General features: G+C 47.0%; 1 protein-coding gene across 1 annotated transcript; it reads left to right on the top strand.

Moving 5' to 3' along the window:
• Positions 1-182453: 182453 nt before the first annotated feature.
• On the top strand, positions 182454-481880 carry WNT3A (Wnt family member 3A). Its single transcript, XM_073677179.1, has 4 exons — positions 182454-183262; positions 445159-445400; positions 478656-478921; positions 479166-481880. The coding sequence occupies exons 1-4, from the start codon at positions 183192-183194 to the stop codon at positions 479643-479645; spliced, it is 1059 nt and encodes a 352-aa protein (XP_073533280.1). The 5' UTR covers positions 182454-183191; the 3' UTR covers positions 479646-481880.
• Positions 481881-576716: the final 94836 nt, after the last annotated feature.

Consider the following 576716-nt stretch of genomic DNA (forward strand, 5'->3'; position numbering starts at 1 on the left):
AATCTTTCAACATTATATTCAACGGTATCAGAAGTTGTGGCATACTCCCTACATAGCAGGATAGCTCCCCAATTCATAACTGTCCCACTGGTTCTGGAATGGTTGTTGGGTATCGCAAAATGCAGGCTCTGCTCTGCTGAGAGTTGAGATGAGCATCTCACATCGTGAATCGGTCTGAACTGTCTCTCAAGCAGGCATTATTTTGCCACTTTCCAGGAGTGTTACCTGTCTGGTTTACCGAGCCAGCTATTACACTGACAGCTGACTCAGAGAACAGGGAGTATTCTGGCTCCTGCTGTCTGTATTCAATTGTATGGAGAGTGAGCAGCTTGTGGGGAGCAGTATGGATAAGGGCAGCTTGTGGGGAGCAGTATGGATAAGGGCAGCTTGTGGGGGGCAGTATGGAGAGGAGCATCTTATGAGGCATAGGTTGGAGAGAGGGTAGCATGTAAGTGACAGTATGGAAAGGGGAAGATTGTGGGAGGACAGTATGGAGAGCGGCAGCTTGTGGGGAACAGTATGGATAGGGAGCAGTGTGTGAGGTATAGCATGGAGAGGGGTAAGTTGTGGAGGATATTATGGAGAGAAAAAGCTTGTGGAGGAAATTATAGAGATAGGCAGCTTTGAGGATAGTATGCAGAAGAGACAGCATGTGGGGGACAGTATGGAGAAGTGGCAGCATGTGGGGGACAGTATAGAGAAGTGGCAGCATGTGGGGGATAGTATGGAGAGGGACACCATGGGAGTATACGCTAGATGGGGTCTGTGTGGAAATAGGCATAAGATGAGGGTAAACAATGGAGAAGGTAGAGTGTGTAGAATGATATGGATGCCATAGTTCTAAAGGGGACAGTATAGTAGTTCTCGATCATAAGGGCAGCAGTTAAATCCATATATAAGGGCAAACAGTTTGGTGATTACACTTCATAAGGGGGACAGTGTGGTGGTTATAGCTCTTAATGGAAAATGATAAGGAGGCCATAGTTCATAAGAGATGATAATATAACAGTTATAGTTCATAAGGGTAGACAGTGTAATAGTTATAGTTCATTAGAGGGGATGTGGAGGAAAACAGTATGGGAGAGGACAGTGTGGAGACCACATACCTTTAGAGGAACAGCGTGGAAGTGCAGGGAGCAGAGAAAGGAGCAATTATTTATTCAGAGGCAGAACATAGGGCAGTTATTATTGTATGGGAACATTATAATGACACTGCATCCGGATGAAGAGGGAAATCTGCAGAGATGAGGTCCTAATACTGTTTTGTGGGCTGTGGGGTCTTCACACCGTGTCTGTGGGGATATAGTTTGGAAACTCACTGTGTAGGGGCATATTTAGTGGCATCATACTCTATAGTTGCCATGAAAGTAGAATAGTCCAGGGTGAAAACACTAAGGCGCCTCAGTAGGGTGCGGATTCTATTATTTCTATATAATAATAAACGTCCCTCTTCCTCTAATTAAAAGCTGGAAGGGCACGCCCGTCTGTAGCTGCGAATATGTGCTACAACCCCGCTTACTTTACCAAATTTTTTTCTTTTTTTGGGGGGAGAGGGGGGGGCAATAAGCCTAATCTGTCTTTTGCTATAGGGCCCCATGATTTGCATGTTCATCCCTGCCCTGTGATGCCATAGAGGTCCCATGGAGGGGCGCGGGCTTTATCTCGGGCGTCTCGGGTTTTTCTATGGGCAGGACACATAGAGCCCCCTCTGTATTCAGCACGATGAGGGTCTTTTTGATATCTGATAAATATACTGTAACGGTTCCCTATTTCTATGTGTAATTCTGTTCTTTGGCCACAAGGAGACGCCAAAGATCAAGAGGAGAAAAGTGCAGCTGTGGGGTGCAGTGAGGCTGGAGGATGGCACCTGGACACTTCCATTGTTCCTCTCCTTCTTCTAGGAGCCATAACTTTCCTTCCATCGCTGGAGACGGGTCAGGGGTTGTTTTTTTGCAGATTGAGTTGCAGTTTTTTTATGCCATCGTTCATTTTGCCATGAAATGCACTGAAAAAAAAAAGAACAATTTCCCGAGATCGTTGTGACAGCGAAATAAAACACAATTTCATTGCAATTTTTGGGGGTTCGGTTTTCACAGGATTGAGCAGTAACAATGATCCGAACCCCGATCCTCAGGTCTGTGCGATTATTGGGGCGACATCAAACTCCGAAAGTTTTATAGTTTGTTCATGTGGTTAAAAAAAATAATCAAAAATGTGTAAAAATAAATAAATAAATAAATAAATATTTGCTCCATTTTTTTGGGACCATGATGTTTTTTTTCTCCTTTTTTTTGTTGTTTTATTGATATTATTTAGATGCGACGTTTTGATTTTTATTGCAATTTGTAACAATTTTTGGTGTCAATTGTTTCTTTTTAGGTGTTTCCCTTATGGATATTAATATTATAGACGGATTGATCGGACAGACACAGTTTGGGCATCGCAGGAGGACACAGATGACCGCCATGTTGCCTCCAGCACTCCCCCGGTCTCCACGAGCCGCTCCACACACCCAGTGCAGGGCGCGCTACTACGTCAGGAAGGGTTAATTTGTAGATTGTGCTTACAATGGTGACATTTAAAGAGACAGTAGCCCTGAAATCCCCTCACTAGCCCGTCCTGTGTAGTCTGCTCATCCAGGGCTCTTTGATTTTCTCACCTGTCAGATCGCTATCAAAAGAGAAGCTGCTGGTGGCTTCCATCTTGATTTCCCGTCTTTTCTTTTCATCTGCCTCACTGTTGGACACGGGTGACACCACATGAAACAAATCTTGATAGGAGAACTAAGAAACTTTACCCCCCCACCCCACCATACCAAAGGACGTGAGACCCAGCGCCGGACCTGCAGCTCAGAGGACAGCGCCTCCACTGGTGCTGTCTGGTACACAGAGGCCATGTGACATCACGACTATCAAGTCAGAATGAGGGCTCTGGGGCGCCCTTCTGGGGTCGCTAACATATTATTTTATCTTTAATCTGTTTTATGGTGCAAATACACATTAATGGCTTCACATCTGCTGTAACCAGGTTCCCGTAGGACGGGAGGAGAAAATGCGCCGATTCCGCTTATGTTGCTTTTTTTTTTAGAAAAGCCTCCTGCTAATTCCCTGGCAAATGTTGAGTGCGGAAATCGCAGCTAAGGGCATTATTCACAGGTGATCTTGTCACATACCTCGCTCTTGGCTGGAGCTGGTGAAGGTGTGGGAAGAACGTCAGTCTTCTTCACTGACACTGGACTGCTGCGGTTTCTGTTGCTTGAACGTGGACTTTCATACTTGGGAGGGAATGAACCAGAGCCTCCTGGGTTCTCCATAGAAAAAGCTTGGGTCAGTCTTACACTCGGCAATATTTTTGATAAACTCACAGAAGCAGGAAAATGGAGTAAAGGAGGCTTGGTTTTCCTTTTCGTACTTTGATCCAAGTGTGGCCCACCTATCTTGGATAAAGGATGGAAGCGTAGAAACTATTGGGATTACCCCACGAGTAGTGTCCAGGTAGCTGAGGCCAGGCAGGTGGGGGTCTGCTTTGGCCAGCCGAAGCTCTAACAGGAGGTCACTGAGCTCTTGGAATTTTAAACTGTCCTTGTTGGATATTTTTGGAAAATCTTCTAGTCCCTTGAACAGGACGTTTTCCACCAGGACTACCATAGCTTCGTTCTAGTCTCTCCCATGCAGCGGTGAGACCAGCCATTGGATTACTGATGTGGACGGATCGAAGTCTCCTGACCCGTTCTGTGGATTGTGGCCCGAGTCGCCTGATCAGCAGATCTAGCTCTTCAGCAGCGGAGATGCCGTGGTCACTAAATGCGGTTCTAAAGGCACATTTCCAACCTCTGTAGTTTTCAGGTTGATCATCGAACCTTGTAAGACCGGTCTTAGTTAGATCACGGCGAATCATGTACCTTGCAAAGGTGGACATATCAGTATTCTCTGATTTTGGAAAGACAGTTGCTGGTTGGATAGCATTGTTCATACAGTCTATGGTGTTTTGACCTAGGAATGCAGGAAGGTATGGTGCAGCGTAGGCATTCAGTCCAGTAACTGCATAGTTTCTGCCACACATGGAGCTGGAGCTGTGGGGCTGACCAGAATGTGATGACTTGCCTGCGTATTGGCCTGCACCTGTGCTTCTGAGTATAGGGTTTGGTGAGGTGCAGGGGTCTGGTACATTCTGGTGCACAAAGGAGCTTCAGGATGAAGGGTTGGCAGCGTGTTGTACTGACCTTGAATGCAGGATGCTGATAAACGCTCTGTGTCCTGTTGCCTTAGGGGAATGTCTGTGGCATCAGTAATGATTGCTGGAATCAAAGGTGCACTATTTTGGCTTTGTACATAGTCTCTTGTACGCTTAAGAGGGTCTTCAGTATCAAATTCACTTAAACTGATGCTGTCTCTTTGGCTCCCACTGATAGCTTGTTCCAGGACCTTTAACCTTGCCATAGCAGTGGCGTGTTCACATTCCCTCTCTAGGGCATCTACTTCTACCCTTTTGCGTGCTGTGCTAGCTTCCATTTCTGCCGTCTTGCGTGCTGCTCCAGCTGCTTCCACTTCCATTTCTGCCTTTTGGCCTGCTGCGCTAGCCTTCATTTCTGCCCTTTGGCGTGCTGTGCTAGCCTCCATTTCTGCCTTTTGGCATGCTGCGCTAGCCTCCATTTCTGCCTTTTGGCGTGCTGTGCTGGCCTCCATTTCTGCCTTTTGGCGTGCTGCGCTAGCTTCCATTTCTGCCTTTTGGCATGCTGTGCTAGCTTCCATTTCTGCCTTTTGGCATGCTGCGCTAGCCTCCATTTCTGCCTTTTGGCGTGCTGCGCTAGCCTCCATTTCTGTCTTTTGGCGTGCTGCGCTAGCCTCCATTTCTGCCTTTTGGCGTGCTGTGCTGGCCTCCATTTCTGCCTTTTGGTGTGCTGCACTAGCTTCCATTTCTGCCTTTTGGCGTGCTGTGCTGGCTTCCATTTCTGCCTTTTGGCATGCTGCGCTAGCTTCCATTTCTGCCTTTTGGCGTTCAGCGCTAGCTTTCATTTCTGCCTTTTGGCGTGCTGTGCTGGCTTCCATTTCTGCCTTTTGGCGTGTTGTGCTGGCTTCCATTTCTGCCTTTTGGCGTGCTGCGCTAGCTTCCATTTCTGCCTTTTGGCGTTCAGCGCTAGATTCCATTTCTGCCTTTTAGCGTGCTGTGCTGGCTTCCATTTCTGCCTTTTGGCATGTTGTGCTGGCTTCCATTTCTGCCTTTTGGCGTGCTGCTTCAGCTGCCTCTACTTCCATCTCAGTTTTCTTTTGTGCAAAAGCAACTTGTACCTTAGTAGCCTCGGCTTCAGCACATGCTCTTATAAGCTGCTCGCTGAGGGTTGAGGATTTTGAAGAGAGTGACGTAGATGATTGCTTTGACTGCCTGGCTGAGCCAGAAATGCGAGATGACATCTCGGCCATTAGTGAAATTCTCGTCTCTGGCTTGGCTTTAATATCACGCACCATACAATCTCTCTCAGAGTTAAGCTGTTGGAAAGCTTGCAGCTCTTTACAGGAAGCAGATGTATTAAGTTTTTGTAGAACTGTGACATATTCATCCGTTGTCCTGACATACAGTTGATAATCTGAACACAGCTGTGCAAGGGCTCCCTCTGTTGGTAGTTTGAGAGAAGCAGGCTGAGAGAGGCTGTCAATTTGACTCAGTAGTTTTTTATAGTCTGCTATAACACAGGAAAGTTCATGTTTACTGGTTTCAAAGTTCTCTCTAACTTTCCATGTAGGTTTTGTGGGACGTTTAGCCTTCTCACTAGATGATGGATCAAGTTCTATACATTCTTCATCTAACAAGGTGTCTGTCAGAGACCGGGTAGTCGTTCCCTCAGCCATATTAGTTCACAGGGAGAAGGAACGCTGGATGAACTCTTCTATGCTGAGAGCAGATGTTCTGCTGAATGTTCTGTAGCTTTATAGAAGCTGTAGCTGACTTTACAGATGAATCTAGGAAAGTTCATGTTTACTGGTTTCAAAGTTCTCTCTAATTTTCCATGTAGGTTTTGTGGGACGTTTAGCCTTCTCACTAGATGGTGGATTAAGTTCTATACATTCTTCATCTAACAAGGTGTCTGTCAGAGACTGGGTAGTCGTTCCCTCAGTCATATTAGTTCACAGGGAGAAGGAACGCTGCATGGTCTCTTCTAAGCTGAGAGCAGATGCTCTGCTGAATGTTCTGTAGCTTTATAGAAGCGGTATCTGGCTCTACAGATGAATCTAGGAAAGTTCTTTTTACTATTCTGTCTCCATAGCTGTGCTGCGAGTATAGGGCGGTGTGAGACACCGTTTCCAGACTATCTCTTCACCTTACTTACATGGAAGCCATGTCCCCAGATAGTTTAACTCGGCGGCAGGATGGCACGTTGTGAAGATTCAGAAGAAGCTTTATTTTTCTTGCAGACATCTTGTTGCAGTACATATGACTCGCCCCCTGGGCCGAGGGGCACCCGGAACCGGGCTTCTGGGGGTTGTAGTATCCGTGGCGGTGACCCGGTCCCGTGGCTCAGGGTGGTCAGGCCAATGGCGTTATTTTGTGGGGGTTTTAGGTAAATTGTCCGACTACGCCACCCGTGGATTGCGGTCAGTGCGAACCGCCGCTGCAAGGGCAGACCGCTGGGGCTGATGGTGTATGAAGCTAAGGTAGTGTGACTCCCCACGGGAAGAGTGCAGCCCCAGGGCAGTGTAGTTGACGGTGGGAGTGATGGTGCGAGCATCCCAGCACTAGTAGTGCTGGCGCGACGATGAAGCACAGAGACGTGGGGTTGCAGTTCAAATTCTTTACCCACAGTTCTTTATATCCTTAGTCATTCCGCCGGCAATGACTGCCCAAGCCGTGCTGCGTCCACCAGGCAGGGGGCTCGGTCAACCCCCAGGTAATTCCAGAGTGTGTCACAGGACTCCCTTCTATTCCTTTCTCTGGCCGTGCCCCACCAGTGACACTACTTTTGTCCAGCTGCCTCGGGTCTTCTCTTGGGAGGCTGGATGTCCTCTTCCCTGACCTTATGTGGTATGCCTTTCTAGTAGGTGTAGTGAGGGGTCGCACCAAGATATGATCACGACCGCCGGTCCTTGGCTGAGGATTAGTTGCCTCCACCAACTTGGGATCCGGTACCCTGTTCTGCCAACCCATCACCCGCAATCTCCTGGGCCTTTGGGGTTCCTTCTGCCTTCGTGTCTCTGGGCCTCTCTGGGTGTTCTGTTCCTTTCTTCCTTTCCTTTCTTTTCCTTTCAGTTTCTGTCCTCTCTGCTGGCTCTGGCCTTCACTCCAGGCCTGCCTCGTGGAGCTGGGCCCAGACTGAGCCACAGCTCCCTGTCAGCCCTCTCTGGCTGAACTCCTTCTCTCACTCCTCTCCTCTGACTGTCTGACTGTCCTTCTGAGATGGTGCCCACCTTATATACCTTCCCCTAGTGTATGAGCCCAGGTGACTTGCAACCAATGGGCTCCTACCTATGCCCAGAGACCGTCCCCTCCTGCTCCTACATCACTGGGTTTTCCTCCCCCCTCCCCACTCCAGTCAGGGACAGATGCTGTCGTGCCTGCATTACTGTCTAATGGGAGCACCGCTGAGCTGTCCCTCGGAAATGGGGTGTGTGTGATGCATGCAGCTAACTGAACCCTGGTCCATACTCCATCCTTACCCGGGAGTGGAATATCACACCTCTGGTCTGAGGTGCAATACCCCTGTAGCAGCCGAACCCTCGGGGCGCTACACATACAGCTGCAGGTAAAAATACTTTTTTTTCAGAGACAGGCAGAGAGCACATGAGCTTCTAAGGTGGTTAAGATGGATGATGAGGAAAAGACATGGGGGGGGAGAAGAGAGGGGTTTAGTTACATCACAGCCACCTCAGAGAGAGACAGGGAGAGAGAAAGGACAAACTGCTAAGAAAAGCGAACATTACTGCAATGCAATGAAATAGCAATACCTAGCAACTGTGAGAAGTGCAATACAGTCTGTAAATTCCCAAATCATGGGACATCACAGAGATCTAGACATTGACTAGGAAATGGAAAACAAAGTCTCTCTGCAAAAGTCACAATCTTTCTTTTCCTTCTGTAAAATTTTTGCTTCTTTTTTTGCCCTTTTTTCATTCGATAGTTACTTTAGTGAAGGGGTCGACCGACCCCCCCCCCCCCCGCCTTATAGCAAACACCAGAAAACTGCTGGAAAACGTATCTGAAATCAGGCGCGGTTCACATTTTGCACTTCTTTGCAAAAACAGCACATGTTTGCAGAAAATAGAAGATCTGCGATGGCAAATTTAGGTTTGCTAAGGTCAGAGGCCAAAGAGAGGCGACATTTAACACCCTTGGTGCAATCATGTCAGACTTTTCGGTACTTTTGGCGCAGATGGAACGATAAGTCCAAGCTGCAAAACTTCTGACTGCTAGAGGTTTAGGTGCCTTCCCCTTTAAGGTGCAGGGTTCCTCTGGTTATGAATGTGGGGTAAATCCCCCCCTGGAGCAGCGGTGCAGACCCTCCTCCATCTCTGCGGATTGCTATAATTGGATCATCTCCATTTGCTGACGTGATCCCCTCTCCTGCTGGTAGCTGAGCAGGAGACAATCGGTAAGGTTGGGGGGCCGTGGGGTGGGCGCAGCTTTCCCTTTTAGGACTGATGGGATTTTCCTTCTAATCCTTTTCTGCTGGGAATGTTATTGTGAGAATACGACTCCATAGGAAAAGCGCTCAGGCGCGTCCCACGTCTCCGCATTCACCCCCGGGCGAAGCGGGAGGAGGCGCCTCAAAATCTGCAAACTGTAGCCAATGTGCCCAAATGTTATCCAGTGGTATAAAGGGGCATCCGAGTCAGGAGACCACCAGTGACCACCACCGACAGCTGCACTCAGCACCACAGAGAATGAATCCCACCATTACTGAGTGTCCGCTGCATCGGGATCATATCTGAAGGCTGGATCTCCCTGATCGGCGGCCAGTATGGACAGAGTGGGACCACCGTGTACTGGGGCAGGTCCTCGCGCCTCGGCTGCTGCACCACCTCTCACCCTCCGCACTTTCCTCCACCACTTTTCCTCTAATAAAGGACAATGGAAGCTCAAAAAGATCTGAGGGAGAAAATAAAGTTCTCAACAGGAATCCTGAGGCTGAAAGGTCAAAGTAGCCCACAGCGGAGGATGCCCAGGAGCAACACGACGGCCACGGGCAGCGCCATACACTGGGACATCACTGAAGGCAGTGTACCTGATGGGACAGATGGGTGATGGTGACCGACCCTATAGAGCAAGCACCGCCCCCGAAACCACCGGCCACAGTACACCCTGCACCGAAAACAACACACATCATCCCTCCATTACTACAGCAGCTATGCTCTCTGTCAGCAGCACAAAGTGTTTCAGCATGTAATTCAGGATCAGTACAGGATCAGTAATGTAATGTATGTACATAGTGGCTGCACCAGCAGAATAGTGAGTGCAGCTCTGGAGTATAATACAGGATGTAACTCAGGATCAGTAATGTAATGTATGTGCACAGAGACTGCACCAGCAGAATAGTGAGTGCAGCTCTGGAGTATAATACAGGATGTAACTCTGGATCAGTAATGTAATGTATGTGCACAGTGACTGCACCAGCAGAATAGTGAGTGCAGCTCTGGAGTATAATGCAGGATGTTACTCTGGATCAGTAATGTAATGTATGTACAGAGTGACTGCACCAGCAGAATAGTGAGTGCAGCTCTGGAGTATAATACAAGATGTAACTCAGGATCAGTAATGTAATGTATGTACACAGTGACTGCACCAGCAGAATAGTGAGTGCAGCTCTGGAGTATAATACAGGAGATAACTCAGGATCAGTAATGTAATGCATGTACACAGTGACTGCACCAGCAGACTAGTGTGTGCAGCTCTGATCAGCTGCTAGTCAGTGTGGTGATTGCGGGTGTGGTGGCTGCAGATGCTGCTGTGTGCTCCTGATCTCTCTGAGAACCAACACCTCTCCACCTGGGGACCTGCTCTCTCTCCTACCCAGGGAGCTAGGGGGTTTCCTGGGATGAGTGATGGAGCCAAGTCCCAGGCTTCTGCTTTCCAAACCAGGCCGGCGGGGAGCAGGAGAAACCAGCAACCGGCCTGCACATCAGAGGACTCGGGGGTGAGACGCTCCACCAGGAGTCACAGCAAAGTGGCTCCTACTCCCCCCGGGACTGTGGAGACTCTCAGAAGCCGCAAGGCTTCCAGCATGGAGGTGAAGCCTGACAGCGGCGTGCAAGATGGCGCTCCTTCCGGAGGAAAGCTAAGTGCTCACGGAGGTGAGGCCGACCTCACTGAGGGAGGTTGGGGGCTGCAGGGACCCTGGGAGTCTGTATCCACCTATGCCTCCCAAGTCATGATCCACCTCCGTAATTCTGAAGATGCAAGTAAGCTGGTCAGGAGACTTCGGGATGAGCTGCGCTGCACAAGCGCCAAAGCTGCGGGGGCCTCCAAACAGAGGAAGGCTAAACTCCAGGCGGAGGTAAAGAGGCTCACCAGTGAGATTCATCTGCTGGAACTTAGGAAAGCTGTCATCAGGGAGCAGAGTGGTCCATTTAAGGAAAAACTAATTAATGAAGACCGCTTCAGAGAAATGACTGATACCAGAGAGCAAAGGCAGATGGGGCTGCAGCCTGAGAGCCAGGTGGATGATGGGAGTGATGATGACCAGTAGGAAGCCCCTGTCACGCTGTCTCTGTATACTGGAGGTAGGGGGCCTAAGCTGACCCTAAGCTGGGGCCCTGACTAATCCCTCAACCTGGAGGTACTGTTAAAGGTACAGAGGTCCAGGCCGCCAGCGTAACCCCTACCTCCTGAGGATCCCTGCACCTAAGTAATCTAGTCCTGAGAAGGACCCCGATCACAACAAAAGGGGACAAGTAATAATATGCCCACACACAGTACTTAGACGAACGAGACAGTACAAGGGAAAAACCAAAACCACCTTGCATACAAAAACTACACAACTACAACAGAGGGAACACCAACGGGAAAGGAGATAAATGATGAAGCGAGGAAGGGAAAAAACGCTCCAAATACACTTATCTCTGAAACTCCAAATACCACGATCCGCTCTGTTAGTCTGCATGAAATGCTTTCACCGACACTTCCCTAACAGACCAGCAGGCATTTGAAGGAGTCTCACTACAGCAGCATTGATTGCAGCTGGGCGAGGCTGGACCTCGTCTAGCACAGAGAGACAGAGAATTAACTCCCTCACTGCCGAAAAACACAAAGCACCAAAAGGTCAGCTGCGAGAAGTCAGGCTGTGTAATCGTGACGATCTTCGTGGCGACACACCCGTGACAGTACCCCCCCTTCTACGAGGGGCCTCCGGACCCTCAGGGCCAGGTTTATCCGGGTGAGTCGTGTGGAAGGCCCGAACTAATCGATCTGCGTTAATATCCGACGCAGGAACCCACATCCTCTCCTCAGGACCATACCCTTTCCAATGAACCAGGTACTGAAGGGACCGGCGATTAAAGCGTGAATCGATGACCCTCGATACCTGGAACTCCAAGTTACCATTGACCACCACTGGAGGGGGAGGTAAAGGTGACGGTACCACCGGCGCCACATACCTCTTAAGCAACGATCTGTGGAACACGTTGTGAATTTTAAACGTAGGGGGGAGGTCAAGACGGAATGCCACCGGATTAATTATAGAACTGATTCTGTACGGCCCGATGAACCTGGGACCCAGTTTCCAGGAGGGAACCTTAAGTTTTATATTCCTGGTAGACAACCATACCCGATCGTTCACACTTAGGTCCGGACCAGACACTCCCCTCCTATCAGCCATACGTTTGTATCGGTTCCCCATAGTATTCAGATTCTTCAGCACCCCTCTCCATACTGAAGCGAGTGATGAGGAAAATCGTTCCTCCTCAGGAACCCCCGAAGAGCCCCCCCTACTGAAAGTACAAAACTGGGGGTGAAAACCATATGCCCCAAAAAACGGGGACTTACCAGTGGACTCGCTCCGCCTATTATTAAGAGCAAACTCTGCCAGAGGTAAGAAAGAAGCCCAGTCCTCCTGGTTCTCTGACACAAAACACCGGAGATATGTCTCCAAGCTCTGGTTCATTCGTTCCGTCTGACCATTGATCTGAGGATGAAAAGCCGATGAGAACGACAAATGCATCCCCCGCCGTGCACAAAACGCCTTCCAGAACTTGGACACAAACTGAGACCCCCGATCAGACACCACCTCGGAGGGTACCCCGTGAAGCCTCACAATCTCCCCAATGAACACCTGCGCAAGAGTTTTAGCATTAGGGAGAGCAGGAAGAGCGATAAAATGTGCCATCTTGCTGAACCTGTCCACTACAACGAGTATGACCGTTTTACCCGAAGACGGAGGGAGGTCCGTAATAAAGTCCATAGACAGATGAGTCCAAGGACGCTCCGGGATCTTCAAAGGTAAGAGGGCCCCAGACGGACGGGTATGTGAGGTCTTAGAGCGCGCACAAACCCCACAGGACGCGACAAAAGTTACCACCTCCTTATGTAAGTTAGGCCACCAAAACCGACGCGAGAGGAGATCCACAGTTGCTTTACTCCCCGGGTGTCCTGCAAAAACTGAGTTATGGTGTGCCTCGATCACCTTTTGTCGCAACTGATCTGGAACAAACAGTCTCCCCGGAGGTCCAACAGGGGCGTCCCCCTGAGCCTCCAATACCTCCTCCTCCAGCTCAGAGCATACTGCCGAAACCACCACCCCCTCCTGAAGGATAGGAATCGGGTCGTCCGTATTCCCGGCCCCAGGGAAACTACAAGATAAGGCATCCGCCTTTACATTTTTTGACCCAGGACGATATGTAACGACAAAATTAAACCTGGTAAAAAACAATGACCACCTAGCTTGTCTGGGATTCAGACGTTTCGCGGACTCCAGATATAGCAGGTTCTTGTGATCGGTGATAACGGTGACCGGATGGACTGCCCCCTCCAAAAAATGGCGCCACTCCTCAAAAGCTAACTTAATGGCCAAGAGTTCCCTATTGCCGACATCGTAATTCCTCTCAGCGGACGACAATTTTTTAGAGAAAAAGGCGCACGGATGCCACTTACCAGGGGACGAACCTTGTGACAATACTGCTCCCACCCCTACCTCGGAAGCGTCTACCTCTACAATGAATGGCTGTGACGCATCAGGCTGAATGAGTATGGGTGCCGAGGCAAAACATTTTTTCAAGGAGGAGAATGCTTGACAAGCCTTGTCAGACCACCTAGAAAAATCCGTCCCCTTTTTAGTCATGTCTGTGAGAGGCTTAACCATGGACGAGAAATTACGAATGAACTTCCGGTAATAATTAGCAAACCCCAGGAAACGTTGTAGTGCCTTAAGATTCTCTGGCCGATCCCACTCAAGAACTGCCCGCACTTTCCCAGGGTCCATACGAAAACCGGACGCTGAAACCAGGAAGCCTAAAAACTGGAGTTCCTGTACGGCGAACACACACTTTTCCCATTTGGCATACAGTTTATTATCCCGCAAGATCTGTAACACCTGCCTAACGTGCTCCTGATGAGACACCAGATCCGGCGAGTAAATTAAGATATCATCCAGATATATGACAACAAACTGTCCCACCAGGCGGCGAAAAATGTCATTAACAAAGTGTTGGAACACCGCCGGGGCATTAGTCAGACCGAATGGCATGACAAGGTTCTCATAATGCCCCTCCGGAGTGTTAAACGCCGTCTTCCACTCATCCCCCTCCTTCATCCTAATCAGATTGTACGCCCCCCTGAGATCCAACTTAGAGAACCATTTGGCGCCCACGATCTGATTAAAGAGATCGGGAATAAGTGGGAGCGGATACGGATCTCGGACCGTAATCCGATTAAGTTCACGGAAATCCAGGCAAGGGCGTAGGCCTCCATCTTTCTTCTTAACAAAGAAGAACCCCGCAGCCACCGGTGAAGATGAAGGTCTAATATGCCCCTTAGCCAGACTTTCTGAAATATAATCCTTCATGGCCTGCCTCTCAGGACCAGAAAGGTTATACAACCTAGCTTTAGGTAACTTGGCCTCAGGGAGCAGTTTTACAGAACAGTCATACTCGCGATGAGGAGGTAGTTCCTGACACCCTTTCTCCGAGAATACATCCTCAAAGTCCGCCAGAAATGGAGGTAAGACCCAAGGAGTAACCGCACCGATGACCGTGTTCATGCAGTTTTTATTACAGAATTTACTCCATTGGCTTATCTCTCTGGTTTGCCAATTAATAACCGGGTTATGCTTAGTAAACCAAGGAAGGCCCAACACTATAGGAGTGGGAAGACCCTCCAACACGTAGCAAGACAACAGTTCTTTATGTATCGCCCCCACTTGAAGTTTTACGTCATGCACAGCTTGCAAAAAACTTCCCTGACCGAGAGGCCTGGCATCGATCGAGAATATGGGGATGGGTTTAGCCAACTCACTCAATCGCATACCTTGAACCCGGGCAAACCGAGCATCAACCAGATTAGCCCCGGCCCCACTATCCAGAAGAACAGATATCCTCTCAGTTCTCGTACCCACCACCACCTCCGCCGGTACGAGAAACTGAGACGAACCTAGGGACGAAATACCTACTCCCAGATTGCCGTCCACCACACAACCTGGGATCAACAGTTTTCCGACGACTCTTCACTCTGCAAGGGACGGGATGGACACCCCCCAATAAAATGTCCCTTTCTCCCGCAGAAGAAACACCTTCCTGTCTTATGGCGCACCACCAGTCCCCTCCCCCGAAATGATGTCCCTCCTAATTGCATAGGCTCCTCTGGACTGACCAGGGGAACCACCATATGAGGGGACCTTGTAGGAGGTGGAGTCATCACAGGGGGTAGAGTTATCCCGCACCTCTCCCGAAGCCGTCTGTCAACGCGAATAGCAAGGGCCATAGCGGCTTCCAGTGACGCGGGAGAGTCATACTGTGCCAACACATCCTGTAATTTGTCGGATAAACCTTGACAAAACGGGTCATTCCACTGGGTGTCCGTGGCCCACCTACGGAACTCCGAACAGAATTCCTCCGCCGGACGATCTCCCTGCTGAATCCTACGTAACTTAGACTCAGCAAGGGAGATCCGATCTGGGTCATCATATACGAGTCCCAGAGCAGCGAAAAACCTATCCACTGACTGGAGAGCCGGGGAGCCCGGGGGAAGAGAGAACGCCCAAGATTGTGGGTCCCCTTGTAGGAGCGAGATGACAATTCCCACCCTTTGTTCTTCACTCCCCGATGACCGAGGCCGCAGCCGAAAGTACAACTTGCATGCCTCCCGGAAAACAAAAAACTTGTCCCGCCCCCCAGTGAACCTGTCAGGGAGAGCTACTTTAGGTTCTGGTCCGGCTTGCTCCTGAGGATACAAAACCTTGGACCTAACGTCCGCCAGCTCCATGGACAAACTCTGCAACTGCCGAGCTAGACCGGCTACTGGATCCATGGTAGCTGGAGAAAAACTAAGGGGTCGGTGAAAATGTCACGCTGTCTCTGTATACTGGAGGTAGGGGGCCTAAGCTGACCCTAAGCTGGGGCCCTGACTAATCCCTCAACCTGGAGGTACTGTTAAAGGTACAGAGGTCCAGGCCGCCAGCGTAACCCCTACCTCCTGAGGATCCCTGCACCTAAGTAATCTAGTCCTGAGAAGGACCCCGATCACAACAAAAGGGGACAAGTAATAATATGCCCACACACAGTACTTAGACGAACGAGACAGTACAAGGGAAAAACCAAAACCACCTTGCATACAAAAACTACACAACTACAACAGAGGGAACACCAACGGGAAAGGAGATAAATGATAAAGCGAGGAAGGGAAAAACGCTCCAAATACACTTATCTCTGAAACTCCAAATACCACGATCCGCTCTGTTAGTCTGCATGAAATGCTTTCACCGACACTTCCCTAACAGACCAGCAGGCATTTGAAGGAGTCTCACTACAGCAGCATTGATTGCAGCTGGGCGAGGCTGGACCTCGTCTAGCACAGAGAGAGAGAGAATTAAGTCCCTCACTGCCGAAAAACACAAAGCACCAAAAGGTCAGCTGCGAGAAGTCAGGCTGTGTAATCGTGACGATCTTCGTGGCGACACACCCGTGACAGCCCCACCTGGCAGCCTGCAAAGTCACCCGCAGGCCACGTGCAGCGAGCTCCCTGCAGGACAGGCGACAATGACATCTGGTCGCAGTTCTGCCGGCTCTGGGGAGGATAGTGACAGCAGCGGCCAGGGAGGGGCGCTAATGGCGGAGATTAAGCTCCTGGAGTCCCCAGTGTGCCTCCAAAACTTCCATCTTGGTGACGATTTACCAGAAGAGGCACCTGGGGGCCACAAAAAGGCTAAGAAGACCAGGCCAAAGCTGCAGGAAGCGGTAAGCTATGTCTATGCCTCCCTCCCTGTACCCCCTGAGTCAGAGGCAGGCTCAGCTCGCGGTATAAGCCCCGTTGCCCAGCCCAGCCCTGGTTCTGTTGTGGATCCGGTGCAAAGGCACGGGGAGATTGCACAGCGTGGTAGTGAGGCTCAGAGCTCTGTCTCTGCTTGTAGAAGCGGGGACGCAGCCGGAGGTGCATCAGCCCAGAGGCTGGACAGTGAGGGTGGCCCGGCGGTGGGCGTTCGGTCAGGCCACGATGCTGTGATGCGCTCCTCAGTAGGAGGGGGAGCGGCCCGGTGTCGGGGGCAGCTCCGGGAGCCTCGGCGCCTATGAATGCTGTTGCCGCTGATCACTTAGTTGAGAAGCAGCGGCAGTGTGAGGGGGCTGTCGGGGCTGAGCGTTCTGGTCCTCCCACGAAAGTGCTATTTTGTGTTGGCGTCGCTGGTCCGGAAGATCCTGATGCTAAAGATCAGCGGCGCATCACTACAAATTCAAAACAGCGGAAATTACCGACTGATGATGTGGAGGACACACACAAGACCAGGGGTGAGGTCGCCTCCAGTTCTATGGAGGTGACTGAGCCCCTTGTGCCTGATGCGGAGGTCAAAAGGTCATCCACCATTGTCACTGGTCCAGCAGGAATGAATGTGGTTGTGGGGGTGAATGAGACCAATTCATTGTCTAGTGGTGTTGTTGCTGGTTTGGTGGAGGGTGAGATGGAGGTGGGTAATAGTGATGCTGTTGGGGCTGATGTAGTCACTGGTCCGGTTGCCCCCCCGGGGGTGGCAACGCCTGTCCAGAGTTATGCCAGTGTCACCTCCGGGGCAAATAGGGCATCCTCCTCGTCTCTGGGCTTTGGGGACGGCATGTTGCAACGGCGCCTTCTGGAGGCTCTAAAGAATGGGGAGAGATCACTAATGGTAGAGGGTCGAGAGGTTGATCTATCCTTCTGGATAGAGAGGCATGGCCTCGGGGCCTTCCGAGAGCAAAAAGGGGGGGATAGTCCCTCCCAACAGCCGGGCCAGGCAGTGTACGTAGGAATGTGGTCTGTCTTCGGTGGAGGGGCAGTGATGCATGTCCTCCAAGGTCTAAAGTTGTGGAGCTCCTGCTGAGGATGGGCTTCAAGGCGATTGACATCTACGCCTTGATACATCCCTATTCCACGCCTGAGTTTGATGTCAGCTTTGTTCGGCCGGAGGGGCTTGAGCTCTTCTGGACGAATTATGAGTTGGCAAAAAATTAGCCCGGCTGGCGAGACTTTGCCGTTCAGTCATTGTCTCGCCAAAACCAGATCAAGAAAGTGACTGTGATGACTCGTAACGAGTCGCTTTCATGTTATGACAACATGACGTGGCTTGGTCGGTATGGAGAGGTGGTGGAGATGCCAAAGAAAAACTGCGACGAGTTTGGTATCTGGTCAGGGGCCTGGACGTTTATGGTAAAACTTAAGCGTTCAGGTGGTACGGTTGCCCACTTTCCATCATCTGCCTTCCTGGGTAGGGATCGTATCCTGGTCTTCTACCAGGGGCAACCGAAGATCTGTCACAGGTGCGGCGACCCCACACACTTCAGTGCAAACTGCACTGTGCAGAAATGTGTGTTGTGTGGGGGTGTCGGCCATCTTGCTGCCTCTTGTGTGGAGATTAGGTGCCACCTGTGTGGTGAGTTAGGTCACCCATTCAGCCGTTGTCCTCGCTCCTTCGCTAATGCAGTCGAGACCCCGGTGGGAGAAAGCCGTGAGGCCGATTCTGCTGGGGAGGGGACTAGCAGGGGTGGGGGAGCTGAGGGGCCAGGTAAGAAAAGCAATAAAAAGACGCCTGCCCAGCTGAGGTGTCTAGACAAGCGCAGACAGGAGAGGGAGCGAGGCGAGCCACAGGATACTGGGGCGGCCCCTGTCCTGGATGCCAGTGTTGCTGCTGAGGCCCCGAGGGATGATGAGTTGGATGAGGAGGTCAGTAGGGTCCACAGGGAGGAAACTGCCTCTGCCTCAGAATTCTCACATTATGAAAGTATGGATGAGGATAATAAGCGGTGGCTAGAGAACAAGCATAAGCTCGGCACCAAAAAGAAGAGAAAGAAGGGAGATAAAACTTCTCCAGCTCTGACCAAGGTACCTAACGAAGGTAAAACTGACTCCCCTCTAGTTGGTCTTTCTAACCGGTTCCAAGCCCTTGATAACATCTCTTCCTCAGAAGAGGAGGCTGAGGGTGAGGTTCTGGCTTCGGCGGAGCTTACAGGGGGCACCGAGTCTCCTTCTCCTGGGGATGCAAGGTCCTTGTGGGGAGGGACTAGCCCAGAGTCCGGAGACGAGGACGAAAAAAGATGGAAAAATGTGGGAATGGACACCTCTGTGTCATTAAAGAGGGGGAAGGATTCCTCCTCTGAGGCAGAGGATAAGGGGAGTGGGAAGAAGAAAGCCATCTAACTCAATCACCAATGATGGCGGTACCCACTCTGTTGACGCTGGTGTGACGCCCAGCTGCGCTTGGTATCACAGATCCTAGAAGGGTGTATTGATGGATTCCTCCACAAGAGGCCCCCATAACCATTCACACATCTCCACCTTCCACCTCAGACCACCAGAGGGAGCCCGTTAGGGATAGATAAATAGGGAAGGTGGAGCCAGGCAGCAGTTAGTCTATTCTGGAGTCAGAGTCGAGTTTAGACTGGTTTAGCAGTGAGTCCAGTGCAGTCTGAGAAGAGTTACCTCAGAGGACAAAATCCTGTTCCAGCTCCTGCAATTGCTATCCTGCAGTGGAGCTTATCCAGATCAAGACTCCGGGTAGCTCAGGGAGGTGAGCTTTAGGTGTGCCGGCGCCATAAGATCGGTGAAGCGCGGCGAGCTGCCGTAAGTGTGAGTAGCCTAGTGAGGGCCCGAGTAGGCCAAAGGCGAGAGGAGAGTTAGGACATAGGGGGGGCAGAGGAGCTTAATTAGCTCACCCCGAAGCATATACCGAACGCCGGGTCCGAAGTTTACCGGGATCTCTATGACCCAGTAAGATAAACCGGAATCCCTGGAGAACTACAAGTCCCAGGATCGCTAAAGTGCTGATACGTAATAGAGCCAGGAGACACATAGACCCGTAAGTCGGGAACGTGCACTCCAAGAAAAGGCCCTACCACAAGGTCAGCCAGCGCAGGACAGAGACAAAGTTAGGCCTAGCTCCAGGCAGGTCAGAAACTTACTACGCAGAGGCAAAAAGCAGGAGGCCCAAAACCCGCTCATTGGGGAGGATCCTGACATGCACCCTTCACCCTACAGTGCTCCGGGACGTGCCTGAATTACCATCAGTAAAAGGTACTGAAGTGACAATCGTGTCGGTCCCTGTTCTTGCTCAGACCCGTCTGGGTCTCGTCTGTCCTGCATTCCCGTCATACACTGCCCTGAGGCCTAGCTCCACCTGTGGGGAGCTATACCATCGAGCTGCCTTATTATCAGACTCAGTGGACTGCGCAGCGCTGGTGATCCTCACCAGAAGCCACAGGTGGTGTCACGAACTTTTATAAACCAACCACCAACCCCCTTTTTAAGGAGCGACCCCAGGGTACGGGCCCGGGAGCCGACCACCGCGACTTCCCTAAAAGGCCAGGCTAAAGGCCCAGGTTCCCGAGTCATCCCCATTCCCCTGGGCGAGTCACTGGAGTCCATTAATGTCGCCAGCATTAAGTCAAATATGGCTAGATTTGCGGCCTTTCATTTTCTCAGCCGGATTGAAGCTGACATTTTCTTTTTGCAAGAGACCAGGCTGCCAAATATGGCAGAGGTGTTTATAACTAAGAGAGAGTGGAGACTCGGGCCCTCCTATTGGTCTCTTGCGGCCGAGCCGTATAGCGGAGTGGCGGTCCTTTTTACCGCACCGGTAGAATGCCGACGGGTTATTGAGTTTGAAATGGGGAGGTGCCTGATATTAGATGTCCTCATGAAGGGACAGGAGCTTTGGCTCATTAACATCTATGGTCCCCAATCTAAGTGGGACCGGAAGTGTCTCTTTATGAGGATCAAGCCCTACCTTTTTATGAGTCGGCAGGTCGTTTTTGGAGGGGACTTCAACACTGTCCCCGGGATAGAGGAGGTTCCAGAGACAAGCTGACTTATGATAGCGTCGCCCTTAATAGTATAGCTAGTGAGGCTCGCCTGGTGGATGTCCACATCCGGCACACCGCAGGCCACGAGGGGTTCACCTATCATAGAGGTAACTGTAGGTCCAGGATAGACAGGTTTTATTTAAAGGAGGAAGCCGTCTCTTCATCAGTATCTGTTGTTGAGGTGGAGTTCTCCGATCACTGTATGATTTTGTTTTCCCTGAATGTTACAGAGACCCCCCGGATGGGAAGAGGCTTTTGAAGGCTCAATTCGTCTCTCTTGGATGAAGCGGAGATAAGACAGTCCTTTGAGGATTTTCTTCAGAGCCAGGTACCCTTACTGGATCTTTGTAGTAGTAAGTCAGAGTGGTGGGAGATGTTCAAGAAAAGGGTGGCCAGATTCTTCCGCCAGCTCTCGAGCCTCAGGAGCCTGGACAGGTATCACCTGTATCAGGGCCTGAGGAGGAAACTCAAGCATCTTGTCTCAACTGGAGGTAGCTGCGAGGAGATCTCCAGAGTGAAATGTTTGCTAATGAGGTGTCAGTACGATAGACACGCATCTTTGGTTTTTGAGAGGGATTACGGGAAGTACCGCTCGCCCGACCCTTACAGAAACTGCAAGATGTCAGTGAATAGTAAAGTTGTTACAGGACTGGTTGACACTGCGGGGTCCCTGAAAAGATCCAGATCAGGGATCCTGGAGGTCGTCAGATCCTTCTACTCGCACCTCTTGGGGAAGGAGGATCTGGAATGGGATGAGATATCGGCTTTTCTGGCTGAAGCTGTCCCCGAACCAGGGGTAGACCCCTCTCTTGGCGTTTTGACAGAGATGATCAGGGAAGAGGAAGTTAAGTTGGTGATTGAAGGGCTTGCCCTGAAGAAATCTCCCGGTCCAGATGGCTTAACATCTGAATTCTATAAGACCTTTATGGACGCCTTGGTTCCCCTCTTGACTGAGGTATTCAATGAGTGTCTTTCCTCGGGCACTCTGCCAAAGTCAATGAGGAGGTCTGCCCTGATCATCTTGTCAAAGGGTAAGGACCCATCTTGCATTGAGAATTGGCGTCCCATAGCGCTTCTCAATGCAGACAGGAAGGTTTTGGCAAAGGTGCTGTTTAATCGGCTGGTGAAATTTGTGCCCCGACTCCTTTCGGGAGCCCAGCATTGCTCTGTTCCGGGCCGCAGTACGATTAGTGCTGTACTCTGTGTCCGAGAGGCGGTGGAGCAGGGTAGGGCTGGTCACTGGAAGGGGTACATGCTGTCATTGGACCAGGCAAAAGCGTTTGATCGGGTTAATCATGAGTCTGTCCTTCTGAGGTATGGCCTGCCGGGGGGGTTTGTTGATTGGCTTAAGACCTTGTGCGCTGGGGCAGAGAGTTTCCCGCTTGTGAACGGTTGGATTGGCAGCTCTTTTGAGGTTGGGTGTGGTGTTCGCCAGGGTTGTCCCTTGAGCCCGGTACTGTACGTGTTTGCGATTGACCCACTTCTTAGGAGGGTGGAGCGTGGACCGTTGGCTGGGATCGGGATGGACTGGGCAGCACCGGAAGCCACTCTGAGAGTGGTAGCATATGTCGATGACGTCACCGTTTTTGTTTCCTCTGACGGGGAGGCAGAGTGGCTGATGTCAGAGGTAAATCGCTACTCGGAGGCATCCGGGTCTAAGATCAACCGGGATAAGTGTGAGAGTCTCTGGCTGAGAGGAGGAGATCCTGGTTTTGATCTCCCGGACACCCTTCCAGGACCCAAAGTCTCTGCAAAAGTTCTTGGCATCGAATTTGGCCAGGGGGATTACCCCAAACAAAATTGGGACAGCAGGCTAGTGTTATGTTCTGCTACCAGAGCTAAGGAAAGAGAGGAGATCTGTCCCTACGATAGAACTCAGCTGAATCCCTACGATGTAACAGGGAACCTGATCCTGCGATCAGACCTGCTAAAGTCCTAGGCTAGTCTGTACGGAGACCTATAGATGTGGGGAAGGAATCCCTACAAGTACTAAGGACTGGGAGGAAAATGGGACACCTCCTAACAGAAATAGTAGCAGACAGACGAACAAACAAAATATATAGAACATAGAGGTCCGTAGACCAAGCAAACTAACAGAGATAGATACAGAGCACAGGCTAGCTAGAAAGTAGTTATACAATGAAGTCCAGCAAAGCCAGAAGGGCGGAGCAGGATTAAATAGGCCAACAAGGTCATGTGACCAGCAAAGGAAAAAACCTAAGAGCAAGGTTCTAACAGTACCCCCCCTTCTAAGAGGATCCTCCGGATCCCCTAGGACCAGGCTTATCAGGAAATCTCCTGTGAAACGCTCTGATAAGTCTGGACGCGGAAACATCATCTGACCTCACCCAAGAGTTATCCTCATGTCCGAAACCTTTCCAGGCCACAAGATACTGCAAACTACCTCTATACCGTCTAGAGTTAAGGATGCGAGAAATTTCATATTCCCCGTCCTCCACCACCGGAGGAACAGAGGCAGAGGCGTCACCATCCGACACAACAGCTTTTTTTAACAGAGAGACATGAAATACCGGATTAATTCTCCAGGAGGTAGGAACCTCCAACCTAACAGCAGATTGGTTGACAACCTGAAGCACCTTAAAGGGCCCTACAAACTTGGGACCCAATTTCTTAGAAGGAATCCTCAACCGCAGATTCCTAGAGGACAACCAAACCATGTCACCAACAGCGAACAAAACCTCCTGTCGTTTCCTATCAAAGTAGTCTTTAGATTTTCTGTTGGCCTCCTGAAGATTACCACGCACATCCGTCCAAACTCTCTCCAAATCACCGGAAAAATTCTCCTCCTCAGGCACGGCAGATCCCAACTTGGAGAACGACCCAAACGACGGATGTCTCCCAGAACAACAAAAAAAAGGCGAACAACCAGCAGAAGAAGATGTATGATTGTTCAGAGCAAATTCAGCAAGTGGCAGAAACTCAGACCACCCCTCTTGATTGTCTGCCACAAAACAACGCAAGAACTGCTCAACATCCTGGTTTTTCCTTTCTGTCTGGCCATTAGATTCAGGATGATATCCAGACGAGAACGACAAATGAACTCCCAACCTGTCACAAAAGGCACGCCAAAAACGAGCCACGAACTGAGGTCCCCTATCAGAAACAATGTCAGTAGGAACGCCATGAAGTCTGACAATTTCCTTGACAAAGGCCTTAGCGAGAGTTTTAGCGCAGGGCAGTTTGACGAAGGGAACCAAGTGACACATCTTGCTAAAACGGTCCACGACCACCCAGATGACAGTAAAACCCTCAGAGGGGGGAAGGTCAGTTATAAAGTCCATAGCCAAATGTGTCCAAGGAGCACTGGGGACCTCCAAAGGACAAAGCAACCCCGCAGCAGGAGTATGTGAGGACTTAGATCTAGCACATATAGTACATTGACGCACCCACTTAATGACTTCCTTCTGCCATCCAGGCCACCAAAAATTGCGACCCACCAGTCTCTTGGTCTCAGAGATTCCGGGATGACCTGCCAACCGAGATTCGTGACACTCAACAAACAAATCTCTCCTAAAGGTCCCAGGCACAAACAACCTCCCTTGAGGAGTGTTAGATGGGGCATTCTCCTGTGCTTTAAGAATCTCATCTTCCAAAATGGAGTCCAAAGCAGCTATCACAACACCTTCTTGTAAAATGTTCTCCTCTTTCTCAGCACCGACTATGGGAGAAAAACTGCGAGACAAGGCATCCGCCTTAACATTCTTAGTACCTGGGATGTAAGTAACGGAGAAATTAAACTGCGAGAAAAACAGTGCCCACCTAGCCTGACGGGCATTCAAGCGCTTGGCAGCATCAAGATATATCAGATTTTTATGATCCGTAAGAACCTGAACGGGAAATTCCGCACCTTCCAAGAAGTGGCGCCAGTGTTCAAATGCGAGTTTAATAGCCAATAATTCCCGATTACCAATATCGTAATTCAGTTCAGTCTCCGAAATTTTTTTTGAAAAAAAGGCACAGGGATGTAATCCATCCCCGTTATCCTGAGACAATACTGCGCCAACCCCCACAGAGGAAGCATCAACCTCAACCAAAAACGGCTTAGTCACATCAGGCTGCATAAGGATGGGAGCAGAGGTGAACCTCTCCTTGAGATACACAAAAGCTTCAATGGCCTCAGAAGACCACTGAACCGCATCAGCACCTTTCCTGGTGAGATCGGTCAGAGGTTTGACAATACTAGAAAATTTTTTTATGAATTTTCTGTAATAATTGGCGAAACCTAAAAACCTCTGTATCGATTTCAAACCAATAGGCCTAGGCCATTCCTGTACAGCTTGAACTTTAACCGGGTCCATCTCAAAGCCCTCGCTGGAGATAATGTAGCCCAAAAAACTAATTCTCTGTACAGCGAACTCACATTTCTCCATCTTAGCAAAAAGCGAATTGTCCATTAATAACTGTAATACCTCACGTACGCTCCGCCAATGAGACTCCAGATCGGGCGAATAAATCAAAATGTCATCCAAATACACAACCACATTTTTGCCGATCAAAGGTCTAAGGATGTCATTAATAAGATTCTGAAAAAATGCAGGAGCATTAGTAAGACCAAAAGGCATAACCAGATTCTCAAAATGACCCACAGGAGTGTTAAAAACAGTCTTCCATTCGTCACCCTCCTTCATGCGCAACAGATTGTATGCCCCCTTAAGGTCAATTTTAGAGAACCACTTGGCCCCCATTAACTGGTTAAACAGATCAGGAATCAATGGCAGTGGGTAAGGATTGCGTACAGTAATTTTGTTAATCTCACGAAAATCCAGACAAGGACGTAAACCGCCGTCCTTTTTTTTTACAAAAAAAAATCCAACCGCCACAGGAGACTTAGAGGGCCTAATGTGACCGGCGGCCAAACTTGTCTGTATGTATTCCTCCAAAGCCTTCCTCTCAGGAATAGTAAGGTTAAATAAACGACTTTTAGGAAGAATTGCTCCAGGGACAAATTCAATAGAACAATCATAGTCTCTATGGGGAGGCAAAACCTGCGATTCCTTCTCAGAAAAAACTCTCCAAAAATCCTGAATAGGAACAGGCAATTCTCCCCTATCCAAAGCTGCAATACGCCCGTTACAACACTTGTCATAACATTTATGGCTCCAGGATTTAATTTCACTGGTAGACCAATCCAGTACAGGATTGTGAAATTTTAACCAGGGCAATCCCAATATTACTGGAGAAGGCAAGTTATTCAACACTACCAAATCCAATTTCTCATGGTGAACACCATTAATAGTGAGAGGAAATTCACAGACCTTGAGAGTAATATTCTTCAAAGGGGAACCATCCACAGAAACCACAGCAATGGGGGATGATAAAGGTTCAGGTTTTAAATTGAGTCTTTCCAAGAATCCCATATCAATTACATTCAGAGTAGACCCACAATCAACAAACACCCGAAATTCCATTAATTTTTCCTGAGCAATCGTGGAAGCAGCTAAAAATACACCCTTGGAATTTAAACAGGCAATACGGGCATGACTGACCATTTTTTTTTCTTTCTTGATACGAAGCTCACAGCCTTTAATCAAATGACCAGATTTTCCGCAATAGAAACACAAGCCTTCAGAAAATCTACGGTCTTTTTCTTGAGAGCGAGGTGCCACTGATCCAATCTCCATCGGTTCACCACTGTTAGTACACACATTCTCATAACCAGAAACTGACATAGCAGAGGATTTGCTCTCATTAACCCTTGCACGCAGTCTCCTATCCACCCGTATAGCTAATTGCATAGCCTGTTGCAAATCTTCAGGTGTAGGATAAGCAATTAGCAGGTCTTTAACCCTTTCATTGAGCGCAGCAAGAAACAGACTTTTCAGAGCAGAATCGTTCCACCCTATTTGAGTAGACCACCGACGGAAATGAGTACAATATTTTTCCACATTACCTGATCCCTGTCTCAAACGTCTCAACTCAGTCTCAGCTGATGAGACACGGTCAGGATCATCATATAATAGCCCCAAAGCAGAAAAAAAACTATCCACTGATCTAAAGCATGTATCACTAGGTTGCAAAGAAAAGGCCCACTCCTGAGGCTCTTTGCGCAAAAGTGACATTATGAACCCTATGCGCTGGGATTCATCCCCAGAGGACTTGGGTCTCAAACGAAAATACAATAAGCAAGCATTTTTAAATGAAAAAAATTCTCGGTGTTCACCAAAAAATAAATCCGGCAAACATACCTTAGGCTCCAAGAAATGTGCTCCAGGACAGTTACTCACGTGCTGACGGAGCTCGGCCACCTCCAAAGAGAGTCTCTGCAGGCGATGAGCCAAATCCTGAACCGACACCATGATGGAACAGAAAAATCTTTCCTTAGAGAATTTGCAGGCTGGACTTACTGTTATGTTCTGCTACCAGAGCTAAGGAAAGAGAGGAGATCTGTCCCTACAATAGAACTCAGCTTAATCCCTACGATGTAACAGGGAACCTGATCCTGCGATCAGACCTGCTAAAGTCCTAAGCTAGTCTGTACGGAGACCTATAGATGTGGGGAAGGAATCCCTACAAGTACTAAGGACTGGGAGGAAAATGGGACACCTCCTAACAGAAATAGTAGCAGACAGACGAACAAACAAAATATATAGAACATAGAGGTCCGTAGACCAAGCAAACTAACAGAGATAGATACAGAGCACAGGCTAGCTAGAAAGTAGTTATACAATGAAGTCCAGCAAAGCCAGAAGGGCGGAGCAGGACTAAATAGGCCAACAAGGTCATGTGACCAGCAAAGGAAAAAACCTAAGAGCAAGGTTCTAACAGCTAGAGATCGCCACTCAGAAGGTGAACCAATGGAAGGGTTGGTCTTTGACCCTAAGGGAAAGGGTAAACCTGATCAAAACTTACCTGCTCCCTTTGCTGATCTATCTGGGCAGTGTGTGCATCTTGCCAGAGCCTCTCTGGACTCGGGTCTACAGTTTGTTCTTTCAACTGTTATGGGGGAATAGACTGAACCTGGTCAAGAGGGAGGTTACTTACCGTACGAAGAGACTAAGAGGGTTGGGTATGGTCAACCCTGTGGTATTCCTTGTGAATACCTTCATTAAGATCAATATTGCAAACCTCTGGAAAGAGAGGGCTCCTCCGTGGGTATTCTCCTGTAAGGGATGGTTTCAGCCTTTCTTCCAGGAATGGGAGACAGGAGGGCAAGTGAAGGATCTCCGCACACCGCATGGACATCTCCCGGCTTACGCTACCGTGGTTCTGAAGGTAATTCGCCGGTGGGGTCTGGGAATGTGGGAGGTCAGGACTCTGCCAAGGAAGCTCCTTGACAAAAGGGTTCTGTTGACCCATTTTCAGAGGCCTCTGGCGCTCAGGGATTGCCCAAGTCGGGATCTTGGGGTGGGTCTGCATCTTTTGAATTCTATCAGGATCCCCTTGAAGTTTTGGGACTTGGCTTGGCGCTGCTTCCATGGGAAACTGTGTGTGAGGGACAATCTGAAGTGTAGGAGCTCTGAGGACAGGAACTGTCCTCGGGAGCATTGTGGTACCATGCTTGAAAGCATGGACCACTTCCTGCTTCGTTGTCCCTTTAACACAGAGGTGTACAACAGGGTGGGCGCCTCCATTGGCTGGCCCCGGCTGGCCGGTCTCTCTTATGCGGAATGGGCCTATGGAGCATTTGGGGACCTGGGTGGTCGGGACCGCTGCACCTTATTTCTAGTTAGCGCAGTGGTTAGGTATCACTCGTGGAACGCAAGGTCCTTAGTATTGACGCAACGGAAAATCCTCCCAGTGGACGATGTGTTTAGGACCATACTCGGTGACCTGGTGAAGGTACGTTCTCTGGAGTATGAGAGACTGGGTACACGGAGGGCCGCTCTCCTCTGGAGGGGCTTTTCTTTTAGTGTGCCCTAGTCTGGTCGTCTCCTCTCCTGGTGGTGGGCTGCTGCTGACACCATAGATTTTTGTTTTATTGATCAGTAGACAGTGATGTAGGGCTGCAGGTGCTGAACTTGGGCTTTGTCAGTTGTGGTTATTGTATTGTTTGTTTCTGTATATATTGTATATATGGGTTTGGGTGGAGGTGTTAGGTTGGGTGGAGGGAAAAGGGGGGAGGTGGGTTCATCTTGTGGGACACTGGTTATTTGGGTGAAAAACTGGCACTGCCTGATCTGTCCTATGGACGTTGGACTGAGGCATGAGGCGCAGGAGCAGCTCTCAGGTCAGTGCCGGGGAGGGACTGGGGGGCTCGAGTGTGGGGGGTTTTGTTTTGTCTTGTATATATTTGTATAGTTAGCATTTATTTTATTTAAAAAAAAAAAAATAAAAAGAATGTATATATTAGTTTGTATATAATTTGTCGGTTATTGTTTATTATATTGTTATTATTTGTTTGGTAACAGGACCAGATGTCATGGTGTAGGGGGAGGGGGAGCGGCTGGACCAGCAGAATAGTGAGTGCAGCTCTGGAGTATAATACAGGATGTAACTCAGGATCAGTAATGTAAAGTATGTACACAGTGACTGCACCAGCAGAATAGTGAGTGCAGCTCTGGAGTATAATACAGGATGTAACTCAGGATCAGTAATGTAATGTATGTACACAGTGACTGCACCAGCAGAATAGTGAGTGCAGCTCTGGATTATAATACAGGATGTAACTCAGGATCAGTAATATAATGTATGTACACAGTGACTGCACCAGCAGAATAGTGAGTGCAGCTCTGGAGGATAATACAGGATGTAACTCAGGATCAGTAATGTAATGTATGTACACAGTGACTGCACCAGCAGAATAGTGAGTGCAGCTCTGGAGTATAATACAGGATGTAACTCAGGATCAGTAATGTAATGTATGTACACAGTGACTGCACCAGCAGAATAGTGAGTGCAGCTCTGGAGGATAATACAGGATGTAACTCAGGATCAGTAATGTAATGTATGTACACAGTGACTACACCAGCAGAATAGCGAGTGCAGCTCTGGAGTATAATACAGGATGTAACTCAAGATCAGTAATGTAATGTATATACACAGTGACTGCACCAGCAGAATAGTGAGTGCAGCTCTGGAGTATAATACAGGAGGTAACTCAGGATCAGTAATGTAATGTATGTACACAGTGACTGCACCAGCAGAATAGTGAGTGCAGCTCTGGAGTATAATACAGGAGGTAACTCAGGATTAGTGTTGAGCCACCCCCGTAGTGTTCGAGTTCGGTTCGGTTCGTCGAACACCTTCGAACACCGTTAAAACCAATGGCAGGCAAACAAAAACACATAGAAACACATAGAAAACACCTTCAAAGGTGTCCAAAAGCTGACAAACTGCTCAGAAGACACAACTAACACATGGAAAAGTGACAAGTACATATAGTCATGCAAAAAGAAAAGAGGTGGAGGAGTAAAAGGAGGGGGAGACACAGATATAGGCATGTCATGCCCTTCTAAAATCCAAAAAGTGAGAAGCCGACACGTTTAGTCCGCTCCTGCCCGTGCCACCTCCGTGTCGCCGGGATTGTGCCAGAGCCGCGGTGAACCCTGACGGCCAGCCCCCCTCTCCCAATACTGGTGCCTGTCCGCTGGTGGGTCGAGCGAGCCCCCCTGTGGTGGAGGCAGCTCTAAGCTTTTTAATTTAAATTGTCTCTCTAATTTGAATGAATACACTTTAAATCCATTTACAAGGATCTATTGAAGGGCAAGTCTCATGCCAGCAGCCGCGTAATTCCAGCTCCAGTAGCGTCCACTAAAGCTGCTGCAGTTAAAAAGCTTTTATAAGGATCGAGCTCGGCTGTCCACCGCAAGGCATCCTACTGCCAGTCCCAGCCCCTATGCCTTGGGGTGCCTCCTGATGCTCTTCACTAAGTATCCCGTGGTCCCGAAGCATTTCCTTTGAAAAAATTAAGTGTCCAAACTACAGGTGGTGTAGCTTGCTTAACAGCCGGGATAATCCGCTGACTAGCAGACACTGCTACTAGGCACAAAGTATTTCCTGGGCTAGATGCAGTTAAAAATTTGTAAGTAGATACTCTCGTTGGATGCTGAGAAAGCATTCCATAGAGTCTCCTGGCACGCCATATATGATTCTCTTAAAAAGCTTGGGGTAGGGGTCTAGGGGACCCTTTTATAGCCAAAATCACGGCCCTGTATCACAATAAGTCACCTAGGCTGAAGATAAATGGAACTGTAGCACCGAGGGCTCGGTTGCTACAGACGTATTGCACCTCACCCAGAGGTGTGATATCTCACTCTCAGATAAGGATGGAGTGTGGATCAGGACCCGACACCTGCATGCATTACACCACATTGCCGTGGGGCAGGGCGACCAATATGCCCCTGAGATGGGCACGACAGTCCCTGTCCCTGGCTGGAGTGGGGGGAGGGAACACTGAGGAAGGGGAACCCTGCAGTGCAGGAGCAGGGAGGAAGCAGTTCCTGGGTGCACTGAGAAGGGAGTATAAAAGGTGGGCACCATCTTAGTTCAGTGCAGAGAAGTCTGAGCAGAAGTGGCAGGGAGCAGGGGCTCTGCATGAGCTCTGCTCCGGAGGCGGGCCTAGTAACAGAGGCCCAGGCCTGCAAGAGGGAGAAGGAAGGAAGAGGAGCGGAGAAGGCTCCAGGAACGAGGAATGAAGGGATCCCAGGGGTGCGGACGGGCGAGTCGCCACCGCACGCCCGAATCCACCTGCGTGGAGGGGTCAGGCCAAAGGGGGAGACCGGTCCCCGAACTAGTGGAGGCAGGAAACGACCCTCAGCTAGAAACCGGAGGCTCTGACATTTTATGTGGCGCAGCCCCTCGCTACACCCGCTAGGAAGGCACCACATAGGGTCAGGGAAACTGGCGCCAAGTTTACCAAGAGGAGGCCCGAGGCAGCCGGACAGAAGTGTTGGTAAGAAAGGCCAGACAAAGGACACACAAAGGGGGTCCTGTGAAGCGCTCCAAAGTTATCTGGGAGTTGTCTGAGCCCCTCACCTGGTGAGCACAGTACGACGTGGGCAGCCGTTACCTGCAGACGTGGTCTGGATAATAAGAACTGTGAGTAAAGGCCCTGAACTGCATCACTGACTCCGTGTCGTTACTGCTGCTGCCCTGCACCATCACCCCCATCCTCCGCATACACTGCCCTGAGGCTATACTCCTCCCGTGGGGAGTTATGCTACGCTCTGCTGCACCCACAACACCAGCCTTAGCGGTCTGCCCTGCAGCGGCGGTTCACTCTGACCGCAATCCACGGGTGGCGTAGTCGGACATTTAAACATCAAAACCACATAAATAGTTCCGCCACTGGTTTGACCACCCTGAGCCACGGAACCGGGTCGCCGCCACGAAGACTACAACCACCAGCATCCACCAAAAAGGGTCCGGCTCCGGGTGTCCCAAGGCCCAGGGGGTGCGTCAGAACATTTTCATCACCTTTCACAATCACCAATGGGACAAGGCAGGGATGTCCTCTGTCCCCTCTCTTATACATCCTAGTGACGGAGCACCTGCTCTCATCAATTCGCCATAACCCCAATATTAGGTGGATTGAGGTGGGAGGCACCGAGTACAAGTGCTCTCTATTTGCTGATGATGTCCTAGTATATATCACTCAATCACATATATCCATCCCTGCTGTTATGGCTGAAATAGATCACTTTGTTACATGGTCAAATTTTAAAATCAATGCAGCGAAGTCTGAGGCCCTCGATGTCTCCCTCCCCAAATCCATATAGGATTCCATCCAGTCCAACTTTCCCTTTGCCTGGCCCTCACAGGGTATCAAATACTTAGGAATTCCTATTCATAGAGACCTCTCCCATCTATGTTATCTTAATTTTGGGCCCTTTATTGAACAATTCCATACAGACCACGGTTGGCAAGTTAGAACTGTGAGATTCACTACGTGCACCACTGGTATTTTGTGGAAAAGCACATGTAAGATTCTGCAACAGTCTCTGCTGATACTCCTGCATGCGTGCATCCCTTTCTATGGCAGGAATAATTTCTGCAAATTTACTTTTGTACCGGGGATCTAACAGTGTGGCAACCCAGTAGTCAGGATTATTTCTAATTCTCACAATTCGAGGGTCATGTTGCAGGTAGTGCAGCAAGAAGGCACTCATGTGTGTTGCGCATCCAGGAGCACCAAGTCCCTGTTGTGTTGGTGGCGAGGTAACAATCATGCTTCCTTCCTCTGTCCTCTCCCCCCAACCTCGCACAACAGAAATGTGATCAAGGTCTCCCTCATCTGATGAGTCTTCCATCAGTTCGTCCTCCACTTCTTCCTGGGCTCCTGCACCTTCCTCACTAGTTTGGCTGCTACCATGCGCCCTGGTAAAATCATCTCCCCCACCCTCACATGCCTGCCGCCTTGGTGCTGCCGACCGTCTGGACCTTGCAGATGTTAGCCCTTCCGCATACAACTCCTCCTCCTCTACTTCCTCCACCTCCTCTTGTGCCACCACCTGACTCCGAATTCTGTTTAACATGTGCTCCAGCATGTAAATCACCGGAATAGTCATGCTGATAATGGCATCGTCAGCACTAAACATCTTCGTCGCCATTTCAAAACTGTGCAGAAGGGTGCATAGGTCCCTGATCTGAGACCACTCCTCCAGCGTGATTTGCCCCACCTCTGGATCTCGTTGGCCCAGGCTATACGTCAGAACGTATTGCACCAGGGCTTGTCGGTGCTGCCACAGTCGCTGCAACATGTGCAGAGTTGAATTCCACCGGGTAGGCACATCGCATTTTAGCCGGTGAAGTGGCAGGCCCAACGACTTCTGTAGAGATGTAAGTCGCTGAGCTGCGGGATGCGAACGGCGGAAGTGAGCACACAGCGACCGTGCCCTCTGCAGAAGGCCATCTAGTCTGGGATAGTGGGCTAAAAATTGCTGGACAACCAGGTTCAACACGTGAGCCATACAAGGCACGTGTGTGACATTGCCCCGGCGAAGGGCCGCACCCAGGTTTGCAGCATTGTCGCACACGGCCTTCCCTGGTTTCAGGTCCAGTGGAGACAACCATTCATGAAATTGGTTCTCCAGAGCTGACCACAACTCCTCAGCTGTGTGACTCACATTTCCCAGACATTTCAAAGTAAAAACCGCCTGATGACGTTGAGCCCTACTGCCAGCATAGTAAGGAGGTGTGCAGGATCCCTTCTGCGCAGTTAGAAAGCTTGTGGCATGACCAGACAGGCTTTGGGTGCAGGTGGAAGACCGAGAGGAGGTTGAGGAGGCAGAAGCAGTGGAGGAAAAATGACATAAAGAGGATTGACGCACAACTCGTGGGGACGGCAAGACTTGGACAGCAGCCCCTTGTCCTGCTGTCACCATAGTTACCCAGTGCCCAGTCAGCGACATGTAACGCCCCTGTCCATGCCTACTCGTCCAAGTGTCTGTGGTGAAATGCACCCTGTCACACACAGAGTTTCTCAAAGAAGCGGTGATGTTGTGTGCGACATGCTGGTGGAGCGCAGGCACACCTTTCTTTGAGAAGTAGTGCCGACTGGGCATCTGGTACTGGGGCACTGCGACGGACATAAGGTCTCGAAAATCCTCTGTGTCCACCAGGCGGAAAGGCAGCATTTCTGTAGCCAAGAGCTTGCAGATGGTGAAATTCAACCTCTTAGCTTTCTCATGGCTAGGAGGAAATGGTCTTTTACTTGTCCACATCTGAGGGACCGAGGGCTGGCTATTGTGCTTAGACGGGGTTGATAAGGGTGTCCCCGGCAAACTGCCGGTCTGTGAGGAAGATGCAGGCGGACATGTTAGGTTGCCTTGATCCAAAGGTGGTGCTATCGATGTCGGACAGCGCTCAACACCAGCTGGTGTTACCACCTCCAAAGAAAATGATGACCTGCCAATCACGCTGGCTGTTGCGGGTAAAGAGGTGGCAGGTCTGCGCCCCAAAACAGGTGTGACTGCTGTCCCCCCAGTCACAGGGGATGAAGAGGCCGCGGATGCACAAGATATGGCAGACGGTGGTTGGCCCGGCCGGCTAGACCGCATTGTAGCACACTGAGCTTCCCACTGCAACTTATGCTTCATGTCCATGTGCCGGTTCATGCATGAAGTACTCAAACTATGTATTTTTTGGCCTCTACTTAGCTTTTGCTGACAAATGTTACAGATAACACGAGTTGGGTCATCTTTATCGATCTGAAAAAATGCCCAGGCTATGCAAGGCTTAGCACCCATGCGACCTGAAGAGCCACCACGACTTGTGGTGAGAGGCAGAGTTGTGTTTGAGGATGCAGTTGTTGACGTGCTTCCAGTACTACGTCTCTGTCCAGGAAGGCGCAACCTGACCTCGTCGTCACTAGCATCTTCCTCAACCTCCTCTGCTGACCTCATCTCTTGGCTGACTGTGGGTTGACAGTAAGTGGGATCTCCAACCTCATCATCATCACCCTGTGCGTTATCACACCCGTCGTCCTCAGAGCCAACCTGTTCCTGCCCTGACAAAAAACTAAAGTTGTCGCTCCAATCAGGTATTTGAGTCTTATCATCGTCTTCCTCATTGTCTCCACCAACAGGAGTTACAGTTTGGGAATGAGGGTCTACATTATGGTCAGAACCTTCTGCGTCTGGTCCTGGATCCGACTCATAAAGATTCTGGGCATCAGTGCAGATCATTTCCTCGTCTGGATTCACAGAAGCGCTGGAGTCGACCTCTGATTCCCTGGCTATAGTATGAGTAAACAGCTCTGCAGACTCAACCATCTGTTGTACCCCATACTCAGACGGGCAGCTGGAGATTTGGGAGATGTGAGGAAGCAAGTGCGATTGGGGTGACACCTTTGAGGACTGGAGTATTTGTGATGTTGAAGTTGATGTGGAGGAGAGCCCACTTAAAGGAGCACTTGATATCCGTTGAAGCACCTGCTGTTTTTGTGCCTCATCTGGAATTTGTAGCGATTGGCGTGGCCGTAAGAAAGGGATCTTATCACATTGTCCGCTAAAAGAAGTAGACATTTTAGTTTGGCTGGAAGATGGTCTTTCTTCTGCACCTACCCCACGGACACAACCTTTTTTCCCCTTCCCAACACGCCTATTCCCCTTTCCACCAGCAGCAGGCCTTTTTCCACTCATTTTGGTGGTTAACTAATTCACAACTCTGGAGTTGTTTGCACAAAAAAACAATGGATGGTAACCGAGCAGAGCTGAGTGGCCAAACTGTGGTATTAGGCCAAAACTATTGGCTGGGTTAGATGCAGAAAAAAATTATTTTTAATTTGCAACCTGATGGAGGTCAGTATAGATGGACTAATAGACCAAGTCCCACACACCGCTAGAAGGCCAAATATTTTTTCAGAGCTAGATGCAGAAAAAAATTATATTCAGTTTGCAACCTGATGGAGGTCAGTATAGATGGACTAATAGAATGATGCTATGCCCAAAAGATTTTACTTCACTAGGTGCAGTAAAAAAATTGGTATTCTATACACAGGTGGTATATCTTGCAGCACAGATAGGCTACTCCACTGACTAACACACTCTGCAATAGGCCAAAAAGGATTAGCTTTGCTTGATTCAGCCAAATGCTGTGAAAAAAACTTGCACAGCACTGGCACAGACCTGCCTGGCAAAAACTGATAGGAACTGATGTAACCTAGTCCTGAAAAGGACTCCAATTACAATTAGTCTTTACTCCCACAACCTATCTATTTAAGAGCACAGACCTGCCTGATAAAAGTCGTAGGAAATGCTGTAACCTAGTCCTTAAAAGGACTGCAATCACAACTATTCCCTACTCCCAAGCTATCTGTAGATTTGTGCGAAAATTGGCTTGAAATTAACAAGGTATAGCGCACACAGCAACAGCGGTGCCGTCTAACACGCAGCTGCAGCAGTGAGAAAATGGTGGCGACGGGGAAAATGGCTTGGTCTTATAGGGCAAGGACATGTGACATACACTGCCAATGACACATGCCCTTGCTTGTGTGAAAAAAAGCACTTCGCTCCGTGTGTGCGCTGCTGATAGGCTGACAGATTGCACCTCCCCACTGCAAATGCGGGAAAGAGAAAAAAAAATGGAGATCTTCATTGTTCCTGCAGAGATCCATCCCCTGCCCCTCCCCCCGCCCCGCTGTACACTCAAACTGCGGATTAACATTAATTTTCATCATTACTGAGAAAAAATCCAGTTATGATTTTGGTGCACGAACAGTTATCGAACATAACCTCGAACAGCCGAATTTTTCTCAAATTGTTCGTGTTCGCCGAACGGCTCGAACACCGCCCAAAACAGCTCGAATTTGAGATTGGCGAACAGTTCGAGTAGAACAACGCTCATCTCTACTCAGGATCAGTAATGTAATGTATGTACACAGTGACTGCACCAGCAGAATAGTGAGTGCAGCTCTGGAGTATAATACAGGATGTAACTCAGGATCAGTAATGTAATGTATGTACACAGTGACTGCACCAGCAGAATAGTGAGTGCAGCTCTGGAGTATAATACAGGATGTAACTCAGGATCAGTAATGTATGTACACAGTGACTGCACCAGCAGAATAGTGAGTGCAGCTCTGGAGTATAATACAGGAGGTAACTCAGGATCAGTAATGTAATGTATGTACACAGTGACTGCACCAGCAGAATAGTGAGTGCAGCTCTGGAGTATAATACAGGATGTAACTCAGGATCAGTAATGTAACGTATGTACACAGTGACTGCACCAGCAGAATAGTGAGTGCAGCTCTGGAGGATAATACAGGATGTAACTCAGGATCAGTAATGTAATGTATGCACACAGTGACTGCACCAGCAGAATAGTGAGTGCAGCTCTGGAGGATAATACAGGATGTAATTCAGGATCAGTAATGTAACGTATGTACACAGTGACTGCACCAGCAGAACAGTGAGTGCAGCTCTGGAGGATAATACAGGATGTAACTCAGGATCAGTAATGTAATGTATGCACACAGTGACTGCACCAGCAGAATAGTGAGTGCAGCTCTGGAGTATAATACAGGATGTAACTCAGGATCAGTAATGTAATGTATGTACACAGTGACTGCACCAGCAGAACAGTGAGTGCAGCTCTGGAGTATAATACAGGATGTAACTCAGGATCAGTAATGTAATGTATATAGACAGTGACTGCACCAGCAGAATAGTGAGTGCAGCTCTGGAGTATAATACAGGATGTAACTCAGGATCAGTAATGTAATGTAGGGTACACAGTGACTGCACCAGCAGAATAGTGAGTGCAGCTCTGGAGTATAATACAGGAGGTAACTCAGGATCAGTAATGTAATGTAGGGTACACAGTGACTGCACCAGCAGAATAGTGAGTGCAGCTCTGGAGTATAATACAGGATGTAACTCAGGATCAGTAATGTAATGTATGTACACAGTGACTGCACCAGCAGGATAGTGAGTGCAGCTCTGGAGTATAATACAGGAGGTAACTCAGGATCAGTAATGTAATGTATGTACACAGTGACTGCACCAGCAGAATAGTGAGTGCAGCTCTGGAGTATAATACACGATGTAACTCAGGATCAGTAATGTAATGTATGTACACAGAGACTGCACCAGCAGAACAGTGAGTGCAGCTCTGGAGTATAATATAGGATGTAACTCAGGATCAGTAATGTAATGTATGTACACAGTGACTGCACCAGCAGAATAGTGAGTGCAGCTCTGGAGTATAATACAGGAGGTAACTCAGGATCAGTAATGTAATGTAGGGTACACAGTGACTGCACCAGCAGAATAGTGAGTGCAGCTCTGGAGTATAATACAGGATGTAACTCAGGATCAGTAATGTAATGTATGTACACAGTGACTGCACCAGCAGGATAGTGAGTGCAGCTCTGGAGTATAATACAGGAGGTAACTCAGGATCAGTAATGTAATGTATGTACACAGTGACTGCACCAGCAGAATAGTGAGTGCAGCTCTGGGGTATAATATAGGATGTAACTCAGGATCAGTAATATAATGTATGTACACAGAGACTGCACCAGCAGAACAGTGAGTGCAGCTCTGGAGTATAATATAGGATGTAACTCAGGATCAGTAATGTAATGTATGTACACAGTGACTGCACCAGCAGAATAGTGAGTGCAGCTCTGGAGTATAATACAGGGTGTAACTCAGGATCAGTAATGTAATGTATGTACACCGTGACTGCACCAGCATAATAGTGAGTGCAGCTCTGGAGTTTAATACAGGGTGTAACTCAGGATCAGTAATGTAATGTATGTACACAGTGACTGCACCAATAGAATAGTGAGTGCAGCTCTGGAGTATAATACAGGATGTAACTCAGGATCAGTAATGTAATGTATGTACACAGTGACTGCACCAGCAGAATAGTGAGTGCAGCTCTGGAGTATAATACAGGATGTAACTCAGGATCAGTAATGTAATGTATGTACACAGTGACTACACCAGCAGAATAGTGAGTGCAGCTCTGGGGTATAATACAGCATGTATCTCAGGATCAGTAATTTAATGTATGTACACAGAGACTGCACCAGCAGAACAGTGAGTGCAGCTCTGGAGTATAATACAGGATGTAACTCAGGATCAGTAATGTAATGTATGTATACAGTGACTGCACCAGCAGAATAGTGAGTGCAGCTCTGGGGTATAATACAGGATGTAACTCAGGATCAGTAATGTAATGTATATACACAGTGACTGCACCAGCAGAATAGTGAGTGCAGCTCTGGAGTATAATACAGGAGGTAACTCAGGATCAGTAATGTATGTACACAGTGACTGCACCAGCAGAATAGTGAGTGCAGCTCTGGGGTATAATACAGGATGTAACTCAGGATCAGTAATGTAATGTAGGGTACACAGTGACTGCACCAGCAGAATAGTGAGTGCAGCTCTGGAGTATAATACAGGATGTAACTCAGGATCAGTAATGTAATGTATGTACACAGTGACTGCACCAGCAGGATAGTGAGTGCAGCTCTGGAGTATAATACAGGAGGTAACTCAGGATCAGTAATGTAATGTATGTACACAGTGACTGCACCAGCAGAATAGTGAGTGCAGCTCTGGGGTATAATACAGCATGTATCTCAGGATCAGTAATATAATGTATGTACACAGAGACTGCACCAGCAGAACAGTGAGTGCAGCTCTGGAGTATAATATAGGATGTAACTCAGGATCAGTAATGTAATGTATGTACACAGTGACTGCACCAGCAGAATAGTGAGTGCAGCTCTGGGGTATAATACAGGATGTAACTCAGGATCAGTAAAGTAATGTATGTACACAGTGACTGCACCAGCAGAATAGTGAGTGCAGCTCTGGGGTATAATACAGCATGTATCTCAGGATCAGTAATATAATGTATGTACACAGAGATTGCACCAGCAGAACAGTGAGTGCAGCTCTGGAGTATAATATAGGATGTAACTCAGGATCAGTAATGTAATGTATGTACACAGTGACTGCACCAGCAGAATAGTGAGTGCAGCTCTGGAGTATAAAACAGGGTGTAACTCAGGATCAGTAATGTAATGTATGTACACAGTGACTGCACCAGCAGAATAGTGAGTGCAGCTCTGGAGTATAATACAGGGTGTAACTCAGGATCAGTAATGTAATGTATGTACACAGTGACTGCACCAGCAGAATAGTGAGTGCAGCTCTGGAGTATAATACAGGGTGTAACTCAGGATCAGTAATGTAATGTATGTACACAGTGACTACACCAGCAGAATAGTAAGTGCAGCTCTGGGGTATAATACAGCATGTATCTCAGGATCAGTAATATAATGTATGTACACAGAGACTGCACCAGCAGAACAGTGAGTGCAGCTCTGGAGTATAATACAGGATGTAACTCAGGATCAGTAATGTATGTACACAGTGACTGCACCAGCAGAATAGTGAGTGCAGCTCTGGGGTATAATACAGGATGTAACTCAGGATCAGTAAAGTAATGTATGTACACAGTGACTGCACCAGCAGAATAGTGAGTGCAGCTCTGGAGTATAATACAGGAGGTAACTCAGGATCAGTAATTTATGTACACAGTGACTGCACCAGCAGAATAATGAGTGCAGCTCTGGAGTATAATACAGGAGGTAACTCAGGATCAGTAATGTAATGTATGTACACAGTGACTGCACCAGCAGAATAGTGAGTGCAGCTCTGGAGTATAATACAGGATGTAACTCAGGATCAGTAATGTAATGTATGTACACAGTGACTGCACCAGCAGAATAGTAAGTGCAGCTCTGGGGTATAATACAGGATGTAACTCAGGATCAGTAATGTAATGTATGTACACAGTGACTGCACCAGCAGAACAGTGAGTGCAGCTCTGGAGTATAATACAGGATGTAACTCAGGATCAGTAATGTATGTGCACAGTGACTGCACCAGCATCATACTGGGTGCAGCTCTGATCAGCTGCTAGTCAGTGTGGTGATTACGGGTGTGGTGGCTGCAGATCCTGCTGTGAGCTCCTGATCTCTGAGAACCAACACCTCTCCACCTGGGGACCTGCTTTCTCTCTTTCCCAGGGAGGGAGCTGGTTTCTGGGATGAGTGATGGAGCCAAGTCCCAGGCTTCTGCTTCCCGAACCAGGCCGGCGGGGGGCAGAAGAAACCAGCAACCGGCCTGCACATCAGAGGACTCGGGGGTGAGACGCTGCACCAGGAGTCGCAGCAATGTGGCTCCTACTCCTCCCGGGATTGTGGAGACCCCTAGAAGCCGCAAGGCTTCCAGCATGGAGGTAAAGCCTGACAGCGGCGTGCATGATGGTGCTCCTTCCGGAGGAAAGCGGAGTGCTCACGGAGGTGAGGCCGACCTCCCTGAGGGGGGTTGGGCGCTGCAGGGACCCCGGGAGTCTGTGTCCACCTATGCCTCCCGGGTCATGATCCGCCTCCGTGAGTATGAAGATGCCAGTAAGCTCATCAGGAGGCTCCGGGAGGAGCTGCGCTGCACAAGCGCCAAAGCTGCAGGGGCCTCCAAACAGAGCAAGGCTAAACTCCAAGCCGAGGTAAAGCGACTGACCAGCGAGATTCACCTGCTGGAACTGAGGAAAGCTGACATCAGGGAGCAGAGTGGTCATTTCAAAGAAAAACTAATAAATGAAGACCGCTTTAGAGAAATGGCTGATACCAGAGAGCAAAGGCAGATGGGGCTGCAGCCTGAGAGCCAGGTGGATGATGAGAGTGATGATGACCAGCAGGAAGCCCCACCTGGCAGCCTGCAAAGTCACCCGCAGGCCACGTGCAGCGAGCTCCCTGCAGGACAGGCCACAGTGACATCCGGTCGCAGTTCTGCCGGATCTGGGGAGGACAGTGACAGCAGCGGCCAGGAAGGGGCGCTAATGGCGGAGATTAAGCTCCTGGAGTCCCCAGTGTGCCTCCAAAACTTCCATCTTAGTGACAATCTACCAGAAGAGGCACCTGGGGGCCACAAAAAGGCAAAGAAGACCAAGCCAAAGCTGCAGGAGGCGGTAAGATACGTATATGCCCCCCTCCCTGTACCCCCTGAGTCGGCGGCAGGCTCAGCTCGCTGTATAAGCCCCGTTGCCCAGCCCAGCCCGGGTTCTGCTGTGGATCCGGTGCAAAGGCGCGGGGAGATTGCACAGCGCGGTAGTGAGGCGCAGAGCTCCGTCTCTGCTTGTAGTAGCGGGGACGCAGCAGGAGGTGCATCAGCCGAGAGGCTGGACAGTGAGGGCGGCCACGATGCTGTGGTGCGCTCCTCAGTGGGAGGGGGGAGCAGCCCGGTGTCGGGGGCAGCTCCGGTAGCCTCGGCACCTCTGAATGCTGTTGCCGCTGATCACTTAGTTGAGAAGCGACGGCAGTGTGAGGGGGCTGTCGGGGCTGAGCGTTCCGGTCCTCCCACGAAAGTGCTATTTTGTGTTGGCGTCGCTGGTCCGGAAGATCCTGATGCTAAAGATCAGCGGCGCCTAACAGCATCTAAAGATCAGCAGCACATTATTCCGAATGCCAAACAGCGGAAATTACCGACCAATGATGTGGAGGGCACACATAAGACCGGGGGTGAGGTCGCCTCCAGTTCTATGGAGGTGACTGAGCCCCTTGTGCCTGATGCAGAGGTCAAAATGTCATCCGCCATTGTTACTGGTCCAGCAGGAATGAATGTGGTGGTGGGGGTGAATGAGGCTAATTCATTGTCTAGTGGTGTGGTTGCTGGTTTGGTGGAGGGTGAGATGGAGGTGGGTAATGGTGTTGCTGTTCGGGCTGATGTGGTCACTGGTCCGGTTGCCCCCCCGGGGGTGGCAACACCTATCCAGAGTTATGCCAGTGTCACCTCCGGGGCAAATAGGGCATCCTCCTTGTCTCCGGGCTTTGGGGACGGCATGTTGCAACTGCGCCTTCTGGAGGCTCTAAAGAAGGGGGAGAGAACACTAATGGTAGAGGGTCGAGAGGTTGATCTATCCTTCTGGATAGAGAGGCATGGCCTCGGGGCCTTCCGAGAGCAAAAAGGGGGGGATACAGTGTGGTCCCTCCCAACAGCCGGGCCAGGCAGTGTGCGTAGGAATGTGGTCCGTCTTCGGTGGAGGGGCAGTGATGCATGTCCTCCAAGGTCTAAAGTTGTGGAGCTCCTGCTGAGGATGGGCTTCAAGGCGATTGACATCTACGCCTTGATACATCCCTATTCCACGCCTGAGTTTGATGTCAGCTTTGTTCGGCCGGAGGGGCTTGAGCTCTTCTGGGCGAATTATGAGCTGGCAAAAAATGAGCCCGGCTGGCGAGACTTTGCCGTTCAGGCAGTGTCTCGCCAAAACCAGATCAAGAAAGTGACCGTGATGACTCGTAACGAGTCGCTTTCTTGCTATGACATCATGACGTGGCTTGGTCGGTATGGAGAGGTGGTGGAGATGCCAAAGAAAAACCGCGACGAGTTTGGTATCTGGTCAGGGGCCTGGACGTTTATGGTAAAACTTAAGCGTTCAGGTGGTACGGTTGCCCACATTCCATCGTCTGCCTTCCTGGGTAGGGATCGTATCCTGGTCTTCTACCAGGGGCAACCAAAGCTCTGTCACAGGTGCGGCGACCCCACACACTTCAGTGCAAACTGCACCGTGCAGAAATGTGCGTTGTGTGGGGGTGTCGGCCATCTTGCCGCCTCTTGTGTGGAGATTAGGTGCCACCTGTGTGGTGAGTTAGGTCACCCATTCAGCCGTTGTCCTCGCTCCTTCGCTAATGCAGTCGAGACCCCGGTGGGAGTAAGCCGTGAGGCCGATTCTGCTGGGGAGGGGACTAGCAGGGGTGGGGGAGCCGAGGGGCCAGGGAAGAAAAGCAATAAAAAGACGCCTGCCCAGCTGAGGCGTCTAGACAAGCGCAGACAGGAGAGGGAGCGGGGCGAGCCCCAGACTACCGGGGCAACCCCTGTCCTGGATGCCAGTCTTGCTGCTGAGGCCCCGAGGGATGATGAGTTGGATGAGGAGGTCAGGAGGATCCACAGGGAGGAAACTGCCTCTGCCTCAGAATCCTCCCATTATGAAAGTATGGATGAGGATAATAAGCGGTGGCTAGAGAACAAGCGTAAGCTCGGCACCAAAAAGAAGAAAAAGAAGGGAGATAAAACATCTTCTCCCGCTCTGACCAAGGTACCTAAGGAAGGTAAAACCCACTCCCCTCTGGTTGGTCTTTCTATCCGGTTCCAAGCCCTTGATAACATCTCTTCCTCTGAGGAGGAGGCCGAGGGTGAGGTTCCGGCTTCAGCGGAGCTTACAGGGGTGCCGAGTCTCCTTCTCCTGGGGATGCAGGGTCCTTGGGGGGAGGGACTGGCCCAGAGTCCGGAGACGAGGACGAGAAAAGAAGGAAAAATGTGGGAATGGACACCTCTGTGTCATTAAAGAGGGGGAAGGATTCCTCCTCTGAGGCAGAGGGTAAGGGGAGTGGGAAGAAGAAAGCCATCTAACTCAATCACCAATGATGGCGGTACCCACTCCGTTGACGCTGGCTTCCATTAATGTCGCCAGCATTAAGTCAAATATGGCTAGATTTGCGGCCTTTGATTTTCTCAGCCGGGTTGAAGCTGACATTTTCTTTTTGCAAGAGACCAGACTGCCAAATATGGCAGAGGTGTTTATAGCTAAGAGGGAGTGGAGACTCGGGCACTCCTATTGGTCTCTTGCGGCCGAGCCATATAGCGGAGTGGCGGTCCTTTTTACCGCACCAGTAGAATGCCGACGGGTTATTGAGTTAGAAATGGGGAGGTGCCTGATATTAGATGTCCTCATGAAGGGACAGGAGCTTCGGCTCATTAACATTTATGGTCCCCAATCTAAGTGGGACCGGAAGTGTCTCTTTACGAGGATCAAGCCCTACCTTTTTACAAGTCAGCAGGTCGTCTTTGGAGGGGACTTCAACACTGTCACGAGGCCCCGGGATAGAGGAGGTTCCAGAGACAAGCTGACTTATGATAGCGTCGCCCTTAATAGTATAGCTAGTGAGGCTCGCCTGGTGGATGTCCACATCCGGCACACCCCAGGCCACGAGGGGTTCACCTATCATAGAGGTAACTGTAGGTCCAGGATAGACAGGTTTTATTTAAAGGAGGAAGCCGTCTCTTCAGCAGTATCTGTTGTTGAGGTGGAGTTCTCCGATCACTGTATGATTTTGTTTTCCCTGAATGTTACAGAGACCCCCCGGATGGGAAGAGGCTTTTGGAGGCTCAATTCGTCTCTCTTGGAAGAAACGGAGATAAGACAGTCTTTTGAGGATTTTCTTCAGAGCCAGGTACCCTTACTGGATCTTTGTAGTAGTAAGTCAGAGTGGTGGGAGATGTTCAAGAAAAGGGTGGCGAGATTCTTCCGCCAGCTCTCGAGCCTCAGGAGCCTGGACAGGTATCGCCTGTATCAGGGCCTGAGGAGGAAACTCGAGCATCTTGTCTCAACTGGAGGTAGCCGCGAGGAGATCTCCAGAGTGAAATCTTTGCTAATGAGGTGTCAGTATGATAGACACGCATCTTTGGTTTTTGAGACGGATTACGGGAAGTACCGCTCGCCCGACCCTTACAGAAACTGCAAGATGTCAGTGAATAGTAAAGTTGTTACAGGACTGGTTGACACTGCGGGGTCCCTGAAAAGATCCAGATCGGGGATCCTGGAGGTCGTCAGATCCTTCTACTCGCACCTCTTGGGGAAGAGGGATCTGGATTGGGATGAGATGTCGGCTTTTCTGGCTGAAGCCGTCCCCGAACCAGGGGTAGACCCCTCTCTTGGCGTTTTGACAGAGATGATCAGGGAAGAGGAAGTTAAGTTGGCGATTGAAGGGCTTGCCCTGAAGAAATATCCCGGTCCAGATGGCTTAACATCTGAATTCTATAAGACCTTTAAGGACGCCTTGGTTCCCCTCTTGACTGAGGTATTCAATGAGTGTCTTTCCTCGGGCACTCTGCCAAAGTCAATGAGGAGGTCTGCCCTGATCATCTTGTCAAAGGGTAAGGACCCATCTTGCATTGAGAATTGGCGTCCCATAGCGCTTCTCAATGCAGACAGGAAGGTTTTGGCAAAGGTGCTGTTTAATCGGCTGGTGAAATTTGCACCCCAGCTCCTTTCGGGGGCCCAGCATTGCTCTGTTCCGGGCCGCAGTGCAATTAGTGCTGTACTCTGTGTCCGAGAGGCGGTGGAGCAGGGTAGGGCTGGTCACTGGAAGGGGTACATGCTGTCATTGGACCAGGCAAAAGCGTTTGATCGGGTTAATCATGAGTACCTCTGGTCTGTCCTTCTGAGGTATGGCCTGCCGGGGGGGTTCGTTGATTGTCTTAAAACCTTGTACGCTGGGGCAGAGAGTTTCCCGCTTGTGAACGGTTGGATTGGCAGCTCTTTTGAGGTTGGGTGTGGTGTTCGCCAGGGTTGTCCCTTGAGCCCGCTACTGTACGCGTTTTCGATTGACCCACTTCTTAGGAGGGTGGAGCGTGGACCGTTAGCTGGGATCGGGATGGACCGGGCAGCACCGGAAGCCACTCTGAGAGTGGTGGCGTATGCCGATGACGTCACCGTTTTTGTTTCCTCTGATGGGGAGGCAGAATGGCTGATGTCAGAGGTAAATCGCTACTCGGAGGCATCCGGGTCTAAGATCAACCGGGATAAGTGTGAGAGTCTCTGGCTGGGAGGAGGAGATCCTGGTTTTGATCTCCCGGACACCCTTCCAGAACCCAAAGTCTCTGCAAAAGTTCTTGGCATCGAATTTGGCCAGGGGGATTACCCCAAACAAAATTGGGACAGCAGGCTAGAGATCGCCACTCATAAGGTGAACCAATGGAAGGGTTGGTCTTTGACCCTAAGGGAAAGGGTAAACCTGATCAAAACTTACCTGCTCCCTTTGCTGATCTATCTGGGCAGTGTGTGAGCCTCTCTGGACTCGGGTCTACAGTTTGTTCTTTCAACTGTTATGGAGGAATAGACTGAACCTGGTCAAGAGGGAGGTTACTTACCGTACGAGGAGACTAGGAGGGTTGGGTATGGTCAACCCTGTGGTATTCCTTGTGAATACCTTCATTAAGATCAATATTGCAAACCTCTGGAAAGAGAGGGCTCCTCCGTGGGTATTCTCCTGTAAGGGATGGTTTCAGCCTTTCTTCCAGGAATGGGAGACAGGAGGGCAAGTGAAGGATCTCCGCACACCGCATGGACATCTCCCGGCTTACGCTACCGTGGTTCTGAAGGTAATTCGCCGGTGGGGTCTGGGAATGTGGGAGGTCAGGACTCTGCCAAGGAAGCTCCTTGACAAAAGGGTTCTGTTGACCCATTTTCAGAGGCCTCTGGCGCTCAGGGATTGCCCAAGTCGGGATCTTGGGGTGGGTCTGCATCTTTTGAATTCTATCAGGATCCCCTCGAAGGTTTGGGACTTGGCTTGGCGCTGCTTCCATGGGAAACTGTGTGTGAGGGACAATCTGAAGTGTAGGAGCTCTGAGGACAGGAACTGTCCTCGGGAGCATTGTGGTACCATGCTTGAAAGCATGGACCACTTCCTGCTTCGTTGTCCCTTTAACACAGAGGTGTACAACAGGGTGGGCGCCTCCATTGGCTGGCCCCGGCTGGCCGGTCTCTCTTATGCGGAATGGGCCTATGGAGCATTCGGGGACCTGGGTGGTCGGGACCGCTGCACCTTATTTCTAGTTAGCGCAGTGGTTAGGTATCACACGTGGAACGCACGGTGCTTAGTATCGACGCAACGGAAAATCCTCCCAGTGGACGATGTGTTTAGGACCATACTCGGTGACCTAGTGAAGGTGCGTTCTCTGGAGTATGAGAGACTGGGTACACGGAGGGCCGCTCTCCTCTGGAGGGGCTTTTCTTTTAGTGTGCCCTAGTCTGGTCATCTCCTCTCCTGGTGGTGGGCTGCTGCTGACACCATAGATTTTTGTTTTATTGATCAGTAGACAGTGATGTAGGGCTGCAGGCGCCGAACTTGGGCTTTGTCAGTTGTGGTTATTGTATTGTGTGTTTCTGTATATATTGTATATATGGGTTTGGGTGTAGGTGTTAGGTTGGGTGGAGGGAAAAGGGGGGAGGTGGGTTCATCTTGTGGGACACTGGTTATTTGGGTGAAAAACTGGCACTGCCTGATCTGGCCTATGGACGTTGGACTGAGGCATGAGGCGCAGGAGCAGCTCTCAGGTCAGTGCCGGGGAGGGACTGGGGGGCTCGAGTGTGGGGGGTTTTGTTTTGTCTTGTATATATTTGTATAGTTAGCATTTATTTTATTTAAAAAAAAAAAAATAAAAAGAATGTATATATTAGTTTGTATATAATTTGTCGGTTATTGTTTATTATATTGTTATTTTTTGTTTGGTAACCGGACCAGATGTCATGGTGTAGGGGGAGGGGGAGCGGCTGGACCAGCAGAATAGTGAGTGCAGCTCTGGGGTATAATACAGGAGGTAACTCAGGATCAGTAATGTAATGTATGTACACAGTGACTACACCAGCAGAATAGTGAGTGCAGCTCTGGAGTATAATACAGGATGTAACTCAGGATCAGGAATGTAATGTATGTACACAGTGACTGCACCAGCAGAATAGTGAGTGCAGCTCTGGAGTATAATACAGGAGGTAACTCAGGATCAGTAATGTAATGTATGTACACAGTGACTACACCAGCAGAATAGTGAGTGCAGCTCTGGAGTATAATACAGGATGTAACTCAGGATCAGTAATGTAATGTATGTACACAGTGACTGCACCAGCAGAATAGTGAGTGCAGCTCTGGAGTATAATACAGGATGTAACTCAGGATCAGTAATGTAATGTATGTACACAGTGACTGCACCAGCAGAATAGTGAGTGCAGCTCTGGAGTATAATACAGGATGTAACTCAGGATCAGTAATGTAATGTATGTACACAGTGACTGCACCAGCAGAATAGTGAGTGCAGCTCTGGAGTATAATACAGGGTGTAACTCAGGATCAGTAATGTAATGTATGTACACAGTGACTGCACCAGCAGAATAGTGAGTGCAGCACTGGAGTATAATACAGGATGTAACTCAGGATCAGTTATGTAATATATGTACACAGTGACTGCACCAGCAGAATAGTGAGTGCAGCTCTGGAGTATAATACAGGATGTAACTCAGGATCAGTAATGTAATGTATGTACACAGTGACTGCACCAGCAGAATAGTGAGTGCAGCTCTGGAGTATAATACAGGATGTAACTCAGGATCAGTAATGTAATGTATGTACACAGTGACTGCACCAGCAGAATAGTGAGTGCAGCTCTGGAGTATAATACAGGAGGTAACTCAGGATCAGTAATGTAATGTATGTACACAGTGACTGCACCAGCAGAATAGTGAGTGCAGCTCTGGAGTATAATACAGGATGTAACTCAGGATCAGTAATGTAATGTATGTACACAGTGACTGCACCAGCAGAATAGTGAGTGCAGCTGTGGAGTATAATACAGGATGTAATGAGGATCAGTAATGTAATGTATGTACACAGTGACTACACCAGCAGAATAGCGAGAGCAGCTCTGGAGTATAATACAGCATGTATCTCAGGATCAGTAATATAATGTATGTACACAGAGACTGCACCAGCAGAACAGTGAGTGCCGCTCTGGAGTATAATACAGGATGTAACTCAGGATCAGTAATGTAATGTATGTACACAGTGACTGCACCAGCAGAATAGTGAGTGCAGCTCTGGAGTATAATACAGGATGTAACTCAGGATCAGTAATGTAATGTATGTACACAGTGACTGCACCAGCAGGATAGTGAGTGCAGCTCTGGAGTATAATACAGGAGGTAACTCAGGATCAGTAATGTAATGTATGTACACAGTGACTGCACCATCAGAATAGTGAGTGCAGCTCTGGGGTATAATACAGGATGTAACTCAGGATCAGTAATGTAATGTATGTACACAGTGACTGCACCAGCAGAATAGTGAGTGCAGCTCTGGAGTATAATATAGGATGTAACTCAGGATCAGTAATGTAATGTATGTACACAGTGACTGCACCAGCAGAATAGTGAGTGCAGCTCTGGAGTATAATACAGGATGTAACTCAGGATCAGTAATGTAATGTATGTACACAGTGACTGCACCAGCAGGATAGTGAGTGCAGCTCTGGAGTATAATACAGGAGGTAACTCAGGATCAGTAATGTAATGTATGTACACAGTGACTGCACCATCAGAATAGTGAGTGCAGCTCTGGGGTATAATACAGGATGTAACTCAGGATCAGTAATGTAATGTATGTACACAGTGACTGCACCAGCAGAATAGTGAGTGCAGCTCTGGAGTATAATACAGGAGGTAACTCAGGATCAGTAATGTAATGTATGTACACAGTGACTGCACCAGCAGAATAGTGAGTGCAGCTCTGGAGTATAATACAGGATGTAACTCAGGATCAGTAATGTAATGTAGGGTACACAGTGACTGCACCTGCAGAATAGTGAGTGCAGCTCTGGAGTATAATACAGGATGTAATGAGGATCAGTAATGTAATGTATGTACACAGTGACTGCACCAGCAGAATAGTGAGTGCAGCTCTGGAGTATAATACAGGAGGTAACTCAGGATCAGTAATGTAATGTATGTGCACAGTGACTGCACCAGCAGAATAGTGAGTGCAGCTCTGGAGTATAATACAGGAGGTAACTCAGGATCAGTAATGTAATGTATGTACTCAGTGACTGCACCAGCAGAATAGTGAGTGCAGCTCTGGAGTATAATACAGGATGTAACTCAGGATCAGTAATGTAATGTATGTACACAGTGACTGCACCAGCAGAATAGTGAGTGCAGCTCTGGAGTATAATACAGGATGTAACTGAGGATCAGTAATGTAATGTATGTACACAGTGACTCTACCAGCAGAATACTGAGTGCAGCTCTGGAGTATAATACAGGAGGTAACTCAGTATCAGTAATGTAATGTATGTACACAGTGACTGCACCAGCAGAATAGTGAGTGCAGCTCTGGAGTATAATACAGGAGGTAACTCAGGATCAGTAATGTAATGTATGTACACAGTGACTGCACCAGCAGAATAGTGAGTGCAGCTCTGGAGTATAATACAGGAGGTAACTCAGGATCAGTAATGTAATGTATGTACACAGTGAATACACCAGCAGAATAGTGAGTGCAGCTCTGGGGTATAATACAGCATGTATCTCAGGATCAGTAATATAATGTATGTACACAGAGACTGCACCAGCAGAACAGTGAGTGAAGCTCTGGAGTATAATACAGGATGTAACTCAGGATCAGTAATGTATGTACACAGTGACTGCACCAGCAGAATAGTGAGTGCAGCTCTGGAGTATAATACAGGATGTAACTCAGGATCAGTAATGTAATGTATGTACACAGTGACTGCACCAGCAGAATAGTGAGCGCAGCTCTGGGGCATAATACAGGATGTAACTCAGGATCAGTAATGTAATGTATGTACACAGTAACTGCACCAGCAGAATAGTGAGCGCAGCTCTGGAGCATAATACAGGATGTAACTCAGGATCAGTAATGTAATGTATGTACACAGTGACTGCACCAGCAGAATAGTGAGCGCAGCTCTGGAGTGTAATACAGGAGGTAACTCAGGATCAGTAATGTAATGTATGTACACAGTGACTGCACCAGCAGAATAGTGAGTGCAGCTCTGGAGTATAATACAGGATGTAACTCAGGATCAGTTATGTAATATATGTACACAGTGACTGCACCAGCAGAATAGTGAGTGCAGCTCTGGAGTATAATACAGGATGTAACTCAGGATCAGTAATGTAATGTATGTACACAGTGACTGCACCAACAGAATAGTGAGTGCAGCTCTGGAGTATAATACAGGATGTAACTCAGGATCAGTAATGTAATGTATGTACACAGTGACTGCACCAGCAGAATAGTGAGTGCAGCTCTGGAGTATAATACAGGATGTAACTCAGGATCAGTAATGTATTGTATGTACACAGTGACTGCACCAGCAGAATAGTGAGTGCAGCTCTGGAGTATAATACAGGAGGTAACTCAGGATCAGTAATATAATGTATGTACACAGTGACTGCACCAGCAGAATAGTGAGTGCAGCTCTGGGGTATAATACAGGAGGTAACTCAGGATCAGTAATGTAATGTATGTACACAGTGACTGCACCAGCAGAATAGTGAGTGCAGCTCTGGAGTATAATACAGGATGTAACTCAGGATCAGTAATGTAATGTATGTACACAGTGAATGCACCAGCAGAATAGTGAGTGCAGCTCTGGAGTATAATACAGGAGTTAACTCAGGATCAGTAATGTAATGTATGTACACAGTGACTGCACAGGCAGAATAGTGAGTGCAGCTCTGGAGGATAATACAGGATGTAACTCAGGATCAGTAATGTAATGTATGTACACAGTGACTGCACCAGCAGAATAGTGAGTGCAGCTCTGGAGTATAATACAGGAGGTAACTCAGGATCAGTAATGTAATGTATGTACACAGTGACTGCACCAGCAGAATAGTGAGTGCAGCTCTGGAGTATAATACAGGAGGTAACTCAGGATCAGTAATGTAATGTATGTACACAGTGACTGCACCAGCAGAATAGTGAGTGCAGCTCTGGAGGATAATACAGGATGTAACTCAGGATCAGTAATGTAATGTATGTACACAGTGACTGCACCAGCAGAATAGTGAGTGCAGCTCTGGAGTATAATACAGGAGGTAACTCAGGATCAGTAATGTAATGTATGTACACAGTGACTGCACCAGCAGAATAGTGAGTGCAGCTCTGGAGTATAATACAGGAGGTAACTCAGGATCAGTAATGTAATGTATGTACACAGTGACTGCACCAATAGAATAGTGAGTGCAGCTCTGGAGTATAATACAGGATGTAACTCAGGATCAGTAATGTAATGTATGTACACAGTGACTGCACCAGCAGAATAGTGAGTGCAGCTCTGGAGTATAATATAGGAGGTAACTCAGGATCAGTAATGTAATGTATGTACACAGTGACTGCACCAGCAGAATAGTGAGTGCAGCTCTGGAGTATAATACAGGATGTAACTCAGGATCAGTAATGTAATGTATGTACACAGTGACTGCACCAGCAGAATAGTGAGCGCAGCTCTGGAGTATAATACAGGATGTAACTCAGGATCAGTAATGTAATGTATGTACACAGTGACTGCACCAGCAGAATAGTGAGTGCAGCTCTCGAGTATAATACAGGATGTAACTCAGGATCAGTAATGTAATGTATGTACACAGTGACTGCAGCAGCAGAATAGTGAGTGCAGCTCTGGAGTATAATACAGGAGGTAACTCAGGATCAGTATTGTAATGTATGTACACAGTGACTGCACAGGCAGAATAGTGAGTGCAGCTCTGGAGTATATTTCAGGATCAGTAATGTAATGTATGTACACAGTGACTGCAGCAGCAGAATAGTGAGTGCAGCTCTGGGGTATAATACAGGAGGTAACTCAGGATCAGTATTGTAATGTATGTACACAGTGACTGCAGCAGCAGAATAGTGAGTGCAGCTCTGGAGTATAATACAGGATGTAACTCAGGATCAGTAATGTAATGTATGTACACAGTGACTGCACCAGCAGAATAGTGAGTGCAGCTCTGGGGTATAATACAGGAGGTAACTCAGGATCAGTATTGTAATGTATGTACACAGTGACTGCAGCAGCAGAATAGTGAGTGCAGCTCTGGAGTATAATACAGGAGGTAACTCAGGATCAGTAATGTAATGTATGTACACAGTGACTGCACCAGCAGAATAGTGAGTGCAGCTCTGGGGTATAATACAGGGGGTAACTCAGGATCAGTATTGTAATGTATGTACACAGTGACTGCAGCAGCAGAATAGTGAGTGCAGCTCTGGAGTATAATACAGGAGGTAACTCAGGATCAGTATTGTAATGTATGTACACAGTGACTGCACCAGCAGAATAGTGAGTGCAGCTCTGGAGTATAATACAGGATGTAACTCAGGATCAGTAATGTAATGTATGTACACAGTGACTGCAGCAGCAGAATAGTGAGTGCAGCTCTGGATTATAATACAGGAGGTAACTCAGGATCAGTAATGTAATGTATGTACACAGTGACTGCACAGGCAGAATAGTGAGTGCAGCTCTGGAGTATAATACAGGAGGTAACTCAGGATCAGTAATGTAATGTATGTACACAATGACTCCACCAGCAGAATAGTGAGTGCAGCTCTGGAGTATAATACAGGAGGTAACTCAGGATCAGTAATGTAATGTATGTACACAGTGACTGCACCAGCAGAATAGTGAGTGCAGCTCTGGAGTATAATACAGGAGGTAACTCAGGATCAGTAATGTAATGTATGTACACAGTGACTGCACAGGCAGAATAGTGAGTGCAGCTCTGGAGTATAATACAGGATGTAACTCAGGATCAGTAATGTAAGGTATGTACACAGTGACTGCACCAGCAGAATAGTGAGTGCAGCTCTGGAGTGTAATACAGGATGTAACTCAGGATCAGTAATGTAATGTATGTACACAGTGACTGCAGCAGCAGAATAGTGAGTGCAGCTCTGGAGTATAATACAGGATGTAACTCAGGATCAGTAATGTAATGTATGTACACAGTGACTGCACCAGCAGAATAGTGAGTGCAGCTCTGGAGTATAATACAGGATGTAACTCAGGATCAGTAATGTAATGTATGTACACAGTGACTGCACCAGCAGAATAGTGAGTGCAGCTCTGGGGTATAATACAGGATGTAACTCAGGATCAGTAATGTAATGTATGTACACAGTGACTGCACCAGCAGAATAGTGAGTGCAGCTCTGGAGTATAATACAGGATGTAACTCAGGATCAGTAATGTAATGTATGTACACAGTGACTGCAGCAGCAGAATAGTGAGTGCAGCTCTGGAGTATAATACAGGATGTAACTCAGGATCAGTAATGTAATGTATGTACACAGTGACTGCAGCAGCAGAATAGTGAGTGCAGCTCTGGAGTATAATACAGGATGTAACTCAGGATCAGTAATGTAATGTATGTACACAGTGACTGCACCAGCAGAATAGTGAGTGCAGCTCTGGGGTATAATACAGGAGGTAACTCAGGATCAGTATTGTAATGTATGTACACAGTGACTGCAGCAGCAGAATAGTGAGTGCAGCTCTGGAGTATAATACAGGATGTAACTCAGGATCAGTAATGTAATGTATGTACACAGTGACTGCACCAGCAGAATAGTGAGTGCAGCTCTGGGGTATAATACAGGAGGTAACTCAGGATCAGTATTGTAATGTATGTACACAGTGACTGCAGCAGCAGAATAGTGAGTGCAGCTCTGGAGTATAATACAGGAGGTAACTCAGGATCAGTATTGTAATGTATGTACACAGTGACTGCACCAGCAGAATAGTGAGTGCAGCTCTGGGGTATAATACAGGAGGTAACTCAGGATCAGTATTGTAATGTATGTACACAGTGACTGCACCAGCAGAATAGTGAGTGCAGCTCTGGAGTATAATACAGGATGTAACTCAGGATCAGTAATGTAATGTATGTACACAGTGACTGCACCAGCAGAATAGTGAGTGCAGCTCTGGAGTATAATACAGGAGGTAACTCAGGATCAGTAATGTAATGTATGTACACAGTGACTGCACAGGCAGAATAGTGAGTGCAGCTCTGGAGTATATTTCAGGATCAGTAATGTAATGTATGTACACAGTGACTGCAGCAGCAGAATAGTGAGTGCAGCTCTGGAGTATAATACAGGATGTAACTCAGGATCAGTAATGTAATGTATGTACACAGTGACTGCACCAGCAGAATAGTGAGTGCAGCTCTGGGGTATAATACAGGAGGTAACTCAGGATCAGTATTGTAATGTATGTACACAGTGACTGCAGCAGCAGAATAGTGAGTGCAGCTCTGGAGTATAATACAGGATGTAACTCAGGATCAGTAATGTAATGTATGTACACAGTGACTGCACCAGCAGAATAGTGAGTGCAGCTCTGGAGTATAATACAGGATGTAACTCAGGATCAGTAATGTAATGTATGTACACAGTGACTGCACCAGCAGAATAGTGAGCGCAGCTCTGGAGTATAATACAGGATGTAACTCAGGATCAGTAATGTAATGTATGTACACAGTGACTGCACCAGCAGAATAGTGAGTGCAGCTCTGGAGTATAATACAGGATGTAACTCAGGATCAGTAATGTAATGTATGTACACAGTGACTGCACCAGCAGAATAGTGAGTGCAGCTCTGGAGTATAATACAGGAGGTAACTCAGGATCAGTAATGTAATGTATGTACACAGTGACTGCACCAGCAGAATAGTGAGCGCAGCTCTGGAGTATAATACAGGATGTAACTCAGGATCAGTAATGTAATGTATGTACACAGTGACTGCACCAGCAGAATAGTGAGTGCAGCTCTGGAGTATAATACAGGATGTAACTCAGGATCAGTAATGTAATGTATGTACACAGTGACTGCACCAGCAGAATAGTGAGTGCAGCTCTGGAGTATAATACAGGATGTAACTCAGGATCAGTAATATAATGTATGTACACAGTGACTGCACCAGCAGAATAGTGAGTGCAGCTCTGGGGTATAATACAGGAGGTAACTCAGGATCAGTAATGTAATGTATGTACACAGTGACTGCACCAGCAGAATAGTGAGTGCAGCTCTGGAGTATAATACAGGATGTAACTCAGGATCAGTAATGTAATGTATGTACACAGTGAATGCACCAGCAGAATAGTGAGTGCAGCTCTGGAGTATAATACAGGAGTTAACTCAGGATCAGTAATGTAATGTATGTACACAGTGACTGCACAGGCAGAATAGTGAGTGCAGCTCTGGAGGATAATACAGGATGTAACTCAGGATCAGTAATGTAATGTATGTACACAGTGACTGCACCAGCAGAATAGTGAGTGCAGCTCTGGAGTATAATACAGGAGGTAACTCAGGATCAGTAATGTAATGTATGTACACAGTGACTGCACCAGCAGAATAGTGAGTGCAGCTCTGGAGTATAATACAGGAGGTAACTCAGGATCAGTAATGTAATGTATGTACACAGTGACTGCACCAGCAGAATAGTGAGTGCAGCTCTGGAGGATAATACAGGATGTAACTCAGGATCAGTAATGTAATGTATGTACACAGTGACTGCACCAGCAGAATAGTGAGTGCAGCTCTGGAGTATAATACAGGAGGTAACTCAGGATCAGTAATGTAATGTATGTACACAGTGACTGCACCAGCAGAATAGTGAGTGCAGCTCTGGAGTATAATACAGGAGGTAACTCAGGATCAGTAATGTAATGTATGTACACAGTGACTGCACCAATAGAATAGTGAGTGCAGCTCTGGAGTATAATACAGGATGTAACTCAGGATCAGTAATGTAATGTATGTACACAGTGACTGCACCAGCAGAATAGTGAGTGCAGCTCTGGAGTATAATACAGGAGGTAACTCAGGATCAGTAATGTAATGTATGTACACAGTGACTGCACCAGCAGAATAGTGAGTGCAGCTCTGGAGTATAATACAGGATGTAACTCAGGATCAGTAATGTAATGTATGTACACAGTGACTGCACCAGCAGAATAGTGAGCGCAGCTCTGGAGTATAATACAGGATGTAACTCAGGATCAGTAATGTAATGTATGTACACAGTGACTGCACCAGCAGAATAGTGAGTGCAGCTCTCGAGTATAATACAGGATGTAACTCAGGATCAGTAATGTAATGTATGTACACAGTGACTGCAGCAGCAGAATAGTGAGTGCAGCTCTGGAGTATAATACAGGAGGTAACTCAGGATCAGTATTGTAATGTATGTACACAGTGACTGCACAGGCAGAATAGTGAGTGCAGCTCTGGAGTATATTTCAGGATCAGTAATGTAATGTATGTACACAGTGACTGCAGCAGCAGAATAGTGAGTGCAGCTCTGGGGTATAATACAGGAGGTAACTCAGGATCAGTATTGTAATGTATGTACACAGTGACTGCAGCAGCAGAATAGTGAGTGCAGCTCTGGAGTATAATACAGGATGTAACTCAGGATCAGTAATGTAATGTATGTACACAGTGACTGCACCAGCAGAATAGTGAGTGCAGCTCTGGGGTATAATACAGGAGGTAACTCAGGATCAGTATTGTAATGTATGTACACAGTGACTGCAGCAGCAGAATAGTGAGTGCAGCTCTGGAGTATAATACAGGAGGTAACTCAGGATCAGTAATGTAATGTATGTACACAGTGACTGCACCAGCAGAATAGTGAGTGCAGCTCTGGGGTATAATACAGGGGGTAACTCAGGATCAGTATTGTAATGTATGTACACAGTGACTGCAGCAGCAGAATAGTGAGTGCAGCTCTGGAGTATAATACAGGAGGTAACTCAGGATCAGTATTGTAATGTATGTACACAGTGACTGCACCAGCAGAATAGTGAGTGCAGCTCTGGAGTATAATACAGGATGTAACTCAGGATCAGTAATGTAATGTATGTACACAGTGACTGCAGCAGCAGAATAGTGAGTGCAGCTCTGGATTATAATACAGGAGGTAACTCAGGATCAGTAATGTAATGTATGTACACAGTGACTGCACAGGCAGAATAGTGAGTGCAGCTCTGGAGTATAATACAGGAGGTAACTCAGGATCAGTAATGTAATGTATGTACACAATGACTCCACCAGCAGAATAGTGAGTGCAGCTCTGGAGTATAATACAGGAGGTAACTCAGGATCAGTAATGTAATGTATGTACACAGTGACTGCACCAGCAGAATAGTGAGTGCAGCTCTGGAGTATAATACAGGAGGTAACTCAGGATCAGTAATGTAATATATGTACACAGTGACTGCACAGGCAGAATAGTGAGTGCAGCTCTGGAGTATAATACAGGATGTAACTCAGGATCAGTAATGTAAGGTATGTACACAGTGACTGCACCAGCAGAATAGTGAGTGCAGCTCTGGAGTATAATACAGGATGTAACTCAGGATCAGTAATGTAATGTATGTACACAGTGACTGCAGCAGCAGAATAGTGAGTGCAGCTCTGGAGTATAATACAGGATGTAACTCAGGATCAGTAATGTAATGTATGTACACAGTGACTGCACCAGCAGAATAGTGAGTGCAGCTCTGGAGTATAATACAGGATGTAACTCAGGATCAGTAATGTAATGTATGTACACAGTGACTGCACCAGCAGAATAGTGAGTGCAGCTCTGGGGTATAATACAGGATGTAACTCAGGATCAGTAATGTAATGTATGTACACAGTGACTGCACCAGCAGAATAGTGAGTGCAGCTCTGGAGTATAATACAGGATGTAACTCAGGATCAGTAATGTAATGTATGTACACAGTGACTGCAGCAGCAGAATAGTGAGTGCAGCTCTGGAGTATAATACAGGATGTAACTCAGGATCAGTAATGTAATGTATGTACACAGTGACTGCAGCAGCAGAATAGTGAGTGCAGCTCTGGAGTATAATACAGGATGTAACTCAGGATCAGTAATGTAATGTATGTACACAGTGACTGCACCAGCAGAATAGTGAGTGCAGCTCTGGGGTATAATACAGGAGGTAACTCAGGATCAGTATTGTAATGTATGTACACAGTGACTGCAGCAGCAGAATAGTGAGTGCAGCTCTGGAGTATAATACAGGATGTAACTCAGGATCAGTAATGTAATGTATGTACACAGTGACTGCACCAGCAGAATAGTGAGTGCAGCTCTGGGGTATAATACAGGAGGTAACTCAGGATCAGTATTGTAATGTATGTACACAGTGACTGCAGCAGCAGAATAGTGAGTGCAGCTCTGGAGTATAATACAGGAGGTAACTCAGGATCAGTATTGTAATGTATGTACACAGTGACTGCACCAGCAGAATAGTGAGTGCAGCTCTGGGGTATAATACAGGAGGTAACTCAGGATCAGTATTGTAATGTATGTACACAGTGACTGCACCAGCAGAATAGTGAGTGCAGCTCTGGAGTATAATACAGGATGTAACTCAGGATCAGTAATGTAATGTATGTACACAGTGACTGCACCAGCAGAATAGTGAGTGCAGCTCTGGAGTATAATACAGGAGGTAACTCAGGATCAGTAATGTAATGTATGTACACAGTGACTGCACAGGCAGAATAGTGAGTGCAGCTCTGGAGTATATTTCAGGATCAGTAATGTAATGTATGTACACAGTGACTGCAGCAGCAGAATAGTGAGTGCAGCTCTGGAGTATAATACAGGATGTAACTCAGGATCAGTAATGTAATGTATGTACACAGTGACTGCACCAGCAGAATAGTGAGTGCAGCTCTGGGGTATAATACAGGAGGTAACTCAGGATCAGTATTGTAATGTATGTACACAGTGACTGCAGCAGCAGAATAGTGAGTGCAGCTCTGGAGTATAATACAGGATGTAACTCAGGATCAGTAATGTAATGTATGTACACAGTGACTGCACCAGCAGAATAGTGAGTGCAGCTCTGGAGTATAATACAGGATGTAACTCAGGATCAGTAATGTAATGTATGTACACAGTGACTGCACCAGCAGAATAGTGAGCGCAGCTCTGGAGTATAATACAGGATGTAACTCAGGATCAGTAATGTAATGTATGTACACAGTGACTGCACCAGCAGAATAGTGAGTGCAGCTCTGGAGTATAATACAGGATGTAACTCAGGATCAGTAATGTAATGTATGTACACAGTGACTGCACCAGCAGAATAGTGAGTGCAGCTCTGGAGTATAATACAGGAGGTAACTCAGGATCAGTAATGTAATGTATGTACACAGTGACTGCACCAGCAGAATAGTGAGCGCAGCTCTGGAGTATAATACAGGATGTAACTCAGGATCAGTAATGTAATGTATGTACACAGTGACTGCACCAGCAGAATAGTGAGTGCAGCTCTGGAGTATAATACAGGATGTAACTCAGGATCAGTAATGTAATGTATGTACACAGTGACTGCACCAGCAGAATAGTGAGTGCAGCTCTGGAGTATAATACAGGAGGTAACTCAGGATCAGTAATGTAATGTATGTACACAGTGACTGCACCAGCAGAATAGTGAGTGCAGCTCTGGAGTATATTTCAGGATCAGTAATGTAATGTATGTACAGTGATATTCTATATATATTCTGTAATATTATGACTGCGGATTCATTGATTATTGTTAGTTTTTATGAATATCCTCTGTGCTGCGTCCGCAGCGCTGATAATGAGGGTCTCTACAGATGGGAGTAGGGGGAGGGATACTGCCTCAATCCACAATGTTGCCCCTGGGCGGAGGGTTTTGCATTCCTCTAATTAACATAGCAATCAACTAATGAACTTTGTTCTCTGAATCATTAGAGAGAAAAGACTTTTTGGAAGGAGGAATCTGTTCAGAGCTGATGGGGATCATTTGTATTTAAAATCTTTAAGCCCAAACCAGATCTATTGCAATCGATGGATTCACCTCGAAAATCATCCTGCAATCATCAGGAGAGAACATTGCTGTGCAAATAATGAGAGCGCAGCGCTGCTCTGTCACCAGATCTCCAGGTAAAGTGGATCCTAGATCTACCCATGTGATCCTGATCCTGATCAGACAAAGGGCCGATCGACACATGGAACAGAGCAGAACATTTGCCAGTTTCAGGAGTTGATTTTTGGGGGGACGCTGGCCCTTTAGACCCCCTCTGAGATCAGTGCTATCACTGGCAGGCTCATGCTGGGGGAGGGGGCGCTGGTTCCTAGTTTGCCTGAGGGTCCAGGAACTTCAAATAAGTTGATTTGAGAAGATTGATGGGTCACCATAAACATGCAGATTATCTTCTCTACTTCTGGAATTGACCTCATCTCCTGAGCTCATATAGCTGCCTTCAGCGAGCCCCGACCTCCAACAGTGAACCAAAACCCCTAGAGTCTGGGATTCCCCAATGTTCCTCACAAAACTCACAAGTCAAGATATCGCTCAGACGCAGATGTGTTTAGCTTGATGACAGAAGAGTGAATCATTTGAAATTCGAACTGCAAGTACTCAAATTGTCCTGAAGAGACGTGTGTAACACTCTGAGGGCCCCTAGGACTGTATTCTACCCCATTCAAGATCTTCACTTTATCACTGCTGTGCTGTCACACACTATCTGTACAGGTTATCACTGCTGTGCTGTCACACACTATCTGTACAGGTTATCACTGCTGTGCTGTCACACACTATCTGTACAGTTTATCTCTGCTGTGCTGTCACACACTATCTGTACAGTTTATCACTGCTGTGCTGTCACACACTATCTGTACAGGTTATCACTGCTGTGCTGTCACACTCTATCTGTACAGTTTATCACTGCTGTGCTGTCACACACTATCTGTACAGTTTACCACTGCTGTGCTGTCACACACTATCTGTACAGTTTATCACTGCTGTGCTGTCACACACTATCTGTACAGTTTATCACTGCTGTGCTGTCACACACTATCTGTACAGGTTATCACTGCTGTGCTACCACACACTATCAGTACAGTTCATCACTGCTGTGCTGTCACACACTATCTGTACAGTTTATCACGGCTGTGCTGTCACACACTATCAGTACAGTTCATCACTGCTGTGCTGTCACACACTATCTGTACAGTTTATCACTGCTGTGCTGTCACACACTATCTGTACAGTTTATCACTGCTGTGCTGTCACACACTATCTGCACAGTTTATCACTGCTGTGCTGTCACACACTATCTGTACAGTTTATCACTGCTGTGCTGTCACACACTCTCTGTACAGTTTATCACTGCTGTGCTGTCACACACTATCTGTACAGTTTATCACTGCTGTGCTGTCACACACTATCTGTACAGTTTATCACTGCTGTGCTGTCACACACTATCTGTACAGTTTATCACTGCTGTGCTGTCACACACTATCTGTACAGTTTATCACTGCTGTGCTGTCATACACTATCTGTACAGTTTATCACTGATGTGCTGTCACACACTATCTGTACAGTTTATCACTGCTGTGCTGTCATACACTATCTGTACAGTTTATCACTGCTGTGCTGTCACACACTATCTGTACAGTTTATCACTGCTGTGCTGTCACACACTATCTGTACAGTTTATCACTGCTGTGCTGTCACACACTATCTGTACAGTTTATCACTGCTGTGCTGTCACACACTATCTGCACAGTTTATCACTGCTGTGCTGTCACACACTATCTGTACAGTTTATCACTGCTGTGCTGTCACACACTCTCTGTACAGTTTATCACTGCTGTGCTGTCACACACTATCTGTACAGTTTATCACTGCTGTGCTGTCACACACTATCTGTACAGTTTATCACTGCTGTGCTGTCACACACTATCTGTACAGTTTATCACTGCTGTGCTGTCACACACTATCTGTACAGTTTATCACTGCTGTGCTGTCATACACTATCTGTACAGTTTATCACTGATGTGCTGTCACACACTATCTGTACAGTTTATCACTGCTGTGCTGTCATACACTATCTGTACAGTTTATCACTGCTGTGCTGTCACACACTATCTGTACAGTTTATCACTGCTGTGCTGTCACACACTATCTGTACAGGTTATCACTGCTGTGCTGTCACACACTATCTGTACAGTTTATCACTGCTGTGCTGTCATACACTATCTGTACAGTTTATCACTGCTGTGCTGTCATACACTATCTGTACAGTTTATCACTGCTGTGCTGTCATACACTATCTGTACAGTTTATCACTGTTGCGCTGTCACACACTATCTGTACAGTTTATCATTGCTGTGCTGTCACACACTATCTGTACAGTTTATCACTGCTGTGCTGTCACACACTATCTGTACAGTTTATCACTGCTGTGCTGTCATACACTATCTGTACAGGTTATCACTGCTGTGCTGTCACACACTATCTGTACAGTTTATCACTGCTGTGCTGTCACACACTATCTGTACAGTTTATCACTGCTGTGCTGTCATACACTATCTGTACAGTTTATCACTGCTGTGCTGTCACACACTATCTGTACAGTTTATCATTGCTGTGCTGTCACACACTATCTGTACAGTTTATCACTGCTGTGCTGTCACACACTATCTGTACAGTTTATCACTGCTGTGCTGTCATACACTATCTGTACAGTTTATCACTGCTGTGCTGTCATACACTATCTGTACAGTTTATCACTGCTGTGCTGTCATACACTATCTGTACAGTTTATCACTGCTGTGCTGTCATACACTATCTGTACAGTTTATCACTGCTGTACTGTCACACACTATCTGTACAGTTTATCACTGCTGTGCTGTCACACACTATCAGTACAGGTTATCACCGCTGTGCTGTCACACACTATCTGTACAGGTTATCACTGCTGTGCTGTCACACACTATCTGTACAGGTTATCACTGCTGTGCTGTCACACACTATCAGTACAGTTTATCACCGCTGTGCTGTCACACACTATCTGTACAGTTTATCACCGCTGTGCTGTCACACACTATCTGTACAGTTTATCACCGCTGTGCTGTCACACACTATCTGTACAGGTTATCACTGCTGTGCTGTCACACACTATCTGTACAGTTTATCACCGCTGTGCTGTCACACACTATCTGTACAGGTTATCACTGCTGTACTGTCACACACTATCTGTACAGTTTATCACTGCTGTGCTGTCACACACTATCTGTACAGTTTATCACCGCTGTGCTGTCACACACTATCTGTACAGTTTATCACCGCTGTGCTGTCACACACTATCTGTACAGTTTATCACCGCTGTGCTGTCACACACTATCTGTACAGTTTATCACCGCTGTGCTGTCACACACTATCTGTACAGTTTATCACTGCTGTGCTGTCACACACTATCTGTACAGTTTATCACTGCTGTGCTGTCACACACTATCTGTACAGTTTATCACTGCTGTGCTGTCACACACTATCTGTACAGTTTATCACTGCTGTGCTGTCACACACTATCTGTACAGTTTATCACTGCTGTGCTGTCACACACTATCTGTACAGTTTATCACTGCTGTGCTGTCACACACTATCTGTACAGGTTATCACTGCTGTGCTGTCACACACTATCTGTACAGTTTATCACTGCTGTGCTGTCACACACTATCTGTACAGTTTATCACGGCTGTGATGTCACACACTATCTGTACAGTTTATCACTGCTGTGCTGTCACACACTATCTGCACAGGTTATCACTGCTGTGCTGTCACACACTATCTGTACAGTTTATCACTGCTGTGCTGTCACACACTATCTGTACTGTATATCACTGCTGTGCTGTCACACACTATCTGTACAGTTTATCACTGCTGTACTGTCACACACTATCTGTACAGTTTATCACTGCTGTGCTGTCACACACTATCTGTACAGTTTGTCACTGCTGTTCTGTCACACATTATCTGTACAGTTTATCACTGTTGTACTGTCACACACTATCTGTACAGTTTATCACTGCTGTGCTGTCACACACTATCTGTACAGTTTATCACTGTTGTACTGTCACACACTATCTGTACAGTTTATCACTGCTGTGCTGTCAGACACTATCTGTACAGTCTCTTTAGTCCTGTGCTGTCACACACTATCTGTACAGGTTATCACTGCTGTGCTGTCACACACTATCTGTACAGTCTCTTTAGTCCTGTGCTGTCACACACTATCTGTGCAGTTTATCACTGCTGTACTGTCACACACTATCTGTACAGTTTATCACTGCTGTGCTGTCACACACTATCTGTACAGGTTATCACTGCTGTGCTGTCACACACTATCTGTACAGTCTCTTCACTGCTGTGCTGTCACACACTATCTGTACAGGTTATCACTGCTGTGCTGTCACACACTATCTGTACAGTTTATCACTGTTGTGCTGTCACACACTATCTGTACAGTTTATCACTGCTGTGCTGTCACACACTATCTGTACAGTTTATCACTGCTGTGCTGTCACACACTATCTGTACAGTTTATCACGGCTGTGCTGTCACACACTATCTGTACAGTTTATCACTGCTGTGCTGTCACACACTATCTGCACAGGTTATCACTGCTGTGCTGTCACACACTATCTGTACAGTTTATCACTGCTGTGCTGTCACACACTATCTGTACTGTATATCACTGCTGTGCTGTCACACACTATCTGTACAGTTTATCACTGCTGTACTGTCACACACTAACTGTACAGTTTATCACTGCTGTGCTGTCACACACTATCTGTACAGTTTGTCACTGCTGTTCTGTCACACATTATCTGTACAGTTTATCACTGTTGTACTGTCACACACTATCTGTACAGTTTATCACTGCTGTGCTGTCACACACTATCTGTACAGTTTATCACTGTTGTACTGTCACACACTATCTGTACAGTTTATCACTGCTGTGCTGTCAGACACTATCTGTACAGTCTCTTTAGTCCTGTGCTGTCACACACTATCTGTACAGGTTATCACTGCTGTGCTGTCACACACTATCTGTACAGTCTCTTTAGTCCTGTGCTGTCACACACTATCAGTGTGTGACAGTACAGCAGTGATAAACTGCACAGATAGTGTGTGACAGCACAGCAGTGATAACCTGTACAGATAGTGTGTGACAGCACAGCAGTGAAGAGACTGTACAGATAGTGTGTGACAGCACAGCAGTGATAACCTGTACAGATAGTGTGTGACAGCACAGCAGTGATAACCTGTACAGATAGTGTGTGACAGCACAGCAGTGATAAACTGTACAGATAGTGTGTGACAATACAGCAGTGATAAACTGCACAATCTGTACAGTTTATCACTGCTGTGCTGTCACACACTATCTGTACAGTTTATCACTGCTGTGCTGTCTCACACTATCTGTACAGTTTATCACTGTTGTACTGTCACACACTATCTGTACAGTTTATCACTGCTGTGCTGTCACACACGATCTGTACAGTTTATCACTGCTGTACTGTCACACACTATCTGTACAGTTTATCACTGCTGTGCTGTCACACACTATCTGTACAGTCTCTTTAGTCCTGTGCTGTCACACACTATCTGTACAGGTTATCACTGCTGTGCTGTCACACACTATCTGTACAGTCTCTTTAGTCCTGTGCTGTCACACACTATCTGTGCAGTTTATCACTGCTGTGCTGTCACACACTATCTGTACAGTCTCTTTAGTCCTGTGCTGTCACACACTATCTGTACAGTTTATCACTGCTGTGCTGTCACACACTATCTGTACAGTTTATCACTGCTGTTCTGTCACACACTATCTGTACAGTTTATCACTGTTGTACTGTCACACACTATCTGTGCAGTTTATCACTGCTGTGCTGTCACACACTATCTGTACAGTATATCACTGCTGTGCTGTCATATACTATCTGTACAGGTTATCACTGCTGTGCTGTCACACACTATCTGTACAGGTTATCACTGCTGTGCTGTCACACACTATCTGTACAGTTTATCACTGCTGTGCTGTCACACACTATCTGTACAGGTTATCACTGCTGTGCTGTCACACACTATCTGTACAGTTTATCACAGCTGTGCTGTCACATACTATCTGTACAGTTTATCACTGCTGCGCTGTCACACACTATCTGTACAGGTTATCACTGCTGTGCTGTCACACACTATCTGTACAGGTTATCACTGCTGTGCTGTCACACACTATCTGTACAGTCTCTTCACTGCTGTGCTGTCACACACTATCTGTACAGTTTCACTGCTGTGCTGTCACACACTCTCTGTACAGTCTCTTCAGTCCTGTGCTGTCACACACTATCTGTACAGTTTATCACTGCTGTGAAGTCACACACTATCTGTACAGGTTATCACTGCTGTGCTGTCACACACTATCTGTACAGGTTATCACTGCTGTGTTGTCACACACTATCTGTACAGTTTATTACTGCTGTGCTGTCACACACTATCTGTACAGTTTATTACTGCTGTGCTGTCACACACTATCTGTACAGTTTATCACTGCTGTGCTGTCACACACTATCTGTACAGTTTATCACTGCTGTGCTGTCACACACTATCTGTACAGTTTATTACTGCTGTGCTGTCACACACTATCTGTACAGTTTATCACTGCTGTGCTGTCACACACTATCTGTACAGTTTATCACGACTGTGCTGTCACACACTATCTGTACAGGTTATCACTGCTGTGCTGTCACACACTATCTGTACAGTTTATCACTGTTGTACTGTCACACACTATCTGTACAGTTTATCACTGCTGTGCTGTCAGACACTATGTGTACAGACTCTTTAGTCCTGTGCTGTCACACACTATCTGTACAGGTTATCACTGCTGTGCTGTCACACACTATCTGTACAGTCTCTTTAGTCCTGTGCTGTCACACACTATCTGTGCAGTTTATCACTGCTGTACTGTCACACACTATCTGTACAGTTTATCACTGCTGTGCTGTCACACACTATCTGTACAGTTTATCTCTGCTGTGCTGTCACACACTATCTGTACAGTTTATCACTGTTGTAGTGTCACACACTATCTGTACAGTTTATCACTGCTGTGCTGTCACACACGATCTGTACAGTTTATCACTGCTGTGCTGTCACACACTATCTGTACAGTCTCTTTAGTCCTGTGCTGTCACACACTATCTGTACAGGTTATCACTGCTGTGCTGTCACACACTATCTGTACAGTTTATCACTGCTGTGCTGTCACACACTATCTGTACAGTTTATCACTGCTGTGCTGTCACACACTATCTGTACAGTTTATCACTGCTGTTCTGTCACACACTGTCTGTACAGTTTATCACTGTTGTACTGTCACACACTGTCTGTACAGGTTATCACTGCTGTGCTGTCACACACTATCTGTACAGTCTCTTTAGTCCTGTGCTGTCACACACTATCTGTGCAGTTTATCACTGCTGTGCTGTCACACACTATCTGTACAGTTTCTTTAGTCCTGTGCTGTCACACACTATCTGTACAGTTTATCACTGCTGTGCTGTCACACACTATCTGTACAGTTTATCACTGCTGTGCTGTCACACACTATCTGTACAGTTTATCACTGTTGTGCTGTCACACTATCTGTACAGTTTATCACTGCTGTGCTGTCACACACTATCTGTACAGTTTATCACTGCTGTGCTGTCACACACTATCTGTACAGTTTATCACTGCTGTGCTGTCACACACTATCTGTACAGTCTCTTCACTGCTGTGCTGTCACACACTATCTGTACAGTTTATCAGTGCTGTGCTGTCACACACTATCTGTACAGTTTATCAGTGCTGTGCTGTCACACACTATCAGTACCGGTTATCATTGCTGTGCTGTCACACACTATCTGTACAGGTTATCACTTCTGGGCTGTCACACACTATCTGTACAGTCTCTTCAGTCCTGTGCTGTCACACACTATCTGTACAGTTTATCACTGCTGTGCTGTCACACACTATCTGTACAGTTTCACTGCTGTGCTGTCACACACTCTCTGTACAGTCTCTTCAGTTCTGTGCTGTCACACACTATCTGTACAGTTTATCACTGCTGTGAAGTCACACACTATCTGTACAGTTTATCACTGCTGTGCTGTCACACACTATCTGTATAGTTTATCACTGCTGTACTGTCACACACTATCTGTACAGTCTCCTCACCGCTGTGCTGTCACACACTATCTGTACAGGTTATCACTGCTGTGTTGTCACACACTATCTGTACAGTTTATTACTGCTGTGCTGTCACACACTATCTGTACAGTTTATTACTGCTGTGCTGTCACACACTATCTGTACAGTTTATCACTGCTCTGCTGTCACACACTATCTGTACAGTTTATCACTGCTGTGCTGTCACACACTATCTGTACAGTTTATCACTGCTGTGCTGTCACACACTATCTGTACAGTTTGTCACACACTATCTGTACAGTTTATCACTGCTGTGCTGTCACACACTATCTGTACAGTTTATCACTGCTGTGCTGTCATATACTATCTGTACAGGTTATCACTGCTGTGCTGTCACATACTATCTGTACAGTTTATCACTGCTGTGCTGTCATATACTATCTGTACAGGTTATCACTGCTGTGCTGTCACATACTATCTGTACAGTTTATCACTGCTGCGCTGTCACATACTATCTGTACAGGTTATCACTGCTGTGCTGTCACACACTATCTGTACAGTTTATCACAGCTGTGCTGTCACATACTATCTGTACAGTTTATCACTGCTGTGCTGTCACACACTATCTGTACAGTTTGTCACACACTATCTGTACAGTTTATCACTGCTGTGCTGTCACACACTATCTGTACAGTTTATCACTGCTGTGCTGTCATATACTATCTGTACAGGTTATCACTGCTGTGCTGTCACATACTATCTGTACAGTTTATCACTGCTGCGCTGTCACATACTATCTGTACAGGTTATCACTGCTGTGCTGTCACACACTATCTGTACAGTTTATCACAGCTGTGCTGTCACATACTATCTGTACAGGTTATCACTGCTGTGCTGTCACACACTCTCTGTACAGGTTATCACTGCTGTGCTGTCACACACTATCTGTACAGGTTATCACTGCTGTGCTGTCACACACTATCTGTACAGTTTATCACTGCTGTGCTGTCACACACTATCTGTACAGTTTATCACTGCTGTGCTGTCACACACTATCTGTACAGTTTATCACTGCTGTGCTGTCACACACTATCTGTACAGTTTATCACCGCTGTGCTGTCACACACTATCTGTACAGTTTATCACCGCTGTGCTGTCACACACTATCTGTACAGTTTATCACTGCTGTGCTGTCACACACTATCTGTACAGTTTATCACTGCTGTGCTGTCACACACTATCTGTACAGTTTATCACTGCTGTGCTGTCACACACTATCTGTACAGTCTCATCACTGCTGTGCTGTCACACACTATCTGTACAGGTTATCACTTCTGGGCTGTCACACACTATCTGTACAGTCTCTTCAGTCCTGTGCTGTCACACACTATCTGTACAGTTTATCACTGCTGTGCTGTCACACACTATCTGTACTGTATATCACTGCTGTGCTGTCACACACTATCTGTACAGTTTATCACTGCTGTACTGTCACACACTATCTGTACAGTTTATCACTGCTGTGCTGTCACACACTATCTGTACAGTTTGTCACTGCTGTGCTGTCACACACTATCTGCACAGTTTATCACTGTTGTGCTGTCACATACTATCTGTACAGGTTATCACTGCTGTGCTGTCACACACTATCTGTACAGTTTATCACTGCTGTGCTGTCACACACTATCTGTACAGTTTATCACTGCTGTGCTGTCACACACTATCTGTACAGTCTCATCACTGCTGTGCTGTCACACACTATCTGTACAGTCTCATCACTGCTGTGCTGTCACACACTATCTGTACAGTCTCATCACTGCTGTGCTGTCACACACTATCTGTACAGTCTCATCACTGCTGTGCTGTCACACACTATCTGTACAGTCTCATCACTGCTGTGCTGTCACACACTATCTGTACAGTCTCATGACTGCTGTGCTGTCACACACTATCTGTACAGTCTCTTCACTGCTGTGCTGTCACACACTATCTGTACAGTTTATCACTGCTGTGCTGTCACACACTATCTGTACAGGTTATCACTGCTGTGAAGTCACGCACTATCTGTACAGTTTATCACTGCTGTGCTGTCACACACTATCTGTACAGTTTGTCACACACTATCTGTACAGTTTATCAGTGCTGTGCTGTCACACACTATCTGTACAGTTTATCACTGCTGTGCTGTCACACACTATCTGTACAGTTTATCACTGCAGTGCTGTCACACACTATCTGTACAGTCTCATCACTGCTGTGCTGTCACACACTATCTGTACAGTCTCTTCACTGCTGTGCTGTCACACACTATCTGTGCAGTTTCTTCACTGCTGTGCTGTCACGCACTATCTGTACAGGTTATCACTGCTGTGAAGTCACGCACTATCTGTACAGTTTATCACTGCTGTGCTGTCACACACTATCTGTACAGTTTGTCACACACTATCTGTACAGTTTATCACTGCTGTGCTGTCACACACTATCTGTACAGTTTATCACTGCTGTGCTGTCATATACTATCTGTACAGGTTATCACTGCTGTGCTGTCACACACTATCTGTACAGGTTATCACTGCTGTGCTGTCACACACTATCTGTACAGTTTATCACTGCTGTGCTGTCACACACTATCTGTACAGGTTATCACTGCTGTGCTGTCACACACTATCTGTACAGTTTATCACAGCTATGCTGTCACATACTATCTGTACAGTTTATCACTGCTGCGCTGTCACATACTATCTGTACAGGTTATCACTGCTGTGCTGTCACACACTATCTGTACAGGTTATCACTGCTGTGCTGTCACACACTATCTGTACAGTCTCTTCACTGCTGTGCTGTCACACACTATCTGTACAGTTTCACTGCTGTGCTGTCACACACTCTCTGTACAGTCTCTTCAGTCCTGTGCTGTCACACACTATCTGTACAGTTTATCACTGCTGTGAAGTCACACACTATCTGTACAGTTTATCACTGCTGTGCTGTCACACACTATCTGTATAGTTTATCACTGCTGTACTGTCACACACTATCTGTACAGTCTCCTCACCGCTGTGCTGTCACACACTATCTGTACAGTTTATCACTGCTGTGCTGTCACACACTATCTGTACAGTTTATTACTGCTGTGCTGTCACACACTATCTGTACAGTTTATCACTGCTGTGCTGTCACACACTATCTGTACAGTTTATCACTGCTGTGCTGTCACACACTATCTGTACAGTTTATCACTGCTGTGCTGTCACACACTATCTGTACAGTTTGTCACACACTATCTGTACAGTTTATCACTGCTGTGCTGTCACACACTATCTGTACAGTTTATCACTGCTGTGCTGTCATATACTATCTGTACAGGTTATCACTGCTGTGCTGTCACATACTATCTGTACAGTTTATCACTGCTGCGCTGTCACATACTATCTGTACAGGTTATCACTGCTGTGCTGTCACACACTATCTGTACAGTTTATCACTGCTGTGCTGTCACATACTATCTGTACAGGTTATCACTGCTGTGCTGTCACACACTATCTGTACAGGTTATCACTGCTGTGCTGTCACACACTATCTGTACAGGTTATCACTGCTGTGCTGTCACACACTATCTGTACAGTCTCTTCACTGCTGTGCTGTCACACACTATCTGTACAGTCTCTTCACTGCTGTGCTGTCACACACTATCTGTACAGTTTATCAGTGCTGTGCTGTCACAGACTATCTGTACAGTTTATCACTGCTGTGCTGTCACACACTATCTGTACAGGTTATCACTGCTGTGCTGTCACACACTATCTGTACAGGTTATCCCTGCTGTGCTGTCACACACTATCTGTACAGTTTATCACTGCTGTGCTGTCACACACTATCTGTACTGTATATCACTGCTGTGCTGTCACACACTATCTGTACAGTTTATCACTGCTGTACTGTCACACACTATCTGTACAGTTTATCACTGCTGTGCTGTCACACACTATCTGTACAGTTTGTCACTGCTGTTCTGTCACACATTATCTGTACAGTTTATCACTGTTGTACTGTCACACACTATCTGTACAGTTTGTCACTGCTGTGCTGTCACACACTATATGTACAGTTTATCACTGCTGTGCTGTCACACACTATCTGTACAGGTTATCACTGCTGTGCTGTCACACACTATCTGTACAGTTTATCACTGCTGTGCTGTCACACACTATCTGTACTGTATATCACTGCTGTGCTGTCACACACTATCTGTACAGTTTATCACTGCTGTGCTGTCACACACTATCTGTACAGTTTATCACTGCTGTGCTGTCACACACTTTCTGTACAGTTTATCACTGCTGTGCTGTCACACACTATCTGTACAGTTTATCACTGCTGTGCTGTCACACACTATCTGTACAGTTTATCACTGCTGTGCTGTCACACACTATCTGTACAGTTTATCACTGCTGTGCTGTCACACACTATCTGTACAGTTTATCACTGCTGTGCTGTCACACACTATCTGTACAGTTTATCACTGCTGTGCTGTCACACACTATCTGCACAGGTTATCACTGCTGTGCTGTCACACACTATCTGTACAGTTTATCACTACTGTGCTGTCACACACTATCTGTACTGTATATCACTGCTGTGCTGTCACACACTATCTGTACAGTTTATCACTGCTGTGCTGTCACACACTATCTGTACAGTCTCATCACTACTGTGCTGTCACACACTATCTGTACAGTCTCATCACTGCTGTGCTGTCACACACTATCTGTACAGTCTCATCACTGCTGTGCTGTCACACACTATCTGTACAATCTCATGACTGCTGTGCTGTCACACACTATCTGTACAGTCTCTTCACTGCTGTGCTGTCACACACTATCTGTACAGTTTATCACTGCTGTGCTGTCACACACTATCTGTACAGTTTATCACTGCTGTGCTGTCACACACTATCTGTACAGTTTATCACTGCTGTGCTGTCACACACTATCTGTACAGTTTATCACTGCTGTGCTGTCACACACTATCTGTACAGTCTCATCACTGCTGTGCTGTCACACACTATCTGTACAGTCTCTTCACTGCTGTGCTGTCACACACTATCTGTGCAGTTTCTTCACTGCTGTGCTGTCACGCACTATCTGTACAGGTTATCACTGCTGTGAAGTCACGCACTATCTGTACAGTTTATCACTGCTGTGCTGTCACACACTATCTGCACAGTTTGTCACACACTATCTGTACAGGTTATCACTGCTGTGCTGTCACACACTATCTGTACAGGTTATCACTGCTGTGCTGTCACACACTATCTGTACAGTTTATCACTGCTGTGCTGTCACACACTATCTGTACAGGTTATCACTGCTGTGCTGTCACACACTATCTGTACAGTTTATCACAGCTATGCTGTCACATACTATCTGTACAGTTTATCACAGCTATGCTGTCACATACTATCTGTACAGTTTATCACTGCTGTGCTGTCACACACTATCTGTACAGTTTATCACTGCTGTGCTGTCACACACTATCTGTACAGTTTATCACTGCTGTGCTGTCACACACTATCTGTACAGTTTGTCACACACTATCTGTACAGTTTATCACTGCTGTGCTGTCACACACTATCTGTACAGTTTATCACTGCTGTGCTGTCATATACTATCTGTACAGGTTATCACTGCTGTGCTGTCACATACTATCTGTACAGTTTATCACTGCTGCGCTGTCACATACTATCTGTACAGGTTATCACTGCTGTGCTGTCACACACTATCTGTACAGTTTATCACTGCTGTGCTGTCACATACTATCTGTACAGGTTATCACTGCTGTGCTGTCACACACTATCTGTACAGGTTATCACTGCTGTGCTGTCACACACTATCTGTACAGGTTATCACTGCTGTGCTGTCACACACTATCTGTACAGTCTCTTCACTGCTGTGCTGTCACACACTATCTGTACAGTCTCTTCACTGCTGTGCTGTCACACACTATCTGTACAGTCTCTTCACTGCTGTGCTGTCACACACTATCTGTACAGTTTATCACTGCTGTGCTGTCACACACTATCTGTACAGTTTATCAGTGCTGTGCTGTCACACACTATCTGTACAGTTTATCACTGCTGTGCTGTCACACACTATCTGTACAGGTTATCACTGCTGTGCTGTCACACACTATCTGTACAGGTTATCCCTGCTGTGCTGTCACACACTATCTGTACAGTTTATCACTGCTGTGCTGTCACACACTATCTGTACTGTATATCACTGCTGTGCTGTCACACACTATCTGTACAGTTTATCACTGCTGTACTGTCACACACTATCTGTACAGTTTATCACTGCTGTGCTGTCACACACTATCTGTACAGTTTGTCACTGCTGTTCTGTCACACATTATCTGTACAGTTTTTCACTGTTGTACTGTCACACACTATCTGTACAGTTTGTCACTGCTGTGCTGTCACACACTATCTGTACAGTTTATCACTGCTGTGCTGTCACACACTATCTGTACAGGTTATCACTGCTGTGCTGTCACACACTATCTGTACAGTTTATCACTGCTGTGCTGTCACACACTATCTGTACTGTATATCACTGCTGTGCTGTCACACACTATCTGTACAGTTTATCACTGCTGTGCTGTCACACACTATCTGTACAGTTTATCACTGCTGTGCTGTCACACACTCTCTGTACAGTTTATCACTGCTGTGCTGTTACACACTATCTGTACAGCTTATCACTGCTGTGCTGTCACACACTATCTGTACAGGTTATCACTGCTGTGCTGTCACACACTATCTGTACAGGTTATCACTGCTGTGCTGTCACACACTATCTGTACAGGTTATCACTGCTGTGCTGTCACACACTATCTGTACAGGCTATCACTGCTGTGCTGTCACACACTATCTGTACAGGTTATCACTGCTGTGCTGTCGCACTCTATCTGTACAGCTTATCACTGCTGTGCTGTCACACTCTATCTGTACAGCTTATCACTGCTGTGCTGTCACACTCTATCTGTACAGCTTATCACTGCTGTGCTGTCACACACTATCTGTGCAGTTTATCACTGCTGTGCTGTCACACACTATCTGTACAGTTTATCACTGCTGTGCTGTCACACACTATCTGTACAGTTTATCACTGCTGTGCTGTCACACACTATCTGTACAGTTTATCACTGCTGTGCTGTCACACACTATCTGTACAGCTTATCACTGCTGTGCTGTCACACAGTATCTGTACAGTTTATCACTGTTGTACTGTCACACACTATGTGTAGAGTTTATCACTGCTGTGCTGTCAGACATTATCTGGACAGTCTCTTTAGTCCTGTGCTGTCACACACTATCTGTACAGGTTATCACTGCTGTGCTGTCACACACTATCTGTACAGTTTATCACTGCTGTGCTGTCACACACTATCTGTACAGTTTATCACTGCTGTGCTGTCACACACTATCTGTACAGGTTATCACTGCTGTGCTGTCACACACTATCTGTACAGTCTCTTCACTGCTGTGCTGTCACACACTATCTGTACAGGTTATCACTGCTGTGCTGTCACACACTATCTGTACAGTTTATCACTGTTGTACTGTCACACACTATCTGTACAGTTTATCACTGCTGTGCTGTCACACACTATCTGTACAGTTTATCACTGCTGTGCTGTCACACACTATCTGTACAGTTTATCACTGCTGTGCTGTCACACACTATCTGTACAGTCTCTTTAGTCCTGTGCTGTCACACACTATCTGTACAGGTTATCACTGCTGTGCTGTCACACACTATCTGTACAGTCTCTTTAGTCCTGTGCTGTCACACACTATCTGTACAGTTTATCACTGCTGTGCTGTCACACACTATCTGTACAATTTATCACTGCTGTTCTGTCACACACTATCTGTACAGTTTATCACTGTTGTATTGTCACACACTATCTGTACAGGTTATCACTGCTGTGCTGTCACACACTATCTGTGCAGTTTATCACTGCTGTGCTGTCACACACTATCTGTACAGTTTATCACTGCTGTGCTGTCACACACTATCTGTACAGTTTATCACTGCTGTGCTGTCACACACTATCTGTACAGTTTATCACTGCTGTGCTGTCACACACTATCTGTACAGTTTATCACTGCTGTGCTGTCACGCACTATCTGTACAGTTTATCACTGCTGTGCTGTCACACAATATCTGTACAGTCTCATCACTGCTGTGCTGTCACACACTATCTGTACAGTCTCTTCACTGCTGTGCTGTCACACACTATCTGTGCAGTTTCTTCACTGCTGTGCTGTCACGCACTATCTGTACAGTTTATCACTGCTGTGCTGTCACATACTATCTGTACAGGTTATCACTGCTGTGCTGTCACGCACTATCTGTACAGTTTCTTTAGTCCTGTGCTGTCACACACTATCTGTACAGTTTATCACTGTTGTGCTGTCACACACTATCTGTACAGTTTATCAGTGCTGTGCTGTCACACACTATCTGTACAGTTTATCAGTGCTGTGCTGTCACAAACTATCTGTACAGTTTATCAGTGCTGTGCTGTCACACACTATCAGTAACGGTTATCATTGCTGTGCTGTCACACACTATCTGTACAGATTATCACTTCTGGGCTGTCACACACTATCTGTACAGTCTCTTCAGTCCTGTGCTGTCACACACTATCTGTACAGTTTATCACTGCTGTGCTGTCACACACTATCTGTACAGTTTATCACTGCTGTGCTGTCACACACTATCTGTACAGTCTCATCACTGCTGTGCTGTCACACACTATCTGTACAGTCTCATCACTGCTGTGCTGTCACACACTATCTGTACAGTCTCATCACTGCTGTGCTATCACACACTATCTGTACAGTCTCATCACTGCTGTGCTGTCACACACTATCTGTACAGTCTCATCACTGCTGTGCTGTCACACACTATCTGTACAGTCTCTTCACTGCTGTGCTGTCACACACTATCTGTACAGTTTATCACTGCTGTGCTGTCACACAATATCTGTACAGTTTATCACTGCTGTGCTGTCACACACTATCTGTACAGTTTATCACTGCTGTGCTGTCACACACTATCTGTACAGTTAATCACTGCTGTGCTGTCACACACTATCTGTACAGTCTCATCACTGCTGTGCTGTCACACACTATCTGTGCACTTTCTTCACTACTGTGCTGTCACGCACTATCTGTACAGGTTATCACTGCTGTGAAGTCACACACTATCTGTACAGACTCCTCACCGCTGTGCTGTCACACACTATCTGTACAGGTTATCACTGCTGTGTTGTCACACACTATCTGTACAGTTTATCACTGCTGTGCTGTCACACACTATCTGTACAGTTTATTACTGCTGTGCTGTCACACACTATCTGTACAGTTTATCACTGCTGTGCTGTCACACACTATCTGTACAGTTTGTCACACACTATCTGTACAGTTTATCACTGCTGTGCTGTCACACACTATCTGTACAGTTTATCACTGCTGTGCTGTCATATACTATCTTTACAGGTTATCACTGCTGTGCTGTCACACACTATCTGTACAGGTTATCACTGATGTGCTGTCACACACTATCTGTACAGTTTATCACTGCTGTGCTGTCACACACTATCTGTACAGATTATCACTGCTGTGCTGTCACACACTATCTGTACAGTTTATCACAGCTGTGCTGTCACATACTATCTGTACAGTTTATCACTGCTGCGCTGTCACATACTATCTGTACAGGTTATCACTGCTGTGCTGTCCCACACTATCTGTACAGGTTATCACTGCTGTGCTGTCACACACTATCTGTACAGTCTCTTCACTGCTGTGCTGTCACACACTATCTGTACAGTTTCACTGCTGTGCTGTCACACACTCTCTGTACAGTCTCTTCATTCCTGTGCTGTCACACACTATCTGTACAGTTTATCACTGCTGTGAAGTCACACACTATCTGTACAGTTTATCACTGCTGTGCTGTCACACACTATCTGTATAGTTTATCACTGCTGTGCTGTCACACACTATCTGTACAGTCTCCTCACCGCTGTGCTGTCACACACTATCTGTACAGGTTATCACTGCTGTGTTGTCACACACTATCTGTACAGTTTATCACAGCTGTGCTGTCACATACTATCTGTACAGTTTATCACTGCTGTGCCGTCACACACTATCTGTACAGTTTATCACTGCTGTGCTGTCACACACTATCTGTACAGTTTATCACTGCTGCGCTGTCACATACTATCTGTACAGTTTATCACTGCTGTGCCGTCACACACTATCTGTACAGTTTATCACTGCTGTGCTGTCACACACTATCTGTACAGGTTATCACTGCTGTGCTGTCACACACTATCTGTACAGTTTATCACTGCTGTGCTGTCACACACTATCTGTACAGTTTGTCACTGCTGTGCTGTCACACACTATCTGTGCACTTTCTTCACTACTGTGCTGTCACGCACTATCTGTACAGGTTATCACTGCTGTGAAGTCACACACTATCTGTACAGTCTCCTCACCGCTGTGCTGTCACACACTATCTGTACAGGTTATCACTGCTGTGTTGTCACACACTATCTGTACAGTTTATCACTGCTGTGCTGTCACACACTATCTGTACAGTTTATTACTGCTGTGCTGTCACACACTATCTGTACAGTTTATCACTGCTGTGCTGTCACACACTATCTGTACAGTTTATCACTGCTGTGCTGTCACACACTATCTGTACAGTTTGTCACACACTATCTGTATAGTTTATCACTGCTGTGCTGTCACACACTATCTGTACAGTCTCCTCACCGCTGTGCTGTCACACACTATCTGTACAGGTTATCACTGCTGTGTTGTCACACACTATCTGTACAGTTTATCACTGCTGTGCTGTCACACACTATCTGTACAGTTTATTACTGCTGTGCTGTCACACACTATCTGTACAGTTTATCACTGCTGTGCTGTCACACACTATCTGTACAGTTTGTCACACACTATCTGTACAGTTTATCACTGCTGTGCTGTCACACACTATCTGTACAGTTTATCACTGCTGTGCTGTCATATACTATCTTTACAGGTTATCACTGCTGTGCTGTCACACACTATCTGTACAGGTTATCACTGCTGTGCTGTCACACACTATCTGTACAGTTTATCACTGCTGTGCTGTCACACACTATCTGTACAGGTTATCACTGCTGTGCTGTCACACACTATCTGTACAGTTTATCACAGCTGTCCTGTCACATACTATCTGTACAGTTTATCACTGCTGCGCTGTCACATACTATCTGTACAGGTTATCACTGCTGTGCTGTCACACACTATCTGTATAGTTTATCACTACTGTGCTGTCACACACTATCTGTACAGTCTCCTCACCGCTGTGCTGTCACACACTATCTGTACAGGTTATCACTGCTGTGTTGTCACACACTATCTGTACAGTTTATCACAGCTGTGCTGTCACATACTATCTGTACAGTTTATCACTGCTGCGCTGTCACATACTATCTGTACAGTTTATCACTGCTGTGCCGTCACACACTATCTGTACAGTTTATCACTGCTGTGCTGTCACATACTATCTGTACAGTTTATCACAGCTGTGCTGTCACATACTATCTGTACAGGTTATCACTGCTGTGCTGTCATACACTATCTGTACAGTTTATCACTGCTGTGCTGTCACACACTATCTGTACAGTTTATCACTGCTGTGCTGTCACACACTATCTGTACAGTTTATCACTGCTGTGCTGTCACACACTATCTGTACAGTTTATCACTGCTGTGCTGTCACACACTCTCTGTACAGTTTATCACTGCTGTGCTGTCACACACTATCTGTACAGCTTATCACTGCTGTGCTGTCACACACTATCTGTACAGTTTATCACTGCTGTGCTGTCACACACTATCTGTACAGTTTATCACTGTTGTACTGTCACACACTATCTGTACAGTTTATCACTGCTGTGCTGTCACACACTATCTGTACAGTTTATCACTGCTGTGCTGTCACACACTATCTGTACAGTTTATCACTGCTGTGCTGTCACACACTATCTGTACAGTCTCTTTAGTCCTGTGCTGTCACACACTATCTGTACAGGTTATCACTGCTGTGCTGTCACACACTATCTGTACAGTCTCTTTAGTCCTGTGCTGTCACACACTATCTGTGCAGTTTATCACTGCTGTGCTGTCACACACTATCTGTACAGTCTCTTTAGTCCTGTGCTGTCACACACTATCTGTACAGTTTATCACTGCTGTGCTGTCACACACTATCTGTACAATTTATCACTGCTGTTCTGTCACACACTATCTGTACAGTTTATCACTGTTGTATTGTCACACACTATCTGTACAGGTTATCACTGCTGTGCTGTCACACACTATCTGTGCAGTTTATCACTGCTGTGCTGTCACACACTATCTGTACAGTTTATCACTGCTGTGCTGTCACACACTATCTGTACAGTTTATCACTGCTGTGCTGTCACACACTATCTGTACAGTTTATCACTGCTGTGCTGTCACGCACTATCTGTACAGTTTATCACTGCTGTGCTGTCACGCACTATCTGTACAGTTTATCACTGCTGTGCTGTCACGCACTATCTGTACAGTCTCATCACTGCTGTGCTGTCACACACTATCTGTACAGTCTCTTCACTGCTGTGCTGTCACACACTATCTGTGCAGTTTCTTCACTGCTGTGCTGTCACGCACTATCTGTACAGTTTATCACTGCTGTGCTGTCACATACTGTCTGTACAGGTTATCACTGCTGTGCTGTCACGCACTATCTGTACAGTTTCTTTAGTCCTGTGCTGTCACACACTATCTGTACAGTTTATCACTGCTGTGCTGTCACACACTATCTGTACAGTTTATAAGTGCTGTGCTGTCACACACTATCTGTACAGTTTATCAGTGCTGTGCTGTCACACACTATCTGTACAGTTTATCAGTGCTGTGCTGTCACACACTATCAGTAACGGTTATCATTGCTGTGCTGTCACACACTATCTGTACAGATTATCACTTCTGGGCTGTCACACACTATCTGTACAGTCTCTTCAGTCCTGTGCTGTCACACACTATCTGTACAGTTTATCACTGCTGTGCTGTCACACACTATCTGTACAGTTTATCACTGCTGTGCTGTCACACACTATCTGTACAGTCTCATCACTGCTGTGCTGTCACACACTATCTGTACAGTCTCATCACTGCTGTGCTGTCACACACTATCTGTACAGTCTCATCACTGCTGTGCTGTCACACACTATCTGTACAGTCTCATCACTGCTGTGCTGTCACACACTATCTGTACAGTCTCTTCACTGCTGTGCTGTCACACACTATCTGTACAGTTTATCACTGCTGTGCTGTCACACACTATCTGTACAGTTTATCACTGCTGTGCTGTCACACACTATCTGTACAGTTTATCACTGCTGTGCTGTCACACACTATCTGTACAGTCTCATCACTGCTGTGCTGTCACACACTATCTGTGCACTTTCTTCACTACTGTGCTGTCACGCACTATCTGTACAGGTTATCACTGCTGTGAAGTCACACACTATCTGTACAGTCTCCTCACCGCTGTGCTGTCACACACTATCTGTACAGGTTATCACTGCTGTGTTGTCACACGCTATCTGTACAGTTTATCACTGCTGTGCTGTCACACACTATCTGTACAGTTTATTACTGCTGTGCTGTCACACACTATCTGTACAGTTTATCACTGCTGTGCTGTCACACACTATCTGTACAGTTTATCACTGCTGTGCTGTCACACACTATCTGTACAGTTTGTCACACACTATCTGTATAGTTTATCACTGCTGTGCTGTCACACACTATCTGTACAGTCTCCTCACCGCTGTGCTGTCACACACTATCTGTACAGGTTATCACTGCTGTGTTGTCACACACTATCTGTACAGTTTATCACTGCTGTGCTGTCACACACTATCTGTACAGTTTATTACTGCTGTGCTGTCACACACTATCTGTACAGTTTATCACTGCTGTGCTGTCACACACTATCTGTACAGTTTGTCACACACTATCTGTACAGTTTATCACTGCTGTGCTGTCACACACTATCTGTACAGTTTATCACTGCTGTGCTGTCATATACTATCTTTACAGGTTATCACTGCTGTGCTGTCACACACTATCTGTACAGGTTATCACTGCTGTGCTGTCACACACTATCTGTACAGTTTATCACTGCTGTGCTGTCACACACTATCTGTACAGGTTATCACTGCTGTGCTGTCACACACTATCTGTACAGTTTATCACAGCTGTGCTGTCACATACTATCTGTACAGTTTATCACTGCTGCGCTGTCACATACTATCTGTACAGGTTATCACTGCTGTGCTGTCACACACTATCTGTATAGTTTATCACTGCTGTGCTGTCACACACTATCTGTACAGTCTCCTCACCGCTGTGCTGTCACACACTATCTGTACAGGTTATCACTGCTGTGTTGTCACACACTATCTGTACAGTTTATCACAGCTGTGCTGTCACATACTATCTGTACAGTTTATCACTGCTGCGCTGTCACATACTATCTGTACAGTTTATCACTGCTGTGCCGTCACACACTATCTGTACAGTTTATCACTGCTGTGCTGTCACACACTATCTGTACAGGTTATCACTGCTGTGCTGTCACACACTATCTGTACAGTTTATCACTGCTGTGCTGTCACACACTATCTGTACAGTTTGTCACACACTATCTGTACAGTTTATCACTGCTGTGCTGTCACACACTATCTGTACAGGTTATCACTGCTGTGCAGTCACACACTATCTGTACAGGTTATCACTGCTGTGCTGTCACACACTATCTGTACAGGTTATCACTGCTGTGCTGTCACACACTATCTGTACAGTTTATCACTGCTGTGCTGTCACACACTATCTGTACAGGTTATCACTGCTGTGCTGTCACACACTATCTGTACAGTTTATCACTGCTGCGCTGTCACACACTATCTGTACAGGTTATCACTGCTGTGCTGTCACACACTATCTGTACAGTTTATCACAGCTGTGCTGTCACATACTATCTGTACAGGTTATCACTGCTGTGCTGTCACACACTATCTGTACAGGTTATCACTGCTGTGCTGTCATACACTATCTGTACAGTTTATCACTGCTGTGCTGTCACACACTATCTGTACAGTTTATCACTGCTGTGCTGTCACACACTATCTGTACAGGTTATCACTGCTGTGCTGTCACACACTATCTGTACAGTTTATCACTGCTGTGCTGTCACACACTATCTGTACAGGTTATCACTGCTGTGCTGTCACACACTATCTGTACAGGTTATCACTGCTGTGCTGTCACACACTATCTGTACAGGTTATCACTGCTGTGCTGTCACACACTATCTGTACAGTTTATCACTGCTGTGCTGTCACACACTATCTGTACAGTTTATCACTGCTGTGCTGTCACACACTATCTGTACAGTTTATCACTGCTGTGCTGTCACACACTATCTGTACAGTTTATCACTGCTGTGCTGTCACACACTATCTGTACAGTTTATCACTGCTGTGCTGTCACACACTATCTGTGCAGTTTATCACTGCTGTGCTGTCACACACTATCTGTACAGTTTATCACTGCTGTGCTGTCACACACTATCTGTACAGTTTATCACTGCTGTGCTGTCACACACTATCTGTACAGTTTATCACTGCTGTGCTGTCTCACACTATCTGTACAGTTTATCACTGCTGTGCTGTCTCACACTATCTGTACAGTTTATCACTGCTGTGCTGTCTCACACTATCTGTACAGTTTATCACAGCTGTGCTGTCACATACTATCTGTACAGTTTATCACTGCTGCGCTGTCACATACTATCTGTACAGGTTATCACTGCTGCGCTGTCACACACTATCTGTACAGTTTATCACAGCTGTGCTGTCACATACTATCTGTACAGGTTATCACTGCTGTGCTGTCATACACTATCTGTACAGTTTATCACTGCGGTGCTGTCACACACTATCTGTACAGTTTATCACTGCTGTGCTGTCACACACTATCTGTACAGTTTATCACTGCTGTGCTGTCACACACTATCTGTACAGTTTATCACTGCTGTGCTGTCACACACTCTCTGTACAGTTTATCACTGCTGTGCTGTCACACACTCTCTGTACAGCTTATCACTGCTGTGCTGTCACACACTATCTGTACAGTTTATCACTGCTGTGCTGTCACACACTATCTGTACAGGTTATCACTGCTGTGCTGTCACACACTATCTGTACAGGTTATCACTGCTGTACTGTCACACACTATCTGTACAGGTTATCACTGCTGTGCTGTCACACACTATCTGTACAGGTTATCACTGCTGTACTGTCACACACTATCTGTACAGGTTATCACTGCTGTGCTGTCACACTCTATCTGTACAGCTTATCACTGCTGTGCTGTCACACTCTATCTGTACAGCTTATCACTGCTGTGCTGTCACACACTATCTGTACAGTTTATCACTGCTGTGCTGTCACACACTATCTGTGCAGTTTATCACTGCTGTACTGTCACACACTATCTGTACAGTTTATCACTGCTGTGCTGTCACACACTATCTGTACAGTTTATCACTGCTGTGCTGTCACACACTATCTGTACAGGTTATCACTGCTGTGCTGTCACACACTATCTGTACAGTCTCTTCACTGCTGTGCTGTCACACACTATCTGTACAGGTTATCACTGCTGTGCTGTCACACACTATCTGTACAGTTTATCACTGCTGTGCTGTCACACACTATCTGTACAGTTTATCACTGCTGTGCTGTCACACACTATCTGTACAGTCTCTTTAGTCCTGTGCTGTCACACACTATCTGTACAGGTTATCACTGCTGTGCTGTCACACACTATCTGTACAGTCTCTTTAGTCCTGTGCTGTCACACACTATCTGTGCAGTTTATCACTGCTGTGCTGTCACACACTATCTGTACAGTCTCTTTAGTCCTGTGCTGTCACACACTATCTGTACAGTTTATCACTGCTGTGCTGTCACACACTATCTGTACAATTTATCACTGCTGTTCTGTCACACACTATCTGTACAGTTTATCACTGTTGTATTGTCACACACTATCTGTACAGGTTATCACTGCTGTGCTGTCACACACTATCTGTGCAGTTTATCACTGCTGTGCTGTCACACACTATCTGTACAGTTTATCACTGCTGTGCTGTCATACACTATCTGTACAGTTTATCACTGCTGTGCTGTCACACACTATCTGTACAGTTTATCACTGCTGTGCTGTCACACACTATCTGTACAGTTTATCACTGCTGTGCTGTCACGCACTATCTGTACAGTTTATCACTGCTGTGCTGTCACGCACTATCTGTACAGTTTATCACTGCTGTGCTGTCACACAATATCTGTACAGTCTCATCACTGCTGTGCTGTCACACACTATCTGTACAGTCTCTTCACTGCTGTGCTGTCACACACTATCTGTGCAGTTTCTTCACTGCTGTGCTGTCACGCACTATCTGTACAGTTTATCACTGCTGTGCTGTCACATACTATCTGTACAGGTTATCACTGCTGTGCTGTCACGCACTATCTGTACAGTTTCTTTAGTCCTGTGCTGTCACACACTATCTGTACAGTTTATCACTGCTGTGCTGTCACACACTATCTGTACAGTTTATCAGTGCTGTGCTGTCACACACTATCTGTACAGTTTATCAGTGCTGTGCTGTCACACACTATCTGTACAGTTTATCACTGCTGTGCTGTCACACACTATCTGTACAGTTTATCACTGCTGTGCTGTCACACACTATCTGTACAGTCTCATCACTGCTGTGCTGTCACACACTATCTGTACAGTCTCATCACTGCTGTGCTGTCACACACTATCTGTACAGTCTCATCACTGCTGTGCTGTCACACACTATCTGTACAGTCTCTTCACTGCTGTGCTGTCACACACTATCTGTACAGTCTCTTCACTGCTGTGCTGTCACACACTATCTGTACAGTTTATCACTGCTGTGCTGTCACACACTATCTGTACAGTTTATCACTGCTGTGCTGTCACACACTATCTGTACAGTTTATCACTGCTGTGCTGTCACACACTATTTGTACAGTTAATCACTGCTGTGCTGTCACACACTATCTGTACAGTCTCATCACTGCTGTGCTGTCACACACTATCTGTGCACTTTCTTCACTACTGTGCTGTCACGCACTATCTGTACAGGTTATCACTGCTGTGAAGTCACACACTATCTGTACAGTCTCCTCACCGCTGTGCTGTCACACACTATCTGTACAGGTTATCACTGCTGTGTTGTCACACACTATCTGTACAGTTTATCACTGCTGTGCTGTCACACACTATCTGTACAGTTTATTACTGCTGTGCTGTCACACACTATCTGTACAGTTTATCACTGCTGTGCTGTCACACACTATCTGTACAGTTTATCACTGCTGTGCTGTCACACACTATCTGTACAGTTTGTCACACACTATCTGTATAGTTTATCACTGCTGTGCTGTCACACACTATCTGTACAGTCTCCTCACCGCTGTGCTGTCACACACTATCTGTACAGTTTATCACTGCTGTGCTGTCACACACTATCTGTACAGTTTATTACTGCTGTGTTGTCACACACTATCTGTGCAGTTTATCACTGCTGTGCTGTCACACACTATATGTACAGTTTATCACTGCTGTGCTGTCACACACTATCTGTACAGGTTATCACTGCTGTGTTGTCACACACTATCTGTACAGTTTATCACTGCTGTGCTGTCACACACTATCTGTACAGTTTATTACTGCTGTGCTGTCACACACTATCTGTACAGTTTATCACTGCTGTGCTGTCACACACTATCTGTACAGTTTGTCACACACTATCTGTACAGTTTATCACTGCTGTGCTGTCACACACTATCTGTACAGTTTATCACTGCTGTGCTGTCATATACTATCTTTACAGGTTATCACTGCTGTGCTGTCACACACTATCTGTACAGGTTATCACTGCTGTGCTGTCACACACTATCTGTACAGTTTATCACAGCTGTGCTGTCACATACTATCTGTACAGTTTATCACTGCTGTGCTGTCACACACTATCTGTACAGTTTATCACTGCTGTGCTGTCACACACTATCTGTACAGTTTATCACTGCTGTGCTGTCTCACACTATCTGTACAGTTTATCACTGCTGTGCTGTCACACACTATCTGTACAGTTTCACTGCTGTGCTGTCACACACTATCTGTACAGTTTCACTGCTGTGCTGTCACACACTATCTGTACAGTTTATCACTGATGTGCTGTCACACACTATCTGTACAGTTTATCACTGCTGTACTGTCACACACTATCTGTACAGTTTATCACTGCTGAGCTGTCACACACTATCTGTACAGTTTATCACTGCTGTGCTGTCACACACTATCTGTACAGTTTATCACTGATGTGCTGTCACACACTATCTGTACAGTTTATCACTGCTGTACTGTCACACACTATCTGTACAGTTTATCACTGATGTGCTGTCACACACTATCTGTACAGTTTATCACTGCTGTACTGTCACACACTATCTGTACAGTTTATCACTGCTGTGCTGTCACACACTATCTGTACAGTTTATCACGGCTGTGCTGTCTCACACTATCTGTACAGTTTATCACTGCTGTGCTGTCACATACTATCTGTACAGTTTCTTCACTGTTGTAGTGTCACTAGAAAGCTGACGATGAAAAGGAATTTCCCCTTTCAGCAGACAAATACTTTTCGCCATCTCCAAATCAATATAAGAACGCTTTCACCAGAAGAAGATGGAAGTTCTGGAACGGCCAAGCCCATGCCTGAACCCAAGGGACAATTTGTGGCGAGCTGAAGAGGGCGCTGTAGACAGGAGATGGCCCTGAAATCTGACTGATGTGTAACTATGGGGAGGAGCTAGCAAAGATCGCCAATTCTTGATGTGCCGTTCCGTGCTGATTAACTCCTGCCTGCTCCTTGATTAAATGTCTCCTAGATCCAGAAATCTCTAAGGGATTTACTTCAGTAATTATTTTTTTTAGTGGAAGAGATTTGAGATGAAATATTTGAGGTGTTCTTGACTTTTCATGATTGTAGATTTTGATAGATTCCCAACAGCAGAATCTAATGAGTGAGTCAGGTCAGAGGACCATTCATAATCTGAGACAACCTCTGATCTCCCATAAAGTTGGTGTCGGTATCTCAATGTTCTTTGATGTTTTAACCTTTCGATTCTGAGTAAAGGATGATGAGATTGTGCACTACAAAACTGATGAATTTTTACAGATGGACCAGCAACATTTGATCCAAAGCTCTACAAGCCAATATAACCATAGAGTTCAGTAAGTATCTCTGTGGCTGGACCTCCATTCCTCCATTTAACAAGTGACTGGAGGGCTGTTATACTTGGGAACTTGCAGCAAGGAGATGATTAACCACAGGAGAAGCAGAGGAATATATGCAATCAAGTACCTTGATAACTGAACAGAGTTTGTAAATTTTAGCAGATTCAGCAGAGTTGTGAGACCCATAGCGACAGCATTCACTGCTCTTAGCAGTAGAAGTTGAATGCTGGAAAGCAGACACAAGTTGCAGGAATGATAATTAGCCAGGTGGTTGGAGCAAAGTCTGGAGGATGACTAGCATGCTAAAGCAGAAGGTAGGAAGATGGTATACTTTCCTGAATAATTAGGCAACACATGAGTTACCAGAGTAACTCAGCATGGACCTGTACAGAGGGAGCCAGTCTTAGGCGAAGGGAGCAAGGCCCGGCACTGGAGTCAGGACAGGTGAGTAACACAGAGCTTTATCACTTTCTCATCTTAGCCTCGACCCATAGGTTTGGACCTTCTTAGAAATTTTCGAATGGCAAATAGTTCGAATTTCAGGTTAGACTTGTAAAACAGGAGTGTAAATATAGTGGATGCATTGGTTGCAGTCAGACCTCGGCTCTGAAGCCCTGATTGGCACAAAAGGTCCCTTCTGCTCATACGAGAAGAGCAAAACTCTTAAAGAGTTGTTTTGGGTCTTGTTGGAGATTTTACACGCTGGAAATTATAGGTCATTGGCTCCAATTAAAGTCGAAGCACAGGCCAAGTGTGAAAACTATCCATAGAAAAAGAACTCATAAGGTCAGGTGATCCAAATCCTTACACCAAGTCACAGCCCCCTCCGAGTCAAAGAAGGACATAAGTGATATATTGTGTCACCATTAATCTTTTTCTATTTGAATTTACGATCATTATAGTCCGGGGGGGATACCCTAGTTATCGCAGTAGCTACGCAAAATGTAGGTTAGGTGATCACCTTGGCTCTGCGTGAAGACATCATAACCTTGACTAATTTACAGCCATGTGATGGGCAGTCCTGAGCCACCACCATGAAGTTTCTTAAAAGCCCGGGGACATGACCTGCCACAATAAGAGAAAGCATCCACAGCCTTGTAAAAACTCATCCTTTTCAGCTTATAATGGAGGGAAGGAAAACAGAGCAGGGGTCATTGTTATTCATTTTCCTCCCTCGGCCTTTGTCAGCCTTTTGTGCCAGCTGTATGTTTGCGTATTGACTCAATTCCCTTTATCTCCCTCTTGTAAATATGGAATCAGATGCTTCTCAGTTCTTTTAAAAACTTGATGAGTTTTTGTGTCTAGTAACAGATGGCCATGGACAGCGTTTGACGGGCTGTGGACAAGTGGTCGGGGTCTTTCGTAGTATCAAAGGGGAAGTGAAAATATTGCAGCGCCATTCCACAAAGAACACTTGAAATATTCCACGGAAGCCTCAACAGGCCAAAACTTTTACTATTAGATTAGATGTGTCGATTTCACGGTCAGTTTTCACCCTAGAGACCTCACGACCCCACATTCAATCAAATGAAAACTTCTCTTCTCCACTGGTGTGCCAGCCAAAATTTTTCAGAGTCTACCAACACCACTAAGACAATTTTTTCTCCAGTGCGTCTTGTCTCGTGTTGGAGTCTTCACACTTCTCGTATACCATAGACAGGGTACTTCCCATAGCGGCAGACAATGATGTTGCTATGAGGTATATTAGTAGGCTGCCTGATGCTGAGTTGAACCGCCCATCTTCCCAATTTTGAAGGCTGTAGATCATTGGTTGAGGCTATGAGTGTAAGAAAGAAGATGAGGATGACTTTAGACCAGTGCTTGAAGCAACAAATGTAAACTATTGGTTATGGCTATCACTTTAGACCAATTGAGGATGAGTCTAGGCCAGCAGTTAAGGCTATGAGAGTAAAGAAGTGTTTTATGAGTCTGAGTGTAGGCAAGAGGTTGAGGTGAATGTAAACTAGTTGTTGAGACTTTGAAAGTAGACAAGTGGTTGAGGCTATGAGTGTAGAACAATGGTTGAGGTTATGAGTGTAGACCAATGGTTAAGGCTGAGTGTAGGCAATAGGTTGAGGATGACTATAGGCTATGATTGTAGACCAGTGGTTAAGGCTGAGCGTAGACCAGTTTTGGTGTCTGAGTGTAAGTAATTCATTGAGGCTTTGAGTGTAGACCAGTTGTTGAGGCTATAAGTGTGCACCAATGATTGAAGTTATGAGTGTAAACCGGTAATTGAGACTATGAGTGCAGATGAGTGGTTGATGTTATGACTATAGGTCAATGGTTGAGGCTATATGAATAGACCAGTTGTTGAGATTATGAGCATAGACAAGAGGTTGAATCTATCAATGTGGATCAGTGTTTGAATTTATGAAGCCAGAGTATTGGTTGAGGCTATAAGTGTATTCCAGTGTTGGGTGCTATGAGTGTAGACCAATGGTTGAGGCTATGCTTGTAGACCAGCGATTTAGGCTATCAGTGTGAACCTGTGTTTGAGGCTATGAGTGTAAACCAGTAGTTGAGGCTGAGTGTGGATCATCGGTTGCAGCTATGAATGGAGATCAGTGGTTGAGGTTGAAGCTATGAGTGCAGATCAGTGGTTGATGCTATTAGTATAGAGCAATGGTTGAGACTGAGTGTACACCAGTTGTTGAAGCTATGTGTGTAGACGAATTGTTGAGGCTCAGTTTAGAGTAGTGGTTAAGGCCTTGAGTGTAAACTAGTGATTGAGTCTATAAGCGTAGACTAGTGGTTGAGTCTTTGAGGTTATGAGTATAGATCAATGGTTGAGGCTATATGTATAGACCAATTGTCATGTCTATAAGTGTAGACCAGTGGTTGAAGCTATCAGCGTAGACCAGTATTTGAATCTATGATGCTAAAACAGTAGATGAGGCTGTGAGTGTAGTCAAGTGTTTGGTGCTGTGAGTATAGACCAATGATTGAGGCTATGATGTAGAGTGTAGAACAGTGGGAAAGGCTTTGAGAGTAGACCAGTGGTTGAGACTATGAGTGTAGACCAGTAGTTGAGGCTGAGTGTGGATCAGCAGTTGAAGCTATGAGTGCAGACCAGTGGTTGAGGCTATTAGTATTGACCAATGATTGAGGCTGAGGGTACACCAGTTGTTGAAGCTATGTGTGTACACCAGTTGTTGAGACTGTGACTGTAGATAATTGTTTGAGGCTATGAGTGTACACAGTGGTTTTTACTATAAGTGTGTAGACCAATGATTGATGCTATGAGTGTAGACAAGTAGTTGAGACTGAGTATAGACTAGTGGTTGAAGCTATCAGTGTAGACCAAGGGTTGAGGCTATGACTTTAAAGCAGTGGTTTGGGCCTGAGTGTAGTCCAGTGTTGGAAGTTATGAGTATAGACTAGTATTCAAAGCTGAGTGTAAACCAATGGTTGAGGCTCAGTGTAGAGTAGTGGATAAGACTATTAGTGTAGACTAGTGGTTGAATCTATGAGTGTAGACTAGAGGTTGAGATTGAATATAGGCCTCTGGCTAAGGTAATAAGTGTAGATCAATGGTTGAGGCTATGAGTGTAGACCAGTGTTAAGGCTATGAGTGTAAACCAGGCATTTAGAGTATGAGCCAATGGATCCTGTGTGGCTGTGAAATTGACCTTCCAGCAGATCAATCATTTTGCTATTAGTGAGGTCCAGACAGATACACCAGGCTACAATTCAGCATAGAACTCTGTTGTGCTGATATTGTGCTCTACGCAGGAGTACACCTTTGAAACAATTTTTTTCTGTTCCTACCACACTACATACTGTATAGCAGGCCACATCTCAGCGAGTAATTCTTTTCCGCTGAGATTCTGCTGTATCCAGAGCTCGTCCACAGTAAAAAATGTAATTTCTTCTGTTACTATAGTGATACATACAGCAGGCCACATCTCAGCTTCTTATTCTTTTGCGCTGATATTCTGCTGTATCCAGGGCTCCACAGTATAAAATTTAATTTTTGGTTGCTAATAGCGTGCTCCAGCCACAGTATCTGAGCAAATAAATATGGATTGGTAATTTACTGACAGGTGACTCTCACGTCTGGGCATAGTTTTGTTAAACAGCTGGTTAAAACAGGGGAAGGGTACATTCAAGATGAATGGCAAAAAGCAAGGTCATGGTGGATGGGGGGAATAGGCTTGGTGTTCAAGTTGTACATGAGGTAGGTGGTAATGTTAGTGAAAGCTTTAGTCAAACAACATCGTCACGTCCTATCCAAAGACACGTTGTAGACCGTGTACCGGGTGGTCTCTCCCAGAACACAGGAGGCCGAGGACAAAGAACACAACCAGGCAATTAGTTAATGAGCTACTTTTTACTAACAACAAAAACTGAGTTACCCCGGAAACGCAAGAAAGACCTGTGGTTCCCCTAATGCAATAACCAAGTGTTACCCAGAGCAAGGATATAATTAGATGGGTGTAAGAGGTGGCTCCTGCAGAGATTCACAAACTTAACAATTATCTAAGATTACAATTCTGTTATGCTATCTATACACAAGCTCACCCACTGAAGGGAGTATGTAACTAAGGTTCACACATTCTTATTAGCAAACAATGTCTATGTGAATCTATGTTTGGCACCAAACTATTTCTAAAGTCTTCGTGCACACTCCCACCGTGATCCCTGTGGTGGGGCCTGAGCTCAGGACCTACCGGCCGTAAAGTGATCACTGAAGAGACTGCCTGATTGTCTGATCGGCCGTTTAGCTGGGAGGCTAAGGAGTGGATTCTGGGCTTGTCACAGGAGTCCAGTTTTAGCCTGACAGGATAGCAGAAGGCCATTCACGTCACAGCAGATGCTTTGGGGGGAATCTTACTCTGCATCCAACCATAGTTGTCCCCCAAAGTAATTCTTTTCTCTGGTAGGAGTCACAGTAACAGTTGAACCTTTCCCCAGTAATCTGACCAGCTCCTAGCACACTTCACACATTGAGCTTTCAGGATCTCAAACTAATGTCCTGCTCAGTCAGCTTCCTTTTCCAACAGACTAAAACACCATCCTGTCAGCCATAGACATCAGGTCAGCCATAGAGTCTCTTCCAGAGGCAACAGTGACCTCTTGTGTCCGGAGTCCGATACTGCAACAATGTCCAAACATTCCCATCTCACAGACTGACAACTTCTGTTACTGGCCGGGTTACTCCACTTCCTTTCTTTGGCTTCCGCACAGTGGTACACCATATAGATGAGGGCCAGAAAGAACATGTGCTACAGTGATTGACAAGCGCTGCATCAAGTGGCCTCTCCTCTTCTTCCTCCACATCAACATCACCCACAGTACAGTCCTCGGAAGTGGCACCCCAATTATCCTAGTTTCCCCCCGCGTCTCAACTCTCCAACCGCCCAACTGACAGTTGGGAATCATAGATGGGCTAGTCTGCATAGCTGTTCATACATTTGCCATGGGCATCAGAGGTGTGCGCCAAAGATTCACTGACTCGAGGATGAAAGCATCTGCACTGATGCCCTAAATTTTTTTCAGTTGTATCTGGGTCACCCATTCAGGTGTGGGGGCAGGAGGTTTCAGTAGCGGGCCCAGGAGCAGGTTGGCGTTGCAGGCGCCCAGGTCAGGGGGTTCCTGTAAGGGGCCCAGGAGCAGGTCAGCACTGCAGACGCCCGGGGCAGGAGGTTCCTGTAAGGGGCCCAGGAGCAGGTCAGTGCTATCAGCGCCTGGGGCAGGGATGTCGTCGTTATCTGCTCCTGGGGCCGCTCCAACACTGCTTGTCGCCTCCAGGTCCAGGGGAGGCTCCGCCGGGGCTGGGATGCTGTCGATAGAACGCAGCTGGGACTGCTGCCGGATCATCAGCTTCCCCAGCAGCTCATCCTTCCAGATTGCAATGGCAGCCTGTTGGGTCTCCTCCATTTGCCGGCCTAGTTCCTGTACCTCGGCGTGGAGGAATCCAGTATCCTCCAGGGACAGCTTGGTGAGGACTCCCTCCAGGTTGAGGGATGATGTGGTAGGCTGCAGGCCACGGGCCGGAGTCTGGTTCGTGTCTACTTCCATCGTGCCTGCCGGGTGCGGTCTGTCTGCACTGATGGAGGCCCTGCCCTGTCTCCAAGGTTTCTCTTCTGCTCTCCCCTTTCTGGGGCGGTTCCATGGCTGCTTACTGTCGGCCATACCTGGGGACGGCTTCCCCAGCCTGATGGACAGGTCTGTGTACATGGTCACAGATGCACGGGCCGGGCTTCACTTTTGGCGCCATTCTGGGAACCCGGCCCACAATGGGAAGTTTCTTGCTGTCTTTTATCACGCAAATAATGGCACCCGTTCTTCTGGGGAGGGCTCCACATTCCGTATTAATCACAGTCTATAAGCGCACAGTACCCGTCTATAACGGGTTGGTTCATATCCTGTTCGTGACGCCAAGTATGATGCGCCCCCTTGGCCGTGGGGTACTCGGTAGCCGGGCCAGTCGATGCTGGGGAATGTCACGGTGGTAGTGACCCGGTCCGTTACCCAGGGCGGTCAATTAAAGGGGAAAATTAAAAGGGGAATAAAGTTTTTAGAGATAATGTTTGTGACGCCACCTGTGGTGTGCGGCTATATGGGGCCGCCGCTGCGGTGCAGATGCTCTGGAGCTGATGGTGACGCAGCAGAGTTGGTTCAGCTCTCCACAGGCAGAGCTTGTCTCCAGGGCAGTAGATGGTGATTTTATGAGGTAGATGTTGCTGGTGCTGTGTAATAATGCCGGGCTGGTGATGGCGCAGCAATAATTCCAGGACACAGTGGGGTGCAGTCTTCAGGTTTTACTCAGTTGTTCAAGACTCCAGGTTTCAAGGGCCAGTGTGTAACCTCCCACGTCGTCCTGTGTCCTCCAGGGAAGGGGTTCAGCAATCTCTCAAGTCTGTCAGGAGTACTTAAACGGAACCCCGTTCTATGTGTCTTTCCCGGTCGTCTTTCCTGCGCTGGCTCTCGCCCTCCTGCCCTGCGCCTCACAATCAGTGTCCCAAGCCAGTAGCCTCGGGTGTTGTTGGGTGACGTGCAGTCCCCTGGACCCTTTTCGGCGATGTAATTGTGGTTGTTGGCTGCAGCACCTTGAAAATGCAGCAGCCTCGGGCTATCTAGCTGAGCCTGGTTGTTCTCCACTAGTTTAGGGGCCGGTCCCCTTCTGCTGCCTGATCCCTCCACGTCCGTGTAGATTCGGGCGCATGGGTGGCTTCCTGCACTCACCGTGCCCCTGGGATCCCCTCTGTCTCTGGAGCCTTCCCTCTGCTCCCGTCGTCTCTCACTCTCTCCTCCTTGGCCTCTCAGACTAGGCCCGACTCCTCTCTCTCCACTCAACTCCTGCTCCAAGCACGGGAGCCAGGAGCATGTGTGGCGCCCCTGAGGGTACGACCGCTACAGGAATGCTGCACTTCTTTAATGGGGTGTAGTGTTCCTCCTCTGAGGTAAGAACAGTGTGATGGTCAGGACCCAACCTCCACATCCAACACCACACTTCTCCCACCAGAAGGGGCTAGAACGCACTAGGTGCTGCCCTCCTGGTTACCGGGAGATTGGGGAACCAAGAGCTAGGGGAACCATTTAGTGGGCGAGGGTGGAGGACTCCCATTTTTGTGACACTGAATAATTCTTATTTAATACACAGCCATCTTGGTCATTTGTCTGGTCTGTGGGCAGTCAGTCTTTAGCACTGTGTCCTTTGCAATGGTTCTTCGACTGTCCTCTACTGTCATCTCCCACCCTGAACGTGGATCCTGTGCGGGCCTGCAGCGGATGGAGACACAGCCCTCGTACCTTGGCCTTGGGTCGAGGGGCAGGTTGCAGATAATGAATGTCTGAACCCGGTCAAGGATCATGACCAAGAAGGCCCGGAGCTTAAGAGTGTAGCTCCACCGCAAATGGATCCCAGGGAGGATGCAGACGGAGCGGTATACGCCACCTGTCCTCGCCAACCTGATCTATTCAGAGGGATTCCGGCTGCAAGAGGGGTACCGGCCCCCGATACCCGACCTTGTTACTCCACGTCCTGGTTGGGACAGCCCGGTAGGCCCTGAGGATCCCAACGGGCAATGGAAGGGGCGAAGCTGCCACCCGTACCCTGTTTCTGAGAGGAGTTCAGAGGGAGACCCGGCTTATTTACACACACGCAGACAGGAAAGGACCTGGTCTGAAGTTTAGGAACACTCTGGTGCGGGGTCCTGATTTAACACTGGACTTTCTCGGAGGTTGTTGGACCCCCCCCCCCCCCCCCCCCGTCTCTGGTGACCGCAGAACTCCGCGAGTAGCAGGGAGAAGCCTTGCAGCTATACTCTTCAACGTGAGTAAAAACCCTGGAAGTCAACCCCTATGACCTCCGGACTCTTTATTCTGCATTACACCGCGCTACGCAGCACCAGACCTCCTGGGCTACTATCCCCGTCTTCCTGTCCCTCTGCCCTGAGGCCCTGCTCTGCCTGTGGGGAGTAGTAACATCGATGGCTGCCGTAACACTCCGCCTCAGAGGACTGCAGCAGCGCTGGTGGCCGTCACCAGGTGCCACAGGTGGCGTAGTCGAGATCAGCCACTCAACCCGGATAAGCCCGTACCATCCTTTTTAATGTGACTGTCCTGTGCACGGAGCGGGTCCGGGCCACGGCTGCACCCCATAGACAATAAGGACCCGGCTCCGAGTCCCCCATCTCCCAGGGTTGTGCTTCCACTAGAGGCGTCACACAAGGACCCTCCTACACTGCTCTCCTGAGCAGGACTGGCCGCTTCTAGTTGTTTCTATCTCTCTTTTATACCCCTTCTGATGGTGCTCCCCTGATCTACTTCCTCTTGATTAGCCAGTGCCGGCACAATGTCACCTGTGCGTTCTGCTCCTCTCTAGATCTGGATTATTTTTTGTTCCTCATTCTCAGTCGGAGCCGTCAGAACTTTCTCATCATTATGTAGCTTCACTATACGATATCTGGCTTTTTTGTGTCTGTAAGACCGTATTCACACATTGCAGAAATACTGTGTTTTTTGTTTTTAGCAGATGTCTGCACCAAACTCCACAATAACAATCTTCTCCCCCTTAACTGATGCGTTTTTGGTGCAGATGTGAAGCCGCATTTTTAATGTGTTTTTTATATACAGAAAAGCTTTGATTCTTAATAAAGTATCTGCAGTTTTTTACATGTGTTTTTTTTTAGGCTCCACATAGAAGACAAGAGAGAAAAAAGCACCAAAACCGCAGAGTTCGTAATGTTCATTATTTAAAAAAAAAAACGCATTAATAATGACATTAATGTCTTTCATTATTTTTTAATAATTTTATAAGATGAAAAGAATCTCTTTTATTCTCCTCATTACATCGCTGGAGCCTGTGGCTCCGTAGCTTTAGCTGTTCAAATACCGGGGAGACTCACAAAAAAGAAAAAATGTCATTTGTGTAATTGCCTTTTACTATTTTTAGTAGTTTTATAGCACCAAAAAAAATCTGACTCTTTCTTCATCTCTAGTATACAGGGAACATTGAAATGCATTGTTATATACAATGTATCTCTATGAACATGTATAATCTGCTTCTGGGTTCACTGCCTGCAATACAGGTCAAGATTACCAAATTCTGCTATCTACATCATAGCGATGCGGCCCCGCCCCCTGAGGAGGAGGAGGAGTTGGAGCTACAGAGCGATGAAGACATCGGAGAGCGGGACTGAGCCCTCAAATTGGGACAGTCCCGCTGAATCTTGGATGGTTGGGAACTATGCCTGACAGTATCCTCTCCCATCCTTCAATTCATTATGACACTATCAGGGACTTATAATGAACTAGCTATTGAGCCCATTCTACGCCCGGGTTGCGAGTATTTTTATTGGTATATGGTCTCCCATGCTGGTCTGTGCTGCCCTCATCCTGGTATGCATGGTACCCCTCATCCCCAATCCTGGTATGCATGGCACCCCTCATCCCCAATCCTGGTATGCATGGCACCCTCATCCCCAATCCTGGTATGCATGGCACCCCTCATCCCCAATCCTGGTATGCATGGCACCCCTCATCCCCAATCCTGGTATGCATGGTTCCCTCATCTCCAATCCTGGTATGCATGGCACTCCTCATCCCTGTCCTGGTATGCATGGCACCCCTCATCCCCAATCCTGGTATGCATGGCTCCCTCATCCCCAATCCTGGTATGCATGGCACCCCTCATCCCCAATCCTGGTATGCATGGCTCCCTCATCCATAATCCTGGTATGCATGGCTCCCTCATCCCCAATCCTTGTATGCATGGCTCCCTCATCCATAATCCTGGTATGCATGGCACCCCTCATCCCCAATCCTGGTATGCATGGCACCCCTAATCCCCAATCCTGGTATGCATGGCTCCCTCATCCATAATCCTGGTATGCATGGCACCCCTCATCCCCAATCCTGGTATGAATTGCTCCGTCATCCCCAATCCTGGTATGTATGGCTCCCTCACCCCCATCCTGGTATGCATGGCACTCCTCAGCACTATCCTTGTATGCATGGTACCCCTCACCCCTATCCTGGTATGTATGGTACCCCATCCCTCATCCTATTATGCATGGGCCCCTCATCTCTTATCCTTGTATACATGGTACCCCTGATCCCTATCCTGGTATGTATGGCCCCCCTCATCCCCAATCCTGGTATGCATTGTACCCTATCCCTCATCCTGGTATGCATGGCCCCTCATCCCTATTCTGGTATGTATGGTACCCCTCATCCTGGTATGCATGGCACCCTTCATCCCCATTCTGGTATGTATGGCCTCATCCCAGAAACCTGATATGCATGGCACTCAATCCCTCATCCTAGTATGCATGGTACCCATCATCCGTAATCTGAAATGCATTGTACCCCTCATCCTGGTATGCATGGTACCCCACATTCCTATCCTGGTATGTATGGTACCCCTCATCCCAATTCTGGTATGCATGGCACCCCTCAGCCCCCAATCCTGGTATGCATGGTCCCCTCATCCCCAATCCTGGTATGTGTGGTACCCCTCATCCCCCAATCCTGGTATGTGTGGCCCCCTCATCCCCAAATCCTGGTATGTGTGGCCCCCTCATCCCCAAATCCTGGTATGTGTGGCCCCCTCATCCCCAAATCCTGGTATGTGTGGCCCCCTCACCCCCTAATCCTGGTATGCGTGGCACCCCTCACCCCCCAATCCTGATATGTGTGGCTCCCTCATCTCTTTCACGCTGTACACACATACAAAAATATAAACACTTCTACTCACCTTTCTTCCCTGTGCTCCAGCGTTGCGTCCCGGAGTCGGAGTATGCGCGTGCCTATACCATGCTGTCTGGCACCATTTTCCTGTGTCTTCAGTAAAATGGCGCCGGATAGCGCTATAAGCATGAGCCGATCCGACGGCTCACTCCTGCCCCGGTCTCCGGAGAAGAGAGGCGCCGCGGCAACACTCCTCCCGGTCAGGTAAGTATGTAAGTATGGCGCCGGAGATCGCGGTATATGTTCAGTGTCTACGCATACTGCGATCTTCGGCGCCATACACTCCTCTTACCTGTAATGGCTGGATGCGGTCTGTGCGTCGCGCATGCTCAGTCTATAGAGGCTTCAGACAGAGACACGCATCCCCTGTTATATTATAGATGGGGGGGAGACAGGACAGGGACTAAGGCTGTGTGCACACATTCAGGATATGCAACAGAAAATTCCTTCTGCAAATTCTCATGTACTGGCAGGAAAAATGCTGCATAAAATACACATTTTTGCTGAGTTTTTTATGTGCATTTTTGTTGCATTTTTTTCCCCCATCATTAGTATGAGTGAAATATGCTGCAAGAATTGACATACGGTAGATTTTAATCTGCTGCAAATCAGCAAGAAAAAGTGAGCAACGTGTGCATGAAATTTCAGAAATCTCTTGTGCTGTAAAATGATGCCTATTTTCCTCAACAAATTTGTGCAATAAAAATGCAACAAAAGCACAACGTGTGAACAAAGCCGTCAGATGAATTGGGGGAGAGTCACAGAGACTCATTACTTTATATTTATTTGGCTGTAAAAATTATAGTTTAGAGACTCAGAGCTTGTCCTATTGTGATCCGAATATAAGGACATAGTTAACAGATCTGAAAAAAGATCAAGCAACACACCAACACTTCACACGGATACAGCAATGTAGCCTTATTATGTATACTGCAGTCCCTTAGCATTTAGTCTACTTTCTTGCTAGATATAGCGCCTTCCCTTAGTATACAGTGTACTTTCTTCGTATATATTACACCATCCTTAATTACATAGCTTCCTCTTTTGTTATATAACACAACATCCCTTCTTATGTAGCATTCACTCTAGTTATGTATGGTGCTGTCCCTCATTATATAGTGTCCTCTATTATCAGGGCCGGCTCCAGGTTTCTGTGGGCCCCGGGCGAAAGAGTCTCAGTGGCCCCTTTAACACATACCACGATTCGTGATGTACAGATACCGCAGAGAAAAAAAAAAAATATATATATATAGTACAATGCAAAGATTTCACTTCTTACATTACATGAGTGATATCTATTGTAAATTCCACAATAGCTCAGAAACCAGCGAATCGCTCCATACAGGATACTGGCCCCCATATAACACTCCATACAGGATACTGGCCCCCATATAACGCTCCATGCAGGCTGTGCCCCCACATAATGCTCCATGCAGGCTGTTCCCCCCACATAATGCCTCTTACAGGCTGTTCCCCCCACATAACGCCCCACGCAGGCTGTTCCCCCCATATAATACCCCATGCAGGATGTCACCCCCCTTATAATTCCCCATGCAGGATGTCACCCCCCCTTATAATGCCCGATGCATTATGTCACCCCCCCTTATAATGCCCCATGCAGGATGTCACCTCTCCCCCCATATAATGCCTCATGCAGGATGTCACCCCCCTTATAATGAGGCAAGCAGGATGTCACCCCCCCTTATAATGCCCTATGCAGGATGTCACCACCCTTATAATGTCCCATGCAGGATGTTGCTCCCCCCCCCATATAACGCCCCGTGCAGGATGACACTCCCCCCCCTTTTAATTCCCCATGCAGGATGTCACCACTCCCCCCATATAATGCCCCATGCAGGATGTCACTCCCCCCCTTTTAATGCCCCATGCAGGATGTCACACCCCCCTCCCTTATAATGCCCCATGCAGGATGTCACCCCCTCCCTTATAATGCCCCATTCAGGATGTCACCTTTCCCCCCATATAATGCCCCATGCAGAATGTCACTCCCCCGCTTTTAATGCCCCATGCAGGATGTCACACCCCCCACCCTGCGCCCTCTGACATGAGACGTCACAGTCAGAGAATGCGGAAGAGACAGGAGCTGCTGCGGAGGCACGGGGAGAGGTAAGTATTGTGCCGGCTGCCGGGGCCTGAGCAAGCGAGGGGAGCGGGCTCTGACACCACTCTCCTACGCACACGGGTCACATAGCGCGGTGGGGTGCCCAACGGTGAGTGAGCCCACGCCTGCTTAGGGCCCCAGCACTTGCCCGGGTGCTGACGCTGGCCCTGTCTATTATATATATCTCCCTCCCTCTCTTTCTTACATAGCCCTCTGTTGTTAGATATAAAATGATTATTGATTGGGCAGCATCTGACCAGAGGACCAGTCCATCAGCGGCCTCCATCAGAAAAGAAGCTTTACTATACTCCATCAGTAATTTTATTATACATATAGCAAGAGACGACACTATGAAATACAGAACAGGGCACTATAAATAACTAAAATAACATGAGAATCCAATACGTAAGGGACAGCACTATACGTGACAAAAGAGGGCACTATGTAATAAGGGACAGCACTGTACATAAAAAAGAGGGCACTATGTAATAAGGGACAGCACTGTACATAAAAAAAGAGGGCACTATGTAATAAGGGACAGCACTGTACATAAAAAATGGCACTATGTAATAAGGGATGGCGCTTTACTTGACAAGAGGGCGCTATGTAATAACTAATGGTGTTGTACATAACAAGAGTGGGCACTATGTAAGAAGAGGCGGCGCTGTACATGACAAGAGAGGGTACTATGTAATAAGGGACGGTAATTTACATAACAAGAGAGGGCACTGTGTAATAAAGGATGGCACTGAACATGACAAGCAAGGGCACTATGTAATAAAGGATGGTAATATACATGACAAGAAAGGGAACTATGCAATAAGGGATGGTGCTGTACATAAAAGAGGGCACTGTGTATTAAAAGACGATGCTGTACATAACAAATGAGGACACTATGAGGGGAGGGGAGGCATGGCACCTATTGGTCTAAAGTCATAGCATCAACCACTGGTATCATTCATAATTTCAACTATTGGTCTACAGTATGAATGATACCAGTGGTTGATGCTATATGACTGTAGACCAATAGTTGAGGCTGAGCTTAGGCAATAAGTTGATGGGGTTTGCAGACTAGTGGTTAGGGCTGTGAGTTCAGACAAATGGTTGAGGTTCTTTTCCACAATCTCAATAACCTTCGTCCTGTCTTTCATGTTTGTTGGGGCATTTTCCTTTAGCGCTTTCTCATTTGCACAGTGTGATGCTCCGATCCAGGTATTTTCATGTGGTAATTCCATAAAGGATCCCTGTCAGTGACTTTGCTGTACTCATCTGAAAAACATTCTGACTCCATGGAGTTGTTTGGACAATGCATTTGACGCGCCCCCTGGGCCGTGTTGAGGGGAAACCCGGAGCCGGATCTGGATAGGGGTAGTAGTCCTTGTGGCGGTGACCCGGTCCGTGCCCAGGGTGTCAAACTCAGTGTGTGGCAGTCTTGATAGGTGTTGTTTGAGTGTCGACTACGCCACCCGTTGATTTGCAGCTATGGAGCTGCCGCTGCAGGGCAGACCACTGAGGCCGGTGCAGAATTGTGCAGCGTGATAGTATAACCCCCAACGGGAGGGGTATGGCCTCAGGGCAGCCGACGTGGAAGATGGGGGTAGCAGAAACCACTCAGAGACGGTGCGGTGTAATTCAGGGTCTTTACTGGTAATAACGATAGACCCTCCCGGAGTACTTGCTAGCGAACGGGGCCTGGTCAGTCCTTGAGCAGATGGGATCTCCCCTGGCCAGGCGGAGTTGTAGGCCTCCCAAACTGACTGTACTCCTCTGGCTACCTTGCTAGAAGCGGATATAAGTAGCCCACGTCCCTGAGTGTGCCGTGTGGTGCTCACCCGTATGGCCGGTGACTCGGGGCCTTCTAATGGCTTCCGCTCCACGATGGCGGTGCTGGTCCCACGCGTGTGACCTTGCCTTCGGGTTTCTGGGCCTGAGGACCTGAAATCCCCTGCCGGTCGGCTTCTGCTGCTGGGTAAGAGTTAGTCCCCACAGCCTCGGACGCCAGGTCCGGTAAGAAAGCTTCTCAGTCAGGGCGAGCTCTGCAGCTGCCAGCCCCTGACTCGTAGTAGTATTGCTCCCACTGAGCTTCTGCTGTTTCTTCCTATGACTGTTTCTCGTCTCTACTCTCCTTGACTCCTAACCCTGCCTCAGCCCCGGGTTTATATAGGGGAAGTTCTTCCCCTCCCCAGACTGGGCAGGAGGTGTGGCATGCACAGGATCCCTGACCAAAGGACCTCCCACCTGCTCTCAGACATAACATTACATTACTGTGGAAACCAGACCCCTGGGGTGCCACATTCCCCCCTAGTGAAATTTAGTACTCCGGGACTAAACATATTTTAGAAAAACATAACAAGATATAACAACAATAACAGTACAATAAAAAAAAACACATAAAGGTGGTCACGGCATGTCCGTAACCGGGTGCAGTCTTTGAAGAAAAGCAAGGTGTCCATTTCACCAAAACAGGGAGACGTAACCAGGTAGGGGTTTGTCCTGCCCCGAGTCCTTAACAGTCTTTAGTTCATCCTGGGTTACGCTCCAACTATGTACAAGGGATTCCCGGTAAATCCACCAAGGACTCCTACAAATAACTAGAAACACAAAATTATACACAAGCAACAATACACAGGTAAACATAAATAAAACAATTTATACACTTCAAATCCTCCAACGTGCGGGTAACTGGCCTCTAGTGGCCCTAGTGGACCTACGGAGCTGACTGTCTAGCCCTGAACTACAGGGTGTAGGAGCTGTCAAGGGTAAACTGGGCAGCTGTCTACCGGCTCTTTGGCTCACTAGGGATATGGCAGGCTCACTGCAAGCAGAGGGTTGATCCTCCTGGTCTGCGGGTGTGGGGTCTTCTGCCTCCTGGACCGGCTGTTCTTCCAGCTCTAACTGTTGCTCCGTAGGTGCTTGGGATGCTGGTTGGAGGAAGGTGAGTACGGGTACCACAACTGCACCATTGACTTGAGTCCAAGACCGAGGGAAGTCCCCGAGCACAGTACTAACCATATCTTCCCTTTCCTCTACGGGTCGATGGTCTTCTTGTTCCTCTTCAGGGTTCCTCAGTTGTTCGGGACACTTCTTCAGGTGGTCCCGGGATACAATGGCTGTGGTTTCCCCTCCGTCTTTACTGATGGTACAAACCTTCGGGTTCTCGTGGCTTGAGGGCAGTACGGTGTACGGGTCCTTCTCCCACTGGTCGTCCAACTTGTGGAGCCGTCTCTTCCTCTTCAAGACCTGCTCTCCGGGTACCAGGGGAACAGCGGGAGCATACTGGTTGTAAGTTTTCTCTTGTCTTTCCCTAGCCTGACAGAGACTTCGCTCCACGCTCTCCTGTACTCTCCGGTACTGCTGCTGCCTCTCTGTGTCCCAGTCTGCTTCTGGTGAAGTGTCCTCGGGTGTCAGGACTCCCATTTCCAGGTCAACAGGTAACTTATCAGGTCTTGCCCTCATTAGGTAAGCCGGGGTACAGTTGGTGGAACCTACCGGGATGTGGTTGTATAGGTCCACCAGATCGGGCAACTTCTCAGGCCACAGACTGCGTTCTTCCAGGGGCAACGTTTTTAGAAGATCCATTACCACCTGGTTCATTTTCTCACAAAGTCCATTAGTTTGCGGATGGTAGGGTGTCGTCCTTATCTTCCGGCAGCCATATAGATTGCAGAATTCCTGGAAGACCTCCGCTTCAAAGGCAGGTCCCTGGTCCGTCAGCACTTGGTCCGGGTACCCGTGTGGACGGCAGAAGTGCTGCTGGAAGGCTCTAGCTGCTGTTTGAGCCGTTAAGTCCTTGACGGGGACGACAACCAAGAACCGGGAGTAATGATCCACGATGGTTAACGCGTAGACGTAGCCACTTCTGCTTGGGGTCAGTTTTACATGATCCAAGGCTACCAGTTCCAACGGTTGCCGGGTGACGATGGACTGCAGGGGAGTCTTCTGGCTGGCACGGTCCTTCCTTCTCAGGTTGCACGGGCCACAGTCTCTGCACCACTTCTCAATGGTTCCTCTCATGCCTACCCAGTGGAATCGCTCGCGCAGCAGGAACTCCAGCTTCTTCCACCCGAAGTGTCCAGCTCCGTCGTGGTATGCCTCCATCACCATGGCTGCATCTCTTCGTGGCACCACTACTTGCCAGAGTAGTTCATGCGTCCGGGAGTTAACCATTCTGCGGCACAACTTCCCCTTGTAAAGGAACAGTCGACTCCTCTCTGCCCATAGTTGTTTGGCTTCCTCCGGAGCGTCTGGTTCAAGGCAAGCCTCCGGGCGAGTCAGCATCTCCTTCACCAGTCGGACGGCAGGGTCGCTGTCTTGCGTTTCCGCCCAGTTGTAGTGAGGTAAGGGGTTCAACGTAGCAGCCTGCTTACTCCTTACCCGGTGGGAATACTGGATAGTCCCATGACGGTGGAACGCAGGGAGTTCAACTTCTTCCAGTCCCTCCGGATCTTCTCCTTCGTCCGGCAGGTTGGGCATCCTGGACAGGGCGTCCGCGTTGGTATTGGAGCGTCCGGCCCGGTATTTGATTGTGAACTCGTAGTTGGACAGACGGGCCATCCACCTCTGTTCCAGGGCACCGAGTCTTGCCGTGTCCAGGTGTGTCAACGGGTTGTTATCCGTGTACACGGTGAACCGGGAAGAAGCGAGGTAATGCTTAAAGCGCTCGGTGACTGCCCATACTACGGCCAGGAACTCTAGCTTAAATGAGCTGTAATTCTCGGGGTTCCTTTCGGTGGGTCGCAGCTTTCGGCTGGCGTAGGCGATTACTCGTTCCTTCCCCTGCTGGATCTGGGACAGTACGGCTCCTAGCCCGATGTTACTGGCGTCGGTGTAGAGGATAAAGGGCTGGCTATAATCCGGGTACGCCAGGATTTCGTCCCCCGTGAGGGCCATCTTCAGTTGGCGGAAGGACTCTTCTTCCAGCTCCTCCCATTTGAAGGGCGGCTTCTGGTTCTTGACCTTCCGGGACTGGCCTATCAGGAGGTCCTGCATAGGTGCTGCCTTTTTGGTGAAACCGGGAATAAACCTTCGGTAGTAGCCTACCAACCCGAGGAACTGCCGCACTTCTTTTACGCTGGAGGGGCTTGGCCATTCCTTAATTGCGGTGATCTTATCAGGGTCGGGAGCCACTCCGTCAGCACTCACCATGTGTCCCAGGTACTGCACCTTTGGTTTCAGGAGGTGACACTTGGAGGGTTTCACCTTTAGGCCGTAACTCGCCAGAGCTTCGAACACCTCCGCCAGGTGTTTCAGGTGGTCCTCATACGTCTTGGAATATACGATGACATCGTCCAGGTACAACAGGACCGTCTCGAAGTTTCTGTGGCCCAGACAACACTCCATTAGTCGTTGGAAGGTTCCTGGTGCGTTGCAGAGTCCGAACGGCATGCAGGTGAACTCGCTAAGTCCCATCGGGGTGGTGAATGCGGTCTTCTCCCGGTCCGCCTCTGCTACAGGAACCTGCCAGTACCCGCTAGTGAGATCCAAGGTAGAGAAGAAGTTAGCAGATCTTAAAGCAGCCAATGACTCCTCTATCCTTGGTAAGGGGTATGCATCCTTGTGTGTGATACGGTTGATTTTCCGGTAATCTACACACATCCTCATGGTGTTGTCTTTTTTTCTGACTAAGACTAGTGGAGCTGCCCAGGGGCTACAGCTATCCCTGATCACCCCAGCCTCCTTCATGTCTCTAAGCATCCCCTTGGCGTGTTGGTAGTGTGCAGGGGGTACGGGTCGATACCTCTCTTTTATAGGAGGATGGTCTCCCGTGGGGATGTGGTGTTCTACCCCCTTGACTCGCCCGAAGTCTAACGGGTGTTTACTGAACACTCTCTCGTACTCTTGAACCACCCGATAGACTCCTTGTTTCTGGTGTGCGGGAGTGGAGTCAGTACCCAGATGTAGTTGCTGACACCAGTCCTCCATGTTTTTCTTAGAGCCGTTACCTTCCTCCGGGTGAGATGGAGGCAAGGGTTCCACAGATTGTATAGAATTTTGGTTAATGGTATATAATTTGGCTAGCGTGGCATACCGGGGCAGGTACACTTCCCTCTCCCCGATATTTATTATGCGAACGGGCACCCTCCCATGGCGTACATCAACCACCCCCCGTGCTGTCAAAATGGTGGGCCTACTGTCCGAGTAAACTGGTTCTACCATTGCCTGGTAATCCCTACCTCTCAGACCAATAGCTGCCCGGCACCAAATCATCATTTCACTTTTTGGGGGCATGGCAATAGGAAAAGGGTCACACATTCTTACGCTACCAATCTCACCGCCGGAGAGTTCCACCTGTTGCCGTCGCATCAGTGCCCGGATCTCTTTCTGGAGCACCCGCTGCTCGCCGGAGCTGGCGTTCTTGGCAACCTGTTGTAAAAGGAAAATCACCTCTGCAAGACAATTTTCAATTACATTAGTTCCTAGCGTTATCTTTGGGTGACTCTCGTGTTTGTCAATGTCTACAATAATCAGTCCCTGTGCTGCTAGTTCGACTCTACCAATTTTAATGGTCGCCTCTTTAAATCCGATCTGTGGCACGGGCTGACCATTGCTGGCGATGATACTCAAGTCGTCGTCAGCGTAGCGGGTGATATCCGAGTCATTCCAGTACTGCTTGAAGAGCACGTACGGGATGGTGGTGACCTGTGACCCGGTGTCCAGTAGGGCACTCATAGGGATGCCATCCAGTACCACAGGCAAGACTGGACGTCCTCCGACATATTTGTCGCGCCAGTTCGATGGGCCTGGTGATCTTTTTCCTGGGGGTTGGCCCTCTACCCCCAGGTTGTGCCAGTTTAAAGGACAGCACCTTGCCATATGTCCGGGTTGATTGCAGCGGCGGCAGATGGGTCGTCCATCCTCGTTGTACCGGTCACTGGGTCTTCCTCTGGCCGGTGGGGTCCTCCTTGGTCGACGCCACGGGATGTTCTCCGGTCCGGATGCCAGCTGGATCTTCCCTGGAGTGGAAGCCTGTAAAGACTGCACAGTTCGGGTTAACGGAGCAACGCTTTTAGCTAGCTCTTGGACCTGATGGTGCAGGTCTGGAGCCGGGTCATTGTTCAAAGCCTGCGCATCAGCCCCTACAGGCCCTGCCGACAAGGGCGCCGCCTCCTGGTGGTAAGTAATAGCTGGGCGCCTGTGGGTCACAACGCCATCCGGTGCCGGTTCTCGGAGCACCCGGATGGCTCTGTCCTTGAACTGTGCAAATCCCAGATGAGGGTCCTGTAGGGCCATTGCCCGCAACTGGGTTCGGTGGGCATTGCAATATAAACCCTCTATAAATTGTTCAGTCAACAGCCTGTCCTCGTCTCCCACGCCGTCAGGGTCGGTCTGCTTAACGGCTCTCAGGGCCTCTTGTAGGTTCAGGGCATAGTCCCTTATACTCTCATGGGCCCGCTGTTTGCACCCGTAGAATCTAAGCTTGATCTCGGCTGAGGTGCGGGTATCAAAGGTGTCCCTCAGCCGGGTTAGTATCCCTGCGACAGTCCTCTCCCCAGGTGGCCAGGACTTTACCTCCCTTCGGGCTGCTCCGGTTAATTGGGCCACCAGGATGCTCACTTTTTGCTCTTCTGTGAGGGGGTACACCTGGAAGAGGCTATCCAGCCTTTCTCTAAAGTCCTGCAGGGTATGTGACTCCCCTGAGTACTGGGGTAGCCAGGCTGCCCCCGGGATATAGGGCATGGTGAAAGGCATGACCGCGACAGCGGTGGCGCTGGCGGGGGTTGAAGCGGTGAAGCTCTCCTCCGTATCCGACATCCTTCTCCCCCCTAGTGGACCGTGGCCTACCTTGCGATGATCCTCTTCCGTAGGCCGCGGCTCCGCAGTGGATCGTCAGGGTTGAGGACCTTCCGTCGCGCTCCGGTGACGTCGGCGTCTGCTGGGCTCCTTCCAGGACCTTACGCAACGTCCGGACGTGAGGCGGGGCTTCAGTTCTCGCGGGCTTTTCGGAGTCCACGCCCCTCTTCTTCCCGCGCGGCGTCCTCAAGATGGCGTCCAACGGCGGGAAAACTCCACGGATGGCGGGAAGAAGGCTGAAGATGGCGCCGGATGGCGGGAATCTTCACAGATGGCGGGAAGAGGGCTAAAAATGGCGCCGGATGGCGGGAATCTTCACCACAGGTGAGTTTGAAAGTCTCTTTTTCAGGCACGCAGTACCCGGTGGTTGCGGGCACGAAATCCTGCCGACTACGCCAAAAGTTGACGCGCCCCCTGGGCCGTGTTGAGGGGAAACCCGGAGCCGGATCTGGATAGGGGTAGTAGTCCTTGTGGCGGCGACCCGGTCCGTGCCCAGGGTGTCAAACTCAGTGTGTGGCAGTCTTGATAGGTGTTGTTTGAGTGTCGACTACGCCACCCGTTGATTTGCAGCTATGGAGCTGCCGCTGCAGGGCAGACCACTGAGGCCGGTGTAGAATTGTGCAGTGTGATAGTATAACCCCCAACGGGAGGGGTATGGCCTCAGGGCAGCCGACGTGGAAGATGGGGGTAGCAGGAACCACTCAGAGACGGTGCGGTGTAATTCAGGGTCTTTACTGGTAATAACGATAGACCCTCCCGGAGTACTTGCTAGCGAACGGGGCCTGGTCAGTCCTTGAGCAGATGAGATCTCCCCTGGCCAGGCGGAGTTGTAGGCCTCCCAAACTGACTGTACTCCTCTGGCTACTTTGCTAGAAGCGGATATAAGTAGCCCACGTCCCTGAGTGTGCCGTGTGGTGCTCACCCGTATGGCCGGTGACTCGGGGCCTTCTAATGGCTTCCGCTCCACGATGGCGGTGCTGGTCCCACGCGTGTGACCTTGCCTTCGGGTTTCTGGGCCTGAGGACCTGAAATCCCCTGCCGGTCGGCTTCTGCTGCTGGGTAAGAGTTAGTCCCCACAGCCTCGGACGCCGGGTCCGGTAAGAAAGCTTCTCAGTCAGGGCGAGCTCTGCAGCTGCCAGCCCCTGACTCGTAGTAGTATTGCTCCCACTGAGCTTCTGCTGTTTCTTCCTATGACTGTTTCTCGTCTCTACTCTCCTTGACTCCTAACCCTGCCTCAGCCCCGGGTTTATATAGGGGAAGTTCTTCCCCTCCCAGGACTGGGCAGGAGGTGTGGCATGCACAGGATCCCTGACCAAGAGACCTCCCACCTGCTCTCAGACATAACATTACATTACTGTGGAAACCAGACCCCTGGGGTGCCACACATTCATACTTTTATTCCCAGGGAAGGACACTGACAACAAAGGGAGTGTGTCTAACCAACCTTCCCGTCATGCCTCGTCCACATATAAACCCTAACATCTACATTAACTGACACATTAGGCACACATATATACCCATAAAGTGCTCAGCATAAATGAGTACACCCCAACAGAATCAACATTTTTTATGGGATCCCATACTACAAAATACTCCCATAACTGTCGACCATTGATTGCAAACATGATTTGTTATTTTGCACACAAAAAAAAGTGATTTTCCTAAAAACTTCATTCAAGACCATGTTGCAAACATGAGTATACCCCAATAAAAGTCTTAGGAGCAAAGCTTAAATTTAGGCTACAAAATTTTTATTAACAAGAATTCAATCACAGGTAAGATTAGAGGGTGATACTTAACAAAGAAAACCCCTTCCCTTTCATGCTGTCAGCAATGGCACCACATGGAAGAGAAATGTCACAAGACCTGAGACTGAAAATCACTTCTGTACACAAGAAAAGTGAAGGCTACAAGATCAGCGAAGCTTTACTTATCAGTCAGATACTGGAACAAAAGTGATATAAAAATGTAAAAAAGATGGAGCTGCAGCATCTCATAGAGACGTCCAGTGACCACGGAAATCACCACCTAACCAAGAGGGTCTTCTGATGAGAAAGGGGGAAGAAAATCCACATGTAATTTCCCTGCAGTTATCTAAAGAAGTAGAAAGCCGAACCGGGGGGACACAATTCGTCGCACACTGCAGAGGAACTGCAGCATGGGGGGTGTCCATGGAGAAAGCCACCTAAAATGTGTCGCGGCCCAGGGGGAGGATAATGGAGATACCGGGACTCTACTCTGGAGGGATGAGACCAAGAGAATAGGTTTTTGCAACCGATGGTTGCAAAACTGTAAGGTATTGCAAAGGTAAGGAATGCAAAGAATAATGCCTGGTGGAGGCCGTGTCCTTATGTGGGGGCACATGAGCTGCTGGTGTCGGGGGGCACATGTGCTGCTGGTGTCGGGGGGGCACATGAGCTGCTGGTGTCGGGGGGCACATGAGCTGCTGGTGTCGGGGGGCACATGAGCTGCTGGTGTCGGGGGGCACATGAGCTGCTGGTGTCGGGTGGGCACATGAGCTGCTGGTGTCGGGGGGCACATGAGCTGCTGGTGTCGGGGGGGCACATGAGCTGCTGGTGTCGGGGGGCACATGAGCTGCTGGTGTCAGGAAGCACATGAGCTGCTGGTGTCGGGGGGGCACATGAGCTGCTGGTGTCGGGGGGCACATGAGCTGCTGGTGTCGGGGAGCACATGAGCTGCTGGTGTCGGGGAGCACATGAGCTGCTGGTGTCGGGGAGCACATGAGCTGCTGGTGTCGGGGGGCACATAAGCTGCTGGTGTCGGGGGGTACATGAGCTGCTGGTGTCGGGGGGCACATGAGCTGCTGGTGTCGGGGGGCACATGAGCTGCTGGTGTCGGGGGTGCACATGAGCTGCTGGTGTCAGGAAGCACATGAGCTGCTGGTGTCGGGGGGCACATGAGCTGCTGGTGTCGGGGGCACATGAGCTGCTGGTGTCGGGGGGCACATGAGCTGCTGGTGTCGGGGGGCACATGAGCTGCTGGTGTCGGAGGCACATGAGCTGCTGGTGTCGGGGGGAACATGAGCTGCTGGTGTCGGGGGGTACATGAGCTGCTGGTGTCGGGGGCACATGAGCTGCTGGTGTTGGGGGGTTGCATGAGCTGCTGGTGTCGGGGCGAACATGAGCTGCTGGTGTCGGGGGGTACATGAGCTGCTGGTGTCGGGGGACATGAGCTGCTGGTGTCGGGGGGTACATGAGCTGCTGGTGTCGGGGGGCACATGAGCTGCTGGTGTCGGGGGGGCACATGAGCTGCTGGTGTCGGGGGGTACATGAGCTGCTGGTGTCGGGGGGCACATGAGCTGCTGGTGTCGGGGGGGCACATGAGCTGCTGGTGTCGGGGGGTACATGAGCTGCTGGTGTCGGGGGGCACATGAGCTGCTGGTGTCGGGGGGCACATGAGCCGCTGGTGTCGGGGGGCACATGAGCTGCTGGTGTCGGGAGCACAAGAACTGCTGGTGTCGGGGGGTACATGAGCTGCTGGTGTCGGGGGGCACATGAGCTGCTGGTGTCGGGAGCACAAGAACTGCTGGTGTCGGGGGGCACATGAGCTGCTGGTGTTGGGAGCACAAGAACTACTAGTGTCGGGGGGGTACATGAGCTGCTGATGTTGGGGGGCACATGAGCTGCTGGTGTCGGGGGGGTACATGAGCTGCTGGTGTCGGGGGGTACAGTAGCTGTGGTGTCGGGAAGCACATGAGCTGCTGGTGTCGGGGGGTGCATGAGCTGCTGGTGTCGGGGGGAACATGAGCTGCTGGTGTCGGGGGGAACATGAGCTGCTGGTGTCGGGGGAGCACATGAGCTGCTGGTGTCGGAGGCACATGAGCTGCTGGTGTCGGGGGGAACATGAGCTGCTGGTGTCGGGGGGTACATGAGCTGCTGGTGTCGGGGGCACATGAGCTGCTGGTGTTGGGGGGTTACATGAGCTGCTGGTGTCGGGGCGAACATGAGCTGCTGGTGTCGGGGGGTACATGAGCTGCGGGTGTCGGGGGCACATGAGCTGCTGGTGTCGGGGGGCACATGAGCTGCTGGTGTCGGGGAGCACATGAGCTGCTGGTGTCGGGGCGCACATGAGCTGCTGGTGTCGGGGAGCACATGAGCTGCTGGTGTCGGGGGGGTACATGAACTGCCGCTGTCGGGGGGGGTACATGAGCTGCTGGTGTCGGGGGGGTACATGAGCTGCTGGTGTCGGGGGGGTACATGAGCTGCTGGTGTCGGGGGGCACATGAGCTGCTGGTGTCGGGGGGGTACATGAGCTGCTGGTGTCGGGGGGCACATGAGCTGCTGGTGTCAGGGGGCACATGAGCTGCTGGTGTCGGGGGGGTACATGAGCTGCTGGTGTCGGGGGGCACATGAGCGGCTGGTGTCGGGGGGGTACATGAGCGGCTGGTGTCGGGGGGGTACATGAGCTGCTGGTGTCGGGGGGCACATGAGCTGCTGGTGTCGGGGGGCACATGAGCTGCTGGTGTCGGGGAGCACATGTGCTGCTGGTTTCGGGGGCACATGATCTGCTGGGGTCGGGGGGCACATGAGCTGCTGGTGTCGGGAGCACATGAGCTGCTGGTGTCGGAGGGCACATGATCTGCTGGTGTCGGGGGCACATGAGCTGCTGGTGTTGGGAGGCACATGAGCTGCTGGTGTCGGGAGCACATGAGCTGCTGGTGTCGGGGGGCACATGATCTGCTGGTGTCGGGGGCACATGAGCTGCTGATGTCGGGAGGCACATGAGCTGCTGGTGTCGGGGGGCACATGAGCTGCTGGTGTCGTGGGGTACATGAGCTGCTGGTGTCGGAGGCACATGAGCTGCTGGAGTCGGCTACACATGAGCTGCTGATGTCGGGGGGCACATGAGCTGCTGGTGTCGGGGGCACATGAGCTGCTGGTGTCGGGGGATACTTGAGCTGCTGGTGTCGGGGGGTACATGAGCTGCTGGTGTCGGGGGGGTACATGAGCTGCTGGTGTCGGGGGGCACATGAGCTGCTGGTGTCAGGGGGCACATGAACTGCTGGTGTCGGGAGGCACATGAGCTGCTGGTGTTGGGAGGCACATGAGCTGCTGGTGTCGGGGGGGTACATGAGCTGCTGGTGTTGGGAGGCACATGAGCTGCTGGTGTCGGGGGGGTACATGAGCTGCTGGTGTCGGGGGGCACATGAGCTGCTGGTGTCGGGAGGCACATGAGCTGCTGGTGTCGGAGAGCACATGAGCTGCTGGTGTCGGGGGACACATGAGCTGCTGGTGTCGGGGGGCACATGATCTGGTGTCGGGGGGCACATGAGCTGCTGGTGTCGGGGGGGTACATGAGCTGCTGGTGTCGGGGGCACATGAGCTGCTGGTGTCGGGGGATACATGAGCTGCTGGTGTCGGAGAGCACATGAGCTGCTGGTGTCGGGGGCACATGAGCTGATGGTGTCGGGGGGTTCATGAGCTGCTGGTGTAGGGGGGCACATGAGCTGCTGGTGTCGGGGGATACATGAGCTGCTGGTGTCGGAGAGCACATGAGCTGCTGGTGTCAGGGGGCACATGAGCTGCTGGTGTCGGGGGATACATGAGCTGCTGGTGTCGGGGGGTACATGAGCTGCTGGTGTCGGGGGCACATGAGCTGCTGGTGTCGGGGGATACATGAGCTGCTGGTGTCGGAGAGCACATGAGCTGCTGGTGTCAAGGGGCACATGAGCTGCTGGTGTCGGGGGATACATGAGCTGCTGGTGTCGGGGGGTACATGAGCTGCTGGTGTCGGGGGGTACATGAGCTGCTGGTGTTGGGAGGCACATGATCTGCTGGTGTCGGGGGGTTCATGAGCTGCTGGTGTAGGGGGGCACATGAGCTGCTGGTGTTGGGAGGCACATGATCTGCTGGTGTCGGGGGGCACATGATCTGCTGGTGTCGGGAGGCACATGAGCTGCTGGTGTCGGAGAGCACATGAGCTGCTGGTGTCGGGGGGCACATGAGCTGCTGGTGTCGGGGGGCACATGAACTGCTGGTGTCGGGAGCACATGAGCTGCTGCTCTCGGGGAGCACATGAGCTGCTGGTGTCGGGGGCACATGAGCTGCTGCTCTCGGGGAGCACAAGAGCTGCTGGTGTCGGGAGGGGCACATGAGCCGCTGGTGTCGGGGGCACATGAGCTGCTGGTGTCGGGGAGCACATGAGCTGCTGGTGTCGGGGGGCACATGAGCTGCTGGTGTCGGGGGCACATGAGCTGCTGGTGTCGGGGGATACATGAGCTGCTGGTGTCGGAGAGCACATGAGCTGCTGGTGTCAGGGGGCACATGAGCTGCTGGTGTCGGGGGATACATGAGCTGCTGGTGTCGTGGGGTACATGAGCTGCTGGTGTCGGGGGGTACATGAGCTGCTGGTGTTGGGAGGCACATGATCTGCTGGTGTCGGGGGGTTCATGAGCTGCTGGTGTAGGGGGGCACATGAGCTGCTGGTGTTGGGAGGCACATGATCTGCTGGTGTCGGGGGGCACATGAGCTGCTGGTGTCGGGAGGCACATGAGCTGCTGGTGTCGGAGAGCACATGAGCTGCTGGTGTCGGGGGGCACATGAGCTGCTGGTGTCGGGGGCACATGAGCTGCTGGTGTCGGGGAGCACATGAGCCGCTGGTGTCGGGGAGCACATGAACTGCTGGTGTCGGGAGCACATGAGCTGCTGCTCTCGGGGAGCACATGAGCTGCTGGTGTCGGGGGCACATGAGCTGCTGCTCTCGGGGAGCACAAGAGCTGCTGGTGTCGGGAGGGGCACATGAGCCGCTGGTGTCGGGGGCACATGAGCTGCTGGTGTCGGGGAGCACATGAGCTGCTGGTGTCGGGGGGCACATGAGCTGCTGGTGTCGGGGGGGTACATGAACTGCCGGTGGCGGGGGGGCACATGAGCTGCTGGTGTCGGGGGGGCACATGAGCTGCTGGTGTCGGGGGGGTACATGAGCTGCTGGTGTCGGGGGAGCACATGAGCTGCTGGTGTCGGGGGGTTACATGAGCTGCTGGTGTCGGGGGGCACATGAGCTGCTGGTGTCAGGGGGCACATGAGCTGCTGGTGTCGGGAGGCACATGAGCTGCTGGTGTCGGGGGGTACATGAGCTGCTGGTGTTGGGGGGCACATGAGCTGCTGGTGTCGGGAGGCACATGAGCTGCTGGTGTTGGGCGGTTACATGAGCTGCTGGTGTCGGGGGGCACATGAGCTGCTGGTGTCGGGGGGACACATGAGCTGCTGGTGTCGGGGGGTACATGAGCTGCTGGTGTCGGGGGGCACATGAGCTGCTGGTGTCGGGGGGGCACATGAGCTGCTGGTGTCGGGGGATACATGAGCTGCTGGTGTCGGGGGGCACATGAGCTGCTGGTGTCGGGGGGGCACATGAGCTGCTGGTGTCGGGGGGTACATGAGCTGCTGGTGTCGGGGGGCACATGAGCTGCTGGTGTCGGGGAGCACATGAGCTGCTGATGTCAGGGAGCACATAAGCTGCTGGTGTCAGGGAGCACATGAGCTGCTGGTGTCGGGGGGCACATGAGCTGCTGGTGTCGGGAGCACATGAGCTGCTGGTATCGGGGGGCACATGATCTGCTGGTATCGGGGGGCACATGATCTGCTGGTGTCGGGGGTACATGAGCTGCTGGTGTCGGGGAGCACATGAGCTGCTGGTATCGGCATGGTGTCGGGGGCACATGAGCTGCTGGTGTCGGGGGGCACATGATCTGCTGGTGTCGGGGGTACATGAGCTGCTGGTGTCAGGGGGCACATGAGCTGCTGGTGTCGGGGGCACATGAGCTGATGGTGTCTGGGGCACAAGAGCTACTGGTGTCGGGGGGCACATGAGCTGCTGGTGTTGGGGGACACATGAGCTTCTGGTGTCGGGGAGCACATGAGCTGCTGGTGTCGGGGGCACATGAGCTGCTGGTGTCGGGGGGCACATGAGCTGCTGGTGTCGGGGGGCACATGAGCTGCTGGTGTCGGGGGGTTACATGAGCTGCTGGTGTCGGGGGCACATGAGCTGCTGGTGTCGGGGGGCACATGAGCTGCTGGTGTCAGGGGGTACATGAGCTGCTGGTGTCAGGGGGTACATGAGCTGCTGGTGTCGGGGGGCACATGAGCTGCTGGTTTTGGGAGGCACATGATCTGCTGGTGTCGGGGAGCACATGAGCTGCTGGTGTCGGGGGGCACATGAGCTGCTGGTGTCGAGGGCACATGAGCTGCTGGTGTTGGGGGCACATGAGCCCCCTGGTGTCGGGAGCACAAGAGCTGCTGGTGTCGGGGGATACATGAGCTGCTGGTGTCGGGGGTCACATGAGCTGCTGGTGTCGGGGGGGCACATGAGCTGCCGGTGTTGGGGGGGCACATGAGTCGCTGGTGTCGGGGGGGGCACATGAGCCGCTGGTGTCGGGTGAAACATGAGCTGCTGGTGTCGGGGAGCACATGATCTGCTGGTGTCAGGGGCACATGAGCTGCTGGTGTCGGGGGAGCACATGATCTGCTGGTGTCGGGGGGGTACATGATCTGCTGGTGTCGGGGGGGTACATGATCTGCTGGTGTCGGGGGGCACATGAGCTGCTGGTGTTGGGTGAAACATGAGCTGCTGGTGTCGGGGGGTTACATGAGCTGCTGGTGTCGGGGGCACATGAGCTGCTGGTGTCGGGGGACACATGAGCTGCTGGTGTCAGGGGGTACATGAGCTGCTGGTGTCAGGGGGTACATGAGCTGCTGGTGTCGGGGGGCACATGAGCTGCTGGTGTCGGGGGGTTACATGAGCTGCTGGTGTCGGGGGGCACATGATCTGGTGTCGGGGGGCACATGAGCTGCTGGTGTAGGGGGGGTACATAAGCTGCTGGTGTCGGGGGGTACATGATCTGCTGGTGTCAGGGGGCACATGAACTGCTGGTGTCGGGAAGCACATGAGCTGCTGGTGTCGGGGAGCACATGAGCTGCTGGTGTCGTGGGGGTACATGAGCTGCAGGTGTCGGGGGGGTACATGAGCTGCTGGTATCGGGTGGCACATGAGCTGCTGGTGTCGGGGGGCACATGAGTCACTGGTGTCGGGGGGGCACATGAGCTGCTGGTATCGGGGGGCACATGAGCTGCTGGTGTCGGGGGGCACATGAGTCACTGGTGTCGGGGGGGCACATGAGCTGCTGGTATCGGGGGGCACATGAGCTGCTGGTGTCAGGGGGCACATGAGTCACTGGTGTCGGGGGGGCACATGAGCTGCTGGTATCGGGGGGCACATGAGCTGCTGGTGTCGGGGGGCACATGAGTCACTGGTGTCGGGGGGGCACATGAGCTGCTGGTGTCGGGGGGTACATGAGCTGCTGGTGTCGGGGGCACATGTGCTGCTGGTGTCGGGGGGTACATGAGCTGCTGATGTTGGGGGCACATGAGCTGCTGGTGTCGGGGAGCATATGAGCTGCTGGTTTCGGGGGGCACATGATCTGCTGGTGTCGGGGGTACATGAGCTGCTGGTGTCGGGGAGCACATGAGCTGCTGGTATCGGCATGGTGTCGGGGGCACATGAGCTGCTGGTGTCGGGGGGCACATGATCTGCTGGTGTCGGGGGTACATGAGCTGCTGGTGTCAGGGGGCACATGAGCTGCTGGTGTCGGGGGGCACATGAGCTGATGGTGTCTGGGGCACAAGAGCTGCTGGTGTCGGGGGGCACATGAGCTGCTGGTGTTGGGGGACACATGAGCTTCTGGTGTCGGGGAGCACATGAGCTGCTGGTGTCGGGGGGCACATGAGCTGCTGGTGTCGGGGGGCACATGAGCTGCTGGTGTCGGGGGGCACATGAGCTGCTGGTGTCGGGGGGTTACATGAGCTGCTGGTGTCGGGGGCACATGAGCTGCTGGTGTCGGGGGGCACATGAGCTGCTGGTGTCAGGGGGTACATGAGCTGCTGGTGTCAGGGGGTACATGAGCTGCTGGTGTCGGGGGGCACATGAGCTGCTGGTTTTGGGAGGCACATGATCTGCTGGTGTCGGGGAGCACATGAGCTGCTGGTGTCGGGGGGCACATGAGCTGCTGGTGTCGGGGGCACATGAGCTGCTGGTGTTGGGGGCACATGAGCCCCCTGGTGTCGGGAGCACAAGAGCTGCTGGTGTCGGGGGATACATGAGCTGCTGGTGTCGGGGGTCACATGAGCTGCTGGTGTCGGGGGGGCACATGAGCTGCCGGTTTTGGGGGGGCACATGAGTCACTGGTGTCGGGGGGGGGCACATGAGCCGCTGGTGTCGGGTGAAACATGAGCTGCTGGTGTCGGGGAGCACATGATCTGCTGGTGTCGGGGGGGTACATGATCTGCTGGTGTCGGGGGGGTACATGATCTGCTGGTGTCGGGGGGCACATGAGCTGCTGGTGTCGGGTGAAACATGAGCTGCTGGTGTCGGGGAGCACATGATCTGCTGGTGTCGGGGGGTTACATGAGCTGCTGTTGTCGGGGGCACATGAGCTGCTGGTGTCGGGGGGCACATGAGCTGCTGGTGTCAGGGGGTACATGAGCTGCTGTTGTCAGGGGGTACATGAGCTGCTGGTGTCGGGGGGCACATGAGCTGCTGGTGTCGGGGGGCACATGAGCTGCTGGTGTCGGGGGGCACATGATCTGGTGTCGGGGGGGTACATGATCTGCTGGTGTCGGGGGGCACATGAGCTGCTGGTGTCGGGGGGCACATGAGCTGCTGGTGTCGGGGGGTACATGAGCTGCTGGTGTCGGGGGGGTACATGAGCTGCTGGTGTCGGGGGGCACATGAGCTGCTGGTGTCGGGGGGCACATGAGCTGCTGGTGTAGGGGGGGTACATAAGCTGCTGGTGTCGGGGGGTACATGAGCTGCTGGTGTCGGGGAGCACATGAGCTGCTGGTGTCGGGGGGCACATGAGCTGCTGGTGTAGGGGGGGTACATAAGCTGCTGGTGTCGGGGGTACATGATCTGCTGGTGTAGGGGGGGCACATGAGCTGCTGGTGTCGGGGGGTTACATGAGCTGCTGGTGTCAGGGGGTACATATGCTGGTGTCGGGGGGCACATGAGCTGCTAGTGTCGGGGTGCACATGAGCTGCTCGTGTAGGGGGGCACATGAGCTGCTGGTGTCGGGGGGCACATGAGCTGCTGGTGTCGGGGGGTACATGAGCTGCTGGTGTCGGGGGCACATGAGCTGCTGGTGTCAGGGCGTACATGAGCTGCTGGTGTCGGGGGGCACATGAGCTGCTGGTGTCGGGGTGCACATGAGCTGCTCGTGTAGGGGGGCACATGAGCTGCTGGTGTCGGGGTGCACATGAGCTGCTGGTGTCGGGGGCACATGAGCTGCTGGTGTCGGGGGCACATGAGCTGCTGGTGTTTGGAGGCACATGAGCTGCTGGTGTCGGGGGCACATGAGCTGCTGGTGTTGGGAGGCACATGAGCTGCTGGTGTCGGGGGTCACATGAGCTGATGGTGTCTGGGGCACAAGAGCTGCTGGTGTCGGGGGGCACATGAGCTGCTGGTGTCGGGGGGCACATGAGCTGCTGGTGTCGGGGGGTACATGAGCTGCTGGTGTCGGGGGGTACATGAGCTGCTGGTGTCGGTGAGCACATGAGCTGCTGGTGTCGGGGGCACATGAGCTGCTGGTGTCGGGGGCACATGAGCTGCTGGTGTTGGGAGGCACATGAGCTGCTGGTGTCGGGGAGCACATGAGCTGCTGGTGTTGGGAGGCACATGAGCTGCTGGTGTCGGGGGAGCACATGAGCTGCTGGTGTCGGGGGAGCACATGAGCTGCTGGTGTCGGGGGCACATGAGCTGCTGGTGTCGGGGGCACATGAGCTGCTGGTGTTGGGAGGCACATGAGCTGCTGGTGTCGGGGGGTACATGAGCTGCTGGTGTTGGGAGGCACATGAGCTGCTGGTGTCGGGGGGTACATGAGCTGCTGGTGTCGGGGGGCACATGAGCTGCTGGTGTCGGGGGGTACATGAGCTGCTGGTGTCGGGGGGTACATGAGCTGCTGTTGTCGGGGGGTACATGAGCTGCTGTTGTCGGGGGGTACATGAGCTGCTGGTGTCGGGGAGCACATGAGCTGCTGGTGTCGGGGGGCACATGAGCTGCTGGTGTCGGGGGCACATGAGCTGCTGGTGTCAGGGGGTTACATGAGCTGCTGGTGTCGGGGGCACATGAGCCCGCTGGTGTCGGGAGCACAAGAGCTGCTGGTGTCGAGGGGGTACATGAGCTGCTGGTGTCGGTTCGTACATGAGCTGCGGGTGTCGGGGGGGTACATGAGCTGCTGGTGTCGAGGGGCACATAAGCTACTGGTGTCGGGGGCACATGAGCTGCTGGTGTCGGGGAGCACATGAGCTGCTGGTATAGGGGGCACATGAGCTGCTGGTGTCGAGGGGCACATGAGCTGCTGGTGTCGGGGGCACATGAGCTGCTGGTGTCGGTTGGTACATGAGCTGCTGGTGTCGGGATCACATGAGCTGCTGGTATAGGGGGCACATGAGCTGCTGGTGTCGGGGGAGCACATGAGCTGCTGGTGTCGGGGGGCACATGAGCTGCTGGTGCTGGGGGGGCACATGAGCTGCTGGTGTCGGGGGTCACATGATCTGCTGGTGTCGGGGGCACATGAGCTGCTGGTGTCGGGAGCACATGAGCTGCTGGTGTCGGGGGAACATGAGCTGCTGATGTCGGGGGGCACATGAGCTGCTGGTATAGGGGGCACATGAGCTGCTGGTGTTAGGGGCACATAAGCTGCTGGTCTGGGGGAGTACATGAGCTGCTGGTGTCGGGGGGCACATGAGCTGCTGGTGTTGGGGAGCACATGAGCTGCTGGTGTCGGGGGCACATGAGCTGCTGGTGTCGGAGAGAGCACATGAGCTGCTGGTGTCGGGGGGCACATGAGCTGCTGGTGTCAGGGTGCACATGAGCTGCTGGTGTCGGGGGGCACATGAACTGCTGGTGTCAGGGTGCACATGAGCTGCTGGTGTCGGGGGGCACATGAGCTGCTGGTGTCGGGGGGCACATGAGCTGCTGGTGTCGGGGGCACATGAGCTGCTGGTGTCGGAGAGAGCACATGAGCTGCTGGTGTCGGGGGCACATGAGCTGCTGGTGTCGGAGAGAGCACATGAGCTGCTGGTGTCGGGGGCACATGAGCTGCTGGTGTCGGGGGCACATGAGCTGCTGGTGTCGGGGGCACATGAGCTGCTGGTGTCGGGGGCACATGAGCTGCTGGTGATGGGGGGGCACATGAGCTCCTGGTTTCGGGGGGCACATGACCGGCCATGTTGGGGGGCACATGAGCTGCTGGGGTCGGGGGGCACATGAGCTGCTGGTGTCGGGGGCACATGAGCTGCTGGTGTCGGAAGGCACATGAGCTGCTGGTGTCGGGGGGTACATGAGTTGCTGGTGTCGGGGGGCACATGAGCTGCTGGTGTCGGGGGCACATGAGCTGCTGGTGTCGGAGAGAGCACATGAGCTGCTGGTGTCGGGGGCACATGAGCTGCTGGTGTCGGGGGCACATGAGCTGCTGGTGATGGGGGGACACATGAGCTCCTGGTTTCGGGGGGCACATGACCGGCCATGTTGGGGGGCACATGAGCTGCTGGGGTCGGGGGGCACATGAGCTGCTGGTGTCGGGGGCACATGAGCTGCTGGTGTCGGAAGGCACATGAGCTGCTGGTGTCGGGGGGTACATGAGTTGCCGGTGTCGGGGAGCACATGAGCTGCTGGTGTCGATGTTAGAACCTTGCTCTTAGGTTTTTTTTCCTTTGCTGGTCACATGACCTTGTTGGCCTATTTAATCCTGCTCCGCCCTTCTGGCTTTGCTGGACTTCATTGTATATCTACTTTCTAGCTAGCCTGTGCTCTGTATCTAACTCTGTTAGTTTGCTTGGTCTACTGACCTCTATGTTCTATATATTTTGTTTGTTCATCTGTCTGCTACTATTTCTGTTAGGAGGTGTCCCATATTCCTCCCAGTCCTTAGTACTTGTAGGGATTCCTTCCCCACATCTATAGGTCTCCGTACAGACTACCTTAGGACTTTAGCAGGTCTGATCGCAGGATCAGGTTCCCTGTTACATCGTAGGGATTCAGTTGAGTTCTATCGTAGGGACAGATCTCCTCTCTTTCCTTAGCTCTGGTAGCAGAACATAACAGTAAGTCCAGCCAGCAAATTCTCTAAGGAAAGATTTTTCTGTTCCATCATGGTGTCGGTTCAGGATTTGGCTCATCGCCTGAAGGGACTCTCTCTGGAGGTGGCCGAGCTCCGTCAGCACGTGAGTAACTGTCCTGGAGCACATTTCTTGGAGCCTAAGGTATGTTTGCCGGATTTATTTTTTGGTGAACACCGAGAATTTTTTTCATTTAAAAATGCTTGCTTATTGTATTTTCGTTTGAGACCTAAGTCCTCTGGGGATGAATCCCAGCGCGTAGGGTTCATAATGTCACTTTTGCGCAAAGAGCCTCAGGAGTGGGCCTTTTCTTTGCAACCTAGTGATACATGCTTCAGATCAGTGGATAGTTTTTTTTTCTGCTTTGGGACTATTATATGATGATCCTGACCGTGTCGCATCACCTGAGACTGAGTTGAGACGTTTAAAACAGGGATCAGGTAATGTGGAAAAATATTGTACTCATTTCCGTCGTTGGTCTACTCAAACAGGGTGGAACGATTCTGCTCTGAAAAGTCTATTTCTTGCTGGGCTCAGTGAAAGGGTTAAAGACCTGCTAATTGCTTATCCTACACCTGAAGATTTGCAACAGGCTATGCAATTAGCTATACGGGTGGATAGAAGACTGCGTGCAAGGGTTAATGAGAGCAAATCCTCTGCTATGTCAGTTTCTGGTTATGAGAATGTGTGTACTAACAGTGGTGAACCGATGGAGATTGGATCAGTGGCACCTCGCTCTCAAGAAAAAGACCGTCGATTTTCTGAAGGCTTGTGTTTCTATTGCGGAAAATCTGGTCATTTGATTAAAGGTTGTGAGCTTCGTATGAAGAAAGAAAAAAAAATGGTCAGTCATGCCCGTATTGCCTGTTTAAATTCCAAGGGTATATTTTTAGCTGCTTCCACGATTGCTCAGAAAAAATTAATGGAATTTCGGGTGTTTGTTGATTGTGGATCTACACTAAATGTAATTGATGGGGGATTCTTGGAAAGACTCAATTTAAAACCCGAACCTTTATCATCCCCCATTGCTGTGGTTTCTGTGGATGGTTCCCCTTTGAAGAATATTACTCTCAAGGTCAGTGAATTTCCTCTCACTATTAATGGTGTTCACCATGAGAAATTGGATTTGGTAGTGTTGAATAACTTGCCTTCTCCAGTAATATTGGGATTGCCCTGGTTAAAATTTCACAATCCTGTACTGGATTGGTCTACCAGTGAAATTAAATCCTGGAGCCCTAAATGTTATGACAAGTGTTGTAACGGGCGTATTGCAGCTTTGGATAGGGGAGAATTGCCTGTTCCTATTCAGGATTTTTGGAGAGTTTTTTCTGAGAAGGAATCGCAGGTTTTGCCTCCCCATAGAGACTATGATTGTTCTATTGAATTTGTCCCTGGAGCGACTCTTCCTAAAAGTCGTTTATTTAACCTTACTATTCCTGAGAGGAAGGCTTTGGAGGAATACATACAGACAAGCTTGGCCGCCGGTCACATTAGGCCCTCTAAGTCTCCTGTGGCGGTTGGATTTTTTTTTGTAAAAAAAAAGGACGGCGGTTTACGTCCTTGTCTGGATTTTCGTGAGATTAACAAAATTACGGTACGCAATCCTTACCCACTGCCATTGATTCCTGATCTGTTTAACCAGTTATTGGGGGCCAAGTGGTTCTCTAAAATTGACCTTAAGGGGGCATACAATCTGTTGCGCATGAAGGAGGGTGATGAATGGAAGACTGCTTTTAACACTCCTGTTGGTCATTTTGAGAATCTGGTTATGCCTTTTGGTCTTACTAATGCTCCAGCATTTTTTCAGAATCTTATTAATGACATCCTTAGACCTTTGATCGGCAAAAATGTGGTTGTGTATTTGGATGACATTTTGATTTATTCGCCGGATCTGGAGTCTCATTGGCGGAGCGTGCGTGAGGTATTACAGTTATTAATGGACAATTCGCTTTTTGCTAAGCTGGAGAAATGTGAGTTCGCTGTACAGAGAATTAGTTTTTTGGGCTACATTATCTCCAGCAAAGGTTTTGAGATGGACCCGGTTAAGGTTCAGGCTGTGCAGGAATGGCCTAGGCCTATTGGTTTGAAATCGATACAGAGGTTTTTGGGTTTCGCCAATTACTACAGAAAATTCATAAAAAATTTTTCTATTATTGTCAAACCTCTGACTGATCTCACCAGGAAAGGTGCTGATGCGGTTCAGTGGTCTTCTGAGGCCATTGAAGCTTTTGTGTATCTCAAGGAGAGGTTCACCTCTGCTCCCATCCTTATGCAGCCTGATGTGACTAAGCCGTTTTTGGTTGAGGTTGATGCTTCCTCTGTGGGGGTTGGCGCAGTATTGTCTCAGGATAACGGGGATGGATTACATCCCTGTGCCTTTTTTTCAAAAATTTTTTCGGAGACTGAACTGAATTACGATATTGGTAATCGGGAATTATTGGCTATTAAACTCGCATTTGAACACTGGCGCCACTTCTTGGAAGGTGCGGAATTTCCCGTTCAGGTTCTTACGGATCATAAAAATCTGATATATCTTGATGCTGCCAAGCGCCTGAATGCCCGTCAGGCTAGGTGGGCACTGTTTTTCTCGCGGTTTAATTTCTCCGTTACTTACATCCCTGGTACTAAGAATGTTAAGGCGGATGCCTTGTCTCGCAGTTTTTCTCCCATAGTCGGTGCTGAGAAAGAGGAGAACATTTTACAAGAAGGTGTTGTGATAGCTGCTTTGGACTCCGTTTTGGAAGATGAGATTCTTAAAGCTCAGGAGAATGCCCCATCTAACACTCCTCATGGGAGGTTGTTTGTGCCTGGGACCTTTAGGAGAGATTTGTTTGTTGAGTGTCACGAATCTCGGTTGGCAGGTCATCCCGGAATCTCTGAGACCAAGAGACTGGTGGGTCGCAGTTTTTGGTGGCCTGGATGGCAGAAGGAAGTCATTAAGTGGGTGCGTCAATGTACTATATGTGCTAGATCTAAGTCCTCACATACTCCTGCTGCGGGGTTGCTTTGTCCTTTGGAGGTCCCCAGTGCTCCTTGGACACATTTGGCTATGGACTTTATAACTGACCTTCCCTCCTCTGAGGGTTTTACTGTCATCTGGGTGGTCGTGGACCGTTTTAGCAAGATGTGTCACTTGGTTCCCTTTGTCAAACTGCCCTGCGCTAAAACTCTCGCTAAGGCCTTTGTCAAGGAAATTGTCAGACTTCATGGCGTTCCTACTGACATTGTTTCTGATAGGGGTCCTCAGTTCGTGGCTCGTTTTTGGCGTGCCTTTTGTGACAGGTTGGGAGTTCATTTATCGTTCTCGTCCGGATATCATCCTGAATCTAATGGCCAGACAGAAAGGAAAAACCAGGATGTTGAGCAGTTCTTGCGTTGTTTTGTGGCAGACAATCAAGAGGGGTGGTCTGAGTTTCTGCCACTTGCTGAATTTGCTCTGAACAATCATACATCTTCTTCTGCTGGTTGTTCGCCTTTTTTTTGTTGTTCTGGGAGACATCCGTCGTTTGGGTCGTTCTCCAAGTTGGGATCTGCCGTGCCTGAGGAGGAGAATTTTTCCGGTGATTTGGAAAGAGTTTGGACGGATGTGCGTGGTAATCTTCAGGAGGCCAACAGAAAATCTAAGGACTACTTTGATAAGAAACGACAGGAGGTTTTGTTCGCTGTTGGTGACATGGTTTGGTTGTCCTCTAGGAATCTGCGGTTGAGGATTCCTTCTAAGAAATTGGGTCCCAAGTTTGTAGGGCCCTTTAAGGTGCTTCAGGTTGTCAACCAATCTGCTGTTAGGTTGGAGGTTCCTACCTCCTGGAGAATTAATCCGGTATTTCATGTCTCTCTGTTAAAAAAAGCTGTTGTATCGGATTGTGACGCCTCTGCCTCTGTTCCTCCGGTGGTGGAGGACGGGGAATATGAAATTTCTCGCATCCTTGACTCTAGACGGTATAGAGGTAGTTTGCAGTATCTTGTGGCCTGGAAAGGTTTCGGACCCGAGGATAACTCTTGGGTGAGGTCGGATGATGTTTCCACGTCCAGACTTATCAGAGCGTTTCACAGGAGATTTCCTGATAAGCCTGGTCCTAGGGGATCCGGAGGATCCTCTTAGAAGGGGGGGTACTGTTAGAACCTTGCTCTTAGGTTTTTTTTCCTTTCCTGGTCACATGACCTTGTTGGCCTATTTAAGCCTGCTCCGCCCTTCTGGCTTTGCTGGACTTCATTGTATAACTACTTTCTAGCTAGCCTGTGCTCTGTGTCTTGCTCTGTTAGTTTGCTTGGTCTACTGACCTCTATGTTCTATATATTTTGTTTGTTCGTCTGTCTGCTACTATTTCTGTTAGGAGGTGTCCCATATTCCTCCCAGTCCTTAGTACTTGTAGGGATTCCTTCCCCACATCTATAGGTCTCCGTACAGACTAGCTTAGGACTTTAGCAGGTCTGATCGCAGGATCAGGTCCCCTGTTACATCGTAGGGATTTAGCTGAGTTCTATCGTAGGGACAGATCTCCTCTCTTTCCTTAGCTCTGGTAGCAGAACATAACAGTCGGGGGGTAAATGAGCTGCTGGTGTCGGGGGCACATGAGCTGCTGGTGTCGGGGGTACATGAGCTGCTGGTGTTGGGGGGCACATGAGCTGCTGGTGTCGGAGGGCACATGAGCTGCTGGTGTCGGGGGGCACATGAGCTGCTGGTGTCGGAGGGCACATGAGCTGCTGGTGTCGGGGAGCACATGAGCTGCTGGTGTCGGGGAGCACATGAGCTGCTGGTGTCGGGGGCACATGAGCTGCTGGTGTTGGGGGGCACATGAGCTGCTGGTGTCGGGAGCACAAGAGCTGCTGGTGTCGGGGGGGCACATGAGTCACTGGTGTCGGGGGGCACATGAGCCGCTGGTGTCGGGTGAAACATGAGCTGCTGGTGTTGGGGGGCACATGATCTGCTGGTGTCGGGGGCACATGAGCTGCTGGTGTCGGGGGGCACATGAGCTGCTGGTGTCGGGAGCACAAGAGCTGCTGGTGTCGGGGGGGCACATGAGTAACTGGTGTCGGGGGGGCACATGAGCCGCTGGTGTCGGGTGAAACATGAGCTGCTGGTGTTGGGGGGCACATGAACTGCTGGTGTCGGGGGCACATGAGCTGCTGGTGTCGGGGGGCACATGAGCTGCTGGTGTCGGGGGAGCACATGAGCTGCTGGTGTCGGAGGGCACATGTGCTGCTGGTGTCGGGGGGCACATGAGCTGCTGGTGTCGGGGGGCACATGAGCTGCTGGTGTCGGGGGGTTACATGAGCTGCTGGTGTCGGGGGGCACATGATCTGCTGGTGTCGGGGAGCACATCAGCTGCTGGTGTCGGGTGAAACATGAGCTGCTGGTGTCGGGGAGCAGATGATCTGCTGGTGTCGGGGGGCACATGAGCTGCTGGTGTCGGAGGGCACATGAGCTGCTGGTGTCGGGGGGCACATGAGCTGCTGGTGTCGGGAGGCTCATGAGCTGCTGGTGTCGGGGGGCACATGAGCTGCTGGTGATGGGGGGCACATGAGCTGCTGGTGTCGGGGGGGCACATGATCCGCTAGTGTCGGGAGCACATGAGCCGCTGGTGTCGGGGTCACATGAGCTGCTGGTGTCGGGGAGCACATGAGCTGCTGATATAGGGGGCACATGAGCTGCTGGTGTCGGGGGAGCACATGAGCTGCTGGTGTCGGGGTGCACATGAGCTGCTGGTGTCGGGGTGCACATGAGCTGCTGGTTTCGGGGGGGGAACATGAGCTGCTGGTGTCGGGGGAACATGAGCTGCCGATGTCGGGGAGCATGTGAGCTGCTGGTGTCGGGGGGTTACATGAGCTGCTGGTGTCGGGGGGCACATGATCTGCTGGTGTCGGGGAGCACATGAGCTGCTGGTGTCGGGAGTCACATGAGCTGCTGGTGTCGGGGGGCACAAGAGCTGCTGGTGTCGGGGGGCACATGAGCTGCTGGTGTCGGGGGGTTACATGAGCTGCTGGTGTCGGGGAGCACATGAGCTGCTGGTGTCGGGGGGTACATGAGCTGCTGGTGCCGGGGGGCACATGAGTTGCTGGTGTCGGGGGGGCACATGAGCTGCTGGTGTCGGGGGCACATGAGCTGCTGTTGTCGGGGAGCACATGAGCTGCTGGTATCGGGGGCACATGAGCTGCTGGTGTCGAGGGGCACATGAGCTGCTGGTGTCGGGAGGCTCATGAGCTGCTGATGTCGGGGGCACATGAGCTGCTGGTGTCGGGGGGCACATGAGCTGCTGGTGTCGGGGGGGCACATGATCTGCTGGTGTCGGGAGCACATGAGCTGCTGGTGTCGGGGAGCACATGAGCTGCTGGTGTCGGGGAGCACATGAGCTGCTGATATAGGGGGCACATGAGCTGCTGGTGTCGGGGGAGCACATGAGCTGCTGGTGTCGGGGTGCACATGAGCTGCTGGTGTCGGGGGGCACATGAGCTGCTGGTGTCGGGGGAGCACATGAGCTGCTGGTGTAGGGGGAGCACATGAGCTGCTGGTGTCGGGGTGCACATGAGCTGCTGGTTTCGGGGGGGGAACATGAGCTGCCGGTGTCGGGTGAACATGAGCTGCCGATGTCGGGGAGCACGTGAGCTGCTGGTGTCGGGGGGGCACATGAGTCACTGGTTTCGGGGGGGCACATGAGCCGCTGGTGTCGGGGGCACATGAGCTGCTGGTGTCGGGGGGCACATGAGCTGCTGGTGTCGGGGAAGCACATGATCTGCTGGTGTCGGGGGGCACATGAGCTGCTGGTGTCGGGGGAGCACATGATCTGCTGGTGTCGGGGGCACATGAGCTGCTGGTGTCGGGGGAGCACATGATCTGCTGGTGTCGGGGGGCACATGAGCTGCTGGTGTCGGGGGGGACATGAGCTGCTGGTGTCGGGGGAGCACATGAGCTGCTGGTGTCGGGGAGCACATGATCTGCTGGTGTCGGGGGCACATGAGATGCTGGTGTCGGGGGGCACATGAGTCACTGGTTTCGGGGGGGCACATGAGCCGCTGGTGTCGGGGGCACATGAGCTGCTGGTGTCGGGGGGCACATGAGCTGCTGGTGTCGGAGGAGCACATGATCTGCTGGTGTCGGGGGGCACAAGAGCTGCTGGTGTCGGGGGAGCACATGATCTGCTGGTGTCGGGAGCACAAGAGCTGCTGGTGTCGGGGGGGCACATGAGTCGCTGGTTTCGGGGGGGGCACATGAGCCGCTGGTGTCGGGGGCACATGAGCTGCTGGTGTCGGGGGGCACATGAGCTGCTGGTGTCGGGGGAGCACATGAGCTGCTGGTGTCGGGGGGGACATGAGCTGCTGGTGTCGGGGGGCACATGAGCTGCTGGTGTCGGGGGAGCACATGAGCTGCTGGTGTCGGGGGGCACATGTGCTGCTGGTGTCGGGGGGCACATGAGCTGCTGGTGTCGGGGGGCACATGAGCTGCTGGTGTCGGGTGAAACATGAGCTGCTGGTGTCGGGGAGCACATGAGCTGCTGGTGTCGGGGGGTACATGAGCTGCTGGTGTCGGGGGGCACATGAGCTGCTGGTGTCAGGAAGCACATGAGCTCCTGGTGTCGGGGGGTACATGAGCTGCTGGTGTCGGGGGGCACATGAGCTGCTGGTGTCAGGAAGCACATGAGCTGCTGGTGTCGGGGGGTACATGAGCTGCTGGTGTCGGGGGGTACATGAGCTGCTGGTGTCGGGGGGCACATGAGCTGCTGGTGTCAGGAAGCACATGAGCTGCTGGTGTCGGCGGGCACATGAGCTGCTGGTGTCGGGTGAAACATGAGCTGCTGGTTTCGGGGGGGGGAACATGAGCTGCTGGTGTCGGGTGAACATGAGCTGCCGATGTCGGGGAGCACGTGAGCTGCTGGTGTCGGGGGGGCACATGAGTCACTGGTTTCGGGGGGGCACATGAGCCGCTGGTGTCGGGGGCACATGAGCTGCTGGTGTCGGGGGGCACATGAGCTGCTGGTGTCGGGGAAGCACATGATCTGCTGGTGTCGGGGGGCACATGAGCTGCTGGTGTCGGGGGAGCACATGATCTGCTGGTGTCGGGGGCACATGAGCTGCTGGTGTCGGGGAGCACATGATCTGCTGGTGTCGGGGGGCACATGAGCTGCTGGTGTCGGGGGGGACATGAGCTGCTGGTGTCGGGGGAGCACATGAGCTGCTGGTGTCGGGGAGCACATGATCTGCTGGTGTCGGGGGCACATGAGATGCTGGTGTCGGGGGGCACATGAGTCACTGGTTTCGGGGGGGCACATGAGCCGCTGGTGTCGGGGGCACATGAGCTGCTGGTGTCGGGGGGCACATGAGCTGCTGGTGTCGGAGGAGCACATGATCTGCTGGTGTCGGGGGGCACAAGAGCTGCTGGTGTCGGGGGAGCACATGATCTGCTGGTGTCGGGAGCACAAGAGCTGCTGGTGTCGGGGGGGCACATGAGTCGCTGGTTTCGGGGGGGGCACATGAGCCGCTGGTGTCGGGGGCACATGAGCTGCTGGTGTCGGGGGGCACATGAGCTGCTGGTGTCGGGGGAGCACATGAGCTGCTGGTGTCGGGGGGGACATGAGCTGCTGGTGTCGGGGGGCACATGAGCTGCTGGTGTCGGGGGAGCACATGAGCTGCTGGTGTCGGGGGGCACATGTGCTGCTGGTGTCGGGGGGCACATGAGCTGCTGGTGTCGGGGGGCACATGAGCTGCTGGTGTCGGGTGAAACATGAGCTGCTGGTGTCGGGGAGCACATGAGCTGCTGGTGTCGGGGGGTACATGAGCTGCTGGTGTCGGGGGGCACATGAGCTGCTGGTGTCAGGAAGCACATGAGCTCCTGGTGTCGGGGGGTACATGAGCTGCTGGTGTCGGGGGGCACATGAGCTGCTGGTGTCAGGAAGCACATGAGCTGCTGGTGTCGGGGGGTACATGAGCTGCTGGTGTCGGGGGGTACATGAGCTGCTGGTGTCGGGGGGCACATGAGCTGCTGGTGTCAGGAAGCACATGAGCTGCTGGTGTCGGCGGGCACATGAGCTGCTGGTGTCGGGTGAAACATGAGCTGCTGGTGTCGGGGAGCACATGAGCTGCTGGTGTCGGGGAGCACATGAGCTGCTGGTGTCGGGGAGCACATGAGCTGCTGGTGTCGGGGGGCACATGAGCTGCTGGTGTCGGGGGGTACATGAGTTGCTGTTGTCGGGAGGCTCATGAGGTGAAGTTGACTCGCCCCCTGGGCCATGTTGTGCTGCGTTGCGCATGCGGGGGATACCCGGAGCCGGATCCAACGGGGATTGTAGTCTCCGAGTGGCGGGGACCCGGTCCGTGCCCAGGGTGGTCAAACCGACGGCAATCTATTTGTAATGTTGTTATAGAGTTCGACTACGCCACCCGTTGATTTGCGGTCACAAGGCCGCCGCTGCAAAACAGTCCGCTGAGGCCGGTGGTATATATGTGCAGCTATGGTGGTATAACCCCCAACGGGAGAGGTATAGCCTCAGGGCAGCTGGTGCGAGAGAAGGGAGTGATAGTGAGAGCGTCCCGGTACCTATGGTGCTGGTGGTGCGATGGAACACAGAGACTGATTGCGGTTTTCAATGCTTTACTCACAGTTGTTATTTAACGTCAGTCCTGCAGGTGATGACGACCCGAGCCGTGCTGCGTCCACCAGGTGCGGGACTCGGCCAACTCCCAGGCAGTTCCAGAGCGTGGTCCTGAGCTCCCCTCTCCTCCTTCCTACTGGCCGTCCCCACCAGGGATCCACCTTTGTCCAACTCCCTCGGGCCTTCTGGTGGTGAAACCTTTCCCGGCTTCCCTGACCCTATACGTGGTTTGCCTTCCTGGTGGATATGGCGAGGGGTCGCGCCAAAACTTGTCCACGACCTCCGGTTCCTGGCTGAGGATATTTGGCCTCCACCAGTTTGGGATCCGGTACCCTGTTCTGCCAACCCTTCACCCGTTAGCTCGTGGGATCTCAGGGTTCCCTCTTCTCTTGCGTCTCTGGGCCTCTCCTGGCGTTTCTGTTCTTTCTCCTTCCTCTGTCTCTCTGCTTCAGGCCTCCACTCCAGGCCTGACTCTGGAGCTGGGCCCGGACTGAGCCACAGCTCCCTGTCAGCCCTCTCTGGCTGAGCTCCTCTCTAAACAGACCCTGATCTAAGATGGTGCCCACCTTATATACTCCCTTCTGACACCCGAGCCCAGGTGACTAGCACCCAATGGGCTCCTACCTATGCCCAGAGTCCCTCCCCTCTCTGCTCGTACACCACTGGGATGTTCCTCCCCCCTCCCCACTCCAGCCAGGGACAGAAGCTGTCGTACCTGCACATCTATCTGGTGGGAGTACCGTTGATCTGTCCCCCGGAAATGGGGTGAGTGTAATGCATGCAGCTAACTGAGCTCAGTTCCACACTCCATCCTTACCCGGGAGTGGAATACCACACCTCTGGTTCGAGGTGCAATACCCCTGTAGCAGCCGAGTCCTCGGGGTGCTACATTCCCCCCTGGTAAATCACAGCACGTCCTCGGGCTGGAAAAGAGCAAAACAATATAAAACATACAATAATTTTAAAGTGTACACTTGCATGTAAGACATATCAACTATGAACTCATCCCTTTATGGGAGGTACTCTGTTCTTCTTAACGTTACAGGTATAAAACATTACGGAAACATTATCAGACTTTCTGCACACACTTATAAAATACCATTAACTCTTTTAGCATCATATAAAACTTTTTCATATAAAACATTCTTGACCAACACGTTCTTGATCTCTGGCCACCGTGCAACTTGTGACCAGGTAAAGTGCAACAGTCACTAATTTCGTGATAGAAAAACAGTTCTTTATAAAACCAGTAGGGGGCGCTTTAGGAAGCGCAACTATTTACAGGGTGACCGCTCTCAGTCCTCAGCCAGTGGAGAATAAGGAAGTGGCTGCTCACAGTCCTCAGCCTGGTTAGGGATAGGGGCACACAGGAAACAGTTCCACGCTAGTCCCAACGGGGACCACACTCCAATTAGCAACAGGTCAGGTACCCTGACGGGTAACTATGTACAGTTTCAGTTACCGTTCATTAGTAACGACGTCCTCCTGCTCCTTCCTGAGGGTAGTCTTCAGACCCGTCCGGGTCCTCTTGGTCTTCCTCATCCTGCAACTCCTCCTCAGTCAGCCGGTGTACGTGGAGGGCGTACGGTCCTTTAGCACACTGATGCTGGGTGAAGGTGACCACATCACCCGGGTAGAGGTCACGTCCACGGTGTCCCTCCGGCAGGTGGCTCTCGACATCCCTGCGGGTGACAAAGACGTCGCCGGGGGTTCGGTGGTCTCGGATAAAGCCCCAGACGTGTTCCAGTTGAAACTTTATTACGGTCCCGTTGGCGCGGGGACCGTGGGCCGTACGGGGGTTTCGTCGGGCCCGGCGTTTCTGCTCCGCGCTTTGGACCTGCAGCTGTTCCTCGCGGATCCGACTCTCTCGCCGTTCTCTCCCAAAGACCTCTAGCTGTTGACGGCAGCACTCCTCACGCCGGGCTGCGGCCGCCCGGGTCTCCTTGGTGAACCCCATGAGGTCCTCACCGGTCGGGTCCCATGCGAATTGGGCGTCCTCCAACGGGAGCGGGACAATTTTGGCGGGCGCCGGTGCCGGGATCAGAGGCTCACACAGGGGTCGTTCCCTCCGGAGTCGGGGGTTGATGTACTCCGGTGGCCACACAAAGGGCAGCCCGTCCGGGCTAGTATGCTGCGCGAAGAGATCTTCGCCCAGGGGCAGCACTGTGGAAGTTGAGGGCGCTGGGGCAGCGGTGCCCGGAGGTACCCGGCCTTGCGTCCAGGCCGGAGGCATCCTCTTTGGGTCCAGGTATGGCACCTTTGGAGAGGAGGGCGCCGTGGGGGCAGCGGCGCCCGGATGCACCAGGCCTTGCGACCAGGCCGGCGGCACAGTGGAGGTAGAGGGCGCTGTGGAAACCGCGGCGCCCGGGGGTACTCGGCCTTGCGCCCAGGCCGGTGGCACTTCCTGTTTTGCCGCGCTCAGGGTCAAGGGGCGTGGCGTAACAGAGGGCGTGACCGCGGCTCCTGCCGCTTGAGGCCTAGTTGGGAGCAGTGGCGGTGCGGCAACGGGCTCGGTGAGTATGACTTCGGGCTCTGCGACGGGGAGCTGGGGCAGGCTTACGGCTACTGGGCACGGGGTGATGACGTCCCCATTACCTGCTTCCATCCTTGCAGCTCCCTCCGCGGCGTCGTCTCCAGCCTTCGTCCCTCCTGCACCATCCTCAGGGGCAGACATGCCCCACGTTGCGGGTGGCGTCCTCTGCTGGCGGGTTCCAGCCTGCTGGGCCATCTCCCTTCTCCATTCGGCCAGTGCTTCTTGCTGTACTCGGGCCATCTTCCGGGCCAAGGCCTCCAGCGCGGTCTGTGCACGCTCCCGATCTCTGGGGAGTTGTGCCAGGATCTCCACCAGGCCTTCTGGGGTGGCGGCCTGCAACAGGCTCCGGACCACGGGGTCGGCGCTGCTCGACTCTCCCTCCATCTCCGGGTGCGATCTGTCCAGACTCCTCCAGGCCGCACCCATCTTCTCAGCTTTGTTCTCTCTCCGCCCCCATTGGGAGTGGTCCCGGGGCAACTTGGTGACTGTCAGTTTCAGGGGCAGCCCCCCCACTCTGATGGACATCTCCATTATTGTAGTCTCGGCTGGTGGGGGCGGTCTCTTCCTTTTGGTGCCACTCTGGGGCCATGCCCACGATGGGAGGTGGTCTCTTGCCACCCTCCGGCACGCCCTTAATGGCGTCCGCTCTGCCAGGGCGGGAAACCTTTTCAGATGGCGGGAATCGTCTCCTGATGGCGGGAAACTCCGCGGATGGCGGGTAAAGGCTGCAAATGGCGGGCAAACGGCGGGAAACGACTCCGGACGGCGTCCGATGGCGGGAACCCTCTGGAATTGGCGGGAGACTCCTTTTTGAGGTATATATGCACTTTTCTTCAGGCACGCAGTACCCGGTGGTTGCGGGCACGAGATCCTGCCGACTACGCCAAAGTTGACTCGCCCCCTGGGCCATGTTGTGCTGCGTTGCGCATGCGGGGGATACCCGGAGCCGGATCCAACGGGGGTTGTAGTCTCCGAGTGGCGGGGACTCGGTCCGTGCCCAGGGTGGTCAAACCGACGGCAATCTATTTGTAATGTTGTTATAGAGTTCGACTACGCCACCCGTTGATTTGCGGTCACAAGGCCGCCGCTGCAAAACAGTCCGCTGAGGCCGGTGGTATATATGTGCAGCTATGGTGGTATAACCCCCAACGGGAGAGGTATAGCCTCAGGGCAGCTGGTGCGGGAGAAGGGAGTGATAGTAAGAGCGTCCCGGTACCTATGGTGCTGGTGGTGCGATGGAACACAGAGACTGATTGCGGTTTTCAATGCTTTACTCACAGTTGTTATTAACGTCAGTCCTGCAGGTGATGACGACCCGAGCCGTGCTGCGTCCACCAGGTGCGGGACTCGGCCAACTCCCAGGCAGTTCCAGAGCGTGGTCCTGAGCTCCCCTCTCCTCCTTCCTACTGGCCGTCCCCACCAGGGATCCACCTTTGTCCGGCTCCCTCGGGCCTTCTGGTGGTGAAACCTTTCCCGGCTTCCCTGACCCTATACGTGGTTTGCCTTCCTGGTGGATATGGCGAGGGGTCGCGCCAAAACTTGTCCACGACCTCCGGTTCCTGGCTGAGGATATTTGGCCTCCACCAGTTTGGGATCCGGTACCCTGTTCTGCCAACCCTTCACCCGTTAGCTCGTGGGATCTCAGGGTTCCCTCTTCTCTTGCGTCTCTGGGCCTCTCCTGGCGTTTCTGTTCTTTCTCCTTCCTCTGTCTCTCTGCTTCAGGCCTCCACTCCAGGCCTGACTCTGGAGCTGGGCCCGGACTGAGCCACAGCTCCCTGTCAGCCCTCTCTGGCTGAGCTCCTCTCTAAACAGACCCTGATCTAAGATGGTGCCCACCTTATATACTCCCTTCTGACACCCGAGCCCAGGTGACTAGCACCCAATGGGCTCCTACCTATGCCCAGAGTCCCTCCCCTGTCTGCTCCTACACCACTGAGATATTCCTCCCCCCCCCCACTCCAGCCGGGGACAGACGCTGTCGTACCTGCACATCTATCTGGTGGGAGTACCGTTGGTCTGTCCCCCGGAAATGGGGTGAGTGTAGTGCATGCAGCTAACTGAGCTATGTTCCACACTCCATCCTTACCCGGGAGTGGAATACCACACCTCTGGTTCGAGGTGCAATACCCTTGTATCAGCCGAGTCCTCGGGGTGCTACACTGGTGTAGGGGGCACATGAGCTGCTGGTGCCGGGGGGCACATGAGCTGCTGGTGTCGGGGGGGCACATGAGCTGCTGGTGTCGGGGGGGCACATGAGCTGCTGGTGTCGGGGGCACATGAGCTGCTGGTGTCGGGGGCACATGAGCTGCTGGTGTCGGGGGCACATGAGCTGCTGGTGCCGGGGGGCACATGAGTTGCTGGTGTCGGGGGGCACATTAGCTGCTGGTGTCGGGGGGTACATGAGCTGCTGGTGCCGGGGGGCACATGAGTTGCTGGTGTCGGGGGGCACATTAGCTGCTGGTGTCGGGGGGCACATGAGCTGCTGGTGTAGGGGGCACATGAGCTGCTGGTGTCGGGGGGGCACATGAGCTGCTGGTGCCGGGGGGCACATGAGCTGCTGGTGTCGGGGGGGGCACATGAGCTGCTGGTGTCGGGGGGGCACATGAGCTGCTGGTGTCGGGGGCACATGAGCTGCTGGTGCCGGGGGGCACATGAGTTGCTGGTGTCGGGGGGCACATTAGCTGCTGGTGTCGGGGGGTACATGAGCTGCTGGTGTCGGGGGGTACATGAGCTGCTGGTGTTGGGGGAGTACATGAGCTGCTGGTGTCGGGGGTACATGAGCTGCTGGTGTCGGGGGGACATGAGCTGCTGGTGTTTGGAGGCACATGAGCTGCTGGTGTCGGGGGCACATGAGCTGCTGGTGTCGGGGGCACATGAGCTGCTGGTGTCGGGGGCACATGAGCTGCTGGTGTCGGGGGTACATGAGCTGCTGGAGTTGGGGGCACATGAGCTGCTGGTGTCGGGGGGGACATGAGCTTCTGGTGTCGGGAGCACATGAGCTGCTGGTGTCGGGGGCACATGAGCTGCTGGTGTTTGGAGGCACATGAGCTGCTGGTGTTGGGGGGTCACATGAGCTCCTGGTTTCGGGGGGTACATGACTGGCCATGTTGGGGGTCGGGGGGCACATGAGCTACTGGTGGCAGTCTGTTACTGCAGCATGTGGCTCACTGTTACTCTTTCTGCAGCCTGTGGCTCACTGTTAATGTTTCTGCAGCCTGTGGCTCACTGTTACTCTTTCTGCAGCCTGTGGCTCACTGTTACTGTTTCTGCAGCCTGTGGCTCACTGTTACTGTTTCTGCAGCCTGTGGCTCACTGTTACTCTTTCTGCAGCTTGTTGCTCACTGTTTCTGGTTCTGCAGCCTGTGGCTCACTGTTACTGTTTCTGCAGCCTGTGGCTCACTGTTACTGTTTCTGCAGCCTGTGGCTCACTGTTACTGTTTCTGCAGCCTGTGGCTCACTGTTACTGTTTCTGCAGCCTGTGGCTCACTGTTACTGTTTCTGCAGCCTGTGGCTCACTGTTACTTTTTCTGCAGCCTGTGGCTCACTGTTACTGTTTCTGCAGCCTGTGGCTCACTGTTACTGTTTCTGCAGCTTGTTGCTCACTGTTTCTGGTTCTGCAGCCTGTGGCTCACTGTTACTGTTTCTGCAGCCTGTGGCTCACTGTTACTGTTTCTGCAGCCTGTTGCTCACTGTTACTCTTTCTGCAGCCTGTGGCTCACTGTTACTGTTTCTGCAGCCTGTGGCTCACTGTTACTGTTTCTGCAGCGTGTGGCTCACTGTTACTCTTTCTGCAGCCTGTGGCTCACTGTTACTGTTTCTGCAGCCTGTGGCTCACTGTTACTCTTTCTGCAGCCTGTGGCTCACTGTTACTGTTTCTGCAGCCTGTGGCTCACTGTTACTCTTTCTGCAGCCTGTGGCTCACTGTTACTCTTTCTGCAGCCTGTAGCTCACTGTTACAGTTTCTGCAGCCTGTGCCTCACTGTTACTCTTTCTGCAGCCTGTGGCTCACTGTTACTGTTTCTGCAGCCTGTGGCTCACTGTTACTGTTTCTGCAGCCTGTGGCTCACTGTTACTGTTTCTGCAGCCTGTGGCTCACTGTTACTGTTTCTGCAGCCTGTGGCTCACTGTTACTTTTTCTGCAGCCTGTGGCTCACTGTTACTGTTTCTGCAGCCTGTGGCTCACTGTTACTGTTTCTGCAGCTTGTTGCTCACTGTTTCTGGTTCTGCAGCCTGTGGCTCACTGTTACTGTTTCTGCAGCCTGTGGCTCACTGTTACTGTTTCTGCAGCCTGTTGCTCACTGTTACTCTTTCTGCAGCCTGTGGCTCACTGTTACTGTTTCTGCAGCCTGTGGCTCACTGTTACTGTTTCTGCAGCGTGTGGCTCACTGTTACTGTTTCTGCAGCCTGTGGCTCACTGTTACTGTTTCTGCAGCCTGTGGCTCACTGTTACTCTTTCTGCAGCCTGTGGCTCACTGTTACTGTTTCTGCAGCCTGTGGCTCACTGTTACTCTTTCTGCAGCCTGTGGCTCACTGTTACTCTTTCTGCAGCCTGTAGCTCACTGTTACAGTTTCTGCAGCCTGTGCCTCACTGTTACTCTTTCTGCAGCCTGTGGCTCACTGTTACTGTTTCTGCAGCCTGTGGCTCACTGTTACTGTTTCTGCAGCCTGTGGCTCACTGTTACTGTTTCTGCAGCCTGTGGCTCACTGTTACTGGTTCTGCAGCCTGTGGCTCACTGTTACTCTTTCTGCAGCCTGTGGCTCACTGTTACTGTTTCTGCAGCCCGTGGCTCACTGTTACTGTTTCTGCAGCCTGTGGCTCACTGTTACTCTTTCTGCAGCCTGTGGCTCACTGTTACTCTTTCTGCAGCCTGTGGCTCACTGTTACTCTTTCTGCAGCCTGTGGCTCACTGTTACTGTTTCTGCAGCCTGTGGCTCACTGTTACTGTTTCTGCAGCCTGTGGCTCACTGTTACTGTTTCTGCAGCCTGTGGCTCACTGTTACTGTTTCTGCAGCCTGTGGCTCACTGTTACTGGTTCTGCAGCCTGTGGCTCACTGTTACTCTTTCTGCAGCCTGTGGCTCACTGTTACTGTTTCTGCAGCCTGTGGCTCACTGTTACTGTTTCTGCAGCCTGTGGCTCACTGTTACTGTTTCTGCAGCCTGTGGCTCACTGTTACTGGTTCTGCAGCCTGTGGCTCACTGTTACTCTTTCTGCAGCCTGTGTCTCACTGTTACTCTTTCTGCAGCCTGTGGCTCACTGTTACTGTTTCTGCAGCCCGTGGCTCACTGTTACTGTTTCTGCAGCCTGTGGCTCACTGTTACTGTTTCTGCAGCCTGTGGCTCACTGTTACTGTTTCTGCAGCCCGTGGCTCACTGTTACTGTTTCTGCAGCCTGTGGCTCACTGTTACTGTTTCTGCAGCCTGTGGCTCACTGTTACTCTTTCTGCAGCCTGTGGCTCACTGTTACTGTTTCTGCAGCCTGTGGCTCACTGTTACTGTTTCTGCAGCCTGTGGCTCACTGTTACTGTTTCTGCAGCCTGTGGCTCACTGTTACTGGTTCTGCAGCCTGTGGCTCACTGTTACTGTTTCTGCAGCCTGTGGCTCACTGTTACTGTTTCTGCAGTATGTGGCTCACTGTTACTGTTTCTGCAGCCTGTGGCTCACTGTTACTGTTTCTGCAGCCTGTGGCTCACTGTTACTCTTTCTGCAGCTTGTTGCTCACTGTTACTGTTTCTGCAGCCTGTGGCTCACTGTTACTGTTTCTGCAGCGTGTGGCTCACTGTTACTGTTTCTGCAGCCTGTGGCTCACTGTTACTGTTTCTGCAGCCTGTGGCTCACTGTTACTGGTTCTGCAGCCTGTGGCTCACTGTTACTGTTTCTGCAGCCTGTGGCTCACTGTTACTGTTTCTGCAGTATGTGGCTCACTGTTACTGTTTCTGCAGCCTGTGGCTCACTGTTACTATTTCTGCAGCCTGTGGCTCACTGTTACTGTTTCTGCAGTATGTGGCTCACTGTTACTGTTTCTGCAGCCTGTGGCTCACTGTTACTGTTTCTGCAGCCTGTGGCTCACTGTTACTCTTTCTGCAGCCTGTGTCTCACTGTTACTGTTTCTGCAGCCTGTGTCTCACTGTTACTGTTTCTGCAGCCTGTGGCTCACTGTTACTGTTTCTGCAGCCTGTGGCTCACTGTTACTCTTTCTGCAGCCTGTGTCTCACTGTTACTCTTTCTGCAGCCTGTGTCTCACTGTTACTCTTTCTGCAGCCTGTGGCTCACTGTTACTCTTTCTGCAGTATGTGGCTCACTGTTACTGTTTCTGCAGCCTGTGTCTCACTGTTACTGTTTCTGCAGCCTGTGGCTCACTGTTACTGTTTCTGCAGCCTGTGGCTCACTGTTACTCTTTCTGCAGCTTGTTGCTCACTGCTTCTGGTTCTGCAGCCTGTGGCTCACTGTTACTGTTTCTGCAGCCTGTGGTTCACTGTTACTGTTTCTGCAGCCTGTGGCTCACTGTTACTCTTTCTGCAGCTTTTTGCTCACTGTTTTTGGTTCTGCAGCCTGTGGCTCACTGTTACTGTTTCTGCAGCCTGTGGCTCACTGTTACTGTTTCTGCAGCCTGTGGCTCACTGTTACTGGTTCTGCAGCCTGTGGCTCACTGTTACTGTTTTTCAAGCCTGTGGCTCACTGTTACTGTTTCTGCAGCCTGTGGCTCACTGTTACTCTTTCTGCAGCCTGTGGCTCACTGTTACTGGTTCTGCAGCCTGTGGCTCACTGTTACTGTTTTTCCAGCCTGTGGCTCACTGTTACTGTTTTTCCAGCCTGTGGCTCACTGTTACTCTTTCTGCAGCTTGTTGCTCACTGTTACTGTTTCTGCAGCCTGTGGCTCACTGTTACTGTTTTTCCAGCCTATGGCTCACTGTTACTGTTTCTGCAGCCTGTGGCTCACTGTTACTCTTTCTGCAGCTTGTTGCTCACTGTTACTCTTTCTGCAGCTTGTTGCTCACTGTTACTGTTTCTGCAGCGTGTGGCTCACTGTTACTGTTTCTGCAGCCTGTGGCTCACTGTTACTGTTTCTGCAGCCTGTGGCTCACTGTTACTGGTTCTGCAGCCTGTGGCTCACTGTTACTGTTTCTGCAGCCTGTGGCTCACTGTTACTGTTTCTGCAGTTTGTGGCTCACTGTTACTGTTTCTGCAGCCTGTGGCTCACTGTTACTGTTTCTGCAGCCTGTGGCTCACTGTTACTGTTTCTGCAGTATGTGACTCAATGTTACTGATTCTGCAGCCTGTGGCTCACTGTTACTGTTTCTGCAGCCTGTGGCTCACTGTTACTGTTTCTGCAGCCTGTGGCTCACTGTTACTCTTTCTGCAGCCTGTGGCTCACTGTTACTGTTTCTGCAGCGTGTGGCTCACTGTTACTGTTTCTGCAGCCTGTGGCTCACTGTTACTGTTTCTGCAGCCTGTGGCTCACTGTTACTGTTTCTGCAGCCTGTGGCTCACTGTTACTGTTTCTGCAGTATGTGGCTCACTGTTACTGTTTCTGCAGCCTGTGGCTCACTGTTACTGTTTCTGCAGCCTGTGGCTCACTGTTACTGTTTCTGCAGTATGTGGCTCAATGTTACTGGTTCTGCAGCCTGTGGCTCACTGTTACTGTTTCTGCAGCCTGTGGGTCACTGTTACTCTTTCTGCAGCCTGTGGCTCACTGTTACTGTTTCTGCAGCCTGTGGCTCACTGTTACTGGTTCTGCAGCCTGTGGCTCACTGTTACTGTTTTTGCAGCCTGTGTCTCACTGTTACTGTTTCTGCAGCCTGTGGCTCACTGTTACTCTTTCTGCAGCCTGTGGCTCACTGTTACTCTTTCTGCAGCCTGTGGCTCACTGTTACTGGTTCTGCAGCCTGTGGCTCACTGTTACTGTTTCTGCAGCCTGTGGCTCACTGTTACTCTTTCTGCAGCCTGTGGCTCACTGTTACTGGTTCTGCAGACTGTGGCTCACTGTTACTGTTTCTGCAGCCTGTGGCTCACTGTTACTGTTTCTGCAGCCTGTGGCTCACTGTTACTGTTTCTGCAGCCTGTGGCTCACTGTTACTGTTTCTGCAGCCTGTGGCTCACTGTTACTGTTTCTGCAGCGTGTGGCTCACTGTTACTGTTTCTGCAGCCTGTGGCTCACTGTTACTGGTTCTGCAGCCTGTGGCTCACTGTTACTGTTTCTGCAGCGTGTGGCTCACTGTTACTGTTTCTGCAGCCTGTGGCTCACTGTTACTGTTTCTGCAGCCTGTGGCTCACTGTTACTGGTTCTGCAGCCTGTGGCTCACTGTTACTGTTTCTGCAGCCTGTGGCTCACTGTTACTGTTTCTGCAGCCTGTGGCTCACTGTTAATATTTTTGCAGCCTGTGGCTCAATGTTACTGGTTCTGCAGCCTGTGGCTCACTGTTACTGTTTCTGCAGCCTGTGGCTCACTGTTACTCTTTCTGCAGCCTGTGTCTCACTGTTACTGTTTCTGCAGCCTGTGGCTCACTGTTACTCTTTCTGCAGCCTGTGTCTCACTGTTACTGTTTCTGCAGCCTGTGGCTCACTGTTACTCTTTCTGCAGCCTGTGGCTCACTGTTACTGTTTCTGCAGCCTGTGGCTCACTGTTACTCTTTCTGCAGCCTGTGTCTCACTGTTACTGTTTCTGCAGCCTGTGTCTCACTGTTACTGTTTCTGCAGCCTGTGTCTCACTGTTACTGTTTCTGCAGTATGTGGCTCACTGTTACTCTTTCTGCAGCCTGTGGCTCACTGTTACTCTTTCTGCAGCCTGTGGCTCACTGTTACTGTTTCTGCTGCCTGTGGCTCACTGTTACTGTTTCTGCAGCCTGTGGCTCACTGTTACTGTTTCTGCAGCCTGTGGCTCACTGTTACTCTTTCTGCAGCCTGTGTCTCACTGTTACTCTTTCTGCAGCCTGTGTCTCACTGTTACTGTTTCTGCAGCCTGTGTCTCACTGTTACTGTTTCTGCAGCCTGTGGCTCACTGTTACTCTTTCTGCAGTATGTGGCTCACTGTTACTGTTTCTGCAGCCTGTGTCTCACTGTTACTGTTTCTGCAGCCTGTGGCTCACTGTTACTGTTTCTGCAGCCTGTGGCTCACTGTTACTCTTTCTGCAGCTTGTTGCTCACTGTTTCTGGTTCTTCAGCCTGTGGCTCACTGTTACTGTTTCTGCAGCCTGTGGTTCACTGTTACTGGTTCTGCAGCCTGTGGCTCACTGTTACTGTTTCTGCAGCCTGTGTCTCACTGTTACTGTTTCTGCAGCCTGTGTCTCACTGTTACTGTTTCTGCAGCCTGTGTCTCACTGTTACTGTTTCTGCAGCCTGTGTCTCACTGTTACTGTTTCTGCAGCCTGTGGCTCACTGTTACTCTTTCTGCATTATGTGGCTCACTGTTACTGTTTCTGCAGCCTGTGTCTCACTGTTACTGTTTCTGCAGCCTGTGGCTCACTGTTACTGTTTCTGCAGCCTGTGGCTCACTGTTACTGTTTCTGCAGCCTGTGGCTCACTGTTACTGTTTCTGCAGCCTGTGGCTCACTGTTACTCTTTCTGCAGTATGTGGCTCACTGTTACTGTTTCTGCAGCCTGTGTCTCACTGTTACTGTTTCTGCAGCCTGTGGCTCACTGTTACTGTTTCTGCAGCCTGTGGTTCACTGTTACTGTTTCTGCAGGCTGTGGCTCACTGTTACTCTTTCTGCAGTATGTGGCTCACTGTTACTGTTTCTGCAGCCTGTGTCTCACTGTTACTGTTTCTGCAGCCTGTGGCTCACTGTTACTGTTTCTGCAGCCTGTGGCTCACTGTTACTGTTTCTGCAGCCTGTGGCTCACTGTTACTGTTTCTGCAGCCTGTTGCTCACTGTTACTCTTTCTGCAGCTTGTTGCTCACTGTTACTGGTTCTGCAGCCTGTGGCTCACTGTTACTGTTTCTGCAGCCTGTGGCTCACTGTTACTGTTTCTGCAGCCTGTGGCTCACTGTTACTGTTTCTGCAGTATGTGGCGCACTGTTACTGTTTCTGCAGCCTGTGGTTCACTGTTACTGTTTCTGCAGCCTGTGGCTCACTGTTACTGTTTCTGCAGCCTGTGGCTCACTGTTACTGTTTCTGCAGCTTGTTGCTCACTGTTTCTGGTTCTGCAGCCTGTGGCTCACTGTTACTGTTTCTGCAGCCTGTGGCTCACTGTTACTGTTTCTGCAGCCTGTGTCTCACTGTTACTATTTCTGCAGCCTGTTGCTCACTGTTACTTTTTCTGCAGCCTGTGACTCACTGTTACTCTTTCTGCAGCCTGTGGCTCACTGTTACTCTTTCTGCAGCGTGTGGCTCACTGTTACTGTTTCTGCAGCCTGTGGCTCACTGTTACTGTTTCTGCAGTATGTGGCTCACTGTTACTGTTTCTGCAGCCTGTGGCTCACTGTTACTGTTTCTGCAGCCCGTGGCTCACTGTTACTGTTTCTGCAGCCTGTGACTCACTGTTACTCTTTCTGCAGCCTGTGCCTCACTGTTACTGTTTCTGCAGCCTGTGGCTCACTGTTACTGTTTCTGCAGCGTGTGGCTCACTGTTACTGTTTCTGCAGCCTGTGGCTCACTGTTACTGTTTCTGCAGTATGTGGCTCACTGTTACTGTTTCTGCAGCCTGTGGCTCACTGTTACTGTTTCTGCAGCCCGTGGCTCACTGTTACTGTTTCTGCAGCATGTGCCTCACTGTTACTGTTTCTGCAGCCTGTGTCTCACTGTTACTGTTTCTGCACTATGTGGCTCACTGTTACTGTTTCTGCACTATGTGGCTCACTGTTACTGTTTCTGCAGCCTGTGTCTCACTGTTACTGTTTCTGCAGCCTGTGGCTCACTGTTACTGTTTCTGCAGCCTGTGGCTCACTGTTACTGTTTCTGCAGCCTGTGGCTCACTGTTACTGTTTCTGCAGCCTGTGGCTCACTGTTACTGTTTCTGCAGCCTGTGGCTCACTGTTACTGTTTCTGCAGCCTGTGGCTCACTGTTACTGTTTCTGCAGCCTGTGGCTCACTGTTACTGTTTCTGCAGCCTGTGGCTCACTGTTACTCTTTCTGCAGCCTGTGGCTCACTGTTACTCTTTCTGCAGCCTGTGGCTCACTGTTACTGTTTCTGCAGCCTGTGGCTCACTGTTACTGGTTCTGCAGCCTGTGGCTCACTGTTACTCTTTCTGCAGCCTGTGGCTCACTGTTACTGTTTTTGCAGCCTGTGGCTCACTGTTACTGTTTTTGCAGCCTGTGGCTCACTGTTACTGTTTCTGCAGCCTGTGGCTCACTGTTACTGTTTCTGCAGCCTGTGGCTCACTGTTACTGTTTCTGCAGCCTGTGGCTCACTGTTACTCTTTCTTCAGCCTGTGGCTCACTGTTACTCTTTCTGCAGCCTGTGGCTCACTGTTACTCTTTCTGCAGCCTGTGGCTCACTGTTACTGTTTCTGCAGCCTGTGGCTCACTGTTACTGATTTGCAGCCTGTAGCTCACTGTTACTGTTTCTGCAGCCTGTGGCTCACTGTTACTGTTTCTGCAGCCTGTGGCTCACTATTACTGGTTCTGCAGCCTGTAGCTCACTGTTACTCTTTCTGCAGCCTGTGGCTCACTGTTACTGTTTCTGCAGCCTGTGGCTCACTGTTACTGTTTCTGCAGCCTGTGGCTCACTGTTACTGTTTCTGCAGCCTGTGGCTCACTGTTACTCTTTCTGCAGCCTGTGGCTCACTGTTACTCTTTCTGCAGCCTGTGGCTCACTGTTGCTCTTTCTGCAGCCTGTGGCTCACTGTTACTGTTTCTGCAGCCTGTGGCTCACTGGTACTGTTTCTGCAGCCTGTGGCTCACTGTTACTGTTTCTGCAGCCTGTGGCTCACTGTTACTGTTTCTGCAGCCTGTGGCTCACTGTTACTGTTTCTGCAGCCTGTGGCTCACTGTTACTGTTTCTGCAGCCTGTGGCTCACTGTTGCTCTTTCTGCAGCCTGTGGCTCACTGTTACTGTTTCTGCAGCCTGTGGCTCACTGTTACTGTTTCTGCAGCCTGTGGCTCACTGTTACTGTTTCTGCAGCCTGTGGCTCACTGTTACTGTTTCTGCAGCCTGTGGCTCACTGTTACTGTTTTTGCAGCCTGTGGCTCACTGTTACTGTTTCTGCAGCCTGTGGCTCACTGTTACTTTTTCTGCAGCCTGTGGCTCACTGTTACTGTTTCTGCAGCCTGTGGCTCACTGTTACTGTTTCTGCAGCCTGTGGCTCACTGTTACTGTTTCTGCAGCCTGTGGCTCACTGTTACTGTTTCTGCAGCATGTGGCTCACTGTTACTCTTTCTGAAGCATGTGGCTCACTGTTACTGTTTCTGCAGCCTGTGGCTCACTGTTACTCTTTCTGCAGCCTGTGGCTCACTGTTACTGTTTCTGCAGCATGTGGCTCACTGTTACTCTTTCTGAAGCATGTGGCTCACTGTTACTGTTTCTGCAGCCTGTGTCTCACTGTTACTTTCTGCAGCCTGTGGCTCACTGTTACTGTTTCTGCAGCCTGTGGCTCACTGTTACTGTTTCTGCAGCCTGTGCCTCACTGTTACTGTTTCTGCAGCCTGTGGCTCACTGTTACAGTTTCTGCAGCCTGTGGCTCACTGTTACTCTTTCTGCAGCCTGTGTCTCACTGTTACTTTCTGCAGCCTGTGCCTCACTGTTACTGTTTCTGCAGCCTGTGGCTCACTGTTACAGTTTCTGCAGCCTGTGGCTCACTGTTACTCTTTCTGCAGCCTGTGGCTCACTGTTACTGTTTCTGCAGCCTGTGTCTCACTGTTACTGTTTCTGCAGCCTGTGGCTCACTGTTACTGTTTCTGCAGCCTGTGGTTCACTGTTACTGTTTCTGCAGCCTGTGGCTCACTGTTACTCTTTCTGCAGTATGTGGCTCACTGTTACTGTTTCTGCAGCCTGTGTCTCACTGTTACTGTTTTTGCAGCCTGTGTCTCACTGTTACTGTTTCTGCAGCCTGTGTCTCACTGTTACTGTTTTTGCAGCCTGTGTCTCACTGTTACTGTTTCTGCAGCCTGTGGCTCACTGTTACTGTTTCTGCAGCCTGTGGCTCACTGTTACTGTTTCTGCAGCCTGTGGCTCACTGTTACTGTTTCTCCAGCCTGTGGCTCACTGTTACTGTTTCTGCAGCCTGTGGCTCACTGTTACTGTTTCTGCAGCCTGTTGCTCACTGTTACTCTTTCTGCAGCCTGTGCCTCACTGTTACTGTTTCTGCAGCCTGTGGCTCACTGTTACTGTTTCTGCAGCGTGTGGCTCACTGTTACTGTTTCTGCACTATGTGCCTCACTGTTACTGTTTCTGCAGCCCGTGTCTCACTGTTACTGTTTCTGCACTATGTGGCTCACTGTTACTGTTTCTGCACTATGTGGCTCACTGTTACTGTTTCTGCAGCCTGTGTCTCACTGTTACTGTTTCTGCAGCCTGTGGCTCACTGTTACTGTTTCTGCAGCCTGTGGCTCACTGTTACTGTTTCTGCAGCCTGTGGCTCACTGTTACTCTTTCTGCAGCCTGTGTCTCACTGTTACTGTTTCTGCAGCCTGTGGATCACTGTTACTGGTTCTGCAGCCTGTGGCTCACTGTTACTCTTTCTGCAGCCTGTGGCTCACTGTTACTGTTTTTGCAGCCTGTGGCTCACTGTTACTGTTTCTGCAGCCTGTGGCTCACTGTTACTGTTTCTGCAGCCTGTGGCTCACTGTTACTGGTTCTGCAGCCAGTGGCTCACTGTTACTCTTTCTGCAGCCTGTGGCTCACTGTTACTCTTTCTGCAGCCTGTGGCTCACTGTTACTGTTTCTGCAGCCTGTGGCTCACTGTTACTGATTTGCAGCCTGTAGCTCACTGTTACTGTTTCTGCAGCCTGTGGCTCACTGTTACTGTTTCTGCAGCCTGTGGCTCACTATTACTGGTTCTGCAGCCTGTAGCTCACTGTTACTCTTTCTGCAGCCTGTGGCTCACTGTTACTGTTTCTGCAGCCTGTGGCTCACTGTTGCTCTTTCTGCAGCCTGTGGCTCACTGTTACTGTTTCTGCAGCCTGTGGCTCACTGTTACTGTTTCTGCAGCCTGTGGCTCACTGTTACTGTTTCTGCAGCCTGTGGCTCACTGTTACTGTTTCTGCAGCCTGTGGCTCACTGTTACTGTTTTTGCAGCCTGTGGCTCACTGTTACTGTTTCTGCAGCCTGTGGCTCACTGTTACTTTTTCTGCAGCCTGTGGCTCACTGTTACTGTTTCTGCAGCCTGTGGCTCACTGTTACTGTTTCTGCAGCCTGTGGCTCACTGTTACTGTTTCTGCAGCCTGTGGCTCACTGTTACTCTTTCTGCAGCCTGTGGCTCACTGTTACTGTTTCTGCAGCATGTGGCTCACTGTTACTCTTTCTGAAGCATGTGGCTCACTGTTACTGTTTCTGCAGCCTGTGTCTCACTGTTACTTTCTGCAGCCTGTGGCTCACTGTTACTGTTTCTGCAGCCTGTGGCTCACTGTTACTGTTTCTGCAGCCTGTGCCTCACTGTTACTTTCTGCAGCCTGTGGCTCACTGTTACTGTTTCTGCAGCCTGTGGCTCACTGTTACAGTTTCTGCAGCCTGTGGCTCACTGTTACTCTTTCTGCAGCCTGTGGCTCACTGTTACTGTTTCTGCAGCCTGTGGCTCACTGTTACAGTTTCTGCAGCCTGTGGCTCACTGTTACTCTTTCTGCAGCCTGTGGCTCACTGTTACTGTTTCTGCAGCCTGTGGCTCACTGTTACTGGTTCTGCAGCCTGTGGCTCACTGTTACTCTTTCTTCAGCCTGTGGCTCACTGTTACTGTTTCTGCAGCCTGTGGCTCACTGTTACTGTTTCTGCAGCCTGTGCCTCACTGTTACTCTTTCTGCAGCCTGTGGCTCACTGTTACTGTTTCTGCAGCCTGTGGCTCACTGTTACTCTTTCTGCAGCCTGTGGCTCACTGTTACTCTTTCTGCAGCCTGTGGCTCACTGTTACTGTTTCTGCAGACTGTGGCTCACTGTTACTCTTTCTGCAGCCTGTGGCTCACTGTTACTGTTTCTGCAGCCTGTGGCTCACTGTTACTGTTTCTGCAGTATGTGGCTCACTGTTACTGTTTCTGCAGCCTGTGGCTCACTGTTACTGGTTCTGCAGCCTGTGGCTCACTGTTACTGTTTCTGCAGTATGTGGCTCACTGTTACTGTTTTTGCAGCCTGTGGCTCACTGTTACTGTTTCTGCAGCCTGTGGCTCACTGTTACTGTTTCTGCAGTATGTGGCTCACTGTTACTGTTTCTGCAGTATGTGGCTCACTGTTACTGTTTTTGCAGCCTGTGGCTCACTGTTACTGTTTCTGCAGCCTGTGGCTCACTGTTACTGTTTCTGCAGCCTGTGGCTCACTGTTACTGTTTCTGCAGTATGTGGCTCACTGTTACTGTTTTTGCAGCCTGTGGCTCACTGTTACTGTTTCTGCAGCCTGTGGCTCACTGTTACTGTTTCTGCAGCCTGTGGCTCACTGTTACTCTTTCTGCAGCCTGTTGCTCACTGTTACTGTTTCTGCAGCCTGTGGCTCACTGTTATTGTTTCTGCAGCCTGTGGCTCACTGTTACTCTTTCTGCAGCCTGTGGCTCACTGTTACTGTTTCTGCAGCCTGTGGCTCACTGTTATTGTTTCTGCAGCCTGTGGCTCACTGTTACTCTTTCTGCAGCCTGTGGCTCACTGTTACTCTTTCTGCAGCCTGTGGCTCACTGTTACTGTTTCTGCAGCCTGTGGCTCACTGTTACTGTTTCTGCAGCCTGTGGCTCACTGTTACTCTTTCTGCAGCCTGTGGCTCACTGTTACTGTTACTGCAGCCTGTGGCTCACTGTTACTGTTTCTGCAGCCTGTGGCTCACTGTTACTGTTTCTGCAGTATGTGGCTCACTGTTACTGTTTCTGCAGTATGTGGCTCACTGTTACTGTTTCTGCAGCCTGTGGCTCACTGTTACAGTTTCTGCAGCTTGTGGCTCACTGTTACAGTTTCTGCAGCTTGTGGCTCACTGTTACTCTTTCTGCAGCCTGTGGCTCACTGTTACTGTTTCTGCAGCTTGTGGCTCACTGTTACTCTTTCTGCAGCCTGTGGCTCACTGTTACTGTTTCTGCAGCCTGTGGCTCACTGTTACTGTTTCTGCAGCCTGTGGCTCACTGTTACTCTTTCTGCAGCCTGTGGCTCACTGTTACTGTTTCTGCAGCCTGTGGCTCACTGTTACTCTTTCTGCAGCCTGTGGCTCACTGTTACTGTTTCTGCAGCCTGTGGCTCACTGTTACTCTTTCTGCAGCTTGTGGCTCACTGTTACAGTTTCTGCAGCTTGTGGCTCACTGTTACTCTTTCTGCAGCCTGTGGCTCACTGTTACTGTTTCTGCAGCCTGTGGCTCACTGTTACTGTTTCTGCAGCCTGTGGCTCACTGTTACTCTTTCTGCAGCCTGTGGCTCACTGTTACTGTTTCTGCAGCCTGTGGCTCACTGTTACTCTTTCTGCAGCCTGTGGCTCACTGTTACCCTTTCTGCAGCCTGTGGCTCACTGTTACTGTTTCTGCAGCCTGTGCCTCACTGTTACTGGTTCTGCAGCCTGTGGCTCACTGTTACTGTTTCTGCAGCCTGTGGCTCGCTGTTACTGTTTCCCCAGCCTGTGGCTCACTGTTACTGTTTCTGCAGCCTGTGGCTCACTGTTACTGTTTTTGCAGCCTGTGGCTCACTGTTACTGTTTCTGCAGCCTGTGTCTCACTGTTACTGTTTCTGCAGCATGTGGCTCACTGTTACTCTTTCTGCAGCCTGTGGCTCACTGTTACTGTTTCTGCAGCCTGTGGCTCGCTGTTACTGTTTCTCCAGCCTGTGGCTCACTGTTACTGTTTCTGCAGCCTGTGTCTCACTGTTACTGTTTCTGCAGCATGTGGCTCACTGTTACTCTTTCTGCAGCCTGTGGCTCACTGTTACTCTTTCTGCAGCATGTGGCTCACTATTACTGGTTCTGCAGCCTGTGGCTCACTGTTACTGTTTCTGCAGCCTGTGCTTCACTGTTACTGTTTCTCCAGCCTGTGGCTCACTGTTACTGTTTCTGCAGCCTGTGTCTCACTGTTACTGTTTCTGCAGCATGTGGCTCACTGTTACTGTTTTTGCAGCCTGTGGCTCACTGTTACTGTTTCTGCAGCCTGTGGCTCACTATTACTGGTTCTGCAGCCTGTGGCTCACTGTTACTGTTTCTGCAGCCTGTGCTTCACTGTTACTGTTTCTGCAGCCTGTGGCTCACTGTTACTGTTTTTGCAGCCTGTGGCTCACTGTTACTCTTTCTGCAGCCTGTGGCTCACTGTTACTGTTTCTGCAGCCTGTGGCTCACTGTTACTGTTTCTGCAGCCTGTGGCTCACTGTTACTGTTTCTGCAGCCTGTGGCTCACTGTTACTGTTTCTGCAGCCTGTGGCTCACTGTTACTGTTTTGCTGCCTGTGGCTCACTGTTACTGTTTCTGCAGCCTGTGGCTCACTGTTACTCTTTTTGCAGCCTGTGGCTCACTGTTACTGTTTTTGCAGCCTGTGGCTCACTGTTACTGTTTTTGCAGCCTGTGGCTCACTGTTACTGTTTCTGCAGCCTGTGGCTCACTGTTACTGTTTCTGCAGCCTGTGGCTCACTGTTACTGTTTCTGCAGCCTGTGGCTCACTGTTACTGTTTTGCTGCCTGTGGCTCACTGTTACTGTTTCTGCAGCCTGTGGCTCACTGTTACTGTTTCTGCAGCCTGTGGCTCACTGTTACTGTTTTGCAGCCTGTGGCTCACTGTTACTGTTTCTGCAGCCTGTGGCTCACTGTTACTGTTTCTGCAGCCTGTGGCTCACTGTTACTGTTTCTGCAGCCTGTGGCTCACTGTTACTGTTTTGCAGCCTGTGGCTCACTGTTACTGTTTCTGCAGCCTGTGGCTCACTGTTACCCTTTCTGCAGCCTGTGGCTCACTGTTACTGTTTCTGCAGCCTGTGCTTCACTGTTACTGTTTCTGCAGCCTGTGGCTCACTGTTACTGTTTCTGCAGCCTGTGGCTCACTGTTACTCTTTCTGCAGCCTGTGGCTCACTGTTACTGTTTCTGCAGCCTGTGCTTCACTGTTACTGTTTCTGCAGCCTGTGGCTCACTGTTACTGTTTCTGCAGCCTGTGGCTCACTGTTACTGTTTCTGCAGCCTGTGGCTCACTGTTACTGTTTTTGGAGCCTGTGGCTCACTGTTACTGTTTCTGCAGCCTGTGGCTCACTGTTACTGTTTCTGCAGCCTGTGGCTCACTGTTACTGTTTCTGCAGCCTGTGGCTCACTGTTACTGTTTCTGCAGCCTGTGGCTCACTGTTACTGTTTCTGCAGCCTGTGGCTCACTGTTACTCTTTCTGCAGCCTGTGGCTCACTGTTACTCTTTCTGCAGCATGTGGCTCACTGTTACTGTTTCTGCAGCCTGTGGCTCACTGTTACTCTTTCTGCAGCCTGTGGCTCACTGTTACTGTTTCTGCAGCCCGTGGCTCACTGTTACTCTTTCTGCAGCCTGTGGCTCACTGTTACTGTTTTGCAGCCTGTGGCTCACTGATACTGTTTCTGCAGCCTGTGGCTCACTGTTACTGTTTCTGCAGCCCGTGGCTCACTGTTACTCTTTCTGCAGCCTGTAGCTCACTGTTACTGTTTCTGCAGCCCGTGGCTCACTGTTACTGTTTCTGCAGCCTGTGGCTCACTGTTACTGTTTCTGCAGCCTGTGGCTCACTGTTACTGGTTCTGCAGCCTGTGGCTCACTGTTACTGTTTCTGCAGCCCGTGGCTCACTGTTACTCTTTCTGCAGCCTGTGGCTCACTGTTACTGTTTTGCAGCCTGTGGCTCACTGTTACTGTTTCTGCAGCCTGTGGCTCACTGTTACTGTTTCTGCAGCCCGTGGCTCACTGTTACTCTTTCTGCAGCCTGTGGCTCACTGTTACTGTTTCTGCAGCCCGTGGCTCACTGTTACTCTTTCTGCAGCCTGTAGCTCACTGTTACTGTTTTGCAGCCTGTGGCTCACTGTTACTCTTTCTGCAGCCTGTGGCTCACTGTTACCCTTTCTGCAGCCTGTGGCTCACTGTTACTGTTTCTGCAGCCTGTGGCTCACTGTTACTGTTTCTGCAGCCTGTGGCTCACTGTTACTCTTTCTGCAGCCTGTGGCTCACTGTTACTGTTTCTGCAGCCTGTGGCTCACTGTTACCCTTTCTGCAGCCTGTGGCTCACTGTTACTGTTTCTGCAGCCTGTGGCTCACTGTTACTCTTTCTGCAGCCTGTGGCTCACTGTTACTCTTTCTGCAGCCTGTGGCTCACTGTTACTGTTTCTGCAGCCTGTGGCTCACTGTTACTCTTTCTGCAGCCTGTGGCTCACTGTTACTGTTTCTGCAGCCTGTGGCTCACTGTTACTGTTTTTGCAGCCTGTGGCTCACTGTTACTCTTTCTGCAGCCTGTGGCTCACTGTTACTGTTTCTGCAGCCTGTGGCTCACTGTTACTGTTTCTGCAGCCTGTGGCTCACTGTTACTGTTTCTGCAGCCTGTGGCTCACTGTTACTGTTTCTGCAGCCTGTGGCTCACTGTTACTCTTTCTGCAGTATGTGGCTCACTGTTACTGTTTCTGCAGCCTGTGGCTCACTGTTACTGTTTCTGCAGCCTGTGGCTCACTGTTACTGTTTCTGCAGCTTGTTGCTCACTGTTACTGTTTTGCTGCCTATGGCTCACTGTTACTGTTTCTGCAGCCTGTGGCTCACTGTTACTGTTTCTGCAGCCTGTGGCTCACTGTTACTCTTTCTGCAGCCTGTGGCTCACTGTTACTGTTTCTGCAGCCCGTGGCTCACTGTTACTGTTTCTGCAGCCTGTGCTTCACTGTTACTGTTTCTGCAGCCTGTGGCTCACTGTTACTGTTTCTGCAGCCTGTGGCTCACTGTTACTCTTTCTGCAGCCTGTGGCTCACTGTTACTGTTTTTGGAGCCTGTGGCTCACTGTTACTGTTTCTGCAGCCTGTGGCTCACTGTTACTGTTTCTGCAGCATGTGCCTCACTGTTACTGTTTCTGCAGTCTGTGGCTCACTGTTACTCTTTCTGCAGCCTGTGGCTCACTGTTACTGTTTCTGCAGCCTGTGGCTCACTGTTACTGTTTCTGTAGCCTGTTGCTCACTGTTACTCTTTCTGCAGTATGTGCCTCACTGTTACTGTTTCTGCAGCCTGTGGCTCACTGTTACTGTTTCTGCAGCCTGTGGCTCACTGTTACTGTTTCTGCAGCCTGTGGCTCACTGTTACTGTTTCTGCAGCCTGTGGCTCACTGTTACTGTTTCTGCAGCCTGTGGCTCACTGTTACTGGTTCTGCAGCCTGTGGCTCACTGTTACTGGTTCTGCAGCCTGTGGCTCACTGTTACTGTTTCTGCAGCCTGTGGCTCACTGTTACTGTTTCTGCAGCCTGTGGCTCACTTTTACTGTTTCTGCAGCATGTGGCTCACTGTTACTCTTTCTGCAGCCTGTGGCTCACTTTTACTGTTTCTGCAGCATGTGGCTCACTGTTACTGTTTCTGCAGCCTGTGGCTCACTGTTACTGTTTCTGCAGCCTGTGGCTCACTTTTACTGTTTCTGCAGCCTGTGGCTCACTTTTACTGTTTCTGCAGCATGTGGCTCACTTTTACTCTTTCTGCAGCCTGTGGCTCACTGTTACTCTTTCTGCAGCCTGTGGCTCACTGTTACTGTTTCTGCAGCCTGTGGCTCACTGTTACTGTTTCTGAAGCCTGTGGCTCACTGTTACTGTTTCTGCAGCCTGTGGCTCACTTTTACTGTTTCTGCAGCATGTGGCTCACTGTTACTGTTTCTGCAGCCTGTGGCTCACTGTTACTCTTTCTGCAGCCTGTGGCTCACTGTTACTCTTTCTGCAGCCTGTGGCTCACTGTTACTGTTTTGCAGCCTGTGGCTCACTGTTACTGTTTCTGCAGCCTTTGGCTCACTTTTACTGTTTCTGCAGCATGTGGCTCACTGTTACTCTTTCTGCAGCCTGTGGCTCACTGTTACTCTTTCTGCAGCCTGTGGCTCACTGTTACTGTTTCTGCAGCCTGTGGCTCACTGTTACTGTTTCTGCAGCCTGTGGCTCACTGTTACTGTTTCTGCAGCCTGTGGCTCACTGTTACTGTTTCTGCAGCCTGTGGCTCACTGTTACTGTTTCTGCAGCCTGTGGCTCACTGTTACTCTTTCTGCAGCCTGTGGCTCACTGTTACTGTTTCTGCAGCCTGTGGCTCACTGTTACTCTTTCTGCAGCCTGTCTCTCACTGTTACTGTTTCTGCAGCCTGTGGCTCACTGTTATTGTTTCTGCAGCCTGTGGCTCACTGTTACTGTTTCTGCAGCCTGTGGCTCACTGTTACTGTTTCTGCAGCCTGTGGCTCACTGTTACTGTTTCTGCAGCCTGTGGCTCACTATTACAGTTTCTGCAGCCTGTGGCTCACTGTTACTCTTTCTGCAGCCTGTGGCTCACTGTTACTGTTTCTGCAGCCTGTGGCTCACTGTTACAGTTTCTGCAGCCTGTGGCTCACTGTTATTCTTTCTGCAGCCTGTGGCTCACTGTTACTGTTTCTGCAGCCTGTGGCTCACTGTTACTGTTTCTGCAGCCTGTGCCTCACTGTTACTGTTTCTGCAGCCTGTGGCTCACTGTTACAGTTTCTGCAGCCTGTGGCTCACTGTTACTCTTTCTGCAGCCTGTGGCTCACTGTTACTGTTTCTGCAGCCTGTGGCTCACTGTTACAGTTTCTGCAGCCTGTGGCTCACTGTTACTCTTTCTGCAGCCTGTGGCTCACTGTTACTGTTTCTGCAGCCTGTGGCTCACTGTTACTGTTTCTGCAGCCTGTGGCTCACTGTTACTCTTTCTGCAGCCTGTGGATCACTGTTACTCTTTCTGCAGCCTGTGCCTCACTGTTACTGTTTCTGCAGCCTGTGGCTCACTGTTACAGTTTCTGCAGACTGTGGCTCACTGTTATTGTTTCTGCAGCCTGTGGCTCACTGTTACTGTTTCTGCAGACTGTGGCTCACTGTTACTCTTTCTGCAGTATGTGGCTCACTGTTACTGTTTCTGCAGCCTGTGGCTCACTGTTACTGTTTCTGCAGCCTGTGGCTCACTGTTACTGTTTCTGCAGCCTGTGGCTCACTGTTATTGTTTCTGCAGCCTGTGGCTCACTGTTACTTTTTCTGCAGACTGTGACTCACTGTTATTGTTTCTGCAGCCTGTGGCTCACTGTTACTGTTTCTGCAGCCTGTGGCTCACTGTTACTGTTTCTGCAGCCTGTGTCTCACTGTTACTCTTTCTGCAGCCTGTGGCTCACTGTTACTGCTTCTGCAGCCTGTGGCTCACTGTTACTGTTTCTGCAGCCTGTGGCTCACTGTTACTGTTTCTGCAGCCTGTGGCTCACTGTTACTGTTTCTGCAGCCTGTGGCTCACTGTTACTGTTTCTGCAGCTGGGACTCACTGTTACTGTTTCTGCAGCCTGTGGCTCACTGTTACTGTTTCTGCAGCCTGTGGCTCACTGTTACTCTTTCTGCAGCCTGTGGCTCACTGTTATTGTTTCTACAGCCTGTGGCTCACTGTTACTGTTTCTGAAGTATGTGTCTCACTGTTACTCTTTCTGCAGCCTGTGGCTCACTGTTACTGTTTCTGCAGCCTGTGGCTCACTGTTACTCTTTCTGCAGCCTGTGGCTCACTGTTACTCTTTCTGCAGCCTGTGTCTCACTGTTACTGTTTCTGCAGCCTGTGGCTCACTGTTACTGGTTCTGCAGCCTGTGGCTCACTGTTACTGGTTCTGCAGCCTGTGGCTCACTGTTACTGTTTCTGCAGCCTGTGGCTCACTGTTACTCTTTCTGCAGCCTGTGGCTCACTGTTACTCTTTCTGCAGCCTGTGTCTCACTGTTACTGTTTCTGCAGCCTGTGGCTCACTGTTACTGTTTCTGCAGCCTGTGGCTCACTGTTACTGTTTCTGCAGCCTGTGGCTCACTGTTACTGTTTCTGCAGCCTGTGTCTCACTGTTACTGTTTCTGCAGCCTGTGGCTCTCTGTTACTCTTTCTGCAGCCTGTGCCTCACTGTTACTCTTTCTGCAGCATGTGGCTCACTGTTACTGTTTCTGCAGCCTGTGGCTCACTGTTACTGTTTCTGCAGCCTGTGCCTCACTGTTACTCTTTCTGCAGCCTGTGGCTCACTGTTACTGTTTCTGCAGCCTGTGGCTCACTGTTACTGTTTCTGCAGCCTGTGGCTCACTGTTACTCTTTCTGCAGCCTGTGTCTCACTGTTACTCTTTCTGCAGCCTGTGGCTCACTGTTACTGTTTCTGCAGCCTGTGGCTCACTGTTACTCTTTCTGCAGCCTGTGACTCACTGTTACTGTTTCTGCAGCCTGTGGCTCACTGTTACTGTTTCTGCAGCCTGTGGCTCACTGTTACTCTTTCTGCAGCCTGTGTCTCACTGTTACTCTTTCTGCAGCCTGTGGCTCACTGTTACTCTTTCTGCAGCCTGTGGCTCACTGTTACTGTTTCTGCAGCCTGTGGCTCACTGTTACTCTTTCTGCAGCCTGTGGCTCACTGTTACTGTTTCTGCAGCCTGTGTCTCACTGTTACTCTTTCTGCAGCCTGTGGCTCACTGTTACTGTTTCTGCAGCCTGTGTCTCACTGTTACTCTTTCTGCAGCCTGTGGCTCACTGTTACTGTTTCTGCAGCCTGTGGCTCACTGTTACTGTTTCTGCAGCCTGTGCCTCACTGTTACTCTTTCTGCAGCCTGTGGCTCACTGTTACTGTTTCTGCAGCCTGTGGCTCACTGTGACTGTTTCTGCAGCCTGTGGCTCACTGTGACTGTTTCTGCAGCCTGTGGCTCACTGTTACTCTTTCTGCAGCCTGTGGCTCACTGTTACTGTTTCTGCAGCCTGTGGCTCACTGTTACTGTTTCTGCAGCCTGTGGCTCACTGTTACTGTTTCTGCAGCCTGTGGCTCACTGTTACTGTTTCTGCAGCCTGTGGCTCACTGTTACTGTTTCTGCAGCCTGTGGCTCACTGTTACTCTTTCTGCAGCCTGTGGCTCACTGTTACTCTTTCTGCAGCCTGTGACTCACTGTTACTGTTTCTGCAGCCTGTGGCTCACTGTTACTGTTTCTGCAGACTGTGGCTCACTGTTATTGTTTCTGCAGACTGTGGCTCACTGTTATTGTTTCTGCAGCCTGTGGCTCACTGTTACTGTTTCTGCAGCCTGTGGCTCACTGTTATTGTTTCTGCAGCCTGTGGCTCACTGTTATTGTTTCTGCAGCCTGTGGCTCACTGTTACTGTTTCTGCAGACTGTGGCTCACTGTTATTGTTTCTGCAGCCTGTGGCTCACTGTTACTCTTTCTGCAGCCTGTGGCTCACTGTTACTGTTTCTGCAGCCTGTGGCTCACTGTTACTCTTTCTGCAGCCTGTGGCTCACTGTTACTGTTTCTGCAGCCTGTGGCTCACTGTTACTGGTTCTGCAACCTGTGGCTCACTGTTACTGTTTCTGCAGCCTGTGGCTCACTGTTACTCTTTCTGCAGCCTGTGGCTCACTGTTACTGGTTCTGCAGCCTGTGGCTCACTGTTACTGTTTCTGCAGCCTGTGGCTCACTGTTACTGTTTCTGCAGCCTGTGGCTCACTGTTACTGTTTCTGCAGCCTGTGGCTCACTGTTACTCTTTCTGCAGCCTGTGACTCACTGTTACTCTTTCTGCAGCCTGTGACTCACTGTTATTGTTTCTGCAGCCTGTGGCTCACTGTTACTGTTTCTGCAGCCTGTGACTCACTGTTATTGTTTCTGCAGCCTGTGGCTCACTGTTACTGTTTCTGCAGCCTGTGGCTCACTGTTATTGTTTCTGCAGCCTGTGGCTCACTGTTACTGTTTCTGCAGACTGTGGCTCACTGTTATTGTTTCTGCAGCCTGTGGCTCACTGTTACTGTTTCTGCAGCCTGTGGCTCACTGTTACTGTTTCTGCAGACTGTGGCTCACTGTTACTCTTTCTGCAGTATGTGGCTCACTGTTACTGTTTCTGCAGCCTGTGGCTCACTGTTACTGTTTCTGCAGCCTGTGGCTCACTGTTACTGTTTCTGCAGCCTGTGGCTCACTGTTATTGTTTCTGCAGCCTGTGGCTCACTGTTACTTTTTCTGCAGACTGTGGCTCACTGTTATTGTTTCTGCAGCCTGTGGCTCACTGTTACTGTTTCTGCAGCCTGTGGCTCACTGTTACTGTTTCTGCAGCCTGTGTCTCACTGTTACTCTTTCTGCAGCCTGTGGCTCACTGTTACTGCTTCTGCAGCCTGTGGCTCACTGTTACTGTTTCTGCAGCCTGTGGCTCACTGTTACTGTTTCTGCAGCCTGTGGCTCACTGTTACTGTTTCTGCAGCCTGTGGCTCACTGTTACTGTTTCTGCAGCTGGGACTCACTGTTACTGTTTCTGCAGCCTGTGGCTCACTGTTACTGTTTCTGCAGCCTGTGGCTCACTGTTACTCTTTCTGCAGCCTGTGGCTCACTGTTATTGTTTCTACAGCCTGTGGCTCACTGTTACTGTTTCTGCAGCCTGTGGCTCACTGTTACTGTTTCTGCAGACTGTGGCTCACTGTTATTGTTTCTGCAGCCTGTGGCTCACTGTTACTGTTTCTGCAGACTGTGGCTCACTGTTACTGTTTCTGCACTATGTGGCTCACTGTTATTGTTTCTGCAGCCTGTGGCTCACTGTTACTGTTTCTGCAGCCTGTGGCTCACTGTTATTGTTTCTGCAGCCTGTGGCTCACTGTTATTGTTTCTGCAGCCTGTGGCTCACTGTTACTGTTTCTGCAGACTGTGGCTCACTGTTATTGTTTCTGCAGCCTGTGGCTCACTGTTACTCTTTCTGCAGCCTGTGGCTCACTGTTACTGTTTCTGCAGCCTGTGGCTCACTGTTACTCTTTCTGCAGCCTGTGGCTCACTGTTACTGTTTCTGCAGCCTGTGGCTCACTGTTACTGGTTCTGCAACCTGTGGCTCACTGTTACTGTTTCTGCAGCCTGTGGCTCACTGTTACTGTTTCTGCAGCCTGTGGCTCACTGTTACTCTTTCTGCAGCCTGTGACTCACTGTTACTGTTTCTGCAGCCTGTGGCTCACTGTTACTCTTTCTGCAGCCTGTGTCTCACTGTTACTGGTTCTGCAGCCTGTGGCTCACTGTTACTGTTTCTGCAGCCTGTGGCTCACTGTTACTGTTTCTGCAGCCTGTGGCTCACTGTTACTGTTTCTGCAGCCTGTGGCTCACTGTTACTCTTTCTGCAGCCTGTGACTCACTGTTACTGTTTCTGCAGCCTGTGGCTCACTGTTATTGTTTCTGCAGCCTGTGGCTCACTGTTACTGTTTCTGCAGACTGTGGCTCACTGTTATTGTTTCTGCAGCCTGTGGCTCACTGTTACTGTTTCTGCAGCCTGTGGCTCACTGTTACTGTTTCTGCAGACTGTGGCTCACTGTTACTCTTTCTGCAGCCTGTGTCTCACTGTTACTGTTTCTGCAGCCTGTGGCTCACTGTTACTGTTTCTGCAGCCTGTGGCTCACTGTTACTGTTTCTGCAGCCTGTGGCTCACTGTTACTGTTTCTGCAGCCTGTGGCTCACTGTTACTCTTTCTGCAGCCTGTGACTCACTGTTACTGTTTCTGCAGCCTGTGGCTCACTGTTACTGTTTCTGCAGCCTGTGGCTCACTGTTACTGTTTCTGCAGCCTGTGGCTCACTGTTACTGTTTCTGCAGCCTGTGGCTCACTGTTACTCTTTCTGCAGCCTGTGACTCACTGTTACTGTTTCTGCAGCCTGTGGCTCACTGTTATTGTTTCTGCAGCCTGTGGCTCACTGTTACTGTTTCTGCAGACTGTGGCTCACTGTTATTGTTTCTGCAGCCTGTGGCTCACTGTTACTGTTTCTGCAGCCTGTGGCTCACTGTTACTGTTTCTGCAGCCTGTGGCTCACTGTTACTCTTTCTGCAGCCTGTGTCTCACTGTTACTGGTTCTGCAGCCTGTGGCTCACTGTTACTGTTTCTGCAGCCTGTGGCTCACTGTTACTGTTTCTGCAGCCTGTGGCTCACTGTTACTGTTTCTGCAGCCTGTGGCTCACTGTTACTCTTTCTGCAGCCTGTGACTCACTGTTACTGTTTCTGCAGCCTGTGGCTCACTGTTATTGTTTCTGCAGCCTGTGGCTCACTGTTACTGTTTCTGCAGACTGTGGCTCACTGTTATTGTTTCTGCAGCCTGTGGCTCACTGTTACTGTTTCTGCAGCCTGTGGCTCACTGTTACTGTTTCTGCAGACTGTGGCTCACTGTTACTCTTTCTGCAGTATGTGGCTCACTGTTACTGTTTCTGCAGCCTGTGGCTCACTGTTACTGTTTCTGCAGCCTGTGGCTCACTGTTACTGTTTCTGCAGCCTGTGGCTCACTGTTATTGTTTCTGCAGCCTGTGGCTCACTGTTACTTTTTCTGCAGACTGTGGCTCACTGTTATTGTTTCTGCAGCCTGTGGCTCACTGTTACTGTTTCTGCAGCCTGTGGCTCACTGTTACTGTTTCTGCAGCCTGTGTCTCACTGTTACTCTTTCTGCAGCCTGTGGCTCACTGTTACTGCTTCTGCAGCCTGTGGCTCACTGTTACTGTTTCTGCAGCCTGTGGCTCACTGTTACTGTTTCTGCAGCCTGTGGCTCACTGTTACTGTTTCTGCAGCCTGTGGCTCACTGTTACTGTTTCTGCAGCCTGTGGCTCACTGTTACTGTTTCTGCAGCCTGTGGCTCACTGTTACTGTTTCTGCAGCCTGTGGCTCACTGTTACTCTTTCTGCAGCCTGTGGCTCACTGTTACTGTTTCTGCAGCCTGTGGCTCACTGTTACTGTTTCTGCAGTATGTGGCTCACTGTTACTGTTTTTGCAGCCTGTGTCTCACTGTTACTCTTTCTGCAGCCTGTGGCTCACTGTTACTGTTTCTGCAGCCTGTGGCTCACTGTTACTCTTTCTGCAGCCTGTGGCTCACTGTTACTCTTTCTGCAGCCTGTGTCTCACTGTTACTGTTTCTGCAGCCTGTGGCTCACTGTTACTGGTTCTGCAGCCTGTGGCTCACTGTTACTGTTTCTGCAGCCTGTGGCTCACTGTTACTCTTTCTGCAGCCTGTGGCTCACTGTTACTCTTTCTGCAGCCTGTGGCTCACTGTTACTGTTTCTGCAGCCTGTGGCTCACTGTTACTGTTTCTGCAGCCTGTGGCTCACTGTTACTCTTTCTGCAGCCTGTGGCTCACTGTTACTGTTTCTGCAGCCTGTGTCTCACTGTTACTGTTTCTGCAGCCTGTGGCTCTCTGTTACTCTTTCTGCAGCCTGTGCCTCACTGTTACTCTTTCTGCAGCATGTGGCTCACTGTTACTGTTTCTGCAGCCTGTGGCTCACTGTTACTGTTTCTGCAGCCTGTGCCTCACTGTTACTCTTTCTGCAGCCTGTGGCTCACTGTTACTGTTTCTGCAGCCTGTGGCTCACTGTTACTGTTTCTGCAGCCTGTGGCTCACTGTTACTCTTTCTGCAGCCTGTGTCTCACTGTTACTCTTTCTGCAGCCTGTGACTCACTGTTACTGTTTCTGCAGCCTGTGGCTCACTGTTACTGTTTCTGCAGCCTGTGGCTCACTGTTACTCTTTCTGCAGCCTGTGTCTCACTGTTACTCTTTCTGCAGCCTGTGGCTCACTGTTACTGTTTCTGCAGCCTGTGGCTCACTGTTACTGTTTCTGCAGCCTGTGGCTCACTGTTACTGTTTCTGCAGCCTGTGTCTCACTGTTACTCTTTCTGCAGCCTGTGCCTCACTGTTACTCTTTCTGCAGCCTGTGGCTCACTGTTACTGTTTCTGCAGCCTGTGGCTCACTGTTACTGTTTCTGCAGCCTGTGGCTCACTGTTATTGTTTCTGCAGCCTGTGGCTCACTGTTACTCTTTCTGCAGCCTGTGGCTCACTGTTACTGTTTCTGCAGCCTGTGGCTCACTGTTACTGTTTCTGCAGCCTGTGGCTCACTGTTACTCTTTCTGCAGCCTGTGGCTCACTGTTACTGTTTTTGCAGCCTGTGTCTCACTGTTACTGTTTCTGCAGCCTGTGACTCACTGTTACTGTTTCTGCAGCCTGTGGCTCACTGTTACAGTTTCTGCAGCCTGTGGCTCACTGTTACTGTTTCTGCAGCCTGTGGCTCACTGTTACTGTTTCTGCAGCCTGTGGCTCACTGTTACTGTTTCTGCAGCCTGTGGCTCACTGTTACTGTTTCTGCAGCCTGTGGCTCACTGTTACTCTTTCTGCAGCCTGTGGCTCACTGTTACTGTTTCTGCAGCCTGTGGCTCACTGTTACTCTTTCTGCAGCCTGTGGCTCACTGTTACTCTTTCTGCAGCCTGTGGCTCACTGTTACTCTTTCTGCAGCCTGTGGCTCACTGTTACTGTTTCTGCAGCGTGTGGCTCACTGTTACTGTTTCTGCAGCCTGTGGCTCACTGTTACTGTTTCTGCAGCCTGTGGCTCACTGTTACTGTTTCTGCAGCCTGTGGCTCACTGTTACTGTTTCTGCAGCCTGTGACTCACTGTTACTGTTTCTGCAGCCTGTGTCTCACTGTTACTCTTTCTGCAGCCTGTGGCTCACTGTTACTCTTTCTGCAGCCTGTGGCTCACTGTTACTGTTTCTGCAGCCTGTGGCTCACTGTTACTGTTTCTGCAGACTGTGGCTCACTGTTACTGTTTCTGCCTTACATACGAGTTCCAGGAAAGAGCAGCTGCTAATAAGGTAAAAATGTAATTAAATATTCATAAAGGCAAGTAGATGGGAGGTCTCACTCCCCCCAAAGTTCTTAGTTGTTGGAGTATAATCCACAATGAATATAAAAAGTCTACACGCCCCTAGTAAATGCCAGGTTTACGTCATGTAAATATATCTTACCAAGAAGAATCATTTCCGGACCCTTTCCGCCTTTAATGTCGCCCACAATCTGTACAAATCCACTGAGAAACAAGCGGAAATTATTCTGAGGGGAAAATAAAAGTAACAAAACTACAATAATGTGGTTGCAAAAGTTTGAGAACCCTCCTTAACGACCTCCAAATCACCAAAAGAACGGCTTCACGAAAAGAAGATGGAAGTTCTGGCCGAGCCCAGATCTGAACCCTAGGGGCACTCTGTGGTGACCTGAAGAGGGCGCTGTACACAGGAGACGCCCCCGCAATCTGACAGATGTGGAGCTGCTGCAAGGAGGAGCCGGCAAAGACCGCCAATTGTAGATGTGCCGCGCTGATAGACCCCGACCCCAAAAGACTGAACGCTGCCAGAAATTCAGGGGACTTCAACAAAGTATTAGTGTAAGGGTGTGCAGATTTATGTGACGCGCCCCCTGGGACATATTCCTTTCTGAGGGGAATACCCGGCACCGGATCAGATGGGGGGGGGGTTGTAGTCTCCGAGCGGCTGTGACCCGGTCCCGTGCCCAGGGCGTCAAGCTCAGTGTTATGTGGCAGTCTTTACTGATGTTATTAAAGTTCGTTGTGTCGACTACGCCACCCGTTGTGATGCGGTCACTGTGGCCGCCGCTGCAGCAGGGTCCGCTGAGGCTGATGGTGGATGCGCAGCTTGGTGGGATAACCCCCAACGGGAGGGGTATAGCCTCAGAGGGGACAGGCGCAGAGGATGGGGGTTGTGGTGGTGCGGTGCAGCCGGTAATGATCACAGACTCGGGTTGTGCAGTTAAGGGTCTTTACTTACTGCAGATGTTCCTGGTCACTCTAGCTCCAAGTGACCTCCCGAGCCGTGCTGCGTCCACCAGGTCCTGGATCCGGCCAACCCCCAAACAAGTCCGGAGCGTGGCCCTGAGCTCTCCCTCTGTCCTTACTTCAGCCGTCCCCACCAGTGATTCACCTAAGTCCAGCTCCCTCGGGCCTTCTGTTGGGCAACCTTTGGCCTTAGGTTCCCTGACCCTTCCTGTGGTGTGCCTTCAGGGTGAATGTAGTGGGTGACCGTGACAGACACTGCCCACGGTCTCCGGTCTCTGGCTGGGGAATGTCTTTGCCCCCACCAGCTTGGGTTCCGGTACCCTCTTGCTGACTCCTCACCCGGTGTTCTTATTTGGGTTCTTGGGTCCCTTCTTTGTCCCCCTCTGGGTCTTTCTTCACTCCACTCTCTCTCTCTCCAGGGCTGCTGTTTCCTGCTCTCTGCATCTGACTTGTCCTCTGCAGCTGACTGACCCTGATTCTAAGTTGGTGCCCTCCTTATATATCCCTCTATGTGTGAGCTCAGGTGACCAGCACCCAATGAGCTCCTACCACTACCCAGACTGCTCCCCCTATCTGCCCCTACACTACATGGGATGTTCCTCCCCCCTCCCACTCCAGCCAGGAACAGGCTCGGTCGCACCTGCACATTTCTAAGTGGGAGTGCCGTCGGCCTGCTCCTCTGGAATGGGATGTATGTAGTGCATGCAGTCTATCTGAGCTCAGTTCCACACTCCATCCTTACCCGGGAGTGGAATATCACACCTCTGGGTTGAGGTGCAATACTCCTGTAGCAGCCGAATCCTCAGGGTGCTACATTCCCCCCTGGTAAATCACAGCACGTCCTCGGGCTGCAAAGACAAAAACACCAAAACATACAAATTTTTATAAACATATAAAACATATAAAATATTATATATATATAACTTTTTCATATAGACATCATTATAACATTCTCGTCGTCTCTTTCTTTCTTCCTCCTCTGGTCACCGTGCAACTCGTGACCAGGTAAAGTGCGACAGTCTTTTGATAAGCAGTTTCTCATAAAACCAGTAGGGGGCGCCTTAGGAAGCGCAACTATATACAGGGAAGTTTTGGCCGTTCTCAGTCCCCGGCCAAGTAAAGGGAATGGGATGGCTGCTCACAGTCCTCAGCCTGGTTTGGATAGGGGACACACGGGTTAAACTGTTCACTGGTCCCAACGGGGACTAAACTTTAAAGCAGCCACGGTTACTTGGGTACCCCGACGGGTAACTATTTACATCTCCTTTGTACTATTTCAGTCATAGTACCTTCTAGCCTTGAACCCGTCCGGGTCTTCTGGCTCCTCCTCCCTACACCGCAACTCCTCCTCTGTCAGGCGATGCACGTGGAGGGCGTAAGGTCCCTTGGCACACTTGTGCCGGGTGAACGTTACCTCGTCACCGACGTAGAGGTCACGGCCTTTGTGACCCTCTGGCAGGTGAGACTCGACATCCCGTCGGGTAACGAAGACGTCACCCATGGTGTTCCGGTCCTTTATGAAGCCCCACCCATGCTGCGCATTAAACTTTATTACCGTCCCGATGGTACGGGGACGATCTGCTGCATAGGGGTCCCTTCTGGTCCGACTCTTTTGCTCCGCGCTGCGGGTCCGGGCCCATTGCTCTCTGGCCCGCCTCTCCTCCCGCTCTCTCTTGAACTCTGCCAGCTGTTGACGGCAACACTCGGTACGCTCTGCTGCAGCTGCCCGAGTCTCTCCGGTGAACCCCATCAAATCTTCTCCCGTGGGGTCCCACACGAACTGGGCTTCCTCGAGTGGAGGCGAGACCCGAGTCACGGGCTTTGGAGCCGGGATCAGGGGCTCACACAGGGGACCTAACTTCTTTTGTCGCTCCAGTTCCAAGAATTCTTTGGGCCAGATGAAAGGCCGCCCGTCCGGCCACGCTAGCTGGCTGAAGGGGTCCTCTCCCAGATTTGGCACCCTTGATGTTACGGGTGCGGGCGCGATGGTGGGGGCGCCCAGGTTGCCCAGGCCTTGCGGCCAGGCCTGGGGCATCTGGAAGGTAAATGGAACTGTTAACACGGCGGCACCCTGGGCCACCTGGCCTTGCGACCAGGCCGGAGGCTCCGCGGAGGTAGATGGCTCTGCTGGGGATGCGGCGCCCGGAAACGCTAGGCCTTGCGACCAGGCCGGAGGCTTCCCTTCCTTCGCCACGCTCCGGGTCACGACGCGTGACGTCACTGGGGTCGCGACGGCGGCTTCCGGTCGGGGCCTAGTCGGTGGCGGTGTCATGGCGGTCTCGGGTACGGCAGGGGGACTTTCGGGCTCTGCGACGGGGAGCTGGGGCAGGTGGGCGGTCTTCCGGTATGGGGTATAGGCGTCCCCCTTACCTGCTGCCATACGTCTCGCTCCCTCTTCTGCGCCGTCTCCGGCCTTGGGTCCTCCCGCGTCATCCGCAGAGGTAGTCGGTGTCTTCTTCCAAGGGAGCGGGTTCCGTGGACGGATTCCAGCTTGCTGGGCCATCTCCCGGCCCCACTCCGCCAGGATCTCCCTCTGCACTCGGGCCATCCTTCCCGCGAGGCCCTCCAGGGCACTCCGCGCGCACTCCCGATCTCAGGGAAGCTGCGCCAGGATCTCCGCTAAGCCTAGCGGGGTTGTTGACTCCAGCAGGCTCCTGACCATCGGGTCGGTGCTGCTCTGCTCTGCTTCCGGCAGGCTCCTGGCCAGCGGGCCGGTGCTGCTCTGCTCTCCTCCTTCTTCCTTCTGCAGGCTCCTGGCCAGCGGGCCGGTGCTGCTCTGCTGCCGCTCCATTCCCGGGTCTACTCTTCCTCTTCTCGACTCCGGGTGCTCTCGCTCTGGACACCTTGCCTCCGGGTGCGCTCGTTCTAGACTGCTCCAAGCGACACCCATCTTTGCTCTTTTCTTTCGTCTCCTCCCACTTCGAGGGCGGTCCCGGGGCAACTCGGTGACTGTCAGCTCCAGGGGGAGTTCTTTCACGCTGACAGACACCTCCAGCATCACAGTCTCTGTTGGTGGGGGCGGTTTCCACTTCTGGCGCCATTTTCGGTCCTGGCCCACGATGGGAGGTGGCCTCCTGCCCTCCTTTGGCACGCCCATAATGGCGTCCGCTGCTCTTCCAAGGCGGGAAATCTGCGGTTTTGGCGGGAATCGCTTCCCAGTGGCGGGAAACTCTGCAGATGGCGGGAACAAGCTGGAAATGGCGGACAATCGGCGGGAAACGACTGGTGATGGAGTCCGATGGCGTGGACCCTCCGGAACCGGCGGGAGACTTCTTTCTGAGGTAAACTTGCACTTTTCTTCAGGCACGCAGTACCCGGGTGTTGCGGGCACGTAATCCTGCCGACTACGCCAAAGTTGACGCGCCCCCTGGGACATATTCCTTTCTGAGGGGAATACCCGGCACCGGATCAGATGGGGGGGGGGTTGTAGTCTCCGAGCGGCTGTGACCCGGTCCCGTGCCCAGGGCGTCAAGCTCAGTGTTATGTGGCAGTCTTTACTGATGTTATTAAAGTTCGTTGTGTCGACTACGCCACCCGTTGTGATGCGGTCACTGTGGCCGCCGCTGCAGCAGGGTCCGCTGAGGCTGATGGTGGATGCGCAGCTTGGTGGGATAACCCCCAACGGGAGGGGTATAGCCTCAGAGGGGACAGGCGCAGAGGATGGGGGTTGTGGTGGTGCGGTGCAGCCGGTAATGATCACAGACTCGGGTTGTGCAGTTAAGGGTCTTTACTTACTGCAGATGTTCCTGGTCACTCTAGCTCCAAGTGACCTCCCGAGCCGTGCTGCGTCCACCAGGTCCTGGATCCGGCCAACCCCCAAACAAGTCCGGAGCGTGGCCCTGAGCTCTCCCTCTGTCCTTACTTCAGCCGTCCCCACCAGTGATTCACCTAAGTCCAGCTCCCTCGGGCCTTCTGTTGGGCAACCTTTGGCCTTAGGTTCCCTGACCCTTCCTGTGGTGTGCCTTCAGGGTGAATGTAGTGGGTGACCGTGACAGACACTGCCCACGGTCTCCGGTCTCTGGCTGGGGAATGTCTTTGCCCCCACCAGCTTGGGTTCCGGTACCCTCTTGCTGACTCCTCACCCGGTGTTCTTATTTGGGTTCTTGGGTCCCTTCTTTGTCCCCCTCTGGGTCTTTCTTCACTCCACTCTCTCTCTCTCCAGGGCTGCTGTTTCCTGCTCTCTGCATCTGACTTGTCCTCTGCAGCTGACTGACCCTGATTCTAAGTTGGTGCCCTCCTTATATATCCCTCTATGTGTGAGCTCAGGTGACCAGCACCCAATGAGCTCCTACCACTACCCAGACTGCTCCCCCTATCTGCCCCTACACTACATGGGATGTTCCTCCCCCCTCCCACTCCAGCCAGGAACAGGCTCGGTCGCACCTGCACATTTCTAAGTGGGAGTGACGTCGGCCTGCTCCTCTGGAATGGGATGTATGTAGTGCATGCAGTCTATCTGAGCTCAGTTCCACACTCCATCCTTACCCGGGAGTGGAATATCACACCTCTGGGTTGAGGTGCAATACTCCTGTAGCAGCCGAATCCTCAGGGTGCTACATTTGCAACCACATTTAGTTCTTTATTTTTATTTTTCTATCAGAAATGATTTCCGTTCGTTTCTCAATGGATTTGTACAGATGTTGGGTAACACTAAAGGGGGAAAAGGGTCAGAAATAACTCTTCTTGGTAGGACAAAAACGTGCATTATTACAGGGGTGTGTAGACTTTTTATATCCACCCTATACTGGAAGAAGACGGAGCGCACGCAGCAGCATTCTGGGAAAGAAGCAGCACAGGGCGCGCGCTGTGATTGCCGTGAGGCGATGTTCCGGTGTCGGTAAGATTCCTTGCTGGGCCCCTTCATCCATGGACCCCTGTGGAGCTGGGCCGGTGCACAGGCAGTGTGGCTGCCGTATGTCCACGTCCACTTGGAACAGTTCATTGGGGGATCTCCATCCAAGTGCATGTTGATCTTTGTGATGACGGGCAGATGAGCTACGCCCCGGCCCACATCTGCCTAGAGCTGTTGGAGCAGTAGATGTCCTATGGAGCGGTGGTGGCAGCTGGACCTCCCTCGCTGCTCCGCACAATCTCCTCCTCACCATCAGCTTCAGTTTAGAACTCGGCCAACATTTTGGGTTATGATTTCACTTTTCATGTTTGAAGCTTTTGGCGGCTGGAGACTTTTTCTATCCATTTTGCGATATCGGTAATTCTTTTGTCATCCATATTATTTCATTCCTGGATGTTGGTGCTGGAGATTTGTTGCCCATGTCTTAGCGGCCGCCGATCCTCTCCCTTCCATCTTGATCCTTACATCATTATTATACGGGAAACAAAGACAGAGGAAACAATCATTGTCATTTTCACTTTGCTTCTGGAAGAGGCAGCAAGGGCCTGACCCCATGAATACGATATCCCCCTCCGCGAGCAGCCGATCGCCCGCTCCTCCTCCACAACATTCAATGAACTCACGAACAATCAACAGCTACTTGGTAATGAAAAGAGGAAACAGAGGAGCCCACCACCCCCCCCAGAATATCCACACAAGGGACAACTTCAAACACCTCCTTCACTCTCCATTCACAGTTCAATCAAGTGATCCGGACGCGTTCATTTCAAGGGGACTTGTCTGACATTGAGAAGGAACAGCTCGAGTGGGACCTTAATCTGCTCTCTTCTAAGGAGCCGATAGACGATAAATATAGGAAATGTCGTGGATCCGGTGAACAAATCCTGGGAGCTGACGGCGGATCCGCTGCTTCTAGTGGGACCAGAGGCAAAAAAAATATAGGAACGTAAATCGCACAATGTAGAATACAATCAAAATCTGATTTTACAAAGAGAGTAAGTCACTTTAAATCTGCAAAATGGTGAAAGAAAAACAAGCAACTTTCCTCTCCGTTCTCAACAGCAGGGGGATTTGTTAATGCTGTAGTTTACTGCTCGTTGCTGCATCTGAGTGGTGGGATGCTTCCGGCAAGGAGCCTGTCTGCTCTAAACTTCATGGACCTCCGAAGCCGTGAAGATCACTGAATCTGGCCGGGGTCACTGCCCGAGCAATCATACGGCGACCAGAGGAGAAGCTGCCTCCGCTTTATATACAGTGGGTATGGAAAGTATTCAAACTCTGTGACCATTCTTGACTGGCCCAGCCAGAGCCCTGACCTAAACCCAATTGAGCATCTCTGGAGAGACCTGAAAATGGCTGTCCATCAACGTTCACCATCCAACCTGACGAAACTGGAGAGGATCTGCAAGGAAGAATGGCAGAGGATCCCCAAATCCAGGAGTGAAAAACTTGTTGCATCATTCCCAAGAAGACTCATGGCTGTACTAGCTCAAAAGGGGGCTTCTACTCAATACTGAGCAAAGGGTCTGAACTCGCAGCGTAACTGCGGCCTACGAGGAATAGATGTACAACCATCATTGGGGCTTTTACAGCCCTGCTGCTCCGCAGAACAATTCCAGTTAACACTCAGTCATTTATGGAGGGCTGTAGACAATAAAAAAACCAGCAGTGACTGTAGGAAAACAGCTGTTCAGTGTGCGAGACACCACACTTTAACGACCTCCCTCTCAATAAGGGGACGATACACAAATGGCCCCATACACATTAGAGGAAAGTCGGACGAACCTAGTGACTTCTGCAGGTGGAATCCCAGTGATTTCAGGAGCTGATGCCAGAGCGGTTTCTTCAGCAGATTACTCCTCTCTCCCCACTGAAATACATGAACGATCGGCTCCTATGCCGTGTAATAGCTGCCAACAATCATCTCATGTGTGATTGGGTCGGCTCAGGAGCATAGCTATAGGGGGAGGCAGAGATTGCAGTCGCCCCAGAACCACTTACATGAAGGGTCTCACCCAGAGCAACCGCCACTCTTAAAGGTGTATCCCCATCTCCAAGGTTTGTAGTATGTGTAATAATAATAATATTAGCAAATAACTCCAATTAGAAATTTAGTATAGTTCTTCTGATTACGTATGTTGCTTACCCCATGTGCAGGGCATTGCAGTAGCTTAGGTATCCACCTTTTCAACCTGTCACTAACAACCGGTCTCTTCCCCTTATGATTCAAACATGCCTCGATCGCACCCATTATCAAAAAGCCCTCCCTTGACCCATCCTCTCTCACTAGCTATCGTCCCATATCACTTCTCCCCTATGCCTCAAAACTACTAGAACAACACGTCCATTCTGAACTGTCCTCCCACCTCTCCTCCTGTTCTCTCTTTGACTGCCTCCAATCTGGCATCCGACCGCACCATTTTACTGAAACTGCCCTGACTAAAGTCACCAACGACCTACTAACCGCCAAATCCAAGCGACACTACTCTGTCCTCCTCCTCCTGGACCTGTCATCTGCCTCTGCCTTCGACACAGTGGACCATTCCCTCTTACTACAAACTCTCATCTCTCGGCATCACAGACTTGGCCCTATCCTGGATCTCCTCATACCTAACAGACCGAACATTCAGCATCTCCGACTCACACACCACCTCCTCATCTCACCCCCTATCTGTCAGTGTCCCCCAGATTTCAGTTCTAGGACCCCTGCTCTTCTCCATCTACACCTTAGGCCTGGGACAGCTCACGGCTTTCAGTATCACCTCTATGCTGATGACACACAGATCTACCTCTCCGGACCCGATATCACCTCCTTACTAACCAGAATCCCACAATGTCTGTCTGCCATCTCATCCTTCTTCTCTGCTAGATTTCTAAAACTTAGTAAGGATAAAACCGAATTCATCATCTTTCCACCATCTCATTCATCGCTCCCATCTGACCTTTCTATCAACGTCAATGGCTGTTCACTCTCCCTAGTCGTGCGAGCTCGCTGTCTTGGGGTAACCCTTGGCTCTGAAGTCTCCTTCAAACCACATATCCAAGCTCTTTCCACCTCCTGCCGACTCCAACTCAAAAATATCTCCCGGATCCGCACATTCCTCAACCATGAATCTGCAAAAACACTAGTGCATGCCCTCATCATCTCCCGCCTCGACTACTGCAACCTCCTGCTCTGTGGCCTCCCCTCTAACACTCTCGCACCCCTCCAATCTATCCTAAACTCAGCTGCCCGACTAATCCACCTGTCCCCCCGCTATTCCCCGGCCTCTCCTCTCTGTCAATCTCTTCACTGGCTCTCCATTGCCCAGAGACTCTAGTTCAAAACCCTAACCATGACATACAAAGCCATTCACAACCTGTCTCCTCCATACATCTGTGACCTAGTCTCCCAGTACATACCTGCACGCAGCCTCCGATCCTCACAAGATCTCCTGCTCTACTCCCCTCTCATCTCCTCTTGCTACAATCGCATACAAGATTTCTCACGTGCATCCCCCCTATTCTGGAACTCTCTACCCCACCATATCAGACTCTCAGCTACCGTGGAATCCTTCAAAGGGAACCTGAAGACCCACCTCTTCCGACAAGCCTATAACCTGCAGTAACCACCACTCCCCCAACACCGCTGCACAACCAGCTCTACGCCCACCTACTGTATCCTCACCCATCTCCTGTAGACTGTGAGCCCTCGCGGGCAGGGTCCTCGCTCCTCCTGTACCAGTCGCCGTCAGGTTTTGTTAAAGATCATTGTAATTGTTTTTGTATGCATACCCCTTTTTTCACATGTAAAGCGCCATGAAATAAATGGCACTATAATATGTAATAATAATGATAATAATACAGGTATGTATAGATTCACATTTCTATCACCTGTATGCCCATATTAGAAGTCTGATAAGTCCCAGTGGGTGACAGATCCCCTTTAACTGTATCGGCGTGTATAGCATTCCAATACAATTAATTCCTGCGAGCCATGGTCTCCGTGCCCCACCACTCTCCCTTCTGGTCTCCCTGCCCCACCACTTTCCCTTCTGGTCTCCCTGCCCCACCACACTCCATTCTGTTCTCTCTGCTCCACTAATCTCCAATCTGGTCTCCCTGCCCCACTGATCTCTGCTCTGGTCTACCTGCCTCACCTGTGTCTGCTCTGGTCTCCTTGCCACACTGCTGTCCAGTCTGGTCTCCCTGCCCCACCGCTCTCCGTTTTGGTCTCTCTGCCATACTGCTCTCCATTCTGGTCTGCCTGCCCCAGCACTCTCCATTTTGGTCTCCCTGCTCCACTGCTTTGTATTCTGGTCTCCCTGCCCCACCGCTCTCCCTTCTGGTTAACATGCCCCACCGCTCTCCATTCTGGTCTCCCTGTCCCACTGCTCTCCATTCAGGTCTCCCTGCCCCACTGCTCTCCGTTCTGGTCTCACTGTCCTACTGCTCTCCATTCTGATCTCCCTGTCCCACCACTCTCCCTTCTGTTCTGCATGTCTCACTGCTCTTCATTCTGGTCTCTCTGTCCCACCACTCTCCCTTCTGTTATACATGCCCCACCACTCTTCATTCTCGTCTCTCTGTGCTACTGCTCTCCATTCTGGTCTCACTGTCTCACTGCTCTCCCATCTGGTCTACATGAACCACGGCTTTCCCTTCTGGCCTCCCTGCCCCACTGCTCTCCATCTGGTCTCCTTGCCCTCCGCTCTCCGGTCTGGTTTCCCTGCCCTACCGCTCTTCGTTCTTGTCCTCCTTGCTCAACTGCTCTCCCTTCAAGTCAACATTCACCATCGCTCTCTCTTCTGGTCTCCTTGTCCAACCACTCTTCATTCTGATCTCCCTGCTCCACCACTCTCTGTTCTGGTCTCCCTGTCTCAATGCTCTACATTCTGATCTCCTTGCCCACCACTCTCCCTTCTCGTCTACATGCCCCACCACTCTTCATTCTGATCTCCCTGCTCCACTGATCTTTGTTCTGGCCTCCCTGCCCTACTGCTCTCCGTCTGGTCTCTCTGTCCCTCCACTCTCCCTTCTGTTCTACATGCCCCACCACTCTACATTCTGGTCTCCCTGCCCTACTGCTTTTCATTCTGATCTCACTGTCCCTCCACTCTCCCTTCTGTTCTACATGCCCCACCACTCTACATTCTGGTGTCCCTATCCTACTGTTCTCCGTTCTGGTCTCACTGTCTCACTGCTCTCCCATCTGGTCTCCCTACCCCGCTGCTCTCCATCTGGTCTACCTGCCCTCCGCTCTCCAGTCTGGTTTCCCTGCCTCATCACTCTTAGTTCTTGTCCTTCTTGCCAAATTGCTCTCCCTTCAAGTCAACATTCACCACCGCTCTCCCTTCTGGTCTCCCTGTCCCACCACTCTTCATTCTGATCTCCCTGCTCTACCACTCTTTGTTCTGGCCTCCCTGCCCCACCGCTCTCTGTTCTGGTCTCCCTGTCCCACTGCTTTCCATTCTGGTCTACATGCCCAACTACTCTTCATTCTGATCTCCCTGCTCCACCGCTCTTTGTTCTGGCCTCACTGCCCCACTGCTCTCCCTTCTGGTCTCCCTTCTCCATTGCTCTAGGTCTGATCTCTCTATCCCACTGCTCTCCACTTTGGTCTAAATGCCCCACTGCTCTTAGCTCTGGTCTCCTTGACCCACCACTCTTCCTTCTGATCTCCCTGCCCCACCACTCTCCCTTCTGGTCTACATGCCTCACTGCTCTCCATTCTGGTCTTCTGCTCCACTGATCTTTGTACTGTAGGCCGCAAATCATTTTAGGCCTGCAGTATACTGAATATCAGGGTAGCGCACACATCGTCAAAGTCCTGGCGCCTGTGGAGCAAAGTGGAGACATCATTGTGTCAAAACTCTGATGTCCTGTGTGTGCCCCAGCACAATGACGTCGGTTCACCCTCGCCATGACTATTACAGTCCTATGGATTCAGTGAGATCCGGGGTCAGGTGAGTACATTATGTTTATTTTTTATTTTAATAACCGATTCTTGTAGGGGAACTCTGGTGGCATCATGCTATGTGAGGTGAATTATACTGTGTGTGGGGGGGCTGTGGGGACATCAAAATGTGTGTGGGGATCATATTGACTATGGGGGGTCCTAATGTGTGTCAGTATGCTGTGAGACACTGAGGAATATGACATTTCCCTCAAATAGGGTTTATAAAAGAAGACAAGTCTGAACATACGGTAGGTTGCATCACTGTAGGAAACTCCTGAATGCAGCTCTTGAAGTATTAACGCAGTATCAGTATCTGGAACTCTGACTTACTGATTTCCAGTCAATGTTCTGTCATTTGTCAGAAGTTATTCTATTTCAAAGAACTTCTTTCTGAATTGGGTCTCACAGTTGGTGGCGCTGTGGTGTTGGTGTCTATAGCATAATATGCAGTCTACTAGTGGTGAGTAGCAGTACTGCAAGTGGCAAAGGCTACATGAAAAATGAGTGAAATAACGAAGAAGAGAGATAAAAAAGAGAAAAATAGTGAGAGAGAGAGAAAAACGGAGCATAAGAGAGATAGAAAAAAGAGGAATAGAGAGAAAAATATGTTAAAAAAAAGAGGAAAGAGAGAATGAGAGAAAAAGAAAGGAAGGAACGAATTAAAACAAAAAAAAGAAAGAAAGAAAGAAGAAAAAGAAAGATTAAAAAAAGACAAAACGAGGAAAAAAAATAAAACATGGAATAAAAGAAAGAGAGGAAGGATTTAGATAGCAAGTACTGGAAAGAGAAAATGAGAAGAAGAACTGGAGAAGGAGAAAGAGAGACCGAAACGGTAAAAAGAAAAAAGATAGAAGGAAAGGGAGAGAGAGATGTAGAAAGAAAGAAAAATAAGAGGAGAGAAAGAAGACGTACAGAAAAAAAGGAAGGAAGGTAGGAAGGAAAGAGAGAAAGAAAGAATGAGTTAGGAGAGAAAGAAGAGAGGAGAGAGAAAGAAAGAATGAGTTAGGAGAGAAAGAAGAGAGGAGAGAGAAAGAAAGAATGAGTTAGGAGAGAAAGAAAGAGAGAGAGAGAAAGAAAGAAAGAAAGGAAGAAAAGAGAGAAAGAAAGAGAAAAAGGAAACAGGAAGAAAGGAAAGAAAGAAGGAAAGAAAGAAAAAGGACAGAGAGAAAGAAAGGAAAGAAAGAAGGAAAGAGAAAGAAAAAGGAGAAAGAAAGATAAGAAAGAAGGACAGGAAAAAAGATAGAAAAAAACATAAAGACAAAATAAGAAAGAAAAAAAACATGGAATTAAAGAAAGAGTGAAAGTGATAGAAGAGAAAGAAGAAGAGAATAATCAAGAGAAAATGAGCTAGAAAAGAAGAAAGACATAAGAGGTAAAAAAAGAAGATAGAAGGAAAGGGAGAGATGTACAAAAAGAAAAGAAGAGAAGAAGAAGAGATATAACATCATGTACTATGTGTCGATAATAATTCCGTACATATATATATTACGGTACATAAGATAGGAGAGGAGTAGACTATGTGACTGGTCCCGGGAGCTTACGATTATATGAGTACAGGACAGTCTGGCCTATTGTCAGCGTATATCACTCCTTCATCTATATACTCCTGTCTGCACACGACTCCTCCGCCTCCTGTATATGGCGCTTTCCTACAATAAGAGCAGTAAATGAAGCAGACAATGAGTGGAGGGAGTGCGGATCCTGCAGGGTCTTTTTCCCCCCTTTCCTGCCCTAGGAGTGAGGTTGTTATAGCTACATGAACCCCAGGAGTCCCCTTGTCTATTTAAAGTCCTTTAAATCTTGCCCTCTTGCAAAAGACCCCACTGGAGCGGCAGCAGCGGAGGGGCTTGTGGGCCAACATGTCCTAATGACTATTAAAATACTATCTCCTGGCAATTAGCTCATTCCTCTCTGATTGACAGAGCAGCAGCGGTGTCATCACAATTCCCCCTTGGCAAGAACTGCTGATTGGGCCCTTGCAGGGAAGGAGTCTGCTCCAAAGTTTTTTTTTCTTTTTAATATTTACTTGCAGTCTGTTCTCCAGAGTGTCAGCTCAGTACAGCCTCTAGCACCTAGCACAGGAGGATAGCCAGGCTCCTGCCCACCTGCCCAGGACTACAGGAGAGCCAGGCTCCTGCCCACCTGCCCAGGACTACAGGAGAGCCAGGCTCCTGCCCAGCTGCCCAGGACTACAGGAGAGCCAGGCTCCTGCCCAGCTGCCCAGGACTGCAGGAGAGCCAGGCTCCTGCCCACCTGCCAAGGACTACAGGAGAGCTAGGCTCCTGCCCACCTGCCCAGGACTACAGGAGAGCCAGGCTCCTGCCCACCTGCCCAGGACTATAGGAGAGCCAGGCTCCTGCCCACCTGCCCAGGACTACAGGAGAGCCAGGCTCCTGCCCAGCTGCCCAGGACTACAGGAGAGCCAGGCTCCTGCCCAGCTGCCCAGGACTACAGGAGAGCCAGGCTCCTGCCCAGCTGCCCAGGACTGCAGGAGAGCCAGGCTCCTGCCCACCTGCCAAGGACTACAGGAGAGCTAGGCTCCTGCCCACCTGCCCAGGACTACAGGAGAGCCAGGCTCCTGCCCACCTGCCCAGGACTATAGGAGAGCCAGGCTCCTGCCCACCTGCCCAGGACTACAGGAGAGCCAGGCTCCTGCCCAGCTGCCCAGGACTGCAGGAGAGCCAGGCTCCTGCCCACCTGCCAAGGACTACAGGAGAGCCAGGCTCCTGCCCACCTGCCCAGGACTACAGGAGAGCCAGGCTCCTGCCCACCTGCCCAGGACTGCAGGAGAGCCAGGCTCCTGCCCACCTGCCAAGGACTACAGGAGAGCTAGGCTCCTGCCCACCTGCCCAGGACTACAGGAGAGCCAGGCTCCTGCCCACCTGCCCAGGACTATAGGAGAGCCAGGCTCCTGCCCACCTGCCCAGGACTGCAGGAGAGCCAGGCTCCTGCCCACCTGCCCAGGACTACAGGAGAGCCAGGCTCCTGCCCACCTGCCCAGGACTACAGGAGAGCCAGGCTCCTGCCCACCTGCCCAGGACTATAGGAGAGCCAGGCTCCTGCCCACCTGCCCAGGACTATAGGAGAGCCAGGCTCCTGCCCACGTGCCCAGGACTACAGGAGAGCCAGTCTCCTGCCCACCTGCCCAGGACTACAGGAGAGCCAGGCTCCTGCCCACCTGCCCAGGACTATAGGAGAGCCAGGCTCCTGCCCACGTGCCCAGGACTACAGGAGAGCCAGGCTCCTGCCCACCTGCCCAGGGCTATAGGAGCCAGACTCCAGCCCACCTGCCCAGGACTATAGGAGAGCCAGGCTCCTGCCCACGTGCCCAGGAATATAGGAGAGTCAGGCTCCTGCCCACCTGCCCAGGACTATAGGAGAGCCAGGCTCCTGCCCACCTGCCCAGGACTTTAGGAGAGCCAGGCTCCTGCCCACCTGCCCAGGACTACAGGAGAGCCAGGCTCCTGCCCACCTGCCCAGGACTACAGGAGAGCCAGGCTCCTGCCCACCTGCCCAGGACTACAGGAGAGCCAGGCTCCTGCCCAGCTGCCCAGGACTATAGGAGAGCCAGGCTCCTGCCCACCTGCCCAGGACTACAGGAGAGCCAGGCTCCTGCCCACCTGCCAAGGACTGCAGGAGAGCCAGGCTCCTGCCCAGCTGCCCAGGACTATAGGAGAGCCAGGCTCCTGCCCACCTGCCCAGTACTTGAGGTAGCCTGGTTCTGGTCCACCTGCCCAGTACAAGAAGAGAGCCTGGCTTCTAACCTGCTGCCTTCCCAATATTAGAGGAAACCAAGTTATCCACCCACCTGTGCCCAGAACAGGTTCCTACCTACCTGCAACACCCACAAAATAGAGACAAGCTCCTGCCCACCTGCCTGCAGCACCCAGCACAGGAGAGTCGGCTACTGCCCACCTGCCTGCAGCACAGGAGGAGAGTCGGCTCCTGCCCACCTGCCTGCAGCACCCAGCACAGGAGGAGAGTCGGCTCCTGCCCACCTGCCTGCAGCACCCAGCACAGGAGGAGAGTCGCTCCTGCTCAATAATTTGAAGTTCTCACTATTTTTGCTGCATTTCTGGATCTTTTTGGATTTTTTTTATCATTTAATTTTCCATTGAAGAAGAGAAGAATCTGAGCTCCGGCTCCTGGTTCTCCCCCTTCTCCTCCCGGACAATGTTCTCTTTTGGATATTTGCTTTTTCTCTGTGGACTCTGCCCGGTTCTGTCTACATATCCGATCTGGTGGTGAGTACCCGACTATGGGTGTGGGATTATTATCATCAGTGGGATTATTCTCTGTGATCCTGTACATAGTGTGCTGTGTGGTGGTCGTATCATCGTTATTACTCTGTGCAGACAGTGTCGGCCGATGTCACACAGGGTCGGGTGTGTGGGGACCTGCGACCTCCGGTCTTGACAACAATCAGGTGATGATGATGATACAAGGTGTCGGGATTTGCTCTTTGCAGTCACCTGGAAGAAAACAAGAAAACTCACAAAACTTTTTTTTTTTAAATTTTGCTTAAAGGGAAAAACATGAAAGCAGGAAAGACAAGATCGGGCAGATATGTGTATGTGTGATAGAGAGAATAGACCGACCATAGATAGAGAGAGAGATAATAAATCATAGATAATAGATAGATGATAGATAGATGATAGATAGATGATAGATAGATAATAGATAGATGATAGATAGATAATAGATAGATAATAGATAATAGATAGATAATAGATAGATAATAGATAGATGATAGCTAATAGATAGATAATAGATAGATAATAGATAATAGATAGATGATAGATAGATGATAGATAGATAATAGATAGATGATAGATAGATAATAGATAGATAATAGATAGATAGATAGATAGATAGATAATGGATAGATAATAGATAGATGATAGATAGATAGATAGATAATAGATAGATAATAGATAATAGATAGATGATAGATAGATAATGGATAGATAATAGATAGATGATAGATAATAGATAGATAGATGATAGATAATAGATAGATAATAGATAGATAATAGATAGATCATAGATAGATGATAGATAATAGATAGATGATAGATAGATAATAGATAGATAATAGATAGATAGATAATGGATAGATAATAGATAGATGATAGATAGATAATAGATAATAGATGATAGATAATAGATAGATAATAGATATATAGATGATAGATAATAGATAGATGATAGATAGATAATAGATAGATAATAGATAGATAGATAATGGATAATAGATAGATAATAGATAGATAGATAATGGATAGATAATAGATAGATGATAGATAGATAATAGATAATAGATGATAGATAATAGATAGATAATAGATATATAGATGATAGATAATAGATAGATAATAGATAGATGATAGATAATAGATAGATAATAGATAGATGATAGATAATAGATAGATAATAGATAGATAATAGATAATAGATAGATGATAGATAGATAATATATAAATGATAGATAATAGATAAGATAGATAATAGATAATAGATAGATAATAGATAGATAATAGATGATAGATAGATGATAGCTAATAGATAAGATAGATAATAGATAATAGATAATAGATAGATAATAGATAGATAGATGATAGATAATAGATAATAGATAGATGATAGATAGATAATAGATAGATAATAGATAGATGATAGATAATAGATAGATAGATAATGGATAGATAATAGATAGATGATAGATAATAGATAGATGATAGATAATAGATAGATAATAGATAGATGATAGATAATAGATGATAGATAATAGATAGATAATAGATAATAGATAGATGATAGATAGATAATAGATAGATAATATATAGATAATAGATAATAGATGATAGATAGATGATAGATAATAGATAGATGATAGATAGATGATAGATAATAGATAGATAGATGATAGATAATAGATAGATAATAGATAGATAATAGATAGATGATAGATAATAGATGATAGATAGATGATAGATAATAGATAATAGATAGATAATAGATAATAGATAGATAATAGATAATATATAGATAGATAATAGATGATAGATAGATGATAGATAGATGATAGATAATAGATGATAGATAATAGATAATAGATAATATATAGATAGATGATAGATAATAGATAGATGATAGATAGATAGATAATAGATAGATGATAGATAATAGATAATAGATAGATGATAGTAGTCAGATCTATTCGGGGGTTTACAATGTATAGATTTGCTTTTCTTTTCATTAGATTGATAGAATTTCTTGCACTCGTTACTTTCCTATATTGATGGTATTTATTGCCGGATTATGTCTTGTTATCACATCATATATACAGTGTGAGTGGACACTTATAGTATATATGGATGTATATATATATATACTTTACTACTTAGACTCTCTCGCTCCTCTCTGGGTTTTCGCGTCTTTGTGGTTGGCTCTGGATGCAGCTCAGCTGCTGATCCTTGTGATATTGGGCTGTTCTGTACTCTTTGTTTTAGGGCACTCCTTGTGTTTTGGGGGCATTTTAGGATGCTCGTTGTGATTTTGGTGTGTATTAGGATGCCCCTTACGATTTGGGCATGTTTTAGGGCGCCCTTGTGTTTTGGGGGTGTATTATGATACCCCTTGTTATTTGAGGGTGTATTAGGGTACCCCTTGTGATTTGGGGGTGTATTAGGGCGCCCCTTGTGAATTGTGGGTTTATTAGGACACCCCTTGTTATTTGGGGGTGTATTAGGGCGTCCCTTGTGAATTGGGGGTGTATTAAGACACACCTTGTTATTTGGGGGTGTATTAGGGCATCCCTTGTGATTTGGGAGTGTATTCGGATACACCTTGTTATTTGGGGGTGTATTAGGGCATCCCTTGTGATTTGGGGGTGTATTCGGATACACCTTGTGATTTGGGGGTGCATTAGGGTGCCCCTTGTGATTTGAGGGTATATTAGGGCATCCTTTGTGTTTTGGCGGTGTATTCGGGTGCCCCTTATATGTGTATTCTTATGGGTGTATTATGGTTCTCTGTTCGAGTGGACTGAACCTTCCTTTTTGGAGACATGCCAGTAGTTATTTATCGTGTTGTCTCTTGTGGGGTCCCTCTGTCGTAACTGGGGGTTTCAGGGACCAGCGCTGGCTTCAGGGTTCCCCTACTGCAGGGGGCAGGTGCTGGGACCCCAGGGCTTGCAGAGCGGGCGGTGCTGAGGGTTTCCATGAAGCTCAGGCTGATACATTGTAGCTGATCAGTAGGATCAGAACCCCGGGATGGAGATTTTAGGGGGCCTTTCCCCTCCCTCAGCGGCGGGGCAGGTGCTCCCGCTCTTCTTTCTTTGCCGGAGGAGCTGCAGGAATCTGTCTCACCAGGTATTTACCTGTGGGAAGTGGAGCAGGTTCCTGGTATGTGAGGAGATGTTTGTACAGAAGATCTCAGAGCAGCAGAAGCCTCAGCTCTAATTATACACTCACCATTCACCTAATGGGGCCTGACAAGGCAAGAAGTGCAAGAAGGGCGAGCAGCGAGCCCAGCCGAGGCCGGGACACTGCAACATAGGGATTGGGTTACAATAAAGTCATCCGCCAGGGCTAATGTTACACTAATCACCCCCCTCCCTCTGCTCGCCCCATAGTGCTCACCTCATAGTGATCACCCCATAGTGCTCACCCCATAGTGCTCACCCCATAGTGACCACCCCATAGTGACCACCCCATAGTGACCACCCCATAATGATCCTGTAGTGATTACGCCATAGTGCTCACCCCATAGTGATCCCCCATAGTGCTCACCTCATAGTGCTCACCCCATAGTGACCACCCCATAGTGACCACCCCATAGTGACCACCCTATAGTGATCCTGTAGTGATTACCCCATAGTGATCCCCCACAGTGCTCACCCGATAGTGATTCCCCTATAGTGATCCTGTACTGATTACCCCATAGTGATCCCCCCACAGTGCTCACCCCATAGTGCTCACCCCATAGTGATCCTGTAGTGATTACCCCATAGTGATCCCCCCACAGTGCTCACCCCATAGTGATCCCCCATAGTGCTCACCTCATAGTGCTCACCCCATAGTGACCATCCCATAGTGACCACCCCATAGTGATCCTGTAGTGATTACGCCATAGTGATCCCCCCACAGTGCTCACCCCATAGTGATTCCCCCATAGTGATCCTGTACTGATTACCCCATAGTGATCCCCCCACAGTGCTCACCCCATAGTGCTCACCCCATAGTGATCCTGTAGTGATTACCACATAGTGATCCCCCCACAGTGCTCACCCCATAGTGATCCCCCATAGCGCTCACCCCATATTGACCACCCCATAGTGATCCTGTAGTGATTACCCCATAGTGCTCACCCCATAGTGACCACCCCATAGTGATCCTGTAGTGCTCACCCCATAGTGATCATCCAATAGTGATCATCCCATAGTGATCCCCCCCATAGTGCTCACCCCACAGTGCTCACCCCATAGTGACCATCCCATAGTTATCCTGTAGTGCTCACACCATAGTGACCACCCCATAGTGATCCTGTAGTGCTCACCCCATAGTGACCACCCCATAGTGATCCTGTAGTGCTCACCCCATAGTGACCACCCCATAGTGATGCTGTAGTGCTCACCCCATAGTGCTCTCCACATCGCGCTCACTGTGCCTTGTGTGATATTTGTATAATGTGCACTGAAGTGTAATTTCAATAACAGTGAGGAGTGATCCTGAGAGCATCCACATGACAGCCCACCACACACCGCCCACTGCCCACAGCCCACCGCACACTGCCCACCACCCACCACACCGCACACTGCCCACCGAACACCGCCCACTGCACACAGCACACTGCCCACCGCCTACGACACACTGCCCACCGCACACCGCCCACTGCCCACCGCACACTGCCTACCGCACACCGCACACTGCCCACCGCCCACCACACCACACACTGCCCACCGAACACCACCCACTGCACACTGCCCACCACCCACCGCACACTGCCCACCGCCCACCACCCACCGCACACTGCCCACCACCCACCGCACACTGCCTACCGCACACCGCACACTGCCCACCGCCCACCACACCACACACTGCCCACCGAACACCACCCACTGCACACTGCCCACCACCCACCGCACACTGCCCACCACCCACCACCCACCGCACACTGCCCACCACCCACCGCACACTGCCCACCGCCCACCACAGACCGCACACTGCCCACCGCCCACCACACACCGCACACTGCCCACCGCACACTGCCCACCGCACACCACACACTGCCCACCGCCCACCACACACTGCAACCGCACACTGCCCACCGCCCACTGCCCACCACACACCGCACAGTCCGATGGTCTCTATAATAATGAGTGCATTTGTGCGGTGACCTCCGCCAGCTGTGGAGTGCACCGTGCCCGGCTTTGTGGTGCACTCGGTGTCACCCTAGGGTGAGGTTCCTTGTCTCACTGAGGCATCTCAGGTATGTCTGCAAGAGAGAATTCATTTCAATTAGAAGGTAATAAAATGCAAATGTGCTCTTGATAAGACAGGCAGAGGAACACCTGGCCTGTAATCCATAATGAGCAATGTTTAATTCACAGTTATTATACAGCTTATAATTACAGAGCATTGATGCATTCCTGGAGCTGACGGGGAAGACATTCCTCCGAGCCGACATAAATATCCCCGTCACCTCCCCGAGTCCCTGCTGATCACCTACAGGCAAAAAAAAGACAAAAACACCATCTTCATTTAAGGCAGAATTCGAAGACTTAACTTCAATTATTTGTGATTTATTTATTTTTTTTAAAGAAAGATTAATTTTATTTGTAAGAGAAAGAACAAGATGGTAAAAGTGCAATCATTTGTTGAGCGTTTTCTTCCGTCTCTCCGGAGCGGGCGGCAGAGCTTTCCATCTCCGGAGCGGGCGGCAGAGCTTCCCATCTCCGGAGCGGGCGGCAGAGCTTCCCATCTCCGGAGCGGGCTGCAGAGCTTCCGATCTTCTAGGAGACATGTTGTTGGTCTCTTAGATCCTCTCTTTGTCTTTACTTACAATTTTTACTTTATACATTTGAATTGTTTTGTATTTTTTCTGGGTAAAGAGCCAAGAAAAGTCAAAATCTCCAAATTGGGATTTAATAGTATTTGATATTTCAGCCGTTATTATATCAAAGTCATTTAATTATTTTTTTTTCACGATTCAAGAGATCGTTAGACGATTGTGTAATCATTAAAGTCATAAAATAATCACAGTTCAATGAATGAGCTTTTCATTAAAATAATTACATAACAGACAAGATTTTGAGTAATTTGAAATGTGTTTTTTTTTTTTTTATTTAATTTCTCCTAAAATTTCCTTAAATATTTGAAAATTTTAAACTTACTTTTTTTTTTTTTTTTATTAATATTTGGAAAATTTCACAATTAGATTTATTTAAAAAAAATCTATTTCTGGGGTAACATTATCTAATTAATATTTGTGAATTATAAAACCTTAAAGGAACAGTGTCATGTAAATGAGAGGCTCCACCCCCCCCGGAACAGTGAGGAACACACATATTATAAAGGGTGGATTCCGCCCCTTTAAGATTGTGTTACCAGCAAAGAACCACGGAAATTATTTCAACCTTAATTTGTCTTTTTTTTTTTTCATTCCTGGATTTTCCAAATACATCATAACTTCGCCTGCAGTCAAAACCATAAAATATTAACCCCTTTCATCCAATAGGAATGTGCAGCTCGCTATGTGGCACAAGGTGCTGCGGGGCTCCGAGGCCGACACAGGGTCGTAGCAATTCTGCTAAATACTTCTCTTTGAATTGCAGGCATTTTTGCATTGCAAGGGTTAACTGTGCTTTAATCTATTGTTACCCCTTTGGCGAGAAGCAAATGGACAAATTCAGACACGTGCAAAGAAAAATTATCAAAGGGTTTCGTTTTCTCTCGCCAAAAAGACAATTATTTTTTTTTTTTACAAAAAAAAAAAGAAAAATAAAATTGCAGATAAACCCCTAAAAGTCTGAATGCAGAAAATGCCGGGTTGTGGCTGTAATGATTGTGCAATTCCTGTTAAGTGACATTAAATACAATTGTGTCATGTCACCCCGCGGCCACGACTTGCTCTTGTGTCAGGAACTTCTCAGGCTTTGACGCAGATCGTTTCTACACAAAAAAATGTTCTATTAGTGATTCCAAAGTATAAAAAACACGAACCGTCCGGAGCGTTTCCGATAAATCACAGCTGCCTACACGGAGTCAGGAAATTCGTTTTGTTCTTGCATTTCCAATCTTTCTTCTTCCCAATGTAAAGACACCTAAAAATGCAGCAGAGAATATTCATCCACCAAATCTAACGCAACGAGAAGAGGAAAAACTCCACTGACCTCCAGAATCCAACTTAATAAAAATAGAAAAATACTCAGAAACAAAATGATGGAAAAAAAAAAAAATCCTAATCAATAACAAAAAAAAAAAAAAAATGAAAGCAGAAAATTATTTCAATTCAAATATCAGACGGAAAAATTCAAAAATTTTTGAAAAAAAATATCTCGAAAGAAAATAGGAAAAAATAATCTGATTGTATTTGCCAGGAGTTATTTGTAATCTAATAAGATTCAAGAGATTTAAATAATTAAATTAGAAATTTAATCTAGAAATAGAATTAAATATACAATTATATATATATAAAAAAAAGAATTAAACAATTGTGATTCTCTCTTTACAACGTAGAAATTACAAAACCTAGAAGACAAAGCGAAAATGGATTAATCTCCTTGTGGGGATGAACGGCTTCTTCTTTGGGCTTTAATCTGAATATCCGTGCAGTGGATTACTCCTGATATGTGGATGTATCCATCAATAATCTGTGCAGTGGATTACTCCCGATATGTGGATGTATCCATCAATAATCTGTGCAGTGGATTACTCCCGATATGTGGATGTATCCATCAATAATCTGTGCAGTGGATTACTCCCAATATGTGGATGTATCCATCAATAATCTGTGCAGTGGATTACTCCCGATATGTGGATGTATCCATCAATAATCTGTGCAGTGGATTACTCCCGATATGTGGATGTATTCATCAATAATCTGTGCAGTAGATTACTCCCGATATGTGGATGTATCCATCAATAATCTGTGCAGTGGATTACTCCTGATATGTGGATGTATCCATCAATAATCTGTGCAGTCGATGACTCCTGATATGTGGTGTATCCATCAATAATCTGTGCAGTGGATTACTCCTGATATGTGGATGTATCCATCAATAATCTGTGCAGTGGATTACTCCCGATATGTGGATGTATCCATCAATAATCTGTGCAATGGATTACTCCCGATATGTGGATGTATCCATCAATAATCTGTGCAATGGATTACTCCCGATATGTGGATGTATCCATCAATAATCTGTGCAGTGGATTACTCCCGACATGTGGATGTATCCATCAATAATCTGTGCAGTGGATTACTCCCGATATGTGGATGTATCCATCAATAATCTGTGCAGTGGATTACTCCCGATATGTGGATGTATCCATCAATAATCTGTGCAGTGGATTACTCCCGATATGTGGATGTATCCATCAATAATCTGTGCAGTGGATTACTCCCGATATGTGGATGTATCCATCAATAATCTGTGCAGTGGATTACTCCTGATATGTGGATGTAGCCATCAATAATCTGTGCAGTGGATTACTCTCGATATGTGGATGTATCCATCAATAATCTGTGCAGTGGATTACTCCTGATATGTGGATGTATCCATCAATAATCTGTGCAGTGGATTACTCCCGATATGTGGATGTATCCATCAATAATCTGTGCAGTGGATTACTCCCGATATGTGGATGTATCCATCAATAATCTGTGCAGTGGATTACTCCCGATATGTGGATGTATCCATCAATAATCTGTGCAGTGGATTACTCCTGATATGTGGATGTATTCATCAATAATCTGTGCAGTGGATTACTCCTGATATGTGGATGTATCCATCAATAATCTGTTCAGTGGATTACTCCCGATATGTGGATGTATCCATCAATAATCTGTGCAGTCGATGACTCCTGATATGTGGGTGTACCATCAATAATCTGTGCAGTGGATTACTCCTGATATGTGGATGTATCCATCAATAATCTGTGCAGTGGATTACTCCCGATATGTGGATGTATCCATCAATAATCTGTGCAATGGATTACTCCCGATATGTGGATGTATCCATCAATAATCTGTGCAGTGGATTACTCTTGATATGTGGATGTATTCATCAATAATCTGTGCAGTAGATTACTCCCGATATGTGGATGTATCCATCAATAATCTGTGCAGTGGATTACTCCCGATATGTGGATGTATCCATCAATAATCTGTGCAGTGGATTACTCCCGATATGTGGATGTATCCATCAATAATCTGTGCAGTGGATTACTCTCGATATGTGGATGTATCCATCAATAATCTGTGCAGTGGATTACTCCTGATATGTGGATGTATCCATCAATAATCTGTGCAGTGGATTACTCCCGATATGTGGATGTAGCCATCAATAATCTGTGCAGTGGATTACTCCCGATATGTGGATGTATCCATCAATAATCTGTGCAGTGGATTACTCCCGATATGTGGATGTATCCATCAATAATCTGTGCAGTGGATTACTCCCGATATGTGGATGTATGCATCAATAATCTGTGCAGTGGATTACTCCTGATATGTGGATGTATTCATCAATAATCTGTGCAGTGGATTACTCCTGATATGTGGATGTATCCATCAATAATCTGTGCAGTGGATTACTCCCGATATGTGGATGTATCCATCAATAATCTGTGCAGTCGATGACTCCTGGTATGTGGGTGTATCCATCAATAATCTGTGCAGTGGATTACTCCTGATATGTGGATGTATCCATCAATAATCTGTGCAGTGGATTACTCCCGATATGTGGATGTATCCATCAATAATCTGTGCAGTGGATTACTCCCGATATGTGGATGTATCCATCAATAATCTGTGCAGTCGATGACTCCTAATATGTGGGTGTATCCATCAATAATCTGTGCAGTGGATTACTCCTGATATGTGGATGTATCCATCAATAATCTGTGCAGTGGATTACTCCCGATATGTGGATGTATCCATCAATAATCTGTGCAGTGGATTACTCCCGATATGTGGATGTATCCATCAATAATCTGTACAGTGGATTACTCCTGATATGTGGATGTATTCATCAATAATCTGTGCAGTGGATTACTCCTGATATGTGGATGTATCCATCAAAAATTTGTGCAGTGGATTACTCCCGATATGTGGATGTATCCATCAATAATCTGTGCAGTGGATTACTCCCGATATGTGGATGTATTCATCAATAATCTGTGCAGTCGATTACTCCTGATATGTGGATGTATCCATCAATAATCTGTGCAGTGGATAACTTCCTGATATGTGGATGTATCCATCAATAATCTGTGCAGTCTGTTACTCCCGATATGTGGATGTATCCATCAATAATCTGTGCAGTCGATTACTCTCGATATGTGGATGTATCGATCAATAATCTGTGCAGTGGATTACTCCCGATATGTGGATGTATTCATCAATAATCTGTGCAGTCGATTACTCCTGATATGTGGATGTATCCATCAATAATCTGTGCAGTGGATTACTTCCTGATATGTGGATGTATCCATCAATAATCTGTGCAGTGTATTACTCCCGATATGTGGATGTATCCATCAATAATCTGTGCAGTCGATTACTCCCGATATGTGGATGTATCCATCAATAATCTGTGCAGTGGATTACTCCCGATATGTGGATGTATTCATCAATAATCTGTGCAGTCGATTACTCCTGATATGTGGATGTATCCATCAATAATCTGTGCAGTGGATTACTTCCTGATATGTGGATGTATCCATCAATAATCTGTGCAGTGGATTACTCCTGATATGTGGGTGTATCCATCAATAATCTGTGCAGTCGATTACTCCCGATATGTGGATGTATCCATCAATAATCTATGCAGTGAATTACTCCCGAAATGTGGATGTATTCATCAATAATCTGTGCAGTCGATTACTCCCAATATGTGGATGTATCCATCAATAATCTGTGCAGTCGATTACTTCTGATATGTGGATGTATCCATCAATAATCTGTGCAGCTGATTACTCCCGATATGTGGATGTATCCATCAATAATCTGTGCAGTCGATTACTCTCGATATGTGGATGTATCCATCAATAATCTGTGCAGTGGATTACTCTTGATATGTGGATGTATTCATCAATAATCTGTGCAGTAGATTACTCCCGATATGTGGATGTATCCATCAATAATCTGTGCAGTGGATTACTCCCGATATGTGGATGTATCCATCAATAATCTGTGCAGTGGATTACTCCCGATATGTGGATGTATCCATCAATAATCTGTGCAGTGGATTACTCTCGATATGTGGATGTATCCATCAATAATCTGTGCAGTGGATTACTCCTGATATGTGGATGTATCCATCAATAATCTGTGCAGTGGATTACTCCCGATATGTGGATGTAGCCATCAATAATCTGTGCAGTGGATTACTCCCGATATGTGGATGTATCCATCAATAATCTGTGCAGTGGATTACTCCCGATATGTGGATGTATCCATCAATAATCTGTGCAGTGGATTACTCCCGATATGTGGATGTATGCATCAATAATCTGTGCAGTGGATTACTCCTGATATGTGGATGTATTCATCAATAATCTGTGCAGTGGATTACTCCTGATATGTGGATGTATCCATCAATAATCTGTGCAGTGGATTACTCCCGATATGTGGATGTATCCATCAATAATCTGTGCAGTCGATGACTCCTGGTATGTGGGTGTATCCATCAATAATCTGTGCAGTGGATTACTCCTGATATGTGGATGTATCCATCAATAATCTGTGCAGTGGATTACTCCCGATATGTGGATGTATCCATCAATAATCTGTGCAGTGGATTACTCCCGATATGTGGATGTATCCATCAATAATCTGTGCAGTCGATGACTCCTAATATGTGGGTGTATCCATCAATAATCTGTGCAGTGGATTACTCCTGATATGTGGATGTATCCATCAATAATCTGTGCAGTGGATTACTCCCGATATGTGGATGTATCCATCAATAATCTGTGCAGTGGATTACTCCCGATATGTGGATGTATCCATCAATAATCTGTACAGTGGATTACTCCTGATATGTGGATGTATTCATCAATAATCTGTGCAGTGGATTACTCCTGATATGTGGATGTATCCATCAAAAATTTGTGCAGTGGATTACTCCCGATATGTGGATGTATCCATCAATAATCTGTGCAGTGGATTACTCCCGATATGTGGATGTATTCATCAATAATCTGTGCAGTCGATTACTCCTGATATGTGGATGTATCCATCAATAATCTGTGCAGTGGATAACTTCCTGATATGTGGATGTATCCATCAATAATCTGTGCAGTCTGTTACTCCCGATATGTGGATGTATCCATCAATAATCTGTGCAGTCGATTACTCTCGATATGTGGATGTATCGATCAATAATCTGTGCAGTGGATTACTCCCGATATGTGGATGTATTCATCAATAATCTGTGCAGTCGATTACTCCTGATATGTGGATGTATCCATCAATAATCTGTGCAGTGGATTACTTCCTGATATGTGGATGTATCCATCAATAATCTGTGCAGTGTATTACTCCCGATATGTGGATGTATCCATCAATAATCTGTGCAGTCGATTACTCCCGATATGTGGATGTATCCATCAATAATCTGTGCAGTGGATTACTCCCGATATGTGGATGTATTCATCAATAATCTGTGCAGTCGATTACTCCTGATATGTGGATGTATCCATCAATAATCTGTGCAGTGGATTACTTCCTGATATGTGGATGTATCCATCAATAATCTGTGCAGTGGATTACTCCTGATATGTGGGTGTATCCATCAATAATCTGTGCAGTCGATTACTCCCGATATGTGGATGTATCCATCAATAATCTATGCAGTGAATTACTCCCGAAATGTGGATGTATTCATCAATAATCTGTGCAGTCGATTACTCCCAATATGTGGATGTATCCATCAATAATCTGTGCAGTCGATTACTTCTGATATGTGGATGTATCCATCAATAATCTGTGCAGCTGATTACTCCCGATATGTGGATGTATCCATCAATAATCTGTGCAGTCGATTACTCTCGATATGTGGATGTATCCATCAATAATCTGTGCAGTGGATTACTTCCTGATATGTGGATGTATCCATCAATAATCTGTGCAGTGGATTACTCCTGATATGTGGATGTATCCATCAATAATCTGTGCAGTGTATTACTCCCGATATGTGGATGTATCCATCAATAATCTGTGCAGTCGATTACTCTCGATATGTGGATGTATCCATCAATAATCTGTGCAGTCGATTACTCCCGATATGTGGATGTATCCATCAATAATCTGTGCAGTCGATTACTTCTGATATGTGGATGTATCCATCAATAATCTGTGCAGCTGATTACTCCCGATATGTGGATGTAACCATCAATAATCTGTGCAGTGTATTACTCCCGTTATGTGGATGTATCCATCAATAATCTGTGCAGTCGATTACTCCCGATATGTGGATGTAACCATCAATAATCTGTGCAGTGGATTACTCCTGATATGTGGGTGTATCCATCAATAATCTGTGCAGTAAATTACTCCCGATATGTGGATGTATCCATCAATAATCTGCGCAGTCCATTACTCCTGATATGTGGGTGTATCCATCAATAATCTGTGCAGTCGATGACTCCTGATATGTGGGTGTATCCATCAATAATCTGTGCAGTGGATTACTCCTGATATGTGGATGTATCCATCAATAATCTGTGCAGTCGATTACTCCCGATATGTGGATGTATCCATCAATAATCTGTGCAGTCGATTACTCCCGATATGTGGATGTATCCATCAATAATCTGTGCAGCCAATTACTCCTGATATGTGGATGTATCCATCAATAATCTGTGCAGTCGATTAGTCCCGATATGTGGATGTATCCATCAATAATCTGTGTAGTGGATTACTCCTGATATGTGGGTGTATCCATCAATAATCTGTGCAGTTGATTACTCCTGATATGTGGGTGTATCCATCAATAGCCTGAGCAGTCGATTACTCCTGATATGTCGTTGTATCCATCAATAATCTGTGCAGTCGATTACTCCTGATATGTCGTTGTATCCATCAATAATCTGTGCAGTGGATTACTCCTGATATGTGGATGTATCCATGAATAATCTGTGCAGTCGATTACTCCCGATATGTGGATGTATCCATCAATAATCTGTGCAGCTAATTACTACTGATATGTGGATGTATCCATCAATAATCTGTGCAGCTGATTACTCCTGATATGTGGATGTATCCATCAATAATCTGTGCAGTCGATTAATCAATAATCTGTGCAGTGGATTACTCCTGATATGTGGATGTATCCATCAATAATCTGTGCAGTGGATTACTCCTGATATGTGGATGTATCTATCAATAATCTGTGCAGTCGATTAATCAATAATCTGTGTAACTCGATTACTCCTGATATGTGGATGTATCCATCAATAATCTGTGCAGTCGATTAATCAATAATCTGTGTAGTCGATTACTCCTGATATGTGGATGTATCCATCAATAATCTGTGCAGTCAAATAATCAATAATCTGTGCAGTCGATTACTCCTGATATGTGGATGTATCCATCAATAATCTGTGTAGTCGATTAATAAATAATCTGTGCAGCTGATTACTCCCGATATGTAGATGTATTCATCAATAATCTGTGCAGTGGATTTCTCCTGATATGTAGATGTATCCATCAATAATCTGTGCAGTCAATTACTCCTGATATGTGGATGTATCCATCAATAATCTGTGCAGTTGATTACTCCCGAGATGTGGATGCATCCATCAATAATCTGTGCAGTGGATTACTCCTGATATGTGGATGTATCCATCAATAATCTGTGCAGTGGATTACTCCTGATATGTGGATGTATTCATCAATAATCTGTGCAGTAGATTACTCCTGATATGTGGATGTATCCATCAATAAACTGTGCAGTGGATTACTCCTGATATGTGGATGTATCCATCAATAATCTGTGCAGTTGATTACTCCAGATATGTGGATGTATCCATCAATAATCTGTGCAGTCGATTACTCCTCATATGTGGATGTATTCATCAATAATCTGTGCAGTGGATTTCTCCTGATATGTGGATGTATCCATCAATAATCTGAGCAGTCGATTACTCCTGATATGTGGATGTATCCATCAATAATCTGTGCAGTGGATTACTCCTGATATGTGGATGTATCCATCAATAATCTGTGCAGTAGATAACTTCTGATGTGTGGATGTATCCATCAATAATCTGTGCAGTGGATTACTCCTGATATGTGGATGTATTCATCAATAATCTGTGCAGTGGATTGCTCCTGATATGTGGATGTATCTGTCAATAATCTGTGCAGTGGATTACTCCTGATATGTGGATGTATCTGTCAAGAATCTGTGCAGTGGATTACTCCTGATATGTGGATGTATTCATCAATAATCTGTGCAGTGAATTACTCCTGATATGTGGATGTATCCATAAATAATCTGTGCAGTCGATTACTCCTGATATGTGGATGTATCCAACAATAATCTGTGCAGTCGATTACTCCTGATATGTGGATGTATCCATCAATAATCTGTGCAGTGGATTACTCCTGATATGTGGATGTATTCATCAATAATCTGTGCAGTGGATTACTCCTGATATGTGGATGTATCCATCAATAATCTGTACAGCTGATTACTCCTGATATGTGGATGTATTCATCAATAATCTGTGCAGTTGATTACTCCTGATATGTGGGTGTATTCATCAATAATCTGTGCAGTGGATTACTCCTGATATGTGGATGTATCCATCAATAATCTGTGCAGTGGATTACTCCTGATATGTGGATGTATCCATCAATAATCTGTGCAGTAGATTACTCCTGATATGTGAATGTATCCATCAATAATCTGTGCAGTAGATTACTCCTGATATGTGGATGTATCCATCAATAATCTGTGCAGTGGATTACTTTTGATATGTGAATGTATCCATGAATAATCTCTGCAGTAGATTACTCCTGATATGTGGATGTATCCGTCAATAATCTGTGCAGTGAATTACTCCTGATATGTGGATGTATCCATCAATAATCTGTGCAGTATATTACTCCCGATATGTGGATGTATCCATCAATAATCTGTGCAGTGGATTACTCCCGATATGTGGATGTATCCATCAATAATCTGTGCAGTGGATTACTCCCGATATGTGGATGTATCCATCAATAATCTGTGCAGTGGATTACTCCCGATATGTGGATGTATCCATCAATAATCTGTGCAGTGGATTACTCCCGATATGTGGATGTATCCATCAATAATCTGTGCAGTGGATTACTCCCGATATGTGGATGTATCCATCAATAATCTGTGCAGTGGATTACTCCCGATATGTGGATGTATTCATCAATAATCTGTGCAGTAGATTACTCCCGATATGTGGATGTATCCATCAATAATCTGTGCAGTGGATTACTCCCGATATGTGGATGTATCCATCAATAATCTGTGCAGTGGATTACTCCTGATATGTGGATGTATTCATCAATAATCTGTGCAGTAGATTACTCCCGATATGTGGATGTATCCATCAATAATCTGTGCAGTGGATTACTCCCGATATGTGGATGTATCCATCAATAATCTGTGCAGTGGATTACTCCCGATATGTGGATGTATCCATCAATAATCTGTGCAGTGGATTACTCTCGATATGTGGATGTATCCATCAATAATCTGTGCAGTGGATTACTCCTGATATGTGGATGTATCCATGAATAATCTGTGCAGTGGATTACTCCCGATATGTGGATGTATCCATCAATAATCTGTGCAGTGGATTACTCCCGATATGTGGATGTATCCATCAATAATCTGTGCAGTGGATTACTCCCGATATGTGGATGTATCCATCAATAATCTGTGCAGTGGATTACTCCCGTTATGTGGATGTATCCATCAATAATCTGTGCAGTGGATTACTCCTGATATGTGGATGTATTCATCAATAATCTGTGCAGTGGATTACTCCTGATATGTGGATGTATCCATCAATAATCTGTGCAGTGGATTACTCCCGATATGTGGATGTATCCATCAATAATCTGTGCAGTCGATGACTCCTGATATGTGGGTGTATCCATCAATAATCTGTGCAGTGGATTACTCCTGATATGTGGATGTATCCATCAATAATCTGTGCAGTGGATTACTCCCGATATGTGGATGTATCCATCAATAATCTGTGCAATGGATTACTCCCGATATGTGGATGTATCCATCAATAATCTGTGCAGTGGATTACTCCTGATATGTGGATGTATCCATCAATAATCTGTGCAGTGGATTACTCCCGATATGTGGATGTATCCATCAATAATCTGTGCAGTGGATTACTCCCGATATGTGGATGTATCCATCAATAATCTGTGCAGTAGATTACTCCCGATATGTGGATGTATCCATCAATAATCTGTGCAGTGGATTACTCCCGATATGTGGATGTATTCATCAATAATCTGTGCAGTAGATTACTCCCGATATGAGGATGTATCCATCAATAATCTGTGCAGTGGATTACTCCCGATATGTGGATGTATCCATCAATTATCTGTGCAGTGGATTACTCCCGATATGTGGATGTATCCATCACTTATCTGTGCAGTGGATTACTCCCGATATGTGGATGTATCCATCAATAATCTGTGCAATGGATTACTCCCGATATGTGGATGTATCCATCAATAATCTGTGCAGTGGATTACTCCCGATATGTGGATGTATCCATCAATAATCTGTGCAGTGGATTACTCCCGATATGTGGATGTATCCATCAATAATCTGTGCAGTGGATTACTCCTGATATGTGGATGTATCCATCAATAATATGTGCAGTGGATTACTATCGATATGTGGATGTATCCATCAATAATCTGTGCAGTGGATTACTCCCGATATGTGGATGTATCCATCAATAATCTGTGCAGTGGATTACTCCCGATATGTGGATGTATCCATCAATAATCTGTGCAGTGGATTACTCCCGTTATGTGGATGTATCCATCAATAATCTGTGCAGTGGATTACTCCTGATATGTGGATGTATTCATCAATAATCTGTGCAGTGGATTACTCCTGATATGTGGATGTATCCATCAATAATCTGTGCAGTGGATTACTCCCGATATGTGGATGTATCCATCAATAATCTGTGCAGTCGATGACTCCTGATATGTGGGTGTATCCATCAATAATCTGTGCAGTGGATTACTCCTGATATGTGGATGTATCCATCAATAATCTGTGCAGTGGATTACTCCCGATATGTGGATGTATCCATCAATAATCTGTGCAATGGATTACTCCCGATATGTGGATGTATCCATCAATAATCTGTGCAGTGGATTACTCCTGATATGTGGATGTATCCATCAATAATCTGTGCAGTGGATTACTCCCGATATGTGGATGTATCCATCAATAATCTGTGCAGTGGATTACTCCCGATATGTGGATGTATCCATCAATAATCTGTGCAGTAGATTACTCCCGATATGTGGATGTATCCATCAATAATCTGTGCAGTGGATTACTCCCGATATGTGGATGTATTCATCAATAATCTGTGCAGTAGATTACTCCCGATATGAGGATGTATCCATCAATAATCTGTGCAGTGGATTACTCCCGATATGTGGATGTATCCATCAATAATCTGTGCAGTGGATTACTCCCGATATGTGGATGTATCCATCAATTATCTGTGCAGTGGATTACTCCCGATATGTGGATGTATCCATCAATAATCTGTGCAGTGGATTACTCCCGATATGTGGATGTATCCATCAGTAATCTGTGCAGTGGATTACTCCCGATATGTGGATGTATCCATCAATAATCTGTGCAGTGGATTACTCCCGATATGTGGATGTATCCATCAATAATCTGTGCAGTGGATTACTCCTGATATGTGGATGTATCCATCAATAATATGTGCAGTGGATTACTATCGATATGTGGATGTATCCATCAATAATATGTGCAGTGGATTACTCCCGATATGTGGATGTATCCATCAATAATCTGTGCAGTGGATTACTCCCGATATGTGGATGTATCCATCAATAATCTGTGCAGTCGATGACTCCTGATATGTGGGTGTATCCATCAATAATCTGTGCAGTGGATTACTCCTGATATGTGGATGTATCCATCAATAATCTGTGCAGTGGATTACTCCCGATATGTGGATGTATCCATCAATAATCTGTGCAGTGGATTACTCCCGATATGTGGATGTATCCATCAATAATTTGTGCAGTGGATTACTCCTGATATGTGGATGTATCCATCAATAATCTGTGCAGTGGATTACTCCCGATATGTGGATGTATCCATCAATAATCTGTGCAGTGGATTACTCCCGATATGTGGATGTATCCATCAATAATCTGTGCAGTGGATTACTCTCGATATGTGGATGTATCCATCAATAATCTGTGCAGTGGATTACTCCTGATATGTGGATGTATCCATCAATAATCTGTGCAGTGGATTACTCCCGATATGTGGATGTATCCATCAATAATCTGTGCAGTGGATTACTCCCGATATGTGGATGTATCCATCAATAATTTGTGCAGTGGATTACTCCTGATATGTGGATGTATCCATCAATAATCTGTGCAGTGGATTACTCCCGATATGTGGATGTATCCATCAATAATCTGTGCAGTGGATTACTCCCGATATGTGGATGTATCCATCAATAATCTGTGCAGTGGATTACTCCCGATATGTGGATGTATCCATCAATAATCTGTGCAGTGGATTACTCTCGATATGTGGATGTATCCATCAATAATCTGTGCAGTGGATTACTCCTGATATGTGGATGTATCCATCAATAATCTGTGCAGTGGATTACTCCCGATATGTGGATGTATCCATCAATAATCTGTGCAGTGGATTACTCCCGATATGTGGATGTATCCATCAATAATCTGTGCAGTGGATTACTCCCGATATGTGGATGTATCCATCAATAATCTGTGCAGTGGATTACTCCCGATATGTGGATGCATCCATCAATAATCTGTGCAGTGGATTACTCCCGATATGTGGATGTATCCATCAATAATCTGTGCAGTGGATTACTCCTGATATGTGGATGTATCCATCAATAATCTGTGCAGTGGATTACTCCCGATATGTGGATGTATCCATCAATAATCTGTGCAGTGGATTACTCCCGATATGTGGATGTATCCATCAATAATCTGTGCAGTGGATTACTCCCGATATGTGGATGCATCCATCAATAATCTGTGCAGTGGATTACTCCCGATATGTGGATGTATCCATCAATAATCTGTGCAGTGGATTACTCCTGATATGTGGATGTATTCATCAATAATCTGTGCAGTGGATTACTCCTGATATGTGGATGTATCCATCAATAATCTGTGCAGTGGATTACTTCCGATATGTGGATGTATCCATCAATAATCTGTGCAGTGGATTACTCCAGATATGTGGATGTATCCATCAATAATCTGTGCAGTGGATTACTCTCGATATGTGGATGTATCCATCAATAATCTGTGCAGTGGATTACTCCTGATATGTGGATGTATCCATCAATAATCTCTGCAGTGGATTACTCCCGATATGTGGATGTATCCATCAATAATCTGTGCAGTGGATTACTCCCGATATGTGGATGTATCCATCAATAATCTGTGCAGTGGATTACTCCCGATATGTGGATGTATCCATCAATAATCTGTGCATTGGATTACTCCCGATATGTGGATGTATCCATCAATAATCTGTGCAGTGGATTACTCCCGATATGTGGATGTATTCATCAATAATCTGTGCAGTGGATTACTCCTGATATGTGGATGTATCCATCAATAATCTGTTCAGTGGATTACTCCCGATATGTGGATGTATCCATCAATAATCTGTGCAGTAGATGACTCCTGATATGTGGGTGTATCCATCAATAATCTGTGCAGTGGATTACTCCTGATATGTGGATGTATCCATCAATAATCTGTGCAGTGGATTACTCCCGATATGTGGATGTATCCATCAATAATCTGTGCAATGGATTACTCCCGATATGTGGATGTATCCATCAATAATCTGTGCAGTGGATTACTCCCGATATGTGGATGTATCCATCAATAATCTGTGCAGTGGATTACTCCCGATATGTGGATGTATCCATCAATAATCTGTGCAGTGGATTACTCCCGATATGTGGATGTATCCATCAATAATCTGTGCAGTGGATTACTCCCGATATGTGGATGTATCCATCAATAATCTGTGCAGTGGATTACTCCCGATATGTGGATGTATCCATCAATAATATGTGCAGTGGATTACTCCCGATATGTGGATGTATCCATCAATAATCTGTGCAGTGGATTACTCCTGATATGTGGATGCAGCCATCAATAATCTGTGCAGTGGATTACTCCCGATATGTGGATGTATCCATCAATAATCTGTGCAGTGGATTACTCCCGATATGTGGATGTATCCATCAATAATCTGTGCAGTGAATTACTCCCGATATGTGGATGTATCCATCAATAATCTGTGCAGTGGATTACTCCCGATATGTGGATGTATCCATCAATAATCTGTGCAGTAGATTACTCCCGATATGTGGATGTATCCATCAATAATCTGTGCAGTGGATTACTCCCGATATGTGGATGTATCCATCAATAATCTGTGCAGTGGATTACTCCCGATATGTGGATGTATCCATCAATAATCTGTGCAGTGGATTACTCCCGATATGTGGATGTATCCATCAATAATCTGTGCAGTGGATTACTCCCGATATGTGGATGTATCCATCAATAATCTGTGCAGTGGATTACTCCCGATATGTGGATGTATCCATCAATAATCTGTGCAGTGGATTACTCCCGATATGTGGATGTATCCATCAATAATATGTGCAGTGGATTACTCCCGATATGTGGATGTATCCATCAATAATCTGTGCAGTGGATTACTCCTGATATGTGGATGTAGCCATCAATAATCTGTGCAGTGGATTACTCCCGATATGTGGATGTATCCATCAATAATCTGTGCAGTGGATTACTCCCGATATGTGGATGTATCCATCAATAATCTGTGCAGTGAATTACTCCCGATATGTGGATGTATCCATCAATAATCTGTGCAGTGGATTACTCCCGATATGTGGATGTATCCATCAATAATCTGTGCAGTAGATTACTCCCGATATGTGGATGTATCCATCAATAATCTGTGCAGTGGATTACTCCCGATATGTGGATGTATCCATCAATAATCTGTGCAGTGGATTACTCCCGATATGTGGATGTATCCATCAATAATCTGTGCAGTGGATTACTCCCGATATGTGGATGTATCCATCAATAATCTGTACAGTGGATTCCTCCCGATATGTGGATGTATGCATCAATAATCTGAGCAGTGGATTACTCCCGATATGTGGATGTATGCATCAATAATCTGTGCAGTGGATTACTCCTGATATGTGGATGTATTCATCAATAATCTGTGCAGTGGATTACTCCTGATATGTGGATGTATCCATCAATAATCTGTGCAGTGGATTACTCCCGATATGTGGATGTATCCATCAATAATCTGTGCAGTCGATGACTCCTGGTATGTGGGTGTATCCATCAATAATCTGTGCAGTGGATTACTCCTGATATGTGGATGTATCCATCAATAATCTGTGCAGTGGATTACTCCCGATATGTGGATGTATCCATCAATAATCCGTGCAGTGGATTACTCCCGATATGTGGATGTATCCATCAATAATTTGTGCAGTGGATTACTCCTGATATGTGGATGTATCCATCAATAATCTGTGCAGTGGATTACTCCCGATATGTGGATGTATCCATCAATAATCTGTGCAGTGGATTACTCCCGATATGTGGATGTATCCATCAATAATCTATGCAGTGGATTACTCCCGATATGTGGATGTATTCATCAATAATCTGTGCAGTCGATTACTCCCGATATGTGGATGTATCCATCAATAATCTGTGCAGTCGATTACTACTGATATGTGGATGTATCCATCAATAATCTGTGCAGCTGATTACTCCTGATATGTGGATGTATCCATCAATAATCTGTGCAGTCGATTAATCAATAATCTGTGCAGTGGATTACTCCTGATATGTGGATGTATCCATCAATAATCTGTGCAGTGGATTACTCCTGATATGTGGATGTATCCATCAATAATCTGTGCAGTCGATTAATCAATAATCTGTGTAGTCGATTACTCCTGATATGTGGATGTATCCATCAATAATCTGTGCAGTCGATTAATCAATAATCTGTGTAGTCGATTACTCCTGATATGTGGATGTATCCATCAATAATCTGTGCAGTCAAATAATCAATAATCTGTGCAGTCGATTACTCCTGATATGTGGATGTATCCATCAATAATCTGTGTAGTCGATTAATAAATAATCTGTGCAGCTGATTTCTCCCGATATGTAGATGTATTCATCAATAATCTGTGCAGTGGATTTCTCCTGATATGTAGATGTATCCATCAATAATCTGTGCAGTCAATTACTCCTGATATGTGGATGTATCCATCAATAATCTGTGCAGTTGATTACTCCCGATATGTGGATGTATCCATCAATAATCTGTGCAGTGGATTACTCCTGATATGTGGATGTATCCATCAATAATCTGTGCAGTGGATTACTCCTGATATGTGGATGTATTCATCAATAATCTGTGCAGTAGATTACTCCTGATATGTGGATGTATCCATCAATAAACTGTGCAGTGGATTACTCCTGATATGTGGATGTATCCATCAATAATCTGTGCAGTTGATTACTCCAGATATGTGGATGTATCCATCAATAATCTGTGCAGTGGATTACTCCTGATATGTGGATGTATCCATCAATAATCTGTGCAGTGGATTACTCCCGATATGTGGATGTATCCATCAATAATCTGTGCAATGGATTACTCCCGATATGTGGATGTATCCATCAATAATCTGTGCAGTGGATTACTCCTGATATGTGGATGTATCCATCAATAATCTGTGCAGTGGATTACTCCCGATATGTGGATGTATCCATCAATAATCTGTGCAGTGGATTACTCCCGATATGTGGATGTATCCATCAATAATCTGTGCAGTGGATTACTCCCGATATGTGTATGTATCCATCAATAATCTGTGCAGTGGATTACTCCCGATATGTGGATGTATCCATCAATAATCTGTGCAGTGGATTACTCCTGATATTTGGATGTAGCCATCGATAATCTGTGCAGTGGATTACTCCCGATATGTGGATGTATCCATCAATAATCTGTGCAGTGGATTACTCCCGATATGTGGATGTATCCATCAATAATCTGTGCAGTGAATTACTCCCGATATGTGGATGTATCCATCAATAATCTGTGCAGTGGATTACTCCCGATATGTGGATGTATCCATCAATAATCTGTGCAGTAGATTACTCCCGATATGTGGATGTACCCATCAATAATCTGTGCAGTGGATTACTCCCGATATGTGGATGTATTCATCAATAAACTGTGCAGTAGATTACTCCCGATATGTGGATGTATCCATCAATAATCTGTGCAGTGGATTACTCCCGATATGTGGATGTATCCATCAATAATCTGTGCAGTGGATTACTCCCGATATGTGGATGTATCCATCAATAATATGTGCAGTGGATTACTCTCGATATGTGGATGTATCCATCAATAATCTGTGCATTGGATTACTCCTGATATGTGGATGTATCCATCAATAATCTGTGCAGTGGATTACTCCCGATATGTGGATGTATCCATCAATAATCTGTGCAGTGGATTACTCCCGATATGTGGATGTATCCATCAATAATCTGTGCAGTGGATTACTCCCGATATGTGGATGTATCCATCAATAATCTGTGCAGTGGATTACTCCCGATATGTGGATGTATCCATCAATAATCTGTGCAGTGGATTACTCCTGATATGTGGATGTATTCATCAATAATCTGTGCAGTGGATTACTCCTGATATGTGGATGTATCCATCAATAATCTGTGCAGTGGATTACTCTCGATATGTGGATGTATCCATCAATAATCTGTGCAGTCGATGACTCCTGATATGTGTGTGTATCCATCAATAATCTGTGCAGTGGATTACTCCTGATATGTGGATGTATCCATCAATAATCTGTGCAGTGGATTACTCCCGATATGTGGATGTATCCATCAATAATCTGTGCAGTGGATTACTCCCGATATGTGGATGTATCCATCAATAATTTGTGCAGTGGATTACTCCTGATATGTGGATGTATCCATCAATAATCTGTGCAGTGGATTACTCCCGATATGTAGATGTATCCATCAATAATCTGTGCAGTGGATTACTCCTGATATGTGGATGTATCCATCAATAATCTGTGCAGTGGATTACTCTCGATATGTGGATGTATCCATCAATAATCTGTGCAGTGGATTACTCCTGATATGTGGATGTATCCATCAATAATCTGCGCAGTGGATTACTCCCGATATGTGGATGTATCCATCAATAATCTGTGCAGTGGATTACTCCCGATATGTGGATGTATCCATCAATAATCTGTGCAGTGGATTACTCCCGATATGTGGATGCATCCATCAATAATCTGTGCAGTGGATTACTCCCGATATGTGGATGTATCCGTCAATAATCTGTGCAGTGGATTACTCCTGATATGTGGATGTATTCATCAATAATCTGTGCAGTGGATTACTCCTGATATGTGGATGTATCCATCAATAATCTGTGCAGTGGATTACTCCCGATATGTGGATGTATCCATCAATAATCTGTGCAGTGGATTACTCCTGATATGTGGATGTATCCATCAATAATCTGTGCAGTGGATTACTCTCGATATGTGGATGTATCCATCAATAATCTGTGCAGTGGATTACTCCTGATATGTGGATGTATCCATCAATAATCTGTGCAGTGGATTACTCCCGATATGTGGATGTATCCATCAATAATCTGTGCAGTGGATTACTCCCGATATGTGGATGTATCCATCAATAATCTGTGCAGTGGATTACTCCCGATTTGTGGATGTATCCATCAATAATCTGTGCATTGGATTACTCCCGATATGTGGATGTATCCATCAATAATCTGTGCAGTGGATTACTCCTGATATGTGGATGTATTCATCAATAATCTGTGCAGTGGATTACTCCTGATATGTGGATGTATCCATCAATAATCTGTTCAGTGGATTACTCCCGATATGTGGATGTATCCATCAATAATCTGTGCAGTCGATGACTCCTGATATGCGGGTGTATCCATCAATAATCTGTGCAGTGGATTACTCCTGACATGTGGATGTATCCATAAATAATCTGTGCAGTGGATTACTCCCGATATGTGGATGTATCCATCAATAATCTGTGCAATGAATTACTCCCGATATGTGCATGTATCCATCAATAATCTGTGCAGTGGATTACTCCTGATATGTGGATGTATCCATCAATAATCTGTGCAGTGGATTACTCTCGATATGTGGATGTATCCATCAATAATCTGTGCAGTGGATTACTCCCGATATGTGGATGTATCCATCAATAATCTGTGCAGTGGATTACTCCCGATATGTGGATGTATCCATCAATAATCTGTGCAGTGGATTACTCCCGATATGTGGATGTATCCATCAATAATATGTGCAGTGGATTACTCCCGATATGTGGATGTATCCATCAATAATCTGTGCAGTGGATTACTCCTGATATGTGGATGTAGCCATCAATAATTTGTGCAGTGGATTACTCCCGATATGTGGATGTATCCATCAATAATCTGTGCAGTGGATTACTCCCGATATGTGGATGTATCCATCAATAATCTGTGCAGTGAATTACTCCCGATATGTGGATGTATCCATCAATAATCTGTGCAGTGGATTACTCTCGATATGTGGATGTATCCATCAATAATCTGTGCAGTAGATTACTCCCGATATGTGGATGTATCCATCAATAATCTGTGCAGTGGATTACTCCCGATATGTGGATGTATTCATCAATAATCTGTGCAGTAGATTACTCCCGATATGTGGATGTATCCATCAATAATCTGTGCAGTGGATTACTCCCGATATGTGGATGTATCCATCAATAATCTGTGCAGTGGATTACTCCCGATATGTGGATGTATCCATCAATAATCTGTGCAGTGGATTACTCCCGATATGTGGATGTATGCATCAATAATCTGTGCAGTGTATTACTCCTGATATGTGGATGTATTCATCAATAATCTGTGCAGTGGATTACTCCTGATATGTGGATGTATCCATCAATAATCTGTGCAGTGGATTACTCCCGATATGTGGATGTATCCATCAATAATCTGTGCAGTCGATGACTCCTGATATGTGGGTGTATCCATCAATAATCTGTGCAGTGGATTACTCCTGATATGTGGATGTATCCATCAATAATCTGTGCAGTGGATTACTCCCGATATGTGGATGTATCCATCAATAATCTGTGCAGTGGATTACTCCCGATATGTGGATGTATCCATCAATAATTTGTGCAGTGGATTACTCCTGATATGTGGATGTATCCATCAATAATCTGTGCAGTGGATTACTCCCGATATGTGGATGTATCCATCAATAATCTGTGCAGTGGATTACTCCCGATATGTGGATGTATCCATCAATAATCTGTGCAGTGGATTACTCTCGATATGTGGATGTATCCATCAATAATCTGTGCAGTGGATTACTCCTGATATGTGGATGTATCCATCAATAATCTGTGCAGTGGATTACTCCCGATATGTGGATGTATCCATCAATAATCTGTGCAGTGGATTACTCCCGATATGTGGATGTATCCATCAATAATTTGTGCAGTGGATTACTCCTGATATGTGGATGTATCCATCAATAATCTGTGCAGTGGATTACTCCCGATATGTGGATGTATCCATCAATAATCTGTGCAGTGGATTACTCCCGATATGTGGATGTATCCATCAATAATCTGTGCAGTGGATTACTCCCGATATGTGGATGTATCCATCAATAATCTGTGCAGTGGATTACTCTTGATATGTGGATGTATCCATCAATAATCTGTGCAGTGGATTACTCCTGATATGTGGATGTATCCATCAATAATCTGTGCAGTGGATTACTCCCGATATGTGGATGTATCCATCAATAATCTGTGCAGTGGATTACTCCCGATATGTGGATGTATCCATCAATAATCTGTGCAGTGGATTACTCCCGATATGTGGATGTATCCATCAATAATCTGTGCAGTGGATTACTCCCGATATGTGGATGCATCCATCAATAATCTGTGCAGTGGATTACTCCCGATATGTGGATGTATCCATCAATAATCTGTGCAGTGGATTACTCCTGATATGTGGATGTATCCATCAATAATCTGTGCAGTGGATTACTCCCGATATGTGGATGTATCCATCAATAATCTGTGCAGTGGATTACTCCCGATATGTGGATGTATCCATCAATAATCTGTGCAGTGGATTACTCCCGATATGTGGATGCATCCATCAATAATCTGTGCAGTGGATTACTCCCGATATGTGGATGTATCCATCAATAATCTGTGCAGTGGATTACTCCTGATATGTGGATGTATTCATCAATAATCTGTGCAGTGGATTACTCCTGATATGTGGATGTATCCATCAATAATCTGTGCAGTGGATTACTCCCGATATGTGGATGTATCCATCAATAATCTGTGCAGTGGATTACTCCAGATATGTGGATGTATCCATCAATAATCTGTGCAGTGGATTACTCTCGATATGTGGATGTATCCATCAATAATCTGTGCAGTGGATTACTCCTGATATGTGGATGTATCCATCAATAATCTCTGCAGTGGATTACTCCCGATATGTGGATGTATCCATCAATAATCTGTGCAGTGGATTACTCCCGATATGTGGATGTATCCATCAATAATCTGTGCAGTGGATTACTCCCGATATGTGGATGTATCCATCAATAATCTGTGCATTGGATTACTCCCGATATGTGGATGTATCCATCAATAATCTGTGCAGTGGATTACTCCCGATATGTGGATGTATTCATCAATAATCTGTGCAGTGGATTACTCCTGATATGTGGATGTATCCATCAATAATCTGTTCAGTGGATTACTCCCGATATGTGGATGTATCCATCAATAATCTGTGCAGTCGATGACTCCTGATATGTGGGTGTATCCATCAATAATCTGTGCAGTGGATTACTCCTGATATGTGGATGTATCCATCAATAATCTGTGCAGTGGATTACTCCCGATATGTGGATGTATCCATCAATAATCTGTGCAATGGATTACTCCCGATATGTGGATGTATCCATCAATAATCTGTGCAGTGGATTACTCCCGATATGTGGATGTATCCATCAATAATCTGTGCAGTGGATTACTCCCGATATGTGGATGTATCCATCAATAATCTGTGCAGTGGATTACTCCCGATATGTGGATGTATCCATCAATAATCTGTGCAGTGGATTACTCCCGATATGTGGATGTATCCATCAATAATCTGTGCAGTGAATTACTCCCGATATGTGGATGTATCCATCAATAATATGTGCAGTGGATTACTCCCGATATGTGGATGTATCCATCAATAATCTGTGCAGTGGATTACTCCTGATATGTGGATGCAGCCATCAATAATCTGTGCAGTGGATTACTCCCGATATGTGGATGTATCCATCAATAATCTGTGCAGTGGATTACTCCCGATATGTGGATGTATCCATCAATAATCTGTGCAGTGAATTACTCCCGATATGTGGATGTATCCATCAATAATCTGTGCAGTGGATTACTCCCGATATGTGGATGTATCCATCAATAATCTGTGCAGTAGATTACTCCCGATATGTGGATGTATCCATCAATAATCTGTGCAGTGGATTACTCCCGATATGTGGATGTATCCATCAATAATCTGTGCAGTGGATTACTCCCGATATGTGGATGTATCCATCAATAATCTGTGCAGTGGATTACTCCCGATATGTGGATGTATCCATCAATAATCTGTGCAGTGGATTACTCCCGATATGTGGATGTATCCATCAATAATCTGTGCAGTGGATTACTCCCGATATGTGGATGTATCCATAAATAATCTGTGCAGTGGATTACTCCCGATATGTGGATGTATCCATCAATAATCTGTGCAGTGAATTACTCCCGATATGTGGATGTATCCATCAATAATCTGTGCAGTGGATTACTCCCGATATGTGGATGTATCCATCAATAATCTGTGCAGTAGATTACTCCCGATATGTGGATGTATCCATCAATAATCTGTGCAGTGGATTACTCCTGATATGTGGATGTAGCCATCAATAATCTGTGCAGTGGATTACTCCCGATATGTGGATGTATCCATCAATAATCTGTGCAGTGGATTACTCCCGATATGTGGATGTATCCATCAATAATCTGTGCAGTGAATTACTCCCGATATGTGGATGTATCCATCAATAATCTGTGCAGTGGATTACTCCCGATATGTGGATGTATCCATCAATAATCTGTGCAGTAGATTACTCCCGATATGTGGATGTATCCATCAATAATCTGTGCAGTGGATTACTCCCGATATGTGGATGTATCCATCAATAATCTGTGCAGTGGATTACTCCCGATATGTGGATGTATCCATCAATAATCTGTGCAGTGGATTACTCCCAATATGTGGATGTATCCATCAATAATCTGTACAGTGGATTCCTCCCGATATGTGGATTTATGCATCAATAATCTGTGCAGTGGATTACTCCCGATATGTGGATGTATGCATCAATAATCTGTGCAGTGGATTACTCCTGATATGTGGATGTATTCATCAATAATCTGTGCAGTGGATTACTCCTGATATGTGGATGTATCCATCAATAATCTGTGCAGTGGATTACTCCCGATATGTGGATGTATCCATCAATAATCTGTGCAGTCGATGACTCCTGGTATGTGGGTGTATCCATCAATAATCTGTGCAGTGGATTACTCCTGATATGTGGATGTATCCATCAATAATCTGTGCAGTGGATTACTCCCGATATGTGGATGTATCCATCAATAATCCGTGCAGTGGATTACTCCCGATATGTGGATGTATCCATCAATAATTTGTGCAGTGGATTACTCCTGATATGTGGATGTATCCATCAATAATCTGTGCAGTGGATTACTCCCGATATGTGGATGTATCCATCAATAATCTGTGCAGTGGATTACTCCCGATATGTGGATGTATCCATCAATAATCTATGCAGTGGATTACTCCCGATATGTGGATGTATTCATCAATAATCTGTGCAGTCGATTACTCCCGATATGTGGATGTATCCATCAATAATCTGTGCAGTGGATTACTACTGATATGTGGATGTATCCATCAATAATCTGTGCAGCTGATTACTCCTGATATGTGGATGTATCCATCAATAATCTGTGCAGTCGATTAATCAATAATCTGTGCAGTGGATTACTCCTGATATGTGTATGTATCCATCAATAATCTGTGCAGTGGATTACTCCTGATATGTGGATGTATCCATCAATAATCTGTGCAGTCGATTAATCAATAATCTGTGTAGTCGATTACTCCTGATATGTGGATGTATCCATCAATAATCTGTGCAGTCGATTAATCAATAATCTGTGTAGTCGATTACTCCTGATATGTGGATGTATCCATCAATAATCTGTGCAGTCAAATAATCAATAATCTGTGCAGTCGATTACTCCTGATATGTGGATGTATCCATCAATAATCTGTGTAGTCGATTAATAAATAATCTGTGCAGCTGATTTCTCCCGATATGTAGATGTATTCATCAATAATCTGTGCAGTGGATTTCTCCTGATATGTAGATGTATCCATCAATAATCTGTGCAGTCAATTACTCCTGATATGTGGATGTATCCATCAATAATCTGTGCAGTTGATTACTCCCGATATGTGGATGTATCCATCAATAATCTGTGCAGTGGATTACTCCTGATATGTGGATGTATCCATCAATAATCTGTGCAGTGGATTACTCCTGATATGTGGATGTATTCATCAATAATCTGTGCAGTAGATTACTCCTGATATGTGGATGTATCCATCAATAAACTGTGCAGTGGATTACTCCTGATATGTGGATGTATCCATCAATAATCTGTGCAGTTGATTACTCCAGATATGTGGATGTATCCATCAATAATCTGTGCAGTGGATTACTCCTGATATGTGGATGTATCCATCAATAATCTGTGCAGTGGATTACTCCCGATATGTGGATGTATCCATCAATAATCTGTGCAATGGATTACTCCCGATATGTGGATGTATCCATCAATAATCTGTGCAGTGGATTACTCCTGATATGTGGATGTATCCATCAATAATCTGTGCAGTGGATTACTCCCGATATGTGGATGTATCCATCAATAATCTGTGCAGTGGATTACTCCCGATATGTGGATGTATCCATCAATAATCTGTGCAGTGGATTACTCCCGATATGTGTATGTATCCATCAGTAATCTGTGCAGTGGATTACTCCCGATATGTAAATGTATCCATCAATAATCTGTGCAGTGGATTACTCCCGATATGTGGATGTATCCATCAATAATCTGTGCAGTGGATTACTCCTGATATTTGGATGTAGCCATCGATAATCTGTGCAGTGGATTACTCCCGATATGTGGATGTATCCATCAATAATCTGTGCAGTGGATTACTCCCGATATGTGGATGTATCCATCAATAATCTGTGCAGTGAATTACTCCCGATATGTGGATGTATCCATCAATAATCTGTGCAGTGGATTACTCCCGATATGTGGATGTATCCATCAATAATCTGTGCAGTAGATTACTCCCGATATGTGGATGTACCCATCAATAATCTGTGCAGTGGATTACTCCCGATATGTGGATGTATTCATCAATAAACTGTGCAGTAGATTACTCCCGATATGTGGATGTATCCATCAATAATCTGTGCAGTGGATTACTCCCGATATGTGGATGTATCCATCAATAATCTGTGCAGTGGATTACTCCCGATATGTGGATGTATCCATCAATAATATGTGCAGTGGATTACTCTCGATATGTGGATGTATCCATCAATAATCTGTGCATTGGATTACTCCTGATATGTGGATGTATCCATCAATAATCTGTGCAGTGGATTACTCCCGATATGTGGATGTAGCCATCAATAATCTGTGCAGTGGATTACTCCCGATATGTGGATGTATCCATCAATAATCTGTGCAGTGGATTACTCCCGATATGTGGATGTATCCATCAATAATCTGTGCAGTGGATTACTCCCGATATGTGGATGTATCCATCAATAATCTGTGCAGTGGATTACTCCTGATATGTGGATGTATTCATCAATAATCTGTGCAGTGGATTACTCCTGATATGTGGATGTATCCATCAATAATCTGTGCAGTGGATTACTCTCGATATGTGGATGTATCCATCAATAATCTGTGCAGTCGATGACTCCTGATATGTGTGTGTATCCATCAATAATCTGTGCAGTGGATTACTCCTGATATGTGGATGTATCCATCAATAATCTGTGCAGTGGATTACTCCCGATATGTGGATGTATCCATCAATAATCTGTGCAGTGGATTACTCCCGATATGTGGATGTATCCATCAATAATTTGTGCAGTGGATTACTCCTGATATGTGGATGTATCCATCAATAATCTGTGCAGTGGATTACTCCCGATATGTGGATGTATCCATCAATAATCTGTGCAGTGGATTACTCCTGATATGTGGATGTATCCATCAATAATCTGTGCAGTGGATTACTCTCGATATGTGGATGTATCCATCAATAATCTGTGCAGTGGATTACTCCTGATATGTGGATGTATCCATCAATAATCTGCGCAGTGGATTACTCCCGATATGTGGATGTATCCATCAATAATCTGTGCAGTGGATTACTCCCGATATGTGGATGTATCCATCAATAATCTGTGCAGTGGATTACTCCCGATATGTGGATGCATCCATCAATAATCTGTGCAGTGGATTACTCCCGATATGTGGATGTATCCGTCAATAATCTGTGCAGTGGATTACTCCTGATATGTGGATGTATTCATCAATAATCTGTGCAGTGGATTACTCCTGATATGTGGATGTATCCATCAATAATCTGTGCAGTGGATTACTCCCGATATGTGGATGTATCCATCAATAATCTGTGCAGTGGATTACTCCTGATATGTGGATGTATCCATCAATAATCTGTGCAGTGGATTACTCTCGATATGTGGATGTATCCATCAATAATCTGTGCAGTGGATTACTCCTGATATGTGGATGTATCCATCAATAATCTGTGCAGTGGATTACTCCCGATATGTGGATGTATCCATCAATAATCTGTGCAGTGGATTACTCCCGATATGTGGATGTATCCATCAATAATCTGTGCAGTGGATTACTCCCGATATGTGGATGTATCCATCAATAATCTGTGCATTGGATTACTCCCGATATGTGGATGTATCCATCAATAATCTGTGCAGTGGATTACTCCTGATATGTGGATGTATTCATCAATAATCTGTGCAGTGGATTACTCCTGATATGTGGATGTATCCATCAATAATCTGTTCAGTGGATTACTCCCGATATGTGGATGTATCCATCAATAATCTGTGCAGTCGATGACTCCTGATATGCGGGTGTATCCATCAATAATCTGTGCAGTGGATTACTCCTGACATGTGGATGTATCCATAAATAATCTGTGCAGTGGATTACTCCCGATATGTGGATGTATCCATCAATAATCTGTGCAATGGATTACTCCCGATATGTGCATGTATCCATCAATAATCTGTGCAGTGGATTACTCCTGATATGTGGATGTATCCATCAATAATCTGTGCAGTGGATTACTCCCGATATGTGGATGTATCCATCAATAATCTGTGCAGTGGATTACTCCCGATATGTGGATGTATCCATCAATAATCTGTGCAGTGGATTACTCCCGATATGTGGATGTATCCATCAATAATATGTGCAGTGGATTACTCCCGATATGTGGATGTATCCATCAATAATCTGTGCAGTGGATTACTCCTGATATGTGGATGTAGCCATCAATAATTTGTGCAGTGGATTACTCCCGATACGTGGATGTATCCATCAATAATCTGTGCAGTGGATTACTCCCGATATGTGGATGTATCCATCAATAATCTGTGCAGTGAATTACTCCCGATATGTGGATGTATCCATCAATAATCTGTGCAGTGGATTACTCTCGATATGTGGATGTATCCATCAATAATCTGTGCAGTAGATTACTCCCGATATGTGGATGTATCCATCAATAATCTGTGCAGTGGATTACTCCCGATATGTGGATGTATTCATCAATAATCTGTGCAGTAGATTACTCCCGATATGTGGATGTATCCATCAATAATCTGTGCAGTGGATTACTCCCGATATGTGGATGTATCCATCAATAATCTGTGCAGTGGATTACTCCCGATATGTGGATGTATCCATCAATAATCTGTGCAGTGGATTACTCCCGATATGTGGATGTATGCATCAATAATCTGTGCAGTGTATTACTCCTGATATGTGGATGTATTCATCAATAATCTGGGCAGTGGATTACTCCTGATATGTGGATGTATCCATCAATAATCTGTGCAGTGGATTACTCCCGATATGTGGATGTATCCATCAATAATCTGTGCAGTCGATGACTCCTGGTATGTGGGTGTATCCATCAATAATCTGTGCCGTGGATTACTCCTGATATGTGGATGTATCCATCAATAATCTGTGCAGTGGATTACTCCCGATATGTGGATGTATCCATCAATAATCCGTGCAGTGGATTACTCCCGATATGTGGATGTATCCATCAATAATTTGTGCAGTGGATTACTCCTGATATGTGGATGTATCCATCAATAATCTGTGCAGTGGATTACTCCCGATATGTGGATGTATCCATCAATAATCTGTGCAGTGGATTACTCCCGATATGTGGATGTATCCATCAATAATCCGTGCAGTGGATTACTCTCGATATGTGGATGTATCCATCAATAATCTGTGCAGTGGATTACTCCTGATATGTGGATGTATCCATCAATAATCTGTGCAGTGGATTACTCCCGATATGTGGATGTATCCATCAATAATCTGTGCAGTGGATTACTCCCAATATGTGGATGTATCCATCAATAATCTGTGCAGTGGATTACTCCCGATATGTGGATGCATCCATCAATAATCTGTGCAGTGGATTACTCCCGATATGTGGATGTATCCATCAATAATCTGTGCAGTGGATTACTCCTGATATGTGGATGTATTCATCAATAATCTGTTCAGTGGATTACTCCCGATATGTGGATGTATCCATCAATAATCTGTGCAGTGGATAACTCCCGATATGTGGATGTATCCATCAATAATCTGTGCAGTGGATTACTCCCGATATGTGGATGTATCCATCAGTAATCTGTGCAGTCGATGACTCCTAATATGTGGGTGTATCCATCAATAATCTGTGCAGTGGATTACTCCTGATATGTGGATGTATCCATCAATAATCTGTGCAGTGGATTACTCCCGATATGTGGATGTATCCATCAATAATCTGTGCAGTGGATTACTCCCGATATGTGGATGTATCCATCAATAATCTGTGCAGTGGATTACTCCTGATATGTGGATGTATTCATCAATAATCTGTGCAGTGGATTACTCCTGATATGTGGATGTATCCATCAATAATCTGTGCAGTGGATTACTCCCGATATGTGGATGTATTCATCAATAATCTGTGCAGTCGATTACTCCTGATATGTGGATGTATCCATTAATAATCTGTGCAGTGGATAACTTCCTAATATGTGGATGTATCCATCAATAATCTGTGCAGTCTATTACTCCCGATATGTGGATGTATCCATCAATAATCTGTGCAGTCGATTACTCTCGATATGTGGATGTATCCATCAATAATCTGTGCAGTGGATTACTCCCGATATGTGGATGTATTCATCAATAAACTGTGCAGTCGATTACTCCTGATATGTGGATGTATCCATCAATAATCTGTGCAGTGGATTACTTCCTGATATGTGGATGTATCCATCAATAATCTGTGCAGTGTATTACTCCCGATATGTGGATGTATCCATCAATAATGTGTGCAGTCGATTACTCCCGATATGTGGATGTATCCATCAATAATCTGTGCAGTGGATCACTCCCGATATGTGGATGTATTCATCAATAATCTGTGCAGTCGATTACTCCTGATATGTGGATGTATCCATCAATAATCTGTGCAGTGGATTACTTCCTGATATGTGGATGTATCCATCAATAATCTGTGCAGTGGATTACTCCTGATATGTGGGTGTATCCATCAATAATCTGTGCAGTCGATTACTCCCGATATGTGGATGTATCCATCAATAATCTATGCAGTGGATTACTCCCGATATGTGGATGTATTCATCAATAATCTGTGCAGTCGATTACTCCCGATATGTGGATGTATCCATCAATAATCTGTGCAGTCGATTACTACTGATATGTGGATGTATCCATCAATAATCTGTGCAGCTGATTACTCCTGATATGTGGATGTATCCATCAATAATCTGTGCAGTCGATTAATCAATAATCTGTGCAGTGGATTACTCCTGATATGTGGATGTATCCATCAATAATCTGTGCAGTGGATTACTCCTGATATGTGGATGTATCCATCAATAATCTGTGCAGTCGATTAATCAATAATCTGTGTAGTCGATTACTCCTGATATGTGGATGTATCCATCAATAATCTGTGCAGTCGATTAATCAATAATCTGTGTAGTCGATTACTCCTGATATGTGGATGTATCCATCAATAATCTGTGCAGTCAAATAATCAATAATCTGTGCAATCGATTACTCCTGATATGTGGATGTATCCATCAATAATCTGTGTAGTCGATTAATAAATAATCTGTGCAACTGATTACTCCCGATATGTAGATGTATTCATCAATAATCTGTGCAGTGGATTTCTCCTGATATGTGGATGTATCCATCAATAATCTGTGCAGTTGATTACTCCCGATATGTGGATGTATCCATCAATAATCTGTGCAGTGGATTACTCCTGATATGTGGATGTATCCATCAATAATCTGTGCAGTGGATTACTCCTGATATGTGGATGTATTCATCAATAATCTGTGCAGTAGATTACTCCTGATATGTGGATGTATCCATCAATAAACTGTGCAGTGGATTACTCCTGATATGTGGATGTATCCATCAATAATCTGTGCAGTTGATTACTCCAGATATGTGGATGTATCCATCAATAATCTGTGCAGTGGATTACTCCTGATATGTGGATGTATCCATCAATAATCTGTGCAGTGGATTACTCCCGATATGTGGATGTATCCATCAATAATCTGTGCAATGGATTACTCCCGATATGTGGATGTATCCATCAATAATCTGTGCAGTGGATTACTCCTGATATGTGGATGTATCCATCAATAATCTGTGCAGTGGATTACTCCCGATATGTGGATGTATCCATCAATAATCTGTGCAGTGGATTACTCCCGATATGTGGATGTATCCATCAATAATCTGTGCAGTGGATTACTCCCGATATGTGGATGTATCCATCAATAATCTGTGCAGTGGATTACTCCCGATATGTGGATGTATCCATCAATAATATGTGCAGTGGATTACTCCCGATATGTGGATGTATCCATCAATAATCTGTGCAGTGGATTACTCCTGATATGTGGATATAGCCATCAATAATCTGTGCAGTGGATTACTCCCGATATGTGGATGTATCCATCAATAATCTGTGCAGTGGATTACTCCCGATATGTGGATGTATCCATCAATAATCTGTGCAGTGAATTACTCCCGATATGTGGATGTATCCATCAATAATCTGTGCAGTGGATTACTCCCGATATGTGGATGTATCCATCAATAATCTGTGCAGTAGATTACTCCCGATATGTGGATGTATCCATCAATAATCTGTGCAGTGGATTACTCCCGATATGTGGATGTATTCATCAATAATCTGTGCAGTAGATTACTCCCGATATGTGGATGTATCCATCAATAATCTGTGCAGTGGATTACTCCCGATATGTGGATGTATCCATCAATAATCTGTGCAGTGGATTACTCCCGATATGTGGATGTATCCATCAATAATCTGTGCAGTGGATTACTCCCGATATGTGGATGTATGCATCAATAATCTGTGCAGTGGATTACTCCTGATATGTGGATGTATTCATCAATAATCTGTGCAGTGGATTACTCCTGATATGTGGATGTATCCATCAATAATCTGTGCAGTGGATTACTCCCGATATGTGGATGTATCCATCAATAATCTGTGCAGTCGATGACTCCTGGTATGTGGGTGTATCCATCAATAATCTGTGCAGTGGATTACTCCTGATATGTGGATGTATCCATCAATAATCTGTGCAGTGGATTACTCCCGATATGTGGATGTATCCATCAATAATCCGTGCAGTGGATTACTCCCGATATGTGGATGTATCCATCAATAATTTGTGCAGTGGATTACTCCTGATATGTGGATGTATCCATCAATAATCTGTGCAGTGGATTACTCCCGATATGTGGATGTATCCATCAATAATCTGTGCAGTGGATTACTCCCGATATGTGGATGTATCCATCAATAATCCCTGCAGTGGATTACTCTCGATATGTGGATGTATCCATCAATAATCTGTGCAGTGGATTACTCCCGATATGTGGATGTATCCATCAATAATCTGTGCAGTGGATTACTCCCGATATGTGGATGTATCCATCAATAATCTGTGCAGTGGATTACTCCCGATATGTGGATGTATCCATCAATAATCTGTGCAGTGGATTACTCCCGATATGTGGATGCATCCATCAATAATCTGTGCAGTGGATTACTCCCAATATGTGGATGAATCCATCAATAATCTGTGCAGTGGATTACTCCTGATATGTGGATGTATTCATCAATAATCTGTGCAGTGGATTACTCCTGATATGCGGATGTATCCATCAGTAATCTGTGCAGTGGATTACTCCCGATATGTGGATGTATCCATCAATAATCTGTGCAGTGGATTACTCCCGATATGTGGATGTATCCATCAATAATCTGTGCAGTCGATGACTCCTAATATGTGGGTGTATCCATCAATAATCTGTGCAGTGGATTACTCCTGATATGTGGATGTATCCATCAATAATCTGTGCAGTGGATTACTCCCGATATGTGGATGTATCCATCAATAATCTCTGCAGTGGATTACTCCCGATATGTGGATGTATCCATCAATAATCTGTGCAGTGGATTACTCCTGATATGTGGATGTATTCATCAATAATCTGTGCAGTGGATTACTCCTGATATGTGGATGTATCCATCAATAATCTGTGCAGTGGATTACTCCCGATATGTGGATGTATCCATCAATAATCTGTGCAGTGGATTACTCCCGATATGTGGATGTATTCATCAATAATCTGTGCAGTCGATTACTCCCGATATGTGGATGTATCCATTAATAATCTGTGCAGTGGATAACTTCCTGATATGTGGATGTATCCATCAATAATCTGTGCAGTCTATTACTCCCGATATGTGGATGTATCCATCAATAATCTGTGCAGTCGATTACTCTCGATATGTGGATGTATCCATCAATAATCTGTGCAGTGGATTACTCCCGATATGTGGATGTATTCATCAATAATCTGTGCAGTCGATTACTCCTGATATGTGGATGTATCCATCAATAATCTGTGCAGTGGATTACTTCCTGATATGTGGATGTATCCATCAATAATCTGTGCAGTGTATTACTCCCGATATGTGGATGTATCCATCAATAATCTGTGCAGTCGATTACTCCCGATATGTGGATGTATCCATCAATAATCTGTGCAGTGGATTACTCCCGATATGTGGATGTATTCATCAATAATCTGTGCAGTCGATTACTCCTGATATGTGGATGTATCCATCAATAATCTGTGCAGTGGATTACTTCCTGATATGTGGATGTATCCATCAATAATCTGTGCAGTGGATTACTCCTGATATGTGGGTGTATCCATCAATAATCTGTGCAGTCGATTACTCCCGATATGTGGATGTATCCATCAATAATCTATGCAGTGGATTACTCCCGATATGTGGATGTATTCATCAATAATCTGTGCAGTCGATTACTCCCGATATGTGGATGTATCCATCAATAATCTGTGCAGTCGATTACTACTGATATGTGGATGTATCCATCAATAATCTGTGCAGCTGATTACTCCTGATATGTGGATGTATCCATCAATAATCTGTGCAGTCGATTAATCAATAATCTGTGCAGTGGATTACTCTTGATATGTGGATGTATCCATCAATAATCTGTGCAGTGGATTACTCCTGATATGTGGATGTATCCATCAATAATCTGTGCAGTCGATTAATCAATAATCTGTGTAGTCGATTACTCCTGATATGTGGATGTATCCATCAATAATCTGTGCAGTCGATTAATCAATAATCTGTGTAGTCGATTACTCCTGATATGTGGATGTATCCATCAATAATCTGTGCAGTCAAATAATCAATAATCTGTGCAGTCGATTACTCCTGATATGTGGATGTATCCATCAATAATCTGTGTAGTCGATTAATAAATAATCTGTGCAGCTGATTACTCCCGATATGTAGATGTATTCATCAATAATCTGTGCAGTGGATTTCTCCTGATATGTAGATGTATCCATCAATAATCTGTGCAGTCAATTACTCCTGATATGTGGATGTATCCATCAATAATCTGTGCAGTTGATTACTCCCGATATGTGGATGTATCCATCAATAATCTGTGCAGTGGATTACTCCTGATATGTGAATGTATCCATCAATAATCTGTGCAGTGGATTACTCCTGATATGTGGATGTATTCATCAATAATCTGTGCAGTAGATTACTCCTGATATTTGGATGTATCCATCAATAAACTGTGCAGTGGATTACTCCTGATATGTGGATGTATCCATCAATAATCTGTGCAGTTGATTACTCCAGATATGTGGATGTATCCATCAATAATCTGTGCAGTCGATTACTCCTCATATGTGGCTGTATTCATCAATAATCTGTGCAGTGGATTTCTCCTGATATGTGGATGTATCCATCAATAATCTGTGCAGTTGATTACTCCTGATATGTGGATGTATCCATCAATAATCTGTGCAGTAGATTACTTCTGATATGTGGATGTATCCATCAATAATCTGTGCAGTGGATTACTCCTGATATGTGGATGTATTCATCAATAATCTGTGCAGTGGATTGCTCCTGATATGTGGATGTATCTGTCAATAATCTGTGCAGTGCATTACTCCTGATACGTGGATGTATCCATCAATAATCTGTGCAGTGGATTACTCCTGATATGTGGATGTATCTGTCAATAATCTGTGCAGTGGATTACTCCTGATATGTGGATGTATTCATCAATAATCTGTGCAGTGAATTACTCCTGATATGTGGATGTATCCATCAATAATCTGTGCAGTCGATTATTCCTGATATGTGGATGTATCCAACAATAATCTGTGCAGCCGATTACTCCTGATATGTGGATGTATCCATCAATAATCTGTGCAGTGGATTACTCCTGATATGTGGATGTATTCATCAATAATCTGTGCAGTGGATTACTCCTGATATGTGGATGTATCCATCAATAATCTGTACAGCTGATTACTCCTGATATGTGGATGTATTCATCAATAATCTGTGCAGTTGATTACTCCTGATATGTGGGTGTATTCATCAATAATCTGTGCAGTGGATTACTCCTGATATGTGGATGTATCCATCAATAATCTGTGCAGTGGATTACTCCTGATATGTGGATGTATCCATCAATAATCTGTGCAGTAGATTACTCCTGATATGTGAATGTATCCATCAATAATCTGTGCAGTAGATTACTCCTGATATGTGGATGTATCCATCAATAATCTGTGCAGTGGATTACTCCTGATATGTGAATGTATCCATCAATAATCTCTGCAGTAGATTACTCCTGATATGTGGATGTATCCATCAATAATCTGTGCAGTGGATTACTCCTGATATGTGGATGTATCCATCAATAATCCGTGCAGTAGATTACTCCCGATATGTGGATGTATCCATCAATAATCTGTGCAGTGGATTACTCCTGATATGTGAATGTATCCATCAATAATCTGTGCAGTAGATTACTCCTGATATGTGGATGTATCCATCAATAATCTGTGCAGTGGATTACTCCTGATATGTGGATGTATCCATCAATAATCTGTGCAGTAGATTCCTCCTGATATGTGAATGTATCCATCAATAATCTGTGCAGTAGATTACTCGTGATATGTGGATGTATCCATCAATAATCTGTGCAGTGGATTACTCCTGATATGTGGATGTATCCATCAATAATCTGTGCAGTAGATTACTCCTGATATGTGGATGTATCCATCAATAATCTGTGCAGTCGATTAATCAATAATCTGTGCAGTCGATTAATCAATAACCTGTGCAGTCGATTACTCCCGATATGTGGATGTATCCATCAATAATCTGTGCAGTAGATTACTCCTGATATGTGAATGTATCCATCAATAATCTGTGCAGTAGATTACTCCTGATATGTGGATGTATCCATCAATAATCTGTGCAGTGGATTACTCCTGATATGTGAATGTATCCATCAATAATCTGTGCAGTAGATTACTCCTGATATGTGGATGTATCCATCAATAATCTGTGCAGTGGATTACTCCTGATATTTGGATGTATCCATCAATAATCTGTGCAGTAGATTACTCCTGATATGTGAATGTATCCATCAATAATCTGTGCAGTGGATTTCTCCTGATATGTGGATGTATCCATCAATAATCTGTGCAGTAGATTACTCTTGATATGTGGATGTATCCATCAATAATCTGTGCAGTGGATTACTCCTGATATGTGGATGTATCCATCAATAATCTGTGCAGTGGATTACTGCTGATATGTGGATGTATCCATCAATAATCTGTGCAGTCGATTAATCAATAATCTGTGCAGTCGATTAATCAATAATCTGTGCAGTCGATTAATCAATGATCTGTGCAGTCGATTAATCAATAATCCGTGTAGTCGATTACTCCCGATATGTGGATGTATCCATCAATATATTAAGGAATTGTAAATGATTTATTGATACGTTCCGTTTTCTTACACTTTTGTTGCACGCAGTGATGTAGATGTGATGGGTGGAGGTCGTCGTCCTTTTCTGTAATATTCTGCCCGTCTCTCCCGGGTTATTGTGCTGCCCCCCAGGCGCGTGCTTGGGGGCCAATGCCAGAAATGCCCGTACGGAGGTGACTTCAATCCACGATGGAACATTTTGCTCGCTGGCCATTGTCCTGGGGAACGCGTTGTCCTTTAATCCATGTGTTAATTATTTATTTGCTGCTTTTCAGAGAAGGAGCCGTAACCCAGATATGTCTTGTCCAACCTTTCTTAAAATAGACAATTTATCACTTGGAAGAAAAAAAAGGGTCTTGGGTGATTGTGACGCTCTGTGGGTGGAAAAGCTTCTAAGATACAAAGGAATTCCTAAAACGCTTCTTATTATTGTGTTCATACAAGAGATCAGGAGAAAATATCAAACCCCCAACATCAACTGTGATAAGCGGGACAGATGGCTGCAAAGGAAAGCGATAGCCCCCCGCTCCTGGAGGGCGAGGCCGAGAGGTCAGACCGGGAAAAGAGACCGCCACATGTCAGGTACAATATAGAGAGATCAGAGATAGATAATAGATAGATGATAGATAGATGATAGATAATAGAAAGATAGATAATAGATAGATAGATGATAGATAATAGATAGATGATAGATAATAGATAGATAATAGATAGATAATAGATAGATGATAGATAATAGATAGATAATAGATAGATGATAGATAATAGATAATAGATAGATGACAGATAATAGATAGATAATAGATAGATGATAGATAGATAATAGATAGATAATAGATAGATAATAGATAGATAATAGATAGATGATAGATAATAGATAGATGATAGATAATAGATAATAGATAGATAATAGATAGATAGATAATAGATAGATGATAGATAGATAATAGATAATAGATAGATAATAGATAGATGATAGATAGATAATAGATAGATAATAGATAGATAATAGATAGATGATAGATAATAGATAGATAATAGATAATAGATAGATGACAGATAATAGATAGATGATAGATAGATGATAGATAGATAATAGATAGATAATAGATAGATGATAGATAATAGATAGATAATAGATAATAGATAATAGATAGATAATAGATAGATAATAGATAGATGATAGATAATAGATAATAGATAGATGATAGATAATAGATAGATGATAGATGATAGATAGATAATAGATAGATAATAGATAGATAATAGATAGATAATAGATAGATGATAGATAGATAATAGATAATAGATAGATAATAGATAGATAATAGATAATAGATAGATAATAGATAGATGATAGATAATAGATAGATGATAGATAATAGATAGATGATAGATAGATAATAGATAGATAATAGATAATAGATAGATAATAGATAGATGATAGATAATAGATAAATAATAGATAGATAATAGATAGATAGATAATAGATAGATAATAGATGATAGATAGATAATAGATAGATAATAGATAGATAATAGATAATAGATAGATAATAGATAGAGGATAGATAGATAATAGATAGATAATAGATAATAGATAGATAATAGATAGATAATAGATAATAGATGATAGATAATAGATAGATGATAGATAGATAATAGATAGATGATAGATAGATGATAGATAATAGATAGATAATAGATAGATAATAGATAATAGATGATAGATAATAGATAGATGATAGATAGATAATTGATAGATGATAGATAATAGATAGATAATAGATAGATAATAGATAGATAATAGATAATAGATAGATAATAGATAGATGATAGATAATAGATAGATAATAGATAGATAATAGATAGATGATAGATAACAGATAGATAATGGATAGATGATAGATAGATGATAGATAATAGATAGATAATAGATGATAGATAATAGATAGATGATAGATAATAGATAGATGATAGATAATAGATAGATAATAGATAGATAATAGATAATAGATACATAATAGATAGATAATAGATGATAGATAATAGATAGATAATAGATAGATGATAGATAATAGATATATAATAGATAGATAATAGATGATAGATAGATGATGGATAATAGTTAATATATATATATAGACAATAGATAGACAGGATAGTGGACCCCATGAGGCCATGCTCCTGCGCCGTGCCCGGTCTTGGGTTTGGCTCTTCTCCCTGTCGGCCATGATCCCGGTGATCACCTCTTCGGTGTGAGTTGGGTCTTCACGTATCTTGGTGATACGATACAATTATATGTAGAGTAACATTTCTTCACATCTTTCAGTTCCACAGAATTTTCAAAAGTCTTTATCACTTCCAAATATTATAGACGCCAAACTTTTTGTGCCCTGATTCTTGCTGTCCAGCTTCACGTCCCTAAATATCTCAGATAATCCCACAGATCATTATTATTCGAAACAGACATTATTACATGTAAAGTTCTTCTAGATCTTTCCACGCTCGGCTCTGTGCTGCGCGTCTTGATCTTTCTAGAATAAAATATTCTAAGCCTCTACGTCTTCTATCTCTTCACCATCTTCTCTTCTACATTATCTGTCTTCTTCATACTTAGCCTCATCTTTATGGTTTCCTATTTATTCTCTCTTCCCAGGTCTTCGTTGTTGACCTGGAAATGTAGACTTCTTCTTCATTTTGAAGGTCACTGATGTTTCTTTTAAAGTGAATCCGCCGGCATTGGAATCTGTCAGTTCTATAAATTTGGTCCTAAAATTCAATTTGCACTGAAGTCATTCAATCTGAATCAAATGTTATTGATTATTCTGTGGGATCTCTCCAGACCCCGGAGCACCACTAGACATGTCCTCTCCTTGCTTCTTCACTCTGCACCAGTGTTTTCAGATCCAGGTAGGCTTCTGACCTCTAACCCCAATGCTTGAGTAATGTCCTTCTCGGGGGGTTCTTCTACTCGGCTCTGTAAGCCCCAGCACAGAGGGAAGATGATGGTTGGAGGATACGTGGAATAAGTCAGGAGTAGGTTGATGAGTTGAAGGATTGTTACGAAGACGCAGTCATAGACATTTAGTCCATATTGGCCAAATATCTTCTGTGATACCAGGCGTAGAACAAAGCTATGTATTTTTTTCTGAGAATATTCTTTCTAAGAAAAATTGTTTGTGGGTAAAGCATCTTACATTTATGATCTATTGAGCCTAATTTCAGAGATGGCCAAATTTGTATTTAGATGATGACATTGGTCGACTAAAAACATGCATTTGCTGTTAAATTTATGGTTGAAATTACCCAAGTTCATTATTTTTTAAGCTAATTTTTTTATGGCCACCTTAAGTATGGTCATAGTTTTCATCTTTGTCCTGCCCCTTTGCCAGCCACGACTCTTCCATATTGGCCAAGGTTTAGCCACGACTCTTCCATGTTGGCCAAACTTTGCTCATCAGATGCAATGTATCTAGGTTTTATATTATACATCTTTGTATCCCTATTTTCACACTTGTAGCTGTAACTATCCGAAGGTACGGACTGTGTGAAGTATACAGGGACAAGGTTCCCATATCGTAATATTTATTCGCATGTGTCCGATCCAGCCAATAAATCAATTAACCAGGTGTCCTCCAAGTCCAGGGATTAAGCGCATCTCTTAGAGGAAATTCTCTGAGCAATAAACGAAGATGTCAGGAAGCACCAGAGGGTACGGGGATGGGGGGCTGGACGACACTTGTGGAGGGAGTGTGGGAAACTTTCCACCAATATCCAGGAGAATGTAAAATATGGAGCTTTATGGCCTAATGGGTGGGTGAGCAGACAGTCGTCTCGGAGCTTTAGAAATGACAGGAAGGGACGGCCAGTAAAATAAAGAAAAAGCCCCTCTACATCTGTGTCAAAGATGAGAATGACCTCGAAATCTACTACAGGTAAAATATTAGGATAGAACAATCGGACTCTGTCAGCTAAAGGGTCAGAACTGGTGAAGGCTACGATACCTCCGATATCTGTCTTGGTCTTTGCCTTTAAGTACCAGCCCCCCTCCCCCCCCCCCGCCACCGACCGGATGAAATGTGGGACTTAAACCACCGCCGGTCACCAGAACGCCAGGAGATCTTTTGTTCCTAGACCCTTAAATATCATCATTAATATTATTATTTCATGAGCTGCAGTATAACATCCTGATTTTTCGCCGCCGCGTGGAACGTTCTATCTCTACGGACGAGCTTTACACCTTAAGAAATTGTATCATAAAGCTTCGCCTCAGCTTTTAAGTTTGTGCTTGTACAAAGACGAGACGAGGGAGTGAGGATATTATTCTGAAACTCTCTCTTCCGCGGTCCCCAGATACCCCGGGCCGGCGGATGAGCGGCAGCATCCCATCTCCTCTCAGCAGGGCACCAGTGGAGCTTAAAGCATAATTAGTAGGTTTAATGAACTGCACTTTCTTATATGCAAATAACGAGGCATGCATATATGCAAATACAGCTCCAAAGAAGGAACAAACACAAGTATCTGTCCTTCCAGAGGACATTAACTTCCCGACACAGGGAAAACAAGAGATCATCGAGGGGTGTCTTCAATGTTATGGTAATATAGACTGTAAAGATCAGTGCTGCGTCTGATGGTGGACACTGCGCTGCCTCCAGTCTGGACTCAATATTGTAAGCTCCTATTTCTATAATTATCATGGAAACAAAAGAAACAAAAACATGACCAATACAGAGGTGTCAGGAGGACTGACCAATATAGAGGTGTCAGGAGGACTGACCAATATAGAGGTGTCAGGAGGACTGACCAATATAGAGGTGTCAGGAGAACTGACCAATATAGAGGTGTCAGGAGAACTGACCAATACAGAGGTGTCAGGAGGACTGACCAATATAGAGGTGTCAGGAGGACTGACCAATACAGAGGTGTCAGGAGGACTGACCAATATAGAGGTGTCAGGAGAACTGACCAATATAGAGGTGTCAGGAGGACTGACCAATATAGAGGTGTCAGGAGGACTGACCAATACAGAGGTGTCAGGAGGACTGACCAATATAGAGGTGTCAGGAGAACTGACCAATACAGACGTGTCAGGAGGACTGACCAATATAGAGGTGTCAGGAGGACTGACCAATATAGAGGTGTCAGGAGGACTGACCAATACAGAGGTGTGAGGAGGACTGACCAATATAGAGGTGTCAGGAGAACTGACCAATATAGAGGTGTCAGGAGAACTGACCAATATAGAGGTGTCAGGAGAACTGACCAATATAGAGGTGTCAGGAGAACTGACCAATATAGAGGTGTCAGGAGGACTGACCAATATAGAGGTGTCAGGAGAACTGACCAATATAGAGGTGTCAAGAGGACTGACCAATATAGAGGTGTCAGGAGGACTGACCAATATGGAGGTGTCAGGAGAACTGACCAATATAGAGGTGTCAGGAGGACTGACCAATATAGAGGTGTCAGGAGGACTGACCAATATAGAGGTGTCAGGAGGACTGACCAATACAGAGGTGTCAGGAGGACTGACCAATATAGAGGTGTCAGGAGGACTGACCAATATAGAGGTATCAGGAGGACTGACCAATACAGAGGTGTCAGGAGAACTGACCAATACAGAGGTGTCAGGAGGACTGACCAATATAGAGGTGTCAGGAGGACTGACCAATATAGAGGTGTCAGGGGGACTGACCAATATAGAGGTGTCAGGAGAACTGACCAATATAGAGGTGTTAGGAGGACTGACCAATAAAGAGGTGTCAGGAGGACTGACCAATATAGAGGTGTCAGGAGGACTGACCAATACAGAGGTGTCAGGAGGACTGACCAATATAGAGGTGTCAGGAGGACTGACCAATACAGAGGTGTCAGGAGGACTGACCAATATAGAGGTGTCAGGAGGACTGACCAATATAGAGGTGTCAGGAGGACTGACCAATATAAAGGTGTCAGGAGGACTGACCAATATAGAGGTGTCAGGAGAGCTGACCAATATAGAGGTGTCAGGAGAATTGACCAATATAGAGGTGTCAGAAGGACTGACCAATATAGAGGTGTCAGGAGGACTGACCAATATAAAGGTGTCAGGAGGACTGACCAATATAGAGGTGTCAGGAGGACTGACCAATATAGAGGTATCAGGAGGACTGACCAATACAGAGGTGTCAGGAGAACTGACCAATACAGAGGTGTCAGGAGGACTGACCAATATAGAGGTGTCAGGAGGACTGACCAATATAGAGGTGTCAGGGGGACTGACCAATATAGAGGTGTCAGGAGAACTGACCAATATAGAGGTGTTAGGAGGACTGACCAATAAAGAGGTGTCAGGAGGACTGACCAATATAGAGGTGTCAGGAGGACTGACCAATACAGAGGTGTCAGGAGGACTGACCAATATAGAGGTGTCAGGAGGACTGACCAATACAGAGGTGTCAGGAGGACTGACCAATACAGAGGTGTCAGGAGAACCGGCCAATATAGAGGTGTCAGGAGAACCGACCAATATAGAGGTGTCAGGAGAACTGACCAATATAGAGGTGTCAGGAGGACTGACCAATATAGAGGTGTCAGGAGAACTGACCAATATAGAGGTGTCAGGAGGACTGACCAATATAGAGGTGTCAGGAGGACTGACCAATATAGAGGTGTCAGGAGGACTGACCAATATAGAGGTGTCAGGAGGACTGACCAATATAAAGGTGTCAGGAGGACTGACCAATATAGAGGTGTCAGGAGAGCTGACCAATATAGAGGTGTCAGGAGAATTGACCAATATAGAGGTGTCAGAAGGACTGACCAATATAGAGGTGTCAGGAGGACTGACCAATATAAAGGTGTCAGGAGGACTGACCAATATAGAGGTGTCAGGAGGACTGACCAATATAGAGGTGTCAGGAGGACTGACCAATATAGCGGTGTCAGGAGGACTGACCAATATAGAGGTGTCAGGCTTACAAAGCATCCATAGATGTCAGGAGGACTGACCAATATAGAGGTTTCAGGAGAACCGGCCAATATAGAGGTGTCAGGAGAACTGACCAATATAGAGGTGTCAGGAGGACTGACCAATGTAGAGGTGTCAGGAGGACTGACCAATATAGAGGTGTCAGGAGGACTGACCAATATAGAGGTGTCAGGAGTACTGACCAATATAAAGGTGTCAGGAGGACTGACCAATATAGAGGTGTCAGGAGGACTGATCAATATTTAGATCTCAGGAGAACTGACCAATGCAGAGGTGTTCGGAGAACCAGCCAATATAGAGGTGTCAGGAGGACTAATCAATGTAGAGGTATCAGGAGGACTGACCAATCTAGAGGTGTCAGGAGGACCTACCAATGTAGAGGTGTCAGGAGAGATGATCAATATAGAGGTGTCAGGCTGACAAAGCAATACATAGATCTCAGGAGGACTGACCCAATATAGAAGTGTCAGGAGGACCGACCAATGCAGCGGTGTCAGTGGAACTGATCAATATAGAGACATCAGGAGGATTATCTCTCAATCAGAACTGTTCTGCTAACCTGCAGACCGGTCTCTAATCTCCCCTCATCTCTAAACTCCTGGAACGCTTGGTCCACTCTCGTCTAATCCGCCATCTCTCAGATAACGCTCTTCATTTTGACTCTTTACAAACCGGTTTCTGCTCTTTACACTACTGAAACTGCCCTTACTAAAGTCTCTAATGATCTCCTAACAGCTAAATCTATTAATCCCTGCTTCCTGCTGATTCTTCTGGATCTCTGCAGCATCTGACACTGTGGATCAACCGCCCCTCCTCACTATGCTCCGCTTTATAGACCTTAAGGACATCATTCTCTACTGGTTCTCTTCCTACCTATCTGCCCGCTCCTTCACTGTATCTTTTGATAGCTCTTACTCCTCTTACGGTCATGGTTCCTCAGGGCTCAGTCCTAGGCCCCCTCCTCTTCTTTTTTCTATACACCGCTCTTATTGGACAAACTATCAGCAGATTCGGTTTCCAGCACCATTTCTATGCTAATGACACCAATTATCCAATTATACACATCTTATCCTGACATCCCCCCCACATTACTACAAAATACTACTTCCAGAACCATTTGGACCCATCAGAGGCTATTCTTTCCTAGACTTTCGTCTCATCTTCTACTGTCCACTTTTCGTACTTTTCTTGCAATCTCAAGCTAACACTTCTTATGACAATATTGAAGTCAAGACTTCTTCACCTTTTTTCGAGCCACCATTCCAGACTTATGTAATATGCTTTGATAGACGTCTGTGATCTCACTATTACGAAGCACACGAGCCTCCTCCACTGCCGTGTTTGTCGCTCCAGAACTGATAGACCTTTTCATGAGCCAACTTGTTGACTCCAATATTTTGCCTGGACACCCACCTGGATGGATGGACTTCATTTCATATTCTTCCCACTGCCATGGCACTCACATGATGCAGTTTGGCAATTTTCTTGGCCGAGAGACCACTATCGATGAGCTGGATGATGCTGTTTCTCTTTTCTTGGGAAATCTTCTTCATGGCTGCTCCTTGACTAGAACTACTGACCTTTCCCTTGGCAATCAACCTAATAACACAATGAGCTATTAGGGAAATGTGACGACGGGTTGTATGTTGTAGTATACAGGAAGAAATAGATTTTTCCACCATCAGTAGCAAAACAGTAACAATGCAGTGACGTGACGAGAATCTGCAGAACTAATCATATGTTAAATAGTTGCAAGTCAAATTTATATATGAGATAGCCAAGATGATTGTGTAACATATCTGGTGGCGGGCTTGCATAGTGCACCATCTCTCACTATGCAAGATCGCAAACTTGATCTTCAGTCCAGTCTGCTAGCCTGGCTTCTATTCATGCTGTCTGCTTGTCTCTGTTCTGACTGCTTAGGGCGGCGGCCCGGTTACTTCCTGCTTCTTGTAGCTGCTGTGGGCACTCCCCTAATGCATCCCCAGCCTATTGCTGTCTGTCACTTGATATTTAAACCAGCTCCACCTTGAAGCTGGTGCCTGAGCAACTTTTCCCTCAGAGGGCTCCTTGCCTCTGATGTGCCAGGTCCCGTTCTGTTTTTCCTGCCTGTCCGCCTTCCTGGAGGCTGTATTCCCAGGCCTGTCTGAACACGCTCCTAGCCTGTTCGTCCCGCCTTCTGGGGGCCGCATACCCAGACCTGTTATCTGTGTCTTCTAGCCTGTTTGTCCGCCATTCTGGGGGCCGTATACCCAGACTCGCTCCTGTATCTCGCTGCAGTGTCAGTTCCTGTCTGAACACTCAGTTCCTGTCTGAACACTCTCCTAGCCTGTTTGTCCGCCATTCCGGGGGCCGCATACCCGGACTCGCTCCTGTATCTCGCTGCAGTGTCAGTTCCTGTCTGAACACTCAGTTCCTGTCTGAACACTCTCCTAGCCTGTTACCTGTTTTGCTCTATGTCTGTACCTTCCCTTTTTCTGCAGAGTCTGAACCTGCACCTAACTCCTACTCGTTGTCGCTGTACTTCCGTTTGTGAGTTTAGAGTCCACTCGCTGCTTCATTGCAAGTAGCTTGTGTGTATCCGGTTCTGCCTTTCCCTTCCAGTCTGTTCCGTGTGAACAGAGCCCTGTCCCCTCTGCTCTGCAATTGCTCACCGCTCCGGCGGCTTCCCTCCTCTCTGCCTTTACTCACCGTTCCAGGCGGTTTCCCTCCTGCTCTGCCTTGCTTACCGCTCCGGCGGTTTATCTCTGCTCTGCCTTACTCACCACTCCGGCGGCTCCTGCCTGCTCTGCCTTGCTCACCGCTCCGGCGGCTCTTGCCTGCTCTGCCTTGCTCACTGCTCCGGCGGCTCCTGCCTGCTCTACCTTGCTCACCGCTCCGGTGGCTCCTGCCTGCTCTGCCTTGCTCACCGCTCCGGCGGTTTCACCCTGCTCTGTCTTGCTCACCGCTTCGGCTGCTCCTGCCTGCTCTGCTTTGCTCTCCGCTCCGGTGGCTCCTGCCTGCTCTGCCTTGCTCACCGCTCCGGCGGTTCCTCTCTGCTCTGTCTTGCTCACCGCTCTGGCGGTCTCGCCCTGCCCTGTCTTGCTCACCGCTCCGGCGGTATCTCTCTGCTCTGTCTTGCCCACCGCTCCCGCGGCTCCTGCCTGCTCTGCCTTGCTCTCCGCTCTGGCGGCTCCTGCCTGCTCTGCCTTGCTCACCGCTCCGGTGGTTCCTCTCTGCTCTGCCTTCCTCACCGCTCCGGCGGTATCTCTCTGCTCTGTCTTGCCCACCGCTCTGGCGGCTCCTGCCTGCTCTGCCTTGCTCACCGCTCAGGCGGCTCCTGCCTGCTCTGCCTTGCTCACCGCTCCGGCTGTTCCTCTCTGCTCTGCCTTGCTCACCGCTCCGGCGGTCTCGCCCTGCTCTGTCTTGCTCACCGCTCCGGCGGTATCTCTCTGCTCTGTCTTGCCCACCGCTCCAGCGGTTCCTCTCTGCTCTGCTTGTCTACCGCATCTGCGGTTCTGCTCCTGAGTCCCAGTCTGTACTGGTCCCTATCCAGCCCGCGCTCCAACCTGATAGTGCCTCCCTGTCAGCACTCCAGCCGTGCTTGCCAGTACTACCCTGTCTGCATACCAGTTGTGTTTACCAGCACCCACCTGCCTGCATACCAGTCGTGCTTACCAATACCCACCTGTCTGCATACCAGTCATGCCTGCCTATACCCACCTGTCAGTGTGCCAGCCTAACCTGCCTGTTCCTGTATTCCCCGGTGTGGGTCAACAGCCGTGTCCGGGGTCTGACCTGGAGTAGCACGTGGTCCCTCTGCTCGATTCCTCCCTGGTGCACGACGTCGTAGCCGTCGTGCGACCTTAGTCGGATCGGGTTGATACTTAGTTACGCCCCTCCAGGCACTCTCCGGTCCATGGCACAGTGGGATCACTAATCACGCACACGCCAGTCAGTCCGGGCGTGTGCATAACAGATTGTCTATAAAGTGATGGTAGTCTCATGTTCAAAGCAGTAGTGGATGGTGAGATATGGAGCCTGAAAGTCAAGTTCAAACATTGTTACCCTTTTGCTCATCAGTGTACATCCGATCACTCGGTTGCTCATGTCACCTGCACCTCAAAAACATCTTAAGAATGCGACCTTTTCTCATTTTTGACTCTGCAAAAACTATTATTGTTTATTCATTCATATGTGCACTACTGTAAATCTCTACTGATCAGTCTCCCGCTTGCTATACTCTCCCATCTCCAATCTATCCTGAATGCAACCGCCAAAGTCATCTTTCTGTCCAACTGCTACACTGATGCCTCCACCTTGTACCAGTCATTGCACTAGTTACCCATCCACTACAGAATACAATATAAATGTATCACTCTCACCCACAAAGCTCTCCATAGTGCTGCACTACTCTATATCTCCTCCCTCATCTGTCTATCACCCTACATCTCCTCATCTGTCTACCACTCTACCCATCCTCTCCACAGTTCTGCACCACCCTACATCTCCTCATCTGTCTACCATTCTATCCGTCCTCTCCACAGTGCTGCACCGCTCTACATCTCCTCATCTCTGTATACCACCCTACCCGTCCTCTCCACAGTGCTGTACCGCTCTACATCTCATCTCTCTATACCACCCTACCTGTCCTCTCCACAGTGCTGCACCGCCTTACATCTCATCCTCATCTGTCTACCACTTACCCGTCCTCTACACAGTGCTGCACCGCTCTACATCTCCTAATCTCTGTATACCACCCTACCCGTCCTCTCCACAGTGCTGCACTGCCCTACATCTCATCGTCATCTCTGTCTACCACTCTACTCATCCTCCCCACAGTGCTGCACCGCCCTACATCTCCTCCTCATCTGTCTACCACCTACTCATCCTCTCCACAGTGCTGCACTGTCCTACATCTCCTCCTCATCTGTCTACCACCTACCATCCTCTCCACAGTGCTGCACCGCCTTACATCTCATCCTCATCTGTCTACCACCTACCCGTCCTCTCCACAGTGCTGCACTGCTCTACATCTCCTAATCTCTGTATACCACCCTACCCGTCCTCTCCACAGTGCTGCACTGCCCTACATCTCATCTCTCTATACCACCCTACCTGTCCTCTCCACAGTGCTGCACTGTCCTACATCTCCTCCTCATCTGTCTACCACCTACCATCCTCTCCACAGTGCTGCACCGCCTTACATCTCATCCTCATCTGTCTACCACCTACCCGTCCTCTCCACAGTGCTGCACTGCTCTACATCTCCTAATCTCTGTATACCACCCTACCCGTCCTCTCCACAGTGCTGCACCACCCTACATCTCATCGTCATTTCCGTCTACCACTCTACTCATCCTCCCCACAGTGCTGCACCAACCTATATCTCCTCCTCATCTGTCTACCACCTACTCATCCTCTCCACAGTGCTGCACTGTCCTACATCTCCTCATCTCTGTATATAACCCTACCCGTCCTCTCCACAGTGCTGTACCGCTCTACATCTCATCTCTGTATATCACCCTACCCGTCCTCTCCACAGTGCTGCACCGCCCTACATCTCATCCTCATCTCTGTATACCACTCTACTCATCCTCCCCACAGTGCTGCACCACCCTATATCTCCTCCTCATCTGTCTACCACCTACTCATCCTCTCCACAGTGCTGCACCGCCCTACATCTCCTCATCTCTGTATATAACCCTACCCGTCCTCTCCACAGTGCTGTACCGCTCTACATCTCATCTCTGTATATCACCCTACCCGTCCTCTCCACAGTGCTGCACCGCCCTACATCTCATCCTCATCTCTGTATACCACTCTACTCATCCTCCCCACAGTACTGTACCACCCTGATCAATATAGAATTATCAGGAGGACTGATCAATACATAGGTGTAAGGAGGACTGATCAATACAGAAGTGTCAGGAGGACTGATCAGTATAGACGTGTCAGGAGGACTGATCAATATAAAGGTTTCAGTAGGACTGATCAATACAGAAGTGTTAGGAGGACTAATCAATACAGAGGTGTCAGGAGGACTGACCAATGTAGAGGTGTCAGGAGGACTGATCAATACAGAGGTCTCTGGAGGACTGACCAATGTAGAGGTGTCAGGAGGACTGACCAATACAGAGGTGTCAGGAGGACTGATCAATACAGAGGTGTCAGGAGGACTGGCCAATATAGAGGTGTCAGGAGGACTGATCAATACAGAGGTGTCAGGAGGACTGATCAATACAGAGGTGTCAGGAGGACTGATCAATATAGAGGTGTAAGGAGGACTGATCAATATAAAGGTTTCAGTAGGACTGATCAATACAGAGGTGTCAGGAGGACTGATCAATACAGAGGTGTCAGGAGGACTGATCAATACAGAGGTGTCAGGAGGACTGATCAATATAGAGGTGTAAGGAGGACTGACCAATATAGAGGTGTCAGGAGAACTGACCAATATAGAGGTGTAAGGAGGACTGATCAATATAGAGGTGTAAGGAGGACTGATCAATATAAAGGTTTCAGTAGGACTGATCAATATAGAGGTGTAAGGAGGACTGATCAATATAGAGGTGTTCGGAGGACTGATCAATATAGAGGTGTAAGGAGGACTGACCAATATAGAGGTGTCAGGAGGACTGACCAATATAGAGGTGTCAGGAGGACTGATCAATATAGAGGTGTAAGGAGGACTGACCAATATAGAGGTGTCAGGAGGACTGACCAATATAAAGGTGTCAGGAGAACCGGCCAATATAGAGGTGTCAGGAGGACTGATCAATATAAAGGTTTCAGTAGGACTGATCAATCCAGAGGTGTTCGGAGGACTGATCAATACAGAGGTGTCAGGAGGACTGACCAATATAGAGGTGCAAGGAGGACTGATCAATATAAAGGTTTCAGTAGGACTGATCAATATAGAGGTGTAAGGAGGACAGATCAATATAGAGGTGTTCGGAGGACTGATCAATATAGAGGTGTAAGGAGGACTGACCAATATAGAGGTGTCAGGAGGACTGACCAATATAAAGGTGTCAGGAGAACCGGCCAATATAGAGGTGTCAGGAGGACTGATCAATATAGAGGTGTCAGGAGGACTGATCAATACAGAGGTGTCAGGAGGACTGACCAATATAGAGGTGTAAGGAGGACTGATCAATATAGAGGTGTCAGGAGGACTGATCAATATAGAGGTGTCAGGAGGACTGACCAATATAGAGGTGTCAGGAGAACTGACCAATATAGAGGTGTCAGGAGAACCGGCCAATATAGAGGTGTAAGGAGGACTGACTAATATAGAGGTGTCAGGAGGACTGATCAATATAGAGGTGTCAGGAGGACTGACCAATATAGAGGTGTAAGGAGGACTGATCAATATAGAGGTGTAAGGAGGACTGATCAATATAGAGGTGTCAGGTGGACGGAGGGGACTGACTAATACTTGGTGGTAGGAGACACTTTAGCATACAGTTAAGATCCGGCAGCTTTGGGTGAGGAGTTCAGCAAAGAATTGTCTCGTTTTCCCGTGTCCACCTCTCATGATCTCATCGAATATTTTGTGCCTAGGAACAATCACCAGACAATTTTTAAGGCTGAAAATAAATCTCCGGAAGATTAACCTGGGGCAGAAAATTGGAGTAAAATGTTCCAAGATCAAAGTGACTTTTGAAAACCCCTTCAGTAAATCTATAATAATAACTGAAAATTCATTCATTTCATAAGATGGCTTCACCTGTGCTCTACACGGGGGCTTCCGGGCGGCTTTGCCAAATCTCACCTTAAAGTGCAGCTTTGTGTAATGTGTTCTCACACAAATACATAATCCGCCAATTGAGGGAATAAGCCCCTGTCATCTGTGTGCTCTGACAGCTGTAAGGCCAGGATTTCATGGCTGGACCCTCGGAAGCCCCTCTCTTCTCATTGCTTCAACTCATGGCTTGTCCCAGCCTGAGGCTATGAGTGGTTAATGTCTGAAGAGCGGCTACGACTGATGTTCTCACAAGATGTCAGCCGCCATAGACAATGGTGAACAGAGAGTCAGGCGCGAATGTAGAAAATACGTTTTACGTGTCATTTCCAGAGGGGAATTCAGTGGTGAGAGTTTTTCTATTATCTCTTTTCTCATGTTCTTCATTTTCTCATATTCTAGAAGTTCTCAATTTTCTCAAAGTTCTTCTTGTCCTCCATGTTCTCGTACTCTCCATTTTTTCACATTCTCACTCTTTTCATGGTCTCATATTCTCCTTGTTGTCCATTTTCTAGTGTTATCCATTTTCTCATGTTCTCAAAATTCTCCATGTTCTCCATATTATCTGATTTCTCATGTTCTCCATGTTCTCCATATTATCTGATTTCTCATGTTCTCCATGTTCTCCACATTATCTGATTTCTCATGTTCTCCATGTTCTCCACATTATCTGATTTCTCATGTTCTCAATGTTCTCCACATTATCTGATTTCTCATGTTCTCCATGTTCTCCATATTATCTGATTTCTCATGTTCTCCATGTTCTCCATATTATCTGATTTCTCATGTTCTCCATGTTCTCCACATTATCTGATTTCTCATGTTCTCCACATTATCTGATTTCTCATGTTCTCCATGTTCTCCATATTATCTGATTCCTCATGTTCTCCATGTTCTCCACATTATCTGATTTCTCATGTTCTCCATGTTCTCCACATTATCTGATTCCTCATGTTCTCCATGTTCTCCACATTATCTGATTTCTCATGTTCTCCACATTATCTGATTCCTCATGTTCTCCACATTATCTGATTTCTCATATTCTCCATGTTCTCCATATTATCTGATTCCTCATGTTCTCCATGTTCTCCACATTATCTGATTTCTCATGTTCTCCATGTTCTCCACATTATCTGATTTCTCATGTTCTCCATGTTCTCCACATTATCTGATTTCTCATGTTCTCCATGTTCTCCATATTATCTGATTCCTCATGTTCTCCATGTTCTCCACATTATCTGATTTCTCATGTTCTCCATGTTCTCCACATTATCTGATTCCTCATGTTCTCCATGTTCTCCACATTATCTGATTTCTCATGTTCTCCATGTTCTCCACATTATCTGATTTCTCATGTTCTCCATGTTCTCCACATTATCTGATTTCTCATGTTCTCCATGTTCTCCATATTATCTGGTTTCTCATGTTCTCCATGTTCTCCATATTATCTGATTTCTCATGTTCTCCATGTTCTCCACATTATCTGATTTCTCATGTTCTCCATGTTCTCCACATTATCTGATTTCTCATGTTCTCCACATTATCTGATTTCTCATGTTCTCCATGTTCTCCACATTATCTGATTTCTCATGTTCTCCATGTTCTCTACATTATCTGATTTCTCATATTCTCCATGTTCTCCATATTATCTGATTTCTCATGTTCTCCATATTATCTGATTTCTCATGTTCTCCATGTTCTCCATATTATCTGATTTCTCACGTTCTCCATGTTCTCCACATTATCTGATTTCTCATGTTCTCCATGTTCTCGTACTCTCCATGATCTTCATTTTCTCGTTTGTCACTCTTTTCATGGTCTCGTATTCTCCATTTTATCGTATTATCTATGTTCTTCATTTTCACATGTTCTAGTGTTCTCCACATTTTAATGTTTCTTACTCTCCTCTTTCTCGTGTTTTTTTTATTCTGTCTCAAAACAATAGCATCTCTTCTGAAAATCATGGCTCTAATGATCAAAATATGTATCATTGAGGATGTACAGATCGGCACATGATGGCCTCCCAAAGAGAATGGAGAGCTATCAGTTTCATGAGATCTCATTCCGTTTACAAAGCTCTGAAGGCTGAGTGTCACGGGTGTGTCGCCACGAAGATCGTCACGATTACACAGCCTGACTTCTCGCAGCTGACTTTTTGGTGCTTTGTGTTTTCGGCAGTGAGGGAGTTAATTCTCTCTCTCTCTGTGCTAGACGAGGTCCAGCCTCGCCCAGCTGCAATCAATGCTGCTGTAGTGAGTCTCCTTCAAATGCCTGCTGGTCTGTTTGGGAAGTGTCGGTGAAAGCATTTCATACAGACTTACAGAGCGGATCGTGGTATTTGGAGTTTCTGAGATAAGTGTATTTGGAGTGTTTTTTCCCTTCCTCGCTTTATCATTTATCTCCTTTCCCGTTGGTGTTCCCTCTGTTGTAGTTGTGTAGTTTTTGTATGCAAGGTGGTTTTGGTTTTTCCCTTGTACTGTCTCGTTCGTCTAAGTACTGTGTGTGGGCATATTATTACTTGTCCTCTTTTGTTGTGATCGGGGTCCTTCTCAGGACTAGATTACTTAGGTGCAGGGATCCTCAGGAGGTAGGGGTTACGCTGGCGGCCTGGACCTCTGTACCTTTAACAGTACCTCCAGGTTGAGGGATTAGTCAGGGCCCCAGCTTAGGGTCAGCTTAGGCCCCCTACCTCCAGTATACAGAGACAGCGTGACATTTTCACCGACCCACTTAGTTTTTCTCCAGCTACCATGGATCCAGTAGCCGGTCTAGCTCGGCAGTTGCAGTTTGTCCATGGAGCTGGCGGACGTTAGGTCCAAGGTTTTGCATCCTCAGGAGCAAGCCGGACCAGAACCTAAAGTAGCTCTCCCTGACAGGTTCACTGGGGGGCGGGACAAGTTTTTTGTTTTCCGGGAGGCATGCAAATTGTACTTTCGGCTGCGGCCTCGGTCATCGGGGAGTGAAGAACAAAGGGTGGGAATTGTCATCTCGCTCCTACAAGGGGACCCACAATCTTGGGCGTTCTCTCTTCCCCCGGGCTCCCCGGCTCTCCAGTCAGTGGATAGGTTTTTCGCTGCTCTGGGACTCGTATATGATGACCCAGATCGGATCTCCCTTGCTGAGTCTAAGTTACGTAGGATCCAGCAGGGAGATCGTCCGGCGGAGGAATTCTGTTCGGAGTTCCGTAGGTGGGCCACGGACACCCAGTGGAATGACCCGGCTCTTAGGAGCCAGTTTTGTCAAGGTTTATCTGACAAATTACAGGATGTGTTGGCACAGTATGACTCTCCCGCGTCACTGGAAGCCGCTATGGCCCTGGCTATTCGCGTTGACAGACGGCTTCGGGAGAGGTGCGGGATAACTCGACCCCCTGTGATGACTCCACCTCCTACAAGGTCCCCTCATATGGTGGTTCCCCTGGTCAGTCCAGAGGAGCCTATGCAATTAGGAGGGACATCATTTCGGGGGAGGGGACCGGTGGTGCGCCATAAGACAGGAAGGTGTTTCTTCTGCGGGAGAAAGGGACATTTTATTGGGGGGTGTCCATCCCGTCCCTTGCAGAGTGAAGAGTCGTCGGAAAACTGTTGATCCCAGGTTGTGTGGTGGACGGCAATCTGGGAGTAGGTATTTCGTCCCTAGGTTCGTCTCAGTTTCTCGTACCGGCGGAGGTGGTGGTGGGTACGAGAACTGAGAGGATATCTGTTCTTCTGGATAGTGGGGCCGGGGCTAATCTGGTTGATGCTCGGTTTGCCCGGGTTCAAGGTATGCGATTGAGTGAGTTGGCTAAACCCATCCCCATATTCTCGATCGATGCCAGGCCTCTCGGTCAGGGAAGTTTTTTGCAAGCTGTGCATGACGTAAAACTTCAAGTGGGGGCGATACATAAAGAACTGTTGTCTTGCTACGTGTTGGAGGGTCTTCCCACTCCTATAGTGTTGGGCCTTCCTTGCTTAACTAAGCATAACCCGGTTATTAATTGGCAAACCAAAGAGATAAGCCAATGGAGTAAATTCTGTAATAAAAACTGCATGAACACGGTCATCGGTGCGGTTACTCCTTGGGTCTTACCTCCATTTCTGGCGGACTTTGAGGATGTATTCTCGTAGAAAGGGTGTCAGGAACTACCTCCTCATCGCGAGTATGACTGTTCTGTAAAACTGCTCCCTGAGGCCAAGTTACCTAAAGCTAGGTTGTATAACCTTTCTGGTCCTGAGAGGCAGGCCATGAAGGATTATATTTCAGAAAGTCTGGCTAAGGGGCATATTAGACCTTCATCTTCACCGGTGGCTGCGGGGTTCTTCTTTGTTAAGAAGAAAGATGGAGGCCTACGCCCTTGCCTGGATTTCCGTGAACTTAATCGGATTATGGTCCGAGATCCGTATCCGCTCCCACTTATTCCCGATCTCTTTAATCAGATCGTGGGCGCCAAATGGTTCTCTAAGTTGGATCTCAGGGGGGCGTACAATCTGATTAGGATGAAGGAGGGGGATGAGTGGAAGACGGCGTTTAACACTCCGGAGGGGCATTATGAGAACCTTGTCATGCCATTCGGTCTGACTAATGCCCCGGCGGTGTTCCAACACTTTGTTAATGACATTTTTCGCCGCCTGGTGGGACAGTTTGTTGTCATATATCTGGATGATATCTTAATTTACTCGCCGGATCTGGTGTCTCATCAGGAGCACGTTAGGCAGGTGTTACAGATCTTGCGGGATAATAAACTGTATGCCAAATGGGAAAAGTGTGTGTTCGCCGTACAGGAACTCCAGTTTTTAGGCTTCCTGGTTTCAGCGTCCGGTTTTCGTATGGACCCTGGGAAAGTGCGGGCAGTTCTTGAGTGGGATCGGCCAGAGAATCTTAAGGCACTACAACGTTTCCTGGGGTTTGCTAATTATTACCGGAAGTTCATTCGTAATTTCTCGTCCATGGTTAAGCCTCTCACAGACATGACTAAAAAGGGGACGGATTTTTCTAGGTGGTCTGACAAGGCTTGTCAAGCATTCTCCTGCTTGAAAAAATGTTTTGCCTCGGCACCCATACTCATTCAACCTGATGCGTCACAGCCATTCATTGTAGAGGTAGACGCTTCCGAGGTAGGGGTGGGAGCAGTATTGTCACAAGGTTCGTCCCCTGGTAAGTGGCATCCGTGCGCTTTTTCTCTAAAAAATTGTCGTCCGCTGAGAGGAATTACGATGTCGGCAATAGGGAACTCTTGGCCATTAAGTTAGCTTTTGAGGAGTGGCGCCATTTTTTGGAGGGGGCAGTCCATCCGGTCACCGTCATCACCGATCACAAGAACCTGCTATATCTGGAGTCCGCGAAACGTCTGAATCCCAGACAAGCTAGGTGGTCATTGTTTTTTACCAGGTTTAATTTTGTCGTTACATATCGTCCTGGGTCAAAAAATGTAAAGGCGGATGCCTTATCTCGTAGTTTCCCTGGGGCCGGGAATACGGACGACCCGATTCCTATCCTTCAGGAGGGGGTGGTGGTTTCGGCAGTATGCTCTGAGCTGGAGGAGGAGGTATTGGAGGCTCAGGGGGACGCCCCTGTTGGACCTCTGGGGAGACTGTTTGTTCCAGATCAGTTGCGACAAAAGGTGATCGAGGCACACCATAACTCAGTTTTGGCAGGACACCCGGGGAGTAAAGCAACTGTGGATCTCCTCTCGCGTCGGTTTTGGTGGCCTAACTTACATAAGGAGGTGGTAACTTTTGTCGCGTCCTGTGGGGTTTGTGCGCGCTCTAAGACCTCACATACCCGTCCGTCTGGGGCCCTCTTACCTTTGAAGATCCCGGAGCGTCCTTGGACTCATCTGTCTATGGACTTTATTACGGACCTCCCTCCGTCTTCGGGTAAAACGGTCATACTCGTTGTAGTGGACAGGTTCAGCAAGATGGCACATTTTATCGCTCTTCCGGCTCTCCCTAATGCTAAAACTCTTGCGCAGGTGTTCATTGGGGAGATTGTGAGGCTTCACGGGGTACCCTCCGATGTGGTGTCTGATCGGGGGTCTCAGTTTGTGTCCAAGTTCTGGAAGGCGTTTTGTGCACGGCGGGGGATGCATTTGTCATTCTCATCGGCTTTTCACCCTCAGACCAATGGTCAGACGGAACGTATGAACCAGAGCTTGGAGACATATCTCCGGTGTTTTGTGTCAGAGAACCAGGAGGACTGGGCTTCTTTCTTACCTCTGGCAGAGTTTGCTCTTAATAATAGGCGGAGCGAGTCCACTGGTAAGTCCCCGTTTTTTGGGGCATATGGTTTTCACCCCCAGTTTTGTACTTTCAGTAGGGGGGGCTCTTCGGGGGTTCCTGAGGAGGAACTATTTTCCTCATCACTCGCTTCAGTATGGAGAGGGGTGCTGAAGAATCTGAATACTATGGGGAACCGATACAAACGTATGGCTGATAGGAGGAGAGTGTCTGGTCCGGACCTAAGTGTGAACGATCGGGTATGGTTGTCTACCAGGAATATTAAACTTAAGGTTCCCTCCTGGAAACTGGGTCCCAGGTTCATCGGGCCGTACAGAATCAGTTCTATTATTAATCCGGTGGCATTCCGTCTTGACCTCCCCCCTACGTTTAAAATTCACAACGTGTTCCACAGATCGTTGCTTAAGAGGTATGTGGCGCCGGTGGTACCGTCACCTTTACCTCCCCCTCCAGTGGTGGTCAATGGTAACTTGGAGTTCCAGGTATCAAGGGTCATCGATTCACGTTTTAATCGCCGGTCCCTTCAGTACCTGGTTCATTGGAAAGGGTATGGTCCTGAGGAGAGGATGTGGGTTCCTGCGTCGGATATTAACGCAGACCGATTAGTTCGGGCCTTCCACACGACTCACCCGGATAAACCTGGCCCTGAGGGTCCGGAGGCCCCTCGTAGAAGGGGGGGTACTGTCACGGGTGTGTCGCCACGAAGATCGTCACGATTACACAGCCTGACTTCTCGCAGCTGACTTTTTGGTGCTTTGTGTTTTCGGCAGTGAGGGAGTTAATTCTCTCTCTCTCTGTGCTAGACGAGGTCCAGCCTCGCCCAGCTGCAATCAATGCTGCTGTAGTGAGTCTCCTTCAAATGCCTGCTGGTCTGTTTGGGAAGTGTCGGTGAAAGCATTTCATACAGACTTACAGAGCGGATCGTGGTATTTGGAGTTTCTGAGATAAGTGTATTTGGAGTGTTTTTTCCCTTCCTCGCTTTATCATTTATCTCCTTTCCCGTTGGTGTTCCCTCTGTTGTAGTTGTGTAGTTTTTGTATGCAAGGTGGTTTTGGTTTTTCCCTTGTACTGTCTCGTTCGTCTAAGTACTGTGTGTGGGCATATTATTACTTGTCCTCTTTTGTTGTGATCGGGGTCCTTCTCAGGACTAGATTACTTAGGTGCAGGGATCCTCAGGAGGTAGGGGTTACGCTGGCGGCCTGGACCTCTGTACCTTTAACAGTACCTCCAGGTTGAGGGATTAGTCAGGGCCCCAGCTTAGGGTCAGCTTAGGCCCCCTACCTCCAGTATACAGAGACAGCGTGACACTGAGACAGATCTTTCCTACAAAGGAACCCAATGGCCGTCAACTAACTTTGTTAACTTGAAAAAATATCCATGTTCCTTTCAGACTGGTAGACTCCATACTAAATAAGGAAGGAGTCACTAACTGTGGTGGCCCCTCCCCGGGCCGTGGCGATTGGTGACCCCCCCCCCCCTTCGCTGCCCCTTACTGACCAGTGATCCTGAAGCCCCCGGAAGGGTCCAATGACGTGAAAGGGACGGCTGCTACAAGCCGTCCCATGGATACATAAACACCGGGACATCCCACATTACTTCCTTTCTCTGCTGGTCCAGGAATCAGGACCCATTCTAGTTATCGATGGGGATTCCAATGGTGAGATCGCCAGCGATTAGACATTTATCCACAATCATTCTGAAGGTGATAAAGTCTTACGTGTTATAATCCCTTTAATTTAACTTACATCTGGGCAAAAGATGGCAGCATTGGGAGTAAACCGTGGAAGTAAGCACCTGACTTCCTGATGACCGCAATCCATGGAAATACAGACCCCTTTATTATCTCAGTTTTGTCCAAGCCTTCTCGGCATTTATTCATTGACACCTTTGCTGTCCTTCTTTATTTCTGTCTTTCTCTGCGCACCCATAGTCATCACTGGATGCACCTCATTTCTGGGGCTCCTTTTCTAGTAGATGTGGGTTCCTTTTGCAGTTAGGCCCCCATAGTGTCTTTCATGTCTGCTACCATGGAAGCCAGATCCTCGTGACCTAAGTTTCGCACAGGTCATGAAGTATGGAGTGGACATCTCTTTGTGGTAGAGGTTGAAGATGTGGCTCTCTAGTAAAGGCAATATCATTGGCGGTTCCCCGTGGTACAACTGTAGACCTCTGCCCTAGGAAGTCTTCGAGGAGAGTAGAAGATCTCAGCAATGTCGGAGTCACTGTTGGGTGGAAGAGACCCCAGCTGTTGAAATTATAAACTATATCCATTGAAGGGGTTAAGCATTTATTTTTTCCTGCTTCCACTAAAACTTGGGAAAACCCATAATGATGACACTGAGCTGCCGGTCACGGTGCTGGAAGAAGCCTCCAACCTAAAGACACAGAAACGTAATGAAGCAAAAAAAACCCGGGAGAATGTTTATACAACAGGCAGAAAACAGAGCGCGCCCTGGAGAGGCGGCAGCGCTCGTCATTCAGGCTGCGGAGATAAAGGCATTAACCAAAATAACAACCGGATTAAATGTTCTTTATCCGGAGCTTTCGGTGTTTTCACAGATCAGCCCACTTCTGAGGAGCTGAGGAAACGCCAGCAGGTGACGGACACTTCTTCAGACTCAGCTTCTGTTGGCTGAGAACAATCCACCTCTCGTGAGATCGCTGTCCCAGGTCTTACTACCTGGAGTTCTGTTATTAAAGGGGTCCTCCAGTCCTCACACAATGTCACTCCAGGGACCCCGCAGGACACCGGTGATGATCGGCCTGAGGAATTATACAAAGCAGACTTGACAGGCTCTCGCTTTTCTACTTTAGATATCTCCCATAATGCATTTTTGTCAACTTTCATTTTGTAACTTTTCCCACCGAGGGCGTGACTGCTGAAGAGCGTGTATGACCAGAGTAATAGAGTAACAAGTGGAGCTGATGACATCGCACAGCGTTCGGTCCTGTGTTTGAGTCTTGAGACTTCTCGAGGGTCTTGATGACTCTCTCCATGACTCTCTCCATAACTCTCTCCATGACTCTCTCCATGACTCTCTCCATGACTCTCTCCATGACTCTCTCCATGATTCTCTCCATGATTCTCTCCATGATTCTCTCCATGATTCTCTCCATGACTCTCTCCATGACTCTCTCCATGACTCTCTCCATCCATCTTGCTTACAGTCTTCGTCCTCGACTTGCTTCTTGCTGCTGTAGTTGCTTTACTCATTGTTCTGAGTTTTTATATGTCCAAAATAGGGGGACATTTTATTTTTACCTACTTGCATGTATTTGGGGTAAAATCATTTTTTACATCAGGTTTAATTTAAGAATTTGCACCTTTTGGCTTTTACTGACACTTTGTTTTTCTGCATATTGCTGGCTGCAAAATGAGTATGTCAGTGAGCTGGAACTAAAGGGCAGTTTGCACCTCTTTTATCTGTTATTTAATGAGCTCCTCTGTTTTGATTTCTGATCAAAAATCACATCAAAGTTGAATTTAACTTTGATGTGTTCATAAATCAGCACAGAGGAGCTCGTAAATTCTGAACGAGAGATGGAAAGACATGAGCCTCACTACTCGGGGCAGTATAACTTTATAAGGGGGTACTTGGGGCAGTATCACTTTATAAGGGGGTACTCAGGGCTGTATTACTTTATAAGGGTGCACTTGGGGCAGTATTACTTTATAAGGGGGTACTTGGGGCAGTATTACTTTATAAGGGGGCACTCGAGGCAGTATTACTTTATAAGGGGGCACTTGGGGCAGTATTACTTTATAAGGGGGCACTTGGGGCATTATTACTTTATAAGGGGGCACTCGGGGCAGTATTACATTACAAGGGGGCACTCGGGGCAGTATTACTTTTTAAGGGGGCACTCTGGGCAGTATTACTTTACAAAGGGGCACTCGGGGCAGTACTACTTTTTAAGGGGGCACTCGGGGCATTATTACTTTACAAGGGGGTACTCGGGGCAGTATTACTTTACAAGGGGGCACCCGGGGCAGTACTACATTATAAGGGGGCACTCGGGGCCGTATTCCTTTATAAGGGGGCACTCGGGCAGTATCCCTTTATAAGGGGGCACTTGGGGCCGTAATCCTTTATAAGGGGGCACTCTGGGCAGTATTACTTTATAAGGGTGCACTCAGGGCAGTATTACTTTATAAGGGGGCACTCGGGGCCGTATTCCTTTATAAGGGGGCACTCGGGGCCGTATTCCTTTATAAGGGGGCACTCGGGGCCGTATTCCTTTATAAGGGGGCACTCGGGGGCGTATTCCTTTATAAGGGGGCTCTCAGGCCATTATTCCTTCACCGGGTGCACTTGGTGTTCACACAGGGCCGGCTGAGATTTCTGTCTGGATTTGGCCCCCATGATGAGGACGGTTGGGCCCCTGTTATAGGGGATTACAGGATACGACTTCACCTGTGGGTGTGTTGGTGTCTGTAGCCGGTGGGGAGCAGATCATTCAGCGGGGGGCTCCTAACCTATAAGGTGCATTATGCATTTAGGTCACACAGTCCTATAGGCCATTATTCCAGTTCTCGCAGGACGGCGCTTATTGCGCTTCATTCATCACCGTGTGCGGTAATTAGTGGGATCGGATACTCCGAGAACCCGCAGGTCGTCTGATCATGGAAACTATTAATTTAATCAGTTTACCATCGGTCGTAAATGAAAGGAAAATGTGGCGTCTAATGATTAAGAAATCAGAGACCCCCGCGGCGACGGCCGGCCCCACTGAGCTGCAATTAAATAACAACTTAGAGGGGCTTAAAACCCAAAGAGCAGCTTATAACTACAGTGTGTGGATTAATGGCAGAGCGCCGTGTGGTGGAGCGATGTCGGCAATATAAGGCACTACTATTCGGGTGCATTATAGCAGCATTATTTACACATGGTATCGCATTGGTACTTTGGCATTATGAGGCACCGTGATGTGTTCAGCGCACTGTACAGCGGTATATTATAGGCGGTATGATGATAATATGTGGCAGTATTGTGTAGACGTTGTACAGCAGTATATTATAGGCAGTATGATGACGATATGTGGCAGTATTGTGTAGACATTGTACAGCAGTATATTATAGGCAGTATGATGACAATATGTGGCAGTATTGTGTAGACGTTGTACAGCAGTATATTATAGGCAGTATGATGACGATATGTGGCAGTATTGTGTAGACGTTGTACAGCGGTATATTATAGGCAGTATGATGACGATATGTGGCAGTATTGTGTAGACGTTGTACAGCGGTATGTTATAGGCAGTATGATGACAATATGTGGCAGTATTGTGTAGACGTTGTACAGCGGTATATTATAGGCGGTATGATGACAATATGTGGCAGTATTGTGTAGACGTTGTACAGCGGTATATTATAGGCGGTATGATGACAATATGTGGTGTAACGGGTCCGGGAGGCGGAACCTCTGAGCTACTATACAAGGGGGCGGCCCTTGTAAGGGAGCGGGTGGCAGTCTCTGGGTGAACGGACAGGGAGTTACGGCAAGTGATCAGGGCAGTCTCTGGGTAAGGGGTAGGTACGACCTGTGATGGCAGAGCCTCCGGGTAGGCTAGCAGGCAGATGGTAGATGTGTGCTCCCAGGTGAGCAAGCGAGAGTCTCTGGAATAGCAGGTGGTCACGGCACGTGACGGCGGAACCTCCGGGCTGGCAGGCAGGTAGGTAACGGAGAAGCGCTCCCAGGTGAGCGGGCAAGAGTCTCTGGAATAGCTGGTGGTCACCGCACGTGACAACGGGACCTCCGGGCTGGCAAGCAGGCAGGTAACGGAGATGCGCTCCCAGGTGAGCGGGCAAGAGTCTCTGAGATAGCTGGTGGTCACAGCACGTGACAACGGAGCCTCCGGGCTGGCAAGCAGGCAGATAACGGAGAAGCGCTCCCAGGTGAGCGGGCAAGCTGGTCCATAGACAGACTGACCGGAGTAGTAAGGCAGACCGTCGGACCTCAGGCAAGCAGGCAGGTAGCTGATATGCGCTCCCAGGTGAGCGGGCAGGCTGGTCCTTTAGACAGACTGACAGGAGTAGTAAGGCAGACCGTCGGACCTCAGACTGGCAGACAGGTAACAAGTATTCAGGCAGGAATCAGGCAGGTAACTGGCAGGTAAACTAGCAGGAAACTGGCAGGAAACTGGCAGGTAACTGGCAGGAAACTGGCAACGGGACCTGAGGGCTGAAGCACAGGTGAGACACAGGTGCAAACAACATTGCTCGGGCACCTCCATTTTGGAGGAGGTGCCTTATATATGATGAAGTCCTCCGGCCATTGGCCGGGGACTCCTTAGGACGGCGCGCGCGGCCCCTTTAAGAGGAGGGGAGCGCGCGCGCGCGCGCCCTAAGCACAGGGGCCGGGAAGGAGCGCGCGCTGAGAGCAGAGCGGGAGGAGGACGCTGGGAAGGAGCGCGCGCTGACAGCAGAGCGGGGAGAGGACGCTGGGCACGGAGCAGAGCGGTGAGGGGAGCAGCGTCCCTGCCTAGCAGAGGGCAGGGACGCCAGCGCTACAGTACCCCCCCCTTTAGGCCCCCCCTTTTTTAGGCCAGACAGAAATTTAGCTAGGATGAGAGGGGCATGGATGTTCTCCCGGGGCTCCCACGTTCTCTCCTCAGGACCAAACCCCTTCCAATCTACCAGAAAAAAGGTCTTTCCTCTTACCCTTTTGGTGGCAAGAATGTTCTCTACCTCAAACTCGTCCTCAGCAGAAACCGGAGCAGGAGGCGTACCTGTAGACTTGGAAAAAGAGTTAAGCACCACAGGTTTGAGGAGAGACACATGGAAGGAGTTAGGGATCCGTAAGTTGGCCGGGAGTTTCAATTTATAGGCCACCGGGTTGATCTGACTGATGACCTCCAGTGGGCCGATGAACCGAGGCCCTAACTTATAGGAAGGGATCTTGAGCCGGACATATTTGGACGAGAGCCAGACTTTATCCCCAGGGCGGAATTGAGGAGGGTCCAGACGTTTTTTGTCAGCGTGTCTTTTCATACGCTCGGATGACAGAAGGAGTGCGGACCGGGTACTCTCCCATATGGAGGAAAATTTGTTAACAAGAGATTCCGCAGCCGGATTGTCCGCCGAGGTGGAGACGGGAAACGGGATCCGAGGATGCTGACCGTAGACTACAAAAAACGGGGATTTGGAGGAAGACTCGCTCTCGTGATTGTTGTACGAGAATTCGGCCCATGGCAGGAGATCCACCCAGTCAGAATGGTGGGCATTAACGAAGTGCCGAAGGTAACTGGTCAGGTTCTGATTGATCCGCTCCACTTGACCATTAGACTGTGGGTGGTAAGCGGAGGAGAAGTCCAGGGTGACGTCCAGCAATTTACAAGTGGCTCTCCAGAAACGGGAAGTGAACTGTACCCCACGATCCGACACGATGTGACGGGGCAGGCCATGAAGACGGAAGATGTGGCGGATAAAGTCTTTAGCCAGCTCGGGTGCAGACGGAAGACCTGGCAGTGGAATGAAGTGAGCCATCTTGGAGAAGCGGTCAGCGACCACCCAAATGACCGTACAACCGGCAGAGACGGGTAGATCAGTAATGAAGTCCATCGCTATATGCTGCCAGGGGGCAGCAGGTACTGGCAGAGGTAGGAGGCGGCCGGCCGGCAGGTGTCTCGGAACTTTGTTGCGGGCGCAGGACACACAGGCAGAAACAAAGTCTATTACATCCTTGTGCAGGTTAGGCCACCAGTAGTGCCGGGTAATAAGCTGGAGGGTCTTTTTCTGACCGGCGTGGCCAGCTAGTTTAGACGAATGACCCCAGTGTAGGATCTTCTCCCGATCAGGTACTGGTACGAACGTCTTACCAGGAGGAAGACGATTTAGACTCACGGGAGCCACCTGCATTACTCTGGCGGGATCGATGATATGTTTCGGATCCTCCTCGAGATCAGACACCAGAAAGGACCGAGACAAAGCGTCCGCCTTGACGTTTTTGTCAGCCGGGCGAAAATGAAGGACAAAATCAAAACGAGCAAAAAACAAGGACCACCGGGCTTGGCGCGGGTTAAGTCTCTGGGCATGCTGGAGGTAAGCCAAGTTCTTGTGGTCAGTGTAAATTATTACCGGGTGAAGAGCCCCCTCGAGCAGGTAACGCCACTCCTCCAATGCCAGTTTGATGGCCAATAACTCTCGGTCTCCTATGAAATAGTTGCGCTCAGAGGAGGAGAAGAGTTTAGAGAAGAAGCCACAAGTTACCATCCTCCCGGAAGATGATTTTTGAGTAAGTACCGCTCCGGCTCCAGAGGAGGAGGCGTCAACTTCCAGGAAGAACTGCTTGTTGCCATCTGGGCGATGCAGCACCGGGGCGGAAGAGAAGGCCTGTTTAAGGGAAAGAAAGGCCTCCTCTGCTTCGGGTGGCCACTCTTTGGGATTAGTACCTTTACGGGTGAGCGCAGAAATTGGGGCCGTCCGGGAAGAGAAGTGTGGTATGAAGAGGCGGTAGTAGTTGGCGAAGCCCAGGAATCGCTGAATGGCCTTCAACCCCTCCGGTCGGGGCCATTTCTCGATGGCAGACAGTTTCTCAGGATCCATTTGTAGGCCGGTCTGAGAGATAATGTAGCCCAGAAACGGAAGCCAGGTCTGCTCAAAGAGGCACTTCTCAAATTTAGCGTAGAGATGGTTCTGCCTTAGCCTGAGCAGGACCTGACGAACGTCCCTCCGGTGAGTCTGGAGATCCGGAGAGAAGACCAAGATGTCGTCCAGGTACACCACTACGCAGGAGTAGAGAAGGTCCCGGAAGATGTCATTGACCAACTCTTGAAAGACGGCAGGAGCGTTACAGAGAACAAAGGGCATTACCAGGTATTCATAGTGGCCGTCCCGGGTGTTGAATGCCGTCTTCCATTCATCCCCCTGACGAATACGAACCAGGTTGTACGCCCCACGGAGGTCCAGTTTGGTGAAGATCCTAGCCCCCCTCAGGCGATCAAATAATTCTGGAATGAGCGGAAGGGGGTACTTATTCTTCACCGTGATCAGGTTTAGGCCTCTATAGTCTATACAGGGACGGAGAGAACCGTCCTTCTTTTTGACGAAAAAGAAGCCTGCTCCCGCCGGGGAGGTAGATTTCCGGATGAATCCTCTGGCCAGATTCTCCTCAATATATTCGGACATTGACCGGGTCTCAGCAGCGGATAAAGGATAGATACGCCCACGGGGAGGAGTAGTACCGGGTAGCAGATCGATGGGACAGTCGTATGGTCTATGTGGTGGTAATGTCTCTGCCTCCTTTTTATTAAAGACATCTGCATAAGACCAATAAGGAATCGGAAGTCCAGGTAGATTAGCTGGGGTAGGAGAGGGACGGACGGGATGGACGGGAACCAGGCAGGTTTTATGACAGTCTTGTCCCCAGCGAAGGACCTCTCCGGTTTGCCAGTCTAGCACGGGTGCATGTCTCTGGAGCCAGGGCAGACCTAGCAAGAGGGCGTGAGAGAGTCCAGGCAGAACATGAAAGGAGATACTTTCAGAATGCAGTATTCCCACCTGCAGGGTAATGGATTCAGTGATGAGTTGAATGGGGCGAGGTAAGAGGCCCCCATCCACGGCAGCGACAGACAAGGGTACAGCCAGAGGTTTGGTGGGGATGCGGTATTTCTCAACCAGGGACTGTGAAATAAGGTTCCCGGCTGCTCCAGAGTCAAGTTGGGCTAGTTCGAAATAACGGTTCTCCCCGTAGATGATCGAAACTGACAACAGCAGGGATGGAGAGGATTTATTCTTGTCTAGGTGGACCTCTCTGAGCGAACCTAGACACAGGCGTTTCCCGACCTCTCCGGGCAGGCACGGATCCGGTGCTCCTTACTGCCACAGTAGAAGCAGCTCCCCTCGGCACGGCGTGAGTCCTGACGGGTTTTGACCATCTTGGTCTGGTCGACCTGCATAGGCTCAGGAGAGTGTACCTGGGGAGAGATGGAGGGAATGACGGGTTTCTGGAAAGTAGGAGCTAAACGTGGAATCCTTCTCTCACGGGTGACCTCTTTGGCACGCTCCTGGAACCGTAGGTCAATCCGGGTGGCAAGGGTTATCAGATCATCGAGAGAGGTAGGAATGTCCCGACCAGCAAGTTCATCTTTAATACGACCGGACAGACCCTCCCAGAAGACGGATACCAGAGCGTCGTTATCCCAGGCCAGCTCCGAGGCAAGGGTGCGGAACCGTATGGCATATTGGCCCACGGTGAGACCCTCCTGACGGAGGCGTAGCAGAGAGGATGCGGATGAGGTCTTCCGTCCGGGTTCGTCGAAGACTTTCCGGAAAGCCGAGAGAAAAGCAGGCAAGTTGGACACCAGGGGGTCTCCTCTCTCCCATAGAGGATTTAGCCAGGCCAGGGCCTCCCCGGTGAGATGGGACATGATAAAGGCAATTTTGGCCCGGTCGGAATTAAACTGATGGGACAAAAGTTCAAAGTGCAGGGTGCACTGATTTATGAAGCCCCGAGCCTGGACGGAGTCGCCTCCGAAGCGAGGAGGTGCAGACAGCCGGGGACCGGGATAGGTTACCATGGTATTAGTGGGTAGCGGAGCTGCCGGGTTGCGAGTCATGGTACTGGCAGTGGCTGCAGGTGGTGCAGTCAGAGTGTCCAGGCGAGTATTGACATTCCGCAGGTGACCCAGGATGGACTCCTGTTGGGACCTTTGACGGGACAGTTCATGACACAGGTCCGTGAGCGAGGGAGCTTGGGTGCCACCGGGTTCCATGGCCCGAGCAAACTGTAACGGGTCCGGGAGGCGGAACCTCTGAGCTACTATACAAGGGGGCGGCCCTTGTAAGGGAGCGGGTGGCAGTCTCTGGGTGAACGGACAGGGAGTTACGGCAAGTGATCAGGGCAGTCTCTGGGTAAGGGGTAGGTACGACCTGTGATGGCAGAGCCTCCGGGTAGGCTAGCAGGCAGATGGTAGATGTGTGCTCCCAGGTGAGCAAGCGAGAGTCTCTGGAATAGCAGGTGGTCACGGCACGTGACGGCGGAACCTCCGGGCTGGCAGGCAGGTAGGTAACGGAGAAGCGCTCCCAGGTGAGCGGGCAAGAGTCTCTGGAATAGCTGGTGGTCACCGCACGTGACAACGGGACCTCCGGGCTGGCAAGCAGGCAGGTAACGGAGATGCGCTCCCAGGTGAGCGGGCAAGAGTCTCTGAGATAGCTGGTGGTCACAGCACGTGACAACGGAGCCTCCGGGCTGGCAAGCAGGCAGATAACGGAGAAGCGCTCCCAGGTGAGCGGGCAAGCTGGTCCATAGACTGTTATGTTCTGCTACCAAAGCTAAGGAAAGAGAGGAGATCTGTCCCTACTATAAGACTCAGCTGAATCCCTACGATGTAACAGGGAACCTGATCCTGCGATCAGACCTGCTAAAGTCCTAATCTAGTCTGTACGGAGACCTATAGATTTGGGGAGGGAATCCCTACAAGTACTAAGGACTGGGAGGAATATGGGACACCTCCTAACAGAAATAGCAGCAGACAGACGAACAAACAAAATAGATAGAACCTAGAGGTCCGTAGACCAAGCAAACCAACAGAGTTAGATACAGAGCACAGGCTAGCTAGAAAGCAGATATACAATGAAGTCCAGCAAAGCCAGAAGGGCGGAGCAGGATTAAATAGGCCAACAAGGTCATGTGACCAGCAAAGGAAAAAAAAACCTAACAGCAAGGTTCTAACAGTACCCCCCCTTCTAAGAGGATCCTCCGGATCCCCTAGGACCAGGCTTATCAGGAAATCTCCTGTGAAACGCTCTGATAAGTCTGGACGCGGAAACATCATCTGACCTCACCCAAGAGTTATCCTCGGGTCCGAAACCTTTCCAGGCCACAAGATACTGCAAACTACCTCTATACCGTCTAGAGTCAAGGATGCGAGAAATTTCATATTCCCCGTCCTCCACCACCGGAGGAACAGAGGCAGAGGCAGAGGCGTCACCATCCGACACAACAGCTTTTTTTAACAGAGAGACATGAAAGACCGGATTAATTCTCCAGGAGGTAGGAACCTCCAACCTAACAGCAGATTGGTTGACAACCTGAAGCACCTTAAAGGGCCCTACAAACTTGGGACCCAATTTCTTAGAAGGAATCCTCAACCGCAGATTCCTAGAGGACAACCAAACCATGTCACCAACAGCGAACAAAACCTCCTGTCGTTTCCTATCAAAGTAGTCTTTAGATTTTCTGTTGGCCTCCTGAAGATTACCACGCACATCCGTCCAAACTCTTTCCAAATCACCGGAAAAACTCTCCTCCTCAGGCACGGCAGATCCCAACTTGGAGAACGACCCAAACGACGGATGTCTCCCAGAACAACAAAAAAAAGGCGAACAACCAGCAGAAGAAGATGTATGATTGTTCAGAGCAAATTCGGCAAGTGGCAGAAACTCAGACCACCCCTCTTGATTGTCTGCCACAAAACAACGCAAGAACTGCTCAACATCCTGGTTTTTCCTTTCTGTCTGGCCATTAGATTCAGGATGATATCCGGACGAAAACGACAAATGAATTCCCAACCTGTCACAAAAGGCACGCCAAAAACGAGCCACGAACTGAGGACCCCTATCAGAAACAATGTCAGTAGGAACGCCATGAAGTCTGACAATTTCCTTGACAAAGGCCTTAGCGAGAGTTTTAGCGCAGGGCAGTTTGACGAAGGGAACCAAGTGACACATCTTGCTAAAACGGTCCACGACCACCCAGATGACAGTAAAACCCTCAGAGGGGGGAAGGTCAGTTATAAAGTCCATAGCCAAATGTGTCCAAGGAGCACTGGGGACCTCCAAAGGACAAAGCAACCCCGCAGCAGGAGTATGTGAGGACTTAGATCTAGCACATATAGTACATTGGCGCACCCACTTAATGACTTCCTTCTGCCATCCAGGCCACCAAAAACTGCGACCCACCAGTCTCTTGGTCTCAGAGATTCCGGGATGACCTGCCAACCGAGATTCGTGACACTCAACAAACAAATCTCTCCTAAAGGTCCCAGGCACAAACAACCTCCCATGAGGAGTGTTAGATGGGGCATTCTCCTGAGCTTTAAGAATCTCATCTTCCAAAACGGAGTCTAAAGCAGCTATCACAACACCTTCTTGTAAAATGTTTTCCTCTTTCTCAGCACCGACTATGGGAGAAAAACTGCGAGACAAGGCATCCGCCTTAACATTCTTAGTACCAGGGATGTAAGTAACGGAGAAATTAAACCGCGAGAAAAACAGTGCCCACCTAGCCTGACGGGCATTCAGGCGCTTGGCAGCGTCAAGATATATCAGATTTTTATGATCCGTAAGAACCTGAACGGGAAATTCCGCACCTTCCAAGAAGTGGCGCCAGTGTTCAAATGCGAGTTTAATAGCCAATAATTCCCGATTACCAATATCGTAATTCAATTCAGTCTCCGAAAATTTTTTTGAAAAAAATGCACAGGGATGTAATCCATCCCCGTTATCCTGAGACAATACTGCGCCAACCCCCACAGAGGAAGCATCAACCTCAACCAAAAACGGCCTAGTAACATCAGGCTGCATAAGGATGGGAGCAGAGGTGAACCTCTCCTTGAGATACACAAAAGCTTCAATGGCCTCAGAAGACCACTGAACCGCATCAGCACCTTTCCTGGTGAGATCAGTCAGAGGTTTGACAATACTAGAAAAATTTTTTATGAATTTTCTATAGTAATTGGCGAAACCCAAAAACCTCTGTATTGATTTCAAACCAATAGGCCTAGGCCATTCCTGCACAGCCTGAACCTTAACCGGATCCATCTCAAAACCTTTGCTGGAGATAATGTAGCCCAAAAAACTAATTCTCTGTACAGCGAACTCACATTTCTCCAGCTTAGCAAAAAGCGAATTGTCCATTAATAACTGTAATACCTCACGCACGCTCCGCCAATGAGACTCCAGATCTGGCGAATAAATCAAAATGTCATCCAAATACACAACCACATTTTTACCGATCAAAGGTCTAAGGATGTCATTAATCAGATTCTGAAAAAATGCAGGAGCATTAGTAAGACCAAAAGGCATAACCAGATTCTCAAAATGACCCACAGGAGTGTTAAAAGCAGTCTTCCATTCATCACCCTCCTTCATGCGCAACAGATTGTATGCCCCCTTAAGGTCAATTTTAGAGAACCACTTGGCCCCCAATAACTGGTTAAACAGATCAGGAATCAATGGCAGTGGGTAAGGATTGCGTACCGTAATTTTGTTAATCTCACGAAAATCCAGACAAGGACGTAAACCGCCGTCCTTTTTTTTTACAAAAAAAAATCCAACCGCCACAGGAGACTTAGAGGGCCTAATGTGACCGGCGGCCAAACTTGTCTGTATGTATTCCTCCAAAGCCTTCCTCTCAGGAATAGTAAGGTTAAATAAACGACTTTTAGGAAGAGTCGCTCCAGGGACAAATTCAATAGAACAATCATAGTCTCTATGGGGAGGCAAAACCTGCGATTCTTTCTCAGAAAAAACTCTCCAAAAATCCTGAATAGGAACAGGCAATTCTCCCCTATCCAAAGCTGCAATACGCCCGTTACAACACTTGTCATAACATTTATGGCTCCAGGATTTAATTTCACTGGTAGACCAATCCAGTACAGGATTGTGAAATTTTAACCAGGGCAATCCCAATATTACTGGAGAAGGCAAGTTATTCAACACTACCAAATCCAATTTCTCATGGTGAACACCATTAATAGTGAGAGGAAATTCACTGACCTTGAGAGTAATATTCTTCAAAGGGGAGCCATCCACAGAAACCACAGCAATGGGGGATGATAAAGGTTCAGGTTTTAAATTGAGTTTTTCCACGAATCCCCCATCAATAACATTCAGTGTAGACCCGCAATCAACAAACACCCGAAATTCCATTAATTTTTCCTGAGCAATCGTGGAAGCAGCTAAAAATATACCCTTGGAATTTAAACAGGCAATACGGGCGTGACTGACCATTTTTTTTTCTTTCTTCATACGAAGCTCACAGCCTTTAATCAAATGACCAGATTTTCCACAATAGAAACACAAGCCTTCTGAAAAACGACGGTGTTTTTCTTGAGAGCGAGGTGCCACCGATCCAATCTCCATCGGTTCACCACTGTTAGTACACACATTATCATAACCAGAAACTGACATAGCAGAGGATTTGCTCTCATTAACCCTAGCACGCAGTCTTCTGTCCACCCGTATAGCTAATTGCATAGCCTGTTGCAAATCCTCAGGTGTAGGATAAGCAATTAGCAGGTCTTTAACCTTTTCACTGAGCCCAGCAAGAAATAGACTTTTCAGAGCAGAATCGTTCCACCCTGTTTGAGTGGACCAACGACGAAAATGTGTACAATATTTTTCCATATTACCTGATCCTTGTTTTAAACGTCTCAACTCAGTCTCAGCTGATGCCACACGGTCAGGATCATCATATAATAGTCCTAAAGCAGAAAAAAAACTATCCACTGATCTGAAGCATGTATCACTAGGTTGCAAAGAAAAGGCCCACTCCTGAGGCTCTTTGCGCAAAAGTGACATTATGAACCCTACGCGCTGGGATTCATCCCCAGAGGACTTGGGTCTCAAACGAAAATACAATAAGCAAGCATTTTTAAATGAAAAAAATTCTCGATGTTCACCAAAAAATAAATCCGGCAAACATACCTTAGGCTCCAAGAAATATGCTCCAGGACAGTTACTCACGTGCTGACGGAGCTCGGCCACTTCCAGAGAGAGTCCCTGCAGGTGTTTAGCCAAATCCTGAACCGACACCATGATGGAACAAAAAAAAATCTTTCCTTAGAGAATTTACAGGCTGGACTTACTGTTATGTTCTGCTACCAAAGCTAAGGAAAGAGAGGAGATCTGTCCCTACTATAAGACTCAGCTGAATCCCTACGATGTAACAGGGAACCTGATCCTGCGATCAGACCTGCTAAAGTCCTAATCTAGTCTGTACGGAGACCTATAGATTTGGGGAGGGAATCCCTACAAGTACTAAGGACTGGGAGGAATATGGGACACCTCCTAACAGAAATAGCAGCAGACAGACGAACAAACAAAATAGATAGAACCTAGAGGTCCGTAGACCAAGCAAACCAACAGAGTTAGATACAGAGCACAGGCTAGCTAGAAAGCAGATATACAATGAAGTCCAGCAAAGCCAGAAGGGCGGAGCAGGATTAAATAGGCCAACAAGGTCATGTGACCAGCAAAGGAAAAAAAAACCTAACAGCAAGGTTCTAACATAGACAGACTGACCGGAGTAGTAAGGCAGACCGTCGGACCTCAGGCAAGCAGGCAGGTAGCTGATATGCGCTCCCAGGTGAGCGGGCAGGCTGGTCCTTTAGACAGACTGACAGGAGTAGTAAGGCAGACCGTCGGACCTCAGACTGGCAGACAGGTAACAAGTATTCAGGCAGGAATCAGGCAGGTAACTGGCAGGTAAACTAGCAGGAAACTGGCAGGAAACTGGCAGGTAACTGGCAGGAAACTGGCAACGGGACCTGAGGGCTGAAGCACAGGTGAGACACAGGTGCAAACAACATTGCTCGGGCACCTCCATTTTGGAGGAGGTGCCTTATATATGATGAAGTCCTCCGGCCATTGGCCGGGGACTCCTTAGGACGGCGCGCGCGGCCCCTTTAAGAGGAGGGGAGCGCGCGCGCCCTAAGCACAGGGGCCGGGAAGGAGCGCGCGCTGAGAGCAGAGCGGGAGGAGGACGCTGGGAAGGAGCGCGCGCTGACAGCAGAGCGGGGAGAGGACGCTGGGCACGGAGCAGAGCGGTGAGGGGAGCAGCGTCCCTGCCTAGCAGAGGGCAGGGACGCCAGCGCTACATGTGGCAGTATTGTGTAGACGTTGTACAGCGGTATATTATAGGCAGTATGATGACAATATGTGGCAGTATTGTGTAGACGTTGTACAGCGGTATATTATAGGCAGTATGATGACGATATGTGGCAGTATTGTGTAGACGTTGTACAGCGGTATGTTATAGGCAGTATGATGACAATATGTGGCAGTATTGTGTAGACGTTGTACAGCGGTATATTATAGGCGGTATGATGACGATATGTGGCAGTATTGTGTAGACGTTGTACAGCGGTATATTATAGGCGGTATGATGACAATATGTGGCAGTATTGTGTAGACGTTGTACAGCGGTATATTATAGGCGGTATGATGACGATATGTGGCAGTATTGTGTAGACGTTGTACAGCAGTATATTATAGGCAGTATGATGACAATATGTGGCAGTATTGTGTAGACGTTGTACAGCGGTATATTATAGGCAGTATGATGACGATATGTGGCAGTATTGTGTAGACGTTGTACAGCGGTATGTTATAGGCAGTATGATGACGATATGTGGCAGTATTGTGTAGACGTTGTACAGCGGTATATTATAGGCGGTATGATGACAATATGTGGCAGTATTGTGTAGACGTTGTACAGCGGTATATTATAGGCGGTATGATGACAATATGTGGCAGTATTGTGTAGACGTTGTACAGCGGTATATTATAGGCAGTATGATGACAATATGTGGCAGTATTGTGCAGACGTTGTACAGCGGTATATTATAGGCAGTATGATGACAATATGTGGCAGTATTGTGCAGACGTTGTACAGCAGTATATTATAGGCGGTATGATGACAATATGTGGCAGTATTGTGTAGACGTTGTACAGCGGTATATTATAGGCAGTATGATGACAATATGTGGCAGTATTGTGTAGACGTTGTACAGCGGTATATTATAGGCAGTATGATGACAATATGTGGCAGTATTGTGTAGACGTTGTACAGCGGTATATTATAGGCAGTATGATGACAATATGTGGCAGTATTGTGTAGACGTTGTACAGCGGTATATTATAGGCAGTATGATGACAATATGTGGCAGTATTGTGTAGACGTTGTACAGCGGTATATTATAGGCAGTATGATGACGATATGTGGCAGTATTGTGTAGACGTTGTACAGCGGTATATTATAGGCGGTGTGATGACGATATGTGGCAGTATTGTGTAGACGTTGTACAGCAGTATATTATAGGCAGTATGATGACGATATGTGGCAGTATTGTGTAGACGTTGTACAGCGGTATATTATAGGCGGTGTGATGACGATATGTGGCAGTATTGTGTAGACGTTGTACAGCGGTATATTATAGGCAGTATGATGACGATATGTGGCAGTATTGTGTAGACGTTGTACAGCGGTATATTATAGGCGGTATGATGACAATATGTGGCAGTATTGTGTAGACGTTTTACAGCAGTATATTATAGGCAGTATGATGACAATATGTGGCAGTATTGTGTAGACGTTTTACAGCAGTATATTATAGGCAGTATGATGACGATATGTGGCAGTATTGTGTAGACGTTGTACAGCGGTATATTATAGGCGGTATGATGACAATATGTGGCAGTATTGTGTAGACGTTGTACAGCGGTATATTATAGGCAGTATGATGACAATATGTGGCAGTATTGTGTAGATGTTGTACAGCGGTATATTATAGGCGGTATGATGACAATATGTGGCAGTATTGTGAAGACGTTGTACAGCGGTATATTATTGGCATTATGTGGCACTTTGAAGTAGTACAATATGGAAAATATACAGTCTAGAAGTATTATGCAGGCACTGAAAAGAAATACTATTATCTATTCATTATAAAATAGTATTATGTGGGCACGGTATGGCTGTACTATATACAGTGGCATGTAAAAGTGGTACATTGTTCTACTGTTCAGAGACACCTGCAATAATATGGCCTTCATGGAAGAGTCATCAGAAGAAAACGTCTCCTGCGTCATCACCATAAAATTCAGCGTCAGAAGTGCAAAAGAACATCTAAACAAGCCTGAAGTATTTTGGAAACAAGTCCTGTGGACCAATGAGGTTAAAATAGAAGTCTGAGGCCACAGTGATCAAAGTTATGTGTAGAGAAAAAAGGGCACAGAGTTTCAGGAAAAGAACATCTCGCCGACCATTAAGCATGGGGGAGGATCAATCATGCTTTGGGGTTGTGTTGCAGCCAATGATACGGGGAACATTTCACGGATAGAGGGAAGAATGGATTCAATGAAATTTCAACAAATTCTTGATGCAAACCTAACACCATCTGTAAAAAAGTTGAATGTGAAAAGAGGATGGCTTCTACAAATGGATAATGATCCTAAACAAACGTCACAATGCACAATAGAAGCTGAAGGTTTTACAATGGCCCTCACAGTCCCCTGATCTGAACATCATTGAAAATCTGTGACCTCAAAATAGCAGAGCATGAAAGACGACCCAGGAATCTCACAGAACTGGTAGAATTATCGAAGGAAGAATGGAGGAAAATCCCTCAAACAAGAATTGGGCTTTTACAAGCGGTGATACTTTCAGACGCGGGCGCTACTAAGTATTAACCATGCAGGGGGCACAAACTTTTGCATCGGCCCATTTTCCTTTTTGTAATTTTTAAAATGTAAAAGATGAAAACATATACAGTACAGACCAAAAGTTTGGACACACCTTCTCATTTAAAGATTTTTCTGTATTTTCATGACTATGAAAATTGTACATTCACACTGAAGGCATCAAAACTATGAATTACCACATGTGGAATTATATACTTAACAAAAAAGTGTGAAACCACTGAAAATATGTCTTATATTCTAGGTTCTTCACAGTAGCCACCTTTTGCTTTGATGACTGCTTTGCACACTCTTGGCATTCTCTTGATGAGCTTCAAGAGGTAGTCACTGGAAATGGTCTTCCAACAATCTTGAAGGAGTTCCCAGAGATGCTGAGCACTTGTTGGCCCTTTAGCCTTCACTCTGCGGTCCAGCTCACCCCAATCCATCTCGATTGGGTTCAGGTCTGGTGACTGTGGAGGCCAGGTCATCTGGCGTAGCACCCCATCACTCTCCTTCTTGGTCAAATAGCCCTTACACAGCCTGGACGTGTGTTTGGGATCATTGTCCCGTTGAAAAATAAATGATGGTCCAACTAAACGCAAACCGGATGGAATAGCATGCCGCTGCAAGATGCTGTGGTAGCCATGCTGGTTCAGTATGCCTTCAATTTTGAATAAATCCCCAACAGTGTCACCAGCAAAGCACCCCCACACCATCACACCTCCTCCTCCATGCTTCACGGTGGGAACCAGGCATGTAGAGTCCATCCGTTCACCTTTTCTGCGTCGCACAAAGACACGGTGGTTGAAAAGATCTCAAATTTGGACTCATCAGACCAAAGCACAGATTTCCACTGGTCTAATGTCCATTCCTTGTGTTCTTTAGCCCAAACAAGTCTCTTCTGCTTGTTGCCTGTCCTTAGCAGTGGTTTCCTAGCAGCTATTTTACCATGAAGGCCGGCTGCACAAAGTCTCCTCTTAACAGTTGTTGTAGAGATGTGTCTGCTGCTAGAACTCTGTGTGGCATTGACCTGGTCTCTAATCTGAGCTGCTGTTAACCTGCGATTTCTGAGGCTGGTGACTCGGATAAACTTATCCTCAGAAGCAGAGGTGACTCTTGGTCTTCCTTTCCTGGGGCGGTCCTCATGTGAGCCAGTTTCTTTGTAGCGCTTGATGGTTTTTGCAACTGCACTTGGGGACACTTTCAAAGTTTGCCCAATTTTTCACACTGACTGACCTTCATTTCTTAAAGTAATGATGGCCGCTCGTTTTTCTTTACTTAGCTGCTTTTTTCTTGCCATAATACAAATTCTAACAGTCTATTCAGTAGGACTATCAGCTATGTGTCCACCAGACTTCTGCACAACACAACTGATGGTCCCAACCCCATTTATAAGGCAAGAAATCCCACTTATTAAACCTGACAGGGCACACCTGTGAAGTGAAGACCATTTCCGGTGACTACCTCTTGAAGCTCATCAGGAGAATGCCAAGAGTGTGCAAAGCCGTCATCAAAGCAAAAGGTGGCTACTGTGAAGAACCTAGAATATAAGACATAGTTTCAGTTGTTTCACACTTTTTTGGTAAGTATATAATTCCACATGTGGTAATTCATAGTTTTGATGCCTTCAGTGTGAATGTACAATTTTCATAGTCATTAAAATACAGAGAAATCTTTAAATGAGAAGGTGTGTCCAAACTTTTGGTCTGTACTGTATATATATTCATTTTCGACTAAAATACAAAGGATCATTTCATCTTCAACTTGATCAAATGTTCACAATAACAGTAATTTTGACCAGGGGTGCACAAACTTTTACATGCCACTGTAACCAACAAGTGGCACTGTTATTACACTACTGTATGGCAGTCTTATGTGGGCACTGTGTGGCTGTACTATATAACCAATGAGTGGCACTGTTATTACACTACTGTATGGCAGTATTATGTGGGCACTGTGTGGCTGTACTATATAACCAATGACAGGCACTGTTATTACACTACTGTATGGCAGTATTATGTGGGCACTGTGTGGCTGTACTCTATAACCATTGAGTGGCACTTTTATTACACTACTATATGGCAGTATTATGTGGGCACTGTGGGGCTGTACTACATAACCAATGAGTGGCACTGTTGTTACACTACTGTATGGCAGTATAATGTGGGCATTGTGTGGCTGTACTATATAACCAATGAGTGGCACTGTTATTACACTACTGTATGGCAGTATTATGTGTGCACTTTGGGGCTGTACTATATAACCAATGAGTGGCACTGTTATTACACTACTCTATGGCAGTATTATGTGGGCACTGTGTGACTGTACTATATAACCAATGAGTGGCACTGTTATTACACTACTGTATGGCAGTATTATGTGGGCACTGTGTGGCTGTACTATATAACCAATGAGTGGCACTGTTATTACACTACTATATGGCAGTATTATGTGGGCACTGTTCGGCTGTACTATATAACCAATGAGTGGCACTGTTATTACACTACTATATGGCAGTATTATATGGGCACTGTTCGGCTGTACTTTATAACCAATGACTGGCATTGTTATTACACTACTGTATGGCAGTATTATGTAGGCACTGTGTGGCTGTACTATATAACCAATGACTGGCACTGTTATTACACTACTGTATGGCAGTATTATGTGGGCACTGTTCGGCAGTACTATATAGCCAATGAGTGGCACTGTTATTACACTACTGTATGGCAGCATTATGTGTGCACTCTGGGGCTGTACTATATAACCAATGAGTGGCACTGTTATTACACTACTGTATGGCAGTATTATGTGGGCACAGTGTGGCTGTACTAAATAACCAATGAGTGGCACTGTTATTACACTACTGTATGGCAGTATTATGTGGACACTGTGTGGCTGTATATATAACCAATGAGTGGCACTGTTATTACACTACTGTATGGCAGTATTATGTGGGCACTGTGTGGCTTTACTATATAACCAATGACTGGCACTGTTATTACACTACTGTATGGCAGTATTATGTGGGCACTGTTCGGCTGTACTATAAAACCAATGAGTGGCACTGTTATTACACTACTATATGGCAGTATTATATGGGCACTGTTCGGCTGTACTTTATAACCAATGACTGGCACTGTTATTACACTACTATATGGCAGTATAATGTGGGCACTGTGGGGCTGTACTATATAACCAATGAGTGGCAGCATTATACTAATGTATAGCAGTATTGTGTTAGCACTGTGTGGCTGTACCATATAACCAATGAGTGGCACTGTTATTACACTACTGTATGGCAGTATTATGTGGGCATTGTGTGGCTGTACTATATAACCAATGAGTGGCACTGTTATTACACTACTGTATGGCAGTATTATGTGGGCACTGTGTGGCTGTACTATATAACCAATGAGTGGCAGCATTATACTAATGTATAGCAGTATTATGTGGGCACTGTGTGGCTGTACCATATAACCAATGAGTGGCACTGTTATTACACTACTGTATGGCAGTATTAAGTAGGCACTGTGTGGCTGTACTATATAACCAATGACAGGCACTGTTATTACACTACTGTATGGCAGTATTATGTGGGCACTGTGTGGCTGTACTATATAACCAATGAGTGGCACTATTATTACACTACTGTATGGCAGTATTATGTGGGCACTGTGTGGCTGTACTATATAACCAATGACTGGCACTGTTATTACACTACTGTATGGCAGTATTATGTGGGCACTGTGTGGCTGTACTATATAACCAATGAGTGGCACTGTTATTACACTGCTGTATGGCATTATTAAGTGGGCACTGTGTGGCTTTAGTATATAACCAATGAGTGGCACTGTTATTACACTACTGGAGGGCAGTATTATGTGGGCATTGTGTGGCTGTACTATATAACCAATGAGTGGCACTGTTATTACACTACTGTATGGCAGTATTATGTGGGCACTGTGTGGCTGTACTATATAACCAATGAGTGGCAGCATTATACTAATGTATAGCAGTATTATGTGGGCACTGTGTGGCTGTACCATATAACCAATGAGTGGCACTGTTATTACACTACTGTATGGCAGTATTAAGTAGGCACTGTGTGGCTGTACTATATAACCAATGACAGGCACTGTTATTACACTACTGTATGGCAGTATTATGTGGGCACTGTGTGGCTGTACTATATAACCAATGAGTGGCACTATTATTACACTACTGTATGGCAGTATTATGTGGGCACTGTGTGGCTGTACTATATAACCAATGACTGGCACTGTTATTACACTACTGTATGGCAGTATTATGTGGGCACTGTGTGGCTGTACTATATAACCAATGAGTGGCACTGTTATTACACTGCTGTATGGCATTATTAAGTGGGCACTGTGTGGCTTTAGTATATAACCAATGAGTGGCACTGTTATTACACTACTGGAGGGCAGTATTATGTGGGCACTGTGGGGCTATACTATATAACCAATGACTGGCACTGTTATTACACTATTGTATGGCATTCTTATGTAGGCACTGTGTGGCTGTACTATATAACCAATGACTGGCACTGTTATTACACTGCTGTATGGCAGTATTATGTGGTCACTGTGTTGCTGTACTATCTAACCAATGAGTGGCACTGTTATTTCACTACTGTATGGCAGTATTATGTGGGCACTGTGTGGCTGTACTTTATAACCAATGAGTGGCACTGTTATTATACTACAATATGGCAGTATTATGTGGGCACTGCGTGGCTGTACTATATAACCAATGACTGGTACTGTTATTAAATTACTGTATGGCAGTATTATGTAGGCACTGTGGGGCTGTACTATATAACCAATGAGTGGCACTGTTATTACACTACTGTATGGTAGTATTATGTGGGCACTGTGGCGTTGTACTATATAACCAATGACTGGCACTGTTATTACACTACTGTATGGCAGTATTATGTGGGCACTATGTGGCGTTGTACTATATAACCAATGAGTGGCACTATTATTAAACTACTGTATGGCAGTATTATGTGGGCACTGTGTGGCAGTACTATATAAACAATGAGTGGCACTGTTATTACACTACAATATGGCAGTATTATGTGGGCACTGTGTGGCTGTACTATATAACCAATGAGTGGCACTGTTACTACACTACAATATGGCAGTATTATGTGGGCACTGTGTGGCTGTACTATATAACCAATGAGTGGCACTGTTACTACACTACAATATGGCAGTATCATGTGGGCACTGTGTGGCTTTAGTATATAACCAATGAGTGGCACTGTTATTACGCTACTGGAGGGCAGTATTATGTGGGCACTGTGTGGCTGTACTATATAACCAATGACTGGCACTGTTATTACACTACAATATGGCAGTATTATGTGGGCACTGTGTGGCTGTACTATATAACCAATGACTGGCACTGTTATTACACTACTGTATGGCATTATTATGTAGGCACTGTGTGGCTGTACTATATAATCAATGACTGGCACTGTTATTACATCACAATATGGCAGTATTATGTGGCCACTGTGTTGCTGTACTATATAACCAATGAGTGGCACTGTTATTACACTACTGTATGGCAGTAATATGTGGGCACTGTGTGGCTGTACTATATAACCAATGAGTGGCAATGATATTACACTACTGTATGGCAGTATTATGTGGGCACTGTGGGTCTGTACTATATATCCAATGACTGGCACTATTATTACACTACTGTATGGCAGTACTATGTGGGCACTGTGTGGCTGTACTATATAACCAATGACTGACACTGTTATTATAATACTGTATGGCAGTATTATGTGGGCACTGTGTGGCTGTACAATATAACCAATGACTGGCACTGTTATTACACTACAATATGGCAGTATTATGTGGGCACTGTGTGGCTGTACTATATAACCAATGACTGGCACTGTTATTACACTACTGTATGGCATTATTATGTAGGCACTGTGTGGCTGTACTATATAACCAATGACTGGCACTGTTATTACATCACAATATGGCAGTATTATGTGGTCACTGTGTTGCTGTACTATATAACCAATGAGTGGCACTGTTATTACACTACTGTATGGCAGTATTATGTGAGCACTGTGTGGCTGTACTATATAACCAAAGACTGGCACTGTTATTAAACTACTGTATGACAGTATTATGTGGGCACTGTGTGGCTGTACTCTATAACCAATGACTGGCACTGTTATTACACTACTGTATGGCAGTATTATGTGGGCACTGTGTGGCTGTACTATATAACCAATGAGTGGCACTGTTATTACACTACTGTATGGAAGTATTATGTGGGGACTGTGGGGCTGTACTATATAACCAATGAGTGGCACTGTTATTACACTACTATATGGCAGTATTATGTGGGCACTGTGGGACTGTACTATATAACCAATGAGTGGCACTGTTGTTACACTACTGTATGGCAGTATAATGTGGCCACTGTGGGGCTGTACTATATAACCAATGAGTGGCACTGTTATTACACTACTGTATGGCAGTATTATGTGAGCACTGTGGGTCTGTACTATATATCCAATGAGTGGCACTGTTATTATGTAGCACCCTGAGGATTCGGCTGCTACAGGGGTATTGCACCTCAAGCCAGAGGTGTGATATTCCACTCCCGGGTAAGGATGGAGTGTGGAACTGAGCTCAGTAGGCTGCATGCACTACACACATCCCATTTCTGGGGGACAGATCAACGGTACTCCCACCAGTTTATGTGCAGGTACGATAGTGTCTGTCCCTGGCTGGAGTGGGAGGGGGGGTGGAACATCCCAGTAGTGTAGGGGCAGATAGGGGGAGCAGTCTGGGTAATGCTAGGAGCTCATTGGGTGCTGGTCACCTGAGCTCACACATAGAGGGAGTATATAAGGTGGGAACCATCTTAGATCAGGGTCAGACAGGCAGACAGCTACTAGTCAGTCTGTTGTAGAGGGTCAAGCAGTCCTGAAAGAAGAGAGAGAGAGGAGTCAGAAGGACCCAGAGGGGAAGAAGAGGGAACCCCAAGAGCCCAAATACAAGCAACAGGGTGAAGGGTTGGCACAAGGGTACCGGATCCCAAGCTGGTGGAGGGCACTAATCCTCAGCCAGAGACCGGAGGTTGTGGGCAGGATCTGCCACGACCCCCCACTAAATCCACCCGAAAGGCAGACCAAGCATAGGGTCAGGGAACCCAGAAGAGGTGTACCCACCAAGAGACCCGAGGGAGCCGGACATAGGTGGATCCCTGGTGGGGAAGGCCAGAGAAAAGGAACATCAGAGAGGGAGCTCAGGATCACGCTCCAGAATTACCTGGGGGTTGGCCGAGTCCAGGACCTGGTGGGCGCAGCACGGCTCGGGCGGTCACTCAAGGCCGGAGTGACCAGAACAACAGCAGTAAGTAAAAACCCTGAACTGCACAGCCCGACTCTGAGTCTTAATACCATCCTCACTGCACCACCACAACCACCACCCTCTACAACTGACCCCCTGAGGCTATACCCCTCCCGTTGGGGGTTATACTACCAGAAGCTGCACACACACCACCAGCCTCAGCGGACCCTGCTGCAGCGGCGGCCGTATTGACCGCAAATCAACGGGTGGCGTAGTCGACACTAAAGAACATCCAGCAACATCTGTAGGACTGCCACACACTGAGCTTGACACCCTGGGCACGGACCGGGTCACCGCCACTCGGAGACTACAACCCCCATCTGATCCGGCTCCGGGTATCCCCCAAACAACACTGGCCCAGGGGGCGCGTCAATTACACTACTGTATGGCAGTATTATGTAGGCACTGTGTGGCTGTACTATATAACCAATGACTGGCACTATTATTACACTACTGTATGGCAGTACTATGTGGGCACTGTGTGGTTGTACTATATAACCAATGACTGACACTGTTATTATAATACTGTATGGCAGTATTATGTGGGCACTGTGTGGCTGTACTATATAACCAATGACTGGCACTGTTATTACACTACTGTATAGCAGTATTATGTGGGCACTGTGTGGCTTCTCTATATAACTAATGAGTGGCACTGTTATTACACTACTGTATGGCAGTATTATGTAGGTACTGTGGGGCTGTACTATATATCCAATGAGTGGCATTGTTATTACACTACTGTATGGCAGTATTATGTGAGCACTGTGGGGCTGTACTATATATCCAATGAGTGCAACTGTTATTACACTACTGTATGGCATTATTATGTAGGCACTGTGTGGCTGTACTATATAACCAATGACTGGCACTATTATTACACTACTGTATGGTTGTACTATGTGGGCACTGTGTGGCTGTACTATATAACCAATGAATGACACTGTTATTATAATACTGTATGGCAGTATTATGTGGGCACTGTGTGGCTTCTCTATATAACTAATGAGTGGCACTGTTATTACACTACTGTATGGCAGTATTATGTGTGCACTGTGGGGCTGTACTATAAAACTAATGAGTGGCACTGTTATTACACTACTGTATGGCATTATTATGTGGGCACTGTGTAGCTGTACTATATAACCAATGAGTGGCACTATTATTACACTACTGTATGGCAGCATTATGTGGGCACTGTGTGGCTGTACTATATAACGAATAACTGGCACTGTTATTACACTACTGTATGGCAGTATTATGTGGGCACTGTGGGGCTTCACTATATAGCTAATGACTGGCACTGTTATTACACTACTGTATGGCAGCATTATGTGTGCACTCTGGGGCTGTACTATATAACCAATGAGTGGCACTATTATTACACTACAATACGGCAGTATTATGTGGGCACTGTGTGGCTGTACTATATAACCAAGGAGTGGCACTGTTATTACACTACTGTATGGCAGTATTATGTGGGCACTGTGGGGCTGCACTATATAACCAATGAGTGGCACTGTTATTATAATACTGTATGGCAGTATTATGTGGGCACTGTGTGGCTGAAATATATAACCAATGAGTGGCACTGTTATTACACTACTGTATGGCAGTATTATGTCGGCACTGTTCGGCTGTACTATATAACCAAAGAGTGGCACTGTTATTACACTACTATATGGCAGTATTATGTGGGCACTGTGTGGCTGTACTATATAACCAATGAGTGGCTGCATTACACTACTGTATGGCAGTATTATGTGGGCACTGTGTGGCTGTACTATATAACCAATGACTGGTACTCTTATTAAATTACTGTATGGCAGTATTATGTGGGCACTGTGTGGCTGTACTATATAACCAATGAGTGGCACTGTTATTACACTACTGTATGGCAGTATTATGTGGGCACTGTGTGGCTGTACTATATAACCAATGACTGGCACTGTTATTACACTACTGTATGGTAGTATTATGTAGGCACTGTGTGGCTGTAGTATATATCCAATGAGTGGCACTGTTATTACACTACTGTAGGGCAGTATTATGTGGGCACTGTGTGGCTGTACTATATAACCAATGAGTGGCACTGTTATTACACTACTATATGGCAGTATTATGTGGGCACTGTGTGGCTGTACTATATAACCAATGACTGGCACTGTTATTATACTACTGTATTGCAGTATTATGTAGGCACTGTGTGGCTGTACTACATAACCAATCACTGGCACTCTTATTACACTACTGTAGGCAGTATTATGTGGGCACTGTAGGGCTGTACTATATAACCAATGAGTGGCAATGTTATTACACTACCGTATGGTAGTATTATGTTGGCACTGTGTGGCTGTACTATATAACCAATGAGTGGCACTGTTATTACACTACTGTATGGCAGTATTATGTTGGCACTTTGTGGCAGTACGATATAAACAATGAGTGGCACTGTTATTACACTACTGTATGGCAGTATTATGTGGGCACTGTGTGGCTGTACTATATAACCAATGAGTGGCACTGTTATTACACTACTGTATGGCAGTATTATGTAGGCACTGTGTGGCTGTACTATATAACCAATGACTGCCACTGTTATTACACTACTGTATGGCAGTATTATGTGTTCACTGTGGGGCTGTCCTATATAACCAATGAGTGGCACTGGTATTACACTATTGTATGGCGCTATAATGTGGGCACTGTGTGGCTGTACTATATAACCAATGAGAGGCACTGTTATTACAATACTGTATAGCAGTATTATGCGGACATTGTGTAGCTGTACTATATAACCAATGAGTGGCACTATTATTACACTTTTGTATGGCAGTATTATGTGGGCACTGTGGGGCTGTACAATAAAACTAATGAGTGGCACTGTTATTACACTACTGTATGGCATTATTATGTGGGCACTGTGAGGCTGTACTATATAACCAATGAGTAGCACTGTTATTACACTACTGTATGGCAGTATAATGTGGGCACTGTGGGGCTGTACTATATAACCAATGAGTGGCACTGTTATTACACTACTGTATGGCAGTATAATGTAGGCACTGTGTGGCTGTACTATATAACCAATGACTGCCACTGTTATTACACTACTGTATGGCGCTATAATGTGGGCACTGTGTGGCTGTACTATATAACCAATGACTGGCACTGTTATAACACTACTGTATGGCAGTATTATGTGGGCACTGTGTGGCTGTACTATATAACCAATGAGTGGCACTGTTATTACACTACTGTATGGCAATATTATGTGGGCACTGTGTGGCTGTACGATATAAACAATGACTGGCACTGTTATAACACTACTGTATAGCAGTATTATATGGGCACTGTGGGGCTGTACTATATAACTAATGAGTGGCACTGTTATTACACTACTGTATGGCAGTATAATGTGGTCACTGTGTCGCTGTACTATATAACTAATGAGTGGCACTGTTATTACACTACTGTATGATAGTATTATGTGGGCACTGTGTTGCTGTACTATATAACTAATGAGTGGCACTGTTATTACACTACTGTATGGCAGCATTATGTGTGCACTCTGGGGCTGTACTATATAACCAATGAGTGGCACTGTTATTACACTACTGTATGGCAGTATTATGTGGGCACTGTGTGGCTGTACTATATAACCAATGAGTGGCACTGTTATTACACTACTGTATGGCAGTATTATGTGGGCACTGTGTGGCTGTACTATATAACCAATGACTGGCACTGTTATTGCACTACTGTATGGCAGTATTATGTGGGCACTGTTCGGCTGTACTATATAACCAATGAGTGGCACTGTTATTACACTACTATATGGCAGTATTATATGGGCACTGTTCGGCTGTACTTTATAACAATGACTGGCATTGTTATTACACTACTGTATGGCAGTATTATGTGGGCACTGTGTGGCTGTACTATATAACCAGTGACTGGCACTGTTATTACACTACTGTATGGCAGTATTATGTTGCCACTGTGGCGCTGTACTATATAACCAATGAGTGGCACTGTTATTATACTACAATATGGCAGTATTATGTGGGCACTGTGTGGCTGTACTATATAACCAATGACTGGTACTGTTATTAAATTACTGTATGGCAGTATTATGCAGGCACTGTGGGGCTTCACTATATAACCAATGAGTGGCACTGTTATTACACTACTGTATGGCAGTATTATGTGGGCACTGTGTGGCTGTACTATATAACCAATGACTGGCACTGTTATTACTCTACTGTATGGCATTATTAAGTAGGCACTGTGTGGGTGTACTATATAACCAATGACTGGCACTGTTATTACACTACAATATGGCAGCATTATGTGGGCACTGTGTGGCTGTACTATATAACGTATGACTGGTACTGTTATTAAATTACTGTATGGCAGTATTATGTAAGCACAGTATAGCTGTACTATATAACCAATGAGTGGCACTGTTATTACACTAATGTATGGCAGTAGTATGTGGGCACTGTGTGGTTGTACTATATAACCAATGAGTGGCACTGTTATAACACTACTGTATGGCAGTATTATGTGGGCACTGTGGGGCTATACTATATAACCAATGACTGGCACTGTTATTACACTACAATATGGCAGCATTATGTGGGCACTGTGTGGCTGTACTATATAACGTATGACTGGTACTGTTATTAAATTACTGTATGGCAGTATTATGTAAGCACAGTATAGCTGTACTATATAACCAATGAGTGGCACTGTTATTACACTACTGTATGGCATTATTATGTAGGCACTGTGTGGCTGTACTATATAAACAATGACTGGCACTGTTATTACATCACAATATGGCAGCATTATGTGGTCACTGTGTTGCTGTACTATATAACCAATGAGTGGCACTGTTTTTACACTACTGTATGGCAGTATTATGTGGGCACTGTGTGGCTGTACCATATAACCAATGACTGGCACTGTTATTACACTACTGTATGGCAGTATTATGTGGGCACTGTGGGGCTGTACTATATAACCAATGAGTGGCACTGTTATTACACTACTGTATGGCAGTATTATGTGGGCACTGTGTGGCTGCACTATATAACCAATGACTGGTACTGTTATTAAATTACTGTATGGCAGTATTATGTAGGCACTGTGGGGCTGTACTATATAACCAATGAGTGGCACTGTTATTACACTACAATATGGCAGTATTATGTGGGCACTGTGTGGCTGTACCATATAACCAATGAGTGGCACGGTTATTACACTACTGTATGGCAGTATTATGTAGGCACTGTGGGGCTGTACTATATAACCAATGAGTGAAACTGTTACTACACTACAATATGGCAGTATTATGTGGGCACTGTGTGGCTGCACTATATAACCAATGACTGGTACTGTTATTAAATTACTGTATTTCAACATTATGTGGGCACTGTGGGGCTGTACTATATAACCAATGAGTGCCACTGTTATTACACTACTATATGGCAGTATTATGTGGGCACTGTGGCGCTGTACTATATAACCAATGACTGGCACTGTTATTACACTACTGTATGGCAGTATTATGTGGGCACTCTGACGCTGTACTATATAACCAATGACTGGCACTGTTACTACACTACAATATGGCAGTATTATGTGGGCACTGTGTGGTTGCACTATATAACCAATGACTGGTACTGTTATTAAATTACTGTATGGCAGTATTATGTGTGCACTGTGGGGCTGTACTATATAACCAATGAGGGCCACTGTTATTACACTACTGTATGGCAGTATCATGTGGGCACTGTGGGGCTGTATCATATAACCAATGACTGGCACTGTTATTACACTACTGTATGGCATTATTATGTAGGCACTGTGTGGCTGTACTATATAACCAATGACTGGCACTGTTATTACACTACTGTATGGCATTATTATGTAGGCACTGTGTGGCTGTACTATATAACCAATGACTGGCACTGTTATTACACTACTGTTTGGCAGTATTATGGGGGCACTGTGTGACTTTAGTATATAACCAATGAGTGGCATTGTTATTACACTACTGGAGGGAAGTATTATGTGGGTACTGTGGGGCTGTACTATATAACCAATGACTGGCACTGTTATTACACTACTGTATAGCAGTATTATGTGGGCACTGTGGGGCTGTACTATATAACCAATGACTGGCACTGTTATTACACTACTGTATGGCATTATTGTGTAGGCGCTGTGTGGCTGTATTATATAACCAATGACTGGCACTGTTATTACATCACAATATGGCAGTATTATGTGGTCACTGTGTTGCTGTACTATATAACCAAGGAGTGGCACTGTTATTACACTACTATATGGAAGTATTATGTGGGCACTGTGTGGCTGTACTATATAACCAATAACTGGCACTGTTATTACACTACGGTATGGCAGTATTATGTGGGCACTGTGGCGCTGTACTATATAACCAATGACTGGCACTGTTATTACACTACAATATGGCAGTATTATGTGGGCACGGTGAGGCTGTACTATATAACCAATGAGTGGCACTGTTACTGCACTACAATATGGCAGTATTATTTGGGCACTGTGTGGCTGTACGATATAACCAATGAGTGGCACTGTTATTACACTACTGTATGGCATTATTTTCTAGGCACTGTGTGGCTGTACTATATAACCAATGACTGGCACTGTTATTACACTACTGTATGGCAGTATTATGTTGCCACTGTGGCGCTGTACTATATAACCAATGAGTGGCACTGTTATTATACTACAATATGGCAGTATTATGTGGTCACTGTGTTGCTGTACTTTATAACCAATGAGTGGCACTGTTATTACACTACTGTATTGCAGTATTATGTAGGCACTGTGGGGCTTCACTATATAACCAATGAGTGGCACTGTTATTACACTACTGTATGGCAGTATTATGTGGGCACTGTCTGGCTGTACTATATAACCATTGAGTGGCACTGTTACTACACTACAATATGGCAGTATTATGTGGGCACTGTGTGGCTGTACTATATAACCAATGACTGGCACTGTTATTACTCTACTGTATGGCATTATTAAGTAGGCACTGTGTGGGTGTACTATATAAGCAATGACTGGCACTGTTATTACACTACAATATGGCAGCATTATGTGGGCACTGTGTGGCTGTACTATATAACCAATGATTGGTACTGTTATTAAATTACTGTATGGCAGTATTATGTAAGCACAGTATAGCTGTACTATATAACCAATGAGTGGCACTGTTATTACACTAATGTATGGCAGTATTATATGGGCACTGTGTGGTTGTACTATATAACCAATGAGTGGCACTGTTATAACACTACTGTATGGCAGTATTATGTGGGCACTGTGGGGCTATACTATATAACCAATGATTGGCACTGTTATTACACTACTGTATGGCATTATTATGTAGGCACTGTGTGGCTGTACTATATAACCAATGAGTGGCACTGTTATTACATCACAATATGGCAGCATTATGTGGTCACTGTGTTGCTGTACTATATAACCAATGAGTGGCACTGTTTTTACACTACTGTATGGCAGTATTATGTGGGCACTGTGTGGCTGTACCATATAACCAATGACTGGCACTGTTATTACACTACTGTATGGCAGTATTATGTGGGCACTGTGGCGCTGTACTATATAACCAACGAGTGGCACTGTTATTACACTACTGTATGGCAGTATTATGTGGGCACTGTGTGGCTGCACTATATAACCAATGACTGGTACTGTTATTACATTACTGTATGGCAGTATTATGTAGGCACTGTGGGGCTGTACTATATAACCAATGAGTGGCACTGTTATTACACTACAATATGACAGTATTATGTGGGCACTGTGTGGCTGTACTATATAACCAATGAGTGACACTGTTACTATACTACAATATGGCAGTATTATGTGGGCACTGTGTGGCTGCACTATATAACCAATGACTGGTACTGTTATTAAATTACTTTATGGCAGTATTATGTAGGTACTGTGGGGCTGTACTATATAACCAATGAGTGGCAATGTTATTACTCTACTGTATGGCAGCATTATGTGAGCACTGTGGCGCTGTACTATATATCCAATGACTGGCACTGTTATTATACTACAATATGGCAGTATTATGTGGGCACTGTGTGGCTGCACTATATAACCAATGAGTGACACTGTTACTACACTACAATATGGCAGTATTATGTGGGCACTGTGGGGCTGTACTATATAACCAATGAGTGCCACTGTTATTACACTACTGTATGGCAGTATTATGTGAGCACTGTGGCGCTGTACTATATATCCAATGACTGGCACTGTTATTATACTACAATATGGCAGTATTATGTGGGCACTGTGGGGCTGTATCATATAACCAATGACTGGCACTGTTATTACACTACTGTATGGCATTATTATGTAGGCACTGTGTGGCTGTACTATATAACCAATGACTGGCACTGTTATTACACTACTGTTTGGCAGTATTATGGGGGCACTGTGGGGCTGTACTATATAACCAATGACTGGCACTGTTATTACATCACAATATGGCAGTATTATGTGGTCACTGTGTTGCTGTACTATATAACCAAGGAGTGGCACTGTTATTACACTACTGTATGGCAGTATTATGTGGGCACTGTGTGGCTGTACTATATAACCAATAACTGGCACTGATATTACACTACGGTATGGCAGTATTATGTGAGCACTGTGGCGCTGTACTATATAACCAATGACTGGCACGGTTATTACACTACTGTATGGCAGTATTATGTGGGCACTGTGTGGCTGTACTATATAACCAATGAGTGGCACTGTTATTATACTACAATATGGCAGTATTATGTGGGCACTGTGTGGCTGCACTATATAACCAATGAGTGGCACTGTTATTACACTACAATATGGCAGTATTATGTGGGAACTGTGGCGCTGTACTATATAACCAATGACTGGCACTGTTATTACACTACAATATGTCAGTATTATGTGTTCACTGTGTGGCTGTACTATATAACCAATGAGTGGCACTGTTATTACACTACTGTATGGCACTATTATGTGGGCACTGTGGCGCTGTACTATATAACCAATGACTGGCACTGTTATTACACTACAATATGGCAGTATTATGTGGGCACTGTGTGGCTGTACTATATAACCAATGAGTGGCACTGTTACTACACTACAATATGGCAGTATTATGTGGGCACTGTGTGGCTGTACGATATAACCAATGACTGGCACTGTTATTACACTACTGTATGGCATTATTATGTAGGCACTGTGTGGCTGTACTATATAACCAATGACTGGCACTGTTATTACATCACAATATGGCAGTATTATGTGGGCTCTGTGTGGCTGTACTATATAACCAATGAGTGGCACTGTTATTACACTACTGTATGGCAGTATTATGTGGGCACTGTGTGGCTGTACTATATAACCAATGACTGGCACTGTTATTACACTACTGTATGGCAGTATTATGTGGGCACTGTGGCGCTGTACTATATAACCAATGACTGGCACTGTTATTACATCACAATATGGCAGTATTATGTGGGCTCTGTGTGGCTGTACTATATAACCAATGAGTGACACTGTTATTACACTACTGTATGGCAGTATTATGTGGGCACTGTGGCGCTGTACTATATAACCAATGAGTGGCACTGTTATTATAATACAATATGGCAGTATTATGTGGGCACTGTGTGGCTGTACTATATATCCAATGACTGGTACTGTTATTAAATTACTTTATGGCAGTATTATGTAGGTACTGTGGGGCTGTACTATATAACCAATGAGTGGCACTGTTATTACTCTACTGTATGGCAGCATTATGTGAGCACTGTGGCGCTGTACTATATATCCAATGACTGGCACTGTTATTATACTACAATATGGCAGTATTATGTGGGCACTGTGTGGCTGTACTATATAACCAATGAGTGACACTGTTACTACACTACAATATGGCAGTATTATGTGGGCACTGTGGGGTTGTACTGTATAAACAATGAGTGGCACTGTTATTACACTACTTGTATGACAGTATTATGTGGGCACTGTGTCGCTGTACTATATAACCAATGAGTGGCACTGTTATTACACTACTGTATGACAGTATTATGTGGGCACTGTGGGGCTGTACTATATAACCAATGAGTGGCACTGTTTTTACACTACTGTATGGCAGTATTATGTGCGCACTGTGTGGCTGTACCATATAACCAATGACTGGCACTGTTATTACATCACAATATGGCAGCATTATGTGGTCACTGTGTTGCTGTACTATATAACCAATGAGTGGCACTGTTTTTACACTACTGCATGGCAGTATTATGTGGGCACTGTGTGGCTGCACTATATAACCAATGACTGGTACTGTTATTAAATTACTAAATGGCAGTATTATGTAGGCACTGTGGGGCTGTACTATATAACCAATGAGTGGCACTGTTATTACACTACTGTATGGCAGTATTATGTGGGCACTGTGGCGCTGTACTATATAACCAATGACTGGCACTGTTATTACACTGCAATATGGCAGTATTATGTGGGCACTGTGTGGCTGCACTATATAACCAATGACTGGTACTGTTATTAAATTACTGTATGGCAGTATTGTGTGTGCACTGTGGGGCTGTACTATATAACCATTGAGGGCCACTGTTATTACACTACTGTATGGCAGTATCATGTGGGCACTGTGGGGCTGTATCATATAACCAATGACTGGCACTGTTATTACACTACTGTATGGCATTATTATGTAGGCACTGTGTGGCTGTACTATATAACCAATGACTGGCACTGTTATTACACTACTGTTTGGCAGTATTATGGGGGCACTGTGTGACTTTAGTATATAACCAATGAGTGGCATTGTTATTACACTACTGGAGGGCAGTATTATGTGGGCACTGTGGGGCTGTACTATATAACCAATGAGTGGCACTGTTATTACATCACAATATGGCAGTATTATGTGGTCACTGTGTTGCTGTACTATATAACCAAGCAGTGGCACTGTTATTACACTACTGTATGGCAGTATTATGTGGGCACTGTGTGGCTGTACTATATAACCAATAACTGGCACTGTTATTACACTACGGTATGGCAGTATTATGGGGGCACTGTGGCGCTGTACTATATAACCAATGAGTGGCACTGTTATTATACTACAATATGGCAGTATTATGTGGGCACTGTGTGGCTGCACTATATAACCAATGAGTGGCACTGTTATTAAATTACTGTATGGCAGTATTATGTGGGCACTGTGGGGCTGTACTATATAACCAATGACTGGTACTGTTATTAAATTACTGTATGGCAGTATTATGTAGGCACTGTGGGGCTGTGCTATATAACCAATGAGTGGCACTGTTATTACACTACTGTATGGCACTATTATGTGGGCACTGTGGCGCTGTACGATATAACCAATGATTGGCACTGTTATTACTCTACTGTATGGCATTATTATGTAGGCACTGTGTGGCTGTACTATATAACCAATGACTGGCACTGTTATTACATCACAATATGGCAGTATTATGTGGGCTCTGTGTGGCTGTACTATATAACCAATGAGTGGCACTGTTATTACACTACTGTATGGCAGTATTATGTGGGCACTGTGTGGCTGTACTATATAACCAATGACTGGCACTGTTATTACTCTACTGTATGGCATTATTTTCTAGGCACTGTGTGGCTGTACTATATAACCAATGACTGGCACTGTTATTACATCACAATATGGCAGTATTATGTGGGCTCTGTGTGGCTGTACTATATAACCAATGAGTGGCACTGTTATTACACTACTGTATGGCAGTATTATGTGGGCACTGTGTGGCTGTACTATATAACCAATGACTGGCACTGTTACTACACTACTGTATGGCAGTATTATGTGGGCACTGTGGCGCTGTACTATATAACCAATGAGTGGCACTGTTATTATAATACAATATGGCAGTATTATGTGGGCACTGTGTGGCTGTACTATATATCCAATGACTGGTGCTGTTATTAAATTACTGTATGGCAGTATTATGTAGGTACTGTGGGGCTGTACTATATAACCAATGAGTGGCACTGTTATTACTCTACTGTATGGCAGCATTATGTGGGCACTGTGGCGCTGTATTATATATCCAATGACTGGCACTGTTATTATACTACAATATGGCAGTATTATGTGGGCACTGTGTGGCTGTACTATATAACCAATGAGTGGCACTGTTATTACACTACTGTATGACAGTATTATGTTGGCACTGTGTGGCGGTACTATATAACCAATGAGTGGCACTGTTATTACACTACTGTATGACAGTATTATGTGGGCACTGTGGGGCTGTACTATATAACCAATGAGTGGCACTGTTATTACACTACTGTATGACAGTATTATGTTGGCACTGTGTGGCGGTACTATTTAACCAATGACTGGCACTGTTATTACACTACTGTATGACAGTATTATGTGGGCACTGTGTCGCTGAACTATATAACCAATGAGTGGCACTGTTACTACACTACAATATGGCAGTATTATGTGGGCACTGTGGGGCTGTACTATATAACCAATGAGTGGCACTGTTATTACACTACTGTATGGCAGTATTATGTGGGCACTGTGGCGCTGTATTACATAACCAATGACTGGCACTGTTATTACACTATAATATGGCAGTATTATGTGGGCACTGTGTGGCTGTACTATATAACCAATGAGTGGCACTGTTATTACACTACTGTAGGGCAGTATTATGTGGGCACTGTGTGGCAGTACTATATAACCAATGAGTGGCACTGTTATAATACCACTGTATGGCAGTATTATGTGGGCACTGTGTAGCTGTACTATCTAACCAATGACTGGCACTGTTATTACACTACTGTATGGTAGTATTATGTGGGCACTGTGGGGCTGTACTATAAAACCAATGAGTGGCACTGTTATAACACTACTGTATGGCAGTATTATGTGGGCACTATGGGGCTGTACTATATAACCAATGAGTGGCACTGTTATTACACTACTATATGGCAGTATTATGTGGGCACCGTGTGGCTTTAGTATATAACCAATGAGTGGCACTGCTAATACACTACTGTATGGCAGTATTATGTGGGCACTCTGTTTCTGTACTATATAACCAATGACTGGCACTGTTATTACACTACTCTATGGCAGTATTATGTAGGCACTGTGTAGCTGTACTATCTAACCAATGACTGGCACTGTTATTACACTACTATATGGCAGTATTATGTGAGCACTGCGGGACTGTACTTTATAACCAATGACTGGCACTGTTATTACACTACTGTATGGCAGTATTATGTGGGCACTCTGTTTCTGTACTATATAACGAATGAGTGACACTGTTATTACACTACTGTATGGCAGTATCATGTGGGCACTCTGTTTCTGCACTATATTACTAATGAGTGGCACTGTTATTACACTACTGTATTGTAGTATTATGTGGGCACTGTGTGGCTGTACTATATAACCAATGAATGGCACTGTTATTACACTACTGTATGGAAGTATTATGTGGGCACTGTGTGGCTGTACTATATAACCAATGACTGGCACTGTTTTTACACTACTGTTTAGCAGTATTATGTGGGCACTGTGTAGCTGTACTATCTAACCAATGACTGGCACTGTTATTACACTACTACATAGCAGTATTATGTGGGCACTGCGGGACTGTACTTTATAACCAATGAGTGGCACTGTTATTACACTATTGTATGGCAGTATTATGTGGGCACTCTGTTTCTGTACTATATTACCAATGAGTGGCACTGTTATTACACTACTATATGGCAGTATTATGTGGGCACTGCGGGACTGTACTATATAACCAATGAGTGGTACTGTTATTACACTACTGTATGGCAGTATTATGTGGGCACTCTGTGGCTGTACTATATAACCAATGAGTGGCACGGTTATTACACTACTGTATGGCAGTATTATGTGGGCACTCTGTGGCTGTACTATATAACCAATGAGTGGCACTGTTATTACACTACTGTATAGCAGTATTATGTGGGCATTGTGTGGCTGTACTATATAACCAATGACTGGCACTGTTATTTCACTACTGTATGGCAGTATTATGTGGGCATTGTGTGGCTGTATTATATAACCAATGAGTGGCACTGTTATTACACTACTGTATGGCAGTATTATGTGGGCACTGTGTGGCTGTACTATATAACCAATGAGTGGCACTGTTATTACTCTACTGTATGGCAGTATTATGTGGGCACTTTGTAGCTGTACTATATAATCAATGAGTGGCACTGTTATTACACTACAATTTGGCACTATTATTTGGGCACTGTGTGGCTGTACTATATAACCATTGAGTGGCACTGTTATTACACTACTGTATGGCAGTATTATGTGGGCACTGTGTGGCTGTACTATATAACCAATGACTGACACTGTTATTACACTACTGTATAGCAGTATTATGTGGGCATTGTGTGGCTGTACTATATAACCAATGACTGGCACTGTTATTTCACTACTGTATAGCAGTATTATGTGGGCATTGTGTGGCTGTACTATATATCCAATGAGTGGCACTGCTATTACTCTACTGTATGGCAGTATTATGTGGGCACTTTGTAGCTGTACTATATAATCAATGAGTGGCACTGTTATTACACTACTGTATGGCAGCATTATGTGGGCACTGTGTTGCTGTACTATATAATCAATGAGTGCCACTGTTATTACACTACTGTATGGCAGTATTATGTGGGCACTGTGTGGCTGTACTATATAACCAATGAGTGGCACTGTTATTTTCCTACTGTATGGCAGTATTATGTGGGCACTGTGTGGCTGTACTATATAACCAATGAGTGGCACTGTTTTCCTACTGTATTGCAGTATTATGTGGACACTGTGTGGTTGTACTATAAAACTAATGAGTGGCACTGTTATTACACTACTGCATGGCAATATTATGTGGGCACTGTGTGGCTGTACTATATAACCAATGACTGGCACTGTTATTTTCTTACTGTATGGTAGTATTATGTGGCCACTGTGTGGCTGTACTATATAACCAATGAGTGGCACTTTTATTTTACTCCTGTATGGCAGTATTATGTGGGCTCTGTGTGGCTGTCCTATATAACCAATGAGTGGCACTGTTATTTTACTACTGTATGGCAGTATTATGTGGGCACTGTGTGGCTGTACTATATAACCAATGAGTGGCACTGTTATTTTACTACTGTATGGCAGTATTATGTGGGCACTGTGTGGCTGTACTATATAACCAATGAGTGGCACTGCTATTACACTACAATATTGCAGTATTATGTGGGCACTGTGGCGCTGTACTATATATCCAATGAGTGGCATTGTTATTTTACTACTGTATGGCAGTATTATGTGGGCACTGTGTGGCTGTACTATATAACCAATGAGTGGCACTGTTATTATACTACAATATGGCAGTATTATGTAGGCACTGTGTGGCTGTACTATATAACCAATGAGTGGCACTGTTATTACACTACTGTATGGCAGTATTATGTAGGCACTGTGTGGCTGTACTATATAACCAATGAGTGGCACTGCTATTACACTACAATATTGCAGTATTATGTGGGCACTGTGGCGCTGTACTATATATCCAATGAGTGGCATTGTTATTTTACTACTGTATGGCAGTATTATGTGGGCACTGTGTGGCATTACTATATAACCAATGAGTGGCACTGTTATTATACTACAATATGGCAGTATTATGTAGGCACTGTGTGACTGTACTATATAACCAATGAGTGGCACTGCTATTACACTACAATATTGCAGTATTATGTGGGCACTGTGGCGCTGTACTATATATCCATTGAGTGGCACTGTTATTTTACTACTGTATGGCAGTTTTATGTGGCCACTGTGTGGCTTTACTATATAACCAATGAGTGGCACTGTTATTACACTACTGTATGGCAGTATTATGTGGGCACTGTGTGGCTGTACTACATAACCAATGAGTGGCACTGTTATTACACTACTGTATGGCAGCATTATGTGTGCTCTCTGTGGCTGTACTATATGACCAATGAGTGGCACTGTTATTACACTACTGTAGGACAGTATTATGGGGGCACTGTGGGGCTGTACTATATAACCAATGAGTGGCACTGTTATTACACTACTGTATGGCAGTATTATGTGGGCACTGTGGGGCTGTACTATATAACCAATGAGTGGCACTGTTATTATACTACTGTATGGCAGTATAATGTGGGCACTGTGTGGCTGTACTATATAACCAATGAGTGGCACTGCTAATACACTACTGTATCGCAGTATAATGTGGGCACTGTGGGGCTGTACTATATAACCAATGAGTGGCACTGTTATTACACTACTGTAGGCAGTATTATGTGGGCAGTGTGTGTCTGTACTACATAACCAATGACTGGCACTGTTATTACACTACTGTATGGCATTATTATGTGGGCACTGTGTGGCAGTACTATATAACCAAAGAGTGGCACTGTTATTACACTACTGTAGGCAGTATTATGTGGGCACTGTGGGGCTGTACTATATAACCAATGACTGGCACTGATATTACACTACTGTATTGCAGTATTATGTAGGCACTGTGTATCTGTACTATATAACCAATGAGTGGCACTGTTATTACACTACTGTATGGCAGTATTATGTGGGCACTGTGGGGCTGTACTATATAACCAATGACTGGCACTGATATTACACTACTGTATTGCAGTATTATGTAGGCACTGTGTGGCTGTACTATATAACCAATGAGTGGCACTGTTATTACACTACTGTAGGCAGTATTATGTGGGCACTGTGGGGCTGTACTATATAACCAATGACTGGCACTGTTATTATACTACTGTATTGCAGTATTATGTAGGCACTGTGTGGCTGTACTATATAACCAATGAGTGGCACTGTTATTACACTACTGTATGGCAGTATTATGTGGGCACTGTGGGGCTGTACTACATAACCAATGACTGGCACTGTTATTACACTACTGTAGGCTGTATTATGTGGGCACTGTGGGGCTGTACTATATAACCAATGAGTGGCACTGTTATTACACTACTGTATGGCAGTATAATGTGGGCACTGTGTGGCTGTACTATATAACCAATGAGTGGCACTGTTATTACACTACTGTATGGCAGTATAATGTGCGCACTGTGTGGCTGTACTATATTACCAATGAGTGGCACTGTTATTACACTACTGTATGGCAGTATAATGTGGGCACTGTGTGGCTGTACTATATAACCAATGAGTGGCACTGTTATTACACTACTGTGTGGCAGTATAATGTGGGCACTGTGTGGCTGTACTATATAACCAATGACTGGCACTGTTATTACACTACTGTATGGCAATATTATGTGGGCACTGTGTGGCTGTACTATATAACCAATGAGTGGCACTGTTATTACACTACTGTATGGCAGTATTATGTGGGCACTGTGTGGCTATACTATATAACCAATGAGTGGCACTGTTATTACACTACTGTATGGCAGTATAATGTGGGCACTGTGTGGCTGTACTATATAACCAATGAGTGGCGCTGTTATTACACTACTGTATGGCAGTATTATGTGGACACTGTGTGGCTGTACTATATAACCAATGAGTGGCACTGTTATTACACTACTGTATGGCCGTATTATGTGGGCACTGTGTGGCTGTACTATATAACCAATGAGTGGCACGGTTATTACACTACTGTATGGCAGTATAATGTGGGCACTGTGTGGCTATACTATATAACCAATGAGTGGCACTGTTATTACACTACTGTATGGCAGTATTATGTGGGCACTGTGTGGCTGTACTATATAACCAATGAGAGGCACTGTTATTACACTACTGTATGGCAGTATAATGTGGGCACTGTGGGGCTGTACTATATAACCAATGAGTGGCATTGTTATTACACTACTGTTTGACAGTATTATGTGGGCACTGTGAGGCTGTACTATATAACCAATGAGTGGCACTGTTATTACACTACTGGAGGGCAGTATTATGTGGGCACTGTGTGGCTGTACTATATAACCAATGAGTGGCACTGTTATTACACTACTGTATGGCAGTATAATGTGGGCACTGTGTGGCTGTACTATATAACCAATGAGTGGCACTGTTATTACACTACTGTATGGCAGTATAATGTGGGCACTGTGTGGCTGTACTATATAACCAATGAGTGGCACTGTTATTACACTACTGTATGGCAGTATAATGTGGGCACTGTGTGGCTGTACTATATAACCAATGAGTGGCACTGTTATTACACAACTGTATGGCAGTATAATGTGGGCACTGTGTGGCTGTACTATATAACCAATGAGTGGCACTGTTATTACACTACAGTATGGCAGTATAATGTGGGCACTGTGTGGCTGTACTATATAACCGATGAGTGGCACTGTTATTACACTACTGTATGGCAGTATTATGTGGGCACTGTGTGGCTGTACTATATAACCAATTAGTGGCACTGTTATTACACTACTGTATGGCAGTATTATGTGGGCACTGTGTGGCTGTACTATATAACCAATGAGTGGCACTGTTATTATACTACTGTATGGCAGTATAATGTGGGCACTGTGTGGCTGTACTATATAACCAATTAGTGGCACTGTTATTACACTACAATATGGCAGTATTATGTGGGCACTGTGTGGCTGCACTATATAACCAATGACTGGTACTGTTATTAAATTACTGTATTTTTGCATTATGTGGGCACTGTGGAGCTGTACTATATAACCAATGAGTGCCACTGTTATTACACTACTGTATGGCAGTATTATGTCGGCACTGTGGCGCTGTACTATATAACCAATGACTGGCACTGTTATTACACTACAATATGGCAGTATTATGTGGGCACTGTGGCGCTGTACTATATAACCAATGACTGACACTGTTACTACACTACAATATGGCAGTATTATGTGGGCACTGTGGCGCTGTACTATATAACCAATGAGTGGCACTGTTATTACACTACTGTATGGCAGTATTATGTGGGCACTGTGTGGCTGCACTATATAACCAATGACTGGTACTGTTATTAAATTACTGTATGGCAGTATTATGTGTGCACTGTGGGGCTGTACTATATAACCATTGAGGGCCACTGTTATTACACTACTGTATGGCAGTATCATGTGGGCACTGTGGGGCTGTGTCATATAACCAATGACTGGCACTGTTATTACACTACTGTATGGCATTATTATGTAGGCACTGTGTGGCTGTACTATATAACCAATGACTGGCACTGTTATTACACTACTGTTTGGCAGTATTATGGGGGCACTGTGTGACTTTAGTATATAATCAATGAGTGGCATTGTTATTACACTACTGGAGGGCAGTATTATGTGGGCACTGTGGGGCTGTACTATATAACCAATGAGTGGCACTGTTATTACACTACTGTATGGCAGTATTATGTGGGCACTGTGTGGCTGCACTATATAACCAATGACTGGTACTGTTATTAAATTACTGTATGGCAGTATTATGTGTGCACTGTGGGGCTGTACTATATAACCATTGAGGGCCACTGTTATTACACTACTGTATGGCAGTATCATGTGGGCACTGTGGGGTTGTGTCATATAACCAATGACTGGCACTGTTATTACACTACTGTATGGCAGTATTATGTGGGCATTGTGTGGCTGTACTATATAACCAATAACTGGCACTGTTATTACACTACGGTATGGCACTATTATGTGGGCACTGTGGCGCTGTACTATATAACAAATGAGTGGCACTGTTTTTAAATTACTGTATGGCAGTATTATGTGGGCACTGTGGGGCTGTACTATATAACCAATGACTGGTACTGTTATTAAATTACTGTATGGCAGTATTATGTAGGCACTGTGGGGCTGTACTATATAACCAATGAGTGGCACTGTTATTACACTACTGTATGGCACTATTATGTGGGCACTGTGTGGCTGTACGATATAACCAATGACTGGCACTGTTATTACACTACTGTATGGCATTATTATGTGGGCACTGTGTGGCTGTACTATATAACCAATGAGTGGCACTGTTATTACACTACTGTATGGCAGTATTATGTGGGCTCTGTGTGGCTGTACTATATAACCAATGAGTGGCACTGTTATTACACTACTTTATGGCAGTATTATGTGGGCACTGTGTGGCTGTACTATATAACCAATGACTGGCACTGTTATTACACTACTGTATGGCAGTATTTTGTGGGCACTGTGTGGCTGTACTATATATCCAATGACTGGTACTGTTATTAAATTACTGTATGGCAGTATTATGTAGGTACTGTGGGGCTGTACTATATAACCAATGAGTGGCACTGTTATTACTCTACTGTATGGCAGCATTATGTGGGCACTGTGGCGCTGTACTATATATCCAATGACTGGCACTGTTATTATACTACAATATGGCAGTATTATGTGGGCACTGTGTGGCTGTACTATATAACCAATGAGTGGCACTGTTATTACACTACTGTATGGCAGTATAATGTGGGCACTGTGTGGCTGTACTATATAACCAATGAGTGGCAATGTTATTACACAACTATATGGCAGTATAATGTGGGCACTGTGTGGCTGTACTATATAACCAATGAGTGGCACTGTTATTACACTACTGTATGGCAGTATAATGTGGGCACTGTGTGGCTGTACTATATAACCAATGAGTGGCACTGTTATTACACTACTGTATGGCAGTATAATGTGGGCACTGTGTGGCTGTACTATATAACCAATGAGTGGCACTGTTATTACACAACTGTATGGCAGTATAATGTGGGCACTGTGTGGCTGTACTATATAACCAATGAGTGGCACTGTTATTACACTACTGTATGGCAGTATAATGTGGGCACTGTGTGGCTGTACTATATAACCAATGAGTGGCACTGTTATTACACTACTGTATGGCAGTATTATGTGGGCACTGTGTGGCTGTACTATATAACCAATGAGTGGCACTGTTATTACACTACTGTATGGCAGTATTATGTGGGCACTGTGTGGCTGTACTATATAACCAATGAGTGGCACTGTTATTACACTACTGTATGGCAGTATAATGTGGGCACTGTGGGGCTGTACTATATAACCAATGAGTGGCACTGTTATTATACTACTGTATGGCAGTATAATGTGGGCACTGTGTGGCTGTACTATATAACCAATTAGTGGCACTGTTATTACACTACAATATGGCAGTATTATGTGGGCACTGTGTGGCTGCACTATATAACCAATGACTGGTACTGTTATTAAATTACTGTATTTTAGCATTATGTGGGCACTGTGGGGCTGTACTTTATAACCAATGAGTGCCACTGTTATTACACTACTGTATGACAGTATTATGTCGGCACTGTGGCGCTGTACTATATAACCAATGACTGGCACTGTTATTACACTAGAATATGGCAGTATTATGTGGGTACTGTGTGGCTGCACTATATAACCAATGACTGGTACTGTTATTACACTACTGTATGGCAGTATCATGTGGGCACTGTGGGGCTGTGTCATATAACCAATGACTGGCACTGTTATTACACTACTGTATGGCATTATTATGTAGGCACTGTGTGGCTGTACTATATAACCAATGACTGGCACTGTTATTACACTACTGTTTGGCAGTATTATGGGGGCGCTGTGTGACTTTAGTATATAACCAATGAGTGGCATTGTTATTACACTACTGGAGGGCAGTATTATGTGTGCACTGTGGGGCTGTACTATATAACCAATGAGTGGCACTGTTATTACATCACAATATGGCAGTATTATGTGCTCACTGTGTTGCTGTACTATATAACCAAGGAGTGGCACTGTTATTACACTACTGTATGGCAGTATTATGTGGGCATTGTGTGGCTGTACTATATAACCAATAACTGGCACTGTTATTACACTACGGTATGGCAGTATTATGTGGGCACTGTGGCGCTGTACTATATAACCAATGAGTGGCACTGTTATTATACTACAATATGGCAGTATTATGTGGGCATTGTGTGGCTGCACTATATAACAAAAGAGTGGCACTGTTATTAAATTACTGTATGGCAGTATTATGTGGGCACTGTGGGGCTGTACTATATAACCAATGACTGGTACTGTTATTAAATTAGTGTATGGCAGTATTATGTAGGCACTGTGGGGCTGTACTATATAACCAATGAGTGGCACTGTTATTACACTACTGTATGGCACTATTATGTGGGCACTGTGTGGCTGTACGATATAACCAATGACTGGCACTGTTATTACACTACTGTATGGCATTATTATGTAGGCACTATGTGGCTGTACTATATAACCAATGACTGGCACTGTTATTACATCACAATATGGCAGTATTATGTGGGCTCTGTGTGGCTGTACTATATTACCAATGAGCGGCACTGTTATTACACTACTGTATGGCAGTATTTTTTGGGCACTGTGTGGCTGTACTATATATCCAATGACTGGTACTGTTATTAAATTACTGTATGGCAGCATTATGTGGGCACTGTGGTGCTGTACTATATATCCAATGACTGGCACTGTTATTATACTACAATATGGCAGTATTATGTGGGCACTGTGTGGCTGTACTATATAACCAATGAGTGACACTGTTACTACACTACAATATGGCAGTATTATGTGGGCACTGTGGGGTTGTACTATATAACCAATGAGTGGCACTGTTATTACACTACTGTATGACAGTATTATGTGGGCACTGTGTCGCTGTACTATATAACCAATGAGTGGCACTGTTATTACACTACTGTATGACAGTGTTATGTGGGCACTGTGGGGCTGTACTATATAACCAATGAGTGGCACTGTTATTATACTACTGTATGACAGTATTATGTTGGCACTGTGTGGCGGTACTATATAACCAATGACTGGCACTGTTATTACACTACTGTATGACAGTATTATGTGGGCACTGTGTCGCTGAACTATACAACCAATGAGTGGCACTGTTACTACACTACAATATGGCAGTATTATGTGGGCACTGTGGGGCTGTACTATATAACCAATGAGTGGCACTGTTATTACACTACTGTATGGCAGTATTATGTGGGCACTGTGGCGCTGTTTTACATAACCAATGACTGGCACTGTTATTACTCTACAATATGGCAGTATTATGTGGGCACTGTGTGGCTGTACTATATATCCAATGAGTGGCACTGTGATTACACTACTGTATGGCATTATTAAGTAGTCACTGTGTGGCTGTAGTATATAACCAATGAGTGGCACTGTTATTACACTGCGGTATGGCAGTTTTATGTGGGCACTGCGGGACTGTACTATATAACCAATGAGTGGCACTGTTATTACACTGCTGTATGGCAGTATTATGTGGGCACTGTGGGGCAGTACTATATAGCAAATGACTGGCACTGTTATTACACTGCTGTATGGCAGTATTATGTGGGCACTGTGTGGCTGTACTATATAACCAATGAGTGGCACTGTTATTTTACTACTGTATGACAGTATTATGTGGGCACTCTGTGGCTGTACTATATAACCAATGACTGGCACTGTTATTACACTACTGTAGGGCAGTATTTTGTGGGCACTGTGTGGCAGTACTATATAACCAATGAGTGACACTGTTATTACACTACTGTATGGCAGTATTATGTGGGCACTGTGTAGCTGTACTATCTAACCAATGACTGGCACGGTTATTACACTACTGTATGGTAGTATTATGTGGGCACTGTGTGGCTGTACTATATAACCAATGAGTGGCACTGTTATAATACCACTGTATGGCAGTATTATGTGGGCACTGTGTAGCTGTACTATCTAACCAATGACTGGCACTGTTATTACACTACTGTATGGTAGTATTATGTGGGCACTGTGGGGCTGTACTAGAAAACCAATGAGTGGCACTGTTATAACACTACTGTATGGCAGTATTATGTGGGCACTGTGTGGCTGTACTATATAACCAATGAGTGGCACTGTTATTACACTACTAAATGGCAGTATTATGTGGGCACCGTGTGGCTTTATTATATAACCAATGAGTGGCACTGCTAATACACTACTGTATGGCAGTATTATGTGGGCACTCTGTTTCTGTACTATATAACCAATGACTGGCACTGTTATTACACTACTCTATGGCAGTATTATGTAGGCACTGTGTAGCTGTACTATCTAAACAATGACTGGCACTGTTATTACACTACTATATGGCAGTATTATGTGGGCAATGCGGGACTGTACTTTATAACCAATGACTGGCACTGTTATTACACTACTGTATGGCATTATTATGTAGGCACTGTGTGGCTGTACTATATAACCAAGGAGTGGCACTGTTATTACACTTCTGTATGGCAGTATTATGTGGGCACTCTGTTTCTGCACTATATTACTAATGACTGGCACAGTTATTACACTACTGTATTGTAGTATTATGTGGGCACTGTGTGGCTGTACTATATAACCAATGAGTGGCACTGTTATTACACTACTGTATGGAAGTATTATGTGGGCACTGTGGGGCTGTACTATATAACCAATGACTGGCACTGTTATTACACTACTGTTTAGCAGTATTATGTGGGCACTGTGTAGCTGTACTATCTAACCAATGACTGGCACAGTTATTACACTACTGTATTGTAGTATTATGTGGGCACTGTGGGGCTGTACTATATAACCAATGAGTGGCACTGTTATTACACTACTGTATGGAAGTATTATGTGGGCACTGTGGGGCTGTACTATATAACCAATGACTGGCACTGTTATTACACTACTGTTTAGCAGTATTATGTGGGCACTGTGTAGCTGTACTATCTAACCAATGACTGGCACTGTTATTACACTACTGTATGGCAGTATTATGTGGGCACTCTGTTTCTGCACTATATTACTAATGACTGGCACAGTTATTACACTACTGTATTGTAGTATTATGTGGCCACTGTGTGGCTGTACTATATAACCAATGAGTGGAACTGTTATTACACTACTATATAGCAGTATTATGTGGGCACTGTGGGACTGTACTTTATAACCAATGACTGGCACTGTTATTACACTACTGTATGGCAGTATTATGTGGGCACTCTGTTTCTGTACTATATTACCAATGAGGGGCACTGTTATTACACTACTATATGGAAGTATTATGTGGGCACTGTGGGGCTGTACTATATAACCAATGACTGGCACTGATATTACACTACTGCATGGCAGTATTATGTGGGCACTGTGTGGCTGTACTATATAAACAATGAGTGGCACTGTTATTACACTACTGTATGGCAGTATAATGTGGGCACTGTGTGGCTGTACTATATAACCAATGAGTGGCACTGTTATTACACTGCTGTATGGCAGTATTATGTGGGCACTGTGGGGCTGTACTATATAACCAATGAGTGGGACTGTTATTACACTACTGTATGGCAGTATTATGTGGGCACTGTGTGGCTGTACTATATATCCAATGAGTGGCACTGTTATTACACTACTGTATGGCAGTATTATGTGGGCACTGTGTGGCTGTACTATATAACCAATGAGTGGCACTGTTATTACACTACTGTATGGCAGTATAATGTGGGCACTGTGTGGCTGTACTATATAACCAATGAGTGGCACTGTTATTACACTACTGTATGGCAGTATAATGTGGGCACTGTGGGGCTGTACTATATAACCAATGAGTGGCACTGTTATTACACTACTGTATGACAGTATTATGTGGGCACTGTGTGGCTGTACTATATAACCAATGAGTGGCACTGTTATTACACTACTGTATGGCAGTATTATGTGGGCACTGTGTGGCTGTACTATATAACCAATGAGTGACAATGTTATTACACTACTGTATGGCAGTATTATGTGGGCACTGTGTGGCTGTACTATATAACCAATGAGTGACAATGTTATTACACTACTGTATGGCAGTATAATGTGGGCACTGTGGCGCTGTACTATATAACCAATGAGTGGCACTGTTATTACACTACTGTATGGCAGTATTATGTGGGCACTTTGTAGTGTATGCTGTATGCATAGTGTACAAGACATATCATGTGCAGTGTATGCTTTATGCATAGTGTACAAGACATATCATGTGCAGTGTATGTGGTATGCATAGTGTACAAGACATATCATGTGTAGTGTATGTGGTATGCATAATGTACAAGACATATCATGTGTAGTGTATGTGGTATGCATAGTGTACAAGACATATCATGTGTAGTGTATGTGGTATGCATAATGTACAAGACATATCATGTGTAGTGTATGTGGTATGAATAGTGTACAAGACATATCATGTGTAGTGTATGTGGTATGAATAGTGTATAAGACATATCATGTGCAGTGTATGTGGTATGCATAGTGTACAAGACATATCATGTGTAGTGTATGTGGTATGAATAGTGTATAAGACATATCATGTGCAGTGTATGTGGTATGCATAGTGTACAAGACATATCATGTGTAGTGTATGTGGCATGCATAGTGTACAAGACTTATAATGTGTAGTGTATGCTGTATGCATAGTGTACAAGACATATCATGTGTAGTGTATGTGGCATGCATAGTGTACAATACATATAATGTGCAGTGTATGCGGTATGCATAGTGTACAAGACATATCATGTGCAGTGTATGTGGCATGCATAGTGTACAAGACATATAATGTGTAGTGTATGCTGTATGCATAGTGTACAAGACATATCATGTGTAGTGTATGTGGTATGCATAGTGTACAAGACATATCATGTGTAGTGTATGTGGTATGCATAGTGTACAAGACATATCATGTGCAGTGTATGCGGTATGCATAGTCTATAAGACATATCATGTGCAGTGTATGTGGCATGCATAGTGTACAAGACATGTCATGTGTAGTGTATGTGGTATGAATAGTGTATAAGACATATCATGTGCAGTGTATGTGGCATGCATAGTGTACAAGACATGTCATGTGTAGTGTATGTGGTTTGCATAGTCTATAAGACATATCATGTGCAGTGTATGTGGCATGCATAGTGTACAAGACATGTCATGTGTAGTGTATGTGGTATGCATAGTGTACAAGACATATCATGTGTAGTGTATGCTTTATGCATAGTGTACAAGACATATCATGTGTAGTGTATGTGGTATGCATAGTGTACAAGACATATCATGTGAAGTGTATGTGACATGCATAGTCTACAAGACATATCATGTGCAGTGTATGCTTTATGCATAGTCTACAAGACATATCATGTGCAGTGTATGCGGTATGCATAGTGTACAAGACATATCATGTGTAGTGTATGTGGTATGCATAGTCTACAAGACATATCGTGTGTAGTGTATGTGGTATGCATAGTGTACAAGACATATCATGTGTAGTGTATGCTTTATGCATAGTGTACAAGACATATCATGTGTAGTGTATGCGGTATGCATAGTGTACAAGACATATCATGTGTAGTGTATGCTTTATGCATAGTGTACAAGATATATCATGTGTAGTGTATGTGGTATGCATAGTGTACAAGACATATCATGTGTAGTGTATGCTTTATGCATAGTCTACAAGACATATCATGTGCAGTGTATGTGGTATGCATAGTGTACAAGACATATCATGTGTAGTGTATGTGGTATGCATAGTGTACAAGACATATCATGTGTAGTGTATGTGGTATGCATAGTGTACAAGACATATCATGTGTAGTGTATGTGGTATGCATAGTGTACAAGACATATCATGTGCAGTGTATGCGGTATGCATAGTGTACAAGACATATCATGTGCAGTGTATGCGGTATGCATAGTGTACAAGACATATCATGTGTAGTGTATGTGGTATGCATAGTGTACAAGACATATCATGTGTAGTGTATGTGGTATGCATAGTGTACAAGACATATCATGTGTAGTGTATGTGGTATGCATAGTGTACAAGACATGTCATGTGTAGTGTATGTGGTATGCATAGTCTACAAGACATATCATGTGTAGTGTATGTGGTATGAATAGTGTATAAGACATATCATGTGTAGTGTATGTGGTATGAATAGTGTATAAGACATATCATGTGTAGTGTATGTGGTATTAATAGTGTATAAGACATATCATGTGTAGTGTATGCGGTATGCATAGTGTACAAGACATATCATGTGTAGTGTATGTGGTATGAATAGTGTACAAGACATATCATGTGTAGTGTATGTGGTATGCATAGTGTACAAGACATATCATGTGCAGTGTATGCGGTATGCATAGTGTACAAGACATATCATGTGTAGTGTATGTGGTATGCATAGTGTACAAGACATATCATGTGCAGTGTATGCGGTATGCATAGTGTACAAGACATATCATGTGCAGTGTATTCGGTATGCATAGTCTACAAGACAGATCATGTGCAGTGTATTCGGTATGCATAGTGTACAAGACATGTCATGTGTAGTGTATGCGGTATCCATAGTGTACAAGACATATCATGTGTAGTGTATGTGGTATGCATAGTGTACAAGACATATCATGTGTAGTGTATGCGGTATGCATAGTGTACAAGACATGTCATGTGTAGTGTATGCGGTATGCATAGTGTACAAGACATGTCATGTGTAGTGTATGTGGTATGCATAGTGTACAAGACATATCATGTGTAGTGTATGTGGTATGCATAGTGTACAAGACATATCATGTGTAGTGTATGTGGTATGCATAGTGTACAAGACATATCATGTGTAGTGTATGTGGTATGCATAGTGTACAAGACATATCATGTGTAGTGTATGTGGTATGCATAGTGTACAAGACATATCATGTGTAGTGTATGCGGTATGCATAGTGTACAAGACATATCATGTGTAGTGTATGCGGTATGCATAGTGTACAAGACATGTCATGTGTAGTGTATGTGGTATGCATAGTGTACAAGACATATCATGTGTAGTGTATGCGGTATGCATAGTCTACAAGACATATCATGTGTAGTGTATGCGGTATGCATAGTGTACAAGACATATCATGTGTAGTGTATGCGGTATGCATAGTGTACAAGACATATCATGTGTAGTGTATGCGGTATGCATAGTGTACAAGACATATCATGTGTAGTGTATGCGGTATGCATAGTGTACAAGACATATCATGTGTAGTGTATGCGGTATGCATAGTGTACAAGACATATCATGTGTAGTGTATGCGGTATGCATAGTGTACAAGACATGTCATGTGTAGTGTATGCGGTATGCATAGTGTACAAGACATGTCATGTGTAGTGTATGTGGTATGCATAGTGTACAAGACATATCATGTGTAGTGTATGCGGTATGCATAGTGTAGAAGACATGTCATGTGTAGTGTATGCGGTATGCATAGTGTACAAGACATGTCATGTGTAGTGTATGCGGTATGCATAGTGTACAAGACATGTCATGTGTAGTGTATGTGGTATGCATAGTGTACAAGACATATCATGTGTAGTGTATGTGGTATGCATAGTGTAGAAGACATGTCATGTGTAGTGTATGCGGTATGCATAGTCTACAAGACATATCATGTGTAGTGTATGCGGTATGCATAGTGTACAAGACATATCATGTGTAGTGTATGCGGTATGCATAGTGTACAAGACATATCATGTGTAGTGTATGTGGTATGCATAGTGTACAAGACATATCATGTGTAGTGTATGCGGTATGCATAGTGTACAAGACATATCATGTGTAGTGTATGCGGTATGCATAGTGTACAAGACATATCATCTGTAGTGTATGCGGTATGCATAGTGTACAAGACATATCATGTGTAGTGTATGCGGTATGCATAGTGTACAAGACATATCATGTGTAGTGTATGCGGTATGCATAGTGTACAAGACATATCATGTGTAGTGTATGTGGTATGCATAGTGTACAAGACATATCATGTGTAGTGTATGTGGTATGCATAGTGTAGAAGACATATCATGTGTAGTGTATGCGGTATGCATAGTGTAGAAGACATGTCATGTGTAGTGTATGCGGTATGCATAGTGTACAAGACATATCATGTGTAGTGTATGTGGTATGCATAGTGTAGAAGACATATCATGTGTAGTGTATGCGGTATGCATAGTGTACAAGACATATCATGTGTAGTGTATGCGGTATGCATAGTGTACAAGACATATCATGTGTAGTGTATGCGGTATGCATAGTGTACAAGACATATCATGTGCAGTGAATGCTTTATGCATAGTGTACAAGACATATCATGTGCAGTGTATGTGGTATGCATAGTGTACAAGACATATCATGTGCAGTGTATGCTTTATGCATAGTGTACAAGACATATCATGTGTAGTGTATGCGGTATGCATAGTGTACAAGACATTTCATGTGTAGTGTATGTGGTATGCATAGTGTACAAGACATATCATGTGCAGTGTATGCGGTATGCATAGTGTACAAGACATATCATGTGCAGTGTATGCGGTATGCATAGTGTACAAGACATATCATGTGCAGTGTATGCGGTATGCATAGTGTACAAGACATATCATGTGTAGTGTATGCGGTATGCATAGTGCACAAGACATATCATGTGTAGTGTATGTGGTATGCATAGTGTACAAGACATATCATGTGTAGTGTATGTGGTATGCATAGTGTACAAGAAATATCATGTGTAGTGTATGTGGTATGCATAGTGTACAAGACATATCATGTGTAGTGTATGTGGTATGCATAGTGTACAAGACATATCATGTGTAGTGTATGTGGTATGGATAGTGTACAAGACATATCATGTGTAGTGTATGTGGTATGCATAGTGTACAAGACATATCATGTGCAGTGTATGCGGTATGCATAGTGTACAAGACATATCATGTGCAGTGTATGCTTTATGCATAGTGTACAAGACATATCATGTGTAGTGTATGCGGTATGCATAGTGTACAAGACATATCATGTGCAGTGTATGCTTTATGCATAGTGTACAAGACATATCATGTGTAGTGTATGCGGTATGCATAGTGTACAAGACATATCATGTGCAGTGTATGCTTTATGCATAGTGTACAAGACATATCATGTGCAGTGTATGCGGTATGCATAGTGTACAAGACATATCATGTGTAGTGTATGCTTTATGCATAGTGTACAAGACATATCATGTGTAGTGTATGCTTTATGCATAGTGTACAAGATATGTCATGTGTAGTGTATGCGGTATGCATAGTGTACAAGACATATCATGTGCAGTGTATGCGGTATGCATAGTGTACAAGACATATCATGTGCAGTGTATGCGGTATGCATAGTGTACAAGACATATCATGTGCATTGTATGCGGTATACATAGTGTACAAGACATATCATGTGTAGTGTATGCGGTATGCATAGTGTACAAGACATATCATGTGCATTGTATGCGGTATGCATAGTGTACAAGACATATCATGTGCAGTGTATGCGGTATGCATAGTGTACAAGACATATCATGTGCATTGTATGCGGTATGCATAGTGTACAAGACATATAATGTGCAGTGTATGCTGTATGCATAGTCTACAAGACATATCATGTGTAGTGTATGTGGTATGCATAGTGTACAAGACATATCATGTGCATTGTATGCGGTATGCATAGTGTACAAGACATATAATGTGCAGTGTATGCGGTATGCATAGTCTACAAGACATATCATGTGTAGTGTATGTGGTATGCATAGTGTACAAGACATATCATGTGTAGTGTATGCGGTATGCATAGTGTACAAGACATTTCATGTGTAGTGTATGTGGTATGCATAGTGTACAAGACATTTCATGTGTAGTGTATGTGGTATGCATAGTGTACAAGACATATCATGTGCAGTGTATGCGGTATGCATAGTGTACAAGACATTTCATGTGTAGTGTATGTGGTATGCATAGTGTACAAGACATATCATGTGCAGTGTATGCGGTATGCATAGTGTACAAGACATTTCATGTGTAGTGTATGTGGTATGCATAGTGTACAAGACATATCATGTGTAGTGTATGCTTTATGCATAGTGTACAAGACATATCATGTGTAGTGTATGCTTTATGCATAGTGTACAAGACATATCATGTGCAGTGTATGCGGTATGCATAGTGTACAAGACATATCATGTGCAGTGTATGCGGTATGCATAGTGTACAAGACATATCATGTGTAGTGTATGCTTTATGCATAGTGTACAAGACATATCATGTGCAGTGTATGCGGTATGCATAGTGTACAAGACATATCATGTGTAGTGTATGTGGTATGCATAGTGTACAAGACATATCATGTGTAGTGTATGCTTTATGCATAGTGTACAAGACATATCATGTGCAGTGTATGCGGTATGCATAGTGTACAAGACATATCATGTGTAGTGTATGTGGTATGCATAGTGTACAAGACATATCATGTGTAGTGTATGCTTTATGCATAGTCTACAAGACATGTCATGTGCAGTGTATGCCGTATGCATAGTGTACAAGACATATTATGTGCAGTGTATGCGGTATGCATAGTGTACAAGACATATCATGTGCAGTGTATGCGGTATACATAGTGTACAAGACATATCATGTGTAGTGTATGCGGTATGCATAGTGTACAAGACATATCATGTGTAGTGTATGCGGTATGCATAGTGTACAAGACATATCATGTGCAGTGTATGCGGTATGCATAGTGTACAAGACATATCATGTGCAGTGTATGCGGTATACATAGTGTACAAGACATATCATGTGTAGTGTATGCGGTATGCATAGTGTACAAGACATATCATGTGCAGTGTATGCGGTATGCATAGTGTACAAGACATATCATGTGCAGTGTATGCGGTATGCATAGTGTACAAGACATATCATGTGTAGTGTATGCGGTATGCATAGTGTACAAGACATATCATGTGTAGTGTATGCGGTATGCATAGTGTACAAGACATATCATGTGTAGTGTATGCGGTATGCATAGTGTACAAGACATATCATGTGTAGTATATGCGGTATGCATAGTGTACAAGACATATCATGTGCATTGTATGCGGTATGCATAGTGTACAAGACATATCATGTGCATTGTATGCGGTATGCATAGTCTACAAGACATATCATGTGCAGTGTATGCGGTATGCATAGTGTACAAGACATATCATGTGCAGTGTATGCGGTATGCATAGTGTACAAGACATATCATGTGTAGTGTATGCGGTATGCATAGTGTACAAGACATGTCATGTGTAGTGTATGCGGTATGCATAGTGTACAAGACATATCATGTGTAGTGTATGCGGTATGCATAGTGTACAAGACATATCATGTGCAGTTTATTCGGTATGCATAGTGTAGAAGATATATCATGTGCAGTGTATGCGGTATGCATAGTGTACAAGACATATCATGTGCAGTGTATGCGGTATGCATAGTGTACAAGACATATCATGTGTAGTGTATGCGGTATGCATAGTGTACAAGACATGTCATGTGTAGTGTATTTGGTATGCATAGTGTACAAGACATATCATGTGCAGTGTATGCGGTATGCATAGTGTACAAGACATATCATGTGTAGTGTATGCGGTATGCATAGTGTACAAGACATATCATGTGTAGTGTATGCGGTATGCATAGTGTACAAGACATATCATGTGCAGTGTATGCGGTATGCATAGTCTACAAGACATATGTGCAGTGTATGCTGTATGCATACTGTACAAGACATATCATGTGTAGTGTATGCGGTATGCATAGTCTACAAGACATGTCATGTGTAGTGTATGCGGTATGCATAGTGTACAAGACATGTCATGTGCAGTGTATGCGGTATGCATAGTGTACAAGACTTATCATGTGCAGTGTATGCGGTATGCATAGTGTACAAGACATATCATGTGCAGTGTATGCGGTATGCATAGTGTACAAGACATATCATGTGCACTGTATGCGGTATGCATAGTGTACAAGATATATCATGTGCAGTGTATGTGGTATGCATAGTGTACAAGACATATCATGTGCAGTGTATGCGGTATGCATAGTGTACAAGACATATCATGTGTAGTGTATGCGGTATGCATAGTGTACAAGACATATCATGTGCACTGTATGCGGTATGCATAGTGTACAAGATATATCATGTGCAGTGTATGTGGTATGCATAGTGTACAAGACATATCATGTGCAGTGTATGCGGTATGCATAGTGTACAAGACATATCATGTGTAGTGAATGCGGCATGCATAGTCTACAAGACATATCATGTGTAGTGAATGCGGCATGCATAGTCTACAAGACAATTCATGTGTACTGTATGCGGTATGCATAGTCTACAAGACATATCATGTGTAGTGAATGCGGCATGCATAGTGTACAAGACATATCATGTGCAGTGTATGCGGTATGCATAGTGTACAAGACATGTCATGTGTAGTGTATGTGGTATGCATAGTGTACAAGACATGTCATGTGTAGTGTATGTGGTATGCATAGTGTACAAGACATATCATGTGTAGTGTATGCGGTATGCATAGTGTACAAGACATATGTGTAGTGTATGCGGCATGCATAGTCTACAAGACATATCATGTGTAGTGTATGCGGTATGCATAGTGTACAAGACATGTCATGTGTAGTGTATGTGGTATGCATAATCTACAAGACATATCATGTGTAGTGTATGCGGCATGCATAGTCTACAAGACATATCATGTGTAGTGTATGCGGTATGCATAGTGTACAAGACATATCATGTGTAGTGTATGCGGCATGCATAATCTACAAGACATATCATGTGTAGTGTATGCGGCATGCATAGTCTACAAGACATATCATGTGTAGTGTATGCGGTATGCATAGTGTACAAGACATATCATGTGTAGTGTATGTGGTATGCATAGTGTACAAGACATATCATGTGTAGTGTATGTGGTATGCATAGTGTACAAGACATATCATGTGTAGTGTATGTGGTATGCATAGTGTACAAGACATATCATGTGTAGTGTATGCGGTATGCATAGTGTACAAGACATATCATGTGCAGTGTATGTGGTATGCATAGTGTACTAGACATATCATGTGTAGTGTATGTGGTATGCATAGTGTACAAGATATATCATGTGCAGTGTATGCGGCATGCATAGTCTACAAGACATATCATGTGTAGTGTATGTGGTATGCATAGTGTACAAGACATATCATGTGCAGTGTATGCGGTATGCATAGTGTACAAGACATATCATGTGTAGTGTATGTGGTATGCATAGTGTACAAGACATATCATGTGCAGTGTATGCGGTATGCATAGTGTACAAGACATATCATGTGCAGTGTATGCGGTATGCATAGTGTACAAGACATGTCATGTGTAGTGTATGCTTTATGCATAGTGTACAAGACATGTCATGTGCAGTGTATGCGGTATGCATAGTGTACAAGACATGTCATGTGTAGTGTATGCTTTATGCATAGTGTACAAGACATGTCATGTGCAGTGTATGCGGTATGCATAGTGTACAAGACATTTCATGTGCAGTGTATGCGGTATGCATAGTGTACAAGACATATCATGTGCAGTGTATGCGGTATGCATAGTGTACAAGACATATCATGTGTAGTGTATGTGGTATGCATAGTGTACAAGATATATCATGTGTAGTGTATGTGGTATGCATAGTGTACAAGACATATCATGTGTAGTGTATGCTTTATGCATAGTGTACAAGACATGTCATGTGTAGTGTATGCGGTATGCATAGCGTACAAGACATATCATGTGCAGTGTATGCGGTATGCATAGTGTACAAGACATATCATGTGCAGTGTATGCGGTATGCATAGTCTACAAGACATATCATGTGTAGTGTATGTGGTATGCATAGTGTACAAGACATATCATGTGTAGTGTATGTGGTATGTATAGTGTACAAGATATATCTTGTGCAGTGTATGCGGCATGCATAGTCTACAAGACATATCATGTGTAGTGTATGTGGTATGCATAGTCTACAAGACATATCATGTGTAGTGTATGCGGTATGCATAGTGTACAAGACATATCATGTGTAGTGTATGCGGTATGCATAGTGTACAAGACATATCATGTGTAGTGTAAGTGGTATGCATAGTGTACAAGATTTATCATGTGCAGTGTATGCGGCATGCATAGTCTACAAGACATATCATGTGTAGTGTATGTGGTATGCATAGTGTACAAGACATATCATGTGCAGTGTATGCGGTATGCATAGTGTACAAGACATATCATGTGTAGTGTATGTGGTATGCATAGTGTACAAGACATGTCATGTGCAGTGTATGCGGTATGCATAGTGTACAAGACATATCATGTGTAGTGTATGTGGTATGCATAGTGTACAAGACATATCATGTGCAGTGTATGCGGTATGCATAGTGTACAAGACATGTCATGTGCAGTGTATGCGGTATGCATAGTGTACAAGACATATCATGTGTAGTGTATGCGGTATGCATAGTGTACAAGACATATCATGTGCAGTGTATGCGGTATGCATAGTGTACAAGACATATCATGTGTAGTGTATGCGGTATGCATAGTGTACAAGACATATCATGTGCAGTGTATGCGGTATGCATAGTGTACAAGACATATCATGTGCAGTGTATGCTTTATGCATAGTGTACAAGACATATCATGTGCAGTGTATGTGGTATGCATAGTGTACAAGACATGTCATGTGCAGTGTATGCGGTATGCATAGTGTACAAGACATATCATGTGCAGTGTATGCGGTATGCATAGTGTACAAGACATATCATGTGCAGTGTATGCGGTATGCATAGTGTACAAGACATATCATGTGTAGTGTATGCTTTATGCATAGTGTACAAGACATATCATGTGTAGTGTATGCTTTATGCATAGTGTACAAGACATATCATGTGCAGTGTATGCGGTATGCATAGTGTACAAGACATATCATGTGCAGTGTATGCTTTATGCATAGTGTACAAGACATATCATGTGTAGTGTATGCGGTATGCATAGTGTACAAGACATATCATGTGCAGTGTATGCTTTATGCATAGTGTACAAGACATATCATGTTTAGTGTATGCGGTATGCATAGTGTACAAGACATATCATGTGCAGTGTATGCTTTATGCATAGTGTACAAGACATATCATGTGCAGTGTATGCGGTATGCATAGTGTACAAGACATATCATGTGTAGTGTATGCTTTATGCATAGTGTACAAGACATATCATGTGTAGTGTATGTGGTATGCATAGTGTACAAGACATATCATGTGTAGTGTATGCGGTATGCATAGTGTACAAGACATATCATGTGTAGTGTATGCTTCATGCATAGTGTACAAGACATGTCATGTGTAGTGTATGCGGTATGCATAGTGTACAAGACATATCATGTGCAGTGTATGCGGTATGCATAGTGTACAAGACATATCATGTGCAGTGTATGCGGTATACATAGTGTACAAGACATATCATGTGTAGTGTATGCGGTTTGCATAGTGTACAAGACATATCATGTGCATTGTATGCGGTATGCATAGTGTACAAGACATATCATGTGCAGTGTATGCGGTATGCATAGTGTACAAGACATATCATGTGCAGTGTATGCGGTATGCATAGTGTACAAGACATATCATGTGTAGTGTATGCTGTATGCATAGTGTACAAGACATATCATGTGTAGTGTATGCGGTATGCATAGTGTACAAGACATATCATGTGCATTGTATGCGGTATGCATAGTGTACAAGACATATCATGTGCATTGTATGCGGTATGCATAGTGTACAAGACATATAATGTGCAGTGTATGCGGTATGCATAGTCTACAAGACATATCATGTGTAGTGTATGTGGTATGCATAGTGTACAAGACATATCATGTGCATTGTATGCGGTATGCATAGTGTACAAGACATATAATGTGCAGTGTATGCGGTATGCATAGTCTACAAGACATATCATGTGTAGTGTATGTGGTATGCATAGTGTACAAGACATATCATGTGTAGTGTATGCGGTATGCATAGTGTACAAGACATATCATGTGTAGTGTATGTGGTATGCATAGTGTACAAGACATATCATGTGTAGTGTATGCCGTATGCATAGTGTACAAGACATATTATGTGCAGTGTATGCGGTATGCATAGTGTACAAGACATATCATGTGCAGTGTATGCGGTATACATAGTGTACAAGACATATCATGTGTAGTGTATGCGGTATGCATAGTGTACAAGACATATCATGTGTAGTGTATGCGGTATGCATAGTGTACAAGACATATCATGTGCAGTGTATGCGGTATGCATAGTGTACAAGACATATCATGTGCAGTGTATGCGGTATACATTGTGTACAAGACATATCATGTGTAGTGTATGCGGTATGCATAGTGTACAAGACATATCATGTATAGTGTATGCGGTATGCATAGTGTACAAGACATATCATGTGCAGTGTATGCGGTATGCATAGTGTACAAGACATATCATGTGCAGTGTATGCGGTATGCATAGTGTACAAGACATATCATGTGTAGTATATGCGGTATGCATAGTGTACAAGACATATCATGTGTAGTATATGCGGTATGCATAGTGTACAAGACATATCATGTGCATTGTATGCGGTATGCATAGTGTACAAGACATATCATGTGCATTGTATGCGGTATGCATAGTCTACAAGACATATCATGTGCAGTGTATGCGGTATGCATAGTGTACAAGACATATCATGTGCAGTGTATGCGGTATGCATAGTGTACAAGACATATCATGTGTAGTATATGCGGTATGCATAGTGTACAAGACATGTCATGTGTAGTGTATGCGGTATGCATAGTGTACAAGACATATCATGTGTAGTGTATGCGGTATGCATAGTGTACAAGACATATCATGTGCAGTTTATTCGGTATGCATAGTGTAGAAGATATATCATGTGCAGTGTATGCGGTATGCATAGTGTACAAGACATATCATGTGCAGTGTATGCGGTATGCATAGTGTACAAGACATATCATGTGTAGTGTATGCGGTATGCATAGTGTACAAGACATGTCATGTGTAGTGTATGTGGTATGCATAGTGTACAAGACATATCATGTGCAGTGTATGCGGTATGCATAGTGTACAAGACATATCATGTGTAGTGTATGCGGTATGCATAGTGTACAAGACATATCATGTGTAGTGTATGCGGTATGCATAGTGTACAAGACATATCATGTGCAGTGTATGCGGTATGCATAGTCTACAAGACATATCATGTGCAGTGTATGCTGTATGCATACTGTACAAGACATATCATGTGTAGTGTATGCGGTATGCATAGTCTACAAGACATGTCATGTGTAGTGTATGCGGTATGCATAGTGTACAAGACATATCATGTGTAGTGTATGCGGTATGCATAGTCTACAAGACATGTCATGTGTAGTGTATGTGGTATGCATAGTGTACAAGATATATCATGTGCAGTGTATGTGGTATGCATAGTGTACAAGACATATCATGTGCAGTGTATGCGGTATGCATAGTGTACAAGACATATCATGTGTAGTGTATGCGGTATGCATAGTGTACAAGACATATCATGTGCACTGTATGCGGTATGCATAGTGTACAAGATATATCATGTGCAGTGTATGTGGTATGCATAGTGTACAAGACATATCATGTGCAGTGTATGCGGTATGCATAGTGTACAAGACATATCATGTGTAGTGAATGCGGCATGCATAGTCTACAAGACATATCATGTGTAGTGAATGCGGCATGCATAGTCTACAAGACAAGTCATGTGTACTGTATGCGGTATGCATAGTCTACAAGACATATCATGTGTAGTGAATGCGGCATGCATAGTGTACAAGACATATCATGTGCAGTGTATGCGGTATGCATAGTGTACAAGACATGTCATGTGTAGTGTATGTGGTATGCATAGTGTACAAGACATGTCATGTGTAGTGTATGTGGTATGCATAGTGTACAAGACATATGTGTAGTGTATGCGGCATGCATAGTCTACAAGACATATCATGTGTAGTGTATGCGGTATGCATAGTGTACAAGACATGTCATGTGTAGTGTATGTGGTATGCATAGTGTACAAGACATATCATGTGTAGTGTATGCGGCATGCATAGTCTACAAGACATATCATGTGTAGTGTATGTGGTATGCATAGTGTACAAGACATATCATGTGTAGTGTATGTGGTATGCATAGTGTACAAGACATATCATGTGTAGTGTATGTGGTATGCATAGTGTACAAGACATATCATGTGTAGTGTATGCGGTATGCATAGTGTACAATACATATCATGTGCAGTGTATGTGGTATGCATAGTGTACAAGACATATCATGTGCAGTGTATGTGGTATGCATAGTGTACTAGACATATCATGTGTAGTGTATGTGGTATGCATAGTGTACAAGACATATCATGTGCAGTGTATGCGGTATGCATAGTGTACAAGACATATCATGTGTAGTGTATGCGGTATGCATAGTGTACAAGACATATCATGTGTAGTGTATGCGGTATGCATAGTGTACAAGACATTTCATGTGCAGTGTATGCGGTATGCATAGTGTACAAGACATATCATGTGCAGTGTATGCGGTATGCATAGTGTACAAGACATATCATGTGTAGTGTATGTGGTATGCATAGTGTACAAGATATATCATGTGTAGTGTATGTGGTATGCATAGTCTACAAGACATGTCATGTGTAGTGTATGCTTTATGCATAGTGTACAAGACATGTCATGTGTAGTGTATGCGGTATGCATAGCGTACAAGACATATCATGTGCAGTGTATGCGGTATGCATAGTGTACAAGACATATCATGTGTAGTGTATGTGGTATGCATAGTGTACAAGACATGTCATGTGCAGTGTATGCGGTATGCATAGTGTACAAGACATATCATGTGTAGTGTATGTGGTATGCATAGTGTACAAGACATATCATGTGTAGTGTATGTGGTATGCATAGTGTACAAGACATATCATGTGCAGTGTATGCGGTATGCATAGTGTACAAGACATATCATGTGCAGTGTATGCGGTATGCATAGTGTACAAGACATATCATGTGTAGTGTATGTGGTATGCATAGTCTACAAGACATGTCATGTGTAGTGTATGCAGTATGCATAGTGTACAAGGCATATAACGTGCAGTGAATGTGGTATGCATAGTGTACAAGATATATCATGTGCAGTGTATGCGGCATGCATAGTCTACAAGACATATCATGTGTAGTGTATGTGGGATGCATAGTGTACAAGACATATCATGTGCAGTGTATGCGGTATGCATAGTGTACAAGACATATCATGTGCAGTGTATGCGGTATGCATAGTGTACAAGACATATCATGTGCAGTGTATGCGGTATGCATAGTGTACAAGACATATCATGTGCAGTGTATGCGGTATGCATAGTGTACAAGACATGTCATGTGCAGTGTATGTGGTGTGCATAGTCTACAAGACATATCATGTGTAGTGTATGCGGTATGCATAGTGTACAAGACATATCATGTGTAGTGTATGTGGTATGCATAGTGTACAAGACATATCATGTGCAGTGTATGCGGTATGCATAGTGTACAAGACATGTCATGTGCAGTGTATGCGGTATGCATAGTCTACAAGACATATCATGTGTAGTTTATGCGGTATGCATAGTCTACAAGACATATCATGTGCAGTGTATGTGGTATGCATAGTGTACAAGACATATCATGTGTAGTGTATGTGGTATGCATAGTGTACAAGACTTGTCATGTGTAGTGTATGTGGTATGCATAGTATACAAGACATATCATGTGCAGTGTATGTGGTATGCATAGTGTACAAGACATATCATGTGCAGTGTATGCGGTATACATAGTCTACAAGACATGTCATGTGTAGTGTATGCGGTATGCATAGTATACAAGACATATCATGTGCAGTGTATGTGGTATGCATAATCTACAAGACATGTCATGTGTAGTGTATGCGGTATGCATAGTGTACAAGACATGTGATGTGTAGTGTATGCGGTATGCATAGTGTACAAGACATATCATGTGCAGTGTATGCTGTATGCATAGTGTACAAGACATATAATGTGCAGTGTATGTGGTATGCATAGTATACAAGACATATCATGTGCAGTGTATGCGGTATGCATAGTGTACAAGACATGTCATGTGCAGTGTATGCGGTATGAATAGTGTACAAGACATATCATGTGCAGTGTATGCGGTATGCATAGTGTACAAGACATGTCATGTGCAGTGTATGCGGTATGAATAGTGTACAAGACATATCATGTGCAGTGTATGCGGTATGCATAGTGTACAAGACATGTCATGTGTAGTGTATGTGGTATGCATAGTGTACAAGACATATCATGTGCAGTGTATGCTTTATGCCTAGTGTACAAGACATATCATGTGTAGTGTATGCTTTATGCCTAGTGTACAAGACATATCATGTGTAGTGTGTGCGGTATGCATAGTGTACAAGACATATCATGTGTAGTGTATGTGGTATGCATAGTGTACAAGACATATCATGTGTAGTGTATGTGGTATGCATAGTGTACAAGACATGTCATGTGCAGTGTATGCGGTATGCATAGTGTACAAGACATATCATGTGCAGTGTATGCGGTATGAATAGTGTACAAGACATATCATGTGCAGTGTATGCGGTATGCATAGTGTACAAGACATATCATGTGTAGTGTATGCGGTATGCATAGTGTACAAGACATATCATGTGCAGTGTATGCGGTATGCATAGTGTACAAGACATATCATGTGCAGTGTATGCGGTATGAATAGTGTACAAGACATATCATGTGTAGTGTATGCGGTATGCATAGTGTACAAGACATATCATGTGTAGTGTATGCGGTATGCATAGTGTACAAGACATATCATGTGCAGTGTATGCGGTATGCATAGTGTACAAGACATATCATGTGCAGTGTATGCGGTATGAATAGTGTACAAGACATACCATGTGCAGTGTATGTGGTATGCATAGTGTACAAGACATATCATGTGCAGTGTATGCGGTATGCATAGTGTACAAGACATATCATGTGCAGTGTATGCGGTATGCATAGTGTACAAGACATATCATGTGTAGTGTATGTGGTATGCATAGTGTACAAGACATATCATGTGCAGTGTATGCGGTATGAATAGTGTACAAGACATATCATGTGCAGTGTATGTGGTATGCATAGTGTACAAGACATATCATGTGCAGTGTATGCGTTATGCATAGTGTACAAGACATATCATGTGCAGTGTATGTGGTATGCATAGTGTACAAGACATATCATGTGCAGTGTATGCGGTATGCATAGTGTACAAGACATATCATGTGTAGTGTATGCGGTATGCATAGTGTACAAGACATATCATGTGCAGTGTATGCGGTATGCATAGTGTACAAGACATATCATGTGTAGTGTATGCGGTATGCATAGTGTACAAGACATATCATGTGCAGTGTATGCGGTATGCATAGTGTACAAGACATATCATGTGTAGTGTATGCGGTATGCATAGTGTACAAGACATATCATGTGCAGTGTATGTGGTATGCATAGTGTACAAGACATATCATGTGTAGTGTATGCGGTATGCATAGTGTACAAGACATATCATGTGCAGTGTATGCGGTATGCATAGTGTACAAGACATATCATGTGCAGTGTATGCGGTATGAATAGTGTACAAGACATATCATGTGCAGTGTATGTGGTATGCATAGTGTACAAGACATATCATGTGCAGTGTATGCGGTATGCATAGTGTACAAGACATATCATGTGTAGTGTATGCGGTATGCATAGTGTACAAGACATGTCATGTGTAGTGTATGCGGTATGCATAGTGTACAAGACATATCATGTGTAGTGTATGTGGCATGCACAGTATGCAAGACATATCATGTGCAGTGTATGCGGTATGCATAGTGTACAAGACATGTCATGTGCAGTGTATGCGGTATGAATAGTGTACAAGACATATCATGTGCAGTGTATGCGGTATGCATAGTGTACAAGACATATAATGTGTAGTGTATGTGGCATGCATAGTATACAAGACATATCATGTGCAGTGTTTGCTGTATGCATAGTGTACAAGACATATCATGTGCAGTGTATGCGGTATGCATAGTGTACAAGACATGTCATGTGTAGTGTATGCTGTATGCATAGTGTACAAGACATATCATGTGCAGTGTATGCGGTATGCATAGTGTACAAGACATGTCATGTGTAGTGTATGCGGTATGCATAGTGTACAAGACATATCATGTGCAGTGTATGCGGTATGCATAGTGTACAAGACATGTCATGTGTAGTGTATGCGGTATGCATAGTGTACAAGACATATCATGTGCAGTGTATGCGGTATGCATAGTGTACAAGACATGTCATGTGTAGTGTATGCTGTATGCATAGTGTACAAGACATATCATGTGCAGTGTATGCGGTATGCATAGTGTACAAGACATGTCATGTGTAGTGTATGCGGTATGCATAGTGTACAAGACATATCATGTGCAGTGTATGTGGTATGCATAGTGTACAAGACATGTCATGTGCAGTGTATGTGGTATGCATAGTGTACAAGACATGTCATGTGTAGTGTATGCGGTATGCATAGTGTACAAGACATATCATGTGTAGTGTATGCGGTATGCATAGTGTACAAGACATATCATGTGCAGTTTATTCGGTATGCATAGTGTAGAAGATATATCATGTGCAGTGTATGCGGTATGCATAGTGTACAAGACATATCATGTGCAGTGTATGCGGTATGCATAGTGTACAAGACATATCATGTGTAGTGTATGCGGTATGCATAGTGTACAAGACATGTCATGTGTAGTGTATGTGGTATGCATAGTGTACAAGACATATCATGTGCAGTGTATGCGGTATGCATAGTGTACAAGACATATCATGTGTAGTGTATGCGGTATGCATAGTGTACAAGACATATCATGTGTAGTGTATGCGGTATGCATAGTGTACAAGACATATCATGTGCAGTGTATGCGGTATGCATAGTCTACAAGACATATCATGTGCAGTGTATGCTGTATGCATACTGTACAAGACATATCATGTGTAGTGTATGCGGTATGCATAGTCTACAAGACATGTCATGTGTAGTGTATGCGGTATGCATAGTGTACAAGACATATCATGTGTAGTGTATGCGGTATGCATAGTCTACAAGACATGTCATGTGTAGTGTATGTGGTATGCATAGTGTACAAGATATATCATGTGCAGTGTATGTGGTATGCATAGTGTACAAGACATATTATGTGCAGTGTATGCGGTATGCATAGTGTACAAGACATATCATGTGTAGTGTATGCGGTATGCATAGTGTACAAGACATATCATGTGCACTGGATGCGGTATGCATAGTGTACAAGATATATCATGTGCAGTGTATGTGGTATGCATAGTGTACAAGACATATCATGTGCAGTGTATGCGGTATGCATAGTGTACAAGACATATCATGTGTAGTGAATGCGGCATGCATAGTCTACAAGACATATCATGTGTAGTGAATGCGGCATGCATAGTCTACAAGACAAGTCATGTGTACTGTATGCGGTATGCATAGTCTACAAGACATATCATGTGTAGTGAATGCGGCATGCATAGTGTACAAGACATATCATGTGCAGTGTATGCGGTATGCATAGTGTACAAGACATGTCATGTGTAGTGTATGTGGTATGCATAGTGTACAAGACATGTCATGTGTAGTGTATGTGGTATGCATAGTGTACAAGACATATGTGTAGTGTATGCGGCATGCATAGTCTACAAGACATATCATGTGTAGTGTATGCGGTATGCATAGTGTACAAGACATGTCATGTGTAGTGTATGTGGTATGCATAGTGTACAAGACATATCATGTGTAGTGTATGCGGCATGCATAGTCTACAAGACATATCATGTGTAGTGTATGTGGTATGCATAGTGTACAAGACATATGTGTAGTGTATGCGGTATGCATAGTCTACAAGACATATCATGTGTAGTGTATGCGGTATGCATAGTGTACAAGACATATCATGTGCAGTGTATGTGGTATGCATAGTGTACAAGACATATCATGTGCAGTGTATGTGGTATGCATAGTGTACTAGACATATGTGTAGTGTATGTGGTATGCATAGTGTACAAGACATATCATGTGCAGTGTATGCGGTATGCATAGTGTACAAGACATATCATGTGTAGTGTATGTGGTATGCATAGTGTACAAGACATATCATGTGTAGTGTATGCGGTATGCATAGTGTACAAGACATTTCATGTGCAGTGTATGCGGTATGCATAGTGTACAAGACATATCATGTGTAGTGTATGTGGTATGCATAGTGTACAAGATATATCATGTGTAGTGTATGTGGTATGCATAGTCTACAAGACATGTCATGTGTAGTGTATGCTTTATGCATAGTGTACAAGACATGTCATGTGTAGTGTATGCGGTATGCATAGCGTACAAGACATATCATGTGCAGTGTATGTGGTATGCATAGTGTACAAGACATATCATGTGTAGTATATGTGGTATGCATAGTGTACAAGACATGTCATGTGCAGTGTATGCGGTATGCATAGTGTACAAGACATATCATGTGTAGTGTATGTGGTATGCATAGTGTACAAGACATATCATGTGTAGTGTATGTGGTATGCATAGTGTACAAGACATATCATGTGCAGTGTATGCGGTATGCATAGTGTACAAGACATATCATGTGTAGTGTATGCGGTATGCATAGTGTACAAGACATATCATGTGTAGTGTATGTGGTATGCATAGTCTACAAGACATGTCATGTGTAGTGTATGCGGTATGCATAGTGTACAAGGCATATAACGTGCAGTGTATGTGGTATGCATAGTGTACAAGATATATCATGTGCAGTGTATGCGGCATGCATAGTCTACAAGACATATCATGTGTAGTGTATGTGGGATGCATAGTGTACAAGACATATCATGTGCAGTGTATGCGGTATGCATAGTGTACAAGACATGTCATGTGCAGTGTATGCGGTGTGCATAGTCTACAAGACATATCATGTGTAGTGTATGCGGTATGCATAGTGTACAAGACATATCATGTGTAGTGTATGTGGTATGCATAGTGTACAAGACATATCATGTGCAGTGTATGCGGTATGCATAGTGTACAAGACATGTCATGTGCAGTGTATGCGGTATGCATAGTCTACAAGACATATCATGTGTAGTTTATGCGGTATGCATAGTCTACAAGACATATCATGTGCAGTGTATGTGGTATGCATAGTGTACAAGACATATCATGTGTAGTGTATGTGGTATGCATAGTGTACAAGACTTGTCATGTGTAGTGTATGTGGTATGCATAGTATACAAGACATATCATGTGCAGTGTATGTGGTATGCATAGTGTACAAGACATATCATGTGCAGTGTATGCGGTATACATAGTCTACAAGACATGTCATGTGTAGTGTATGCGGTATGCATAGTATACAAGACATATCATGTGCAGTGTATGTGGTATGCATAGTCTACAAGACATGTCATGTGTAGTGTATGCGGTATGCATAGTGTACAAGACATGTCATGTGTAGTGTATGCGGTATGCATAGTGTACAAGACATATAATGTGCAGTGTATGTGGTATGCATAGTCTACAAGACATGTCATGTGTAGTGTATGCGGTATGCATAGTATACAAGACATATCATGTGCAGTGTATGTGGTATGCATAGTCTACAAGACATGTCATGTGTAGTGTATGCGGTATGCATAGTGTACAAGACATGTCATGTGTAGTGTATGCGGTATGCATAGTGTACAAGACATATCATGTGCAGTGTATGCTGTATGCATAGTGTACAAGACATATAATGTGCAGTGTATGTGGTATGCATAGTATACAAGACATATCATGTGCAGTGTATGCGGTATGCATAGTGTACAAGACATGTCATGTGCAGTGTATGCGGTATGAATAGTGTACAAGACATATCATGTGCAGTGTATGCGGTATGCATAGTGTACAAGACATGTCATGTGCAGTGTATGCGGTATGAATAGTGTACAAGACATATCATGTGCAGTGTATGCGGTATGCATAGTGTACAAGACATGTCATGTGTAGTGTATGTGGTATGCATAGTGTACAAGACATATCATGTGCAGTGTATGCTTTATGCCTAGTGTACAAGACATATCATGTGTAGTGTATGCTTTATGCCTAGTGTACAAGACATATCATGTGTAGTGTATGCGGTATGCATAGTGTACAAGACATATCATGTGTAGTGTATGTGGTATGCATAGTGTACAAGACATATCATGTGTAGTGTATGTGGTATGCATAGTGTACAAGACATGTCATGTGCAGTGTATGCGGTATGCATAGTGTACAAGACATATCATGTGCAGTGTATGCGGTATGAATAGTGTACAAGACATATCATGTGCAGTGTATGCGGTATGCATAGTGTACAAGACATATCATGTGTAGTGTATGCGGTATGCATAGTGTACAAGACATATCATGTGTAGTGTATGCGGTATGCATAGTGTACAAGACATATCATGTGCAGTGTATGCGGTATGCATAGTGTACAAGACATATCATGTGCAGTGTATGCGGTATGAATAGTGTACAAGACATATCATGTGTAGTGTATGCGGTATGCATAGTGTACAAGACATATCATGTGTAGTGTATGCGGTATGCATAGTGTACAAGACATATCATGTGCAGTGTATGCGGTATGCATAGTGTACAAGACATATCATGTGCAGTGTATGCGGTATGAATAGTGTACAAGACATACCATGTGCAGTGTATGTGGTATGCATAGTGTACAAGACATATCATGTGCAGTGTATGCGGTATGCATAGTGTACAAGACATATCATGTGCAGTGTATGCGGTATGCATAGTGTACAAGACATATCATGTGTAGTGTATGTGGTATGCATAGTGTACAAGACATATCATGTGCAGTGTATGCGGTATGAATAGTGTACAAGACATATCATGTGCAGTGTATGTGGTATGCATAGTGTACAAGACATATCATGTGCAGTGTATGCGTTATGCATAGTGTACAAGACATATCATGTGCAGTGTATGTGGTATGCATAGTGTACAAGACATATCATGTGTAGTGTATGCGGTATGCATAGTGTACAAGACATATCATGTGCAGTGTATGCGGTATGCATAGTGTACAAGACATATCATGTGTAGTGTATGCGGTATGCATAGTGTACAAGACATATCATGTGTAGTGTATGCGGTATGCATAGTGTACAAGACATATCATGTGCAGTGTATGCGGTATGCATAGTGTACAAGACATATCATGTGTAGTGTATGCGGTATGCATAGTGTACAAGACATATCATGTGTAGTGTATGCGGTATGCATAGTGTACAAGACATATCATGTGCAGTGTATGCGGTATGCATAGTGTACAAGACATATCATGTGCAGTGTATGCGGTATGAATAGTGTACAAGACATATCATGTGCAGTGTATGTGGTATGCATAGTGTACAAGACATATCATGTGCAGTGTATGCGGTATGCATAGTGTACAAGACATATCATGTGTAGTGTATGCGGTATGCATAGTGTACAAGACATGTCATGTGTAGTGTATGCGGTATGCATAGTGTACAAGACATATCATGTGTAGTGTATGTGGCATGCACAGTATACAAGACATATCATGTGCAGTGTATGCGGTATGCATAGTGTACAAGACATGTCATGTGCAGTGTATGCGGTATGAATAGTGTACAAGACATATCATGTGCAGTGTATGCGGTATGCATAGTGTACAAGACATATAATGTGTAGTGTATGTGGCATGCATAGTATACAAGACATATCATGTGCAGTGTTTGCTGTATGCATAGTGTACAAGACATATCATGTGCAGTGTATGCGGTATGCATAGTGTACAAGACATGTCATGTGTAGTGTATGCTGTATGCATAGTGTACAAGACATATCATGTGCAGTGTATGCGGTATGCATAGTGTACAAGACATGTCATGTGTAGTGTATGCGGTATGCATAGTGTACAAGACATATCATGTGCAGTGTATGCGGTATGCATAGTGTACAAGACATGTCATGTGTAGTGTATGCTGTATGCATAGTGTACAAGACATATCATGTGCAGTGTATGTGGTATGCATAGTGTACAAGACATATCATGTGCAGTGTATGTGGTATGCATAGTGTACAAGACATATCATGTGCAGTGTATGTGGTATGCATAGTGTACAAGACATATCATGTGCAGTGTATGCGGTATGCATAGTGTACAAGACATATCATGTGTAGTGTATGCGGTATGCATAGTGTACAAGACATATAATGTGCAGTGTATGCGGTATGCATAGTGTACAAGACATATCATGTGTAGTGTATGCGGTATGCATAGTGTACAAGACATATCATGTGCAGTGTATGCGGTATGCATAGTGTACAAGACATATCATGTGTAGTGTATGCGGTATGCATAGTGTACAAGACATATCATGTGCAGTGTATTCGGTATGCATAGTGTACAAGACATGTCATGTGCAGTTTATGCGGTATGCATAGTGTACAAGACATATCATGTGTAGTGTATGCGGTATGCATAGTGTACAAGACATATCATGTGTAGTGTATGTGATATGCATAGTGTACAAGACATGTCATGTGTAGTGTATGCAGTATGTATAGTGTACAAGACCTGTCATGTGCAGTGTATGTGGTATGCATAGTGTACAAGACATATCATGTGTAGTGTATGCGGTATGCATAGTGTACAAGACATATCATGTGTAGTGTATGTGATATGCATAGTGTACAAGACATGTCATGTGTAGTGTATGCAGTATGTATAGTGTACAAGACCTGTCATGTGCAGTGTATGTGGTATGCATAGTGTACAAGACATATCATGTGTAGTGTATGCAGTATGTATAGTGTACAAGACATGTCATGTGCATTGTATGCGGTATGCATAGTGTACAAGACATATCATGTGCAGTGTATGCGGTATGCATAGTGTACAAGACATATCATGTGCAGTGTATGTGGTATGCATAGTGTACAAGACATGTCATGTGCAGTGTATGCGGTATGCATAGTGTACAAGACATATCATGTGTAGTGTATGCGGTATACATAGTGTACAAGACATATCATGTGTAGTGTATGCGGTATGCATAGTGTACAAGACATATCATGTGTAGTGTATGCGGTATGCATAGTGTACAAGACATATCATGTGTAGTGTATGCGGTATGCATAGTGTACAAGACATGTCATGTGTAGTGTATGCAGTATGCATAGTCTACGAGACATGTCATGTGTAGTGTATGCGGTATGCATAGTGTACAAGACATATCATGTGTAGTGTATGCGGTATGCATAGTGTACAAGACATATCATGTGTAGTGTATGTGGTATGCATAGTCTACGAGACATGTCATGTGTAGTGTATGTGGTATGCGTAGTGTACAAGACATGTCATGTGTAGTGTATGCGGTATGCATAGTGTACAAGACATATCATGTGTAGTGTATGTGGTATGCATAGTCTACGAGACATGTCATGTGTATTGTACGCGGTATGCATAGTGTACAAGACATATCATGTGTAGTGTATGTGGTATGCATAGTCTACGAGACATGTCATGTGTAGTGTATGTGGTATGCATAGTGTACAAGACATATCATGTGTAGTGTATGCGGTATGCATAGTGTACAAGACATATCATGTGTAGTGTATGTGGTATGCATAGTGTACAAGACATATCATGTGTAGTGTATGTGGTATGCATAGTGTACAAGACATATCATGTGTAGTGTATGCGGTATGCATAGTGTACAAGACATATCATGTGTAGTGTATGCGGTATGCATAGTGTACAAGACTTATCATGTGTAGTGTATGTGGTATGCATAGTGTACAAGACATATCATGTGCAGTGTATGCGGTATGCATAGTGTACAAGACATATCATGTGTAGTGTATGCGGTATGCATAGTGTACAAGACATATCATGTGTAGTGTATGTGGTATGCATAGTGTACAAGACATATCATGTGCAGTGTATGCGGTATACATAGTGTACAAGACATATCATGTGTAGTGTATGCGGTATGCATAGTGTACAAGACATATCATGTGCAGTGTTTGCGGTATACATAGTGTACAAGACATATCATGTGTAGTGTATGCGGTATGCATAGTGTACAAGACATATCATGTGTAGTGTATGCGGTATGCATAGTGTACAAGACATATCATGTGTAGTGTATGCGGTATGCATAGTGTACAAGACATATCATGTGTAGTGTATGCGGTATGCATAGTGTACAAGACATATCATGTGCAGTGTATGCGGTATGCATAGTGTACAAGACATATCATGTGTAGTGTATGCGGTATGCATAGTGTACAAGACATATCATGTGTAGTGTATGCGGTATACATAGTGTACAAGACATATCATGTGTAGTGTATGCGGTATGCATAGTGTACAAGACATATCATGTGTAGTGTATGTGGTATGCATATTCTACAAGACATGTCATGTGTAGTGTTTGCAGTATGCATAGTGTACAAGACATATCATGTGTAGTGTATGCTGTATGCATAGTGTACAAGACATATCATGTGCAGTGTATGCGGTATGCATAGTGTACAAGACATATCATGTGCAGTGTATGCTTTATGCCTAGTGTACAAGACATATCATGTGTAGTGTATGCGGTATGCATAGTGTACAAGACATATCATGTGTAGTGTATGTGGTATGCATAGTCTACGAGACATGTCATGTGTAGTGTATGCGGTATGCATAGTGTAGAAGACATATCATGTGTAGTGTATGTGGTATGCATAGTGTAGAAGACATATCATGTGTAGTGTATGTGGTATGCATAGTCTACAAGACATATCATGTGTAGTGTATGTGGTATGCATAGTCTACAAGACATATCATGTGTAGTGTATGTGGTATGCATAGTCTACAAGACATATCATGTGTAGTGTATGTGGTATGCATAGTGTACAAGACATATCATGTGTAGTGTATGCGGTATGCATAGTGTACAAGATATATCATGTGTAGTGTATGTGGTATGCATAGTCTACAAGACATATCATGTGTAGTGTATGTGGTATGCATAGTGTACAAGACATGTCATGTGTAGTGTATGCGGTATGCATAGTGTACAAGATATATCATGTGTAGTTTATGTGGTATGCATAGTCTACAAGACATATCATGTGTAGTGTATGCTGTATGCATAGTGTACAAGACATATCATGTGTATTGTACGCGGTATGCATAGTGTACAAGACATATCATGTGTAGTGTATGCGGTATGCATAGTGTACAAGACATATCATGTGTAGTGTATGCTTTATGCCTAGTGTACAAGACATATCATGTGTATTGTACGCGGTATGCATAGTGTACAAGACATATCATGTGTAGTGTATGCGGTATGCATAGTGTACAAGACATATCATGTGTAGTGTATGCTTTATGCATAGTGTACAAGACATATCATGTGTAGTGTATGTGGTATGCATAGTCTACAAGACATATCATGTGTAGTGTATGCTTTATGCATAGTGTACAAGACATATCATGTGTAGTGTATGCGGTATGCATAGTGTACAAGACATATCATGTGTAGTGTATGCGGTATGCATAGTGTACAAGACATATCATGTGTAGTGTATGCTTTATGCATAGTGTACAAGACATATCATGTGTAGTGTATGCGGTATGCATAGTGCACAAGACATATCATGTGTAGTGTATGCGGTATGCATAGTGTACAACACATATCATGTGTAGTGTATGCGGTATGCATAGTGTACAAGACATATCATGTGCAGTGTATGCGGTATGCATAGTGTACAAGACATATCATGTGTAGTGTATGCGGTATGCATAGTGTACAAGACATATCATGTGTAGTGTATGCTGTATGCATAGTGTACAAGACATATCATGTGTAGTGTATGCGGTATGCATAGTGTACAAGACATATCATGTGTAGTGTATGCTGTATGCATAGTGTACAAGACATATCATGTGTAGTGTATGCTGTATGCATAGTGTACAAGACATATCATGTGTAGTGTATGCGGTATGCATAGTGTACAAGACATATCATGTGTAGTGTATGCTGTATGCATAGTGTACAAGACATATCATGTGTAGTGTATGCTGTATGCATAGTGTACAAGACATATCATGTGTATTGTATGCGGTATGCATAGTGTACAAGACATATCATGTGCAGTGTATGCGGTATGCATAGTGTACAAGACATATCATGTGTAGTGTATGCGGTATGCATAGTGTACAAGATATATCATGTGTAGTGTATGCTTTATGCCTAGTGTACAAGACATATCATGTGTAGTGTATGCGGTATGCATAGTGTACAAGATATATCATGTGTAGTGTATGTGGTATGCATAGTCTACAAGACATATCATGTGTAGTGTATGCGGTATGCATAGTGTACAAGACATATCATGTGTAGTGTATGTGGTATGCATAGTCTACAAGACATATCATGTGTAGTGTATGCGGTATGCATAGTGTACAAGACATGTCATGTGTAGTGTATGCGGTATGCATAGTGTACAAGATATATCATGTGTAGTGTATGTGGTATGCATAGTCTACAAGACATATCATGTGTAGTGTATGCGGTATGCATAGTGTACAAGACATGTCATGTGTAGTGTATGCGGTATGCATAGTGTACAAGATATATCATGTGTAGTGTATGTGGTATGCATAGTCTACAAGACATATCATGTGCAGTGTATGTGGTATGCATAGTGTACAAGACATATCATGTGTATTGTACGCGGTATGCATAGTGTACAAGACATATCATGTGTAGTGTATGCGGTATGCATAGTGTACAAGACATATCATGTGTAGTGTATGCGGTATGCATAGTGTACAAGACATATCATGTGCAGTGTATGCGGTATGCATAGTGTACAAGACATGTCATGTGTAGTGTATGCGGTATGCATAGTGTACAAGACATATCATGTGCAGTGTATGCGGTATGCATAGTGTACAAGACATATCATGTGCAGTGTACGCGGTATGCATAGTCTACAAGACATGTCATGTGTAGTGTATGTGGTATGTATAGTGTACAAGACAGATCATGTGTAGTGTATGCGGCATGCATAGTCTACAAGACATATCATGTGCAGTGTATGTGGTATGCATAGTGTACAAGACATGTCATGTGCAGTGTATGTGGTATGTATAGTGTACAAGACAGATCATGTGTAGTGTATGCGGCATGCATAGTGTACAAGACATATCATGTGTAGTGTATGCGGTATGCATAGTGTACAAGACATGTCATGTGTAGTGTATGCGGTATGCATAGTGTACAAGACATATCATGTGTAGTGTATGTGGTATGCCTAGTGTACAAGACATATCATGTGTAGTGTATGCTTTATGCCTAGTGTACAAGACATATCATGTGTAGTGTATGCGGTATGCATAGTGTACAAGACATATCATGTGTAGTGTATGCGGTATGCATAGTGTACAAGACATATCATGTGTAGTGTATGCGGTATGCATAGTGTACAAGACATATCTGTAGTGTATGTGGTATGCATAGTCTACAAGACATATCATGTGTAGTGTATGCGGTATGCATAGTGTACAAGACATGTCATGTGTAGTGTATGCGGTATGCATAGTGTACAAGATATATCATGTGTAGTGTATGTGGTATGCATAGTGTACAAGATATATCATGTGTAGTGTATGTGTTATGCATAGTCTACAAGACATATCATGTGTAGTGTATGCGGTATGCATAGTGTACAAGACATGTCATGTGTAGTGTATGCGGTATGCATAGTGTACAAGACATATCATGTGTAGTGTATGCAGTATGCATAGTGTACAAGACATATCATGTGTAGTGTTTGCGGTATGCATTGTGTACAAGACATGTCATGTGTAGTGTATGCGGTATGCATAGTGTACAAGACATATCATGTGTAGTGTTTGCGGTATGCATTGTGTGCAAGACATATCATGTGCAGTGTATGCGGTATGCATAGTGTACAAGACATATCATGTGTAGTGTATGTGGTATGCATAGTGTACAAGAGATATCATGTGTAGTGTTTGCGGTATGCATTGTGTACAAGACATATCATGTGCAGTGTATGCGGTATGCATAGTGTACAAGACATATCATGTGTAGTGTATGTGGTATGCATAGTGTACAAGACATATCATGTGTAGTGTATGTGGTATGCATAGTGTACAAGACATATCATGTGTAGTGTATGCGGTATGCATAGTGCACAAGACATATCATGTGTAGTGTATGCGGTATGCATAGTGTACAACACATATCATGTGTAGTGTATGCGGTATGCATAGTCTACAAGACATGTCATGTGTAGTGTATGCGGTATGCATAGTGTACAAGACATGTCATGTGTAGTGTATGCGGTATGCATAGTGTACAAGACATATCATGTGTAGAGTATGTGGTATGCATAGTCTACAAGACATGTCATGTGTAGTGTATGCGGTATGCATAGTGTACAAGACATGTCATGTGTAGTGTATGTGGTATGCATAGTCTACAAGACATGTCATGTGTAGTGTATGCGGTATGCATTGTGTACAAGACATGTCATGTGTAGTGTATGCGGTATGCATAGTGTACAAGACATGTCATGTGTAGTGTATGCGGTATGCATAGTGTACGAGACATATCATGTGCAATGTATGCGGTATGCATAGTGTACTAGACAAATCATGTGTAGTGTATGCGGTATGCATAGTCTACAAGACATGTCATGTGTAGAGTATGTGGTATGCATAGTCTACAAGACATGTCATGTGTAGTGTATGCGGTATGCATAGTGTACAAGACATGTCATGTGTAGTGTATGCGGTATGCATAGTGTACAAGACATGTCATGTGTAGTGTATGCGGTATGCATAGTGTACAAGACATGTCATGTGTTGTGTATGCGGTATGCATAGTGTACAAGTCATATCATGTGCAGTGTATGCGGTATGCATAGTGTACAAGACATATCATGTGTAGTGTATGCGGTATGCATAGTGTACAAGTCATATCATGTGCAGTGTATGCGGTATGAATAGTGTATAAGACATATCATGTGTAGTGTATGTGGTATGCATAGTGTACAAGACATATCATGTGCAGTGTATGCGGTATGCATAGTGTACAAGACATATCATGTGCAGTGTATGTGGTATGCATAGTGTACAAGACATATCATGTGCAGTGTATGCGGTATGCATAGTGTACAAGTCATATCATGTGCAGTGTATGCGGTATGCATAGTGTACAAGACATATCATGTGTAGTGTATGCGGTATGCATAGTGTACGAGACATATCATGTGCAATGTATGCGGTTTGCATAATGTACTAGACAGATCATGTGTAGTGTATGTGGTATGCATAGTGTACAAGACATATCATGTGTAGTGTATGCGGTATGCATAGTGTACAAGACATATCATGTGTAGTGTATGCGGTATGCATAGTGTACAACACATATCATGTGTAGTGTATGCGGTATGCATAGTCTACAAGACATGTCATGTGTAGTGTATGCGGTATGCATAGTGTACAAGACATGTCATGTGTAGTGTATGCGGTATGCATAGTGCACAAGACATATCATGTGTAGTGTATGCGGTATTCATAGTCTACAAGACATGTCATGTGTAGTGTATGCGGTATGCATAGTGTACAAGACATGTCATGTGTAGTGTATGCGGTATGCATAGTGCACAAGACATATCATGTGTAGTGTATGCGGTATGCATAGTGCACAAGACATATCATGTGCAGTGTATGCGGTATGCATAGTGTACAACACATATCATGTGTAGTGTATGCGGTATGCATAGTCTACAAGACATGTCATGTGTAGTGTATGCGGTATGCATAGTGTACAAGACATGTCATGTGTAGTGTATGCGGTATGCATAGTGTACAAGACATATCATGTGTAGAGTATGTGGTATGCATAGTGTACGAGACATATCATGTGCAATGTATGCGGTATGCATAATGTACTAGACAAATCATGTGTAGTGTATGCGGTATGCATAGTGTACAAGACATATGTGTAGTGTATGTGGTATGCATAGTCTACAAGACATGTCATGTGTAGTGTATGCGGTATGCATAGTGTACAAGACATGTCATGTGTAGTGTATGCGGTATGCATAGTGTACAAGACATATCATGTGCAGTGTATGCGGTATGCATAGTGTACAAGACATATCATGTGTAGTGTATGCGGTATGCATAGTGTACAAGACATATCATGTGTAGTGTATGTGGTATGCATAGTCTACAAGACATGTCATGTGTAGTGTATGCGGTATGCATAGTGTACAAGACATGTCATGTGTAGTGTATGCGGTATGCATAGTGTACAAGACATGTCATGTGTAGTGTATGTGGCATGCATAGTGTACAAGACATATCATGTGCAGTGTATGCGGTATGCATAGTGTACAAGACATATCATGTGTAGTGTATGCGGTATGCATAGTGTACAAGACATATCATGTGTAGTGTATGTGGTATGCATAGTGTACAAGACATATCATGTGTAGTGTATGCGGTATGCATAGTGTACAAGACATGTCATGTGTAGTGTATGCGGTATGCATAGTGTACAAGACATATCATGTGTAGTGTATGTGGTATGCATAGTGTACAAGACATATCATGTGCAGTGTATGCGGTATGCATAGTGTACAAGACATATCATGTGTAGTGTATGCAGTATGCATAGTGTACAAGACATATCATGTGTAGTGTATGCGGTATGCATAGTGTACAAGACATGTCATGTGTAGTGTATGCGGTATGCATAGTGTACAAGACATATCATGTGTAGTGTATGCGGTATGCATAGTGTACAAGACATATCATGTGTAGTGTATGCAGTATGCATAGTGTACAAGACATATCATGTGTAGTGTATGCGGTATGCATAGTGTACAAGACATGTCATGTGTAGTGTATGCGGTATGCATAGTGTACAAGACATATCATGTGTAGTGTATGTGGTATGCATAGTGTACAAGACATATCATGTGTAGTGTATGCGGTATGCATAGTGCACAAGACATATCATGTGTAGAGTATGTGGTATGCATAGTGTACGAGACATATCATGTGCAATGTATGCGGTTTGCATAATGTACTAGACAGATCATGTGTAGTGTATGTGGTATGCATAGTGTACAAGACATATCATGTGTAGTGTATGCGGTATGCATAGTGTACAACACATATCATGTGTAGTGTATGCGGTATGCATAGTCTACAAGACATGTCATGTGTAGTGTATGCGGTATGCATAGTGTACAAGACATATCATGTGTAGAGTATGTGGTATGCATAGTGTACGAGACATATCATGTGCAATGTATGCGGTATGCATAATGTACTAGACAAATCATGTGTAGTGTATGCGGTATGCATAGTGTACAAGACATATCATGTGTAGTGTATGTGGTATGCATAGTCTACAAGACATGTCATGTGTAGTGTATGCGGTATGCATAGTGTACAAGACATGTCATGTGTAGTGTATGCGGTATGCATAGTGTACAAGACATGTCATGTGTAGTGTATGCGGTATGCATAGTGTACAAGACATATCATGTGCAGTGTATGCGGTATGCATAGTGTACAAGACATATCATGTGTAGTGTATGCGGTATGCATAGTGTACAAGACATATCATGTGTAGTGTATGTGGTATGCATAGTGTACAAGACATGTCATGTGTAGTGTATGCGGTATGCATAGTGTACAAGACATATCATGTGCAGTGTATGCGGTATGCATAGTGTACAAGACATATCATGTGTAGTGTATGCGGTATGCATAGTGTACAAGACATATCATGTGTAGTGTATGCGGTATGCATAGTGTACAAGACATGTCATGTGTAGTGTATGCGGTATGCATAGTGTACAAGACATATCATGTGTAGTGTATGTGGTATGCATAGTGTACAAGACATATCATGTGCAGTGTATGCGGTATGCATAGTGTACAAGACATATCATGTGTAGTGTATGTGGTATGCATAGTCTACAAGACATGTCATGTGTAGTGTATGCGGTATGCATAGTGTACAAGACATGTCATGTGTAGTGTATGCGGTATGCATAGTGTACAAGACATATGTGCAGTGTATGCGGCATGCATAGTGTACAAGACATATCATGTGTAGTGTATGCGGTATGCATAGTGTACAAGACATGTCATGTGTAGTGTATGCGGTATGCATAGTGTACGAGACATATCATGTGCAATGTATGCGGTATGCATAATGTACTAGACAAATCATGTGTAGTGTATGCGGTATGCATAGTGTACAAGACATATCATGTGTAGTGTATGTGGTATGCATAGTCTACAAGACATGTCATGTGCAGTGTATGCGGTATGCATAGTGTACTAGACAGATCATGTGTAGTGTATGCGGTATGCATAGTGTACAAGACATATCATGTGCAGTGTACGCGGTATGCATAGTGTATGTAACGGGTCTGGGAGGCGGAACCTCTGAGCTACTATACAAGGGGGCGGTCCTTGTAAGGGAGCGGGTGGCGACCAGGGTAGACGGGCAGGCAGTCACAGCAGGTGACTGGGACAGTCTCTGAATGAACGGACAGGAGGTCACGGCAAGTGACCGGGGCAGTCTCTGGATGAACGGGCAGGAGGTCACGGTAAGTGACCGGGGCAGTCTCTGGATGAACGGGCAGGAGGTCACGGCAAGTGACCGGGGCAGTCTCTGGATGAACGGGCAGGAGGTCACGGCAAGTGACCGGGGCAGTCTCTGGATGAACGGGCAGATGGTCACGGCAAGTGACCGGGGCAGTCTCTGGATGAACGGGCAGATGGTCACGGCAAGTGACCGGGGCAGTCTCTGGGTATAGGGTTGGTACGACCTGTGGCGGCTGATGGTAGACGTGAGCTCCCAGGTGAGCAGGCGAGAGTCTCTGGATAAACGGGTGGTCACAGCATGTGACGGCGGAGCCTCCAGGAAGACCAACAGACAGGCGGCAGATGAGCGCTCCCAGGTGAGCGGGCAGAAGTCTCTGGACAGGCGGGTGGTCACAGCACGTGACGGCAGAGCCTCCAGGTAGGCTAGCAGGCATGTAGCAGATGTGCGCTCCCAGGTGAGCGGGCAAGCTGGTCCATAGACAGACTGACAAGAGTTGGAAGGCAGACCGTCGGACCTCAGGCAAGCAGGCAGGTAGTTGATGTGCGCTCCCAGGTGAGCGGGCAAGCTGGTCCTTAGACAGACTGACAGGAGTAGTAAGGCAGACCGTCGGACCTCAGGCTAGCAGGCAGGTAGCAGGAATATCAGGCAGGAAACAGACAGCAAACTGGCAGGACTCTGGCAGGAATCAGGCAGGTAACTGGCAACGGGACCTGAGGGCTGAAGCAGAGTAGTGAACAGTGCAACAACATTGCTCGGGCACCTCCATTTTGGAGGAGGTGCCTTATATATGGTGAAGTCCTCCGGCCATTGGCCGGGGACTCCTTAGGACGGCGCGCGCGGCCCCTTCAAGAGGGAGGAAGCGCGCGCGCGCCCTAAGCACAGTGGCCGGGAAGGAGCGCGCGCTGCCAGCAGAGCGGGAGGAGGACGCCGGGCTCGGAGCAGAGAGGTGAGGGGAACAGCGTCCCTGCCTAGCAGAGGGCAGGGACGCCGACGCTACAGTACCCCCCCCTTTAGGCCCCCCCTTTTTTAGGCCAGACAGAAATTTAGCTAGAATGAGAGGGGCATGGATGTTCTCCCGGGGTTCCCACGTTCTCTCCTCAGGACCAAACCCCTTCCAATCTACTAGAAAAAAGGTCTTTCCTCTTACCCTTTTGGTGGCAAGAATGTTCTCTACCTCAAACTCGTCCTCAGCAGAAACCGGAGCAGGAGGCGTACCTGTAGACTTGGAAAAAGAGTTAAGTACCACAGGTTTGAGGAGAGATACATGGAAGGAGTTAGGGATCCGTAAGTTGGCCGGGAGTTTCAATTTATAGGCCACCGGGTTGATCTGACTGATGACCTCCAGAGGACCGATGAACCGAGGCCCTAACTTATAGGAAGGAATCTTGAGCCGGACATACTTGGACGAGAGCCAGACCTTATCCCCTGGACGGAATTGAGGAGGATCCAGACGTTTTTTGTCGGCATGTCTTTTCATACGCTCGGATGACAGAAGGAGTGCGGACCGGGTACTTTCCCATGTGGAGGAAAATTTGTTAACAAGAGATTCCGCAGCCGGATTGTCCACCGAGGTGGAGACGGGAAACGGGATCCGAGGATGCTGACCGAAGACTACAAAAAACGGGGATTTGGAGGAAGATTCGCTCTCGTGATTGTTGTACGAGAATTCGGCCCATGGCAGGAGATCCACCCAGTCGGAATGGTGGGCATTAACGAAGTGCCGGAGGTAACAGGTCAGGATCTGATTGATCCGCTCCACTTGACCATTAGACTGTGGATGGTAAGCGGAGGAGAAGTCCAGGGTGACGTCTAGCAATTTACAAGTGGCTCTCCAGAAACGAGAAGTGAACTGTACCCCACGATCCGACACGATGTGACGGGGCAGGCCATGAAGACGGAAGATGTGGCGTATAAAGTCTTTAGCCAGCTCGGGTGCAGACGGGAGGCCTGGCAGGGGAATGAAGTGAGCCATCTTGGAAAAGCGGTCAGCGACCACCCAAATGACCGTACAACCGGCAGAGACGGGAAGATCAGTTATGAAGTCCATCGCTATATGCTGCCAGGGGGCAGCAGGTACTGGCAGAGGAAGAAGGCGACCGGCTGGCAGGTGTCTCAGAACTTTGTTGCGGGCACAGGACACACAGGCAGAAACAAAGTCTATTACATCCTTGCGCAGGTTAGGCCACCAGTAGTGCCGGGAAATAAGCTGTAGGGTCTTTTTCTGACCGGCGTGGCCAGCTAGTTTAGACGAATGACCCCAGTGTAGGATCTTCTCCCGATCAGGTACCGATACGAACGTCTTACCGGGAGGGAGACGATTTAGACTCACGGGAGCCACCTGCATTACTCTGGCGGGATCGATGATATGTTTAGGTTCTTCCTCGAGATCAGATACCAGAAAGGATCGGGACAAGGCGTCTGCTTTGATGTTCTTGTCAGCCAGGTGAAAATGTAGAACAAAATCAAAGCGAGCAAAGAACAAGGACCACCGGGCTTGGCGCGGATTAAGTCTCTGGGCATGCTGGAGATAAGCCAAGTTCTTGTGGTCAGTGTAAATTATTACCGGATGAAGAGCCCCCTCGAGTAGGTAACGCCACTCCTCCAATGCCAGCTTGATGGCCAATAACTCTCGGTCTCCTATGGAATAATTGCGCTTAGAAGAGGAGAAGAGTTTGGAGAAGAAGCCGCAAGTTACCATCCTCCCGGAAGAAGATTTTTGAGTAAGTACAGCTCCGGCTCCAGAGGAGGAGGCGTCAACCTCCAGAAAGAACTGCTTGTTGCCGTCCGGACGATGCAGCACCGGGGCGGAAGAGAAGGCCTGTTTTAAGGAAAGAAAGGCCTCCTCTGCTTCGGGCGGCCACTCTTTGGGATTAGTACCCTTACGGGTGAGCGCGGAAATTGGGGCAGTCCGGGAAGAGAAGTGCGGTATGAAGAGGCAGTAGTAGTTGGCGAAGCCCAGGAACCGCTGAATGGCCTTCAACCCCTCCGGTCGGGGCCATTTCTCGATGGCAGACAGTTTCTCTGGATCCATTCGTAGGCCGGTCTGAGAAATAATGTAGCCCAAAAACGGAAGCGAGGTCTGCTCAAAGAGGCACTTCTCATATTTAGCGAAGAGGTGGTTCTGCCTGAGCCTGAGCAGGACCTGACGAACGTCCCTCCGGTGAGTCTGGAGATCCGGAGAGAAGACCAAGATGTCGTCCAGGTACACCACAACGCAGGAGTAGAGAAGATCCCGGAAGATGTCATTGACCAACTCTTGAAAGACGGCAGGAGCGTTACAGAGACCAAAGGGCATTACCAGATATTCATAGTGGCCGTCCCGGGTGTTGAATGCAGTCTTCCATTCATCCCCTTGACGGATACGGACCAGGTTGTACGCCCCACGGAGGTCCAGTTTGGTGAAGACTCTAGCCCCCCTCAGGCGATCAAATAATTCTGGAATGAGCGGAAGGGGGTACTTATTCTTCACCGTGATCTGGTTAAGGCCTCTATAGTCTATACAGGGACGGAGAGAGCCGTCCTTCTTTTTTACGAAGAAGAAGCCTGCTCCCGCCGGGGAGGTAGATTTCCGGATGAATCCCCTGGCCAAATTCTCCTCAATATATTCGGACATCGACCGGGTCTCAGCAGCGGACAATGGGTAAATACGCCCACGGGGAGGAGTAGTACCGGGTAACAGGTCGATAGGACAGTCGTATGGTCTATGAGAGGGTAATGTCTCTGCCTCTTTTTTATTAAAGACATCAGCAAATGACCAATAGGGAATCGGAAGTCCAGGTAGATTAGTTGGGGTAGGAGAAGGACGGACGGGATGAACAGGAACCAAACAAGTCTTATGACAGTCCTGTCCCCAGCGAAGGACTTCTCCGGTCTGCCAGTCAAGCACGGGTGCATGTCTCTGGAGCCAAGGTAGACCTAGTAAGAGGGCGTGAGAGAGTCCAGGCAGAACATGAAAAGAGATGCTCTCAGAATGCAGCATTCCCACCTGCAGAGTTACGGATTCGGTGATGAGTTGGATGGGACGTGGTAAGAGGCCCCCATCCACAGCAGCGACAGATAATGGTACAGCCAGAGGTTTGGTGGGAATGCGGTATTTTTCTACCAGGGACTGTGAGATAAGAATCCCGGCCGCTCCAGAGTCAAGTTGGGCTAGTTCGAAATAACGATTCTCCCCGCAGATAATAGAGACTGACAGTAGCAGAGATGGAGAGGATTTATTCTTGTCTAGGTTGACCTCTCTGAGCGAACCTAGACACAGGCGTTTCCCGACCTCTCCGGGCAGGTACGGATCCGGTGCTCCTTACTGCCACAGTAGAAGCAGCTCCCTTCGGTACGGCGTAAGTCCTGACGGGTTTTGACCATCTTGGTCTGGTCGACCTGCATAGGCTCAGAAGAGTGTACCTGGGGAGAGACGGATTTCTGAAAAGTAGGAGCTAGACGTGGAAACCTCCTCTCACGGGTGACCTCTTTGGCACGCTCCTGGAACCGTAGATCAATCCGGGTGGCAAGAGTTATTAGGTCATCGAGAGTGGTAGGAATGTCCCGACCGGCAAGTTCATCTTTAATACGGCCGGACAGACCCTCCCAGAAGACGGATACCAGAGCGTCGTTATCCCAGGCCAGCTCCGAGGCAAGGGTACGGAACCGTATGGCATATTGGCCCACGGTGAGACTTCCCTGACGGAGGCGTAGCAGAGATGATGCGGATAAGGTCTTCCGTCCGGGTTCGTCGAAGATTTTCCGGAAAGCCATGAGAAAGGCAGGCAAGTCGGACACCAGGGGGTCTCCTCTCTCCCATAGAGGATTTAGCCAGGCCAGGGCCTCCCCGGTGAGATGGGACATGATGAAGGCAATTTTGGCCCGGTCGGAGTTAAACTGGTGGGACAGGAGTTCAAAGTGCAGGGTGCACTGATTTATGAAGCCCCGTGCCTGGGCGGAGTCGCCTCTGAAGCGAGGAGGTGCAGAAAGCCGGGGTCCGGGGTAGGATACCATGGTATTGGTGGGCAGCGGAGCTGCCGGGTTGCGAGTCAGGGCACTGGCGGTGGTTGCTGGTGGAGCAGTCAGAGTGTCCAGGCGAGAATTGACATTCCGCAGGTGACCCAGGATGGACTCCTGTTGGGACCTCTGACGGGACAGTTCATGACAGAGGTCCGAGAGCGAGGGAGCTTGGGTGCCACCGGGTTCCATGGCCCGAGCAAACTGTAACGGGTCTGGGAGGCGGAACCTCTGAGCTACTATACAAGGGGGCGGTCCTTGTAAGGGAGCGGGTGGCGACCAGGGTAGACGGGCAGGCAGTCACAGCAGGTGACTGGGACAGTCTCTGAATGAACGGACAGGAGGTCACGGCAAGTGACCGGGGCAGTCTCTGGATGAACGGGCAGGAGGTCACGGCAAGTGACCGGGGCAGTCTCTGGATGAACGGGCAGGAGGTCACGGCAAGTGACCGGGGCAGTCTCTGGATGAACGGGCAGGAGGTCACGGCAAGTGACCGGGGCAGTCTCTGGATGAACGGGCAGGAGGTCACGGCAAGTGACCGGGGCAGTCTCTGGATGAACGGGCAGGAGGTCACGGCAAGTGACCGGGGCAGTCTCTGGATGAACGGGCAGGAGGTCACGGCAAGTGACCGGGGCAGTCTCTGGATGAACGGGCAGGAGGTCACGGCAAGTGACCGGGGCAGTCTCTGGGTATAGGGTTGGTACGACCTGTGGCGGCTGATGGTAGACGTGAGCTCCCAGGTGAGCAGGCGAGAGTCTCTGGATAAACGGGTGGTCACAGCATGTGACGGCGGAGCCTCCAGGAAGACCAACAGACAGGCGGCAGATGAGCGCTCCCAGGTGAGCGGGCAGAAGTCTCTGGACAGGCAGGTGGTCACAGCACGTGACGGCGGAGCCTCCAGGTAGGCTAGCAGGCAGGTAGCAGATGTGCGCTCCCAGGTGAGCGGGCAAGCTGGTCCATAGACAGACTGACAAGAGTTGGAAGGCAGACCGTCGGACCTCAGGCAAGCAGGCAGGTAGTTGATGTGCGCTCCCAGGTGAGCGGGCAGGCTGGTCCTTAGACAGACTGACAGGAGTAGTAAGGCAGACCGTCGGACCTCAGGCTAGCAGGCAGGTAGCAGGAATATCAGGCAGGAAACAGACAGCAAACTGGCAGGACTCTGGCAGGAATCAGGCAGGTAACTGGCAACGGGACCTGAGGGCTGAAGCAGAGTAGTGAACAGTGCAACAACATTGCTCGGGCACCTCCATTTTGGAGGAGGTGCCTTATATATGGTGAAGTCCTCCGGCCATTGGCCGGGGACTCCTTAGGACGGCGCGCGCGGCCCCTTTAAGAGGGAGGAAGCGCGCGCGCGCCCTAAGCACGGCGGCCGGGAAGGAGCACGCGCTGCCAGCAGAGCGGGAGGAGGACGCCGGGCTCGGAGCAGAGAGGTGAGGAGAACAGCGTCCCTGCCTAGCAGAGGGCAGGGACGCCGACGCTACAGTGTACAAGACATGTCATGTGTAGTGTATGCGGTATGCATAGTGTACAAGACATGTCATGTGCAGTGTATGCAGTATGCATAGTGTACAAGACTTGTCATGTGTAGTGTATGCGGTATGCATAGTGTACAAGACATGTCATGTGTAGTGTATGCAGTATGCATAGTGTACAAGACTTGTCATGTGTAGTGTATGTGGCATGCATAGTGTACAAGACATGTCATGTGCAGTGTATGCGGTATGCATAGTGTACAAGACATGTCATGTGTAGTGTATGTGGCATGCATAGTGTACAAGACATGTCATGTGCAGTGTATGCGGTATGCATAGTGTACAAGACATATCATGTGTAGTGTATGCGGTATGCATAGTGTACAAGACATATCATGTGTAGTGTATGCGGTATGCATAGTGTACAAGACATGTCATGTGTAGTGTATGTGGTATGCATAGTGTACAAGACATATCATGTGCAGTGTATGCGGTATGCATAGTCTACAAGACATATCATGTGTAGTGTATGCGGTATGCATAGTGTACAAGACATGTCATGTGCAGTGTATGCGGTATGCATTGTGTACAAGACATATCATGTGTAGTGTATGCGGTATGCATAGTGTACAAGACTTGTCATGTGTAGTGTATGCGGTATGCATAGTGTACAAGACATATCATGTGCAGTGTATGCGGTATGCATAGTGTACAAGACATGTCATGTGTAGTGTATGCGGTATGCATAGTGTACAAGACATGTCATGTGCAGTGTATGCGGTATGCATAGTGTACAAGACATATCATGTGTAGTGTATGCGGTATGCATAGTGTACAAGACTTGTCATGTGCAGTGTATGTGGTATGCATAGTGTACAAGACATGTCATGTGCAGTGTATGCGGTATACATAGTGTACAAGACATATCATGTGCAGTGTATGCGGTATACATAGTGTACAAGACATATCATGTGTAGTGTATGCTGTACGCATAGTGTACAAGACATATCATGTGTAGTGTATGCGGTATGCATAGTGTACAAGACATGTCATGTGTAGTGTATGCTGTTCGCATAGTGTACAAGACATGTCATGTGCAGTGTATGCGGTATGCATTGTGTACAAGACATATCATGTGTAGTGTATGTGGTATGCATAGTGTACAAGACATGTCATGTGTAGTGTATGCTGTTCGCATAGTGTACAAGACATGTCATGTGCAGTGTATGCGGTATACATAGTGTACAAGACATATCATGTGTAGTGTATGCTGTACGCATAGTGTACAAGACATATCATGTGTAGTGTATGTGGTATGCATAGTGTACAAGACATATCATGTGTAGTGTATGCTGTATGCATAGTGTACAAGACATATCATGTGTAGTGTATGCGGTATGCATAGTGTACAAGACATATCATGTGCAGTGTATGCGGTATGCATAGTGTACAAGACATATCATGTGTAGTGTATGCGGTATGCATAGTGTACAAGACATATCATGTGCAGTGTATGTGGTATGCATAGTGTACAAGACATATCATGTGTAGTGTATGCATAGTGTACAAGACATGTCATCTGCAGTGTATGCGGTATGCATAGTGTACAAGACATATCATGTGTAGTGTATGCTTTATGCATAGTGTACAAGACATATCATGTGTAGTGTATGCTTTATGCATAGTGTACAAGACATATCATGTGTAGTGTATGCGGTATGCATAGTCTACAAGACATGTCATGTGTAGTGTATGTGGTATGCATAGTGTACAAGACATGTCATGTGCAGTGTATGCGGTATGCATAGTGTACAAGGCATATAACGTGCAGTGTATGCGGTATGCATAGTGTACAAGACTTGTCATGTGTAGTGTATGCGGCATGCATAGTGTACGAGACATATCATGTGTAGTGTATGCTGTATGCATAGTCTACAAGACATGTCATGTGTAGTGTATGTGGTATGCATAGTGTACAAGACATATCATGTGCAATGTATGCGGCATGCATAGTGTACAAGACATATAATGTGTAGTGTATGTGGCATGCATAGTGTACAAGACATATCATGTGCAGTGTATGCGGTATGCATATTGTACAAGACATATCATGTGCAGTGTATGCGGTATGCATAGTCTATAAGACATATCATGTGTAGTTTATGTGGCATGCATAGTGTACAAGACATATCATGTGCAGTGTATGTGGTATGCATAGTGTACAAGACATATCATGTGCAGTGTATGCGGTATGCATAGTGTACATGACATATCATGTGCAGTGTATGCGGTATGCATAGTGTACAAGACTTGTCATGTGTAGTGTATGCGGCATGCATAGTGTACAATACATATCATGTGTAGTGTATGCGGTATGCATAGTCTACAAGACATGTTATGTGTAGTGTATGCGATATGCATAGTGTACAAGACATATCATGTGCAATGTATGCGGCATGCATAGTGTACAAGACATATAATGTGTAGTGTATGTGGCATGCATAGTGTACAAGACATATCATGTGCAGTGTATGTGGTATGCATAGTGTACAAGACATATCATGTGCAGTGTATGCGGTATGCATAGTGTACAAGACATACCATGTGCAGTGTATGCGGTGTGCATAGTCTATAAGACATATCATGTGTAGTGTATGTGGCATGCATAGTGTACAAGACATATCATGTGCAGTGTATGTGGTATGCATAGTGTACAAGACATATCATGTGCAGTGTATGCGGTATGCATAGTCTATAAGACATATCATGTGTAGTGTATGTGGCATGCATAGTGTACAAGACATATCATGTGCAGTGTATGTGGCATGCATAGTGTACAAGACATATAATGTGCAGTGTATGCGGTATGCATAGTGTACAAGACATATCATGTGCAGTGTATGTGGCATGCATAGTGTACAAGACATATAATGTGTAGTGTATGCTGTATGCATAGTGTACAAGACATATCATGTGTAGTGTATGTGGTATGCATAGTGTACAAGACATATCATGTGCAGTGTATGCGGTATGCATAGTGTACAAGACATATCATGTGCAGTGTATGCGGTATGCATAGTCTATAAGACATATCATGTGCAGTGTATGTGGCATGCATAGTGTACAAGACATGTCATGTGTAGTGTATGCTGTATGAATAGTGTACAAGACATATCATGTGCAGTGTATGTGGCATGCATAGTGTACAAGACATATAATGTGTAGTGTATGCTGTATGCATAGTGTACAAGACATATCATGTGTAGTGTATGTGGTATGCATAGTGTACAAGACATATCATGTGCAGTGTATGCGGTATGCATAGTGTACAAGACATATCATGTGCAGTGTATGCGGTATGCATAGTGTACAAGACATATCATGTGTAGTGTATGCGGTATGCATAGTCTATAAGACATATCATGTGCAGTGTATGTGGCATGCATAGTGTACAAGACATGTCATGTGTAGTGTATGCTGTATGAATAGTGTACAAGACATATCATGTGCAGTGTATGCGGTATGCAAGAGAATGCCAAGAGTGTGCAAAGCAGTCATCAAAGCAAAAGGTGGCTACTGTGAAGAACCTAGAATATAAGACATATTTTCAGTAGTTTCACACTTTTTTGTTAAGTATATAATTCCACATGTGGTAATTCATAGTTTTGATGCCTTCAGTGTGAGTGTACAATTTTCATAGTCATGAAAATACAGAAAAATCTTTAAATGAGAAGGTGTGTCCAAACTTTTGGTCTGTACTGTACATGCCCCAGCAATATTACGAGCTGACTGTTGTTGCATTAGCCTTTTTGGCTGTCTTGTGAACCCTGCCTAGCATTTCTGGTTGATTATATATTTTTGGAAATTAATTAAACATTATATGTGTCCAAAATGCTTGGTAAAGCGAAATGTGGAACTGGCAATCTACTTGTTAGTTAAAAAATTTGAGAGCCGCTATTAGCAGCACCACCAGCAGGTTACACGGGACCTTTTTTATTTCTGGTAAGCGTATCAGTGGGGAGGATGTGATAGGTGTAATGTAATAAATGTCACATAAGGGTGATGTATCCTCTGACAGCGACACCATCAGCTTTAGTCGGTGTTCTGCTCAATCCACCTCCTCCAACACCATGTTGTAGATAGTGGAATTTCCGTTCCATCAATGACATCTTTTTTGTGTTGTTCCCCTTAGTCCATTAACCCACAGCACCCTTGGGAGCTAAGGAACATACTACACCAGAACAACTGTTCCCCTTAAGACAGCTAGTACATTTCATTGTCTGATTACACAGATTGACTGTAATACCATCATAAAGTTGTTTTTGAACTAACTTTCTTATTGCTTCTGGGTCTCTATGTGCAAGACGCCAGTGCCATACATATATAAAATTCTTGTGCTGTTCATGTTTAGCAGTGTATACACTTTCCTTGCATTTTAGATGGTACAACTCATCTTTGATATGTCTATCTGTTAGTGTGTGGTGTGTGAACATCTTTTGAGATGATAGAGCTGTCATCTTTAAATGTAACTTCATTTCCTTGTCTTGTGAGTTTCTTCACAGATAACAGATTGCTTTCAAGATTAGGGACATAAAGCACGTCCTTTACTGGGATCTTTCTGCTTTGTTTTGGGGAGACCTGACAATTAATGTAACTATCTCCTATTGGTTCTGAATTCATGTACTGACCATTAGCCAAGATCACTTTCTCTGACTTACTTTGGTCAAGGTTAGAGAAAAAGATTCTGTCATTAGTCATATGACTAGTTGCCCCAGAGTCTATACACCATGCATGCTTTGTGTATTTGCATTAACAGTAAATGTACTTGAAGTGTCATTCTTCAGCAATGGCACTTTTAACCTTTTGATGATTTTGCTTTTCCAACTGATTCATTCTAGCTTTTCAGAGTCTGCAGTCAGCCTTTTAGGTGCCCTGATTTCTTGTAGACAAAACACTCAGGTGTTTCCTTCAAATGACTTTAATTTTTGGGTAGATCTTGGGTTTTTAAAGTGTATTCTGCTTTGGATACCCAACTGCTGCTTACACTTTCTGTCTTTTGCTTATACTCCTCTACAAGCTTTCCTCTGACATACTCCAATGTAAGTTCTTAATCTGGGCGCACATCTAGTGCAGTTACAATTGTGTCATAGCTTTCTAATAGATCACTTAGTAGTAGTGCAGCGACATGGAAATCCTTTAGATCTCCTGCAATGCCCCACAGGCGCTCCACAATTTTTAGAGTATTTCTTATGTAATCCTGCACATCTTGGCTCTTATTTAGCTTAGACTGATACGGCTTTCTCATTACATAGAGCTTATTGCCGAGATTTATCTTTTTATGCACTTTCTGCCACTGTTCCCACATTTCTTTTGCAGTTTCACATTTACATACATGCATAATCTGATTATCATCTATACTGAGGGAGATGCTTTGTGCTTTTTGATCCCTTTCTACTCAGTCTTCTGGTAGTGGATCAGGTTTAGACTCCTGTGTGTATTTCTTTGTAACTTCTCTTATCAGCAGCAACTTTACCTTGAATTTCCAGGATTGGTAGTTGTGGTAAGGCAGATTTGGCGCTGTGAACTTCAGATTTGCTGCTGGAGGCAGTCTTTGCTTCTTCTTCTTTAGTACATTGTTGTTCTCTCTCCTCTGGGCTGATATGGGGGTATTTGGGTTTCTAGATCTCTATGTCCATAACCTGTTGGCAGTGGATTAATCTTTGTACTGTCCAGCCGTTCACAAATGTATGTATATATATATATATATATATATATATATATATATATATATATATGGTATTTCTTATAGCTTAGGATCTTAGCATCTTGTCTGTCAGCTTACAAAGTGAAAGTGAAATGAATGTGCTCCAGTTACACACACACAGCAAGCAGGAGCTTCTTAGTTCTTTTATTTTAGCAGTGCTTTACTGGCAATATAACACTATTCCTTGAGACAGAAACTCATGCACTATTTATACATTAGCAAATAGTAGTTGATGCAATATATGTAATGTCTATCTGTTATGCGCTATGCAGAGAGATCCAGCAACACAGGCACCACACCAGAAAAGGCGCAGCCACAGACGCACTTGGAGCAGGCTGTCCAGCTAGGCGAGCCCTTGAGGGCCCGGGAATACTCTTCACCCAGCTCCCAGAAAAAGGAAGGGGGACTTTGGTAGAGCCCTTCCCAGGCCCACTGTTACTGAACAGCTGGTGTGTGGTGACGCGGTCGTTGTCTGGTCAAGGACCGGGTGACTACCACGACAAGAACTCCAGGAAGTGTAACAAGAAAAGAAAATGAGAAAACCCCTTCATAGATAGCAACACTACTGCTAGCACCACTCACCATCACAGCACATAGGAACTGCAATAAACAGCAAAGGACGGAGCAGGGAACAGGGTTAAATAGCCCGCCTAATGGTCAGGTGTTGAATACCTCCCAATCATCCCCAGCCAACCACTCCATGCTAGCTTGCACAGCAGAATGGACATAATCCCACCACTGCCTAATGCCAGACACTGCAGCATCCTGCATTGCCTGGCAACCGGGGAAAACTGCGTCCCATGTTCCCCGGGCAAAGAAATCAGTGAGAGACATGGCTTACTGCGTCCTCACACATCCCACAAAACCAGAACACAATGCTCCATGAGATTGGGATGGTTCCCCTGCACACATAGTAGCTCTGCCTTCAGGGTCAGTACAATGGCAGCGCCTGCGACCGGAGTAGCATAGCACCGGAGCTGATCCATTCCCAGGTGGGAGCACAAAACCACAATTCCTAACACTTTCCTCTTGGGTAGTGGGGCAGGAGCCAATATGGTCGATGTTCGGTTCCCACGGGACCATGGTCTTTCCTGTAGTACGCTGGCGAAGTTCATCCCCATATTTGCAATTGACTCTGCACCTCTTGGTCAGGGAAATTTTACACAGGTAGTGCATAATGTGAACCTTCACATAGGGGCTCTTCACAGGGAGCTCCTTTCTTGTTATATCTTGGAAAGTCTCCCTACCCCCCCTATACAGTAGTATTAGATCTTCCCTGAGAAACTGTGCATAATTTGGTTATTGACTGGCAGTCCAGGGTACAGTGTCCATTTTAGAACATGATCAGATATCAAAATCAAACATCAGAATGATGTCAATTTGAGGCTAAATACCCTGTCTGACAAGTGATTTTGACAAATGATTCTGATGAGTGATTCTCATTGTGACTTATGCACAGACTGCAAGCAAGTCAAATTCAAATGATGTGTGATTTTGATGTGTGAGTCTGATGTGTGACTTTATTCAAACATCAGAATCACAATGACTTTTAGTCACCCAGAGTATTTGCATGGTTGATCTCATAAGACAAGAAAAGCTATCAGTTAGTATCATTTGACTGGATAGCTTAATGGTAAGGCATCAACCTCTGAAACTACAGTGTTGAAGTTCAAGTAGGAATAAGCAATTTACCATGCAAATAGACAGCGTGTCTGAAACTCTTAACACATCAGGATGACAATCAGAGTGTCAGATATTAAAAGTAAAACACCCCTGTAATTTGTGTGCTAAATGGGCATAATAATAAAAAAATTCTTATACCTATCAGGATTTGAACCTTTACACTATAGCTTCAGAGGCTGACACCTTACCATTAAGCTATCTAATCAAGCGATACTAGCTGATAGCTTTTCTTGTCTTATGACATCAACCATGAATGTACTCAGGGTGACTAAAAGTCATTGTGACTCTGATGTTTGAAGAAAGTCACACATCATTTGAATTTGGCTTGCTTGCAGTCTGTGCATAAGTCCCAATGAGTTTTAGACAAGTTTGCACTGAAAATCATATAACCAAATAGAACTCCTAGGTTTTTACAACTGAGTTTATAGCTCAGTGGTTAGTGCACTGGCTTTGTGACCCAGAATTTTGGGTTCAAGTCCCATCAATAAACAGTTACTTTTTTTTTTATTATTATTATAGTTGTAAAAGTCACTTGTCAGAATCACTCGTCAGAATCACTTGTCAGACTCACTGCTCAAAATCACTCGTCAAAATCATTTGTCAAAATCATTTGTCAGAATCACTTATCAAAATCAGTTCTCAGACAGGTATTTAGCCTCATACTGACATCATTCTGATGTTTGATTTTGATATCTGAACATGTCCTAAAATGGACACCGTACCAGGGAAATAGTCAAATAGAGTAATTTCTGCAAAAATAATTGTCTGAGTGCCATCATTTCTACTGTTTCCTCTAAAACCATATCCTCTTTTCTGTCTTATTTTATGGATGTGTTCTCAGAAAAGGGATGCCAGGAACTGCCTCTTCACCTTGTGTATGATTTCCCCGTAAACTTGCTTCCTGGAGCGAGATTACCCAATACCAGATTATATAATCTATCTAGCCCTAAAAGAGAGGACATGAAAGACTACGTCTCTGAGAGTCTGCTAAGGGACACATTGGACCCACCTCTTCACTCGTAGCGGTGGGGTTCTTTGTTAAGAAAGATGGGGGGCCTGAGTCTCTGCTTAGATTTTTGTGAGTTAAATCGGATTACTATCCAAGACCCATATTCCCTCCCACTCATTCCCGATTTATTCAATCAGATTGTTGGGGTAAAATGGTTCTCTAAGTTGAACCTGAGGGGAGCCTATAATCTGATTAGGATCAAGGAGGGGGATGAGTGGAAGACTGCCTTTAACTCTCCTGAAGGGCATTATGAAAATCTTGTCATGCCCTTCGGTTTGACTAATCACCCGCCGTTTTCCAATATTTTGCTAATGACATTTTTCATCACCTTGTGGGTAGATTTGTAGTGTTGTATCTTGACGATATTTTGATATACTCACCTGATCTTAAGTCACATCAGGTACACGTCAGGCAGGTGCTACAGGTTCTGCAGGATAATAAACTGTACACCAAATTAGAAAAATGTGTATTTGTTGTACAAGAGGTCCAGTTCCTGGGTTATCTAGTGTCTGCTGCAGGTTTCCAGGAGGGATCCTGATAGTGTCCGTGCAGTTCTATATTGGGATCTGCCAGAAAAGCTGAAAGAGTTTTGGGGTTTGGGGTTTGCTAACTATTATCGGAAGTTTATTAAAAACTTATCGTCGATTGTCAAACCCCTCACTGACATGACAAACCTTCTCGAGGTTGTCCTACCGCAATCATCAGGCATTCTCTTCTTCGAAGAAATTCTTTTCCACTGCTCCTGTACTCATTCAACATGATGCTTCCCAACCATTTATTGTTGAGGTTGATGCATCTGAGGTAGGGGTTGGGGCTGTGTTGCCTCAAGGGTCGCCTCCTGGTAAGTGGCGTCCATGTGCCTTTTACTCTAAAAAAAAAAATTGTTGTCTGCCGAAAGGAACTATGACGTGAGCAATAGAAAACTTTTGGCCCTCAAGTTGACTTTTGAGGCGTGGCGTCATTTTTTGGAGGGGGTCGGTCCACCGTGTCTCTGTCGTTAATGATCATAAAAATCTGTACCTCGAATCCGCTAAATGTCTTAATCCTAGACAAGCTAGATGGTCTTTGCTTTTTTATCAGGTTTAATTTTATTGTCACTTACCGTCCTGGGATTAAGAACATCAAAGCTGATTGATGCTTTATCTCGGAGTTTCCCTGGAGGTGGTAGTTCGGATAACCTTGTCCCTATTTTACAAGAAGGGGAGGTCATCTCCGCCGTGTGTTCTGAGCTGGAGGGAGAGGTATTGAAGGCTCAGGAGGACGCCCCTGCTTGTTCTTCGAAGGAAATTATTTATACCATTTCTCAAAGTTCTAGGGTAGTAAAGCAACCTTGGACCTCCTTTCTCATCGTTTTTAGTGGCCAAGGTTACATTGGGATGTAGTCGACTTTGTGTCTTCCTGTAATGTCTGTGCGCGTTCGAAGACCCTGTATACTCGTTCGTCTGGGGCTCTTCTACCATTAATCATAGCTGAACGGCCATGGACTATCCATGAATTTTTTTTTACTGATCTTCCTTCCTCCTCTGGTGAGACTGTTATCTTAGTTGTGGTGGATAGGTTTAGTAAAATGGCGCACTTCATTGCTTTACCTGCTCTCCCTAATGCTAAGACCCTGGCTCACGTGTTTGTCACAGAGATCTCGAAGCTTCACGGGTTTCCCTCTAATTTGGTGTCAAACCGGGGGACCTAGTTTCTATCTAAATTCTGGAGGGCATTTTGTTCTGCATCTATGAATCTATCCTTTTTTTTGGCGTTCCATCCTCAAACTAACGGTCAGACTGAACGCCTAAAGCAAAGTTTGAAGACATACCTCAGGTGTTTTGTGTCAGATAATCAGGAGGATTGGTCACCTTTTTTTAACATTAGCTGAGTTTGCTTTAAACAATCGTCGCAGTTAGTCCACTGCTAAGTCGCCATTTTTTTGGCCCATATGGCTGCCATCAGCAGGTCTGTACCTTCAGTAAAAACGGGTCTTCAGGGGGTCCTGGGAAGGAACGATTTTCCTCATCACCCTCATCTGTATGGCAAGGGGTTCAGAACAACTTAAAAATCATGGGGGGGGGACAGATACAAACGCATTGCTGATAAGAAAGTGTTGTCAGGTTCGGACCTGGGTGTGAATGATTTAGTATTGCTTTGTACCAGAAATAGTAAATTCCTATTTAGAAATTAGGTCCTAGGTTCATTGGTCCTTACAAGGTGGTCGCCATAATTAACCCTGTGGCTTTTCATCTTCAGCTTCCTCTTAACTAGTGTTGAGCCACCCCCGTAGTGTTCGAGTTCGGTTCGGTTCGTCGAACACCCGTGTGTTCGCCGAACTGTTTGTCGAACTGTTCGTCGAACACCTTCGAACACCGTTAAAACCAATGGCAGGCAAACAAAAACACATAGAAACACATAGAAAACACCTTCAAAGGTGTCCAAAAGCTGACAAACTGCTCAGAAGACATAACTAACACATGGAAAAGTGACAAGTACATATAGTCATGCGAAAATAAAAGAGGTGGAGGAGTAAAAGGAGGGGGAGACACAGATATAGGCATGTCATGCCCTTCTAAAATCCAAAAAGTGAGAAGCCGACACGGCCAGTCCGCTCCTGCCCGTGCCACCTCCGTGTCGCCGGGTTTGTGCCAGAGCCGCGGTGAACCCTGACGGCCAGCCCCCCTCTCCCAATACTGGTGCCTGTCCCCTGGTGGGTCGAGCGAGCCCCCCTGTGGTGGAGGCAGCTCTAAGCTTTTTAATTTAAATTGTCCCTCTAATTTGAATGAATACACTTTAAATCCATTTACAAGGATCTATTGGAGGGCAAGTCTCATGCCAGCAGCCGCGGTAATTCCAGCTCCAGTAGCGTCCACTAAAGCTGCTGCAGTTAAAAAGCTTTTATAAGGATCGAGCTCGGCTGTCCACCGCAAGGCATCCTACTGCCAGTCCCAGCCCCTATGCCTTGGGGTGCCTCCTGATGCTCTTCACTAAGTATCCCGTGGTCCCGAAGCATTTCCTTTGAAAAAATTAAGTGTCTAAACTACAGGTGGTGCAGCTTGCTTAACAGCCGGGATAATCCGCTCACTAGCAGACACTGCTACTAGGCACAAAGTATTTCCTGGGCTAGATGCAGTTAAAAATTTGTAATTAGATACTCTCGTTGGATGCTGAGAAAGCATTCCATAGAGTCTCCTGGCACGCCATATATGATTCTCTTAAAAAGCTTGGGGTAGGGGTCTAGGGGACCCTTTTATAGCCAAAATCACGGCCCTGTATCGCAATACGTCACCTAGGCTGAAGATAAATGGAACTGTAGCACCCTGAGGGCTCGGTTGCTACAGACGTATTGCACCTCACCCAGAGGTGTGATATCTCACTCTCAGGTAAGGATGGAGTGTGGATCAGGACCCGACACCTGCATGCATTACACCACATTGCCGTGGGGCAGGGCGACCAATATGCCCCTGAGATGGGCACGACAGTCCCTGTCCCTGGCTGGAGTGGGGGGAGGGAACACTGAGGAAGGGGAACCCTGTAGTGCAGGAGCAGGGAGGAAGCAGTTCCTGGGTGCATTGAGAAGGGAGTATAAAAGGTGGGCACCATCTTAGTTCAGTGCAGAGAAGTCTGAGCAGAAGTGGCAGGGAGCAGGGGCTCTGCATGAGCTCTGCTCCGGAGGCGGGCCTAGTAACAGAGGCCCAGGCCTGCAAGAGGGAGAAGGAAGGAAGAGGAGCGGAGAAGGCTCCAGGAACGAGGAATGAAGGGATCCCAGGGGTGCGGACGGGCGAGTCGCCACCGCACGCCCGAATCCACCTGCGTGGAGGGGTCAGGCCAAAGGGGGAGACCGGTCCCCGAACTAGTGGAGGCAGGAAACGACCCTCAGCTAGAAACCGGAGGCTCTGACATTTTATGTGGCGCAGCCCCTCGCTACACCCGCTAGGAAGGCACCACATAGGGTCAAGGAAACTGGCGCCAAGTTTACCAAGAGGAGGCCCGAGGCAGCCGGACAGAAGTGTTGGTAAGAAAGGCCAGACAAAGGACACACAAAGGGGGTCCTGTGAAGTGCTCCAAAGTTATCTGGGAGTTGTCTGAGCCCCTCACCTGGTGAGCACAGTACGACGTGGGCAGCCGTTACCTGCAGACGTGGTCTGGATAATAAGAACTGTGAGTAAAGGCCCTGGACTGCATCACTGACTCCGTGTCGTTACTGCTGCTGCCCTGCACCATCACCCCCATCCTCCGCATACACTGCCCTGAGGCTATTCTCCTCCCGTGGGGAGTTATGCTACGCTCTGCTGCACCCACAACACCAGCCTCAGCGGTCTGCCCTGTAGCGGCGGTTCACTCTGACCGCAATCCACGGGTGGCGTAGTCGGACATTTAAACATCAAAACCACATAAATAGTTCCGCCACTGGTTTGACCGCCCTGAGCCACGGAACCGGATCGCCGCCACGAAGACTACAACCACCAGCATCCACCAAAAAGGGTCCAGCTCCGGGTGTCCCAAGGCCCAGGGGGCGCGTCAGAACATTTTCATCACCTTTCACAATCACCAATGGGACAAGGCAGGGATGTCCTCTGTCCCCTCTCTTATACATCCTAGTGACGGAGCACCTGCTCTCATCAATTCGCCATAACCCCAATATTAGGTGGATTGAGGTGGGAGGCACCGAGTACAAGTGCTCTCTATTTGCTGATGATGTCCTAGTATATATCACTCAATCACATATATCCATCCCTGCTGTTATGGCTGAAATAGATCACTTTGTTACATGGTCAAATTTTAAAATCAATGCAGCGAAGTCTGAGGCCCTCGATGTCTCCCTCCCCAAATCCATATAGGATTCCATCCAGTCCAACTTTCCCTTTGCCTGGCCCTCACAGGGTATCAAATACTTAGGAATTCCTATTCATAGAGACCTCTCCCATCTATGTTATCTTAATTTTGGGCCCTTTATTGAACAATTCCATACAGACCACGGTTGGCAAGTTAGAACTGTAAGATTCACTACGTGAACCACTGGTGTTTTGTGGAAAAGCACATGTACACTGCGTTCCAAATTATTATACAAAAAGTGTTTAGGAGTGATAAGGGAAGAATTTGTTTGTTTGTCAGTTAAACTCATTGATGGTGATGTGTGTCAGGGCTCTTTATATCACTGTAAGCAATTGCAGACACCTGTGCTAATTAGTTTGGCAGGTGTGTCCAATGAAAGGCAAGACTACTTAAGAAGGCTCTCTCACATTATTAAGCAGCCTACATTTTCTGCCAAAATGGGAAAGAAAAAGGATGTGTCGGCTGCTGAGAAGCAACAAATTGTGGAGTGTTTAGGTCAAGGCATGACTACAATCAACATTGTGCGATGATCAGGATGAAGTGTCCTGGCAATCAAGAAGTATGTAGCTGATTCACAGTACACACGTGTGCGTGCTGATAAGGGCAAATTGAGGACTCTTTCCTACAGGCAATTACGTCAGGTTGAAAGAGCAGCGGCAAAAAAGCCTTGTCATAGCAGCAGACAAGTTTTTGAAGCTGCTTGTGCCTCCAACGTCCCCCGAACAACAAGATGCAGGGTCCTTCAGAGGTTTGCAGCTGTGCATGCGCCATCCTGTCGACCTCCTCTATCCACTTCACACAAGCAGAAACGGCTCCAGTGGGCCAAACATTACATGAAGACTGATTTCAAAACTGTTTTGTTCACGGATGAGTGCCGTGCAGCGCTCGATGGTCCAGATGGATGGAGTGGAGGATGGCTGGTTGATGGACACCCCAAGCAAACACGGCTACAGCGCCAACAAGGAGGAGGTGGAGTAATGTTTTGGGCTGGAATCATGGGGAGAGAGATTGTCGGCCCCTTTAGGATCCCTGAAGGCGCTAAAGATGAACTCCATAATGTATGTGGATTTTCTCAAACAGCACTTCCTGCCATGGTTCAAGAAGAAGAACCGTGTATTTCACAGCAAGATCATTTTTCTGCATGATAATGCACCATCTCATGCTGCACATAAAACATCTGCATCTCTGGCTGATATGGGCATAAAAGGGGACAAACTTATGGTGTGACCCCCATGCTCCCCTGACCTCTACCCCATTCAGAACCTTTGGAGCATCATTAAAAGGAGTGTCTATGATGGCGGGAGGCAGTTCACATCTAAGCAACAGCTCTGGGAGGGTATTCTGTCCTCATGCAAAACAATTGAAGCAGAAACCATCCAAAACCTGACAAATTCAATGGACGAGAGAGTTCAGAAGCTCCTTTCGAACAAGGGGTCCTATGTGAAAATGTAACATCACCTAGAATAAAGTTTTGAGTTGAAAACTGTTTGATTTCAGTTTCTAACAACCTGCTAATGCTTATAATTACAAAAATGAACATTTTTTTGGTCTTTATTAAAATGAAAAGGTTGATCGAAAAGTTTGGGGGATCTAAGAGTGTGGCAACCCAGTAGTCATGATTACTTCGAATTCTGACAATATGAGGGTCATGCTGCAGGTAGTGCAGCAAGAAGGCACTTATGTGTCTTGCGCATCTCGGAGCCCCAAAATTATTTTCCGGGCTAGATGCAGCTAAAAATTATTTTTAATTTTAAATCTGGTGAAGCTTATTATAGATGGCCTAATAGGATCAGTGCTGCACACTGCTACAAAGCCCAAATTATTTTCCAGTCAAGATACAGATAAACATGATTAGTAATTTGAAAGCTTAAAACGGTTGGTAGGGTGATTTTAACCAATCATCAAGCTTTTACTCTCCCCAGGATGACACAGGGGTAGAAAAGTCGTTTCGGATCCATGATTTGTTCATCTTTATGAACGTGAGTCTGTCTACATTATCAGTGGAGAGCCGCGTGCGCTTATCTGTCAGCACACCACCAGCAGCGCTGAACACACGTTCAGACAGAACGCTGGCTGCGGGGCATGACAAGATCTCCAAGGCGTAAGTGGCTAGCTCCGGCCATTTATCCAGATTGGAAGCCCAAAAAGAGCAAGGGTCCAGTGACACAGTCGTGGCTTCAATGTTTACTTGGAGATACTCCTGTACCATCGTCTCTAGGCGTTGACTATGTGTCAGACTTCTTGTCTCCTGTGGCCTTGCAAAGGATGGGCTAAAAAAGTGGTGAAATGATTCCGCAAAATTGATGTTACCAGCAGATACTGTGGTTCTGTTACGGTTTGAGTGCTGAACACTCGACGGTCCCACGGTTGGCAAGTTGGAACTGTGAGATTCACTACGTGCACCACTGGTATTTTGTGGAAAAGCACATGTAAGATTCTGCAACAGTCTCTGCTGATACTCCTGCATGCGTGCATCCCTTTCTATGGCAGGAATAATTTCTGCAAATTTACTTTTGTACCGGGGATCTAACAGTGTGGCAACCCAGTAGTCAGGATTATTTCTAATTCTCACAATTCGAGGGTCATGTTGCAGGTAGTGCAGCAAGAAGGCACTCATGTGTGTTGCGCATCCAGGAGCACCAAGTCCCTGTTGTGTTGGTGGCGAGGTAACAATCATGCTTCCTTCCTCTGTCCTCTCCCCCCAACCTCGCACAACAGAAATGTGATCAAGGTCTCCCTCATCTGATGAGTCTTCCATCAGTTCGTCCTCCACTTCTTCCTGGGCTCCTGCACCTTCCTCACTAGTTTGGCTGCTACCATGCGCCCTGGTAAAACCATCTCCCCCACCCTCACATGCCTGCCGCCTTGGTGCTGCCGACCGTCTGGACCTTGCAGATGTTAGCCCTTCCGCATACAACTCCTCCTCCTCTACTTCCTCCACCTCCTCTTGTGCCACCACCTGACTCCGAATTCTGTTTAACATGTGCTCCAGCATGTAAATCACCGGAATAGTCATGCTGATAATGGCATCGTCAGCACTAAACATCTTCGTCGCCATTTCAAAACTGTGCAGAAGGGTGCATAGGTCCCTGATCTGAGACCACTCCTCCAGCGTGATTTGCCCCACCTCTGAATCTCGTTGGCCCAGGCTATACGTCAGAACGTATTGCACCAGGGCTTGTCGGTGCTGCCACAGTCGCTGCAACATGTGCAGAGTTGAATTCCACCGGGTAGGCACATCGCATTTTAGCCGGTGAAGTGGCAGGCCCAACGACTTCTGTAGAGATGTAAGTCGCTGAGCTGCGGGATGCGAACGGCGGAAGTGAGCACACAGCGACCGTGCCCTCTGCAGAAGGCCATCTAGTCTGGGATAGTGGGCTAAAAATTGCTGGACAACCAGGTTCAACACGTGAGCCATACAAGGCACGTGTGTGACATTGCCCCGGCGAAGGGCCGCACCCAGGTTTGCAGCATTGTCGCACACGGCCTTCCCTGGTTTCAGGTCCAGTGGAGACAACCATTCATGAAATTGGTTCTCCAGAGCTGACCACAACTCCTCAGCTGTGTGACTCACATTTCCCAGACATTTCAATGTAAAAACCGCCTGATGACGTTGAGCCCTACTGCCAGCATAGTAAGGAGGTGTGCAGGATCCCTTCTGCGCAGTTAGAAAGCTTGTGGCATGACCAGACAGGCTTTGGGTGCAGGTGGAAGACCGAGAGGAGGTTGAGGAGGCAGAAGCAGTGGAGGAACTTTGACATAAAGAGGATTGACGCACAACTCGTGGGGACGGCAAGACTTGGACAGCAGCCCCTTGTCCTGCTGTCACCATAGTTACCCAGTGCCCAGTCAGCGACATGTAACGCCCCTGTCCATGCCTACTCGTCCAAGTGTCTGTGGTGAAATGCACCCTGTCACACACAGAGTTTCTCAAAGAAGCGGTGATGTTGTGTGCGACATGCTGGTGGAGCGCAGGCACACCTTTCTTTGAGAAGTAGTGCCGACTGGGCATCTGGTACTGGGGCACTGCGACGGACATAAGGTCTCGAAAATCCTCTGTGTCCACCAGGCGGAAAGGCAGCATTTCTGTAGCCAAGAGCTTGCAGATGGTGAAATTCAACCTCTTAGCTTTCTCATGGCTAGGAGGGAATGGTCTTTTACTTGTCCACATCTGAGGGACCGAGGGCTGGCTATTGTGCTTAGACGGGGTTGATAAGGGTGTCCCCGGCAAACTGCCGGTCTGTGAGGAAGATGCAGGCGGACATGTTAAGTTGCCTTGATCCAAAGGTGGTGCTATCGATGTCGGACAGCGCTCAACACCAGCTGGTGTTACCACCTCCAAAGAAAATGATGACCTGCCAATCACGCTGGCTGTTGCGGGTAAAGAGGTGGCAGGTCTGCGCCCCAAAACAGGTGTGACTGCTGTCCCCCCAGTCACAGAGGATGAAGAGGCCGCGGATGCACAAGATATGGCAGACGGTGGTTGGCCCGGCCGGCTAGGCCGCATTGTAGCACACTGAGCTTCCCACTGCAACTTATGCTTCATGTCCATGTGCCGGTTCATGCATGAAGTACTCAAACTATGTATTTTTTGGCCTCTACTTAGCTTTTGCTGACAAATGTTACAGATAACACGAGTTGGGTCATCTTTATTGATCTGAAAAAATGTCCAGGCTATGCAAGGCTTAGCACCCATGCGACCTGAATAGCCACCACGACTTGTGGTGAGAGGCAGAGTTGTGTTTGAGGATGCAGTTGTTGACGTGCTTCCAGTACTACGTCTCTGTCCAGGAAGGCGCAACCTGACCTCGTCGTCACTAGCATCTTCCTCCACCTCCTCTGCTGACCTCATCTCTTGGCTGACTGTGGGTTGACAGTAAGTGGGATCTCCGACCTCATCATCATCACCCTGTGCGTTATCACACCCGTCGTCCTCAGAGCCAACCTGTTCCTGCCCTGACAAAAAACTAAAGTTGTCGCTCCAATCAGGTATTTGAGTCTTATCATCGTCTTCCTCATTGTCTCCACCAACAGGAGTTACAGTTTGGGAATGAGGGTCTACATTATGGTCAGAACCTTCTGCGTCTGGTCCTGGATCCGACTCATAAAGATTCTGGGCATCAGTGCAGATCATTTCCTCGTCTGGATTCACAGAAGCGCTGGAGTCGACCTCTGATTCCCAGGCTATAGTATGAGTAAACAGCTCTGCAGACTCAACCATCTGTTCTACCTCATACTCAGACGGGCAGCTGGAGATTTGGGAGCTGTGAGGAAGCAAGTGCGATTTGGGTGACACCTTTGAGGACTGGAGTATTTGTGATGTTGAAGTTGATGTGGAGGAGAGCCCACTTAAAGGAGCACTTGATATCCGTTGAAGCACCTGCTGTTTTTGTGCCTCATCTGGAATTTGTAGCGATTGGCGTGGCCGTAAGAAAGGGATCTTATCACATTGTCCGCTAAAAGAAGTAGACATTTTAGTTTGGCTGGAAGATGGTCTTTCTTCTGCAGATGTTACTGTTGCTTTAACACCTACCCCACGGACACAACCTTTTTTCCCCTTCCCAACACGCCTATTCCCCTTTCCACCAGCAGCAGGCCTTTTTCCACTCATTTTGGTGGTTAACTAATTCACAACTCTGGAGTTGTTTGCACAAAAAAACAATGGATGGGAACCGAGCAGAGCTGAGTGGCCAAACTGTGGTATTAGGCCAAAACTATTGGCTGGGTTAGATGCAGAAAAAAAATATTTTGAATTTGCAACCTGATGGAGGTCAGTATAGATGGACTAATACAAATAGTCCCACACACTGCTAGAAGCCCAAATATTTTTTCAGAGGTAGATGCAGAAAAAAAATATTTTGAATTTGCAACCTGATGGAGGTCAGTATAGATGGACTAATACAACAAGTCCCACACACAGCTAGAAGCCCAATATTTTTTCAGAGGTAGATGCAGAAAAAAATTATATTCAATTTGCAACCTGATGGAGGTCAGTATAGATGGACTAATAGAATGATGCTATGCCCAAAAGATTTTACTTCACTAGGTGCAGTAAAAAAATTGGTATTCTATACACAGGTGGTATATCTTGCAACACAGATAGGCTACTCCACTGACTAACACACTCTGCAATAGGCCAAAAAGGATTAGCTTTGCTAGATTCAGCCAAATGCTGTGAAAAAAACTTGCACAGCACTGGCACAGACCTGCCTGGCAAAAACTGATAGGAACTGATGTAACCTAGTCCTGAAAAGGACTCCAATTACAATTAGTCTTTACTCCCACAATCTATCTATTTAAGAGCACAGACCTGCCTGATAAAAGTCGTAGGAAATGCTGTAACCTAGTCCTTAAAAGGACTGCAATCACAACTATTCCCTACTCCCAAGCTATCTGTATATTTGTGCGAAAATTGGCTTGAAATTAACAAGGTATAGCGCACACAGCAACAGCGGTGCCGTCTAACACGCAGCTGCAGCAGTGAGAAAATGGTGGCGACGGGGAAAATGGCTTGGTCTTATAGGGCAAGGACATGTGACATACACTGCCAATGACACATGCCCTTGCTTGTGTGAAAAAAAGCACTTCGCTCCGTGTGTGCGCTGCTGATAGGCTGACAGATTGCACCTCCCCACTGCAAATGCGGGAAAGAGAAAAAAAAATGGAGATCTTCATTGTTCCTGCAGAGATCCATCCCCTGCCCCTCCCCCCGCCCCGCTGTGCACTCAAACTGCGGATTAACATTAATTTTCATCATTACTGAGAAAAAATCCAGTTATGATTTTGGTGCACGAACAGTTATCGAACATAACCTCGAACCGCCGAATTTTTCTCAAATTGTTCGTGTTCGCCGAACGGCTCGAACACCGCCCAAAACAGCTCGAATTTGAGATTGGCGAACAGTTCGAGTAGAACAACGCTCATCTCTACTCTTAACTCTCAAAATCCACAACGTTTTCCACAGGTCACTGCTCAAAAAATATGTAGCACCTATGGAGCTGTCACCCTGGCCGCTGCCACCGGTTATTGTTGATAGTAATTTGCAGTTCCAGGTGGCAAGAATTGTGGATTCTTGTATGGTTTGCCACTCTCTACAATGCACTGGAACGGTTATGGTTCCAAGGAAAGGATGCGGGTACCGGCAACAGAGGTTAATGCCAGCAAACTAATTTGGTCTTTCCATGCAACCCATCTGGATCAACTTGGTCCCGAGGGTTCAGTGGCCTCTCGTAGTAGAGTGGATACTGTCACAAGGGTGTCATGTTCCCCTGGGAGACCTGGATTTAAAAGGTCACGTCGGGTAATGAATTGCAGGTCCTCTTTAGAAATGGTGTGATTTGTGTCCTATTTTAAATGGTTTTACTTTCCATCAGTGCTGAAAGGGTTAAGGACTCTGTCCTTGCTAGGTGGGAACATATAGAGGTTGTTGTTTGCAGCTGCTAATATGTCTCCTCTCCCTATATATGCTCAGGGCATTTCTTCCTTGCCAATGAAAGAATTTTCTTCCTGGAAAGTATAGAGCTTTGTAGACTTGGAGTTGGCAGTAGATACTGGAGTGTTCTATGTGCAGTAGGTTCCTGAGTGTTTATCTCCTTGTCCTTTATTCCTATTTAGTTTATTTGTTCCTCCCTTTCCCTAACCTCCTCCATATTTTTCGTGAGTGTTTTGTATGATAGTGGTTTCAGTTATCCATGTCTGTATTTGTGTCTGGTTTCCTTTACATTTCTGTCCCATGCCTTATGAGTTTGGGGAGGGGATAGATTAGGGATTAACATGAGCACAGTAAGGTCAGAGCCCCTGGCCTCTCTACCATTAAGAGTACCCCTGGGACACAGATAGTTAGGGTCCCAGTTTCAGTTTTAGGCCCCTCTTCCTTACTTCAAGCAATCACATCATCACATCGGGGGCATCTCAGGTGAGGGGATTTTTTCCACATTACCAGAGGACCACTCTATTACAGTATGCAGGTTGTTCTGTTGGAAAATTAGCCAGTTACGTCCACACACACACATCAAATAGGAGCTACATCAGTCAGTCAGCACATGAAACGGCATCATTCTTTGTTCGAGGTGGCAAAGGAAACTGACCAGAAAGATGAGCAAGGCTCAAGCTGTCCTCCTGACACTCTTCATGACTGTCTTTCTGGTAACCAGTCCACACCCACAAGTAGTGCCTTGTCACTGATATCGGACCCATCATCATCCTCACCTACTGGTCTCTACTCTTTCTCCTCTCCCTCCATTGTGTCATCAGTAAGCTTTTTGTGTGCTCAAGAAACATGTCTTTACTTATCCATTTCTGTGAAAACTGAAACTCCCACATGTCCAAGTTCACCACAATTGATGTGACACCATTTGGACTATATTGCCTTTTCTGAAAGATTTGCATATTCTCAGCCTAAGGCCACGGCCCCACTATCAGTATTTGGTCAATATTCGGTCAGTATTTTTTCTCAGGAGTGGGAGCCAAAACCAGGTGAGGAACAATCAGAGAAAAAGTATAATGGAAACAAGTCACCAATTCTGCATTTGTCTCCCACTCCTGGTTTTGGCTCCCACTCCTGAGAAAAAATACTGATTGAATACTGACCAAATACTGATAGTGGGGCCATGGCCTAAATGGAAGATGCCTACCTACCATTATTTTATTTTAAAAAACACATCTCTGCCAGGTTTTGGCACGAAATACTACATTTTTCCTCAAAGTCTGCCATATTTTAAGCATCATATTTCCAATATGGTCCACAACTCTCACCTTAGTTTTGGTGAAATAACATTTTACTGTGCGCCCATCTTCCATGTGTGCGCAGCCCCTGAACAGGGCAGGAAACAATGAGCAAAAGTTTAGTAAAATATCACACCAAAATTGTTGGAATTCTATAATGCGATTTCTTTAGCAAAGTTTAAAATTTGCCAAAATTGTGACTAATTTTTTGGGCAGTAGTGTGCCGCTCCAGCCGGCCACTGTGGTCACGGTACTGGTGCTCGGTGGTCCAAGTGCTGGTCAGGTCCAACTGGGGGTGCGCGACAGTCTTTATCAATGATGGGGCTAATAATAAAAGAATAACAAGGTTTGTGACGCCAGTTGGGATGTTTGGCCTGATATGGCCGATCACTTATGAAGGCCCCTGGGAGTTATGTGGTGATGAACAGTGCCAGAAGATTAACCCTTCCAAATCAGGGTTGGCTCCCAGGGAAGCTGGAACAGGAATGATTCTATGAGCTGCTGAGCTCCTGGGCAAAACAATCTTCTGCTAGTTATATAAAGACCGAACAGTCCATAAGTTTCACCATGGACCCTGGAAGTCTCTGTGTCCCTAAGGACTGATACTCTGCCTCATGCAGCCTGTCCTTTGCCGAGAGCACGCTGCTCTTCTTCATCTGGACCTCCATGTTGCTACATCTTCTCACATCTTCACTGCTCCACTGAAGGACACACTACACCTCAGAAGCACCTCCTCCCCTCTGAGGGATCATGCACACTTCCTGGTTCAGGAAAAAGTGCACAATCCTCCAGTAAGGGATCGGGAACAAAGTGTGGGTGCAGTTTTCCCAGCAGAGAAACCAGCCCTCACCATAGCTGGCAATACATATAAAAGTATATCGCACATGCAGGCATTTTGTGGAGCTACAGACAAGGATGCCACAGTAGCATCACAGCTACAGCAAATAACCAAGGTAGCAGCGGTTATAGAATATATGATATGATGGACCAGATGGTTTATCTGCTGCCACACCATCTGAACAACCAGGTTCAGTCATACCTGCACTGTCCGTTCTCCAGCAGATACACTGATCCCCGATCCAATGGACATCTGGCTCAGCAGATTAGACCAGTGGCCCATCCATCAGCTCCGTCAAGAGTCGTCTTATCTCATCCATCCATAAAACCTGGGAACAATCTGATATTCAGATATTTCTTAGCCCATTCCTGACATTTCTTTTCTGTGTCTTGCTCAGTGGTGGGTGGGCTCCTCATCTCAGCCATGTCTCTGAGCACTGAACAACTTGTAGTTTTGAGTCTTGCTCAATGGTGGTCTAGCTCAGCCTCCTCATCTCGGACATTTTCGTTCCACATCCTTTTGTGGAAATCACTGCACATAGACTATTTCTGTGCCTCTCAATGAGACTTCTGCCCTCGTCCAAAGGTATTTTGGTGGCATCTTGTGAGCAGACGGCTCATTGGGTCTCAGGTGTGGAGGCACCTTCTCCAGACTGCAGGTCTCATCTCCATCCACAGATGTTCTGTAGGATTTAAATCAGGGTCATAGAAGCTATTTCAAAAGAGTTTGATGCTTTGCTCTGTCGTTCTTGGATGTTTTTAGGTGTTTGGGGTCATTCTCCTGTTGCATGAGCCATGACCTGTGGCTCAGACCGAGCTTTCTGACACTTGGCAGCACATTTCTCTCCAGAATGCCTTGATAGTCTTGAGATTTCATTATACCCTGTACAAAGTCAAGGTCCCCTGTACCAAATGCAGCAGAGCCGCCCCAGAACATCCTTGAGTTCCTCCATGTGGCAGATGCAGCAGAGCCTCTCTAGAACAACCCCGAGCCTCATCCATGTGTCACAGCAAGTGCAATGTTCTCTTCTTTGCTTCATTTTTGCATCTGTGAACCTAGAGCTGATGTGACCCCACAAAGCTCCTCCATCCACAGGATGTTCTCTTAGAAGATTTGTGGCTTGTCAATGTGCATTTTTGGCAAATACGAGGCTTGCTTTTTCATGATTTGCTTTCAGCAGTGGTTTCCTCCTCAGTTGTCTTCCATGAAGTCCACTTTGGCCCTGACAGTGCCGGATGGTGCGACCTGACACTGATGGACCTTGACCTCTGAGTCATCTCTACTATCTTTGGAAGTTGTTCTAGGCTCTGTGGTTCCCATTCGTATTACAAATATCTTCAATTTGTCATCACTTTTCTTCTTGTGATCGTGTCCAGCGAGGTCGGCTACAGTCCCATAGACCTTACACTGCGGGATTATATGTGCAGCTGTAGCAACAAGGAACATTGAGCTGTTGGAGATAACTTTTTTGCCTTTACCCTTAACTAATTTGTCTATAATTTATTCCTAATCTCCTGAGGACAATGGTCTCCTGAGCTTTTGTAAGGAGATGGGACATATTGCCTTGTTCCCCCTTGAAGATACCAATGTTATTGGAATTTGTCATTTGTAATGTTATAAGTGTTAATGATGTGTAATAGTGATGTATTGTAATGCTTTCCACTGTGCGGAGGAAGCTGAGTTCTGCCCAGCAACAGACAGTGAGACGGGACAGTTAGAGTTAAGAGTTGGAACTAGCCCAGAGAGGGATGGGCTATATAGCAGGATCAGAGAGGACTTCCTGGCAGTGAGACAGACCAGGCCTAGCTTGCAGCTAGACCAGACATTTGGTCTGAGTTCTCAGCAAGGTTGCATGCAGTGGGTGTTCTGTGGCAAGTGAAAAAGGAGATCGGGACAGAGATAGCGTGATCCGAGTTACAGAGATAAGGACAGTGCCAGCTCAGTGGACTGACCATAGAGCAGAGCGACCAAGTGAGACAGGTCCACCTAGCAGCACAGCCCCGAGTAGCTTACACCCCTTAACCCCTTTAAAATTCTATCACTTTTGGGGAGTCTCCTATATATCGGCCCCTCAAGGTCCATTGAAATCTGAATAGGTCCCTAAAGAAAGAGGTTTTATAAAATTGTTGAAAAAATTAGAAATTGCTACTAAACTTTTAACCCTTCTAACCTCCTAACAAAATATAATGACATTTGAAGAATGATGCAGATGTAAAGTAGGCATATGAGAAATGGTAATTGTTAATTATTTTGTACAGCATGACTAACTGGTTTAAGGATATACAGATTGAAAGTGATTTTTTTTTTAAATTTTCTCCAAAATTGCGATATTTTCTCAAATAAAAGCAAGTTATATCAAACAAAAGTACAATATGTCATGAAAAAACATTCTCAGAATCACTGGGACACATTGAAGCGTTCCAGGGTTATTACCTTATAAACTGACGCTGGTCAGAATTCAAAAATTTCACCTGGTCATTAAGGTCAAAATGATCTCTGTCACTAAGGGGTTAAAGGTAATGAGCCAGGATGGAATAGAACAAAGTGAGTGACCCGGGCGGCGGCAGTTTCCCAAGAGTCAGAGCTTGAAGCTGATATTGGCAAATCCTCTCCTCTACAAGCAGAATCAGACGCAGGACCGCAGGAAGCGGAAATGACTTTCACAGATTGTACTGTGGTGCTAAGCTGGGTGGTGGTGAAAGAAATGAGACCAGTGGAGGCAGGAACGTGTGATTGCCAAGGAAGTAACGAGACTGTGTATTGAGATGCTCTGTGTTAATGAAGAAGTTGTGCACCCGCTATCCTGTGTACATGCAGTGGATTTTCACCCCCCTTGGCATTTTTTGTGCTTTGCTACCCCAAAACCTGGAATTTCACTGTTTTTATTGAGGGTTTGCATCAGTTCATGTAAAGAACATGCCGACAACTGTGAACATTTGTTTTTCTTTATATTGTGAAGCAAACAACAAATAAGACAAAATAACTGAAAACGTAAGTGTGCATAATTATTCACCCCCTAAAGTCAATACTTTGTAGAGCCTCCTTTTGCAGCAATTACAGCTGCAGGTGGCTTTGGATAAGTCTCTATGAGCTTTTCACATCTTGCCACTGAGATTTTTTGCCCATTCTGCAAGACAAAACTGCTCCAGCTCCTTCAAGTTAGATGGTTTCCTCTGGTGAACAGCAATCTTCCAGATTGTCAGTTTGATTAAGGTTTGGGATTTGACTAGGCCACACCAAAACATTTATATGTTTCCCCTTACACTACTCGAGTGTTGCTTTATAAGTATGCTTTGGGTCATTGTCTTGTTGGAAGGTGAATTTCCATTCCGGTCTCAAATCACTGGCAGACTGAAACAGGTTTTGCTCAAGAATAGTCTTGTATTTCGCACCATCCATCTTCCCCTCGATTCTGTCCATTTTCCCTGTCCCTGCTGCTGAAAAACATCCCCAAAGCATGATGCTGCTACCACCATGTTTCACTGTGGGGATGGCATTCATGGGGTGATGAGCTGTGTTGGTTTGGCACCAGATATAGCATTTACCTTGGTGGTTAAAAAGTTCAATTTTGGTCTCCTCTGACCGTAGCACCTTCATCTATACATTTGAGGAGTCTCCCACGTCTTTTGGCAAACGCAAAATGAGCCTTACAAATTTTGTGTGTAAGTAAAGGCTTTTTCTGGTCATATGGACAGATCCTCCAGTCTCTGCTTGGGAACTCTGCAGCTCCTTCAGGGTTAACTTTGGTCTCTGTGCTGCCTCTCTGATTAATGCCCATCTTGCCCGGGCTGAGAGTTTTGGTGGGCGGCCCTCTCTTAGCAGGTTTGTTATGGTACCATGTTCTTTCCATTTGATTGTAAGGGATTTAATGGTGCTCCAGGGGATCATCAGAGATTGGGATATTTTTTTATAAGCCAACCCTGACTTCTACTTCTCAATAACTTTGTCCCTGACTTGTTTTGAGATCTCCATGGTCTTCATGGTGTTGTTTGGAGATCTCCTTGGTCTTCATGGTGTTATTTGGAGATCTCCTTGGTCTTCATGGTGTTGTTTGGTTAGTGGTGCCTCTTGTTAATGGTGTTGCCGCCTCTGTGGCCTTTCAGAAAAGGTAAAGTGTATATACTGACATGTGACACTTAGATTGCACACAGGGGGATGTCCGGTCACTAAGCATGGGTCTTAGGAATTGCAGGCACCAGAAATATTTAGGGGCTTCAGAGCAAAATGGGTGAATACATATGCACATGCCAATTTTTAGTTATTTGATCCCATAAATTTAATTTATGTCTATATTTTTCTCACTTCACCAACTTAGACTATTTTATTGTGGACTGACGAGAAAAAAGTTGAACTTTTTGGAAGGTGTATGTCCCATTACATCTGGCGAAGAAGTAACACAGCATTTGAGAAAATAAACATTATACCAACAGTAAAATATGGTGGTGGTAGTGTGATGGTCCGGGGCTGTTTTGATGCTTCAGGATCTGGAAGACTTGCTGTGGTAAATGGAACCATGAATTCTGCTACCAAATAATCCTGAAGGAGAATGTCCGGCCATCGGTTTGTGACCTCAAGCAGAAGCACACTTGGGTTATTCAGCAGGACAATGCTCCAAAACACACCAGCAAGTCCACCTCTGAATGGCTTAAGAAAAACAAAATTAAGACTGTGAAATGGCCTAGTCACAGTCCTGACCTTAATCAAATTGAGATGCTGGGGCATGACCTTAAAAAGGCGGTTCATGCTTGGAAACCCTCCAATGTGGCAGAATTACAACAATTTTGCAAAGATGTGCGGCCAAAATTCATCCAGAGAATTGTAAAAGACTCATTGCCAGCTATCGTAAACACTTAATTGCTGCTAAGAGTGGCCCAACCAGTTATTAGGTTTAGAGGGCAATCACTTTTTCACACAGGGCCCTGTAGGTTTGGATTTCTTTTTCCCTTAATAAGGAAGCTCTTCATTTATAAACTGCATCTTGTGGTTACTTGTGTTATCTTTGTCTAATATTTACATTTGTTTTGTGATCTGAAACATTTAAGTGACAAACATGGAAAAGAATAAGAAATTAGGAAGGGGGCAAACACTTTTCACACCTCTGTATATACTAGGATGGGCCCAGGATGGGGGATATTACTACAGAATGTGGGTGTGGGGGGCAACTCGTATATCCTTATAGGATTTAGAATGCTACAAGGGCCCATATATCTGACAAACATGCGGGGTTGGTGGGGTGTTTGTGGGGGGCACCAGGTCCAAATCGGGGTCCATGGGACTCTAGTTACACCACTGTGAATAAGGTATATGTAGTGGATAATACTGTATATAATGTCTGACGTGTATACTGTATGATGACTGTATAATGTGACATATGATGAGGTGCGGCCTATGTCTGAGGTGTGTATACTGTGAGTGCGGGCTGGGACACCTGACACTTTCCTCCAGACGTCTTGTGTGGGTAATTTGTAGAAGTTTTAATAATCCATTGTTCAGCGCTGAAGCGGAGAGTGACACCAGCTAAATATTTCCCTGTTAATCTGCCTGCACTGTCATCAGGAGAGTCTGCGCCCTTACAGGGCCGTGATGATGATGATGATGATGATGATGACGGGAGTCTTCACTGATGCGGCTTGTCTCTCAGCTCACACAGGACGGGTCAGAAGTTTCTGGTCGCCACAATATTTGATGACAGGTTATTATTAAATATCAACATTAATTTGCAAATCTGCTATAGTGTGGACTGAAGGAAAAGTTGCAGCCTGGAGTGCAGGAGACAGTATGAAGGTCAGTGCTGGAGACCATAACATGGTTAATGCTGGGGTCAGTACAAAAAATGTCAATGACAGGGCCACTACCAAAATCAGTGCTGGGGTTAGTACCAGGGATAGTGTCAGATCATTACCAGGGTCAGTGCTATAGTCAGTATGAAGGTCAACACTGAAGACAGTACCATGCTCAATGCCGGGGTCAGTACCAGCTGCCAAGGGAAGTACTGGGGTTGGTGCCTGGTTTGTCCAGGTCAATGTCATGGATAAGTGCTGGGGTCACCGTCAGTGTCAGTTCTGGAGTCAGTGTCAGTGCTGAGATGAGTGCTGGGGTCTGTGTCAGTGCTGGGGTGAGTGCTGGGGTCAGTGTCAGAGCATGGATGAGTCCTGGGGTCAGTGTCAGAGCAGGGATGAGTCCTGGGGTCAGTGTCAGAGCCGGGATGAGTCCTGGGGTCAGTGTCAGTGCTGAGATGAGTGTTGGTATAAGTGTCAGTGTGGGGATGAGTCCTGGGGTCAGCGTCAGAGCGGGGATGAGTGCTGGGGTCTGTGTCAGTGCTGGGGTGAGTGCTGGAGTCAGTGTCAGAGCAGGGATCAGTCCTGGGGTCAGTGTCAGAGCAGGGATGAGTCCTGGGGTCAGTGTCAGAGCCAGGATGAGTCCTGGGGTCAGTATCAGTGCTGGGATGAGTGCTGGGGTCAGTGTCAGTGTTGGGATGAGTGTTAGGGTCAGTGTCCGAGTGGGGATAAGTCCTGGGGTCAGTGTCAGAGCAGGGATGAGTCCTGGGGTCAGTGTCAGAGCCGGGATGAGTCCTGGGGTCAGTGTCAGTGCTGGGATGAGTGTTGGGGTCAGTGTCAAAGTGGGGATGAGTGCTGGGGTCAGTGTCAGTGATGGGGCAGTGTCAGTGCAGGGATGAGTGCTGGGGTCAGTGTCAGTGCATGGATGAGTGCTGGGGTCAGTGTCAGAGCATGGATGAGTGCTGGGGTCAGTGTCAGAGCATGGATGAGTGCTGGGGTCAGAAACAGTGCTGGGATGAGTGCTGGGGCAGTGTCAGTGCAGGAATGAGTGCTGGGGTCAGTGTCAGAGCATGGATGAGTGCTGGGGTCAGAAACAGTGCTGGGATGAGTGCTGGGGTCAGTGTCAGAGCGGGGTTGAGTGCTGGGGTCAGAGTCAGTGCTGGGGCAGTGTCAGTGCAGGGATGAGTGCTGGGGTCAGTGTCAGTGCTGGGATGAGTGCTGGGGTCAGTGTCAGAGCGGGATTGAGTGCTGGGGTCAGTGTCAGAGCGGGGTTGAGTGTTGATGTCAGTGTCATAGCGGGGATGAGTGCTGGGGTCAGTGTCAGAGCGGGGATGAGTGCTGGGGTCAGTGTCAGTGCTGGGGCAGTGTCAGTGCGGGATGAGTGCTGGGGTCAGTGTCAGAGCGGGATGAGTGCTGGGGTCAGTGTCAGTGCTGGGATGAGTGCTGGGGTCAGGGTCAGAGCAGGGATGAGTGCTGGGGTCAGTGTCAGTGTGGGGATGAGTGCTGGGGTCAGTGTTGGGATGAGTGCTGGGGTCAGTGTCAGAGCGGGGATGAGTGCTGGGGTCAGTGTCATTTCTGGGGCAGTGTCAGGGCAGGGATGAGTGCTGGGGTCAGTGTCAGAGCGGGGATGAGTGCTGGGGTCAGTGTCAGTGCTGGGATGAGTGCTGGGGTCAGTGTCAGAGCAGGGATGAGTGTTGGGGTCAGTGTCAGTGTGGGGCAGTGTCAGTGCAGGGATGAGTGCTGGGGTCAGTGTCAGTGCTGGGATGAGTCCTGGGGTCTGTGTCAGTGTGGGGATGAGTGCTGGGGTCAGTGTCAGTGTGGGGATGAGTGCTGGGGTCAGTGTCAGAGCAGGGATGAGTGCTGGGGTCAGTGTCAGTGCGGGGATGAGTGCTAAGGTCAGTGTCAGTGCTGGGGTCAGTGTCAGAGCGGGGTTGAGTGTTGATGTCAGTGTCATAGCGGGGATGAGTGCTGGGGTCAGTGTCAGAGCGGGGATGAGTGCTGGGGTCAGTGTCAGTGCTGGGGCAGTGTCAGTGCGGGATGAGTGCTGGGGTCAGTGTCAGAGCGGGATGAGTGCTGGGGTCAGTGTCAGTGCTGGGATGAGTGCTGGGGTCAGGGTCAGAGCAGGGATGAGTGCTGGGGTCAGTGTCAGTGTGGGGATGAGTGCTGGGGTCAGTGTTGGGATGAGTGCTGGGGTCAGTGTCAGAGCGGGGATGAGTGCTGGGGTCAGTGTCATTTCTGGGGCAGTGTCAGGGCAGGGATGAGTGCTGGGGTCAGTGTCAGAGCGGGGATGAGTGCTGGGGTCAGTGTCAGTGCTGGGATGAGTGCTGGGGTCAGTGTCAGAGCAGGGATGAGTGTTGGGGTCAGTGTCAGTGTGGGGCAGTGTCAGTGCAGGGATGAGTGCTGGGGTCAGTGTCAGTGCTGGGATGAGTCCTGGGGTCTGTGTCAGTGTGGAGATGAGTACCGGGGTTAGTGTCAGAGTGGAGATGAGTGTTGGGGTCAGTGTCAGAGCGGGTGTGAGTGCTGGGGTCAGTGTCAGTGCGCGAATGAGTGTTAAGGTCTGTGTCAGTGCGGGGATGAGTGCTGGGGTCAGTGTCGGAGCTGGGATGAGTTCTGGGGTCAGTGTCAAAGCGGAGGTGAGTTCTGGGGTCAGTGTCAGTGCTGGGGTGAGTGCTGGGGTCAGTGTCAGTGCTGGGGCAGTGTCAGTGCGGGGATGAGTGCTGGGGCAGTGTCAGTGCTGGGATGAGTGCTCGGGTCAGTGTCAGAGTGGGGATGAGTTCTGGGGTCAGTGTCAGAGTGGGGATGAGTGCTGGGGTCAGTTTCAGAGCGGGGATGAGTGCTGGGGTCAGTGTCAGAGCGGGGATGAGTGCTGAGGTCAGTGTCAGTGCTGGGGCAGTGTCAGTGCGGGGATGAGTGCTGGGGTCAGTGTCAGAGCGGGGATGAGTGCTGGGGTCAGTGTCAGTGCTGAGATGAGTGCTGGGGTCAGTGTCAGAGCAGGGATGAGTGCTGGGGTCAGTGTCAGTGTGGGGATGAGTGCTGGGGTCAGTGTCAGTGTTGGGATGAGTGTTGGGGTCAGTGTCAGAGCGGGGATGAGTGCTGGGGTCAGTGTCAGTGATGGGGCAGTGTCAGTGCAGGGATGAGTGCTGGGGTCAGTGTCAGAGCAGGGATGAGTGCTGGGGTCAGAAACAGTGCTGGGATGAGTGCTGGGGTCAGTGTCAGAGCAGGGATGAGTGCTGGGGTCAGTGTCCGTGTGGGGATGAGTGCTGGGGTCAGTGTTGGGATGAGTGTTGGGGTCAGTGTGAGAGCGGGGATGAGTGCTGGGGTCAGTGTCATTTCTGGGGCAGTGTCAGGGCAGGGATGAGTGCTGGGGTCAGTGTCAGAGCGGGGATGAGTGCTGGGGTCAGTGTCAGTGCTGGGATGAGTGCTGGGGTCAGTGTCAGAGCGGGGATGAGTGCTAGGGTCAGTGTCAGTGTGGGGCAGTGTCAGTGCAGGGATGAGTGCTGGGGTCAGTGTCAGTGCGGGGATAGGTGCTGGGGCAGTGTCAGTGCGGTTATGAGTGCTGGGGTCAGTGTCAGTGCGGTTATGAGTGCTGGGGTCAGTGTCAGAGTGGGGATGAGTCCTGGGGTCTGTGTCAGTGTGGGGATGAGTGCTGGAGTCAGTGTCAGAGCGGGGATGAGTGCTGGGGTCAGTGTCAGTGCGGGGATGAGTGCTAAGGTCAGTGTCAGTGTGGAGATGAGTGCTGGGGTTAGTGTCAGAGTGGAGATGAGTGCTGGGGTCAGTGTCAGAGCGGGGGTGAGTGCTGGGGTCAGTGTCAGTGCGCGAATGAGTGTTAAGGTCAGTGTCAGTGCGGGGATGAGTGCTGGGGTCAGTGTCGGAGCTGGGATGAGTTCTGGGGTCAGTGTCAAAGCAGAGGTGAGTTCTGGGGTCAGTGTCAGTGCTGGGGTGAGTGCTGGGGTCAGTGTCAGTGAAGGGGCAGTGTCAGTGCGGGGATGAGTGCTGGGGTCAGTGTCAGAGCGGGATGAGTGCTCGGGTCAGTGTCAAAGCGGAGGTGAGTTCTGATGTCAGTGTCAGAGCGGGGATGAGTGCTGGGGTCAGTGTCAGAGCGGGGATGAGTGCTGGGGTCAGTGTCAGTGCTGGGGCAGTGTCAGTGCGGGGATGAGTGCTGGGGTCAGTGTCAGAGCGGGATGAGTGCTGGGGTCAGTATCAGTGCTGGGATGAGTGCTGGGGTCAGTGTCAGAGCAGGGATGAGTGCTGGGGTCAGTGTCAGTGCTGGGGCAGTGTCAGTGCAGGGATGAGTGCTGGGGTTAGTGTCAGAGCGGGGATGAGTGCTGGGGTCAGTGTCAGAGCGGGGATGAGTGCTGGGGTCTGTGTCAGAGCAGGATGAGTGCTGGGGTCTGTATCAGTGCTGGGATGAGTCCTGGGGTCAGTGTCAGAGCGGGGATGAGTCCTGGGGTCAGTGTCAGAGCGGAGATGAGTGCTGGGGTCAGTGTCAGTGCTGGGGCAGTGTCAGTGCGGGGATGAGTGCTGGGGTCAGTGTCAGAGCGGGGATGAGTGCTGGGGTCAGTGTCAGTGCTGGGATGAGTGCTGGGGTCAGTGTCAGAGCAGGGATGAGTGCTGGGGTCAGTGTCAGTGTGGGGATGAGTGCTGGGGTCAGTGTCAGTGTTGGGATGAGTGTTGGGGTCAGTGTCAGAGCGGGGATGAGTGCTGGGGTCAGTGTCAGTGATGGGGCAGTGTCAGTGCAGGGATGAGTGCTGGGGTCAGTGTCAGAGCAGGGATGAGTGCTGGGGTCAGAAACAGTGCTGGGATGAGTGCTGGGGTCAGAGTCAGTGCTGGGACAGTGTCAGTGCAGGGATGAGTGCTGGGGTCAGTGTCAGTGCTGGGATGAGTGCTGGGGTCAGTGTCAGAGCGGGGTTGAGTGCTGATGTCAGTGTCAGAGCGGGGATGAGTGCTGGGGTCAGTGTCAGAGCGGTGATGAGTGTTGGGGTCAGTGTCAGAGCGGGGATGAGTGCTGGGGTCAGTGTCAAAGCGGGGATGAGTGTTGGGGTCAGTGTCAGAGCGGGGATGAGTGTTGGGGTCAGTGTCAGTGCAGGGATGAGTGCTGGGGTCAGTGTCAAAGCGGGGATGAGTGCTGGGGTCAGTATCAGTGCTGGGATGAGTGCTGGGGTCAGTGTCAGAGCAGGGATGAGTGCTGGGGTCAGTGTCAGAGCGGGGAAGAGTGTTGGGGTCAGTGTCGGAGCTGGGATGAGTTCTGGGGTCAGTGTCAAAGCGGAGGTGAGTTCTGGGGTCAGTGTCAGTGCTGGGGTGAGTGCTGGGGTCAGTGTCAGTGCTGGGGCAGTGTCAGTGCGGGGATGAGTGCTGGGGCAGTGTCAGTGCGGGGATGAGTGCTCGGGTCAGTGTCAGAGTGGGGATGAGTTCTGGGGTCAGTGTCAGAGTGGGGATGAGTGCTGGGGTCAGTTTCAGAGCGGGGATGAGTGCTGGGGTCAGTGTCAGAGCGGGGATGAGTGCTGAGGTCAGTGTCAGTGCTGGGGCAGTGTCAGTGCGGGGATGAGTGCTGGGGTCAGTGTCAGAGCGGGGATGAGTGCTGGGGTCAGTGTCAGTGCTGAGATGAGTGCTGGGGTCAGTGTCAGAGCAGGGATGAGTGCTGGGGTCAGTGTCAGTGTGGGGATGAGTGCTGGGGTCAGTGTCAGTGTTGGGATGAGTGTTGGGGTCAGTGTCAGAGCGGGGATGAGTGCTGGGGTCAGTGTCAGTGATGGGGCAGTGTCAGTGCAGGGATGAGTGCTGGGGTCAGTGTCAGAGCAGGGATGAGTGCTGGGGTCAGAAACAGTGCTGGGATGAGTGCTGGGGTCAGTGTCAGAGCAGGGATGAGTGCTGGGGTCAGAAACAGTGCTGGGATGAGTGCTGGGGTCAGTGTCAGAGCAGGGATGAGTGCTCGGGTCAGTGTCAGTGTGGGGATGAGTGCTGGGGTCAGTGTTGGGATGAGTGTTGGGGTCAGTGTGAGAGCGGGGATGAGTGCTGGGGTCAGTGTCATTTCTGGGGCAGTGTCAGGGCAGGGATGAGTGCTGGGGTCAGTGTCAGAGCGGGGATGAGTGCTGGGGTCAGTGTCAGTGCTGGGATGAGTGCTGGGGTCAGTGTCAGAGCGGGGATGAGTGCTGGGGTCAGTGTCAGTGTGGGGCAGTGTCAGTGCAGGGATGAGTGCTGGGGTCAGTGTCAGTGCGGGGATAAGTGCTGGGGCAGTGTCAGTGCGGTTATGAGTGCTGGGGTCAGTGTCAGTGCGGTTATGAGTCCTGGGGTTAGTGTCAGTGTGGGGATGAGTGCTGGAGTCAGTGTCAGAGCGGGGATGAGTGCTGGGGTCAGTGTCAGTGCGGGGATGAGTGTTAAGGTCAGTGTCAGTGCGGGGATGAGTGCTGGGGTCAGTGTCGGAGCTGGGATGAGTTCTGGGGTCAGTGTCAAAGCAGAGGTGAGTTCTGGGGTCAGTGTCAGTGCTGGGGTGAGTGCTGGGGTCAGTGTCAGTGCGGGGATGAGTGCTGGGGTCAGTGTCAGAGCGGGATGAGTGCTCGGGTCAGTGTCAAAGCGGAGGTGAGTTCTGATGTCAGTGTCAGAGCGGGGATGAGTGCTGGGGTCAGTGTCAGAGCGGGGATGAGTGCTGGGGTCAGTGTCAGTGCTGGGATGAGTGCTGGGGTCAGTGTCAGAGCGGGATGAGTGCTGGGGTCAGTGTCAGAGCAGGGATGAGTGCTGGGGTCAGTGTCAGTGCTGGGGCAGTGTCAGTGCAGGGATGAGTGCTGGGGTCAGTGTCAGAGCGGGGATGAGTGCTGGGGTCAGTGTCAGAGCGGGGATGAGTGCTGGGGTCAGTGTCAGAGCGGGGATGAGTGCTGGGGTCAGTGTCAGAGCAGGATGAGTGCTGGGGTCAGTATCAGTGCTGGGATGAGTCCTGGGGTCAGTGTCAGAGCGGGGATGAGTGCTGGGGTCAGTGTCAGTGCTGGGGTCAGTGTCAGAGCAGGGATGAGTGCTGGGGTCAGTGTCAGTGTGGGGATGAGTGCTGGGGTCAGTGTCAGTGTTGGGATGAGTGTTGGGGTCAGTGTCAGAGCGGGGATGAGTGCTGGGGTCAGTGTCAGTGATGGGGCAGTGTCAGTGCAGGGATGAGTGCTGGGGTCAGTGTCAGAGCAGGGATGAGTGCTGGGGTCAGTGTCAGTGCTGGGATGAGTGCTGGGGTCAGTGTCAGAGCGGGGTTGAGTGCTGATGTCAGTGTCAGAGCGGGGATGAGTGCTGGGGTCAGTGTCAGAGCGGGGATGAGTGCTGGGGTCAGTGTCAGTGCTGGGGCAGTGTCAGTGCAGGGATGAGTGCTGGGGTCAGTGTCAGAGCCGGGATGAGTGTTGGGGTCAGTGTCAGAGCGGGGATGAGTGTTGGGGTCAGTGTCAGAGCGGGGATGAGTGCTGGGGTCAGTGTCAGAGCGGTGATGAGTGCTGGGGTCAGTGTCAGAGCGGGGATGAGTGCTGGGGTCAGTGTCAGAGCAGGATGAGTGCTGGGGTCAGTATCAGTGCTGGGATGAGTCCTGGGGTCAGTGTCAGAGCGGGGATGAGTGCTGGGGTCAGTGTCAGTGCTGGGGCAGTGTCAGTGCGGGGATGAGTGCTGGGGTCAGTGTCAGAGCGGGGATGAGTGCTGGGGTCAGTGTCAGTGCTGGGATGAGTGCTGGGGTCAGTGTCAGAGCAGGGATGAGTGCTGGGGTCAGTGTCAGTGTGGGGATGAGTGCTGGGGTCAGTGTCAGTGTTGGGATGAGTGTTGGGGTCAGTGTCAGAGCGGGGATGAGTGCTGGGGTCAGTGTCAGTGATGGGGCAGTGTCAGTGCAGGGATGAGTGCTGGGGTCAGTGTCAGAGCAGGGATGAGTGCTGATGTCAGTGTCAGAGCGGGGATGAGTGCTGGGGTCAGTGTCAGAGCGGGGATGAGTGCTGGGGTCAGTGTCAGTGCTGGGGCAGTGTCAGTGCAGGGATGAGTGCTGGGGTCAGTGTCAGAGCCGGGATGAGTGTTGGGGTCAGTGTCAGAGCGGGGATGAGTGTTGGGGTCAGTGTCAGTGCAGGGATGAGTGCTGGGGTCAGTGTCAAAGCGGGGATGAGTGCTGGGGTCAGTATCAGTGCTGGGATGAGTGCTGGGGTCAGTGTCAGAGTAGGGATGAGTGCTGGGGTCAGTGTCAGAGCGGGGAAGAGTGTTGGGGTCAGTGTCAGAGCGGGGATGAGTGCTGGGGTCAGTGTCAGAGCAGGGATGAGTGCTGGGGTCAGTGTCAGAGCGGGGATGAGTGTTGGGGTCAGTGTCAGAGCGGGGATGAGTGCTGGGGTCAGTGTCAGAGCGGGGATGAGTGTTGGGGTCAGTGTCAGAGCGGGGATGAGTGTTGGGGTCAGTGTCAGAGCGGGGATGAGTGCTGGGGTCAGTGTCAGAGCGGGGTTGAGTGCTGGGGTCAGAGTCAGTGCTGGGGCAGTGTCAGTGCAGGGATGAGTGCTGGGGTCAGTGTCAGTGCTGGGATGAGTGCTGGGGTCAGTGTCAGAGCGGGATTGAGTGCTGGGGTCAGTGTCAGAGCGGGGTTGAGTGTTGATGTCAGTGTCATAGCGGGGATGAGTGCTGGGGTCAGTGTCAGAGCGGGGATGAGTGCTGGGGTCAGTGTCAGTGCTGGGGCAGTGTCAGTGCGGGATGAGTGCTGGGGTCAGTGTCAGAGCGGGATGAGTGCTGGGGTCAGTGTCAGTGCTGGGATGAGTGCTGGGGTCAGGGTCAGAGCAGGGATGAGTGCTGGGGTCAGTGTCAGTGTGGGGATGAGTGCTGGGGTCAGTGTTGGGATGAGTGCTGGGGTCAGTGTCAGAGCGGGGATGAGTGCTGGGGTCAGTGTCATTTCTGGGGCAGTGTCAGGGCAGGGATGAGTGCTGGGGTCAGTGTCAGAGCGGGGATGAGTGCTGGGGTCAGTGTCAGTGCTGGGATGAGTGCTGGGGTCAGTGTCAGAGCAGGGATGAGTGTTGGGGTCAGTGTCAGTGTGGGGCAGTGTCAGTGCAGGGATGAGTGCTGGGGTCAGTGTCAGTGCTGGGATGAGTCCTGGGGTCTGTGTCAGTGTGGGGATGAGTGCTGGGGTCAGTGTCAGTGTGGGGATGAGTGCTGGGGTCAGTGTCAGAGCAGGGATGAGTGCTGGGGTCAGTGTCAGTGCGGGGATGAGTGCTAAGGTCAGTGTCAGTGCTGGGGTCAGTGTCAGAGCGGGGTTGAGTGTTGATGTCAGTGTCATAGCGGGGATGAGTGCTGGGGTCAGTGTCAGAGCGGGGATGAGTGCTGGGGTCAGTGTCAGTGCTGGGGCAGTGTCAGTGCGGGATGAGTGCTGGGGTCAGTGTCAGAGCGGGATGAGTGCTGGGGTCAGTGTCAGTGCTGGGATGAGTGCTGGGGTCAGGGTCAGAGCAGGGATGAGTGCTGGGGTCAGTGTCAGTGTGGGGATGAGTGCTGGGGTCAGTGTTGGGATGAGTGCTGGGGTCAGTGTCAGAGCGGGGATGAGTGCTGGGGTCAGTGTCATTTCTGGGGCAGTGTCAGGGCAGGGATGAGTGCTGGGGTCAGTGTCAGAGCGGGGATGAGTGCTGGGGTCAGTGTCAGTGCTGGGATGAGTGCTGGGGTCAGTGTCAGAGCAGGGATGAGTGTTGGGGTCAGTGTCAGTGTGGGGCAGTGTCAGTGCAGGGATGAGTGCTGGGGTCAGTGTCAGTGCTGGGATGAGTCCTGGGGTCTGTGTCAGTGTGGAGATGAGTACCGGGGTTAGTGTCAGAGTGGAGATGAGTGTTGGGGTCAGTGTCAGAGCGGGTGTGAGTGCTGGGGTCAGTGTCAGTGCGCGAATGAGTGTTAAGGTCTGTGTCAGTGCGGGGATGAGTGCTGGGGTCAGTGTCGGAGCTGGGATGAGTTCTGGGGTCAGTGTCAAAGCGGAGGTGAGTTCTGGGGTCAGTGTCAGTGCTGGGGTGAGTGCTGGGGTCAGTGTCAGTGCTGGGGCAGTGTCAGTGCGGGGATGAGTGCTGGGGCAGTGTCAGTGCTGGGATGAGTGCTCGGGTCAGTGTCAGAGTGGGGATGAGTTCTGGGGTCAGTGTCAGAGTGGGGATGAGTGCTGGGGTCAGTTTCAGAGCGGGGATGAGTGCTGGGGTCAGTGTCAGAGCGGGGATGAGTGCTGAGGTCAGTGTCAGTGCTGGGGCAGTGTCAGTGCGGGGATGAGTGCTGGGGTCAGTGTCAGAGCGGGGATGAGTGCTGGGGTCAGTGTCAGTGCTGAGATGAGTGCTGGGGTCAGTGTCAGAGCAGGGATGAGTGCTGGGGTCAGTGTCAGTGTGGGGATGAGTGCTGGGGTCAGTGTCAGTGTTGGGATGAGTGTTGGGGTCAGTGTCAGAGCGGGGATGAGTGCTGGGGTCAGTGTCAGTGATGGGGCAGTGTCAGTGCAGGGATGAGTGCTGGGGTCAGTGTCAGAGCAGGGATGAGTGCTGGGGTCAGAAACAGTGCTGGGATGAGTGCTGGGGTCAGTGTCAGAGCAGGGATGAGTGCTGGGGTCAGTGTCCGTGTGGGGATGAGTGCTGGGGTCAGTGTTGGGATGAGTGTTGGGGTCAGTGTGAGAGCGGGGATGAGTGCTGGGGTCAGTGTCATTTCTGGGGCAGTGTCAGGGCAGGGATGAGTGCTGGGGTCAGTGTCAGAGCGGGGATGAGTGCTGGGGTCAGTGTCAGTGCTGGGATGAGTGCTGGGGTCAGTGTCAGAGCGGGGATGAGTGCTAGGGTCAGTGTCAGTGTGGGGCAGTGTCAGTGCAGGGATGAGTGCTGGGGTCAGTGTCAGTGCGGGGATAGGTGCTGGGGCAGTGTCAGTGCGGTTATGAGTGCTGGGGTCAGTGTCAGTGCGGTTATGAGTGCTGGGGTCAGTGTCAGAGTGGGGATGAGTCCTGGGGTCTGTGTCAGTGTGGGGATGAGTGCTGGAGTCAGTGTCAGAGCGGGGATGAGTGCTGGGGTCAGTGTCAGTGCGGGGATGAGTGCTAAGGTCAGTGTCAGTGTGGAGATGAGTGCTGGGGTTAGTGTCAGAGTGGAGATGAGTGCTGGGGTCAGTGTCAGAGCGGGGGTGAGTGCTGGGGTCAGTGTCAGTGCGCGAATGAGTGTTAAGGTCAGTGTCAGTGCGGGGATGAGTGCTGGGGTCAGTGTCGGAGCTGGGATGAGTTCTGGGGTCAGTGTCAAAGCAGAGGTGAGTTCTGGGGTCAGTGTCAGTGCTGGGGTGAGTGCTGGGGTCAGTGTCAGTGAAGGGGCAGTGTCAGTGCGGGGATGAGTGCTGGGGTCAGTGTCAGAGCGGGATGAGTGCTCGGGTCAGTGTCAAAGCGGAGGTGAGTTCTGATGTCAGTGTCAGAGCGGGGATGAGTGCTGGGGTCAGTGTCAGAGCGGGGATGAGTGCTGGGGTCAGTGTCAGTGCTGGGGCAGTGTCAGTGCGGGGATGAGTGCTGGGGTCAGTGTCAGAGCGGGATGAGTGCTGGGGTCAGTATCAGTGCTGGGATGAGTGCTGGGGTCAGTGTCAGAGCAGGGATGAGTGCTGGGGTCAGTGTCAGTGCTGGGGCAGTGTCAGTGCAGGGATGAGTGCTGGGGTTAGTGTCAGAGCGGGGATGAGTGCTGGGGTCAGTGTCAGAGCGGGGATGAGTGCTGGGGTCTGTGTCAGAGCAGGATGAGTGCTGGGGTCTGTATCAGTGCTGGGATGAGTCCTGGGGTCAGTGTCAGAGCGGGGATGAGTCCTGGGGTCAGTGTCAGAGCGGAGATGAGTGCTGGGGTCAGTGTCAGTGCTGGGGCAGTGTCAGTGCGGGGATGAGTGCTGGGGTCAGTGTCAGAGCGGGGATGAGTGCTGGGGTCAGTGTCAGTGCTGGGATGAGTGCTGGGGTCAGTGTCAGAGCAGGGATGAGTGCTGGGGTCAGTGTCAGTGTGGGGATGAGTGCTGGGGTCAGTGTCAGTGTTGGGATGAGTGTTGGGGTCAGTGTCAGAGCGGGGATGAGTGCTGGGGTCAGTGTCAGTGATGGGGCAGTGTCAGTGCAGGGATGAGTGCTGGGGTCAGTGTCAGAGCAGGGATGAGTGCTGGGGTCAGAAACAGTGCTGGGATGAGTGCTGGGGTCAGAGTCAGTGCTGGGACAGTGTCAGTGCAGGGATGAGTGCTGGGGTCAGTGTCAGTGCTGGGATGAGTGCTGGGGTCAGTGTCAGAGCGGGGTTGAGTGCTGATGTCAGTGTCAGAGCGGGGATGAGTGCTGGGGTCAGTGTCAGAGCGGTGATGAGTGTTGGGGTCAGTGTCAGAGCGGGGATGAGTGCTGGGGTCAGTGTCAAAGCGGGGATGAGTGTTGGGGTCAGTGTCAGAGCGGGGATGAGTGTTGGGGTCAGTGTCAGTGCAGGGATGAGTGCTGGGGTCAGTGTCAAAGCGGGGATGAGTGCTGGGGTCAGTATCAGTGCTGGGATGAGTGCTGGGGTCAGTGTCAGAGCAGGGATGAGTGCTGGGGTCAGTGTCAGAGCGGGGAAGAGTGTTGGGGTCAGTGTCGGAGCTGGGATGAGTTCTGGGGTCAGTGTCAAAGCGGAGGTGAGTTCTGGGGTCAGTGTCAGTGCTGGGGTGAGTGCTGGGGTCAGTGTCAGTGCTGGGGCAGTGTCAGTGCGGGGATGAGTGCTGGGGCAGTGTCAGTGCGGGGATGAGTGCTCGGGTCAGTGTCAGAGTGGGGATGAGTTCTGGGGTCAGTGTCAGAGTGGGGATGAGTGCTGGGGTCAGTTTCAGAGCGGGGATGAGTGCTGGGGTCAGTGTCAGAGCGGGGATGAGTGCTGAGGTCAGTGTCAGTGCTGGGGCAGTGTCAGTGCGGGGATGAGTGCTGGGGTCAGTGTCAGAGCGGGGATGAGTGCTGGGGTCAGTGTCAGTGCTGAGATGAGTGCTGGGGTCAGTGTCAGAGCAGGGATGAGTGCTGGGGTCAGTGTCAGTGTGGGGATGAGTGCTGGGGTCAGTGTCAGTGTTGGGATGAGTGTTGGGGTCAGTGTCAGAGCGGGGATGAGTGCTGGGGTCAGTGTCAGTGATGGGGCAGTGTCAGTGCAGGGATGAGTGCTGGGGTCAGTGTCAGAGCAGGGATGAGTGCTGGGGTCAGAAACAGTGCTGGGATGAGTGCTGGGGTCAGTGTCAGAGCAGGGATGAGTGCTGGGGTCAGAAACAGTGCTGGGATGAGTGCTGGGGTCAGTGTCAGAGCAGGGATGAGTGCTCGGGTCAGTGTCAGTGTGGGGATGAGTGCTGGGGTCAGTGTTGGGATGAGTGTTGGGGTCAGTGTGAGAGCGGGGATGAGTGCTGGGGTCAGTGTCATTTCTGGGGCAGTGTCAGGGCAGGGATGAGTGCTGGGGTCAGTGTCAGAGCGGGGATGAGTGCTGGGGTCAGTGTCAGTGCTGGGATGAGTGCTGGGGTCAGTGTCAGAGCGGGGATGAGTGCTGGGGTCAGTGTCAGTGTGGGGCAGTGTCAGTGCAGGGATGAGTGCTGGGGTCAGTGTCAGTGCGGGGATAAGTGCTGGGGCAGTGTCAGTGCGGTTATGAGTGCTGGGGTCAGTGTCAGTGCGGTTATGAGTCCTGGGGTTAGTGTCAGTGTGGGGATGAGTGCTGGAGTCAGTGTCAGAGCGGGGATGAGTGCTGGGGTCAGTGTCAGTGCGGGGATGAGTGTTAAGGTCAGTGTCAGTGCGGGGATGAGTGCTGGGGTCAGTGTCGGAGCTGGGATGAGTTCTGGGGTCAGTGTCAAAGCAGAGGTGAGTTCTGGGGTCAGTGTCAGTGCTGGGGTGAGTGCTGGGGTCAGTGTCAGTGCGGGGATGAGTGCTGGGGTCAGTGTCAGAGCGGGATGAGTGCTCGGGTCAGTGTCAAAGCGGAGGTGAGTTCTGATGTCAGTGTCAGAGCGGGGATGAGTGCTGGGGTCAGTGTCAGAGCGGGGATGAGTGCTGGGGTCAGTGTCAGTGCTGGGATGAGTGCTGGGGTCAGTGTCAGAGCGGGATGAGTGCTGGGGTCAGTGTCAGAGCAGGGATGAGTGCTGGGGTCAGTGTCAGTGCTGGGGCAGTGTCAGTGCAGGGATGAGTGCTGGGGTCAGTGTCAGAGCGGGGATGAGTGCTGGGGTCAGTGTCAGAGCGGGGATGAGTGCTGGGGTCAGTGTCAGAGCGGGGATGAGTGCTGGGGTCAGTGTCAGAGCAGGATGAGTGCTGGGGTCAGTATCAGTGCTGGGATGAGTCCTGGGGTCAGTGTCAGAGCGGGGATGAGTGCTGGGGTCAGTGTCAGTGCTGGGGTCAGTGTCAGAGCAGGGATGAGTGCTGGGGTCAGTGTCAGTGTGGGGATGAGTGCTGGGGTCAGTGTCAGTGTTGGGATGAGTGTTGGGGTCAGTGTCAGAGCGGGGATGAGTGCTGGGGTCAGTGTCAGTGATGGGGCAGTGTCAGTGCAGGGATGAGTGCTGGGGTCAGTGTCAGAGCAGGGATGAGTGCTGGGGTCAGTGTCAGTGCTGGGATGAGTGCTGGGGTCAGTGTCAGAGCGGGGTTGAGTGCTGATGTCAGTGTCAGAGCGGGGATGAGTGCTGGGGTCAGTGTCAGAGCGGGGATGAGTGCTGGGGTCAGTGTCAGTGCTGGGGCAGTGTCAGTGCAGGGATGAGTGCTGGGGTCAGTGTCAGAGCCGGGATGAGTGTTGGGGTCAGTGTCAGAGCGGGGATGAGTGTTGGGGTCAGTGTCAGAGCGGGGATGAGTGCTGGGGTCAGTGTCAGAGCGGTGATGAGTGCTGGGGTCAGTGTCAGAGCGGGGATGAGTGCTGGGGTCAGTGTCAGAGCAGGATGAGTGCTGGGGTCAGTATCAGTGCTGGGATGAGTCCTGGGGTCAGTGTCAGAGCGGGGATGAGTGCTGGGGTCAGTGTCAGTGCTGGGGCAGTGTCAGTGCGGGGATGAGTGCTGGGGTCAGTGTCAGAGCGGGGATGAGTGCTGGGGTCAGTGTCAGTGCTGGGATGAGTGCTGGGGTCAGTGTCAGAGCAGGGATGAGTGCTGGGGTCAGTGTCAGTGTGGGGATGAGTGCTGGGGTCAGTGTCAGTGTTGGGATGAGTGTTGGGGTCAGTGTCAGAGCGGGGATGAGTGCTGGGGTCAGTGTCAGTGATGGGGCAGTGTCAGTGCAGGGATGAGTGCTGGGGTCAGTGTCAGAGCAGGGATGAGTGCTGATGTCAGTGTCAGAGCGGGGATGAGTGCTGGGGTCAGTGTCAGAGCGGGGATGAGTGCTGGGGTCAGTGTCAGTGCTGGGGCAGTGTCAGTGCAGGGATGAGTGCTGGGGTCAGTGTCAGAGCCGGGATGAGTGTTGGGGTCAGTGTCAGAGCGGGGATGAGTGTTGGGGTCAGTGTCAGTGCAGGGATGAGTGCTGGGGTCAGTGTCAAAGCGGGGATGAGTGCTGGGGTCAGTATCAGTGCTGGGATGAGTGCTGGGGTCAGTGTCAGAGTAGGGATGAGTGCTGGGGTCAGTGTCAGAGCGGGGAAGAGTGTTGGGGTCAGTGTCAGAGCGGGGATGAGTGCTGGGGTCAGTGTCAGAGCAGGGATGAGTGCTGGGGTCAGTGTCAGAGCGGGGATGAGTGTTGGGGTCAGTGTCAGAGCGGGGATGAGTGCTGGGGTCAGTGTCAGAGCGGGGATGAGTGTTGGGGTCAGTGTCAGAGCGGGGATGAGTGTTGGGGTCAGTGTCAGAGCGGGGATGAGTGCTGGGGTCAGTGTAAGAGCGGGGATGAGTGTTGGGGTCAGTGTCAGAGCGGGGATGAGTGTTGGGGTCAGTGTCAGAGCGGGGATGAGTGCTGGGGTCAGTGTCAGAGCGGGGATGAGTGCTGGGGTCAGTATCAGTGCTGGGATGAGTGCTGGGGTCAGTGTCAGAGCAGGGATGAGTGCTGGGGTCAGTGTCAGTGTGAGGATGAGTGCTTGGGTCAGTGTCGAAGTGGAGGTGAGTGCTGGGGTCAGTGGCTGTTGGAGTCAGTGTCATCAGGCCTATGCCAGGGTCAACGCTGAGGTCAGGATCACTGTTGGGGTCAGTGTTCACCGCTGTGCCAAACTACATAGGCCGTGCTTGTCGCCTCCATACTTTGCCATATTTCTTGTTGCGCCATTTTCCAGCTCTTGTCAAACGCTAGCACCAGCTGTTTTCTTGGTGAGGGGGCCGCACCGGGGTCCTCATCAGACATTGACAGTAAATCCTGTCACTTTTACAGCAAGAATGGTGAACAGTGCTCCTGCTCATAGATCCTGGCATTGGTGCAGTAATCTACTTTCCGGACCCCTGCACCAGACTTCTGGGACGTTGGGGGTCCTCAGGGATGAAGACATGGCCGGGGTCCCCACTTGTTTATTGTTTTGGAGACTTCTGATCTGCAGGGACAGAAGGTTAGTGCCAGGAGGAATCAGGGAAGTAGATCAAGAAGTAACTGGGTCCGACCGTCAGGGCATGCTGAGAGTGTAGCGCCCGCAGTCTTGGCCTCCCACCTGAAGAGATCAGTTTTGTTTATCAGCCTCCCATCTCATGCCCTAATTTAACCCTTGTTGCGCTTCCAGTCCTGTGCAGCGAGAATGATCATTATGTGCGAGTAGTGACTTGTAGATTGCAGAAGACGAGCAGATCCTGGATGGGGCCACCATGGAGAGCGGAGGGCACATGGACATCATCCCGGTCACTGCCCAGACAAGACCAGCACACTCCTCTCTTGACATACTCTGTGCTGCACCTCCTCTAGACTAGACAATCTGAAATACTCTGTTCTGCTTATCTTGTTGCACACGTTCTTCTAGATGTGCTCTTAGGGAGGTGGCTGTATACTCTGGCTGTACACAGGGGTCTGTCCAGGGATCACCCATGATGTGATTGCGGCCTCCTTCCCGATCACATCCCAGAGCTCCTCATGTACACAGACTCGTGCAGACCGCGCAGTTCACGTGTGGGCGCACATTTTCCACCGTGTCACGGCTTGCACAAAGACGAGCCATAAGCCAGAGAAACACTGTGATTGATGGTTGTCTGCGCGGAGAGCTGAGTACATGAGCAGCCTCCCCTGGGCCACGCTCCTGACCACACTGACAAGTGGCGACTATACGGGCCCATTCACACGGGCCGTTCTCAGCCCAATATGTGAGTGCCGTTTTCAGCCCATAAGCAAGCGCCATACTCAGCCCATTCACCCGGCCATGCTCAGCCCATAAGCGAGCGCCATTCTCAGCCCATTCACACAGGCCATTCTCAGCCCATAAGTGAGCACCGTTCTCAGCCCATTCACACAGGCCATTCTCAGCCCATAAGTGAGCGCCGTTCTCAGCCCATTCACACAGGCCATTCTCAGCCCATAAGCGAGCGCCGTTCTCAGCCCATAAGCGAGCGCCGTTCTCGACCCATTCACACAGGCCATTCTCAGCCCTTAAGCGAGTGCCATTCTCAGCTCATTCACACGGCAGTGCTCAGCCCATAAGCAGGCGCCGTTCTTAGCCCATTCACATGACCGTGCTCAGCCCATAAGCAAGTGTCATTTTTAGCCCACTCACACGGGCATACTCAGCCCATAATCAAGCGCCGTTCTCAGCCCATTCACATGGCTGTGCTCAGCCCATAAGCAAGCGCCGTTCTCAACCCATAAGCAAGCGCCATTCTCAGCCCATTCACACAGTCGTGCTCAGCCCATAAGCGAGCACCGTTCTCAGCACATAAGCAAGCGTCGTTCTCAGCCCATTCACACGGCCGTGCTCGGCCCATAAGCAAGCGCCGTTGTCAGCCCAATCACACAGGCCATTTTCAGCCCATAAGCGAGCTCCATTCTCAGCCCTTAAGCGAGCGCCGTTCTCAGCCCATAAGTGAGCGCTGTTCTCAGCCTATAAGTGAGCGCCATTCTCAGTCCATAAGCGAGTGCCATTCTCAGCCCATAAGCAAGCGCCATACTCAGCCCATAAGCGAGCGCCGTTCTCAGCCCATTCACGCAGGCCGTTCTCAGCCCATAAGCGAGCGCCGTTCTCAGCCCATAAGCGAGCGCCGTACTCAGCCCATAAGCGAGCGCCGTTCTCAGCTCATTCACGCAGGCCGTTCTCAGCCCATAAGCGAGCGCCATTCTCAGCCCATTAACACGGCTGAGCTCAGCCGATAAGCAAGCGTCCTTCTCAGCCCATTCACACAGATGTGCTCAGCCCATAAGCAAGAGCCATTCTTAGCTCATTCACACGGCCATGCTCAGCCCATAAGCAAGTGCCGATCTCAGCCCATAAGCAAGCGCCGTTCTCAGCCCATTCACACAGCCGTGCTCAGCCCATAAGCAAGCGCCGTTCTCAGCCCATTCACATAGCCGTGCTCAGCTCATTCACACGGCTGTGCTCAGTCCATAAGCAAGCGCCGTTTTCAGCCCATAAGCAAGCGCCGTTCTCAGCCCATAAGAAAGCGCCATTCTCAGCCCATTCACACATGCCATTTTCAGCCCGTAAGCGAGCTCCATTCTCAGCCCATAAGTGAGCGTCTTTCTCAGCCCATAAGCGAGCGCCATTCTCAGCCTATAAGCGAGCGCCGTTCTCAGCCCATAAGCGAGTGCCGTTCACAGCCCGTAAGTAAGCGCCATACTCAGCCCATAAGCGAGCGCCGTTCTCAGTTCATTCACGCAGGCCGTTCTCAGTCCATAAGCGAGCGCCATACTCGGCCCATAAGCGAGCGCCGTTCTCAGCTCATTCACACAGGCCGTTCTGAGCCCATAAGTGAGCGCCATTCTCAGCCCATTCTCACGGCTGTGCTCAGCCCATAAGCAAGCGTCCTTCTCAACCCATTCACACAGATGTGTTCAGCCCATAAGCAAGCGTCGTTCTTAGCCCATTCACACGGCCATGCTCGGCCCATAAGCAAGCGCCGTTCTCAGCCCATTCACACGGCCGTTCTCAGCCCATAAGCCAGCGCCGTTCTCAGCTCATAAGCAAGCGCCGTTCTCAGCCCATAAGCAAGCGCCGTTCTCAGCCCATAAGCAAGCGCTGTTCTCAGCCCATAAACAAGCGCCATTCTCAGCCCATAAGCAAGCGCCGTTCTCAGCCCATAAGCAAGCGCTGTTCTCAGCCCATAAGCAAGCGCTGTTCTCAGCCCATAAGCAAGCGCCGGTCTCAGCCCATAAGCAAGCGCCATTCTCAGCCCATAAGCAAGCGCCATTCTCAGCCCATAAGCAAGCGCCGTTCTCAGCCCATAAGCGAGCGCCGTTTTCAGCCTGTAACCGAGTTCCGTTTTCAGCCCTTAGGCGAGCGCCCTGTGGCTATGTACCAGTCGTTCACTGACACAGCCTGGATATGGAGTGATCACAGATGTGTTCAGCCCATAAGCAAGCGTCGTTCTTAGCCCATTCACATGGACGTGCTCAGCCCATAAGCAAGCGCCGTTCTCAGCCCATTCGGACGGCCATGCTCAGTCCATAAGCAAGCGCCGTTCTCAGCCCATTCACACGGCCGTTCTCAGCCCATAAGCCAGCGCCGTTCTCAGCCCATAAGCAAGCGCCGTTCTCAGCCCATGAGCAAGCGCCGTTCTCAGCACATAAGCAAGCGTCGTTCTCAGCCCATAAGCAAGCGCCGTTCTCAGCCCATAAGCAAGCGCCGTTCTCAGCCCATAAGCAAGCGCCATTCTCAGCCCATAAACAAGCGCCATTCTCAGCCCATAAGCAAGCGCCATTCTCAGCCCATAAGCAAGCGCCGTTCTCAGCCCATAAACAAGCGCCATTCTCAGCCCATAAGCAAGCGCTGTTCTCAGCCCATAAGCAAGCGCCGTTCTCAGCCCATAAACAAGCGCCATTCTCAGCCCATAAGCAAGCGCCATTCTCAGCCCATAAGCAAGCACCATTCTCAGCCAATAAGCAAGCGCCGTTCTCAGCCCATAAGCAAGCGCCATTCTCAGCCAATAAGCAAGCGCCATTCTCAGCCCATAAGCAAGCGCCGTTCTCAGCCCATAAGCGAGCGCCGTTTTCAGCCCGTAACCGAGTGCCGTTTTCAGCCCTTAAGCGAGCGCCCTGTGGCTATGTACCTGACTTTCACTGACACAGCCTGGATATGGAGTGATCACAGAAGTGTTCAGCCCATAAGCAAGCGCCGTTCTCAGCCCATTCACACGGCCGTTCTCAGCCCATAAGCCAGCGCCGTTCTCAGCCCATAAGCAAGCGCCATTCTCAGCCCATAAGCAAGCGCCGTTCTCAGCCCATGAGCAAGCGCCGTTCTCAGCCCATTCACACAGCCATGCTCAGCCATGCTCACACCTCCAGCGATCACATACTCTGTGCTGTGTATGATGACATCACACCTCCAGTGATCGCATACTCTGTGCTGTGTATGATGACATCACACCTCCAGTGATCACATACTCTGTGCTGTGTATGATGACATCACACCTCCAGTGATCGCATACTCTGTGCTGTGTATGATGACATCACACCTCCAGCGATCACATACTCTGTGCTGTGTATAATGACATCACACCCCCAGCGATCACATACTCTGTGCTGTGTATGATGACATCACACCTCCAGTGATCGCATACTCTGTGCTGTGTATGATGACATCACACCTCCAGTGATCGCATACTCTGTGCTGTGTATGATGACATCACACCTCCAGTGATCGCATACTCTGTGCTGTGTATGATGACATCACACCTCCAGTGATCGCATACTCTGTGCTGTGTATGATGACATCACACCTCCAGCGATCACATACTCTGTGCTGTGTATAATGACATCACACCCCCAGCGATCACATACTCTGTGCTGTGTATGATGACATCACACCTCCAGTGATCACATACTCTGTGCTGTGTATGATGACATCACACCTCCAGTGATCACATGCTCTGTGCTGTGTATGATGACATCACACCTCCAGCGATCACATACTCTGTGCTGTGTATGATGACATCACACCTCCAGCGATCACATACTCTGTGCTGTGTATGATGACATCACACCTCCAACGATCACATACTCTGTGCTGTGTATAATGACATCACACCTCCAGCGACCACATACTCTGTGCTGTGTATAATGACATCACACCTCCAGCGATCGCATACTCTGTGCTGTGTATAATGACATCACACCTCCAGTGATCGCATACTCTGTGCTGTGTATGATGATATCACACCTCCAGCGATCGCATACTCTGTGCTGTGTATAATGACATCACACCTCCAGTGATCACATACTCTGTGCTGTGTATAATGACATCACACCTCCAGCGATCGCATACTCTGTGCTGTGTATGATGACATCACACCTCCAGTGATCACATACTCTGTGCTGTGTATGATGACATCACACCTCCAGTGATCACATACTCTGTGCTGTGTATAATGACATCACACCTCCAGTGATCACATACTCAGTGCTGTGTATGATGACATCACACCTCCAGCGATCACATACTCTGTGCTGTGTATAATGACATCACACCTCCAGCGATCACATACTCTGTGCTGTGTATAATGACATCACACCTCCAGCGATCACATACTCTGTGCTGTGTATAATGACATCACACCTCCAGCGATCACATACTCTGTGCTGTGTATGATGACATCACACCTCTAGTGATCACATGCTCTGTGCTGTGTATGATGACATCACACCTCCAGCGATCACATACTCTGTGCTGTGTATGATGACATCACACCTCCAGCGATCACATACTCTGTGCTGTGTATAATGACATCACACCTCCAGCGATCACATACTCTGTGCTGTGTATAATGACATCACACCTCCAGCGATCACATACTCTGTGCTGTGTATGATGACATCACACCTCCAGTGATCACATACTCTGTGCTGTGTATGATGACATCACACCTCCAGCGATCACATACTCTGTGCTGTGTATGATGACATCACACCTCCAGCGATCACATACTCTGTGCTGTGTATGATGACATCACACCTCCAGCGATCACATACTCTGTGCTGTGTATGATGACATCACACCTCTAGCGATCACATACTCTGTGCTGTGTATGATGACATCACACCTCCAGTGATCACATACTCTGTGCTGTGTATGATGACATCACACCTCCAGTGATCACATACTCTGTGCTGTGTATAATGACATCACACCTCCAGTGATCACATACTCTGTGCTGTGTATGATGACATCACACCTCCAGTGATCACATACTCTGTGCTGTGTATAATGACATCACACCTCCAGCGATCACATACTCTGTGCTGTGTATAATGACATCACACCTCCAGCGATCACATACTCTGTGCTGTGTATGATGACATCACACCTCCAGCGATCACATACTCTGTTCTGTGTATGATGACATCACACCTCCAGCGATCACATACTCTGTTCTGTGTATGATGACATCACACCTCCAGCGATCACATACTCTGTGCTGTGTATGATGACATCACACCTCCAGCGATCACATACTCTGTGCTGTGTATGATGACATCACACCTCCAGCGATCACATACTCTGTTCTGTGTATGATGACATCACACCTCCAGCGATCACATACTCTGTGCTGTGTATGATGACATCACACCTCCAGCGATCACATACTCTGTGCTGTGTATGATGACATCACACCTCCAGTGATCACATACTCTGTGCTGTGTATAATGACATCACACCTCCAGTGATCACATACTCTGTTCTGTGTATGATGACATCACACCTCCAGTGATCACATACTCTGTGCTGTGTATGATGACATCACACCTCCAGTGATCACATACTCTGTGCTGTGTATGATGACATCACACCTCCAGTGATCACATACTCTGTGCTGTGTATGATGACATCACACCTCCAGCGATCACATACTCTGTGCTGTGTATGATGACATCACACCTCTAGTGATCACATACTCTGTGCTGTGTATGATGACATCACACCTCCAGTGATCACATACTCTGTGCTGTGTATGATGACATCACACCTCCAGTGATCACATACTCTGTGCTGTGTATGATGACATCACACCTCCAGTGATCACATACTCTGTGCTGTGTATAATGACATCACACCTCCAGCGATCACATACTCTGTGCTGTGTATAATGACATCACACCTCCAGTGATCACATACTCTGTGCTGTGTATGATGACATCACACCTCCAGTGATCACATACTCTGTGCTGTGTGTGACGAGGTGATATTTAGCAGATTCTGTAGCGCACAGTTCTTCCTATGAGGCCGGTGACCCCGGTGTGGGCAGACGTTTGCCCCTGTACGTGGTGCAGCTGTCAGTTACAGGGGGCTTTTCTGTGGTGCAGGTCCGTTGATGGTGGCTTTATTCTCTTCTTCCTTATGACTTCTGGGGTTTCTTGTTTGCCCTTTTCTCCCAGCCTGTTATTAGACATGGATGTCCTCTGCTGCTGGCATTGCCTGTGACTACTCATGGCCAGCAGTGGCCGGGCTCTCTGTGTGTTAATCTTCCATGCTCATCTGATGTGACCTTGCATGATGTGTGCATGTGTAGTAATTGTTATATTATGATGTCACAGTGGCAGGCGGGTGATTGCCTCATCATGAGCGCACCCTGCATGGTCATTTCTGTATATGTCATCGGGCTTTTTTAGTATTTTTAACTCTTTTATTTTTTTTTGATCCAATAAAAGTTCTTCTATGATTGGTCATCCTCACTTTGCTCTCTTCTATGATTGGTCATCCTCACTTTGCTCTCTTCTATGATTTGTCATCCTCACTTTGCTCTCTTCTATGATTGGTCATCCTCACTTTGCTCTCTTTTATGATTGGTTATCCTCACTTTGCTCTCTTCTATGATTGGTGATCCTCACTTTGCTCTCTTTTATGATTGGTCATCCTCACTTTGTTCTCTTTTATGATTTTTGATCCTCACTTTGCTTTCTTCTATGATTGGTGATCATCACTTTGCTATCTTCTATGATTGGTTATCCTCACTTCACTCTCTTCTATGATTGGTGATCCTCACTTTGTTCTCTTCTATGATTGGTGATCCTCACTTTGCTCTCTTATATGATGGGTGATCCTCACTTTGTTCTCTTCTCATTTTTGATCCTCAGTTTGCTTTCTTCTATGATTGGTGATCCTCACTTCAATGTCTTCTATGATTGGTGATCATCACTTTGCTTTCTTCTATGATTGGTTATCCTCACTTCACTCTCTTCTATGATTGGTGATCCTCACTTTGTTCTCTTCTATGATTGGTGATCCTCACTATGTTCTCTTCTATGATTGGTGATCCTCACTTTGCTCTCTTATATGATGGGTGATCCTCACTTTGTTCTCTTCTGATTTTTGATCCTCACTTTGCTTTCTTCTATGATTGGTGATCCTCACTTCACTCTCTTCTATGATTGGTGATCCTCACTTTATTCTCTTTTATGATTGGTGATCCTCACTTTGCTCTCTTCTATCATTTTTGATTCTCACTTTGCTCTCTTATATGATGGGTGATCCTCACTTTGTTCTCTTCAATGATTTTTGATCCTCACTTTGGTTTCTTCTATGATTGGTGATCCTCACTTTGCTTCTCTTTTCGGTCCCACAGTCGTATCCAAGAGTGGTGCTTGGTTGACTTTCCGATATGGCTGTTGTCGTGAGACCAATGCACGACTTCGGCATAAGTTGTGACTGGTCCCCAACATAAAACATCGGAACGGACACAACTGATATATGGAAACCTAGTCGTGTACTACATTGGGGCCTACAGTCTGCATATGGACCGGGGCAGCCGTGCATGCCGGTCAAGTCAGAAAACTTACATAGGCCGGCAGCAACAAGATTGCAAGATCGCTATTGGTTGGGCACAGGCGCTCTTGGTGTGGCATGTGTGCTATAGGTCAGCATCCCCGGTGTGGTTCCTGAGGTCAGTCCAATCATGGGATGCAGTTCATGGAGTTTAGTAGTTGTGCCCCCTATTGCAGCCTTCATTCCATATCCATATTTCCAGCCTTCGATCATCTGCAGTTTCTCCATTACCACCGCACCTCTCATCTATCTCCAGAATAAAGGAAACAATGGGATTTATGCACGGGCGGATAAGTCACTTCCAGAAATGATGGTTGTGTTGAGATGGTTGACATGTTGGGAGCTGCAGCACCTTCCACCACCGGGTCCTCTACAGCGCATTGTCTCTGAAGACCTTGACGTGAACTTCTGTACTGGCCATGGAACGATCCGGGGGGGGGGGGGGAGAGGCAAATAATCCAGACAATTGTACATTGTAAAAACATGTTTACCCTACACTGGAACCGTCAGCTCTCAGGGAAGGGATAATTCGAGCAGCACTTCTGTACAGCCTTCTCTGGAAGGAATGATGGATGACGATCTTAAGCCGCAGAGATCTTCTGCTGTATTAATCAATTTCATCCTCCCAGAGCTGCCACAATTAAAGAATTATCTGAGGGAATTGCAGGTGATGGTAGATCAAAGCCGCCAAGAATTCACAGCCAACCGGGAGGAAATTATCCCAAAACGTAGGAAACAGAACTCTACACAGATGTTCAGCCACACGGGATCCTCCATACATGACTTGTATCTGGCCCTGAACCATGGTGGGGGACTAATGTTACCTGCACCGCACCTGGATCATAAGATCCCAGTCATTATAGTACACTGCGCAAGGCAGGCTCCGTATAGTCATCTAACAGCGGAGAAATGACGACCCTTCCTGTGTTATAGCTCAGCCAAACTGTTATAGAGCGTCGAAAAACACGAACAGTATCCTGAGCGCAGCTCCGCAGCATGAAGAAGCATTCAGCGTAACACTCAGGATCAGTGCAGGAGCAGTAATGGAATATTCGGTGGGTGAAATAAGGATTGAACACGTCACCAATTTTCTAAGTAAATCAATTTCTAAAGTTGCTATTGGCATGAAATTCTCCCTAGATGTCAGTAACAACCAATCCAATCCACACAGGCAAAGAAATCAAACCATGGATTTCCATAAATTATGTGTATTAATGAGAAACGACACCGGGAAAAAGTGTTGAACACTTCGTACAAAAACCTTAGTTGGTGATGAAGCTTCACGACGCCTCCTTTATAGAGAAACTAGTCGCAGGCATTGCTCAGGTGTGATTTTGGCCCATTCTTCTACACAAATGGTCTTCACATCCTGAAGCTCCCATGACTTCTTCTATGGTCTCTGAGCTTTAGTTCCTTCCATAGATTTTCTACAGGATTCAGGTCAGGTGATTGGCTCTGCCTCTTTCTCTGAAACCAATTAAGAGTCTCCTCGGCTGTGTGTTTGGGATCATTGTCTTGCTGAAATGTCCATATTCGTTTCATCTTCATCATCCTGATAGATGGCAGCAGATTTTTATCAAGAATGTCTCAGTACGTTTGTCTAGTCATCCTTTCTTCAATGATATGAAGTTTGCCAGTGCCGTATGCTGAAAAACAGCCCCACACCGTTATGTTCCCACCTCCACACTTCACTGTTGGTATTGTGTTTTTGGGGTGATATGCAGTTGCCTTTTGGCCTCCAAACATGGCGTGTATTATGGCATCCTAAGAGTTCAATTTTGGTCTCATCTGACCAGACTATATTCTCCCGGTATTTCACAGGCTTGTCTAAATGTTGTGGAGCAAACTAAATGCGCTTGAAAATACTTTTTGTTCAGCAATGGAGTCTTGCACTGGGAGTGTTCATACAGGCCCCGGAGTCTTGGGTCGTTAGCATGCATACAGGCCATGGAGGTTGCATGGTGAGCGTGCGTACAGGCCATGGAGGTTGCATGGTGAGCGTGCAAACAGGCCATGGAGGTTGCATGGTGAGCGTGCAAACAGGCCATGGAGATTGTGTGGTGAGCGTTCATACAGGCCATGGAGGTTGTGTGGTGAGTGTGCATACAGGCCATAGAGGTTGTGTGGTGAGCGTGCATGCAGGCCATGGAGATTGTGTGGTGAGCGTTCATACAGGCCATGGAGGTTGTGTGGTGAGCATGCATACAGGTCATGGAGGTTCTGTGTTGAGTGTGCATACAGGCCATGGAGGTGGCGTGGTGAGCGTTCATACAGGCCATGGAGGTTGCGTGGTGAGCGTGCATACAGGCCATGGAGGTTGTGTGGTGAGCGTTCATACAGGCCATGGAGATTGTGTGGTGAGCATGCATACAGGCCATGGAGGTTGTGTGGTGAGTTTGCATACAGGCCATGGAGGTTGTGTGGTGAGCGTTCATACAGGCCATGGAGGTTGTGTGGTGAGCGTGCATACAGGCTATGGAGGTTGTGTGGTGAGTTTGCATACAGGCCATGGAGGTTGTGTGGTGAGCGTTCATACAGGCCATGGAGGTTGTGTGTTGAGTGTGCATTCAGGCCATGGAGGTGGCGTGATGAGTGTGCATACAGGCCATAGAGGTGGCGTGGTGAGCGTGCATACAGGCCATGGAGGTTGAGTGGTGAGCGTGCATACAGGCCATGGAGGTGGCATGGTGAGCGTGCATACAGGCCATGGAGGTGGCATGGTGAGCGTGCATACAGGCCATGGAGGTTGAGTGCATTACTAAGTTTTCTGTGAAACAATTGTACCTGCTGATTCCAGGTGTTTCTGCAGCTCTCCGCAGGTGTCCTTGGTTCTTGGACAACTCTTCTGATAATTATTTTCACTCCTGTGTCTTGTGGGGAGCACCTGGTCATGGACGGTTTATGGTGAAATGATGTTCTTTCTGCTTCCAGATTATGGCCGACAGCAGCGCTCACTGGAACTTTCAGTAGTTTAGAAATTCTTCTGTAATGAATGCCATCAGGATGTTTTGCAACAATAAGGCTGCAAAGGTGTTGAGACAGCTCACTGGTTTTACCCTTCATGAGATGTTTCTTGTGTAGCACAAGAAAGTCTATTATATAGCAGCAGAGCAGACTGCTGCCACTGTCAGCTGTTTTCTTCTGGTGTCAGTCGCTTCAGCTCCGGACGTCTTCCTCTCCCAGCTGTGAACGTAGTTATGGCAGCCATTTTTGTCAGTGTGGAACTGGATATTGTCAGTGTGTGTAATAATATGCACTGCTTCAGTTTACTGCTTAATTATATTGTTCATCTGTACTTTTCTTTTTTTCCCAGCTCATTGCCTTAGAGACCGACCACCGCTGTTGTCCAGCGTGTAAACACGGCACTGCAGCTGGCCGGGTGAGGAGGTGACAGCTCCAGCGATCCCGGCAGCTTCAAAACAGTGCTCACAAGCTCAATAGAAAGGAGTTGGTAAGCGCTGCGCCTGTTCTGCTTTCTAGGAGCAGTGGTCGATCTCCGAGACAACGGGCTATAAAGAAAAGAAGTGTTAATATCACAAGAGCAGGTGAAAGTTTCAGTAAGCAGTAAATGGCAAAATGCCTTGTGTTTACCAGCACTATCTGATTACCCGCCTTTATGAAACTGGTAATAACCCTTTAATAGGGTCACAGAGTCGCCCGCTGGTCGTGCACTACATACCCCCCTCATTTGCCCCGGTGTTATTAAAGGTCCTGATGAAGTGATGCCTCATCTGTACCAGACCTCAGTCACCAACGGGGCTCATAGAATGGCTTGCCACGTCCCTAACCATCAGGACTAGAGGAGAGACATCATGGCCTCCACTGTCCTCCACGGCCTCCTTCTTAAGACCTTCACATAAATAGCTGGAGGTGAGAGACTCTGCATTCTTTAAGAGACAAAAAAACCCTCCTGTCGGTGTGAGGAGGCGAATCTGTGGCCCCGGGCGGCAAATGAAACGTCTGACGGTCCGTGCTCAGACACGTCTGACATGTGCAGCACAAACAGCAGGAGCTTCTGCGAGGAGGCAACGTTAGGACAAGAGAGAAGACGTCCCCCCGAGAAGAGATCGTCACCCCCAAAATGCCGAGATTCAGCACTGAATCCTCCAGATACTGAGAAGAGAGATACTTAGCACTATGGTGGTCTCCACCAGCACAGGATGACGATGTAGATATATAACACTATGGTGGTCTCCACCAGCACAGGATGACGATGTAGATATATAACACTATGGTGGTCTCCACCAGCACAGGATGACGATGTAGATATATAACACTATGGTGGTCTCCACCAGCACAGGATGACGATGTAGATATATAACACTATGGGGGGCTCTACCAGCTCAGGAGGATGATATGATGTAGATATATAACACTATGGTGGTCTCCACCAGCACAGGATGACGATGTAGATATATAACACTATGGTGGTCTCCACCAGCACAGGATGACGATGTAGATATATAACACTATGGTGGTCTCCACCAGCACAGGATGACGATGTAGATATATAACACTATGGGGGTCTCTACCAGCACAGGATGACGATGTAGATATATAACACTATGGGGGTCTCCACCAGCACAGGATGACGATGTAGATATATAACACTATGGTGATCTCCACCAGCACAGGATGACGATGTAGATATATAACACTATGGTGGTCTCCACCAGCACAGGATGACGATGTAGATATATAACACTATGGGGGGCTCTACCAGCACAGGATGACGATATAGATATATAACACTATGGAGGTCTCTACCAGCACAGGATGACGATGTAGATATATAACACTATGGTGGTCTCCACCAGCACAGGATGACGATGTAGATATATAACACTATGGGGGTCTCTACCAGCACAGGATGACGATGTAGATATATAACACTATGGGGGTCTCTACCAGCACAGGAGGATGATATGATGTAGATATATAACACTATGGTGGTCTCCACCAGCACAGGATGACGATGTAGATATATAACACTATGGGGGGCTCTACCAGCACAGGAGGATGATATAATGTGGATATATAACACTATGGGGGTCTTTACCAGCACAGGAGGATGATATGATGTGGATATATAACACTATGGGGGGCTCTACCAGCTCAGGAGGATGATATGATGTAGATATATAACACTATGGGGGTCTCTACCAGCACAGGATGACAATGTAGATATATAACACTATGGGGGTCTCTACCAGCACAGGAGGATGATATTATGTAGATATATAACACTATGGGGGTCTCTACCAGCACAGGAGGATGATATGATGTGGATATATAATACTATGGGGGGCTCTACCAGTATAGGATAATGTAGATATATGATGTGGATATATAATACTACGGGGGGCTCTACCAGCACAGGATAATGTGGATATATGATGTGGATATATAATAATTTGGGGGGCTCTACCAGCACAGGATAATGTGGATATATGATGTGGATATATAATACTATGGGGGTCTCTACCAGCGCAGGAGGATGTGGATATATGATGTAGATATATAACACTATGGGGGGCTCTACAAGCACAGGAGGATGATATGATGTGGATATATAATACTATGGGGGGCTCTACCAGCACAGGATAATGTGGATATATGATGTGGATATATAATACTATGGGGGGCTCTACCAGCACAGGATAATGTGGATATATGATGTGGATATATAATACTATGGGGGGCTCTACCAGCACGGGATGATGTGGATATATGATGTAGATATATAACACTATGGGGGGCTCTACCAGCACAGGAGGATGATATGATGTGGATATATAATACTATGGGGGGCTCTACCAGCACAGGATAATGTGGATATATGATGTGGATATATAATACTATGGGGGGCTCTACCAGCACGGGATAATGTAGATATATGATGTGGATAAATAATACTATGGGAGGCTCTACCAGCACAGGATAATATGGATATATGATGTGGATATATAATAATTTGGGGGGCTCTACCAGCACAGGATAATGTGGATATATGATGTGGATATATAATACTATGGGGGGCTCTACCAGCACAGGATAATGTGGATATATGATGTGGATATATAACACTATGGGGGTCTCTACCAGCACAGGAGGATGATATGATATGGATATATAATACTATGGGGGGCTCTACCAGCACAGGATAATGTGGATATATGATGTGGATATATAATACTATGGGGGGCTCTACCAGCACAGGATAATGTGGATATATGATGTGGATATATAATACTATGGGGGTCTCTACCAGCGCAGGAGGATGATATGATGTGGATATATAATACTATGGGGGGCTCTACCAGCACAGGATAATGTGGATATATGATGTGGATATATAATACTATGGGGGGCTCTACCAGCACGGGATGATGTGGATATATGATGTAGATATATAACACTATGGGGGGCTCTACCAGCACAGGAGGATGATATGATGTGGATATATAATACTATGGGGGGCTCTACCAGCACAGGATAATGTGGATATATGATGTGGATATATAATACTATGGGGGGCTCTACCAGCACAGGATAATGTGGATATATGATGTGGATAAATAATACTATGGGGGGCTCTACCAGCACAGGATAATATGGATATATGATGTGGATATATAATAATTTGGGGGGCTCTACCAGCACAGGATAATGTGGATATATGATGTGGATATATAATACTATGGGGGGCTCTACCAGCACAGGATAATGTGGATATATGATGTGGATATATAATACTATGGGGGGCTCTACCAGCACAGGATAATGTGGATATATGATGTGGATATATAATACTATGGGGGGCTCTACCAGCACGGGATAATGTAGATATATGATGTGGATAAATAATACTATGGGGGGCTCTACCAGCACAGGATAATATGGATATATGATGTGGATATATAATAATTTGGGGGGCTCTACCAGCACAGGATAATGTGGATATATGATGTGGATATATAATACTATGGGGGGCTCTACCAGCACAGGATAATGTGGATATATGATGTGGATATATAATACTATGGGGGGCTCTACCAGCACAGGATAATGTGGATATATGATGTGGATATATAATACTATGGGGGGCTCTACCAGCACAGGATAATGTGGATATATGATGTGGATATATAATACTATGGGGGGCTCTACCAGCACAGGATAATGTGGATATATGATATGGATAAATAATACTATGGGGGGTTCTACCAGCACAGGATAATGTGGAAATATGATGTGGATATATAATACTATGGGGGGCTCTGCCAGCACAGGATAATGTGGATATATGATGTGGATATATAATACTATGGGGGGCTCTACCAGCACAGGATAATGTGGATATATGATGTGGATATATAATACTATGGGGGGCTCTACCAGCACAGGATAATGTGGATATATGATGTGGATATATAATACTATGGGGGGCTCTACCAGCACAGGATAATGTGGATATATGATGTGGATATATAATACTATGGGGGGCTCTGCCAGCACAGGATAATGTGGATATATGATGTGGATATACAGTGATAATCAAAAGGGTAACAATGTTTTGAGCTTCTGACTTTCAGGCTCCAGATCTCACCATCCACTACTGCTGAGCGTGAGACGACCATCACTTTATAGACCTTCATCTTCTCTATCTCATATATAAATCTGACTTGTGACTATTTAGCATATGATTAGTTCTGCAGATTCTGAAGATGAAGAAGCCTCAACTTCAATATCGTCATAAAAAGCGTAAGCTCAAGTTTGCAAAAAAGTACGAAAACTGAACAGTAGAAGATTGGAAACGGGTGATTTGAAGCGATGAGACAAGATTCAATATACTAGGCTCTGATGGGGCAAATGGGTCTGGAAGAAACAAGGGAAAAGGGGGCTAACGGATGGAGATATTGAAGGAACTGTCAAGTTTGGTAGAGGAAACCTGATGATATGAGGTTGTTTCACAGCCAAAGGCGTTAGATACTTGACCAGGATCGATGGTGGTCTCAATGCTGAGCTACAGTATATGTGAGTATCCTACAAGACAAGTTACTTCGTACACTTGAGTACTATGGGTATGAAAAGGATGACATAGTGTTCCAGCAGGACAACGACCCGAAGCATATATCGAGATTGGCGAAGAAATTGTTCAATGACAATGAAGTAGAGGTGCTGGATTGGCCCTCACAGTCCCCAGACCTCAACCCCAATCCAACACTTGTGGGTAGAATTGAAGAAAAAACTGTATATGTGCCAAAGTGAGTCGACCAATATGCACCAACTTTGGGAACATGTAAAAGAGACCTGGGATTAGATGTCGGTCGAAAAATGCTTGAATCTGATTGCGAGCATGGCCAGAAGGATTCAGGCAGTGTTGAAAACCAAATGTGGATTTACAAAATACCAACAAAATAATAAAAATTAAAATTTAGATTTTTAGGAGCAAAGCAGCAACAATGCAGTGACATGACGAGAATCTGCATGACTAGTCATATGCTAAATAGTTGCAGGTCAAATTTATGTATGAGATAGCCAAGATGATTGTCTATGAAATGATGGTAGTCTCACGTTCAAAGCAGTAGTGGATGGTGAGATATGGAGTCTGAGAGTCAGAAGGTCAAAACATTGTTACACTTTTGCTCGTCACTATAATTAAGAAATGGCAATTAACAGGAACAGTGGAGGTCAAGTTAAGGTCTGGAAGACTAAGCAAAGTTTCAGTGAGAGCTGCTCGCAGGATTGCTAGATAGGCAAATCAGAACCCCCGCTTGACTGCAAAAGACCTTCAGAAAGATTTCGCAGACTCTGGAGTTGGGGTACATTGTTCTACTGTTCAGAGTCACCTGCACAAATATGGTCTTCATGGAAGAGCTATCATAAGAAAACCTCTCCTGCAGCCTCACCATAAAATTCAGCGTCAGAAGTGCAAAAGAACATCTAAACAAGCCTGATGCATTTTGGAAACAAGTCCTGTGGACCGATGAGGTTAAAATAGAACTCTTTGACCACAATTATCAAAGGTATGTGTGGAGAAAAAAGGGCACAGAATTTCAGGAAAAGAACATCTCGCCAACAATTAAGCATGGGGGAGGATCAATCATGCTTTGGGGTTGTGTTGCAGCCAATGGCATGAGGAACATTTCACGGGTAAAGGAAAGAATGGATTCAATGAAATTTCAACAAATTCTTGATGCAAACATAAAACTATCTGTAAAAAAGCTGAAGGTGAAAGGAGGATTCTACAAATAAAGAATTATCCTAAACACACGTCATAATCCACAATAGATGACCTCAAAAGGTGCAAGCTGAAGGTTTTACAATGACCCTCACAGTCCCCTGATCTGAACGTCATTGAAAATCTGTGACCTCAAAATAGCAGAGGATGCAAGACGCCCCAGGAATCTCACAGAACTGGAAGAATTCTCCAAGGAAGAAAGGATGAAAATCCCTCAAACAAGAAATTACAGACTCTTGTCTGGCTACAAAAGCGTTTACAAGCTGTGATACTTTCAAAAGGGGGCGCTACTAGGTGCTAGCCATGCAGGGTGCCCAAACTTTTACATGTCACTGAATAACACTATGGGGGGGCTCTATCAGCACATGATGATAATATGATGGGGATATGGAGGGATTGTGGGATGAGGATACACGGCGCCGTTATGATATGACATTATCCCGGTGATGGTATGACGCTGATATGCGGTATTATCTGATGTGAATATTTGATATCACTATGGGATTATGTATATGTATGTATGTGTGTATATATATATATATATATATATATATATATATATATATATGTGTATGTGTGTGTATATATATAATATATAGTAGCACAGAGATGACTCAGTGGTGAAGAGCTTCTCAGTATCATATGGTAGAATATAATGGCCATGGTATCTAATAGTATAATGGGACAGTACGAGGATTATATCACGGTGGGGTCAATAATGTGACTACACAGCATTGTTCTCGTGATGATACGGTGTATTGTGAAATATCGCTGTATGATGGGGTATAGAAGTTGAGAGCTAGATGGTGGCATAGCGCAGATATATCAGCAATGGATGGGACCATGTGGCAGCATGATATATGCATCTAAGACTTGATAAAGGTGGTGACATAATGGGAATATATAGTACGTGGGACTATATAGTGAGAAAATTACTGTATGATGTATACCGGTGTATTGATATATCGCAAGATGATACATGTGAATACGACAAGTATACATAATAGAATGACCGGACTGATATCCATAATAATGTGCTTATATTGTGACTTAATGATTATATGAGAGCATTATGTGGATAAATAATAATATAATGAGCCTATATGGTGGAATGATGACTATGTGACGGTATTATGTGCAATAATAGTAATATAATGAGCCATCACCAGCCAGTACCTGTATATGTCCAAATACAAAGTGCTACTCAGTGCATTGAGGGTGAAGTAACAGGTGATAGAATGAAAAAGAATCTGAGGAAAAGCTAGAAAGTGAAAACAGGGAATAGTTATATTAGAGAGGTGATAGGACAGTCTAAAGCAGGGGAGCACATTTTTTGTCCAAAGGCCACCTTGTCACACTGAATCAATCCGAAGGACTGCAAAAAAATTAAAAAGGTCCTTATATGAATACATCATCGAACCACCGTCAGTACATGAATGCAATACCAAACCATCGTCAGTACATGAATACATAATCGGAACCAAGTGTTAAGTATTTGAAAAGGATTTAGAGCATTTCTGCTGCAAAAAAATCAGTTCTATCACATCCAAACTTATAATGTCCCCCCACACTGCCCCTCCTCATAATCCCAAAACTTAGTTTTGAAGATTTTTCAGTTTTAACATGAAGCACATTATGGATTGCTAAGTGATCAGAACCACTGTCATAACATGAATGCAGTGCCAGAACCACCATCAGTACATGAATGCAGCATCAGGTCCACCATCAGCATATTAATACAGTACCAGAATAACCATCAGTACATGAATACATCACCAGAACCACCGTCAATACATGAATACATCACCAGAACCACTGTCAGTAAGCTAAGTATACTGATGAATTGCAGTTTCAGGTCAGCCCCATATACACTAGTATCACATGAACCTGCAACTCCCAGTAGGTCCTTAACAATAGTAAGAAGATACTGGAGGTTGTTGTTGCCAGCCAGTATCACACTGTGGACCATACAGGAACCACAGTACTGGTGAGACGTCAGTATCACAAGCATTTAAATCCAGGTACCTTATAGGTGACATCTTCTCTTATTGGAGTAATTCTCATCTATTTTGTCTCCAGCGCTTTTGTCATAGTACAGATGCCAAGATTAGATTGCACTCCCAGAGCTTGTCTCTCCAGACTTCCCCCTTCTTAGGCCTTTAGTTGCACTTCCCAACATGGTGCCCTTAGAAATAAAAGTATCATTACAGTGCCCCTAAATAAATAGTTATCCCTCACCGTACTACCTGCACACAATCCCCCCCTACACTTCCCTTCTCTATAATATTACCCCACCCTGCCCCTCTCCATAACATACCCCACACACTGCCCCTTCATAATATCTACTGCCCCGACCATAATGTCATAGAATCCTAGAATGTTCTCGTTGGAGGGGACCTCCAGGGTCATCGTGTCCAACCACCTGCTCAATGCAGGATTCACTAAACCATCTCAGACAGATGTCTGTCCAGCCTCTGTTTCCATTGAAGGAGAACTCACCACCTCTCGTGGCCGCCTGTTCCACTCATCGATCACCTCACTGTCAAAAAATATTTTCTAATATCTAATCTGTATCTTCTCCCATTTAGTTTCATCCCATTGCTTCTCGTGTTTCCATGTGCAAATGAGAAGAAGGATAATCCCTCTACACTGTGACAGCCCTGCAGATATTTGTAGACGGCTATTAAGTCTCCTCTCAGTCTTCTTTTTTGCAAGCTAAACATTCCCAGATCTTTTAACTGTTACTCATAGGACATACTTTGCAGTCCGCTCACCATCCTGGTCGCTCTTCTCTGAACTTGCTCCAGTTATTTTTAAAATGTGGAGCCCAGAACTAGACACAGTATTCCAGATGAGGTCTAACCAAGGAGGAGTAGAGGCGGATAATTCACATGATCTAGACTCTATGCTTCTCTTCATACATCCCAGAACTATGTTTGCCTTTTTTTCTGCTGCATCACACTGTTGACTCATGTGCAGTCTGTGATCTATTAGTATACCCAAATCTTTATCACAACTGCTGTTGCTTAGCCCTATTCCTCCCATTCTGTAGATGTAATTTATGTTTTTCTTGACAAGATGTAGAATCTTGCATTTCTCCCTGTTCAATACCCTTCTATTAGTCGCTGCTCATTGTTCTAGCTTATCTAGATCCTTCTGAATCCTTTCTCTGTCTTCTCTAGTGTGTTATCCCTCCTAGCTTTGCATTATCTGCAAATGTGATTAGTTTATCTTCAGTTCCCTTATCTAGATCATTTATAAAAATGTTAAACATCACTGGGGCCAAGACAGAGCCTTATAGCACCCCACTTGAAACACTCTTCCACTTGGATGTGCCACCATTTATTACCACTCTTTGAGTGCGATCACTGAGCCAGTTATGAATCCACCTAACCGTACCCTTGTCAATCCCATACTTGGATATTTTTTCAATAAGGATAGTATGAGATACTTTATCAAATGCTTTCCTGAAGTTGAGATATACTATATCTACCGCATTTCCCTGATCCACCCAGTCAGTGATTCCATCATAGACTGAAATTAGATTAGTCTGGCATGACTTGATTGCTACAAACTCATGCTGGCTCTGGTTAATTACTGTATTCTTATCCACGTACTTACATACATGTTGTTTAATAATTTGTTCAAAGATCTTTCCTGGTGTACAAGTAAGGTTGACTGGCCTGTAATTTCCTGGCTCCATCTTTTTTCCTATTTTGAAGATAGGGACAACATTTGCCCTTCTCCAATCTTCTGAGACTTCTCGTTTTTTCAAAAATTTTTCAAAGATTCTGGCTAGTAGTTCTGCAGTTTTCTCTGCTATCTGTTTCAGTATAATCTACAACAAAAACCGGGGTCTAAAAAGAACCCAAGAGAACAGAGTTTTATGCAAAAAACATAACATCTTTATTGAGACAAAATTCTAAAAATTACTGCAACATGGTGCTACAAAACGAGGACACAATCCCCCACCACTGTATCATGAATAAGATCGATATATAATATGCAACAATAAAATATGACCTTACCAAACCCCAGCAATGTGGCTAGTGCATTTAGCAATATTGTATATGGTTCCACTCTAAAGCTCCTTGTGGGACTACTTTTATGACCATGATTAAAATTTTATAGCTCCACAGGCGCAACCATATAACTCGATATGAGGCACCGCTGGAGGTGTATATAATGTATAGATCCTATAATAGTGATCATAGGGCTTGCATAGTTAAAGTAAGGATATTATACTTACTCAAGTTCACAGTGGCGTTTTGCCCTTGCTTTGTCGGGGGGCGTGTCCACAGGTGGTTATAAGCCATAATATATAGTGTACCCCATCCAATAGTGGTGATTACTACACACATGTGACACGTTAAGCCGCTGGGTTCAATGTCCGCATACATCCTTTACGGCGCATGCGCCGCCGCACGTCACATCCTTTGGCATGCTTCCGCTCTCCGGCGGTGGAACGCAAGATTGCACGCGAGAGCACACTGTACCAGAGAAGGGAAAGTCTGACGAGATGGCAGCGCGCATGCGCACCAGATGTCCCGAGGAGGAGGAAGACGAAACTTAAAAATATCCTGGATTCAATTAGGAACTGATATATACTCTAAATATTCACATAGATTTGGTGGGCGCAATATAAAAATGGAACCAGTTATATTAATGTATGGTTACCACTCACGGATTATGTTATACAAAGGAAGGGGGAGTGGGATAAAAGAGGAAATCAGCATTTTGAAACTAAAGACCTTGGAAATGTGACATATTATCTAGGAATCCAGGTCCAAAGAGAAGAAGATGGAAGCTTTCTTCTAAACCAAAGTGCAAAAATCAACTCAATTCTGAATCAGTTTGGATTGTCAGAAGCCAAAGGTATATCAACCCCATTGGAACCATCCTACTTAAAGTTGGAAGGAGAAGATGATCTGTTACCTAACAATGAGAAATACATACAACCAGTGGGGGCACTTCTATACAAAGTAACTATGACTTGACCGGATATAGCAGCAACAATTGGAATTTTCTGCAGATATAGGGAAAGACTGCACCAAAAAGACTCGAATGCCGTTAGGAGAGTTCTTCGATATTTGAAAGAGACTCAAGACATAAATTTAAGGATATTTGCAACAGGAGATCTAAAGCTCACAGGCTATGTGGATGCAGACTGGGCTGGTGACTTAAATGATCGTAAATCGACAAGCGGCTATTTGTTCAAGCTTGGAGAAAGTTCAATTTCTTGGTCTGGCAGAAAACAGGTGTCTGTAGCCTTGTCAGCTGCAGAAGCAGAGTATGTGTCTGCAGCCCACGCAAGTCAAGAGATCATTTGGTAAACCAATTGTTAGGCGATCTTGGTAAGCCATCAACTCAACCAATGGGGATTTATGAAGACAACCAAGGATGCATTAACTTGCATGTAGTGAGAAGATCAATGCAAGAACCAAACACATTGACGTTAAACATCATCACCTGGGTGATTTGATGGAACGTGGTGTAATTGAGTTTGTTTATTGCGAGACTGACCAGATGATAGCTGATGTTATATCAAAGCCACTTTCAAGAGCCAAGTTTGAAGAATTCAAAGCCACTATGGGACTAACAGGATAAGTAGTTGTTGAGTGGGGGTGTTGGAATAATTGTTATATATTATATATTATTGTACATATTGCATCAACTACTATTTACTACTGTTTAATAGTGCATACGTTTCTGTCTCCAGCAGTGTTGTATTGCCAATAATACATTGTTAAAAAAAAAAACCGGATAGTGTGGATAATTTTATTCATTCGATAGCACAGTGAAGATCAGTTGATGTTACAATTGCTTTCTTAGAGAACACAGATGCAAAATAGGAATTTAAATGTTCGGCCTTCTCAACATCATTTTTGGCCACTTCACTCTTTTCATCCTGTAAAAATCCTATAGCATCTTTGACTTTTCTGTTGCTTTTGAAATACCCCCATAATCCTTTTTATCGCTTTTTGTCTCCCTTGCAAGCCTCACTTCATTACTGGCTTTAGCTCTTCTTACGTTTGCCACTCATTCCCTGCAGACAGCATTATATTCTTCTTTAGATATGCCTCCTCCTCTTTTCATTTGATAAACATTTATTTTTTCCTTTTTAGCAAGTGTTTAAGTTCTGTGTTCATCCATCCTGGTCTCTTTAAATGCTTCCAATTCTTCCTTCTTTTCGGGATTGTTACTGATTGTGCAGTGAGAATTTCAATTAGCAAGAGCTCCCATCCTTCTTAGACATTTCAGTCCTTTCGAACATCCGGCCATTGGACCTTTCGTATCCTCTTTCTGAGTCCATTAAAATCTGCCTTTCTGAAGCTTAACCTTAAAGTCTGATTCCTCGCAGGTCTTCCTCCTCTTGTAATTCAAAATTTGAGGATAGCATGATAGCTGCCTCCTAAATTCCCAGCCACCTTTACTTCCTTAACCATCTCCTCCCTATTGCTAAGAATTAAGTCCAAGATGGCAGAAGATCTTATTCTCTCTTCTACCTTTTGAAAAATAAAGTTTTCAGTGAGAGAAGATAAGAATTTTCTGGGCCCATTACTTTTGCCTGAGAGAGATTCCCAACAAATATCTGGATAGTTAAAATCTTCCATGATCACTGTTGTACTTTTTTGAGAACAGAGACATCTGATGTAAAAGGGTTCATCAATATGGTGGTCTACAGTAAATATCTACAATAGTGTCCTTTTTGCTCTTCTCTCCTTGTATTCTTACCCAAACAGTTTCTACAGAGCTACCATTCTCTGAAGCTTGGATCTCTGTGGAGACATACGCTTTCCTAACATACAATGTAACACCTCCTCCCCTCTTGTTAAGCCTGTTTCTTATAAATAAGTTGTAGCCTTCACAGTTTGTATTCCAATCAATTGTCTCATCCCACCAAGTTACAGTGATGCCTATAACATCATGTCTCTCTTCATATTTTAGCAGCTCCAGTTCTCTTTGTTTTTCTCATGCTTTGTGAATTTGTATAGACACATTAATATCCCCCACACTGCTGCTTTCCATAATGCCTCCCCACACTGCACTTTCTCATTGCCCCACTCCAAAATACCTAACACATTGTGAATAGGGCACAGTATTCAGAAGGGCAATCCTCCCCCCACTTTGCCCCATGAGGTGCCCTCATAGTAAATGTAACACTAACACTAACCCCTTTCGTCCTCTCCTATAATTGGATATTTAATTTTCGGCTTCTCCATGGAACATTTACTGTATCCGGCCACGACCTTGCCACCTATGTGCTTCGCTGCCAGCAACAGCAGCCATGTGATGAAGTTACAGCATGAAGAAGCCCCCGGCGGTATGTTGTGCAGACTTGGTCTAAAGAAATACATATGGTTATAGGCCAGTGTAAAGAAAAGTGTTTTAGGGCATTCTTAACACTGTGGATACTGGAACATAACTAGATTGTCTGAGGTAGAGCTTTCCAGACAACTGGTGCAGCACAAAAAAATGAGATAGAAGTGGGAAGCTCGGATTACCAGAACATCGAGCACAGGTAGGATGGTAGACAGATGAGGAGGAAATGTAGGGTGGTGCAGCACTGTGGGAGAGGACAGGTAGGATGATAGACATAAATGAAAAGGAGATGTTGGGTGATGAAGCTGAAAGGAGAGGACAGATAAGGAGGCATACAGAGATGAGGAGCAGATGTAGGGCGGTGCAGCACTGTGGAGAGGAGGAGTAGTATGGTAGACATAGATGAGGAGGAGATGTAGGGTGGTGCAGCTCTGTGGAAAGGACGGGTAGAGTGGTATAGATGGATAAAGAGGAGATGTAAGGTGATGCAGCACTGTGGAGTGGATGCGTAGTGTGGTAGACAGAAATGAGGAGGAGTTGTAGGGTGATACAGCACTGTGAAGAGGACAGGTAGGGTTGTAGACAGAGATGAGGAGGAGATGTAGGGTGATGCAGCACTGTGGAGTGGACGGGTAGGTGGTAGACAGATGAGGAGGAGATGTAGAGCGGTGCAGCACTGTGGGGAGGATGGTTAGAGTGGTAGACATATGAGGATATGTTGGGAGGTGCAGCACTGTGGAGAGGACGAGTGGAGTGGTACACAGACATGAGGAGGAGATGTAGGGCTTTGCAGCACTGTGGAGAGGATGGTTAGAATGGTAGACATATAAGGAGGAGATGGTGGGAGGTGCAGCACTGTGGAGAGGACGAGTGGAGTGGTACACAGAGATGAGGAAATGTAGGGCAGTGCAGCACTGTGGAGAGGATGGGTAGAGTTGTAGACAGTGATGAGGAGGAGATGTAGAGCAGTGCAGCACTGTGGGGAGGATGGCTAGAGTGGTAGACATATGAGCAGGAGATGTTGGAAGGTGCGGTACTGTGGAGAGGATGGGTAGAGTGGTAGACAGCGGTAAGGAGGAGATGTAAGATTGTGCAACACTGTGGTACAGTGGTAGACAGATGAGGAGGAGATGTAGGGCGGTGCAGCACTGTGGAGAGGATGGGTAGGGTGGTAGACAGATGAGGAGATGTAGGGCGGTGCAGCACTGTGGAGAGGATGGGTAGGGTGGTAGACAGATGAGGAGATGTAGGATGTTGCAGAACGGTGGAGAACTTTGTGGGAGAGAGTTTGTTCTGAACTCTGTGGCAGATTGGCAACCAGTGCAGCAACTGGCATTGGGTGGAAGTATAGGTGTAGCGTCAGGATAGAAATATGATCCTGGTTGCAGAATTCAAGATGGTTTGAAGCGTAAAGAGTTTAATATGGAGACTGATTTGTAGGGAGTTGCAGTAGTCCAGACAAAAATGAATAAGAGCGATTCTACACTGCTCAAAAAAATAAAGGGAACCCTCAAATCCCCCCTCCTAGATCTGAATGAATGAAATCTTCTCATTGAATACTTTGTTCTGTGTAAAGCTGAATGTGCTGATAACAAAATCACACAAAAATCATCAATGGAAATTACATTTATTAACCAATGGAGGCCTGGATTTGGAGTCACCCCCAAAATTAAAGTGGAAAAACTCACTACAGGCTGATCCAACTGTGATGTAATGTCCTTAAAACAAGTCACAATGAGTCTCAGTATTGTGTGTGGTCTCCATGTGCCTGTATGACCTCCCTACAACGCCTGGGCATGCTCCTGATGAGGTTGAGTATTGTGTGTGGCCTCCACGGGCCTGTATGACCTCCCTACAACGCCTGGGCATGCTCCTGATGAGGTTGTGGATGGTCTCCTGTGGGATCTCCTCCCAGACCTGGACTAAAGCATCCGCCAACTCCTGGACAGTCTGTGGTGCAACGTGACGTTGGTGGATGGAGCGAGACATGATGTCCCAGATGTGCTCAATCGGATTCAGGTCTGGGGAACAGGCGGCCAGTCCATAGCTTCAATGCCTTCATCTTGTAGGAACTGCTGACATGCTCTAGCCACATGAGGTCTGGCATTGTCCTGAATTAGGAGGAACCCAGGGCCAACCGCACCAGCATATGGTCTCACAAGGGGTCTGAGGATCTCATCTCGGTACCTAATGGCAGTCAGGCTACCTCTGGAGAGCACATGGAGGGCTGTGCGACCCTCCAAAGAAATGCCACCCCACACTATTACTGACCCACTGCCAAACCGGTCATGCTGAAGGATGTTGCAGACAGCAGATCGCTCTCCACGGTGTCTCCAGACTCGTCACGTCTGTCACATGTGCTCAGTGTGAACCTGCTTTCATCTGTGAAGAGCACAGGGCGCCAGTGGCCACTTTCCCAATCCTGGTGTTCTGTGGCAAATGCCAAGTGTCCTGTACGGTGTTGGGCTGTGAGCACAACCCCCATCTGTGGACGTCGGGCCCTCATACCACCCTCATGGAGCCGGTTTCTAATCGTTTGTGCAGACACATGCACATTTGTGGCCTGCTGGAGGTCATTTTGCAGGGCTCTGGCAGTGCTCCTCCTGTTGCTCCTTGGACAAAGGCAGAGGTAGCAGTCCTGCTGCTGGGTTGTTGCCCTCCTATGGCCCCCTCCACGTCTCCTGGTGTACTGGCGTGTCTCGGCTGGTAGCGCCTCCAGCCTCTGGACACTACGCTGACAGACACAGCAAACCTTCTTGCCACAGCTGGCATTGATGTACCATCCTGGATGAGCTGCACTACCTGAGCAACTTCTGTGGGTTGTAGAGTCCGTCTCATGCTACCACGAGTGTGAAAGCACAACCAACATTCAAAAGTGATCAAAACATCAGCCAGAAAGCATTGGTACTGGGATGTGGTCTGTGGTCCCCACCTGCAGAACCACTCCTTTATTGAGGGTGTCTTGATAATTGCCAATAATTTCCATCTATTGTCTATTCCATTTGCACAACAGCATGTGAAATTGATTGTCAATCAGTGTTGCTTCCTAAGTGGACAGTTTGATTTCACAGAAGTTTCATTTACTTGGAGTTATATTCTGTTCTTTAAGTCTTCCCTTTATTTTTTTTGAGCAGTGTTTTTTTTTTGACGCTATTGCTTGGATAAATAGTATAAATATGATTCGGCCATAAGGCTAATACTTGGCGAATAGTTGCATAGTGACTATATGACAGTATTATGAGGATAATCGGTAATATGATGGGGCTATATTGTGGTATGATGAGTACGAGCTCTGTCGGTTTTTTATAATGTGAGAAAGACGCCAGAACGGTGTTGACAATGCATTGTCTGAAGATAAGATTCGTCATCGAACTACCTTGCAGCAAGAACCTTTCTTCCATCCGCGCAGCCTGTTTCCAAAGTGCTTTTATTCCCTATACGGAGATGATGAAAGGGTGAAAGCATTACGATTGTATGTAATAGCATGAGTTGAGATGGTGGCATGAGGACAAAGCTGTAGACTTGTCTTAACCTTCATGTTGTCCTTGGTGGGATTTGAGCTCAGGATCCCAGTGCTGCAAGGCTCCAGTATTGACCATGCCATTGCGTGTCATGACTGCCGTGTTTTTTGTGGTCCTATACTAGGACTGTAGGGACGATGTGACTGTATTATCCGGTGGTGGTGTGTTTGCAGCAGCCGGCGTTGCTCGTCAGTTCAGCACTTCTATACTTGGCCGCGCTTCGTGTTGTGGCAGTGCAGATGGCGGTGGAGCTTCCACCCACAGTCACGTTGTAGGAACGTGGCCCGAGGACACAGCAGTGCGATTAGCTGGATGTATAATGATATAGGTGAGCAGGAGGAATGCGTCGGCCAAGCCCTGAGCCTCCTTCACAAATAAATCCCCTCCAGAAAGCCAATTCTGACTGATAATTACTGGATCTAATGAATCTTTTCTCCCGAGACATTTGCCATAATTTACAGCCGTCCTAGTGAACCATTGTGCGCCCCCCTCCCCACATGTCGGCTCCATTGACGGCCGTGAATGTTCATACAGGCTCCATATAAAATTCTTCCGTAAATTTGCGTGATTTATGGAGACTGTAAACTCGGCAATAAAAAAAATGTACAAAATTAAAGTCTCTATTTCCTCCTGCGGAATGAACAACATGGAGGATGAACAGCGAGACGTGAAGTGATATGTCTGACACTGCGCCGACACCCGACAGATGGAGCCGATATATTGGATAATGTTATACATGTCCAGTGTACAGGCAGCAATAGACAGCCACAGAATGGCCAGATAGTCTCATGTTATACCATGTCCTCATCACCCTATAACATAAGTATACCACATTAGAGAAAAAATAAAGCATATGCCAGAACGATACAGAGAAGACGCTGCCCGCGAGGGTCTAGAGCAATACAGAGAAGACACTGCCCCGCGAGGGTGTAGAGCAATACAGAGAAGACACTGCCCCGCGAGGGTGTAGAGCAATACAGAGAAGACGCTGCCCCGCGAGGGTGTAGAGCAATACAGAGAAGACGCTGCCCGCGAGGGTGTAGAGCAATACAGAGAAGACGCTGCCCGCGAGGGTCTAGAGCAACACAGAGAAGACGCTGCCCGCGAGGGTCTAGAGCAACAGAGAGAAGACGCTGCCCGCGAGGGTGTAGAGCAACAGAGAGAAGACGCTGCCCGCGAGGGTCTAGAGCAACACAGAGAAGACGCTGCCCGCGAGGGTGTAGAGCAATACAGAGAAGACACTGCCCGCGAGGGTGTAGAGCAATACAGAGAAGACGCTGCACATGAGGGTCTGGAGCAACACAGAGAAGACGCTGCCCGCGAGGGTGTAGAGCAACACAGAGAAGACGCTGCCCGCGAGGGTCTAGAGCAACAGAGAGAAGACGCTGCCCGCGAGGGTCTAGAGCAACAGAGAAAAGACGCTGCCCACGAGGGTCTGGAGCAACACAGAGAAGACGCTGCCCGCGAGGGTGTAGAGCAATACAGAGAAGACGCTGCCCGCGAGGGTCTAGAGCAACACAGAGAAAACGCTGCCCGCGAGGGTCTAGAGCAACACAGAGAAGACGCTGCCTGCGAGGGTCTAGAGCAACAGAGAGAAGACGCTGCCTGCTAGGGTCTAGAGCAACAGAGAGAAGACGCTGCCTGCTAGGGTCTAGGGCAACATGGAGAAGACGCTGCCTGCGAGGGTCTAGAGCAACAGAGAGAAGACGCTGCCTGCTAGGGTCTAGAGCAACACAGAGAAGAAGCCGCCTGCTAGGGTTCAGAGCAACAGAGAGAAGACGCTGCCTGCTACGGTCTAGGGCAACATGGAGAAGACACTACCCATGAGGGTCTAGAGCAACATAGAGAAGACGCTGCCCCGCAAGGGTCTAGAGCAATACAGAGAAGACGCTGCCTGCGAGGGTCTAGAGCAATATCGAGAAGACGCTGCCCGCTAGGGTCTAGGGCAACACGGAGAAGACACTGCCCTCGAGGATCTAGAGCAATACAGAGAAGACGCTGCCCACGAGGGTCTAGAGCAACACGGAGAAGACATTGCACTCGAGGGTCTAGAGCAATATCGAGAATACGCTGCCCGCTAGGATCTAGAGCATCACAGAGAAGACGCAGCCTGCGAGGGTCTAGAGCAATACAGAGAAGACGCTGCCTGCTAGGATCTAGAGAAAAACAGAGAAGACGCTGCCCTCAAGGGTCTAGAACAACACAGAGAAGACGCTGCCCTCGAGGGTCTAGAGCAACACAGAGAAGACGCTGCCCTCAAGGGTCTAGAACAATACAGAGAAGATGCTGCCTGCTAGGGTCTAGAGCAATATAGAGAAGAAGCTGCACACTAGGGTCTAGGGCAACAAAGAGAAGACACTGCCCACGAGGGTCTAGAGCAACACAGAGAAGACACTGCCCCACGAGGGTCTAGGAGAAGACGCTGCCAGCGAGAGTCTAGAGCAACACAGAGAAGACGCTGCCCCGTGAATGTCTAGGAGAAGACACTGCCAGCGAGGGTCTAGGGCAACACAAAGAAGACACTGCCTGTGAGGGTCTAGAGCAACACAGAATAGACGCTGCCCCGCGAGGGTCTTTAAGAAGATGCTGCCCCGCAAGGGTCTAGGAGAAGACGCTGCCAGCGAGGGTCTGGGGCGACACGGAGAAGACGCTGCCCGCGAGGGTCTAGAGCAACACAGAGAAGACGCTGCCCGCGAGGGTCTAGAGCAACACAGAGAAGACGCTGCCCGCGAGGGTCTAGGGCAACACAGACAAGACGCTGCCCACGAGGGTCTAGAGCAACACAGAGAAGATGCTGCATGCGAGGGTCTATGATCTGGAGGAAATGGTGTTCAGCGCAGGCGAGGATCAATAGCGTGGCAGTGTAGGCACAGATGTGTGTTTGCTGGTTGGAGACTTATCTGAAAAAATGAGTTTTCAGGTCGCTGCTAACAAAGTATGTATTTAGTAAGAGATATGGAAATAAGAATTTTACATAATTAACCCATAAAATGTAACTTTTATTGATGATATTAAAATAATAAAAAAAAAATCCCACCAAAATAAGTGAATAAAGTGCATCAAAAGAAGAAATACAGATATCAGTACTACAATCCACTCTACATCCGTAGCACAGTCCGTGAGTTAGTTATGGTGCTCATATAGCGGTATAGCACAGTCCGTGAGTTAGTTATGGTCATCATATACCGGTATAGCACAGTCCATGAGTTAGTTATGATCCTCATATAGCGGTATAGCACAGTCCGTGAGTTAGTTATGGTCCTGATATACCGGTATAGCACAGTCCATGAGTTAGTTATGGTCTTCATATAGCGGTATAGCACAGTCCGTGAGTTAGTTATGGTCCTCATATACCGGTATAGCACAGTCCATGAGTTAGTTATGATCCTCATATAGCGGTATAGCACAGTCCGTGAGTTAGTTATGGTCCTCATATACCGGTGTAGCACAGTCCGTGAGTTAGTTATAGTCCTCAAATAGCGGTATAGCACAGTCCATGAGTTAGTTATGGTCCTCATATACCGGTATAGCACAGTCCGTGAGTTAGTTATGGTCCTCATATAGCGGTATAGCGCAGTCCGTGAGTTAGTTATGGTCATCATATAGCGGTATAGCTCAGTCCGTGAGTTAGTTATGGTCCTCATATAGCGGTATAGCACAGTCCGTGAGTTAGTTATGGTCCTCATATAGCGGTATAGCACAGTCCGTGAGTTAGTTATGGTCCTCATATAGCGGTATAGCACAGTCCGTGAGTTAGTTATGGTCCTCATATAGCGGTATAGCACAGTCCGTGAGTTAGTTATAGTCCTCATATAGCGGTATAGCACAGTCCGTGAGTTAGTTATGGTCCTCATATAGCGGTATAGCACAGTCCGTGAGTTAGTTATGATCCTCATATAGCGGTATAGCACAGTCTGTGAGTTAGTTATGGTCCTCATATACCGGTATAGCACAGTCCGTGAGTTAGTTATGGTCCTCAAATAGCGGTATAGCACAGTCCGTGAGTTAGTTATGGTCCTCATATACCGGTATAGCACAGTCCGTGAGTTAGTTATGGTCCTCATATACCGGTATGATGTGGCCACATTCAAGTAATAAATACAACAACCACTTCAGAGGAAATTACCATCATTGACTAGAGCAGAAAGGATGTGGATATTCAAAATAAAAAAAGTGGAATAATTTTGTTCCTAATGTCTCCTAAAGTAACCCTCCCTGTCCCCTAATTCAGCACGCCGGTGGCGCCCCCACTTACATGTCGTCTGTACCTTGATTTCCCTATATGTTCCTGTACTGAGGAACACACAGGACTGACGTGATCAAACGATGGATTAAGGAGAAGATATACAGGACATATCTAGAAGGAAACAGAAACATCCACTAAACCATAAAATACACCAAGATATTAACAAAAGCCCATCAAGATATAGGTTTACAGGATAGGCCAAAGAGACAAAAAAGATGAAGATTCTGCAGGAAGGTCTCTACCCCATATAATCATACAGTATATACGTAGTGAGAACGGGAGATCAGATACTGTACATGGTTCGGGCACCATCTCTGATATGACACAGGTCTATGCAATAGGGATTATGACCAGCAGAAGCATCGTTTGTACATTAGTATATTACTCACCGCGTATGACGTACCCCGATACTGAACAATAAGACCATCCTTTTCATCTACTGACCTATCTACTAGAAACTAATGTCCAAGGAGCAGCGGAGGAGAATAGGAGAGAACAAAGAAGGAGATTAGGGCAGAGATGTATGGACAGGACAGGTTATATACTGGAGATTATGTGTGAGGAGGTATCAGAAGATTAGGGCAGAGATGTATGGAGAGGACAGGTTATATACTGGAGATTATGTGTGAGGAGGTATCAGGAGATTAGGGCAGAGATGTATGGAGAGGACAGGTTATATACTGGAGATTATGTGTGAGGAGGTATCAGGAGATTAGGGCAGAGATGTATGGAGAGGACAGGTAATATACTGGAGATTATGTGTGAGGAGGTATCAGGAGATTAGGGCAGAGATGTATGGAGAGGACAGGTAATATACTGGAGATTATGTGTGGTCAGGTATCAGGAGATTAGGGCAGAGATGTATGGAGAGGACAGGTTATATACTGGAGATTATGTGTGAGGAGGTATCAGGAGATTAGGGCAGAGATGTATGGAGAGGACAGGTTATATACGGGAGATTATGTGTGAGGAGGTATCAGGAGATTAGGGCAGAGATGTATGGAGAGGACAGGTTATATACTGGAGATTATGTGTGAGGAGGTATCAGGAGATTAGGGCAGAGATGTATGGACAGGACAGGTTATATACTGGAGATTATGTGTGAGGAGGTATCAGGAGATTAGGGCAGAGATGTATGGAGAGGACGGGTTATATACTGGAGATTATGTGAGGAGGTATCAGGAGATTAGGGCAGAGATGTATGGAGAGGACAGGTTATATACGGGAGATTATGTGTGAGGAGGTATCAGGAGATTAGGACAGAGATGTATGGAGAGGACAGGTTATATACGGGAGATTATGTGTGAGGAGGTATCAGGAGATTAGGGCAGAGATATATGGAGGGGACAGGTTATATACTGGAGATTATGTGTGAGGAGGTATCAGGAGATTAGGGCAGAGATGTATGGACAGGACAGGTTATATACGGGAGATTATGTGCTAGTCGGTGGAAATTAGTCAAATCATTCTTAATATTTTAAGGCCTCCTCTCAGCTGATTCATACTTCCAGAGCCAGGCTGCACAACTGCATCCATGTAAGTCTTTCTCTGAAACCTTCTGGCGTTTCAGAAATATATACTTTAAAGTTCCAACCGGGACCAGAGCCAGAATCAAGACTAGTCCAGCTCTGTCCGGACGGTCCCGGACAAATTCTCTAAGCTCTGCTGCAGGTGATTGACAGGTGTCTCCCATAAAAAGAGACTTGTTAATTACCTAGAGAAGTGCTGGAAAAAGAAGGCCGGGGCAGTTTGCGATTAGTCCTTTCCCTGACCGTGGTTCTGGCTGGATCGTTAAAGAACAAGTTGTCTAAAACGCCAGGGTGTTTCAGAGAAAGTGCTGGATGCAGTGGTGCAGCCTGGCTCTGGTCGTGCTGCCCGCAGTTTGGCATCATGGATCAGCTGACGGCTTCCCTGTAAAACTTAATTCTCCTGGTAAAATGGAGCCATGAAAGGGATTGGCAGATCAGAGAGCAGAGGAGTTACAGGTGCAGAGGTCGATTAACTCGTGAGCAGAGTTCAGTGTGGATTAGGGGGGCACAGCAGAGTTACATGTGAGGCTACACAGAAGTATGTTTAGGCGTTTGCAGTAGATGGTGGTATTATTCTGTATACTGCCACCTTCATTACATAAATCCCTTGTAGCTTTGTAATGCCACTGTCTACCCTCTGTTATGCATGTAAGTCACTCATGGGTAAGGGCAATGGGAATAATGAAGCCTACAACACAAAGAAGCCACACCCACACCCTACTGGTCCCTGTACAGACTAGATAATCCCTAACTGCACTAACAGGGGGGGTGGGGTTCTCCTACCTCCTGAGGAAACAGAGGGGAAGCCGCTGCCCACAGATAACCAGGAGAGTGAAAGTGTGCAGAGGGTATAGAAAACCCAGAGTGAGGAAATTTAAAGCACGTGCACATACGGAAAATAAGGAGAATAATAGATTAAACAAGCATAATCTCCCACCAACCTAACAGAGGAATAAGGAAAGGTGCTGAGAAGAAAGACAAACACACAGCAGAAATACAAATGGTGTTTGCCTAGCAGGGAAAACACCTTCACTGCAGAGCTGGAAACTCCTTAGCATTAACCCACTTAGAAGTATAGCCAGCAAGGAAAGTAAGGGAGTGGTGATTATATAAAGTCGATCCCAAAATGTGATAGGACAGGTCCAAAAGAGAAAATGGAAAACACCTGAAGTGATTCAAACCAAGAAAAGGAAAGCAAGGACAAAAGAACCATCAGCATTTGGACAGAGACGAATCAGGCTGTGGCTCAATAGAGAGGGAAACAGACCACACAGCATAAGGTCACCGGATCGAGTCCTGAAAACAAGCCATGACACTGTCATCTGTTCTATAGTGCCATCATTAAGATCATACATGCCAAATGGGCAGCCAAAGACACTAATTTTAGAGTGTAATGTGGAGACAGAAGCTCTGTTTTGCCCCTCAGCCGTTTTTTTCCATGGGCTGAATTAGGTGTGAGATATTAGAAAATCAAAAGAGGCCCAAACATTCCTATGGAGAGGGGGTTGTAATGGTGGTGGTCATTTCCAGCAGAGGGACTTCATTGTGACTTCTACTACTGTAGATTCTGCTTTCCCCTTTACATAGTCCTATGTTGTCATACAGCGCCAACACCCCTGGCCCCATACTCTCCAGGTGGCTTCATCTGACCACACATACAGGTCCAACATGTCGCTCCACTATATAACCTCCTGAGACCTCCATATCCAAAGATGCACTGCCAGTGAGCTGCCATGGGCGATCGCTCCGGAGATCCCGAGAACCATCAATCACATGCTCCTTTGAAGATATACGTCTAGCTGTGATTACAGGTGTGACAGCACCCATCCAGCTGCCTGTCTGATGCTTGTCACCTGATCAGCTTTAATTAGTTGACCCCTGTGATATCCAACCCCGCAATAAGGGGTAGGGGAGGAGAAGTATTATGAGTTGCGGTTTACTGAGCAGCATTGTCTCCTGCTCGTGTCCTGGGCTCATTAGCAGTGTTGGCACTTAAAGAAAGGTAAAACGATAGGGTCAAGGTCATGCGAACAGAGCGAGATAGGAGTCCTGGGTGACCCATGCTGGGGAAGTTGCAGAGGGGGTAATCGTCACAATAGAGAGGTCGAGCTATTGTCCGGACTTCTGAGAGGGACACCTGGGAGGCGTGGGGTGATGGACACTTACTATCAATGACACCGTCTTGCTGTTTGTGGATGGTTATGGCCTCCATACATTTGTCTTTGTATTGAATCCTTCTGGTAGTGAAAGAGTTTATGTTCATGGAATGTGGAGCAGGTAGGAGATGATGACCCGACCACTATGGCTCTGGAAGCGATGCAGAACTTGTCCTACCACTGATCTTCGCTCTCTTGATGTTCTAGGCCTGATGGATAAGGACTGAGGTCATGTCGGGAACCCCTTGTGTTGCTGGTTCATTTCCATTATTCTGGAAGTAGTGTTGTCCACCATTACTACCTGATCCTGAAGGTCATGCAGGGCCTGTAGGAAGTAGGTCATGACAGAGATCTGTAATGATCCACACCATGCACAGGAAATGAAGATGAGTCCAAGTTGTCCTATCTCCATGAGCTCTGTTGCCTCCGCACAGGGTCAATATCTACATCCACCCCACTTGTGACCATTCAAAAGATGGAGGACAGGCCAAAAAGTCACCGGAAAGTGAAGAAGAAATTAAGATTTCTCATAAAAACTTTTATATACTAAAAAAATCCATATATACTTTTTAAATCCGAGACAGAAAGAGCATTTGCTCTGGAATTGACACAAAACCTGTCCTACCACTTATTCATCAGGCCTAGAACATCTCAGGAGTGAAGACAAGGGTCTGAAGTCATGTCGGGGACCCATTTTGTTTCTGGTTCAACTCCTTTATTCAGTACTTAGTGTTTGTTGTCCACCATTACCACCTGATCCTGTAGGAAGTAGGTCATGACTGAGATCTGTAATGATCCACACCATGCACAGGAAAGGATGATGAGTCCAAGTTGTTCTGTCTCCATGAGCTCCGCTGCCTCCGCACAGGGTCACTTTCTACATCCACCCCGCTAATGAGAAGAAAAAAGACGGAGGACAGGCCAAAAAGTCACCAGAAGCCACTGGATGCAGTGTAACTCCGCACTTCGCCTTGTGGTGGTGTTGTACAGAAAATTAACAAGAAGGGGGCACTTTGTGATCTGCATATTGTGAATTAACCTTCCTAACAACCATTCCTGGCAATACTTAGAAGACCTGTGGGCGACGTAGTAGCAGTGCTATATCTGGGTCTATGGGGGTCTTGGGTCGCCGTTGAGAGCTGAGCGATGATTTGTTGGCTCTTCACATTATACTTTGCTACTTTTCTTTGTCTCTGACTCTTCTTCAATGACACCTGGAATCTCGTGGTGGTTTAATATTTGCTTTGTTTGGCTGCAGAAGACACAGGCGCGATCCTCGTATGACACCCCAGCTGCACCGCAAACACGTTCTGCGGCAGGAGAACAAACCGTAGAGGTGACGTCTCCCTGCAGGAGGGACGGCCGGGGGCATTAAGGAGCATTAGAGCTTCAGACTTAGTTGACTTCTCTTGGATCTCTAGCTTCCTTCTTTATTTACTTTGGCAGCGGCTCTGAAAGGCCGGATTTACCGAGCAGTAGACGGCACAGCTCTACTTGTCAATGCTGGTGCATGCTAAATAGTGAGCAGCTGGGAGGTGATGGATCACTATGTGGCCGGTGGCCAAATCTTGTAATGCAACTGATGGAACCTGCAGCTTATTGTATGAGGGCTGATAAACTGGACGGTCGCTATGTGAGGAGCCACGGCACAACCAAAATGGTTCATGTCATAAACAAGAGGGATTTTCATCCTGTAACACTGATTGCGTTGCTCCTTTAAATGTATTACTCTTCAATGAATGCATTGTTTGGACCTCCTGCCATGGTTGGGTATCCTGCTGCCCACAAATTCCACTATGTCCAAAAAGTCTTTCATTATAATGAATTTATTATCTGTGAGTTTAAGAATCACCTGCAAATCTGCTCACAGCATTCATTCCACAGAGAGAGAATCTGCAGCTGCATCCCCTCCTCACCCTCCTCTCACAGCATTCATTCCACAGAGATAGAAGCTGCAGCTGCATCCCCTCCTCACCCTCCTTCTCCCACAGCATTCATTCCACAGAGAGAATCTGCAGCTGCATCCCCTCCTCACCCTCTTACTGTCACAGCATTCATTCCACAGAGATAGAAGCTGCAGCTGCATCCCCTCCTCACCCTCCTTCTCCCACCGCATTCATTCCACAGAGAGAATCTGCAGCTGCATCCCCTCCTCACTCTCCTTCTCCCACAGCATTCATTCCACAGAGAGAATCTGCAGCTGCATCCCCTCCTCACTCTCCTTCTCCCACAGCATTCATTCCACAGAGAGAATCTGCAGCTGCATCCCCTCCTCACTCTCCTTCTCCCACAGTATTCATTCCACAGAGAGAATCTGCAGCTGCATCCCCTCCTCACCCTCCTTCTCCCACAGCATTCATTCCACAGAGAGAATCTGCAGCTGCATCCCCTCCTCACTCTCCTTCTCCCACAGCATTCATTCTACAGAGAGAATCTGCATCTGCATCCCCTCCTCACCCTCCTTCTCCCACAGCATTCATTCCACAGAGAGAATCTGTGGCTGCATCCCCTCCTCACCCTCCTTCTCCCACAGTATTCATTCCACAGAGAGAAGCTGCAACTGCATCCCCTCCTCACCCTCCTCCTCTCACAGCATTCATTCCACAGAGAGAGAATCTGCAGCTGCATCCCCTCCTCACCCTCCTCCTCTCACAGCATTCATTCCACAGACAGAGAAGCTGCAGCTGCATCCTCTCCTCACCCTCCTCTCACAGCATTCATTCCACAGAGAGAGAAGATGCAGCTGCATCCCCTCCTCACCGTCCTACTGTCACAGCATTCATTCCACAGAGAAGCTGCAGCTGCATCCCCTCCTCACCTTCCTCTCACAGCATTCATTCCACAGAGAGAGAAGCTGCAGCTGCATCCCCTCCTCACCCTCCTCTCACAGCATTCATTCCACAGACAGAGGAGCTGCAGCTGCATCCCCTCCTCACCCTCCTCCTCTCACAGCATTCATTCCACAGAGAGAGAAGCTGCAGCTGCATCCCCTCCTCACCCTCCTCTCACAGCATTTATTCCACAGAGAAGCTGCAGCTGCATCCCCTCCTCACCCTCCTCCTCTCACAGCATTCATTCCACAGAGAGTGAAGCTGCAGCTGCATCCCCTCCTCACCCTCCTCCTCTCAAAGCATTCATTCCACAGAGAGTGAAGCTGCAGCTGCATCCCCTCCTCAGCTTTCTCTCACAGCATTCATTCCACAGAGAGAGAAGCTGCAGATGCATCCCCTCCTCACCCTCCTCCTCTCACAGCATTCATTCCACAGAGAGAGAAGCTGCAGATGCATCCCCTCCTCACCCTCCTCTCACAGCATTCATTCCACAGAGAGTGAAGCTGCAGCTGCATCCCCTCCTCACCCTCCTCCTCTCACAGCATTCATTCCACAGACAGAGAAGCTGCAGCTGCATCCCCTCCTCACCCTCCTCCTCTCACAGCATTCATTCCACAGAGAGTGAAGCTGCAGCTGCATCCCCTCCTCACCCTCCTCCTCTCACAGCATTCATTCCACAGAGAGTGAAGCTGCAGCTGCATCCCCTCCTCACCTTCCACTCACAGCATTCATTCCACAGAGAGAGAATCTGTGGCTGCATCCCCTCCTCACCCTCCTTCTCCCACAGTATTCATTCCACAGAGAGAAGCTGCAACTGCATCCCCTCCTCACCCTCCTCCTCTCACAGCATTCATTCCACAGAGAGAGAATCTGCAGCTGCATCCCCTCCTCACCCTCCTCCTCTCACAGCATTCATTCCACAGACAGAGAAGCTGCAGCTGCATCCTCTCCTCACCCTCCTCTCACAGCATTCATTCCACAGAGAGAGAAGATGCAGCTGCATCCCCTCCTCACCTTCCTCTCACAGCATTCATTCCACAGAGAGAGAAGCTGCAGCTGCATCCCCTCCTCACCCTCCTCTCACAGCATTCATTCCACAGACAGAGGAGCTGCAGCTGCATCCCCTCCTCACCCTCCTCCTCTCACAGCATTCATTCCACAGAGAGAGAAGCTGCAGCTGCATCCCCTCCTCACCCTCCTCTCACAGCATTTATTCCACAGAGAAGCTGCAGCTGCATCCCCTCCTCACCCTCCTCCTCTCACAGCATTCATTCCACAGAGAGTGAAGCTGCAGCTGCATCCCCTCCTCACCCTCCTCCTCTCAAAGCATTCATTCCACAGAGAGTGAAGCTGCAGCTGCATCCCCTCCTCAGCTTTCTCTCACAGCATTCATTCCACAGAGAGAGAAGCTGCAGATGCATCCCCTCCTCACCCTCCTCCTCTCACAGCATTCATTCCACAGAGAGAGAAGCTGCAGATGCATCCCCTCCTCACCCTCCTCTCACAGCATTCATTCCACAGAGAGTGAAGCTGCAGCTGCATCCCCTCCTCACCCTCCTCCTCTCACAGCATTCATTCCACAGACAGAGAAGCTGCAGCTGCATCCCCTCCTCACCCTCCTCCTCTCACAGCATTCATTCCACAGAGAGTGAAGCTGCAGCTGCATCCCCTCCTCACCCTCCTCCTCTCACAGCATTCATTCCACAGAGAGTGAAGCTGCAGCTGCATCCCCTCCTCACCTTCCACTCACAGCATTCATTCCACAGAGAGAGAAGCTGCAGCTGCATCCCCTCCTCACCCTCCTCTCACAGCATTCATTCCACAGAGAGAGAAGATGCAGCTGCATCCCCTCCTCACCATCCTCCTCTCACAGCATTCATTCCACAGAGAGTGAAGCTGCAGCTGCATCCCCTCTTCACCCTCCTCCTCTCACAGCATTCATTTCACAGTAAGAGAAGCTGCAGCTGCATCCCCTCTTCACCCTCCTCCCCTCACAGCATTCATTCCACAGAGAGAGAAGCTGCAGCTGCATCCCCTCCTCACCCTCCTCTCACAGCATTCATTCCACAGAGAGTGAAGCTGCAGCTGCATCCCCTCCTCACCCTCCTCCTCTCACAGCATTCATTCCACAGACAGAGGAGCTGCAGCTGCATCCCATCCTCAGCTTTCTCTCACAGCATTCATTCCACGGAGAGAGAAGCTGCAGCTGCATCCCCTCCTCACCTTCCACTCACAGCATTCATTCCACAGACAGAGGAGCTGCAGCTGCATCCCCTCCTCAGCTTTCTCTCACAGCATTCATTCCACGGAGAGAGAAGCTGCAGATGCATCCCCTCCTCACCTTCCACTCACAGCATTCATTCCACAGAGAGAGAAGCTGCAGCTGCATCCCCTCCTCACCCTCCTCCTCTCACAGCATTCATTCCACAGAGAGAGAAGCTGCAGCTGCATCCCCTCCTCACCCTCCTCCTCTCACAGCATTCATTCCACAGAGAAGCTGCAGCTGCATCCCCTCCTCAGCTTTCTCTCACAGCATTCATTCCACAGAGAGAGAAGCAGCAGCTGCATCCTCTCCTCACCTTCCTCTCACAGCATTCATTCCACAGAGAAGCTGCAGCTGCATCCTCTCCTCACCTTCCTCTCACAGCATTCATTCCACAGAGAGAAAAGCTGCAGATGCATCCCCTCCTCACCTTCCACTCACAGCATTCATTCCACAGAGAAAGAAGCTGCAGCTGCATCCCCTCCTCACCCTCCTCCCCTCACAGCATTCATTCCACAGAGAGAGAAGCTGCAGCTGCATCCTCTCCTCACCTTCCTCTCACAGCATTCATTCCACAGAGAAGCTGCAGCTGCATCCCCTCCTCACCTTCCTCTCACAGCATTCATTCCACAGAGAAAGAAGCTGCAGCTGCATCCCCTCCTCACCTTCCTCTCACAGCATTCATTCCACAGAGAGTGAAGCTGCAGCTGCATCCCCTCCTCACCTTCCTCTCACAGCATTCATTCCACAGAGAGAAAAGCTGCAGCTGCATCCCCTCCTCACCTTACTCTCACAGCATTCATTCCAGAGAGAAGCTGCAGCTGCATCCCCTCCTCACCCTCCTCCTCTCACAGCATTCATTCCACAGAGAAAGAAGCTGCAGCTGCATCCCCTCCTCACCTTCCTCTCACAGCATTCATTCCACAGAGAGAGAAGCTGCAGCTGCATCCCCTCCTCACCCTCCTCTCACAGCATTCATTCCACAGAGAGAGAAGATGCAGCTGCATCCTCTCCTCACCTTCCTCTCACAGCATTCATTCCACAGAGAAAGAAGCTGCAGCTGCATCCCCTCCTCACCCTCCTCTCACAGCATTCATTCCACAGAGAAGCTGCAGCTGCATCCCCTCCTCACCTTCCACTTACAGCATTCATTCCACAGAGAAAGAAGCTGCAGCTGCATCCCCTCCTCACCCTCCTCCTCTCACAGCATTCATTCCACAGAGAGAGAAGCTGCAGCTGCATCCCCTCCTCATCCTCCTCTCACAGCATTCATTCCACAGAGAGAGAAGCTGCAGATGCATCCCCTCCTCACCCTCCTCTCTCAGCATTCATTCCACAGAGAGAGAAGCTGCAGCTGCATCCCCTCCTCACCCTCCTCTCACAGCATTCATTCCACAAACAGAGAAGCTGCAGCTGCATCCCCTCCTCACCCTCCTCCTTTCACAGCATTCATTCCAGAGAGAAGCTGCAGCTGCATCCCTTGATCACCTTCCTCTCACAGCATTCATTCCACAGAGAAAGAAGCTGCAGCTGCATCCCCTCCTCACCCTCCTCTCACAGCATTCATTCCACAGAGAAGCTGCAGCTGCATCCCCTCCTCACCTTCCACTTACAGCATTCATTCCACAGAGAAAGAAGCTGCAGCTGCATCCCCTCCTCACCCTCCTCCTCTCACAGCATTCATTCCACAGAGAGAGAAGCTGCAGCTGCATCCCCTCCTCACCCTCCTCTCACAGCATTCATTCCACAGACAGAGAAGCTGCAGCTGCATCCCCTCCTCACTCTCCTCCTTTCACAGCATTCATTCCAGAGAGAAGCTGCAGCTGCATCCCTTGATCACCTTCCTCTCACAGCATTCATTCCACAGAGAGAGAGAAGCTGCAGCTGCATCCCCTCCTCACCCTCCTCTCACAGCATTCATTCCACAGAGAGAGAAGCTGCAGCTGCATCCCCTCCTCACCCTCCTCCTCTCACAGCATTCATTCCACAAACAGAGAAGCTGCAGCTGCATCCCCTCCTCACCCTCCTCTCACAGCATTCATTCCACAGACAGAGAAGCTGCAGATGCATCCCCTCCTCACCCTCCTCTCTCAGCATTCATTCCACAGACAGAGAAGCTGCAGATGCATCCCCTCCTCACCTTCCTCTCACAGCATTCATTCCACAGACAGAGAAGCAGCAGCTGCATCCCCTCCTCACCTTCCTCTCTCAGCATTCATTCCACAGACAGAGAAGCTGCAGCTGCATCCCCTCCTCACCTTCCTCTCACAGCATTCATTCCACAGACAGAGAAGCAGCAGCTGCATCCCCTCCTCACCTTCCTCTCACAGCATTCATTCCACAGAGAAGCTGCAGATGCATCCCCTCATCACCTTCCTCTCACAGCACTCATTCCACAGAGAGAAGCTGCAGCTGCATCCCCTCCTCACCCTCCTCCTCTCACGACATTCATTCCACAGAGAGAGAAGCTGCAGCTGCATCCCCTCCTCACCCTCCTCTCACAGCATTCATTCCACAGAGAGAGAGAAGCTGCAGCTGCATCCCCTCCTCACCCTCCTCTCACAGCATTCATTCCACAGAGAGAGAAGCTGCAGATGCATCCCCTCCTCACGCTCCTCCTCTCACAGCATTCATTCCACAGACAGAGAAGCTGCAGATGCATCCCCTCCTCACCCTCCTCCTCTCACAGCATTCATTCCACAGACAGAGAAGCTGCAGCTGCATCCCCTCCTCACCCTCCTCCTCTCACAGCATTCATTCCACAGACAGAGAAGCTGCAGATGCATCCCCTCCTCACCCTCCTCCTCTCACAGCATTCATTCCACAGACAGAGAAGCTGCAGCTGCATCTCCTCACCCTCCTCCTCTCACAGCATTCATTCCACAGACAGAGAAGCTGCAGATGCATCCCCTCCTCACCCTCCTCCTCTCACAGCATTCATTCCACAGACAGAGAAGCTGCAGATGCATTCCCTCCTCACCCTCCTCCTCTCACACCATTCATTCCACAGACAGAGAAGCTGCAGCTGCATCCCCTCCTCATCCTCCTCTCACAGCATTCATTCCACAGAGAGAGAAGCTGCAGATGCATCCCCTCCTCACCCTCCTCTCTCAGCATTCATTCCACAGAGAGAGAAGCTGCAGCTGCATCCCCTCCTCACCCTCCTCTCACAGCATTCATTCCACAAACAGAGAAGCTGCAGCTGCATCCCCTCCTCACCCTCCTCCTTTCACAGCATTCATTCCAGAGAGAAGCTGCAGCTGCATCCCTTGATCACCTTCCTCTCACAGCATTCATTCCACAGAGAAAGAAGCTGCAGCTGCATCCCCTCCTCACCCTCCTCTCACAGCATTCATTCCACAGAGAAGCTGCAGCTGCATCCCCTCCTCACCTTCCACTTACAGCATTCATTCCACAGAGAAAGAAGCTGCAGCTGCATCCCCTCCTCACCCTCCTCCTCTCACAGCATTCATTCCACAGAGAGAGAAGCTGCAGCTGCATCCCCTCCTCACCCTCCTCTCACAGCATTCATTCCACAGACAGAGAAGCTGCAGCTGCATCCCCTCCTCACTCTCCTCCTTTCACAGCATTCATTCCAGAGAGAAGCTGCAGCTGCATCCCTTGATCACCTTCCTCTCACAGCATTCATTCCACAGAGAGAGAGAAGCTGCAGCTGCATCCCCTCCTCACCCTCCTCTCACAGCATTCATTCCACAGAGAGAGAAGCTGCAGCTGCATCCCCTCCTCACCCTCCTCCTCTCACAGCATTCATTCCACAAACAGAGAAGCTGCAGCTGCATCCCCTCCTCACCCTCCTCTCACAGCATTCATTCCACAGACAGAGAAGCTGCAGATGCATCCCCTCCTCACCCTCCTCTCTCAGCATTCATTCCACAGACAGAGAAGCTGCAGATGCATCCCCTCCTCACCTTCCTCTCACAGCATTCATTCCACAGACAGAGAAGCAGCAGCTGCATCCCCTCCTCACCTTCCTCTCTCAGCATTCATTCCACAGACAGAGAAGCTGCAGCTGCATCCCCTCCTCACCTTCCTCTCACAGCATTCATTCCACAGACAGAGAAGCAGCAGCTGCATCCCCTCCTCACCTTCCTCTCTCAGCATTCATTCCACAGACAGAGAAGCTGCAGCTGCATCCCCTCCTCACCTTCCTCTCACAGCATTCATTCCACAGACAGAGAAGCAGCAGATGCATCCCCTCCTCACCTTCCTCTCACAGCATTCATTCCACAGACAGAGAAGCAGCAGCTGCATCCCCTCATCACCTTCCTCTCACAGCACTCATTCCACAGAGAGAAGCTGCAGCTGCATCCCCTCCTCACCCTCCTCCTCTCACGACATTCATTCCACAGAGAGAGAAGCTGCAGCTGCATCCCCTCCTCACCCTCCTCTCACAGCATTCATTCCACAGAGAGAGAGAAGCTGCAGCTGCATCCCCTCCTCACCCTCCTCTCACAGCATTCATTCCACAGAGAGAGAAGCTGCAGATGCATCCCCTCCTCACCCTCCTCCTCTCACAGCATTCATTCCACAGACAGAGAAGCTGCAGATGCATCCCCTCCTCACCCTCCTCCTCTCAAAGCATTCATTCCACAGACAGAGAAGCTGCAGCTGCATCCCCTCCTCACCCTCCTCCTCTCACAGCATTCATTCCACAGACAGAGAAGCTGCAGATGCATCCCCTCCTCACCCTCCTCCTCTCACAGCATTCATTCCACAGACAGAGAAGCTGCAGCTGCATCTCCTCACCCTCCTCCTCTCACAGCATTCATTCCACAGACAGAGAAGCTGCAGATGCATCCCCTCCTCACCCTCCTCCTCTCACAGCATTCATTCCACAGACAGAGAAGCTGCAGATGCATTCCCTCCTCACCCTCCTCCTCTCACACCATTCATTCCACAGACAGAGAAGCTGCAGCTGCATCCCCTCCTCACCCTCCTCCTCTCACAGCATTCATTCCACAGACAGAGAAGCTGCAGCTGCATCCCCTCCTCACCCTCCTCTCACACCATTCATTCCACAGACAGAGAAGCTGCAGCTGCATCCCCTCCTCACCTTCCTCTCTCAGCATTCATTCCACAGAGAGAGAGAAGCTGCAGCTGCATCCCCTCCTCACCCTCCTCCTCTCACAGCATTCATTCCAGAGACAGAGAAGCTGCAGCTGCATCCCCTCCTCACCCTCCTCCTCTCACAGCATTCATTCCACAGAGAAGCTGCAGCTGCATCCCCTCCTCACCCTCCTTTCACAGCATTCATTCCAGAGAGAAGCTGCAGCTGCATCCCCTCCTCACCCTCCTCTCACAGCATTCATTCCACAGAGAGAGAAGCTGCAGCTGCATCCCCTCCTCACCCTCCTCTCACAGCATTCATTCCACAGAGAAGCTGCAGCTGCATCCCCTCCTCACTCTCCTCCTCTCACAGCATTCATTCCACAGAGAGAGAAGCTGCAGCTGCATCCCCTCCTCACCCTCCTCCTCTCACAGCATTCATTCCACAGACAGAGAAGCTGCAGCTGCATCCCCTCCTCACCTTCCTCTCTCAGCATTCATTCCACAGAGAGAGAGAAGCTGCAGCTGCATCCCCTCCTCACCCTCCTCCTCTCACAGCATTCATTCCAGAGACAGAGAAGCTGCAGCTGCATCCCCTCCTCACCCTCCTCCTCTCACAGCATTCATTCCACAGAGAAGCTGTAGCTGCATCCCCTCCTCACCCTCCTTTCACAGCATTCATTCCAGAGAGAAGCTGCAGCTGCATCCCCTCCTCACCCTCCTCTCACAGCATTCATTCCACAGAGAGAGAAGCTGCAGCTGCATCCCCTCCTCACCCTCCTCTCACAGCATTCATTCCACAGAGAAGCTGCAGCTGCATCCCCTCCTCACTCTCCTCCTCTCACAGCATTCATTCCACAGAGAGAGAAGCTGCAGCTGCATCCCCTCCTCACCCTCCTCCTCTCACAGCATTCATTCCACAGACAGAGAAGCTGCAGCTGCATCCCCTCCTCACCCTCCTCTCACAGCATTCATTCCACAGAGAGAGAGAAGCTGCAGCTGCATCCCCTCCTCACTCTCCTCCTTTCACAGCATTCATTCCAGAGAGAAGCTGCAGCTGCATCCCCTCCTCACTCTCCTCCTCTCACAGCATTCATTCCACAGAGAAGCTGCAGCTGCATCCCCTCCTCACTCTCCTCCTCTCACAGCATTCATTCCACAGAGAGAGAAGCTGCAGCTGCATCCCCTCCTCACCCTCCTCCTCTCACAGCATTCATTCCACAGAGAGTGAAGCTGCAGCTGCATCCCCTCCTCACCCTCCTCCTCTCACAGCATTCATTCCACAGACAGAGAAGCTGCAGCTGCATCCCCTCCTCACCCTCCTCCTCTCACAGCATTCATTCCACAGAGAGAGAAGCTGCAGCTGCATCCCCTCCTCACCCTCCTCTCACAGCATTCATTCCACAGAGAGAGAAGCTGCAGCTGCATCCCCTCCTCCTCTCACAGCATTCATTCCACAGAGAGAAGCTGCAGCTGCATCCCCTCCTCACCCTCCTCTCACAGCATTCATTCCACAGAGAGAGAAGCTGCAGCTGCATCCCCTCCTCACCCTCCTCTCACAGCATTCATTTCACAGAGAGAGAAGCTGCAGCTGCATCCCCTCCTCACCCTCCTCCTCTCACAGCATTCATTCCACAGAGAGAGAAGCTGCAGCTGCATCCTCTCCTCACTCTCCTCTCACAGCATTCATTCCACAGACAGAGAAGCTGCAGCTGCATCCCCTCCTCACCCTCCTCCTCTCACAGCATTCATTCCACAGAGAGAGAAGCTGCAGCTGCATCCCCTCCTCACCCTCCTCCTCTCACAGTATTCATTCCACAGAGAGAGAAGCTGCAGCTGCATCCCCTCCTCACCTTCCTCTCACAGCATTCATTCCACAGAGAGAGAAGCTGCAGCTGCATCCCCTCCTCACCCTCCTCCTCTCACAGCATTCATTCCACAGAGAGAGAAGCTGCAGCTGCATCCCCTCCTCACCTTCCTCTCACAGCATTCATTCCACAGAGAGAGAAGCTGCAGCTGCATCCCCTCCTCACCCTCCTCTCACAGCATTCATTCCACAGACAGAGAAGCTGCAGCTGCATCCCCTCCTCACCCTCCTCCTCTCACAGCATTCATTCCACAGAGAGAGAAGCTGCAGCTGCATCCCCTCCTCACCCTCCTCCTCTCACAGCATTCATTCCACAGAGAGAGAGAAGCTGCAGATGCATCCCCTCCTCACCTTCCTCTCACAGCATTCATTCCACAGAGAAGCTGCAGCTGCATCCCCTCCTCACCCTCCTCTCACAGCATTCATTCCACAGAGAGAGAAGCAGCAGCTACATCCCCTCCTTATAGTTTGCAGTTCCAGATAAAATATCTGCAGCTCTCACATCATGCATTCTCATCATGTTTCCTCTTACATGGAATGCAGTTTCAAAGAAAAAGAGAGAATCTGCAGCTGCATCCCCCTTTCTTCCCCCTCTCTTCCTATTTGCTGTGTTTTTTAGTGACTGCAGGCATTTGTAAAATTTTGCACAAATCCTGGATGCTGGAAAGCTGAAATTACAGGCAGCTAAGAGTGCATTTTGAAAGGGTCTGAATGTCCTTTTCAGTTCCTAAGATTTCATGTTACGTGACTCTCCTGGGTATTGGCGATTGTGGAAGAGGCATGTGATTGGATCTTGGAGATAAAATCCTAGATTCTGTTAAATGATTCTATCTGTCACCCTCCACCCCATATGGGGGCAATCCTCACTTGCGCTGAGAGTTTTGTGTCATGTAATCCCAGTGACATCACAACTCTTGCAAGCAGATTCTCGCTATATAACAACTCTGCTGAGAGGGAGGGACGAGGCTGCAAACAGCTGGGAGCGAGAGCTCAGGTCGGGTCAGACCGGTCTGGAGAGGTGGAAATTTCTCCAATTATTGCAGCGTGCCACAGCCTGTAAAATTAAATCAATTTGTTCCCTTCCTGAGAGACTCAGTGATGAGTTCACGACGTTGTATAATGCGAGTGAGTCACCGCCATGTATCAGCTCCGGGGATAAGAGATCGTGCACGGATATGGATTCATGAGATGCTCCACATATCTGCCCGATATCCCAGAATTCCTCATGGATTCCTGTATGCAGCAAAGGTTCTCATCAAGTTTTCCCACGATACCGACCGCCTCTGTTCACCCTGAGCTTCCTATGAGCAGCACCAACGTGAAACTACTGTCAGGGGTCTTTAACAGTATTGGTCTTCTCATTCAGGCTAAATAGACCTTTTGGGCCCTCTAGGCTCCAGGGCCCATGTGCGTCTGCAATCCCTGCACCTACTATCACCACACCCCTGGATAGATTTTCTTTTTTGCAGGACCTGCCCTGTTCTGCATTTTAAGGGCAGCTCATATTTTCAGTGGACACCATGTAATTCTTCATTTGCCCTTTGGGGCCACTGCAAGAAAATTGGACTAGGTTCTTCTGCAGATGAACAAGTAATCAACTATTTTATAGAATTCTTAAAAAAATTGTAAGGAGCACATAACCTCCTAAATTTTCTTTCAGGCTCTAAATGGCTACTCATGATTAATAGTATTCATATATGATAACCTCTGACAATATGATCTGCACAATGAGACGTAGTCCACAACTCCAGGTCAGGTCCAACCACTTGAATAAGATGCTTTATGTGGAAACCCTGTGACGTGTTGTGTCATCGAGGCGTGTGAGCTCCAGCAATCAAACTACATTTGCCGGTCGGGCTTCTTGCAACCATGGCCTAGTTATGTAATAATGCACAGAGGCCGCTGCCTCCTAAACATACAGTCAGTGGTTACAGTGATTGTGAGATGAAGAATAACGGACAGTGTGAGGAAGAGTCAGTGGTTACAGTGATTGTGAGATGAAGTATAACGGACAGTGTGAGGAAGAGTCAGTGGTTACAGTGATTGTGAGATGAAGAATAACGGACAGTGTGAGGAAGAGTCAGTGGTTACAGTGATTGTGAGATGAAGTATAACGGACAGTGTGAGGAAGAGTCAGTGGTTACAGTGATTGTGAGATGAAGTATAACGGACAGTGTGAGGAAGAGTCAGTGGTTACAGTGATTGTGAGATGTAGTATAACGGACAGTGTGAGGAAGAGTCAGTGGTTACAGTGATTGTGAGATGAACTATAACGGACAGTGTGAGGAAGAGTCAGTGGTTACAGTGATTGTGAGATGAAGTAAAACGGACAGTGTGGGGAAGAGTCAGTGGTCACAGTGATTGTGAGATGAAGTATAACGGACAGTGTGGGGAAGAGTCCGTGGTTACAGTGATTGTGAGATGAAGTATAACGGACAGTGTGAGGAAGAGTCAGTGGTTACAGTGATTGTGAGATGAAGTATAACGGACAGTGTGGGGAAGAGTCAGTGGTTACAGCGATTGTGAGATGTAGTATAACGGACAGTGTGAGGAAGAGTCAGTGGTTACAGTGATTGTGAGATGAAGTATAACGGACAGTGTGAGGAAGAGTCAGTGGTTACAGTGATTGTGAGATGAAGTATAACGGACAGTGTGAGGAAGAGTCAGTGGTTACAGTGATTGTGAGATGAAGTATAACGGACAGTGTGAGGAAGAGTCAGTGGTTACAGTGATTGTGAGATGAAGTATAACGGACAGTGTGGGGAAGAGTCCGTGGTTACAGTGATTCTGAGATGTAGTATAACGGACAGTGTGAGGAAGAGTCAGTGGTTACAGTGATTGTGAGATGAAGTATAACGGACAGTGTGAGGAAGAGTCAGTGGTTACAGTGATTGTGAGATGAAGTATAACGGACAGTGTGAGGAAGAGTCAGTGGTTACAGTGATTGTGAGATGAAGTATAACGGACAGTGTGAGGAAGAGTCAGTGGTTACAGTGATTGTGAGATGAACTATAACGGACAGTGTGGGGAAGAGTCAGTGGTTACAGTGATTGTGAGATGAAGTATAATGGACAGTGTGAGGAAGAGTCAGTGGTTACAGTGATTGTGAGATGAACTATAACGGACAGTGTGGAGAAGAGTCAGTGGTTACAGTGATTGTGAGATGAAGTATAACGGACAGTGTGAGGAAGAGTCAGTGGTTACAGTGATTGTTAGATGAAGTATAACGGACAGTGTGGGGAAGAGTCAGTGGTTACAGTGATTGTGAGATGAACTATAACGGACAGTGTGGGGAAGAGTCAGTGGTTACAGTGATTGTGAGATGAAGTATAACGGACAGTGTGGGGAAGAGTCAGTGGTTACAGTGATTGTGAGATGAAGTATAACGGACAGTGTGGGGAAGAGTCAGTGGTTACAGTGATTGTGAGATGAAGAATAACGGACAGTGTGAGGAAGAGTCAGTGGTTACAGTGATTGTGAGATGAAGTATAACGGACAGTGTGAGGAAGAGTCAGTGGTTACAGTGATTGTTAGATGAAGTATAACGGACAGTGTGGGGAAGAGTCAGTGGTTACAGCGATTGTGAGATGAAGAATAACGGACAGTGTGAGGAAGAGTCAGTGGTTACAGTGATTGTGAGATAAAGTATAACGGACAGTGTGGGGAAGAGTCAGTGGTTACAGTGATTGTGAGATGAAGTATAACGGACAGTGTGGGGAAGAGTCAGTGGTTACAGTGATTGTGAGATGAAGCATAACGGACAGTGTGAGGAAGAGTCAGTGGTTACAGTGATTGTGAGATGAAGTATAACGGACAGTGTGAGGAAGAGTCAGTGGTTACAGTGATTGTGAGATGAACTATAACGGACAGTGTGAGGAAGAGTCAGTGGTTACAGTGATTGTGAGATGAAGTATAACGGACAGTGTGAGGAAGAGTCAGTGGTTACAGTGATTGTGAGATGAAGTATAACGGACAGTGTGGGGAAGAGTCAGTGGTTACAGTGATTGTGAGATGAAGTATAACGGACAGTGTGAGGAAGAGTCAGTGGTTACAGTGATTGTGAGATGAACTATAACGGACAGTGTGAGGAAGAGTCAGTGGTTACAGTGATTGTGAGATGAAGTATAACGGACAGTGTGGGGAAGAGTCAGTGGTTACAGTGATTGTGAGATGAAGAATAACGGACAGTGTGAGGAAGAGTCAGTGGTTACAGTGATTGTGAGATGAAGTATAACGGACAGTGTGAGGAAGAGTCAGTGGTTACAGTGATTGTGAGATGAACTATAACGGACAGTGTGAGGAAGAGTCAGTGGTTACAGTGATTGTGAGATGAAGTATAACGGACAGTGTGGGGAAGAGTCAGTGGTTACAGTGATTGTGAGATGAACTATAACGGACAGTGTGAGGAAGAGTCAGTGGTTACAGTGATTGTGAGATGAAGTATAACGGACAGTGTGGGGAAGAGTCAGTGGTTACAGTGATTGTGAGATGAAGTATAACGGACAGTGTGGGGAAGAGTCAGTGGTTACAGTGATTGTGAGATGAAGTATAACGGACAGTGTGGGGAAGAGTCAGTGGTTACAGTGATTGTGAGATGAACTATAACGGACAGTGTGAGGAAGAGTCAGTGGTTACAGTGATTGTGAGATGAAGTATAACGGCGGACAGTGTGAGGAAGAGTCAGTGGTTACAGTGATTGTGAGATGAAGTATAACGGACAGTGTGGGGAAGAGTCAGTGGTTACAGTGATTGTGAGATGAAGTAAACAAGGGATTGTGTCAGGCTGCCTTTGTCTCTGCCTGGTTTATAATATTATATCCACTTATAATAGCTATGAACTTACAGGGAAGAACTTGGGTCACTAAAACTCAACATTCAAGTCATAATGGAAATAATGTCATCATATCACTTGCCAACCTTCTGGTGTTCAACATCTTTCTATCCCAGCAATTAGAGCCATGGCCAACCTCATACTCATTGATTGTGTGAAAATGTTGGGCCCACTCACATCTCTAACTTTAACCCTTTTGTGACGCGGTCAGTAATAGTATGTCGTAGTGACCTGGGCCTACTGGACCAGGTACGTACTATTACGCGCACTGCGATCGCGTCCGCACACAAGTGGTGCAGGGCGATCGCCGCCGGGTGTCAGCTGATTCTCACAGCTGACATACAGTACTATGTGCCAGGAACAATGCCGCACCGCTTCCGGCACATTAACCCTCGAAATTCTGCGATCTAAGTCGATCGCAGCATTCCGGGAGCAAGGGGAGGTAAGCACGACCTACTTACCTCCTCTCCGGCGTCCCGCACAGTCTGTTGTTTGTGCCGGGTCCCGGTAGTTGTCATAGTGACCCTATGTCATCATGACGACATTCGGGTCACCAGGCATCAGGAAGTTACTTTGATCATACGCAGTGCGCGATCAAAGTAACTTCTGCCTGTGCAGCGCTGACACACAGCATAGCATAGAGATGCTGCCTCATCTCTATGCTATGCAAGTGATCAGCCTGCAAAAAATGAAAGTCCCATAGTGGGACAAAGTGTAAAAGTAAAAAAAAAGTGTCAGAAAGTGAAAAAAAAAATTAAAACAAATTGTAAAAATATTAAAAAAATGTAAAAAATAATCCAAAAAACATATGTATACTGTACCCATAAATAAATATTATGAAAAAACCCCAAAAAAACAATAAAAGTACACATATTTGGTATTGCCGTGTCCGGAACGAACTGACCTATAAAACTGTCCCACCAGTTAACCCCTTTAGAGAAAACGGTTAAAAAAAAAAAAAAATGAAATAAAACGCGATCAAAAAGACAAATGTAAATAAAAATGGTATCGCTGAAAACATCATCTTGTCCTGCAAAAAACAAGCCACCATACAGCTCCATCAGCCGAAAAATAAAAAAGTTCTAGCTCTTAGAATAAAGCGATACAAAAAAATATTTTTTCTATAAAATAGTTTTATTGTGTAAAAGCGCCAAAACATAGAAAAACGATATAAATGTGGTACCGCTGTAAACGTACTGACCCGAAGAATAATAAAGTTGCCTTATCAATTTTACTACACGTGGAACAGCATAAAAAAAAAAAATCCTGAATTGTTGTTTTTTATTTATTCTTCCTCCCAAAAATCGGAAAAGAAAGCGATCAAAAAATATCACTTGCCTGAAAATGATACCAATAAAAACGTCAACTTGTCCCGCAAAAAACAAGCCGTCACATGACTCTGTCGGCCAAAATATGGAAAAATGATTGCAAAAGCTAGTCTTTGCAAAAACAAAGCGTCTTTTAGTCTATGACAGTTGACAAACATAAAAACCCGATATGGATCTGGTATCGCTGTAATCACACCGACCCGAAGAATAAAGTCATCTAATCACTTATACTGCACAAGGAATGGTGTAAAAAATAAACTGTAGGGTTAGGGTTGTGCTAGGGTTAGGGTTGTGCTAGGGTTAGGGTTGTGCTAGGTTTAGGATTGTGCTAGGGTTAGGGTTGTGCTAGGTTTAGGGTTGTGCTAGGGTTAGGGTTGTGCTAGGGTTAGGGTTGTGCTAGGTTTAGGGTTGTGCTAGGGTTAGGGTTGTGCTAGGTTTAGGGTTGTGCTAGGGTTAGGGTTGTGCTAGGGTTAGGGTTGTGCTAGGGTTAAGAAAAAAAATGATGACGATATGGCGACTAATGTTGAGCGCAAGTGCTCGCTACTTGAGTTTGCATCGGGTGCTCGGGTATGCACTGAGTATCGCGTGTGCTCAAGTGACATCCTCGAGTCTCCGCCTCATATGCTTTGATGCTTTGTGGCCAAAAAAACCTTGCGGGGATTGCCTACCATGCACGAGTGATGCCCGCATGTTTTTTTGGGTGTCTAACAACAGTGAAACATGCGGGGCAGGGACTCGAGCACCCGTGATACTTGGTGCATACCTGAGTACCCGATGCAAACTCAAGTAGCGAGCACTTGTGCTCAAGACTAATGACAACTTATTCAATATAATGACCTAATGTTATCAAATTCTGTGTCATACCTCTGGGTTCAAAATATTCACTATGCCCCTTGATAAAATCCTTGAGGGGTCTAGTTTCCAAAATGGTGTCACTTGTGGGGGGTTTCCAGTATTTAGGCACATCAGGGGCTCTCCAAACGTGACATGGCGTCCGCTCTCGATTCCAGCCAATTTTGCGTTCAAAAAGTCACACAGTGCTCCTTCCCTTCTGAACTCTGCCGTGCACCCAAACAGTGTATTTTCCCCACATATGGGATATCGGCGTACTCAGGAGAAATTACACAACAGTTTTTGGGGTCCATCCAAGAAATCCTCTTAGCCTTGTGAAAATAAAAATTTGGGGCTAAAAGATAATTTTTGTGGAAAATGTTTGATTTTTTTATTTTCACAGCTCCATGTTATAAACTTCTGTGAAGCACCTGGGGGTTCAAGGTGCTCACCACACATCTAGATAAGTTCCCTGAGGGGTCTAGTTTCCAAAATGGTGTCACTTGTGAGGGGTTTCCACTGTTTAGGTACATCAGGGGCTCCCAAAACGCAACATAGCGCCCGCTACTTATTCCAGCAAATTTTACATTCAAAAAGTCAAAGGGTGCTCCTTCCCTTCCGAACCCTGCCGTGCGCCCAAACAGTGGTTTTCCCCCACATATGGGGTATCGGCGTGCTCAGGAGGAATTGCACAACAAATTTTGGGGTCGATTTTTTACTGTTACCCCTGCAAAAATAAAAAAAAATGGGTCTAAAGTAACATTTTTGTGAATAAAGTTAAATGTTCATTTTTTTCTTCCACATTCCAAAAATTCCTGTGAAGGACCTGCCGGTGACTAGGTCGGTGAATAGACAGTGACAATTCCAGTGAGTAGGTCAGTGAGTAGGCCAGTGAATGTGCCGGTGACTAGGTCGGTAAATAGAAAGTGACAATTCCAGTGAGTAGGTCAGTGAGTAGGCCAGTGAATGTGCCGGTGACTAGGTCGGTAAATAGAAAGTGACAATTCCAGTGAGTAGGTCAGTGAGTAGGCCAGTGAATGTGCCGGTGACTAGGTCGGTGAATAGACAGTGACAATTCCAGTGAGTGGGTCAGTAAGTAGGCCAGTGAATGTGCCGGTGACTAGGTCGGTGAATAGGACAGTGACAATTCCAGTGAGTAGGTCAGTGAGTAGGCCAGTGAATGTGCCGGTGACTAGGTCGGTGAATAGACAGTGACAATTCCAGTGAGTAGGTCAGTAAGTAGGCCAGTGAATGTGCCGGTGACTAGGTCGGTGAATAGGACAGTGACAATTCCAGTGAGTAGGTCAGTAAGTAGGCCAGTGAATGTGCCGGTGACTAGGTCGGTGAATAGACAGTGACAATTCCAGTGAGTAGGTCAGTGAGTAGGCCAGTGAGCGTGCCAGTGAGTACACCATTTAGTGGGTCCATGAGTACGCCACTGAGTACACTGGTGATTAGGCCAGTAAGTAGATCAGTGAGTAGACCAGTTAGTGAGTCAGTGAGTGAGTCATGATCTTGCCACCACATTTCACCAACTGCAGATATAATTCAGCACGTGATATCACTTTCCATCATAGCACTAACGCATTTCACATATGTCATTTTTCTTTGTTCCAGGTCATTGGCTATCGGTCAGCAGTACTCTTCCCTGGGGATGCAGCCTATTCCATGTGGGACCATTCCTGGCCTTGTCCCCAAACAGATGCGCTTCTGTCGGAATTATATGGAGATAATGCCCAATGTAGCTGAAGGAGTCAAAATTGGCATCCAGGAGTGTCAGCACCAATTCCGGGGGAGAAGGTGGAATTGTACTACAGTAAATGACAACCTAGCGATTTTCGGACCGGTGCTGGATAAAGGTAAAGACATTTCCTTAGTACATGCTCGTAATCAATGCTTCAGTTGTTATTTTATATAAGTAAGCCATCTTATTGATTATGTGATCCTTTTGTATGGAGAAGAATTGAGGATTTCCAGGCTGTCATTCTAGGGCTACCTTTAAATTGACCAGACAGCTGTATCCACAGAAACACAAGGACATCTAAAAAGCCTACAGCCAGTGTGGAGATGAAGGCTTCTCATTAGAGATCTTCTGTAGAAGACAAAGTCTTGTCTAGTTGTGAGACTTTGCGCTCCCGCTCTTTTACCGGAGCCAATTTTACAGTTCCTGCTTCCTTCAGGAATGGAGGATGAAGGCCTCCAGTTGGCACATTCCCCCATTGTCAGTGACTTTTGCCCCTTACACTAGACTGGAGATCATGGCTTCAGGGCTTTGGAGAAAGAGCTGCCAGTTACCCTGGAATATTCCTCAAGGCCTTACTTTGGGTCCTTTTCGTGCTTGTGTTATAATATTAGTCACAGCTCATTACCGCTGCTAATCGAGACATCCCTGGGAGAATACTCCAAGGGATTCCCAGTGCGTTTCACTGCTCAACGTCACCAAATCTCCTCCGTAAGCCACAAATTGTGGTCTGTTGTTGCGTCGATTAGTTTTACATAATGTCACCCCTCGTCATACAAAGCGTCACTATTGGATATTCTCTGAAGTCTTCAGTTTAGTGCAGATTTATATCCAGTGTCATTCATTGACCGAGGATGACAATAACACTTGGTGACTTTGGAAACATCATCATGACCAACTACAGTCACCGAGCAGGCGGCGTCCGCCATTGATTACTCATACGACTGAAGAAAAGGAAAGAAGCTGCACGACTTCAATCAGTGAGAGGACCTCACAAGTACCGGACGCCGGTCAACTGCTGTGTGGGAATCTAGAAAGCAAGATATAATAAGGAAAAAAAAATGGTCCTCAATGTGACATGGCTGAAAGGATTCCAACGTATGGAAATGAAATTACAGTCACCTTATCCGTCCATTTTCCTACAGAGAAGAAATTCTTGGCCTGCCGGCATGGATGGAGGTGGAAGCAAATTTCTGGGATTGTACGAAATCTGCCATAAAATGAGGAAATTTATAAAATAAAGAAATATCAGTTACTGACAGGGTGGTGACTCAGTTAGTTGGTTTGTTTTAGGGTACAAAATGTAGTCTGGTAACTTAGTTAGTTAGATTCTTGTGGATACAGAAGGTAGTCTGGTAACTTGGGGAGTTGATTTGTTGTGGGTACATAACATAGGCTTGAAACCAGGTTAGTTGGATTTTTCTGGGTAAATGAGGTAGGCAGATAAGTTGGTTACTTGGTTTGTTGTGCGTACAGAAGGTAGGCTGGTAACTTGGTTAGTTGGTTTATTGTGGGTAAATGAGGTAGGCAGGTACCTCAGTTGTTTTTTTATGAGCTCAGAAAGTAGTCTGGAAACTTGGTTAGTTGGTTTGTTGTTGATACAGAATAGGCAGTAAGTTAGTTGGTTGGTTTATTGTGGGCACATGAAGTAGGCTGGTAACTCAGTAACTCGGTTAATTGGCTTGTTGTAAGTACCTAAGATAGGCTGGTAACTTGGTTAGTTGGTTTGTTGTGGGTACAGAAGGTAGGCTGGTAACTTGGTTACTTGGTTTGTTGTGAGTACGGAAGGTAGGCTGGTAACTTGATTAGTTGGTTTGTTGTGAGTACAGAAGGTAGGCTGGTAACTTGGTTAGTTGGTTTGTTGTGGGTGCACAAGGTAGGCTGGTAACTTGGTTACTTGGTTTGTTGTGAGTACAGAAGGTAGGCTGGTAACTTGGTTAGTTGGTTTGTTGTGGGTACACAAGGTAGGCTAATAACTCAGTTAGTTGGTTTGTTTTGGAGTCCAAAATGTAGGCCGGAATCTCGGTTAGTTGATTTGTTGTGAGTACAGAAGTTAGGCTGGTAACTTGGTTAGTTGGTTTGTTCTGGCTACAAAAAGTCGGTTGGTAACTCAGTCTGGCTCATGGTCTCGTGATGCAGCCATGATTTCGCATACGGTCAGACATTGTGAAACGTTCGTTAATCAGCCATGCGGAGACTCCAAGCTTCAGCTTTTCCTTCCAGAATTCATTGCTTGAAGGTGCCATGTTCTAATAATCTGCAGGAGCCAAACAGTCGACCCCAGACTCGAGGTTACGACCTGCGACCTGAGGAAGAGGAACGGTGACCGTTCAGGATGTGTTCGGGGGGCTCCTCTTTTCAGAAATCCGTGTTTCTTTTTTTCTGTGGGAGGCGATGGCACCAGCATTTTTTGGAAAAGTTTCTGTAGAAGAAGTTGACAGGAGACCCTGGTCCACTCCCTGCTGGGATATGCCGCAAACACAATATCTCCAAGACCATGAGATTAAGCCGAAGAGAAAAAAGTGGAACACTCGCCCACAATTCACACGCCCTTTAGATTGTTTTATGAAACCATTTCAATAGGGATTTCCCTTTTGGCTGACAACGAGGCCCTTCCAATGCATAGTTCTAGGTTGCTATGACTTAGTTGGTCCTTGCTAATCACTGCTGAGGGTGAATTTCATATAAAATATCTGGGTCCATTGTGCATTTAATGTGGCGTGACAGTGGCAGCACAAAGGGGGATTCATTCTCCCAGCAGGTAATAAGGACGATTTGCCATACCGGTCGGGCAGGGTTAAGGGGAATTGTCACATGTGACCAGACCTCTCAAACACAACCTCCCATTCAGCCCTCAGGTGGGCCTGGTGCAGTCCTATTGTCCCCACACTTTTCTTCCAATTTTCAGTTGTCACAAGCAGATATCCTATTGATCGAGGGATGGGATTGGAGACCTTTTCACCCCTCGTCTTCCTCTGCTGTGAACCATCGGTTATGACTTTTTTTTCTTGGATTTTTATAATCCAGATATAATTAGAGTCTGATATAAAGATCGGTACGCGAGACATCGACCGAGCCCAAGTTCTACCGGCCCCAAAAATAGAGACTGTTTCTCCCAGGTTACAATATTTTCTTACCTCGCGAAGCAAACCTGCGAGATGCCTGCAATAATTATTGAAGTCACCGTCCACAATTAAAATCTGTTCACATTCATAAATGCCGGGATCATATCGATGAGCAGCGAAGGAAGATCTCACCTGAGGAAGACCATGAAGCAAAGAACCCATCATAGATCTGTCTACAGGGCTGTAATAACTGCACATTTCAGGCCTGTGTCTCGGAGACAGACGACACTTCTTCATGAGACATCCCGGGCAGTTGTGTCAGACAATATACAACTTTTCCACTTCCAGATTAGGAGTCCGTATGTTTAAATGAGGGCCCGATGCTATTTATTGATGTGTTTACTCCTGGTGTCAGCCACATTGCTCCTCACAGACGGTGGTCACGGAGGGGCTAAGACAAGGACATTAAGGTCCGGGTCTTTCTGTCCGGTCACGTCGCAGCCTGTTCTCTGCTCCAGTGAGGAGGACCTGGCAGCGGATATAACTTGGCTTGATAACTTCATTACGGAGAAGGTCTACTGGTGACAGAAACTTTCTGGATTGAGTTCAGGGTAACGGTATTTCTAGCGCTTGTTCTATGTTCTATTGTTAAAAAACAAACAAAGTCCTGACTGCGAGCCGAGAGTCAGACAATCCCATCAGTGTAATAGTAACGACCGAGGTACCGCGTGCCAACTCCGAGAGGATCCACACCGACCAACGTGACCGTCACTGAGAGATCTGCTCACAAAGACATTACACAGCCATGCACATGTACACTCACACTGACACTAACAGACACCTGTATACTGACACTGACAGTAATAGACACCTGTATACTGACACTGACACTAACAGACACCTGTATACTGACACTGACAGTAATAGACACCTGTATACTGACACTGACACTAACAGACACCTGTATACTGACACTGACAGTAATAGACACCTGTATACTGACACTAACAGACACCTGTATACTGACACTAACAGACACCTGTATACTGACACTGACACTAACAGACACCTGTATACTGACACTGACACTAATAGTCACCTGTATACTGACACTGACAGTAATAGACACCTGTATGACGCGCCCCTGGGCCTGAGTCGCGCAGCGTTGCGCACGCGGGAGCCTACCCGGAGCCGGATCGGATAGGGGTAGTAGTCTCGTGGCGATGACCCGGTCCGTGCCCAGGGAGTCAGACTAAGTGGCGGTATATTAGCAGTAGATGTAGGACGACTACGCCACCCGTTGAATGCAGCTATGGAGCTGCCGCTGCAGGGCAGACCGCTGAGGCCGGTGGAAGGATGGTGCAGCGTGGATGGTATAACCCCCAACGGGAGGGGTATGGCCTCAGGGCAGCCGACGTGGATGATGGGGGTAGTAGGAACCACTCAGAGACGATGCGGTGTAGTTCAGGGTCTTTACTGGTGACAAAGATAGACCCTCCCGGAGTACTGGCTAGCGGTCGGGGCCTGGTCAGTCCTTGAGCAGATGGGATCCCCCTTGGCCAGGCGGAGTTGTAGGCCTCCCCAACTAATTGTACTCTTCTGGCTTCCTTGCTAGAGGCGGGTAAAGGTAGCCCACGTCCCTGAGTGTACCGTGTGGTGCTCACCCGTATGGCCGGTGACTCGGGGCCTTCTAGTGGCTTCCGCTCCACGACGGCGGTGCTGGTCCCACGCGTGTGACCGTGCCTTCGGGTTTCTTGGCCAGAGGACCTGAAATCCCCTGCCGGGCGGTTTCTGCTGCTGGGTCTGGGTTAATCCCCACAGCCTCGGACTCCGGGTCCGGTGGTAACTCTTCAATCAGGGCGAGCTCTTCAGCTGCCAGCCTCTGATTCCTTTTAGCACTGCTCCCACTGAGCTCCTGATCTTTCTTTCCTATGCTGCTCCTCTTCTTCTCTCTACTCTACTCACTAACCCTGCCTCAGCCCCAGCTTTATATAGGGGAAGTTCTTCCCCTCCCAGGACTGGGCAGGAGGTGTGGCATGCATAGGATTCCTGACCAAGAGACCTCCCACCTGCTCTCAGACATAACATTGCTATTACTGTGGAGACCAGACCCTTGGGGTGCCACATTCCCCCCTAGTGAAAGTTAGTACTTCGGGACTAAACATACTTTTGTAAACATAACAAGGTGCAAACAATAACATTCTAATAGAGACAACACATAAGGTGGTCACGGCGTGTCCGCAACCGGGTGTAACTTTTGAGGAAAACAAGGGTGTCCATTTCACCAACACAGGGAGACGTAACCAGGTAGGGGTCTGTCCTGCCCCGAGTCCTTAACAGTCTTTCAGTCCGTCCTGGGTTACGCTCCAACTATATGCACAAAGGATTCCCGGTAAATCCACCAAAGACTCCTATAAATAACTAGAAACACATAATTATACACAAGCAACAATAAACAGGTAAACATTAATAAAATAGCTTGAACATTTTAGATCCTCCACCGTATGGGCAGCTGGCCTCTAGTGACCCTAGTGGACCTACGGAGCTGGTTGATTGGTCCTGAGCTACAGGGTATAGGAGCTGTCAAGGGTAAACTGGGCAGCCGTCTATGGACTCTTTGGCTCACTAGGGGTATGGCAGGCTCACTATAAGCAGAGGGTTGATTTTCCTGGTCTGCTTGTGTGGGGCCTTCTGCCTCCTGGACCGGCTGTTCTTCCAGTTCTACCTGTGTCTCCGTAGGCACTTGGGATGCTGGTTGGAGGAACGTGAGGACGGGTACCACAACAGCACTATTGACTTGAGTCCAAGACCGAGGGAAGTCTCCGAGCACAGTACTAACCATATCTTCCCTTTCCTCTACGGGTCGAGGGTCCTCTTGTTCCTTTTCAGGGTTCCGTAGCTGTTCGGGACACTTCTTTAGGTGATCCCGGGATACAATGGCTGTGGTTTCCCCTCCGTCTTTACTGATTGTACAGATCTTCGGGTTGTCGTGGCTTGAGGGCAGTACGGTGTACGGGTCCTTCTCCCATTGGTCGTCCAACTTGTGGAGCCGTCTTTTCCTCTTCAAGACCTGCTCTCCGGGCACCAGGGGAACAGCGGGAGCATACTGGTTGTAAGTTTTCTCTTGTCTTTCCCTAGCTTGACAGAGACTACGCTCCACGCTCTCCTGTACTTTTCGGTATTGCTGCTGCCTCTCTGTGTCCCAGTTGGCTTCTGGTGAAGTGTCCTCGGGTGTCAGGACTCCCATCTCCAGATCAACAGGAAGCTTACCAGGTCTTGCCCTCATTAGGTAAGCCGGGGTACAGTTGGTGGAACCTACAGGGATGTGGTTGTATAGGTCCACCAGGTCGGGCAGCTTCTCAGGCCACAGACTGCGTTCCTCCAGGGGCAATGTTTTCAGGAGATCTATCACCACCTGGTTCATTTTCTCACAAAGTCCATTAGTTTGCGGGTGATAGGGTGTTGTTCTTATCTTCCGGCATCCATACAGGGTGCAGAACTCCTGGAAGACCTCCGCTTCAAAGGCAGGCCCCTGGTCCGTCAGCACCTGCTCCGGGTATCCATGCGGACGGCAGAAGTGCTGCTGGAAGGCTCTAGCTGCTGTGTGAGCCGTTAAGTCCTTGACGGGGACGACAACCAAGAACCGGGAGTAGTGATCCACGATGGTTAACGCGTAGACGTAGCCACTTCTGCTTGGGGTCAGTTTTACATGATCCAAGGCTACCAGTTCCAACGGCTGTCTGGTGATGATGGACCGCAGGGGAGTCTTCTGGCTGGCACGGTCCCTCCTTCTTAAGTTGCATGGGCCACAATCTCTGCACCACCTCTCGATGGTTCCTCTCATGCCTACCCAATGGAACCGCCCGCGCAGCAGAAACTCCAGCTTCTTCCATCCGAAATGCCCAGCTCCGTCGTGGTATGCCTCCATCACCATAGCTGCGTCTCTTCTTGGCACCACTACTTGCCAGATTAGTTCATGCGTCCGGGAGTTAACCATTCTGCGGCACAACTTTCCCTTATAAAGGAACAGTCGACTCTTCTCAGCCCACAGTTGCTTGGCTTCCTCCGGAGCGTCTGGGTCAAGGCGTGCATCTGGCCGAGTCAGCATCTCCTTTACCAGACGGACGGCAGGGTCACTGTCTTGCGTCTCCACCCAGTTGTAATGAGGTAAGGGGTTGAACGTAGCGGTTTGCTTACTTCTTACACGGTGGGAATACTGAATAGTCCCATGACGGTGGAACGCGGGGAGCTCAACTTCTTCCAGTTCCTCTGAATCTTCCCCTACGTCCGGTAGGTTTGGCATCCTGGACAGGGCGTCTGCGTTGGTATTGGAGCGTCCTGCCCGGTATTTGATTGTAAACTCATAGTTGGACAAGCGGGCCATCCATCTCTGCTCTAGGGCACCGAGTCTTGCAGTGTCCAGGTGTGTCAACGGGTTGTTATCCGTGTACACGGTGAACCGAGAAGAAGCGAGGTAGTGCTTAAAGCGTTCGGTGACTGCCCACACCACTGCCAGGAACTCTAGCTTAAATGAGCTGTAATTCTCAGGGTTTCTTTCGGTGGGTCGCAGTTTTCGGCTGGCGTAAGCAATTACCCGTTCTTTCCCCTGCTGGATCTGGGATAGTACAGCTCCTAGCCCGATGTTACTGGCGTCGGTGTAGAGGATAAAGGGCTGGCTATAATCAGGGTACACCAGGATTTCATCCCCCGTGAGGGCCATCTTCAGCTGGCGGAAGGACTCTTCTTCCAACTTCTCCCATCTGAAGGGCGGCTTCTGGTTCTTGGCCTTCTTGGACTGGCCTATCAGGAGGTCCTGCATAGGAGCTGCCTTTTTGGTGAAACCGGGAATGAACCTTCGGTAGTAGCCTACCAACCCGAGGAACTGCCTCACTTCCTTTACGCTGGAGGGGCTGGGCCATTCCTTAATTGCGGTGATCTTATCAGGGTCGGGAGCCACTCCGTCAGCACTCACCACGTGTCCCAGGTACTGCACCTTTGGCTTCAGGAGGTGACACTTGGAAGGTTTCACCTTTAGGCCGTAACTTGCCAGAGCTTCAAACACTTCCGCCAGGTGCTTCAGGTGGTCCTCGTAGGTCTTGGAGTAGACGATGACATCGTCCAGGTATAACAGGACCGTCTCAAAGTTCCGGTGTCCCAGACAGCACTCCATCAGTCGCTGGAAGGTTCCTGGTGCGTTGCAGAGTCCAAACGGCATGCAGGTAAACTCTCTAAGTCCCATCGGGGTGGTGAATGCGGTCTTCTCCCGATCCGCCTCTGCTACAGGAACCTGCCAGTACCCGCTAGTGAGATCCAAGGTGGAGAAGAAGTTAGCAGATTTTAAAGCAGCCAAAGACTCCTCTATTCTTGGTAAGGGGTACGCATCTTTGTGTGTGATACGGTTAATTTTCCGGTAATCTACACACATTCTCATGGTGTTGTCTTTCTTTTTGACCAAGACTAGTGGAGCTGCCCAGGGGCTACAGCTATCCCTGATTACCCCAGCCTCCTTCATGTCTCTAAGCATCCCCTTGGCGTGTTGGTAGTGTGCAGGGGGTACGGGCCGATACCTCTCTTTTATGGGAGGATGGTCTCCCGTGGGGATGTGGTGTTCTACCCCCTTGACTCGCCCAAAGTCTAACGGGTGTTTACTAAACACTCTCTCGTACTCTTGAACCACCCGGTAGACTCCCTGTTTCTGGTGGGAGGGAGTGGAGTCAGTACCCAAATGTAGTTGCTGACACCAATCCTCCATTATTTTCTTAGAGCCGTTACCCTCCTCCGGATGAGATGGAGGCAAGGGTTCCACAGACTGTATAGAATTTTGGTTGATAGTATATAATTTGGCTAGCGTAGCATACCGGGGCAGGTATACTTCCCTTTTCCCAATATTTATTATGCGAACGGGTACCCTCCCATGGCGTACATCAACTACCCCCCGGGCTGTCAAAATGGTGGGCCTACTGTCTGAGTAGACTGGCTCTACCATGGCCTGGTAATCTCTACCTCTCAGACCAATAGCTGCACGGCACCAAATCATCATTTCACTTTTCGGGGGTATGGCAATAGGGAAACGGTCACACATTCTTACGCTACCAATCTCACCGCCGGAGAGTTCCACTTGTTGCCGTCGCATCAGTGCCCGGATCTCTTTCTGGAGCACTCGCTGCTGGCCGGAGCTGGCGTTCTTGGCAACCTGCTGTAAAATGAAAATCACCTCTGCAAGACAATTTTCAATCACATTAGTTCCTAGAGTTATCTTTGGGTGACTCTCACGCTTGTCAATGTCCACAATGATCAGTCCCTGTGCTGCCAGTTCGACTCTACCGATTTTAATGGTCATCTCTTTAAATCCGATCTGCGGCACGGGTTGACCATTGCTGGCAATAATACTCAAGTCGTCGTCAGGGTAGCGGGTTATATCCGAGTCATTCCAGTACTGCTTGAAGAGCACGTACGTGATGGTGGTGACCTGTGACCCGGTGTCCAGTAGGGCACTCATAGGAATGCCATCCAGTACCACAGGCAAGACTGGACGTCCTCCCACATATTTGTCACGCCAGTTCGATGGGCCTGGTGATCTTTTTCCTGGGGGTTGGCCCTCTACCCCAGGTTGTGCCAGTTTAAAGGACAGTACCTTGCCATATGTCCGGGTTGATTGCAGCGGCGGCAGATGGGTTGTCCGTCCTCGTTGTATCGGTCGCTGGGTCTTCCTCTGGTCGGTGGGGTCCTCCTTGGTCGACGCCACGGGATGTCCTCCGGTCCGGATGCCAGCTGGATCTTCCCTGGAGTGGAAACCTGTAAAGACTGCACAGTTCGGGTTAGCGCAGCAACGCTTTTAGCTAGCTCTTGGACCTGATGGTGCAGGTCTGGAGCCGGGTCATTGTTCAAAGCCTGCGCATCAGCCCCCACAGGCCCTGCCGACAAGGGCGCCGCCTCCTGGTGGTAAGTGATAGCTGGGCGCCTGTGGGTCACAACGCCACCCGGTGCCGGTTCTCGGAGCACCCGGATGGCTCTGTCCTTGAACTGTGCAAAGTCCAGATGAGGATCCTGTAAGGCTATGGCCCGCAACTGGGTTCGGTGGACATTGCAATATAGTCCCTCTATAAATTGTTCGGTCAACAGCCTGTCCTCGTTTCCCACGCTGTCGGGGTCGGTCTGCTTAATGGCTCTCAGGGCCTCTTGTAGGTTTAGTGCATAGTCCCTTATACTCTCATGTGCTCGCTGCTTGCACCCATAGAATTTAAGCTTAATCTCGGCTGAGGTGCGGGTATCAAAGGTGTCCCTCAGCCGGGTTAATATCCCTGCTACAGTCCTCCTCCCAGGTGGCCAGGACTTTACCTCCCTTTGGGCTGCCCCGGTTAGTTGGGCCACCAGGATGCTCACTTTTTGCTCTTCTGTGAGGGGGTACACCTGGAAGAGGCTATCCAGCTTTTCTCTAAAGTCATTCAGGGTATGTGACTCCCCTGAGTATTGGGGTAGCCAGGCTGCTCCCGGGATATAGGGCATGGTAAAAGGCATGACTGCAGCAGCGCTGGCGCTGGCGGGGGTTGAGGCAGTGAAGCTCTCCTCCGTATCCGACATCTTCCTCCCCCCTAGTGGACCGTGGCCTACCTTGCGATGATCCTCTTCCGTGGGCCGCGGCTCCGCAGTGGATCGTCAGGGTTGAGGACCTTCCGTCGCGCTCCTGTGACGTCAGCGTCTGCTGGGCTCCTTCCAGGACCTTACGCGACGTCTGGACGTGAGGCGGGGCTTCAGTTCTCGCGCGCTTTTGGAGTCCACGCCCCCCTTCTTCCCGCGCGGCGTCTTCAAGATGGCGTCCAACGGCGGGAAAACTCCACAGAAGGCGGGAAGAAGGCTGAAAATGGCGCCGGATGGCGGGAAAACTTCACGGATGGCGGGAAGAAGGCTGAAGATGGCGCCGGATGGCGGGAATCTTCGCGGATGGCGGGAAGAAGGCTGAAGATGGCGCCGGATGGCGGGAATCTTCACCACAGGTTAGTTTAAAAGTCTCTTTTTCAGGCACGCAGTACCCGGCGGTTGCGGGCACGTAATCCTGCCGACTACGCCAAAAGCTGACGCGCCCCTGGGCCTGAGTCGCGCAGCGTTGCGCACGCGGGAGCCTACCCGGAGCCGGATCGGATAGGGGTAGTAGTCTCGTGGCGATGACCCGGTCCGTGCCCAGGGAGTCAGACTAAGTGGCGGTATATTAGCAGTAGATGTAGGACGACTACGCCACCCGTTGAATGCAGCTATGGAGCTGCCGCTGCAGGGCAGACCGCTGAGGCCGGTGGAAGGATGGTGCAGCGTGGATGGTATAACCCCCAACGGGAGGGGTATGGCCTCAGGGCAGCCGACGTGGATGATGGGGGTAGTAGGAACCACTCAGAGACGATGCGGTGTAGTTCAGGGTCTTTACTGGTGACAAAGATAGACCCTCCCGGAGTACTGGCTAGCGGTCGGGGCCTGGTCAGTCCTTGAGCAGATGGGATCCCCCTTGGCCAGGCGGAGTTGTACTCTTCTGGCTTCCTTGCTAGAGGCGGGTAAAGGTAGCCCACGTCCCTGAGTGTACCGTGTGGTGCTCACCCGTATGGCCGGTGACTCGGGGCCTTCTAGTGGCTTCCGCTCCACGACGGCGGTGCTGGTCCCACGCGTGAGACCGTGCCTTCGGGTTTCTTGGCCAGAGGACCTGAAATCCCCTGCCGGGCAGTTTCTGCTGCTGGGTCTGGGTTAATCCCCACAGCCTCGGACTCCGGGTCCGGTGGTAACTCTTCAATCAGGGCGAGCTCTTCAGCTGCCAGCCCCTGATTCCTTTTAGCACTGCTCCCACTGAGCTCCTGATCTTTCTTTCCTATGCTGCTTCTCTTCTTCTCAATTCTTCTCTTCTCACTAACACTGCCTCAGCCCCAGCTTTATATAGGGGAAGTTCTTCCCCTCCCAGGACTGGGCAGGAGGTGTGGCATGCATAGGATTCCTGACCAAGAGACCTCCCACCTGCTCTCAGACATAACATTGCTATTACTGTGGAGACCAGACCCCTGGGGTGCCACATGTATACTGACACTGACAGTAATAGACACCTGTATACTGACACTGATAGACACCTGTATACTGACACTGACACTAACAGACACCTGTATACTGACACTGACACTAACAGACACCTGTATACTCACACTGACACTAACAGACACCTGTATACTGACACTGACAGTAATAGACACCTGTATACTGACACTGACAGTAATAGACACCTGTATACTGACACTGACAGACACCTGTATACTGACACTGACAGTAATAGACACCTGTATAGTGACACTGACACTAACAGACACCTGTATACTGACACTGACACCAACTGACACCTGTATACTGACACTGACACTAACAGACACCTGTATACTGACACTGACACTAACAGACACCTGTATACTGACACTGACACTAATAGACACCTGTATACTGACACTGACACTAACAGACACCTGTATACTGACACTGACACTAACAGACACCTGTATACTGACACTGACAGTAATAGACACCTGTATACTGACACTGACAGACACCTGTATACTGACACTGACAGTAATAGACACCTGTATAGTGACACTGACACTAACAGACACCTGTATACTGACACTGACACCAACTGACACCTGTATACTGACACTGACACTAACAGACACCTGTATACTGACACTGACACTAACAGACACCTGTATACTGACACTGACACTAATAGACACCTGTATACTGACACTGACACTAACAGACACCTGTATACTGACACTGACACTAACAGACACCTGTATACTGACACTGACACTAACAGACACCTGTATACTGACACTGACACTAATAGACACCTGTATACTGACACTGACACTAACAGACACCTGTATACTGACACTGACACTAACAGACACCTGTATACTGACACTGACACTAACAGACACCTGTATACTGACACTGACAGTAATAGGCACCTGCATACTGACAGTAATAGACACCTGTATACTGACACTGACAGTAATTGACACCTGTATACTGACACTGACACTAACTGACACCTGTATACTGACACTGACAGTAATAGACACCTGTATACTGACACTGACACTAACAGACACCTGTATACTGACACTGACAGTAATAGACACCTGTATACTGACACTGACACTAACAGACACCTGTATACTGACACTGACACTAACTGACACCTGTATACTTACACTGACACTAACAGACATGAGTATACTGACACTGATACTAACAGACACCTGTATGCTGACACTGACACTGATAAACACCTGTACACTGACACTAACAGACACGAGAATACTGACACTGATACTGATAAACACCTGTATACTGACACTAATAGACACCTGTACACTAACACTGACAGCGAGCCGAGAGTCAGACAATCCCATCAGTGTAATAGTAACGGCCGATGTACCGCGTGCCAACTCCGAGAGAATCCACACCGGCGAACGTGACCGTCACTGAAAGATCTACTCACAAAGACATTACACAACCTTTCACATGTATACTGACACTAACAAACACCTGTATACTGACACTGACACTAGAGACAGCAGGGCACATTTCAGCATAGAACTCTGTTGTGCTGATATTGTGCTCCATGCAGGAGTACACCTTTGAAACTCTAATTTTTTCTGTTACATCCGTGATACATACAGCAGGTCACATCTCAGAGAGTAATTTTTTGGCGGTCAAATTCAGCTGTATCCAGAGCTATTACTAACGTCATACAACAGGCCACATCTCAGCTTGTAATTTTTTAGCGCATATATTCTGCTGTATGCAGGCCTCGTTCATAGTAAAAAATATAATTTCTTCTGTTACTAACGTGATACATACAGCAGGCCACATGTCAGCTTGTAATTTTTTGGTGCTGAGATTCTGCTGTATTCAGGGCTCAACGGTAAAAAAAAAATCTAATTTTTTAGAACTAATAGCGTGTTCCAACCACACTATCTGAGCAACATGAGAGGGATAAAGAGAGGTCGTGATGGAAGGGGGAAGAGGCTTGGTGTTCAAGGTGAACGTGGGGTATGTGGTAATGTTAGTGAAAGCACTAGTGAACCAACACCGTCACATCCTATCCAAAGACAACTGACAACTTCTGTTAGTGGATGGCCTACTCCACTCCCTTCCTTTGGCAGCCGCACAGCGATATGCTTTGTAGATGAGGCCAGAAAGAGCAGGTGCTCCAGTGGATGGCAAGCGCTGCATCAAGTGGCCTCTCCTCATCTTCCTCCACCTCAACATCACACACAGTACAGTCCTCAGAGTTCGCACCCCAATTACCCTTGTTTCCCCCCGCGTCACAACTGTCCAACCACCCAACTGACTGTAGGGAAACACAGATGGGTGAGTCTGTAGAGCTGTTCACACATTCTATGCCATTGGGCATCAAAGTTCTGCTGAAAAGATTCACAGAGTCAAGAAGAGGAGGAAAGCATCTTCTCCACCAATGACCAAATTTTTTTATGCTTTATTCGAGGCAGGACGAAGTAGGGTCCAAGAAGATTCTTGAACCTCATCGCCAGATGTTAACCCCCGTGGGGGGAAGTGATCCTGATGAGGCTCAGATACCTGAGGCTCACGCAGACTATACTGTGCTGTCAGGGCAGGAAGAGGAGGGTGACTTTCAGGGTGAGGAATGGGAGAACAGAGAGGATGATGATGAGGTTGTAGATCCCTCCTCAGATGAGCAGCTCATCTGAGGAGGTGGAGGAAGAGGAAAATGAGGAGGTTACGTTGCGGCCTACTGCACAGACACGGATTGATGCAACCACGCCGAACTGTGTGGTTGTGGGTCTGAAGCTCACAGGGGCAGCAAGGGTTGCCTAGCCTGGGCCTTTTTTTGAGACCACAAAGGATGAGCCAACTCACGTTATCGGCCAACTTTTTAAAAAAACTCAGTATAAGGAAAAATTGCAATAATTTGAGTACTACATGCATGAACTGTCACATGCGCGCTCTACATGCATTAGTCTTGCAATCTCACTGCGATAAAATCCGCAGTTTTGAAATGGCTACTAAGATAGTTAGAGCTGACGACGCCGTCATCAGCATCACTATTCCAGTCATCTACATGCTGCCGTCATCAGCATCACTATTCCAGTCATCTACATGCTGGAACAGACTTTTAATTTTTGGAAATGTGTAGACTCCTGATTGGGTCTCCATCTGCTGGGTTGGCTGTAGTGGAAGAGGTGTCGGTCCCGATTATACTATTTCTACTCTAGTGAAATTGATGCCACTTTGGTGGTGTCTGCCCCTAATTTTTTGAAATGTGGAGACTCGTGGTTGGGTCTCCTTCATGTGTGTTGCCTATAGCAGTAGGGCTCCCAGACTGGCAGGCCTCCACTTACTTTCAGTCAACTACCTGTGTTACTATCGTTAAATTTTTGTACCAATTGTACTCTATGCAACTGATGTTTGTGCCATCTGAGTGTGGCTGAGCAGAAAAGCAGCTTGAGCTGTTGCATGTGGTATCAGGGCTCCCAGCACGGCAGACCTACACTGAACCCTCATCCACCTCGTCTTAATTTGAACTTAAATTCAAAGCTGTAAATGCTGGCCTACACCCTAATACCTCATGCATGGCCCAGACCTTGATACCTCATGCATGGCCAGTGGCTGACTGCTGCCCTGCCATTATAAAATTTGTACGGTGGGTCAATTGATGCCACTTTTTCTGGTGTCTGCCCCTAATTTGAGCTGTTTTGGCAGCTTTTGGGCCCCTTTGAAGGTGTTGTGTATGCGTTTGGTTTTGCCTCCCATTGAATTCAAGGGGATTCGGATAAGTTCAACGAACTGTTCGGCGAACATCGGGAAGTTCGCCGATCTGAAATGAATCAAACCTTTAAAGGTTTGCTCAACTCTAGTCTCGAACAGATGGCCGGACATTTTCCTTCAGGATTTTTTGGTAGACAGCAGAATTCATGGTTCTCTTTACCACAGCAAGTCTTCCAGGTCCTGTATAGAGATGAGTGAATGTTTAAATATTCGATTCGGATTACGAGCACCAAATTTGCAATATTCGCCGATTTATTGATCGAATGTTCGTCGAACATTAACGAATGCCATAGCATTCAGTGGGGGGACAAAAAAACCGCATACACAACACCTTAAAACGGGCCCAAAAGCTGCCAAAACACATCAGATTAGGGGTAGACACCTGGAAAGTGCCATCAATTGACCCAGAGTACAAGTGCTATAATAATTATTACTATTACAGCGACATTTATTCCGTGGCGCTTTACATGTCAAAAGGGGTCACTGACTGGTACAGGAGGAGAGAGGGCCCTGTCCGCGAGGGCGCACAAACAATCTACAAGGGATGGGTGAGGGTACAGTAGGTGAGGGTAGAACAGGTCTTGCAGCGGTATGCTGGAGCGAGGCTTACCGCAGATTGTACGATTGTCATAAGAAGTGGGTCTTCAGCTCCCTTTTTAAGGTTTCCACGGTAGGCGACAGTCTGATGTGTTGGGGTCAGGCCCGGCGTCAGCACCCGGGCAAGTGCCGGGCCCACTCGCCGTCGGGCACCCCTGCACGCTATGAGACCCGTGAGCGGAGGAGTTCGGTGCCTGTCCCAGCGTCCTCCACCTCCCCCTGCTTGCTCAGGGCCCCGGCAGCCGTCACAATACTTACCTCTCCCCGTGCCTCTTCAGCAGGTCCGGTCTCTTCCGCGTCCTCTGACTATGACATCTCAGGTCAGAGGGCGCGGTGACATCTTTCCACCGCGCCCTCCCCTGAGCAGTCACTGCGCAGAGCGTGAAGACGCCGGCGGGGATGAGGAGTCCGGAGCAGCGGCAGCAGGTGAGAATAAGTGAGGTGAGTATTTGATTTTTTTTTCTTTATTTATGGACGCATGGGGCATTATATGATGGGGGGGGGGTGATGACATCCTGCATGGGGCATTATAGAATGGGGGGATGATGACATCCTGCATGGGGCATTATATGGGGGGGAGGTGACATCCTGCATGGGGCATTATATGATGCAGGGGTGATGACATCCTGCATGGGGCATTATATGGGGGGGGGAGTGACGTTCTACATGGGGCATTATATGGGGGGGAAGTGACATCCTGCATGGGGCATTATGTGGGGGGGTACAGCCTGCATGGGGCATTATATGGGGGCCGGTATTCTGCATGGAGCGTTATAAGGGGGCCAGTATCCTGTTTGGAGCGTTACATGAGGGCCAGTATTCTGTATGGAGCATTATATGCGGGCCAGTATTCTGTATGGAGCATTATATGGGGACCAGTATCCTGTAAGGAGCGTTATATGGGGGCCAATATTCTGTATGGAGCATTATATGGGGGCCAATATTCTGTATGGAGCATTATATGGGACCCATTATTTTGTATAGAGTATTATATGGGGATCATTATACTGTATGGAGGACTATGTGGAGTCCATAATACTGTATGGAGCGTTATATGGTGCCCATAATACTGTATGGAGGACTATACTGTCCGGTCTGCACTGTGCTCTGTGAGGATTCGCTGGTTTCTGAGCTATTGTGGAATTTACAATAGATATCGCTCATGTAATGTAAGAAGTGAAATCTTTGCATTGTACTATATATATATATATATCTGCGGTATCTGTGCATCATGAATGGTGGTATGTGTTAAAGGGGCCACTGAGACTCTTTCGCCCGGGGCCCACAAAAACCTGGAGCCGGCCCTGGTTGGGGTACAGTGTTACACAGTAGGGGAGATGCAAGAGACACATATTGTATGCGATCGTGACAAGAAGAGATAAGAGGGAAGTAGAGAAGGATGGGAGGTTGCGTGCAGGTGACTAGTATAGGGAGACTAGGTCACACATGTATGGAAGAGACAGATTTTTGATGTCTTGGTATGCCAAAGTTTGGCTTTTTAACTGGAGTCTCTGGGCAACAGGAAGCCAGCGCAGGGATTGACAGAGGGGAGAAGCCTGAGAATAGCGGGGGGACAGAGGGATTAATCAGCCAGCACAGTTTAGGATAGATTGGAGGGGTGTGAGAGTGGTAGAAGGGAGGCCACAGAGCAGGAGCTTGTAGTAGTCGAGGCCGGAGATGATGAGGGCATTCACTGGTGTTTTTCTACATTCATGGTACAGGAATGTGCGGATCCCCAACTTACTTTGGGGTTGGAGTCAGCAGCAAGTGGAAAGGGCTTTGATCTGACGTTAGAAGGACAGATCAGAGTCAAGCTTGCGGGACTGGGGAGAGTGGGCAGCCATTCACTTTGATAGATAGATTAGTTGGGGGGGGTGGGTGAATGAGATGGTGGAAAGATGATCCATTCTGTTTTATCCCTGTTAATTTTTACAAATCTAGCAAAGAAGAAAGATGAAATACAGGACAGACATTGTGGGATTCTGGTTAGTAGGGAGGTGATATCAGGTCTAGAGAGGTAGATCTGTGTGTCATCAGCATAGAGGTGATACTAAAAGCCCTGAGACCATAAGCTGTTCCAGGTTGAAGGCGTAGATGGAGAAGAGCAGGGGTCCTACAACTGAACCTTAGGGGACACCGACACATAGGGGGTGAGATGAGGAGGTGGTGTGTGACTGGGAGACACTGAATGTCCTGTCGGTTAGATATGAAAAGATCCAAGACAGGGTCAAGTCTGTGATGCTGAGAGATGAGAGTCTGTAGTAAGAGGGCATGGTCTACTGTGTCGAAGGCAGATGACAGGTCTAGCAGAAGGAAGACATTAGTTTGGCTTGGATTTGGCGGTTAGTAGGTCGTTGGTAACTTTGGTCAGTGCAGTTTCAGTTGAATGGTGAGGTCGGAAGCCTGATTGTAAGAGTTCAAAGAGGGAGCAGGAGGAGAGGTGGGAGGACAGTTCAAAATAGACGTGTTGATCCAGTAGTTTGGAGGCATAGGGGAGAAGTGAGATGGAGCAATAGCTAAACATAGGATGGGTCAAGGGAGGGTTTTTGGAGGATGGGTGTGATTGAAGTATGTTTGAATCATGAGGGGAAGACACCAGTTGTTAGTGACAGGTAGAAGAGGAGGGTTAGGCTTGGGATGAAGACTGTGGTACGGTTTGGAATGAGGTGGGATGGTATTAGGTGAAGTTCACAGGTGGTGAGATGTGATTTGGAGAGTAAAGATGATCTTCCATGATGGCAGAGAAGCTGGTTTTGGAGGAGGAGAGTTGAGTCGTTATGAGAGAGAAGGGGCTGTTGGGACTTTAAGCAAAAGCTTTGCCCTATGTTGTCAATCTTCTGCTTGAAGAATGAGGCTAAGTCTTCAGCTGAGATGAGAGGAGAGGAGAGGGAGGAGGAGCTGGTGGACAGAGGAGGGACTTGAATGTACTGAATAGCTGTTTAGGGTTGTGAAACACGTATGATATGAGACATGAGAAGTAGGTTTGTTTTGCTGCAGTGAGCAATTGTGCAGCATTTTGAAAACTTCTGTTACTGGACTCCACTCCCTTTCTTTGGCAGTTGCACAGTGGTAAGCCTTGTAGATGAGGGGCAGGAAGAACATGTGCTCCAGTAGATGACAAGCGCTGCATCAAGTGGCCTCTGCTCCTCTTCTTCCACCTTAACATCACACACAGTACAATCGTCAGAGGTGCCACCACAATTACTCTTGTTTTCACCCACGTCACAACTCTCCAACCAGCCAACTGACTCTGGGGAAGCACAGATGGGCGAGTCTGCAGAGCTGTTTACACATTCTGTACCGAGGCATCATAGGTCTGATCCAAAGCTTCACAGACTCAAGAGGGGGAAAGCATGTATAGCGATGTCCACATTTTTTTTCTGGATGAAGTAGGGTCCGAGAAGAATCCAAACCCTCGTCACCAGATGTTAACCCCTGGGGTGGGCATGGATGGGTTGGAGAAATAAATACACACCAGAACATGGTGAACTAAACTAATATACAACAGGGGTTGGAGAACTAAACTAATAAGACAACAGGGGTTGGAGAACGAAACTACTAAACAGCTAAGGTTGGAGAACTAAACCACTACACACCAGGGGATGGAGAACTAAACCACTAGACACCAAGGTGTCACTAGACAGCAAGTGTTGGAATCCCCAAGGCTTGTGGGACAAACCTCTGTATCTAATACTTCCTCCAATGCTTCTGCATCCTCCATCTCCTCTAGGGCCTCCACCTGAGCCCTCAACCCGTGTCTTACTGAGACACACGTTCCAACAGTGCAGAGAGAATCCCCCCCCCCACCTCCATACTGCGCAGCTAGGTCTCACCGCAATCAGGAAGTGTTAAAATGAATATTCCTTGGAGATCACAGTCATACAGCTGAAAAGTTGTGGACAGCTCTCTAGGCCGAGTTAGAGCAATGGCTGCCTCCACAGAACCTGGAGAAAGGGAAGGCCATGTGCGATAACGGTGCAAACCTGGTGGCGGCCCTACGCCGGGGCAACCTCAGACACGTGCCTTGCATGGCTCGCATCCTCAACCTGATGGCACAGCAATTTCTCCTCCACTATCCCGGCCTGGATGCACTGCTGCAGAAACCACGGTCTCCGCATGCTCACTTAAAACTATAAAAATTAGCAGGATCTTTAGTATAAAAGCCAGACTACTAGACAATGAGCAAACTCCTTCATGATGATAAAGGCCACCATCTCCTTAGCTTGCTGGTACTTTTCTGTGGGAATGAGCTTGTCTCCAACCAGCCAGGAATATCCAGTGAATGGCACGCCACGGTTTGGTATTAGCACCCAACACCAGAAGCAAAGCCATCCACAATTTCCGTATCTCAGAAATTTTATTTGGTAGACTGGTTGAGCAAACATTAGTTTCTCACAAAGGAGCTGAAGACACTGAGTGGCAGTAGGTGCAAGTTTCTCCAGCATGACCTGTTTGTTATTGTTAGATATCAGAAGGAGAACATAACTGGGCTTTGCCAAGGTTCCATATTGCATCTTAAGTCTTATAGACTCTGCACTTGTGGCCTTACATTCTACAGGATGGTGGGGAAGGAGACAGTAGGTCGTGGAGTTGCATTAGCTCCAGTGGTGTTGAGGTGTAGTGGCAGCGAGGCAATGGCAGGCTGTAGGCTGTCTTGAAGAGATGGGTTTTCAGGTTGTGTCTGAAGGATCCGACTGTGGTGGCTAATCGGACGTGTAGAGGCACAGAATTCTAGAGGATAGGGGATATTTGGTAGACGTATTGGAGGTGATTGAGTGAGGAACAAATAAGTGTGGAAAGAAGGAGGTCTTGGGAGGACCAGAGATTACGAAAGGGAATATATTGGGAGATTAGTTCAGAGATACATGGAGAAGAAAGGTTATGGATGGCTTTGTACGTCAGTGTTAGTAGTTTGAACTGGATACGCTGGGCAATTGGGAGTCTGTGAAGGGATCTTATAGATTGCAATCTTATGGATTGCTGGAGCCATCTCACAGTAAAAAAGCAGCCATGGAGTGACCGGGAACCTTCCCACAAACTTTTCTTAGCCAGGGCTGCTTCTCAGCAGGGTTGGACGGGCCCTCCAGAGAAGCGGAGAATCCTCCGGTGGGCCCTGGCTTTTCCATCAGGAGAGTTCACAGCGCAAACCTTTCAGGTTGTGATGATAATGAGGCCATCCATCTTCTTAGTTTTCTGTTACTTGGAATGCAAGCGCAAGTATGCAGCCAGCCACCCACCCACCCATTCACCCACAGGCCGCAATAATAAACTGCCACATTTCTGGACAGCTGCTTGCACTTGAAATGTTGCCTTTTAGGCTCCTGGAGGCGGAAGCTTTTCACAACCTCATGCCGGCAGCAGCTGGGTCTCCATACTTGGTCCCCAGCCGCCACTATTTCTCCCAGTGTCGTCCCCGCCTCCTACAAGCACGGGTCCCAGAACATTACCCGTGCCCTCCCCTGAGCACTTAGTGGGAAGGACCGCCTAACCACAAAAACGTGGACAAGTGAATGTGGCCAGGGACGGTACGGAGCCAGTCCACAGTTAAAAAAAACAGCCATAGAGTGTCAGGGAACCTTCCCACACACTTTTCTTAGCCAGGGATGCTTCTCGTTAAGGTTGGACGGGCGCACCAGAGAACCGGAGAATCCTCCGGTGGGCCCTGGCTTCTCCTTCTGGAGAGTTCATAGCACAAACCTTGCAGCTGCTATAGGGCTGTTTAGCAGAGGAGAAAGGTGGTCCCTCAGAATTAAATCCTCTGGTGGGCCCACTGTTCTTCTGACACTGCTTCTCGGTGAGTGTTGTAGTTCACCACAGCTATATTCTTTAGCTCGGTGAAAGGTCTGGCATAGAGTGAAACCGTATCTACTCCGGCTGTCATTTCTCCCAGGAAGTCCTTTAATGCAGCTTGTTGCATAAGCAATGGCAGCCCGTCCAACATCAGCTCACACTTCTCGGTGGTGCTTAGTCACAGAAAAAGATCTTTCTTTACGCCTAGAATTTAATCACTACAGAGTTGGACAATGGCTTGATCTGCAATGCGTTTTGAGAAATAACGAGCAAAGCCACTGAAGGTTATTAAGCGAAACTCATACAGCTTTCCCACAGAATGAAAGAGGGGTATCAAGACTTCCAAGACAGCCAAGAGTTCCCTGTCGTCTCAAAGAGGACAACTGTCCATGTTCTCCTCCTCATCCTCCTCCTCATTATCACCCAATCAGCACTGAGATGAGATGAGGCTGGGCTGCATTGTTCCTTGCTCCGCCTGCAATACTTCCTCTTTAACTGTGAGCATCGAGCATTTCAGTAGACAGAGAAGCGGGATGGTGACGCTAATTATGGCGTCATCACCGCTAGCCATCTTGGTGGAGTCCTCAAAGTTTTGGAGGATGGCACAGATGTCAGACATCCATGCCCACTCATCAGTTCTTATGTGCGGAAGCTGACCTGAATGCCAATGGGCGTGTTGAAGCTGGTACTCAACAACTGCCGTATGCTGCTCACAAATCCTTTCCAACATCTGCAATGTTGATTTCCAACATGTGGTGACGTGGCACAACATACAGTGAGCTGGAAGCTGCATATGCTGCTGAAACACTGCCAGGGTGGCGAAAGCTATAGCTGACTTTTTGAAATGGGCACACACGCGTTGTATTTTCACAAGCAGCTCTGGCAGATCTGGGTAGGTTTTGAGAAACCGCTGAACCACTAAGTTGAGCACATTTATTGCTCTCTCATTACTAATGTGAACCCCTGTATGGAGAACAATATCAGCACCGAAAAATTACAAGATGAAATATAGCCTGCTTTATATACCACGGTACTAAGAAAACCAATTTCGATTATATCTTGTGTACCCCTGTGACAAAAATATCTGCACCAAAGAATTAATTTCACCAGAGTAGAAATTGTAGAATTAGGAACGACACATCTTCTCCTAAATCCAACCCAGTAGATGGAGACTCAATCAGAAGTGTTCACATTTCCCTAAATTAGGGCCTAACACCACCAAAGTGGCATCAATTTCACTAGAGTAGAAGTTTAATGGAGATAAAAACCTCTTCCACTATAGCCAAACCCAATAAATGGAGACCCAATCAGGATTCTCCACATTTCCAAAAATTAGTGGCAGACACCAGCAAAGTGGCATCAATTTCACTAGAGTTTAAGTAGTATAATGGGGATCGACACCGCTTCCACTACAGCCAACCCAGCAGATGGAGACACAATCAGAACTGTTCACTTTTAAAAAAAATTAGGGCCTAAGACCACCATTTCCATGGCTTACAGATTGGAGATGGTGGAGTTCAACCTCTTAGCTTTGTCATGTGTAGGAGTAAACAATCTTTTACGTGATCACTACGGCGGGACCGAGAGCTGGCTGCAGTGCTGAGAGAGGGCGGAGTACGGTGAAATGGACAAACTGCTGGACGAACAGTGAGATGCAGGCAGAGATGTTATGGTGGATTGAGAAACATGTGGTGTGCTCGGTGAAATAAACACAGCAGGCATGTCAGCTTCTGTTACAGCTGACGGGCTCTCACTCAGCCTGACTGGAGCGAGTATACAACCGTACGTTCTGCGGTCGGAGACCTGCGTGACAATACTTAGCACGGTAAAAGAGGAGGAGGAAGAAGCAGCAGATGTGTTTGATGAGGCGGCTGATGGTTGTTTATTGAAAACCAATTTTGAGTTAATCATGTTTGTGTACCCCTTTGTGGAGAACAATATCTGCACAAAATAATTAATTTCACTACAGTATAACTATACAAATAGATGGAGACCAAAACCTCTTCCACTACGACCAACCCAGGAGATGAAGACCTAACCAGGAGTGTTCAAATTGTCCTAAATTAGGGCCTAACACCAACAAAGTGGCATCAATTTAACTAGAGTAGAAGTAGTTTAATGGAGACAGAAACATCTTCCACTGCAGCCAAGCCCAATAGATGGAGACCCAATCAGGATTCTCCACATTTCCAAAAATTAGTGGCAGACACCAGCAAAGTGGAATTAATTTCACTACAGTTGAAATTGTAGAATTAGGAACCAAAACTTCTTCCACTACAGCCAACCCAGCAGATGAAGACTCAATCAGGAGTGCACCATTCTCTCCAGTCGTTCACCACGTGTCAGACTTGTACTCTGTTGTGCAGGTGCACGAGCTGGTCTAAAAAATATGTGAAAGGACTCACAGAAATTGCTTCTGCCACTTACACTACTACTGCTGATGCTGATATTTTGGTGTTGACGAATTGACGAATTGCTGGAGGTTGGAAGGGCAGAGCGGCGATGAACTCTGTGTGCCTCACTGCTGGCTTGGGGAAAACCTATCTTAAGGTTGTGTAAAAGCGTGTTTCGATACTCCAGCATTCGCGGGTCCCTTTCCAGGGCGGGAAGCATCTGGCAAAATTTACTCTTATAACGTGGATCTAACAGAGTGGCAACCCAGTTGTCAGCACTATTTTGAACCATGACTATACGGAGATCATGTTGCAGATAGTGCAGCAAGAACGCACTCATATATTGGCCTCTTTCCCGAGGTTCAAGCCCATGCTGTGTTGGTGGCTGGGTAATTCTGATGCTTGTTTCCTCCGTCCCCTCCCGCTAAACACAAACAGAGAGGGGATGATTATCCTTTTCATGTTATGACTGTTGTTCGCCCATCACCTCTTCCTCTTCCATTTGTTCCTCACCTTCACTAACACCTTCACTAACAGTTTTTCTGTTTTCGCCAATCCCCCTCGATCGCAGTGAACCACCCTCCCTTGGCACCCTGAGATGTCCCCTAGTGTATGACGTTAGTAACAGAAGAAAGTATTTTTTTAGTGTGGATGAGTCTTGTATAACATAGGAGATATGCTACGAACAATGTCAAACTGAGATGTCCCCTACTGTATCACATTAGTAACAGAAGAAAGTATTTTTTTATTGTGGATGAGGCCTGTATAACATATGAGATATTCTCCAAACTAATTCAAACTGAGTTATCCCCCTGCTGTATCATGTTAGGAATCGAAGAAAGTACTTTTTTTTATTGTGGATGAGACCTGTATAACATAGGAGATATGCTACGAACAATGTCAAACTGAGATGTCCCCTACTGTATCACATTAGTAACTTTTTTTTATTGTGGATGAGGCCTGTATAACACAGGAGATATTCTCCAAACTAATTCAAACTGAGATATCCCCCTGCTGTATAATGTTAGGAATCGAAGAAAGTATTTTTTGACTGTGGATGAGGCCTGTATAACATAGAATATATGCTCCAAGATATTTCAGACTCAGATCTAGCCTGCTGTATCACGTTAGTCACAGTAAAAAATAGATTTATTTACTCTGCATAAGCTCTGCATATAGCTGAATTTCACCGTCACTAAAGGACTAGGTGGTTTATAGCAGAGTGTAACACGTCTGTGACACAAAAAAAAAATCTTTGGTGGACTGTGGCTAGCAGCAGAAAAAAAAATATTTTTTTAAACTCTGAAAACAGCTGAATTTCACCCACCCCAAAAAAATGACAAGCTGGGCTAACACAGCTCGCACTATCACTTTAGCAAATGAAAAAAAAAAGTTTTTAGTACTCTGCACTCAGAAGCTCTGAATTTCAACCCCACAAAATCAAAAAGTGGCCTACAAGGGCTTGCTTGATTTATCACATTAGCAAGTGCAAAATTAGATTGAAGGTATACTCCTGCATGGAGCACAGACAGTACAACCAGTGGACAGCACTGTTCTATGCCATAGGCCCTGCTCTTTCAGTCAGAATCTCAGTAATTGCACAAAAACAAAAAAAAAAGGGCTGCAAGGTCGATTGAACAGGTACACAGCACAGGACTTATCTACACTATCAGACTTGCACAGAAGGGCTCATCTATCTAGATAATATCTCTCATTACACAGGACAGAGCACACTGAGCAGCGTCTATCTCCTTCAGTGACATGCATAAAATGACGCTGAGGGAACATGGCCGGTTTTTATATGGAGAGGACTTGTGATTTCAGCAGCCAATTGCAGAAACCCTTGTGTCTGGGACACTGTGGATGCTTCCTGCACTCTAATTGGCTAGCCGTGCTTTCCTGACTTAAAGTTACCGCCTACAGGAGCAAAAAAACAAACAGCGCAATGCTGATTTTACCTGTTCTGAGTTATCACCAGCCCCCCCACTCATCTGCCACGTCTCCCAGCTCATCATACACTCAAGCACTATGCTAGCAAAACTGTAAAAAACACTGTAGTTGCCCCGCAATCAAGAAACCACGGAAATTCGCCAAACGTTTCTGATTTTTCCTGAATTTAACAAATTTTGCTCGCCTTTCCGATCACAAATCTGAATGTGTCACATTCGTGTCGAACTTAAGTTTGGAGATCGGATCTCAAACATATTCGCTCATCACTAGTCCTGAAGCAAAACAGCCCCAGACCATCACACTACCACCACCATATTTTACTGTTGGTATGATGTTCCTTTTCTGAAATGCTGTGTTACTTCTACGCCAGATGTAATGGGACATATATCTTCCAAAAAGTTCAACTTTTGTCTCGTCAGTCCACACAGTATTCTCCCAAAAGTCTTGCCGATCATCAAGATGTTTTCTGACAAAACTGAAACAAGCCTTTATGTTCTTTTTGCTCAGCAGTGGTTTTCATCTTGGAACTCTGCCATGCATGCCATTTTTGTCCTGTCTCTTTCTTATGGTGGAGTCATGAACACTGACCTTAACTGAGGCAGGTGAAGCCTGCAGTTGTTTGGATGTTGTTTTTAGGTCTTTTGTGACCTCCTAGATGAGTCGTCGCTGTGCTCTTGGGGTAATTTTGGTCGGCCGGCTATACCTAGGAAGGTTCATCACTGTTCCATGTTTTCGCCATTTGTGGATAATGGCTCTCATTTTGGTTCGCTGGAGTCCCTGAAATTTGTTCCTAAATTTCTTTGGATCGCAGCATGATGTGTAGTTTTTGGATATCTTTTGGTCAACTTCACTTTGTCAGGCAGGTCCTACTTAAGTGATTTCTTGATTGAGAACAGGTGTGGCAGTAATCAGGCCTGTGTGTGACTAGGGAAATTGAACTCAGCTTTCCAAAAATGTGATAAACCACAGTTAATTTATGTTTTAGTGGGGGCAATGGAGGCAATCACTTTTTCACACAGGACCCTGTAGGTTTGGATTTCTTTTTCCCTTAATAATAAAGACCTTCATTTATAAACTGCATTTTGTGTTACTTGTGTTATCTTTGTCTAATATTTACATTTGTTTTGTGATCTGAAACATTTAAGTGACAAACATGGAAAAGAATAAGAAGTCAGGAAGGGGGCAAACACTTTTTCACACCACTGTATACTGACACTGACAGCAAGCCGAAAGTCAGACAATCCCATCAGTGTAATAACGACTGATGTACCGTGTGCTAACTCTAAGAGGATCGACACCGGCCAACGTGACCGGTCACTGAGAGATCAATTCACAAAGACCATACACAGCCATTCACATATCTGCTCACACTGACACTAACGGGCACATGTATACTTGCACAGACACTGTCATAAACAGGTGGATACTCGTGCACCTTAAGGCCCATTTACACTGGCTGATAATGCATCAGATTCTAACTTTAACGTCCTTGTTCACGATAATTGTGTAATGTGACTGGGTTGAGTGACTGAATGATGTGTCCAATAACACTCATTCATTGTGCATGAAATCGTTTAGGCGAGCAAAATAATTGTCATTCAACATTTCAAAATTGTGTGGTGTAAATAGATATTGTTCGCTCGTTCAACGCTTAGACCGGCAAAAAGGAGGAATCATGGAATCCTAGAATGGTAGAGTTGGAAGGGACCTCCGGGGTCCTCGTGTTCATCCCCCTGCTCAATGCAGGGTTCACTAAACCATCTCAGACCGATGACTGTCCAGCCTCTGTTTGAAGACTTCCATTGAAGAACTCACCACCTCTCGTGGCCGCCTGTTCCACTCATTGATCACCCTCACTGTCAAAAAGTTTATTTTAATATTTAATCCGTATCTTCTTCCTTTCAGTTTCATCCCATTGCTTTTCGTGTTTCCATGTGCAAATGAGAATAAGGATGATCCCTCTACAATGTGACAGCCCTTCAGATATTTGTAGACAGCTATTAAGTCTCCTCTTAGCCTTCTTTTTTGCAAGCTAAATATTCCCAGATCCTTTAACTATTCCTTGTGGGACATAGTTTGCCGTCCGCTCACCATCCTGGTAGCTCTTCTCTGAACTTGCTCCAGTTTTTTTTTAAAATGTGGTGCCCAGAACTAGACACAGTATTCCAGATGAGGTCTAATCAAGGAGGAGTAGAGGCGGATCTAGACTCTATGCTTCTCTTCATACATCCCAGAATTGTGTTTGCCTTTTTTGCTGCTGCATCACACTGTTGACTCATGTGCAGTCTGTGATCTATTAGTACACCCAAGTCTTTTTCACACGTGCTATTGCTTAGTTCTATTCCTCCCATTCTGTAGATGTAATTTTCGTTTTTCTTGCCCAGATGTAGAATCTTGCATTTCTCCCTGTTCAATACCATTCTATTAGTCGCTGCTCATTGTTCTAGCTTATCTAGATCCTTCTGAATCCTTTCTCTGTCTTCTCTAGTGTTAGCTATTCCTCCTAGCTTTGCATCATCTGCAAATGTAATTAGTTTACATTCAGTTCCCTTATCTAGATCATTTATAAAAATGTTGAACAACACTGGGGCCAAGACAGAGCCTTACGGCACCCCACTTGAAACACTCTCCAATTGGATGTGCAACCATTTATTACCACTCTTTGAGTACGATCGCTGAGCCAGTTATGAATCCACCTAACCGTCGCCTTGTCAATCCTATACTTGGTCATTTTTTCAATAAGGATAGTATGAGATACTTTATCAAATGCTTTGCTGAAGTCGAGATATACTATATCTACCGCATTTCCATGATCCACCCAGTCAGTGATTCCATCATAGAAGGAAATTAGATTTGTCTGGCATGACTTGTTTGTTACAAACCCATGCTGGCTCTGATTAATTACTGTATTCTTATCCAAGTACTTACATACATGATGTTTAATAATTTGTTCTAAGATCTTTCCTGGTATAGAAGTAAATCTCACTGACCTGTCATTTCCTGGCTCCAACTTCTTTCCTTTTTTGAAGATAGGGACAACATTTGCCTTTTTCCAATCTTCTGGGACTTCTCCTGTTCTCTAGGATTTTTCAAAGATTCTGGCTAGTGGTTCTGCAATTTCCTCTGATATCTCTTTCAGTACCCTGGGATTTAATTCATCTGAACCACAAGATTTAAATTCATGTAAATTAGCTAAGTGTTCCCTCATCATCTCTCTTTTCATAGTGTGGATTCTTTTATTCCTTCGATAGCACTGTGAAGATCTGTTGATGTTACATTTGCTTTCTTAGAGAACACAGATGCAAAGTAGGAATCCCCCCTCCAAATCCTTTTTTATTGCTTTTGGTCTCCCTTGCAAGCTTCACTTCATTACTGGCTTTAGCTCTTCCAATGCATGCCCTGTATTCCCTACAGAGAGCATTATATTCTTCTTTAGATATGCATCCCTCTTTCCATTTGATATACATTTCTTTTTTCCTTTTTAACAAGTGTTTAAATACTGTGTTCATCCATCCTGGTCTCTTTAAGTGCTTCAAATTCTTCATTCTTTTCGGGATTGTTACTGATTGTGCAGTGAGAATTTCATTTAGCAAAATCTCCCATCCTTCTTGGACATTTCTGTCCTTTAGAACATCCGGCCATTAGATCTTTCGTATCCTCTTTCTGAGTCCATTAAAATCTGCCTTTCTGAAGTCCAATATTAAAGTCTGAGTACTCGCTGGTCTTCCTCCTCTTGCTTTCCAAAATATGATAGCATGATCGCTGCCTCCTAAATTCCCAGCCACCTTTACTTCCTCAACCATCTCCTCCCTATTGCTAAGAATTAGGTCCAAGATGACAGATTATCTTCTCTCTTCTACCTTTTGAAAGCTAAAGTTTTCAGTGAGAGAAGATAAGAATTTTCTGGACCCATTAATTTTGCCTGAGAGAGATTCCCAACAAATATCTGGATAGTTAAAATCTCCAATGATCACTATGTCATACTTTTTTGAGAACAGAGACATCTGATGATAAAAAGAGTTCATCCATATATTCGATCTGTCCAGGTGTCCTTTGATAAAAACACCTAAAATAGTGTCCTTCCTGTTCTTTTCTCCTTGTATTCTTACCCAAACAGTTTCTGCAGAGCTACCATTCTCTGAAGCTTGGATCTCTATGGAGATATACGCTTTCCTAACATACAGTGTAACACCTCCTCCCCTCTTGTTAAGACTGTTTCTAATAAATAAGTTGTAGCCTTCAAGGTTTGTATTCCAATCATGTGTATCATCCCACCAAGTTTCAGTGATGCCTATGTCATCATATCTCTCTTCATGTGTTAGCAGCTCCAATTCTCCTTGTTTGTTTCCTACGCTCTGTGCATTTGTATAGACACATTTTAGTTTGTAGTCGATTTCTCTTGCTCCTCTATTTTCATTTAGAATTTGTTGTGTGGAAAATCAAGTCCTTAAAGGGTAACTGTCTGTGTGAACAAGGCCCTATGCTCAATATTACAATGTAACGATCGATATTCAGTCATTTCCTTCACGATTCTCATTCGGTGTAAACACTCGTCTGACATTGTTTGCTCATTGTGAGTTACGATCGCATCATTCATCGGTTAAATGATTATTTGCTGGTGTACACGGACCATAACTTAGGCTGTGTGCCCACTATGCATTTTTTAAGCGTTTCCGCAGAGTCAATTCCACCGCAGAAACGCTTAAAAAATGCTTGGTAGAAGGTCTGCAATGTTTCCCAATGATAATCCGCATGTGCTGTGCACATGCTGCGGAAATTTCCGCTGCGGATTATCATTGTGGAAAAATACGCAGCACTACCAATTATTTTGCGTAATCGCTGCGTTTTCGCCGCCATTGACTTGCATTGAATCGCTTAATATCTGCATGACTACATGTGCACATGCGGATATTAAGCGATTCAATGTGCGGGTGCGGATGGTACTCGAGTCTGGAGAACAGGAGACTCTCATCCAGACCCGGGTACCATAGTATCTGTAAAAAAAAAATTAAAATAAAAAATATACATTATACTCACCTTCCTGTGCGTCCTGGCTCCCCGACAGCTCGCGATGGTCTAAAAGGACCTGCCATGACGTCATTTAGTCATGTGACGGGTCACGCGACCGCTGATGTCGGCGGTCGCGTGACCTGTCACACGACTAAATGACGTAATGGAAGGTCCTTTTAGACCACCGCGAGCCGCCCAACACACTGGACGCACCGGAGGAGACCGGGGGCCATCAGAAGGTGAGTATAATGTTTATTTTTTATTTTTTACCATTCTTTTACTATAGCTTGGTCACACTATATATGTTGGCTGCCAGTTGCCGGTTGCATGGATTTATATAGTGTGACCAAGTTGTCAAGCACTTTCCCAGTGATGTTAAAATCGCTTGTCAACCCGCATGCGAAATCGCATGTGCAAAACGCTTCACTTACGCTTGTCCCTGGCAGGAAAAACGCATGTACAATCCGCATGCGTTTTTTCTGCCAGGGAGATGCAGAAGCGCTCAGGAAAAAAATCCGGAGCATTTCTGCATCGTGGGCACACAGCCTAAGGGTAAAGAAGAGCTGAGAACATAGCCTAAGTCACAGATATGAGCCACTTGATCACCTGTGTAATCTTGGTCACTGATCATTGTGCAAACCTGCCCAAGTTGTGAAGCTTCCCAACTGCTAAACTTTGTTGCATACTCTCCGAGTTCACTGGTTTGCCATTAAGACGTTTATAAAAATACTAAATATTATTGAGTTTCTCAAGTTTTACAAGGGACTTGCTCAAAGTCTTAACGCCATCATACACATTAGAAATAAATTGCCTAAACCCTCCAATTTCAGCTGGATTAGTCTACCATGTAAAGTGCACTTGGGTCTCCCGACTGTCCCCTGACGTAGGAAGGGATGGGTGGAATCCAATCACGCTACCTTATTTATTGGCAGAGAGGTGATTCTGGCAGCCGTTCTCCCATATAGAGCACAGGAGCGATGAGCCTGTTGGAGGAGTCAAAGAGACATAGCTGTCGGCTGAACGATGAGCCGACAGTTATCTAATGGCCAGCTTTAGATTAACTACATCTCCTATGATGCATCCAATCCATTCAGTATCTATAGTTGTGCACTACTACATCTTATAGAGCTACCGATTTCAATTCATTCATCTTCAGGCACATTGGTTCTGATTAGTGTTGAGCGAGTATGTTCTGTCCGAGTATGCTCTGGCCAAGCTCCGAGTATTTACAGCTGCTCGGTGATATGGTTGAATCGCTCCCGTGTGCATGATTTGCAACTGTTTGACAGCTTTATTACATGTGATGAATGTGGAAGAAATAGACATTCCTCACATGTAATAAAGCTGTCAAGTGGCAAATCATACACACGGGGAGCGATTCAACCATATCACCGAGCAGCTGTAAATACTCCGAGCTCGGCCCGAGCATACTCGGCGAAAGGGTTAATAGAACATACTCGCTCAACACTAGTTCTGATACATGCAGCCGCCGGATTATCTAAATTCCTCGAGATCTCAGCACACATCCTGAGTATTTGGTGCCATTTGGCATTTTGGTCTGGAATTAATTTTAATAAATCATCGCCCTTGCTACCGTAGGCAAATATAAGAATTGTGATTATTGACGAGAAGCTCAGAGCTCTCCGCCCTTCGTCGTGTACAATTACACTGAGCGTTACCGACTTCATGAACAGATTCAGATTCTTATCTAAATTTTCCTTCATTCATTTCCAGCAACGCGAGAGTCTGCCTTTGTTCACGCCATTGCCTCCGCTGGAGTGGCGTTTGCTGTAACCAGAGCCTGTGCGGAGGGATCTGCGACAATCTGTGGATGCGACAACCATCACAAGGGTCCCCCGGGTGAAGGCTGGAAATGGGGTGGCTGCAGTGAAGACATGGACTTTGGAAACATGGTGTCTCGAGAATTTGCAGACGCTCGTGAGAACAGACCAGATGCTCGTTCAGCAATGAACAGACACAACAATGAAGCAGGAAGAACGGTAAGTAACTTCGGTTTTTCTTTCTACAAAGTTCCTGTTCTAAGAAATGTCCAATATATTCAATAGCAGTCCCATAATAAGATCCTAATATGTTAAGGAAAGTTTATCCCACCGACAAATTGGTGTCCTCTGAAAAAAAAGAGAGGGGTCAATCAATCTTTACCAGTCATAACTAATTCTTCTTTGGTGTATTACTGATCGTAGGATTGTTGACTAAAGCCCTTCTTGTTTCCTTCGTCTACAGTCTATCACAGATCACAGACATCTTAAATGCAAGTGTCACGGGTTGTCAGGAAGCTGCGAGGTAAAGACATGTTGGTGGTCGCAACCAGATTTCAGAATGATTGGAGACTATCTCAAGGACAAGTATGACAGTGCTTCAGAGATGGTCGTGGAGAAGCATCGTGAACCCCGTGGTTGGGTGGAGACCCTTCGACCAAAATATACTTTTTTCAAGCCTCCGACTGAGCGGGATCTCATTTACTACGAGAGCTCTCCTAACTTTTGTGAGCCCAACCCTGAGACGGGCTCTTTTGGAACACGAGACAGGATATGCAATGTCACCTCTCATGGGATTGATGGGTGCGATCTCTTATGCTGCGGACGAGGACACAACACGAGAACTGAGAAAAGAAAAGAAAAATGTCATTGCATCTTTCATTGGTGTTGTTACGTCAGCTGTCAGGAATGTGTAAGGGTTTACGATGTCCACACATGCAAATAAGCAAGGATTCATGGATAAGATTCTTTTGAACCATTAACTGGAGACTGTGTTGCCCAGACTTGGCTCACTGAGTCCTTTCAATATGACAGAGACCTTTAACTGACTAATGCCCTACAGCTTCTTGGTAGTCCCAAGATGCACAGGGAGAGTAGCCTTTGACTTATGTGGAATTATCTTGAAACTTATTGTTGATACACAATGCCGAACAAAGGAAACGTTGTGACATGTTACCATGAAGCGGAACTTAGATATAATATTTGCGTCACTATCTACTTTCAGATGATAGTTTCCGATTGTTAGAGAAGGTTCTGATGGATAAGAGTCTCCGATTTTTACATTCCAGATCCAATTCATATACTGTAGCACAAAAACACTGCCTGTCTTCTACAATGCCGAATTCAGAGCGAGGAACATATTCCAAGCTCTAGAAGTAGATAAAGCATAGCTAAATGATGCAGCCGCGTCAAAGCTGCCATATTTGTATTCGGAGCATGACATGACGGTGGGTTTCTCATGGGCAGGAAATTCTGTTGAGTTGAGATATGTAAGTTACAGGCAATTAGTTACATCCCTCCTACATAAGAGAGAATATCCACGCCATTGAGTAAAGCCATCAATAGATGAAATCCAACGAGTCAACATTTTCATGATCGAGGGCATTCATGCGGTATTTTTTTTACATTGCAAATTACTTTCCATCCTTGCAAAATTCATAATTATGCATTGAAATTCCCACATGGTTGTGTACAGAGAAGCCTCGAAGAGAGTGTGCAAGAAAATGTTAAATCACGTCTGAAAGTGCTCCGACTAATGAGTTGTCTGACTGCCCGCGCTTGACAGCTCGTATAATATATCTGAGCAATAGTTGGGATATGGCCGATTGTTACAGAGGGATTTACGGTAAAATGAAACCCTCACTTACGAGCTCAGCTACTTCTCAGTATCATCAGAGCTGATGAGAAGTGCTCCGTCTCTCCACTCCCACTCCCAAAGCCTCCATCAGCCTCTTGTGTTCCCTCCCGACTGTACGACGCGTGTGTGATCGTTGGCCTCTCGGGCAAGTCAAGATGGGGCTTCTTATACTGATGTTTCTGCTCCGAAGCTCATAGACCTTCCACTGAATACTTGCAATGGACAAACCATTGAAATAATAAGTATTTAGAACTTTCATGCCTATAGGTTTTTGACCAATGTTTAATTGTAGCAAGCCAAGAAAGTCCACTCCTTTCAACCATAACTGACGAGGAACAGTTTGAGGCTTGAACTTGGAGTAAATGGACGGATCTGGAGGGGAACATTTGGTTGGATTGCGGGAAGCACAGAAAGCACTAATCAAAATGTTTTTTTCTTCCCTTAAATGCTGCTATCCACATTTTAATAACTACACAAATATATTTGTTTTCTTTCTATGAAAGAATTTGCTTAGGATTATAGTTTCATGTTGCTGTTTTTTTTTAAGATAAAAATATGTGAAGTTTTGTACTAATTCATCTTCTGGTAATTTTTGTCTCAGTTTATAGAAAGGTCTTAAATTTATTGGAAAACAGGGAGAGCATTAGTAGGAGAGTGCAATAGGCAAGCGGGCGCTTGGCTCTTCGAGGGCCACCAAGTTCGTAGTCACAGAGCAGGGGCGAGTGTCTACATATGAAATAGCGATCTGATGAAGAGATTCAAAGACACCCACATCTTGGAGACCTCCAGATTTGTCTGGGTTCTTCAAAGAAAAGAAGTTGTTCTTGCTAACGGATGAAAAATGGTCTTGGTCCATGGATGAAAATCCAACTCTTTACTCCTGTGATTACCGGGTTGACCACAATTGGTCTTCAGACCAAGTCCTCAACGTGTCTCTTCTTCTACTTATCTGTTTTATTCCAACCGTGACTTTGAAGCCAACCTTTCACTGAAGACCTGTCGCCCTGCTTCTTCCAGGATGCACGTCACAAGTGTAAAATGATGATCCAAAGCTATGTACAATTTAGGCCATGACTTTTGTTTTTTTGTATTTCTTAAGTTGGATGATTTTTTTTATGACTATTTATTTTATGAATAAATGTATATATTAGTGAGAGTATATATTTTCAGAGATACTTGTCGGGACAGTGTTGTTATCGCTTTGCTACTGTCGTTGTGACCTCAAAGTCTTATTCTGGTTCCTACTGACAGCACATTAGTCATGGCGTTATGTTCAATACCATTGTGTTACCTGTAAATTGCTAGATGTGTTAACTCTATATTGATAATTAAATATGGATTAATTTTAAAACAATTCTCAAGAGAATTCAGCAATGTTTTTCCTTCACAGAATAAAAAAAAACTCAAAACACCATTTTGTTCTTCACATTAAATAAGGTGGGAATTTCAGTTTCTTCCCTGCTAGGGTATATGAGCCAATCATACATGGTACCATCCAGCAGGTATCCAAGTCTACCATGAGGAGACTATCAAACAGAGAAACAGCAATACACTAAACAGCCACGTTACTAGAGACCCTCACCCTGTAATGCTCTGGACCTCCCGGCCACGTTACTAGAGACCCTCACCCTGTAATGCTCTGGACCTCCTGGCCACGTTACTAGAGACCCTCACCCTGTAATGCTCTGGACCTCCTGGCCATGTCACTAGAGACCCTCACCCTGTAATGCTCTGGACCTCCCAGCCACGTTACTAGAGACCCTCACCCTGTAATGCTCTGGACCTCCTGGCCACGTTACTAGAGACCCTCACCCTGTTATGCTCTGGACCTCTTGGCCACGTTACTAGAGACCCTCACCCTGTAATGCTCTGGACCTCCTGGCCACGTTACTAGAGACCCTCACCCTGTAATGCTCTGGACCTCCTGGCCACGTTATTAGAGACCCTCACCCTGTAATGCTCTGGACCTCCTGGCCACGTTACTAGAGATCCTCACCCTGTAATGCTCTGGACCTCCTGGCCACATTACTAGAGACCCTCTCCCTGTAATGCTCTGGACCTCCTGGCCACGTTACTAGAGACCCTCACCCAGTAATGCTCTGGACCTCCTGGCCACGTTACTAGAGACCCTCACCCTGTAATGCTCTGGACCTCCTGGCCACGTTACTAGAGACCCTCACCCTGTAATGCTCTGGACCTCCTGGCCACATTACTAGAGACCCTCACCCTGTAATGCTCTGGACCTCCTGGCCAAGTTACTAGAGACCCTCACCCTGTAATGCTCTGGACCTCCTGGCCACGTTACTAGAGACCCTCACCCTGTAATGCTCTGGACCTCCTGGCCACGTTACTAGAGACCCTCACCCTGTAATGCTCTGGACCTCCTGGCCACGTTACTAGAGACCCTCACCCTGTAATGCTCTGGACCTCCTTTATTCTTCAGAACCAGAGTAATTCGATACATCATTTATTCCACTAGATGGTAAAACTGTTCTACAGGAATACTGGTCCCTGTGGAAGGGATATCAATCACAATTGCCAAAGCTTAGACTAATATGTTGTCTTCAATCAGGTCCACCTGATCATGAAGATGCTCTAAGGAATTAAGATTTGGGGACTGTAAAGACTGAGGAAGCAAGGAAAACTCAACGCCTTGTTCCTGGGACCCATCCATGATGATACAATCTTTGTAAATTGGGGTATTTACATGCCATGAAGGAAGGAACATGTTCAGTCACAATGTCCAAAGGTCCATCCAAAGGTCCACCATTACTGCATCTCCACCAGCCAGACAGAAAGAGGTCATGCATCCACAGGTATCAGAGGAGTCAAGGTGCACCAAAAAAACCTTCTCCGATCATTACTGCACTCCACTAACAAGACAGAAAAAGTCCATCTATCCACAGGTATCAGGAGCCAGGGTGTGCCAACAAAACCTTCCCCATCATTGCTGCATCTCCACCAGCCAGACAGAAGAGGTCATGTATCCACAGGTATCAGAGGAGTCACGGTGCACCAAAAAAACCTTCCCCCACTTTACCAGCCAGATAGGAAGGGTCATCCATCAATAGGTATCAGAGGAGTCAGCGTAAACCAAGAAATCCTTCCCCACCATTACTGCATTTCCAGACAGACAGAAAAAAATCCATCTATTCACAGGTATCAGGAGCCACGGTGCACCAACAAAACCTTCCCCATCATTACTGCATCTCCACCAGCCAGACAGAAAGAGGCCATCCATCCACAGGTATTAGAAAAGCCAGGGTGCACCAACAAAACCTTCCCAGTCATTACTACATCTACACCAGCCATACATAAAAAGTCATCTATCCACAGGTATCAGAAGCGTAAGGCTATGTTCACACATCATGGTTTTATCAGCGTTTTTTTTATGCATTTTTTTATGCAAATTTCCAGCTGAGTTTTGCAGAACCAGCAAAGTCTATGAGATTCCAGAAATCTCCTGCAGACATCATGGTTTCTTTTGTTCAGGATTTTGTGCTTTGCATGGTTTTTTGCAAGATAGAGCAGGTCACTTCTTTCAGTGTTTTTTTAGCGTTTTTTCACCCATTGGAAGTAATGGGTGGTGAAATAAACGCTGAAAAAATGCAGGTGTTAAGTTTTCAGCGGTTTTTCAGAGTTTTTTGTGACTAAACCAGAATGCGATTTTTTTTCACTGAACTTTATGTAGATGCATAACAGAGACAAAAGGACAGTGAAAAAACAATACTGAAAAAACGCACCAAAAACGCACATGTGGCACCCCAGGGGTCTGGTTTCCACAGTAACGGCAATGTTATGTCTGAGAGCAGGTGGGAGGTCTCTTGGTCAGGGATCCTGTGCATGCCACACCTCCTGCCCAGTCCTGGGAGGGGAAGAACTTCCCCTATATAAACCTAGGGCTGAGGCAGGGTTAGTGAGTAGAGAAGAAGTAGAGACAGAGAAGAGAAGCAGATCTAGGAAAGAACATCAGGAGCTCTGTGGGAGCAGTACTACAAGGAGTCAGGGGCTGGCAGCTGCAGAGCTCGCCCTGACTGAGAAGTTATCTCCGGACCCGGAGTCCGAGGCTGTGGGGACTAACTCCTATCCAGCAGCAGAAACCGACCGGCAGGGGATTGCAGGTCCTCTGGCCCAGAAACCCGAAGGCACGGTCACACGCGTGGGACCAGCACCGCCGTCGTGGAGCGGAAGCTACTAGAAGGCCCCGAGTCACCGGCCATACGGGTGAGCACCACACGGTACACTCAGGGACGTGGGCTACTTATACCCGCTTCTAGCAAGGTAGCCACAAGAGTATCGTTAGTTTGGGAGGCCTACAACTCCGCCTGGCCAGGGGAGATCCCATCTGCTCAAGGACTGACCAGGCCCCAATCGCTAGCCAGTACTCCGGGAGGGTCTATCGTTGTCACCAGTAAAGACCCTGAACTACACCGTACCGTCTCTGAGTGGTTCCTGCTACCCCCCATCATCCACGTCGGCTGCCCTGAGGCCATACCCCTCCTCCCGTTGGGGGTTATACTATCACGCTGCACAATCCTACCACCGGCCTCAGCGGTCTGCCCTGCAGCAGCAGCTCCTTAGCTGTACTCAACGGGTGGCGTAGTCGTCCAACATCTACCGCTAATACAGCGCCACTTAGTCTGACTCCCTGGGCACGGACCGGATCACCGCCACGAGACTACAACCCTCAAGAGATCCGGCTCCGGGTAAGCTCCCGCGTGCGCAACGCAGCGCGACACAGGCCCAGGGGCGCGTCAACTTTTGGCGTAGTCGGCAGGATTCCGTGCCCGCAACCACCGGGTACTGCGTGCCTGAGAAAAAAAAAAAAAAAGAGACTTTTAAACTTACCATCGGTGAAGATTCCCGCCATCCGGCGCCATCTTCAGCCTTCTTCCCGCCATCGGTGAAGATTCCCGCCATCCGGCGCCATTTTCAGCCTTCTTCCCGCCTTCCGTGGAGTTTTCCCGCCGTTGGACGCCATCTTGAAGACGCCGCGCGGGAAGAAGAGGGGCGTGGACTCCGAAAGCGCGCGAGAACTGAAGCCCCGCCTCACGTCCGGACGTTGCGTAAGGTCCTGGAAGGAGCCCAGCAGACGCCGACGTCACAGGAGCGCGACGGAAGGTCCTCAACCCTGACGATCCACTGCGGAGCCGCGGCCTACGGAAGAGGATCATCGCAAGGTAGGCCACGGTCCACTAGGGGGGAGAAGGATGTCGGATACGGAGGAGAGCTTCACCGCTTCAACCCCCGCCAGCGCCACCGCTGTTGCGGTCATGCCTTTCACCATGCCCTATATCCCGGGGGCAGCCTGGCTACCCCAGTACTCAGGGGAGTCACATACCCTGCATGACTTTAGAGAAAAGCTGGATAGCCTCTTCCAGGTGTACCCCCTCACAGAGGAGCAAAAAGTGAGCATCCTGGTGGCCCAATTAACCGGGGCAGCCCAAAGGGAGGTAAAGTCCTGGCCACCTGGGGGGAGGACTGTCGCAGGGATACTAACCCGGCTGAGGGACACCTTTGATACCCGCACCTCAGCCGAGATCAAGCTTAGATTCTACGGGTGCAAACAGCGGGCACATGAGAGTATAAGGGACTATGCCCTGAACCTACAAGAGGCCCTGAGAGCCATTAAGCAGACCGACCCTGACGGCGTGGGAGACGAGGACAGGCTGTTGACTGAACAATTTATAGAGGGTTTATATTGCAATGCCCACCGAACCCAGTTGCGGGCAATGGCCTTACAGAACCCTCATCTGGGATTTGCACAGTTCAAGGACAGAGCCATCCGGGTGCTTCGGGAACCGGCACCAGGTGGCGTTGTGACCCCCAGACGCCCCACTGCCACTTACCACCAGGAGGCGGCGCCCTTGTCGGCAGGGCATGTGGGGGCTGATGCGCAGGCTTTGAACAATGACCCGGCTCCAGACCTGCACCATCAGGTCCAAGAGCTAGCTAAAAGCGTTGCTGCGCTAACCCGAACTGTGCAGTCTTTACAGGTTTCCACTCCAGGGAAGATCCAGCTGGCATCCGGACCGGAGGACATCCCGTGGCGTCGACCAAGGAGGACCCCACCGGCCAGAGGAAGACCCAGCGACCGATACAACGAGGACGGACGACCCATCTGCCGCCGCTGCAATCAACCCGGACATATGGCAAGGTACTGTCCTTTAAACTGGCACAACCTGGGGTAGAGGGCCAACCCCCAGGAAAAAGATCACCAGGCCCATCGAACTGGCTCGACAAATATGTGGGAGGATGTCCAGTCTTACCCGTGGTACTGGATGGCATTCCTATGAGTGCCCTACTGGACACCGGGTCACAGGTCACCACCATCCCATACGTGCTCTTCAAGCAGTACTGGAATGACTCGGATATCACCCGCTACCCTGACGACGACTTGAGTATCATCGCCAGCAATGGTCAGCCCGTGCCACAGATTGGATTTAAAGAGGTGACCATTAAAATCGGTAGAGTCAAACTGGCAGCACAGGGACTGATCATTGTAGACACTGACAAACACGAGAGTCACCCAAAGATAACTCTAGGAACTAATGTAATTGAAAATTGTCTTGCAGAGGTGATTTTCCTTTTACAGCAGGTTGCCAAGAACGCCAGCTCCGGCCAGCAGCGAGTGCTCCAGAAAGAGATCCGGGCACTGATGCGACGGCAACAGCTAGAACTCTCCGGTGGTGAGATTGGTAGCGTGCGAATGTGTGACCCTTTCCCTATTGCCATGCCCCCGAAAAGTGAAATGATGATTTGGTGCCGGGCAGCTATTGGTCTGAGAGGTAGAGATTACCAGGCAATGGTAGAACCAGTTTACTCAGACAGTAGGCCCACCATTTTGACAGCACGGGGGGTGGTCAATGTATGCCATGGGAGGGTGCCCATTCGCATAATAAATATCGGGAAGAGGGAAGTGTACCTGCCCCGGTATGCCACGCTAGCCAAATTGTATACCATCAATCAAGATTCCATACAGTCTGTAGAACCCTTGCCTCCATCTTCCCCGGAGGAAGGTAACGGCTCTCAGAAAACAATGGAGGACTGGTGTCAGCAACTACATTTGGGTACTGACTCCACTCCCTCACACCAGAAACAGGGAGTCTATCGGGTGGTTCAAGAGTACGAGAGAGTGTTTAGTAAACACCCGTTAGACTTCGGGCGAGTCAAGGGGGTAGAACACCACATCCCCACGGGAGACCATCCTCCCATAAAAGAGAGGTATCGACCCGTACCCCCTGCACACTACCAACACGCCAAGGGGATGCTTAGAGACATGAAGGAGGCTGGGGTGATCAGGGATAGCTGTAGCCCCTGGGCAGCTCCACTAGTCTTAGTCAAAAAGAAAGACAACACCATGAGGATGTGTGTAGATTACCGGAAAATCAACCGTATCACACACAAGGATGCGTACCCCTTACCAAGGATAGAGGAGTCTTTGGCTGCTTTAAGATCTGCTAACTTCTTCTCTACCTTGGATCTCACTAGTGGGTACTGGCAGGTTCCTGTAGCAGAGGCGGACCGGGAGAAGACCGCATTCACCACCCCGATGGGACTTAGCGAGTTTACCTGCATGCCGTTCGGACTCTGCAACGCACCAGGAACCTTCCAACGATTAATGGAGTGCTGTCTGGGCCACAGAAACTTCGAGACGGTCCTGCTGTACCTGGACGATGTCATCGTATATTCCAAGACGTATGAGGACCACCTGAAACACCTGGCGGAAGTGTTCGAAGCTCTGGCAAGCTACGGCCTAAAGGTGAAACCCTCCAAGTGTCACCTCCTGAAACCAAAGGTGCAGTACCTGGGACACGTGGTGAGCGCTGATGGAGTGGCTCCCGACCCTGATAAGATCACCGCGATTAAGGAATGGCCAAGTCCCTCCAGTGTAAAGGAAGTGCGGCAGTTCCTCGGGTTGGTAGGCTATTACCGCAGATTCATCCCCGGTTTCACCAAAAAGGCAGCTCCTATGCAGGACCTCTTGATAGGCCAGTCCCGGAAGGCCAAGAACCAGAAGCCACCCTTCAGATGGGAGAAGTTAGAAGAAGAGTCCTTCCGCCAGCTGAAGATGGCCCTCACGGGGGATGAAATCCTGGCGTACCCTGATTACAGCCAGCCCTTTATCCTCTACACCGACGCAAGTAACATCGGGCTAGGAGCAGTGCTGTCCCAGATCCAGCAGGGGAAAGAACGAGTAATCGCTTACGCCAGCCGAAAACTGCGACCCACCGAGAGAAACCCTGAGAATTACAGCTCATTTAAGCTAGAGTTCCTGGCAGTGGTGTGGGCAGTCACCGAACGCTTTAAGCACTACCTCGCTTCCTCCCGGTTCACCGTGTACACGGATAACAACCCGTTGACACACCTGGACACGGCAAGACTCGGTGCCCTAGAGCAGAGATGGATGGCCCGTCTGTCCAACTACGAGTTCACAATCAAATACCGGGCAGGACGCTCCAATACCAACGCGGACGCCCTGTCCAGGATGCCAAACCTACCGGACGTAGGAGAAGATCCAGAGGGACTGGAAGAAGTCGAACTCCCCGCGTTCCACCGTCATGGGACTATCCAGTATTCCCATCGGGTAAGGAGTAAGCAAGCCGCTACGTTTAACCCCTTGCCTCACTACAACTGGGAGGAAACGCAAGACAGTGACCCTGCCGTCCGGCTGGTGAAGGAGATGCTGACTCGGCCAGAGGCTCGCCTTGACCCAGACGCTCCGGAGGAAGCCAAGCAACTGTGGGCTGAGAAGAGTCGACTGTTCCTTTACAAGGGGAAGTTGTGCCGCAGAATGGTTAACTCCCGGACGCATGAACTAATCTGGCAAGTAGTGGTGCCACGGAGAGACGCAGCCATGGTGATGAAAGCATACCACGACGGGGCTGGACACTTCGGATGGAAGAAGCTGGAGTTCCTGCTGCGTGGGCGGTTCCACTGGGTAGGCATGAGGGGAACCATCGAGAGGTTGTGCAGAGACTGTGGCCCGTGCAACCTAAGAAGGAAGGACCGTGCCAGCCAGAAGACTCCCCTGCAGTCCATCGTCACCCGGCAGCCGTTGGAACTGGTAGCCTTGGATCATGTAAAACTGACCCCAAGCAGAAGTGGCTACGTCTACGCGTTAACCATTGTGGATCATTACTCCCGGTTCTTAGTTGTCGTCCCCGTCAAGGACTTAACAGCTCAAACAGCAGCTAGAGCCTTCCAGCAGCATTTCTGCCGTCCACACGGGTACCCGGACCAAGTGTTGACGGATCAGGGACCTGCCTTTGAAGCGGAGGTCTTCCAAGAATTCTGCACTCTGTATGGCTGCCGGAAGATAAGGACGACACCCTATCATCCGCAAACTAATGGACTTTGTGAGAAAATGAACCAGGTGGTAATGGATCTCCTGAAAACGTTGCCCCTGGAAGAACGTAGTCTGTGGCCTGAGAAGCTGCCCGATCTAGTGGACCTATACAACCACATCCCGGTAGGTTCCACCAACTGTACCCCGGCTTACCTAATGAGGGCGAGACCTGGTAAGTTACCTGTTGACCTGGAAATGGGAGTCCTGACACCCGAGGACACTTCACCAGAAGCAGACTGGGACACAGAGAGGCAGCAGCAGTACCGGAAAGTACAGGAGAGCGTGGAGCGAAGTCTCTGTCAGGCTAGGGAAAGACAAGAGAAAACTTACAACCAGTATGCTCCCGCTGTTCCCCTGGTACCCGGAGAGCAGGTCTTGAAGAGGAAAAGACGGCTCCACAAGTTGGACGACCAGTGGGAGAAGGACCCGTACACCGTACTGCCCTCAAGCCACGAAAACCCGAAAGTCTGTACCATCAGTAAAGACGGAGGGGAGACCATAGCCATTGTATCCCGGGATCACCTGAAGAAGTGTCCTGAACAGCTACGGAACCCTGAAGAGGAACAGGAAGACCATCGACCCGTAGAGGAAAGGGAAGATATGGTTAGTACTGTGCTCGGAGACTTCCCTCGGTCCTGGACTCAAGTCAATGGTGCAGTTGTGGTACCCGTCCTCACATTCCTCCAACCAGCATCCCAAGTGCCTACGGAGCAACAGGTAGAGCTGGAAGAGCAGCCGGTCCAGGAGGCAGAAGACTCCACACAAGCAGAACAGGAGGATCAACCCTCTGCTTATAGTGAGCCTGCCGTACCCCTAGTGAGCCAAAGAGCCGGTAGACAGCTGCCCAGTTTACCCTTGACAGCTCCTACACCCTGTAGTTCAGGGCTAGACAGTCAGCTCCGTAGGTCCACTAGGGCCACTAGAGGCCAGTTACCCGCACGTTGGAGGATTTGAAGTGTATAAATTGTTTTATTTGTGATTACCTGTTTTTCTTGTTGCTTGTGTATAATTATGTGTTTCTAGTTATTTATAGGAGTCCTTGGTGGATTTACCGGGAATCCTTGTACATGGTTGGAGCGTAACCTAGGAATGGACTTAAGACTGTTAAGGACTCGGGGCAGGACAGACCCCTACCTGGTTACGTCTCCCTGTTTTGGTGAAATGGACACCTTGCTTTTCTTCAAAGACTGCACCCGGTTGCGGACACGCCGTAACCATCTTTATGTGTTTTTCTTATTGTATTATTATTGTTTATACCTTGTTATGTTTTTCTAAAAATATGTTTAGTCCCGGAGTACTAAATTTCACTAGGGGGGAATGTGGCACCCCAGGGGTCTGGTTTCCACAGTAACGGCAATGTTATGTCTGAGAGCAGGTGGGAGGTCTCTTGGTCAGGGATCCTGTGCATGCCACACCTCCTGCCCAGTCCTGGGAGGGGAAGAACTTCCCCTATATAAACCTAGGGCTGAGGCAGGGTTAGTGAGTAGAGAAGAAGTAGAGACAGAGAAGAGAAGCAGATCTAGGAAAGAACATCAGGAGCTCTGTGGGAGCAGTACTACAAGGAGTCAGGGGCTGGCAGCTGCAGAGCTCGCCCTGACTGAGAAGTTATCTCCGGACCCGGAGTCCGAGGCTGTGGGGACTAACTCCTATCCAGCAGCAGAAACCGACCGGCAGGGGATTGCAGGTCCTCTGGCCCAGAAACCCGAAGGCACGGTCACACGCTAGCCAGTACTCCGGGAGGGTCTATCGTTGTCACCAGTAAAGACCCTGAACTACACCGTACCGTCTCTGAGTGGTTCCTGCTACCCCCCATCATCCACGTCGGCTGCCCTGAGGCCATACCCCTCCTCCCGTTGGGGGTTATACTATCACGCTGCACAATCCTACCACCGGCCTCAGCGGTCTGCCCTGCAGCAGCAGCTCCTTAGCTGTACTCAACGGGTGGCGTAGTCGTCCAACATCTACCGCTAATACAGCGCCACTTAGTCTGACTCCCTGGGCACGGACCGGATCACCGCCGCGAGACTACAACCCTCAAGAGATCCGGCTCCGGGTAAGCTCCCGCGTGCGCAACGCAGCGCGACACAGGCCCAGAGGCGCGTCACACACACAAAAAAGCAAGAAAAGAGCAACAAAAATTCTAAACAACCTCCTGGCAAGAGATCAGGTTTTGCTGCAAAACATTAACGCAGAAAAAAACATGATGTGTGAACATAGCCTTAGAGTGCACCAAAAAAAACTTCCCTCATCAGTATTGCAATCCACCAGCCAGACAAAAAGAGTCAATCTATCCACAGGTATCAGAGGAGTCAGAGTGAACCAAGAAAACCATGCCCACCATTACTGCACCTCCACCAGCCAGACAGAAAGGTCAGCTATCCACAGGTATCAGAGGATTCCGGGTGCACAAGAAAAGTCTTCCCCTAATCCATCAGCCAGATAGGACGGGTCATCCATCAGCAGGTATCAGAGGAGTCAGAGTGCACCAAGAAAACCTTCCCCAACATTACTACACCTCCACCAGCCAGACAAAAAATCATCTATCCTCAGATATCAGAGTTGTCAGGGTGCACCAAAATAAACCTTCCCCCAACATTACTGAACTCCACCAGGTCGACAGGAAGGGGTCATCCATCAACAGGTATCAGAGGAGTCAGGGTGCACCAACAAAACCTTCCCCAACATTACTGCATTTCCACCAGGAATGAGTCATCCATCCACAGAAGCCAGAGAGCACCAAGAAAGCCTTTCTCCAACATCACTCCACCTCAAACCAGGAAGGTGTTATCTATCCACAGGTATCAGAGGAGCCAGGGTGCACTAAGAAATCCTTCCCCACCATTACTGCACCACCAATAGACATTTTACTGGACTATAGAGGATCAGGAAGGGGCTAAAAATATTCTACTTACCTTTCTTGGCCCTCCCTGGACCTGTTCCGTTGCCACCAGTCCTCGGGTCAGCTTTTCTATCTCCTTACAGCTGGGTCTTCAATTCGCTGGGATCCATGTGACCATGTGATGGGACCTAGTGAACGGAAGGGAGACAGAACTGTCCACTGGAGGAACATGTACAGGGAGGGACAAGGAGGTGGCGGTTAGGTTTTTTTTAAATCATTTTCAAGCCGATTCAATTTTGCATCAAAATTATTCCATGCAAATCAAATTTCCTCCTTGAATTGAGCAAATTAAACTTGGGGAGATTCATTCAGATCTACTATAACCTCAGGAAACTGTCAGTGTCACTTGGCGGACAGACATTTTAGACACCTGCATAAGAGTTTGTGTGTTTTTAATTGTAAATGTGGGATAAGCCAATGTCAGGCACTTGCGTTACATCCAGACTCCACTAACCACTCAGACCCTTCCGTCCCCTCCAGACCGTCCCGTCCCCTCCAGACCGTCCCGTCCCCTCCAGACCCTTCCGTCCCCTCCAGACCGTCCCATCCCCTCCAGACCCTTCCGTCCCCTCCAGACCCTTCCGTCCCCTCCAGACCGTCCCATCACCTCCAGACCGTCATGTCCCCTCCAGACCGTCCCGTCCCTTCCAGACTGTCCCGACCCTCCAGACCGTCCCATCCCCTCCAGACCGTTCCGTCCCCTCCAGACCGTCCCGTCCCCTCCATACCGTCCCGTCCCCTCCATACCGTCCCGTCCCTTCCAGACCGTCCCGTCCCCTCCAGACCCTTCCGTCCCCTCCAGACAGTCCCGTCCCCTCCAGACCCTTTCGTCCCCTCCAGACCCTTCCGTCCCCTCCAGACAGTCCCGTCCCCTCCAGACCGTCCCGTCCCCTCCAGACCGTCCCGTCCCCTCCAGACCCTTTCGTCCCCTCCAGACCCTTCCGTCTCCTCCAGACCATCCTGTCCCCTCCAGACCGTCCCGTCACCTCCAGACCGTCCCGTCCCCTCCAGACCGTCCCGTCCACTCCAGACTGTCCCGTCCACTCCAGACCCTTCCGTCCCCTCCAGACCCTTCCGTCCCCTCCAGACCGTCCCGTCCCCTCCAGACCATTCTGTCTCTGCAGTCCGTTCAGTCCTCTTATGGTGGCTTATATGATGAGAAAACAAAACAAAGGGGCATTCACATTCAGTCTTTCTGATTCTAAGTGTGACCGAGTTATAGCGTATGATCTACACAAACCTTAGCTTCATAAATTACACAATACAAAATAGGAAAAACTCAGTAAAAACTGAAGAATATCCCAGTCACCAGCGGGTAACCAGAGTCCTATAGGCCACAGGACAAAATGTGGATCTGGCCTTCATCTCCTAATATCCACACCTGACGCAGATGCGTGGGCCTTAGTAGCGTTGATAGAGTCAATACAAATACAGTATAATATATAAAAACAGAAAAACAGGGCAATCAGATCATCTTCTAAGTAATTATCCAATCATATAGTTACTGAATAGAAAAAAACTCCCTCATATCACTGAACAAAAACCCGCTATACCAATACCAATATACCAATGTTATCATATACAAAGAACAAACACTGCTCGGCCATGTCCAGACCATATATATCCACCACACAGTGACCGAATAATACCGCCATATTGACTATTAATAAAACCTTCTGTGGCTTCTTCAGGCCCAGATTTATTTCTGTAGAATGTAGCACTCAGATATCTATGGCCGATCACTTCTCGATCACTCCTTCCACTATTTCCCCACTTCTACAATAACAGTACATCCATTTTGTCCCAAAGTAGCAACATCCCCAAAAATAAAATATAATACAGTAGTGATGTTCCTCTATGTGTAACCTGTATAGAGTAATGTCCCCTCTGTGTCCCCCATACAGTACTGATCTTCCCCTATGTGACCCCCGTACAGTAGTGATGTTCCCCTATGTGTCCCCCATACAGTAGTGATGTTCCCCCTCTGTGTCCCCCATACAGTAGTGATGTTCCCCTATGTGTCCCCCGTACAGTAGTGATGTTCCCCTATGTGTCCCCCGTACAGTAGTGATGTTCCCCTATGTGTCCCCCGTACAGTAGTGATGTTCCCCTATGTGTCCCCCATACAGTAGTGATGTTCCTCTCTGTGTCCCCCATACAGTAGTGATGTTCCCCTCTGTGTCCCCCATACAGTAGTAATGTTCCCCTATGTGTCCCTCATACAGTAGTGATGTTCCCCTCTGTGTCCCCTGTACAGTAGTGATGTTCCCCTATGTGTCCCCCATACAGTAGTGATGTTCCCCTCTGTGTCCCCTGTACAGTAGTAATGTTCCCCTATGTGTCCCCCATACAGTAGTGATGTTCCCCTCTGTGTCCCCTGTACAGTAGTGATGTTCCCCTCTGTGTCCCCCATACAGTAGTGATGTTCCCCTCTGTGTCCCCCATACAGTAGTGATGTTCCCCTATGTGTCCCCCATACAGTAGTGATGTTCCCCTCTGTGTCCCCCATACAGTATTGATGTTCCCCTCTGTGTCCCCCGTACAGTAGTGATGTTCCCCTATGTGTCCCCCATACAGTAGTGATGTTCCCCTATGTGTCCCCCATACAGTAGTGATGTTCCCCTATGTGTCCCCCATACAGTAGTGATGTTCCTCTCTGTGTCCCCCATACAGTAGTGATGTTCCCCTATGTGTCCCCCGTACAGTAGTGATGTTCCCCTATGTGTCCCCCATACAGTAGTGATGTTCCTCTCTGTGTCCCCCATACAGTAGTGATGTTCCTCTCTGTGTCCTCCATACAGTAGTGATGTTCCCCTATGTGTCCCCCATACAGTAGTGATGTTCCTCTCTGTGTCCCCCATACAGTAGTGATGTTCCCCTATGTGTCCCCCATACAGTAGTGATGTTCCCCTCTGTGTCCCCCATACAGTAGTGATGTTCCCCTATGTGTCCCCCATACAGTAGTGATGTTCCGCTATGTGTCCCCCATACAGTAGTGATGTTCCCCTCTGTGTCCCCCATACAGTAGTGATGTTCCCCTCTGTGTCCCCCATACAGTAGTGATGTTCCTCTCTGTGTCCCCCATACAGTAGTGATGTTCCCCTATGTGTCCCCCATACAGTAGTGATGTTCCCCTATGTGTCCCCCATACAGTAGTGATGTTCCCCTATGTGTCCCCCATACAGTAGTGATGTTCCCCTATGTGTCCCCTGTACAGTAGTGATGTTCCCCTATGTGTCCCCCATACAGTAGTGATGTTCCCCTATGTGTCCCCCGTACAGTAGTGATGTTCCCCTATGTGTCCCCCGTACAGTAGTGATGTTCCCCTCTGTGACCCCCGTACAGTAGTGATGTTCCCCTATGTGTCCACCGTACAGTAGTGATGTTCCCCTATGTGTCCCCCGTACAGTAGTGATGTTCCCCTATGTGTCCCCCGTACAGTAGTGATGTTCCCCTATGTGTCCCCCATACAGTAGTGATGTTCCCCTCTGTGTCCCCCGTACAGTAGTGATGTTCCCCTCTGTGTCCCCCGTACAGTAGTGATGTTCCCCTATGTGTCCCCCGTACAGTAGTGATGTTCCCCTCTGTGTCCCCTGTACAGTAGTGATGTTCCTCTCTGTGTCCCCCGTACAGTAGTGATGTTCCCCTCTGTGTCCCCCGTACAGTAGTGATGTTCCCCTATGTGTCCCCCGTACAGTAGTGATGTTCCCCTCTGTGTCCCCTGTACAGTAGTGATGTTCCTCTCTGTGTCCCCTGTACAGTAGTGATGTTCCCCTATGTGTCCCCTGTACAGTAGTGATGTTCCCCTATGTGTCCCCTGTACAGTAGTGATGTTCCTCTCTGTGTCCCCTGTACAGTAGTGATGTTCCCCTATGTGTCCCCCGTACAGTAGTGATGTTCCCCTATGTGTCCCCTGTACAGTAGTGATGTTCCCCTATGTGTCCCCCGTACAGTAGTGATGTTCCCCTATGTGTCCCCCATACAGTAGTGATGTTCCCCTATGTGTCCCCTGTACAGTAGTGATGTTCCCCTATGTGTCCCCTGTACAGTAGTGATGTTCCCCTATGTGTCCCCTGTACAGTAGTGATGTTCCCCTATGTGTCCCCCGTACAGTAGTGATGTTCCCCTCTGTGTCCCCCGTACAGTAGTGATGTTCCCCTGTGTCCCCTGTACAGTAGTGATGTTCCCCTCTGTGTCCCCTGTACAGTAGTGATGTTCCCCTCTGTGTCCCCCGTACAGTAGTGATGTTCCCCTATGTGTCCCCTGTACAGTAGTGATGTTCCCCTATGTGTCCCCCGTACAGTAGTGATGTTCCCCTATGTGTCCCCCGTACAGTAGTAATGTTCCCCTATGTGTCCCCTGTACAGTAGTGATGTTCCCCTATGTGTCCCCCGTACAGTAGTAATGTTCCCCTATGTGTCCCCTGTACAGTAGTGATGTTCCCCTATGTGTCCCCCGTACAGTAGTAATGTTCCCCTATGTGTCCCCCATACAGTAGTGATGTTCCCCTCTGTGTCCCCTGTACAGTAGTGATGTTCCCCTATGTGTCCCCTGTACAGTAGTGATGTTCCCCTCTGTGTCCCCCGTACAGTAGTGATGTTCCCCTATGTGTCCCCCATACAGTAGTGATGTTCCCCTATGTGTCCCCCATACAGTAGTGATGTTCCTCTCTGTGTCCCCCATACAGTAGTGATGTTCCCCTATGTGTCCCCCATACAGTAGTGATGTTCCCCTCTGTGTCCCCCATACAGTAGTGATGTTCCCCTATGTGTCCCCCATACAGTAGTGATGTTCCCCTATGTGTCCCCCATACAGTAGTGATGTTCCCCTCTGTGTCCCCCATACAGTAGTGATGTTCCCCTCTGTGTCCCCCATACAGTAGTGATGTTCCTCTCTGTGTCCCCCATACAGTAGTGATGTTCCCCTATGTGTCCCCCATACAGTAGTGATGTTCCCCTATGTGTCCCCCATACAGTAGTGATGTTCCCCTATGTGTCCCCCATACAGTAGTGATGTTCCCCTATGTGTCCCCTGTACAGTAGTGATGTTCCCCTATGTGTCCCCCATACAGTAGTGATGTTCCCCTATGTGTCCCCCGTACAGTAGTGATGTTCCCCTATGTGTCCCCCGTACAGTAGTGATGTTCCCCTCTGTGACCCCCGTACAGTAGTGATGTTCCCCTATGTGTCCACCGTACAGTAGTGATGTTCCCCTATGTGTCCACCGTACAGTAGTGATGTTCCCCTATGTGTCCCCCGTACAGTAGTGATGTTCCCCTATGTGTCCCCCGTACAGTAGTGATGTTCCCCTATGTGTCCCCCGTACAGTAGTGATGTTCCCCTATGTGTCCCCCATACAGTAGTGATGTTCCCCTCTGTGTCCCCCGTACAGTAGTGATGTTCCCCTCTGTGTCCCCCGTACAGTAGTGATGTTCCCCTATGTGTCCCCCGTACAGTAGTGATGTTCCCCTCTGTGTCCCCTGTACAGTAGTGATGTTCCTCTCTGTGTCCCCCGTACAGTAGTGATGTTCCCCTCTGTGTCCCCCGTACAGTAGTGATGTTCCCCTATGTGTCCCCCGTACAGTAGTGATGTTCCCCTCTGTGTCCCCTGTACAGTAGTGATGTTCCTCTCTGTGTCCCCTGTACAGTAGTGATGTTCCCCTATGTGTCCCCTGTACAGTAGTGATGTTCCCCTATGTGTCCCCTGTACAGTAGTGATGTTCCTCTCTGTGTCCCCTGTACAGTAGTGATGTTCCCCTATGTGTCCCCCATATAGTAGTGATGTTCCCCTATGTGTCCCCCATATAGTAGTGATGTTCCCCTATGTGTCCCCCGTACAGTAGTGATGTTCCCCTATGTGTCCCCCGTACAGTAGTGATGTTCCCCTATGTGTCCCCTGTACAGTAGTGATGTTCCCCTATGTGTCCCCCGTACAGTAGTGATGTTCCCCTATGTGTCCCCCATACAGTAGTGATGTTCCCCTATGTGTCCCCTGTACAGTAGTGATGTTCCCCTATGTGTCCCCTGTACAGTAGTGATGTTCCCCTATGTGTCCCCTGTACAGTAGTGATGTTCCCCTATGTGTCCCCCGTACAGTAGTGATGTTCCCCTCTGTGTCCCCCGTACAGTAGTGATGTTCCCCTGTGTCCCCTGTACAGTAGTGATGTTCCCCTCTGTGTCCCCTGTACAGTAGTGATGTTCCCCTCTGTGTCCCCCGTACAGTAGTGATGTTCCCCTATGTGTCCCCTGTACAGTAGTGATGTTCCCCTATGTGTCCCCCGTACAGTAGTGATGTTCCCCTATGTGTCCCCCGTACAGTAGTAATGTTCCCCTATGTGTCCCCTGTACAGTAGTGATGTTCCCCTATGTGTCCCCCGTACAGTAGTAATGTTCCCCTATGTGTCCCCCATACAGTAGTGATGTTCCCCTATGTGTCCCCGGTACAGTAGTGATGTTCCCCTCTGTGTCCCCCGTACAGTAGTGATGTTCCCCAGCACACTGTAACGCTGAGTATACGAACATGAAATATATGAAATATGAATAGCATTACTGCTCTAGAAAATAGAAATAAATGAGAAATCTTAGCGCATAAATTGGCCAATTCATATTTACCCGCCAGCCACGTTAAGGCGTTTTAAATGAAATGCTATTCATATTTCATATATTTCATGTGTGTGACGCTCGAAAGGCCTACCCTGGGAGATGGGGGATACTCGGAGCCGGGTCCTCTATGGTAGATGGGGTGCAGCCGTAGCCCGGACCCGCTGCGTGCCCAGGGCCGTCGCACTAAAAAGGATGGTATGGGCTTATCCGGGTTGAGTGGCTGATCTCGACTACGCCACCTGTGGCACCTGGTGAAGGCCACCAGCGCTGCTGCAGTCCGCCGAGGCATGGTGTTATGGCAGCCGTCGTTGTTACTACTCCCCACAGGCGGATCAGTGCCTCAGGGCAGAGGGCCAGGATGAAGGGGGTTGTAGTCCAGGCGGTCTGGTGCTGCGTAGTGTGGTGTAATGCAGAATAAAGAGTCCGGAGGCAATAGGGGTTAACTTCCAGGGTTTTTACTCACGATGGAGATGGTAGTAGGAAGGCGTCTCCCTGCTCCTCGCGGAGTTCTGCAGTCACCAAAGACGAGGGTCCGACAACCTCCGAGTAAGTCCAGTGTTCAATCAGGACCCCACACCAGAGTGTTCCTAGACTTCAGACCGGGTCCTTTCCTGTCTGTGTGTACAGTCATGGCCAAAAGTATTGAGAATGAGACAAATAGTAATTTTTCCCAAGTTTACTGCTTCATTTTTTGTAATGGCAATTTGCATATACTCCTGTCAAAGAGTGATCAGCTTAACAGCAATTACTGTACTTGCAAAGTCAATATTTGCCCAGAAAATGAACTTTAACCCCCAAAACACATTTCAACATCATTGCAGTCCTGCCTTAATAGGAGCAGCTAACATCGTTTTAGTGATTGATCCATTAACACAGGTGTGGGTGTTGATGAGGACAGGGCTGGCGATCAATCAGTCATGATTAAGTAAGAATGACATCACTGGACACTTTAAAAGGAGGCTGGTTCTTGGTATCATTGTTTCTCTTCAGTTAACCATGGTTATCTCTAAAGAAACACGTGCAGCCATCATTGCACTGCACAAAAATGGCCTAACAGGGAAGAGTATCGCAGCTACAAAGATTGCACCTCAGTCAACAATCTATCGCATCATCAAGAACTTCAAGGAGAGAGCTTCCATTGTTGTCAAAAAGGCTCCAGGGCGCCCAAGAAAGACCAGCAAGCGCCAGGACCGTATCTTAAAACTGTTTCAGCTGCGGGATCGGACTACCAGCAGTGCCGAGCTTGCTCAGGAATGGCAGCAGGCTGGTGTGAGTGCTTCTGCACGCACTGTGAGGCGGAGACTTTTTGAGCAAGGGCAGGTTTCAAGGAGGGCAGCAAAGAAGCCACTTCTCTCCAGAAAAAACATCAGGGACCGACTTATATTCTGCAAAAGGTACAGGGAGTGGACTGCTGAGGACTGGGGCAAAGTCATTTTCTCTGATGAGTCCCCTTTTCGATTGTTTGGGACATCTGGAAAACAGCTTATTTGGAGAAGAAGAGGTGAGCGCTACCACCAGTCTTGTCTCATGCCAACTGTAAAGCATCCTGAAACCATTCATGTGTGGGGTTGCTTCTCAGCCAAGGGAATCGGCTCACTCACAGTCTTGCCTAAAAACACAGCCATGAATAAAGAATGGTACCAGAATGTCCTCCAAGAGAAACTTCTCCCAACCGTCCAAGAGCAGTTTGGCGCCCAACAATGCCTTTTCCAGCATGATGGAGCACCTTGCCATAAAGCAAAGGTGATAACTAAATGGCTCATGGAACAAAACATAGAGATTTTGGGTCCATGGCTTGGAAACTCCCCAGATCTTAATCCCATTGAGAACTTGAGGTCAATCATCAAGAGACGGGTGGACAAACAAAAACCAACAAATTCTGGCAAAATGCAAGCATTGATTATGCAAGAATGGACTGCTATCGGTCAGGATTTGGTCCAAAAGTTGATTGAGAGCATGCCAGGGAGAATTACAGAGGTCTTGAAGAAGAAGGGGCAACACTGCAAATATTGGCTTGCTGCATTAACTCATTCTAACTGTCAATATAACCTATTGGTACTCATAATATGATTGCAATTATATTTCTGTATGTGATATAAACATCAGACAAACACTAATAAAAACCAGAGGCCAGCAGATCATGTGAAAATATAATTTTGGTGTCATTCTCAAAACTTTTGGCCATGACTGTAGATAGGCCGGGTCTCCCTCTGAACTTCTCTCAGAAAAAAGGGTACGGGTGGCAGCTCCGCTCCTTCCGATACCTGGTGAGATCCTCAGGGCCTACCGGACTTCCCTGACCAGGACGTAGAGTAGCAAGGTTAGGTGTCGGTGGCCGGTACCCCTCTTGCAGCCGGAATACCTCTGAATAAATCAGGTTGGCGAGGACAGGTGGCGTATACCGCTCCGTCTGCATCCCCCCGGGATCCATTTGCTGTGAAGCCACACTCCTAAGCTCTGGGCCTTCTTGGTCATGGTCCTTGACCGGGCTAAGACGTACATTGTCTGCAGCCTGCCCCTCGACCCAAGGCCAGGGTACGAGGGCCGTGCCTCCATCCTCTGCAGGTCCACACAGGATCCACGCTCAGGGAGGAAGGTCACGATAAAGAACAGTCAAAGAACCAAGAACCAAAATGGCTGTGTATTAAATATGAAATTTAAAGTGTCACTAAAATGTGAATCCTCCACCCTCACCCACTAATTTGGTTCCCCTGTCTCTTGGTTCCCCAGTCTCCCGAGTGCCAGTAGGGGCAGCACCTAGTGCCTTCTAGCCCCCTCTGGGGGGTGAAGTGTGGTGTTGGATGTGGAGGTAGGGTCCAGACCATCACACTGTTCTTACCTCAGAGGAGGAACACCGCACTCCATTAGAGAAGTGTAGCATCCCTGTGGTGGTCGAACCCTCAGGGGCGCCACACATGTTCGTATACCCAGCGTTGCAGAGTACTGCTTTATTTGTTAGTTATATATGGAGGCAGCTGCTTCTAGTTAAAAAACAGCCCACTCTCTCAGCTGTCCATACTTACTCGCTGAGTGCTGTGCCCTCTTCCTTCTCTCGGCTGGCTCCCTGCCCCACACTCACTCTACATCAGAAGTCCACAGCTACAGAGAACGTCAGCGTCTCAACCAGGGACAATGACATTCGCCAGCGTCACAGACGCAAAGGCATCGCACCGGCGTTCTCTGCAGCTCCTCGGACGCACATCCAGATGAGAACAGCGCTGGTCTTGACAGACCCCCTCCTCCTCATCATCACGACAGTGGCGGCCACATCAGAGAAGCCTCAGATACAGCTCCATACTCCTCTGATGCCAGAGTCCAGGTGTTCAGATCAACCTCCAGACACTGAAGATGAAGGAGGAGAACGGCTCAAGAAAGATCCTGGCAGCTGGAGATGTGAGGAAGAAGAACATGGGGGCTTTTCTGTCTCACTGGTCTCCTGAAGACACCTGGCATGGTCCTCATCTGAGGGAAAATCTGTCCCCTGTTATAGGGGGGCTCCAGGCTACACAACCAGACTGCTGTTATAGAGGGGTTCCAGACTACACATCCAGACTGCTGTTATAGGGGGCTTCAGACTACACATCCAGACTGCTGTTATAGGGGGGCTCCAGACTACACATCCAGACTGCTGTTATAGGGGGCTTCAGACTACACATCCAGACTGCTGTTATAGGGGGGCTCCAGACTACACATCCAGACTGCTGTTATAGGGGGGCTCCAGACTACACATCCAGACTGCTGTTATAGGGGGTCTCCAGACAACACATCCAGACTGCTGTTATAGGGGGCTCCAGACTACACATCCAGACTGCTGTTATAGGGGGCTCCAGACTACACATCCAGACTGCTGTTATATGGGGGCTCCAGAGTACACATCCAGACTGCTGTTATAGGGGGCTTCAGACTACACATCCAGACTGCTGTTATAGGGGGGCTCCAGACTACACATCCAGACTGCTGTTATAGGGGGGCTCCAGACTACACATCCAGACTGCTGTTATAGGGGGCTTCAGACTACACATCCAGACTGCTGTTATAGGGGGGCTCCAGACTACACATCCAGACTGCTGTTATAGGGGGGCTCCAGACTACACATCCAGACTGCTGTTATAGGGGGGCTCCAGACTACACATCCAGACTGCTGTTATAGGGGGCTCCAGACTACACATCCAGACTGCTGTTATATGGGGCCTCCAGAGTACACATCCAGACTGCTGTTATATGGGGGCTCCAGAGTACACATCCAGACTGCTGTTATAGGGGGCTTCAGACTACACATCCAGACTGCTGTTATAGGGGGGCTCCAGACTACACATCCAGACTGCTGTTATAGGGGGGCTCCAGACTACACATCCAGACTGCTGTTATAGGGGGCTTCAGACTACACATCCAGACTGCTGTTATAGGGGGGCTCCAGACTACACATCCAGACTGCTGTTATAGGGGGGCTCCAGACTACACATCCAGACTGCTGTTATAGGGGGTCTCCAGACAACACATCCAGACTGCTGTTATAGGGGGCTCCAGACTACACATCCAGACTGCTGTTATATGGGGGCTCCAGAGTACACATCCAGACTGCTGTTATAGGGGGCTTCAGACTACACATCCAGACTGCTGTTATAGGGGGGCTCCAGACTACACATCCAGACTGCTGTTATAGGGGGCTCCAGACTACACATCCAGACTGCTGTTATATGGGGGCTCCAGACTACACCTCCAGACTGCTGTTATAGGGGGGCTCCAGACTACACATCCAGACTGCTGTTATAGGGGGTCTCCAGACAACACATCCAGACTGCTGTTATAGGGGGCTCCAGACTACACATCCAGACTGCTGTTATATGGGGGCTCCAGAGTACACATCCAGACTGCTGTTATAGGGGGCTCCAGACTACACATCCAGACTGCTGTTATATGGGGGCTCCAGAGTACACATCCAGACTGCTGTTATAGGGGGCTCCAGACTACACATCCAGACTGCTGTTATAGGGGGGCTCCAGACTACACATCCAGACTGCTGTTATAGGGGGCTCCAGACTACACATCCAGACTGCTGTTATAGGGGGGCTCCAGACTACACATCCAGACTGCTGTTATAGGGGGCTCCAGACTACACATCCAGACTGCTGTTATATGGGGGCTCCAGACTACACATCCAGACTGCTGTTATAGGGGGCTCCAGACTACACATCCAGACTGCTGTTATATGGGGGCTCCAGACTACACCTCCAGACTGCTGTTATAGGGGGGCTCCAGACTACACATCTAGACTGCTGTTATATGGGGGCTCCAGAGTACACATCCAGACTGCTGTTATAGGGGGTCTCCAGACAACACATCCACACTGCTGTTATAGGGGGTCTCCAGACAACACATCCAGACTGCTGTTATAGGGGGCTCCAGACTACACATCCAGACTGCTGTTATAGGGGGCTCCAGACTACACATCCAGACTGCTGTTATAGGGGGGCTCCAGACTACACATCCAGACTGCTGTTATATGGGGGCTCCAGAATACACATCCAGACTGCTGTTATAGGGGGGCTCCAGACTACACATCCAGACTGCTGTTATAGGGGGGCTCCAGACTACACATCCAGACTGCTGTTATAGGGGGGCTGCAGACTACACATCCAGACTGCTGTTATATGGGGGCTCCAGACTACACATCCAGACTGCTGTTATAGGGGGGCTCCAGACTACACATCCAGACTGCTAGGAAAAAAGAAGCAAGACAAAAATATATCTCATACCCTACCATAATTATATATAAATGTAAAGCAAAGTTTCATAATAAATATAGGGTACTTAGTGAACTATTTTTGATCAAAAAAAGTATACAAGCCGTCCCACCAGCGGCAAGGTGACCCTAAATTGGGACGGTACCTATACTGCCTATATTAAAAACCTTACTGTATATCAAAGTTGAAATAATGCATATAAAAGGGTAGACAAATAGGACCGGGTCCCAACTCCAGACCACCTAGGCCCGTGGTAAGCTACATATATACCAGTCAGCTCAACAAAGGGCATGCCACACCCTTAAATTGCACAGAATGCAAACAAGTCAAAAAACCAGACAATGTGAACTGAGGTCTAAGATGGCAGACATACAAGAAACAGAGGCACATCCAGACTGCTGTTATAGGGGGGCTCCAGACTACACATCCAGACTGCTGTTATAGGGGGGCTCCAGACTACACATCCAGACTGCTGTTATAGGGGGCTCCAGACTACACATCCAGACTGCTGTTATATGGGGGCTCCAGAGTACACATCCAGACTGCTGTTATAGGGGGGCTCCAGACTACACATCCAGACTGCTGTTATAGGGGGCTCCAGACTACACATCCAGACTGCTGTTATAGGGGGGCTCCAGACTACACATCCAGACTGCTGTTATAGGGGGGCTCCAGACTACACATCCAGACTGCTGTTATAGGGGGCTCCAGACTACACATCCAGACTGCTGTTATAGGGGGGCTCCAGACTACACATCCAGACTGCTGTTATAGGGGGTCTCCAGACAACACATCCAGACTGCTGTTATAGGGGGCTCCAGACTACACATCCAGACTGCTGTTATATGGGGGCTCCAGAGTACACATCCAGACTGCTGTTATAGGGGGCTCCAGACTACACATCCAGACTGCTGTTATAGGGGGCTTCAGACTACACATCCAGACTGCTGTTATAGGGGGGCTCCAGACTACACATCCAGACTGCTGTTATAGGGGGGCTCCAGACTACACATCCAGACTGCTGTTATAGGGGGCTCCAGAGTACACATCCAGACTGCTGTTATATGGGGGCTCCAGAGTACACATCCAGACTGCTGTTATAGGGGGCTCCAGACTACACATCCAGACTGCTGTTATAGGGGGCTCCAGACTACACATCCAGACTGCTGTTATAGGGGGGCTCCAGACTACACCTCCAGACTGCTGTTATAGGGGGGCTCCAGACTACACATCCAGACTGCTGTTATATGGGGGCTCCAGAGTACACATCCAGACTGCTGTTATAGGGGGTCTCCAGACAACACATCCACACTGCTGTTATAGGGGGTCTCCAGACAACACATCCAGACTGCTGCTATAGGGGGCTCCAGACTACACATCCAGACTGCTGTTATAGGGGGCTCCAGACTACACATCCAGACTGCTGTTATAGGGGGGCTCCAGACTACACATCCAGACTGCTGTTATATGGGGGCTCCAGACTACACATCCAGACTGCTGTTATAGGGGGGCTCCAGACTACACATCCAGACTGCTGTTATATGGGGGCTCCAGACTACACATCCAGACTGCTGTTATATGGGGGCTCCAGACTACACATCCAGACTGCTGTTATAGGGGGGCTCCAGACTACACATCCAGACTGCTGTTATAGGGGGTCTCCAGACAACACATCCAGACTGCTGTTATAGGGGGCTCCAGACTACACATCCAGACTGCTGTTATATGGGGGCTCCAGAGTACACATCCAGACTGCTGTTATAGGGGGCTCCAGACTACACATCCAGACTGCTGTTATAGGGGGGCTCCAGACTACACATCCAGACTGCTGTTATAGGGGGCTCCAGACTACACATCCAGACTGCTGTTATAGGGGGGCTCCAGACTACACATCCAGACTGCTGTTATAGGGGGCTCCAGACTACACATCCAGACTGCTGTTATAGGGGGGCTCCAGACTACACATCCAGACTGCTGTTATAGGGGGCTCCAGACTACACATCCAGACTGCTGTTATAGGGGGGCTCCAGACTACACATCCAGACTGCTGTTATAGGGGGTCTCCAGACAACACATCCAGACTGCTGTTATAGGGGGCTCCAGACTACACATCCAGACTGCTGTTATATGGGGGCTCCAGAGTACACATCCAGACTGCTGTTATAGGGGGCTCCAGACTACACATCCAGACTGCTGTTATAGGGGGCTTCAGACTACACATCCAGACTGCTGTTATAGGGGGGCTCCAGACTACACATCCAGACTGCTGTTATAGGGGGGCTCCAGACTACACATCCAGACTGCTGTTATAGGGGGTCTCCAGACAACACATCCAGACTGCTGTTATAGGGGGCTCCAGACTACACATCCAGACTGCTGTTATATGGGGGCTCCAGAGTACACATCCAGACTGCTGTTATAGGGGGCTCCAGACTACACATCCAGACTGCTGTTATAGGGGGCTCCAGACTACACATCCAGACTGCTGTTATAGGGGGGCTCCAGACTACACCTCCAGACTGCTGTTATAGGGGGGCTCCAGACTACACATCCAGACTGCTGTTATATGTAGCTCCAGAGTACACATCCAGACTGCTGTTATAGGGGGTCTCCAGACAACACATCCACACTGCTGTTATAGGGGGTCTCCAGACAACACATCCACACTGCTGTTATAGGGGGTCTCCAGACAACACATCCAGACTGCTTTTATAGGGGGCTCCAGACTACACATCCAGACTGCTGTTATAGGGGGCTCTAGAGTACACATCCAGACTGCTGTTATAGGGGGCTCCAGACTACACATCCAGACTGCTGTTATAGGGGGCTCCAGACTACACATCCAGACTGCTGTTATAGGGGGGCTCCAGACTACACATCCAGACTGCTGTTATAGGTGGGCTCCAGACTACACATCCAGACTGCTGTTATATGGGGCTCCAGACTACACATCCAGACTGCTGTTATAGGGGGGCTCCAGACTACACATCCAGACTGCTAGGAAAAAAGAAGCAAGACAAAAATATATCTCATACCCTACCATAATTATATATAAATGTAAAGCAAAATTGCATAATAAATATAGGGTACTTAGTGAACTATTTTTGATCAAAAAAAGTATACAAGCCGTCCCACCAGCGGCAAGGTGACCCTAAATTGGGACGGTACCTATACTGCCTATATTAAAAACCTTACTGTATATCAAAGTTGAAGTAATGCATATAAAAGGGTAGACAAATAGGACCGGGTCCCAACTCCAGACCACCTAGGCCCGTGGTAAGCTACATATATACCAATCAGCTCAACAAAGGGGATGCCACACCCTTAAATTGCACAGAATGCAAACAAGTCAAAAAACCAGACAATGTGAACTGAGGTCTAAGATGGCAGACATACAAGAAACAGAGGCACATCCAGACTGCTGTTATAGGGGGCTCCAGACTACACATCCAGACTGCTGTTATAGGGGGGCTCCAGACTACACATCCAGACTGCTGTTATAGGGGGTCTCCAGACAACACATCCAGACTGCTGTTATAGGGGGCTCCAGACTACACATCCAGACTGCTGTTATAGGGGGGCTCCAGACTACACATCCAGACTGCTGTTATAGGGGGCTCCAGACTACACATCCAGACTGCTGTTATAGGGGGCTCCAGACTACACATCCAGACTGCTGTTATAGGGGGCTTCAGACTACACATCCAGACTGCTGTTATATGGGGGCTCCAGACTACACATCCAGACTGCTGTTATAGGGGGGCTCCAGAGTACACATCCAGACTGCTGTTATAGGGGGTCTCCAGACAACACATCCAGACTGCTGTTATATGGGGGCTCCAGACTACACATCCAGACTGCTGTTATAGGGGGGCTCCAGAGTACACATCCAGACTGCTGTTATAGGGGGTCTCCAGACAACACATCCAGACTGCTGTTATATGGGGGCTCCAGACTACACATCCAGACTGCTGTTATAGGGGGTCTCCAGACAACACATCCAGACTGCTGTTATATGGGGGCTCCAGACTACACATCCAGACTGCTGTTATAGGGGGCTCCAGACTACACATCCAGACTGCTGTTATAGGGGGCTTCAGACTACACATCCAGACTGCTGTTATATGGGGGCTCCAGACTACACATCCAGACTGCTGTTATAGGGGGGCTCCAGACTACACATCCAGACTGCTGTTATAGGGGGCTCCAGACTACACATCCAGACTGCTGTTATAGGGGGGCTCCAGACTACACATCCAGACTGCTGTTATAGGGGGCTCCAGACTACACATCCAGACTGCTGTTATATGGGGGCTCCAGACTACACATCCAGACTGCTGTTATAGGGGGGCTCCAGAGTACACATCCAGACTGCTGTTATAGGGGGTCTCCAGACAACACATCCAGACTGCTGTTATATGGGGGCTCCAGACTACACATCCAGACTGCTGTTATAGGGGGCTCCAGACTACACATCCAGACTGCTGTTATAGGGGGCTTCAGACTACACATCCAGACTGCTGTTATATGGGGGCTCCAGACTACACATCCAGACTGCTGTTATAGGGGGGCTCCAGACTACACATCCAGACTGCTGTTATAGGGGGCTCCAGACTACACATCCAGACTGCTGTTATAGGGGGCTTCAGACTACACATCCAGACTGCTGTTATAGGGGGCTCCAGACTACACATCCAGACTGCTGTTATAGGGGGGCTCCAGACTACACATCCAGACTGCTGTTATAGGGGGCTCCAGACTACACATCCAGACTGCTGTTATATGGGGGCTCCAGACTACACATCCAGACTGCTGTTATAGGGGGCTCCAGAGTACACATCCAGACTGCTGTTATAGGGGGTCTCCAGACAACACATCCAGACTGCTGTTATATGGGGGCTCCAGACTAAACATCCAGACTGCTGTTATAGGGGGCTCCAGACTACACATCCAGACTGCTGTTATAGGGGGCTTCAGACTACACATCCAGACTGCTGTTATATGGGGGCTCCAGACTACACATCCAGACTGCTGTTATAGGGGGGCTCCAGACTACACATCCAGACTGCTGTTATAGGGGGCTCCAGACTACACATCCAGACTGCTGTTATAGGGGGGCTCCAGACTACACATCCAGACTGCTGTTATAGGGGGCTCCAGACTACACATCCAGACTGCTGTTATAGGGGGGCTCCAGACTACACATCCAGACTGCTGTTATAGGGGGTCTCCAGACAACACATCCAGACTGCTGTTATAGGGGGGCTGCAGACTACACATCCAGACTGCTGTTATAGGGGTCTCCAGACAACACATCCAGACTGCTGTTATATGGGGGCTCCAGAGTACACATCCAGACTGCTGTTATAGGGGGGCTCTAGAATACACATCCAGATTGCTGTTATAGGGGGCTCCAGAGTACACATCCAGACTGCTGTTATATGGGGGCTCCAGAGTACACATCCAGACTGCTGTTATAGGGGGGCTCTAGAATACACATCCAGACTGCTGTTATAGGGGGCTTCAGACTACACATCCAGACTGCTGTTATAGGGGGCTTCAGACTACACATCCAGACTGCTGTTATAGGGGGCTCCAGACTACACATCCAGACTGCTGTTACAGGGGGCTCCAGACTACACATCCAGACTGCTGCTATAGGGGGGCTCCAGTCTATACATCCAGACTGCTGTTATAGGGGGCTTCAGACTACACATCCAGACTGCTTTACAGGGGGCTCCAGACTACACATCTAGACTGCTGCTATAGGGGGGCTCCAGTCTATACATCCAGACTGCTGTTATAGGGGGCTTCAGACTACACATCCAGACTGCTGTTATAGGGGGCTTCAGACTACACATCCAGACTGCTGTTATATGGGGGCTCCAGACTACACATCCAGACTGCTGTTACAGGGGGCTCCAGACTACACATCTAGACTGCTGCTATAGGGGGGCTCCAGTCTATACATCCAGACTGCTGTTATAGGGGGCTTCAGACTACACATCCAGACTGCTGTTATAGGGGGCTTCAGACTACACATCCAGACTGCTGTTATATGGGGGCTCCAGACTACACATCCAGACTGCTGTTATATGGGGGCTCCAGACTACACATCCAGACTGCTGTTATAGGGGGCTCCAGACTACACATCCAGACTGCTGTTATATGGGGGCTCCAGATTACACATCCAGACTGCTGTTATAGGGGGCTCCAGACTACACATCCAGACTGCTGTTATAGGGGGCTCCAGACTACACATCCAGACTGCTGTTATATGGGGGCTCCAGACTACACATCCAGACTGCTGTTATAGGGGGGCTCTAGACTACACATCCAGACTGCTGTTATAGGGGGGCTGTAGAATACACATCCAGACTGCTCTATCATTCATTCATTTCTAGATCACGTGAAGTCATTATCGGTCTTTACTCCTCTTTGGTCAGACCTCATCTGGAATACTGTGTACAGTTCTGGGCACCACATTTTAAAACCGACATCATAAAAATGGAGAAAGTTCAGAGAAGAGCGACCAGGATGGTGAGCGGACTGCAAAGTATGTCCTATGAGGAGCGGTTGCAGGATTTGGGAATGTTTAGCTTGGAAAAGAGAATACTGAGAGGAGACTTAATAGCTGTCTACAAATATCTGAAGGGCTGTCACAGTGTAGAGGGATCATCCTTATTCGCATTTGAACATGGAAATACAAGAAGCAATAAGATGAAACTGAGTGGGAGAAGACACAGATTAGATATTAGAAGACACTTTTTGACAGTGAGGTGATCAATGAGTGGAACAGGCGGCCACGAGAGGTGGTGAGTTCTCCTTCAATGGACGTCTTCAGAGGCTGGACAGACATCTGTCTGAGATGATCTAGTGAATCCTGCTTTGAGCAGAGGGTTGGACCAGATGACCCTGGAGATCCCCTCCAACGAGAACATTCTAGGATTCTATGTACTTGCTCTTTTGTGCGCTATTTCCTGTCAATCGTGAACAACTCTCTTTGCTATTGTAAGAGAATTTTTACTAATTGTTCTTGTTTCTAAAGATGCAACGTTTTCACTTGCTTGATGTTTCTTCCTGGTCTTTTCTGTCCGGTCGGGATCTTCTTTCTCTCTGCATAGTACGGCCTGCTCCACTTTCAGGTTAATTGATTGGGCCTAGGTCTTCACGGATTCCTCCCTCTATATTAAGATCTGGTCTGGCGAGAGCATGTTGGCAACATCTGTGTAATGCAATATCAGCAAAGTGGATGCACAGTTGAACCTAGCAGATGAACAGGAGACAAGGCGACACCTTCCAACTATTACAGAAGGGAAAGCGGGATGAATTATGCCGTACGCACAAATTTTGACCACACACCAATCCAAACCCATTTACCATTTCTTTTTTCGCTGGCAGGAGGAGATGTCATAAGGGCAGTGCAGTGAGGGACATTTAGTAGATGCCTGAGACATCAGGATGTAGAGACAAATTTGGGATTGTCCACTGTATCCAGGACGGTTGGGACTAGAGACGAGAGGATGGATTCACAGGACTCTGGTCTCGGTCAGTGGTACCTGGCGACTGGATGGAGGTCTCAAATCTCTTACCTTCCATCGTCCCCGGCAGCTTTTAATTAGATAGGGCTGGCGCGACATCATCTGGGCGACCTACTCATCTCTAGCTGGGACCTGTGGATTTATTTTTTGCTCGTTTGTAGCGCAGCGTGGGGCAGTAGCCGCTGGCGAGGCACTCGTCAGCACTCGTCACTCCTGTGACACCCTGGCGCGCTACAAGAAAGAGTGGGTTCTGGCTGGGTGTTGGTGTTGTGTGGGCCTTCCGCTGATGGTGTTGGCCGGCCAAGACCATAGGTTTCAAGGTTCAATAAAGGAGACTTCTATTCTAAAACACAGTCTTTACTGAACGGTAACTAGGTAAGTGTTATTGGTTATGGTAAGGGCTATGTACAAGGGATAGCAGGTACAAAGTTTTATAGACAGTTCTTTCACAGTGTACAGCATTTTCACACACATTGTTTCCTTCCACTGTTGTCTACTCCAGGGCCGGTGAAGCACGCTGTTACTCCTTACTTCGTCACCGTCCAGTTCAGCAAGTCTCTCTACCCGCTCAGCGGTTCTGCATCCTATTTCTTCCACTACTGGCGCCCAGGATCTACAGCTCGTGACTTCCCGCCAGTCCCACAAACTCAGTCCTGTTTAGGTCAGTTACCTGCGTTTTGCAAGCTCAGGGTTTCTTGTGACATGTTGTCTTATCCATGGACCCCTTTATGGTGGAAGGCCTCTCTGTCTATTCAGTCAGTACTAGGTCGCGCTACTTCCTTGTCCCTTAGTCTCCTCCTTAGTAGTTCATCCAAGGGCAGCACAGGCACTTCCTACTTCTACTTGAATTTGTCCCTATCTGCCTAACTACAGGAAGTGGCCTCTTTCCCTAACACTAAGCCCCTCTCACTATGGACAAGTCCTAAACATTAACACTATCCTTACCCTAACATCGCTATCTAAAAACAGTCACTATCTATGCTGCCTATCTTATGTCCTAAGTCCTAAACTATGTCCTACCCTATGCTATCCTACATTATCACATTCTACACATTCTACATTACTACATCACAAAGGAACATATCACATGACACAATATATACAAAAGACGCATGACACATTACACACAACGTGATTGATGTTTTCATGGGTGGGAACGTGACAGTCCAGTCCACACCTCTTACACATTCATTCACAGTCGTAGCAGCCATAACTTTCTCATCTTTCTTTAACGATCACCCTCGAGACAGTTTTAACCTTCCTAACCAGGCCAATTTTTTCAATTCTAACCAGTGTTACTTTATGTGTTAATAACTCTGGAACGCTTCAACAGATCCCACTGATACTGAGATTGTTTTTTCATGACATATTGTACTTCATGATAGTGGTAACATTTCTTTGACATGACTTGAGTTTATTTGTGAAAAAAATCGTAAATTTTGCAAAAATGTAGAAAATGTAGCAATTTTTAAACTTTCAAATTTTATACCCTTAAATCATAGAGTTATGTCGCACAAAATAGTGCATAAATAACATTTCCCACATGTCTACTTTACATCAGCACAATTTTTGAAACATAATTTTTTTCTGTTAGGAAGTTAGAAAGGCTAAAAAGTTGACCAACAAGTTCTCTTTTTTCCAACAAAATTTACAAAACCTTTTTTTAGGGACCACATCATATTTGAAGTGACTTTGATGGGTCTATATGACAGAAAATACCCAAAAGGGACACCATTATAAAAACTGCACCCCTCAAGGTGCTCAAAACCACATTAAATAAGTGTATTAACCCTTCAGGTGCTACACAGCACTTAATGGAATGTGGAAGGAAAACATGAATATTTAACTTTTTTTCACAAAAATTTTACTTCAGACCCCAATTTTTTTTTTATTTTCACAAGGGTAACAGGAGAAATGCACAATACAATTTGTTGTAAATGTGTCCTGAGTATGCCAATACTCAATATGTGGAGGAAAACTACTGTTTGGTGCACAGCAGGGCTCAGAAGGGAAGACGCGCCATTTGACTTTTTGAACGCAAAATTTACTGGAATCATTAGCAGACATCATGCCGCGTTTGGAAAGTCCCTGATGTTCCTAAAGAGTAGAAAGCCCCCACCAGTGACCCCATTTTGAAAACTAGACACCTCAAGGAACTTATTTAGATGTATGGTGACCACCTTAAACCCCAAGGTGCTTCACAGAAATTTATAACGTTGAGCTTTGAAAATAAAAAATCAAATTTTTAAGACAAAAATGTTCTTTTAGCCCAATTTATTTATTTTCACAAGTGTAACAGGAAAAAATGCACCATTCAATTTGTTGTGCAATTTCTCCTGAGTACACCGATACCCCATATATGGAGGAAAATAACTGTTTTGGTACATGGCAGAACTCAGAAAGGAAGGAAGTTTTGGAATGCAGATTTTGATGGAATGGTGTGCAGGTGTCATGATGTCGTGTTTAGAGAGCTCCTGATGTGCCTAAACAGTGGAAACCTCTCACAAGTGACTCCGTTTTTAAAACTAGACCCCTCAAGTAATTTATCTAGATGTGTGGTGAGCACCTTGAACCCACAGGTGCTTCACAGAATTTCACAACGTTGATCTGTGAAAATGGAAAAAAAAAAATGTTTTCCTCAAAAATGTTCTTTTAGCCCCAAATCTTTTCATTTTCACAAAGATATCAGGAGAAAATGGACCCCAAAATGTGTTGTGCAATTTCTCCTGAGTACGCGGATGCCCCATATGTGGTTGAAAACTACTTTTGAGGCACAGTGCAAAGCTCAGAAGATAAGAAGCGACATATTGGAGTTTAGATTTTGCTGAACTGGTTTGAGGGGGTCACGTCACATTGGCAGAGCCCCTGAGGTGTCAGAACAGCTGAACTCCCCCCCCATAAGTGACCCCATTTTAAAAACTACACCTCTCAATGAATTAATCTAGGGATGCAGTGATTATATTGACACCACAGGTGGGTCACAAAATTTTACACCATTGGGCAGTGAAGAAAAAAATAATTAAATTTTTACCACCAGCATTTTGTTTTAGCCACAGATTTTAAATTTGCACACTGGGAAATGGCACCAAAATGTGCCCCACAATTTCTGCTGAATTTAGAAATACCCCATATGTGGCTGTGGAGTACTGCTTAGCCATACGGTGAGACTAGGGAGGGACAGAGCGCTATTTGTCTGCTGGAGCACAGATTTTCCTAGAATAGTTTGTGGACTCTGTAAAGAATATTGAAGATATAATCTCATGTCAATCATTGTGCTCTGTTTGGCAGGGGATTATAGAGGTCTACAATGTACAGCTGTAACCGGACACTTTTGCAGCAAGCAGAAGGGAGAGGGCAGAGAGATAGTGAGTGACGAGTATCTCACAGCAACACCCACCAGCAGCTGTGGAGCTGCCACAGTAAGACCCCCTGTGGACCCCAGCCATGCGGCATGTCCTTTGTGTCAGACAAGTGTAATTCAATACGGAGTTATGGGAATACGATACATCAAATAGATTTTTGGAATCACATGAACATGAGAAATGTCCAGCACAGTCCAGTGCGTAGGGATGGGGAGATACACGGCACAGCCTTTTGGAAACCCCTAGGGCCCCTGTGTTTGGTCTCCACGTGTAGTAGGGGCCCGGCTGGATCCGATGACCCAAGAACCGGCTCCCTGGGACCGTCCATTAAGGAAGTATAACTCATTTTAGTTTTTAGAGTTTGTAGCTGAGGGAGGCCAGGGATGGAGATTTAGGTCCAGCCAGGGGGCAGGAGGGGGAGTGATACAGATGGGCTTTTTCTCTGGGAGGTCGCGATGATACATCGTGTGAGGGAAGAAAAGAGAGAGGGACCCACAAGCCTCCCATGTGGTAGCCCCTCCCCTGCAAGCCAGGTCTTCCATCTAACTGGTAACTGACTCTTAGTATCTGCTTATATCTTTTGTACCACTATTATTGTGTTTGTATCTCTGACCATTAAGTGTGTATAACCCTTATGCATACAGTGTATTGTCTAGTGTTCCCTTAAGGCGATTAAATATATAATTTAACCTTGGGCTGCTGTTTTATCTCGATCCACAAACCCTCACACCCGTTGTTCGGTCCAACGAACACGCTACCGGGGCTGATTTTTGGCCCAATATAATTCCCGTTATATCTAATAGAAACTGGTGGCAGCTCTGCCAGGCCGACAAGGTTCTGCTTCACTGATGCTAGTGAAAGGGCCTCAGCCTGTCAGGGGTGTGAGCGAGTGTGGTGCCACATCAGTGACTGAGTGGGCCACCTCTTCTCACTCCCGGTGCCTTCCTGTACCCGTGTGGACAGGGAGTGTCTGTGTAGAACTGTACCTATCTGACGCGTCCCCGAGGGGGTGTGGAACGTCATGTTGGTGCAAAGGGCAGATCCTTATCACGTGATCCGTCTGACTTAATTGTGATGTCAGGCGGGTGGCAAGGTGTGGATCCTTCCCAAGTGGTGGCAAGGGTGGGATTCTGCAGGATCTCTCTGCTGCTATTCTTCACATGTGGTGGCAGTGGTGGGATTCTGCGGGATCTCTCTGGTGCCATTCATCAAGTAGTGGCAAGCGGTGTGGGATTGAGATAATAGTGTGTATAAGTGTGGAAAGCATACTCACAGATACTAAAGATGGCCAGTAGTAGCTTTTGCTGCTGGAGTCTTAAGATCATCTCAGCACTAGCCAGTCCGAGTGCAAATACTGTAAAGTGTGTGGGTGCATCAGGTTGCATTTCGGTGTCAGTGACCATAAAGTGCAAGGATGGCCAGTGGCAACAGGGGCAAAACCAAGGAGATGACCAATGCTCCGGATGGTGGTGCGGAGGGGAAGACGATGTCACTCCAGAAGAAGGGGAGCCCCGCCCAGGCTCCCCAGCGAGAGAGTCGTCGGCGGTCGGTTCCACAGTGGGCCACCCACCACCTGACCATTCCCCCAGCCAGGCAGGCTTGGATGACCTTGTGCAAACTGCCCTGGCTAGTCTCAAGGCTTGAGACAAGGCCACCTAAAAGACCCCCACAGCGGCTGTGGAATGTCTCGAGGCAGCAGCAGAACGTCGCGAGGCAGCAGCAGCACGTCACAAGGCAACAGCTGCAGCAGCACGTCATAGGGAGTGCAAGCACCAGGAAAACATGCTTCGGCTCCAGCTCCGGCTGCCGGCCCCAGGCAGTACCGAGCCCACTGAGATCCGAGTCCCGAAGCTACGGGCGGAGGACTTCCCTCTGCTGGACAAAGGAGGGGACTTGGACACTATCTTGCTGGCATTTGAAAGAACCTGCCATCATGACCATCTGTCTGAGGACCAGTGGGTCCGGTTCTTAACCCATCCTCTTAGGGGAAAGGCCCTGGAAATCTTTGGGTACTTGCCCAGTGAGACCACCCTGAGCTTTGAGGACATCAATCAGGCTCTGGTCCAGTAGTACAGCTTGACCCGAAACATACCGGAAAAATCTCCGGAGTATACAAAAGGGTCCTGCAGACAGCTGGGTCGATCACATGTGGGCCCTACTGAGAGCCGTTGATCAATGGACCACGGGACTGGAGCTCACCACTGTCCAGCAGCTGAAGGAGCTCATCGCGACTGAGCAGTTTCTGTGGAACTGACCAGAGGCCCTCCAACAGTACCTCCGCGATCGAAAGCCAAAGGGGCCGTCTGCAACAGTGACACTTGCTGACGAGTACTCCAACAACAGGACTCCAGAGGCCAAGAAACTTGCCGGCTGGAGAGGGAGTAAGACGAACGCGGTGCCTGCTGTCCCTGCCCCCAGGCCCAAGGGGCACCTACCCATGCTTTCCTCTCCATGCCGGTAGGGGAACCCTGACTGTGTCACATTTGCAGACAGCCGGGCCACTTCAAAGCCATGTGACCCCAGAGCCAGAAGGGACCGTTCCCGTCCCAGAAAACATCCACTATTTTGTGTGTGCATTGGGCTGGTGGGAGGTCCCTTGACAACCTTCAGACCGTCACCATAGGCCATGCCAGGGCCATGGGACACCGGCACTGAGATGACTCTTGTGTGGTCTGAACTGGTGTCGCCCCAGGATTTGATACCTGGGAAAACCCTCGCCATCTCCGGGATTGGAGACGTCAAGCCGTCGCTGCCCTTCGCCAAGCAGTATTTGGACTGAGGCGCCGGGAGGGGAGTGCAGGAGGTGGGGGTAACTCCGAACATTCCTGTGAGTGTTTTGCTTGGGAGAGACTTGGGGTGGCTAGTGTCCCACTATGTGGCACTGAACCCCCAAGGCTTGACCCTCCGGACAATGTCATGTCCACCCCTGTTGATGCCAATATTATTAACATGTCTACTGATGGGGCTGTGGGGGTGGGTGATGTAGTGTGTATCTCTCCCCGAGGGGGGGGGGCGTGGAGGGGGATATCAATCAAGTCAGCTGTGATAAGGCCTTAGAGTGTGGCCAGTCGGCAGGCTGGAACAGTTTGTCCTGTGTGGTTGCCACAGAGGGAACAGACAGGGGGTAGACAGCTGCGGAGGGGGAGCATGCCATGGAGGGTGGGGCAGTCCCAGGAGAGCTAGGGCTCCCAGGTAAGGCCGCATGGCAGGGTTCCTCCACAACCGGGATGTCAGAGGGTTGTCCGTTTAGACTGGCGACTTGGTCAGAAGCAGAGGAGAAGCGGGCGCTACCCGCGGTCGCAGTGCCCGTGGCTGCTGTCACATGTAGTGTGTAGCGTCGGCGTCCCTGCCTCCTGCTAGGCAGGGACACTGTTCCCCTCACCTCTCTGCTCCGTGCCCGGCGGCTTCCTCCCGCTCTGCTTGCAGCGCCCGCTCTCCCCCGGTCATTGTGCTTAGGGCGCGCGCTCGCGCGCTCCCCCTCTCTTAAAGGGGCCGCGCGCGTCGCCCTAAGGAGTCCCCGGCCAATGGCCGGAGGATCCCTCCATATATAAGGCACCTCCTCCAAAATGGAGGTGCCCGAGCAATGTTGTTGCACTGTTCACTACTCTGCTTCAGCCCTCAGGTCCCGTTGCCTGTTACCTGCCAGTTACCTGCCAGTGTCCTGCCAGTGTCCTGCCAGTTTGCTGCCTGATTCCTGCCTGTCATCCGCTTTCCTGCTAGCTAGCCTGAGGTCCGACGGTCTGCCTTCCGACACCTGTCAGTCTGTCTATGGACCAGCTTGCCCGCTCACCTGGGAGCGCTCACCTGCTACCTGTCTGTTAGCCTACCTGGAGGCTCCGCCGTCACATGCTGTAACCATCTGCCAGTCCAGAGACTCTTGCCCGCTCACCTGGGAGCGCTCATCTGCTACCTGCCTGTTAGCCTACCTGGAGGCTCCGCCGTCACGTGCTGTGACCACCTGCCAGTCCAGAGACTCTTGCCTGCTCACCTGGGAGCGCTCATCTGCTACCTGCCTGTTAGCCTACCTGGAGGCTCCGCCGTCACGTGCCGTGACCACTTGCCAGTCCAGAGACTCTTGCCCGCTCACCTGGGAGCGCTCATCTGCTACCTGCCTGTTAGCCTACCTGGAGGCTCCGCCGTCACATGCTGTGACCACCTGCTTATCCAGAGACTCTCGCTTGCTCACCTGGGAGCACTCATCTGCCATCTGCCTGCTAGCCTACCTGGAGGCTCAGCCGTCACAGGTCGTACCTGCCCGTTTACCCAGAGACTGTCCCGGTCACTTGCTGTGACCTCCTGCCCGTTAACCCAGAGACTGTCCCGGTCACTTGCCGTGACCTCCTGCCCGTTTACCCAGAGACTGTCCCGGTCACTTGCCGTGACCTCCTGCCCGTTTACCCAGAGACTGTCCCGGTCACTTGCTGTGACCTCCTGCCCGTTTACCCAGAGACTGTCCCGGTCACTTGCCGTGACCTCCTGCCCGTTTACCCAGAGACTGTCCCGGTCACCTGCTGTGACTGCCTGCCTGTCTTCCCTGGTCGCCACCCGCTTCCTTACAAGGACCGCCCCCTTGTATAAGTTGCTCAGAGGTTCCGCCTCCCAGACCCGTTACAGTTTGCTCGGGCCATGGAACCCGGTGGCACCCAAGCCCCCTCGCTCTCGGACCTTTGTCATGAACTGTCCCGACAGAGGTCCCAACAGGAGTCCATCCTGGGTCACCTGCGGAATGTCAATACTCGCCTGGACACTTTGACTGCCCCACCAGCAACCACCGCTAGTGTCATGACTCGCAGCCCGGCTGCTCCGCTGCCCACCAATACCATAGTATCCTGCTCTGGAATCCTGCTTTCTGCACCTCCTCGCTTCGGAGGCGACTCCGCTCAAGCTCGGGGCTTCATTAACCAGTGCACCCTGCACTTTGAACACCAGTCCCACCAGTTTAATTCCGACCGGGCCAAAGTAGCCTTCATCATGTCCCATCTCACGGGAGAGGCACTGGCTTGGCTAAATCCTCTATGGGAGAGAGGAGACCCTCTGGTGTCCGACCTGCCAGCCTTTCTCACGGCTTTCTGGAAGGTCTTCGACGAACCCGGACGGAAGACCTCATCCGCCTCATCTCTGCTACGCCTCCGTCAAGGGAGTCTCACCGTGGGCCAATATGCCATACGGTTCCGTACCCTTGCCTCGGAGCTGGCCTGGGATAACGACGCCCTGGTGTCCGTCTTCTGGGAGGGTCTGTCCGGCCGTATTAAAGATGAACTCGCCGGTCGGGACATTCCTACCACTCTCGACGACTTGATTACACTTGCCACCCGGATTGACATCCGGTTCCAGGAGCGCGCTAGGGAGGTCACCCGTGAGAGGAGGATTCCACGTCTAGTCCCTACCTTCCAGAGACCCGTCACTCCCTCTGTTACTCCCCAGGCACACTCACCTGAGCCTATGCAGGTCGACCAGACCAAGATGGTCAAGACCCGTCAAGACTTACGTCGTGCCGAGGGGAGCTGTTTCTACTGTGGCAGTAAGGAGCACCGGATCCGTTCCTGCCCTGAGAGGTCGGGAAACGCCTGTGTCTAGGATCGCTCAGAGAGGTCGCCCTAGACAAAAGTAAACCCTCTCCATCCCTGATGCTGTCTGTTTCTATCTTCTGCGGAGAGAACCGCTATTTTGAACTGGCTCAACTTGACTCTGGAGCTGCTGGAAATCTCATCTCTCAATCCCTGGTAGAAAAATACCACATTCCCACCAAACCTCTGGCCGTACCTTTATCTGTCGCCGCCGTGGATGGGGGTCTCTTACCACATCCCATCCAACTCTTCACCGAATCTCTGACTCTACAGGTGGGAATGCTGCATTCTGAGAGCATCTCCTTTCATGTTCTGCCTGGACTCTCTCACGCACTATTGCTTGGCCTGCCTTGGCTCCAGAAACATGCACCCGTGCTTGACTGGCAGACCGGAGAGGTCCTTCGCTGGGGACAGGACTGCCATAAGACTTGTCTAGTTCCCGTTCGTCCTGCCCGTCCTTCTCCTACCCCAGCCGCATCTGCCCGGTCTTCCGGTTCCCTATTGGTCTTATGCGGATGTCTTCAATAAAAAAGAGGCAGAGACTTTACCTCCTCATAGAAAATACGACTGCCCAATCGACCTGATGCCCGGCTCTACTCCTCCCCGTGGGCGAATCTACCCTTTGTCCGCTGCTGAAACCCGGTCCATGTCTGAATATATTGAGGAGAACCTGGCCCGGGGATTTATCCGGAAATCTACCTCCCCGGCGGGAGCAGGCTTCTTCTTTATCAAAAAAAAGGACGGCTCACTCCGTCAATGTATAGACTATAGAGGCCTAAACCAGATTACTGTGAAGAATAAATACCACCTTCCGCTTATTCCTGAATTATTTGACCGTCTGAGGGGGGCTAGAATCTTCACCAAACTGGATCTCCGTGGGGCGTATAACCTGGTCCGTATCCGTCAGGGGGATGAGTGGAAGACGGCATTCAATACCCGGGACGGCCACTATGAGTACCTTGTGATGCCCTTCGGTCTCTGTAACGCTCCTGCCGTCTTTCAAGAGTTGGTCAATGACATCTTCCGTGATCTTTTCTACTCCTGCGTGGTGGTGTACCTGGACGACATCTTGGTCTTCTCTCCGGATCTTCCTACTCACCGGAGGGACGTTCGTCAGGTCCTGCTCAGGCTCAGGCAGAATCACCTCTATGCTAAATATGAGAAGTGCATCTTTGAGCAGACCTCTCTTCCATTTCTGGGCTACATAATCTCTCAGACAGGTCTACAATTGGATCCTGAGAAACTGTCTGCCATCCAGAAGTGGCCCCGACCAGAGGGGTTGAAGGCTATTCAGCGGTTCCTGGGCTTCGCCAACTATTACCGCCTGTTCATACCGCACTTCTCTTCCCGGACCGCCCCTATCTCTGCTCTCACCCGTAAAGGTACGAACCCCAGAGAATGGCCGCCCGAAGCAGAGGAGGCATTTCTTTCCTTAAAACAGGCCTTCCTCTCCGCCTCGGTGCTGCATCGTCCGGACGGCAACAAACAATTCTTCCTAGAAGTTGACGCCTCCTCCTCCGGAGCTGGGGCGGTACTTACCCAAAAATCTTCTTCCGGAAGAAAGGTAACCTGCGGCTTTTTCTCCAAACTTTTCTCCTCTTCTGAGCGCAATTATTCTATAGGAGACCGAGAATTGTTGGCCATTAAGATGGCACTGGAGGAGTGGCGTTACCTGCTCGAGGGGGCTCTCCACCCGGTAATAATTTACACTGACCACAAGAACTTGGCATATCTCCAGAGCGCCCAGAGACTTAACCCGCGCCAAGCCCGGTGGTCTTTGTTTTTTGCCCGCTTTGATTTCATTCTTCATTTTCATCCGGCTGACAAAAACATCAAAGCTGACGCCCTGTCCAGATCCTTTCTGGTGTCTGATCTTGAGGAGGAGCCTAAACACATCATCGATCCCGCCAGAGTAATGCAGGTAGCCCCCGTGGGCCTAAATCGTCTCCCTCCCGGTAAGACGTTCGTAACAGAGTCCGATCGGGAGAAGATTCTACACTGGGGTCACTCGTCTAAGCTAGCTGGGCACGCCGGTCAGAAAAAGACCCTCCAGCTTATTACCCGGCACTACTGGTGGCCTACCCTGCACAAGGATGTAATTGACTTTGTTTCTGCCTGTGTGTCCTGCGCCCGCAACAAAGTTCCGAGACACCTGCCTGCCGGCCGCCTTCTTCCTCTGCCTGTGCCTGCTGCCCCGTGGCAACATATAGCTATGGACTTCATAACAGATCTCCCCGTCTCTGCCGGTTGTACGGTCATTTGGGTGGTCGCTGACCGCTTTTCCAAAATGGCTCATTTTATTCCCCTGCCAGGCCTCCCGTCTGCTCCCGAGCTAGCTAAAGACTTTATCCGCCACATCTTCCGTCTCCATGGTCTGCCTCTCCACATCGTGTCGGATCGTGGGGTTCAGTTCACCTCACGCTTCTGGAGAGCCACATGTAAACTGCTCGACGTCACCCTGGACTTCTCCTCCGCTTACCACCCACAGTCCAATGGTCAAGTGGAGCGGATCAATCAGAATTTGACCAGTTACCTCCGGCACTTCGTTAATGCCCACCATTCAGACTGGGTGGATCTCCTACCATGGGCCGAGTTCTCTTACAACAATCACGAGAGCGAATCTTCTTCTAAATCCCCGTTTTTTGTAGTCTTCGGTCAGCATCCTCGGATCCCTTTTCCTGTCTCCACCTCTGTGGACAACCCGGCCGCGGAATCTCTCATTAGCAAATTTTCCTCCATTTGGGAGAGTACCCGATCCGCACTCCTTCAGTTGTCCGAGCGGATGAAGAGACACGCCGACAAAAAACGCCTGGATTCCCAACAATTTCGTCCCGGAGATAAAGTCTGGCTCTCATCCAAATATGTCCGGCTCAAGATTCCTTCCTATAAGTTAGGGCCTCGGTTTATCGGCCCACTGGAGGTTATCAAACAGATCAACCCAGTGGCCTATAAATTGAAACTCCCGGCCAACTTACGGATCCCTAACTCCTTCCATGTATCTCTTCTCAAACCCGTGGTACTTAACTCCTTTTCCAAGTCTACAGGTACGCCTCCTGCTCCGGTTTCTGCTGAAGACGAGTTTGAGGTAGAGAACATTCTGGCCACCAAAAGGGTAAGAGGAAAGACCTTTTTTCTAGTGGATTGGAAGGGGTTTGGTCCTGAGGAGAGAACATGGGAGCCCCGGGAGAACATCCATGCCCCTCTCATCCTTGCTAAATTTCTGTCCGGCCTAAAAAAGGGGGGGCCTAAAGGGGGGGGTACTGTAGCGTCGGCGTCCCTGCCTCCTGCTAGGCAGGGACGCTGTTCCCCTCACCTCTCTGCTCCGTGCCCGGCAGCTTCCTCCCGCTCTGCTTGCAGCGCCCGCTCTCCCCCGGTCACTGTGCTTAGGGCGCGCGCGCTCCCCCTCTCTTAAAGGGGCCGCGCGCGTCACCCTAAGGAGTCCCCGGCCAATGGCCGGAGGATCCCTCCATATATAAGGCACCTCCTCCAAAATGGAGGTGCCCGAGCAATGTTGTTGCACTGTTCACTACTCTGCTTCAGCCCTCAGGTCCCGTTGCCTGTTACCTGCCAGTTGCCTGCCAGTGTCCTGCCAGTTTGCTGCCTGATTCCTGCCTGTCATCCGCTTTCCTGCTAGCTAGCCTGAGGTCAGACGGTCTGCCTTCTGACACCTGTCAGTCTGTCTATGGACCAGCTTGCCCGCTCACCTGGGAGCACTCACCTGCTACCTGTCTGTTAGCCTACCTGGAGGCTCCGCCGTCACGTGCTGTGACCATCTGCCAGTCCAGAGACTCTTGCCCGCTCACCTGGGAGCGCTCATCTGCTACCTGCCTGTTAGCCTACCTGGAGGCTCCGCCGTCACGTGCCGTGACCACTTGCCAGTCCAGAGACTCCTGCCCGCTCACCTGGAAGCGCTCATCTGCTACCTGCCTGTTAGCCTACCTGGAGGCTCCGCCGTCACATGCTGTGACCACCTGCTTATCCAGAGACTCTCGCTTGCTCACCTGGGAGCACTCATCTGCCATCTGCCTGCTAGCCTACCTAGAGGCTCAGCCGTCACAGGTCGTACCTGCCCGTTTACCCAGAGACTGTCCCGGTCACTTGCTGTGACCTCCTGCCCGTTAACCCAGAGACTGTCCCGGTCACTTGCCGTGACCTCCTGCCCGTTTACCCAGAGACTGTCCCGGTCACTTGCTGTGACCTCCTGCCCGTTTACCCAGAGACTGTCCCGGTCACTTGCCGTGACCTCCTGTCCGTTTACCCAGAGACTGTCCCGGTCACCTGCTGTGACTGCCTGCCTGTCTTCCCTGGTCGCCACCCGCTTCCTTACAAGGACCGCCCCCTTGTATAAGTTTCTCAGAGGTTCCGCCTCCCAGACCCGTTACATAGTGGTGGCATGCAGGCCTCAGTGGCCCCTCGGGAGTCTGACGGCTTCTCCCCTTCCGACCAAGTGGCTGCCGGGTCAGACGGAGGTCAGGAGACAGGTCCCAGGGAACTGACAGAAGACGTGGCAGTTTCATCTTTTCTGGCCATGTCCAGTCAGAGGAGCAGGTGGCACAGTCTCCCTCAGACTCAGGCCTCGAGCGGGTGGTCTGGGACAAAGGACGGCTGTACCGGGTAACGGTCCAGCGAGGTTCACCGGAGGTGTGGCTCAGGGACCGACAGTGGTACCCTATCCGTTCAGGGCGGAGTTGTTGGGGAATGCGCACGAGATTCCGATGGCCGGACATCTAGGGATCACTAAGACCAAGGCCAGGCTAGCCCAGCATTTCTACTGGCCAAGCATGGGGGCCGAGGTGACTGTCTACTGCCTGTCTTTTGACACCTGTCAAACGGTGGGGAAGGCAGGGCGGCGCCCCAAAGCCCCACTGTCCATCATTGAAGAGCCTCAAAGCCCCACAGCCCACTAACTCTGCCCATCATTGAAGAGCCTTTCAGGAGGGTGGTTGTGGATTTGGTTAGCCCAATGGCAACTCCCAGCAGCTCCGGGAAAAGCTTCATATTGACGGTAGTAGACTATGCCACCCGGTACCCGGAAACGGTAGCCTTGTCGTCCATTCAGGCCGACAAGGTGGTCACAGCCTTACTGGAGATTTTCTCCCGAGTGGATTTTCCCCAAGAAATGCTCAGTGACCGTGGTACCCAGTTCATTTCGCAGCTGATGGAGTCCCTCTATAAGCAAATACAGGTGCAATATCTGGTGACCAGTCGTACCACCCACAGACCAACGGCCTGTGGGAACGGTTCAATAGCACCCTGAAGCAGATACTTAAGATGTTGGTCGACTCCCATGGGCATGACTGGGAGCGGTACCTCCCACACCTACTATTTGCCTACCGGGAGGTTCCACAGGCCTCAACGGGGTTGTCCCCCTTTGAGCTCCTGTACGGCTGGCGTGCGTGGGGCGCCTTGGCTCTGGAAAAGGAGGTCTGGGAAGGGGACTTAGACACACCTGGAGTGTCGATCATCGAATTTGTCGTGCGCTTCCATGACAAAATGCAGGCCTTGGTGCAGCCAGTGCACAATAATACGACGCAAGCCCAGGCCGACTAGAAGTGATGGTACGGCCAGAATGCTTGTAAGAGGACCTACAAGGCGGGTCAAAAGGTGTGGGTACTGGTCCCCGTACCCCAGGACAAGCTTCAGGTGGACTGGGAATGCCCGTACCTCATGCACCAGCAACTCAATGCCGTAACGTACCTGGTTACCCTAGACCATTCCCGGGAAGGCGGAAGGCTTTCCACGTAAACATGATGAAGGCCCATCATGAGCGGGAGGCCTGCGCCCTCCCCGTATGCAACCTGCCAGAGGAAGGAGAGGTGTAAACCCTCCCGGACATGCTCGCCCAGACATGGAGGTTTGCCACCAGCTGTTGTCGAACCAACGGTCCCATCTGTGGGCAACCATACACCCCTTCCGGGATGTGTTCAGCAGCAAGCCCTGAAAGACAGAGTTGGCCGACCATCACGTGGACATCAGGGATCACCAATGCGTTTGGCATATCAGGTCTCCCTGGAAGTACAGCAGAACATGCGCCAGGAGATTGACGAGATGCTCAAGCTGTTGGTCATCCAACCATCCAGCAGCATTTGGGCCACACCTGTGGTCCTCGTCCCAAAGAAGGACCGGACAACCAGGTTCTGCATGGACTACAGGGGGCTCAATGCTGTCACGGTCACCGATGCCTATCCAATGCTCCGCATCCATCACCTGCTTAATCATTTGGCCGGGGCCAAGTACCTGACCATCATGGATCTGAGCCGGGGATATTGGCAGATTCCCCTGACCCCAAAGGCACGGGAACGCTCGGCCTTTATCACCCCGTTCGGACTGTACGAGTGGAGAATGCCCCTGCCACTTTTCAGAGGATATTCAACACACTGCTCAAGTGACTCGAAGGGTACCCGACTGCGTACCTGGATGACATTGCCATCTTCAGTCCCACCTGGGAGGATCACTTGGAGCATCTGGCAAAGGTGCTCGGGCGTATCCTATGGGCAGGCTTGACCATTAAGCCGGAAAAATGCCAGCTAGGTATGAGTGAGGTCCACTACCTAGGACACCGGGTAGGTGGGGGATCTCTCAAGCCAGAGCCCGGAAAGGTGAATGCCATCACATCCTGGCCCACCCCCAGGATCAAGAAACAGGTGATGTCCTTCCTGTGCACCACCGGGTACTATAGGAGGTTCGTCACTCACTATATTAGCCTGGCGAAGCCCCTGACTGACCTCACCAAGAAGAAGCTGCCCTCTGCAGTCAATTGGACAAACAACATTGAGACGGCTTTCCAGGCACTGAAGACCACCCTTTCTAGCTCCCTGGTACTACAGGCAATCGACTTGACGAGGCCGTTTGTAGTGCAGACCAACGCCAGTGACCTTGGCCTCAGTGCTGTGCTCAGCAAGGTCAACACTACAGGCTATGAACACCCTGTTTTGTACCTGAGCCGGAAGCTCCTACCAAGGGAGGTGGCCTACTCCACGATGGAGAAGGAATGTCAAGCAATTGTTTGGGCCCTGCACCATCTGCAGCCATACTTGTATGGACGCCAATTCACCATGGAAACAGACCACAATCCCCTTAGCCGGTTACACACCATATTTGAAACGAATGGGAGGTTGCTGCACTGGAGCCTCGCGCTCCAGTGGTACTACTTCACCATAAAAAGAGTTGTAACAGCTTATCCTGACAAGGGGAAGTTGCGTTTGGGTGTGCCTGGGAACATGGGGTAGTGGCTCCCCCTAGTGCCCTCTAAAGGGGGGAGCTGTGACGAATATTGAAGATATAATCCCATGTCAATCATTGTGCCCTATTTGGCAGGGGATTATAGAGGTCTTCAATGTACAGCTGTAACAGGACACTTTTGCAGCAAGCAGAAGGAAGGAGGCAGAGAGACAGTGAGTGACGAGCATCTCACAGCAACCCCCACAAGCAGCTCTGGAGCTACCACAGGAAGACCCCCTGTAGACCCCAGCCCTGCTGCATGTCCTTTGTGTCAGACAAGTATAATTCAATACCGAGTTATTGGAATACAATACATCCCAGCGATACACCAAATAAATTTTTGTAATCACACAAACATGAGGAATGTCACCCTAGCTTCCAGCACAGTCCAGCGCGTAGGGATGGGGAGATACACGGCACAGTCTTTTTGAAACTCCTAGGGCCACTGTGTTTGGTCTCCACGCATAGCAGGGGCCTTGCTGGATCCGATGACACCAGAACTGGCTCCATAGGATCGTCCATTAAGGAAGTATAACCCATTTTAATTTTTAGCGTTTGTAGCTGAGAGAGGCCAGGGGTGGAGATTTAGGTCCAGCCACGGGGCAGGAGGGGGGAGTGATACTGAGGGGTTAAGATCTCCAGCAGCCCTAGCTCAGTGTTTTTTTCTATGGGAGGTCGCAACGATACATCATGTGAGGAAAGGCACAGAAAAGAGAGAGGAACCCACAAGCCTCCCATGTGGCAGCCCTTCCCCCGCAAGCCAGGCCTTCCATCTAACTGGTAACTAACTCTTAGTATCTGCTTATGTCTTTTGTACCACTATTATTGTGTTTGCATCTCTGACCATTATGTATGTATAACCCTTATGTATATAGTGTATTGTCTAGTGTTCCCTTAAGGCGATTAAATATATAATTTAACCTTGGGCTGCTCTTTTATCTCGATCCACGAACCCTCACGTCCGTTGTTCGGTCCAACGAACAAGCTACCGGGGCTGGTTTCTGGCCCCATATAATTCCCATTATATTTAATAGAAACTTGTGGCAGCTCTACCAGGTCGGCAAGGTTCTGCTTCAATGGAGCTAGTGAAGGGGCCTCTCAGCCTGTCAGGGGTGTGAGCGAGTGTGGTGCCACGTCAGTGACTGAGTGGGCCACCTCTTCTCACTCCCGGTGCCTTCCTGTACCCGTGTGGACGGGGGGTGTCTGTGTAGAACTGTACCAATCTGACCTTACGTGTCCCTGAGGGGTGTGGAACGTCATGTTGGTGCAAAGGGCAGATCCGTATCACGTGATCCGTCTGACATAATTGTGATGTCTGGCGGGTGGCGAGATATGGATCCTTCCCAAGTGATGGCAGCGGTGGGATTCTGCAGGATCTCTCTGCTGCCATTCTTCACATGTGGTGGCAGTGGTGGAATTCTGCGGGCTCTCTGCCATTCATCACAGACTCCATATACAGAGCTCCTAAGTGCTAGAAGAGCAGAATCACTCCTCAAGTGACCCCATTTTGGAAATCATACACCTTTGGAAACTTATCTATAGGTGATGATTTTGACTCAATGGGTATTTTTCAGAAACAAGCAGTGGTGGATGTTGCTGAGTGAAAATTGCAAACTGTCACTGTAGTGACCAGTACGTTGTAGTGACCAGTACATTGTAGTACCCAGTACATTGTATTGCCTGGTACGTTATGCTTAGCTCGTGCTTCTGGAGACATACACCCGTAAATTAGGAAGGCTCTCATCGCAGAAATGCCAAACATCTGGATGCTAAATGGGGTTTAGACTCACTGGGACTCTGATGGGAGGGGGGCATTTAGTTTGGGAGTGCAGAATTTCCTGAATTTCTTTTGGGGGGCGAGGAGCCGTAGCGCTTTTCAAGAGCCTCTGTGCTACCAGTAACATGGAAGCCCCCAATTTTTTATTATTTCCAATAATAGATGACGGACCTGAGTGCGGGCTTTTTGTGGATTGAGTTGAAGCTTTTATTGGGAACATTTTACATAACATTTTGGATCACATTTATCCTGTGCTCAATGCTGAGAACTTATATCGGGGTTTCCATCCAAATCTCCGAGGTATGTGACAGATGAAACCACTGATGGATCCATTCATTATAATGAGGCAGCAGAGTTACTCTGGACTTCGTCTGACCTCAGTTCAGCAGTGTACTTCTTTTCAGAAGTGCACAAAACTGTGGCAGACCGCACTTTTATGCACGCCTAATAAAAAGATGGACACCGCCGGATCACAGGGTAGACGGCATCCACAGTGTCTCAATCTGCTTTGCTGCGATCTTTGGGAGGCATAATAAACAAATCAACAGCAGGTGCAGGATAAGTTGACGTTTTTTTTTGGTACCATTTGATCGCTTTCTATTCTGATTTTTGGGAGGCAAAATGAACAAAAACCAGCAATTCAGGAAATGTTTTTTTTTTTTTTATGCCGTTCCATGTGTGGTAAAATTGATAAGGCAGCTTTATACTACGTTTACAGCGGTACCACATTTCTGTCGTTTTTTTATGTTTTGGCGCTTTTACACAATAAAAGCTATTTTATAGAAAAAATAATTATTTTAGCATTGCTTTATTCTGAGAGCTATAACTTTTTTATTTTTTTTGCTGACAGAGCTGTATGGCAGCTTGTTTTTTTGTGTGGCAAGATGACGTTTTCAGTGATACAATTTTTATTTATATTTGTCTTTTTGATCACATTTTTTTTACAATTTTTATTAACCTTTTTTTTTTTTTTTTACTTTTTCACATTGTCCCAGGATGGCACATCAACTTTACAATGTCAGACCAGCGATCTGATACTCTGCAATGCATCTGCACTCTAAGGAATCAGATCAGCGTCTCACATGCAGGGAAGAGGCGTGTCAGCTCGTACTCTGAGCATGAGCTGACAGGCCACCGTCCTTGGGTTACCCCGCTGCCATCTTGGGACCTAGGGTCACCATCATCACATCGCATTGTGTTGTGCTGATGGCAGCACTGAAGGAGCTCACTCCCTCTGCAATGCCCTGCGATGTCCTTGTCACTATTGACAGCAGCATCACAGGGGTTAAACGCCCGTGATCAGTGCTAACTCTCATATAGAGCTGGCACTTGCACTTGATCGCGGCGGCGCTCAGCGTGAGCCGCCTGTGCGATCACGGCGCCGTATACATACTTCACTATGCGGGAACGTTGCTCCCATAGTGCCATATATATACGGCGCATGCCGGGAAAAGGTTAAGCACAACAGAGTTTCTGTGTAAAAATGCAGCAGAAGAAAATGCAGCATTTACGCTGCATGTGAACACGGCCTAAATGTCCAAGCAAAGTGGATGTGATTATATTAAAACTGCTCCCTCAGTGCGTCTAAAGATACTGTTGAACTGTGAAGTTATGGTGTTTTTTTCCTCTATAGGCTTCTATGGGGAACCTGAAAAAAATGCATGTAAGAAAAAAAAATTCTGTTACTTTTTAAGAGCAGAATCAAAGCTTTTCAGTACTATTAAAAAAGCATTAAAAATGCTGCTTGAAATCTGCGCCAAAAAGGCAGCAAATAAGGGTGAAAATGCATTAAAAGAAATACAGCAAGTAAGCAATCAGCGAATACGGCCTCAGCATTACATTTGTACCAGTCATTGCACTGGTTATCCATCCACTTCAGAGTATGATATAAACTTTCTCTCAAAGCTCACCACAGTGCTGCACCTCCCTATGTCTCTTCATCTGTCTACCACTCTACCCGTCCTCTCCACAGTGCTGCATCTCCCTATGTCTCCTCATCTGTCTACCACTCTACCCGTCCTCTCCACGGTGCTGAACCTCCCTATGTCTCCTCATCGATCTACCACTCTACCCGACCTCTCCACAGTGCTGCACCTCCCTATGTCTCCTCATCTGTCTACCACTCTACCCGTCCTCCTCACGGTGCTGCACCTCCCTATGTCTCCTCATCTGTCTACCACTCTACCCGTCCTCTCCACAGTGCTGCACCTCCCTATGTCTCCTCATCTGTCTACCACTCTACCCGTCCTCCTCACGGTGCTGCACCTCCCTATGTCTCCTCATCTGTCTACCACTCTACCCGACCTCTCCACAGTGCTGCACCTCCCTATGTCTCCTCATCTGTCTACCACTCTACCAGTCCTCTCCACGGTGCTGAACCTCCCTATGTCTCCTCATCGGTCTACCACTCTACCCATCCTCTCCACAGTGCTGCACCTCCCTATGTCTCCTCATCTGTCTACCACTCTATCCATCCTCTCCACAGTGCTGCACCGCCCTACATATCCTCCTCATCTCTGTCTATAAACTACCTGTCCTCTCCACAGTGCTGCATCTCCCTATATCTCCTCCTCATCTCTGTCTATAAACTACCTGTCCTCTCCTCAGTGCTGCATCTCCCTATATCTCCTCATCTGTCTGCCACCCTACCTGTCCTCTCCACAGAGCTGCACCTCCCTATGTCTCCTCCTCATCTCTGTCTATAAACTACCTGTCCTCTCCACAGTGCTGGACCACCCTACATCTTCTCTTCTTCTCTGTCTACCACCTACCTGTACTCTCCATAGTGCTGCACTGTCATACATTTCCTCCTCATCTCTGTCTACCACCTACCCATCCTCTCCACAGTGCTGCAAAGCCCTACGTCTTCTCATCTCTGTATGCCATTTTACCCATCCTTTCTACAGTGCTGCACCACTCTACATCTCCTCCTCATCTGTCAACCATCCTACCTGTGCTGTCTCTCCTATATCTCCTCATCTCTGTCTATAAACTACCTGTCCTCTACACAGTGCTGCACCACCCTACAACTCCTCTTCATCTTTATCTCCCTACCCATCCTCTCCACAAGGTTTCACTACCCTACATCTCCTCCTCATCTCTGTCTACCACCCTACTGTCCTCTCCATATTGCTACACCGCCCTACATCTCCTCCTCATCTCTGTCTATCACCCTACCCTTCCTCTCCACAGTGCTGCACCACCCTACATCTCCTCTTCATCTCTGTCTACTACCTACCAATACTCTTCAGTTCTGCACCACTTTACATATTCTCATCTCTGCCTACCACCTTACTGTCCTCTCCACAGTGCTGCACCACTCTACAACTCCTCTTCTCTGTCTACCATCCTACCTGTTTTCTCCACAGTGTTGTACCACCCTACATCTCCTCCTCATCTCTGTTTATAAGCTACCTGTCCTCTCCACAGTGCTGCACCACCCTACATTTCCTCTTCGTCTCTGTCTACCACCCTACCTGTAATCTCCATAGTGCTGCACTGCTATACATTTCCTCCTCATCTCTATCTACCACCCTACCCGTCCTCTCCACAGTGGTGCACTGACCTACATCTCCTCATCTCTGTTTACCACTTACCCGTCTTCTCCACAGTGCTGCACCACTCTACATCTCCTCCTCATCTCTGTCTACCACCTACCTGTCCTCTCCGCAGTGCTGCACCGCCCTACATCTCTTCCTCATCTCTGTCTACCACCCTACCTGTCCTCTCCACAGTGCTGCACCACTCTACATCTCCTCCTTATCTGTCTACCACCTACCTGTCCTCTCCACAGTGCTGCACCACTCTACATCTCCTCCTTATCTGTCTACCACCTACCTGTCCTCTCCACAGTGCTGCACCACCCTACATCTTCTCTTCATCTTTGTCTATCTCCCTACCCATCCTCTCCATATTGCTGCGCCACCCTACATCTTCTGCTTGCCTCTGTCTACCACCCTACCTGTTCTCTACATAGTGCTGCACTGCCCTACATCTCCTCCTCATCTCTGTCTATCACCAACCCATCCTCTCCATATTGCTGCACCACCCTACATTTTCTCCTTACCTCTGTCTACCACCTTGCCTGTTGTCTACATCGTGCTACACTGCCCTACATCTCCTCCTCCTCTCTGTCTATCACCCTACCCTTCCTCTCCACAGTGCTGCACCGCTCTACATCTCCTCCTCATCTGTATATCAGATACCCATCCTCTCCACATTCCTGCACCGCCCGTCATCTCCTTGTCATCTCTATCTACCACTCTAACCATCCTCTCCATAGTACTGCATTGCCCTACATATTATATACAGTACAGACCAAAAGTTTGGATACACCTTCTCATTTAAAGATTTTTCTGTATTTTCATGACTATGAAAATTGTACATTCACACTGAAGGCATCAAAACTATGAATTACCACATGTGGAATTATATACTTAACAAAAAAGTGTGAAACAACTGAAAATATGTCTTATATTCTAGGTTCTTCAAAGTAGCCACCTTTTGCTTTGATGACTGCTTTGCACACTCTTGGCATTCTCTTGATGAGCTTCAAGAGGTAGTCACCAGAAATGGTCTTCACTTCACAGGTGTGCCCTGTCAGGTTCAATAAGTGGGATTTCTTGCCTTATAAATGGGGTTGGGACCATCAGTTGTGTTGTGCAGAAGTCTGGTGGATACACAGCTGATAGTCCTACTGAATAGACTGTTAGAATTTGTATTATGCCAAGAAAAAAGCAGCTAAGTAAAGAAAAACGAGTGGCCATCATTACTTTAAGAAATGAAGGTCAGTCAGTCCGAAAAATTGGGCAAACTTTGAAAGTGTCCCCAAGTGCAGTTGCAAACACCATCAAGCGCTACAAAGAAACTGTCTCACATGAGGACCGCCCCAGGAAAGGAAGACCAAGAGTCACCTCTGCTTCTGAGGATAAGTTTATCCGAGTCACCAGCCTCAGAAATCGCAGGTTAACAGCAGCTCAGATTAGAGACCAGGTCAATGCCACACAGAGTTCTAGCAGCAGACACATCTCTACAACAACTGTTAAGAGGAGACTTTGTGCAGCAGGCCTTCATGGTAAAATAGCTGCTAGGAAACCACTGCTAAGGACAGGCAACAAGCAGAAGAGACTTGTTTGGGCTAAAGAACACAAGGAATGGACATTAGACCAGTGGAAATCTGTGCTTTGGTCTGATGAGTCCAAATTTGAGATCTTTGGTTCCAACCACCGTGTCTTTGTGCGACGCAGAAAAGGTGAACGGATGGACTCTACATGCCTGGTTCCCACCGTGAAGCATGGAGGAGGAGGTGTGATGGTGTGGGGGTGCTTTGCTGGTGACACTGTTGGGGATTTATTCAAAACTGAAGGCATACTGAACCAGCATGGCTACCACAGCATCTTGCAGCGGCATGCTATTCCACCCAGTTTGCGTTTAGTTGGACCATCATTTATTTTCAACAGGACAATGACCCCAAACACACCTCCAGGCTGTGTAAGGGCTATTTGACCAAGAAGGAGAGTGATGGGGTGCTACACCAGATGACCTGGCCTCCACAGTCACCAGACCTGAACCCAATCGAGATGGTTTGGGGTGAGCTGGACCACAGAGTGAAGGCAAAAGGGCCAACAAGTGCTAAGCATCTCTGGGAACTCCTTCAAGATTGTTGGAAGACCATGTCCGGTGACTACCTCTTGAAGCTCATCAAGAGAATGCCGAGAGTGTGCAAAGCAGTCATCAAAGCAAAAGGTGGCTACTGTGAAGACCCTAGAATATAAGACATATTTTCAGATGTTTCACACTTTTTTGTCAAGTATATAATTCCACATGTGGTAATTCATAGTTTTGATGCCTTCAGTGTGAATGTACAATTTTCATAGTCATGAAAATACAGAAAAATCTTTAAATGAGAAGGTGTGTCCAAACTTTTGGTCTGTACTGTATATATATATATGTGTGTGTGAAGACATCTATGTGTATGTATGTGCTCTGCATACATGTGCGTATTTGCTCTGTGTTTACATGCGTGTGTACTATATGTGTGTAACATACAATATTGGTCACATACTGTGTGTGTGTGTAATATCCACATTTATAAATCCCAGCAACGCAGACGAGGTGTAAACATGTCAGCAATGGCCCAATGGACAAGTAAAATGTTGCTCATTCATTAAGTAATTCGTAGTGATGGACGAACCCATGACTGTTCGGGTTCGTCTAATTGAGCTGAACACTGAACAGTTTTTTAAAAGTCCGGGTTCGGGTACCAGAACAGTACCCGAACCCCCGAACACGGACCCCATTCATGTGAATGGGGGACCCGAATTTACCTGTTTTCCCGCACTGTCATTTGTGTGACAGCGCAGGAAACGCACGCTCTGATCGGCGGTAGTAGCATTACCGTGGTCAGAGTGCTGTGAGATCATGCTGAGAGGTGTCAGCATGATCTCACAGCTGTGACAGCGACACACAGGAAAAAAGCTTACCACGGGTCATAGGCACAGGCTGAGGGTACTACTACCACCATCAGCCGGCGCCTCCTGCCATAGGAAACATCGAGCGCAGGCGCCGCTGGATGGGAGCAGTAATCTCCGGGTGCCTGTGCTCTGCTGAAAGTAAAAAAACATTTTTCAATTAATAAAAAAATATTAAAATAAAAATAAAACACATTAAACTCCCCTACACCCCTGCAAAAAATAAAAAATAAATAACACCATATACTCACCTTACACCTAGTCCCCGAAGCCCACGATCACCTGTATTAAAAGTAAAATAATAAACCAACCTCATCCTCACCTTTCCGACGCAGTCCAAATATCGAGGGTCCCACGATGATCCCATGGACAGAGCGGCCACATTGTAAAATGTACCCGCTCTGTTCAGCAGCCGGCGATAAAATGAAACTCAGTGCCGGCAAATGAGGTCAGCGCATGCGCGGTGAGTATTTTCCCATGCTGGCAATGAGTTGAACTGAGCTCATCCTATGGATGCGCCATTTCTGTGGCGGCTGACGGCTGGTGTTTCTAGCCTGGGAGGGGGCCAATATTCATGGCACCCTTCCTGGGCTATTAATATAAGCCCCCAGCTGTCTGCCTAGCCTTTGCTAGCTGTTAAAATAGGGGGGACCACACAACATTTTTTTGGGAGGTTCCCCATTCTAATAGCTAGTAAAGGCTATGTATTCAGCTGGGGGCTGATATTAGTAGCCTGGGAAGATCCATGAGTATTACCCCCTTCCCAGGCTGAAAACATCCGCCCCAGCCGTCCGCTTTCCCTCTGCTGGTTAATAAAATTACCGGGAACCCCATGCCATTTTTTTCCCAGAAATGTACTAATTTATTAATAAATTACATGAACAGTAAGGTACACACGCAAAGCACGGATTATATATATCACGTATTTATATCTATCTATTATCTATCTATCCATATTTCTATTATCTATATATCTATCCATTTATCTATCCATATATCTATTATCTATCAATCTATTATCTATTTATCTATCCATATATCTATTTATTATCTGTTGACCTATCTAATTATCTATCTAAGATATATAATAGATAGATATATAGATATATTGATATGGTGTGGTGTTTGTTTTTTTTTATTTGTTTTTTCCATGTGTATGGTATGTTTGGCTGGACATGGGGAGCCTATGGGGGTCTGTTGTTGGACATGGAGGGGCTGTGTGGGGGTCTCTTACGCTGGATGTGAGGGGGCTGTGTGGGGGGCTCTTACAGTATACAGTAGTGTTCAAAATACTAGCAATCCAATATGGCTAATCAGATTAATCACTGTTCTTGGTATAAATTCTATCACCACATGTCAAACCATTTACCAGTTGGTGCAGTAGATTGTAAGAAGACCCCCAGACTCGGCATTCATGATCTGCAGGTTTTTGAGGGTATCTGAATAATTAATTGAAAGGGGGTGAGTTCAAAATAATAGCAGTGTGGAGGTCAATTAGTGAGACACGTACTGAGGCGGATACAATTTGCCAAAGATCACATCAACTGGCCTAAAAAGAAACGGAGAAACATTTTGTGGACTGATGAAAGTAAAATTGTTCTTTTTGGGCCAAAGTGCCAAAGGACCGCTCACCAGATGACCCTCAAACTAAACACACCAGTAAACGAGCAAAATCTTGGTTCCAGTCCAACAAACTTGAGGTTATGGAGTGTCCAGCCCAATCCCCGGACCTTAATCCGATAGAACACTTGTGGGGTGACATCAAAAATGCTGTTTCTGAGGCAAAATCAACAAATAACAAAAAATGATGTGATGTAATCAAAGCATCCTGGGCTGGAATAACAGCTGACAGGAGCCAGAAGTTGGTTGACTCTATGCAACATAGATGTGAAGCAGTTCTAAAAAAAAAAAAGAGTACATATTGTGAGTTTGTAAAGACAAATGCAGACACTGCTATTTTTTTAGAACAGCTCAAAGGTGGGCAGCACGGTGGCTCAATGGTTAGCACTGCAGCCTTGCAGCGCTGGGGTCCTGGATTCAAATCCCACCAAGGACAACATCTGCAGGGAGTTTGTATGTTCTCCCCGTGTTGGCGTGGGTTTCCTCCAGGTTCTCCGGTTTCCTCCCACACTCCAAAGACATACTGATAGAGAATGTAGATTGTGAGCCCCGATGGGGACAGTGCAGATAATGTCTGTAAATTGTGTGAATTGTAAAGCGCTGTGGAATATGTTGGCACCATATAAATAAAATTATTCTTCTAATTATTATATTGATAGATAAATAGATTAATAGATATCTGAATAGATATATAGATAGATTAATAGATAGATAATAGATATATGGATAGATAAATTAATAGATATAAGGGTAGATAGATAGATATATGGATACATAATAGATAGATAGATATACAGATAGATATAAATATGTGATATACATAATCCGTGCTTTGCATGTTTACCTTACTGTTCATGTCATTTATTAATAAATGAGTACATTTATGGGGAAAAAATGGCGTGGAGTCCCCCATAATTTTACTAACCAGCAGAGGGAAAGCGGACGGTTGGGGCAGATGTTTGAAGCCTGGGAAGGGGGTAATACCCATGGAGCTTATCAGGCTACTAATATCAACCCTCAGCTGTATACATAGCCTTTACTGGCTATTAAAATGGGGGACCCCCCCAAAAAAAATTATGTGGGGTCCCCCTATTTTAACAGCTAGCAAAGGCTATGCAGACAGCTGGGGCTGATATTAATAGCCCAGGAAGGGTGCCATGAATATTGGCCCCCTCCCAGGCTAGAAACACCAGCCGTCAGCCGCCCCAGAAATGGCGCATCCATAGGATGCGCCAATTCTGGCACTTAGCCTCGCTCTTCCCACTGCCCTGTAGCGGTGGTAGTGGGGTAATAGGGTTGGGGTTGATGTCAGCTTATAATGCCAGCTGACATCAAGCCCAGGTTAGTAATGGAGAGGCGTCTATAAGATGCCCCCATTACTAACCCCATAGTGTAAGTAAAATGTAAAATAAAAACACCCACACCGTGAATAAAATATTTTATTTGAAATAAAACAGACACCCTTTAATATGCTAAATTAAACCATACTTACCGTCACACCCATTCCAGCTGAAGCCAATGTCCCCTGCAATAAAAGAAAAATAATAAACCAACCTCATCCTTACCTGTCCGACGCAGTCCAAATAATGAGGGTCCCACGAAGATCCCATGAACAGAGCACATTGTAAAATGTGACCGCTCTGTTCAGCAGCCGGCAATACACTGACTTGGCAATATTATCTATTTATCTATCTATCTATTATCTATTTATCTATCTATTATCTATCCATATACAATTGTGCTCAAAAGTTTGCATACCCCGGCCGAATTTTTCCTTTCTTGGCCTTGTTTCAGGGAATATGAATGATAACAAAAAACTTTTTCTCCACTCATGGTTATTGGTTGGGTGAAGCCATTTATTGTCAAACTACTGTGTTTTCTCTTTTTAAATCTCAATGACAACTAAAAACATCCAAATGACCCTGATCAAAAGTTCACATACCCTGGGGTGATTTTGGCCTGATAACATGCACCAAATTTGACACAAATGGGTTTGAATGGCTACTAAAGGTAACATCCTCACCTGTGACCTGTTTGCTTGTAATCAGTGTGTGTGCATAAAAGCTGAGTGAGTTTCTGGGATCCAGGAAGACTCTTGCATCTTGGTTGCAAAATTCTGCTGGGGTATGTAAACTTTTGAGCACAACTGTATCTATATATCTATCAATAAATTTATCCATATATCTATTATCTATCTATCCATATATCTATAAACCCCTTTACCCTCCAGGGTGGTTTGCACGTTAATGACCAGGCCAATTTTTACAATTCTGACCAGTGTCACTTTATGAGGTAATTACTCTGGAACGCTTCAACGGATACCCCTGATTCTGAGAATGTTTTTTCGTGACATATTGTGCTTCATGATTGTGGTAAAATTTCTTCGATATAACTTGCGTTTATTTGTGAAAAAACCGGAAATTTGGCGAAAATTTTGAAAATTTCACAATTTTCAAACTTTGAATTTTCATGCCCTTAAATCAGAGCGATATGTCACACAAAAGAGTTAATAAATAACATTTCCCACATGTCTACTTTACATCAGCACAATTTTGGAAACAATTTTTTTTTTGTTAGGGAGCTATAAGGGTTAAAAGTTGACCAGCGATTTCTCATTTGTGCAACAAAATTTACAAAACCATTTATTAAGGGTCCACGTCACATTTGAAGTGATTTTTTTTATTTTCACAAGGGTAGCAGGAGAAATTGGACCCCAAAAGTTGTTCTGCAATTCCTCCTGAGTACGCTGATACCCCATGTGTTGGAGAAAACTACTATTTGGGCGCACAGCAGGGCTTGGAAGGGAAGGACTGACACTTTGGAATTGTCAGGGCTTGGAAGGGAATGGGGGGATGCTTTGAAATGCAGACTTTGATGGAATGGTCTGTGGGCGTCATGTATCGTTCTCAAAGCCCCTGATGGGCCTAAACAGTGGAAATGCCCAACAAGAGCCCCCTTTTTGGAACTGATACCCGATTTGTGAATCTTATAATGTAGTGTCATACGTCAGTTGTGTAGGACAACCTGACGAACACTACACAACTGACGTAGTACAACCTGACGAACACTGCGTCAGTTGTGTAGTGTTCGCCAGGTTGTCGTACGTCAGAAATTAATTTAGTAGTCCATGGAAGTATGGTACCTTCTGAAGCAGTCTTTCATCCCCAGGCCAAGTTTGTCGGGGCAGGTGTCACATTGATAAGTGGTGTCCTTGCGTATGCCCCTTTTATAACACGCTCGGCACTTCTTTTGTGACTTACCTTTTTTTCCGCTGTGAGGGACCTCCCCTGGGAAATTCTGGCCTGGTACAATTCGAGGTCCTTCAGTTCCGGAAGTACTGGGGCCCACTCCATCACCACTGCCAAATATCAGGGCCTTGATCACTACCTCCTGGAAGTGAAGGTACGACGCAGAAGTCTGACCTGCACATTGTGACAGAAGGAAAGCGTTGTGCATTGCCATCTGTACGATGTGCACGGCCAGCTTCTTATACCATACCTTGGCCTTTCTCAAAGCACTGTACGGCTGGAGGACTTGATTAGAGAGATCAACACCCCCCATGTACTTGTTGTACCCCACTACACAGTCTGGTTTGACGACCTGTGTAGTGGAACCTTGTACAGTGCTGAGGGTGCTGCCATCACCATGCATGGTGGTCAAGAAAAGGACATCCCTCTTGTCCTTGTACTTGACCACCAGAAGGTGGTCACTACATTTGGCTCTGCTCTCACCCCTTCTGAGCAGCGGCCCAATTAGTGTCTTCGGGAGGCCTCTCTGATTTTTGCGGACAGTACTGCAGGCTGCTGTACGTTGCGCAAAGAGGGACTTGAAGAGCGGGATACTGGTATATAAGTTATCCACGTACAGGTGATAACCTTTTTCCGGCAGTGGGTGCAGCAAGTCCCACACAATTTTCCCACTCACTCCCAGAACAGGGGGGCATTCAGGGGGTTCAATCCGGGAGTCCCTCCCTTCATAAACTCTAAACTTGTGAGTTTACCCTGAGGTACTCTCACACAGTTTATGCAGCTTGATTCTGTACCTGGCCCTCTTACTGAGCAGGTATTGCTGAAATCCAAGCCACCCCTTAAATGGATTAATAAGGACTCATCCTCACAGATGCCCCTTTTGGGCACGTACACTTCAGCAAACTTGTTGTTGAAGTGATCGATGACCGGCTGAACTTTGAACAGATGATCAAAGTTCGGCTCATCGCGTGCAGGACACGGTGCATTACCGGTGTAATGCAAGAACTTGTGGATGGCCTCAAAACGTTTCCGGATCATGACCATTCGGAACACTGAAGTGTTATACAAAACGTCAACACTCCAGTATTGCTGAACTTCTGGCTTCTTCAGGATCCCCATATGAAGGACCAGGTCCCAAAACTTCATTATTTCTACTGCGTCTACAGGAGACCAGTTAGAAAATGATGAAGAGGGGTTTTGTTCCAAAAATTGATGAACGCACAAATTAGTTTGGTCTACCATGAGGTTTACGAAATCCTCAGAGAAAAAGACTTTGAAAAACTCTAGTTCTGTGAGGCCGGTGGTGTCAAACTTGATTCCTGATTCCGCCACGAAATCAGGAATCAGTGGCTCATAATTTTCGGGGGGCGAGGTCCATACGGGGTCAGTAGTGGGGGGCGCTGGTTCATCTTCTCTCCTGGGGCGTCTGCGTGGCGGTTCAGCAGCACTTGAGGAGGAAGAGGAGGAAGAAGAGGAGGACGACGAAGAATCAGAAAAATAAAGAAAGGGGGATCCTCGTTGTCAGTGTCGGAGGCAAGAAAAGCGTATGCCTCCTCCGCTGAATAGCGAGTTTGAGATGAGCGGGACATTTTATTTTGTTATGAATGTGGTGCGTGTGTGTCAGTACTTTATTTAGAGTGTGTGTGTGTCAGTGTGCTTGGTGTGAACTTTTTTTTCTGAAAAAAAAAAAGAGAAAAAAAAGGAACTACCGTAGGTGGTGCCAATAGCGAGCACGAGTGTGGATCGGTGAGCTATGTCACCGATCAACGCTCGGCGGCTACTGGATGTGCGCACGGATGTGGTGCAAAGGACGAGGCTGTATAAAACAGTGAGCACGAGTGCGGATCAGTGATCTGTGGTCACTGATCAGCGCTCGGCTGCTGCTGGAAGTGCGAAAAAAAAAAGGACAACAGTCGAGCGATCAAGTGCTGATCAAGTAATGATCAGCACTTGGTGGCAGAAAGGGGTATGGGAAGAGGTAGAGGGGGGCTGCTGCAGGAAGTGCGAAAAAAAAAACCAGACAACAGTCGAGCGATCAAGTACTGATCAGGTAATGATCAGCACTTGGTGGCAGAAAGGGGTATGGGAAGAGGTAGAGGGGGGGGCTGCTGTAGGAAGTGCAAAAAAAAAACGGACAACAGTCGAGCGATCAAGTATTGATCAAGTAATGATCAGCACTTGGTGGCAGAAAGGGGTGTGGGAAGGGTGAGAAGGGGGAGTGGGATTGGGGTGGATGAGGAGGGATCAAAAAATCCTACTTACAGTTGTCGTCTTTCAGATGTCGTCTATCAGATGTCTTCTGTAAGATGTCTTCTGGAGCAGGGGCGGCGATTGTGGTGCCACCGCAAGGCCCAGCACGGCGCTCAATCGGACAGCGCAACTGCCCTCTAGAAAAGAAAAAGGGTTAGTTGAAAAAGAAGGGTAAAGTAGCATGCGCGAGCGCTGATCGGTGATTTGCATCACCGATCAACTTTCGGTGCAGCTGGATGCACGCACGGAGGTGTTGCAAAGTGGGGGGGGGGGAGAATTGACCGGGACAAAAAAAAGTCACTGGTAGCCACTGGTCAGCGCTCGGCTGCTGCAGGATGCGGGGGGTCATGGGGCGGTGAGAGGCAGGTCACAAGCCGGTCACCGCCCCGTGACCGCCCTGTTACCGCGCGGTCGCGCTATGATCAGTGCGATCTATGTGATCGACGATCGCACCGATCATAGCGGGTTGGGGAGAGGGCTGAGGTCACTAAGCAATAGCCTAGGATCCTAGGCTGAACATCACTGTTTCCGGCAATCTGATTGCTGGAAACAGTGAGAAATGCTGTGATTGGCTGTTCAGAATTGAACTGCCATTCACAGCGATCGTGCGTGCGGGGGGCGGCGGCACCCCCCGGGATGACGACGCCATCTACCCTGAGGTAAGATGGCAGCGGAAATTTAATGCGATCACTGTGACTTTGGTCGCGGGACGGCAGTAAAGCTAGGGCGTACTAATACGTATCAGGCTCTTATGTCCCAGGGCGCAGATACGTACGCCCTAGGCTACAAAGGGGTTAATCTATTTATCTATCCATATACAGTTATATGAAAAAGTTTGGGCACCCCTATTAATCTTAAGCTTAATGTTTTATAAAAATTGGTGTTTTTGCAACAGCTATTTCAGTTTGATATATGTAATAACTGTTGGACACAGTAATGTTTCTGCCTTGAAATGAGGTTTATTGTACTAACAGAAAATGTGCAATCTGCATTCAAACAAAATTTGACAGGTGCATAAGTATGGGCACCCTTATCATTTTCTTGTTTTAAATACTCCTACCTACTTTTTACTGACTTACTAAAGCACTTTTTTTGGTTTTGTAACCTCATTGAGCTTTGAACTTCATAGCCAGGTGTATGCGATCATGAGAAAAGCTACTTAAAGTGGCCACTTGCAAGTTGTTCTCCTGTTTGAATCTCCTCTGAAGAGTGGCATCATGGGCTCCTCAAAACAACTGTCAAATGATCTGAAAACAAAGATTATTCAACATAGTTGTTCAGGGGAAGGATACAAAAAGCTGTCTCAGAGATTTAACCTGTCAGTTTCCACTGTAAGAGTAAGGAAATGGAAGAACACAGGGACAGTTCTTGTTAAGGCCAGAAGTGGCAGGCCAAGAAAAACATCAGAAAGGCAGAGAAGAAGAATGGTGAGATCAGTCAAGGACAATCCTCAGACCACCTCCAGAGAGCTGCAGCATCAACTTGCTGCAGATGGTGTCACTGTGCATCGGTCAACTATACAACGCACTTTGCACAAGGAGAAGCTGTATGGGAGAGTGATGCGAAAGAAGCCGTTTCTGCAAGCACGCCACAAACAGAGTCGGCTGAGGTATGCAAAAGCACATTTGGAGAAGCCAATTTCTTTTTGGAAGAAGGTCCTGTGGACTGATGAAACCAAGATTGAGTTGTTTGGTCATACAAAAAGGCGTTATACATGGCGGCAAAAAAACACAGCATTCCAAGAAAAACACTTGCTACCCACAGTAAAATTTGGTGGAGGTTCCATCATGCTTTGGGGCTGTGTGGCCAATGCCGGCACTGGGAATCTTGTTAAAGTTGAGGGACGCATGGATTCCACTCAGTATCAGCAGATTCTTGACAATAATGTTCAAGAATCAGTGACAAAATTGAAGTTACGCAGGGGATGGATCTTTCAGCAAGACAATGATCCAAAACACCGCTCCAAATCTACTCAGGCATTCATGCAGAGGAACAATTACAATGTTCTGGAATGGCCATCCCAGTCCCCAGACCTGAATATCATTGAACATCTGTGGGATCATGTGAAGAGGGCTGTCCATGCTCGGCGACCATCAAACTTAACTGAACTGGAATTGTTTTGTAAAGAGCAATGGTCAAAAATACCTTCATCCAGGATCCAGGAACTCATTAAAAGCTACAGGAAGCGACTAGAGGCAAAAGGAGGATCTACTAAATATTAATGTCACTTTTCTGGTGAGGTGCCCATACTTATGCACCTGTCAAATTTTGTTTGAATGCAGATTGCACATTTTCTGTTAGTACAATAAACCTCATTTCAAGGCAGAAACATTACTGTGTCCAACAGTTATTACATGTATCAAACTGAAATAGCTGTTGCAAAAACACCAATTTTTATAAAACATTAAGCTTAAGATTAATAGGGGTGCCCAAACTTTTTCATATAACTGTATCTATCTATCTCTCTATCTATCGATCGATCTATTATCTATTTATCTATCTATTCATATATCTATAATCTATCTATCAATTATCTATTATCTATCTATCTATATATCCATCCATATATCCATATATCTATCCATATATCCATATATCTATCTATACATCCATATATCTAACCATATATCCATATATCTATCTATATATCCATATATCTATCCATATATCCATATATCTATCTATATATCCATATATCTATCTATATATCCATATATTTAACTATATATCCATATATCCATATATCTATCTATACATCCATATATCTATCTATATATCCATATATCTATCTATATATCCATATATTTAACTATATATCCATATATCCATATATCTATCTATACATCCATATATCTATCTATATATCCATATATTTAACTATATATCCATATATCCATATATCTATCTATATATCCATATATTTAACTATATATCTATCTATCTATCTATATATCCATCTATCTATCTATATATCCATATATTTATCTATATATCCATATATCTATCTATATATCCATATATCTATCCATATATCCATATATATATCCATATATCTATCTATATATCCATATACCATATATCTATCTATCCATATATCTATCTATATATCCATATATCTATCTATATATCCATATATCTATCCATATATCCATATATCTATCCATATATCCATATATATATCCATATATCTATCTATATATCCATATACCATATATCTATCTATCCATATATCTATCTATATATCCATATATATATCCATATATCTATCTATATAACCATATATCCATATATCTATCCATATATCCATATATATATCCATATATCTATCTATATATCCATCTATCTATCTATATATCCATATATCTATCTATTTATCCATATACCATATATCTATCTATATATCCATATACCTATCTATATATCCATATATCTAACTATATATCCATATATCTATCTATATATCCATATATATATCTATATATCCATATACCATATATCTATCTATCTATCCATATATCTATCTATATATCCATATATCTATCTATATATCCATATATCTATCTATATATCCATATATCTCTCTATATATATCCATATATCTATCTATATATCCATATATCTATCTATATATCCATATACCATATATCTATCTATATATCCATATATCTATCTATATATCCATATATCTATCTATATATCCATATACCATATATCTATCTATATATCCATATATCTATCTATATATCCATATATCTATCTATATATCCATATACCATATATCTATCTATATATCCATATACCATATATCTATCTATATATCCATATATCTATCTATATATCTATATATCCATATATCTATCTATATATCCATCTATCTATATATCCATATATATATCTATATATCCATCTATCTATCTATATATCCATATATCCATATATCTATCTATATATCCATATATCCATATATCTATCTATATATCCATATATCTAACCATATATCCATATATCTATCTATATATCCATATATCCATATATCTATCTATATATCCATATATCTAACCATATATCCATATATCTATCCATATATCCATATATCTATCTATATATCCATATATCCATATATCTATCTATATATCCATATATCTAACCATATATCCATATATCTATCCATATATCCATATATCCATATATCCATATATCTATCTATATATCCATATATCTATCTATACAGTACAGACCAAAAGTTTGGACACACCTTCTCATTTAAAGCTTTTCCTGTATTTTCATGACTATGAAAATTGTACATTCACACTGAAGGCATCAAAACTATGAATTACCACATGTGGAATTATATACTTACCAAAAAAGTGTGAAACACCTGAAAATATGTCTTATATTCTAGGTTCTTCACAGTAGCCTCCTTTTGCTTTGATGACTGCTTTGCACACTCTTGGCATTCTCTTGATGAGCTTCAAGAGGTAGTCACTGGAAATGGTCTTCCAGCAATCTTGAAGGAGTTCCCAGAGATGCTTAGCACTTGTTGGCCCTTTTGCCTTCACTCTGCGGTCCAGCTCACCCCAAACCATCTCGATTGGGTTCAGGTCTGGTGACTGTGGAGGCCAGGTCATCTGGTGTAGCCCCCCATCACTCTCCTTCTTGGTCAAATAGCCCTTACACAGCCTGGAGGTGTGTTTGGGGTCATTGTCCTGTTGAAAAATAAATGATGGTCCAACTAAACGCAAACCGGATGGAATAGCATGCCGCTGCAAGATGCTGTGGTAGCCATGCTGGTTCAGTATGCCTTCAATTTTGAATAAATCCCCAACAGTGTCACCAGCAAAGCCCCCCCACACCATCACACCTCCTCCTCAATGCTTCACGGTGGGAACCAGGCATGTAGAGTCCATCCGTTCACCTTTTCTGCGTCGCACAAAGACACGGTGGTTGGAACCAAAGATCTCAAATTTGGACTCATCAGACCAAAGCACAGATTTCCACTGGTCTAATGTCCATTCCTTGTGTTCTTTAGCCCAAACAAGTCTCTTCTGCTTGTTGCCTGTCCTTAGCAGTGGTTTCCTAGCAGCTATTTTACCATAGTTACATAGTTACATAGTAACATAGTTTGTAAAGCCGAATAAAGACTTGCGTCCATCAAGTTCGACCTGTTAGTCCTGTAATTGCTAAAGTTGATCCAGAGGAGGCAAAAACCCCAAATGATTTAGCCAATCTTCACCTGAGGAAAAATTCCCTCCCGACTCTGAAACCAGCAGTCAGAATAAATCCCTGTATCAACCTACTATTTTATTCTATTGTTAAGTATATGCAGAAATCTGCCTGGTATCTAGAAATGCATCCAGTCCCCGCTTGAACTGGTGTAGTGAATCCGACATTACCGTCTCCTCACTCAGTGAATTCCATATTCTCACTGCTCTTACCGTAAAGAACCCCTTCCTATGCTGGTGCTGAAACCTTTTCTCTTCCAGTCTTAGTGAGTGCCCTCTTGTTACCGTAATATCCCTCCTTTTGAACAAATCCCGGGCAAGGTCTCTATACTGTCCCCTAACATATTTGTACACATTTATTATGTCCCCCCTCAACCTTCTCTTTTCCAGGCTGAATAGTCCTAGTTTTGCCAACCTCTCTGGGTATTGCAGTCCCTCCATTCCCCATGAAGGCCTGCTGCACAAAGTCTCCTCTTAACAGTTGTTGTAGAGATGTGTCTGCTGCTAGAACTCTGTGTGGCATTGACCTGGTCTCTAATCTGAGCTGCTGTTAACCTGCGATTTCTGAAGCTGGTGACTCGGATAAACTTATCCTCAGAAGCAGAGGTGACTCTTGGTCTTCCTTTCCTGGGGCGGTCCTCATGTGAGCCAGTTTCTTTATAGCGCTTGATGGTGTTTGCAACTGCACTTGGGGACACTTTCAAGGTTTGCCCAATTTTTCGGACTGACTGACCTTCATTTCTTAAAGTAATAATGGCCACTCGTTTTTCTTTACTTAGCTGCTTTTTTCTTGCCATAATACAAATTCTAGCAGTCTATTCAGTAGGACTATCAGCTGTGTATCCACCTGACTTCTGCACAACACAACTGATGGTCCCAACCCCATTTATAAGGCAAGAAATCCCACTTATTAAACCTGACAGGGCACACCTGTGAAGTGAAGACCATTTCCGGTGACTACCTCTTGAAGCTCATCAAGAGAATGCCAAGAGTGTGCAAAGCAGTCATCAAAGCAAAAGGTGGCTACTGTGAAGACCCTAGAATATAAGACATATTTTCAGTTGTTTCACACTTTTTTGTTAAGTATATAATTCCACATGTGGTAATTCATAGTTTTGATGCCTTCAGTGTGAATGTACAATTTTCATAGTCATGAAAATACAGAATAATCTTTAAATGAGAAGGTGTGTCCAAACTTTTGGTCTGTACTGTATATCCATATATCCATATATCTATCTATATATCCATATATCTATCTATATATCCATATATCCATATATCTATCTATATATATCCATATATCTATCTACATATCCATATATCTATCTATATATCCATATATCTATCTATCTATATATATCCATATATCTATCTATCTATCTATATATATCCATATATCTATCTATATATCCATATATCCATATATCTATCTATATATCCATATATCCATATATCTATCTATATATCTATATATCCATCTATATATCCATATATCTATCTATATATCCATATATCTATCTATATATCCATATATCCATATATCTATCTATATATCCATATATCCATATATCTATCTATATATCCATATATCTATCTATATATCCATATATCTATCTATCTATATATATCTATCTATATATCCATATATCCATATATCTATCTATATATCCATATATCTATCCATATATCTATCTATATATCCATATATCTATCTATATATCCATATATCTATCTATATATCCATATATCTATCTATATATCCATATATCTATCTATATATCCATATATCTATCTATATATCCATATATCTATCTATATATCCATATATCTATCTATATATCCATATATCTATCCATATATCTATCTATATATCCATATATCTATCTATATATCCATATATCTATCTATATATCCATATATCTATCCATATATCTATCTATATATCCATATATCTATCTATATATCCATATATCTATCTATATATCCATATATCTATCTATATATCTATCTATCCATATATCTATCTATATATCCATATATCTATCTATATATCCATATATCTATCCATATATCTATCTATATATCCATATATCTATCCATATATCTATCTATCTATCCATATATCTATCTATCTATCCATATATCTATCTATCTAACCATATATCTATCTATCTATCCATATATCTATCTATCTATCCATATATCTATCTATCTATCCATATATCTATCTATCCATATATCTATATATCCATATATCTATCTATCTATCCATATATCTATCTATCTATCCATATATCTATCTATCTATCTATCTATCTATCTATCTATCCATATATCTATCTATCTATCCATATATCTATCTATCTATCCATATATCTATCTATCTATCCATATATCTATCTATCTATCCATATATCTATCTATCTATCCATATATCTATCTATCCATATATCTATATATCCATATATCTATCTATCTATCCATATATCTATCTATCTATCCATATATCTATCTATCTATCTATCTATCTATCCATATATCTATCTATCTATCCATATATCTATCTATCTATCCATATATCTATCTATCTATCCATATATCTATCTATCTATCCATCTTACATAGATATATGAAAAAAAGTAAAAATGGACAGCACTCCTTCAAAAAACGTGATTTTATTCAGCTATAGGGGCTGAGGCAATGTGTCGGCTCTGTTCTATAAGTCTTTCTCAAGCCTTGAGAACGGCACATACAATATTGCCTCAGCCCCTATAGGTGAATAAAATCAGGTTTTTTGAAGGAGTGCTGTCCATTTTTACTTTTTTGTATGTAAGGTTGGTACATGCCAGGAGGACGAGCACCCGCAGGTTTCCATTTTTGGTTTGCATGTGGTGCTTGATACCTTCTTTTTTGTTAGATAGATATATGGATAGATAACAGATATATGGATAGATACATAATAGATAATAGATCGATAGATAGATAATTATATGTCTGATAACACAGGATCCACCATTAACAATAAGTGATGTCACAGCTCACCTCCTCCTCCTCCTGCACAATGACTGATAACACCTCTATATACAGGAGATAACACAGGATCCACCATTCACAATAGGTGATGTCACAGCTAACCTCCTCAGTTCACAGACTGCATTCCACCTGAAGATCCTGCAGTGTAAAGCATGGTGACAGGAATGTGGACGTTTCAGGCTGTTGGGCAGCATTGGGCGTCAATATGAAATCCACTATAGGAAAGTTCCTTAGTTATACAATTTGGATGTAAATCCCATTGAGATGAAGGGGACATTACAGGGGATCAGCGGGGATGATTTTATTACTTTCTCCCCAGAAGGAAAATTATATGAAAAATAGATATTAATAATCCCACATTCTACAAAATAAGGAAAAAGACTTTTAGATGACATTTTAAAAGTTTAATACATATAGTGGTGGCCAAAAGTATTGGCACCCCTGCAATTCTGTCCGATAATACTCAGTTTCTTCCTGAAAATGATTGCAATCACAAATTCTTTGGTCTTATTATCTTCATTTAATTTGCCTGCAAGGAAAAAACACAAAAGAGAATGAAGCAAAAATCAAATCATTGATCATTTCACACAAAACTCCAGAAATGGGCCAGACAAAAGTATTGGCACCCTCAGCCTAATACTTGGTTGCACATCCTTTAGCCAAAATAACTGGGAACAACCGCTTCCGGTAACCATCAATGAGTTTCTTACAATGCTCTGCTGGAATTGTAGACCATTCTTCTTTGGCAAACTGCTCCAGGTCCCTGATATTTGAAGGGTGCCTTCTCTAAACTGCCATTTTGATATCTCTCCACAGGTGTTCTATGGGATTCAGGTCTGGACTCATTGCTGGCCACCTTAGAAGTCTCCAGTGCTTTCTCTCAAACCATTTTATAGTGCTTTTGGAAGTGTGTTTTGGGTCATTGTCCTGCTGGAAGACCCATGACCTCTGAGGGAGACCCAGCTTTCTCACACTGGGCCCTACATTATGCTGCAAAATTTGTTGGTAGTCTTCAGACTTCATAATGCCATGCACACGGTCAAGCAGTCCAGTGCCAGAGGCAGCAAAGCAACCCCAAAACATCAGGGAGCCTCCGCCATGTTTGACTGTAGGGAGCGTGTTCTTTTCTTTGAATGCCTCTTTTTTTTTCCTGTACACTCTATGTTGATGCTTTTTCCCATCTACTTTTGTCTCATCTGACCAGAGAACATTCTTCCAAAACGTTTTAGTCTTTCTCAGGTAAGTTTTGGCTTTTTTATGTCGAGGGGTAAGAAGTGGGGTCTTCCTGGGTATCCTACCATACAGTCCCTTTTCATTCAGACCCCGACGGATAGTACGGGTTGACACTGTTGTGCCCTCGGACTGCAGGGCAGCTTGAACTTGTTTGGATGTTAGTCGAGGTTCTTTATCCACCATCCGCACAATCTTGCGTTGAAATCTCTCGTCAATTTTTCTTTTCCGTCCACATCTAGGGAGGTTAGCCACAGGGCCATGGGCTTTACACTTCTTGATGACACTGCGCACGGAAGACACAGGAACATTCAGGTCTTTGGAGATGGACTTGTAGCCTTGAGATTGCTCATGCTTCCTCACAATTTGGTTTCCCAAGTCCTCAGACAGTTCTTTGGTCTTCTTTCTTTTCTCCATGCTCAACGTGGTCACACAAGGACACAGGACAGAGGTTGAGTCAACTTTAATCCATGTTAACTGGCTGCAAGTGTGATTTAGTTATTGCCAACACCTGTTAGGTGCCACAGGTAAGTTACAGGTGCTGGTAATTACACCAATTACAGAAGCATCACAGGATTTTTCAAACAGTGCCAATACTTTTGTCCACCCCCTTTTTTAGGTTTGGTGTGGAATTATATCCAATTTGGCTTTAGGACAATTCTTTTTGTGTTTTTTCATTGAAAACAAATTAAATGAAGAGAATAATACCAAAGAATTTGTGATTGCAATCATTATCAGGAAGAAACTGAGTATTATCTGACAGAATTGCAGGGGTGCCAATACTTTTGGCCAGCACTGTAAGAAAATGCTGAGCCTCCGCGGCCACTTGTATAGGAGGTCGACCTCTCTGTGGCCTCCTCAGTCCCTCTCTGGATGTTCGAGGTCAAAAATCTCGCCCCAATGAAAATCATTTTTTTCCTTTAATCATCCAGAAGTTTTAGCGCAGTTTTACCTAATTTTAAAATCTGTTTTTCATTGGAAATGATAAGAAAAGCCCCCGTAAATCTGTGTGTAGTTCTTCTTCTTCTTCTTCTTCTTCTTCTCCTCCGTGTAAATTTTAATCGGCACCAAAATAACGAAAAAAGGGAGAAAGAAAATAGAAAGTAAAGTGAAAACAATGCATGACTTCTGATGCCCCGATCCTTAGATGAATTCCCAAAATTCCATCATATAATTAGTCGTCCGGTGGTTTTTGATTTTCCTTTCGCCTTTTCTGTCCGTGATTCATTTATTCTCCGGGGAGAAAATCTGATGTTTTTGTGTTTATTTTTGAGTAATGAAGACCATGAATGGTATTTCCGCACCTAGGAGTCGGCCATTGTTCACACTATAGGTGCACCGCCGAGATAAGTCTGCAATCTTTCAGCATTTGGATGATTCATTAAAAAGGGCTTTGCACATATTAAAAGGGAGTGTATGGGAAAGCAGTGTTGGATGCTCGGTAAGCAGACAATATTGTTGTAACATAAAGGGATTATTTTCCCTTTCAGTAGATACCTGTAGAGCGGAGACCTAGGGGGGTAAAGCCAAGAAATGAGGCCAAAAACCTAATGGATCACGTATTTCTTCAGGCACAAAGAGAAAACATATAGAAAAAGTCACTTATCCCCATCCCGATTAATGGGGAAGACAAACCTAAACTGGCCGCTTCACAGTCATCCCCAAAGCTTCAAAAAAAGGAATTTACTGGAAATTATTGGAATGTTTCATTATCAATCATCATATTTGAATAAATATATAAAAAAAATATATACTCTACAAAATGATAAAACGTATAAAATGGATGCAAAAAAAAATAAATGTAAAATTGTGCAGAAAAATTCTATACCATTGAAGTTAAATAAAAAGATTAAAAAATAAAAAAAAAAGATTTAAAATGAATTTTCTTTACAGCTGTAACATGTCACAGGAACGCCACAAGGTCATTGAAATACGGATTTAGCACCATAAATAACGTCAACGATTAAAAATTGTGATCTCGCTGCTTTTAGGGTTTTTTTTTTACTGTTCATATAGTGCTTAAAACACTGAAATTAAAGGGATAATCCATGGATACTAATTTATTGCTCAGTTTCTTCAGTCTGCATAAAATGGAATAAAAGAATAATAATAATAATCTTTATTTTTTATATAGCACTAACATATTCTTCGGCGCTTTACATACATTATCGTCACTGTCCCCATCGGGGCTCACAATCTAGATTCCCTATCAGTCTTTGGAGTGTGGGAGGAAACTGAAGAACCCAGAGGAAACCCATGCAAACACGGGGAGAACATACAAACTCCTGCAGATGTTGTCCTTGGTAGGATTTGAACCCGGGACACCAGCTTGCAGTGCTAACCACTGAGCCACCATGCCGCCCCTAGAATCCATACTCGCCCTCACCGATCCGGCACAGGGGCCAGTCTAGCACTCATCTGGTGCCCGGTGGTCTGCGCTTCCTGGTCCCCTCCACAACACACTGGAAAAGATGGAGATTTTTACTCAGCCAATCACAGTCGATAGCTGGAGGACGGACAACTGATCCCATTTATGGGGAACTGAATTCACTTTGAATTTAACAAACAAACAAAAAAATCGGATTCAAAAAATTAGGATTTTGCGTTTTGATTTACTTGATTCTAGCAAATTGGCGACTTGCAAGATTTTAGTACCAGAACAAGAATAAATAAAACATAATATATTCATCTTGCCCGTTGCTGTCCTGGTTCCAGAGGTGCCGGACAGTGAAGAAGACTAAAAACAGAAGAGAAGAGCTTGATGAAGGAGCCAAGTGGAGGACTGTCTGGGAGCTGTGGCACTAGAGGCACTAGAGAGTGAGGAAGACTGAAGACAGAAGAGAAGATCAGAGCCGCAGGAAGGAGATGACCGGATGACCGGCAGGGAGCTGTGGCAGCAAAGGCACCAGAGCGTGAAGAAGACTGAAAACAGAAGAGAAAACCAGAGACAGGGAAAGGAGGTGACTGGATGACCAGTGGGGACCTGTTGCACCAGAGAGGCAAGCAGAGGATAGTTGGGGAGCTGTGGCACCAGAGGCACCAGAGAGTGAAGAAGACTGAAGACAGAAGAAAAGACCAGAACAGGAGGAAGGAGGCAAGCGGAGAACCGGCAGGTAGCTGTGGCACCAGAGAGTGAAGAAGACTGAAGACAGAAGAGAAAACCGGAGCCACAGGAAGGAGGCGAGCAGAGGACCATTGGGGAGCTGTGGCTGTTATGATCTGCAACAAGTACTAAGGAAAGATAGGGGAAAGCTGACCCTACAGTAAGACTAAGCTGAATCCCTATGATGTAGCGGGCTGCCTGTTCCTAGCGAACAGACCCGCCTTAGTCCTCGGCTAGTCTGAACGAAGACCTATAGCATAAGGGGAGGGGTCCTTAAAAGAACTAAGGACTGGGACAAAAATGGGACACCTCCTAAACAGAGAAGTTGTTGCAGAACACAAAAAGACAAACTGGCAAAAAGGTACTAGAGGTCCCAGAAGAACCAAGCGAACTGACAGAGAAAGGCACCAAAGCACCTGGCTAGAGAAACAGTCAAACAATGAAGTCCAGCACAGCCAAAAGGGCGGAGCTGGAATATAAAGACAGATGGTCACGTGACCGCAAAACACAAGATGGAAAAAACAAACAGGAGGGTTCTAACAGTGGCACTAGAGGCACCGGAGAGTGAAGAAGACGGAAGAGATGACTGTAGCTGGAGGAAGGAGACGAGCGGAGGACCAGCGAAGGGCTGTGGCACCAGAGAGTGAAGTAGACTGAATACAGAAGTGAAGACCAAAGCTGGAGGAAGGAGGTGAGCTAGGGGAGGACTGGTGGGGAGCTGTGGCAGCAGAGGTGCTGGAGAGTGAAGAAGAGAAGAGAGAAGACTAGAGTTGGAAGAAGGAAGCGAGCAGAGGCCCAGCAGGGAGCTGTGGCACCAGAGGCACAGGAGAGCAGGGGCAGACATATCACTGGTGCAACATGTGCAGCTTCAAGGTAAGGGGGTCCATTTCAACTTCCAAAGCAGAGGCATAGCCAGAAGAAGGATGCGACCGGATGACCGGCAGGGAGCTGTGACACCAGAGAGTGAAGAAGACTGAAGACAAAAGAGATGACTGGAGCCGGAGGAAGGAGGCGAGCAGAGGCCATCGGGGAGCTGTGGCACCAGAGGTACCAGAGAGTGAAGAAGACTGAAGATAGAAGAGAAAACCGACGCCGGAGGAAGGAGGCAAGCAGAGGACTGGCAGGGAGTTGTGGCACCATAGAGTGAAAAAGACTGAAGACAGAAGAGAAGACCGGAGCCGGAGGAAGGAGGCGAGTGGAGGACTGTCGGGGGACTGTGGCACCAGAGAGTGAAGAAGACTGAAGACAGAAGAGAAAACCGGAGCCGCAGGTAGGAGGCAGTCAGAGGACCTGTGGGAAGCTGTGGCACTAAAGGCACTGGAGAGTGAAGAAGACTGAAGACAGAAGAGAAGACCGGAACCGAAGGAAGGAGGCGAGCAGAGGACCTTCTGGGAGCAGTTTCACCAGAGGCACCGGAAAGTGAAGAAGACTGAAGACAGAACAGAAGGCCAGAGCCAAAGGAAGGAGAGGAGCGGAGGGACAGCGGAGGGCTGTGGCACCAGAGAGTGAAGAAGACAGAAGAGAAGACCGGAGCTGGAGGAAGGAGGCGAGCTAGGGGAGGATTGGCGGCGAGCTGTGGCACCAGAGGTGCTGGAGAGTGAAGAAGACTAAACACAGAAGAGAAGACCGGAGTTGGAGGAAGGATGCGAGTAGAGGACCAGCGGGGAGCTGTGGCACCAGAGGCACAGGAGAGCAGGGGAAGACATATCATTGGTGCAACGTGTGCAGCTTCAACAAGGGGCCCAAGAGGTAAGAGGGCCCATATCGACCTCCAAAGCAGGTGGAATTGTGCATTATGTTCGAATGTTGGCAGATTCGCTCCTCTCTGGCTGCCATGTCTACTACTACTGTAGTTTTTCATCAACCAAAGAGAAACCCTCCTCAGATCATCCCATTGGTGACAACCATGTGGCAGAGGAACTTGTCGTCACTTTTGCAAAATAAGGAAAATGCAAAATAAAAGAATGAATAGAAATATCTGTCTAGGCCCCCAGTTTACACCAGTCATGATTTCCATTAAAATGCTGACGTGGACCACATTCATTTTATTGGGGTCTTTTGGTGTTCAGGTATTTTGTTTTTTGTTCAGCTCTGGGGACAGATCGATTCTTTTCTCACATTTTGAGTTGTAGAATTAAATACATGGATGTGATAATAGGATCCGTCATCAGCAGCCGCCGACAAGACGTTTATTCTACAGTGAAGAAGGAGGCGGCAGAGGCTGCAGATCACAGGGGGCGCCACCTACACGAATAGTAGCACAACATATACAGAGAAGAAGAGCAGAGATCGACAGCACAACGAGAAAACCAGAAACCCAAGAAATCAGTAAAATCCCAGAAACGAACAATTGCTGGAAAAAAATGACAACATTTTTTTTAAGAATAACAAAGAAACATAAATGGCCGTGTGATAAGTACAGGACCAGACAGGAACAGTTTTCCTTTCGGTGACATATTGAGGAGTCTTTTGGTTTTGTATTTTCTCAGTTTGAATGTCGCAGTTTGTGTGATTTTTGGAGCTGGATTAAGAGGATTGTGAGCCCCAATGGGGACAGCGATGGTGATCTCTGTAAAACTCTAGAATTAATGACGACATATAAGTGAGGAAAATAAAGGTAGATAGTAGGAAAATAGATAGATAATAGATAAATGATAGATAATAGATAGATAATAGATAGATGATAGATAATAGATAGATAATAGATGATAGATAGATGATAGATAGATAATAGATAGATAATAGATAGATGATAGATAATATATAGATAATAGATAGATGATAGATAGATAATAGATAGATAATAGATAGATAATAGATAGATAATAGATAAACGATAGATAATAGATAGATAATAGATACATGATAGATAGATGATAGATAGATAATAGATAGATAATAGATAGATGATAGATAGATGATAGATAGATGATAGATAATAGATAGATGATAGATAGATGATAGATAATAGATAATAGATAGATGATAGGTAGATGATAGATAATAGATAGATAATAGATAGATAATAGATAGATGATAGATAGATAATAGATAGATAATAGATAGATAATAGATAATAGATAGATAATAGATGATAGATAATAGATAGATGATAGATAGATGATAGATAATAGATAGATGATAGATAGATGATAGATAATAGATAGATAATAGATAGATAATAGATAGATGATAGATAGATAATAGATAGATGATAGATAATAGATAGATGATAGATAGATAATAGATAGATAATAGATAGATAAATGATAGATGATAGATAATAGATAGATAATAGATAATAGATAGATAATAGATGATAGATAATAGATAGATAATAGATGATAGATAGATGATAGATAGATAAGAGATAATCGATAGATAATAGATAGATAATAGATAGATAATAGATAGATAAATGATAGATGATAGATAGATAATAGATAGATGATAGATAGATAATAGATGATAGATAGATAATAGATAGATGATAGATAATAGATAGATAAATGATAGATAATAGATAGATAAAAGATAATCGATAGATGATAGATAGTAGATAATAGATAGATAATAGATAGATGATAGATAATAGATAGATGATAGATAATAGATAGATAATAGATAGATGATAGATAATAGATGATAGATAATAGATAGATAATAGATAGATAAGAGATAATCGATAGATAATAGATAGATAATAGATAGATGATAGATAGATAATAGATAGATGATAGATAGATAATAGATAGATGATAGATAGTAGATAGATAATAGATAATAGATGATAGATAATAGATAGATGATAGATAATAGATGATAGATAATAGATAGATAATAGATAGATAATAGATACATGATAGATAGATGATAGATAGATAGATAATAGATAATAGATAGATAATAGATAGATGATAGATAATCGATAGATAATAGATAGATGATAGATAATCGATAGATAATAGATAGATGATAGATAATCGATAGATAATAGATAGATGATAGATAATCGATAGATGATAGATAGATGATAGATAATCGATAGATGATAGATAGTAGATTGAATCCAGAAGTTTCCATCCACTATATATAAAGACGCATCTGGATGTTTTTCTCAATATCTGACGTGAAATCAGAATAAACCTTTCCCGTTTTAGGACAATTAGGATTTTACCATCATTTTTAATATTTGCCAAATGCCGGAATAATGAGAGAGAGAGAAGGTTTTAAGACATTTTTATTACTTACTGCAAAGTCAGAAGTTTCCATCCATCATTAGTATTTGGTGCCATTGCCCTTACACTGAATGACTTGGGTCACACGTTTGGGATCTCCTTCCACAGCTTCTCACTATAGTTGGTGGAACTTGGGCCGATTCCTCCTGACAGATCTGGTGTACATGATCCAGGTTTGTAGGTCGCTTTGCTCGGCGCTCGCAGCCTTTTCAGCTTTGCCCATAAATTTTCAATAGGATTGAGATCAGGGCTTTGTGATGGCCGCTCCAAAACATTGACTTTGTTATCCTTAAGCCACTTTGTTACCATTTTGGCAGTATGCTTCAGGTCATTATCCATTTGGAAGACCCATTTCCGCCCAAGCTTTACCTTCCTGGCTGATGTCTTGAGATGTTACTTCAGTATTGCCACATAATCTTCTTTTCTCATGATGCCATCTATTTTGTGAAGTGCACCAGTCCCTCCTGCAGCAAAACAACCACACAACATGATGCTGCCACCCCCGTGTTTCACAGTTGGGATGGTGTTTTTAGGCTTCCAAGCTTCTCCCTTTGTGCTCCAAACGTAACGATGGTCATTATGCCCAAAAAGTTAAATTTTAGTTTCATCAGACCACAGGACATGTCTCCAAAAATTAAGGCCTTTGTTCCTGTGTGCATTTTTAAACTTTAATCAGGTTTTTTTTGTTTCTTTTGGAGTAATGGCTTCATCCTGGCAGAGTGGCCTTTCAGCCCATGTTGATACAGTACTGGTTTCACTGTGGATATTGACACAATCTTACCAGTTTCCGCCATCATCTTCACAAGGTCTTTTGCTTTTGTCCTTGGGTTGATATGCACATGTCGGACCAAAGCACGTTCATCTCTGGGACACAGAACAGTTCTCCTTCCTGAGCGGTATGATGGCTGGACATTTCCATCTTGTTTGTACTTGAGTATAATTGTTTGTACAGATGAACGAGGCATCTTTGGGTATCTTGAAATGGTACCGAAGGATGAGCCAGACATGTGCAAGTCCACAATTCTCTTCCTGATATATTGACTGATTTCTTTAGACTTTCCCATGATACTACACAAAGAAGCAGTGTGTTTCAGGTGTGCATTAAAATACATCCACAGGTGTGTCTCTAATTAACACAGATGTTGCCAAATGCTTCCAAACACACGACATAATCATATGGGCCGTTCAGAATTGTGTAAAGGCATAGTAACCTTAGTGTATGGAAACTTCTGACTTTGCAGTAAGTAATAAAAATGCCTTAAACCTTCTCTCTCTCTCATTATTCTGGCATTTGGCAAATATTAAAAAATATGGTAACTGACCTAAAACGGGAAAGGTTTATTCTGATTTCATGTCAGATATTGAGAAAAACATCCAGATGCGTCTTTATATATAGTGGATGGAAACTTCTGGTTTCAGCTGTATATGGATAAATAGATAGATAATAGATAGATAGATAGATAGATAGATAATAGATAGATGATAGATAGATAGATTAATAGATAGATAATAGATAGATGATAGATAACAGATAGATAGATGATAGATAGATAATAGATGATAGATAGATGATAGATAATAGATAGATAATAGATAGATAATAGATAGATGATAGATAATAGATAGATAGATAATAGATAGATGATAGATAGATAGATTAATAGATAGATAATAGATAGATGATAGATAATAGATAGATAGATGATAGATAGATGATAGATAGATAATAGATAGATAATAGATAGATAGATAGATGATAGATAGATAATAGATAGATAGATAATAGATAGATAATAGTTAATAGATGGATAATAGATAATAGATAGATGATAGATAATAGATAGATGATAGATAGATAATAGATAGATAATAGATAGATTATAGATGATAGATAATAGATAGATAATAGATAGATTATAGATGATAGATAGATAATAGATAGATAATAGATAGATGATAGATAATAGATAGATAATAGATAGATAGATGATAGATGGATGATAGATAGATAATAGATAGATAATAGATAGATAATAGATGATAGATAGATAATAGATAATAGATAGATAATAGATAGATGATAGATAATAGATAGATAATAGATAGATGATAGATAATAGATAGATAATAGATAGATGATAGATAGATAATAGATAGATTATAGATAATAGATAGATAGATAATAGATAGATAATAGATAATAGATAGATAGATAATAGATAGATAATAGATAGATAATAGATGATAGATAATAGATAGATGATAGATAGATGATATATAGATGATAGATAGATGATAGATAGATAATAGATGATAGATAATAGATAGATGATAGATAGATGATATATAGATGATAGATAATAGGTAGATAATAGATAATAGATAGATAGATAATTGATAGATGATAGATAATAGATAGATGAATGAATGGATATGGACTTTCTTCCACCCGTGGTGACAGGTTAGGCCTCATTGGACTCCTGGATGTCCTCCATTGTCTGGTGTGAATAGCGTCCTGTGCGGACCCCGGTCAGTTTCTGTACGTTGCGGGGGGGTGGGGGCTCCAGACGACATGATACTTCTTTATAGGGGATAGAGACCTTTTTGGGAGAGGAGCCAAGAAAGAGAAAGTGAGGGAGCGCCCCGCGGATTAGGGACATAGAAAGCTATTTAGTGGAAAGCTAAATATTATTTTGCCTGGGTGGAAAGTGTTAATCATTTCACCCCGGCCGGTCGCTGGGAAGGCTCGCCGGCGGACAATGCTATCATTATTACACGGCCTTTTCTCAGTGGATTTTCCACAAAATCTTTCATAATTTGATTCTTTTCAGGCCCAGCGGCCAGCTGAGCTTTTTAAGAACAGTAACAAAAACCCAGAAAAAAAATCCACTAGTGAGAGAGAAGCTTTGGGCAGAGATGTGCAGAAGCCGATTAGGTCTGGGCTGAATAGACAACGGGAGGGCCCAGCGTAGAGGCTCAGCCGGCCGCCTCCGCCTCATTCATCACAGCACAATATCTCCACCAGAGCCCAGGCCCCGACACTAAACTACACCATTATCAACAGCAGATTGATGGAACAACGACGGAGCTCGGAGACAATGTTTCCTTGCTGGGGCCTATTCACATGTGGGGAGGTTTTCTTTTCTTATTACGCATATCAATTCTTAATTGTGCAACACACACAAATTACTAACATGGAGACACAATTGGCAGGAACACGGCGGAGGGCAGAGAAACCGGGGGGGGGGAGAAGATATTTATGTCATTTCAGGGGAAATACAGTTCATTATTTCATGCCGTAAAATAGTTTCTAATGAAGGAACGGGATCTTTCATTTTTGCTACTTTTGTTTATAAAAAGGGGTCGCTTCCATGATCAGTATCTAGTGACCACCTGTCGCCTCCATAATCAGAATCTGGTGACCGCCCATCACCTCCATCATCAGTATCTGGTGACCATCCGTCGCCTCCATCATCAGTATCTGGAAACCACTCGTCAACTCCATCATCAGTATCTGGTAACCACCCCTCACCTCCATCATCAGTATCTGGTGACCACCCATCCCCTCCATCATCAGTATCTAGTGACCACCCATCCCCTCCATCATCAGTATCTGGTGACCACCCGTCACCTCCATCATCAGTATCTGGTAACCACCCGTCACCTCCATCATCAGTATCTGGTAACCACCCATCCCCTCCATCATCAGTATCTGGTGACCACCCATCACCTCCATCATCAGTACCTGGTAACCAACTGTCACCTACATCATTAGTATCTGGTGACCACCTGTCGCCTCCATGATCAGTATCTGGTGATCACCTGTAACCTCCGCAGCCATCATTATCTGGTGACCGCCCATCACTTCCATCATCAGTATCTGGTGACTGCCTGTTGCCTCCATCATCAGTATCTAGTGACCGCCAGTTTCCTCGATCAATATCTGGTGACCGCCTGTTGTCGCCGTCATCAGTATCTGGTGACCGCCCCTCGCCTCCATCATCAGTATCTGGTGACCGCCCCTCGCCTCCATCATCAGTATCTGGTGACCGCTTGTCGTCTCCATCATCAGTATCTGGTGACTGCCCCTTGCCTCCATCATCAGTATCTGGTGACTGCTTGTCGTCTCCATCATCAGTATCTGGTGACCGCCCCTTGCCTCCATCATCAGTATCTGGTGACCGCTTGTCGTCTCCATCATCAATATCTGGTGACCGCCCCTTGCCTCCATCATCAGTATCTGGTGACCGCTTGTCGTCTCCATCATCAGTATCTGGTGACCGCTTGTCGTCTCCATCATCAGTATCTGGTGTCCGCCCGTCCCCTCCATCATCAGTATCTGGTGACCGCTTGTCGTCTCCATCATCAGTATCTGGTGACCGCCCCTTGCCTCCATCATCAGTATCTGGTGACCGCTTGTCGTCTCCATCATCAGTATCTGGTGTCCGCCCGTCACCTCCATCATCAGTATCTGGTGACCACCTGTCGCCTCCATCATCAGTATCTGGTGACCGCTTGTCGTCTCCATCATCAGTATCTGGTGTCCGCCCGCTGTCTCCATCACTTCTTTTCAGTCCCTTGTACAGTCTGGGATTCTGTAGGATTATACTCCGGTGTACAAGTAACCATTTATACCAGACAGGTGATGACGATCATTTTCATATGGAAGTGGAAACACAGTCATTAGCTGAAACAGAAACAGCTGTGTAGGAGGCCAAAAATCAGGAGAGGACCAGCCAAATTCTCCTACAAAGGTGAGGTTGTGGAAGAAAGTCTCATGTCACTGGTCATAGACAATGGTTGAGCCCAGCAGCAAGACATGAGGTAGTTATAGTTCATCGTCAAGGTCTCTCCCAGGTAAAGGTTTCACAACAGACCAGGGTCTCAAAATGAGCTTTTCAAGCTCTTCTGAAGAAGTACCAAAAAATGAGCAACATTGAGAACTGTAGATATGGTGGTCAGCCAAGGAAGCTTAGTGCAGCTAATGAGACTCATTATGTTACTTTGCTTCGAATCGATGATGTCCAGCAGTGCCATCAGCTCACAACTGGCAATAACCAGAGGGTCCCAGTTACACTATCTACTGTTCAAAGTCTGGCAAAAAGTGGTCTTTATCATAGAATTGTGTCCAAAAACCAAACCTTCTACATGGAAACAAGACCACACGACTCAACTACGGTATGCACGAACGTGTGTTTTGGGGTGTTGACCCTCTTCTGTGCAAAGCATGAGATCTGATTTGGCTGTATGAGAGGTCTCTGACTTGGGTTTAAGGAGTACCATTTCTCCTTGTGGCCTAAAAGCCTCCTTACCCTGGCATGGCAAGCATGTCACTCTCCACAAGGACCCGTTGGAGGCCTCTCATACAGCCAAACCAGATCTCCTGCTGTGCACTAAGTAGGAGCAACACTCTGAAATAAGTCCTTGCAAATTGAGATTGGGGTTTGGCTTTTATCCTTTCATGTGGGGAGGATTGTTAAAGGGTTGATATTGACTTTTAAGATTGTTACTTCCAATAGATAGCGCTAGAGTTCAAGTCAGTTTGCAGAGACAATTTGGCAAATGCAGAAATGGTGATGAACAGTGGAGAGTCCCGCAACTATGGTGCTGCATTTCAGCAAATGGAGTTGGAATTTGGTCGGGATTAATGGTGTCCTCAATGCTAAGAGATCTAGGCAGATCCTTACTCATCATGTAATACCATTAGGAGGCGTTTGTTTGGCTACAAATTTATTCTGCAGCCGAACAACGACCCCCAACATGCAGCCAATGTCATTAAGAAGGAGGAGTCCTGGAAGTGATGATCCGGCACTGAGGCCCTGATCTCACATCATCGAGTCTATCTGGGATTACAAGAATAAACAGAAGGATCCGCACAATCCTCATACACAGAAGACCTAGGCTCTCAATTGCCTAAAACTTTTGCACAGTGTGGGGTGTAATGTATCTACCTGAATATGAAAACCAAAATTTTCTGAGAAAAATTAACTAACTTCTTTTCAATGTTATCCCCTTTCACTCAATTATTCCACTTCACCTCCAGCGATCAGATGTCCTCAGAACAGAAGGAGACTTCTTGCTGCTGCAAGAACCCTGTTTACTGCCTCTTTGGCTGCATTATCATCAGGAAATTGTCGCCCACTTACACATTTCTTAAGGTTCTGAAATAGAAGGTGATGACTGGGAGCCCAGTCTGGACTGTAGGGTGGATGGCGAAGCTCCATGAAGCCACGTTCCTTGATAGCAGCTTGTGATTTGTGACACTTGTGAGCTGGCGCATTGTCGTGATATAGCAACACACCTGCTGACAATTTCTCATGGCGTTTCTCTTTGATTGCCTCTTGTAATGAGGTCATTGTTGAAGCTTAGGTGTCTCCAGTAATTATCTTGTGTGGCATGAATTCTAGTAACAAAACACCTCCTGTATCACAAAAACTATAGCCATGATCTTTCCAGCATACTGCTGGATACAAAATTTCTTTTGACCCTTGTGCCTTCATTTCATGGACTCTTGTTTGGTCTCAGGATCATGGTGGTGAACCCATATTTCATAACCCTAATAATTCGAGAATGGAAGTCTCCTGAGTTTTCTCTAAGCATGTCAAAAATTTTTTGGCTGAATTGCTGACTATATGTTTTTTGCTTAGGCATCAACATTGGTGGCACCATCGGGAACTGACCCTTGACATCATCAAACATAATGAATGGTACTGGAAACCATGGAAACTGAAATGCCTATCTCATGAGCTATTAACACTGACATTGACCCAATGATCTTCCAAAATCATGGCCTCCACTTTACTACACATTTCCTCTGAAGATGTTTTGACAGGTTCATCTTCAATTGATTCCCTACCACATATAAATAGCTTGGCCCAAAATTTTACGTTGCAGTAGAAAGATGCATCATCACCATATACAGCAGTCATCCTTTCATGGAATTCTTTAGGCTTCTTTTCTTCCTTTGTAAGGAATTTAATCATGGAATGAAGCTCCAAATCCCTCACTTTCTTTGTAGAGCCGCACTGTACTGCACTTGCCATCCTGTCACTTCCAGTGCTTTCATCAGACTGAACTTCTCCTGTGTCTGCTGCAGTCCAGACTAGTAATGAGTGAGCATGCTTGCCACTACCCGATAGTCGAACGATCGAGCATCAGGGTGCTCAGGTATGCTCATTACTCAATCGAGTATCACGGGTGATCGAGTGCCATGTAAGGGACGGGGGAAGTGGACATGTTGCTGATGGTGCACGCAGAGGCCAAGGCCGTGGGCCAGGTGAAACTGTGCCTGCTGTAGGAGCACAACAAACATGCTCATCCACAAGACCTAACTTCCTGTCCCACTTTGCATGGGGGAGCGGAACACCACACTTGAAGCCAGAAAAGTGCAAACAGGTGGTTGGTTGGATGACAGATAATGCTTCCAGTATGTTTCCCAGCACCACCCTGTCTTTCACATGGTCCAGTCTCACTAGCCAAGAGTCTGGACCACATAATCCTCACCCTGATCCTCCTTTCTCCCACCATGGCAAGTGATCTCACACTTGGACACTCCGAGGAGCTCTTTACATTTCCATTTTTTGATTCTGGCTTCTCACCCTGCATGTTTCAACAGGAACATGAGGAGATCGTGTGTAGTGATGCTCAAATATTTGAGCAGCCACGGTCAGAAGAAAACAACGGCGGTGAACGATGAAGTCACTGACCCAACCTGGGAAGATGGCATGCAGAGCGAGAGGGATCTGCAGCACCACAACCATCAGGAAGAGGCAGTGGGGTGGCGAGAGGGAGAAGGCGAACAACTTTTCCCCAGAGCACCCACACGCGGCAAGTTCCCAGGCCAAGGGTTAGGTGCTCCACAGTCTGGCACTTTTTTAAAGAAAGTACGGATGATAAAACACTGGTCATTTGCAACCTATGCTGTACCAAGATCAGCAGGGGCCTGACTACTACCAGCCTGACCACCACCAGCACATGTCATCAAAAGCACCCGACTAGGTGGGCCGAACGCCTGGGTCCACAATCAGTGTCTGCGGGTGACACCACTGCCTCTTCGACTGTGCTATATACACGCCAATCCCCTGTTCATGATGCAGGTGCGGATGCCTCCCGCCCTGCACCTGTCATTGGACATTCGCAAGCACCATCAGCAACCACATTCAATTCCTTGTCCCAGTGCAGCGCTCAGTTATCCCTACTGCAGGCCTTGGAACGCAAACGAAAAACAGGCACAAAACAGACTGCTTGCCCTGGAATTGTTGCTGTTTAGACTTGTGGACACTGAGGCTTTCCACAACCTCATGGCTGCGGCCATCCCTCGGTACTCGGTCACGAGCCGCCACTTTTTTCTCCTGGTGTGCCATCCCCACCTTACACCAGAACATGTCCCATAACATCACCTGTGCCCTGACAAACGCAGTTACTGTGAAGGTCCACTTAAAAACTGAAACACTGGGTGAATCTTGTGAAGGCTGGACTGAGTCGGACCGTGGGACGGCACAAGTGCTATCGATGCAGCCCTAGTTCCATCAAGGTTTCCCCCACATCCTACACCAGTACCACCACCCCCCTCCTCTTCATCATCATCCATCTTTGAATTGTCATCTCGGAGACCGTAGTCCATATCAGTCGCAAGCTAAAAATACTGCCTTGGTGAAGCGGCAACAGGTCCTCCTGAAAATAATTTGATTGGATGACAAACAGCACACCGCCGCAGAGTTGTGAAAAGATATAACAGACCAGACAAATCTGTGGTTCTCACCACTAAACCTACAACCAGGCATGGTCGTGTGTGATAATGGCCGTAACTTGGTGGCTGCTCTGAAACTTGGCAAGCTTGCACACATACCATGCTTGGCCCATGTGCTCAACTTAGTGGTTCAGCCATTTCTGAAAACCTACCCAGAGCTACTTGCCTGCCTGAGCTACTTGTGAAGGTACGCCGCATGTGCACCCATTTCCACAAGTCAGTTACAGCTGCCGCCGGTTTAGCAGTGCTGTAGCAGTACTTGCAAGTGCCAGCTCACCGACTGGTGTGCGATGTGACTGGGCACTGGAACTCCACATTACACATGCTGGCGAGGCTTTGTGAACAGCAGAGGGCAGCAGTTGAATACCACCTACAACATGACCATCAGTATTTCAGTCAGCCTCCGCAAATGTAGACCGACGAGTGGGCATGGACATATGACATCTGTGAGGAATTAACAAAGATGGTGAGCGGCAATGACGTTATAATCAGGGTAACCATCCCGCTGCTCTGTCTACTGAAACGCTCGCTGATCACAATTAAAGAGGAAGCTTTGCATGCAGTGTCGGACTGGGGTGTCTGGGGCCCACAGATGGAATTGACTCTAGGGGCCCACCCTACAACTATATGCAAATATCTGTTAGCCATTATCCCTGTTATAGTTGAGCGTCGACTGTGAAAAACAGGCAGCTCCTGCACATCTACTGTGCGCACACTATAACTGGGATGTACAATTACGGTAGTTTGCATTAACGGACTTCTTTGGTTAAAACACACCGATCCATGGGCTCCACAGGTTAGGTAGTTGATAACGTATTGATCATTTGGGTTAGATCATTGGAAAACGCACCGATCGGAAGAATGGGGAAGTTTTATCCCTGACAGGACACTCATCCCCATTTTAAAATGCAGCGGCAGGTGGGATGTCTGACCACGGCTCCATTCATTCTTTTTGGGGCTTCCAGAAAAAAACAAGAACAGCACTCGTAGCCACTGAGGGAGTGAATGGATCAGTGGTCAAGTTGCACATGCCGTTCCAGTATAATGGGGATAAAAGCTCCACTTTCTGCCAAATGGTGCGAATCCCAGCAGTTGAACCCCTGCCAATCAATAAGTTATTACTTATCCCGTGGAGAGGTGATTACTTGTTTTCACCGGAGAACACCTGTAAGTGCATCTTGTTTCAAGCATTTAATCACTAATGGAAATAAAGAATGCTCTCCTAATTAATATCAGGGAGAACAAATGACCGCCATACAAAACAAAATCCACTATTCCAAGACCAATAATACCACATACAAAAGGGAGAAATACCGCCACACCATGACCAGACCACATATTTCCAGTATAGAGCGACCAAATAATACCACGTACAAGGGACAAATACCACCACACCATGACCAGATAACATAGTGACCGAATAATAATGTACAAGGGAGAGATACTGCCACACCGTGACAAAACCAGATATTACCAGCATATAGTGACCAAATAATACCACATACAAGGGATAAGTACTGCCACACCATGACTGGACCACATATTATGACATAGTGACTAAATATTACTGATCATTAATAAAAACCACAATACTAACAACACTGTTATTACTAATGGTTATATTATACACAGTAGCTCTGTATATAATGTATAGTGTACAGATAATACAGGGATCACCAGTGACATTATAGACAGAAGCTCTGTATATAGTGTATAGCGTGCAGGTAATACAGGGATCACCAGTGACATTATACACAGGAACTCTGTATATAGTGCCAGTGTACAGGTAATACAGTGATCACCAGTGACATTATACACATGAGCTCTGTATATAGTATATAGTGTACAGGTAATACAGGGATCACCAGTGACATTATACCCAGGAGCTCTGTATATAGAGTCAGTGTACAGGTAATACAGTGATCACTAGTGACATTATGCACAGGAGCTCTGTATATAGTGTCAGTGTACACGAAATACAGTGATCACCAGTGACATTATACACAGGAGCTCTGTACATAGTATATAGTGTACAGGTAATACAGTGATCACCAGTGACATTATACACAGGAGCTCTGTATATAGTGTATAGTGTACAGGTAATACAGGGATCACCAGTGACATTATACCCAGGAGCTCTGTATATAGAGTCAGTGTACAGGTAATACAGTGATCACTAGTGACATTATACACAGGAGCTCTGTATATAGTGTCAGTGTACAGATAATACAGTGATCACCAGTGACATTATACACAGGAGCTCTGTATATAGTGTATAGTGTACAGGTAATACAGTGATCACCAGTGACATTATACACAGGAGCTCTGCATATAGTGTACAGTGTACAGGTAATACAGTGATCACCAGTGACATTATACACAGGAGCTCTGTATATAGTGTCAGTGTACAGGTAATACAGTGATCACCAGTGACATTACACACAGGAGCTCTGTATATAGTGTATAGCGTACAGGTAATACAGTGATCACCAGTGACATTATACACAGGAGCTCTGTATATAGTGTACAGTGTACATGTAATACAGTGATCACCAGTGACATTATACACAGGAGCTCTGTATATAGTGTATAGGTAATACAGTGATCACCAGTGACATTATACACAGGAGCGCTGTATATAGTGTATAGGTAATACAGTGATCACCAGTGACATTATACACAGGAGCTCAGTATATAGTGTCAGTGCATGGGTAATACAGTGATCACAAGTGACATTATACACAGGAGCTCTGTATATAGTGTATAGGTAATACAGTGATCACCAGTGACATTATACACAGGAGCTCAGTATATAGTGTACAGTGTACAGGTAATACAGTGATCACCAGTGACATTATACACAGGAGCTCTGTATATAGTGTCAGTGTATAGGTAATACAGTGATAACCAGTGACATTATACACAGGAGCTCTGTATATAGTGTATAGTGTACAGGAAATACAGGAATCACCAGTGACATTATACACAGGAGCTCTGTATAAAGTGTATAGTGTACAGGTAATACAGGGATCACCAGTGACATTATACACAGGAGCTCTGTATATAGTGTCAGTGTACAGGTAATACAGTCATCACCAGTGACATTATACACAGGAGCTCAGTATATAGTGTCAGTGTACAGGTAATTCAGGGACCACCAGTGACTTTATACACAGGAGCTCTGTATATAGTGTATAGTGTACAGGTAATACAGGGATCACCAGCGATATTATACATAGGAGCTCTGTATATAGTGTCAGTGTACAGGTAATACAGTCATCACCAGTGACATTATACACAGGAGCTCAGTATATAGTGTCAGTGTACAGGTAATACATTGATCACCAGTGACATTATACACAGGAGCTCTGTATATAGTGTCAGTGTACAGGTAATGCAGGGATCACCAGTGACATTATACACAGGAGCTCTGTATATAGTGTCAGTGTACAGGTAATACAGGGACCACCAGTGACATTATACACAGGAGCTCTGTATATAGTGTCAGTGTAGAGGTAATGCAGGGATCACCAGTGACATTATACACAGGAGCTCTGTATATAGTGTCAATGTACAGGTAATACTGGGATCACCAGTGACATTATACACAGGAGCTCAGTATATAGTATATAGTGTACAGGTAATACAGTGATCACCAGTGACATTATACACAGGAGCTCTGTATATAGTGTACAGGTAATACAGTGATCACCATTGACATTATACACAGGAGCTCTGTATATATTGTCAGTGTACAGGTAGTACATGGATCACCAGTGACATTATACACAGGAGCTCTGTATATAGAGTCAGTGTACAAGTAATACAGGGATCACCAGTGACATTATACACAGGAGCTCTGTATATAGAGTAAGTGTACAGGAAATGCAGGGATCACCAGTGACATTATACACAGGAGATCTGTATATAGAGTCAGTGTACAGGTAATACAGTGATCACCAGTGACATTATACACAGGAGCTCTGTATATAGTGTCAGTGTACAGGTAGTACATGGATCACCAGTGACATTATACACAGGAGCTCTGTATATAGAGTAAGTGTACAGGAAATTCAGGGATCACCAGTGATATTATACACAGGAGCTCTGTATGTAGTGTTAGTGTACAGGTAATACAGTGATCACCAGTGACATTATACACAGGAGCTATGTATATAGTGTATAGTGTACAGGTAATACAGTGATCACCAGTGACATTATACACAGGAGCTCGGTATATAGTGTCAGTGTACAGGTAATACAGTTATCACCAGTGACATTATACACAGGAGCTCAGTATATAGTATATAGTGTACAGGTAAAACAGTGATCACCAGTGACATTATACACAGGAGTTCTGTATATAGTGTCAGTGTACAGGTAATACAGGGATCACCAGTGACATTATACACAGGAGCTCTGTATATAGTGTCAGTGTACAGGTAATGCAGGGATCACCAGTGACATTATACACAGGAGCTCTGTATATAGTGTCAGTGTACAGGTAATACAGGGATCACCAGTGACATTATACACAGGAGCTATGTATATAGTGTATAGTGTACAGGTAATACAGTGATCACCAGTGACATTATACACAGGAGCTCGGTATATAGTGTCAGTGTAGAGGTAATACAGTTATCACCAGTGACATTATACACAGGAGCTCAGTATATAGTATATAGTGTACAGGTAATACAGTGATCACCAGTGACATTATACACAGGAGCTCTGTATATAGTGTCAGTGTACAGGTAATACAGGGATCACCAGTGACATTATACACAGGAGCTCTGTATATAGTGTCAGTGTACAGGTAATGCAGGGATCACCAGTGACATTACACACAGGAGCTCTGTATATAGCATATAATTTACAGGTAATACAGTGATCACCAGTGACAAAATACACAGGAGCTCTGTACATAGTGTCAGTGTACAGGTAATATAGAGATCACTAGTGACATTATACACAGGAGCTCTGTATATAGTGTCAGTGTACAGGTAATGCAGTGATCACCAGTGACATTATACAAAGGAGCTCTGTATATAGTGTCAGTGTACAGGTAATACAGGGATCACCAGTGACATTATACACAGGAGCTCTGTATATAGTATATAGTGTACAGGTAATACAGTGATCACCAGTGACATTATACACAGGAACTCTGTATATAGTGTACAGTGTACAGGTAATACAGTGATCACCAGTGACATTATACACAGGAGCTCTGTATATAGTGTATAGGTAATACAGTGATCACCAGTGACATTATACACAGGAGCTCAGTATATAGTGTCAGTGCATAGGTAACACAGTGATCACCAGTGACATTATACACAGAAGCTCTGTATATAGTGTACAGGTAATACTGTGATCACCAGTGACATTATACACAGGAGCTCTGTATATAGTGCCAGTGTACAGGTAATAAAGTGATCACTAGTGACATTATACACAGGAGCTCTGTATATAGTGTCAGTGTACAGATAATACAGTGATCACCAGTGACATTATACTCAGGAGCTCTGTATATAGTGTATAGTGTACAGGTAATATAGTGATCACCAGTGACATTATACACAGGAGCTCTGTATATAGTGTACAGTGTACAGGTAATACAGTGATCACCAGTGACATTATACACAGGAGCTCTGTATATAGTGTCAGTGTACAGGTAATACAGTGATCACCAGTGACATTATACACAGGAGCTCTGTATATAGTGTCAGTGCATAGGTAATATAGTGATCACCAGTGACATTATACACAGGAGCTCTGTATATAGTGTATAGGTAATACAGTGATCACCAGTGACATTATACGCAGGAGCTCAGTATATAGTGTACAATGTACAGGTAATACAGTGATCACCAGTGACATTATACACAGGAGCTCTGTATATAGTGTATAGGTAATACAGTGATCACCAGTAACATTATACACAGGAGCGCTGTATATAGTGTATAGGTAATACAGTGATCACCAGTGACATTATACACAGGAGCTCAGTATATAGTGTCAGTGCATGGGTAATACAGTGATCACAAGTGACATTATACACAGGAGCTCTGTATATAGTGTATAGGTAATACAGTGATCACCAGTGACATTATACACAGGAGCTCAGTATATAGTGTACAGTGTACAGGTAATACAGTGATCACCAGTGACATTATAGACAGGAGCTCTGTATACAGTGTCAGTGTATAGGTAATACAGTGATAACCAGTGACATTATACACAGGAGCTCTGTATATAGTGTATAGTGTACAGGTAATACAGGAATCACCAGTGACATTATACACAGGAGCTCTGTATATAGTGTATAGTGTACAGGTAATAAAGGGATCACCAGTGACATTATACACAGGAGCTCTGTATACAGTGTCAGTGTACAGGTAATACAGTCATCACCAGTGACATTATACACAGGAGCTCAGTATATAGTGTCAGTGTACAGGTAATACAGGGACCACCAGTGACATTATGCACAGGAGCTCTGTATATAGTGTATAGTGTACAGGTAATACAGGGATCACCAGCGATATTATACATAGGAGCTCTGTATATAGTGTCAGTGTACAGGTAATACAGTCATCACCAGTGACATTATACACAGGAGCTCAGTATATAGTGTCAGTGTACAGGTAATACATTGATCACCAGTGACATTATACACAGGAGCTCTGTATATAGTGTCAGTGTACAGGTAATGCAGGGATCACCAGTGACATTATACACAGGAGCTCTGTATATAGTGTCAGTGTACAGGTAATACAGGGACCACCAGTGACATTATACACAGGAGCTCTGTATATAGTGTCAGTGTACAGGTAATGCAGGGATCACCAGTGACATTATACATAGGAGCTCTGTATATAGTGTCAATGTACAGGTAATACTGGGATCACCAGTGACATTATACACAGGA

The sequence above is a fragment of the Phyllobates terribilis genome, unplaced genomic scaffold (genome assembly GCF_046119375.1).
Source record: "Phyllobates terribilis strain yellow unplaced genomic scaffold, ASM4611937v1 Scaffold_4__5_contigs__length_816908805, whole genome shotgun sequence".
NCBI lineage: Eukaryota > Metazoa > Chordata > Amphibia > Anura > Dendrobatidae > Phyllobates > Phyllobates terribilis.

Excerpts from the sequence above, each read along its gene's own strand:
- WNT3A (XM_073677179.1), top strand. The coding sequence starts at position 183,192 with ATGTTCTCTTTTGGATATTTGCTTTTTCTCTGTGGACTCTGCCCGGTT. Across the intron at positions 183,263-445,158 it reads TCTACATATCCGATCTGGTG|GTCATTGGCTATCGGTCAGC; the intron begins GTGAGTACCCGA and ends TCTTTGTTCCAG. Across the intron at positions 478,922-479,165 it reads ACAATGAAGCAGGAAGAACG|TCTATCACAGATCACAGACA; the intron begins GTAAGTAACTTC and ends CTTCGTCTACAG.